The sequence below is a fragment of the Ranitomeya variabilis genome, chromosome 2, assembly GCF_051348905.1.
Source record: "Ranitomeya variabilis isolate aRanVar5 chromosome 2, aRanVar5.hap1, whole genome shotgun sequence".
In the NCBI taxonomy this organism is placed as follows: Eukaryota; Metazoa; Chordata; class Amphibia; order Anura; family Dendrobatidae; genus Ranitomeya; species Ranitomeya variabilis.
The window spans coordinates 997,731,121-998,307,836 of NC_135233.1; the positions used below are offsets into that span (position 1 = coordinate 997,731,121).

Sequence of the window (576,716 nt, forward strand, 5' to 3'; positions counted from 1 at the left end):
ATCAAACAGCAATATTTCCCAAACCGACACCAGTTCCATGCATGTTAGAGTATTGGGAGATATTATCAGGGTTAGCATGCAGTCATCAGGTCAGTTTTATGTTAGGAGGTGACCTCTCTCCCTTCTCCCTATCGCCAGGGACTTCCTTGTACATCTTCCCTGGTGTCCCCCTTGTGTTGCATCACATGCTAGGCTTCCTCTCTTCCCCAGCGTGACAGTAGGTCATTGCTACCTTGTTAACAACAACCTACCTGTTAGTTTTTGGGCTCACAGTAAAGAAAATTATTTAGCCCAGAATAACCACTTTAAGAGCTTGTTTCCATTTGCGAGAAACACGTCCGTGTCTCGCATGTGGGAACCAAGCTCTGGCGCCGGCACATTGGAGCGGAGCGTGCAGCTCCATGTGTTCCTATGCGGCCGCAAGCTCCGTTCTGGAGTGCCGGCGCCACAGCTTGGTTTCCACATGCGAGACACGGACGTGTTTCTCGCAAGTGGAAACAAGCCCTAAGGCCTTTACTGGCAGCCGAGCGGAGACTTTGATGCTGCGATGGATCACTATCCTGCTTAAAAATGATGTTTTTCTTGAAAGATGCAGACTTTTCCTTGATGAAGAAAGTGTCTTCTAAAAACTGGCAGTAGGTTTGGGAGTTGATTCTGAGACTATTTTCATACTGAAAAGGTTCAACTAGTTAATCTATAATAACACCAGCCCATAGCAGTCCCCACCTCCACCTTGCTGGTGTCTGAGTTGCAATGGAGGTTTGTACCGGGTAACTGACACATCCATAAGCTCTATCAAGAGTCGTTCTCATCCTATCATTCCATAAAACCATTGAAAAATAATTTCTTGGCTCAGTCGTGACATTTCACCTTCTGTGTCTTGCTCAGTGGTGGTTGGTTTCGGCCTTCCTTACCTCGGCCATGTCTCTGAGCACTGGGCACCTTGTACTTCTGGGCCTCCAGGGAGGTTGCAGTTCTGGAATAAGTCAGCACTAGAGGAAGTTTCTTGTACTTGCTTGTTCTATTGATTTAGACAGAGTTTGTTGACATCTCATGGACCTACAATTTAAATGTAACTTTGTACATATGAAATATAAATCCAGTATCACTATACTTGTTCAACTAATTTTTTATGCTTTTTTAACCCCTTAATCCCATTGGACGTATTATCCAGTCAAGGTGACCTGGGACTTAATTCCCAGTGACGTGATAGTACGTCCAGTGCGATCAGCTGCGCTCACGGGGGGAGCGCGGCCGGGTGTCAGCTGACTATCACAGCTGACATCCGGCACTATGTGCCAGGAGCCGTCACGGACCATCGCTGGCACATTAATGATCAAACATGATCGCAGTGTTACGGCGGTATAGGGAAGCATCGCGCAGGGTCTCTTAACTCCTCCTCCCTTTAAGCCCGGATCCAAAATGGCCGCGGGGCTGCATCCGGGTCCTGCAGGGAGGTGGCATACCAGGGCCTGCTCAGAGCAGGCGCCAGTAAGCCTCCCTGCTGTGCCTGTGTGATCGCTGACCTAACACATTGCACAGCAAGGTGTCAGATAAGCGATCTTTCAATATAATGTGATGCCCCCCCCCCCCCATCCCCGGGGCAAAGTAAAAAAGTAAAAATATATATATATATTTACATGTGTAAAGAAAAAAAAAAATCCTAAATAAATTAAAAAAATATATATATATTGTTCCAATAAATACATTCCTTTATCTAAATAAATTAAAAAACCAATAAAGGTACACATATTTAGTATCGCCATGTCCGTAACGACCCGACCTATAAAACTGTCCCACTAGTTAACTCCTTCAGTTAACACCGTAATAAAAAATTAAAAAAGAGGCAAAAAACAACCCTTTATTATCATACCACCGAACAAAAAGTCGAATAGCACGCAATCAAAAAGACAAATATAAATATATAAATAACCATGGTACCGCTGAAAACGTCATCTTGTCCCGAAAAAAATGAGCCACCATACAGCATCATCAGTGAAAAAATAAAAAAGTTATAGTCCTCAGAATAAAGCGATGCAAAAATAATTATTTTTTCTATAAAATAGTTTTTATCGTATAAAAGCGCCAAAACATAAAAAAATAATCTAAATGAGGTATCGCTGTAATCGTACTGACCCGAAGAATAAAACTGCTTTATCCATTTTACCAAACGCGGAACGGTATAATGTTACCAATAAAAACGTCAACTCGTCCCGCAAAAAACAAGACCTCACATGACTCTGTGGACCAAAATATGGAAAAATTATAGCTCTCAAAATGTGGTAGCGCAAAAAATATTTTTGCAATAAAAAGCGTCTGTGTGTGACAGCTGCCAATCATAAAAATCCGCTAAAAAAAGTCTATAAAAATAAATCAAACCCCCCTTCATCACCCCCTTAGTTAGGGAAAAATAAAAAAAATTAAAAAATGTATTTATTTCCATTTTCCCGTTAGGGTTAGGGTTGGGGCTAGGGTAGTGGCTAAGATTGGGGTTAAGGCTAGGGTTGGGATTAGGGTTGGGGCTAGGGTTAGGGTTTGTATTACATTTACGGTTAGGATTAGGGTTAGGGGTGTGTCAGGGTTAGGGGTGTGGTTAGGGTTATGGTAGTGCAGCGCCCCAGAGTCCTGGTCGTTGCAGTACTGTGGCTCCGCCACTATGGGGAGCTATGGTGCGTCCGATGGCACTGAAGGAGTTCATCTGATCAGGTATCACAGACACCAATACATTTCACAGCCGGGCCTCCGGGGAGAGCTAAGGGTTCTATTCATTAGGCCACTCCCCACCATAGTGGGTAAACTGGGGGTCAGGCAGGAAGTTAGATCAGAAAGCTGACTGGATTGAACGAAGCAACACCTAGTGGCAGAGGGTGTTGTGGAGGAAGAGACAGTAGGGTCTCTGTCAGGGGTGGGATCCTGACAGAGGCTTGGCATTGGAAAGAACGTAACGGGTCCGCGCCAGCTCCGGGAAGCGGCGGGGCCCAAGAAAGGACTAGAAGCGAGATAGATTGTGCTGAGTGAGAAACGAGATCAAGCGATAGGAGAATTCCAGAAGGGGTCGTGCTGTAAGACCGGAGCAACACCCTACTGAGGCGCACTACCGGTGGCCGGAACGCCGAGGGAGTATTATAACATTCAGCTTCAAGCAATACTCTAAACAGCGGCAGGACAGTCAGTTTAAGGCGGGCTGTCTAACACATATCACCTATGAAGTCTTGGGAGGCAATTGCGGGAGAGGGGCGTCTCTAGGGTCCCGGAAGAACTCCAGGCCTACCCGACAAACGGGTGCCGTCCTAACTGTAACATCAGGAAGGGACGGACGATTAGAAGAACATCATTTAATCGAGTTGTGAGGGAACTTAAGAAACAGACACAACAGTTGTGGGGTACTTTCCGTAAGCACAGCAGGGAAGGACTACAACACATAGCGCTAAGAAGGAAGGCACCGATTTCCACCTGTGAAGAGAACTCTGGAGGTGCCATTGGACCGGCCGGACTTGCGCAGCTTGGTGAACCGTATTCTGGACTGAGGACTCAGAGATCTCCAGTAAAGAGGTAAAGAGACTGCAACCTGGTGTCCTCGTTATTTACCGCGACCTGCACCCCACAACTGCACCGTTACAACACCACTTACTGCACCGGACGTCCCCCACTGACAGACAGGGCCACGGACCGGGTCTAGCCACCGTGACAACTCCAGGACTGAGACCCAGAGGCCCGGCTCCGGGTACCCCTCGGCCCTGCGGCGGTGTGGGGGCGCTCCAATTTGGCGTCACGAACAGGATCTACTTAAGCCTGAAGAATCAGGTCATGTGTGCCTTGGAACTGTGATTTATCGTGCTTGGACTGTGCTTTATTACAAGGACTGTGTGTTGCCACTTGCAGCCAGAAGTTCCCGCCAAAACCGCCGCCATTACAGCGCTAAGGAGAGCGCAGGAGAAGAAGAAGGGTGTGGAAGTGGGCGTGAACAAGCTGAAGAGCGCGAAAGACAATGGCCGCCCAGTCTAAATATCTCGGCCCCTTGAGGACGTGTCCGTCAGCAGCCGAGATCCGCCTCCTGATCCTTAATGGTGGGCAGAGACAACGAAAACGAAACCGCCCACGAAGAAGAGAGCGGGAAAAGGACCAGGAAGAAGAAGTGAGCGACATGGAGGACGCCATGGCGAGCCGCCCGGAGCCGGAGCGTGGGGTCGGAGCAGAGGACTCCCCCAGCCACCCGGAGGGGCACCGCAACCAGGCCTCCACCGCTGATGCTGAATTCCTGCAGGCCGGAGTGGACGAGCTCAGCGACCGACCCCGGCGGACGCAGCTGAGCACTGAGGCCGGGTGGAAGAAGGCCATCATCAGGAGCCTCACCAGACATCTGTCGGCAGCCTCATCTGGTCCGGAGCAGGAAAGAAGTCCCAGCGCTCCGAAGCTGGAAAGCAAGGCCCTGCCGAAAAGCGAGATGCTGCGAGCAGAGATGACAACGTCGCAGCACAAGGCCCCGCAACCAGCGTTCCAGACCCCAGCGGAAACGGAGCAGACCGGCACCGGAGGGACCACGTCTGAAGCAGGTATGAAGGACGACCCTGCCCTGACAACTGACACCACTCCCGCGACTGCTAGTGCCACAGTTGCTGACTCCGTTCCCGTGACTGATCTTGCAGCAGCCGCTACCTCTGCTGCAGCAAATGTCCATACTCAAGCTGCGCAGATCTCCATCGCTGCGCACGATTTAACAGTACATGCAAGACGGATTAACGGCGTTTGTTCAGCACTGGGTGTAACCCTGGACCTCACTTTGCCCAGGCCAAGAAGGGTTAAGTGCCAGGTGCAGCCCTGGAAGCCGTCCAACTAAGCCTCGGAAACCTGAAACTGTAAATAGTTAACTGTTTATTTCCTTGCTGTTTTGCTGCTAAAACCCGTCCTGGGTTAACTCTTAAAGGGATCCCTTTGTTCACCCGGGATCCCTATTGCTTTTTATTTTTGCTTTCACTTTCATTTTTGCTTTTTTGTTCCACAATGTTATAAAAACTGCTGAATCATGAACAATGCATGATACAAACTTCTTGTAAATAGTTCACACCTTCTTAAGGGTGTTTCCTACTGGTTTTACTTAGAAAGAGACTCTTTGCGAAGATACCGCACCGGAGCCTTTGCTGAGTATGGACTGGTAGCTAGAGAACAAATGCTACCTCCTGAAGATTTGGTCCCTTCTTAAAGGGGACATCCACGTGTATATTTGAGGAATCGTATTGCTTTAAGATTGATGGATAGCAATAATGTCTTGATGAGCGAAAGTGATGATAATTCTTACATGTAAAAGTTATATGTATTTGATTGGTTAAATGTAGAGAAATGCAGATGATGTTTCCAGAAAGAAAAAAAAGGAAGTAATGAGAAAGTTTAATGTTGTGAAAAGAAGATAGTTGATAATGTTGATAAGAAAAGGGGCTGGGGATAGAAGGTAAACCCTGCGTTCCTCATCGAAAGTTAGTAATGTGTTACTAAGGACAGAAAGTGAACCCGTAAGGGTTGGTGGGTGAGTCCTTATGGGAGCCAAGTAGAGCCGGCTCGGTGTTCTCAAACTGAAAGAAAAGTTATGTTCTATACTGTGTATAGTAGTTGAAAAGGCAGTAGGCCCTGGCTGAACGGGGCGGTCCTGTAACAGAAAGGAGAGGCAGTAGGTCTGGTGCCGATAGGACAGGCGGTCCTGCAGATTTAAAGAAGGAGAATGAAAAAGTTAAAATACCTTATAATGTGATTATAGGAAGGTCTTTAGTGGACTAAGAGTGTATGTCCTTAAAGGCAAGGTTAAATTATTGTTCAACAATTTTTGCACTTAGTAGAATACCCGGTTGGGTAAGGAAAGTTAATTATAGCCTGTTGCTATGATATTTAACCATGTTTTGTAACGTTCAAGTGTCCTCACCTCCCATAAAGGGAAGCTTGTTCAAGTATACTTATTGTTATTGCACTCAACCAAACTGTATGTCTTTTTGCTAAACTTGTATTGTTGTTTTCTTCCCAGTCCCGGAGTACTGTGTTTAACCAGGGGGGAGTGCAGCACCCCAGAGTCCTGGTCGTTGCAGTACTGTGGCTCCGCCACTATGGGGAGCTATGGTGCGTCCGATGGCACTGAAGGAGTTCATCTGATCAGGTATCACAGACACCAATACATTTCACAGCCGGGCCTCCGGGGGGAGCTAAGGGTTCTATTCATTAGGCCACTCCCCACCATAGTGGGTAAACTGGGGGTCAGGCAGGAAGTTAGATCAGAAAGCTGACTGGATTGGACGAAGCAACACCTAGTGGCAGAGGGTGTTGTGGAGGAAGAGACAGTAGGGTCTCTGTCAGGGGTGGGATCCTGACAGAGGCTTGGCATTGGAAAGAACGTAACGGGTCCGCGCCAGCTCCGGGAAGCGGCGGGGCCCAAGAAAGGACTAGAAGCGAGATAGATTGTGCTGAGTGAGAAACGAGATCAAGCGATAGGAGAATTCCAGTAGGGGTCGTGCTGTAAGACCGGAGCAACACCCTACTGAGGCGCACTACCGGTGGCCGGAACGCCGAGGGAGTATTATAACATTCAGCTTCAAGCAATACTCTAAACAGCGGCAGGACAGTCAGTTTAAGGCGGGCTGTCTAACACATATCACCTATGAAGTCTTGGGAGGCAATTGCGGGAGAGGGGCGTCTCTAGGGTCCCGGAAGAACTCCAGGCCTACCCGACAAACGGGTGCCGTTCTAACTGTAACATCAGGAAGGGACGGACGATTAGAAGAACATAATTTAATCGAGTTGTGAGGGAACTTAAGAAACAGACACAACAGTTGTGGGGTACTTTCCGTAAGCACAGCAGGGAAGGACTACAACACATAGCGCTAAGAAGGAAGGCACCGATTTCCACCTGTGAAGAGAACTCTGGAGGTGCCATTGGACCGGCCGGACTTGCGCAGCTTGGTGAACCGTATTCTGGACTGAGGACTCAGAGATCTCCAGTAAAGAGGTAAAGAGACTGCAACCTGGTGTCCTCGTTATTTACCGCGACCTGCACCCCACAACTGCACCGTTACAACACCACTTACTGCACCGGACGTCCCCCACTGACAGACAGGGCCACGGACCGGGTCTAGCCACCGTGACAACTCCAGGACTGAGACCCAGAGGCCCTGCTCCGGGTACCCCTCGGCCCTGCGGCGGTGTGGGGGCGCTCCAGTTGGGATTAGGGTTAGGGGCGTGTTGGAGTTAGGGGTGTGGTTAGGGTTGGGGTTAGGGGTGTGGTTGGGATTAGGGGTGTGTTTGGGTTAGGGTTTCAGTTAGAATTGGGGTTTCCATTGTTTAGGCACATCAGGGGCTCTCCAAACGCGACATGGCGTCTGATCTCAATTCCAGCCAATTCTGCGTTGAAAAAGTAAAACAGTGCTTCCCTTCCGAGCTCTCCCGTGCGCCCAAACAGGGGTTTACCCCAACATATGGGGTATCAGTGTACTCAGGACAAATTGGACAGCAACTTCTGGGGTCCAATTTCTTTTGATACCCTTGGGAAAATAAAAATTTGGGGGCCTAAAAAAAAATTTTGTGGGACAAAAATGATTTATTTTCACGGCTCTGCATTATAAACTGTAGTGAAATTCTTGGGGGTTCAAAGTTCTCACAACACATCTAGATAAGTTCTTGGGGGGGTCTAGTTTCCAACATGGGGTCACTTGTGTGGGGTTTCTACTGTTTAGGTACATAAGGGGCTCTGCAAACTTAATGTGACCCCTGCAGACCATTCCATCTAAGTCTGCATTCCAAATGGCGATCCTTCCCTTCTGAGCTCTGCCATGCGCCCAAATGGTGGTTACCCCCCACATATGGGGTATCAGTGTACTCAGGACAAATTGCACAACAACTTTTGGAGTCCAATTTCTCCTGTTACCCTTGGGAAAATACAAAACTGGGGGCTAAAAAATAATTTTTGTGGACAAAAAAATAATTTTTATTTTCACGGCTCTGCGTCATAAATTGTAGTGAAACACTTGGGGGTTCAAAGCTCTCACAACACATCTAGATAAGATCCTTAGGGGGTCTACTTTCCAAAATGGTGTCACTTGTGGGGGGTTTCAATGTTTAGGCACATCAGGGGCTCTCCAAATGCAACATGGCGTCCCATCTTAATTGCAGCCATTTTGCATTGAAAAGTCAAACGGCACTCCTTCCCTTCAAATATGATGTGGTCTCTAAAAAAATGGTGTTGTAAAAATGAGAAATTGCTAGTCAAATTTTAACTCTTATAACTCCCTAACAAAAAAAAAATTGTTTCCAAAATTGTTCTGATGTAAAGTAGACATGTGGGAAATGTTACTTATTAAGTATTTTGTGTGACATATCTCTGTGATTTAAGGGCATAAAAATTCAAATTTGGAAAATTGCGAAATTTTCCAAATTTTCGCCAAATTTCCTTTTTTTCACAAATAAACGCAGGTAATATCAAATAAATTTTACCACTATCATGAAGTACAATGTGTCACGAGAAAACAATGTCAGAATCGCTAAGATCTGTTGAAGCATTCCAGAGTTATAACCTCATAAAGGGACAGTGGTCAGAATTGTAAAAATTGGCCCGGTCATTAACGTGCAAACCACCCTTGGGGGTAAAGGGGTTAATACTTTTTTTTAACTTCTAGTAATATTGTTTCAGGAAAAAATGTGTTCATGTTGCAGAATGCCTGATCATTTATAAAGGTCGCATCGCTATTGTTTAGCTTTACACTAGGTTCACAATGATACAGAGCATTGTGCTGGCAGTATTAATTATCCCCTCAGTTTCAGAAAACTATATTCAGACTTATATGACAGCATACCCTTAGACTGAAATAGGCAAGTAGTAAAAAAAAATGTTCTTTCGACCACATTTTGTCTGATTTGTTATTTATTTTTTTTTTTTTAATTTACAAATGTATTTAACCACTTTTTTCTTAAAAAATACATAAAATTAAAATGTAAAAAGACTTATACTTTTTTTTCTCCATTATTCTCAATGGAGACATTTTGAGAGATGTGTAGCAGTAAGTTCCTATAAGTCTTAGATTCTATATATTTTTTTATTATTTTGATGAAGAAAAGACTGTCTCTGGTGAAAAGGACTTTATCAGGACTATGGTTCCTACTATTCACTAAGGTCTTCATTCCTAAGTTTCACGTTTATGACCAAGCTTGTCCTGTATCCTTTTTGCTGTCGTCCCAGATTTTGTTTCTCCTCCATTACTTGATGGTCACAGTCTGCAATGACCACTACATGTTTGCAGTACGTAAAAGAAGGCTGATAGCACTCACTATATTGGGGCGCCTGTTCCGAATCTGGATAGTCCAAGCAATCAACAAGTAGAGGAACAGTGCTCCATCCAGGTGTAGTAGACAAGAGAACTTTATTCTGCCATAATGTGAAGCGACGTTTCGACCATCATTAGGTCTTTGTCAAGGCTTGACAACGACCTAGTGATGGTTGAAACGTCGCTTCACATTATGGCAGAATAAAGTTCTCTTGTTTACTACAATTGGATGGAGCGCTGTTCCTCTACTTGTTTGTTCACTACATGTTTGCTGGTCGGCGGTCCTTTAGCCTGACTCTGCTCCAATTGCTCACTAATTGATCTGTAATAGCTCGTTCTGTGCACATTGGCTGCCATCGTTCTCGGGAGCACAAATGTTTACACAAGACAATGTGCTGCCGAGGACAATGATTTTTTTCTGTAGACCAGAGGATCATTTCATCAATGAACGAGCATTTCGCAGATCATCCACGGCTAGTTTAATAAACTGAATTATTGTGGAAACGAATGTTCCTTGGATCACATTTTCATGATAATAGTGCGTTGTAAATGCAGCTTTAGATACTGCAAATTTACTGTGGTCTATGTGAAAGAAACACTGAACTGCGGCATCATGAGATTTACATGATTCAGACTGAATTTGAAGATGATTATTGAAGTATATCGTACCGCTATGGCTGCGTTCTCACGCAGCAGTCACGCTGTAGCTGAAAACTGCAACAGCCCTACAGGTGATATCATCAATAAAAATTTGGTGGTAGTCCGACACCTGGCGATCAGACCGATCAGCCATCATATGTTCTGGTGGCGGCTGCATGTAAACACATTGAGCAGAGCTGTTGAATGTAGTTCCACTCAAAGTGCAGCGGTTACATCCAAGACCTGCAAATTGTACGGAGCTGTGCTGTCAGCTTTGTTCAATGTTTAAATCCGTCTACTGCCACCGTAGCTGATCGATGGGGGTGCCAGGTGTTGGACCACCAACGATTTTATGTTGATGTCCTATCCTAAGCTTAGGGTATCAATATTAAATGCCTTGAGAATTCCTCTAAGCCATGTACTGAATATGTGTGTAAGTCCCACATTTGTACTGATATTTCTGTCCCTTCCACCTTTATACTTCTTAGATATCATATAAATTAACTTTCATTAATCATTTTAAAAAAAGTTTTTTTTTCCTATTTTTAGAATGATTAGTAATAGTTAATTTTTATATCTAAAAAGTACAAAAGTGGGCTGTGATTGTTTGTTATTTATGCTTGTACTAAAAAGACCATATTTACGCTGTGAAATGATGTGGTCCTTCTTCGCTCCCCTCAATTTTTACATCTATAAAGTGTTCAACCCCTCATCTTCACCCAAACAACCAGCTACTTCTGCCCACCACTCTCCTCCTGACGCAATGCCCTAGAGCAGCACGGCTGTAAATATGGCCATGACCATCTGTCCTAAAAAAAATCGGTTATATGAGAAGGGCCATAGACTTTGTGTATCTGTCTGCTTTCTGATAAAAAAGAAAACAGACACTATACATACAGTGCTCAGCATAAATGGGGACACTACCTTTGAAAAATAAGATTTTAATCAATATCTCATTTAAAGGGTATATCTGGGACTTTACAACAAAAAAAAATGTACCTCAGCACTAACAGGCTGGTAATTGCAGCTTACCTGCCTGGTGTGGTCAGCTCCGTTCTTCACCGGTATAGAGTGGTCACAGACCGCTCCTGCCGGTGATTCAGCTGTGTCTGTTGACGCGACAGGGTGGGACCTTTGATGTAATTCTGACTGACAGCCGGCTCCCCCAGTTAGGCAGCGGGGATACGGCTGTCAACCAGAATGACGCTGGAAGTCCCGCCCCTTCAACAGAACGGAGATGAAAAGCCTCCGCTCTATAGACGTGACGTCATCGTAGGCTTCTGAATCCCCAGAAGGAGCAGTCTGTGACTCTGTGCCGGGGAAGAATGGCACTGAGCAGAACAGGCAGGTAAGTTGCAATTACCTGCCTGTTACTGCCTAGGAAACTTTTATTTTTTTTTGTAAAGTCCCGGATACCCCCTTTAACACAAGAACAATTTCCAACATTTTGATAAGACTGAGTTTTATAGAACATTTTTTTTTACCCATAACATGAATGTAAGGTTAATACGGTAAATAATATAACTTTCATTACAAAATCTGACATTTTACTCAAATTAGCTGATGCAAAAATGAGTACACCGCAGCTCAAAAACTACTCCGAGTATTCTGTACGACCTTCATGGCTTTTAAAGACAGAACCAAGTCTTCTAGGCAAGAAATGAACAAGCTGGTGACATATTGCAACATTTATCTTTTTCCATTCTACAAGAATTACTTCTTTTAGAACCTGGAAGCTGGATGGAGAGTGATGCTTAACTTATCCAATAGGTGATTGATTGGGTTCAGATCAGGAAACATACTTGGCCACTAAGTTATTTTCATCTTGTTTTCTTTCATGAATGCAGCAGTGGCCTTAGATGTATGTTTTGAATCATTGTCATATTGGAACAGTGCACGTCTACCAAGGGCACAGATTGATGGTAGCTTCTCTTTCAATATAGAAAGAATTCATGATACCCCGAGTGAAATATAGCTCCCAACACCAGGAGCACTCATACAGCCACACATTAGTACACCGTCACCACCATTTTTCTTTGTACTCCTCACCTTTACGGTGCCATACAGTTTTGAAGACATCAGTTCCAAAAACATTTAGCTTAGTCTCAACACTCCAGAGTACAGAGTCCCAGTAGTCTCCATATTTTTCATGGGCCCAGGTTAATTTTAGGCGGGCTTTTTTGTGCAGGGGCTATAGAAAAGGCTTTCTTAGTGGACGACACCCATGCATGCCATTCCACTGTAGTGTACTCCATATTGTGTCACGGGAAACATAAACCTCGGTTTGGCTTTCTATGTATTTAGCTAATTGCATTGAACTTGCATGTCGATTTTCTAAAATCTTTCTCAACAGGAGACACTACTGTTTAGTTGTTTAGTTCCATGGTCTGCCTGAACGTCTTTGTGATATGGCCGCACTTCCATCTTTGTTAAATTTTTGCATCACTTTTCCGACAGCATTCTGACTGATAAGAACAGCTTAGATGTTTTTCTTGTAGCATTCACCTTTCCTATGTAAATAACTTATGTTCTTTCTCAGGTCTTGTGACATTTCTCTTCCATGTGGTGCCATGGCTGACACCATGAAATAGGACGGGGTTTTTTTGTGAAGTAATGCCCTTTTACAATCAACTGTCTATTGGATCCCTGTTTGATGAACAATTAGACTTACCTGGGGTTGAAATCTTGTTAATTAGAATTTTGCAGCAAAACTTTAGCTTTGCTCTTAAATGGGGTTGTCCACTACTAGGACAATCCCTTCTTAAACTAAATGTTCAGCCCCAATAAAACAATAAAGCCTATATTCACCTCCTTTGCCTTATGAGTTCCAGCTGTGTCGCCTCTCATTGTCTCGGGGCTGTGATGTGGTGGAATGACACGTGATGAACAGTGCCCAATCAGTGCTGGCTTCACTGTGTCTGCCTTCGGATAAATCGGACAGGAACAGGAAGTCTGGGATGAGCTGCAGCTTTGGCTTCCTCTTCATGTTCAGTTTGAGCATTTTGTAGTATGGTATCCTTTAGAAAATGTTGATTTTGAAAAAAAAACTAAAGGTTTTCCTAGAAATCTGTTGGGGTATGCTCATTTATACACTGTACCTAAAAAAAAAAATAATAAAAAAAAAAATTGACATTAAGAGCCTTTCGGTTGGTTGATTGTGGAAGTATTCCAACCGCAACATCAGGACTGCGCTGCTATTTTACCTTGAAATTGATATCTACACTGTGTGCAGAATTATTAGGCAAGTTGTATTTTGATCACTTGATACTTTTTATACATGTTGTCCTACTCCAAGCTTGAGAACCAACAACCAATTAAGTAAATCAGGTGATGTGCATCTCTGTAATGAGGAGGGGTGTTGTCTAATGACATCAAAACCCTATATAAGATCCCCGGTCCCCGAATCCCTCTATTTCTCTGTCCTCTGATGTGCGATCACGTCAGAGGACAGAGAATGACACACCGTTTTGTTTTTTTTTGTTTCTATTCTAACTAAATTCTAACTCCAACCCTAACCCCAACACACCCCTAACCCTCATCCTAACCCGATACATAATCCTAATCACAACCCTATCGATAATCACAACCCTAACCCCAAAACAACCCTAATCTCAACCCTAACCATAACACTAATCAAAACCATAAATCGAACACACCCCTAATCCTAATCTCAACCCTAACCTCAAACCTAACCCTAATCCCAATACACCCCTAACCCTAATCCCAACCCTAACCTTAACCCTAATCCCAAACCTAACCCTAATGCTAACCCTAATCCCAACTCTAACCCTAACTTTAGCCGCAACCCTGTTGTGATCTGGTGGCCTAAGAGCAGCATGGGACGTACTCTGGAGAAGGTGGTACCTGTACTGACCGCAGACCCTGAACCTAACACCGCAACTGTAAGTAGCCGTGGAATGTACCTAGCGCTCCCTAGACATCTCGACACAGCCGGAGGACTAATTACCCCTAGAGATAGAAAAGGGAAAACTATCTTGCCTCAGAGAAAATCCCCAAAGAACAGGCAGCCCCCCACAAATATTGACCGTGAGAGGAGAGGGAAAAAACATACACAGACTGAAATGAGAATTTAGCAAAGGAGGCCACTTCTAGCTAAATAGAAAGGACAGGACAGAGTACTATGCGGTCAGTATTAAAACACTAGAAAATATCCACCACAGAAAATACAAAAACTCCACAGCTAACTAAAGACATGGAGGGTATATCTGCATCTCCAGAGATACCAGCTTGGCTAAACAAATCCTTATACAGACCAAGCTGGACAAGACAAAACATGGAAAATAACTGAACAATAAGACCACAGCATGTGGACAGCAAAATCAAGGCCAGAACTTATCTTTGATGAAAAGAACTGCAAAGCAGAAGAGACCAGGCAGGGATGTGAATCCTCCAGGAACAATGGACAACTGGCACTGACTAAAGGGTGAAGCAAGACTAAATAGCCCTGTCCAAATTGCAAAAAGTGAAAATACCTGATAAATGCTGTGATTCAGAGACAGCAGCGCTACCACTTACAACCACCGGAGGGAGCCCAAGAGCAGAATTCACAACAGTACCCCCCCTTGAGGAGGGGTCACCGAACCCTCACCAGAGCCCCCAGGCCGATCCGGACGAGACAAATGAAAGGCACGAACCAAATCATCAGCATGAACATCGGAGGCAACCACCCAAGAATTATCCTCCTGGCCATAACCCTTCCATTTGACAAGATACTGAAGCCTCCGCCTCGAAAAACGAGAATCCAAAATGTTCTCAACCACATACTCCAACTCCCCATCAATCAACACCGGGGCAGGAGGATCAACAGAGGGAACAACGGGCACCACATATTTCCGCAACAAAGATCTATGAAAAACATTATGGATGGAAAAAGAGGCTGGAAGGGTCAAACGAAAAGACACTGGATTGATAATCTCAGAAATCCTATAAGGGCCAATAAACCGAGGCTTAAACTTAGGGGAAGAAACCTTCATAGGGACATGACGGGAAGACAACCAGACCAAATCCCGAACCCGAAGCCGGGAACCAACACAGCGATGACGGTTAGCAAAACGCTGAGCCCCTTCCTGAGACAACACCAAATTGTCAACAACATGAGCCCAAATTTGCTGCAACCTATCAACCACAGAGTCCACCCCAGGACAATCAGAAGGCTCAACCTGCCCTGAAGAAAAACGAGGATGAAAACCAGAGTTACAAAAGAAGGGTGAAACCAAGGTAGCAGAACTTGCCCGATTATTAAGGGCAAACTCGGCCAATGGCAAGAAAGCCACCCAATCATCCTGATCAGCAGACACAAAGCATCTCAAATAAGTTTCCAAAGTCTGATTAGTTCGCTCGGTTTGGCCATTTGTCTGAGGATGAAATGCGGAAGAAAAAGACAAATCAATGCCCAGCCTAGCACAAAAGGCCCGCCAAAACCTAGAAACAAACTGGGAACCTCTATCGGACACAATGTTCTCCGGAATGCCATGCAAACGAACCACATGCTGAAAAAACAACGGAACCAAATCAGAAGAGGAAGGCAACTTAGGCAAAGGTACCAAATGAACCATCTTAGAAAACCGGTCACAAACCACCCAGGTAACTGACATCCTCTGGGAAACTGGAAGATCCGAAATAAAATCCATAGAAATATGCGTCCAAGGCCTCTCAGGGACCGGCAAAGGCAAAAGCAACCCACTAGCGCGGGAACAGCAAGGCTTGGTCCGCGCACAAGTCCCACAGGACTGCACAAAAGAACGCACATCCCGTGACAAAGAAGGCCACCAAAAGGACCTACTAACCAAATCTCTGGTACCAAAAATCCCAGGATGACCGGCCAACACAGAACAATGAACCTCCGAAATCACTTTACTAGTCCATCTGTCAGGAACAAACAATTTCCCCACTGGACAGCGGTCAGGTTTATCAGCCTGAAATTTCTGAAGAACCCGTCGTAAATCAGAGGAGATGGCAGAAAGAATCACCCCTTCCTTCAGAATACCGACCGGCTCAAGGACCCCAGGAGAATCAGGCAAAAAGCTCCTAGAGAGGGCATCAGCCTTAACATTCTTAGAACCCGGAAGATATGAGACCACAAAATCAAAACAGGAAAAAAACAGGGACCATCGGGCCTGTCTAGGATTCAGCCGTTTGGCCGACTCGAGGTAAATCAGATTCTTATGATCGGTCAAGACCACAATACGGTGCTTGGCCCCCTCAAGCCAATGTCGCCACTCCTCAAATGCCCACTTCATAGCCAACAACTCACGATTGCCGACATCATAATTGCGTTCCGCAGGCGAAAACTTTCGAGAAAAGAAGGCACACGGTTTCATCAAGGAACCATCAGAATTCCTCTGAGACAAAACGGCCCCTGCCCCAGTCTCAGAAGCGTCAACATCAACCTGAAAAGGAAGAGAAACATCCGGCTGACGCAACACAGGGGCAGAAGTAAATCGGCTTTTAAGCTCCTGAAAGGCAAAAACAGCTGCAGAGGACCAATTTGTAACATCAGCGCCTTTCTTCGTCAAATCGGTCAGGGGTTTAACCACACTGGAGAAGTTGGCAATGAAACGGCGATAAAAATTAGCAAAGCCCAAAAATTTCTGAAGGCTCTTCACGGATGTGGGCTGGATCCAATCATGAATGGCCTGAACCTTAACCGGATCCATTTCTATAGATGAGGGAGAAAAAATGAAGCCCAAAAAAGAAATCTTCTGTACTCCAAAGAGGCACTTAGACCCCTTCACAAACAAGGCATTATCACGAAGGATCTGAAATACCATCCTGACTTGTTTCACATGAGACTCCCAATCATCTGAAAAAATCAAAATATCATCCAAATATACAATCATGAATTTATCAAGATAATTCCGAAATATATCATGCATGAAGGACTGAAACACAGATGGAGCATTAGAGAGTCCGAATGGCATCACAAGGTATTCAAAATGGCCTTCGGCGTATTAAACGCAGTTTTCCATTCGTCCCCCTGCTTAATACGAACCAGATTATATGCCCCTCGAAGGTCAATCTTAGTAAACCAACTAGCCCCCTTAATCCTAGCAAACAGATCAGAAAGCAAAGGCAAAGGGTATTGGAATTTGACCGTGATCTTATTCAAGAGGCGATAATACAGGGTCTCAAGGAGCCATCTTTTTTGGCAACAAAGAAAAAACCTGCTCCCAATGGTGAAGAAGATGGCCGAATATGCCCCTTCTCCAAGGACTCCTTCACATAGCTCCGCATGGCGGTATGTTCTGGCACAGACAGGTTGAAAAGTCGGCCTTTAGGGAACTTACAGCCTGGAATCAAGTCAATAGCACAATCACAGTCCCTATGCGGTGGAAGGGAACTGGACTTGGGCTCATTGAATACATCCTGGAAATCTGACAAAAACTCAGGAATTTCAGAAGAGGGGGAGGAGGCAATTGACATCACAGGAACGTCACCATGAACCCCCTGACAACCCCAACTAGTCACAGACATAGATTTCCAATCTAATACCGGATTATGCACCTGTAACCATGGGAAACCCAGCACAATAGCATCATGCAAATTATGCAACACCAGAAAACGACAATCTTCCTGATGGGCTGGCGCCATGCACATGGTCAGCTGTGTCCAAAACTGAGGTTTATTTTTAGCCAACGGTGTAGCATCAATGCCCCTCAACGGAATAGGACTCTGCAAAGGCTGCAAGGGGAAACCACAACGTCTGGCAAATTCTAAGTCCATTAAATTTAGAGCGGCGCCTGAATCCACAAATGCCATGACAGAAAATGACGATAATGAGCAGATCAGGGTCACAGATAACAGAAATTTAGGTTGTACAGTACTGATGGTAACAGAACCAGCGATTCTCTTGGTACGCTTAGGGCAATCAGAAATAACATGAGCAGAATCGCCGCAGTAAAAACACAACCTATTCTGACGTCCGAATCCTTGTCGCTCAGCTCTAGACACAATCCTATCACACTGCCTAGGCTCAGGACTCCGCTCGGAAGACAATGCCATAGTGTGCACAACTCTGCGCTCGCGCAAGCGCCGATCAATCTGAATGGCCAGAGACATAGAATCACTCAGACCAGCAGGCGTGGGGAACCCCACCATAACATCTTTAACGGATTCAGAAAGACCCTTTCTGAAGATTGCCGCCAAGGCATCCTCATTCCATTTAGTCAGTACAGACCATTTTCTAAACTTCTGGCAATATGATTCTGCCGCTTCTTGACCCTGAGACAGGGCCAACAAGGTCTTCTCAGCATGATCCACTGAATTAGGTTCGTCATACAATAACCCAAGCGCCTGAAAAAAAGGTGTCTACATTAAGCAACGCCGGATTCCCAGGTTCCAGGGCAAATGCCCAATCCTGGGGGTCACCACACAGCAGAGATATAATAATTTTAACCTGCTGGATGGGATCACCAGAGGAACGGGGTTTCAGAGCAAAAAACAGTTTACAGTTATTTTTAAAGCTCAGAAATTTGGACCTATCCCCAAAAAACAAATCAGGAGTTGGAATTCTAGGCTCTAAAACTGGAGTCTGAACGATATAATCGGAAATACCCTGTACTCTAGCAGCAAGTTGATCCACACGAGAAGCCAATCCCTGAACATCCATACCAGCGCCGAACTCCTGAGCCACCCAGAGGAAAAGAGGGAAGAGAAAAAAAAACACAACAGACTACAGAAAAAAAATGGCTCAGCACTTTCCTTCCCTTCTTCTGAGATGCGGTTAACTCATTGTCGGCCAGTTGTACTGTTATGATCTGGTGGCCTAAGAGCAGCATGGGACGTACTCTGGAGAATGTGGTACCTGTACTGACCGCAGACCCTGAACCTAACACCGCAACTAGAAGTAGCCGTGGAATGTACCTAGCGCTCCCTAGACATCTCGACACAGCCGGAGGACTAATTACCCCTAGAGATAGAAAAGGGAAAACTATCTTACCTCAGAGAAAATCCCCAAAGAACAGGCAGCCCCCCACAAATATTGACTGTGAGAGGAGAGGGAAAAAACATACACAGACTGAAATGAGAATTTAGCAAAGGAGGCCACTTCTAGCTAAATAGAAAGGACAGGACAGAGTACTATGCGGTCAGTATTAAAACACTAGAAAATATCCACCACAGAAAATACAAAAACTCCACAGCTAACTAAAGACATGGAGGGTATATCTGCATCTCCAGAGATACCAGCTTGGCTAAACAAATCCTTATACAGACCAAGCTGGACAAGACAAAACATGGAAAATAACTGAACAATAAGACCACAGCATGTGGACAGCAAAATCAAGGCCAGAACTTATCTTTGATGAAAAGAACTGCAAAGCAGAAGAGACCAGGCAGGGATGTGAATCCTCCAGGAACAATGGACAACTGGCACTGACTAAAGGGTGAAGCAAGACTAAATAGCCCTGTCCAAATTGCAAAAAGTGAAAACACCTGATAAATGCTGTGATTCAGAGACAGCAGCGCTACCACTTACAACCACCGGAGGGAGCCCAAGAGCAGAATTCACAACACAACCCTAGCCCTAACTTTAGCATCAACCCTAGCCCTAACTTTAGCCCCAACCCTAACCCTATATTTAGCCCTAACTTTAGCCCTAACCCTAGCCCTACCCTAACCCTAACTTTAGCCCCAACCCTAACCCTAAATTTAGCCCCAACCCTAACCCTAAATTTAGCCCTAACCCTAAATTTAGCCCCAACTCCTCTAGCTGCCGGCCGGCAAATCATGGCGGGCGCACTGTGCATGCGCCCGCCATTTTCTTACCAGATGAAGAAGCCGGCGGGCAGGAGGGGACGCAGGAGGACCCAGGGTCACTGGTAAGTATAACAGGGTCCCCGAATCCCTCTATTTCTCTGCCCTCTGATGTGCGATCACATCAGAGGACAGAGAATGACACACCGTTTTGTTTGTTTTTTTGCGGTCGCCGGTAAACAGTTAATTACCAGCGATCGCAAAACAGGGGTCTGTAAAAACCGACCCCGATTATGTTCTTTGGGGTCTCGGCTACCCCCGGCAGCCAAGACCCCAAAGATCTTCCGGGTGCCGGCCGGTGGGCGCACTGCACATGCGTCCGCCATTTTTTGGCCGGAACAAGATGGCGGCGCCCATTGGGAGCCACGAGGAGCACCGGGGGAGACAGGTGAGTATCGGGGGCGATCGGGGACCCCATTTCTCTATCCTCTGATGGGCGATCACATCGGAGGACAGAGAAATTAAATGGGAAATCGCGTGTTTTGGGTTTTTTTTGCGACCGCCGGTAAACGGTTAATTACCGGCGATCGCAACCCGGGGGTCAGTAAAAAAAACCCGAATCATGTTCTCTGGGGTCTCGGCTATTCCCAGCAACCGAGACCCCAGATAAAATCCGACTCTGGGGGGCGCTATTCACTTTTTCCACAGCGCCGTTAATTAACGGAACTGTGGTTTAAGTACCCTTAACTGCCGCTGTTAAAAGGCATATCGGCGGCCGTTAAGGGGTTTAAGTTGCCTAATAATTCTGCACAGTAATTGTTACCTGCACAAACAGATATCCTCCTAAGATAACCAAATCTAAAAAAAAAGCCACTCTAACTTCCAAAAATATTAAGCTTTGATATTTATGAGTCTTTTGGGTTGATTGAGAACATAGTTGTTGATCAATAATAAAAATGTTATTTTTGTCTGTAAACCTGGTAGTGGTACATGAATGTTTCTAGTCTGAGAGCTTCTGTGTGAATGCTTTTTATTTTCTACTTATCTTGTCAGGCTGGCCACGTTTCCTTCTCTTTCTGAGTTGCCAGCTAGGAACAAAGTACCAAAACCAAGGAAAATGCATCTGTGTATAACAATCTGAATAATATTATTGAAATGTAACACATTCACTTACCTGCCCTAGTCCAGGTGCAGCAGGGCGTCTGCTCTCACCCTATAGGAGACAGGCCAGGAGCCTGCTGGGGTTGTATAGTGAATACTGCAAAGAATTCTGGGAGTTTCCACGTGTATAAAAGGTAGCAATTAGCAGCAATAAGGAAGGATAGTTGTGAGGATATGCCTGTGAAGATGGTAAAGGGATATGCAACAGCCTGATGGAAAAGGCTTATGTTGAGCAAAATGTGGATTTTTACTCAGGCCGGTTTCACATTTGCGGTTGTGTCCACATGCGTTGTGTTTTCATATCTTTTACATTGTGGAGGCAGGTACATGCGTTTGCATGCGTTCGCCTGCGTTTGCTTACACATGCGTCGTTTTGCGATGTGCAGCTGGTCGCGGCAAACGCAACATGTTGCATTTTTGGAAGCGTCAAAAATTTGTCAAATATGCACAGGCATGCGCATGCGGATGAGTGCGTTAAAAAAAACGCATTACTGTCTATGGGAACACATGCGTTCGATGCGCTTGCATACATTGGACTGCGCATGTCCAGGAACCAATTGAGACACGCCCATTGAGACACGCCCTCCTGGAAATAAATGCATACGCATAAAAAGCGCAAACGCATGCCAAAACACAGCATTTTTTTTGCCGTTATGCGTAAGCTGATGGTTTTTGCATGCGTTTGCGGATGATACGCTGCGCACATAGACGCAAATGTGAAACTAGCCTTATTGTTATTTTCTTTTGCTGAGGAAAATGGCGTCTTAAAATAAACTCCTTTGGAATATTTTTGCATCTATCAAAGACTTTCATTTTGAAAAACCCCGTGCTTCACACTATCGTTATGCTTTGATGTATGGGAGGAGAACCTAGCACCCAGTAGAAACCCAAACATGCCGACTGCAGACATTTCTTGGATTGGCTGTATGAGCTCAGAGCTGCAGGGTAGTCCAAGAGGCAACACAACACATGACTACCAGCAAGACATCACGTTGAAAAAGTCTTGTTTAAGTTAATGGGTCTATAAGGCTCCAGAACTGATTATCTCTTCAGATAACACAAACCCAACATATCTGTTCTATGACTCCAATAGTTAGATTGCTGCAGTATTGATTGGCTAATTAGAAGATCCTACTAGCTGTAAATGAGTTGTTGTTATAGGTCGGTGAGAGTCGTCTGGGACCAATTGGCATTTTCTGAATGGGGTGTCAGTGCACATCATGCTTGACCACTGATCCATTCATTCCCAATGGGGCTGCCGAGCGCTGTGCTTCTTCCAGCAGCCCCTTAGAAAATTAATGTAATGGAGGTTGTACCATTTTGTAAAGAAGATAAGTGCCCTGTAGGGGATAAAAATTCTCTGTTCTGTTCTGATTGGTGAAGGTCCCCCACTGATCAGTAAGTTACCCCCTAACTTATGGAAAGATAATGGCTTATCTTCACCGGACAACCCCTTTATATTGGCCATAGATGCCGTTCTGATCTACACGCTGTCCATATATATACCAAGGGTAAGACCCAGCCAACCATCATAAACAGACATACTTTACTTTGGAATATTACATGTTGCATTTATTCCCACGTTTTATTTTTACAATTTGTTCATTGATTTTGACAGTGCATTATTTATAGCTTAATGATTTATTATCAATTTCAAAACATAGGTTTATTAACAAACAGAGAAGTCACTAGGGTGAGATCAAATGGAGAAAAGATGACGATAAAAAGGGAACAAGGAAGAGGTGGACAGAAAGGAGGATACAAGCACAGGCGACCACAGCATCAAGTGCAGAAATAAACTGTAAGAGAGGGAGAATATGGTTAAGAAATGAGTCCAAAATGCAAACTCACTAGTTCTTTATACATAGTCTATACAGAAATCCATGTGTATTGGTTTCTCTTTAATCATGACCTATGGTGTGCACGTCATCAATCAGAGCAAGAATTATCTAGGGCTGTGTGTGAACACTTGATATTCTTGTTATTGGAGGAGATTGAACCTTGGCTTAGATTCTCAGAGTGTTACATACAGGAAGGATTAAATGTAAGTATATTTAGAGAGAATTTAATAGCCGGTTATTATAGTAACAGTAGGTAGCTCACCTGACCGCACACACCGTGCCAACCCCCATACTAGCCCAGTATTGGAGACTAGATGGTGGCCCGATTCTAACGCATCGGGTATTCTAGAATATGTATGTAGTTTATTTATGAAGGTTTCCACGTAGTATATTGCACAGCCACGTAGTATATTGCACAGCCACGTAGTATATTGCACAGCCACGTAGTATGTTGCACAGGCACATAGTATATAGCACAGCCCACATAGTATATAAGACAGCCCACGTAGTATATAAGACAGCCCACGCAGTATATAACACAGCCCACGCAGTATATAACACAGCCCACGCAGTATATAACACAGCCCACATAGTATATAGCACAGCCCACGGTGTATATAGCACGGCCCACGTAGTATATAACACAGCCACGTAGTATATAGCAAAGCCATGTAGTATATTGCACAGCCACATAGTATATAGCACAGCCACGTAGTATATAACACAGCCCACATAGTATATAGCAATGTGGGCACCATATCCCTGTTAAAAAAAAAAAACAAAATAAAAAATAGTTATATACTCACCTTCCGTCGGCCCCCGGATCCAGCCCAGGCTTTTAGCGATGCTCCTCCCGACGCTCCGTTCCCAGTGATGCTTTGCGGCAATAACACGTGATGATGTAGCGGTTTTGCGAGACCGCAACGTCATCTCCGGTCATTGCCGCAATGCATTCTTGGGACCGGAGTGTCGCGAGGAGCGAGACAGGCTGCCGCGAACACCGTAAGGTGAGAATATAATGTTTTTTTTTAAATTATTTTTAACAATATATATTTTTACTATTGATGCTGCATATGCAGCATCAATAGTAAAAAGCTGATCACACAGGGTTAATGGCAGCGTTAACGGAGTTCATTACACCGCGTTATGCCGCGGTGTAACGCAGTCCATTTAACGGACTGCTAAAACCCTATGTGGCTGCTGACTGGAAGGGAGTATGGAGGGGGCACTGACTGGAGGGGAGTAGGGAGGGGCCAATTCGCAGCCAGACTGTGCCAGTCGCTGATTGGCCGCGACCAATCAGCGACACTGGATTTCCACGACAGACAGACAGAATATGTATGTATGTATGTATGTTGCGCTGTCAGTGGTGTTTAAATCCCGCACTAATATCGCTGATTGGCTGATATCCGAGACAGACAGACAATTAGACCCTTAGACCACACAATGGCGGCACTTGACAGCAGTGGAGGACAATGATGATTCCAGAATTCGCGGCAGACTGTGCCTGGCGGCCTCGACCAATCAGCGACACGCATAGGCCAGCCGGCCTCGACCAATCAGAGACTGTGCCCGTCGCTGATTGGTCGAGGCCTGGCGACCAATCAGCGACGCGGGATTTCCAGGACAGACAGCAAAACCCTTAGACAATTATATATATATAGATAAGAGACCCGATGAACAAAACATGAGTCTCACCCATTCAAGTGTATGGGTGTGAGAAAAAAAATTGGAATCCCATACATTGCAATTCTGTAACATGGGTTCAATAAATGATTAATAGCTGCTGTGAAAAACAGATTGTACACATGACAAGTGAAAAAATAAATCATCCCACTTTCCTGGATGTTATGTTGTATGACAGTAGCCTTAGGTTCCGCTCCACAATTGTGCAGTATTAGGCTCATGATCACTGATAATGGCGATAATATAGAAGACAATCCACTCATTTCATATAGAATTTTATGGTGAGTGGTTCTCAGTGTGACATTTACATAATTGCGTGTTTCAAGGCAGCAGATTTTTTATTTTATTCCTTAGTTGTCTATGAAGTAAAATAATGACTTACTGATGAGAATGATGAACATTAGTGCGCCTACCGCTCCCATGACAAGCATCATCTGTAGAGAGAAAGAGTTATTGTCTATTTGGTAGCAACAGTGAAGATCAAAACCCCAAATTATGCAAAATTACACCCACCACTAAAGCAAATAACAAAGGTTTCCCTCCTTTGAAATGTAAATTAGATGTTAGTAGGAACTTGGGACACTATAGCTGAATCAATATTAAATTCACTTTTTATGTAGGATGCTTCAGAGGTAAAAGGGGCTGTTTCACTTTTCAGAAAACATTTCCTGATATGTCCCAATAGGGCGCATTCAGTCGACGCCGATTTTCTCAAATGAGTTTCATCAGCTTTTTTTCATCATCAGAGTTTGGTCATAGGTCAAGTTTTTACCATCAAAGTTTGGTCTAATTTTCAAGAAACCACCGGAGACTAGATGGAGGTGGACATGACTTGGGGATGGGTGGACCGAGAACTCCTGCAGCTTTTGTTTGTATTGCGGTGTAGATTTTAAACAAGAGAGTTGTTGCTTTAAGAGGAAGTTTAGATGTTTGTGCCTGGTGTATTACTGTGAGGAGGGTGGGGCTTATATGGGGGAGGCAACTCTGGCTCTCCCTCTTTCTCTCACAGGATGGCCTTCCCGCCCTGTGTATAATCTCTGTCCTTAAACTTTTTAATTATTGCTTGTATAATGATAAATGCTTTATTGTATTTTTGAATTTGTCATTGTATATCTTGTACCAGGTTCAATTGTATATTGGCTATAAAGAGTTATTATTTGCGGTAACCTTCTAAGCCCAAGGGAAGGGCAATCCTTCAGCCATGGTTCCCTGGAGGTTTCCTCCACAGGGGGTTTTTCCTCTCCAGTCCTGAGCGCTGTAGGATGACTCTTTGTGAGTCGGGGGTTTAACAAGTTTAGTCCCATTAATGCTTTTGCAGGGACTTCTAGTTTTTAAGTTTACAAAAATGATTTAATTATTAAAAAAAAAAAATGTGTCAAATGAGACTTGGAATTTATAACCCGTCACGGCTTTGCGGTTTAGGAGTCAGGTGGAAGTTGCAGACAAGTTAAGGTGGACTCATTTTAACTAATAGAGTATGTAAAACCTCATGGTGGTGAGCAGGCTCGGCTTTGGTGGCCAGCCTCATGGACGTTGTAATGGTAACATCAATCAAGGGCAGGCACAGTGGTTCAGTGGTTAAGCACAGGAGTGAGGATAATAGGGTCATTGGTGCCCTGAAAGTTTACTGTCTCTGCTTGAATGGCAAGCCAGTGCGTGCCGCCCCTTTATGGCTGTCTGTCCTGGTGCTGTATGTCAGACAGCTGGGGATATCACAGTACTTGTGAATCCCAATGTACTAGCACTCCACCTGACTCCTACTGTGATTATTTAATCCTGTGAATTGAATAAAAGCTGTTGCCATTTTGACAACCAAAATAGGGATTTTTGTGTACTCACCGTAAAATCCTTTTCTCCGAGCCAATCATTGGGGGACACAGACCGTGGGTGTATGCTGCTGCCACTAGGAGGCTGACACTAAGTGATACAAAGAAAGTTAGCTCCTCCCCTGCAGTATACACCCTCCTGCTGGCTCTCAGCTAACCAGTTCGGTGCAAAAGCAGTAGGAGATCAATAACAACATATGAGCGTATAGCATGTCATATTATATATGAGAGTATAGCATGTCAGAATATAAAAACAAGCACAAGCTAATAGGGTGGGAGCTGTGTCCCCCAATGATTGGCTCGGAGAAAAGGATTTTACGGTGAGTACACAAAAATCCCTATTTCTCCTACGCCTCATTGGGGGACATAGACCGTGGGACGTCCCAAAGCAGTCCCTGGGTGGGGACAACATCAGATCAGGCCCTGTGTAACCGCTACTTACAAGTGCGCCACCGCGGCCTGCAGAGTCCGCTTGCCCAGACTCACATCTGTGGAAGTGTGGGAATTATAGTGCTTCAGGAATGCATGCGGACTGGATGAATCCGCATGCTTGCAGGCGTGCCTTGCCAACGCCTGGTGCCTAGAACCCTCGATAGACAGGGAGATAGGCTGACCTCTAGCTCGGAAGGACTCCTGGATGGTGAAACAAATTCACCATGTTATCATGGCCGATGAAACGGCTAAACCCTTCCTGAAAATGTCAGGAAGCCTTCCTCTACCATCAGGAAGCCCAAATAAAGCGTCCAACCGTCGGCAGGATGCCGACCTCGAGACATACCTACTCAGAGCACTCACTTCGTCCAGAATATGGGGAACTCATTCCTTTTTGTGGACTGGTGCCGAAAGAGATGAGGGAAGAACTATGCCCTCATAACAGTTGTAATACATTACCACCTGGTAACAAGGGATGGGGATGGCCTGAGGACAACCTTGCCTTGAAGGTAATAAGGGAAAAAAAGTCTGAAAGAGCAGAGCTGCTAGCTCCAAAGACTCGTCAGAGTGAGGATATCGCTGAGAAAAAAAGGGGTGACTTTCCCTGATAGTAAAGTCTGCCCAAATGAAAAGGAGTTTACTGTAAGGCTCCTAGGACCATTAAGGTCTCAATGATCTAACGGTATGCGATAGGGAAGAACTACATGTGAAAACTACCTGTGAGAAAGTCCCTACTTGCAGTTTTGCTACGATAAGGCGGGAAGATACTAGCACCGCAAACAAAAACTAACGTGGTCAGTACGGATCTCGGAGGATCACTAGGGCCCCCCTTTCTGCTTCCGAAAGGCTTTCGGAAGTAGTGGAAGGGGAGGAATGGTAACTGGTACCACGGCCGAACCAAAGCATGGAATGCGATGGCTCTTGGATCTCGAGGCTGAACCACGAACACAAGTACATTGTGATTCAGTCTGGACGTCATCCGACCTACAACTGGAGAGCTCTAGTGAAGGCAGATCTGATGGAAGACCTCGGGGAGAAGTTCCCACTGACTTGAGGCGAAACCCCGACTCCTGAATTTGTTTGCCGTCCAGAGTTCTACTCGTGGGATATATACTGCAGAGATCACCGAATGATAGATCTCGGCCCATCAGAGAAAGTGAGGTACCTCGGTCATGGCGCCTGACCGTGGGAACCTGTTAGATGATTGACGTATGGCACCGCCATGGCATTTTCCGATTGAATTCGGATAGGGTGACCCACCAGAAGGCAGGACCTGCTGTAGGACTACCGTTCAGATCTCCAGAGCAATGATGGGGAGAAGAAAACTGGCATTGGTAGTTACTAATAACCATTGAACCGGGAGAAAGGCCCTGGATGAAGAAGGGGCTCAGAGACTATCGTCTGAAAGTCTGTTTGACTTGCTGAAAACGAGCGGAGAGAAGGAAACCACTTCCATTGTCGTCACCATTTTTCCTCAGAATTCTCCTAGCAAATCGAATGAAATGAGGGGGAGAGTAATCAAGTCCTCAGAACTCTCCTTGCGCGAGCTCCCTGTTGAAGGGCCATGACCTTGTCTCGAGGGAGAATTACCATCCTTCTAGAAGTGTAGCTGCCAGCCCAGGTGAGAGGTATCGCAAGTGATATAGACGACTCAGCGTAGTCCTGGAAGGGCGACTAGACAGTTGACCAAACAGGGCAGGACGAGCACGCCTCTAGGGTGCAAGAGAAAACATGACCCGTGCGAACACTCTGGGTGCGGAAGCAAGGCAGAAGGACAAGGTTGTGACTTGAAAATGCTGTTCATGAATGGAAAGGCGAAGGAATTTTTGACGAGGGTAAGCATCCCGATGTCGATGGATGCTGGAAACTGCACCTTGTTCTGTTGAAGTAATGACTGAGGGGAGGAACTCCATCCGAAGAAGGAGGACCATGTCAAAGGTTGTTAGAAGTTTGAGGTCCAGGGTCGGTCTTACTTTTCGTTCCCCTTATTGGAACCAAGATCCCTTAGATCTAGACTGTGCTGGACAATCCTTATACAATCCTTTGTCAGTCTCCCGCTCAAAAGATTTGACTGGCCAGTTGTTACTGGTGTGAATCAAGGTAGTTAAGGTCTCCAGCCAGGAGACCATTGCTCTAGCAATCCATGCGGCGGCTAGAGAGGATAGAGTGCTGAACCTGAAGCCGCAACGAACCAGATTTGCTATCTGACAGTCCGTGGTATTTGTAATTGATGACCCATCGGGTAGGGATACTGGTTAATCTGCCCCGTGGCAGATTGTGCGGCTGCATCCGGCAGGTCATAGTCTCTTGCCATCGCCGCTCTCTTTTGACGGTGCAGAGATAAAAATTAGGAACCTTCGATCCATCAACCTCTTAACAGGGAAGTGGAGAGGAATTGTCCGCCTTCTTGCATCATCCGCTAAATAGTGGTGATGCAGAGGGGGGTGTGGGGAGATCGGTGCCCTTTAAAGGACTCGTCGCCCTTAAAAATCAGGCCAGGCATGGCATCACACGTAGAGGCTTCTGTCCAGTGGATCGCTTATCCGAACTGAATGGCAAATGCTCTACGAGAGAGTTTAGTCTCCTTCTAAGGGACATTGCGTAGTCTAGAGCAGAACCAGAGTCTTCGTCAATGTAACGAGATTGGTTACTCTTCTCTGAAGCTCTGGCAATTTCAGGCAATATCCAATCCATATTCAGAGATTTGTAGTCATCAAATCATTGGTGAGGGAGCAGGAAATGAAAGCTTCCGTTTTCTAGATGCCTGTATGTTTCTAGACACCTGTACATTTCTAGAATACTTGCGGCCCCCGCTAGTTGACGGCTCCCATGTAGGATAGGGACCATGTATAACGGTCCTGCGAGCACTCCGAGCCACATAAGGTACATGAAGGGATTCAATCTCTTGGTCAGAGAACCATGGATTGCGGTCAGTGATGAAGTCCACTGAGGGGAACTAGAGGATAAGCTGGGGTTGGCGGTGGAGGGCTCCTCGGATTGATTATGCGCCCTTAAGGCCAGGGAATACTGGTCATGCGCCCTTAAGACCAGGGAATACTGGTCATGCGCCCTTAAGACCAGGGAATACTGGTCATGCGCCCTTAAGACCAGGGAATACTGGTCATGCGCCCTTAAGACCAGGGAATACTGGTCATGCGCCCTTAAGACCAGGGAATACTGGTCATGCGCCCTTAAGACCAGGGAATACTGGTCATGCGCCCTTAAGACCAGGGAATACTGGTCATGCGCCCTTAAGACCAGGGAATACTGGTCATGCGCCTTTAAGAAAAGAGAATATTGGCCATGCGCCTTTAAGACCAGGGAATACTGGTCATGCGCCTTTAAGACCAGGGAATACTGGTCATGCGCCTTTAAGACCAGGGAATACTGGTCATGCGCCTTTAAGACCAGGGAATACTGGGCATGCGCCTTTAAGACCAGGGAATACTGGGCATGCGCCTTTACGACCAGGGAACACTGGTCATGCACCTTTAAGACCAGGGAATACTGGTCATGCGCCTTTAAGAACAGAGAATACTGGACATGCACCTTTAAGACCAGAAAATATTCGACATGCACCTTTAAGGCCAAGGAATACTTGTCATACGCCTTTAAGACCAGGGAATACTGGTCATATGCCTTTAAGACCAGGGAATACTGGTCATATGCCTTTAAGACCAGGGACTACTAGTCGTGTGCCTTTAAGACCAGGGAATACTGGTCATACGCCTTTAAGACCAGAGAATACTGGTCATGCGCCTTTAAGAACAGAGAATACTGGTCATGCGCCTTTAAGACCAGGGAATACTGGTCATGTGCCTTTAAGACCAGGGACTACTAGTCGTGTGCCTTTAAGACCAGGGAATACTGGTCGTGTGCCTTTAAGACCAGGGAATACTGGTCGTGAGAGAAGATGTAAAGTGGATGTGCCCCTTTAATGCAAAAAAACGTCGTCCCAGTGTGAGCTGGCCGGGTGGACCAAGATGGCCACCGGGAGTTGCAGAGTTGATAAAATCTCGCAGAGAGCGAGAAGCGCCAATTCGGGGGGCGGAGCCACGAACATGATGTTGAATAGGCCCAAGCCGGGGCCTAAATTTCTGTAGCCGGCGGGCGACACCGGCGGGGCGTTCTAGGCGAGACTTCCGGGATGCGGCCTACACATCAGCCGAAGCCAGGGGCTAAATTTTTGCAGCCGGCCAGAGCGTTACCTCAGAGAGGTGGGCCACAGGAAAGTGGCTGAGGCTGCCTGTCAGCATGTGGATATCACTCTGAAGATGGATCCACTCACCATCGGTGCGCGTCCCGGCATGGAGCCGCCGCGGATGTGGGTTTCAGCGCTATTCTGTGCAGCGTGGACAGTGCAGGGATAAACCTCAATCGACCATCCCTTTGTTAGGGAGGTGGAGAGGAACCGTTCGCCTCCTTGTGCCATCCGCTTTCACAGTGGTGGGACAGTGGGGGCTGCTCGGACGCCATAGAGAGGGGCCTCTGTACATCCACGGAGTTCAGCCCTCGGGTGGACAGGGCCAGTTGTCCGGCATTAGGCCTGGCTCCAGGAGAGGATACATGGAGGCGACACTCCATGAGGTCACCTGTTGCTGGTGTGGGGAGATCGGGACCATGAAAGGAACCGTCGTCCCTGAAGTGAGCTCAGGCATGGCTTCCCACGTCGCAGGAGAGGTACGGGGGAGGTATACTCGCCGTGCTCGCCTGTTGATGATTCGGGGGAAATCGGAACCTTGAAAGGAACCGTCGCCCCCTTCACTCCGTTAATTAAAAAATAAAAATTTACAGAAAAGTAAAAAATAAAATAAAAACGTTGGGGTCTGAAACAGACCCATGTGCCTCCTACAGACACTAAGCAAGAACTGGTTAGCTGAGAGCCAGCAGGAGGGTGTATACTGCAGGGGAGGAGAGAACTTTCTTTGTATCACTTAAGGCCCCGTCTCACATAGCGAGATCGCTAGCGAGATCGCTGCTGAGTCACAAGTTTTGTGACGCAACAGCGACCTCCATAGCGATCTCGCTATGTGTGACACGTACCAGCGATCAGGCCCCTGCTGCGAGATCGCTGGTCGTGTCGGAATGGCCTGGACCTTTTTTTGGTCGTTGAGGCCCCGCTGACATTGCTGAATCGGTGTGTGTGACACCGATCCAGCGATGTCTTCACTGGTAACCAGGGTAAACATCGGGTTACTAAGCGCAGGGCCGCGCTTAGTAACCCGATGTTTACCCTGGTTACCAGCGTAAATGTAAAAAAAAACAAACAGTACATACTCGCCTTCTGATGTCCGTCAGGTCCCTCGCCGTCTGCTTCCTGCTCTCACTGACTCCCGGCCGTACAGTGAGAAGTGAGAGCACAGCAGTAACGTCACCGCTGCGCTCTGCTCTCACTGTACGGCGGCTCAGTCAGAGCAGGAAGCAGACGGCAAGGGACCTGGACACCGAAAGGCGAGTATGTACTGTTTGTTTTTTTTGGTAACCAGGGTAAACATCGGGTTACTAAGCGCGGCCCTGCGCTTAGTAACCCGATGTTTACCCTGGTTACCCGGGTGCTGCAGGGGGACTTCGGCATCGTTGAAGACAGTTTCAACGATGCCGAACTCGTTCCCCTGATCGTTGGTCGCTGGGGAGAGCGGTCTGTGTGACAGCTCCCCAGCGACCACACAGCGACTTACCAACGATCACGGCCAGGTCATATCGCTGGTCGTGATCGTTGGTAAATCGATAAGTGAGACGGGGCCTTTAGTGTCAGCCTCCTAGTGGCAGCAGCATAACACCACGGTCTGTGTCCCCCAATGAGGCGTAGGAGAAATAATGTGTTTTGTGTATTTATTTTAGTACCTAAGTTTACAGTAGTTATGGTGGTTTTAAGAAGGAGTAAGGTCCATCCCATATCCAAAAGTCATGAGTTTTTATTGAATAAGAAGCAAACACACACACACACACACAAAGAAAAAATGACAAAGAAAAGAAAAAAGACCCTCAAATCAATATTGGGCATGTCTCCACAAATTTTTAGAGAGCTGCCCAAACATGTGAACGGCCCCAGTCACTATCATAGTTGCGAGTGCCATCAAGTGAAAGAGATGGATAGCACTCACATGCAAAAAAAAGTGTGAATTATTCCTTAGCTTTAAAAACAAAAACCGGTGCCTTACTTAAATCCCCTGGGTCCAGTGCTGAGTACATGTCAGGAAAAGTTTTCTGAAAAAGAACAATTCTTTGTGAGCTTACTGATATCTCTGCAGATTTGTTACATCAACCCTTCATTGTTGGGCTCGGATCTTCATTATTCATCTACTGAGCCTCCAACCTTCTGCTTCTTTTTATGTAGCCAATTAGCTAAAAAAGCAGAGAAAATGTATCACCTATATTTTGTACTACTAATTCATATTTGTACAGTATGTCTATACTATTAATCTTCCATATTGAAATACATATTTTTTATTTTCTGATTATAGATTTTTTGTTCCACATTCTGTACATGGTAATGGTGGCAGCCATCTTGCCTGACCTGCCGTTAACAGCCTTTAGAAGTATACTGTACAGTAGTCACATGAATGCCTGTAAGCCTGTAGAGATGAATCATTGATTTCCATGTTGTGGGCATGTTCTATTACCTGTGCAGAGGTCATTGTGCAGGGATGAGAAGGAGGTGAGCTGTGACCATCAACTATAGTGAATAGTGGATCCTATCACATCTTTATGCAAATGATACCTTTCATTGTAATCTTACCTGTGATGCAGAGGCGTAGCTAGGGTTTTAGCTTAGGGGGGCGAAAAATCTGAGTGGGCCCCTAACCAGGTACCCCTGACTACAGCTATGTGGTGCACCCTAATTGTGAGCATAGAGGAACATCAGCAGATGACCGCACTCTGACTGAAAATACATCTATAGACAAAAACGAATACTGATATTACTATATGGAGACCATATAGTGGTAGATACCAGTCTTGCAGACCATATAAAAGATCACTGGACAGTTTTAGATGGTGACTTACAGCTGATGGTCTTTCTTATGGAGTTGTTCACTTTTCCCATCTTTTCCATCTCGCCCAGAGCAACGTAAGAACTTCTCCAGCCAGGACTTGTCTGCAGAGATTACAACAAAGACACATCATACGTCTCCCATTTCCAGCACCGTCCATATCTATTCCCAACCTGCACAAGCTAATCATTCTGCTGATACCGCAATACACGTAGCCGCTGCTGCCGTATGTGTCCCTATTACTGCACCTGCTGTGTAGTACAATAATGGTGCCGCCCCACATAATAATGCCACCACTGAGCCCCTTACATAGTAATAATGACTCCTTTGTGCTCTCTAGACAATAAAATTCACCCCTAGAAAACACTAATGCCCTGTGCTAGTGCCCTCCACATTTTGTCCCTAAAAAGTAATAATACCACATATGAAATTTTGATGGTCTCAGTGCTCTGAGTGCCCCAATAACAATAATGTTTAAGTGCCCACTTACATTTAATAATGTCCCCTAAGTAGCCTCCAAGTACAGCTTGACTATACACAGTATGGTGGGCCCACAGCTTTCCTATACACAGTATAATGCCCCTACAGCTCCCCTATACACAATATGATGATTCCACAGCTTCCCTATGCACAGTATGATGTCCCCACTGCTCCCCTATACACAGTATAATGAGCACACAGCTCCCCTCTACACAGTATGATGATTCCACAGCTTCCCTGTACACAGTATGATGTCACCACTGTTCCCCTATACACAGTATGATGAGCCCACAGCTTTTCTATACACAGTACAATGCCCCCACAGCTCCCCTATACAAAACACAGCATAATAGTTAATAGTGTTCTGACACTGTGCGTCGCCTGCACTGAGAGTCATGATGCCAGGAGGAAATTAACTTCATTCCTCACTGCAGCCTAGGGAGCGGCGCCGATACTGTTTCAGTCACAGCAGCTGTAACTGCGCCTCTTAGGGTTGCGGATAACATTGCGGACTTTTCCGTTCGGATTCTGCAAAATCCGCAGGTAAAAACAACCTGCGTTTTACCTGCGGATTCCCAGCGAATTTACTGCGGATTTTGTGCAGATTTCGCCTGTGTTTTTACACCTGCGGAATTGATATGCTGCGAAAAATACAACGCAGCGTTTCCGCACTGTATTTTCCACAGCATGTGCACTGCGGATTTTGTCTTCCATAGGTTTACATGGTACTGTAAACCTGATGGAAATCCGCTGCGGATCCACAACGTGTGCACATAGCCTAAGGTTATGTGCACAAGTAGGAAGGGTCCCTTGGGGTTCTCCCGCAGCGGATTTGATAAATCTGCAGGGCAAAACCGCTGCGGTTTTCCCTGCAGATTTATCGCGGTTTGTCTTGCGGTTTCCGCTGCGGGTTTACTCCTACTATTGACGCTGCATCAATAGTAATGTTAAAAATAATTAAAAAATGGTTATATACTCACCCTCTGACATCCCGATCTCCTCGGCACTGCACGTAGCGGTCCGGTTTCAAAGATGCTGTGCGAGAAGGACCTTCGTGACGTCACGGTCATGTGACCGCGACGTCATCGCAGGTCCTGCTCGCATAGCAACCCTGCGACTGGACGGCCGCGTGCAGCGCTGAGAGGTGAGTATATCATTATTTTTTATTTTAATTCTTTTTTTTTTTACACAAATATGGTTCCCAGGGCCTGGAGGAGACTCTCCTCTCCTCCACCCCGGGTACCATCCGCACATGATCTGCTTACTACCCGCATGGTGGGCATAGCCACATGCAGGAAGTAAGTGGATCAATGCATTCCTATGTGTGCAGAATCGCTGCGATTCTGCACAAAGAAGTGACATGCTGCAGATTGTAAACCGCTGTGTTGCTGTGCGTTTTTTTCCGCAGCATGTGCACAGCGTTTTCTGTTTCCCATAGGTTTACATTGAACTGTAAACTCATGGGAAACTGCTGCGGACCCGCAGCTGCAGAAACGCTGCGGATCCGCAGCAAAATGCGCACCGTGTGCCTTAAAGCGCCACTCCAGCGGTGAAATAACAGAAAATGCTGCAGTAATGCTTTAAATGTGATGCAGCTCATGGCTTACCCAGCTGATAAGTATAATATGCCCCCTACCTCCCCTTCCCAGAGAACAACTATTACATGTGATGGAGTGCGTATAGTCTCTTAACAAAACCGTATAATAATCAGCCCCTCAGTGTTGTTGCCCCTCACCCACCTCAGACCTCACAACACCCTTATCTTCTCACATTCACCCCCCCAGTGCCCTGTCCCCTTCCCCCACCTAAGCCCCAACAACACCCCCATCCTCTCACATTTACCCCCCAGTGACTGACATGCCTATCAATTTAATGCATTTTATCCCCAGGACCCCACTTACCAATGACGTTTGCAGCAGGACCGGGAAGTATCTGAGTGAAATGCAGGTGGGCACTAGGACCCAGCATGCCTGCCCTAAGCCAATCACAGCGTGCACATGGAGGGAAGTAGTGATGGGCAGTCCGGCTCTTTTTGGTGATCCGGCTCTCATGGCTCCGCTCACCAAAAAGAGCCGGCTCTTTCGGCTCATGAACCGGCTCCTTTTGGATCGTATTAGATCCCTATTGAGTACCTGTTCATGCGTCCGAAACTCCGCCCACCTACCGCAGAAACTCCGCCCACTTCTTAGAGAGCCAATTAAATTGAAGAGTGGGTGGGGTTTTGCTCAGGTGGGCGGAGTTACGCCTCCCGAAGTCCGGGATTTTACGCCCAGTGAGAGCCATTCAGGGATTTTAGTGGCTCTCACTGGTGTGCCGGCTCCCATCGTTCACAGCAGGGAGCCGGCTCTTTGTGTCGGCTCGTTCGCGAACGACACATCACTAGAGGGAAGAAACCTGCAGCCTGGGCCAGAGGTGTCAAACTGCATTCCTCAAGGGCCGCCAACAGGTCATGTTTTTAGGATTTCCTTGTATTGCACAGGTGATAATTTAATCACCTGCACAGAATGATTCCAGCACCTTGTGGAATGCTAAGGCAATCCTGAAAACATGACCTGTTTGCGGCCCTCGAGGAATGCAGTTTGACACCTCTGGCCTGGGAGGAGGTCGGTCAGCACAATACAGTGCAGGAGGGAGATTTGCAACTGGCCACTGTGCTGCCAGCGTGCAGAATCTCCGTCAGGCAGGGGAGCAGGCATTTTACTGCTCTCCTCCTGTGCTGGATTGTGCCTCATCACGCAAGTGGCAGTGCCGGCTCCCAGTGGGCCCCTTCATGTGACAGGGCCCAGGGCGATGGCCCCCTCTGCCCCCCCAGTAGCCCCCCCCAGATGATAACAAGATTACTACTGAAAAGTAATCTCTGAAAAACAGACCATGTCAGTTTTTTGTATTGTTTTACTTGGGGCCTACAGAATCCATTATCACCACAGCATGGAGGATTACAGGAAAGAACTGACAGAAAACAATACAGAGAGGTCATATAATACAGGCTAGAGGAATTACTACAAGTACCAGCAAAATGTAATAGTTAGGTAACCCAACACAATCTGCTGTCTGCTCAAGCCTGAAGTTGTAGACCCCAACAAGTCTATTAGTGGCAGTAGCCCGACTGATTTGGAGATTTTTCAATATAGATGATGAAACGAAAAGTAAAAAAAACAGCAAAAATGTAAGAAAAAATAAGTGTGTGTGTCATAAGAGAATGCACCAATTTACTGTCCAGGCTATAATGCCGTACTATGGATAAGGAGTACTGTATGAGCCGGTTGCATTGAAGTCAGTAGACTGGCAGTCAGTCACACAGGGCGATGTTGATGGACAATCCCCCTTTTCCTCTTACCTCCCGCATTCTAGAATCTTTATAATGACTGTGGCATATTGTAGGTGGGCACTCATTTCTGTAGAAACCCTTTTAAAACCATTGAATATAAACTGTTTATTACAGGCACCAGTAGAAGTGGAAGCGGTGGCGCTCACCTTACAGTTCTTCCACCAGTATTTCCTCTTCAGCTTAGCTGCACTGGTCTCAAACTGGGAAGCCCCTGCCTGCAAGGCATCGGCCCTGTCGTCCAGCTCCGACAGCTTCTGATCTCTGTCCAGGACCTTGTCTACATTAACACGCATGATGTCCACCACCTGCCACCACCATCAACAAAAACACAGACATGGCAAGAATTATCAGTATGCAAAGGAAGTTAATGTGGTGCAAGAGACAAATCAGCATAACAAGAAGTGTGTGACCCCCGGAGTTCATGTTTGTTGTGTGTGCCATATGTCAGCAGTCACCATAACACATGGTCACAACCCTGCTGCTTTGTGGAGGCAACCTCAGATACTGGGCTACAAGAACTGCACTGAATACAAGAACTATTCATTATAGAGAGCATCCCCATAACTCACTGGCCCCTGCGGTGGGTCCTACTGCCTGAAGTGTTTTCTTTTCTCCAGCCTCCTATTGGGACCTTTAGACATAATCCTTAAGCCATGGACCACCACTGACCTAATGGCCGCTCATTGCCTTGCTATGTTCTGTTAAGCTTAGTAACGCCATGTCTGCCATATTTCGTTGTGCATATGGTTATGAGATGTATTTCAGTTAATGTCTGCCTGGGTCCTTACATGACGTCTGTGTGCATTGGATATACTCTGAATCCAAAGTCATTTCCTGACACATTTTGGTGAGTTGATATTTTTATTCTTTTTTCAAGAGTATTAAACACCCATGGTGCACCTGTCCTGAGTTAGTCACAGTGAGAAGTACCATGGCTGGTTGGGCCTTCTGAGAAGAGTAGCAACACTGAGAGCAGTTTTTGGACAACTGCCAATGCTTGGAGTCTGCTCTAGGCTTTTGTTATTATTGGTCTAACTGGTCTAAAGTGAACCCTTGATATTACAAGTGTCTATGACCAACTTCTAAACTGTAGTCTGTATTGTGGACAGGTATAAGCCAAGATGCTCTCGTTTAAGAGAGTGACTGAGTCAGCGTGCAAAGCCCTGTAACATCAGGGATTGTGCCAAGAGATTGTTCCGGTTTCTGGAGGCCACCAAGCTTTGTCCCTCAACTCAGAAGTCTAACCGCCAAGCTCTTTGCCTCCTTTGTGTGTAAGGGCCCAAATTGTTCCTTCATCTGGAGACTATGCTCCTTTGGTCATGGCAAATTAATGTCTATTTCAGTTGAACCTTAACAAGTCCATGAAAGTTACTGTGCCTTGCTCACTTGGAGTACCGAACTAAGGGTACATTCAACACGTCAACCCAATCCTCTAGTGAGTCACTGGCCCATCAAGTGCAGGATCACTCAATGTGTTTCAGATCTAATCTGCCACATAAAACTTTGATGGACATGGTGCCTTATTCTCTTTTACGGTCCTGCCTGAGGCACAGTAAATCTAGCAGATCTCTACATGAATTGTATTCATACACTTGAATATTCAACACAAACAGTTCTATATATGACATTCCTGGTGGCAACAAAGTACTGGCTTGCAATAAGATACTGTAATGCGTTCATAGTTTTCATATTAGAACTCCTTAGTTTATATACTGTATGTGTTGCATAGAATATGTTTAGGTCATGCAAAATGTACTTGTGTCTCTGGTGACCTCAGTTCTTTTATGCTCTGTTATTGCTGCACATGTGTTGACCTAAGTCTAAAAAATAAGTGTAGCACCTTTACTGTATACGAAGTTTACCAGATCATTGCCATACATCCTGAATAGTATCCTGAAAATAACACATTTTCATATAGATCGTTTTGATTTGGTTTTTGAAAAGATAAGCAAGAACATTTCCAAATTCTGCTGTATTACACCCACACTCTGCACCTCCTTCTATGTAAAAGACCAGAAGACTATATGAAGAACCAGAACAACGTGGCATTATGATTCGATAGGCATGAGTGGAGTGGGGGAAGTTTGAGTTCTGATACCTGACCCAAACTTTTTAGAAAATTAGGTTCTGGTACCAGAACAGTACCCAAATTTCCACCCAAACCCAAATCCCATTGAAAATAATGGATTCTCGAACTGCTAAGAAAAAATCTCTCTCACATTCCTGCGCAACCACAGACTTACCCGAATACTGAACCAGACATAAAGTCCGTGTTCAGCATTCAGGCCCGAACAGTGGCTGTTCGGTACGAACGCCAAACATTTCTGTAAGGGTTCGCCTATCTCTAAGTATGAATTCATTATCTTATTACACATAAAATGAAGTCAGGCGGACTGTAGCGCAAGCTTCCTACCTTATATATAAATACATACAGTACAGACCAAAAGTTTGGACACACCTTCTCATTTACTGATTTTTCTGTATTTTCATGACTATGAAAATTGTACATTCACACTGAAGGCATCAAAACTATGAATTAACACATGTGGAATTATATACTTAACAAAAAAGTGTGAAACAACTGAAAATATGTCTTATATTCTAGGTTCTTCAAAGTAGCCACCTTTTGCTTTGATGACTGCTTTGCACACTCTTGGCATTCTTTTTGATGTGTCCAAACTTTTGGTCTGTACTGTATAAATAAAAAGCCCTTCACACCTTAACATCTTGTGACCGGCAGACCTGTGGCTCAGTGGTTAGCACTGTTGCTTTGGGTCCTGGGTTTGAGTCCCACCAAAGACAACTTCTACAAGGGTCATGTATGTTCTCCCTGTGTTTGTGTGGATTTCCTCCGAGTTCTCTGGATTCCTCCAATACTCCAAAGACATACTGATAGGGAATTTAGATGGTGAGCCCCATTGGGGACAGTGATGTCTGTAAAGCGCTGTGGAATTAATGGTGAAGAATAAATAATAATACTGGTAAGGTGAAAGACACATCTTTGCTTCCTTTTGTTGCACCATGATCCTGTAGACCCCTCTTCTGTCTTGTAACATTTGTTCATTTTATTTTTTTTTTGTAGATACTAACCAGTCATCTAGATATCCCAGTTTGACCTCTGTTACAGGAATGTGTCTCGATTTTTATTTCTGTATTAATAATTATGTAATCAATTTTTTTTAATACACAATTAAATATACTGTTTTAACATCAATTTATATATTTTTTTCTGCAGCCACTGAGGGATGCCTTTTTTATTTGCTGGTATTACACACTGCAAATACAACAGCCTCTGGGCATAGGAGACGACGGTCGGTGTCTGACTACATCTCCTACATTGTGGCTGCCTCCAGTTGTGACCTGGGCATGCCCCCTGTTCAGTTCACAGCTCTGGGGGAAGCTGGAGCCATTTTGTCGTGGTTCAAAGCGGTGTTCTGAGCTACAATGTTCCCCATCACCGCTCACAGTGTTCTGCGGCAAGCGGTGACAGAAGGTGCTGGGCAGTGGAGGTGAGAGAGCACCAGGGGAGAGAGCGGTGAGCGCAGGTCCGGCAGCCTGGTAATGCACCACTAATCCCAGGCTACCAAGCTGTTCTCATTGCTGGAAGGAGTCACTGCTGATCAGTGCAGACTATTGGCTGATGGATGAAGAACCTCATGCAGCCATTGCCATTATCGTGGTTAACCTATATTTACTCTATTCAATGGAAGGTAGAATACTGGGGAATATAAAACGTTATTTTATCTGGATAGTTTTTTGGGGGATTTTTGAAATAATAACCTTTGATTTACCTTTAATAAATGATATTATTACTGGCTTTGAGTAGGGGGTTGGACCAGATGACCCAGGAGGCCCCTTCCAACTCTATCATTCTATGATTCTATGTGCAAATGATGGAAAGAGGTAGAATTTATGAACAGATTTAATCAGATTTTCATATGGATTAGGGAATTTTCATAGCAGAATTGTTTTCAGACATCAAGGTAAAATTGGTAAATAAAGTAATTACCATGATCCATTATATGGGCATTATTTCAGGCAATATTTGAGCTTTTCCTCTATAATCAGCGGACGACAGGTTGATTTAGGTCATAAAACGCTAATGTGTCTGGTCCGGAGGCACAGAATTCGTTTGTCACCTATTGTGCTCCACAGACATGAATGAATGGGAGTTATGAGGATGCAGTCAGGGGGCCGGGAGGCATCAATACAATGTAGTATTCTGTGTCAGGCAGGGGCTGCAAGAGCAAAGAAAATAACTGGCTGCAGAAACAGTGCAGCGACAACCAAAAACGCGCTGGAGTTGACCTAAATTATTTCTTTGAAGCTACTAATGGAACACATGAAGGTCTGCCTGACAACCGAGTCACGCCGTGACAGTGACGACAATGCAGCTGGCCCAGAGGCATCTGGAGCTGGACAGATGATTTCTAGTTGTGACATTCACAGCGCGGGGAGCTTGTCATGGCAGAAGCACTGGGCAAAATAAGTATTGGAACCTTTAGTAATCGGACCATAACCTCACATTCTCTCATTTTTACTACAGAATGTAAAAAAAAGTCCTATTGCCAGATTTCAGATTTTGTATATGGGTAAATCTGGTAAAGATACGATCAGCACCGGACTTCAAAGGTGCAAGTGCTGGATATTGAGGGCATCAGCAAAATATGAGATACAGCTATCAATTGAGCAGTTTTATAATGTTTCAAACTTGGACTCTCATAAAAGCTACTACTACAAAGAGGTGGAAATATGTGATCTGATGGCTGGAGAACTAGAAGTATCAGCATGCAGTGACATCTAGTGCATTCCCACAGATGTGCAGGTGCAGAGATACTACATTTGCTTTTCACAGGTCCCTCAGTCAGATACGGGTCACACGATTGCATATTCTCCATACAAGCAAAACGGTCCGATTATTCCAGTCTCACTCTGATCAGATTCGGCACCTGGTGAGTTAACTTTAGTAAAGCCCCAGTGGGCGTTACCAGACAGTTTTCACTAGGCGGAGCACATGTCTTCTCCATGTATGAGTTGCTATCTGATGACACCCACTTCCAATCATAGAGGGAGAAGAAGTTCACGCCCCCAGTGAAAACTGTCTGATAACACCCACTTAGCTTTACTAAAATTAACTCATTAGGTGCAGAGTAGTTTAATTGCTAATATCTCTGCAGCGGAGAGGTGAAATTAAAATAAAATATTTTTTTTTTTCCCGCTGTGCAGCCACTATTACATCGTATGTCCAGTTCAACATGAAACATTTGGTGAATGGTCCTCTTAGTAAATAATAGGGCATTATAAGGTTCTCTCTAGGGCCAAAAGTTTCTATAGTACCTCTGCATTAATGTAGAAATGCCTTGTTAAAAGTTATGGGTGAACACAGACAGTAAAGGGTCCCTGTGCAAAAACAGGTTATGGGCCCTTTACAGCTCATCACACTTCCACCTGATTTGGAGATGGCAGATGATGCCCCTTTACCTCTTGCACCAATAGTATGTCCAGTCCTGGGTGAACATATAGAAGCACCTCTCTAGCAGCAGCTGCAGGGAAATAAGACTAGAACCTGCCTGTGTTATTATTTGTGCTCATTCCAGTGCATCACCATGACAGATTAGGACTTTGTTGCCATCTAGTGGTTACAGATTACATCGCATGACCAGTGACCAGAAATCAGATCTAAAATTGGTTGCAGTGCTGGCCTTATGACCAGTGCACTGTTTGACCAATCTTTAAATGAGAAGGTGTGTCCACACTTTTGGTCTGTACTGTATATCGCTACAAAATAGTTATTTACACATATAAAAAATACCAAGAAACAATAAAAATAGATATATTATGCCTTGATTATTAGTAATGAAACATGATCTCCTTCTTTTTCTTTAACCCATCCAGAAATCTAGTTCCCAAATTGAAGATCCACAATGCTTCACGGGTAAGTAAATTTCTCCTGATGTCCCCACCCCGCAAAGGATTTTTAACTCGTTCTAAGGCCTGTCCCACACGTCCAGATAATTCCGGTACTGGAAAAAATCGGTACCGGAGTTATCTGTGTCCGTGTGTCCGTGAGCTCACGTAGGCCATCCGTGTGGCACACGTGCGGCAGCCGTGTGCCGCCTGGGTACCACACAGACCGTGCAGGAGAGACAGCGCTGCAGTAAGCGCTGTCCCCCCAGCATGGTGCTGAAGCCGCCATTCATCCGTTCTCTCCAGCGGTCGCTGGGGAGAAGGGATGAAAAATCCTTTTTTTTTTGTTTTTATGTGTTTAAAATAAACTTTAGGGCATCCTCCCCCCTCCCACCCCCTGTGCGCCCGGCCGCCGGCATTAAAATACTCACCCGCCTCCCTCGACGCTTGCTCTCCGCCCCGCAGCTTCTCCTGCACTGAGCGGTCACGTGGTGCCGCCCATTACAGTTTATGAATATGCGGCTCCACCTCCCATAGGGGCGGAGCCGCATATTCATCACTGTAATGGGCGGCACCACGTGACCGCTCATACAGGAGAAGCTGCAGGGCGGAGAGCAAGCGTCGAGGGAGGCGGGTGAGTATTTTAATGCCGGCGGCCGGGCGCACAGGGGGTGGGAGGGGGGAGGATGCCCTAAAGTTTATCTTAAACACATAAAAACAAAAAAAAAAGTATTTTTCATCCCTTCTCCCCAGCGAGCGCTGGAGAGAACGGATGAATGGTGGCTTCAGCACCATGCTGGGGGGACAGCGCTTACTGTAAGCGCTGTCTCCAGCACGGCACACGGAAAACATCCGTGTGCGTTACGTGTTTTACACGGACCCATTGACTTTAATGGGTCCGTGTAATACGTGCGCTCCCACGAACACTGACATGTCTCCGTGTTTGGCACACGGAGACACAGTCCGCAAAAAATCAATGACATCTGCACAGATGCATTGATTTCAATGTGTCTATGCGTGTCAGTGGCTCCGGTACGTGAGGAAACTGTCACCTCACGTACCGGAGCCACTAACGTGTGAAACCGGCCTAATCCTGTGTTTGGACAAACCTTCTCATTTAAAGATTTTTCTGTATTTTCATGACTATGAAAATTGTACATTCACACTGAAGGCATCAAAACTATGAATTAACACATGTGGAATTATATACTTAACAAAAAAGTGTGAAACAACTGAAATTATGTCTTATATTCTAGGTTCTTCAAAGTAGCCACCTTTTGCTTTGATGACTGCTTTGCACACTCTTGGCATTCTCTTGATGAGCTTCAAGAAGTAGTCACCGGGAATGGTTTTCACTTGACAGGTGTGCCCTGTCAGGTTTAATAAGTGGGATTTCTTGCCTTATAAATGGGGTTGGGACCATCAGTTGTGTTGTGCAGAAGTCTGGTGGATACACAGCTGATAGTCCTACTGAATAGACTGTTAGAATTTGTATTATGGCAAGAAAAAAGCAGCTAAGTAAAGAAAAACGAGTGGCCATCATGACTTTAAGAATTGAAGGTCAGTCAGTCCGAAAAATTGGGAAAACTTTGAAAGCGTCCCCAAGTGCAGTGGCAAAAACCATCATCACATGAGGACCGCCCCAGGAAAGGAAGACCAAGAGTCACCTCTCCTTCTGAGGATAAGTTTATCCGAGTCACCAGCCTCCAAAATCGCAGGTTAACAGCAGCTCAGATTAGAGACCAGGTCAATGCCACACAGAGTTCTAGCAGCAGACGCATCTCTACAACAACTGATAAAAGGAGACTTAGTGCAGCAGGCCTTCATGGTAAAATAGCTGCTAGGAAACCACTGCTAAGGACAGGCAACAAGCAGAAGAGACTTGTTTGGGCTAAAGAACACAAGGAATGGACATTAGACCAGTGGAAATCTGTGCTTTGGTCTGATGAGTCCAAATTTGAGATCTTTGGTTCCAACCACCGTGTCTTTGTGCGACGCAGAAAAGGTGAACGGATGGACTCTACATGCCTGGTTCCCATCATGAAGCATGGAGGAGGAGGTGTGATGGTGTGGGGGTGCTTTGCTGGTGACACTGTTGGGGATTTATTCAAAATTGAAGGCATACTGAACCAGCATGGCTACCATAGCATCTTGCAGCAGCATGCTATTCCATCCGGTTTGCGTTTATTTGGACCATCATTTATTTTTCTACAGGATAATGACCCCAAACACACCTCCAGGCTGTGTAAGGGCTATTTGACCAAGAACGAGAGTGACGGGGTGCTACACCAGATAACCTGGCCTCCACAGTCACCAGACCTGAACTCAATCGAGATGGTTTGGGATGAGCTGGACCGCAGAGTGAAGGCAAAAGGGCCAACAAGTGCTAAGCATCTCTGGGAACTCCTTCAAGATTGTTGGAAGACCATTCCCGGTGACTACCTCTTGAAGCTCATCAAGAGAATGCCAAGAGTGTGCAAAGCAGTCATCAAAGCAAAAGGTGGCTACTTTGAAGAACCTAGAATATAAGACATAATTTCAGTTGTTTCATACATTTTTTTAATTATATAATTCCACATGTGATAATTCATAGTTTTGATGCCTTCAGCGTGAATGTGAAATTTTCATAGTCATGAAAATACAGAAAAATCTTTAAATGAGAAGGTGTGTCCAAACTTTTGGTCTGTACTGTACATGTGTGTTTTTATATATGTTCGAATTTATGCACTTTTGGTACAAGGACCTTTGATCATGTGGTGGAAATCTGACATTTGATTGGTGTTGGGTCGTTTTTAATGTTTTCTCACACAGTTTTGTGTAGCTTTGGTAAAGATTGCGGCAGCGATCGAAACGCGTAGCTCATGTCCTCCTGTGCGTTGTCCAAGGGGCTGTTTGTATTTTAAACGCATCAAATAAAGTCAAGTTTTTTATCAAGAAGAGCTGGAACATTTTTTTTTTTCCTTTATGCTCGCCAGAGGTAGCCTGACTGCCATTAGGTACCGAGATGAGATCCTCAGACCCCTTGTGAGACCATATGCTGGTGCGGTTGGCCCTGGGTTCCTCCTAATGCAGGACAATGCCAGACCTCATGTGGCTGGAGTGTGTCAGCAGTTTCTGCAAGATGAAGGCATTGAAGCTATGGACTGGCCCGCCCGTTCCCCAGACCTGAATCCGATTGAACACATCTGGAACATCATGTCTCGCACCATCCACCAATGTCATGTTGCACCACAGACTGTCCAGGAGTTGGCGGATGCTTTAGTTCAGGTCTGGGAGGAGATCCCTCAGGAGACCATCTTCTGCCTCATCAGGAGCATGCCCAGGCATTGTAGGGAGGTCACACAGGCATGTAGAGGCCACACACACTACTGAGCATCATTTCCTTGTCTTGAGGCATTTCCACTGAAGTTGGATCAGCCTGCAATTTGATTTTCCACTTTGATTTTGAGCATCATTCTAACTCCAGACCTCCATGGGATATTAGTTGTGATTTACATTGATCATTTTTAGGTTTTACTGTTCTCAACGCATTCCACTATATAATGAATAAAGATTTTAGTGTTCCCTTTATTTTTTGAGCAGAGTATATATATATATATATGTATTTATATTGCATAGAGAGATAGATAGAAGAAAAGCCGGTAATATATCTGTCGGGTTCTGTAAATTCACTGCAGGAGCCGACAGAATAAAAGAGATGGATTACATACAGTAAATACAAATAGGATAGGTAGATATATAGATGTCAGTGACAAATACAATTAGTAGAGTGTGTGGGCAAATTACTGTACATGTATTTAATTAATAAAATTATTTTACGGAAAAAAATGTGAAGGGCTCCAGCGCAATTTTTGCAACCAGCAGAGGGAAAGCAAACGACTGGGGGCAGATGTTTATAGCCTGGGAAGGGGGTAATACCCATGGAGCTTCTAAGGCTATTAATATCAGCTCACAGCTATATACTTAGCCTTTACTGGCTATTAAAATGGGGGACCCCCCAAAAAAAATTATGTGGGATCCCCCCATTATTAATAACCTGCAAAGGCTATGAAGACAGCTGTGGGCTGATATTAATAGCCTAAGAAGGGGTGATGGATATTGCCCCCCTGGCTAAAAACATCAGCACTCAGCCACCCCAGAAAAGGTGCATCTCTAAGATGTGCCAATTCCAGCACTTAGCCTCACTCTTCCCACTTGCCCTGTAGCGGTGGCAAGTGGGGTAATAGTTGTGGGGTTGATGTCACCTTTGTATTGTAAGGTGACATTAAGCCCACTGCTTAGTAATGGAGAGGCGTCAATAAGACACCTATCCATTACTAATCCTATAGTTGTTACATGTTAAATAAAGACACAGCCAGAATAAAGTCTCATCACTTGCATTCTCCCATGGTCCTGAGGTCACAGGAGTTCATGCCGGCAGCAAGTACAGACTCAGTGACATCTCCGCTAGTTACTGAGCCTGTGCCCGCTGCTTCTCATTCATTCCCCAGTGGTTTACAGCCGGAGCTATCGCATCTTAGCACCTCTCCGGTTGTAATCTGTACATTCGCCAGAGATGGATTCCGGCGTGGTACTGAACGCCGGACAGGTATAGGTATATTGTTGGTTTGTTATTTTTATTTTTTTACAAGAGATCGAGGGCGTCGCATGGATTAGCAGTATAATAAAGATGGCAAAACTGTGTGGTGTAAGATTTCATTAAAATACTTTATTCTTACTGTGTGGTGTTTATTTAACCCTTTACACACTCTAGGATTAGTAATGGAGAGGTGTCTTATTGACACCTCTCCATTACTAAGCCGGGCTTAATGTCACCTTACAATAGGAAGGTGACATTAACCCCCCATTACCCCACTTTCCACCGCTACAGGGCAAGTGGGAAGAATCGGGCAAAGCTCTAGAATTGGTGCAGCTAATAGATGCGCTTTTTCTGGGCAGCTGTTGGCTGCTGTTTTTAGGCTAGGGGCCCATATCCATGGCCCCTTACCAGCCTGAGAATAGCAGCCCGCACCTGTGAGTTTTGCCAGGTTGGTTTAAAAACATAGGGGGGCCCCACGTCGGGTTTTTCATTCATTCATTCTCCCCTGCTCGCCAGCAGAGCAGGGGAGTATGGATGAAAGCCGCGTTCAGCACCAGCTGCTGGGGAACAGCGGCTTACAGTAGCACTATGTCCCCGGTGGCCGTCCGTGCACACAGAGTACAGTGTGCACTGTTCTCCGTGTGCACGTGTGTGACACGTTTTGAGGCCCGTGTGTCCGGATGAAAACAGACACATCTGCATGTTTTGCACACGGAGACACGGTCTGTGAAAACACCCTGACGTGCACAGACCCATTCATTTGAATGGGTCTACGTGTGTCAGTGTCTCTGGTACGTGAGAAAACTGTCACCACACGTACCGTACCGGAGACACTGACGTGTGAAAGGGGCCTTACTTTGCAAACAGATGATTAGGACTTACCTCATTGACTTGGGCCTGTGTCTGGAGGAGTCTGCGATTGCTAGTTTGGGGCATGCCACCTGGACCAGACCTAAAACATGATATAAGGAAATATATTACTATTAATTTTGAAACTAATAATCACATAATGGAAGGAGAGTGCAGCTGCATTTTTATTTGTCATACTCAGTGAGGATACAAGAGTTTTTGTGACTATTGTAATACCATCGGTTGCAGAACTAACTATCCATTAGTAAAGGCTGGTAAAATGCCTTCTAGAACTATTGGAAATTAATGGAATTTCTCACTTTTTTGTGCATAGAGTTGCAGGTGTTGAAAATTACCTCAGCTATACTCACCTTCCCCACTCGAGCTGCTTCTCTGTTGCTGTCCGGTCATTTCTGACAGACTGCAGCAGATACGTTACAATGCATGTGACCACTGTAACCAATTATTGGGTTCAGCGGTTCATGCCAACTGGGCAATAAAAAAAATATTATGAAGAACCCCTTTAAGTATTAGTCAAAAACATATTTAGAGGTCATTTCACACCTAAGTTCTAAAAAAAAAAATGAAGTATTTTGCCAATAAAATTATTGCAATTACACATTTGTTATACACATTTATTTCCTTTGTGTTTATTGGAACAACCCCAAAAGAAATCTGAAAAAGGCAAATTGGACATAATTTTACACAAAACCTTAAAAATTGGACAGACAAAATTGTTGTTGCCCTCAAATTAATACTTGGTTGCACACCCTTTGGCTCTGTGGATTGGATGGGTTGTTGTTACCAACGTCTTGTTAGAATTTCATGTCATTAGCACATTTAGAAGTATATTTACTTGGTGATGTGTATCCAGTACCTATTATTCCGGCTGTATTCCAGGAAGGGGCCCAGGATGGGGGATATTACTACATAATGCGGGGTGGGGGAACGTATGTCAATATAGGATTTATAACGGAAAACAACCTGAGAGCCTCTTACTCTACCAATGTAGAACAAAGATAATCAGAATTCTCTCCAGTTACTGTCTGTGGGGGTAATATGTATTGAACACTAATATAAATCTTAGCAGGTTCAAAATGCTGTGCTCACTAATTTATTTATCTTTATTGTGAACATAGCTCTATTTTTCTTAAACAGAGTTAAACATCCTCTACGCCAGAGGTGTCAAACTGCATTCCTCAAGGGCCGCAAACAGGTCATGTTTTCAGGATTTCCTTGTATTGCACAGGTGAGAATTTAATCACCTGCACAGAATGATTCCAGCACCTTGGTCAATGCGATAGAAATCTTGAAAACACGCATGGTCTGAGACCCTCGAGGAATACAGTTTGAGACCCCTGCTCTACGCAGAAATGGATTTCAAGGATAATATGATTTCTACCTGCACCCACCTCTAGAGGGCACTACTGCCTACTGATGTACCTTGAACTCATTAACAACTCTGTATGAAGAAAGCTCCCTCTAGTGGCAGCTATGCAGCGGATCTGACTGCTGTGAAGATATTAAAGGGCCACTGTCTCCCCCTCCAGCCGTTATAAACTAAAAGAGCCACCTTGTGCAGCAGTAATGCTGCATTCTAACAAGGTGGCTCTTTTAGTTTTTGGTGCATTTATTCCCAAAATAAAGCGTTTTATAACTTCTCCAAAATACCTGTCTTTAGCCAGGGAGGCGGGTCCTCACCCCCCTGCTTGAAACGCCACACTGCCGTCACTCAAATCTTCAGGGGCGCCGGGCGCCGCCCCCTCCTCGCTGTTTTCGCATGAAATCCGGCGCCTGCGCTGTGTTGTACTGTCTGGTGCAGGCGCTCTGGCCGTCTGACGTCACAGCCAGGCTTGCAGACTGCGCCTGTGCGGCCGCCCTGCCTATGAATCCCAGCCCCGCACTCTGCATAATGCATAACACAGTGCGGGGCTGGGATTCCCAAGGTGGGTGGCCGCAATGCCTGCACAGGTGCAGTCTACAAGCCTGGCTGTGACGTCAGACGGCCAGAGCTCTCTGCGCCTGCACCAGACAGTACAACACAGCGCAGGCGCCGGATTTCATGCGAAAACAGCGAGGAGGGGGCGGCGCCCCTGAAGATTTGAGTGACGGCAGTGTGGCGTTTCAAGCAGGGGGGCGAGGACCCGCCTCCCTGGCTAAAGACAGGTATTTTGGAGAAGTTATAAAACGCTTTATTTTGGGAATAAATGCACCAAAAACTAAAAGAGCCACCTTGTTAGAATGCAACATTGCTGCTGCACAAGGTGGCTCTTTTAGTTTATAACGGCTGGAGGGGTGACAGTGGCCCTTTAATCAATAAACAATTTTGGACATTAAAGGGTCATAATGTTTAATTATGCATTATTAAACCGTGTGCACATTTACCTAAAAGAATTAATGTTGTTTTGAAGGCAAAGAGTGATCACACCAAATATTGATTTGCATTAAGATTTTTATTTTGTTCATTTACTTTGCATTTTGTTAATTAATAAAAAGTAAGCAAGTAAAGGAAATCTGTCACCAGGTTTTTGCTACCGCATCGGAGAGGAGCATAATGTAGGAAAAGAGACTCTGATTGCAGTGATGTATCTCTTAGTTTACTTGGTGCAGCAATTGTGACATAGAGTTTTTAGATGCAGCATGTAGCAGAGCTCAGAATGCTGACTGCCCACGGCTTCCTGTGTAAATTGTCTATAGACAGTGAGCTGCTAATCAGTGCTGGGCCGGAGTTGGACTAAGAAGCACGGGAGCTGTAGTATAATCTCCTGTTCATAAACCTTAATTGTATTTAAACATCAGCACACAACCTAATAAGTGATACAACCCTGAAATCAGTGTCTCAGCCCCTACAACATGCTGCAAATAGCAAATAGCACAAATCTGCTGACAGATTCCATTTAACACTTTGATTTTTTTTAAAGCATTCTTATTTTGCAGCATTTTTTCACTCACTCCTGTGTCAAACATTTGCACAGTTCTGTAATAGTTATACTTTTTTTTAGTTAACCCTTTCACCCCCAAGCCTGTTTTCACCTTCCTGACCAAGCCAATTTTTACAATTCTGACCACTGTCCCTTTATGAGGTAATAACTCTGGAACGCTTCAATGGATCCCACTGATTCTGAGATTGTTTTCTCGTGACATATTGTACTTCATGATAGTGGTAAAATTTCTTTGATATGACTTGCGTTTATTTGTGAAAAAAAACTGAAATTTGGCGAAAATTTTGAAAATATTGCAATTTTCAAAATTTTAATTTTTATGCCTTTAAATCAGAGAGTCATATCACACAAAATAGTTGATAGATAACATTTCCCACATGTCTACTTTACAGCAGGACAATTTTGGAAACATTTTTTTTGTTAGGAAATTATAAGGGTTCAAAGTTGACCAGCTATTTCTCATTTTTCCAACAAAATTTGCAAAACCATTTTTTTTTTTAGGGACCACCTCGCACTTGAAGTGACTTTTAGGGGCCTATATGACAAAAAACTGCACCCCTCAAGGTACTCAAAACCACATTCAAGATGTTTATTAACCCTTAAGGTGCTTCACAGGAATTTTTGTAATGTGGAAGGAAAAAAATAAACATTTACTTTTCTTTCACAAAAATTTTCCTTTAGACCTAACTTTTTCTTTACTTTCGCAAAGATAACAGGAAAAAAATGGACCATACAATTTGTTGTGCAATTTATCCTGGGCATGCCGATACCCCATATATGGGGGAAATCTACTGTTTGGGCACACGGCAGGGCTCAGAAGGGAAGGAGACTTTTTGAATGTAAAATTGGCTGGCATAATTAGCAGTTGCCATGTTGCGTTTAGAGAGCCCCTGATGTGCCTAAACAGTGGAAACGCCGAATAAGTGACACCATTTTGGAAAGTAGACCCCCTTTTGGAACTTATCTAGATGTTTATTGAGCACCTTGAACCCACAAGTGCTTCACAAAAGTTTATAACGTAGAGCCTTGTAAATAAAAAAAAAAAAACATTTTACCCAGATAAATAATTTTAGCCAAAATTTTGCATTTTCATAAGGGTAAAAAGAGAAATTGCTCCATTCAATTTGTTGTGCAATTTCTCCTGAGTGTGCAGATACCCAACATGTGGAGGAAAACAACAGTTTGGGTGCACGGCAGGGCTTGGAAGGGAAGGAGCGCCATTTGTCTTTTTGAATGTAAAATTTACTGGAATAATTAGTGGGCGCCATGTTGGGTTTGGAGAGCCCCTGATGTGCCTAAACAGTGGGAACCCCAACAAATGACTACATTTTGGAAACTAGACCCCTTTGGGAACTTATCTAGATGTGTATTGAACTCCTTGAACCCCCAGGTGCTTTATAGAAGTTTATAACGTAAAGCCGTGAAAATAAAAAAATAAAAAATAAAATTTTTCCTGCAAAAATCTTTTTTTGCACAAATTTTGTATTTTCACAAGGGTAACAGAAGAAAATGGACCCCAACAATTGTTTTGTAATTTCTCCTGAGTTCACCGATACCCCATATATGGTCGAAAACTACTTTTGAGGCACAGTGCAAAGCTCAGAAGGGAAGTAGCTCTATATTACAGCGCAGATTTTGCCATGTCACATTGGCAGGGCCCCTGAGGTGCTAGAACAGCAGAACACCCCATAAGTGACCCCATTTTACAAAGTAAATTAATTCATCTAGGGGTGCAGTGATTATATTGACACCACAGGTGTGTTACAAAATGTTATACCATTGGGCAGTGAAGAAAAAATAATTTACATTTTTACCACCAAAATTGTGTTACCCCAAATTTTACATTTTCATACTGGGAAAATGGTAAAAATGGTACCCAAATGTGTCCCACAATTTCTGCTGAATGTAGACATACCCCATATGTGGCTGTACAGTACTGCTTAGCCATACGGAGAGACTCGAGAGGGACAAAGCACTTATTTGCCTCCAGGAGCACAGATTTTCCTAGACTAGTTTGCAGACTCCATATACAGAGAACCTAAGTGCTAGAAAAGCAGAATCCCCCCTCAAGTGATCCTATTTTGGAAAATATACCCCTTTGGGAATTTATCTACAGGTGTAGTGACGATTTTGACTCCATGAGTATTTTCCAGAAACAAGCAGTAGTGGATGTTGCTGAGTGAATATTGCAAATCTGCCATTGTAGTGACCAGGACATTATGCCCAGCCCGTGCTTCTGGAGACACATACCTATAAATTAGGCGGGCTCTCATCACTACAGAAATGCCAAACATGTGGGCGCCATATGTGGTTTAGGTACACTGTGGGGCTCAGAAGGGAGGGGGGCATTTGGATTTGGGAGTGGAGAATTTGCTGAATTTCTTTTGGTGGGTGAGGAGCCATTTCGCTTTTCCAGAGCCTTTGTGCTACCAGTAACATGGAAGCCCCCTATAATTTCGTTAACAGATGACAGATCTGAGTGAGGGCTTACTTTTTTGTGGATTGAGTTGAAGCTTTTATTAGGAACATTTTACATAACTTTTATAACATTTATCCGGCGCTGTACGCTGAGCACTTACATCCGGGTTTCCATCTAAATGCCTGAGTGACGTTACAGATGAAACCCCTGAGGGATCCATTCACTATAATGAGGCAGCAGAGTTACTCTGGACTTCGTCTGGCCTCTGTTCAGCTGTGTCCTTCTTTTCAGAAATGCATAAAACTGTGGCCGACGGCACTTTTATGAAATCCTAAGAAGATGGACACCACAGGATCACAGGTCAGACGACGTCCACAATGCCTCCATTTGAATCATGTATTTCAGAGATTTACACAGAAACCCCGGTGTAAGCGCTCAGCGCAGAGTGCAGGATAAATGTGCATCGAGCTGTACTTTGATGTTTGGGAGGCAGAATAAAAAAATCATCAGCATGTGAAGAATTGGTTTTAATTATTGTTACGCCATTAATTGTGCAGTGTAAGTGATTAGGCAACTTTAGTCTTCGGGCTGGTGCGATTACAGCGATACCAGATTTATATCAGGTTTTTATGTTTGGCTGCTGTCACACACTAAAAGACGCTGTTCATTGCGAAAACTAGTTTTTGCATCACCACAGTTTGAGACCTATAATTTTTCCATATTTCGGCTGACAGAGTCATGTTATGGCTTGTTTTTTGAGAGACAAGCTGACGTTATTATTTTGGGCATATAACATTTTTTATCGCTTTCTATTCCGATTTTTGTGAGAAAGAATGAACAAAAACCAGCAATTCAAAAATTGCTTTTTGTTTTTTTTTGTACCATTCTGTGTGTGGTAAAATTGATAAGGCAGCTTTATTCTTCGGGTCAGTACGATTACAGCAATACCCAATTTATATGTTTTTTTTATGTTTTGGCGCTTTTACACGATAAAAACTATTTTATAGAAAAAATAATAATTTTTGCATTGCTTTATTCTGAGAGCTATAATTTTTTTAGTTTTCTGCTGATGGAGCTGTATGATGATGGGACAAGATGACGTTTTCAGCGGTAACATTTTTATTTACATTCATCTTTTTGATCATGTTTTATTGCACTTTTTGTTTGGCGGTATGATGATAAGGCATTGTTTTTTGCCTCGTTTTTTATTTATTTATTTTTACGGTGCTAACTGAAGGGATTAACTAGTGTTACAGTCGTTACGGACTCGGCGATACCAAATATGTGATCTTTTATTTTTTTTTTAATTTATATAAATTAATGTATTTATTGGAAACATTTTTTTTCTTTTTTTGGAGATTTTGCAAAAAATGTTTTAACACTTTTTAATATTTTTTTTTTACTTTTTTACATTGTCCCAGTATGGGACATTACTGTACTACTACATCAGATCGCTGATCTGATGTTCTGCAATGCAGAACATTGGAGCAGCATCTGGCAGGCAGTTAAGGAGGCATCTAAGGGTCTGCTCTCTGCAGGAACTGGGAAGCCACCTTCCTTGCAGGACCCGGAAGGATACCGTGGCCATTTTGGGGCCAGGGGTCCCCATGGAGACCATCAGGACAACACGATCGCATCGCGTTGTCCTTATGGAAGCATGCAGGGAGCCCCCTCCCTGCGCGATTCCCCCTCTGTGTTGCTGTTACTACTTACAGCGGCATCAGAGGGGTTAAATGCCCGCGATCAGTGCTAGCACTGATCGTGAGCATTGCTGCGGGGTGTCAGCTGTCACATACAGCTGACATCTGCACCCGATCACCGCGGCGCTCAGCGTGAGGCCGCGTGATCGGTGTGCCGTACTAGTACTGCTGTTTGATGGGAACGTAGTTCCCGTAGAGCAGTACTAGTATGGCGCATGTTGGGAAGAGGTTAATATTAACTAGTATTATTGGTGGATCACATCTTTTTTCGCCAAGATTCCAACAAGTATTTGTTCATTATTTCCTTTACTGCTGAGCACTGAGCCACCATGATACCTCTGTAGTACAATAATAATCTGGGTAGAATCTCTCCCTTACTGTTTAGTGCCCTAACCCTGTATTTTTCTGGCTCTATAAATATATTTTGAATGTTACAGACAATGTTGGTTAATTAGCACATGAATACATCTCACGCCAACAATTAAACATGCTCAGGTTCCTCTATCACACAGTTTTACAAGGTGATGATGAATTCTTCAGCTCAGCAGATTTATTTTTAGTGCTTGGTAAAAACACATAGGCTTTGTGAATCAGTCTGTCTACAACAGCAAGACAGAAAACATGGAGCTTGTATTTTCTGAGTACAGTGCTCGGCCATGTCCCCCTCTGCATCTGACGTCTCAGTGCACCTGGTGCAATGACGTCATTACAACGCGCCCGCTCCACTGGGTTGTGCACAGGATCTGGAAACACCATGAAGACACCAGAGCAGTGGGGGAGCGGGCAATGGTCAGTATTTGTTTATGGTTATAAATGGGTACCCACTGGCGCTACAACGCCCAGGAAGGAATGTGAAAATATCTCAGATGCAGCTGGTGAAATCTACAGGCTCTGTACCAACAACGATTCGCCTCCTACTATCCAAGAGCAAATACAACGTTTACCCATTATCACCCAATTCCAAACCAGTTATAAACAATTCAATAAAATTGTATGTAAGCATTGGTCACTACTACGAGGGGGCAAGTGTATAGGGGATTTGTTAACAAAACAACCCGGGTTCGTCTATACTAAGGTCCAACATTTGGGCTTCCTGCTGGCACCAACCACCAAAACAAATAACTACTACTACTACTGCTACTGGCGCAGCCCACCTTTTAACCATTAACTTTCCCTAACGTAACTACAGACAGCAATAGATACAAAGACGACTAAAGGGGACTTACACCCCAGAGCAATGTAGCAGTATACAGTATACAATGTAACAGTATTACACAGCAATATAAGGCAGTTCAATGCAATTAGATGTCACGTACGTGTAATGCAGTAAGCCAATACACGAGACATAACTTATTCACATAAAGTGCATGGGGGGTCACAAGAGAGGAGGAGAAGGCACTACTGAGGGGACTGGCCACCTCCTTACATATGCAAATACAAATAGTGGTAGTACAAAAAGATATAAGCATATGGATCATGTCAATTACCAGTTTGATATTCAACCATGTGAGTGCTTGGCCGCAGGGGGCATGGGCTGCCTGCTGGTTTCTAGTTCCTTCACAAACGTTACTCAACCTGGTCCCCTCTTTCGAAGCATAACAGAAAGAGTGACCACATTGCCTTACACAAGCCTTTATCCCCTTTGGGTCACTGCCCTCTGGGCTGAACCAAAATCCCCTCCCCTTGGTTATAGCAGCTAAAAATTCCCAAACCTAAGATTGGTCATATAACTCCTTAATGGGCGATCCTAGGGAGGCGGTTTTGGTGCCATCGTATCCGGCCAGGCCCCTGCTACGCGATGAGACCAAACCTAGCTTTGCTACCTAGGTCCTACTAACAAAATATAGCAGAGGACGAGACAGAAAGAAACAAAGGGCCAGCAGCCCTGATCAACGTCCGATTCCCAAAACTCACATATTCTAGAATATAGTAGCAAAGTGACAAAAGTAAAACTTAACTTTTAATCTATAGGCATAAAATCACATAGGGGTAGTGTAAAAGCAAAACATCTTCGTTACACATATGTAATATAAATGAATAGACAGCCACAGTGGTGGACCAGTCACTAAAAAAGGGATACACACCTTCGTTTTACATAGGTATTGTATAATGAATGAACAGCCACAGTGGTGGATAAGTCAATAATACAGAAGATAGACCTGTGGATTGAATCTCCGCTACTCTGCTTCAGAATGACAGTGGTCACAAACAAAGAATTTAACATATGGAGGCAAATATTATTATAATAATATATATATAATATATTATTATAAGAGTGTCAAATGGAAAAAAGGAAATCTCTCACTCAATATGTGTCGTCCCTAGGGTGAAGTGCAAGATACCTCAGGCAGTATATCCAAAGACACTATCCTCATCAGGTCTGCAAATGGGTAAAAGCAGGAATATTGACCTTGTTAGGCCCTTTGGGTCAATACAATAGCCCTAGAAGCCCCATAGCTCCCGCCCTTACAAGGGCAGTCCACAGCTTTCCCTAAGCTGGACTTGCCCTATATAGCCCTACATGGCTTCCAACGCTTTTCGCTTTGCAGATCTTCAGGGGAGGACATGTGCACGCATATGTTAAGAAAAGGCTAAGTGTCCACTGCCCACCCTGCTAGTTTTCAGAATAGGGTGGGGCTTTTAGGGCTATTGTATTGTATTGAACCTCAGTGTCTAACAGGGTCAACATTCCTGCTTTTAACCATTTGCAAAATGTAGATCTCAAAACTGTAACCGTTGTGTGACCAGAACGTACAATAAGGCTACTTTCACACTTCCGTCTTTTCAGATCCATCACAATCCGTCGATTTTTGAGAATGCAGGATCCTGCAAAAAAATTTGCAGGATCCTGCATTTCCCATAGACTTGTATTAGCGACAGATTGTGATGGATGGCCATCCGTTTCATCTGTCGTGCACTGGATCCGTCATAAAATAGCGGTCCGTCATGCAGAGAAAACGTTAATTGAAATGTTTTTTGTGCACGTTGGAAAAATTGGTCAGCGACGCATCCTGCGCTGCCCGTCATCGGCTACAATGGAAGCCTATGGACGCAGGATCCGTCGCTGACCGTCACACACAGGAATCCAGCGACGGATCCAGTTTTTCCCCTCTGAGCATGCCCGGAAAGATTTCCAATTCTGGGGAAAATCTTTCTCGCTCTCTCTCCCCCCCCCCCCCCCGGACGTTTAGTTTCCGGAATTTCTGTACGACGGATCCGTCATTACACTGGATCCGTCGCACACGTTTTTACCTATTTTCATGACGTCCGTCAATACGTCATTTTACTGCACCATGACGGACCCCAGAAAACGGAAGTGTGAAAGTAGCCTAAGTCCATATTCTCCTTATGAAATCATAGCTGACTCAATAAAGCCGTTAGATGGCATCGTATCTACAAGCGGACTTCCTGTAGGAGCTTGATACTATCTAGCTGGTGGGGGTGTGAATTTCTTCTCTGAATTTCCCCCCTGCTGAGCAAGGTGTACTGTTACAGCTGCACAAATGAAGGGGGTTTTATAATCCCATGTCATATAGGATACAAATGATTGACATGAAATTATATCTCCAATATTCTTCATAACATTGGTAAATGTGCATCATAGTTTCTATATTGTTTAGCTTCCGACTTCAGGATCACACAGTACCTGTGCTACAGAGAACCTAACAACGGCAGGTCCTGGGAATGTTCCCATCTCCCCTTGTTGCATTCACACATTTATAATGAGCTGTTAAAAACATGCCAAAAATATCCTGATCTGTCAACCTTGAGAGGAGTTCAGTGTGAAACTTTAATTAGCTTGCAATTAAGGAGAGAAAATATTCTCACACATTTAAGAACAGTAGGTAGGAACATAGAAATCTCAATCTTTTGTGCCAACATACACTGTGCAGCTACAAGACATGATAAATGGCTGCATCTGTATGGAGATTTTTTACAACACCTGAATTTACAGTATGTACATAGAAATGAGTCACATAATTGGAGCCATTTATAGTCCATTTGTTCCATTTCTTCATCATATTTCCACAAATTGATCAATGTTTTCCGCCATTTATTACACCATTTTTGTTTGATGGAGCTTAAGTTGACAAAAAGGGGCACAGTTCTTGGCATGAAGTACAACCTATTTATGATTAGAACCCGACATTAATTCTGCCCTAGGCACTTTTAGTAGCCATCCTCCCTACTGATAAAACAGATAAGAGTATGTGAACACATCTTTTCAGGCAGATCAGCTTCAAAACCTGCCTGAAAAAGCGCTAAACAAATGCTAAAAAGAATGACTACAAGCACTGCAATGAAAAAATGACTTACTGTTCATATGAGTCTTCTGAGCTTTTCTTAACTGCTTCTGGTCTTCAAAGCAATGGAAGCAACCTGACCATTCTTCTGGCAGCTTCTACTTGGAAGCAGCACACTAGTTTAATAAATACAGTTTCACTAAAAAACAGCGGCCAAAAGATATTGGTAAAGACTAAAACAAAAAGCAAAAAAAAGACACCTGCACGTCCTGAAAAACTCTTGCAGACATCTAAAAGACACTGTGTGTGCATACCCTAAAACTGCACATATCTTTTAGATACTAGCTTAGGCCTCCATTCACAGACTGAGGTTGGCTGAACCAGCCAATATCGACAGGTTCGGCCAGTAGTCTTGTGTGTATGGGTGCCTCTGATAGATGATTTTTGTGTAAAAAAGGATACAATTTCAGAATGCAGATCTCTTATTCTATATGTAACAAGCCACTGCTTGAGATGCCTGGCAGCGGCTCTCTCATAGAAAACACAGGAGTACTTGACAGAGTGAATGGTCCTATATATGGGAGATTTAGGAGAGATAGCAGCTGGCAGAATGATGACTGGATCACCAGAACCACCATGTTTACATGTCTACATCCCCAGAACCACCATCAATCGGTACATGACTACATCACCAAAACCACCATTAGTACGTGAATACATCACCAGGACCACCATCAGTACATGGCTACAGCATCAGAATCATCATCAGAACGAATATATATGAATAAGACACCAAGCATAGTACAGTGATCAGTTGCAGTTTCAAGTCAGTACCTGACATAAAATTATATTACTTTAAACTTCAACAGCCAGCATGTACTTTACAAATGTTAAGAGATGATGGGAGTTGTTATTCATTATCTTCAAACTGCAGACCATATAGAAACCACAGTACTTATTAAACACACAGGCAATAGCATTATTAAACATTTAGAAAATAAAATAACTTTTGGTAGCTATCTCATATTCTAGTCCTTTAATTTTAAGCAGATTGGTGCAAGACTGAGACCTAAGACCCCCAATGATTGATCAAAAGACCTCTTAGAAGTGCACAGTTCAGGAAGACAGGACTATGATTTTCTACTGCATCTGTAGGAGGAAGCAGCGATACCCTTGAAGAGCCCTTGTGTGATGTGACATTAGTGAGGAAAGATCGCCATCTGCTGGGGGAAACCAGGTGGAACCAATATGTACCAGAAGAGTAGCAGGAGGAGCAAGTTCATGTGCTGGACCTGGAAAGGTGACTCACATAACAGGGTTCCTGGATATAAAAGTTCCTGGGACATGAGACACTGGTCATTAGTTGGGGAAGGGGCCAATTGGTGCATTGGACGCTCAATGCGCTTTAATAGACTTCGTCAGAAAGACTTGCGACCTAGCGGGAAAACCCAGTGACCCCCGCTAGGGCCACAAACAGGCATAACATTTTAGTAAAGAGAACATTAGCAATATATAGCGAAAAGCTTTCATTGTTATTACAATTGTACCGTTATATGGTTCATTGTTAATTTGCATTGTTTAATAACACCAATTTTCTTATAATTACTGTAAATTACACCGTTCACTGACTTTTCTTGCCTCGTGTCCTCTGTGCGTTTCATTCGGTCACCTGCGTTACACATCCATACTCCGCTCTCATGAGCCACGCTCTTCTAAAAGATATCTTGAACAATAGGTCGGGGTCCCAGGACCAGGTCACCTACCGATCTGCTTCGAATTAATGAGCCTAAAAACATAAAAATTCTCCCAAAAGTTTAGTTACTTTTTAAGGTGCGTTTACATTGCGAGCATTCGTTCATCAGGTGAAATGATTTTTAAGCTTGCTTAAAAGGGGTCTGTTACGACCAAAATGCCAATTAATCTGGGTGGCAATCAATTTGTTCAGCCCATTTTTGGGAATTTTGGGAAATTATGTCCAATTTGCCTTTTTCCTCTGTTTTTTTGTGCGTTGTTCCAATACACACAAAGGTAATAAACATGTGTATAACAAAACATGTGTAATTGTAATAATTTTCTGGGAGAAATGCTTAATTTTCTGGAACAATTTAAAGAGTGCCAACACTTTCAGCCATGACTGTATGTTATGACCTCCAGACTGTCCGCCTTCTGAATTATGACTAAAACCACTTCCTTATAAACTAAGATTGCCACTGTCCTCCGTTATGAATTACTAGATAGTGGCCCGATTCTAACGCATCGGGTATTCTAGAATATACATGTCCACGTAGTATATTGCAGAGCCCACGTAGTATATTGCCCAGCCACGTAGTATATTGTCCAGCCACGTAGTATATTGCCCAGCGACGTAGTATATTGCCCAGCCACGTAGTATATTGCCCAGGCACGTAGTATATTGCCCAGTCACGTAGTATATTGCCCAGCGACGTAGTATATTGCCCAGCCACGTAGTATATTGCCCAGCCACGTAGTATATTACGCAGTCACGTAGTATATTGCCCAGCCACGTAGTATATTGCCCAGCGACGTAGTATATTGCCCAGTGACGTAGTATATTGCCCAGTCACGTAGTATATTGCCCAGCCACGTAGTATATTGCCCAGTCACGTAGTATATTGCCCAGTCACGTAGTATATTGCCCAGCCACGTAGTATATTGCCCAGCCACGTAGTATATTGCCCAGGCACGTAGTATATTGCCCAGGCACGTAGTATATTGCCCAGTGATGTAGTATATTGCCCAGTGACGTAGTATACAGCACAGAGCCACGTAGTATATTGCCCAGTGACGTAGTATATTGCCCAGTGAGGTAGTATATTGCCCAGTGACGTAGTATATTGCCCAGTGAGGTAGTATATTGCCCAGTGACGTAGTATACAGCACAGAACCACGTAGTATATTGCACAGCGATGTAGTATACAGCACAGAGCCACGTAGTATATTGGCCAGTCACGTAGTGTATTGCCCAGCTACGTAGTATATTGCCCAGCCACGTATGTCACAGGTTAAAAAATAAAAAATAAACGTATACTCACCTTCCGAGGGCCCCTTGTAGTTCGGTCACATGACCGTGACGTCATGGCAGGTCCTTCTCGCGCAGGCGCGAGGGGCCTGTGATGACGTCGCGGTCACATGAACGTGACGTCATAGCAGGTCCTTCTCCCATACACGGCACCGGAACCTGCCGCTTTCATGGAGCGGTCACCGGAGCGTCGCGAAAGGTGAGTATAAAATGATTTTTTATTTTTTTTAATTATTTTTAACATTAGATGTTTTTACTATTGACGCTGCATAGGCAGCATCAATAGTAAAAGCTTGGTCACGCAGGGTTAATAGCGGCGGTAACGGAGTGAGTTACCTGCGGCATAATGCGGTCCGTTAGCGCTGACATTAACCCTGTGTGAGAGGTGACTGCGGGGAGAATGGAGCGGGCGCCGGGCGCTGACTGCAGGGGAGGGACTAATCGGACTGTGGCCGTCGCTGATTGGTCGCGGCAGCCATGACAGGCAGCTGGCGAGACCAATCAGCGACTTGGATTCCATGACAGACAGAGGCCGCGACCAATGAATATCCGTGACAGACAGAAGGACAGACAGACAGAAAGACGGAAGTGACCCTTAGACAATTATATAGTAGATATTCACCATGGCTTCTTCACTTATGAACTATGATCTCCACACTGTCCCCATCCCTTGCCACGCCTTTTCGGAATGTCCCCTCACTGCCCTCTCTTAACACTTCCCCCTCATGTTGCACACATTCCATAGTGAGCCCTCTTTTCACATTGTCCCCCAAGCTGCTGTCTCTCCATACTGAGTCCCCCATGCTCCACTTCTCCATATTGAGTCCCCATTCTGTCCTTCCCCATATTGAGCCCCAAGCTGCCCCTTCTCTATACTGAGCCCACAATTATTCGCCTTCTCCATATTGAGCCCCCAATGCTAACATTTCTCTGTCCTGAACCCCCCAGATTTCCCTCTCTACATATTGACACCCCCATGCTCTCCTTCTCCAAACATCCCTCTCCATACTGGACCACCACATTGTCACTTCTCCATAGTGAAACCCCAAGCTTCCCCTTCTCTATACTGAGCCCCCATGCTACCTCTTCATTGGAAGTGCAAAATGTGATGACATAAAATCTACTATATAATTGTCTAAGATCCACTTCTGTCTGTCTGTAATGGAAATCCCAAGTCGCTGATTGCTTGCGGCAAAACAGCCATGACCAATCAGCGACAGGCTTAGTCCGGCCGTGTAACATATGGGCCTTGGAATTCTGGGAGTTGTAGTTTGCTTACCCTCATAGGCCATGTAGTATTCTGCATTTTAACTACATTTTCCAGAGGCAGGGAGTACAGTGCGCAGAGAAAACAGAGAAGTGTCTGCATGGCTGCTATAGCGCAATAATGGTCTCCCTCTATGTCGCAGCCATTTATGGTGGTCTTTGGCAGCTGGCACAGAGGTAACTGGGCAGCGGAGTCCCGGAATAAGCCCCTGAAGCAGTGGACCCTCATCGTGCACCCGCTGAGCAGCCTGCAGGTGAAGCTGCCGTGTAACGTGTGGCTGAGACCCCAAGAGCCGCTCACCTATCCGGACGTGGACCGGGTGTTGGTCATGGTGAGCGGGTGTCTTCCCTTCTCCCTGCAGAAGAAACTGAGGCTCTGTATCTGTACTGCAGGTCTCTGCTGCGACCCAGTGTCTGAGCTGAGGCTGGAAACACAGCGAGGCTCAGTCTCCAGGAGGTCCAAGTGGCTGATGGGCGAGGGCAGGGTATGGTGTGCAGGGTATGGTGTGCAGGGTACGGTGGGCAAGGTGCGGTGGGCAGGATATGGTGTGCAGGGTACGGTGGGAAAAGCTCCAGTGGGCAAGGTGCTGTGTGCAGGGTATGGTGTGCAGGGTACAGGGGGCAAGGTACGGTGTGCAGGGTACGGTGGGCTAGGTGCGGTGGGCAGGGTATGGTGTGCAGGGAACGGTGGGAAAAGCTCCAGTGGGCAAGGTGCTGTGTGCAGGGTACGATGGGCAAGGTACGGTGTGCAGGGAATGGTGGGCAAGATGCGGTGGGCAAGGTGCGGTGGGCAGGGTATGGTGTGCAGGGTACGGTGGGAAAGGTACGGTGGGCAAGGTGCTGTGTGCAGGGTATGGTGTGCAGGGTGCGGTGGGCAAGGTACAGTACGGTGTGCAGGGTATGGTGGGCAAGGTGCGATGGGCAGGGTATGGTGTGCAGGGTATGATGGGCAAGGTGCATTGGGCAAGGTACGGTGTGCAGGGCACAGTGGGCAAGGTACGGTGTGCAGGGTACAGTGGGAATGGTACGGTGGGCAAGGTGCTGTGTGCAGGGTATGGTGTGCAGGGTATGGTGTGCGGGGTATGGTGGGCAAGGTGCAGTGGGCAAGGTACGGTGTGCAGGGTATGGTGGGCAAGGTGCTGTGTGCAGGTTATGGTGTGCAGGGTATGGTGTGCAGGGTACGGTGGGCAAGGTGCAGTGGGCAAGGTACGGTGTGCAGGGTACGGTGGGCAAGGTGTGGTGGGCAGGGTATGGTGTGCAGGGTACAGTGGGAAAAGTTCCGGGGGGTAAGGTGCTGTATGCAGGGTATGGTGTGCGGGGTACGGTGAGAAAGGTACGGTGGGCAAGGTGCTGTGTGCAGGGTATGGTGTGCAGGGTACGATGGGCAAGGTGCGGTGGGCAGGGTACGGTGTGCAGGGTACAGTGTGCCATCTCACGAGGATCTCATCTCCTGATGGTCCTACATGATAGGCTCTAGGAGAACTGATCTGTGACTACAGCAGCAGTTGGCATTAATGTGGCTGTTTTTCTCATCCCCCTTTGGCACATTTGTGCCTGTTTGATGCTTTTGTGACCAGATGTGCAATGTTAGTAAAAGAGGATTACTTTTAGGATATGCCGTGTGAATCACATGGGTGAAGGCCATACCGCTGTGGTCTAAGGATGAGCAGATTCTCTCCAATCACCCCGAGACATTTGGTGAATCAAATGTGCAGTATTATACTCTGAGGTCCAGTGCTATATACCCCTGTGTGTATGGTGGGATTTCTGCACACCCCTCACCTGTCGCCGTGGTCACAGAGGTTAGTAGGGTGATGGTGCCCTGGGGTCACACTGTGATTACACTGAGGCTGCTATATAGTCTGCTCGCTTTACACGCGGACTGTGCTGTGGTTTGCAATGCGGGTTTCTCTAGATGCTCCTCCATCAATGGAATTCCCTTCAATCTGCATTGTGTTTTCTGCGACTGTTTATTTTACTCACTTACATAGCGCCATTAATTCCACAGCGATTTACAGACATCATCATCACTGTCCTCATTGGGGCTCACAATCTAGATTCCCTATTTGGAGTACTGGAGGAAATCCCTGCAAACACGGGGAGAACATATAAACTCCTTAAAGATGTTGTACTTGGTGGGATTTGAAGCCAGGACCCCAATTCCACCAAGCCACCGTGATGCCCTATGTGTTATATGGTGGCCACTGATATGATCATCTATCTATATAATTGTCTAACGTCCACTTCCGTCTGTTTATCTGTCACGGAAATCCCGTGTCGCTGATTTTTCACGCCTGGCCGGCCGCGACCAATCAGCGACATTGGCGCGGGATTTAAATCACGCTTCGCTGATTGGTCACGCCCGGCCGGACGCGACCAATCAGTGACAGGCGCAGTCCGGACGCGAATTGGCGCTGGATTTGAACCACACTTCGCTGATTGGCCAGCCGGGCGCGACCAATCAGCGATATTGGCATGAAATTTAACCTCCACTCACATCACAACGTGCATACATACATATTCTAGAATACCCGATGCGTTAGAATCGGGCCACCATCTAGTAAATAATAAGATTGGACTGACAAGTGACATTAGTATATCATCTCTGCATACGTGAGGAACGATAGCAGTGCAGTGAAGTTAGAGTAATCTGAATTGTGCTGACAGTGTTTCAATAGTATAACTAACCATAAGAGGCTACCACCCTCATCATGGGCAATCAGAAGAACTGAACGATGAGTGTTCTAGTGTCCATTATCATAGCTGAGAAATAAGAATAGTAATATGCATTGTAAATCACTATATACCATCTCTACAGCTATAAATGTTACAAGACAAACAGTAGCATGTTATTTACAATAAAAACAGCATTAATAACCGTATCAGTAATAACCATGTGAATATTGGGGAGCTGGAAATAAATCCAGAGGTTCAGATCTCCGACCATATGAGTGGCAGAAGAATGCATGCAATCAGCTCATGGAAGGAGTGAAGTGATAAGAATATTTGCACTGGAAGTCAGGGAGCCAAAGTGCAGAGGACCGTTGGGTATGAGATAGTTATAGAGCTGCCCTCAGTAAGGATCATATAGATTAGCGGTGAGGAAAAAAAAAAATATATATATACACACACAATAACCAGGGTCTGAGCAGATATGAAGATGATCAATACTCTGTACACAGACAACACATACTGGATGCATGCACAGCAATAGTAACATAGTCACAGGGCATATCCTTACAGTACAAGGGGATCAGCACTGAGCGCATGGACAGCTCCCATGTCTACTACTCACATTGTCTTCTGGAGTGTCCACAGACCTGTTTTCTTCTCAGCTCACAGGGATCTGTGTGTGTGATGGAGCAGGCAGCACCCAGCCCTGGGAGTGTCTCTGTGTAAGAGGAGGTGAGCGAATACATGGGGGCTCCCCAGCTCCTAGATGCAGGTGTGAGGGGCTGTGACTGGTGGAGTCATGACATGCACTATCTCAGGGGCATAAAGCAAAGTTCAGGCACTGCTGTTACTGTTGGGCCACTGAGTAGGTACCCACAGGAGATAATCCATGTCCTAATAACAGGAGCTAATGACCTGTGTTGTCTATGGCAATGCCATCTGCCAAAACAAAACACTGCGGAAAATAACATTAAGCCATTACACTGTAGGCAGCACAATGTGGGGGCAACAAGTAGCAGAAGCCTGGGTTGGAGGAGAATCCATCCTGGCCAAAATATAATTAGTAAATTACACATTCCTACTGAGGCCGGTAATTCAATTATAAAGACTGAATGGGCAATTATATCTGAACTAGAACATGAAAATAAGGAAATGAAGACTGATCAGTGAGGGGGCAGGAGGCTGTGCTGGAGCTCCCTGGACACTTCTGGAGAACCTGCTGCCAGTCAGATCTGACCACTGTGTCCATCCAGACCGAGGAGGGTGAGCAGGGCAACCGCAAGGAAGGTTTGTACTTCTGTGACTCGTAAATTACTTTGGCCACCTGAAACTATTTGACATGATACTGACAAGTGGCCAATTATTTAGGGTAATGACTTCAGTGGTCAGTGAGGGAGTTTAGTTGTGTTTCCTTGAATTGATGATTACCTTCTGGATAGATTACAGTTAAGTTTAGAGTTTGAAATATAAATTAACTTTAGGAAACCTGTGACGGCAGTGTGCTCTAATAAGGAATATAGAAAAACTAGATTAATGATGGAGCCTTACAAAGGGATGGAAGGACCTGATTTGGGGCATTTCTATGAGTTTTTATTTGGTCAGAAAAAGATCAGGACACTGCGTTGTAATGAAATAGGACCAAGGACAGATGACTCTGATAGAAGGAGGCAGTTGGGGCAAATTATTATAGTGTAGGAGAATTATTTGGTCAGGGATCATTGTTCATTTATTTAGGTAATAGAAGAACTTAATAGGGGTAGGCTTTATACTATCATGGAGTGGTAGATTACTGGACTATAAGGCACATCATAGAAAACTTTCAGTTGACTTTTGAAAATAATAATATTCATATAAACATCATATTCTGACCTGATGATTGTAAAGAGGTCAGTGGTGCAAAATGGAGATTACCTATATTTTTCTGCAGCAGTAGTTTTTGCAGAAGCTTTCTTTTACGGTATGTTTACATAGATTTTTTTTCAGGAGTTTTTGGAGAAGAACTTTATATACAGGAGATCAAACAGGAATTTTGGAGAATTGTAAAGTTTCTACTAAACTGTTCCTGAAAATTCCTGAAAATGACTCAGACAGCTCACACCTTTACAGATCAATTTTGGAAGAAGTTCCTTTGCTTGTGCAGATCATGGATTGAGATTTAGTGCTCCCGTTTTCTTTATGATAGTTTCACATATTACATTTTTGAAATCTGAAACATATGAATTTCTTGTGGTAAATGTGAATTATATGGGGGGATTTTCCCCATAATGAGTAAGATGAAATCTGCTGATAAAAAAGCATATGTGTTTTTAATGTTTTAGTGCGTTTCCGGAAGCGTACTAAAAATACAAGTAATCCTGCATGTCTGTATCAATAAAGTTTTATCAAAGCCAATTAATTTCCAAAATAAAGTAGTTTTCTTTAAGACATGACATACCAAAAGGATACAAAAACGCATGCAAATATGTAATCAAAAAATGCCTTGAAAAATTTAAAGAAAACCTGTCAGCATGATTTTGTAATGTAAAGACATGGCAGTAGTGGTGCTGTGATGCCGATTCCACTGATACCTTTGGTGAAGAAATCAGCTTTTGGTTCTCCTTTAAACACCATCTGAAGTTTCCTTTTAATTAGATTTTGGTGCACAGGGGCCGGACTGTACCCTGGGACTTCTCCTCCTCCCTGTTTGTGATTCCCCGATCCCTCCAGCTGCCTCCTGTCTGTGAATGACTTTCCTTCTCTGTTGAAATCTCTGCAGTGACCTGTCATTCACAGACCGGACGCAGGAGGAGGAACCGGGGAATCACAGATCGGAGGCAGGAGGAGGAACCGGGGAATCACAGATCGGAGGCAGGAGGAGGAACCGGGGAATCACAGATCGGAGGCAGGAAGAGGGGCCGGGGATCACAGATCGGAGGCAGGAGGAGGGACCGGGGAATCACAGATCGGAGGCAGGAGGAGGGACCGGGGGAATCACAGATCGGAGGCAGGAAGAGGGGCCGGGGATCACAGATCGGAGGCAGGAAGAGGGACCGGGGGAATCACAGATCGGAGGCAGGAAGAGGGACCGGGGGAATCACAGACCGGAGGCAGAAAGAGGGGCCGGGGATCACAGACCGGAAGCAGGAGGAGGGGCCGGGGAATCACAGACCGGAAGCAGGAGGAGGGACCGGGGGAATCACAGATCGGAGGCAGGAGGAGGGACCGGGGGAATCACAGATCGGAGGCAAGAAGAGGGGCCGGGGATCACAGACCGGAGGCAGAAAGAGGGGCCGGGGATCACAGATCGGAGACAGGAAGAGGGACCGGGGGAATCACGGATCGGAGGCAGGAAGAGGGACCGGGGGAATCACAGACCGGAGGCAGAAAGAGGGGCCGGGGATCACAGACCGGAAGCAGGAGGAGGGGCCGGGGAATCACAGACAGGAAGCAGGAGGAGGGACCGGGGGAATCACAGATCGGAGGCAGGAGGAGGGACCGGGGGAATCACAGATCAGAGGCAGGAAGAGGGGCCGGGGATCACAGACCGGAGGCAGGAAGAGGGGCCGGGGATCACAGATCGGAGACAGGAAGAGGGACCGGGGGAATCACAGATCGGAGACAGGAAGAGGGACCGGGGGAATCACGGATCGGAGGCAGGAAGAGGGACTGGGGGAATCACAGATCGGAGGCAGAAAGAGGGGCCGGGGATCACAGATCGGAGACAGGAAGAGGGACCGGGGGAATCACAGATCGGAGACAGGAAGAGGGACCGGGGGAATCACAGATCGGAGGCAGGAAGAGGGACTGGGGGAATCACAGATCGGAGGCAGAAAGAGGGGCCGGGGATCACAGATCGGAGACAGGAAGAGGGACCGGGGGAATCACAGATCGGAGACAGGAAGAGGGACCGGGGGAATCACGGATCGGAGGCAGGAAGAGGGACCAGGGATCACAGATCGGAGACAGGAAGAGGGACCGGGGGAATCACAGATCGGAGACAGGAAGAGGGACCGGGGGAATCACGGATCGGAGGCAGGAGGAGGGGCCGGGGGAATCACAGACCGGAAGCAGGAGGAGGGACCGGGGGAATCACAGATCAGAGGCAGGAGGAGGGGCCAGGGAATCACAGACCGAAGGCAGGAGGAGGGGTCGGGGAATCCCAGGCCGGAGGCAAGAAGAGGGGCCATGGAATCACAGACCGGAGGCAGGAGGAGGGACCGGGAGAAATCACAGACGGGAGGAGGGGCCTGGGAATCAGACTGGAGGCAGGAGGAGGGGCCGGGGGAATCACAGACCGGAGGCAGGAGGAGGGGTCAGGGAATCCCAGACGGGAAGCAGGAGGAGGGACCGGGGGAATCACAGACGGGAGGTAGAAGGAGGGACCAGGGGAACCACAGACCGGAAGCAGGAGGAGGGACCAGGGGAATCACAGACCGGAGGCAGGAAGAGGGGCCGGGGAATCACAGACCGGAGGCAGGAGGAGGGGCCGGGGGAATCACAGACCGGAGGCAGGAGGAGGGGTCGGGGAATCACAGACGGGAGGCAGAAGGAGGGACCGTGGGAATCACAGACGGGAGGCAGAAGGAGGGACCAGGGGAATCACAGACCGGAAGCAGGAGGAGGGGCCAGGGAATCACAGACCGGAGGCAGGAGGAAGGACCTGGGGAATCACAGACCAGAAGCAGGAGGAGGGGCCGGGGAATCACAGACAGGAAGCAGGAGGGGCCAGGGAATCACAAACCGGAAGCAGGAGGAGGGACCGGGGGAATCACAGGCCAGAGGCAGGAGGAGGGACCGGGGGAATCACAGACTGGAGGCAGGAGGAGGGACCGGGGGAATCACAGACCGGAGGCAGGAGGAGGGACCGTGGGAATCACAGACGGGAGGCAGAAGGAGGGGCAGGGGAATCACAGACCGGAAGCAGGAGGAGGGGCCGGGGAATCACAGACTGGAGGCAGGAGGAGGGGACGGGGAATCACAGACTGGAGGCAGGAGGAGGGGATGGGGAATCACAGACTGGAGGCAGGAGGAGGGGCCAGGGAATCACAGACTGGAGGCAGGAGGAGGGGACGGGGAATCACAGACTGGAGGCAGGAGGAGGGGATGGGGAATCACAGACTGGAGGCAGGAGGAGGGGCCGGGGAATCACAGACCGGAGGCAGGAGGAGGGGCCGGGGAATCACTAACTGAAGGCAGGAGAAGGGGCCAGGAAATCAGACCAGAGGCAGGAGGAGGGGCCGGGGAATCACAGACCGGAGGCAGGAGGAGGGACCAGGGGAATCACAGACCGGAAGCAGGAGGAGGGACCGGGGGAATCACAGACCGGAGGCAGGAAGAGGGGCCGGGAAATCACAGACCGGAGGCAGGAGGAGGGGCCAAGAAAATCACAGACCAGAGGCAGGAGGAGGGGCCGGGGAATCACAGACTGGAAGCAGGAGGTTCCAGGAAATCACAGACCGGAGGCAGGAGGGGGCTGGGGAATCACAGACCGGAGGCAGGAGGAGGGGCCGGGGAATCACTAACTGAAGGCAGGAGGAGGGGCCAGGAAATCACAGATTGGAAGCAGGAGGTTCCAGGAAATCACAGACCGGAGGCAGGAGGAGGGGCCTGAGAATCACAGACCGGAAGAAGAAGAGGGGCCAGGGTATAACAGACCGGAGGCAGGAGGAGGTTCTAGGGAATCACAGACCGGAGGCAGGAGGAGGGGCCAGTGAATCACAGTCTGGAGGCAGGAGGAGGGGCCGGGGAATCACAGACCGGAGGCAGGAGGAGGGGCCAGGGTATAACAGACCGGAGGCAGGAGGTTCTAGGGAATCACAGACCGGAGGCAGGAGGAGGGGCCAGTGAATTACAGACTGGAGGCAGGAGGAGGGGCCGGGGAATCACAGACCGGAGGCAGGAGGAGGGGCCGGGGAATCACAGACCGGAGGCAGGAGGAGGGGCCGGGGAATCACAGACCGGAGGCAGGAGGAGGGGCCGGGGAATCACTAACTGAAGGCAGGAGGAGGGGCCAGGAAATCACAGACCAGAGGCAGGAGGAGGGGCCTGAGAATCACAGACCGGAAGCAGAAGAGGGGCCAGGGTATAACAGACCGGAGGCAGGAGGAGGTTCTAGGGAATCACAGACCGGAGGCAGGAGGAGGGGTCAGTGAATCACAGATTGGAGGCAGGAGGAGGGGCTGGGGAATCACAGACCGGAGGCAGGAGGGGCCAGGGTATAACAGACCGGAGGCAGGAGGAGGGGCCAGTGAATCACAGACTGGAGGCAGGAGGAGGGGCCGGGGAATCACAGACCGGAGGCAGGGGCCAGGGAATCGGAGGGGCCAGGGAATCGGGGAATCACACAGCGGAGCCAGGAGGAGGAGCCGGGAAATCACAGACCAGAGGCAGGCAGGGGAGCTGGGGAATTACATACAGGCAGGAGGAGATGCTGATTACAGAAAAACAAAGGATTTCTCCCCTAAAAGTATCAATGTAATCTGTATTTCAGCCCTATTACAGCCATGTCTTTACTTTACACTACAAAATTGTGCTGACATGTTCACTTTAGAATTAAGTTAGCTAATAGCGGCAGAAATGCTGCAGAAAATCTTCAACATCAAAAACACACCAAATACTCATCATGTTAACTTAGCTTAACTTATTTTCAACTGTAGATATTTCTGAAAAAAAATCTTCAGAGTTGGAAATTAGTTTACCTTTACAGCGAATTTGGCAGCAGATGTTTGCTTTGTAATCTGAGAGCACCATAATGTAGGAGCTGAGACCCTGATTGCAGCAATGTGTCACTTATAAGGCTGTGTGTTGCTGTTTCTATAAAATCAGGGTTATATCAGGGGGATGTTATCACTACAAGACTAGTCTCTCGTGCCTCCTTGGCCACTGCTGGGTGTAACTCCGCCCCCTCTACTGACTGGTAGCTTTTTGACAATGTTCAGTGTACACAGAAAGCTGCTAATCAGTGGTGTGGGCATGGTTATACAGGGCACAGCATTTGAGAACTGATATATCTGCATCAGATAAAAAAATGATTGTATGAGAATGAATGCATACATCGCTGGAATCAGGATCTCAGCCCCTACATTATGCAGCTCGTAGATTACAGAGCAAAACTTGATCACATATTTCCTTTAAGAAGAGGCTTCCCAGCACCTGAAGTGGATATTATATGGTTAAATGTCTCAGCTGCAAAACAAAAGCTTACATGCTGTAGACCACCTTTTTCAAAGGAATAAGTGTGTCATATCAACACATAGTGGACAAAATATTCAATTATTACCGCTTGAAAAGAGGCTCTGCAGCAGATGAGGTGTGCATTAGGCTGCCGTCACACTATCAGTATTTGGTCAGTATTTTACATCAGTATTTGTAAGCCAAAACCAGGAGTGGGTGATAAATGCAGAAGTGGTGATGTGTTTCTATTATACTTTTGCTCTAAGGCCGGCGTCACACTGGCGAGTTTTACGGACATAAGAGCGCAGAAACTACGTCCGTAAAACTCGCATTACATACGGCACAATGATTCCCTATGTCCCAGCTCCTATTAGCCGTATATTACGGTTCAGTATTATACGGCTTTCTACGGCCGTACAAAATCGCAGCATGCTGCGTTTGTCAGCGTATTGCGCAAAAAAATCGCTAATGAAAGTCTATGGGGGCGAGAAAAATACGGATTCCACACGGACAAGCAGTGTGACTTGCGAGAAATACGCAGCGGTGTTAGTGAAAAGCCGGTAATTCAATTGCCGGCTTTTCATTTCTCCTGCACAAACCCGACAGGATATGAGACATGGTTTTCATACAGTAAACCATCTCATATCCCCTTTTTTTTGCATATTCCACACTACTAATGTTAGTAGTGTGTATGTGCAAAATTTGTGCACTGTAGCTGCTAAAATAAAGGGTTAAATGGCGGAAAAAATTGGCGTGGGCTCCCGCGCAATTTTCTCCGCCAGAATGGTAAAGCCAGTGACCGAGGGCAGATATTAATAGCCAGGAGAGGGTCCATGGTTATTGGCCCCCCCTGGCTACAAACATCTGCCCCCAGCCACCCCAGAAAAGGCACATCTGGAAGATGCGCCTATTCTGGCACTTGGCCACTCTCTTCCCACTCCCTGTAGCAGTGGGATATGGGGTAATGAAGGGTTAATGCCACCTTGCTATTGTAAGGTGACATTAAGCCAGATTAATAATGGAGAGGCGTCAATTATGTCACCTATCCATTATTATAGGTGTCATAATTGACGCCTCTCCATTACACAGGTCAACAAAAAAAAATTTTTTTTCTGGTGTCCAAAATCATGATGATTTTTTGGCTCTCTCCACACCATTGGAACACCAAATTTGAAGCTTTTTCTTTGTCCTTTGCTCCATTTTCGTAATAATTCGATACATGCTTTGCACACTATGTGTGGTGCCCAAAACTTGTCTTGGTCCCCAAGCATAACCCCAAAATAGGCAAAATACACTTTTTTTACGAAGTCTGTTATGTTTCTTCTATGTTTTGGCAGTGTGTATTCACCACAAATGTAACAGAATGAGTCTGGATCGTTAAGACAACTTCTTCTTGATGAGTTCATGCTTTTCACTGGAAAACAGACAACAACATAAAGTTAGTGCAAAAATCAAGCTATGAACAAACTTTTAGAACACTAATTAACACAAAACTATATTGAGAACTGCTCAGTTCAAGTACTAATCCAAAGAAATTAATGAGATGATGCGTCGCATTTACCAACAAGTGCTATAAATAAGATACCAAAAATCTCAAAAACTTGAGCCAATCTGGCAAAACTGATGACATATTCAGAATCAGCACCCCAAAAATACCCTAAATTCGATGAAATATCTTTGGCACCAAAAATGCTGTTGACCAGTGTTATTAATCTGGCTTAATGTCACCTTACAATAGCAAGGTGGCATTAACCCTTCATTACCCCATATCCCACCGCTACAGGGAGTGGGAAGAGAGTGGCCAAGTGCCAGAATAGGCGCATCTTCCAGATGTGCCTTTTCTGGGGTGGCTGGGGACAGATGTTTGTAGCCAGGGGGGGGGGCAATAACCATGGACCCTCTCCTGGCTATTAATATCTGCCCTCAGTCACTGGCTTTACCGCTCTGGCGGAGAAAATTGCGCGGGAGCCCACGCCAAGTTTTTCCGCCATTTAACCCTTTATTTCAGCAGCTACAGCGCTGAAATTTTGCACATACACACTACTAACATTAGTAGTGTGGAATATGCGAAAAAAAAGGCATATGAGATGGTTTACTGTATGTAAACCATGTCTCATATCCTGTCGGGTTTGTGCAGGAGAAATGAAAAGCCGGCAATTGAATTACCGGCTGTTCACAGATATCGCGCTGAATGAAATCTAAATACAGAATATATATATATGTGTCTCAATGACATATATATATATATATATATATATATATATATATATATATATATATATATATATATATATACTGTATATATGTTTTCCCGAACATTTGAGCACATAAATCCATTAGATGTCGGTTTTGCAAGCCTGCGCGAAAATCTCGCAGTACGGATGCCATACGGATTACATACGGAGGATGCCATGCGCAAAATACGCTGACACACCCTGACTACGGATCACTATTTTGGGAACATTTCTCCGTATTACGGCCGTAGTACGGACGTATAATACGTGGCGTATTGTCTTACGCCAAGTGTGACCCCAGCCTAATTGTTCCACTCCTGGTTTTGGCTTACAAATACTGATGTAAAATCCTGACCAAATACTGCTAGTGTGACGGCAGCCTCATAATGAATAATGTCCCCTAAATACACATTTTAAGGCATTTTAAAGGCTATCATAAGTCACCATTGTAATTAGACTCCACTTGCAGCCTTGTGCTTTTATATGGTCTCTGGACTCCCTTGATGACTTGCATATTGTAATATTCTTATAATTTGCAGTAGATGGTACAAGAGATATTGTACCATAATTGAGGGCGCACATGACTGTTGTATTAGCAATGTGGAGACACTGTCATATTTTTTTTTCCCTTATTGAGATCCGAGGCTTTGCACCTGCACTGAATAAATCCTTATTTCTGCTGATGCAGGTTTTTGATTATCATCTTATATTTACTTGCTGCACTGGACATGAGCAATCATAACAAGAAGCATCTAGAGAAGGACAAGAAGACGAACACATCCTTGGACAGGAATGCCAGAAAGAAGGAGTGGATCCTCCGCAAGAAAGTGTCTTCCATTACTGCAATCTGCGGATCATTGAAAAAACACAAGTATTATTTCCATATCTGAAAGTTAAATTTAACTGTTAATATGGGCTTGGATGATGCGGAGTATAGATTTAATCCCTTTATAGAAGAGGTATAGGGTGTTCTTCTTTAATTACAGCAGGTAGTGGCTCTTGGTGGTTGAGTAGCTCCCTACTCCGGGATGGAGGAAGGATGCATGCGTATCCCTGCTCTCTACACTTAGCGTACATATGCAACAATTTCTTGGAGAATTTTTAGGGGTGGAACCGTGCAAAAAAAACCCCTGAAAATTCACTTACACACTTCAAAAGATTTGTTCTGTTCATCTCTTTTCCCAGCTAGTGGGAGTAAAGTGCATATCACTGTTTTGAAACAGCTCATGAAGAAAAATGCTCCAAACTAGGCACTCTGAAATCATAAGGTGTCGGTCTTCGCATTTCTAAGATTAAAGTTACACGACAACATGTGTTGTACGGCACGGAAATGGCAGAGATGAGTGATGAGCGAAAGTGCTCGGTGATACTCAGCTACCATTCGAGTATCTGGGTGTGCTCAGCACTCATCGAGCATTGGCCAGTGCTCGGAGATTTAACGCTCGAATCCCCGTCCCACATGTTTGGTGCCTGTTACACAGCCAATAAATATGCGGGGATTGCCTGCCAGTCACTGTAATGCCATAGCCATCTTGGTAGTGGCATTACTGTGATTGGCTAGCTGTGTGACATCATCAGGGGCTATAAAAGAACAGGCGCCGCCACGCTCGGCATACTGACGCCATTGCACATCTCAGTGATAGCTCTGATTGGAGGGAGTAGTTGTCCAGGCCTGTGTGTGCTCAGGTTTAGGAATCAGAGTACTCTAGTGGGTGATACTTTGCTGAGCCATGATACTAACGGTCCTGCTAAGCTCTAATCTTATGATTTGCTATTTCTATGTGATACATTCTGCATTTAGCCTAGGGACAGCTGCTTGAGCATGGACAGTGGCAAAATACAGCCTTGAGGCAGGGTTTAGGGCTTTGCAGTCCATTGATAAATATAAATCTGCTGCAGGTGACCACATTTTTTTTGCTGAAAAAATTGACTTTATTGTCATCCATACAGTTTGACCTGCTTTGTGTGAAATTATGGTGGTTTGAAATGTAAAAAATATGCTTGGCCTGCTACAGGTGACCACATTTTTCCGACATACTATCCCGTCCATGTGGACTGGGCCCGTCTGTCCATGGACGGGATAGTACATCACGCCGATCGGCCGCACACACAGTTGGTGTGCGGCCGATCGGGGCCCGGTGTCAGCTGACACCTGGTACTAAGTGCCAGGAGTGGTCATGGACCGCTCCCGGCAATTTAACCCCCTGAACACTGCGATCAAACTAGATCGCAGTGTTCTGGTGGCATAGAGAAGCATCGCACATTTACTATAAATAGTAAATCAAACCCCCCTTTATCATCCTCTTTGTTAGGGAAAAATAAAATAAAAAAATGTATTTATTCCCATTAGGGTTAGGGTTAAATTAAGAAAGGAGTAGGGTTGGGGCTAAAGTTAGGGTTAGAGTTGGGGCAAAAGTTAGGGTTAGGGTTGGGGCTAAAATTAGGGTTTGGATTAGGGTTGGGATTAGGGCTCCTTTCCACCTGCGAGAAATACGTCCGTGTCTCGCATGTGAAAACCAAGCTCTGGCTCCCGCACTCCAGAGCGGAGTATGCGGCTGCATAGCAACACATGGAGCTGCACGCTCCGCTACCAAGTGGCGGCGCCAGAGCTTGGTTTTCACATGCGAGACACGGACGTGCTTCTCGCAAATGGAAAAGAGCCCTTACATTTACAGTTGGAATTAGGGGTGTGTCAGAGTTAGGGGTGTGGTTAGGGTTATGGTTAGGGTGTGTGTTGGGGTTAGGGGTGTGTTGGGCTTAGGGTTGTGATTAGGGTTAGGGGTGTGGTTAGGGTAATGGTTGGGATTAGGGTTAGGGGTGTGTTGGGGTTAGGGTTGGAGTTAGAATTGGGGAGTTTCCACTGTTTAGGCACATCAGGGGCTCTCCAAACGTGAAATGGCGTCCGATCTCAATTCCAGACAATTCTGCGTTGAAAAATTCAAACGGTGCTCCTTCCCTTCTGAGCTCTGCCGTGCGCCCAAACAGTGGTTTACCCTCACATATAGGGTATCAGTGTACTCAGGACAAGTTGTACAACTTTTGTGGTCCAATTTCTCCTGTTACTCTTGTGAAAATAAAAATTGGGGGGGCTAAAAAATCATTTTTGACAGAAATGTTGTTTTTTTTAAAGGGAACCTACCACCCCGTTTTTTAAAAATTAGATAAAAATAGTGTGAAATAGGGGCAGAGCTGGGCTTTACATTAGGGCCTTTTCGGTGCCTTTACACCCCCGTTAGGCTGCCCAAATACCTTTGTGAAGTGGCCGTTTTCTGCTGTCACTCAAGTGGGTCAGGTCGGATGGGCGTGGTCACAGCGCTGTTTGTCCCCCAGGATCCTGCTCATCATTACGTTGGTGGCGTAGTGGTGTGCGCATGTCCAAAGAAGATCCACTGCCCAGGAGATGAATAACGGCGCGGTCTTCGCTATTCAGCCGTTTACCGGTGGGCGCGGCCATCTTTCCTGTGGCCGCGCCTGCGCAGATGGAGCGCTCTGCTGCCCGGGACTTCAGGAAAATGGCCGCGGGATTCCGCGCGTGCGCAGATGGAGATCGCGGCGGCCATTTTCCTGAAGTCCCGGGCAGCAGAGCGCTCCATCTGCGCAGGCGCGGCCACAGGAAAGATGGCCGCGCCCACCGGTAAACGGCTGAATAGCGAAGACCGCGCCGTTATTCATCTCCTGGGCAGTGGATCTTCTTTGGACATGCGCACACCACTACGCCACCAACGTAATGATGAGCAGGATCCTGGGGGACAAACAGCTCTGTGACCACGCCCATCCGACCTGACCCACTTGAGTGACAGCAGAAAACAGCCACTTCACAAAGGTATTTGGGCAGCCTAACGGGGGTGTAAAGGCACCGAAAAGGCCCTAATGTAAAGCCCAGCTCTGCCCCTATTTCACACTATTTTTATCTAATTTTTAAAAAACGGGGTGGTAGGTTCCCTTTAACTTTCACGGCTCTGCGTTATAAACTTTAGTGAAACACTTAGGGGTTTAAAGTTCTCACAACACATCTAGATAAGTTCCTTGGGGGGTCTAATTTCCAAAATGATGTCACTTGTGGGGGGTTTCTACTGTTTAGGCACATCAGGGGCTCTGCAAATGCAACATGAAGCCCGCAGACTATTCCATCAAAGTCTGCATTCCAAAACGGCGCTCCTTCCCTTCCGAGCTCTGCCATGCGTCCAAACGGTGGTTCCTCCCCACATATGTGGTATCAGCGTACTCAGGAAAAAATGCACAACAACTTTTGGGGTCCAATTTCTCCGGATACCCTTGAGAAAATACAAATTTGAGGGCTAAAAGATCATTTTTGTGGAAAAAAATGATTTTTTATTTTCACGGCACTATATTATAAGCTTTAGTGAAACAATTGGGGGTTAAAAGTGCTCACCATACATCTAGATAAGTTCCTTTGGTGGTCTAGTTTCCAAAATGAGGTCACTTATAGGGGGTATCCTCTGTTTAGGCACATCACGGGCTCTCCAAACGCAACATGGCATCTGATCTCAATTCCAGCCAATTCTGCGTTGAAAAAGTCAAATGGCGCTCCTTCCCTTCTGAGCTCTGCCATGCGCCCAAACAGTGGTTTACTCCCACATATGGGGTATCAGCGTACTCAGGACAAATTGCACAACAACTTTTGTGGTCCAATTTCTCCTGGTAAAATAAAACAAATTAGATCTGAAGTACATTTTTTGTAAAAAAAGTTAAATGTTCATTTTTTTTAAACATTCCAAAAATTCCTGTGAAACACCTGAAGGGTTAATAAACTTCTTGAATGTGGTTTTGAGCACCTTGAGGGGTGCAGTTTTTAGACTGGTGTCACTTTTGGGTATTTTCTATCATATAGACCCCTCAAAGTGACTTCAAATGTGTGATGTGGTCCTTAAAAAAAATGGTGTTGTAAAAATAAGAAATCGCTGGTCAACTTTTAACCTTTAGAAACAAACAAAAAAATTGTGGTTCCAAAATTGTGCTGATGTAAAGAAGACATGTGGGAAATGTTACTTATTAATTATTTTGTGTGACGTATCTGTGTGATTTAAGGGCATGAAAATTAAAAGTTGGAAAATTGCGAAATTTCCAAAATTTTGCCAAATTTCTATTTTTTCACAAATAAATGCAAGTCATATCAAAGAAATTTAACCACTATCATGAAGTACAATATGTCAAGAGAAAACTTTGTCAGAATCACCGGGATCCGTTGAAGCGTTCCAGAGTTATAACCTCATAAAGGGACAGTGGTCAGAATTGTAAAAATTGGCCCGGTCCATAACGTGCAAACCACCCTTGGGAGTAAAGGGGTTAATTTAAACTTTTTATTTTCAATTAATTAAGGAAACTTGGTTTCCAGAGACCTGGTAATTTCAAAATGCGTAAGGCGTGCTGTAAAGGACAGGGAAGTGCTGATGACGGTGCGTGCAAATGCCGAGAATGTTGGGCAGATGCCGAGAATGTTGGGCAGATGCAACTGCGCCCGTTGCTGGAGAATAAGCAACACGCCCATATTTTTGCCACACAACTTTTCTGAGGGTTTCTGTTGCGTGACATGTCGCCCCGGCCTAATGGTGTGTGGATCGGCTGGTGTCCTCTACCTGAAGCAGATCTCATGCACTACAGCTAAGGCTGGAGCCTCTTTCATGCTCCTCTGTGGTTCTCTCAAAGTCCTGGAATGATTCATCACATTATTGGGTGTTTAGCCCTCTGCTTACTAAGTAATCCATCAAAACGATACCTGAGAGGCTGAGACTCTTAGGATGAAACAAAATTGTGCACTCATTGCCACCACTGGTGGGAGAAGTTACAGTCGCGTAGCCATCTGTTGGCCTTGGCATTCATTGAGCGTAACATACTGAACTAGAAGAGCGTTATGCCACTTACCAATATCCCCTCGCTGGAGGTGCACAGCAGGTGCAGCACAACATAAGGTTTCATGACCTAGCATTACAATAGCATTTTAGGTACTGGAGTGCAGGATATCCAGGATAGTTATGCGACTATCTACTAGGGACCTCATCTGAACACCGGTCTCACCTTATACTATATGTGCACGCCCTAATCTGCCTGAAGCGCCGTTTGGACTTCTTTAACTTTTCATACAAAAATCATGTTTTGGCTTTTTTTTTCACCAACTTTTTGATAAATGGAGTAAACGTCAAAGTTAAGCTTTACGGCAGCGGACAACCATACGCTGTTAATTGCTGTCCTTCCAATGTGAGCCTCATCAGTGCAAAAGGATTTCCGATGGTGCTCTGCTTAGGTCCGGGAAAATAACTAAATGAAGGCAAAGAATAGCGACACTCACTGTATCCTAAAAATAAAAGTCCTTTAATTCAAGTTCCGGGACATACACGCGGTATGCGGGAGAGGAGTGGACGACAGCAGTTTCATGTTGCCACAACGATTTCTATGGGTCAAGTTGTTGGCGTAAAACAATTTGAAATGTTGCAAAAATGTTGTGCTTTTGGCTTGTTTACACCAGTCCTGGCCAACTCCAACCACTTTTTGAAGTGAGTGGAAGCTCAGCCAAGAAGGTCCATGGTCGAGCACACCCATACATTAAGGGTATGTGCACCCGTAGAAAGGAGCTCTGCAGATTTTAGATATCCGCAGGTAAAAGGCACTGCGTTTTACCTGCGGATTTACCGAGGTTTTTATGCGGTTTTTGTGCGGATTCCACTGCGGTTTTACACCTGCGGATTCCTATTATGGAGCAGGTATAAACCGCCGTGGAATCCGCACAAAGAATTGACATGCTGCGGAATATAACCCGCAGCGTTTCCGCATGTTTTTTTCCGCAGCATGTGCACTGCGGATTGCGGTTTCCATAGGTTTACACTGTACTGTAAACGCATGGAAAGCTGCTGTGGATCCGCAGCAAAATCCGCAACGTGTGCACATATCCTAAGACAGGAATGTACTCCAATCCCGGACAGAAGTGAAATGATGCACCAAATTCATGAGACGGTGCATGCCTGGTAATGGATCTGCTGCATCTTACTCCAGCACACACCATCCAGCGTGGCTTACAGAAGGCCAGTCTTGACAAATCGGGGCCATAATCCCTATTAACCTTTTATCTGCCTGGCAGGAGAAAAGTAATGTTTTGAGGATTTTTTAAGGGACAATTGGGTACAGGGTACAGTCACAATAAAAGATTCTCTGAAAAGTATTTCATGCTGTGAGTAAAGATATAAGAAAACTCCAACCAACCTTTCTTTCAGAGTGAAGAAACGTGTATCAGAAGACAACAAGAAGAAGCCAACGAGAAGAGCTGGACCCAAAGAGCCAAAGGTCTGCCATGAAGAAACCTGCTGCCGCCAGCCAGGACGGTCCAAGACAATGTGCCCCAAGTGTGAGATCGTCACTTGCAGAAAGTGTGACACTCTGCATGCCAACTCCCTGTTCGTGGCACACAGTTTACTAGATCACTATGATTACTAAGAATCCTAATGACAGAAGCTTATGGAGACCCTAAGAAATAAGATTATTTGGTTTAAAGGACATATGCACTTTTCTCCTGTAAAAAAAATATTTTTAGATATGTATATGTGTTTCTGGATAGATTTAAGTTGCCATATTGTTACCAATTTCTGCATTGAACCTTTTATTCTCATGGTCTGCTTTCGGTGACATGTCAGCTTTAGTGCTCAGTGGGCATTCCAGGCTCAGTGAGGGTTAGTATTATGGTAGGTGCAGAGCCCGATTACTGATTTTGCATTTGGATTCAGAATCTTGTAGAACTGTCGCTGTGCCTTTCCCTTCTATTTTCCCCTCCACTCGCACTGACAGTCGTGCAAACAGTTTCCTCTTTGATTGACAGCTTTGGTTTCACAGGAGCCAGAAGAGGACGTAGACAGATGGAAAACAAGTCGGTGAGAAGGTGCACTGGCCGGATAGCTGCACATCTGCTGGGTTTGAGCTGTTTTGTGAAGACAGATTCCCTATAAACAAGAAATTAAGTATACACCGAAATTATCATCATGAATAAGGGTTACCGATCACCTGAAACGCGTTGATGTTGCCTGTCATGTAATCCTCATCGCTCGTACCTTGTTTTATCCTTCACAAAGCACTTTGCGAATAAAGCATTTTGACCTTTCTTTGAACTGGATCCTCGGGTTTCTTCCACCGACTTGCTCCGCACTTTGACACAGTGTTTTCCAGGCTCCGAATAAACCTAAGATGTCTTATACATACATTCTTACACCAAAATTCCCACAACCCTACAAGATAATAATGGCATGGGTCTTGGAATGTGGTGACAAAAAAAATTTTAATTTTCCCACACAACCTGCTTTAGGCCGGTTTCACACGTCAGTGACTCCGGTACGTGAGGTGACAGTTTCCTCACGTACCGGAGACACTGACACACGTAGACACATTAAAATCAATGCATCTGTGCAGATGTCATTGATTTTTTTGCAGACCGTGTCTCCGTGTGCCAAACACGGAGACATGTCAGTGTTCGTGGGAGCGCACGTATTACACGGACCCATTAAAGTCAATGGGTCCGTGTAAAACACGTACCTCACACGGACGTTCTCCGTGTGGCGTGCAGGAGACAGCGCTACAGTAAGCGCTGTCCCCCCCACATGGTGGAGCCGCATATTCATGACTGTAATCGGCGGCCCCACTTGACCGCATACAGTAAGGTGCGGCCAGGACAGGAAGCAGCGACAGCCAACGAGGGAAGCGGGTGAGTATTTTCAGAACAGCGGGGGGCGCACAGGGGGTGGGAGGGCGGCGGACAGATAGATCTTTCTTTTAAACACTATTATTCATATCTTCTATGCAGCAAACGCTGCTGCACAGAAGATATGAATCGCGGCTTCAGCACGATGCAGGGGACAGCGCTAAACTTTAGCGCTGTCTCCTGCACGCTCCGTGTGGTACCCACTCTGCACACGGGCGGCACACGTGTGCCGCCCGTATGGCCTACGTGAGCTCACGGGCACACAGACACGGATAACTCCGGTACCGATTTTTTCCGGTACCGGAATTATCTGGACGTGTGGGACAGCCCTTAGGCAAGTTCCCACAATGACTTTCTGATGCCGTGTTTTTTTTATTGCGCAAAGAAAAAGCAGTGTCTTACATGTCTTCCAGCAAAGTGAATGGGATTTAGAGAAATCTCCTGCCCGATGTGCTTTGCATTTTGGAAATCTGCAGCAGGTGAATTTCTTCTGGAGGGACACAGAGTTTTGTGCGTTTATTTTCCTCATAGAATTAGATGCAGAAATTCTGCAGATAAAAAGCATGTATTTTTAGTGCAATTCCTCTGCAGAAATGGAAAAAAAAAGTAATCCATATACAGTATATTTGCCATTTTACCAGAAGAAATAGCCCAGCACAATGATTGACCATCTTCCCTAAGGGTATATTCACACAGAGTTTTATTAAGTGTTTTTGGAGAAGAAACTGAGTGGAAACTCTCCAAATCCTTCTTAAAAACTCAAAACTCATCTAAAATTTGCAAGTTTTCTGGGCAGTTTCCTGAGTCGTAAAGTAACTAATATCATATATATATATATATATATATATATATATATATATATATATATATATATATATATATATTTAATTTTTCATATATTTTATTATATATATATATATATATATATATATATATATATATATATATTGCGACTCAGTGTGTACAGGCCCAAAGGGAATGTGCAGAAAAGGTCTTTTTGAGGTGGGTTATGGGTGTAATCCCCTGAAAAAGTGCTTAAAAAAAAAAAAAAGGAACACATGCACAGAAATGTAAAGGCGACTTGTTGTGCATATAATGTTCAGTCTTTTGTCACTTTTCTTTTCACCACTTCAGGCTTCAAAAACTGCAAAGCTGCTAAAAGAAGTGACCGGTCCATTCTTCTGGCAGTTTCTGCTTGGAAGCCGCCACTACATGAAATATTGAAATAAATAAAAAATGCAGGGTACACCGACGTCTATAACACATCGTGTGTACATGCCCTGATAGAGAAAATCCATCCCATAAACAATTTGATAAATAGTGAAAAAAAAAGAAAGTAAGACAAATGACAAATGAGCCGCGGCGTCCAGAACATCGGTTACGTTTATTCAGCATCTGAATCAGATTCTTGTCCTGTTTACAGTGTAAAATCAACGCGGATACATTCTCAGCAGAACAGTGGATTCTTCCATCCTATGTACACAAACTTGTTTTCCAGTGTAAGACGTGTGCAACAGAAGCAGGCGGTGGGAGCGGAGCCTCCGGGGAGCTGCGCCCTATGAATGAGGCCGTCGCCAGGTAGGAATTCTGTACAAATACAATATTCTATTGCCTGCGAAATCACAGCCACGCCGGAACGCCCGGGCGTTCAATAAATATCAGAGTCATGTGACGACCGGCAAATCACAATAAAATAGTCTCTTCTCCTTAACAATTAAAAAAAAAAGTTGGAATAAATAAAAATGTTCAATTATATTCTGCCTTATGTGAGTGTAACTAGCAGTCAGTCACATTGTATTCAGTCTGGAGTCACACAGGTATAATACAATTGGCAGCAGATATGACTTAGGGTAACCGTCGTTTTATTTATTTTTTCTTCATAAATCAATAGTACATAGAAATCAGAAGCCTGCTTATATCTTCTCCTGGAATGATCTTTTACTCTTAAAATTTTCAATCAGTGGGTAAATTCTGTGCTCAGTTAAGGATAATCTATCAGCAGGTTTTTGCTGTGTAATCTGAGTGCAGGATGATGTACCCACTGAGACACATTTCAGCGATGTGTCACTTATTAGGCTGGGTGCTAATGACTGCAATGACTGTTTTATCAGCAGGAGATTATCATTACAGGACTATATCCCTCGTGCATCTTGGTCCAACCACACCCAGGCACTGATTAGCATTTTACTGTCAATATTCAATGTACGGTACATAGAAAGCTGCTAACCAGGGGTGTGGACAGGGGCAGCTTTCTGAGCTCTCCTTCATCTAAAAACTCTGAGCTGCTGCACCCAGTAAATTATGTGATTTTTTAATTTTTTTCAACTGTCTTCTGTGCGATCTCGAACCATGGCGACTCGATGGATGAATGATTTGGAGGAAGATCAATGTTGTGCAAGTCTAGATAGGTCCACCAGGGTCTTCCCCGCCGTTATCTTTATAGCTTTAAGCCACCATGTTGCTGAAGGCCTAAAGAGCCTAAGTGATACATCGCTGGAATCAGGGTCTCTTTCTGTACATTACGCTGCTCTCAGATGAAGTAGCAAAAACCTGCTGACAGATTCCCTATAAAATAGACATTACTGACATAGGAAATGACAGTTGGTGCTTACAACATTCCATGGAGAAACGTATCTGTCATTTCAGAACTTGCTGATTGCTCCTAACCCTTAGTCCCTCTCATCTCTCCATAGAATGTTAAAAACACCAACTGCCATCTCCGACCTCAGGATAGTGAACATCAGTCTACAGATTCCACCCATGAGCTGAGTGACCGACCAATCTAGAAGGACAAAGAAGCAGATTTCTCCAATTATAAATGTTATAAAAGTTGCTTATTTTCATGTCTCCTGCTGATTTATGAAAATAATAATTGAAAGGACAAACACTCTAAGTCTCTTACATCGCATATTCATATCAAGTATCGCCTGATGGTCTTAGCCTTCCATCCTGGCAGAGGAATCCCGCGCATGAGGCTAGATTCATTTAGGTAGGTCGGGAACTACGGTAAGCAGAAATGTGAAGTCACAGGGATATCCTGGAGGAGTGTTGCTGCTGAGGCCTGAGCGATAAGACAGCGCAGCACTGCAGCAAAGCAATGCTGTACCTTGGTTTATGGCAGCATTGCAGCAATGTGGAAGCTAGTGCTGCAAAATCTAAATTTGAGAGATGAGATGTGCGGAAATGTAGCCCTGCATGTATGGAGTTCATGGCGTCATATGAAGAGGCTTTACAATGACTTTCTCAGCAATATAAAGACTGGTACCACCCCGGGGAGTAAGTGCTTTGGTAAAGCAGTTCTGGTTTTCCCTCATTCAAGTAGTCACAAAGTTATCACTGGTTCACCAGGTGAGGTACAGCAGCCATGGAAGAGTTAACAATGGCTGGTAAAGCCTGCCCCCTACTGGTGAGGTGTATACCCATGGTACTATAAGGCAGGACAGCAACCAGGCTATAATTATCTGTAGTGATCAGTCTGCTAAAAAAAAACAATTAAAGGAGCAGACAAGCAAATGTAATGGAAACTGGATCCCCCAAACTGTTCCCTGGACAGGAATGACACTAAAACCCCCATTTAGCGAAGACACGGCAGTGCAGAGCTGACACAGTTACCTGGACTCAGGAAGACGTCAAATAATCGGAGACTATTGGTAAGGGCTGAGCCACATGGGCGACACAATCTCAGTAAAAAAAAAAAACAAGTCGATTAAAAAAATAGATTATCAAACAAAGGTCTCAAGTAGGCCATCAAAACTGAAAGTGTGCAAATCCATAGCCTCGCTGAGGTCCAAGGAGACCCTCTGCCTCCACTCCTCATCCAGCAGTCCTGTCAGATCCCTTTTATGTCCATCAGAAGCGGCCGCACCGATCTCTGCTGTACAATAATTGGCAGTAATGTCTCACATTCAGTCCTTGTTCAGTAGTTTCCCTGGATCAGGGGGAGCGACCACATCCAGTGTTCACATCGCACATTCAGGCACCGTTCCACTATGGAAGCTGATGGCCACAACCAGGATACAAACGTGGAGCCATCAGCCTGCCGCTAGGACTTGTAATCCTTCTTCACGGTGTGGGCCATCCAGTTGACTTTGGTTGACCAACTCTCCTTTAGAGCTTCATCAAACTTCTGTCTAAACTGCTTAAGTGCTTCTTCTTCTGTCTTTCCCAGGGCCAAGCAGTCCTGATGATGGAAAATGAGAACATCTCAGTAACAAAATATGTAAGGGAATACAGGAGTTATGGGACTTAAATCGTATGTGCACCTTCGGGGAGAAACGTTGTACTTTTACTTGAATGCTTATATTTTGGGCTACATATTATTTTCGCAGTTGGATTTCATTAAACATTTTGCACAGTTTGGCTCTTACAGGGTCTCTATTAACCTTCACATTGCTGGATGTACAGTCATGGCCAACAGTTTTAAGATTTCCACAAATTTTGGTTTTCACAAAGTTTTTTGCTGAAGGGTTTATTTTTTTAGTTAGATGCTTGTATGGTCACTGTAGTACAATTATCAGCTTTTCATAAGATTTTACAGTATTGACAAATGCATCCAGGTTATGGAAAGACTACGTATTTACAGTGTTGACCCTTATTTTTCAGGACTGCTGCCATTTGCCATGGCAGCTGGACACCAACTTCTGGGCCAGATCCTGACTGATGACAGCACATTCTTGTCTAATCAGTGCTTCGAGTTTATCACAATTTCTGTGTTTTTAGTTGGCCACTCGTTTTTTTCAGGAAGTACAACAATTGGACTGCAGAGGATTGGGGTAAAGTTACTTTGATGAAGTCTCCTTCAGACGGTTTGGGACATATGGAAGAATGAGTGTCCGGAGAAGTAAAGATGATCTCTAACATGAGTCATGTGTCTTGCCAACAGTAGTGAATTCTGAGGTCATTCATGTGTGGATGGTGCTTTTCATCCATGGAGGTGGCTCACTCACAATTTTGCTCAAGAACACTACCTTGAATAAAGAATACAATCTAAATATCTTCCAGAGCAACTTCTCCCAACGATCTAGGAGCAATCTGGTAATGAGAAATGATCTTACCAGCATGATGGAGACTATGTCACCAGGCAAAGGTGATAACTAAGTTTCTCATTAAACAATTAAACTTTGGGCCCATGGCCAGGAAACTTCCCAGATCTCAATCCCATTGAGAACCTGTGGTCAATCCTCAAAAAGTTGGGAGGACAAATAAAAACAACTCTGATTAGGCAAGAATACGTGGTCATCGGTCAGGGTTTGGCCTAGAAGCTGCTATCCAGCTGTCAGGACAAAGAGCAGAAGTCTTGATAAATAGGGATAACACTGTAAGTATTGAGTCTTTACACAAACTTGATGTATTGGTCAAAGTATAAAAACTCACGAAATACTAATAGTTCAGTAACCAAAGAAACATCCGACTAAATGAAAGATCGACAAACAATGAAGAAGCAAACTTTGTGAAAACCAACATTTCTTTGAATATCAAAACTTTTGGTGACAACTGTAGAAGGAATTAACTTAGAATCGATCAATGAGTCGATGTAATAGGGAGTCTGTAAATCTAGTGTCTCCTTTTCTTAACTCCTCTGAACTGATTTACGACCACAGACCACAAAGAAGTTGAGCTGAACTTTGATGTGGTCATAAATCAGATGATAAATATAATAAATTTTGGCACTCAACTTTGTCAACTGAAAGAATTTTATTCGCAGCCACTTGTACAAGTTCAGTTGCCAAAGTTGAGTGCCAAAATTTATTATATTTAGTTTCTGGTGTGGGAACCTTCTTTTGAGCACCACTACAGCTGTGCCACGATACGCTTTAATATAAATCAGATAATGACTCAGAAAAAAAACCATAAAATGGTCATGAATTTCCCATCAGAACAAGCTCATGGACCGATTTTCAGTTAACTCATTGTTAAAAAAAACCAAATGGCTAACACTTTTGATGAAATTGTAAGAATTATTTTAAAACACCAAATATATGCATTTATGTAAAAATATAATTGTCCCCAATTCCCCCACATAAATGTGAGGACCAGCTGTGTTATCAGGTAGGTGGCCTGGTATCTACTCCATACATGTCATTAGTGTCCACCATTACAGAAGAAAGCTGATAAGTCTGATCCATGGACTAGACCTCTGGTCACGTTACCTTGACGTATTGAATATCTTTTACGGAGCTAAGTTCTGGGAGGCCAGCTGTCAGCATGAGTGCAAAGAGGGTGATGATGAGGTTTCCATTCCTACGAAGGATCAAGTACGCATCCTCACAGCACTGCCGAAACCTGCATGGAAGCAACCAAAAACTGAAAAAGCCTCCTCAGGATCTGCAGAGCAGAAGCAATAACCGGTTTGTAACGTTTGCCCCGTTCTCACACATTGCTTACTTTCTATGGTGCTCACACTATGGCATGGTCTTGCAAAGATGTCCGTGGGCCAAACAAGGCATCAGAATGAAAATTCACAATTTGTCATTTTTACCAATGAAGCCGCACTAGTGTTACTGAAGTACCATATAAAAACAAGGGGGCAAATTACCTGCCAAATTTTTCTGTGTTCCCTGGTTTCCCTTGTTGGATGACATGAATGAAGTCATGAGTAAGAATAAAGGGTCCGCGCTCCCTCTTAATTTTAAACTTGGACTTGAAGTTTCCCAGAATGTGACCAAAATCAATGTGGAACAGCTGAAAGGTAACAAGACACAAGGTTATACAGATTTCTTCTTGAAGGTGGACAGACAGACAGACCCACCAATACCCCACAAGTACAACAAGGGTAAAGTAAAACTCCATATTAGGAGAACTTTCAGAATTACACCGTTTTAAGGTTGAAAGAAGACACAAGTTCATCGAGTTTAACCTATTCCATAACATGTTGATCCACAGGACGGCAAAACCCCAGGAGACAAATCTAAATTGCTCCATATTAGGGGAATAATTCATTCCCGACTCCACATACGGCAATTAGAATGGTTTTCTGGATCAACGTTCCATCTCCAAAATCTAGTACATATAACTAAAGCTGAGCAAAATATTGCCATGTTGGTAGTCTGTGACCGCTGGACCAGAGCTTTACGAGACTCCTCCAACCTGCCGGCTTCCTTAATGCCTGTTCTGATTAGTCGGCCCGGCGTCACCGTCGCAGTAGGAGGCAGACATGATGAAGGGTTGGGGTTACTAACCTGCAATACAGGCCCTCCTCTTTCTCTACACTGTGCCTTAATGTAACCACAGAGTAATGGGAGAAGGGTTCTTGTGCAACAAGCTGCCTCGCGGTAGTGTCATATCAATCTGTGTCTTTTCTTTTACCAATATCATTGTGACTCTTAACATGTTAAATGCCACTGCCAATCACTGACAGCTGACTGACAGCAGCATTTAACTTGAGTGCGCTGGAAGTAAATCATAAGGCTCGCCCATCACGATTGCGGTGGCGCCGATGGGTTAGCAAGGCAGCTGGGGGTCTTCTGCAGACCCCCATACCTGTCACTGTAGATTTCCCATAGAAGATGGTGATTTTTATGTGTAGCACAAGAGATCGCATGATCGCAGCTTCAAGTCTCCCAAATAGAATTTTGAAGCAAGTAAAAAGCAGAAAAAAAGGCTTTAAAAAATGTTTAATTTTTTTTTTTAAAGTATAAATTACCCCTCTTCAAAATAAAACAATAATGAAAAATACACATATTTGGTATCACTCTGTTCAGAAATGTCTCATATCAGACTAGATGGGCATTTCCTGAAGGAAATACATGGTGTTTGAACAGCGCTGCCAGCTTTACAGCAGTGTATCAGGTGTGGACTGTAAAGGTGCCGTTACACTAAACAACTTACCAACGATCACGACCAGCGATACGACCTGGCCGTGATCGTTGGTAAGTCGTTGTGTGGTCGCTGGGGAGCTGTCACACAGACCGCTCTCTCCAGCGACCAACGATCAGGGGAACGACTTCGGCATCGTTGAAACTGTCTTCAACGATGCCGAAGTCCCCCTGCAGCACCTGGGTAACCAGGGTAAACATCGGGTTACTAAGTGCAGGGCCGCGCTTAGTAACCCGATATTTACCCTGGTTACCATTGTAAAAGTAAAAAAAAAAAACACTACATACTCACATTCTGATGTCTGTCACGTCCCCCGCCGGCGTCCACAGGGTTAAAACTGCTTTCGGCAAGAGCGCTGCTGCCGAGAGCTTCCCTGCACTGAATGTGTCAGCGCCGGCAGTAACAGCGGTGACGTCACCGCTGTGCTCTGCTTTACGGCCGGCGCTGACACAGTCAGTGCAGGGGGACGTGACAGACATCAGAATGTGAGTATGTAGTGTTTTTTTTTTAACTTTTACAATGGTAACCAGGGTAAATATTGGGTTACTAAGGGCGGCCCTGCGCTTAGTCACCCGATATTTACCCTGGTTACAAGTGAACACATCGCTGGATCGGCGTCACACACGCCGATCCAGCGATGACAGCGGGTGATCAGCGACCAAAAAATGGTCCTGATCATTCCCATCGACCAACGATCTCCCAGCAGGGGCCTGATCGTTGGTCGCTGTCACACATAACGAGATCGTTAGCGGGATCGTTGCTATGTCACCAAAAGCGTGACGTTGCAACGATATCGTTAACGATATCGTTATGTGTGACTCAGCCTTAAGAAAGTAAAGTTAGATTAGAAGATGACCAGCAGATTAGGAAGAACATGCTTCACACAGTGAAACTGCCTGATAGACAGCTCTAGTTGCCCCGACAACCAATCAGAGGTCAGGTGTCAGAGCCGGGTGTCTGGTGTCAGAGCCGGGTGTCTGGTGTCAGAGTCGGGTGTCAGTGTCGAGTGTCAGAGTCGGTTGTCAGAGTCAGGTGTCGGGTGTCAGTCGGGTGTCAGAGTCGGGGGTCGCGTGTCAGAGTCGGGTGTCACAGGTCAGGAGGGGGAAGGTCGCAGGGGCTCATTGTTTCAACAAGCTAGGTCAATATGTCATTAGCATATTAGCAAACAATACAGTGGGGGCTGATATCAGATGGCAACCACAGCCATTCATCAATTAGCAAACAACTCATCCTACAAGAGAACACCATGAAAACAAGTAAAATAGAAATATACACAAAAATGATACCCACATAGCATATCACACCATCACACCCGAGAATAACTTTTTTTTGTAGCCGCAACATTGCATTAAAATGCAGTAACGGGCGATGAAAACATCGTATCTACCCCAAAAATGGTGTCAATAAAAACATCAGGTCGGAGAGCAAAAAATAAACAGTCATCCAGCCCCAGTTCCAAAAAATGGAGACGCTACAGGTTTCAGAAAATGGCACCATTTTTTTTTTTCCTTACAAATTTTGGATTTTTTTTCACCACTTAATAAAAGAGAACCTAGACATGATTGATGTCTACAAACACGCAATGACCTGGAGAATCATAATGGCAGGTCAGTTTTATCATTTAGTGAACATGGTAAAAATAACAAATGTGGAAGTGCACTTTTTTTTACAATTTCACCGCACTTGGAATTATTGTACCCTTTTCTAGTACATTATATGGTAAAGTAAATGGAGTTGTTGAAAAGGACAACTCATCCCGCTAAAATAAAGCCCTCATACAGCCATATTGACTGGAAAATAAAAGAAAGTTATGGCTGTGGGAAGAAGGGCAGGAAGAAACGAAAACACCAAAAAACGGAAAATCACAAGGCTGTGGAGATGTGACATCATCTATACTATCCAGTTCTGTGACATCACCGTGCACACTACTTTCATACTATGACATCACTGACCTTTCCTACGACTACAAGTGTTGATGTACTATGACATGGCTGTGTGCATGCTCCCTTGTACTGTGCATCATCATAACATACAAGTGAGTCATCATGCGCTACACAAGCCATTCATGGCCCAGAAATCCTCGCTCACACGTACTTTTCATTAGTCACGTCATCTGAAATCATTACAACTAGCTGAGACTTCAGTTTCTTACCTGTCCTGTTTTTCTGACCATAATGTTGTCATTGTGCCTGTCCCCGATGCCGAGGACATAAGTAGCTACACAGTAGCCAGCGCAAGACAGGGTGAACTCCTCAATAGCTTGCTCCAGATGATCTCTATACAGAAGGGAAGGAACAGTGTAATGAGGAACAAGCTGAACACAGGGCCGGTTTTAGACAAAGTGGGGGCCCTAGGCAAATGCCTAGTTTGCCTGCCCCTTACGCCGACCCTGGCTGTACATACTAAGATCTGATGTGGTAGAAATTGATCTGAGGGTAAAAGTGAGAATTACCCTGCATTGTACGCCTTGATCCAGTTTAGCAGAGCATCTTTGTTGAAGGCAGCCGCTGCCGCCAAGTTGCTGCAGTCGAGCTGGATATCGGCGATGGTCTCTGCTGCTGATACCACTTCTATCAGGCCACATCGATCTCCTGTAGCCAGGCATCCGTAAGGTATTATCCTGAAACACAAGAGTATTAGCCCCACAATAATACAGCCAGGATTCTCCGAATGAACGTGCAGATCAGAGACGGAAGTGCTGCAGCTTCTGTAATGTCAGCTATTCTATATGCCACCAGCAGATGGCGCTGTCTCACTTATAATATTATTTATTGTATGCAGGGAAAACCCACAATATAAGGCTACGTGCTTTTATAGCGCTATATTATTTAAATAGAGACCAAAAGAATGTACTTTGGGCCTTCTTCTGCCTATTACATGTCAATCTATCTTTAAAAAAAAAAAGCGCGGAATGGTGACAGCTTTGTGATATTTTTTTTTATACATTGGAACCCTATGAGCAACAGATGCTTCTACATTCAGTATACAGTGCAGATGGATATAAAAAGTCTTCACACTCCTGTTAATATGCAGATGTTTGTCATATAAAAAAAACAAAAAAACAAGAATCATTTCAGAACTTTTTCCACCTTTAACGTCATCAATTATCTGAAAAATTCAGTTGAATAATAAACTGAAATCTTTTCAGGTGGAAAATCAAAATAATGAACTACAATAATGTAGTTGCAGCAATATGCACACCCTTAGGCCGGCCTCACACTAGCGAGTTTTACGGACGTAAGAGCGCAGAAATTACGTCCGTAAAACTCGCAGAATAAATGGCACAATTATTCTCAATGGGGCTGCTCCTATCAGCCGTATATTACGGTTCAGTATTATACGGCTTTCTACGGCCGTACAAAATCGCAGCATGCTGCGTTTGTCAGCGTATTGCGCAAATAATACGCCAATGAAAGTCTATGGGGGCGAGAAAAATACGGATTCCACACGGACCTGCAGTGTGACTTGCGAGAAATACGCAGCGGTGTTAGTGAAAAGTCGGTAATTCAATTGCCGGCTTTTCATTTCTCCTGCACAAACCCGACATGATATGAGACATGGTTTTCATACAGTAAACCATCTCATATCCCCCTTTTTTTTGCATATTTCACACTATTAATGTTAGTAGTGTGTATGTGCAAAATTTCAGCGCTGTAGCTGCTAAAATAAAGGGTTAAATGGCGGAAAAAATTGGCGTGGGCTCCCGCGCAATTTTCTCCTCCAGAATGGTAAAGCCAGTGACTGAGGGCAGATATTAATAGCCAGGAGAGGGTCCATGGTTATTGGCCCCCCCTGGCTACAAACATCTGCCCCCAGCCACCCCAGAAAAGGCACATCTGGAAGATGCGCCTATTCTGGCACTTGGCCACTCTCTTCCCACTCACTGTAGCGGTGGGATATGGGGTAATGAAGGGTTAATGCCACCTTGCTATTGTAAGGTGACATTAAGCCAGATTAATAATGGAGAGGCGTCAATTATGTCACCTATCCATTATTAATCCAATTGTTGGAAAGGGTTAAAAAACACACACACACATGATTAAAAAGGATTTTATTGAAATAAACACAGCGGTTGTTGTAATAATTTATTGTTCTCTCAATCCATTTCCAGGCCCTCGCTTCCATCTTCCAGATGTGCCTTTTCTGGGGTGGCTGGGGGCAGATGTTTGTAGCCAGGGGGGGCCAATAACCATGGACCCTCTCTAGGCTATTAATATCTGCCCTCAGTCACTGGCTTTACCATTCTGGCGGAGAAAATTGCGCGGGAGCCCACGCCAATTTTTTCCGCCATTTAACCCTTTATTTGAGCAGCTACAGCGCTGAAATTTTGCACATACACACTACTAACATTAGTAGTGTGGAATATGCAAAAAAAAAAGGGGGATATGAGATGGTTTACTGTATGTAAACCATGTCTCATATCCTGTCGGGTTTGTGCAGGAGAAATGAAAAGCCGGCAATTGAATTACCGGCTGTTCACAGATATCGCGCTGAATGAAATCTAAATACAGAATATATATATGTGTCTCAATGACATATATATATATACTGTATATATGTTTTCCCTAACATTTGAGCACATAAATCCATTAGATGTCGGTTTTGCAAGCCTGCGCGAAAATCTCGCAGTACGGATGCCATACGGAGGATGCCATGCGCAAAATACGCTGACATACCCTGACTACGGATCACTATTTTGGGAACATTTCTCCGTATTACGGCCGTAGTACGGACGTATTGTCTTACGCCCAGTGTGACCCCAGCCTTAAAATGATGTTTTGGTGAATTTATGACAGAATTCAATCTTTTTGGGTAGGATTCTATCATTGCACATCTAAAATTGGCAATCTTTGGCCACTCTTCCTTGCTGTAGCTCCAATTTTGTCAGATTGCAGGGACATCTGCTGAGTACAACGCCCTCTTCCGGTCACTCACAGACTTTTAACAGGATTAAGGTCTGGGCTCTGGCTGGTCCATTCCAAAATCTTGATCTTCTGCTGACAAATCCATTATTTTGTTGATTTTGAGGTATGGTAATGGTTGCTGTCGATTTTAAAGATGAAAGTTCTCTTCACCTTTTTAGCCTAAAGGTTTTGTTGCAGAATTGACTGATATTTGAAATTACTCAAAATTCCCTCCATCTTCTCTAAAGCCCCAGTTTGCGATGTCAAAATACAGCCACAAATAACAATGCTGCCTCCACCATGCTTCACTGTGGGTAGGTTGTTCTTTTGGTGATGCGCAGTATTTGCTTTACACTAAACATATCTTTTGAAATTACAGCCAACAAGTTCAATCTTGGTCTTATCAGACCATAAGACGTTTTCCTGCATGCCTTTGGCAGTATTGATCTACTTGTTTTATCCCCTTTTGAATCCTCTTACGTGTCCCATTTACTCTCTGGTTCATGTCTTTTTTACATTTAATCCTTAATAAAAATGTTTACATTTTATACTCTTTTGAGCGGTGTGTTTCTGGGTACTTTGTACCCTGATGTTGGTTGTTGACGTATGTTTTGGCAAAAGGCTTTGTAAGAAAAGGCTTCCTCTTTCCACCATACCCAAAAGGCCAGACATTAACAGTGGGGATTGTTGTTACATGCAGCACACAACTAGTACTTGCCAGAAATTCCTGCAGCTCACATTATGTTGTTGAATGCCTCTTGGCAGACTGTTGGACAAATTTTCTTCTGGTCTTATCAATTTTTGAGAGATGTCCAGTTCTAGGTAATATCACTTTTGTGCCAATTTTATCTTCGCAGTGTTCCACGGTATATTTAATGCCTTGGAAACATTTTTGTACCCTTCCCCTGACTGATAACTTTCAACAATGAGGTCCCTTTGCTGTGTTGTAAGCTGTTTACGGGCCTTGGCTTTTGCTGTAAAACGCAACTAGGAAAATGTCAGGAAAATCCTACTAGAACAGCTATACGTTACATGGGGTTAATCAGAATATCTGCAAATGATGGTAGCTGTGTACTGACCACTACGTAATGTGCGTATCAATATGATTAGCTAATTCTGAACACAACCACATCCACAGTTATAAGGGGGGTTCACACTTATGCAACCATATTATTTTAGTTTTGATTTAATTTTTATTTTCACTCTCAAAATTATTTCAATGCTTTCAGTTTGTTTCTCAATGGATCTGTATAGATTACGGTTGATATTAAAGAGGGAAAAATTATGAAAAGCTTAATCTTGGTATGATTTTTTTTTCATGGCAAAAATCTGGCATTTTAATAGGGGTGTGGAGAACTTTTTATATCCATTGTATCATGGAATATTATCAAGACTTATGCTCAATGTATAGATTACACAAAGGCCATAAAAGTGATGAGAACACAGTGTAATGTCCCCGTACAGAAAAGGTCAGTAACCTGCGCACTACAACTCTCAGGACATGCTAGTTGCACAAGAGCTAGACTACTGCAGGTTGCTGACTCCTGAACCCTGGAGAATCTATTCCTTGAATCTTGTCTAAAAAAGTGAAACTGTAATAAGTGACTAAAGCCAAGGATTTCACCTCGCTCTCTACACCCAGCTCTACACAGGTGACCATATGGCTATTTATACGCTGGGAACATTGTCCGGGTACATAGGAGTCAGTACAGCTGGCATCACACGGGCTCGGCGGAGGAGACAGCTCGGTGCTAAGTGCTGCCAGGGTCACTGGGTCACTTGGCCTTATTTCACAGTCATTTGTCAAACCCAGAGTATGGAAGTTGTGGGCACAAGGCCAGTAACTTCCCGTCCAGAGGCCGAGCGCTGACAGCCGAGCTCCCAAGAGAAGCAGCAGGAGGGGAGTATAAAAACATCCTTGTCAAGAGCCGCTCTGACAGGAGTCAGCGGGAGGACAAGTCCTACATGTGGGGGGAAGAAAGAGAAGATGCGCCTCACCTGTCAGGTTATTAGAGATTAGGACACTGCCGTGTGCCGGACATTACATCTGTACAGTCCCATGTGTGGGATCCCATTGTCTGGGTACAGGGAAAACTGCTAATATATATGATCCCTATACAGGACCGACTGTGCCCAAAGCTAAACATGACAAGGTGAGAACATCATGGCGACCCTTCTGGGCCAGGACAGTTGTGTGATCCCATACCAATGTCTGTGTGGAAGAAGCTTACCGGAGATCCAGCCCCGACTCCTTCCACAGCATGTCCATCAGGCGGAGGAGCTGGAGGGCGAGCATATCCTGGCGTAAATCTGTGCAGAGACATGTAGAGGGGATCTCTAAATACACTACTAGTCACTGGGATGACAGCAGACAAAAATGACAATTTACTTTCTACTGGGAATAAAGAAAAACAGAACATAAAGCAGCTGTCAATCACTCCCACAGAACAGACATTACCCCAGAAATGTAAAATCCCTTGTTGCACATATGAATGTCGGATTGTAGATGTGTAGTCTAAAAGGCGTTCACCCTGATGGCACCTGGTCTGTAAGGGTCTCTACAGCAGCTTCAAGAGCTTATCCTCTAAATACATCTATCAGTGGGATAAGTGATGAATGGATGATGGCTGGAGGACTGCTGCTCAGATTCCCATCAATCACGAGAACAAATTCGCCTATGTGCCTGCTCGACCACTGTTCTAGCCACTTGTACAGGACTGATGGAACGGCCATCTCCTTCAGTGCCACAGAAGTGAATGGAGCAATGGTCAAGCATGTGCAGAACTGCGCCCCTCACACTAGGACCCCTATTCTCAAGATTGGTGGTGCTCTTAGCAGAGAGACCCCCAGTGATCATAGATTTATCACCTATCTGAAAATATTCATGTTGTATAGTAGAAAAGACAAGCTTTAGATATTAAAAAGAATGTGTCATTTAAAAATATGGGCTCTAAGTGTAGGCGAACACTGCCTTATGTATAGGACACATCAGAGGTGTATATTCCAGGCTGAGGACAGGGCACGGGTTTCTTCCATAGGTACACACATGTATCGGTGTGTATCTATCTATATACGGTGCACGCTAACTTACCATCTCCATTTTTGAAGATGATCCCTGTATTCTCTCCTCCAAAGCCTTTATTGCTGTATACAATCCACAGAGGTTTCATCTTGGATTCCATGTACTTGCACTTGTCTATACTGTCCATAGAAGAGAAGAGATGTGAGCAGAAAGTATTCGGGTAATGTCCTTGTGTACAAAGATGCAATGTGGACAAGGCCACAGATCTCTACTACGGTAATTATTTCTAATTTAGAGAGTAGTGTTCTGGCCCCAATCTATGCCAATATAATGTATGTGGAGGATAGCCTAGGCTAGTGGCAATCTATGACTCTTCAAAAGTCTCTAAATTTCGGGGAATAATGCGAAATCTGAAACTCTTCAGTGTGTATACGACTGGTCTAACACAGAGAAATATAGAAACCCCCCAAAGGACTGGCGAGTGGCTTCCCATAGTTATCACACCATCAAATTCCCATTTACTCCCTTATTCCTGATTCGGGGGGTCCACTTCTGTGAGCCCACCTAGAAGGAAGTGGAACTTACACAGGGTCAGAGAGGGTGACGCTGGGGTTGAGGGGTGACTGGACATCACTGATGGCTTCCCTGTAAGCATTTTGCTTCAAGCAGGCGTGCATGGTTTCCTTGTTCTTCACCTTGCTTTGCTTCATTGCATTGAGCTTAATCAGGCCGTTTAATGTACGCAGCTTGTTGAGAGCCTCCACCTAAGAACAAGACCAAAATGACCAACTGAAGCCACTGAAAGGAAAAATCTTACCATAGAAGACAGGAAAATGCATCAGGATTAAAGTGACTTCTGAGATGTGAGATTGTATGTGATTTGCACACTGATGGTCACAAGCCAACTAGTCGCATCCAGCTGCTCTCATGGCTCTTCTGTTGAGAGTATTTGGATGAGACTAGTTGGAAAGTGACCACGTGTGCAAATCACATACATGTGGCCAAGTGAGCGCTCCCTTGCATGGAGAATACAGGGCAATAGTGACAGTACACAGCACATTGCACACTGTCACAATTTAGCAGACTGTTCATCTTAGACTGGAAAGACCCTTTAAAAGGCATATTCTTACCTTTGACATCTATGGCCTATCTATTAAACTTTTTAAACCTGAACCTTTTTTTCCCCAATACTATGGCTGTGGTCCTATCTGGTGAGGACGCTGCATCCATGTGTAGAATGAAGGAGGGGGTTGCAGTGAGTGTATGGCACTTACTGAGTATATGTCATGCATATATAGGGTAGAATACCCCTTTATTGGCATCTTAACTGTGCCAGATTAGAAGATCTTCTGGATCTTTTATGGTCATAGAGTGTAGGATGAATTTCTATATAAATATATGAACATTTTCTGTAAAGATCAGAGGAAATGAATAACGTACATGTGGATGATATTGCATATCATTGCTCACCTGTTTGGACAGCACCTTCATGTGAGCCACGCTGCCCCGACAATAAGCTTCCAGCAGCAAACCAAACTGCACCGACACCGCAGGGTTGTGAATCTCAGCCCTACAGCCAGAAACATCAGAACGAGGAGAGCAGATATAACATAGGATGCACTTATGCCAGTTACAACAATATCAGAGCCATAGAGCTGTACTGCAAACATCCAGATTCCCTAATGCTATCTGCCATGGGTCATGCATGCAGCTTCATTTCTTCCCCCTTCCCCTGTGTGCTAAGAGGCATACATGTCTTGCCAAGTCAAGCACCAGAAGCATTTTCTGAATTCCTTATACAATAATTATGTGGGCTTCATTGTAACACATAAGGGTCTATCCATCAAAGTCATAGGAATAAAGTGGAGACGATATGGTGACGGGCACACTTTGGTTACATGAGGGCTCCTCCGATAATCTGCAGCATTAGCAGTCATTAGATTTGGATATACATTACAAAACGTGCATACATAGCTTCTGTATGACCTTTAGAGGGTATAGGGAAAAAATAACATTTAACTTGCTTAAAAAACTTAGATACATACCTTGTAAAATTCTCTGAGCTCTCCTGATTCTGCTGCTTTTTTCAGTTTTTCACTGTGTTACTCCATTACAGAGCTATTTCTATTTGTTGCTTTTGGAGCTCAGCATGTGAAATCTCTACTTGGAGACGAACTGGGCATCCTCCCAGACAATGCTAATCACTGCTTGGCTGTTTAGGAGACTGCTAGATCAGCTGCTGAGCGGTGATTGGCATAGTCTGGGAGGGGTCCAAGTACATGCCCCCCAGAGAAGACTCTGAAGAAATGCCCAGTTGAACTACAAGCAAAGATTTCACATGCTGCACTCCAAAAGCACCAAATGTGAATATTTCTGTAATAGAGCAATGCAGTGTAAAATGGAAAAATGTGGCAGACTCAGGGGAGCTCAAAGATTTTCACAAGGTATTTAACACAATTTTTGAGAGCAAGAGACAGATACTCTATTGACTATTAAAGAGGACCTCAGACAGTGCCACAGATTTAGATGGTAAAAAAGAAAAGGTAGGCAATTAAAGAAATCCCGGTATTATAAATGGCATATAGTGACGGACAGTTGCAGATATTGTTTTGGGGCCTAGGAGCTTCAAGTTATTGCTCTGGTCTATAGTAATACAATCAAACTTAAAATTTCAAGACAAGATGATGAATCTATTCCGAAAAATCAGCAAGGAGCCTGATGACATTTTAATTCTTTTCTATAAAAAGGTGAGCTATGAAGTTTAGTGATCCGTATGTAGAGGATTACATTTCCCATCTCTTTTATTTTGAGCAAAATTTCTGACATTCCAGTAATATAAGTCCTCAGACATAAGTGCCAGGGACAATGTAACATCAGCATACTTACAAGACAAGAGGAACCATATGTAAACCTTAAAGTGGGCTCCAAATTATAGTGCCAGATTTTGCCACACCGAACAGAAAGTTTGGTATTGGCTTTCCACTTCCCTGGCACATTTGTTCATAATGCCGTTCCTCTGGGGAGGGACATTCTGGCCACCCAGTAGTAATGAGGATGAAGTCAACCAATGGTGGATCCCTCTACGGGATCCACAGGAATCAATATCAGGAACATTCTAGGCAATATCATCTTTGACATGCCCTTATCGGAGTCATCAGCGCCACTGCACTACTCAAAGAACCTTTAACAATTTGTACAATATATTTACCCCGCTACTATATTTTCCCTGATGAGGTCTATGAAAAAAGGTTGAAATGCGTTGGAAATGGTTGGGGTTCACTACTACTACAGTGCCATACTTGGGTACTGCCCTTGTTAGGGTAGGAGTCCTGCATTTGGGGATCAACAAGGGATTTATGGGACTGAACCATTTCACTGATCCCCGTCCTCCTATGCCGTTTTCTGAGGGTGATCTCCAGAGAAAAGGGCGCGATCCCCCCAATTTTTATTAATTGCACTGTTCTCATCGTGAGCACTCTTTGAATGTCTATGTCATATACGGTATATGGTTTATTGGAGTTTGAAGCTTTATCTTTTATATATTAAATGTTACATTTTATGGTTTCCTATGCTATAAACTACTGATCCTTGGGATTGGTCCAAAGTGGCCATATTAGCTACACTTTTATCCCTCTTAGGGAACAATAGCAACTATATAGTACTAGATGGTGGCCCGATTCTAACGCATCGGGTATTCTAGAATATGCGTGTCCACGTAGTATATTGCCCAGCCACGTAGTATATTGCACAGCCCACGTAGTATATTGCCCAGCCACATAGTATATTGCCCAGCCACGTAGTATATTGCACAGTCACGTAGTATATTGCCTAACCACGTAGTATATTGCCCAGCCACGTAGTATATTGCCCAGACACGTAGTATATTGCCCAGTGACGTAGTATATTGCCCAGTCACGTAGTATATTGCCCAGTCACGTAGTATATTGCCCAGCCACATAGTATATTGCCCAGTGACGTAGTATATTGCCCAGTCACGTAGTATATTGCCCAGTCACGTAGTATATTGCCCAGCCACGTAGTATATTGCCCAGCCACGTAGTATATTGCCCAGTCACGTAGTATATTGCCCAGCCACGTAGTATATTGCCTAACCACGTAGTATATTGCTCAGTCACGTAGTATATTGCCCAGTCACGTAGTATATTGCCCAGTCACGTAGTATATTGCCCAGCCACATAGTATATTGCCCAGTCACTTAGTATCTTGCCCAGTCACGTAGTATATTGCCCAGTTACGTAGTATATTGCCCAGTTACGTAGTATATTGCCCAGTTACGTAGTATATTGCCCAGTGACGTAGTATATTGCGCAGCCACGTAGTATATTGCCCAGTTACGTAGTATACAGCACAGAGCCATGTAGTATATTGCACAACGACGTAGTATACAGCACAGAGCCACGTAGTATATTGGCCAGTCACGTACTATATTGCCCAGCTATGTAGTATATTGCCCAGCCAGGTTTGTCACAGTTTAAAAAATAAAAAATAAACATATACTCACCTTTCCGAGGGCCCCTTGTAGTCCACGGCAGCTTCCGGTCCCACGGTTGGTATGAGCACAGGACCTGTGATGACGTCGCGGTCATATGACTGCGACGTCATGGCAGGTCTTTCTAGGGCAGGCGCGCAGGGCCCGTGATGACGTCGCGGTCACATGACCATGACGTCATGGCAGGTCCTTCTTGCGCAGGGCCTGTGATGACGCCGCGGTCACATGACCGTGACGTCATGGCAGGTCCTTCTCCCATACCATCTTTGCCACCAGAACCTGCAACGGAAGATGGCGGCCGGCGCGAGCGACTACGGAGGGTGAGTATAGCAGGTTTTTTTTTTTTTTTTTAATTTTTAACATTACATTTTTTACTATTGATGCCGCATAGGCAGCGTCAATAGTAAAAAGTTGGGGACACACAGGGTTAATAGCGGCGGTAACGGAGTGCGTTACCTGCGGCATAACGTGGTCCGTTACTGCCGGCATTAACCCTGTGTTAGCGGTGACTGGAGGGGAGTATGCGGGCGACAGGCACTGACTACGGGGAGTAAGGAGCGGCCATTTTCTTCCGGACTGTGCCCGTCGCTGATTATTCGCGGCAGCCATGACAGGCAGCTGGCGAGACCAATCAGCGAATGAATAACCGTGACAGACAGACAGAAGGACAGACGGAAGTGACCCTTAGACAATTATATAGTAGATGACCCTCCCTATATTTCAGTGTTCTTTACTGTAAGGGAATTGCGCGAAACAATGACCTAACATATATGCACTAGTAACTCAGACCACATTGCAAACTTTAACAGAACCTGAACTTGTATGCCAGAAACGGATGCAATTTGCTTAATCCGGAACACCCCAGCCCTTACCATAACTTTTATAGAAGTACTATGATATACATATACACATAGAAGTGTAATGGCAGTGTGTAAGCCTTTGGACAACTTATTGCCAATTGTGAGAATAGCCAAATATGTCACTGGCCCACAGAGGCCTTGTCCGTGGCGATCTACACTTCTAGTCATGGCCATTAGAATACTTGAATGTCAGTCAGAATATAGAATATGTATGTTTAAAAACCATAGAACCGGTGCTGGAAAATAATCTTTTTTGTGCAAATGAGACCATTTTATAAAGGTAAGATTGCTGGATACAATGGGGATTCTGAAAGGTGGTTTTCTTGTAAAGTCAGAGAAAGTCAAAAACAGGTGCTGCGTTTCCTTCGCAGTTCACTATAATACAAAGAAAAGGCGATACCTGAGAGTGGATATAACATGGTCAGGGACTCCGATCTAAGGGTCTATACTGTCATATCTACACTCAGAAATAGTTCTTCTAAACTTGAAAATACTTATAAAATAGATAAGTGCCGTTACAGAGAATTCAGAGTTATTGGTGATGAGATCCCTGCTAAGAACCCTCATCTAGCTACTAGCTAGAGTAGCAACAAAGAGTATCTTCTCTACCTAGTGGACCCAACATGTTCATGGATGCAAAGGCACTGTAAGCAAACTTGCTTTTGGATTCATCATAGTTCCCAATGGATTGCTTGGTGTCCAAGCAGCACAACACCCGGAAAGCAGGGTAACATTGGGGTCTCCACCATAGCTTAGGTTTCTCAGTGTGAGATGTAACTATACAAGCCTGATCCCCTTCTCTAACCTCCTGCATAATTAGAGAGCGCAGATGACAGTTTTCAGATAAGATATGAGGGAAGGTGCAGCACAACAGAGTTTAGTGGTGTCACATTACAAATCCTTCTATAAGCTTTCCTCCTCTCCTACCACAGTATGCTGTGCTGTACAGCATCTACCATCCTGTAAACTGTAAGCCTGCAAGGGTAGGGCCCTCTCCTTTCTGTTCCAGTCTGTCTTTGTTAGGTTCTTGACTGTAATTTATATTTTTATTTTGTATGTAACCCCTTCTCGTGTATAGCACCATGGAATCAATTACAAAGACATTAAATATCCCAACCCAATATTAACGGTGACTTTGTAGTTAGGCTGTGTGCATGACTCAATTTTACATTGACTAGGTAATAATGGATTTAGGTATAAACCAACCTGAGATGCCAGAAGAGGAACTGTCCGATTCTGCGATTAGCCAGGGCCCGCTCCAGCAGGAAACGTGAGAGCGCACAATCCAGAAAGGGCTCGTACTTGAGAACTTGGACCAGCTGTAGTAAGTACTGGGATAACTCCTCATCACTGGCAACACAGAGGAAGGTGTAGGAAAGTGACTGACGACATGGATCAAACTAATTCTCTTCACAAGTAGTTTATTCTAGGTCGTTGGTCGCCCCTCAATGACTCATTCTATTTTGTTCATTCATTATCATTTTGGTAATCGTATTTGGTTACAAATGAGGGCTGATCGAATTGTAATACAGCAATTCAGCACTACCGGGGATAAATCCAAGACAGCTACTCACTGTATCCATTGGATAAGGAAAAATTTGATAATTACGTAGGGTGGGGGGGGGGGGGGGGGGGGAACCCACCAATAAGACCCCCAGTGATCCAGAGAACAAAGCTCTAGAACCCCCAGGGCAGGCTCTACAGCTCCGTCCTGGATGCTGAGGAGGTGCACACGTGTGACCTCCGCTCCATTCATTGTCTATGAGACTGTGATCCATTGATGATTGGGCTCTTCAAAAAGATTCATGGAAAACTTAAAAAAATGGATCTAATCTTCAATACAAAAATCTCAGAATTATGATATACACCTTTTTAAGATTACTAAAAAACTAATTAAATGTTGTCTACAGAGACTTTTGCCTATTCCCAAACCTCCACTTGTGATAACATGGGATGTGCATATGTATGTACTGACAGGGAGCCGATATCTGATGGATACAGATCTTCTATGCAGGTATCAGGCTCTAATTACATGTATGGGCCGTGTGTAATGACCTGACCTGTCATCAATGGAAATACTCAAAATTCTACACTGTGTGATAAAAAAAGGAATTGGCATGGTCTAGAGGCAGGTAATGGGAAATCTCACAGATGGATAGTTTGTCTGCAGGGCTATGTAGATCAGGATCTATTCTACATGTATACTTCTGCGCCCACAGATTGACCTACCTCATGGTCTTCAGACAGTTGACCGCGTATTCCCTTACATACTGGTCAGGATAGTTGAAATCAAGCAGCTCTAAAGCATCTCTGGGGGGAAGTTTGGCCCAAATCTGCAGCAACGCCTGAAGCTGTAAAGGAAAAATGACTGATTAAATAGGTCTAGAAAAATCACGCAAACCAATTGTGGCAATCCATGATGTAAAACAGCTACAGGTTAGAAAACACCATCATGTTCTAGGGCGACAGTGTGAATCTTATGTACCAAAGCAACCTGGTAGACCGTGTAGCAGAATGATCAGATACCATAGTGGTTATTCCCTATCCACAGGAAGAGGGATAAAATACTGATCGCTGGGGGGTCTGAGTGCCCCAGTGATCCCAAAAATACCTTAATGGAGCAGAGATGTACATGCTTGACCACTGCTCCATTCATTGTTGATGGGACTGCTGGAAATAGTAGAGCTCTGCCCTCTGCTTTCTCCAGCAGTCCTAAACAACAAAAGGAGCGGAGGCCGAGCATTTGCACCTCAGCTCCATTCTCAAGATGGGCCCTGCAGAGCCCCATTCTCAGGATGACTTGGATCAGACTTCCCCAGCAATCAGAAAATTATTCCTTATCCTATGGAAAGACGATAACTTGCGATTTGGGTTAAACACGTTTAATCTAGATATCTTTTTTTAGCAGCACAGTTATCGCCTCGCTAAACTTACCAGAGTGAAAAGCTAACTATCCCAATAACGGAAGTACTAGGTCCAAGATAACCATCAGGTGCAAGATCTCCAGTCTGGAAATCTCCATCCTGAACAGATCAGAAAGTGAATGGGGAAATTCTGAGGGTCCACCATCATCGGTAGAGGCTGACATGTCTACTTACTTATTTTATTCATTTTTCATTGCTTACTGTGCCGAGGTCACTAGTTTCCTCATCTCACACGCAGACATTAAAGGGCACACACATCAGATTATAGTCGGACCCCTAGAGGTGTCTGCGGAGCACTTTCAGCTTCTCATTCCCAATGTGCGTGTGTGCGGGGAGAGGCGAGTGTTAGGACTGCTAGCGATCAGCCATGACGGCTAATTTTATAGAAGGCCAACTACATTATCACCGTTTTACTGTGTGGGAAGAAACTGGAGAACCTAAATATCTATACTCCATGCAGACATTGCCCTGGTCCTTGGTCCGATGCAGTAAGACAAAAGTGCACACAATAATAATTTGGCTAGTGTTGTATTAGGGATCTTCAATTATATGAGCAACTAGGCCCGCAACTAGTATCCTCTGGTTCTCGGCTGAGCCAGTCCAACCTAGAGTTAAACTAGAGGGATCTATTACCTCCATCAAAGTCATGGCCTAGATAAGCCCAGAAGAACTACAGCCTAGATACTGTATGTCCACTTTGTTCTAGAGCGCAAAATCTGATATTCCCATTACATACTACATCTATAGCTACTATATAATGCACCTTGATCAATACATGCTATGTTCCACTAGAGAACTCCAGAAATATGGGCTAAAAATCCTCATTTACTAGAGCTGTAGTCTACTTATGTACTAAATATGGCCGACAGCACCATACAGCTACTGCCCAGAAATGCCCATCATATACCGTAGCACATCCAAAGCATAGAGATTGTCACACACAAGAGCTATAGCCTAGGTATCCTCAATGGCATTGTGGGGGTAGGCAGCGCCTGTGGCAAGTATTCTGAGCCCCCTAACCCGTGAACCAATAGTGCTTCCGGTGGTCTATTCACCAGTTCAGTACTGACCAGCTTATCCCCCATATTCAGGCATTGTAATACGAGAAAAATAATGATATGGTTTGGACTTTCATCAGAATTTTCTGCTTTTTGTTAAAATTTGAAAAATAAAAAGTTATATTTTATTTCTATTTACTAGGCCTTCTTAGTGTGCATTCACACCGTATCTGCATTCTAGGTTTGGTATATGTGCCCGAAAAGCTCTGGGTGCATCCATCTAACATATCTGTAGACCTTCATGATGTCCAACAGCTGATATACCCTTATTATTTTCTACCATTTCCTAAAGCTCGGTTATCCCCCGTACGTGGCAATAGTTTCTACATGTACTATGACCGGTCGTCCTTCTCCGAAGCCTTCGGAATTTTCCAGAGAAAAGTTGACTGACCTCAGTGAGCGTCTTTCACCTTCCTGTTTATCAGTTCATTGTCTGGATGGCTTATCGCAGACGGCTCGGGAAGTTGTTGTGTATGAAATCGGGCCGCACTTTCCTTTCATTGCACCTGGACTTCTAGATTTAGAACCAATTTCATCCAAAACAGGGCACAACATGCCGGTTCACTTCACTATTCCAACCCAAGGATACAAAGCCGTTCTATTTATACAAATGCATTAAGTCCCACGCGTTTTAGGAATTGGGGCAAAATAACTAGAAAGAATTCTGCTAAAGTAGTAAAGTCAACAAATCAATACAGAACTGTGACAAACACTTGAAATATTTCGTTTTCATCCAAAGCATTTATTGGATATCTAAATCAAGAGTTTCCAAACCTTATATTTGAGATCTACGAAGAATTGCAAAACAATATACCGTTCTTAAAAGCTTCTCCGTAATGAAAGAGTACAGGTCTATAGTCAGCGTCTGTACAATTTATGATTGGAGGAAATGGTTTCTTACGTCTTTTGGAAAGTAAGTCTGCAAGCCATGGTTTGGAAGGAAGCAGAGGTCTAAGTGACCTGACAGGCGCGAGGAAATTCCAAAAATACAGCTTGTAACATGTTTACATTCCACGGCCGCAAATCTGGAAGGGAAGTTAAGGCTACAGAGGAGCTCTGTGACCAAGAGAGATAATCAGCCATCAAAACGTGAAAGCCGGAGGACGCCCAGAGACCAAAGGATGTCTAAAAACAGCTCTGCACACATACGACCTCCAGTCATGGAGCACAGACAGGAAACCATCTTATTAAAGCCTATTCCAGCTGTGTTTTCTTTTAATCTGAAATGTCAATTTCATTGTTTCTTCTGACATCAAATCATATGAAGGGTTCAAAAGACAGAAAGGTAAGACCCTCGCGGATTATCAACAATAGCCTTCGTTCATGATTAGTGGGGAATATGGGAAGAACTGATGAGTATCGGTCTGCAACAGGTTGGTGGTGAATGGACTGGTATCAGTGTTGGTGCAATGTCTCCGTGGTGGGATTTGTGGTATAATGTGGTCTCCGACTGAGAGGTGATGTAAAAAAAGAAAAGAAACGACGGTAACTAGACTAGCAAACCACAATCATTATCTAGGAGATTTCCTCATATTAATTATAATATAAGAGACGTGCTTACTCTATGGTTCACAATACAGCTGAACATGAAAAATCCAAGCTGTCAAATCCATCTCCCCTTATTCAGATGCAAAAATGAACGATCAGCCCTTCCATTTTGTGATAGATTGTAATGAAATGTTCAGAATTTGCTAAAAAAAAAACTTTATTTCGTCTGTTTAGGGTTAAGATTGTCACAATATATAATAAACACAAACATACGGAATATTCTGATCAGCAATGTAAAAGAGGCCAAGACATGCCGGTACGACACTAGTCTTCTGTGCGCGCCATGTATGTATGGTGCCATCATTAGGAAAGTCTTTCCACTAGGGAAGAGGATCCAGCGTGTCCGTTTACGTGTATAAAGTAGCACAGTAGATGCTAAAATGCATAAACTGCACAGGATATGGACGGTAACATAAGGAGCCGCTAGGCCTTCGCCTGTCACACATTGCTTTCACTCCCTATTTGAGATGTAGTCAGAAATTAGATCATTTTTGGGTTAAGGACAAAAAGTAAAGTAATGATTTCCACACTTTTCAAGCAAGTGTTTGTACCAGACACGTATTCCAATCAACACTTTTCTCTACGTTACTTTGGAACAAAAGTGCTTAAACATTAAAACTGTAGTAAGGAAAAATCCCCCAGAAGTTTATGACTACAGCTGGTATTCAAGACTATTGGAGGCAAATTGTGCACCGAACCGACAGTCACAACGTGCACAACCCCATAGGACAGTGTTTCCCAAACTCCAGCCCTCACAGGTGAGGTTTCAGGATTTCCATAGTGCTGCACAGGCGAGAATTCCTCATGCCTTGATGATACTTCCACCACCCGTGCAATAACTAATCCTGACACCATTACCTGTGGGGGCCATGACGGCTGGAGTTTGGGAATTAGTGGTGCTGTTAATATTAGTGTTACTATTATTCTTAGTTTCAACAAGTTTTTATTTTCAAGATAAATCCAGAATGCTTTACAACAAAATCCCACGCAGGGGAGAATACTTAAATATTATCAAAATTCAGGATAACTTTCATGGTATTTAAACAATACAAATAAACACATAGACAAAGACAGGTAAATGGAAAGAACAAGAAGGAAGGGGGGGGGGGGGAGGGGGATAAGAGATCCATAACTGCATCATAGTGATACCAATCAATCAATCAATGGTCAGGTATAAGGAGCGAGTCCAATAGAAACCATCAGATATTAGATTTGCCTCATAGAGATAATGTTAAAGCCTGGTCAAGATTACTGTTAGAATTCCTTTCAATCCACGGTCTCCACACTTTATAATATGACTCCCAGGAGTCCTCTCTTGTAGCTTGTATTCGTTCACTTAGCATGATAGTGTTCATCTTGTCAATTACTGGGGAGAGAGACAGGGTAGCTGTCTTCCACTTCGCTGCAATGTGCAACTTAGCAGCAAGAAATAGTTGATTAACTAAATTATGGAGCTTGTTGGAGAAGCCCGGGTATCTGGCCCCCAGTAGGAACACGGTTTCCTCCAACTGGATCGCCCCACCATACAGCTCCTCTACAATAGATTTGATTTTTGTCCAAAAGGCGGACACGACCGGGCAATCCCACCACGTATGCCTCAGATCTCCCAGGGCACCACACCCTCTGAAACACCGATCCGATATGTTTGAGAAGATAACATGTAGCTTGCTCGGGACTAAATATGTTCTATGTAGAAGTTTGATAGACGTCTCAACTATAGAAGTCTGGAGACTGCCCTTAGTGAGGGAACAACAACATTTTTGCCAATCAGATGGGGACATTATCTTATTGAAGTCATTTTCCCACTGTATCATATATTTAAGTTTTACGTCTTCTGGTATTGCATTTAGGTTCGAATAAATTAAAGAGATAGCTCCCCCGCCCAGTGGGTCATTTAAGCATATTTGTTCATAACCCGACGAGCGGTGGGTAGTACCATGTCCCAGTATCTGTTCAGCGAAATGAAAAATTTGGATAATACGCAATATTTCAGAGCTTGGTGGAGAGTATTTTTGGATGAACTCATGCTTAGTAAGTAGAGTGTTAAAAGGTGAGGTAAGCTGTTTAAGAGTAGTTAAACCCCTAGATGTCCACCAACTGAAAGGGCGAGGATCCAACCCTGGGGAGAAAGCTGGATTGTGAAAAATATGTGTCATTAGGGAGGACCTGGATTGCAGGGAGTGTTTAAATCTCTCCTTCCTCCACAGCATCAGGGAGTGTGCTGAAAAAGGGGCTAACTTATGAATCCCTTTCGGGAGTCTCTGCAACGTCCACATAAGGCCAGGAAGGGTGAATGGGAATAGGAGGTGAGATTCGAGATTCACCCATCTGGGAGTGCTGTGTTTATCCGCATTAGTACTTATTAGCTGGGCTAATTGGGCCGCTCTATAATATAAGATGAAGTTGGGTAGGGACAGACCTCCCCGTCTTCTGTTAATAAACATAGTCTTAAGCCGTATTCTAGGCCTCTTCCCCTGCCATATGAATTTAGAAATCATGTTGTGAATATCTAGCAACGTTTTGGCAGGGAGAGGAATGGGCAAGGATCGAAAGACATAGAGAAATCGTGGTAAGGAAACCATCTTAATGGCATGGAGTCTACCCAACCAGGATAAGGGCATGGATGACCATCTAGTAAGGTCCGATTTGAGGTTAGAGATTAAGGGAGCATAGTTCCATTTAAATAAAGCCGACCTATGGGAGGTTAAATTTATGCCAAGGTAGGTTAGGTATTGCTCCTTTCTGGTAAATTTGAATTGCGCTGTTATGTTGTTTTGTGCATCCTTGGGAGTGTTAATAAACAGGGCTTCGGATTTATCTACGTTAATCTTGAGGCCAGAGACCACTTCAAATTCATGGAGAGCAACAAAAAGATTTGGGAGTGTGATTATGGGATTGACTAAGGACAAAAGCAGATCATCTGCAAAAAGGCTAGCCTTGTAGTGATCACCTCTAATTGTAGGACCATTAATGTTAGGGTTGGTTCTGATAGCTTCCGCTAATGGTTCCATGGCTAGGGCGAATAGAGCTGGGGAGAGCGGACACCCTTGCCTGGTGCCACGTTGGATGTTAATAGGGGTAGGCTGGTTTGAGGGTAACTTTAGATAGGCCGTGGGGTGATCGTACAGGAGTCTAAGGCAGGTGATGAAACCACTCGGAAAGCCAAATTTCGCAAGGACCTCGAACAGGTACGACCACGATACAGAATCAAAGGCTTTCTCTATATCGAGTGCTAACAAGAGCAAGGACTGTTTGGAGTGATTTGCTAAATGTATTAGATTAAGGTTCCTCCTAATATTGTCTGGGCCCTGTCTTCTGGGAATGAACCCCACTTGGTCCCGGTGAATTAGGGTAGGCAGTATTTTATTTATTCTGGCCGTGATTATAGATGTAAAAATTTTTAAGTCTATGTTTAGTAGTGAGATAGGCCTGTAGTTTTTGGGGTAAAGGTGATCTTTCTTCGGTTTTGGAATTACAGTGACGTGGGCAACGTAAAATTCGGATGGCATTTGGGCTCCGTTTAGTAAAGCATTACAAAAGCTTTGTATATGGGGTATAAGTATGCTGTCAAATTTTTTATAGTACTGCGCGGTGAGCCCATCGGGCCCCGGGGCCTTATTTCTTTTCAAATTTTTGATCGTTGCCTTTATTTCTTCAGAGTCGATTGGCGCTTGAAGATGTGCCATTTCAGAATTTGGGACTTTAGGTAATGTCAGGTCTTTAAGGAAATGTTACTATTATTCTTATTATTAGTGTTGCTGTTAATATTAGTGTTACTATTATTATTAGTGTTGCTGTTAATATTAGTGTTACTATTATTATTATTCTTAGCGTGTTATTATTAGAGTTACTATTATTAATATTGTTAGCGTGTTATTATTAGTGCTACTATTATTCTTATTATTAGTGTTGCTGTTAATATTAGTGTTACTATTATTTTTTTTCTTAGTGTGTTATTATTAGTGTTACTATTATTTTTTTTCTTAGTGTGTTATTATTAGTGTTACTATTATTTTTTTTCTTAGTGTGTTATTATTGTTATTATTCTTAGTGTTATTATTAGTGTAAGGGCTCTTTTCCATTTGCGAGAAACACGTCCGTGTCTCGCATGTGAAAACCAAGCTCTGGCGCCGGCACTCCAGAGCGGAGCGTGCGGCCGCATAGGAACACATGGAGCTGCACGCTCCGCTCCCAAGTGCCAGCGCCAGAGCTTGGTTTTCACATGCGAGACACGGACGTGTTTCTCGCAAATGGAAAAGAGCCCTTACTATTATTATCGGTGTGGCTAGGGTCAGACGACCTTATGTTCTGCATCTGAGAAAAGGTCTGATTATGCTAATCGCACTCTGATGAGAGTTTGATCCAATTTCCTCGGAGGTGAAGAGAAAAAAAAGAAAAGAAAGGATTCTCCACGTTCTGTAAAATGTCAAACTGTGAAAATTGGACTGTACTTGGGTGTCATCCCAGTGAGGTCCAATTTTTTTCCACGGACCCATAGAGTTGATTGGGCGAGTGCCGACTGGTTCTCAGAGGCAAGTTGTGCATGCTGCGATTTTATCCTTGGACTGGCTTGGGGACGAGTGCCATCATTCAAAATGTTGCTATTATTACTACTACTATTATTATTACTATTATTATTGTTGTTGCTACGAGGTCATGTTCCCAAATAGCAAAAACCCTGCATTTTTTTCTGCACCATTTTTTGTGCACACACTTTGCTGCATTTAACAGTTTAATGAAAGTGGATGTGTGCTCAGACGGACAGACCAGAGTGGTACAATCATTCTGCGCATTACTGGCAGCACATCACTTGTCTACTCAGTATTAAGCGATGACGATCTAACGATTATTTCAAAATTGGCATGAACAATCAAACCACCCCATGAATGAGTATTTATGGATTTTTTTTCCCTTCAAGTCTGAAAAAAATGCATATAAAAAACACAATTGCATTTTTTCAGTACAGAAGTTTCTTCACTTAAAAAAAGCTGCATCAAATCTGCACAAAAAAAAGCTTAGAGCGTGTTCAATCCCTGCGCACTTGATACTTTTTTTTTCCATGCACATTTCAAGGGTAAAAAGATGAGAATGAGATTTCGGAAATCTTATGCATATATACAGCTTTCCGTTTTTTTACTTGCGGATTTAAAGCAAAGTGTTGTTTCAAATTTGTAACATGTCAACTCGTTCAGCCTTTTTGCAGCATTTTCACCATTTCAAATAAATCTGATTTTTAATGCAGAAAAATCGGTTGCAAATACTCAACGTGTGCACATACCCTTAAAATAAAAAAAATACATATATACATAAAAAGAAGAGAACGCATTACAACAATGCTGCAAAAATGCAATAATAAGAACAGATTGCTATTGCGTATTTTGGTGCTCGGCGTTTTTGCACTTGGGATCATGGACTTAGCGTCCTTTCTAGTCTTACTCACCTGGGCAACATCTTCTAACTTGTTCCACTTTACAGACAGTAATAATTTAGGAAGTGAACAAGGAAAATTCTCCCGGCAGTCGTACCGCAAAGTCCAGATCAGATCCTTCTCGTTCTCACACAGCTGGCACAGGGGGTCCCTCTCCATGATTTCCTTCAGCTCTATATTAAATTTCTTTCCTCCTCGCCCCTGTAATATGGACATAATGAAGATTATCACAGCTTGTATCCTATTAATGAAGATTAGTTGAGTGGTCAGTAGATTAAATGTTCCGATGGACATCTTCGGATAGAAATTTAAAAAACAAACAAACAAAAAAAAACAGATTCGACTAATGGATTTTTCACAGTAATTGTGTTTTTCTATCACAATTCTGCATTTTGCATTAGAACATCTAGCTTCATTATTGTGGCCAAAAGTTTTGAGACCAACCCAAATTTTGGTTTTCACAATGTTTCCTGCTACAGTTTTTATAGCAGCAATTTACATTAACTTTGAATTGTTATGACAAATGGTCAGATGAATTGCCCAAAATTGCAAAGTCATTCTTTCTTGCCATGAAAATTATTATTATTATTATTATTTATTATCATAGCGCCATTTATTCCATGGCTCTTTACATGTGAGGAGGGGTGTACATAATAAAAACAAGTACAATAATCTTAAACAGTACAAGTCGCGACTGCTACAGGAGGAGAGAAGACCCTGCCCGCGAGGGCTAAAACGAACTTACATCACAAAGACTCCATTTCTACTGAATGTCAGCACTATCACAAAATAACCTTCTGACATCATTTCAGTGATCTTCTCGGTAACTCAGAAGAAAGTGTTAACAAGGACATGGCAGCTGATATAATTCAATCAGCATGGCAGCGTGCTAACAGCAGACTGGTTGCCTAAAAAGGGTGCTGGTGCTTGAAATCATGGTCTTCTTCTGTTAGCCATGGATGCCTCCAAGGAAACACATCCTGTCATCACTGCATCGCATCCAAAGTGCTTTACAGTCACTGTTGCTTGTAAGATTGCCCCTAAAGCAACCATTTATCGGATCATCAAGAATGAGGAAGGTTCGACTGCTGTGAAGAAGACTTGAGGATGCCCAAGAAAATCCAGGAGATGCCAGGACTGTCTCCTAAGGAGAATTCAACTATGGCATCAGTTCAACACCAGTGCAGGGCTTGCTCAGAAATGGCAGCAGGCAGGTGTCAGTGCATCTGCGCACACAGTCTCTTGGAGGCTGGCCTGGTGTCAAGATGGATGGTAAAAAAAAGAAAAACATTAAGGTCAGGCTGAGATGCTGCAGTAAGTACAGAGATTAGACTCCAGAAGACTGGGATATTTTCTCTAATGAAGCCCCTTTGTTATATCTGGAAGAATGATGGTCCCGAGAAGACAGGTGAGCACTACCACAAGTCCTTTGTTATGCCAACAGTAAAGCATCCCGAGACCACTCATGAGAGCTTGCTTTTCAGCCACAGGAGTAGGCTCACTCCCAATTTTGCCTTCTATCACTGCCATCAACAAAGAATGGCATCTAAACATCCTTCAAGAGCAATGTCTCCCAGCGATCTAGGAGCAATTTGGTGATGAACGATGCTTTTTCCAGCATGATGGAGACCATGTCACCAGGAAAAAGTGAGAACTAAGTGGCTCGGTGAACAAAGCATTGACATTTTGGGCCCATGACCAGGAAACTCTCCAGATTGCAATTCTCTTGAGAACCCAAGGTCATTCCTCAAAAAAGCAGAAGGACAAACAAAAACAGAGAAATAGTGATAAACTTCAAGCACTGATTAGACAAGAATGGGCTGTCATCAGTCAGGATTTGGCCCGGAGCTGATATACAGCATGGCAGGATGAATTTAAAGGGTCAGAACAGTAAATATTAAGTCTATGCATAAACTATATACGGTACTTATAATTGTACTTCAGTAATTGTAGGTCTTTAAGCCAGATATTTTTATGGTACGATGAAGCAACAAACTTTGTGAAAACCAAAACTAGCCTCAGTCTGCACACTTTTGTTCACGACTTTATATGGTTTACATTAGTCTGTTCATCAGACTTTCCACTAGGTGGCAGTGTTATATTATCTCTGAATGACTTCTGTCTTTCCCTTTAAATGAAATAATGAAATAAAAGAAGTAAAAACTTTCCAATTATGATTTGCTATCTTTTACTTTCAACTGTGACCCTATGAATATAGCTTTTTATAAATGAAAAGGGCACAGTTCATCTTTTCTGGGAATGGATTTGTAACCTCAAAGTCACTTTTATATTCTGAATTATTCCTACTAGAAATTCCTGGACTGATTAACGACCTAAGGTTTGATTCACAGAGCAGCTTCGCACAGGTTTGTTTTTTTATTTCAAAAGTGGATCCAAAACATGAAAATATACAGTATATATAAAAAAAAAAAAAAAGTTTAAAGTTGGGATCCGCTTTTGGTTTTGACTTTAAGGTATGTTAGTGTATATTTTTTTGTTAGATTAAGCGAAAATGCATTCAAACCAGTCCCACATGGTTATTTCAGACTCCTAATATGAGCCTTATTCATTTTATGTTAAAAAATACAATACATATACATTTTTTGCAATTCTAAAATGTACTTTTTATAGCAATGCCTCATGGTTTTAGAAATCCGTTTGCTGTCTTAGGCCGGAATCACACATACGCGAGATACGGCCGAGTCTCGCAGGTGAAAACCCAGCTCTGGCGCCGGCACTCCGGAGCGTGCAGCTCCATGTGTTGCTGTGCGGCTGCATGCTCCACTCCCAAGTGCCGGTGCCAGAGCTGGGTTTTCACCTGCGAGTCTTGGCTGTATCTCGCGTATGTGTGATCCCGACCTTAGAATTGAAACCTTCTTTGTTTTCTCCTAGAGGATATGCAAATCGCCTCTTCAGAGAGGACGATGACTTGAACTCTGTGCCACCTACTGAAAATAGCAATCCTACGGTCACATATACACGCTGAGTATTCGGTCAGTATTTTACATCATAAGCCAAAACCAGGAGTGGGTGATAAATACAGAAGTGGTGACGTGTTTTCTATTATACTTTCCCTCTATTTGTTCCACTCCTGGTTTTGGCTTACAAATACTGAGGTAAAATACTGACCAAATACTGAATGTCTGAACTTGGCCTAAAAGTCAATCTTGACCCCTTAAGGAGCCTTGCCACATGACTTGGGGTAAAACCAGAATCTCAATTTGCAGATATGTGATTCGGGGAGTTGCCCCTTCTCAGTGCTGATTTGCCTGTATGAGGGGTATTTGACTGGGGTCTCCTCACACTGGCCTGTCACTCTCCACAACAAACGACGGTACCCCGTAGACCTCCGACAGAGGCTTCTCACCTAGCCAAATCAGATCTCATTCTTTGCACTGAGGAGGGGCAACATCTGGAAACACAGTGTCTGCAAATTAAGATTCTGATTCGGCTTTTATCCCAAGTCATATGACAAGGCTTGTTAAAGGGACGATATTGACTTTTAGGCTTGCTATTTCCAATAGGTGGCGTTAGAGTTCAAGTCATCTTCCTCTTTGAAGAGACCATTTGGATATTTAATTTCACAGAGGAGCATTGCATGGCTTTTAAGTCTCCTTACACTTGCATGTCAGACAAGTCGATACACAATAAAGCCTGGCTAGATACACAATGACAGATTTTACTCCTCTGGGAATAAACAATGACTTTCAAATCAAATAGAGATCTTAAGAAGTTGATGCAAAAAGTACAATAGTGAACTAGAAACCTCCATTAATTGGGAAGCATTATATTACTCATCCAGGACTATATAAGGCCAAGGTGATGGAAGGGTGAGAAGTGTCGCCCCTGTGCACAACTCAAGCTGTTGGCTCCCAGGGAACAAAATATTTCACATTTTGCAAATCAGTTCCATTAATGAATACACATTTAGAGCTGTAATACCAAAGCTTTATTATCTGGACTATAACATTTCGAGAATAGGTGTCTACAAGGAGGAAATGGCTCTCCGTTACTTATTAGATACTGGCGTACCATTATTACTTTTTATTTATTTCTTTTTCAAGAAGAATTTCCCTTTGGCGTTGTAAATGTCCTAATGGTAACCATAGCCTGAAAAGCTCAGCAGGGGATCCACGCTTCCTGCACTCAGTGGGATGGAACTGTCCTCAGGCCATGTTATTAATTAACTTTCTGGTATACCATTAAACAACATGTTCTGTAACCACAAGACTCAGCTCAGCAAGAAATAAAAGTAACACATTCCTCCAAGTGTAATAGATCTGATGCCCCAGTGTGAGCCAGGGTGACCAGTATCTGTCTATTCTACTGGACTCTGGCTGTAAAGGGTTGTGGCCCACTAAGTAGCCATCCTCCAGAATTAGGGGATGCGCTGGTGGCTCTTGTAGGTCAGCGTCCACCTTTATCCCAACAGAGGGGAGTCAACCATTGAAAAAAGAAGAGTCATCATTTGCGGTTTATTTGAAGCCACTTTTCTTTAGTTTTTTGTCTTGTAAAATTGTTTTTTTTTCTTCACCAAATTATTCAAAGTGGTTTATACATTTTTTCCAAAAAAATAAAAAAATAAATCACACGCACATAAAATCACTCAAGAGGGGACTGCAGTCCATTTGCGTAAAAATTTTGAAATTCAGAATTTATGAATCAACAGAAAACATCTGGAACCCTCACACCTAGCCAGCAATGACGCACAGACAATGGGGTGCAAATGGAATAATGAAGCGGGCCATAGGTAGTTGCCAAAAATATGCAACTATGTAATAAAAACAGTTTTCTGGCATTGCTCACTACTGTACTGGAGGCAAGTGTGACATTACAACCCCATTTATCGTACATGCATCTCAACATGTGTCATCGGTCACCTCCAATGTGGGGCTGGACAACCTCTTTAAGTTCATCTGAAAGGTATTGGTCCAAGAACAAAGTACATTTTAAAGGGAACCTGTCACCCCCAAAATGGAAGTTGAGCTAAGCCCACCGGCATCAGGGGCTTATCTACAGCCCCCAATGTATCCTGAAAGATGAGAAAAAGAGGTTAGATTATACTCACCCAGGGGCGGTCCCACTGCGGTCCGGTCCGGGGCCTCCCCTCTTCATCAGATGACGTCCTCTTCTTGTCTTCAGGCTCCGGCGCAGGCGTACTTTGTCTGCCCTGTTGAAGGCAGAGCAAAGTACTGCAGTACGCAGGTGCCGGGCCTTTCTGACCTTTTCCCTATGAAGATGGGAGGCCCTGGACTGGACCCCAGCGGGACCACCCCTGGGTGAGTATAATCTAACCTCTTTTTCTCATCTTTCAGGATACATCGGGGCTTATCTACAGCATTACAGAATGATGTAGATAAGCCCCTGATGTTGGTGGGCTTAGCTCAACTTCCATTTTGGGGGTGACAGGTTCCCTTTAATGACTAGATCTTGAAATAATAATAAGCTTCACAATTGGATGTGTTACAAAAAATATTCGTGAGTCCCTACTATATACGGTCTTTTTTGCTGTGTCCCACCATGCAGAGCTGCTCCAGTTTATGGTTGGTGAATACCACAGCTTCTGTCCTTGGAATGAATAATACATAATCTTTATTTTTATTAACATATTCCGCAGTGCTTTACAGTTTGCACACATTATCATTGCTGTCCCCAATGGGGCTCACAATCTAAATATGAATGAATGAAGCACAAGAGAGCATATATACACAACACAGCAGGACTTACAGCTGCTTCTTTCTATGAGGTAACACATTTCCATGACGATTTTATCACAGTTGTGAGAGTCTCTGCCACATCTCCAACCATCTGAGCTTATCATTAATTCAATCAGTAACAAATGAGCACATCAGCAGCCAGGGCCCTTACTTCAGAGACTGGAGTTATGATGAGCTCAGAGAGCTGGAGATGGCAAAAACACTTGCTCCTGTGAGAAAACAGGCAGGCAAATGTGTTACCTAACAGAAAGAAGCAGCTGTGAATCCCTGCTGTGTTGTTTGTCAGCTTTCTTATGCTTTTGTCTATGGTCAGGACTCAGCTGTGGTATGTGATAAGTGACGAACATGAACTGGAGTAGCTCTTTATGGTTGGGCAAAGCCATTCCACAGTACATAGCTGGGCACATTTATAAGATTATCTCAGCGCAGGAACATTTTTTTTTTTAAATGTTCAATTGTGAAAGTTAGTTAATTTTACAAGATCTATTAGTTAAAATTAATTTTATTTGGGACAATCACTTTAGGAATACATGTTGTGCTCGACAGAGAAATCAGCCATCCCCAGCATTTGCAGAGGAATATGTAACGAGCAATTCTTTTTATATTGTCTGGCAGGCAGGTGAGACGTTTATTGTCTCCCAAGCCCTTGGTTTATTACGTACAAGTGTTCACCTTTGGAAACCATTTTACAACACTACTAACACATAAAGTCTACATACTAAAGAAAACAGTCTTGTAAAAATGTTACTTTAAATTATCTAAGACTTTGACCATGTCATGTCTGTGATATGCATTCAGTATATACAATGTATCAGGAGCTTCTGGAGCTTATACATTAACTTGTCTATGAGCTTCCTTATCCAAATGTATAAAGGTGTCCAACACATACAATGACTCCCAACAACCCGAGAACAGAGCGGTCAGTGCGTGACCACTACTCCATTCACTAGCAGTCACACTTGCGTACTGCTGCTGCTGTCGTCTCAGTAATGTAGTACAGCAGTGGTAAAGCATGTGTACGGCCACTTCATTCACATTGGGCACAGACGACTACTGTTCTTTGGCTAGGATGGAGGTTGACTGATGGGATCACTCTCTTATAACCTACCCTTCGGATTCACGATAAATGATGCTTGTGGAACAATTCTTTTAAACAGAAGGGAGTGAACTCACACAATATATATATACATACAGTGGCATGTAAAAGTTTGGGCACCCCTGGCCAAAATAAATTACTCTTATTGTGAACAGTTAAGCAAGTTGAAGATGAAATTATGTCTAAAAGGCCTAAAGTTAAAAATGACACATTTTCTTTGTATTGTAGGCAAAAACAAAACAATTATAGATTTTCCTCTTTTACATTTTGAAAATTACAAAAAGGAAAATTGGCCGATGCAAAAGTTTGGGCTCCCTGCATCACTAATACCCAGTAGCACTCCAATTTGCAAGTATCACAGCTTGTAAACACTTTCAATTCTTGTTTGAGGAATTTTCATCCATTCTTCCTTGGAAAATTCTTCCAGTTCTGTGGGTCGTCTTGCATGCACTGCTATTTTGAGTGAGGTCTAACCACAGATTTTCAATGATGTTCAGATGAGGGGACTGTGAGGGCCATTGTAAAACCTTCAGCTTGCTCCTTTTGAGGTAGTCTATTGTGGATTTTGACGTGTGTTTATTATCATTACACATTTATAGAAGCCACCCTCTTTTCAACTTCAGCTTTTTTACAGATGGTGTTAGGTTAGTATCTAGAATTTTTTGAAATTTCATCTAATCCTTTTTTCCCTGTACCAGTGAAATGCTCCCCATGCCACTGGCTGCAACATAACCCCAAAGCATGATTGATCTAATCCCATGTTTAGTGGTTGGTGAGATGTTCTTTTCCTGAAATTCTGTGCCCTTTTTTCTCCACACATACCTTTGATCATTTTGGCCAGTTCTATTTTAACCTCATCGGTCCACAGGACTTGTTTCCAAAATGCAAAAAGTTGTTTAGACATTCTTTTGCATTCTTCTGACCTGAATTTTATGGTTTTCTTCTGATGACTCTTCCATGAAGGCCATATTTGTGCAGGTGTCTCTGAACAGTAGAACAATGTACCACAACTCCAGAGTCTGCTAAATCTTTCTGAAGGTCTTTTGCAGTCAAGCGGGGGTTCTGATTTGCCTCTCTAGCAATGCTACAAGCAGCTCTCACTGAAATGTTGCTTAGTCTTCCAGGCATTATCTTGACCTCCACTGTTCCTGTTAGCTGAAATTCCTTAATTACATTTCAAACTGAGGAAAGGGCAACTTGAAAATGCTTTGCTATCTTCTTATAGCCTTCTCCTGCTTTGTGGGCCTCCACCATTTTTATTTTCAGAGTGCTAGGCAGCTGCTTTGAAGAACCCATGACTGCTATGGCACAAGGTTAGAGGAGGCTAGGTTTTTACAAGCTGGGAAATTTGCATCACTTAGCCTTTCTGAATGATGATAGTGAACAAGCCATGACCCTAAAAGGCTAATTAAGGTTTGAAACTTTGGTCAAAGTTATCTGAGCACACAAATCTCCAAGGATGCTCAAACTTTTGCATCGGCCCATTTTCTTTTTTGCAATTTCTAAAATGTAAAAGATGAAAATATATATTTTTAGAGTAAAATAGAAAGGAAATGTGTCATCTTTAACTTTAGCCTTTTTAGAGATCATTTTGTTTTCAACTTGCTTACCTGTTCACAGTAACATAATCTTGATCAGGGGCGTCCAAACTCTTACACGCCTCAGTATACATATATACTATATATATATATATATATATATATATATATATATATATATATATATATATATATATATATATATATAAAGTATATATATATATACATATATATATATATATATATATAAAGTATATATATATATATATATATATATATATATATACATATATATATATATATATATATATATATATATATATATATATATAATATATTTGAGTTGAAGTCTCTTTCTTTCTGCTTGTACAAAGATGTCTCAGGAGATTTGTGCAGTATTTACAGTAGGAATTACTCGGTATTTTTAAAGGGATTTTCTCAAGAATAAAGTACATTTTAATTAATGCATCTTAGAATAAAAATAACTCCACAATTGGATGTGAAAAATGTTCCTGTCCTGAGATAATCTTATAACGGTGCCCCTGCTGTGTACGGTGTAATGGCTGTCTGACCATGCAGGAACATGGTCTGATCATACCACAGCTCCTGGGCAGGAGAGGATGCAAAAGGATATACAGACAGGACAGTATGGGAGCGCAACTGATTCTTTCTGTGAGGTAAAACAACTTTTCAAACAGGCAGAAAAATGTTTTACCTCACAGAATTCAGCAGCTGCAGTCCTGACAGGTAATCAATCACCTCTCGTTAGGATCTGCCATTGATATCTGAGATGTGACCCAACTATTTTAAAGCAGAAGAAAAAAAAAAAGTCAATAGTCTTGTGTCTGTGACCAGAGGACAACATAGTTATGAATTGCTTTAGGCAGTAGCCAGCAAAAATGTAAATGAATCTCCGAACTGTAAGACATGTGGTAAGTGTGGACGTGAGAAAGATAAAGAAATCCGGTTGCTGCAGCGTTGCCCAGATCTCTGTAGATTGTATATACACAGATGGGCAAAGGTGAAGTTAGACATCAAAGGGAGTGTTCACTTTTGCACTTCCTTACGACATTCCAATAGATATTAGGCAGCTCTATCAATCCTTCCCTTCTCTTTTACAGCTTATGTATATGGCATTTCTGTATACCCTGGGAGCAGTGCATTGTGGGAGTCCACAGCCAGTATATACTGTATCCCAGGACAGGACCAGCAGATTCCGGATGTTCACTTTAGGCTGTGATACAGACCGCGCATGTAATATCCCATAATGATCTGGAACTCACCGACATATTCAGGCTGTCACTGTGCCGAGCAATCTCCGCAGCTTTTTCAAGTATCTATTAAAAAAAATGTGCTAGTTAATACCTTGGGTTCAGGCAACATCGAGATCCGTAATAACAATATAGAATAAGACAAATCACAAAGGAACGGAACCGCAGCTCTATGCGATTATGCCATACATAGACTAGGGGTGATCTGCAGGGTTGAACGGATGGAAGACTTTATGTAAGGTGGCTTCCAGTGACACCAGTAATGGAGTTCACGTCTGATGGTGAAGAACTACTGACCCCAGCTTAGTGGGTCTTACAACCATACACCTCCACAGTTGTCAGGCAAACGCATATTTAGCTGACTACCCTACATAAATGTACGATTAGCATAAATTTGTTTTCATGAAGAGAGGAAAGGAAGCCGCAATTAAAGCCTTCTGGCAGCAGCTTATTTCCACTGGCCTAAATGAGAGATAACGAGCGGCCACCGTTACAGAAAGCACCAAGGTTTGTGCTAACTTTCCTAAACTCATGAATGAAAGAAACATGCAGGACAAAGGTCACACAAATTAGACTAAAGTCTGTCTAATCTGACTAATTCGGCCAATTATTCAATGTTCTCCGTGCTCTTCTCTCCATAACTGATCTAAGACTAAGATCCTCCATATTCCTAACCTCCCAATTCCGTCTCCAAGACTTCTCTCATGCTGCATCAGTTCTGTGGAATGCACTACCCCAGATGATCCAATAAATCCATAGTCCCCACGTTTTTAAGATGCTCTAACACACATCGAGCTAATTCTCTCCTGTTCCCTCTTTCTACATTTTCCTCAGAATCTGCTCCCTCCTATTCATCTGCTTTAACATCCTGCATGCACCCAATAGCACTTGGTAGCTGTGCTTAGCAGCGTTCCATTCACGTATGCTGCCCGCTGCTTATCAAAACCATTTCCCCTGATGAACCCCGTATGGACAGACAAAAGGGGGGAAACGCATTGGGATGGGGTTTGCTGGGTGTAATGCTTTACTTGTATTGGTGCCCAAATTGGGCTGTACAACCTCTCTATCATGGGCAGTTTTGCATATTTACTTGTGTCTGACATTTTATAGATATATTGTGCCTCTAGGGTCATGCACGTATACCATGCCACTTGGGTTTATTTCATGACCTCCTTACCAATTTATTAGCCTCTAAACCTTTCTCTATTGGATTTATAAGGGTCTTTGTCTCCCTATATACATATGTAATTATTTTGAGGCTATAATTATAAGCCATTCTCTTTGCACATCATATAGAGACATTAATTACCCTATGCAAGGGAGCTTACAACATATCCATATAGAGACATATCCCTGCACAGCTCTCTGTTGATTAGACACAGTATTATTCATCTATACTTTGCACTTAAGCACTTTATTTGGGTGTTGGTGGTGGCTTGCTTAGGGAATCCTTTGAGGGTCAGGGTGGGTTAGTCGACGTAGAGCGGTGGCACCATTTCGTATACCAAGGGTGCCAACCTCCGCTGTTAAGAAGGGACATATCATGTAATACACAATCTATATCCCCTAGACCTTTCCTACTTGTAATTTACCTGTGCCAAAAATCCTTGGCATACATGGTAAATATTACTTTTTCATCCCAGACTGCATTTTTCTTGGGTTAGCCCATACTAGACCCTCTTATGCCCATTTTATTATAAATTAGGTTATTTTTAGTATCTTTTTTAATACATACCAATAAAAGTTATTTTTTAAGGGGTTTCTTTTTCCTTTGGTTTTCTTACATTAAAACCCTACAATATTGCTCTGGTTTTAGATAACTGCTTAGACAGAAACTAAGGCGTCCTCCGAAACGCGCGTCGGGGTGGTCCGGTGTGACCTTGTGTGTTCCCGCTGCTGCACTTTTGCAAGGTACTTATTATATACCTCCATGACTAATTTTTATGGATTTGTGTTAGCACAATTATGTGCATATCACTGTGTTGTGGGAATTTGTTCCATCTAACATGGGCACATACATTATGCGATGTTTACATTAAATTGGAGAGAAATATATATATTTTCCAGGATGGTCACACCGGCCTTTTGTGGATGTTGATTCTGTCTCTGTGTTTTTACCTCCCTGTTTGCCTTGTCCCTGATTCAATCATTAATAAAGTTTTGTAATTTTGTCTATAAGTTGGACTTTATGACTGTTTTCTCCTGGTTGTTGTTTGAATCGTGTTCTGCAGATGGTCCTGATTACCGTAGGTCCTATTTTATACCATGGGTAGTGTATGAGATATACTCTATATTTTTCTACATTTGGCTATTTACTGCCCTTAGGTATATTATGCTTGCTACAAAGGTTTTTTAGACAGATAATGGCTGTTGACCCCATCATGCCGCTTGTTTGACATGTACTATTTATTATAATGATGGCCTGACCATATATGACAAATACATTCAGAAAAGTTACAATAAAGTAATAAAAAACGTCAGATATTGGTGAGATTGGCTGAAAGTCTGATGTACATGGGGGCCTCCCACCTCTACCCTAACAGATGATGTCGGGGCAGAGAAGGATCTGGCACATTGGATGTCCGGGTGATATCCCACCACCAGAGGAGTCTGACAGTGGCTCTCTCATAGAGAAGATGTCAATGCTCGGAAAGGCAAAACAGTCCTGTGCACGGGGGAGCTGGGGTGATACTGCATTCGGCTGACAGCTATATCATGTATATGGCAGGCTTATCTCTCAATTTCCCATATAGAACACAGGAAAATTTGGCATAGATAAGCAAGTATGTCTTTGGGTGGGGTGTGGGAGAGGATGTGGGCAAGAATCGGGCAAAGTAGTCTTTGGCTGAACGGGCATTGGCATGACCGATATGTATGGTCATCTTATCACTGCATAGTCAGATACATTTGTCACTCAGAAGTCTTAAAGCAGTGGGTAACATCACGTTTACCAATGCACAAAAATTGCATAGACACCCTATACACGGACAAATAGGTTTATAATCAAGTTTTTTCCAGGCTCCCAAGGTTGAAATCGTGACAGCCTCACAGAAGATGGCAACCCAAGGATTTCTATATTTTGCTAATTAAAAAATTCAGATCACATCCTCATTAAAACGGGAATAATGCGCCATGCATTTTTACATAATACAAAGAACGCAGTCGTGACTTCAATTATCTTTTCACAGTCAGGGAACTGATAATTCCTCACAGTAGAAAATTATTACCTTGTCAAATGGAGGGTAATAAATGCCTACTTTAGAGTACTCCGTGAACTTAATGTGCAGTGCAGTGGCGTTCTCAGTGAAAGGATTGGTCCGGACCGTTCCCATGGGGTTCAGCATTTCTTCAAGTTCATCTGGAAGGAAAAAAAGACACATGAAAGTTAATTAGTTGTGTTAATTAAGACATGACGATTTCCCCAGGACAGTACATACTTACCAGGGAACGATGACCAGCCGTGCAGCACATGTTCACCTGTCTTCAGCTGTCCCTTATAGTCAAACACCATAGTGTTCACCCAGGCCACAGGAGAGTGCTGCGAAAGGCATATGTCACACATTATACAGAAGAACACACACAAAACCTCACACCACATCTAGTGTGCTATATTCCCAGTGACTTGCTGATTTCTAATTTCCAATGGTAACATATCACACATCGCGAGAGAAGTGAGCATCAAACTAATCCTACAGTTGGCATACCGGCACCGAGCCGAGGGTAGGTCACAAAGCAACAAAGAAACAGAAGGTCATAATATATAAGTAAAATCTATATTATATTATACATATTATAAATATATATTATGGCCTCTAGTATCTTTGTTGCTTTGTGACGTACTCTATAGGCTTGATAACAGTATGCCAACCATAGGTTTAATTTGATGCTCACTTCTCTCGCTATGTGTGATGACATGTTATCAATGGAGATTAGAAAAAAAATATATATATACAATATATACATATTAAAGCTGAACACTGCAGCTATGACACAAGGAAGAAGCAGAATCCAACAGCTGTGCTTTGTTTTCATAAAATTCCTTAACAAATCACTTTATTTTACAGGTGTCGGTGGCTTCACCCATAACACCATGTGGCCATTACAATCAGCCGCACGGTTCCACAGGTGAATCAGGTGTTCCTTTGCAAAATCAAGTGATTGTTTAACAAGCATTCCAAAAACTGCAATGGCTAATCGCTACAGTTTTTAGCTTCTCCGTTTGGCCTCATTGAGCATGATTCATCAAAGCTTCTATGCTAGAATTTTGTTGAAAATTTTGGGGCAACGTGAGGCTGCGCTAAAATGTTGCGCCTTTTGGCAGTCTCACACCTTTTTCGCCCGGCTCTGATACAGTTGGTGGAGGTGGGGGGCGGGACAGGGATGTGGCAATTCCCTCTCATCAAATTCATGATGTGGTGGCGTTCCTGACACCAGTCTCTGACTGAAGCAAAATTTGTGGCAAGCGCACACCACTTTTCAGAAGCGCCCCTCACTTCTTTGGACACATTAACAGGCGAGCGGCTGTAAATGGATCAGGAGCGTCAGACTCCATCACACCTCCTCATAAGCTGGTCTTGATGAATCGGGGGCCTTCATTATTTTGCACATTTTTGTATATAATACATTACCTCTAACAATTGCAGCTACCTACTAGAACACCAGTTACTTTGGGCAACGAAAGAATCAAAGTTTGGCTCTAGATTAAGCAGATCACATTTCATAGGATAGGTAGGTGGATACATTAAGAACTTTGTACAATATCGAAAATAAAAATAACTATGTTAAATGAACTATATTAACCCTTTCATTGCTTATATGGAATAGTCAAGACTGAACGAATGGCACAAGTAAAATGATAGACACAACACGCTGCACGTTAAAAACATTGCATCGAGACACATAGAGGTCCTTGACAAAGACTGCGTGTGGTCATGTGAACCGAGCATAGTCTGGTGGACTTGACCTTCAACTGCATTTTATATGGGTATTGCTATGTAAAGGCTGAAGATTTGGGGTGACTGCTGGTGATGGGTTATCACGGTGCGACATGTCTAGAAAAAACAAAAAAGGCATAAAAAATGAAGCAACAGCAGCGCATGACAGATGAAAAAGGTATTAAGCAAAAACAGTGGGCATCTGTCCACATCAGCTGACCATGGTCAAAAACAGTAAGCGGCTTTATGGATGGCACAAAATTGTAGACGATGTTAACAAGTGTGTGGCAAGAGGGAACTGATGTCCATGGGTGTGTGGCTTCTGGTTAGGAATACTGAACTGGCAAATTTTTAGGCATCCGACCTCCAGCCCTAAAGAATATCCTCAGTTGAGTTCTACGTAAGGTGACTATAACAAAGATACACAACTACGAAAAACATGTATTACAAGTTTTGGTACATTGGAGAATATGTTTGTATTCTTCAATCCACCTGTGATTCGGGGTAGATGCTCCAGTGGCCATCAGTCATTTTGTCTATGCAGACTGACAGCAATGGTGCTAAACTGGCATGGGACAACAGCAGCCAACCACAAGTCTCAGCAGTCACATGCCAGATTTATTTGTATTGTTTGGAAGCTGGAGAAAATATATAATTACCACTTTCCCCGCTTTCTTAATGGTTTGGTATTTGGGGTTAGAAGCTTTGATGTTTTTCTTTGTCTTGGTCTTGTCCAGTACGGCATAGATAGCCAGGCAGAGACGAGCCATTCGTGGGAGGTCACACACATAAATGTCGAATTCCAGAGTCTCGTTCCACAGATGATCGTTCTTTCCCGCTATTTCAGAGGTCATGAAGGATTTGCACAACAGTTCGGTGCCATGGAATAAGCCTGCCCGAACCACAACCTGAGGACACACAACAGATTCATTATCATGCACAATGAGAATATTTGGTGGAACATTCAGGTGTCCAGCATTCCTAAAAAGACTATCCCTTTAACTAAATTAAAGTCTCTCTTATAGGAGGGTAAATACAGTTGTGGCCAAAAGTATTGACACCCCTGCAATTCTGTCAGATAATACTCAGTTTCTTCCTGAAAATGATTGCAAACACAAATTCTTTGGTATTATTATCTTCATTTAATTTGTCTTAAATGAAAAAACACAAAAATAATTGTCTTAAAGCCAAATTGGATATAACTCCACACCAAACATAAAAAAGGGGGTGGACAAAAGTATTGGCACTGTTCGAAAAATCATGTGATGCTTCTCTAATTTGTGTAATTAGCAGCCCCTGTAACTTACCTGTGGCACCTAACAGGTGTTGGCAATAACTAAATCACACTTGCAGCCAGTTGACATGGATTAAAGTTGACTCAACCTCTGTCCTGTGTCCTTGTGTGTACCACATTGAGCATGTAGAAAAGAAAGAAGACCAAAGAACTGTCTGAGGACTTCAGAAACCAAATTGTGAGGAAGCATGAGCAATCTCAAGGCTACAAGTCCATCTCCAAAGACCTGAATGTTCCTGTGTCTACCGTGCGCAGTGTCATCAAGAAGTTTAAAGCCCATGGCACTGTGGCTAACCTCCCTAGATGTGGACGGAAAAGAAATAATTGACAAGAGATTTCAACGCAAGATTGTGCGGATGTTGGATAAAGAACCTCAACTAACATCCAAACAAGTTCAAGCTGCCCTGCAGTCCGAGGGTACAACAGTGTCAACCCGTACTATCTGTCGGCATCTGAATGAAAAGGGACTGTATGGTAGGAGACCCAGGAAGACCCCACTTCTTACTCCGAGACATAAAAAAGCCAGGCTGGAGTTTGCCAAAACTTACCTGAAAAAGCCTAAAACGTTTTGGAAGAATGTTCTCTGGTCAGATGAGACAAAAGTAGAGCTTTTTGGGTAAAGGCATCAACATAGAGTTTACAGGAGAAAAAAAGAGGCATTCAAAGAAAAGAACACGGTCCCTACAGTCAAAGATGGTGGAGGTTCCCTGATGTTTTGGGGTTGCTTTGCGGCCTCTGGCACTGGACTGCTTGACTGTGTGCATGGCATTATGAAGTCTGAAGACTACCAACAAATTTTGTAGCATAATGTAGGGCCCAGTGTGAGAAAGCTGGGTCTCCCTCAGAGGTCATGGGTCTTCCAGCAGGACAATGACCCAAAACACACTTCAAAAAGCACTAGAAAATGGTTTGAGAGAAAGCACTGGAGACTTCTAAGGTGGCCAGCAATGAGTCCAGACCTGAATCCCATAGAACACCTGTGGAGAGATCTAAAAATGGCAGTTTGGAGAAGGCACCCTTCAAATATCAGGGACCTGGAGCAGTTTGCCAAAGAAGAATGGTCTAAGATTCCAGCAGAGCATTGTAAGAAACTCATTGATGGTTACCGGAAGCGGTTGGTCGCAGTTATTTTGGCTAAAGGTTGTGCAACCAAGTATTAGGCTGAGGGTGCCAATACTTTTGTCTGGCCCATTTTTGGAGTTTTGTGTGAAATGATCAATGTTTTGCTTTTTGCTTCATTCTCTTTTGTGTTTTTTCATTTAAGACAAATTAAATGAAGATAATAATACCAAAGAATTTGTGATTGCAATCATTTTCAGGAAGAAACTGAGTATTATCTGACAGAATTGCAGGGGTGTCAATACTTTTGGCCACAACTGTAAGTGAATGCCCATGTATTACACAGATGGCAAGTGTCTTACAGAGCAGCTTTACATTCTGGTTCAAAAGGAGGGCTACGGAGACCCCAACTATGACCTCCATATACTTTAATTGAGTAAACTGACACATTGCCTTTTAGTAAAAGCTTTAATTAGCTGCATACGAATTAGCCCCTTAGTGACCCTCTAGGCAACAATGGCGTCCAAGTGTGTCTAGGAAAGCCATAGCAAAGATGAGAAAATAAAAATACAAGCGATTTATCAGTCTACTAATGACTGGGTGACGCTTACCGTATCTTCCGTGTTCAGTTTGCTCCCTTTTATTAGAGTAATCTTGTAGGTTTCATTTAAATCCCACACACTCTTAGATACCATCTACAGGAGAAACCAAACCAGCCATTAGGAAAGCTTATCTGTACAGAAGGAATAAAGTCAAACTTAAAGTGGCTCATTAAAAGGATTGTGCATTAAAAACAAGTTATCAATTACTTAATGGGGCTGCAGTGCGCATGCTCGACCGTTGCTCCATTTATTCCCTATGATGCTGCAGAGCGCATGCTCGACCGCTGCTCCATTTATTCCCTAAGGGGCTGCAGAGAGCATGCTTGATGGCTGCTTCATTTATTTCCTATGGGGCTGCAGAGCGCATGCTCGATCGCTGCTCCATTTATTCCCTATGGGGCTGCAGAGCGCATGCTCGATGGCTGCTCCATTTATTCCCTATGGGGCTGCAGAGCGCATGCTCGATCGCTGCTCCATTTATTCCCTATGAGGCTGCAGTGTGCATGCTCAATGGCTGCTCCATTTATTCCCTATGGGGCTGCAGAGCGCATGCTCAATGGCTGCTCCATTTATTCCCTATGGGGCTGCAGAGCGCATGCTCGATCGCTGCTCCATTTATTCCCTATGGGGCTGCAGAGCGCATGCTCGATGGCTGCTCCATTTATTCCCTATGGGGCTGCAGAGCACATGTTCGACCGCTGCTCCATTTATTCCCTATGGGGCTGTGGAGTGCATGCTCGATGGCTGCTCCATTTATTCCCTATGGGGCTGCAGAGTGCATGTTCGACCGCTGCTCCATTTATTCCCTATGAGGCTGCAGAGTGCATGCTCGATGGCTGCTCCATTTATTCCCTATGGGGCTGCAGAGTGCATGTTCGACCGCTGCTCCATTTATTCCCTATGGGGCTGCAGAGCGCATGCTCAATGGCTGCTCCATTTATTCCCTATGGGGCTGCAGAGCGCATGCTCGATGGCTGCTCCATTTATTCCCTATGGGGCTGCAGAGCACATGTTCGACCGCTGCTCCATTTATTCCCTATGGGGCTGTGGAGTGCATGCTCGATGGCTGCTCCATTTATTCCCTATGGGGCTGCAGAGTGCATGTTCGACCGCTGCTCCATTTATTCCCTATGAGGCTGCAGTGTGCATGCTCGATGGCTGCTCCATTTATTCCCTATGGGGCTGCAGAGCGCATGCTCGATGGCTGCTCCATTTATTCCCTATGATGCTGCAGAGCGCATGCTCGATGGCTGCTCCATTTATTCCCTATGGGGCTGCAGAGCGCATGCTCAATGGCTGCTCCATTTATTCCCTATGGGGCTGCAGAGCGCATGCTCGATCGCGACTCCATTTATTTCCTATGGGGCTGCAGAGCGCATGCTCGACCACTGCTCCATTTATTCCCTATGATGCTGCAGAGCGCATGCTCGACCACTGCTCCATTTATTCCCTATGGGGCTGCAGAGCGCATGTTCGACCGCTGCTCCATTTATTCCCTATGGGGCTGCAGAGCGCATGCTCGATGGCTGCTCCATTTATTCCCTATGATGCTGCAGAGCGCATGCTCGATGGCTGCTCCATTTATTCCCTATGGGGCTGCAGAGCGCATGCTCGATCGCTGCTCCATTTATTCCCTATGGGGCTGCAGTGCGCATGCTCGATGGCTGCTCCATTTATTCCCTATGGGGCTGCAGAGTGCATGCTCAACCACTGCTCTATTTATTCCCTATGGGGTTGCAGAGCGCATGCTCGATCGCTGCTCCATTTATTCCCTATGGGGCTGCAGTGCGCATGCTCGATGGCTGCTCCATTTATTCCCTATGGGGCTGCAGAGTGCATGCTCAATCGCTGCTCCATTTATTCCCTATGGGGCTGCAGAGCGCATGCTCGACCGCTGCTCCATTTATTCCCTATGGGGCTGCAGAGCGCATGCTCGATGGCTGCTCCATTTATTCCCTATGGGGCTGCAGAGCACATGCTCGACCGCTGCTCCATTTATTCCCTATGGGGCTGCAGAGCACATGCTCGATGGCTGCTCCATTTATTCCCTATGAGGCTGCAGAGCGCATGCTCGATGGCTGCTCCATTTATTCCCTATGAGGCTGCAGTGTGCATGCTTGACCGCTGCTCCATTTATTTCCTATGGGGCTGCAGAGCGCATGCTCGACCACTGCTCTATTTATTCCCTATGATGCTGCAGAGCGCATGCTCGATCGCTGCTCCATTTATTCCCTATGGGGCTGCAGAGCGCATGCTCGATGGCTGCTTCATTTATTCCCTATGAGGCTGCAGTGCGCATGTTCGACCGCTGATCCATTTATTCCCTATGAGGCTGCAGAGCACATGCTCGACGGCTGCTCCATTTATTCCCTATGAGGCTGCAGTGCGCATGCTCGACGGCTGATCCATTTATTCCCTATGGGGCTGCAGAGCGCATGCTTGACCGCTGCTCCAGTTGCTCATTTTCATGATTACTATTGATTTAGGAAATAAAAATGACAATGATGGTTACTCTAAAGTCCTGCTCACCATTCAATAGAGACATTCCTGTAAAATTATTCATTACACTGATCAGGTTACTCACAGAAGCACCACGAGTTTTGGGGGGCAACGGCAAGGGTGGCGCAGATGGTTTCCTCCTCACTGCAAGTTCAATGGCGCTCATTTCTTGGTCAAACATCTTCTTAATATTACAGCACTCAACTAGTGTGAGCCGAGGAGGCGTCTTATTCAATACACAGCTTGTGATATACTGGAAATCAGAGGGAGACATATTGGTAAAGCATCTTCCAGATCAAAGATTACGTGTTAGAAACAAAGTGCACATAAATATTTGTCATTTACAAAGAAAGCACAGGATCATTAATGTCTCTGTAGGACACATCTTAATGTTATGGCATGTTCACAAGGTTCGGATTAGCACGAGGCCATGGAGACTCAGCGGATTGTCGTGTGAATCCGTACGGTGAATGGCTCGCATCATTTAATGCAGCTAATCCGGCACCAAAACTGCAACAATCATTTTTATGCTGCAGAGTTTACAATGTTCATGTTTGGTAATCCACTTTTTTTCCCTGAAGCATGAGAACGAGGCACACAACACTCTGAACATGTACTGGAGGGAGAATGTGACTGGATTCTGTGCAGTTCCTAGTGAAGAGCGAACGCGCTTGGATAAGGTGTTATCTGAGCATGCTCGGGTGCTAATACAGTGTCTTCGGCATGCTCGGAAAATATGTTCGAGTCCCCACAACTGCATATCTTGCAGGGTAACCCCTGCATGTGTTGTGGCTGTCGAACAGCCGTGAGACATGCAGCTGTGGGGACTCGGACATATTAATCCAGCACGCCAAAGACACTCGGTTAGCACCCGAGCATGCTCAGATAACACATTATCCCAGCACTAATTTCCACGTCAAAATCCTGACTTGTCATAGGAAATGTGCCCATTATTGAAAACTTGGCACAAAAACAATTGGTGATCAATCCCGTGTTCACATGGCACATCCACTGCAGATTTCCCCATGACAAATCTGGTAAAATCACAGTGAGGTCGGGTGCCAGACTCAAGTTTTGCCATTATGGCTTCTTCTCTTTTGAAACTCTGGGTAGGGCAGGTGACCTCACCATGATTTTATACGCGTATTGTAACATGTTTTTCTCTTGTGAGTATAATAAAAGATTTCCTGCTCTCAACCAATTTCCACAGAGCTCCACCATTGGGAACACGTGTCCCTACTCTGTCTTGTGTTGCGGTAGGCGAAACGGGAGACATCTGAAACTTGTTGGTGGATTCGATACGGATTACTAAACACCTGATTTGTACCTATGCTTGAATGAAGGTATGCATGAAATCATCCGAGTCCCTTCTACTCGGAAATGCAAAGCTGTGAAGGTCAGGGAAGTCCTAATCTGCGCGACTTTCAGGTTTATCCATCCTAGCTGCGCTGTTGCACTGGCACTGACCCGTAGAAGCGCTATTCAGCGCGAAACGGCCCGTCGTCCTCGCACTCCACTGCCCTCCCTCCAGCTGAAGATGTCATTTTACAAGTTTGTCTAATAAAGCATGGAATTTATTTGGTGAGTGCCACCTTTTTCACTCTTTTGGATAATACATCATTGTTTCTTCTATGGTGAGCACCCGAAGATTTGGGTAATTGAACCAAAGCGGTATTGTTTTCAGCATTGTTTATTCATTTCTGACAACCAGCGGCGGTGCTCTGCTTTCTTGAGCTTTGTGAGATTCTTGTTTGATACAGAGTTGTCCAATATTCTTTTGTCACACTTGCAGCTATTTAATATCATTTTTCACCACCACATTATTGGCTTGATTAATAGAAAATGACCCTTCATGTTCAACACTCACCTGGAACTGTATTAAAGGATAGTCCCCAAACACATACTCCAGTCTCCCTATGACCTGAAGAACATAATCTTCTGGATCCACATCCTCATCTTCTCGACCATGGATGGTTAACCTTTTGCGAATAGCTAATTCAATCAACTTTATAGGGGTTAGGTTTGGGGATACTTGGAAGCTGAAGACATCCTGTAAGGATAAAAATAAGACACAAACAATAAAAGTGCTGAGAAAGCAAATGGGAAGTATCATAAAAACGGACCAAGGTCGCTCTACGATCAATCAATTCTATTAGCGTTTGGACTTCTGTACACTGAATCCAGACTTGGTCACAATATGTTACTAAGAAGTGAATATTACAACATGGTTTAGGTCCAGTTCACATCCGATTTATGATGTTCGCTTAGTATATAATGTAAGAAACCTCCCGATGTACAAGCTATGTGTGTCCATGGGCTTTCACTAGCCCAATGGGGGTCAAAGAGCGATCATATCATCTTCATATGGTCAGTATATTCTGGTATACCAAAGAAAAACTACAGAATAATGAGTTTTCCCAATAATCTAACCCCACATACATACAATGATGTTCTTCAGCTCCTTACTGTGGAATTTATGCAATTATTTGCTTTACTACAGAAAAAAAAGTATAAAATCTCATTGTACCTGGCAGTTTTCAAAGTGGATGGCCACCACCAAGTTTCCACCAAATAACTTGTCCTGAATGTGATCTTGTCCTAAATGTTGTCCTGCAGGCTCAAGTTCAGGAGGGAAAGTGCATTTAAGCCATTCCATCCAGGTGAGACTAAGCATGGACTGGATCTTGTCTTCACTGATTTTTCTCATCTTACTACGAAATTCCTTGACCTCGTTATCCTTAAGGGCATCAAATTCATGGAGACCTGTATCAATAAATGAATGAAAAAAAAAAATCAGATAAAACAGCGGTCTGGGTTAAATTAAAGACCAAAATATTACATTTAATTCTTAGTTAAAACTGCTATTGAGCATAGGCTATTAATTCTTCAAGGTTTAAAAAAAAAAAACATTAAACGAAACGACACATGAAGTAATGCTAATCAGCCACCAGTTTTTTTTCTACCCCATATAAGAGCAGCATAATATAGGAGCAAAGACCCTGCTTAGCTCTGTGTTAGCTCTCCTATGCTGTGTTGCTCTGCTGTACTGTGTTAGCTCTCCTGTGCTGTGTTGCTCTGCTGTACTGTGTTAGCTCTCCTGTGCTGCTCTGCTGTACTGTGTTAGCTCTCCTGTGCTATGTTGCTCTGCTGTACTGTGTTCGCTCTCCTGTGCTGTGTTTCTCTGCTGTACTGTGTTAGCTCTGCTATGCTGTGTTGCTCTGCTGTACTGTGTTAGCTCTCCTGTGCTATGTTGCTCTGCTGTACTGTGTTAGCTCTCCTGTGCTGTGTTGCTCTGCTGTACTGTGTTAGCTCTGCTATGCTGTGTTGCTCTGCTGTACTGTTAGCTCTCCTGTGCTGTGTTGCTCTGCTGTACTGTGTTAGCTATGCTATGCTGTGTTGCTCTGCTGTACTGTGTTAGCTCTCCTGTGCTGTGTTGCTCTGCTGTACTGTGTTAGCTCTGCTATGCTGTGTTGCTCTGCTGTACTGTGTTAGCTCTCCTGTGCTGTGTTGCTCTGCTGTACTGTGTTAGCTATGCTATGCTGTGTTGCTCTGCTGTACTGTGTTAGCTCTCCTGTGCTGTGTTGCTCTGCTGTACTGTGTTAGCTCTGCTATGCTGTGTTGCTCTGCTGTACTGTGTTAGCTCTCCTGTGCTGTGTTGCTCTGCTGTACTGTGTTAGTTCTGCTATGCTGTGTTGCTCTGCTGTACTGTGTTAGCTCTGCTATGCTGTGTTGCTCTGCTGTACTGTGTTAGCTCTCCTGTGCTGTGTTGCTCTGCTGTACTGTGTTAGCTCTGCTGTGCTAGCTTTGCCATGCTGTGTTAGTAAGCTCTGCAGTATTGTATTAGCTCTGCTATGCCAGCTCTGCTATGCTGTGTTAGTTAGCTCTGCTGTACAGTGTTAGATCTGCAGTATTGTGTCAGCTCTGCTGTTTTGCATCCTTTCAATTATAGCAAGCTCTGGAGGCAGACTCTGTGTTAGCTCTGCTGTACGGTGTTAGTTAGCTCTGCTGTACTATGTCAGTTCTGCTGTACTGCTTCCTTTCATTTATAATAAGCTCTGGAGGCAAATTCGCAGAAAGATCTATGACCCGCCCATAGATCTTAACAGTTTATTTGCATATACGGAAAAACATGGATTTTTCTGTTGTAAGACATCAGATCACAGATATCAAGGTATCATTGTATTCAGCTTCATATGACCTACATACCCATATAGACAGCTTAGAAGGGTTGACCCTACTGACAGAATCCCTTTAAGGATCCAATCAAATATTTGCAAGCAGAGATTCTGAAAACTGGGAGGACTTATTATTATTATTACTTATTATTATAGTGCCATTTATTCCATGCCACTTTACATGTGAGGAGGGGTGTACATAATAAAAAACAAGTACAAAAACCTTAAACAATACAAGTCACGACTGGTACAGGAGAGAGGACCCTGCCCGCGAGGGCTCACAATCTACTTATTAACTCTTTCCTTGTATAATGAATAAACTTTATATTTTGAAATTGTAAGACTTCAATATGGCAAAGACCTTCACCTTTTAACCATAGCACTTTTCAGAATCGCACATTGCAGATATTAAACTGATTGAGGCGACGTGTACTAAACTAGGATAGTACATTAGCAGATAAATAACGTAAGACGCACACAGTTTTGCCATTTTCTTTGTTTTTATATATACACACGTTAGTTATTCTTCTATGGAATACAACCTTCCTAAAGGCCATTGTGTAATCAGATTTCAATACTATTGACGGCTCTTATGAGTAATCGCTAGTCTGTGACGGTTTAAGGGGTTAGGCAGAAAGGGCATTTTACTGTGGGTCCCATACTTCAAAGAGGCTTCTTGGATGAAAATGTCATCCATATGGTTACAATACACAACCAAAGATGTTATTTGGGGGGACATTATAGAGACGTGAATGCCAATTTATACTACAATTCCAAACAGGGTTGTCTTGGATTTATTAAATGCAAAGGAAAATACAGAAATAAGTTACGTTTCTGCTCCTTGAATGGTATAAACATATCTGTAGTTTCATTTTAAGATATACAAAAGAAACCCCAAAGGTTAAGTTATGTCATAGTCACCATTTACAGTGGAAGCCGATGTGTGGTGCTGAATGTCATATGATGGATATATGAAACCAGGGCCGGGACAAGGGGCAGGCACCCACCTAGGGCATTCCCTATTGCCGACCCGAGGGGGGCGCACTCTGGTTCCTTGCTGATTACCTCCCGCCGCAGGTATTCAGCACAGTGAAGGCCGGGCGCAGGCACACAGGAGAGCAGTGTCAGTCACTGACATCGCTCACCCCTCTCTCTGCTTGCACCCCGGCCATCGCTCCCTCCCCGCACTCAGTTGTATTTGCGCCAGTAAGACACCTCCCTGGTCCTCCTTGTTGGAGAAGGCACACGCAGAGATGTCGAACGGCGCAATGAAGTGAGGTCATCGCGCCCAATGCAGCACAGAGGAGACAGGAGCCAAGATTAGGTGAGTATACGTTTTCTTTTTTCCCAATTCTTATATTTGTAAATGCTGTACGGGGAACCATCAGATGAGGAGCTGTGCGGGGTGGCTATGAGATGAGGAGCTGTGCGGAGAGTCATGAGATAAGGGGCTGTGCAGGGGGAGTATAAGATGAGGAGCTGTGCAGCAGGTAACGAGATAAGGGGCTGTGCAGAGTGGGCTAAGAGATGAGGGTCAGTGTAGGGGACAATGAGATGAGGAGCTGTGCAAGGGGGGCTATGAGATGAGGGGATGTGCGGGGGGCTATGAGATGAGGGGCTGTGCAGAGGGGGCTAAGAGATGAGGGTCTGTGTAGGGGACAATGAGATGAGGAGCTGTGCAAGGGGGGCTATGAGATGAGGGGATGTGCGAGGGGCTACGAGATGAGGAACTGTGCGGAGGGTCATGAGATAAGGTGCTGTGCAGGGGGGCTATGAGATGAGGAGTTGTGTGGGGGGCCATGAGATGAGGGGCTGTGCAGGGGGGTCATGAGATGAGGGGTTGTGCAGGGGGACTATGAGATGAGGAGCTGTGTGGAGGGCCATGAGATGAGGTGCTGTGCAGGTGGGCCATGAGATGTGGGGTTGTGCAGCGGGACTATGAGATGAGGATCTGTGTGGAGGGCCATGAGATGAGGGGCTGTGCAGGGGGACTATGAGATGAGGATCTGTGTGGAGGGCCATGAGATGAGGGGCTGTGCAGGGGGACTATGAGATGAGGATCTGTGTGGAGGGCCATGAGATGAGGGGCTGTGCAGGGGGACTATGAGATGAGGAGCTGTGGGGAGGGCCATGAGATGAGGGGCTGTGCAGGGGGACTATGAGATGAGGAGCTGTGGGGAGGGTCATGAGATAAGGTGCTGTGCAGAGGGGCTATGAGATGAGGAGCTGTGTGGGGGGCCATGAGATGCGGGGCTGTGCAGGTGGGCCATGAGATGAGGGGGGCATTAGATGAAGGGCTGTGCAAGGGTGGGTATTAGATGAGGTGCTGTGAAGGGGGCCATGAGATGAGGGGCTGTGTGAAAGGTCATGAGATGAGGAGCTGTTCGGGGGGGGGGGGGGGGGACAGCAAATAGGACTGTGCAGGGGACAGCAAAGTATATGAGTGGCTGCACTGACCATTCTATATATGGGGCTGTGGAGGACATTATACTGGGGGATGTAGTGAATATCATACTATGTGGGATGATTTGGAGGACATAATACTGTAAGAGGTGCTGGGAAGCCATCACACTAAACATGGGGGGCTGTTTTGGACATCATCCTACATATGGGGGCTGTGGAGGACTTCATACTATAGCTGGGGGGCTGTGGTGACCATACTATATACTGGGGTTTGTTGTGGATATCATACCATATGGGTGGCTATGGTGACCATCATACTGTGCTGGAGGACAGTGTGTGGAGTGGTTACAGTTTCAAGAGGGTAGCATGGGGGGCAATAAGAGGGCATAGTGTAAAGAGAGGGAACAGAATGGATATGGAGAGGGGACAGGGTGAAATGGGGGCATAATATGGAGTGAGGTTAGCATGGTGGGGGGACAGTGTGGATGGAGATATAGAGAGTGCAATGGAAAATTAGAGAGGGGACAGTCATGGTATAGGCTGTGGTTCATAAGGGATGACAGTGAGGCGTTTATACTATAGGAGGCTTATTTAGGGTACAGTATGGACAGATTTTTTATTCAGAGGGAACTTGAGCAATACTTGTATTTTTAAGGGCACCGTTTGGGGATGTACAGCAGAAGATCGGAGAAGAGGCAGGTCTGCAGAGACGAGCTCTGCATGTGAAAAGTCATCATGGCATCTAGACAAGATGGAGATGAAAACAACTACACGATTCTAGAGAAGATGTCCTCTATAAGGTACCTGGATGTAAATATTTATTTGTTATACTGACTATGTCACATCGGTTCTGTGGTTCCTGTATTGTCCGCAGTCTGATGATGGCTGGTAGCAACAACTCCCAGTATCTCCTTACCTATTGTTAAGTACATAGTGGTAGTTTTGGGATTGTAGGTTCATGCGAGAGAATTCTTTATGGGCTGACTTGACATTACAGTTGATCATTGTATTAAGCTTGGTTCTTGTACTCAAGTACTTGTGGTTCTGGTGATGTATTCATGTACTAACGGTGGTTCTAGTGGTGTATTACTTTACTGATGGTACTTCTGGCGACGTAGTCATGTACTGATGGCAGTTCTAGTGATGCATTCATGCACTAAAATGACATTACATGAATACACCACCAGAACCACCATCAGTTTTGTGCAAGCTGCATTTGTCCCATGACAGACGCAAAACCAAACGTATCCCTTTATCTATAATGGATCTGTTTATCTTCCATTAGGTTATCTACCAAATGCTGGGCACCTTAATTAAAACTAAACAGCCCCATTATAATTAAGTTACATTAGTTTCCATGACTATCCTTAGGCTTGTTATTAAAAATACAAGACATCAGGGATGGATATCGCTGTTTTTCCTCTGTATAGTGTAAATGTTCTGCAAAAAAAATGATTTATTTTATATCTAACTTCAAAATTGTTATCACATCCCTATAGTGCACCACTTTTTTTTAACTTTTGCTATATTTTTTTGTGAAAAAAGTAACAATTCCAGAGGAAGTGGTCATCAGAGCTTGTAACCTATCCCAACGGTGGTGCAGTTGGGGGGTGCTTGTACTGGTCTTGTTACCATAATCTCTAAAACATTCCTCTACTTTGGTGGTGGAGCACCATTGGCTTACTTTGCCTAGGGCACCAAAATACCATTTCCCGGTCCTGAACGCAATGGACTCTGCTTATTTATTAAGGGTTCCTTAGAGGAGAATACAGCGAAATTCTACTAGATAAAGGGGTATTCCTGTCTCATACATTTATGCCGTAAAAGTACAGTAGATATGGATGGGTTCCTCTTCTAGGACCTGCATCTATCTTCAGAATACGGCCCTATCATGCTATGGTCAGTGAAAAGGTGGTTTGAATAGCCATAGAAGTTACAGATATGCCATAAATATTCTAGACGAGAATACTCCTTTACCTGTGAGGAGTATGCATTTGAGTCGCTGTCTAAATTATAATCAGCATTTGTTTTCATGCTTGAAGACAAACAGAATTAATTATTACTGTTCCCACAGCGGAAGTTACCCAGTTTTTTCAGACTTCTCAGAGTAAATACACATTGGAAAGATATCCAACCAATTCTCCGCACCAAATAGCACAGGTTTTGCTCTGGATTTAATGCAGATTTTTTTTTTCAGTGAAAATCTGCAGTTTTTCTCACTTTACACTGCCGTTGAGACTACCTAAAATCACATCTGCAATGCTGGCACCATAATATGCATTTTGTAGATGGATTTTCACTTTGGTGAACATGACCTTAAACCCTTCATGACAGAGGTATTTTCGTCTTTGCTTTTTCGTTTTTTTGCTCCCCTTCTTCCCAGATCCATAACTTTTTTTTATTTTTCAGTCAAAATGGCCATGTGAGGGCTTGTTTTTGAGGGACAAGTTGTACTTTTGAACAACACCATTGGTTTTAACATATCGTGTACTGGAAAATGAGAAAAATTGCAAAAAAAGTGCAATTCCAGTTGTTTTTTGGTCTTTTTTTAATCATGTTCACTAAATGCTAAAAACTGACTTGCCATTATGATTTTCCAGGTCATTACAAATTCATAGACACCAAACATGTCTAGGTTTTTTTATTATTTAAGTGGTGAAAAAAACAAATCCACACTTTGCTTAAAAAAAAAATGGCGCCATTTTTTGAGACCTATATCGTCTCCATCTTTCATGATCTGGGGCTCAGTGAGAGCTTATTTTTTGCGTGCCGAGCTGATGTTTTTATTGATACCATTTTGGTGCAGATACGATGTTTGATCGCCCGTTATTGCATTTTATTGCAATGTAGCAGCGACCAAAAAAACAGAATTCTGAAGTTTTGAATTTTTTCACGTTACACCGTTTAGCGATCGGGTTAATTATTTATTTATATTGATAGATCGGGTGATTCTGAATGAGGCAATACCAAATATATGTATATTTGATTTTTTTTTTATTGTTTTATTTTGAATGGGGCGAAAGGGGGTGATTTGAACTTTCATATTTTTTTATTTAATTATTTTTAAAAACTTTTTTTTGTTACTTTTTGCATGCTTCAATAGCCTCCATGGGAGACTAGAAGCTGCAGTTGTTTGATCAGCTCTGCTACACGCAAGCGATGATCAGATCACCTGTGTGCAGCAGAAATCCTCACTTGCTATGAGCGCGGACTACCGGGTGGCGCTCATAGCAATCCGACTATGACAACCATAGAAACCTGCTGGAGATGTCTGGTTGTCATGCCAACCCATCGGTGACCCACGATCATATGACGGGGTCACCAATGGTTGGGATTTCCGGCGCACTCCCGGTAAGTGTGAGTTAAATGCCCCTGTCAGAGGGATTCCGACGTGGGTGTACTATTACGCCCAATGTCGGAAAGGGGTTAAAGAGGTAATTTCATGTTATTAACTTGCTGTAATTTCTTAGACATTATGAAAATAAGCAAGTTTGCAATTACCTTTCTTTTTCTATCTGTTATCACTTTCTTGCTGTGTGAGCTTTTATCTATCATAGTGTACAGCTGTGTTTTTCTTTCACAGTGGACAGCTGGAGAAAGCTGACTGGTATGTTAGGCGTTAACCCCTCTCCTGGAATATAAATACTGTGCAGGCTTAACCAGGGTCTGGAGGGCAAACTCTAGGGAGGAGCTTTCCCTCAAAACTCTGGCCAAACATACACAGTAATTACAATAAAGGAGAGGGGTTAACTCCTAACATATCAGTCAGCTCTCTCCAGCTCATTGATTTCTTTACAGCAGTTATTTGATCACCTCACTCCACTTCAGCTCTTGACCGCTCTCATCAGTCCTGCAGAATCACAATTTCCTGGCATTCAGAATGATCAGTTTCCACTGTAGTTCTCCTAATCAAGGTGCTCACTGTCTCTGTGCATGTTCAAATTCCCTGTTATGTCTATATGTTAATATACCGATGATTGTGTAGACTCCGAATAAACACTCACAGACCATTAATGTGTAGTAGTAGAATGAGGCTGCTTACCAGAACTGTCACTCAGGAAGGGGCATCCGCCCCACCAAGTAGTCAAGAAGTAAGGAGAATGCAGAACTGCGAGCTGCTCAAGAGACAACTTGAGAAGCCTTTTAATCAAATACTCCTAAATATACTTTCTTTAAAGCAGGATATATCAAGAATAAGCAGAGTTAGTACTCTGGTCCTAAGGCATGACAGAGTTAAAATTGATAGAACGATTGTGCACATAGGTGCAGGTTCCTAGTGGTTCCAGACCCCGGATTTCCAGAGTTTCGAGCATCTGGGGACCTGATCTATGCATTCCTGCATGTGACCTCTCTCCCCCAAGTCCTGACAGCTCTGTGGCACAGCTCTGTATTAAACCAAACCCAGAGCTGTGGATAACCAGCACCATCTCTCTCTCAGGCACAAAGAGAGATCACAAGCTCATTTCCATGAAACTTGTTTTAAGTGATTTCAAACATCTGACAGCACCCTGAAGGTAAAGGCGGGTGGGGGGCGGACGGAGGAAATAGGCATTTATTAAAAACAAACGAGCACATTATGTACTGGGGGCTGAAGCTGGAGTCTCCTAATAGACCGCTAATAGATATGTCAACTATATCTGCATGTGCGTGTGTGCATAGGGGTCTTATAGAAATGCTGCCCAAATACAGTCCCACAATCACCGAGCACCATGTTTTACAAGTACATTAGACACAAAACTGTTATCTCAGCTAAATACAGCAAATACTAAAAACACTATACTAAAATACAAAATATAGCAAATTAAGACCATGATCAAAGATGATCTATTTCCAGATTCCCTTTTGTTGTACTGCCATTTATTGCAGTTTTTCATCATGGAATTTGCACTGAAAATACATAAATAATCCACCATGTCTGCACATGGCAAGATACACTGAGAAAAAATATAAAATATGAGCTTTTTTCTCTCAAATATTGTTCACAAATTTGTCTAAATTTGTTAGTGAGCTCTTCTCCTTTGCTGAGATAATCCACCTGACACGTGAGGCGTATCCAGATGCTGATTAGACACATGATTATTGCTCAGGTGGGCCTTAGGGTGGCCACAATAAAAGGACACACTAAAATGTGCAGATTTACGGTAATGAGGGATTCCAGGGGGGTCAAAAAATCAGTTAGTATCTGGTGTGACCACCATTTGCCTCCCGCAGTGCAACACATCTCCTTCGCATGGAATTGATCAGGTTGTTGGCTATGGTGGCCATGCAAGAACTGGGATGTTTTCAGCTTCTAGGAATTGTGTACAGATCCTTGCAACATGGGGCCGTGTATTATCACTCTGCAGCATGAGGTGATGATCATGGATGAATGGCACAACAATGGGTATCTCTGTGCCTTCAAAAATGGCTTCATGTTCCTAGAAGCGGTAAACATCCCAGTTCTTCCATGGCCATCGTACTTACCGGACATGTCACCCATTGATCATGTTTGGGATGCTCTGAATCAGCATCTATGACAGCGTGAACAATGTTCCCGCCAATATCCAGCAATTTCGCACAGCCATTGGGGAGGAGCGGACCAACATTCCACAGGCCACAATCAGGAGATGTGTCGCACTGCGTGAGGTAATTGGTGGTCACACCAGATACTGACAGGTTTTCTGACGTCCCCGGACCCCACCAACACTGTAAAACTGCACAATTTAGAGTGGCCTTTTATTGTGGCCACCCTAAGGCCCACCTGTGCAATAATCATGTGTCTAATCAGCATCTGGATACGCCTCACATGTCAGGTGGATGGATTATCTGGGCAAAGCAGAAGAGCTCACTAAGAATTAGACAAATTTGTGAACAATATTGGAGAGAAAAAGGCGTTTGTGTGCATAGAAAAAAAGTCATAGATCTTTGATTTCAACTCCTGAAAAATAGGAACAAAAACAAAAGTGTTGTTTTAGAAGCGTTCCTGACGTTGCTATAGGTATATGCACATAAACTTATATGAAGCAGTGTGTTTATTTTTTATAGAGGGAAATCTGCACCAAAAAAACCTGCTGGACACTTGCATTGCAATAGGGTGGACTCACAGATAAAATACGAAGCATATATTGACAGGCCGCTGTTCCTCTATACGTTGTGCAGATCACTTTATACTGAAGATTTTATACATCAGAACATCTCAGACAATGCTGATCATGTACTACACAGAGGGTCGTCCACCTGGATGGAAAATCTGCAGCATACCGCCCCATGTGTACACGCCTCAAGGGCACATGCACACATTGCTGGTGACGTAAGGTGGAAACCACGGCTGCGGAGTAAGACAGTCGGAATTCATTTTGGGTGAAGCCTGTGTTGGAAAAAACTGTACCAACTCAAAATTTACCAAAATATTTTAGGATTCTCAGTTATTAAAATGCTTGATTACTGTAATTTATTAGGCTTCATGAGAATCGAAACATGTTTAGAAATGGCAGTATAATATTGGCCTTATACCAAGAAGAAAAATACAGGAGTTGGCATCAGTACACTAGCTTATCAACTCCACAGTTCTGGTTAAAATCATGTGGGAGAAGAAATAAAAGAAATATGCGTTTAACCACAATTTGATGCAGTTTTGCAAAGCGATACCTGTTACATGTGAAAAAAAATGTGCATTAGATTAACAACATTGCAAAATTTTAAACCCATGGCTAGGTAGGGCCACACGGCTATATTTTCTCTGATCCAACAAAATCAGTCTGATTATGCTGTGTTCAGGGTGTAATCAGATTTTTTCAGATGAGGCGAAGATGGGCACAAAAATTCTCCACTTCTCCATTCTGTCAGTCCATGAAAATTGGACGGCGCTCGGATGTCATCTGGGGAAGTTCCAATTTTTTTTGACAGACCCATTGACTTGCATTGCCAAGTGCAATCTGGATGCAACTTGGGCATGCTGAGACTTATGGACATATGTAAGGCCCCATAGAACAACATTGGTCCAAGTGCGATCCGATGTTTTGTCAGATCACACACGGACCGAAAAGACAGTCATGTGTATGAGTTCTAACCGCTTAGTCTTTTTATCACTAGGATATAAATGGGGTTTGCATGTTTTAAAGGATTGCATCTAATTTGATTCTGAAACACACCAAGTTTTTCGTTTCCCCCCAACAGGTTCCATCAAATTCCGTATTCCTCGAAGTTACCATATAGTGGTACACGGAGTGCCTAATAGCTCTGCTATATGGTCTTCAGGGACCCACACAATGCCTACTTGGGCTTACATCTGTGATATTGCCTACTGCGTAGAAAGAATACACTTCTATGGGTTCAGCACCACTCAGGAGTTAATATTTCACAATAATCTATATGAAGACTGGAACCCTGAAAAACAGATTATCTAGTGAGAAAACAACAGAGGCGGACAGTATAAATCCAACCCATCTAACTGCCATCCCCCAGGAGCAGACACTTAACTATGTGTGATGGCCTCGCTGCACCCGCTAAAAGCTCTGGGATCTGGAGACAAAAGTATAATATGGACTCATTCGCTTTCAATTCAATTAATAATAGAGAAAACAAAGATTGAGGAAAAATCTGAAACTGTAACAGGCTCAGAGGCAGCACACATATGAAAAGCATAACATTTCTCATAGGGCCATGGTTACAAAACCTATTAGATCACCCTTATTATGGTTTCTATATCAGACCACATGTCACTCACAGTGTGCGGAGTCCTGCCAGGTTTAGCAGTGAATTCCAGATTTCAGGGGAGATGAGAAATAGGTTTGGGAGAGGATCGTGCTGAGGCTTGGAAAGTCGAACATTCTCTTCTTCATCTGCCAAAGTCGAGTCAAAGCTTGTCATTCAGGGCCGAGCCTGCAGATCTCAGGGAGATGATGGCGGGACATGTGCCAAAGTTATTCCACTAATCTGAGAACTGACTGGAGTTAGCCGGCTCACACGGCACATAGGGTTAGAAAGTAGGGGGTCTCTGGAATGTATCATCGGAAAGCATACTCCGGCCGCACATGCCTCCGGATCATTGACGGTACCTGCATCTCATGCTTCACTGGACGTGACAATCCATTACATGCTCTGGAAGGTAAACACCGGATATATACCGGCAAAACTGGGATCATCCTGTCTGCTGTGGATAGGCTAATTTGTTTTAAGCTGCCCTTCCACTTTAAAAAAGTGATCTGTGGGGAACCTAGCAGCGTCCATTTCCCCATAGTGCCAGCCCAGGGGAAATTATAGAAATTAATGAGATCTATTCTAGATCTTTTAGAGAGAGATGGTAATTGGTAGAAGGTTTGCCTGTATTTTATAAAAGTATCAGTATTTCAAATAGCGCCACTTGTGTCCAGTGGTTGTTTTTTGCATTACAGTTCAGCCTCAGATTAAAGATCCTTAATTAAATTCTTAAAATCACTTTTATTCCTAAGACTTTGCGCACACGATGCGGATTTAGTGGATTTTTTTCCGCGCAGAAACGCTGCAGTTCTGCAAAGTGATTTACAGTACAATGCAAATCAATTGAAAAAAAAAAATGCTGTGCTAATGGTGCGGAAAAATTAGCATGAAAACCGCTGCGGATCAAAAGAAGTAGCATGTCACTTTTTTTGTGCAGAACTGCAGCGTTTCTGAAGCTTTCCATTATACAAATCCGCAGGGGTAAAAAAAAGCAGAAAATCCGTTAAAAAAATGCACAAAATCCACATTAAAAAACGCATCTAATCTGCACCTGCGTTTTCTGCCAGGAGATGCGGATTTTGTGCAGAAAATTCTGCACCCCAATCCGCAACATGTGCACATAGCCTAAAAGTTTGATTTCTTACAAATGAAGAGGCAGTAAACTCTGGATTCCCACTTCCCTTATCCCAGATTTGTATAACTTCTATAAGATATGACAAATTCTTTGTTCGGATCCTCAAACTGGACAACTGCTATACCTAAACCATTACGGTACCTTAAGTGAAAAAAAATAACTGGAGTATAAGTTGGTATGCATGCAAAATAGGAGCATCTTCATACCGGTCATTAAGGATGCCCTGCTGTAGGTAAATATGTAAAAGCAATAGTGCATGTAGGTAACATAGGGTACCTAGTAAACACCATTTTGATTTTAAAAAAAAGAGTAAAAACCATCCAAGCAGAGCCATGCTGTACCCAAAGTCGGGAGAGTCCTAACCTCTAGTATTAAAAACGTCTGTGTCAAAGTGACGTCAATGTGAATAAGGGCTGAGCGGGTTTTAGTACTAGAGGTTAGGACCATCACAAATCTGAGTACACCTTGACACTGGTGGAACGGCTTTTATGCCTTTTTTTTTTTTTCTATGTAAAAGAACACCTAAAGCTGCTCTACTAAGCAAGACCTTATGGAGTTGTGTTCCCACGATTATTCTTGCATTTTCAAAACTTTAAATGACTGTATTGTTGGAATTAAAGAACACCCAGATCACCTCCTTAACGATTAGATAATGTACTAAAAAAAAAAACCACTCAGTGCAACACGGAGAACTGTGCAGCTGTTTATGGCAAAATAACATACAGATATTATGTCGTCTTTAAAAACAAAATTAACTCCAGCAAAATGGCGCCGATGCATACACAGTAGCATCTATCGGCAAACGAGAGCATGTGCCGCCACCCGGACAATCCCATTAATTCTATGGTATGACTTCACCCTGTCTACAAAGTAAGGGCAGTGGAGAGGTGGAGGTGATGCCTAAAAGTGAGGTCTGATCACACATTACCTTTTCCTATCAAGACACCGATCTTGGAATCCAGCTTATCCGCAGGGTTGCAGCTCCTGGTCACCAGCTTCAGGACAGGCAGGAAGGGTCGTACATCACACAGCCGCCGACTCTCATCTTCCAGTTCCTCGTGGACAGCCGTCTGGTTGATGCATTGGAACCTATAGGATTCAATTTCCAGGAGCAGGTGGAAGAGGGGGTACGTTTCTGCATCCTTCCACACCAGCTATGAACAGAACACAGTGTCAATGTTGAGGTCCAGAATAAGGGCTCATTTCCACTTGCAAGAGAAAAAACGGTCCGTAATCTGGACCGAAAAAACGGATGTAGCGTATGTGATTGTCATGCGAGTGTTATGCGAGTGTTATGCGATTTTTAATCGCACCATCCGTTTTACATCCGTATAACATCTGTATGCAATCCGTTTTTTTTCTCTGCAACTATTTTTATACAGTCATTTACAGGACTATTTACAGTGTTCTATGCCACAGAATGGTAATGTATCCGTAAAAAAACGGACGGAATATGGATGGTCCGTATTCCATGCGTTTTTTTTCACGCACCCATTGACTTGCATTGGCGAGTCTCGTCCGAGACTCGCAGCAATACGCAGCATGCTGCGATTTTTTTCTCAGTCCGATTTCGGCTGAGAAAAAAATCGCAAATGAAAAGACACCTATTGAATAACATTGGTCCGAGTGCAATCCGATTTTTTATCGGATTGCACTCGTCCGTTTTCCTCGCAAGTGGAAATGAGCCCTAAGGGTTATACCATGGTTGAATGGGTGTTGGGGAAAGAACAACGAGAGGCCTTATTTCTAACCTACATAGGCTTCTGCTAACTGCAGACCTACATAAGCTCCCGATGTGGGAGTCATACCGGAGGATCAGCCGGACTCCAGATTAGGCTTAACACCTCTTTCCCTTTCCAAGGCTCAAAGGTTGTCACAATTACATTCAATTTACAGAAAATACAAAGCTCCAAAATTTCTACATCAGATTGGTGTGAGGCAAAATTCTAATAACCCGAGATGTGCTTTACCTAATGACCACCTCATGCATATGATATGGGAAAGCAATAATATTGGATCCTTCTGGAAGGATGTGCAAGATATAATTAACAGTATTTATTGTGTAGTAATAAACCCAGAGCCGAAAATATGTATTTTTGGAGTCATAGCAGATCTCCCTGAGGAGGATCTGGTGGCAATTGGTAAGGCCAGAATACTGCATATTCCACATGTGATAACATATGGGGTCCAGGTTTACCATCGAGAATCCTACTGTTGGAGAATATTTTTGCTTCCCTACACTAAACTGATTTTCCCATTCCAGGCTTGTAGTAAGCAGTGTGGATGGACACTTCCGGGACGGCAGAGAACTTCTGTAGCCACGTTGAAGAAGAGGAATTACTCTTGGTCTTATTTGCATTTATGGACATGACAAAATAAGGTATACAGAAGATACTCTTTAGTCTTCCTTTATAAAAACAGTTCCACGACTTGTGTTACGGCATGGAGGGGGGGGGGGGGTAATCTTTCTTGTTTTTTAATGTGATTTATTTGGGAAGATGTTCTCTGTGGTTGTAATTACTTGAAAATGATTTAATAAAAATAATCTGATTAAAAAAGAGAGTTATACTGTGTCCTAATGCATTAGTCAACACGGAAAAAGCAAAACTAGGTTAGCCAACAGCTCAAAAGACTTACAAAGTCAGAAAAACAGTGCATCTACTGACAATAATAATATTGTTGTTACAGAACTTTTATAAGGGGTATTCCGGTATCAGAAAACACCTGTTCCCCAGCTGCCAAGTCCACCCACCACTGCTCCTGGTGTCTGCTGGGCTATGTTCACACATTGCGTTTTTTTTTTTCTGCTGCTTTTTTAATGCAAATTTTAAGCTGCATTTTCAGAAATCTCATGCACACACATTGTTTTTTTTTTTCTGAAGTGTGTCACTTCTTTCAATGTTTTTGCAGCGTTTTTTCACCCATGGAAAGCACTGAATGTAAAAAAAAAACAGAAAAAAAAACGCAGGAATCAGGTTCTGCTGTGTTTTTAGTGAAAAAAAAATAATGCAACATTATGTGAAACCCATTTATTTTTGACATTTTCCCAAGTTAAAACCATAATGTCTTGGTCTCCTCACCTGAGCAGGGCAGTTTGGATTAGTACAGTTTAATTAAATTACTGATGTGTACAAAAATAAACATTGGCCGACCAAGGTGTGAAATTGAGTCATGCCTGTGGCTGACCAAAGTGTGAAAGTAAACAGTGTCCTGCAAACTCAATGATCTGTCCATATCTAAGGGTACTGTCACACTCTGCAACTTTCCAACGATCACGACCAGCGATACGACCTGGCCGTGATCGTTGGAAAGTCGTTGTGTGGTCGCTGGAGAGCTGTCACACAGACCGCTCTCCAGCGACCAACGATGCCGAAGGCCCTGGGTAACCAGGGTAAACATCGGGTTACTAAGCGCAGGGCCGCACTTAGTAACCCGATGTTTACACTGGTTACCATCGTAAAAGTAAAAAAAAAAAAAAACAGTACATACTTACATACCGGTGTCCGTCCCTTGCCGTCTGCTTCCCGCTCTGACTGAGTGCCGCCGTAAAGTGAAAGCAGAACACAGCGGTGACGTCACCGCTGTGCTCTGCTCTTACATTCCGGCCGGCAGTCAGAGCGGGAAGCAGACTGCGAGGGACCTGACGGACACCGGTATGTGAGTATGTATGTTTTTTTTTTTTTACTTTTACGATGGTAACCAGGGTAAACATCGGGTTACTAAGCGCGCCCCTGCGCTTAGTAACCCGATGTTTACCCTGGTTACAAGCGAACGCATCGTTGGATCGGTGTCACACACACCGATCCAACGATGACAGCGGGAGATCCAGCGACGAAAGAAAGTTCCAAACGATCTGCTACGACGTACGATTCTCAGCAGGGTCCCTGATCGCTGCTGCGTGTCAGACACAGCGATATCGTATGGATATTGCTGGAACGTCACGGATCGTACCGTCGTAGCGACAAAAGTGCCACTGTGTGACGGTACCTTAGGTAAACTATTCCAGACCAATTCACATCCCGTTACATTTGTATTTGTGTATTTTTTCATTAACTTAACTCATGTGAATTTTTTGTTCAGAATAGTCACTATTTTTTCCGACATACAATAATTTTTCCACTAAATAATGTGATCAAGTTGCCCTTTTTCCAAAAATGGTTTTATGGTATCCCATATGTCTTGCACTGGTGACCTGTGTTCATGCTTCTGTGGTGAAAGCAAACCTGAACTTTGGGATCCTGAAAAACGCAGCAAAACCTGTAAGCAGCTTCTTTACTGCCAAGAGCAGATTTTACCTACAGAAAAAAAACATTATGGTCTGTAGTGCTGACATCATGTTGACAGCACAGTAGCTAATAAGTGATCTCAGTGAGTCTGTCCAGATTGTAGCGGTGGACACTCAACACTAGACCCAGGGAGAATGAGTAAAGCACAATTTGCTTGATTTTTTTTTTAAAACAAACTTTGCTGGGAAAGAGATTCTCCGCAATTGTAAAACCCCTTTAATACTTATAGCACATCATTAAGATCGGCCATCAAAGTATGATCGGCATGGTAAGAAAGTACTAATATGGTGGAGTGTTTACCTGCTTAATCTGCGATATGGAAGCGTCCCGTGGCACCTTCATCTGCACGTATATTCCAGTGGGGAGTAAGATATCCACAGACACTTTTGGTGAAAGCTGTGTATCGTCCGCCCAAAAGTCCATGGGATCCGACACAGTGGGAGGCATTTTGTAGGATGAGGTACTACCTGTGAAACATGGCCCTGAAAGGAGGCCACAGTATTAGTGTGGTTACGTGGCACGATGCATTATATACGGTACATTAGGACAGAATGAAGGATCTTCTCTCAGTGATACATATGCTGCACATTCATTATGGACGGAACATACAATACAACTTTCCTACTGCATCTTAAATAGGACTTGTCACTGCGCCATTAATATATCTACATGCCGCTGTTCTGCTGAATATGCCAGGGTTTTTTTTTTTTAATTCTTCAGTTCTTGTTCCTTTCCATTGCAGAGATATGGCCCCTCTTCAATGCATTTTAGGCTATGTGTACACGTTGCAGAATTGCCGCAGAATTTCTGCAGTGGCCTCCATAATCCTTAAATGGAAGATGTTTGGGACCACCAGAAGTCTTCCTAGACCTGGCCGTCCAACCAAACTGAGCAATCGTAGGAGAAGAGCCTTGGTGAGAGAGGTAAAGAAGAAATCCAAGATCACTGTGGCTGAGCTCCAGAGATGCAGTAGGGAGATGGGAGAAAGATCCACAAAGTCAACTATCACTGCAGCTCTCCACCAGTCGGGCCTTTATGGCAGAGTGGCCCAACGGAAGCCTCTCCTCAGCGCAAGACATATGAAAGCCCACATAGAGTTTGCAAAAAAAACCCCACTAAGGACTCCCAGACTATGATAAATAAGATACTCTGGTCTGATGAGACGAAGATAGACCTTTTCGGTGATAATTCTAAGCAGTATGTGTGGAGGACCAGGCACTACTCATCACCTGACCAATAGAATCCCAACAGTGAAACATGGTGGTGGCAGCATCATGCTATGGGTGTGTTTTTCAGCTGCAGGGACAGGACGACTGGTTGTCAATGAAGGAAACAGGAATGCGGCCAAGTACAGAGATATCCTGGATGAAAACCTCTCCCAGAGTGCTCTGGACCTCAGACTTGGCAGAAGGTTCACCATCCAACAAGACAATGACCCTAAGCACACAGCTAAAATAACAAAGGAGCGGCTTCAGAACAACTCTGTGACCATTCTTGACTGTCCCAGCCAGGGCCCTGACCTAAACCCAATTGAGCATCTCTGGAGAGACGTGAAAATGGCTGACCACCAACGTTCACCATCCAACATGATGGAACTGGAGAGTATCTGCAAGGAAGAATGGCAGAGGATCCCCAAATCCAGGTGTGGAAAACTTGTTGCATCATTCCCAAGAAGACTCATGGCTGTACTAGCTCAAAAGAGTGCTTCTACTACTGAGCAAAGGGTCTGAATACTTATGACCATGTGAAAATTCAGTTTTTCTTTTTATTACAGTTGCAAAAATTTCTACATTTCTGTTTTCTTTCAGTCAAGATGGGGTGCAGAGTTTACATTAATGAGAAAAAATGAACTTTTTTGAATTTATGAAATGGCTGCAATGAAACAAAGAGTGAAAAATATAAAGGGGTCTGAATACTTTCCATAATCTCAAAATTCATACTAAAAAAATGTGTTAAAAAACGCATCAAAACATATTTGTTCCTACAAAAGCACGACAAAAACATTGTGCCTTTTAGGAGCAGTTTTTAGATGTGGATTTTTCAGCCACAATGCTGTGAACATGACGTAAGCGAGCAGGCTGCAGAAGGAGCACCCCCTGCTCACACTACAATAGGCAGACACTGACATGTTCCACCCACACGGAAAAGCGTTAATATCATTTTGACTCCCACAACATAATTAACTTTATTTTTCCTATTATTCACGTTAACGGAGAACAAAAAAGAGCTTTGGTTAATTAAAAAAAAAAAAAAAAAAACAACCTACAAAGCCCCTAGAAAAAGTTCAGCTTGAATTCTCTAAAGTGCAAACATAAAATGAATTATCCACAAGTAGGGGCTTTGCTTTCCTCAAGTCTTCCCGCTGTCCAAGTTACTCCACTCCTTCCCAGTAGGCTTTCTCCGACACGCTGCCCAACACTGACAGCCGCGCTGCGTCACTCTGTGGCACGTACCCATTTTCCTGATCTTACCAACTCTACCCCATTAATATTTTCCAAGGGCTCAAACCCCCACTTAAATACCAGTTTGTCCAAAAGCCTAATATTTTGTAACCTGGAATAAGTATCTGACTTTTTTTTTGTTTGTGCCTTACCTTAAAGGCTATAAGAAACGTCTGCCTGAAAAAATGGACTGATATTGACATGCAAGGACTTAACCTGAAGCTTGTGGGCTGCAATGTAACCTCCAACAGGGCCCCCAACAGTCAGGGAATCCGTCAGCAGGTTTTGTTATGTTATGTAATCTGAAGGCAGCATGAGGTAGGGGCCGAGACACTGATTCCTTAGTTATGTCACTTATTAGGCTGTATGCTGTTGTTTCCATACAATGAGCATTTCATCAGCAGGAGATGAACACTACAGGACTACAGCCCCTGTGCATCCTGGTCCTACTCTGCCCCCAGCACTGATTAGCAGCTCACTGTCAATATACACAGAAAGCTGTGATTTGTGTGGACGGGTGCAGCTTTTGAGCTCTGCTACATCTAAAAGCTCTGATTGTGTCACAACCTCTGAACCCACTAAACTAAGTGATACATCGCTGGAATCAGGGTCTATTTTCCTACATCATACTGCTCTCAGAAAAGATAGCAAAAACCTGGTGACAAACTCCCTCTAATAATATTGGTCATTTTGACCCCACTAATCTTCAGGGTCATGGTGGGAGTGCAATCCCGTCACCCACTATAACTATGCCCTTGTTGTCATCTTTGTAAAAAAAAAAAAAAAAACCCTTCAGTACTAAGCTTGAATCCCTCGCTGATCTATCCCTGCGTGCTCCGCTACCGTCAGTCCCTGCAGTCAATGGTCACGTACCGTACTCCAAAGATGGTGATTTAAGAGCTGGGTCCCATGTGCGCTTTGTTTTATTAGATTTGCTATCACTTTATATACCCTTGGACAACCCCTTTAAGAAGGTAAAAGCAGGATTCCGACTTTACTAAATAAAATAAAGCCCAGCTGCCTACGCTGGAGAGAACTGCTGAACGTTGCGTGCTGCTGCCTGACCCAATGTGGTAAGGGTTAATGCGTCACACAGTCATGAGGCAATACTAATAATATCACTTCCCTTAATTGTGTACAACAACAAACGAGATCATGTCAGCTGAACACAGCCGGCATTGTCCCAGACTGGGAGTGATCCTGGTCCGGGGCCAAGCTCCCACACAGCGGCTGAGGGAATACGTGAGAGGAAAAGTGTGGACCATGGCAAGATAGCGTTCACTACAGAGACCACCGAGACCACGTGAAGTCTCAGTGATCCTTGGGACAGCTGGAGAGACAGGAAAAGTAAAAGGAAAAGTGAGGCTGTCCATCTTCAGGGGAAAAAAAATTACTAAAGATAATTGGGGTTTGGGTTTCAATATAGATTTTGCACTATTTGGCTTTTACAGGCTCTTTATTTCCCGGCACACTGAACTTTGTTGTGGTCTGCAGTCATAAATCAGCTGAGAGGAGCTCAGAAAAAGATAAAAGGTATTAACTCTTCTGTCATCAAATAGGGAGGGATGTAGGAAGCACAAGAGGAGATGAAATGGATGAATATGTAAAGTTTCCAAAAACAACGCGTTTCGGGACACAGTCTCCTTTATCAAGTTATGGAGACAGAATACAATACAACATACTACAAAGATAGGTTAAGGAGTGTCTAATATGGTGCTAAGGGGTTGGTGGTCCTGCCCCTTGGACAAGATAAAGTAAAGAGAGCTTTTAAAGTTCACATAATTGTAATACAGAAAATAAACATGAAGATTGATGAAATACAACACACACAACACGTAGTAGAAGGCAGCTGATGATCGGCTGGGAGCACACCGGTTACTACAGCAGTAAGGTGTCGACAAGTAGAATGCATACGGCTCGTAGGATTACACGAGAGAGCACTCACAAGGGGGGGGGCATCACTCACTAAGAGAGCACCATGTGAGCTGTATGGGGAGAGCGGTGGAGCACGACCATAGCAGGGAAGTGCTCAATGGCAGAATGGATTAGACATTGAGCGAGCACTCACAAGAGGGGGGGCATCACGCACTAAGAGAGCACCATGTGAGCTGTATAGGGAGAGTGGTGGAGCACGACCATGGCAGGGAAGTGCTCAATGGCAGAATGGATTAGACATTGAGCGAGCACTCACAAGAGGGGGGGGGGCATCACGCATTAAGAGAGCACCATGTGAGCTGTATAGGGAGAGTGGTGGAGCACGACCATGGCAGGGAAGTGCTCAATGGCAGAATGGATTAGACATTCACTTGGCCGTACAGGGAGAGCGGTGGTGCTCGGCTGTTTGGAGCACTACTTTCTATTCTGGAGCGGCTATGAAGAGTTTTGGAGTCTTTTTCTTTAAGAGTCTTCAGCAGCCTTTTGGCAGTTCCTAATGGATTCCGTCAGTGTCCACTACAAAGGAAATTACATAATTTTTTTTCCCACCAGGCCTTTTTCAAAACCTCTCCAGGTAAAAAAAAATGCTTTAAAAAATATAGATTTTTGAAGCCGTTTTTGAGGAGGATTTTGGAGCGGTTACTGTATATTACCATATAGCAACTATGCTGCAAATTTGTGGATGGAATACGTGCCATGTATTACTGTGGCAGCTTTGTGTATGAGATTTTACCAAATGTCATCTGTACATTGCATACAAAAGCGGCACAATATGTTTATATGCAAAGCACGATTTTCAATCCAAAACAAGTCAATTTATGCTACAGATTTTCGCTGCGGATTTTATCCAATGTAATGCAAAAAATGAAATATGTGGCAAATCCCCAGCATTTCTGCACAACAACAAAAAAATGAAAATTCGTTGTATTTTATGGCTGCAGCGGATACAGAAAATCTTTGGTGACAACTGACTGACACATGGGTTCATTCGACCTGTACAATGTCCGTGTGATGGCGCCTCCACACAACACTAGGCAGTACTGCAGCCGTGTGCACGTGGACATGGCTCCATCACTTCTGACGATACATTACTGTATCCCATTCCGGGGCCAATCTTCTATTGGAGCTTCAGGTAATCAGCGCAGACAATTATTACTACCTTGTAATGAATACCTGGACGGTAATGTAAAGAGAGCAGCAAAGTTCATCCGCAGGATTACACGCAGGGTTCATCTGCCGAGATCAGAGAAGCTGCAGGGTGATGATCCCGGCTATATATTCAGTATGTGACACAAATGACATCAGATTACATACCAGAGATGATCTAGCTGCATGACTTTTCCAGTAATATTTTACATGAGATTCTTGGCCATATCTAAATAAATCTACATTACCCAAAATTGATCCTAGAAATATGTGTGTGGAAACGTAGCCCAGCAGCACAGAGTATACAACTAAACATTAATGCCTCGCTGATGTCCGCAGGTAGTAGTGCCTCGCTGATGTACGCAGGCAGTAGTGCCTCGCTGATGTACGCAGGCAGTAGTGTCTCGCTGATGTACGCAGGCAGTAGTGCCTCACTGATGTACGCAGGCAGTAGTGCCTCACTGATGTCCGCAGGTAGTAGTGCCTCGCTGATGTACGCAGGCAGTAGTGCCTCACTGATGTACGCAGGCAGTAGTGCCTCACTGATGTACGCAGGCAGTAGTGCCTCACTGATGTACGCAGGCAGTAGTGCCTCGCTGATGTACGCAGGCAGTAGTGTCTCGCTGATGTACGCAGGCAGTAGTGCCTCGCTGATGTCCGCAGGTAGTAGTGCCTCGCTGATGTACGCAGGCAGTAGTGCCTCACTGATGTACGCAGGCAGTAGTGCCTCACTGATGTACGCAGGCAGTAGTGTCTCGTTGATGTACGCAGGCAGTAGTGCCTCGCTGATGTCCGCAGGCAGTAATGCCTCGCTGATGTCCGCAGGCAGTAGTGTCTCGCTGATGTACGCAGGCAGTAGTGCCTCGCTGATGTACACAGGCAGTAGTGCCTCGCTGATGTACGCAGGCAGTAGTGCCTCGCTGATGTACGCGGGCAGTAGTGCCTCGCTGATGTACGCAGGCAGTAGTGCCTCGCTGATGTACGCAGGCAGTAGTGCCTCGCTGATGTACGCAGGCAGTAGTGCCTCGCTGATGTACGCAGGCAGTAGTGCCTCGCTGATGTCCGCAGGTAGTAGTGCCTCGCTGATGTACGCAGGCAGTAGTGCCTTGCTGATGTACGCAGGCAGTAGTGCCTCGCTGATGTACGCAGGCAGTAGTGCCTCGCTGATGTCCTGAGCTCGTTTTCGTCCTTTCGGAAGCACAAAGCTTCAGTTCCGTCTAGTTTCTTTGTGAAGGCTCGGATCTATGACGTAACAGTTCTCCACTTCTCAGAGAAAGGAAAACCACTCAAACCACAAGATCCAGGTCCTTTGTTGCAGCATCAAAGCCCAGACATCAAACAGCACGCTGATTTCTCAATTTGGACGCAGCTCGTCAGCAGAGCTAATTGGTTGCAGGAGAACGCGGCAAATAACAGCCCAAATGATGATTAGATGAGATGGAGAATATGACGCCGGCACTGCCCATTTCCTCTCCATTGTGTAGCGGATTTATTTTTAGTGTTCCTGCAGAACGTGACTGTGACATTTCATTATCTAACTAATTACAGCCTGATTAAAAGGTGGATGTCAGGTCTAAAGGCCCCGTCTCAGATAGCGAGATCGCTAGCGAGATCGCTGCTGAGTCACTAGTTTTGTGACGCAACAGCGACCTCAGTAGCGATCTCGCTATGTGCGACCAGGCCCCTGCTGTGAGATCGCTGGTCGTGTCGGAATGGCCTGGACCTTTTTTTGGTCGTTGAGGTCCCGCTGACATCGCTGAATCAGTGTGTGTGACACCGATCCAGCGATGTCTTCACTGGTAACCAGGGTAAACATCGGGTTACTAAGCGCAGGGCCGCGCTTAGTAACCCGATGTTTACACCCTGGTTACCAGCGTAAATGTAAAAAAAAACAAACAGTACATACTCACCATCTGATGTCCGTCAGGTCCCTTGCCGTCTGCTTTCTGCTCTGACTGAGATCCGGCCGTACAGTGAGAGCAGAGCACAGCGGTGACGTCACTGCTGTGCTGTGCTCTCACTGTACGGCGGCACTCAGTCAGAGCAGGAAGCGGACGGCAAGGGACCTGACGGACATCAGATGGGGAGTATGTACTGTTTGTTTTTTTTGGTAACCAGGGTAAACATCGGGTTACTAAGCGCGGCCCTGCGCTTAGTAACCCGATGTTTACCCTGGTTACCCGGGTGCTGCAGGGGGACTTCGGCATCGTTGAAGACAGTTTCAACGATGCCGAAGTCGTTCCCCTGATCGTTGGTCGCTGGAGAGAGCTGTCTGTGTGACAGCTCCCCAGCGACCACACAACGACTTACCAACGATCACGGCCAGGTCGTATTGCTGGTCGTGATCGTTGGTAAATCGCTATGTGAGACGGGGCCTTATGAATAAAGGAAACCCGGCTTCTCATTTAAATAGAAGGAAAAGACTTTCCGTGTCTGCTTTTATTCTCTAGGGGTTCACTCATCAGAAATATCCTCTATTAGGACTCCCCTTTATAGGTGAGAGCAGAGGGTGCTACTGTAATACCGCATCTCCTCTGCAGAGGTCGCTGCCCGAGGAGGTCTGGATGCCACTTCTTATACCAGCACATCTACAGTCTGATTGGTGATGAAGCCCATGGTTATTACCATAGTAAGGGACGGTCTGTGGTCACACAACGAGAAACAAAGCAGCAATATCACCCCAAATACATGAGAGTACAGAAAAGAGAAGAAAAAGAATACAGCCATGATGCCCACTATGGTCTAGTCGTTACTGACAGCCAGTACGGTCATCACGGCGCCTACAAGGGTCGGGTATTCCTTAGTCATACATTCCAAGATTTGCAAATCAGCAGTGCAGAATAGCTGGGGGACAACCTCATGTGAGAGCTGAAATGGAGGCCATGTTGGTTGCCCCATATTGCTCATAAATAGAATAAAAGAAGGGGCTTACATAAAGGAGGGGACAGCCGCCAATTGAGATGTCTAGCCCACTGTGGTGAAATATGTGTGTGTATCTATCTATCTATCTATCTATCTATCTATCTATCTATCTATCTGCAGAGACATATGTATAGGTATTGTGTGACTAGGAACATCTGTCCTGAAGGCTGCAGGTTCTCACCCAGGTGTTAATATATATTTTGCTGAGACAAGCAGACTTCTGTCTCCAAATCTCACCAGGGGGTCTAGCTAGGACCAAGAAGAAAGGGAACATTTGACACCTCCTAGCTCTTGGAAGAGAGATGTCAATTACGGACTGATAGTATCTCTGTGAGAACTTTTACACAAAGGATCTCAAGAGAAAATAATATATTCATTGGGGGGCGTGGCCGTGGTCCAATCAAAAAAACAAGCAATTATGATATTAACCTGAGGGGCTGGTCTAGAAATCTGACCTCCAGACCAAAACTATATATTAGACCTGAATACCTAGAATTGTGTTCACATAATGGGGGCAGCCCAGCTGGTGTGATCCAATCTACATTTATCCTACCCTCAGGGAGTGGAAAGCAGACTACCAAGTTAGATGATTTCTGTAAGTTTTCTCCTGTTATTTTATACTGTTTTGCATAAGTTGTATGTCTTTTTATTATCATATTTGTATACCTTTTTTCTTACTGTAAGCACTGAACCTTTTTGTATTAAAGTATAAAACTTTAACAAGTTGAACCTTGAATGTTCTAACGAATCCATAGCCTAAGGTGTGTGAGCCTTATGAGTAGTAGACATTATTAGTATTAATATTTCCGGCACTCATCGCCCGTGTATTCTGTGAGTGGTGGCAGCGTGTATGAGCGGGTGTGTGGCCTGGGCCAGTGTGTGAGTTATGCTCCCATTATAGGACAGAGGTTGAATGCTGGACTGAGAGTGGGGATATAGATTAACCCTTGCAGGCACAACCCCAAGTCACGTGCTGAGAGCGGGCATGTGACGAATTAGTCACGCCACGGAGAAGGGATCTGTGACACCCACCACCAACAGGTAACAAAATCATAAGGGGGCAAAATGTTAAAAGAAAAACAGAAAGTAGCAGTGGCGTCACTAGTGCCACAGTTTCAATACAGTGCTCAAGCCCCGAGTTGTCCGAAGCTCCAGGTAAGCAATACTTTGATCTGTATTAGCATCAACATGACGCTGATCCCACCTGGATCCTGCGGTAAGACGTCACTACCGGTATTGGCAGATACCCCTAAGAAATAAGTCAAAAAGTAATAGACAGATCTATTTAAATGAAGTGTTAGCCTCAAAACACTAATTAAACCACTTATACAGATATGTAGGGGACTGAGCCCCTATAACAATTACACATTTTAGCAGTTTAGCTGCCATTAAAAAAAAAACATTTATTTTTTAGGCACATGAGGAGGCTTTGGTGTACCCTTACCGTGGCCAATGGCTCAATGCACTGTTACTCCCCCTCAATTATCATACTGAGCACTTCGGCTCCTGTCTGCAGTACAGTACTTAGTGGCAGCTGCAGACAGGAGATGATGAGCTCCTGCAATAACACTGTGTCAGCCCGGCTGTAGGGCGTTCATTCGGTGCTTGAGCACTATCTATCAGGCCATGTGCACACGTTGCGGATTTCTTGCAGAAATTTCCTGAAGAAAACCGGAAATTTTCTGCAAGAAATCCGCAATTTTTTTTTTGCGTTTTTTTTCCGTTTTTTTCGCGTTTTTTTAGCATTCTGCAAGCGTAATTAGCTTGCAGAATGCTAAAGTTTTCCAAGCGATCTGTAGCATCGCTTGGAAAACTGACTGACAGGTTGGTCACACTTGTCAAACATACTGTTTGACAAGTGTGACCAACTTTTTACTATAGATGCAGCTTATGCCGCATCTATAGTAAAAGATAGAATGTTTAAAAATAATAAAAAAAATAAAAAAATGCTTATACTCACCCAGACATCTCCTCAGCGGCGTCCGGCTCCTCTTCCTATAGCTGGTCTGTGCGCACAGGACCTTCCGTGACGTCACGGTCACGTGAGCGGTCACATGACCGCTCACGACCAATCACAGGACAGTGACGTCATCGGCAAGGTCCTTCGCCGCACACCAGCTACAGGAACCGAACGGCAGCGTGCAGCGGTGAGGCGGGAAGACATCGAGGGTGAGTATAGGACTATTTTTTATTTTATTTCTTATTTTTTGACCAGTTATATGGTGCCCAGTGCGTGGAGGAGAGTCTCCTCTCCTCCACCCTGGGTACCAACCGCACATAATCTGCTTACTTCCCGCATGGTGGGCACAGCCCCGTGCGGGAAGTAAGCAGATCAATGGACTCCTAGGTGTGCGGAATCCCTGCAATTCCGCATTTTTAATGAACATGTTGCTTTTTTTTCCGCTATGCGATTTTTTCGCGGAAAAAATCGCAACATTTGCACAAAAAATGCGGAATACCTTGTAAATAATAGGAGGCATATGTTAGCGTTTTTTTCGCGTTTTTATCACGTTTTTATAGCGAAAAAACGCGAAAAAAACGCTAAAAATCCTGAACGCGTGCACATGGCCTCAAGGTATGGCAAAGGGCTCAGTATGCAATATGCAGAGGGGTAACAATGCAATGAGGCCTTTGACAACAACCAAGGGTCCACCAAACCCCCCTTGTTCGCATACAAAATAAAATTGTTTTTGGGTTTGTTTGCTTTTAAGAAACTAAAACCCAACACTAAAGTCGCGATTTTTAAAGGGGCCAAGTCCTCTATAGACCCGTATAAGTGGTTTAATTAGTGTTTTGGGGGTGACTCACTTTAATGACGTTTCACTTTGTATGCCTAATTTAACAAGTAGGGAAATGGATACAAATTCATTATGATGACAGACTTCAAGGAAATGCAACATTTCTTCCTGTTACTACAAATAAAAGGAAGGAGATGTCAGATGCAAGAGGTAAAACCAAGACTGGAGTCCTGAGGAGCACATCATTCCGAACCCGATGAGAAGGCAGGATCCTGATCCTAAGACTCTCGGAAGATACAAAACCACAAACCAAACACTTGCCAGTTACAAGTAGCTGCGGCACGCTCGGACCGAGGGGGAAAGTGTCTGCAAGCTGTCAGCACACAAAGCGGAATGACTTAGAACCATTAATTACATGCCAAGATAGTAAGCGAAAAAATGAGAATATACTGGGCTGCTGCAGACCTGGGATCTCTATTCTGTGCACGTGTATACCCATGGATGCAAATACTGTATACACTGTGACGACATGAATCATGGAAGAATCTCAAAAATCAGGACGTCTCATCTGCATGTATTATCTCAATCATATCTGGTTCCAAGAAAACAAAGTCACAACGTGAAGATGGTTACAGTTCACAGAAGACTGGTTACCAGGCTTTTCTTGACATGGCAATCATGTAGCAAATACTGTATATATACTGAATTTATCTGGAGCAATCATTTACCATAGTCAAATAAATATACATATACAGGTGCTTCTCAGTAACTTAGAATATCTTCAAAGAGTTAATTTATTTCAGTTCCTCGATACAAAAAGTGAAACTCCTATATTATATAGAGTCATTACAAACAGAGTGATCTATTTCAAGTGTTTATTTCTGCTAATGTTGATGATTATGGCTTACAGCCAATGAAAACCCAAAAGTCATTATCTCAGTAAATTATAATAATTAACAAAAAACACCTGCATCTTGCTTAAAAAGGTCCCTTCGTCTGTTTCAGTAGCTCCACAATCATGGGGAAGACTGCTGACTTGACCGATGTCCAGAAGGCAGTCATTGACACACTTCACAAGGAAGCCACAAAAGGTCATTGCTACAGAAGCTGGCTGTTCACACAGTGCTGTATCCAAGCATATTAATGGAAAGTTGAGTGGAAGGAAAAAGTGTGGTAGAAAAAGGTGCACAAGCAACCGGAATAACTGCAGCCTTGAAAGGATTGTTAAGAAAAGGCAATTCAAAAGATTCACAAGAAGTGAACTGCTGCTGGAGTCATTGCTTCAAGAGCCACCACACACAGACGTATCCAGGACATGGGCTACAAGTGTCGTATTCCTTGTGTCAGGCCACTCATGACCAATAGACAACGCCAGAAGCGTCTTACCTGGGCCAAGGAGAAAAAGAACTGGACTGTTGCTCAGTCGTCCAAGGTTTTGCTTTCAGATGAAAGTAAATTTTACATTTCATTTGGAAATCAAGGTCACAGAGTCTGGAGGAAGAGTGGAGAGGCCACAATCCAAGCTGCTTGAGGTCTAGTGTGAAGTATCCACAATCAGTGATGGTTTGGGGGGCCATGTCATCTGCTGGTGTAGGTCCACTGTGTTTTATCAAGACCAAAGTCAGCACAGCTGTCTACCAGGAAGTTTTAGAGCACTTCATGCTTCCCTCTGCCAACAAGCTTTTTGGAGATGGAAATGTAATTCTCCAGCAGGACTTGGCACCTGTCCTCACGGCCAAAAGTACCAATACCTGGTTTACAAACAACAGTATCACTGTGCTTGATTGGGCAGCGAACTTGCCTGATCTTAACCCCATAGAAAATCTATGGGATATTGTCAAGAGGAAGATGAGGGACACCAGACCCAACAATGCAGACGAGCTGAAGGCTGCTACCAAAGCAACCTGGGCTTCCATAGCAGTGCCACAGGCTGATCCCCTCCATGCCATGCCGGATTGATGCAGTAATTGATGCAAAAGGAGCCCCGACCTAGAATTGAGTGTATTTACCGAACATATATTTCAGTAGGCCAACATTTCGAATTTCAAAATAATTTTTCAAGCTGGAGTTATAAAATATTCTAATTTACTGAGATAATGACTTCTGGGTTTTCATTGGCAGTAAGCCATAATCATCAACATTAACAGAAATAAACACTTGAAATAGATCACTCTGTTTGTAATGACTCTATATAATATAGGAGTTTCACTTTTTGTATTGAAGAACTGAAATAAATTAACCTTTTGATGATATTCTGGCCGGGAAAGGCCAGAGAGTTCCGGCGCATGCGCACTGCAGTACTTTGCTCTGCCCTCAACAGGGCAGACAAAGTACGCCTGCGCAGGAGCCGCAGCAAGAAGACCAGAAGAGGACGTCATCTGATGAAGATAGGAGGCTCCGGACCCGAACAGCAGCGGGACCGCCCCTGTGTGAGTATAATCTAACGTCTTTTTCTCATCTTTTAGGATACATCGGGGGCTTATCTACAGCATTACAGAATGCTGTAGATAAGCCCCTGATGCCAGTGGGCTTACCTCACCCGCGATTTTCGGGGTGACAGATTCCCTTTAAAGAAAACCCCTTCCCATTTCATACTGTCTGCAATGGCACCACATGGAAAAGAAATGTCATAAGACCGAAGAAAGAAAATGAACAAGAAAGGTGAAGGCTACAAGAAGATTAGCAAAGCTTTACTTATCAGTCGAAATACTATGGCAAAAGTGATACCAACATTTAACAAAGATGGAACTACAACCATATCACAGAAATGTAAAGAATGACCACGGGAGTGAACACCTAAACAGGAGTGTCTTTTGATGAGAAGGGTTGAAGAAAATCAATGTGCAAGTTCACTGCAGTTAGCTAAAGAAGTAGAAAGCCAAACCGAGGGGAGTGTTTCTCATGAATCAATATGGCACACACTGCAGAGGAATGGCATGTAGAGGTATCGTCCAAATCTCTCCTAAAGTCCACCTAAAATTTGTCATGGCCAATGCTGAAAAATATAAAAAGACTACTTGGACTCTATACTCTTGAGTGATGAGACCAACATAAACATTTTTTTTAACTGAGGATTCAAAACTCTATGATGTAGTAAAGGTGAGGAGTACAAAGAAAAATGCATGATGCCTACAGTGAGACATGGTGGTGGCAGTGTCCTTATGTGGCGCTGCATGAGTGCTACTGGTGTCAGGAGCTACATTTCATTGATGGTATCATGAATTGATAGATGCTCTGCTATATATTGAAAGAGAAGATGCTGCCATCACCCAGTGACCTTCGTAGACATGTACTTTACCAACATGACAATGATCCAAAGCACACATCTAAGGCCACTGTTGTATTTCTGAGGAAGAACAGGGTGAAAGTGACTCAATGGCCAAGTGTCTCCTTATCGGAACCCAACCGAAACACCAATTCTGAGGAGACAAGTTTTCATTACTCTTCATCCAGCATTCAGGCTCTAAAAGTGGTCTTTCTTGAAGAATGGAATAAGATAGATGTTGCAATATGTCTCCAACTTGTTCATTCCCTGCCTAGAGAGTTGGTGCGGTCCTTAAAATAGTGGAGGTCATACAAAATACTGGATGTGGTAGTTTTTGATGTGGGGTGCATTCATTTTTGTAGTAACTAATTTGAGTAAAACTGAACATTTTGCATTGAAATTTACAATATTGACCTTTCACGTTAGAAATTAAAAAATAAATGTTCTATGAAACTCATTCTTGTCAAAATTTTGGAAATTGTTCTTGAGTTCAATGATCTATATATCCAACTTTACTTTTCAAAGGGGATGTACTCATTTATGCTGAGCACTGCATATACACACACACCTCAAGCTGCAGGGTTAAATATAAATGGCTTTCTCATAACGCCAGCCTGGCAATCAGTTAATCATCACAGCTGGTAATGCCAGGGCATTATCTCCTGTAGGATTACATGTCAGCCTTCAGAGCCAGAACCACTCTTTGTGACCATCTCGTTGGCCCAGTTAAAGGGGTGAGATAAGTTATTGAAATTAGTTGTCTTCATGAGGTAGCCCCTTTACAGTGGAGGGGTGATTGGCTGTCAGTTATGGTTAATAACAAATCTATAACTATTGTCTTTAGCGAATTTTAGGGGTACTTTCAAGTAACTTCAGGAAAAAGTGTCCAGTGTACATACCCTACATGAGGAATAATATTTTTTCTACAGTAATCACCAGTTTCATCCTTCTGTGTCTATCTCTGCTTGTTTTCGCTTTTTGCTCCTACTCACTCCTCCCATTTCCATAGATTATAACAGGGAGTGTAAGCTGACACCTCAGTGCTTACAGTAAACGTACCTTCACACTAAACGACTTTGCAACGATAACGACAACGATCTGTGACGTTGCAGCGTCCTGGATAGCGATATCGTTGTGTTTGACACGCAGCAGCGATCTGGATCCTGCTGTGATAACGCTGGTCGTTGCTGAAACTCCAGAACTTTATTTGGTCGTCAGATCGGCGTGTATCGTCGTGTTTGACAGCAAAAGCAACGATGCCAGCAATGTTTTACAATGGTAACCAGGGTAAATATCGGGTTACTAAGCGCAGGGCCGCGCTTAGTAACCCGATATTTACCCTGGTTACCATTGTAAATGTAAAAAAAAAACTGTACATACTCACCTTCTGATGTCCGTCAGGTCCCTGGCCATCTGCTTCCCGCACTGACTGTGAGCGCCGGCCGGCCGTAAAGCACAGCACAGCGGTGACGTCACCGCTGTGCTCTGCTTTTACTTTACGGCCGGCCGGAGCTCACAGTCAGTGCGGGAAGCAGACAGCCAGGGACCTGACGGACATCAGAAGGTGAGTATGTACAGTTTTTTTTTTACATTTACAATGGTAACCAGGGTAAACATCGGGTTACTAAGCGCGGCCCTGCACTTAGTAACCCGATGTTTACCCTGGTTACCCGGGGACTTCGGCATCGTTGGTCGCTGGAGAGCGGTCTGTGTGACAGCTCTCCAGCGACCACACAGCGATGCTGCAGCGATCGGCATCGTTGTCGATATCGCTGCAGCGTCGCTTAATGTGACGGTACCTTTAGTCTTTCTGATCAAGATGGATTTAAGGCAGAGGGTAAAGGAGATAATGATAAAAAGGAAGTAGACATCTCAGGTGAGACATATTACAAAGTTTCTTACAGTTACCGGTGATATTGATTTCTGCAAAATTTGATGAAAGTACCCTTCCATTTTAAAGATACTATGTCCACTCTCTGGCACGTTTGTAGACACTTGTGTTGCCCATGAAATAAGAATTTTAGAGCAACTTGCTTTCTAACTCTTCATTGTGTTATTCCTCCTAAAATGTCAGAAAACAATTTCTTTAGGGTACGCCTTTTAATCAGGCGTGTCTTAAAAGTGGCTTTGCCACAAATCTGACTCAAGTCAGAAGTACACCACAGCATTTCATGAATTAGCCGAAAAAGCATCGTAACGCTTCGTTACGCCCCAGCTCTGACCATATTGGCAGAGCGGTTTAAAACGGTTCTAGCAAAAGTCCCAAAATTTTGGCGCAACTCTAAAAAGGCACAAAGCATTTTATACCAATATTCTGGTAAAATATATTGGATGAATCTGGGCTTATGTACTTATATTAGTTTAAGAGGCCTGTGCCTGGTGGCCTCTCCCCGCCACACTCTGCTACCTAGTCCTAAAAGGCTTCTCTATACACACACTTATAGGGAGACCTTTCAATTTAAAGTAGGAAAGCGGGGGGAAAAAGCTGCTGGAGACCGGCCTTTTGGGCTGATCATCTGTGACGCATTGTGCCTGGATAGATTATTAAAATATGTTTTTGTTTTTTATTAAATGCTGCAGCTGTTCAGACTAAGGTTACAAGGCTGCAATTGCACATCCTCTGAGTCATACTGCATGTGGTTCGGGCAGTGCGAATCTCTTTTTCTCACTGACTTTTTTTTTACTTCATGCATGTATTTTGACCCAAAAAAAATTTCTGCAATTTGCTTTCACTAAAATATTTGCATCATTTTGCTTTTACAGGCTCTTTGTTTCCCCGCACATATAACTTTGATGGGATCTATGGTTATAAATGAGCTGAGAGTAAATAATTTAAAAAATAATACAGATAATAAAGAGTTAGAAACCCAATTAAATATGGGTAATTTTGTCTAAAAATAATTTTTTTAAATGAGAAAATAAAAATTAACCTCAAAAGGTGAACAACTTCTTCAAAGCGAATCTGTCACCAGGTTTTTACCACATAAAATAATGTAGAGAACGAGACCCTGATTCCAACGATGTGTCACTTAGTTTACTGGGGACAGAAGTTGTGACACAATCAGAGTTTTTAGATGTAGCAGAGCTCAAAAGGCTGCCCCCACCCACACCACAGTTCCCTGTGTACACTGTATAGTGAAAGTGAGCTGCTAATCAGAGGAGGGGGCGGAGTTAGTGAATTAACTGGTGATAAAACCTTTATTGTATGGAAACAGGGACACAGCCTAATAAGTGACACATCGCTGAAATATGTGTATCAGCTGCTACATCATGCTATTTTCAAATTACATAGCAAAAACCTGCTGACAGATTCCTTTTAAGGTCTCAATCACAGAGAGGCTCATTGGTGCACTATGGCATTCTCAGCATCTAAAGCAAATTATACAGGAATATCTATTGTGGAAAATAAAGCAGACTGATGACTGATATACTATATAATTGTGGTCTATCCCATAAATGAACCGGCAGCGAGTGCTCCTATTATAGCCGTGTACTCAAAGACACAGGACAAACAAACAGACGCCCACAAAGTCCTCAGCACTGAATAGCTGGTGCCCATCAAGGCTCGGCAGATTATCAAAAGTCTTCCCCGCAGCTGAATGGCGGAGATCAATACTAAATAAACAAATGGAGCGATGACGAGGTGTAGTCTGACAAAGCGGTGGAGGGATTCGATGCTGGATGACTATATCTGATAGACAATCTAAGGGGAAAAAAATCTTCCAAATTAGACCGGTATTCTCGCTTTCTTTTTTCTCACAGTTAGAAAATGCATAGACGTGTCCTCCTGGTAAATCACACGTCTGTATGTTCTAAAGTGTTTTTATTAAAGTGACTTACAACAGATGCTCGTCCTATGTATTAGGCCGGCGTCACGCTAGAGAGTTTTACGGAGGTATGAGAGGCGCAAAAACTACGCATTGCACACGGACCAATGATTCTCTATGGGGCAGCTCCTATCTGCCGTATATTTCTCAGCCGTATTTTACGGGCGTAGAAAATCGCAGCATGCTGCGTTTGACAGTGTATTGCGAAAAAATCCACCAATGAAAGTCTATGGGGGCGAGAAAAATACGGATTACACACGGACCAGCAGTGTGACTTGCGAGAAATACGCAGCGGTGTTCTATAGAAAAGCCGGTAATTCAGTGCGGTGTACAGTAAAATCACTGACAGAATAGAATAGATAAAATTAATGTCTACACATAGAATAGGTACATATATATTTATATTTAATACAGCGCTAGATAGCAGAAAAGCCGGTAATTCAATTGCTGGCTTTTCCTCTCTCCTTAACAAACCTGACAGGATATGAGACATTGTTTACATACAGGAAACCATCTCATATCCCTTATTTTTTTACATATTCCACACTAATAATGTTAGTAGTGTGTGTGTGTGCAAAATTTGGGGGCTCTAGATGTTAAAATAAAGGGTTAATTCACGGAAAAAACTGGTGTGGGCTCCCACGCAATTTTCTCCGCCAGAGTGGTAAAGCCAGTGACTGAGGGCAGATATTAATAGCCTAGAGAGGGTCCATGGTTATTGGCCCCCCCCTGGCTACAAACATCTGCCCCCAGCCACCCCAGAAAAGGCACATCTGGAAGATGCGCCTATTCCGGCACTTAGCCCCTCTCTTCCCACTCCCGTGTAGCGGTGGGATATGGGGTAATAAGGGGTTAATGTCACCTTGCTATTGTAAGGTGACATTAAGCCTGGTTAATAATGGAGAGATGTCAATAAGACACCTATTCATTATTATTCCAACAGTAGTAAATGGTTAATAAAACACACACATTAGGAAAAAAGTATTTTATTGAAATAAAGACACAGGGTGTTGTAATAGTTTATTATACTCTTAATCCAAATGACGACCCTCGTTCTGTAAAAGAAAAAAAAAGAAAAAAGCAACAATATCCCATACCTTTCTGGCGCTCAGTCACGTCCCACGCTGTAAATCCATCTGAAGGGGTTACAAATTTCTACAGCCAGGAGCTCTGCTAATGCAGCTGTGCTCCTGACTATAAAATCTGGGGAATGAATTGAAAGCAGGGGAACGTAGCATCGTAGACTTGCGGTGCTGCGCCCCCTGCTGGCATAACCTCATATGAATTCTAGCGTGGGAATTTTTCTATTTTCTCACGCTAGCGTTCATATGAGTTTGAATGATTGACAGGTCAATGTTTCCCCTGATGCTCCGGCCGGTAGGGCTGCGTCCGTGCAACAGAAAGGAGTCTGCTGATCCACAGATGTCACACTGTACCAACAGGGCGTGGTCCCCAAAATGAGATGAATTCAGCACCCACCCACTTAGCTAAAAAGACAAGATTTATATACAAGGGAAAGAGAGGGCCATAACTCAAAAACGAAGAGGAGCAGGAACAAAAGAAAAACATTGCCGGATTCAGAACAGAGACATTCACACCAGGTAATAAGAATTACATATTGATAGCAAATTAAAGCTCCTCTTTAGAAAGGGCTTCTTTATTTTTCAGAGCAGCTGCTAAGTACTGAGAAGAAATGACGGTCTGAGCTCATGGAATCAGCCAATAGGATCTTCTGAAAACATCCATGATAAATAATTAGAAGTCAATACTGTTAAGATGAGGTTTCTTAATTTAAGTCCATCAGATTTTTCTTTTCTAGAGCGGTCTCACTGTGCCACAAAGTATAACCACACAGATCCTGCAGCGCCTAACCACACGGATCCCGCACCAACACTACTGCACAGCGCCTAACCACACGGATCCTGCAGCGCCTAACCACACGGATCCTGCAGCGCCTGACCACATGGATCCCGCACCACCACTATTTCGCAGCGCCTAACCACATGGATCCCGCACCACCACTACTGCGCAGCGCCTAACCACATGGATCCCGCACCACCACTACTGCGCAGCGCCTGACCACATGGATCTCGCACCACCACTACTGCGCAGCGCCTAACCACACGGATCCTGCACCACCACTACTGCACAGCGCCTAACCACACGGATCCCACACCACCACTACTGCCCAGCGCCTAACCACATGGATCCCGCACCACCACTACTGCACAGCTCCAAACCACATGGATCTCACACCACCACTACTGCGTAGCACCTAACCACATGGATCCCACACCACCACTACTGCACAGCGCCTAACCACACGGATCCCACACCACCCTACTGCACTGCGCCTAACCACACGGATCCCACACCACCCTACTGCCCAGCGCCTAACCACATGGATCCCGCACCACCACTACTGCACAGCGCCAAACCACATGGATCTCACACCACCACTACTGCGTAGCACCTAACCACATGGATCCCGCACCACCACTACTGTCCAGCGCCTAACCATACGGATCCCACACCACCACTACTGCCCAGCGCCTAACCATACGGATCCCACACCACCACTACTGCCCAGCGCCTAACCACATGGATCCGGCACCACCACTACTGCACAGCGCCTAACCACACGGTTCCTGCACCACCACTACTGCACAGCGCCTAACCACATGGATCCCGCACCACCACTACTGCACAGCGCCAAACCACATGGATCTCACACCACCACTACTGCGCAGCGCCTAACCACACGGTTCCTGCACCACCACTACTGCACAGCGCCTGACCACATGGATCTCACACCACCACTACTGCACAGCGCCAAACCACATGGATCTCACACCACCACTACTGCGCAGCGCCTAACCACATGGATCCTGCACCACCACTACTGCCCAGCGCCTAACCACATGGATCTCACACCACCACTACTGCCCAGCGCCTAACCATATGGATCCTGTACCACCACTACTACCCAGTGCCTAACCACATGGATCTCACACCACCACTACTGCACAGCACCTAACCACACGGATCCCGCACCACCACTACTGCACAGCACCTAACCACATGGATCCCGCACCACAACTACTGCACAGCGCCTATCCACATGGATCTCACACCACCACTACTGCGCAGCACCTGACCAAATGGATCCCGCACCACCACTACTGCCCAGCGCCTAACCACACGGATCCCGCACCACCACTACTGCACAGCACCTAACCACATGGATCCCGCACTACCACTACTGCAGAGCGCCTAACCACACGGATCCCGCACTACCACTACTGCCCAGCGCCCCCCCCCCCCCCCCTCCCATTACACCAGATTGTCATTTAATTCTGTGGGTGCTGAACTTTGCTGAACAAGATTTCCAGGAAGCAAAAATAGATGTGACTCATGGGGATGTTTTTATAGGAGCAGAAAAACTGAATAAGAAGGAGAATAACACAAAGTGCAGTCATAGCCGCGGAGCAGTGACACGGGATCTGCCCTTTATATAGAATAAGGGCAGTCATGAGCCGCTGGTAGGAAACTGACTCACTAAAAAAGGAAGCCACGAGGCATCAGAGAGCCTGCACCCGGGCGATGGTTCACCCATGCCAGGGGTCACAGCCATACACTTACCACACTGCACCAAGGGCTTGGATCTCCAGCTCTTATGGAACTACAACTCCCAGCATCCCGATTTAGAAGAACTACAGACTGAATAAGACCATCTTCTAACTGCTGTATAATGCGATTTCTCTAAAGAAAGAGTTAAATCTGCAATCACCAAGCGCTTAAGCTGATGAGTGGCGCTTACCCCTGTAATCTGTGCATTTCCAGCCTGCACTCAGCAAAGTAATAGGAAACCGATACAGTATTCCTAGCAGAACACTACAAATTATGTCAGGGATTACAGGGGTTGTGCTGAGAACTGACTGTGTTCTCCTACGTGTGGTTTTTTCAGATGCTTTTACCCTGGATTCTTTTAGCTATTAACTGAAGTATGTGCAGCAATTAGGATGCGGAGAAAGACATACAATGGGGACACTATAATGTGGCTTGATTAAATTATCATAGGTAGCATATTTATCAAAGTGGCCAAAAAATCAAAATTAAAAAAGAATAAATTAATCTAATATATAAAGCTGAATGTGTGTGTGTGTGTATGTATGTATGTATGTATGTATGTCCGGGATTGGCATCTGAACCGTAGCAGCTACAGCCACAAAATTTTGCACAGTCACACGTCTGGACCCCGAGAGCGTCATAGGCTATGTTGTGAGGTGAAATTTTAACCCCGCGCTTTCCAATTCACCAAACAATTTTGCCCCTATCTACATAATGGGGAAAAAGTGAAAGGAAAAGTGTTGGAGGCGTCGCAGCTACAGGCACAAAATTTTGCACAGTCACACGTCTGGACCCTGAGAGCGTCAAAGCTATATTGTGAGGTGAAATTTTAACCCCGCGCTTTCCAAGTCACCAAACAATTTTGCCCCTATCTACATAATGGGGAAAAAATGAAAGGAAAAGTGTTGGAGGCAAATTAACAGCTGCCAGATGTGAACAAGGGGGACTTAAAGAATGAGAGCGATGGCACCAAAGAGTATATACTGTACAGTTGCTAAGGTGGGGCCCCAACATGGGATAATCACACCACCACGGGGATATGAACACACACACAAAATGCGCCACACACTACCACGTGCTCGAACACATATACCACCCTCAGCGCACATTTCACCACACATACACCAACCTCGCCACATAAAAGTAGAAACACAAAAGTCGCCGCTCAAAACTCGCCACGCGCAAAACTCTCCACATGCAAAACTCGCCACACGTGCAAAACTCGCCACACGCAAAACTTGCACACGCAGAAAAATTGCCACACGCAGAAAAATTGCCACATGCACAAAAGTTGCAACACATGCAAAAGTTGCCTCACACAAAACTTGCACATACTCAAAAGGCACCACACATAAAACTCGCCACGCGCAAAACTCGCCATGCGCAAAACTTGCTGCACACAACTTGCTACACTAACCTGTCACATGCAACTCGACACACAAAAAGTTGCTACACGCATGTCGCCACACAAAACTCATCTCACAAAAGTCCCTACATGCATGTCGCCACACGCAACTCAACACACACAACTTGACACACGAAACTCGCCCTAAAACACACACAAGTCTGGTATCCTTCAAAAATAAAAATCTGATTAATAAGCAGACAAACTACAAGAGCAACAAATGTACCATATAGGAATCCGGCAGCTGTCAGTCACATGACCAGTCTATTATGTGTATGTGTGAGCTAATATATACTGCCAGGGGGTGGGCTTACTGTTGGCTGGGGATTTATCAGGCTGCCATTTTAGCTTACAAATACTGAGGTAAAAATACTGACCAAATAACGTGTGAACGAGGGCTAATACAGGAGGAGATGACATACAGCTATATACTATATACAGGAGATGACACACAGGTATATACTATTTACAGGGGAGATGACACACAGGTATATACTATATACAGGAGGAGATGACACACAGATATATACTATATACAGGAGAGATGACACACAGGTATATACTATATAGAGGAGGAGATGACATACAGGTACATACTACATACAGGAGGAGATGACATACAGGTATATACTATATACAGGAGGAGATGACACACAGGTATATACTATATACAGGAGCAGATTACCTACAGGTATATAGTATATACAGGAGGAGATGACACAGGTATATGCTATGTATAGGAGGAGATGACATACAGGTATATACTATATACAGGAGATGACACACAGATATATACTATATATAGGTGAGATGACACACAGGTATATACTATATACAGGAGATTACATACAGGTATATCTAATATATAAAGCTGAATGTGTGTATGTATGTATGTGTGTATGTCCGGGATTGGCATCTGTACCGTCGCAGCTACAGCCACAAAATTTTGCACAGTCACACGTCTGGACCCCGAGAGCGTCATAGGCTATGTTGTGAGGTGAAATTTTAACCCCGCGCGTTCCAATTCACCAAACAATTTTGCTCCTATCTACATAATGGGGAAAAAGTGAAGGGAAAAGTGTTGGAGGAAAATTGACAGCTGCCAGATGTGAACAATGAGGACTTAAAGAATGAGAGCGATGGCGACAAAGAGTATATACCGTACAGTTGCTAAGGTGGGGCCCCGACATGGGATACTCACCACACACGGGGATATGAACACAAACACAAAATGCGCCACACACTACCACGTGCTTGAACACATATACCACCCTCAGCACACATTTCACCACACACACACACCAACCTCGCCACATAAAAGTCGAAACACAAAAGTCACCACTCAAAACTCGCTACATGCAAAACTCGCCATATGCAAAACTAGGCTCACGCAAAACTCGCCACACGTGCAAAACTCACCTCATGGAAAACTCACCTCATGCAAAACTTGCACACACAGAAAAATTGCCACATGTACAAAAGTTGCACCACATGCAAAAGTTGCCTCACACAAAACTTGCACATACTCAAAATGCACCACACATAAAACTCGCCACGCGCAAAACTCGCCATGCACAAATCTTGCTGCACACAACTTGCTACACTAACCTGTCACATGCAACTCAACACACAAAATGTTGCTACACGCATGTCGCCACACAAAACTCATCTCACAAAAGTCGCTACATGCATGTCGCCACACGCAACTCAACACACACAACTTGACACATAAAACTCGCCCTAAAACACACACAAGTCTGGTATTGTCCTTCAAAAATAAAAATCTGATTAATAAGCAAACTACAAGAGCAACAAATGTACCATATAGGAAATACGGCAGCTGTCAGTCACATGACCTGTCTATTATGTGTATGTGTGAGCTAATATATACTGCCAGGGGGGAGGGCTTCCTGTTGGCTGGGGATTTATCAGGCTGCCAATAGCAACCAATCACAGCTCAGCTTCTATTTTGCTACAGTTAATTAACCTGAGCTCTGATTGGTTAATATAGGCAACAAAGACATTCTCAGTATAACAAAGCTAATATATGTTGTGAAATGCTTCTATTTGCTTAGTTTTTGCCTTTTAATAATTACATTTCTATCTATTTGTTTTGTGGTTTTTGTGTGCAGAATAAATTTTTGTTAACACATTCTATTTTGCTAACAGCAGTCATTAACCCGGGCGAAGCCGGGTAGTACAGCTAGTATCAAATAAATGGCGTATTAAGACAGCTCTTGCAACAAAACTTCCCACCACTAGAGGACGCTACACCTCCCTCCACACATTCTAGAGCAATAAAGATAGAAGAGGAGCGTACCACATGTCCGTCCCGATCAGCTCACATCAGTCCACATCTGTGCACGGGGATTATTCTACTCTTCTTATCTTTATATAGAAAAATGACTTTCTGTTGTCTGATCCCTGTTTAGTGCGACCAAGCGACTCGACCACTCTGCACCAAGTTTAGCCCAGTCTAAGGCCTTCAGAAGCGCCGGGATTACCTGGGTATCAGCTCTCTAGGACCTCCATTATAACAATGATCCATGTAGATGAATAAATAAAAGCATTTGAGATATTCGCCAATAAAACGGAGCACAAAAGTAAATATTAATTTATGGCCAACCTGCCCCAAATTTGGCCCAAAGGTGAATCAGGCACTTCGGAAGGTTTTAGACCAGGCGTCAGTTCTCCAGGACCCATTGTTCTCCACATATTCACAAAAGGAATAAAAAAGAAAATATTCATGGAGATCCCCCACTAGAGAGAGTACCATTTCTGCATATAAGTAACATATGTTGGCCTCATATCAAAAGCAAATTTTTTAAAAATTTTTTAAAGGGAAACTGTCATTATGGTTTTGCTGTATAATCTTAGAGCAGCATGAGGTAGGGGCAGAAAGCCTGATTCCAGCGATGTGTCACTGGGCTGCGTGCTGTCATTTTTATACAATCATCGTTTTCTCTGCTGCAGATCTGCCAGTTCTCTAAATGCTGAGCTCTGTATAACCCCGCCCACACCTCTGATTGGCTGCTTTCTGTGTACACTGTGCATAGGCAGAAGGTTGCCAATTAGTGATGGGGTGGGGATATACAGAGCAGGATGATACACTGCACAAGACAACTAATCCTGTAGCGAAAATCTCCTTAGAAAATACTGATTTTATTTAAACACACAGCCCAGTAAGTGACGCATTGCTGGAATCAGGGTCTCTGTCCTGACACCATGCTGCTCTCAGGTTACATAACAAAAACCTGGTGACAGATTCCCTTTAACAAAAACATTGAGGCACAGTTACGAAACTGTTAAAAGGAAAAACAGCCTTTGATGCCCAAAGCAACCAATCACAGTGCTCCTTTTATTTTTCTAGAGGAGAATATGAAATGAAAGCTGTGCTGCGATTGGTTGCTATGGGCAACAAAAGTAGATCCATGACTTTCCCCCAGTGTGGGGGGGAGCTTAAAATATAAAAAAAATGTTAAAAGTGAAAGTAAAGTTTATTTTTTTTATACAGCTGTGGTCAATATTAAAGGGGATGTTCCTGCTATCACAAGTTAGCACCCATACGCACTACGGCTGATAATTACTAGACCCACGGAGGTCCCAACGCCATTATTGGGGTCTTTTCCCAGCCACGCCATTTGACCTCTGCCAGGGATTAGAGACGGCTCGGAGCTGTACTAGGTCTGCCGATAGTCCAATGTACTGTAAGAGGAGCAGACGCACAACTGGCGCTCCATTTAATTGTCTACTTGCAGGCACAAATCCCAAATTCTGACTTTAGACCGTGCGGTAAACCACATAATACAGTCGCGGCAGAGCTTGGATAGTGCAGAGAGCGAGATCTCGCACTTTCACATTCAGGAGGGGTCTCACCCACAGCCCAGAAGGTCAGACCTGGTTTCCTAGACAGTCTGTTCCCTTTCGGGGGGCATTCGGGTTTTGCTAATCTTTGGGTTTGTAAAGGACGAGGTTAAGAGAGGCTCAGCAGCCTGGACATATGAACAGCCATTCGTTTGTCCATAGAAATGCATACCCTATGTTCATTTTTTAAGCGTTTTCAGATTCTGGTTTTTGTTAAGCAGTTTCGATGGCGGACTTTGCCGAAAAAGACAATGTGCACATATACCCTTAGATGGGCCGGTCCCTTACTAGTCTAACACCTGCAGCACTGATTGGACAACAGTGGATTGTTTAAGGGCACGCCCAGTTGTCTATTTATTGTTACATTTCTAGGAGGAATTAGAGTGGCACAGCAAATGCTTCAGAAAGTTATATTCTTTCACAGGGAACACAAACATTTACTAAAATAGACATGTCAGTGGAGCAGACAGGTCCCCTATAACCCTTTTGCACATATGGGCAGAACCATAAGTCCTGTTACACAGCCAGCATCTGTGCCTAACAGCAGCCGCAGTGTGGTACACAGCTGGCATCAACATGGCTGCTGTTAGCCATTTATATGCTGCTGTCAATCTGTTAAAGCAGCATTTAAAGAACGCCATTGCGGGTGTGCAAGAATACCAGCTCCCGTGGCCCCCCATAACAAGATTATAGGTCACAGATGGGTTACCCTGACAGCCAGAGACCTTCTGCAGGCCACCCGTCATTGCCATTTTGTTAGTCATATGAAGCTCAAACACAGGCTCAGCTCCATCGTGATTTCACTATATTCTACACTACTGTAATATAATATGTATGAACCGATATGGTATATGCCGTAAAAAACCTTTAAATATATCAAAACCTCATATGTACCCCAAAATGATGCCAAGGAAAAATGAAGCTCGTCACACAAAAAAAAAGATGCTATGAAACAGCTCCATTGATAGTGGAACAAAAACATTACAGGTCTGGGAAAATGGCAACACAAACCAAGATTTTATTTTTTTTCAGGGCTTAAAAAAATCTCTGCTGTAATCGTACTGACCTGGAGATTCATGTTGCATTTTTTTCCTGTTTCTTTCAGTATATTTTATGGTATTATTAAGTGCCAATCAAAACTACAACTTATCTCACAAAATAAAGCCTCAAATGGATACTACAAAGAAAAAAAGTTGTCCTCTTCTTCCAAGAGACATAAAACACAAAAAGCACAAAATAACTGCATAGCCATGAAGGGGTTAATAACGTTTGTCTGCTTCTGCTCATGCCATTGAAAACACTTTTGAAAGATAGCAGAAACTCAGATGATAAAGCTCACTGTTCTAATAGTATCAGACAATTTCTCAATGCAATGGTATGTGCAAAGCCAGCACAGATCCTCTGTCTGCTGTGTGGCGCTGAGTCAGCTGTTCCAAAGCCTATTTGTGACCTTCTCAATCAGAAAACACTGTCATGCCTTCTCAAATACTGAACATTTTCCATTACTGACAGAAAGAGGAAAAGAAAAAAAAAGTGTACAACTACAATAGATGAAAAGAGTGCTCTCAAAGCAAGACATAAACAAACATGCAACTGCACAGAACACGGGAAACAAACAAGGGAATTGGAGCTGCTAATAAAGGAAGAGATATAGGATGTCAAAGTCATCACTGAAACTTGGTGGGATGATACACATGATTGGAATACAAACCTTAAACACTACAACTTTTTTTACTATAAACAGGAGGGGAGCAGGTGTTGCATTGTAAGTTAGGAAAATGTTTATCGCCACAGACATCCAAGCTTCAGAGAATGGTAGCTCTGCAGAAACATTTTGGGTAAGAATACAAGGAAAGAAGAACAGAAAATACATTACTGTAGGTGTTTACTATAGGCTACCTGGAAAGACTGAAGATATGGATGAACTCTTTATATATCAGATGTCTCTGTTCTCAAAAAAGTACGACATAATGATCATGGGAGATTTTGACTATCCAGATATTTGTTGGGAATCGCTCTTAGGGAAAAGTAACTTGCTCAGAAAATTCTTATCTTCTCTAGCTGACAACTTTATCTTTCAAAAGGTAGAAGAGAGACCAAGAGGATCTGCCATCTTGGACCTAATTCTTACCAACAAGGAGGAAATGGTTGAGAGAGTAAAGGTGGCTGGGAATTTAGGAGGCAGGGATCATGCTATCCTCAAATTTTGGATTACAAGAGGAGGAAGACCAGCGAGGACTCGGACTTTAAGGTTGGACTTCGGAAAAGCAGATGTTAATGGGCTCAGAAAAAGGGTAGGAAAGGTCCAATAGCTGGATGTTCTAAAGGACAGAAATGTCCAGGAAGGATGGGAGATTTTGTTAAATTAAATTCTCACTGCACAATCAGTAACAATCCCAAACAGAAGGAAGAATTGGAAGCATTTAAAGAGACCAGGGTGGATGAACAAAGAACTTAAACACTTGTTAAAAGGGAATAAAGAAAAGTGTATTAAATGGAATGCGGGGGAATATCTAAATATTAATATAATGCTGTCTGCAGGGAGTGCAGGGCAAGCATTAGAAGAGCTAAAGCCAGTAATGAAGTGAGTCTTGCAAGGGAGACCAAAAGCAATAAAAAAGGATTTTGGGGGTATATCAAAAGCAAAAGAAAAGTCAAAGATGCTATATAATTTTTACAGGGTGAAGTGGTCAAAAATGATGTTGAGAAGGCCAAACTTTAACATTTTTATTTTGAATTTGTGTTCTCTAAGAAAGCATTTGTAACATCAACTGATCTTCACGGTGATATCGATGAAATAAAAGAGTCCGCACTATGTACTGTATAAACAGATATATGATGAGGGAACAAATGGCTAATCTAAATTAAATCTAGTGGTCCAGATGAATTACATCCTAGGGTACTGAAAGAGTTAGAAAGCAAATTGAAGAACCACTAGCCAGGATCTTTGAAAAAAACTGAAGAATCGGAGAAGTCCCAGAAGATTGGAGAAGAGCAAATGTTGTCTCTATCTTCAAAAAAGTAAAGAAGATGGAACCAAGAAATTATAGGCCAGTGAGCCTTACTTATATACCAGGAAAGAATAACTAACCAGAGCCAGCATGGGTTTGTAGAAACAAGTCATGCCACACTAATCTCATTTCTTTCTATGATAGAATCACTGACTGGGTGGATCAGGGAAATGCGGTAGACATAGGACATCTCAACTTCAGAGAAGCATTTGATAAAGTATCTCATACCATCCTTATTGAAAAAACGACCAAGTATGGGATTGACAAGGCTACGGATAGGTGGATTCATAACTGGTTCAGTGATCGTACTCAAAGAGTAGTGATAAATGGTTGCACATCCAACTGAAACAGTGTTTCACGTGGGGTACCACAAGGCTCTGTCCTGGCTCTAATGTTGTTCACCATTTTTATAAATGATCTAGATAAGGGAAGTGAAGGTAAACTAATCAAATTTGCAGACGATGCAAAGCTAGGAGGAATAACCAACACTAGAGAAGACATTGAAAGGATTCAGAAGGATCTTGATAAGCTTAAACAATGGCTAGCGAGTAATAGAATCGTATTTAACAGTGAGAAATGCAATATTTTATATCTGGGCAAGGAAGAGAAAAGTACATCTACAGGATGGGAGGAATAGAACTAAGCAACAGCATGTGCGAAAAAGACGGGTATAAACAGACTAACTGTAAGTTAAAAGTGTGATGCAGCAGAAAAAAAATGCAAAAACAGTCCTGGGATGTATTAAGAGAAGCATAGCATCTAGATTACGAGAAGTGATTATCCCCCTCTACTCCTCCTTGGTCAGGCCTCATCTGGAATACTATGTTCAGTTCAGGGCACTACATTTGAAAAAAAAGACATCGAAAAACTGGAGCAAGTTCAGAGAAGAACTACCAGGATGGTGAATGAACTGCAAAGTATATCCTACAAGGAACGGTTAAAGCATTTGGGAATGTTTAGCCTGCAAAAAACAATTCTGTGGGTATGTGCACATGTCAGGATTTCTTGCAGAAAATTCCTGAACAAAATCCGGACATTTTCTGCAAGAAATCCGCATGCGTTTTTTTCGAGTTTTTTGCGCATTTTTTCTGTGGTTTTTTTGCGGATTTTTCCGGAGGTTCCAAATGCAATAATATAGTGGGAAATCCCCCCAAAAAATCTGCAAAATAATGAACATGCTGTGTTTTTTACCGCGATGCGTTTTTTTCCGCGAAAAACATATGCACAAAAATTGCAAAATGCATTCTAAATGATGGGATGCATATGTATGCGTTTTTTATGCATTTTTACAGCGAAAAACGCGAAAAAACCACAACGTGTGCACACAGCCTAAGAGGAAACTTAATAGCTGTCTACAAATATCTGAAGAGATGTCACAGTGTAGAGGAATCATCCTTATTCTCATTGCACTTGGAAACAGGAGAAGCAATGGAATGAACCTAAAATGGACAAGATAAAAATTATATATTAGAAAAAACTTTTTGACAGTCAGGGTGAATCGATGGAACAGGCTGCCGCCAGAGGTGGTGAGTTCTCCTTCAATGGAAGTTTTAAAACAGAGGCTGGACAGACATCTGTCTGAGATGGTTTAGTGAATCCTGCATTGGGCAGGGGGTTGGACACGATGACCCTGGAGGTCTCTTCCAACTCTAACATTCTATGATTCTATGACAAAAACAAATGAAATATAGATATGTTGTTAAAATATATTAGGGGAAGCTGTCTTTAGATTCATGCTGCTCAAACCACTGACAGCATCAATCAAAGCCTGCCTGTACATTTGCAGCTAGGTATGATTTACTCTGAAATGCAGTTTAGAAAAAACATAGTTTGATGAGCTGAGTGGGTGCTATAAATGAGAGACCTGACTAGTCCAGTGCGGTCTACGGCTAGCTGCTCCCCTCCCATGTGTGTACAGGGGGGGACCTGTCAATCAAATGGAGCTAGACAGGGGGAAGCATGCTGCTGACGTCATCGGGTTCATTTTAAATTATCGCACATAACCAAAATGTTGGTCCTTTTTCTTCTCATACAGTACATGAAAATCAGTCCTTGTTTTTTCTTCATTGTGCTGAACCGATTTTTAGTTCATGTTCAATTTTTACAATCCCAGCTTCTTCTGCCCATTAAATAGCAAATACCCACATACGTACTTGTGAATCCTCACATCAGGCATCTCCGCTACTGGCGGTGAGACTGGGCGGTCATGTAACCGCAAATATGCAAACTTATGGCCACATTCCCACTAGAGGTGCTCGAATCCCGTTCAGAATCACAGAGTGACCGCAGACTTTTGTGCCACACTTGGACAACCCCTTTAAAACTGGGACTAGATGGCAAATTTAGCAGCCACATAGGTTGCGCAGCCACAGATCAATCGGTGCCTCTGCCACATTGTAGCATAATGCAAGACGCATTGCAACCTGCAGAGTACAGTGACTGCAAGAAGCAAGTTGCAAAAAAACCCAAGTAATTCAGAATTTTGTGAGTTGCTTGTCCTAGTATCTTATAAGTCACAATACAAGCCAATTTGGCTGCATTACACTGCAATGTAGGCCGGGAGGCCTGCGTCTCTTACCATCAATTCTCAGACAAATCACAAGATCAAAAACATTTGAGCAAACGCGGTGAAAGCTGCTGTTATGCAACGGTTTTAGGGCGGCAATTTTGCTGTACAAGAAAAAAAAATGCTTGGCAGTATCTGAAATTGGCCTTGTCTGGTAACGGAAGGGTGAAAGAAGCACCCACCTCCAGAGAAGACTCTGCAGAATACCCAGTTGCACTACAAAAAGAGATTTCACATACTGCACTTCAGAAGAAACAAATGTGATCTCTGCAATGAAGTGATGCAGAGCAAAGCGGAAGAGAGAGGAAGAATCAGGGAATTTTTACACGGTATTACACTCAATGACTTTGAGAAAATGACAGGTCCTCGTAAAGTGACTGTTGGAGAGAAAGGAGCCATCAGACTGTAAAGAAGAGCAGTTTTAAGCTATGTGCCCATTAAATAGATCTTGCTGCGTTTTACCTGCGGATTTAAGGCGGATTTTGTGCGGATTTCACCTGCGGTTTTACACCTGCGGATTCCGATTGAGGAGCAGGGGTAAACTGCTGCGGAATCCGCACAAGGAATTGACATGCTGCGGAATACAAAACGCAGCATTTCCGCACGTTATTTTCTGCAGCATGTGCACTGCGGATTTGGTTTTCCATAGGCTTACATGGTACTGTAAACTCAGGGAAAACTGCTGCGAATCCGCTGCGTGTGCACATAGCCTTAAGTCGAGAAGACACAGCATTGGCTGGCAAGGTAGATCACTACTATAAGGCTACTTTCACACTAGCGTCATGCACTGCACGTCGCAATGCGTCTTTGTGGATAAAAACGCATCCTGCAAAGTTGCCAGCAGGATGCGTTTTTTCTCCATAGACTTTTATTAGCGACGCAGTGCCACACGTCGCAACTGTCGTGCCGTGTTTTGGCGCACCGCCGCCACAAAAAAAGGCCGCACCGCCGCCCCCTCCTCCCCGGACCTTGCAATGGGGCAGCGGAAGCGTCGTAAGACTGCTTCTGCTGCCCATGTCAGGCATTTTTTTGCACAGTATGCGTCGGTACATCGGGCCGACGCAGCGCGACGGCCCCGTACCGACGCTAGCGTGAAAGCAGCCTTAGTTTGCAGAAAAGTTGCTTTGAAAGTGAAGTAATCCTGGGTGTAATCAGCTATGATCTGCGGTGCAGTTTGTTGGGCCCCAGACCCATGTAGTTGCCTTCGCATCAACTGGGAATTTCTTTTCCTACTGATACAATAAAATCCACCCCCTTGATGGTAATTTAGGCTTCGTTCCCATGATAAGCTTTTATAGTGGCTTTGACGCTGCGTATTTTCGCTGCAGCAAAAACACAGCGATTTACAGTACCAGTAAAGTGGATGGGATTTTTCAACATCTCCTGCCCACTGAGCTTCTCTTTATCTCTGTAAGAACTCACCTGGGCTGTGTTTTTCTAATCCGCAGCATGTCAATTTCTCAAGGGGACGCTGAAATTTCTGTGCCAAAGTTCACCATAGACTTTCATTTCATGCGGAAAATCAGCAGGTTAAACAAACACATGAGTTTTTAGTGCGTCTATGTAGCGTAAACGCATGAAATCCGCACCTAAGAATGTCAATGACAGAAAAGTTGAAAATGAAAGCACGACACACCAAACAGACAAAAAGACGCAGCATCAAAAACGCGATAAAAACGCAGAGTCAAAAAACGCAAGTAAACTTAGGTGCAGAAATTCTGCTGCGTCAAAAAACTCAACAAACACTGATGGTGGGAACGTAGTGATAAAGTCAGCACTTTATGACACGCAGGTACCGAATATAGGAAGAATTCTAAGCAGAGAGATAAAAAAATATAAAAACCCAGCGTAACTCCTTTCTTTAAAACCAGGAGTATAAAATAAGCGAAATCTGAATAACATCTCGAGTGTGAGCCGCGCGAGGGTGATTCATCTATTATTAATGCGGCGATCCATAGTGCAGAAAACAAACACAGGGAAAAGGACTTCACAACAGATCGATAGCCCATTTCTGGGCGTCTGGCGCGCTCTGTGCCAGCAGTTTCCAGGGCTCAGTGGTAAGCACTTAGTGGAAAGATGTAATTTCTTCTATAATGTCCCCCCCGCCATTTCCCTAACTGGAAAAGTCAGTTTTGCACCAGGAGACTTGTAATTCTCTCAGCATGGAATGGGTGGGCATTACCTGCGCAGCGTCTAAGACGACCAACCAGAATGACATATTCCAGCTGAGTACACAATAACAGGACATCGGAGGGGAATTACAGAGGATATTTAGGTAGTTTATGCCCTCAGTGAGCAGAGCGCTAACAAAGAGGCACTGTGTGCTCAGCGTCAATTCGGCAGGACTGAACGGCCAGTTCAAGTGCGGGGTAACTTCCAAGAGCGTTCGTCTCACTGTGGAGGGGTCACGCGGCAGTCAAGAGGTTAAGACAAACACCCCAGAAATAATGCAATTCTCCATAACACTGCAGTTATCCAGAGACAAGACAGAGATTGCTCAGTGTGAGCCGCAGCCCCTGATGAGGAGACCGCCACCTCCGCTGGGACCTGCCGTACAATCAAACCCAGCGGAGGAGGATTCACAGCGGCACATGGTGGAGGTACTAATAGCGGAAGACTGTCACATTAATGTTTCAGGAGCGCTGTCCTGCCAGATGAGGATACACTTCTCCGCTGCATCAGAAAAACAGGACAAAATATGTTCTCCTCTCCCGATACTTACTGTATATAAGGTAGCGGAGATAACTGATCACTCCAAAAAAGAATATTCATGATATATTGATATTAATAATTCATATGTAAATTAACCGTGCCTATAGTTTATTACTGCATGTAGAAAAGCCGCGGAGACACCATCACGTGTTTCTCAACGCAAGCAATGAATAGCCAGGTCTTTCACCGGGAAGGAACAACCACGGGAAGGGCAGCATCCGATAAAGGAAAACATCCAATAAAGGAAAACCACCTATGCCAAGCATGGTATCCATCCACAGACAGCTGTTTCGGGGTTTTTGCCCCTCATCAGTGTGGAGTAGGAAACTGGCTATTAGGAGCAGTGCCTAGTGAAAAGGCTATGAAGGTACAGATGCCCCCATAGAATAACGCAGGCCCGGTCTAGCCTTAGCTATAAGTACAATCCCTGCCATAGTTGCCACCTTGCCCCCGACATGCATGTAGCGTGTTTTAGAAGAGCGGATGGGTCCCGGACATCTTCCTAGTTTCTCTTGGTGCTCGTCCTAGTAATAAACTATATGAAGGTACAGATGATTGACCTCGTGGAGACCAAAACATCCAACACCGCGGAGACACCATCACGTGTTTCTCAACGCAGTGATCCAGAACACTGGGGGGAGGCCCACATACTGTTACTGCACAGGGATCCACCTCTGTCTGTGTCCGCCCCTGCGGCAGATGCTAATAACCCCACATTAGCGGAAACATTCCTTCTCAACGCCACAAATAGCAATCAGACTAGTTCCCTTGATCAGTGTCCTGTCACAGAATCTAGTAGCCATAACAATTAATATATTAGCTTTATCAAGAAAGGCATTCAGGCCCTCCTTGTGCATATTTTTTTAATGTAACCATTATAACATCATATAGTTACATAGGTTGAAAAAAGTCATCAAGTTGAACCTTTTTCCACCAATTATACATTTTTTGTCACTAATTTGACTATAACTCACAATGTTATGTGTACTAGGGAAATCATCCATCCCTTTTAGAAAAGCTGTTATAGTGTCGGCCATTACTACCTCCTGTGGTCGGCATTCCACAGTCTGACTGCTCTAACTGTAAAGAACCCTTTCCTATTTAGCTGCTGGAATCGCCTTTCTTCCAACCGCAATCAGTGCCCCTTGTTCCTTAGTATGGTCATATTCCAGTCACGCAGCAGAGAATTTCATAATGTCACTGCTCTTACAGTAAAGAATCCATCTGTGATCTCTGGTCACCCATAGAAGTATTTCCACCTACAGTGCAGTTAAAGGGAACCTGTCAGCAGGATTGTGCTGAGTAACCTACAGACAGTATCAGATTGGTGCCATTATATTGATTAAAATGATACCTTTTGTTGATGAAATCTGTCTTGTGGTTGTTGTATAATCTTTATTTTCAGTTTTGAGTTAATGATATAAAGGCGCCGACCCAACACTGTCTGTAGGTTACTGTGCACAATCCTGCTGACAGGTTCCCTTTAAATGCTATTCCTCATTTTTAACCATTCCAGCTTGGGAGAAGCTGACTGTTCCCAAAAGGTTTTGCAGGTTCACGGCTATAATATAATAAAAAGAAACACGAGGTGGGAGAGCCTAACTGAATTTATAATAAAAATTTAAAATTTGATTTGCCACAAATCCCAAGTACTCCAATTGTCCTGAAAAGACGTGTATACCATGTAGGTGTCGTATAACTGTATCAAACCCCTTCCATGCAAATGCAGCCTTATTACATGACAAAGGGAATGGCAACCAATCTTCACTGCTGTGCTGTCACACAATCTGTACATTTTCTTCAGTGGTTTTATGGCTTTCTCTCCCTTTCTTTATGGATATGGGCAGCACGGTGGCGCAGTGGATAGCACTGTAGCCTTGCAGCGCTGGAGTGCTGGGTTCAAACCCCACCAAGGACAACATCTGCAAAGAGTTTATATGTTCTCTTCGTGTGTGCGTGGGTTTCCTCCGGGCACTCCGGTTTCCTCCCACATTCCAAAGACATACTGATAGGGAATTTAGATTGTGAGCCCCATCGGGGACAGCGATGATAATGTGTGCAAACTGTAAAGCGCTGCGGAACATGTTAGCGCTATATAAAAATAAAGATTATTATTACGGCTAAATTGTGATATCCTCTCACTATCCAGATTCAATCCAAAATGTCTTCTATATTCCCTGCCTTTGCTTTCGTACAGGCTGATAGTCCTTCCCGATTGGCTATGCTACACCATGTGACAAGATAGCATGGAGAAGCCCACCTGTCTGTGCCAGAGGTCATGTAAGCCTTCTGTGGAAAACAGTCACCTCTCTGGACAGTGTCTTGGCGGCCTTGGTTGGTGCTGCCCAAAAAGTTGATAGTCAACAGATTAAGAAACTGACAGACTCCATGGATGGAAGGTTTAGGACTGTTATTACCGTAATAAGAAAAACGGCTATATTGGCAACTTAATTTTTAAATGTCAGAAATTAATTGTTATAGATTGAGTTGTTTGGTTATTATTCTTACTATAACAGTCTGAGATTGCATTTAGTTGTCGAATAATTTTGCACACAAATATATTCTCCTAAGAGAGACAAAACCTCACTTTTACTTTCTTATATTTATAGATTTATAAACCTTTTGGATTTATCATCAGCACTGTATTTGTCAAATAATGAAATTGATAATCCAAAATACAAAATTACCTAATTGTGCACATGGTGTATGTCGCAGTGAACAAGAATGGCTGGAGGTACACTTTACATTATGCGATCTTTTGGAATACAAAAATAGCTGAAACACTGAAAATAAGAAGTGTCTGTAGCAGGGCTGTGGAGTCGGTAAGCCAAACCCCTGACATATACTCCTCAATTTCCCTGACTTCCAACTCCAACTCCACAGCACTGCCTCACTACTGAGCATGGACATAAAGTGCAGCACAGATTCATCTCCACTCCGACCCCACAGCACTGCCTCACTACTGAGCATGTAAATAAAGTGCAGCACAGATTCATCTCCACTCCGACCCCACAACACTGCCTCACTACTCAGCATGTACATAAAGTGCAGCGCAGATTCATCTCCATTATGACTCCACAGCGCTGCCTCACTACTGAGCATGTACATAAAGTGCAGCACTGATTCATCTCCACTACGACTCCACAGCACTGCCTCACTAATGAGCATGGACATAAAGTGCAGCACAGATTCATCTCCACTATGACCCCACAGCACTGCCTCACTATTTGAGCATGGACATAAAGTGCAGCACAGATTCATCTCCATTACAACTCCACAGCACTGCCTCACTACTGAGCATGTACATAAAGTGCTGCACAGATTCATCTCCATTACGACTCCACAGCACTGGTCACTACTGAGCATGTACATAAAGTGCAGCACAGATTCATCTCAACTACGACCCCACAGCACTGCCTCACTGCTGAGCATGTACATAACGTTCAGCACAGATTCATCTCACCTATAACTCCACAGCACTGCCTCACTACTGAGCATGTACATAAAGTGCAGCACAGATTCATCTCCACTCTGACCCCACAACACTACCTCACTACTGAGCATGTACATAAAGTGCAGCACAGATTCATCTCCATTATAACTCCACAGCGCTGCCTCACTACTGAGCATGTACATAAAGTGCAGCACAGAATCATCTCCACTCTGACCCCACAACACTACCTCACTACTGAGCATTACATAAAGTGCAGCACAGAGTCATCTCCACTATGACCCCACAGCACTGCCTCACTACTGAGCATGTACATAAAGTGCAGCACAGATTCATCTCCACTATGACCCCACAGCACTGCCTTACTACTGAGCATATACATAAAGTGCAGCACAAATTCATCTCACCTACGACTACACAGAACTGGTCACTACTGAGCATGTACATAAAGGGCAGCACAGATTTATCTCCACTATGACCCCACAGCACTGCCTCACTACTGAGCATGGACATAAAGTGCAGCACAGATTCATCTCCATTACGACTCCACAGTACTGCCTCACTACTGATCATGTACATAACGTGCAGCACAGATTCATCTCAACTAAAAGCCCACATCCTTAGATCAGGAACAGAACAGACATTAATAGGACATTTCATGACTTTCCCAAATTCTTAGGAAAAAGTTTACAGCACAACCAGCATTGTAATACTGTACCCAATATATTACATATTTTAGGAGTCAGTCCTTTTTATATTGACTCCACAACCCTGGTTTATAGACTATATACTAAGCTGAAAACCCTTTAGCAAATGATTAACTGTCCATGCAGGTCACATTATATAACGTACAGATGTGGTACAAGAAACGTTGTGATATGACTGACTAGTTACAAGTAATGATCAGTGAATGGTATGTTATATATTTACAAAACACAGAGAAAAAGCCAACTATACACATAGTTTACTGAGCGGAAAATCCTCGGAATTCCCCATAAAGTATTGGTATTTGGTACAAAACAGTAGTCATAAAAGCCCATGGCTGGGGTGAAGGAGTGTAATTTTTTGTATATTCATGTTGACATTTTGGAATCCAGTCCTGTGCTTCTCCCTGAGAAGGGATCCTGGTAATCTAAGAACCCATGGATAAGAATATTTGGATAAAAGATAATATCTGTATAGAAGTGAATAACAACAGGTTAATAATCCTTCTAAAAAAAAATAATGCTAATATTCATTAACCTTTTAGCGACTACCATACGCATTAAAACGGCAGCCGTTAAAGGACCTTACTCCTGATCGCCGTTTTAAAATGGTGAATAATTCCCCCCTCAGGTGCAATTCCTGCGGGTGACAGCTGTACATGACAGCTGACACCCTGCGGTATCAACCCCATACAGCTTTGTTACCAATAGAGGCCAATAAAGCCCTTAAGGTATCCAAGTGGTGAAAATGGGGGTAAAAAACCCTCTATAGCATGATCCAAACCCCTGAGGTTGTAATCGAACGTGACAATCATTGCTATGGTATCTTGAGGTCATCTGATGATCTCAGGGTACAGTGACCTGTATGATCCAGCCATAAGCAGGGTCTCTCTGACAGTAAAAAAGTAAGTGACTCACTGACAGGCCTCAGGCACTGGAGTACACAAAACCACTGAGCAAAGTAAAAAAAATATACATGTCCCACAGTGGAAGTGAAAAAGTAAAAAAAAAATTACAAAAAAAGTGTAAAACTTAAAAAAATAAATAAATAAATCCTGAAATGCCACAAAAAAAATGTCACTTTTTTATCACTTGGACACAAAAAAATTGAACGAAAAGCAATCAAAAAGACATATGTAAACAAAAACTGGCATAAATAAAAACAACAAATTGTCCTGCAAAAAAAACAAGCCATAATAAGTCTCATTCGGGAAAAAAAATAAAAAGTTACAGCTCTCAAAATATGGTGATGCAAAAACAAATCAATTTTTGTAAAATATTGATTTTAGTCTGCAAAACTAGCAAAGCATAAAACAAACAATATAAATCTGGTATCGTTGTAATCAAACTGACCCAACGGATAAATCAGTCTTATCACTTTTACCACGTGGCGCAAAAGAAAAAATAAAAAATAAAGATAATTATTGAACTGACTAGATGGTGGCCCGATTCTAACACATCGGGTATTCTAGAATATGTATGTCCACGTAGTATATTGCCCAGTTACGTAGTATATTGCCCAGTGACGTAGTATATTGCCCAGTAACACTGTATATTGCCCAGTGACGTAGTATATTGCCCAGTGATGTAGTATATTGCCCAGTTACGTAGTATATTGCCCAGTAACACTGTATATTGCCCAGTTACGTAGTATATTGCCCAGTGACGTAGTATATTGCCCAGTAACACTGTATATTGCCCAATTACGTAGTATATTGCCCAGTGATGTAGTATATTGCCCAGTTACGTAGTATATTGCCCAGTTACGTAGTATATTGCCCAGTGACGTAGTATATTGCCCACTGACGTAGTATATTGCCCAGTTACGTAGTATATTGCCCAGTGACGTAGTATATTGCCCAGTAACACTGTATATTGCCCAGTGACGTAGTATATTGCCCAGTGATGTAGTATATTGCCCAGTTACGTAGTATATTGCCCAGTGACATAGTATATTGCACAGCCACATAGTATATTGCCCAGTTACATAGTATATTGCACAGCCACATAGTATACTTGCCCAGTTACGTAGTATATTGCCCAGTGACGTAGTATATTGCCCAGTAACACTGTATATTGCCCAGTGACGTAGTATATTGCCCAGTGATGTAGTATATTGCCCAGTGACGTAGTATATTGCCCAGTGACGTAGTATATTGCACAGCCACATAGTATATTGCCCAGTTACGTAGTATATTGCACAGCCACGTAGTATATTGCCCAGTGACGTAGTATATTGCCCAGTTACGTAGTATACAGCACAGAGCCGCGTAGTATATTGCCCAGTTACGTAGTATACAGCAGAGCCACGTAGTATATTGCACAGCGACGTAGTATACAGCAGAGCCACCTAGTATATTGCCCAGTTACGTAGTATATTGCCCAGTTACGTAGTATATTGCCCAGTTACGTAGTATATTGCCCAGTGACGTAGTATATTGCACAGCCACATAGTATATTGCCCAGTTACGCTGTATATTGCACAGCCACGTAGTATATTGCCCAGTTACGTAGTATATTGCCCAGTTACGTAGTATACAGCACAGAGCCACGTAGTATATTGCACAGCGACGTAGTATACAGCAGAGCCACCTAGTATATTGCCCAGTTACGTAGTATATTGCCCAGTGACGTAGTATATTGCCCACTGACGTAGTATATTGCCCAGTTACGTAGTATATTGCCCAGTGACCCCCCGAGGAAGCCTACGCGAAACGCGCGTCGGGGCCTGCCGGACACACATTGGCACCATTAATTCTGGGTAAGAGTGGCAGAGCCTTATGATCTCTTTCATTTATTCTTGACGTGATAAGTAGTGACTGATATGGCGGTATTGGGTACATGTGCATTCCTTTTGCACTATGCACTTTAATGTTTTACTCAAGATCTAAGGATTGATTAACAAGTCCCGTACTGCTCTCTGGCTCTTGCCTTTCTTGTGCCCTAGGTGTTACTTGCAATGGTTGTCTGCCGCACATGAACTATACGTGTACTTTGTATGTGATGTTTGTTATTTTATATTTCTTGTGATATGAATATAATTAATAAAAGTTGTTACGCTTTTTAGCTTATTATGCTTCATCTAGGTTTATTTATACTCCGTGTTTTTTCTGTAGGATGTGTATATTCTTAGAGTTTGACCCCGTAATTACTTGTCCATTATAGGGTGTGTCCCTATGAGTAGTTTTCATTGATATGCATCAGTGGTATCTGTATCTATATTGCCCAGTGACGTAGTATATTTCCCAGTAACACTGTATATTGCCCAGTGACGTAGTATATTGCCCAGTGACGTAGTATATTGCCCAGTGATGTAGTATATTGCCCAGTTACGTAGTATATTGCCCAGTGACGCAGTATATTGCACAGCCACATAGTATATAGCCCAGTTACATAGTATATTGCACAGCCACATAGTATATTGCCCAGTGACGTAGTATATTGCACAGCCACGTAGTATATTGCCCAGTTACGTAGTGTATTGCCCAGTGACGTAGTATATTGCCCAGTTACGTAGTATACAGCACAGAGCCACGTAGTATATTGCCCAGTTACTTAGTATACAGCACAGAGCCACGTAGTATATTGCACAGCGACATAGTATACAGCAGAGCGACCTAGTATATTGCCCAGTTACGTAGTATATTGCCCAGTTACGTAGTATATTGCCCAGTGACGTAGTATATTGCCCAGCCACGTAGTATATTGCCCAGTCACGTAGTATATTGCCCAGTGACGTAGTATACAGCACAGAGCCACGTAGTATATAGCACAGAGCCACGTAGTATATAGCACAGAGCCACGTAGTATATTGCCCAGCCACGTATGTCACAGGTTAAAAAATAAAAAATAAACATATACTCACCTTCCGAGGGGCCCCTTGTAGTTCTGTCGCCTGTGTTCGGTTCAGGCGGCAGCTTCCGGTCCCAGGGTGTGATGACGTCGCGGTCACATGACTGTGACGTCATGGCAGGTCCTTGTCGCCCACCAACCTTAGCACCGGAACCTGCCGCTTGCATGGACCGGTCACCGGAGCGTCGGAAAGGCGGCGGAAGGTGAGAATATAATGATGTTTGTTTTTTTTTATTATTTTTAACATTAGATGTTTTTACTATTGAGGCTGCATAGGCAGCCTCAATAGTAAAAACTTGGTCACACAGGGTTAATAGCGGCGGTAACGGAGTGAGTTACCCGCAGCATAATGTGGTCCGTTACTGCCGGCATTAACCCTGTGTGAGCCGTGACTGCAGGGAGTAGGGAGCAGGGCACTAACTGCAGGGGAGTAGGGAGGAACTAATCGGATTGTGCCCGTCACTGATTGGTCGCGGCAGCCATGACAGGCAGCTGGCGAGACCAATCAGCGAATGAATATCCGTGACGGAAATTGCCGACAGAAAGACGGAAGTACCCCTTAGACAATTATATATATATAGATGGTTTTTGTTCATTCTCCATCTAAAAAATCTGAATAAAAAGTGATCAAAAAATGTTATGTGCTCCGAAATGGTACCAAAAAAATCTCCACTATATCTATATATATGTATGTATAAATCTGATATTGCTGTAATCGCACCGTCCCGAGAAATAAATCCGCCTTATCACTTATACCGCACAGTGAATAATAAAATTAAAAATTTCTCTTGTACTACTGTCAATTTGTTCATTGCAGTTCCTAAAAATTGGAATAAGGCTTGAGTCACATTTATCCTGCTCTCTCCGCTGAGCACTTACACAGGGGTTTCTGTGTAAATCCCCCAAATTGCGTTTTAGACAAAAACCCCTAAGGAACCACTCACTTATGAGGCAGATGGAGTCATTTTGGACTGGTCTGTGTTCCGGCGGTGTCCACCATTTGAAGCATATCTTTAGCGCACAAGTGTGGGCAACCACAGATCTGTGCACGCCTAAAAATATGGATACTACCTGAGCAGAAAGCAAAGTGTTTCACCTGCCTCATAAGTGAGTGGTTTTGTAGGGGGTTTTGTCTGAATCACATTTTTGTGGGACTAACACAGAAGCCACGATGTAAGTGCTCAGCGTAGAACACAGCTTAAAAGTCTCCTCACCTGGGCAGTTCAGGCTTGACACGTCACTCTCTGCAAGGAGAAATGTTACCCCTTGGATCCCAGTCCTACGCTTCTCACCCAGCCAAATCAGATCTCACACATCTACAAATTGAGATTTTGTTTTTTTTTTTCTTATCCTAAGTCATGTGACAAGGCTCGTTCAGAGAGTAGATATTGACTATAAGGATTGCTACTCCCTATAGGTGCCACTATAGTTCTTGGTCTTTCTCTCTGAAGAGACATTTTTTTTTTTAAATTCAACTTTGCATTAATTCCTGTGTCACACCTGAAGGGTTAACAAATTTCCAGACAATAGTTTTAAAGTTTTTGAGGTGTGCGGTTTTTAAAATGGTATAACTTTTGAGCAGTTTGTAATGTATAGGCCTCGCAAAGTCCATTTATAAATCTGAATAGGTCCCTTAAAAAACAGGTTTTGTAAATTACTTGAAAAAAATGAGATATTTCTGCTAAACTTTTAACCCCTCTAAAATCCTAACAAAATAAAATGACTTTTTAAAAATGATGCAGATGTAAAATAAGACATATGGGAATTTTTTTTATAAACTATTTTGTACAGCATGACTAACTGGTTTAGTCAGTGAGACTTGCTTCTATACCAGGAAAGATCTTTGAAGAAATTATTAAACAGCATATATGTAAGTATTTGGACATTGAAAAACTGGAGCAAGTTCAGAGAAGAGCAACCAGGATGGTGAGCGGACTGTAATGTATGTCTAGGAGGAATGAATGAAGGCTCTGGGAATGTTTAGCTTGCAAAAAATAAGGCTAAGAAGAGACTTTATTTTTCTCTACAAATACTGTATCTGAAGGGATGTCACAGTGTAGAGGGATCATCATTATTCTCATTTGCACATGGAAACACAAGGAGCAATGGAATGAAACTGGAAGGGAGAAGATACAAGTTATATATTAGAAAAAAATCTTTTTGACAGTGAGGGTGAGCAATGAGTGGAACAGGCTGCTACGAGAGGTGGTGAGTTCTCCTTCAATGGAATTCTTCAAACAGTGTCTGAAATGGTTAAGTGAATCCTGCATTCAGCCGAGGGTTGGACACAACGACCCTGGTGGCCCCTTATAATTCTAACATTCTATGATTTTACGATTCTATTGAAAGTTTGAAAATTGCTAATTTTTCAACATTTTGACCAAAATGCCGATATCTTCACAAATAAACGCAAAACATATCAACCCGAGTTTAGCACTAACAAAGTACAATGTGTCACGAAAAAAAAATCTTGGAAACACTGGGATCCGTTGAAGTGTTCCAGAGTTATTACAACATAAAGTGACACTGGTCAGATTTCCACAATTGGGCCTGGTCATTAAGGTTAAAATTGGCTCGGTCACTTAGGGTTTTCAGATTTATACATTTAACTCCTATCAGACGGTAAACGCCAGAGGTGGAAAAATATACTACAAACTTTATTGTAGAATACAAAATCCATTAAATAGGAGTTCCACAATGGAAAAAGGCTTCATCTCCATTACAAAAGTCATATAATTTAATAGGTTCCTCATATAAATTTACATATATTCAACACGGGTTTATAATGCCTGCAAAAGTCACTACAGATGGGGTGACGTGCACAGATGGTGAGACGTCTACAGATGGCCAGGACTTCTACAGCTGGGTAAGACGTATACAGATTGGCGGGACGTCTACAGATGGGTAAGATGTCTACTGTTGAGTGGGACGTTTACAAATGGGGGTGACGTGTACAGATGGTGGGACATCTACAGATGGGTGGGACGTCTACATATAGGGGTGACGTGTAAAGATGGCTGGGACGTCTACAAATGGGTGTGAAGTCTACAAAATGTGAACAGACCCTCTAATTCACAAAATAATTTCTGCAATAGTATCTTTAGCTAGTGATATCACCATCAGACACTGGTATAGAGCAGCCTCATCATTCACTTAGGAGAAGCCCAGCAGATATGGTCCCATGGCTTCATCCCAATACATTTAGTTTCATTTTGTTATGCAATCTATAATGAGGTTTCTATGCAAGAAGGAAAATCTAGGCTTTCTTCACTGCACTCCTTGATGCAAAACTTTAGTGGATCTTGATTATTTGGTGATGAAAAATCAACACAGTATGAGGCAGCATCAGTTTCTTCAGAGCAATGCACCATATACTGCAGATCAGCATTTTCCCTCCCATGGTTCTGCTGAAACTCCCAATGAATGCCACAGCATTAAGGTCATACATGGAGGTGGCAGTGAGGGGCACTAGGCAGGAGGCTGCTCATGGCTTCCAGCAATGACGCTAATTCATTCAATTATCTGGCTCTTTAAAACACAGACACAAATTAAGCAGCCGCGCTTCAGGAAGTCATATTTGGCCGACTAGTGCTCTCATGTCTTCTCCAAGATGACGCAGGCATCACAATATCAATGCAGTGCCAGCATCGCTCAGCATGAGAGCGGGCACAACACTGGGCTGCACCGGAGCATCCAAGCGAGTCCAATCAATGCTTTTCATCTCTTCAGTGCAGGGGGTGCACATATATACGCCAGACGTGTAAATGTGTATAATGTGTGTCTATGCACACATACATTATATACACTCATTATACACACCCAGAATGATTATGTGTAAGGCCTCTTTCACACTTCAGTCTTTTGGCGTCAGTTTGAAAGCGCCATTTTCGTCAGATAGCGGTTCCGCCATTTTTTTTTTGGGTGGATCCGCTATTTTCCCATAGACATGCATTAGCGACGGATTGTGGCGGATGGTCGTCCGTTCCATCCGCCATGTGACGGATCAGTCAAGATTTGGCGGACGTCATCTAGACACATTAACGGACATTATAACGTTTTTTGTCTGCGCCGAAATGGCGGTTCGCGACGGATCCGTCACGTCCGCCATTCCATAGAATGGCCGCCTATGGGTGACAGATCCGTCGCAACCGTCATTTCGGCGGATCCGTCGCCCCAATCCGCTTTTTCAATTGCGCATGCTCCAAAAAGTAGATACTTTTCCCAGACAACCCCCAAGTAACGGATCCGTCAAAAAAACGGATCCGTTAGAACCGTTTTCTCAACAATTGTGAAGGATCCGTCACTATGTTGGAGCAGACTGACGCCAAACAACTGAAGTGTAAAAGAAGCCGTATACACACACATTCATTCTGAGGACACCATGTTTAGTTTTTTATCTATTCGCCAGGGGTGACCCGGTTCCTAAGTGGTTAGAAAACACCAAGGTACTGGTGCATGTGTATGATATTCCTTAGTTCCTAGATTCTCTTTTTTTACGGCATATATTGCTCCACATTCTTTTTCCATACATAACTGGCACATGGGTTGACAACCACACAGAGCAAACTTGGGAACAGAAATGTCAGTGAAAAGAAGAATGACCGTATCTGTCAGTTACATGTAACTCAATGCAAGTTCTGACACCCCAACAATCACCATGCTGGCCCCTTGCAGGTTTATTACCTGTACGGAGGATTCCCTCCATATTTTGGAAATAAAGCTATATACAGTGGGTACAGAAAGTATTCAGACTTCTTTACATTTTTCACTCTTTGTTTCATTGGAGCCATTTGGTAAATTCAAAAAAGTTCACTTTTTTCTCATTAATGTACACTCTGCACCCCATCTTGACGGAAAAAAACAGAAATGTAGAAATGTTTGCAAATGTATTAAAAAAGAAAAACTGAAATATCACATGGCCATAAGTATTCAGACCCTTTGCTCAGTATTGAGTAGAAGCACCTTTTGAGCTAGTACAGCCATGAGTCTTCTTGGGAATGATGCAACAAGTTTTTCACACCTGGATTTGGGGATCCTCTGCCATTCTTCCTTGCAGATCCTCTCCAGTTCTGTCAGGCTGGATGGTGAACGTTGGTGGACAGCCATTTTCAGGTCAAACCAGAGATGCTCAATTGGGTTTAGGTCAGGGCTCTGGCTGGGCCAGTCAAAAATGGTCACAGAGTTGTTCTGAAGCCATTCCTTTGTTATTTTAGCTGGGTGCTTAGGGTCATTGTCTTGTTGGAAGGTGAATCTTCGGCCAAGTCTGAGGTCCAGAGCATTCTGGGAGAGGTTTTCATCCAGGATATCTCTGTACTTGCCACATTCATGTTTCCTTCAATGGCAACCAAGTCTATCTTCGTCTCATCAGACCAGAGAATCTTATTTCTCATAGTCTTGGAGTCCTTCATGTGTTTTTTTAGCAAACTCTGTGTGGGCTTTCATATGTCTTGCACTGAGGAGAGGCTTCCGTTGGGCCACTCTGCTATAAAGGCCCGACTGGTGGAGGGCTGCAGTGATAGTTGACTTTGTAGAACTTTCTCCCATCTCCCTACTGCATCTCTGGAGCTCAGCCACAGTGATTTTGGGGTTCTTCTTTACCTCTCTCACCAAGGCTCTTCTCCCACGATTTCTCAGTTTGGCTGGACGGCCAGGTCTAGGAAAACTTCTGGTGGTCCCAAACTTCTTCCATGAAAGGATTATGGAGGCCACTGTGCTCTTAAGGTACCTTCACACGAAGCGACGCTGCAGCGATAGCAACAACGATGCCGATCGCTGCAGCGTCGCTGTTTGGTCGCTGGAGAGCTGTCACACAGACCGCTCTCCAGCGACCAACGATGCCGAGGTCCCCGGGTAACCAGGGTAAACATCGGGTTGCTAAGCGCAAGGCCGCGCTTAGTAACCCGATGTTTACCCTGGTTACTAGCGTAAAAGTAAAAATAACAAACAGTACATGCTCACCTGCGCGTCCCCCGGCGTCCGCTTCCTGTACTGTGTGAGCGCCGGCCCTAACAGCAGAGCGGTGACGTCACCGCTGTGCTTTTACTTTCACTTTAGGGCCGGCGCTCAGTCAGAGCAGGAAGCGGACGGCAGGGGACGTGCAGGTGAGTATGTACTGTTTGTTTTTTTTACTTTTACGCTGGTAACCAGGGTAAACATCGGGTTACTAAGCGCAGCCCTGCGCTTAGTAACCCGATATTTACCCTGGTTACCAGCGTAAAACATCGCTGGTATCGTTGCTTTTGGTGTCAAACCTGACGATACACGCCGGTCTGACGACCAAATAAAGTTCTGAACTTTAATCAACGACCAGCGATATCACAGCAGGATCCAGATCGCTGCTGCGTGTCAAACACAACGATATCGCTATCCAGGACGCTGCAACGTCACGGATCGTTGTCGTTCTCGTTGTAAAGTCGTTTCGTGTGAAGGTACCTTTAGGAACCTTGAGTACTGCAGAAATTCTGTTGTAACCTTGGCCACATCTGTGACAATTCTGTCTCTGAGCTCCTTGGCCAGTTCCTTTGACCTCATGATTCTCATTTGGTCTGACATGCACTGTGAGCTGTGAGGTCTTATATAGACAGGTGTGTGCCTTTCCAAATCAAGTTCTATCAGTTTAATTAAACACAACTGGACTCCAATGAAAGAGTAGTACCATCTCAAGGAGGATCACAAGGAAATGGACAGCATGTGACTTAAATATGAGTGTGTGAGCAAAGGGTCTGAATACTTATGACCACGTGATATTTCAGTTTTTCTATAAATTTGCAAAAATGTCTACATTTCTGTTTTTTTCAGTCAAGATGGGGTGCAGAGTGTACATTAATGAGAAAAAAATGAACTTTTTTGAATTTACCAAATGGCTGTAATGAAACAAAGAGTGAAAAAATTAAAGGGGTCTGAATACTTTCCGTACCCACTGTACATCCCTACTAGGAAAGCCTGCAGCTGAATTCTCCATATATGCAGAGGTTCTGCTGGCAGTGAGAAGAATGCAGAACATCCCCGTGGATGTGCATGGAGGAGACATGAGCAGACACGTTTCCCAGCATACCTGTGAGTGCTCAGAGCTGGCAGCCGTCCTGCGGACATTACATAACACTACTTCTATGTTCTTCTCTCTATATATCGCCTCTATAAGCTGCACACCCAGTTTTTATGATAAAATAAAGAAAATACAGGTTCAGCATCACTCATCACCAAATCACACCAGCCAATATAAAAAAAAATGGCACAATCAACATTAATTTTGCGTTTTTTTAACTAAATGATCACTGTCAATTCAACAAATGTAGTCATTGCATTAACCATCAGATGAGTCCAACAAAACTGTAAAGTACTTTATTTTACACATATTAATAGGCAATCAGTCAGTGGGATCAACCCTCCTAAGCCTTCTACATGGGCACGATGGTCATAGGAAGCTGAATAAAATGATACCTTGATATCTGCAATCTGATGTCTCATTCCAGAGATATCCACAATTTTCTTCATATGAGTTTTCTTATATGTAAATGAGCTATTAAGATCTATGGGCCGGACATAGATCTCCCTGAGAATCTGCCTCCAGAGATTATTATAAACGATAGGGGGAATTACCAGTGTGAGACATGTAATGACTGACAGTCTGTGCTCCCGATCTACATGTCTCACACTGGTATCACTCCCTTTCATTTATAATAATCTCTGGAGGCAGATTCTCAGGGAGATCTATGTCCGGCCCATAGATCTTAACAGCTCATTTATATATTAAGAAACATGGGTTTCTCTGGATCACAGATATCAAGGTGTTATTTTATTCAGCTTCTTATTATCTACATGCCCATATAGATGGTTTAGGAGGGTTGATCCTACTGACAGATTCCCTTTATTTTCATGCCAATATGCCGACCACTATACATCTTCCTTCTTTCTATCGTCAGATACAGTATAATCAGTCTCTAGAAGCAGAGACACAGAACGAATACCGAAACAGGTGGCGAGACTTTGTCTTTTGTCCTGTTCACTTGTCTGTCAAACAGAATACAGATACAACAGAGACGGGCTTCAGTCCGGGGAAGGCAGGACAACAGCAAGTAACAAAGGAAATTCCAGCACCTATAGTGCTGGCAGAATGCAGATGGAAAGAAATGAGCCAGTGAAAATGGAGGGCAAGTTACAGACCTTGTGAATTGAATGGTTCCTGGACATTTTATATCATATTGTGGGGAATGCGGACAACCACACCATGCTTTTTAATAGGGTTTTAGATGAAAGGACAATTACATTTTAATACACAAACAAGACAATCAGGATTTGCCTATCATTCAAAGGGCGGCACAAGGAAACAAAACATAAGATACATAATGTGTGAGCAATAATGCCCAGAAATCCTATGTAATCGCGCTCCACATGTATAACATTTCTTCGCATTCAATGACTGACTATATAGTGACTAGAAGGTGGACAATGGAATGAAACTAGACCGAAAAAATGAACTGGAGTATAAGTCGGTACGCTGCACAATAGGAGCATGTTCACACTGGCCATCAAACAGGCAAAACCTAAGACCGAAACTAAATGGACATATCCCTGCTGTTAGTAAAAGCAATGGCATGAGCCTGATGAAGGTAACCTCGTCGAGTGCCAAGCTCGGCTATCTTCTCCAATGTGCCATGTGCGACCAGCCGCTCCATCCAAATCCCTCTGGCCACAAAGGAGAAGGAGAGACGTTCTGCGAAGGGACCAAACGCCATCTATCAACTTCGATTTATAAGGCGGATAAGTGGTAAAGGCGATTAGTAAGAAGGGCATCATGGACCATGGGCTGACGAGCAGTGAATGGAGGCGTAGTTTCATAGGAGCAATATGGAGAAGGGTTCTATCGTTTCCAACACAACTGGGTCATCAATGTCAGACTGTGGAGCTGCGACCTTCCCCTGCAGAGTCACTGGTGGAATGCGCACACATGATTTGTTTTCCCAGTGAAAGTAAAGAGAGTAATTACCCCGAGTGGTCTGAACGTCACATCTCCCGTGCGCTCGGCACAAGCCCTTCTCACCCTAATTAACTCTGAGTGGAATTCTTTAATCCACTTCAGTAATAAATGCATCGATCCATGGTGGAGCTGGACAAAACACAGCCAGCAGACCGCCAAGGTGACTACAAATCATCCCCGGCGGCCAGGTTCTGCTCTTTCTACTATGTATTTTTAGGCAACTATTGATGCAAGTTGCATCCAGCAGATAAAGTGGCACTCCTCCTCCTCCATCACAGTTTCTGTCCTCTTAATATATTGCTAGTATCATATTATACAGCACTGTGTACTTACAATTGCTCATTTTGCTCTTCTACCCAGCTTATTCTTCTCTTTTCTCTGCTCTAAGTAGAAACAATTTCCCTGCATGGGTCTTTCTCCTCTTCAACTCCTGACCCAGCTGCTCCACTACTCCCCCCTGCCATAAACGTTTGTTCTAATGCTGACTCACGCAGAGAAAATAAACTGCCTCTTTCTACATAGAGCTTAGAAGGATTCAGCTAGTCAGTTTATAATCACGGGATGTCATAGACCTAATGGAAAAGAGAAGAATTAGCTGGGTAGAAAGACAAAATGAGCAATTGTAAGTACGCAGTGCCATAAAATATGATGATTACCATATATTGAGAGGATAAAAATGTGGATGAGAGGAGGGCTTCCTTAATAATCTGCTTTATGTACTAGTGGGCGCATTGCAGGGCAACACATATGGAGTAATTGTGGTCAATACAATATGGAAATTGCTGGAGAAAAGTCGTGATGGGGGCAAATAGAAAGGAGCTCGACTATAAAAACAGAAAAGAAAAACTGAATTTAAATTAAATATCCAGTGTACCTTTTTGTGGCTGAGATCTCAATGCACTGTGCTGCCCACTGGGTTTGCATGCCCCCCCTCCCTCACTGGTGATTGACAGAGCTGGTTTGTGCTATCTTAGAGAAAGGAGGCAGATCAAGCTGTCAGTCACCAGTGAGGTGTGCTTATGGTACACTGTCAATCACCAGTGAGGTGCGCTTAGGGTACACTGTGAGTCACCAGTGAGGTGCGCTTAGGGTACACTGTCAGTCACCAGTGAGGTGCGCTTGTGGTACACTGTCAGTCACCAGTGAGGTGCGCTTAGGGTACACTGTCAGTCACCAGTGAGGTGTGCTTATGGTACACTGTCAGTCACCAGTGAGGTGAGCTTAGGGTACTGTCAGTAACCAGTGAGGTGTGCTTATGGTACACTGTCAGTCACCAGTGAGGTGTGCTTAGGGTACACTGTCAGTCACCAGTGAGGTGCGCTTAGGGTACACTGTCAGTCACCAGTGAGGTGCGCTTATGGTACACTGTCAGTCACCAGTGAGGTGCGCTTAGGGTACACTGTCAGTCACCAGTGAGGTGTGTTTGTGGTACACTGTCAGTCACCAGTGAGGTGTGCTTAGGGTACACTGTCAGTCACCAGTGAGGTGGGCTTAGGGTACACTGTCAGTCACCAGTGAGGTGTGTTTGTGGTACACTGTCAGTCACCAGTGAGGTGTGCTTAGGGTACACTGTCAGTCACCAGTGAGGTGTGCTTAGGGTACACTGTCAGTCACCATTGAGGTGTGCTTAGGGTACACTGTCAGTCACCAGTGAAGTGCGCTTAGGGTACACTGTCAGTCACCATTGAGGTGTGCTTATGGTACACTTTCAGTCACCAGTGAGGTGTGCTTAGGGTACACTGTCAGTCACCAGTGAGGTGTGCTTAGGGTACACTGTCAGTCACCAGTGAGGTGTGCTTAGGGTACACTGTCAGTCACCAGTGAGGTGTGCTTATGGTACACTGTCAGTCACCAGTGAGGTGTGCTTATGGTGCACTGTCAGTCACCAATGAGGTGTGCTTAGGGTGCACTGTCAGTCACCATTGAGGAGTACTTAGGGTACACTGTCAGTCACCATTGAGGTGTGCTTAGGGTACACTGTCAGTTACCATTGAGGTGTGCTTAGGGTACACTGTCAGTCACCAGTGAAGTGCGCTTAGGGTACACTGTCAGTCACCATTGAGGTGTGCTTAGGGTACACTGTCAGTCACCAGTGGGGTGTGCTTATGGTACACTTTCAGTCACCAGTGAGGTGTACTTAGGGTACACTGTCAGTCACCATTGAGGTGTGCTTAGGGTACACTGTCAGTCACCAGTGGGGTGTGCTTAGTGTACACTGTCAGTCACCAGTGAGGAGTCCTTAGGGCACACTGTCAGTCACCAGCGAAGTGTGCTTAGGGTACACTGTCAGTCACCATTGAGGCGTACTTAGGGTGCACTGTCAGTCACCATTGAGGCGTACTTAGGGCACACTGTCAGTCACCATTGAGGAGTACTTAGGGTACACTGTAAGTGACCAGTACTTAGGGTACACTTAGGGCGTCAGTTTGCGCTGGCATACTGCCTTTACATGCTTCTTCATGAATTGCATAGTTGAGAAAAGCAAAGAATGTGCTATGGCAGACCTGGCTGGTTCATACATTATAGAGATGGTGATTTATCTAAAACCGCAGGAATTTTTTTCTGAAGACAACCCTAGTCCATATGACCAATTATAGCCTAATACCACGGAGGGTTGTCCCGATTTAGGCGACCGAACCAATCAACCAGACACCATCTATGCATTACAGTGATGTCCGGCATGTCATCATACATGCCCAGCAGGCTTATTCACGGCTGACTGTGCAGATAAAAAATCTAATGGATATTACAGCAGCATTGATAATGGGATTCTAGGAAACCTCATCCATACGTCAAACTCTGTGTGTGATCTGACCATCAAAACTGCATCATGTGAATATGTGATGTGTATTTCAATGCAGATTAGCAACAGAAAGACTGAAATGTGCGAACAGATCATTTCAGAGAAAACTGACAACATTACAGTTATTGGACACCAGCAGGTTATAAAGGCACGAAATGCAGTGAAGACTCCCGCTATCAGCATAACATTCCTCTACAGGAACCAGTCATCAGGTTCATGCAGCCAGAACAGTCCAGGACCCGCCTTTACACTAGTCCAGGACCCGCCTTTAGACTAGTCCAGGACCCATCTTTAGACTAGTCTAGGAACCGCCTTTAGACTAGTCCAGGACCCGCCTTTAGATTAGTCCAAGAAAAGTCTTTAGACTAGTCCAGGACCCGCCTGTAGACTAGTCCAGGACCCGCCTGTAGACTAGTCCAGGACCCGCCTTTACACTAGTCCAGGAGCTGTCTTTAGACTAGTCCAGAACCTGCCTTTAGACTAGTCCAGGACCCACCTTTAGACTAGTCCAGGACCCGCCTTTACACTAGTCCAGGAGCCGTCTTTAGACTAGTCCAGGACCCGCCTGTAGACTAGTCCAGGAGCCGTCTTTAGACTAGTCCAGAACCTGCCTTTAGACTAGTCCAGGACCCGCCTTTAGACTAGTCCAGGACCCGCCTTTACACTAGTCCAGGAGCCGTCTTTAGATTAGTCCAGAACCTGCCTTTAGACTAGTCCAGGACCCGCCTTTAGACTAGTCCAGGACCCGCCTTTACACTAGTCCAGGAGCTGTCTTTAGACTAGTCCAGAACCTGCCTTTAGACTAGTCCAGGACCCACCTTTAGACTAGTCCAGGACCCGCCTTTACACTAGTCCAGGAGCCGTCTTTAGACTAGTCCAGGACCCGCCTGTAGACTAGTCCAGGAGCCGTCTTTAGACTAGTCCAGAACCTGCCTTTAGACTAGTCCAGGACCCGCCTGTAGACTAGTCCAGGACCCGCCTTTACACTAGTCCAGGAGCTGTCTTTAGACTAGTCCAGAACCTGCCTTTAGACTAGTCCAGGACCCACCTTTAGACTAGTCCAGGACCCGCCTTTACACTAGTCCAGGAGCCGTCTTTAGACTAGTCCAGGACCCGCCTGTAGACTAGTCCAGGAGCCGTCTTTAGACTAGTCCAGAACCTGCCTTTAGACTAGTCCAGGACCCGCCTTTAGACTAGTCCAGGACCCGCCTTTACACTAGTCCAGGAGCCGTCTTTAGATTAGTCCAGAACCTGCCTTTAGATTAGTCCAGGACCCACCTTCAGACTAGTCCATGACCCGTCTTTAGACTAGTCCAGGACCCACCTTTAGACTAGTCCAGGACCTGCCTTTAGACTATTCAGCCAAGACACAGTCCCCGGCTACAGGCAGTATGAATCAATGTCAGGTTCTCTTTAATCCTCCGCATCACAAAAACCATTATGGTGTCAATAATCAGACTTACAGTTTGCATTTGTTTCTGGGTTTTCTTCAGGACATCTCACTCCTGGTCTCCATTCTTCTCGACATGTCTTATGGTCAGCTGAGCATTGCAGCAAGCCGAGATCCAGATGGTATCAGAAGGAACGTTATCGGGCTCTGCGAGGAAGAAAAGTAGACATGCTTATATAGGAACGAGCTGCCTACAGCAATAGGCAATGACATGAAGGTTTACAAATTAGGGAAAATCAGTCATTTCAGTCCATTTTCTCCACCGTCTCCCAGAGTGCTAACAAATGGTTAAGGCAATGTGACTTCTCAAGTGCAGGCTATGGAACTATTGGAATTCATCTCTGTGCTACAGGTAGAACATACCGAAATTAGTCAGTTCCCGGAAGAATTCAGGAACACCAGGTACTGACATAATGGACGGTCAATAAACAATAATTAATGAAAATGATCTAACGACAATGTAGAAATAAATATAAAAAAAGAACAGTATAAGCACAGTAAACTGCAAATAGGGAAAAAAATTATTCAAGAATATAGGATATTCCATAAGTGCCTGATCCAGCGAAGCCCACTCACAATTCCTCACGTTGTACTCCCTCTAGATTTTTAAATATAGAGTTAAGGCCTTACATTGGGCGCATTGGTGGTGTCTCCCATGAATAAGATCTAGCCTTCTCTTGTGATTTGATGCTTAAAGGGAATCTGTCGCCAGTTTTTTTCCTATTTGAGAACAGCATGATGTGGAGACAGAGACTCTGATTCCAGCGATCTATTACTTACTTTACTGGGTGCTGTAGTTTTTTTTATCAAAAACTATTTTACTCGCTGCAGATCTAGCAGTTCTCTGAATGCTGAGCCCTGTATAACCCCACCCACACCACTGATTGGCAGCTTTCTATGTACTCTGTGCATAGGCAGAAAGCTGCCAATCAGTGGTCACCAATGAAAAAGTAGTGGACAACCTCTTTACAGATGCTTGAAAAAGATCTATGGCAGTACGTAACCTCCCATCTATGGCAGAAAAAAAAGTTTGAGGATTTTTAATAAAATACAGTCTTATGATTTGTGCACATGTTGTGTTTTTAATACTTTTTGTCTGTATACTCTTTAGTTTCCCCCCTGCCCAGGAGCTGTGGTATAATCAGGCCATGTTCCTGCACGGTCAGACACGGCCATTACACAGTGCACAGCAGGGGCACATTTATAAGATTATCTCAGCACAGGAAAAATATTTTTAACACATCCAATTGCGGAACTTCACAATTTTCTGTGATCTATTGATTAAAATCTACTACCTTTGTGGGAAAACCCCTTTAAGGAATTGTAAGGAAATGAACATTGAAAAATGTTAGAAATGTTCTTTATACAGAGACTAACAATTGCTTGCTGAAACCAAAATAACATCATCTTCCTCATCAGGTCACATAAATGCATTGTCTGTCACCATATCAATAAACACTTCATCTTGGGACACATAAAACATTAATTAACAAGAGCAAAACAACCTGAACGGGAAGTGAAAATGAGACTTTTAAAGGGAGCGTGACACCAGGGCTTGGGGGTTAATGGCAATTTTCCCTAACATAGCTCCCTCACACATTAAGGCTGGGATAACATGGCGACAATAAAACTGCCCATCTGCGGGGAGCCGGCTGTCAATCAGCATGACGTCGGCAGTCACACTCGTCATCAGAGCCGCCCAGAAGAAGACCTTGTATGTTGGCGTGAAGCAGCAGAATCGTTAGAAGTGGTCAGTGACCATAGAGCAGGTGCTGGGAACAGACAGGTCTGCGACCGGCCTACTAATCCTTAGGCCCATAGTAAAAAAATGAGTGACGAAAAGCTGGTAAAACATTAGTGCAATAAGGTCTTATACAGTGTAAAGGGGTATCAGGGTACTGAGAATTATTCACCTGACGAAATTATGCCATACACAGCAGGAAAAGTTATTCCGAGGAGATGAAACAATGGAGCGATGAGGTTTACTGCACTGCTGAAGATACTGATAGATGGAAAAATAAACTTCACAGAAATATCCTTGGTCTCCTGGTTTCATCTACTGGTAGCTAAGGCAGAACAGTGAACCCCATTTCTCCATTGTTTCTTTTCCATAGTAAAAAAAAATAAAATAGTACTGGATAACGCCTTTAGGTGACCCCTTACATTTTTCTTTAAAAAAAAAAAAAAGTTGATGGTGTAGTTTATTTATATAAGGAAATGATGAAATGGTCACCAAACAAATTGTAATCCTGGATCTGCAGCTAACCAGGACACACGAACAGGTTCTGCGGAGCAGCCCTGCTTACATCTACCCAAGGCATCCCAAGACTTAAAAAAAAAAAAAAAGAGGTGTGGATTAAGGCATGTAGTCCCACATTGTTCATGTTATGTCACTGTTGCAGAATATCCCAGGGCTAGGGGCTCCTTCCATATCCTTAAAGCTAGGAGCGCCCTAGCTATCCTTGCTCCCTGGATTACTTCTGATGGTGAAGATGCCGGGGCCACTTGGCTTGCTGAGCTTCTAAATCAGCCCCTATCAGTCCTTTAGAAGTAAAGCTTACCGGCCTCACTGAAAACAACAAACTTGTCTCGCCCCCCCAGAGAACCTGTCAGGAAAAACAATCTTGGGCTCCACCAAGGGGTGCCTGGGTGTCGTGGTCCCTAAACCAGATATGTTTGGGTGCTGCAAAGCAACAGTGCATAGATCTGCCATGTCCAGGTTGAGTTGCTGCAGTTGCCCTGCCAGAGTAGTCACCGGATCCATGATGGATAAAAAAAACACGGTTTTGGGACAGTGTTAATGTTAATGTCGTGGCACTGTTGCAGGACATCCCAGTGCTAAGAGCTCTTTCCCTATACTTAAAGCTAGGCGCATCCTAGCTATCCCTGCTCCTTGGATGGTGAAGACGCTGGGGCCACATGTCTTGCTGAGCTTCTAAATTAGCCCTTATCTGTCCCCTCCTTCACCCAGTGAAGTGGGGAGTTGTAGTGTATAAGAATACACAAACCAGACTATCAAGGGAAAACGTACAGGGATAAATGAAAATACCAAACATATACATTTTCACTCACAAACAACAGAATGGATAACCGGAAAGGAAGGAAAAACCAAATAGGAGAGAATGAGGATACGCACACAGATAAATCACCAAGCAACAGTCTTCTGAACAACACTCCAAAAGCCTCCTCAAACAACCAACACCTCCAACTCCAGGACAGGCAGTATAAGACTAACCCTGGCAATCCCCGACTGTCAGAGTATATATACCAGAGGGGAGAGGCCAACACTGAACAGCTGAGACCATCAAAGCAGAGAAGCTCCAGGAGCTATGAACAGATTAACCCCTGCACAGCAGAAACCTGCACTATTTAATGGGATGGTGAAGTGCTTCTAATTTGTGCAGGAGTGCGTGAAATCAGACAACGTGGTCTTCTGGTCCCTCTCTGTTGAGGTAGACATGTGACAGTTCATCTCAAATTATTTGTGTGCCATTTACAGAAATAATGACTGCAGAATAGAAAATTATGATGACATCAGTGTAGATCAGGTCATCTCAAGTCAAAAAGGAAACGGAACCTGTAGGCAGGAGTTCATAACCCAAGCTAAATATATGTCCATGCAGCTTTTTCAAAGACAAGTCCAGCAATATATTAACCCAGACAAATCAGCATTTGAATTGATATGCAAATTAGGCCGAAGGGCTATGGTAGCCTCTCTCACTCCCAACTTTGTCTGCTGCCACCTCCTTTTTGACTGATAGCTCCATGTTTTGTGACTTCAGGCACGGAAACCATCACACAAACAGGAGGTGACGTCGAGAAAGGAATAGAGCTGGAATGACAGAGGCTTCAGATCTACCATAGCTCTTCAGCCTTATTTACATATCAATTCAAATATTGATTTTTCAGTAACGAAGGAACAGACTGGCCATGTAAAGTTATAGCTGGGCTCGTCTTTGAATGACCTACATGACTAATTCCTTTTGAAGAAAATTGATATTGCAATATGCAGTTTGTTATAAGTCTATTTTTTGTGGTTGAATTGTTCTGGTTTTATTATACTTTTAACTATTGTTATACAGCTAAAGTCAAACACTACTTAGTCATATAGATGTTCATGCGGTTGTCAACCTTTTTGTGGTTTTTCACCCCAAGCCACTGAGGTAAATGTGCGACTACGTGGAGAAAGTACCGTAAATTATAAATGGAATTATGCAAAATGTCAAGGGCCCAAGTTTTTATAGTCACTGTTTTTCAGTAAGAAATTGGACAATATAGTGACACCTAAAAATAGTGATTATAATAGTATGTCTATCTGTGATAGTAATAAGGCACAGCAGTACTAAACTAGACAAAAAAAAAAAGGCGAAAGCCAAACAGAACTGACTTTTTAATTACATATAGTTGGTTGTCTAAGGTCATTTATGCTTGTTCTTTTTTTTTTCTTGAAGACGTAGTTCTCGGAAATACAAAAATCATCGCACACAGGCAGTTTATTTTTTACTGTGTTTTTCCCTCAAGGTGAATAGGGAAATGTGTGACTAAATGCAATGAATGCAGCACGCTGTGGATTGGTCACATTTACTTATATGGCTCCGAAATAAATGTAAACAAAGAATCCAACATGGCGCATATAGAATCGTCAGTCTATTCAAAGTTCTCCTAGTCCTGGTCCTAGATAAGGTCACCCGCTGTCCAGAAATTCCAGGATGGTCCATAAAAATAGGGAACGTTTTTTCGTTGTCTGGAAGAAAAATTAAGACGTTTGTGATATATATTTTTTTAAGCTGAAGAAACTAAGGCCAGTCTCACACGTCCAGATAATTCCGGTACCGGAAAAATCGGTACCGGAGTTATCCGTGTGCTCACGTGGCACATCAGTGTGGCAGCCGTGTGGCAGCCGTGTGCCGCCCGTGTGCCGACTGAGGACCACACGGACCGTGCAGGAGACAGCGCTAGAGTTAAGCGCTGTCCCCTGCTTTTGGTGCTGAAGCCGGCATTCATTCCTTCTCCCCAGCAGCGTTCACTCGAGAGAAGGAATGAAAAATCAATGTTTTTTAATATTTTTTTTGTTAAAAATAAAGTTTGGGGTCACCTCCCTCCTCCCACCCCCTGTGCGCCCGCCCGTTTGCATTAAAATACTTACCCAGCTCCCGCGATGCCTCTTCTCAGCGCCGCAGCTTGTCCTGTATGAGCGGTCACGTGGTACCGCTCATTACAGGAATGAATATGCAGCTCCACCCCTCTCTCAAGCGAACACTGCTTGGGAGAAGGAATGAATGCCGGCTTCAGCACCAAAAGCAGGGGACAGCGCTTAACTCTAGCGCTGTTTCTCCTGCGGCGGTACGTGCACATGGAGGAGAGTGCACACTGTTCTCCGTGTGCACGTGTGCGGGACGTTTTGCGGACCGTGCTGCCGGAGAAACGTGGATATGTCTCCGTGTTTTGCACACGGACACATGGTCCACGAAAAATCACTGACATCTGCAGAGACACATTGATTTTAATGTGTCTACGTGTGTCAGTGTCTCCGGTACGTGAGGAAACTGTCACCACACGTACCGGAGCCACTGACGTGTGAAACCGGCCTAATACAGATTATTTTGACTGTAGGGGTAAGTTCACACAGGGCGTTTTGCTGTGTTTTTTTGCTGCTTTTCTATGCTAATTTTCAGCTGTTTTTTACAGTACCAGCAAAGCCTATGAGATTTCAGAAATCTCATGCACACACATTGGGTTTTTGTGTGATCAGTATTTCGTGCTTTGCAGCATTTTTTTTATATAAGGCATGTCACTTCTTTCAGCGTTTTTTCAGTGTTTTTCACCCATTGTCTTGAATGGGTGGTGAAAAAATGCAGCAAATACGCAAATACGCAAGGTTGACTTTTCTTGCAGCGTATTTGCTGCAGAAAAGTCAAGGACAGCTGGATGTGACGTCACACTCGGCCTTGCTACATCTAGATGACAGGCAGCATGATGAATCCATTAAGCCTGTCATCCAGCAGAGCGGACCCGAACCCCATTCACTTGAATGGGGGGTCCGACATTAGTGTTTGACACGCTGTCATATGCATGACTGCGCAGCAAACACCGCTTCTGATTGGCGGGGAAATCCTCCCTGCCGGTCAGAGAGCCGCGGCTCCCCGCTGTCAGGGTATGTGCACACGTTACAGATTTGCAGCAGTTTTCCTTGAGTTTACAGTACCATGTAAACCTATGGAAAACAAAATCCGCAGTGCACATGCTGCAGAAAAACCCAGCGGAAACATAGCGTTGTTTATTCCGCAGCATGTCAATTCTTTGTGCGGATTCCACAGTGGTTTACACCTGCTCCATAATAGGAATCCGCAGATGTAAAACTGCAGGTGGAATCCGCACAAAATTCGCAAAAAAAGGCGGTAAATCCGCGGTAATTCTGCAGGTAATCTGCAGTGCAGTTTACCTGCGGATTTACCAAAATCAGTCCGGAAAAATCCGCACCACTTTCCGCAACGTGTGCATGTGGCCTCAGAAGACAGCGGGAGCGCTCAGCTGTGATCGGAGGTGTAAACTTCACCTCTGATCACTGGTGTCAGCTGATGGGACTACTGATATCATCATCTGACACCTACAGCCGCTAATTACAGTGAGAGCAGGAGCAGTGGATGGGAGTTTTCATCTGCCGCTCCTGCGCTATAAATAAATAATAAAAAAAAAATGCGGCATGGGTTCCCCCCTAATTTTGATAATCAGCCAGACAAAAGTCACAGCTAGGGGCTGCAACCCCCAGCTGTCAGCTTCAGCAAGGCTAGTTATGTTATCAAGAATAGAGGGGTCCTCACGTTTTTTTTTTAAATTTAAATAAATAATTTTAAAAAACGGCGTGGGTTCCCCCTCATTTTTGACAACCAGGTTTGTGAAAGCTCACAGCTGGGGTCTGGTATTCTCAGGCTGGTAAGGGCAGGGGCGTAACAACAGTCCTGCGGGCCCCGGTGCGAACTTTTGAATGGGGCCCCCCCCCCCCCAAAAAAAAAAAAAAATGATATACAGACACACGCATACAATGTTAAACTAAGAAGTAAATATCTATTGCAAAAAAAACACCCCCCCCCTAGCTGACCAATAGCACTATGCAGGGCACCCCCCCCCAGCTAAACGATAATGGCACCGGCTCCTGCCGCCCGGACATACCTGGGCCCGGCGATCGGCATCGCCAGGCAGCCCGGGACCTGGGAAGAGCATGGCGCACCCACATGTCGCACCCCCCACATGTCCCACATGTTGCTGCACGTACCTTCACCGCTCGAAGTCCCCCAGGCAGCGCGCGCGCGCCTGGCAGCCCCGCGAAAAGGAGGAGGAGGAGCCGAGGAACGTGACGCCGCACGGCCTGCCCCCACAGTCAGGGCCGTATTTAGAGTTTCTGCTGCCCTAGTCCATACTGTATAATGACCGCACATGATGCTCCATACACTGTATAATGACCGCACATGATGCTCCACACTGTATAATGACCGCACATGATGCTCCATACTGTATAATGACCGCACATGATGCTCCATACTGTATAATGACCGCACATGATGCTCCACACTGTATAATGACCGCACATGATGCTCCATACTGTATAATGACCGCACATGATGCTCCATACTGTATAATGACCGCACATGATGCTCCATACTGTATAATGACCGCACATGATGCTCCACACTGTATAATGGCCACACATGATGCTCCATACTGTATAATGACCGCACATGATGCTCCATACTGTATAATGACCGCACATGATGCTCCATACTGTATAATGACCGCACATGATGCTCCATACTGTATAATGACCGCACATGATGCTCCATACTGTATAATGACCGCACATGATGCTCCACACTGTATAATGACCGCACATGATGCTCCATACTGTATAATGACCGCACATGATGCTCCATACTGTATAATGACCGCACATGATGCTCCATACTGTATAATGACCGCACATGATGCTCCACACTGTATAATGACCGCACATGATGCTCCATACTGTATAATGACCGCACATGATGCTCCATACTGTATAATGACCGCACATGATGCTCCATACTGTATATTGGCCACAAATGATGCTCCATACTGTATAATGACCCCACATGATGCTCCATACTGTATAATGACCCCATATGATGCTCAATAGTGTATAATGACCCCCTCCCATCTTGTATGCATGGCTCATATCCCCCCGCGTATGCATGGCTCATAATTCCCCCCCCCCCCGTATGCATGGCTCATATCCCCATATGCATGGCTCATTTCCCCCCCACCTCCTGTATGCATGGCTCATAATTCCCCCCCTGTATGCATGGCTCATATCCACCCCCCCCGCCCCCTGTATGCATGGCTCATATCCCCCCCACCTCTTGTATGCATGACTCATATTCCCCCTATGCATGGCTCATCACTCCCCACTACCCCCCCCATGCATGGCTCATCACTCTCCCCCCCCATGCATGGCTCATCACTCCACCACCCCCCTCCGCTCCCCGCTCCTTCTCCCATGGCACGGGCGGCTTACCGTCCTCCTTCAATCCCCCCTGTCCTCTGTCATACTCACCTGTCAGCTGACAGTCTCACACCAAGCGGGCGCGCCGACGGCGACATCCCTCCGGCTCTCTGTCCCGACTCCCGGCGCACAGGCGCAGGCTCGCAGCTCCTGCTTCCTGCGTGAGCGGTCACGTGATACCGCTCTCATTAAGGCTCATGAATATGCGCATATTCATGAGCCTTAATGAGCGGTACCACGTGACCGCTCACTCAGGACGCGCTACAGCTGAGCTAAGCTGAGCTTAGCTGAGACCAGGCATGAGTGACCGGCCGCTCAGCCTGCAATTCATCCTGGCGGCGGCCCGGTAAGCTGCGCCCACGGCGGACTACCGAGGTCGCAGAGGTCGCGGCGGCACCGGGCCCTCTTTTGGGCCCGGGCCCTGGTGCAGCCGCGACCTCTGCGACCCCGGTAGTTCCGCCCCTGGGTAAGGGGCCATGGATATTGCCCCCCCCCCCCCAGCCTAAAAATAGCAGCCAGGAGCTGCCCAGAACAGGCGCATCTATTAGACGTGCCAATTCTGGTGCTTACAACTGGGAGCGCTGCTAATGTGGCCGCTCCCGGCTGTAAGTACCGCGGAATGAATGAGACGGAGCGGGCGCAGGCTCAGTAACTAGCGGTGACGTCACCGAGCCTGCGCTCCCTCACTGCCTGACCGGAGGTAACCTCTGCACCATGGGAAAATGCCGGGGAAGAGGATACCGCAGGTAATGTATATATTCTATTCTATCTATCTGTTCTATTAATCTATATTCTATCAATCGATCTATTCATTCTATATATTCATTCTATCTATCTACAGGAAGTTGCTTTTTTTTCTCTGTGTGCACTCAACTTTATAGGCATGCACAAAAAGAAAAAAAAATGCACCAAAAATGTGGCAAAAAAACGCACCAAAAATGCACCTAAACCTGTGTTTTTGGCGCAGCTTCTTTCCTGTCAAGATGATCAGGTTTTGCTGCAGAGAAAAAATGCAGCATAAACGCCCTGTGTGAACTTACTCTAATTATCATCATTTTACAGTTTGCAGTGAATGCAGATGATGTCTTCATATCAGAATTATGTGCTGTAGACATGGATCACTTATAATCATAATGATTTATTATGGGTTTTCCAATGTGTCCATAAAAAATATAGTCAGTTTGTGATTTTTTGCTAAGCTGTCAAGAAAAAAAAAGTCATATTGACAACCCTGGTCCTAGATCTAAGTAGGAATCTTCCGAAGAAGAGTGGAAGTCCCAATGCTGAGACAGCTAGAGATCTAGAAATAATCTCGCACTGAACGGATAGGTGACACATGCTTCTTATCGGCACCATCGCTCAGGTAGTGTGGTTAGCATTGCATAATGTTATGCGCACACAAGACAGTTATCCGCGGTAATGAATTGACTGGCTGAGGATGGGGATTTCACATTTTTAGCAGGGGTCATTTTTTCCTAATAATCTCTAATGTCTGTAAGGTTTATTAGACCGCCTTACATGAGGCACAAACGGCTGTATTCTATGGCTTATACGCCAATATGGAGGAAAATGCATAGAAATGACCAGATTCACTATTTAACATTCAAAGAGTCCACACAAAGCAGATATAAGGCTATGTGCACACGTTGCAGATTTCCTGCAGATCTGTGTTTTTTTCTGCGCAGAAACTCTGCAGATCCGCAAGTGATTTACAGTACAATGCAAATCAATGGCAAAAAAAAAATGCTGTGCTAATGGTGCGGAAAAATCTGCTCGGAAAACACAGCAGATCCAAAAAAGGACCATGTCAATTCTTTTTGAAGATCTTTTCTGCATCCATTCCATAATAGAAATCTGCAGAGATAAAAAAAAGGAAGAAATCCGCACAGACCAAAAAAGGCGCAGATTCTGACCTGTGTTTTCTGCCAAGAAATTCAGAATCTGCGCAGAAAATTCCACAGTCATATCTGCAACGTGTGCACATAGCCTTAAGCCCACTATTAACTAAAAGCCCGTTAATTGTTTCCTAATGGCTCCGTGACACGGGCATCGACAACGGCGAGGATTTGTAATGAAGTCATCTTCCCCGGGGCTCCGCACAGCGTCTCCTGCTCATCGCTGGATAATAAGCAGCTGATGTGTGGAATCGCTTCTGCCCCGAATGCTTCCGCTCCATTACTTGCACAGTGAACACTGAGGCTGGTTTTACTGGAGAGCCCAAATGACTGGCTATTAGGACGTACGGCATTGATTGGAATCGCTTTCATCCCGCAATTCCCAATAGACCAGTAAAATGATCAATACGCTAAGTACAGCACAGGAGTCTAGGCCGGGAGCTGGTACAGAACACCGCGGGCATACACTGCTGCAAATGGGCAGACGAGCCTCAAATTTAGGGTTTTTTCAACCATTTCTACACCAAGATATTCATCTCACATTCATTTTTTTGCTTGTGGAAAGTAATGTTTCTGCCTCTCATTAGTGGCATAGTAACCATTCACTACCCTGTGTCAGATATCGGTATAAACCCTATCCTGCTCCACAGTCAACTGGCGATAACCATGAGGGGTCATGCGGACGTCTCATGCCCAGTCAGATCGGCGGCCAGTCCATGCATCATGATCCGTGCTCTGGCCGATGTCTCAATGAGTCCTAACACCATCATTTCTTACTATCCCCAATTGCCATTTTATTCAGGTTGAGGAAAACTTTACAATTATTCCCATCCACATTGATGGAATTCAACACCTCGTAGGACAATTTATGTTATTTTACTTAAAGTGTGCCTGTAACTAAACCAACAGTGGTCAGTTTATACCCTTATTTCATTCGTACCGCGTCCCTCTGAGTATTCTGCATTTTTCTTTTTTAGAATCTGCCCTGTGGTTCCAGAGATATGGACCTTTTTTTATTTGGTGTCAACTTTTATGTCCTTTACTAAGGGGGCGTGGCTGACAGGATTCTCTGGGGGCGTGTCTTCAGCCTGCATAATTACCATGTGAGACACACCCCTTTATAAAGACCTGGAAAAATTAGTGCTACATAAAAAGACCTGTATCTGTAGAACCGTAACCCAGATTTATAAAATGAAGGAAAAAATTGAATACTTGGGAGCAGAAAAAATAAAACAAGAGCAAAAACTTTCCGCTTTTGACCTGGTGACAGGTCCCCTTTAAACTCAAATATACCAATAGATTAAAGGCACTTTTTCATCTTTAGACCTGCCGGACGGACAGACAAGGGTCCCTGCGAAAGAACAGTATATGGGGCGCACAAGGTCCACCTGTAATGTACAGTGTCGTGTATGATTAGAGTTTACCATCAAATTTAGAGACCAGAGATGATCACTTCTTGTATAGTAAAACAATGGCATCATCTCAGTCATCAATGCACTTTAGAATTACACACAAGGCGTTAATGTGACACTAAACAGAGCTGATCATCCACAGAGGCGTCCTAGAGACACGTGAGCCCAACGATGGCAAGAAGGTCATGGTCCCAGTAGCCTCCGCTCAGTGCCTGGTGCCAGCCTTCTAATTAGCGGGTCCAATAGATAATCTAGCAAGACAAATATTTATGGCGGGCAGCTTATGTCCTTATCATACGTTCCCTGTGTCGGTGCCCAGCTGCTTTAGCTTTCTGAGCAATTCCCAGCTTGTGCGGATCATTAAATTAGCATTGAGCGGCCAATCTTGTGTGGATGGTCGCGGTCAGGCCAAGGCTCTGCAGCTTTACAGTCTATGCACAGTCGGCACTAGTCTTTCTGACCTACTTTCTTCATATTACAAAGATCAAGAAACAAATGGTCACATTCCCTATTCTAAAGCCCTGGTGTTACAGATGCCGCTCTGTTCTCAGCTTTGCTATGTGGATCTGCGCAGCCAACACACATGTCCAACAAGGACTATACCTGAGTATATACAATGGAATAAATAAGTATTTGATCCCTTGCTGATTTTGTAAGTCTGCCCACTGACAAGGCCTAAGGCTATGTGCACACGTTCAGGATTTCTTGCAGAAATTTCCTGAGCAAAACCGGACATTTTCTGCAAGAAATCTGCATGCGTTTTTTTCGCGTTTTTGACACTTTTTTTGCCGGAGCTTCCCAATTAATTAAATAGCGGGAAAAACGAAAAAAAATCCGCAAAATTAATGAACATGCTGTGTTTTTTACCGCGATGCATTTTTTTCGCAGAAAAAACACATCATGTGCACAAAAATTGCGGAATGCTTTCTAAATGATGGGATGCATAATGTATGCGTTTTTTAATGCGTTTTTATAGCTAAAAAAACGCACTGTGTGCACACAGCCTCAGGGTATGTGTCCACGTTCAGGATTGCATCAGGATTTGGTCAGGATTTTTCATCAGTATTTGTAAGCCAAAACCAGGAGTGGGTGATAAATACAAAAGTGGAGCATATGTTTCTATCATACTTTTCCTCTAATTGTTCCACTCCTGGTTTTGGCTTACAAATACTGATGAAAAATCCTGACCAAATCCTGATGCAATCCTGAACGTGGACACATACCCTTAGGGCATGTTCACACTTTGCAGATTTTGCTGCGGATTGAAAATCCGCTGCGGTTTTCAATGCGGATTTTCATGCGGTTTCTTCTGCGGATTCCTCTGCAGGTTTTCAACAGCACTTTCCTATTGGTGCATGTTGAAAAACGCTGCGGAATCCGCAGAAAGAAGTGACATGCTCCTTCTTTTTTTCCGCAGCAATTTCGTGCGGTTTTTAAAGGGATTTTCCGCAAAGTGGAAACAGCGGTTTTTGTTTTCCATAGGGTAACATTGTACTGTACCCTGCATGGAAAACTGCTGCGGATCCGCAGCAAAAGCCGCAAAGTGTGAACATAGCCTTAGAGTTCTGGCTCCTACAGACCAGTTAGACGCTCCTAATCAACTTGCTACCTGCATTAATGACAGCGGTCTTACATAGTCACCTTCATAAAAGACTCCTGTCCACAGACTCAATTAATCAGTCAGACTCTAACCTCTACAACATGGGCAAAACCAAAGAGCTTTATAAGGATGTCAGGAACAAGATCATAGACCTGCACAAAGCTGGAATGAGCTACAAAAACGTTAGTAAGATGTTGGGTGATAAGGAGACAAATGTTGGTGCAATAGTAAGAAAATGCTAGAAATAAAAAATGATTGTCAGTAGACATCGATCTGGGGCACCATGCAAAATCTCACCTCGTGGGGTATCCTTGATCATGAGGAAGGTGAGAGATCAGCCTAAAACTACACGGACGGAACTTGTTAAAGGGAACCTGTCACCACGGTTTTGGAAGATGGGATAAAAATAGCGTTAAATAGGGGCAGAGGTGGGCATTACATTAGTGTGTTTGTTATGCGTTTATTACCCACCTAAGTTGCCGAAATACCTTTGCAAAGTCTCCGTTTTCGCCTGTCAATCAGGCTGGTCTGGTCAAAAGGGCGTTGTCTTCCCCCAGATTTTGCGTAGTTTTCCATTGGTGGCGTAGTGGTGTGCGCATGCCCAAGGTCCCGAATCCTCTGCCAGGGGATTTAAAAGAGCGCGCTGTTCGTTTTCATTGGTGATCGGTGGGCGCGGCCATCTTCCTTTGGCCGCGCGTGCGCAGAAGCGGCGCTCTGCTGGCCGCGGCTTCAGGAAAATGGCCGCCGCAATATCCATCTGCGCACGCGCGGCATCCCGCGGCCATTTTCCTGAAGCCGCGGCCAGCAGAGCGCCGCTTCTGCGCACGCGCGGCCAAATGAAGATGGCCGCGCCCACCGATCACCAATGAAAACGAACAGAGCGCTCTTTTAAATCCCCTGGCAGTGGATTCGGGACCTTGGGCATGCGCACACCACTACGCCACCAACGGAAAACTACGCAAAATCTGGGGGAAGACAACGCCCTTTTGACCAGACCAGCCTGATTGACAGGCGAAAACGGAGACTTTGCAAAGGTATTTCGGCAACTTAGGTGGGTAATAAACGCATAACAAACACACTAATGTAATGCCCACCTCTGCCCCTATTTAACGCTATTTTTATCCCATCTTCCAAAAACGTGGTGACAGGTTCCCTTTAATGATCTCAAGGCAGCTGTGAACACAGTCACCAAGAAAACCATTGGCAACACATTATGTTGCAAAGGTTTCAAATCCTGCAGTGTCCGCAAGATCCCCTTGCTCAAGAAAGCACATGTGCAGGCCCGTCTGAAGTCTGCCAGTGAACACCTGGATGATTCTGTGACTGATTGGGAAAAGGTACTGTGGTCAGATGAGACAAAAAAATGAGCTCTTTGGCATTAACTCAACTCACTGTGTTTGGAGGAAAAGAAATGCTGCCTCTGACCCAAAGAACACCATCCCCACTGTTAAACATGGAGGTGGAAACATTATGTTTTGGGGGTGTTTCTCTGCTAAGGGCCCAGGACAACTTCACTGCATCAATGGGAGAATGGATGGAGCCATGTACCGTAAAATCCTGGATGAACACCTCCTTCCCTCCGCCAGGATATTGAAAATGGGTCGTGGCTGGGTCTTCCAAGAAGACGATGATCCAAAACATACAGGCAAGGCAACAAAGGAGTGGCTAAAAAAAAGCACACTAAGGTCATGGAGTGGCCTAGCCGGTCTCCAGATCTTAATCCCATAGAAAACTTATGGAGGGAGATGAATCTCCGAGTTGCCAAGCGACAGCCTCAAAATCTTAATGATTTAGAAATGATCTGCAAAGAGGAGTGGACCAGAATTCCTCCTGACATGTGCGCAAACTTCATCGTCAAATTACAAAAAACGTCTGACTGCTGTGCTTGAAAACAAGGGTTTTGCCACCAAGTATTAAGTCTTGTTTGTCAGAAAGATCAAATACTTATTTCTCACTGCAAAATGCAACTGCATTTAAATACTTTATACAATGTGATTTTTTGGATTTTATTTTTGATATTCTATCTCTTAATGTTAAAATTAACCTACCCTTAAAATTATAGACTGGTCAGGTCTTTGTCAGTGGGCAAACTTACAAAATCGGCAAGGGATCAAATTCTTATTTCCTTCACTGTATAACAAATAAGCATCTGGTGACGTCCAATCAACAGGTCTCACAAGTGTCAGCATTTTAGAGGCGCTCTCTACCTTGCATATACTTTTTATGCCCCTCCACTTACTTGACTGTAGCCAGAGTCGGACTTGTAAGGTTCTATAAGAACCAGGCAAAACACTTTATATGGAGTGCCAATAAACCAGGACAGAACTCAAAAGCTGTAGTTTTTTCTGTTTTTTTTAGCAGTCAGTCATTAAATGGATTGTCTATGTCTTCATATTTTTTATTTAAAAACTATCCAGAATGCTATAAAATACATATAGTTTACTTCGCTTACTGATCACCAGTGCCTCCTCTTCTAACACTATTCAAGTGAAGCTCTGTCACCGGCTGTGATTAATGATTGGCCACATGTTCATTGGAACTGAGCAGAAAGCACAGAACAAGTACAGCCAGTCCTGTTTGGACATGTGACCACTGCAGTCAATGACTGCCTGCAGTGATGATGGTGCAGGATGCCGGGCAGCGGTGAAATGGTATCCTCAGTGAGCAGAGTATAAGTGATTACCCTCACAGCCCAAATACTAAGTACGGGGACCCACTAGGGGCCCAGGCAGCGATGAGGGATTGCTGAGGTTAGCATTCTTTAAAACAAAGAAAAATAAAAATGTAGAGGTGGGCAAGTTTCATGAACATTACTAGGAATCAATCCATAAAATATCTGGCAGCACCAAAATTCTAGGCTTGCAAGAGAGTTAATTCCAAAGCCATGTATGTGGATCCTGTAAGGTCACCAGTACAGAGAATCCATAGGCACTGTGTGTCAGGCCATTAGGTGCCAGCATGTGGTGTACGTCCTCGTGGTGATAATGCTTCTAGGGTAGAATACTACAGGATGGAAGGGTGAAGAAAAGCCGTATCTGTATGAAATCAGAGGCACATAGAGGTACAACAAGAGCCCAGAGAAATGTATCCGCCACTAGGTCTGCACACTGGAGGAGCTACACGAGGTCGGCACACTGGAGGAGAGGAGCTACATAAGATCTGCACACTGGAGGAGCTACACAAGGTCTGCACACTGGAGGAGATACACGAGGTCTGCACACTGGAGGAGCTACACGAGGTCTGCACACTGGATGAGCTACACGAGGTCTGCACACTGGAGGAGCTACATGAGGTCGGCACACTGGAGGAGCTACACGAGGTCTGCACACTGGAGGAGCTACACAAGGTCTGCACACTGGAGGAGCTACACAAGGTCTGCACACTGGAGGACCTACACGAGGTCTGCACACTGGAGGAGCTACACGAGGTCTGCACACTGGAGGAGAGGAGCTACGTAAGATCTGCACACTGGAGGAGCTACACGAGGTCTGCACACTGGAGGAGAGGAGCTACATAAGATCTGCACACTGGAGGAGCTACACGTGGTCTTGCACACTGGAGGAGCTTCACGAGGTCTGCACACTGGAGGAGCTACACGAGGTCTGCACACTGGATGAGCTACACGAGGTCTGCACACTGGAGGAGCTACATGAGGTCGGCACACTGGAGGAGCTACACGAGGTCTGCACACTGGAGGAGCTACACAAGGTCTGCACACTGGAGGAGCTACACAAGGTCTGCACACTGGAGGACCTACACGAGGTCTGCACACTGGAGGAGCTACACGAGGTCTGCACACTGGAGGAGAGGAGCTACGTAAGATCTGCACACTGGAGGAGCTACACGAGGTCTGCACACTGGAGGAGAGGAGCTACATAAGATCTGCACACTGGAGGAGCTACACGTGGTCTTGCACACTGGAGGAGCTTCACGAGGTCTGCACACTGGAGGAGCTACACGAGGTCGGCACACTGGAGGAGAGGAGCTACATAAGATCTGCACACTGGAGGAGATACACGAGGTCGGCACACTGGAGGAGCTACACGAGGTCTGCACACTGGAGGAGCTACATGAGGTCGGCACACTGGAAGATCTATAGGAGGTCTGCACACTGGAGGAGCTACACGAGGTCTGCACACTGGAGGAGCTACACGAGGTCGGCACACTGGAGGAGCTACATAAGATCTGCACACTGGAGGAGCTACACAAGGTCTGCACACTGGAGGAGATACACGAGGTCTGCACACTGGAGGAGCTACACGAGGTCTGCACACTGGATGAGCTACACGAGGTCTGCACACTGGAGGAGCTACACGAGGTCGGCACACTGGAGGAGCTACACGAGGTCGGCACACTGGAGGAGCTACACGAGGTCTGCACACTGGAGGAGCTACACGAGGTCTGCACACTGGAGGAGCTACACGAGGTCTGCACACTGGAGGAGCTACACACGGTCTGCACACTGGAGGAGCTACACAAGGTCTGCACACTGGAGGAGCTACACAAGGTCTGCACACTGGAGGAGATACACGAGGTCTGCACACTGGAGGAGCTACACGAGGTCTGCACACTGGATGAGCTACACGAGGTCTGCACACCGGAGGAGCTACACGAGGCCAGCACACTGGAGGCGCTACACGAGGTCTGCACACTGGAGGAGCTACACGAGGTCTGCACACTGGAGGACCTACACGAGGTCTGCACACTGGAGAAGCTACACGAGGTCTGCACACTGGAGGAGCTACACTGAGGTCTGCACACTGGAGGAGCTACACGAGGTCTGCACACTGGGGGAGCTACACAAGGTCTGCACACTGGAGGAGCTACACACAGTCTGCACACTGGAGGAGCTACACAAGGTCGGCACACTGGAGGAGCTACAGGAGGTCTGCACACTGAAGGAGCTACAGGAGGTCTGCACACTGAAGGAGCTACACAAGGTCTGCACACTGGAGGAGCTACACGTGGTCTGCATACTGGAGGAGTTACACAAGATCTGCACACTGGTGGAGCTACACAAGGTCTGCATGTTGGAGGAGCTACAGGAGGTCTGCATGTTGGAGGAGCTACACAAGGTCGGCACACTGGAGAAGCTACACACGGGCTGGGTGCATTGTTCTCTGCCATGTATATGATGGGTGTCCTGGGTGCATTGTTCTCTGCCATGTATATGATGGGTGTGCTGGGTGCACTGCTCTCTGACATGTATATGATGGGTGTGCTGGGTGCATTGTTCTCTGCCATGTATATGATGGGTGTGCTGGGTGCACTGTTCTCTGCCATGTATATGATGGGTGTGCCGGGTGCATTGCTCTCTGACATGTATATGAATGGTGTCCTGGGTGCATTGTTCTCTGCCATGTATATGATGGGTGTCCTGGGTGCATTGTTCTCTGCCATGTATATGATGGGTGTGCTGGGTGCACTGTTCTCTGCCATGTATATGATGGGTGTGCTGGGTGCATTGTTCTCTGCCATGTATATGATGGGTGTCCTGGGTGCATTGTTCTCTGCCATGTATATGATGGGTGTGCTGGGTGCACTGTTCTCTGCCATGTATATGATGGGTGTGCTGGGTGCACTGCTGTCTGACATGTATATGATGGGTGTGCTGGGTGCACTGTTCTCTGCCATGTATATGATGGGTGTGCTGGGTGCATTGCTCTCTGACATGTATATGATGGGTGTCCTGGGTGCATTGTTCTCTGCCATGTATATGATGGGTGTCCTGGGTGCATTGTTCTCTGCCATGTATATGATGGGTGTGCTGAGTGCACTGTTCTCTGCCATGTATATGATGGGTGTGCTGGGTGCATTGTTCTCTGCCATGTATATGATGGGTGTCCTGGGTGCATTGTTCTCTGCCATGTATATGATGGGTGTGCTGGGTGCACTGTTCTCTGCCATGTATATGATGGGTGTGCTGGGTGCACTGCTGTCTGACATGTATATGATGGGTGTGCTGGGTGCACTGTTCTCTGCCATGTATATGATGGGTGTCCTGGGTGCACTGCTCTCTGCCATGTATATGATGGGTGTGCTGTGTGCATTGTTCTCTGCCATGTATATGATGGGTGTCCTGGGTGCATTGTTCTCTGCCATGTATATGATGGGTGTGCTGGGTGCACTGTTCTCTGCCATGTATATGATGGGTGTGCTGGGTGCACTGTTCTCTGCCATGTATATGATGGGTGTGCTGGGTGCACTGTTCTCTGCCATGTATATGATGGGTGTGCTGGGTGCACTGTTCTCTGCCATGTATATGATGGGTGTGCTGGGTGCACTGCTCTCTGCCATGTATATGATGGGTGTGCCGGGTGCACTGCTCTCTGCCATGTATCTGATGGGTGTGCCGGGTGCACTGTTGTCTGCCATGTATATGATGGGTGTGCTGGGTGCACTGCTCTCTGCCATGTATATGATGGGTGTGCTGGGTGCACTGCTCTCTGCCATGTATATGATGGGTGTGCCGGGTGCACTGTTGTCTGCCATGTATATGATGGGTGTGCTGGGTGCACTGCTCTCTGCCATGTATATGATGGGTGTGCTGGGTGCACTGCTCTCTGCCATGTATATGATGGGTGTGCTGGGTGCACTGCTCTCTGCCATGTATATGATGGGTGTGCTGGGTGCACTGCTCTCTGCCATGTATATGATGGGTGTGCCGGGTGCACTGTTGTCTGCCATGTATATGATGGGTGTGCCGGGTGCACTGCTCTATGCCATGTATATGATGGGTGTGCTGGGTGCACTGTTCTCTGCCATGTATATGATGGGTGTGCTGGGTGCACTGCTCTCTGCCATGTATATGATGGGTGTGCCGGGTGCACTGCTCTCTGCCATGTATATGATGGGTGTGCCGGGTGCACTGCTCTCTGCCATGTATATGATGGGTGTGCTGGGTGCACTGTTCTCTGCCATGTATCTGATGGGTGTGCCGGGTGCACTGCTCTCTGCCATGTATATGATGGGTGTCCTGGGTGCATTGTTCTCTGCCATGTATATGATGGGTGTGCTGGGTGCACTGCTCTCTGACATGTATATGATGGGTGTGCTGGGTGCACTGCTCTCTGCCATGTATCTGATGGGTGTGCTGGGTGCACTGCTCTCTGCCATGTATATGATGGGTGTGCTGGGTGCACTGTTCTCTGCCATGTATATGATGGGTGTGCTGGGTGCACTGCTCTCTGACATGTATATGATGGGTGTGCCGGGTGCACTGTTCTCTGCCATGTATATGATGGGTGTGCTGGGTGCATTGCTCTCTGACATGTATATGATGGGTGTGCTGGGTGCACTGCTCTCTGCCATGTATATGATGGGTGTGCTGGGTGCACTGTTCTCTGCCATGTATATGATGGGTGTGCTGGGTGCATTGCTCTCTGCCATGTATATGATGGGTGTGCTGGGTGCACTGCTCTCTGACATGTATATGATGGGTGTCCTGGGTGCACTGCTCTCTGCCATGTATATGATGGGTGTCCTGATGCTTAGTTCTGGTACCAATTCATATACATCACTTGGATGATGATACTGTGAATAACCAATGTCAGTAGATCTGAGAAGATCTCCCCATGGTCCAGATGTGCCGCGCTGGGTGTATACAGCAGGAGAGAGCGCTCACTGAGCAGAAACAAGCATCATCTGGTCACAATCCAAGGACATCCATAATGATGGGCAATACGGTTAGTCCTAGTTGTGTAAAGGAAGCGGCGTCTCCATCAGCACTCAGCACTACGGGAGCCGCCATCCGTGAGCGGTAATGGATATATTCAGAGGGGGATTTCACGCCTCACAGTGAGCTGTGCATGAAACTATTACCCCAGAGCCTTACTCCGCTTTCCTCTAATAGGCATCAAAGGTAGATCTAACGATCGGAGATGCCGCTTCCCCTTATATTCCTTCAGGATACTCCATCTATCTCATAAGTCACAAGCAACACATTTAGATTGTTTTATAATGGCACAAAATGTCAAGTAAAAAACCCACATCATATATAAACACATTAATTGCATAAAGCAGAAATGAAGAAATTAACACTTTATTTTTTTTATCAGAAATCATTAGTCCTCTTGCAATATATCTTATCAGAGAAAAATCGACCTCCTCCTGCACCCAGACTGATCTTTCACTTTCACTTCATGGATAAAAACTGCATTTAGCATTTTAATGGGAATCTTTCTCCAGGGTTTTGCTGTATATTCTGAGAACAGCATGATGCAGGGGCAGAGAGCCTGATTCCAGCGATGTATCACATACTGGGCTGTTTGTTGTTTATTTAATAAAAATTTGTTTTATCAGGATTGTTATCACTAGAGGATTAGTTGTCTCATGCCATGTTCTCCTCTGTATAACCATGCTCTAACTACTAATTGGTTGCTTTCTGCCTATGCAGTGTACACAAAAAGCAGACGATCAGTGGTGTGGGTGGGATTATACAGAGCTCAGCATTCAGAGAACTGCAGCAGTGAAACGGCAGACCAGCAAGTGACAGATCATTGGAATAAGGGTCTCTGCATTATGCTGCTCTCAGATTACAAAGCAAAAACCTGCTCGCATATTCTCTTTAAAATTCTATGGAGAGAAGAGGATGGGAAGAAGCTAGAGGCAGGCACAGACATTCTGCTGCAAGTTCTCCTGGGACAATCGTTACGGTTCTCCATAGAACATCATGGGCACCAACTGCTACCTCCTATCTCAGCACTGGGAGAACCTGCATTCACTGAAGACAAGTTTTGAGAATGACTGCTCAGTCCTGGGAGAGAAAGAAGCTGAATTTTCTATTAAGATATATTACAAAGTAAAATATTTTCACATGTACTATTGATTTATGAAAAAAAATATAATAAACCAATAGTTACCCTTTAATAGTCCCTTTAATCATCTCTTATTTCAGTGTCCAGGGGGCGTTTCCTAGCAGAGAAATTAATTGCACCGAGCCCTCCAACCCTCTGGCCTCTGCTCCGAGTGACGGCACTGGTGGTCTTCTGAAAAGACCCCTGATCGATCACTCAGAACGCAGGGAGGCGACTGGGGAACGTTCAGTGAGGTGCGCCACAGACCCGTCACCCGTTTGGAAGTACGCCACACGGCAGATTAAACACTTCTATTTCTGGATGAAGCAATTAGTAAAAATGTCAACACAGGTTTGCAACTCGCCTATCTAAACCGGGAATTTGTCATCACAAGATAACGCGTTGTTTTAATCAGTAGATGTGTTTTTGTTTTTTTCATTTGGGAATGTGTTTATCAATTTTCCATTTCACCATCTATAGCAAACATTTGAAAGATTAGAATTTTTCACAATGGCCTAATACTAGACTCACACTTTCTATTCTGAATAGACGAGTTTTCAGCAGTCTCATTATCAGCACAGACAGGATTAACATAAAAGGTAACAATTCTATATACAGAAACGGAGCACTAAGCCTCTTGGGTGAACCAAGCCCTATAAATAGGTTCACTGGTTTTGCATGCCCCTTCAGTGGGCTTTCTCTGCAGAGTCCAAAAGAGATAACACATGATCCACTGTTAATTGTGACCTTTGCCAGAACAAAACACGCCCAGAGAGGTCTCCTGTAGGAGACAGGGCCAATCTATGGCAGCATGTGTCCAGGATTCTGCTGAACAGGACAGGAAGAACGAGTCTAGTATTGGGCTTAGTGCTCAGAATGAAACATTTCTAGACAGCTGATCAAAATTAGCAAAATAGATCCATTTAATATAAAAACCCAATTTAAACCATAGGTGTCAGTGTGACAGTGTACACTGGTTTCGCATGCCCCTCAGTGGTGACAGCACAGGTTTTGCATGCCCCCTCAGTGCACCATTCTAATCACTGGTTTTGCATGCCCCCTCAGTGGTGACAGCACTGGTTTCGGATGCCCCCTCAGTGCACCGTTCTGAGTACTGGTTTTGCATGCCCCCTCAGTGGTGACAGCACTGGTTTTGCATGCCCCCTCAGAGGTAACAGCACTGGTTTAACAAGCCCCCTCAGTGCACCGTTCTGATCACTGGTTTCGCATGCGCCCCCAGTGGTGACAGCATTGGTTTCGCATGCCCCCTCAGTGCACCGTTCTGATCACTGGTTTCGCAAGCCCCCTCAGTGGTTACAGCATTGGTTTCGCATGCCCCCTCAGTGCACCGTTCTGATCACTGGTTTCGCAAGCCCCCTCAGTGGTGACAGCACTGGTTTCGCATGTCCCCTCAGTGGTGACAGCACTGGTTTCCCTAAGCTTTCTCTGCAGACAGAGCTCAGTCCAGGCAAGTCAGGACTGTTAATCACCAGCGATGGAGACAGTGACAGCAAAACCAGTGGGCAGAACGGTGCACCGAGCCTCTTGGCCACACAGATGGTGGCATCGAGCATCCTGATTAGCATATTTGATTAAACTTCAGTTTCTGTACAATGAAGGAAGCGATTAGATCACAGAAGGTGTGATTTTATAGGGACTATATCCCCTACAAGGCTACGTGCTTAGATTACACCGTCAGTTTGGGCTGACAGACTCCCTTCAAGTCGTATTTAGATCGCTATTTTGTGTTGATAATTGTAAGTCAAAATCAGCGCGGCTCAAAAACACGAAGAGATGCAAGCGATCCATTGACACTTTTCAGTGTTGTCACATATCAGCACAGCCACACACTAAACAAAAGCAATCTCCACCATGGTTTCAGCTGCCATTTCCCTACTTTCAGTTTTGGAGAAAATAAATCATCCACAATTTAATTAAAAACGAAACATTGGCACAGAAATGTGTCTGCAAGCAACTGCGCCGCCTGATGCCAGCTGCTGGCCATAGGAGCCACAGATCATCAGCGTGGGATAACACGGCACGAGTAATGCTGTCTCTATTGTGACGGGAACAAGTCGCCTGTTGCTATCACATAAACAAACCTGTCAGGAATAATTGATATCCAGGTGTTCAGACACAATCAGGCACACTAGGTTTCCGAACAATATCAGAAAAGATGCTTAAATCGGATTACGTAGGACATGATAACTTGGAGCAACTAGCTAGTCAGGTCAGACATACTTCCCTTCCTCCGGATGCCTCCTTACAGCTCATGGCACACCAATATTTTGTTCTAAAAGTATAGTCTTTAATCTGTTTCTTGCTCGACCAAGTTTCATTTTTGCGCTATTGTTTTTTTCCCCTACACTTTACCAAGATCCTTACAATTATTTTTAATCCCAACCCCAGATGAAGCAGTAAATGCGAAACCAATGTCAGTCGAGGATGGCAGCCTGCAGAAGGATTTTAGTGGTAATATTATTATTGCTTCTCTTTATGTTTGGCATGTTCACACTATATATTATATGCAGGATACTTATGAGGTCAATTACATTTTTGAGACTTACTTTACTGGCATTAAGATACTTGACACAATTTGACTGCACTATACACTCACTATACAGGTAGCCGACATTTTTCTTTTTTTCTCCCTAAATCCCTGTGTGCGAATTAACACTGTAGGAGACCAGGAGCACGCACAAAAGCACAGGGCTGGAGATTTAGTTTGGCCAGCGCTCCTTCTGGGCAGGCAAGTGCAGTCACTGAATATAAGGCCTGTTTCACACGTCAGTGGCTCCGGTACGTGTGGCGACAGTTTCCTCACGTACCAGAGACACTGACTCACGTAGACACATTAAAATGAATGTGTCTCTGCACATGTCAGCGTGTTTTCACGGACCGTGTGTCCATGTGCAAAACACAGAGACATGTCAGTGTTCATGGGAGCGCACGGATCACACGGACCCATTAAAGTCAATGGGTGCGTGTAAACATGTACCGCACACGGATGCCGTCCGTGTGCTTTTTTTAAAGTCATAGGGTTAAAATTGAAACAAATTGTTTCAATACATTGACACACGGACAGCACACTGCACACGGACAATAAACACGGACACACGGATGGCCTACGTGCACACACGGACACGGATAGCTCCGGGACCGTTTCTTCCGATACCGGAAATATCTGGACGTGTGAGACTGGCCTAAGGCGAGGTCTAATACTGTCCAATCACTGCAGCTAGTGCCCGAATATGGAGGAACTGCGCAACACAAAGCTCTAAGAAAACGTACTCCAGAATGGTTCTTTTATAGGAAATACAACAATGTCCTGAAGTAGACATTTCACTGCGGAGATGGGAATAACTCCATCCAGGCTTTACCCATCGGAGGTGCAGAGATGGGAATAACTTCATCCAGGCTTTACCCATCGGAGGTGCAGAGATGGGAAAAACTCCATCCAGGCTTTAGCCATCCGAGGTGCAGAGATGGGAATAACTCCATCCAGGCTTTACCCATCGGAGGTGCAGAGATGGGAATAACTTCATCCAGGCTTTACCCATCGGAGGTGCAGAGATGGGAATAACTTCATCCAGGCTTTACCCATCGGAGATGCAGAGATGGGAAAAACTCCATCCAGGCTTTAGCCATCCGAGGTGCAGAGATGGGAATAACTCCATCCAGGCTTTACCCATCGGAGGTGCAGAGATGGGAATAACTTCATCCAGGCTTTACCCATCGGAGGTGCAGAGATGGGAATAACTCCATCCAGGCTTTACCCATCGGAGGTGCAGAGATGGGAAAAACTCCATCCAGGCTTTACCCATCGGAGGTGCAGAGATGGGAATAACTTCATCCAGGCTTTACCCATCGGAGGTGCAGAGATGGGAATAACTTCATCCAGGCTTTACCCATCGGAGGTGCAGAGATGGGAATAACTTCATCCAGGCTTTACCCATCGGAGGTGCAGAGATGGGAATAACTTCATCCAGGCTTTACCCATCCGAGGTGCAGAGATGGGAATAACTCCATCCAGGCTTTACCCATCGGAGGTGCAGAGATGGGAAAAACTCCATCCAGGCTTTACCCATCGGAGGTGCAGAGATGGGAATAACTTCATCCAGGCTTTACCCATCGGAGGTGCAGAGATGGGAATAACTCCATCCAGGCTTTACCCATCGGAGGTGCAGAGATGGGAATAACTTCATCCAAGCTTTACCCATCAGAGGTGCAGAGATGGGAATAACTCCATCCAGGCTTTACCCATCAGAGGTGCAGAGATGGGAATAACTCCATCCAGGCTTTACCCATTGGAGGTGCAGAGATGGGAATAACTCCATCCAGGCTTTACCCATCAGAGGTGCAGAGATGGGAATAACTCCATCCAGGGCTTTACCCATCAGAGGTGCAGAGATGGGAATAACTCCATCCAGGGCTTTACCCATTGGAGGTGCAGAGATGGGAATAACTTCATCCAGGCTTTACTCATCGGAGGTGCAGAGATGGGAATAACTCCATCCAGGGCTTTACCCATTGGAGGTGCAGAGATGGGAATAACTTCATCCAGGCTTTACCCATTGGAGATACAGAGATGGGAATAACTCCATCCAGGCTTTACCCATCAAAGGTGGGGACACAGGACAGCAATGGGATGTACAAAAATAATGTAGGACCTCCACGTTCGGCGGCTTCTGTAATACCACACCTTGTGTCTGGCACCTGCACGATGTTATTCTGATCTCCGCCATTAAATGCTGAGATAGAAAGGACACTTGAATAAATGGTGCCCACTTCACACCTCTTCTCAGCCACAACGTCTGACACATTTTGGTCAACATGTTCCCAAAACACAAAATCTGGGGCAATCTGCTTAGTAAGTCTCCTCCACCAGCTTTCCCATTTGTCCTCCGGCCCTGTACACTGTATATTCTCGTTATACATACATCTGCACTGCACTCTTCTTGGCAGGGAGCTGTATACTATAATATTTGGGCAAGACCAGGCAATGTTGGGAGGGAAGGATACAGAAAAAAAAAGGAAAAGAATTAAATAGCTGAGACCCAAAATTGTGTAATAGGAAAACATATCTGTCACCACATTTCACAATGCAAATGCACATAAAATTAAACAGATCTCATAGACCTGATGGTGCTGGTGTATTTACATTGAAAAGCTATGTCAGAATGACAACATAATACTGATATTAATAAACATTTTAGTAATAGGCAGGTAATCTTCGTGAAGGATTACAGAGACATTGTTACATGGATGTCAGCCTAGTCAGGTCTACGGGGGCACGACCAAGCACCAATGAGAAATTCAGCTTGATGTAGGTTACAAAACTGGAATAAATTTCTAGGACAACATCTGCAAGCAGTTTGTAGGTTCTCCCCGTGTTTGAGTGGGTTTCCTCCCACACTCCAAAGACCTACTGATAGGGAATCTAGATTGTGAGCGCCAATGGAAACAGTGCCGATAATATCTGTGGAGCGCTGTGGAATAGGATGGCGCTATACAAGTATCGCATAATAAATAAAAAAGTAAATAGTGGAGTACGTTCCTAAGGGGCTGTCACATTGCGTTCTGTGTTCCATTCGGAGCATACGTCCGAAATCCCCCCAAAACGGGTCCGGACGCATGCATCAATGGGACATAGACTGTAATGGTGCACTTTTTTGGGGAGTGTACGCCTACAGGAGGCAGACACTCAGACGCGGTCTAATACATCTGACTGTCCACCTCCTGTAGGCGCACACTCCTGAAAATGATGCACGGCAGAGCTCATGTTCAATCTATGGCCCCATTGGCGCATGCGTCCAGACCCCCATTTTGCAGGGAATTTCAGATGTTTGCCCCAATGGGGCACAGAACGCAATATGAAAGCCCCTTATAGTGACGATAAACAGCTGAAAGAGGAGCTAAATTCAATAAAATGTACGCGCTTCTTAGTGACACTGCGCACCCCTTTATCTAGACCGGCACACAAACCGCCAATCTAGAGTAATCGGGGGCTATGTTTTTATGGGCTCTTCAAGACGCCCCCCCAAAATAAATAAAAATAAAAAGCATCAAAGTCTATGAAAAATATTACTTTAGATCAGAAAGATGAGCTGAACGTCTGCTTGGAGAAGAAAGAGTGAATGGCCAGACTCCATGGCAGGTGCGGAATCTGTGCCATCCTGTCCTCTTGCCAGCCTGCCGCAGTCACGCACAATGCAGTGAATAGACGGACCCTCTTTACATGCTGCTCTCGTGCGGGGTTTCTGACCCACAGATCCTTACAGTGTATAGCGGCAGATTCCTGTGCCATGTGTAATGCTACGGATTCATTGTGGTCATATGGAAATGATTTCTGCCATACAATATGGGAGTAACGGTAGACTGTACGCGACGATGAAAGGGGAGACGGGAAGAGTTCTTCTGGGGAATGGACTCATTGCATGTATATAGGTATACGGGCTCTGCGCCAGTACAGGTCACAATGAAGAAGGTGAACAAGCAATGCTGCCAAACCAGTGAAGGGGTCACAGAACCAGATCTGTACCGTTAGTCCCCAAAGCGCTGATGGATGTTCACATTATGGTAATTGGAACATTATATAAAAAGTAAATAAGAAAAGTGTGGGATTGTACCTATGGCATTGGTTACCAAGGGAAAATCAGGAAAGTCACTTCCTTCCACATAACCGGCTCTTTGTCAGTGATCTCGGAAGCCAAGTCCGTGGACATCAGTCAATCCACTTGGCGGTTTTCAAATTTTGAGGAGACAACCCGTTCATTTCCATCAGTGTAAATGGCCGCTATGGACTGTATAAAGAGACCTCTGTCCAAATACAGAGATTTTAATTGATTAAAGAGGTTTTCAAAGAGCAGGTTCTCACCCTTCCCGAGTCCAGGGCCGGCTACCCGTCACTGCTAGGGTCTCCATGATTTGGCTGCAGGGGTGAAGTCAAGTCAACAGTGCGCATAACCGCTGCAGACGTTCACTGAGCACTGAAGTGCCGTCACGACCGTAAGCCAAAACTGCTACTCGGCGGTGATGTCACATCTACCTCAGCACAGCTGCTGAGATCAGTGATCGTCTGCAGCGGTGATGCGCACTGTTGACATGACCTTATCACTGCAGACAAAAAAAAACGAGACCCAAGCAGTGATGGAGGGCTGGGAAGGGAGAGAACCTGCTCTGTTACTTTACACCTTTTAGTGGTCCAATTTGCAGAAAGTGGAAAACTAACATTTTTCCCTAAGACTTACAGCAATCTGAGGATTATCCCGTTATACAATGTGCCATGGATGCAGATTACACGTATAATGAGACGCTTATAGGGCGCACTGTAAAATAACCAATGCCACAGTTTCTGTCTAAGGCCAGAAGAAGGAGCAGAGGACCTTCAGCTGCCAGACATACAGCTCTAAAATAATACAAATGTTTAGATTGAAGAAACCCGTCGTTGTTTCCTGTTTGTGGCCATGAGAAACACCAAGGCAAGTCTGAAAAAACCTCATGGGATCAAAATAAAATAATCTATGATTAGCTTGTCTGAGACTAGACCTGAGGAGACAATCCGTACAACCAACCACAGTAGAAAGCTAAGAACAATTACAGCCAACATTAATAATTATTTATTTTTGTGGCGATAAAGTAACAAAATAAAACACGTAATCAAAACGATGATGAGAGACGTTCCTTCTCACCAGAACAGTCTTACTGGATTGAGAGAAGTGACACAAAAGGGACCTGTTACTGCTTTGGTACAGGAGACCAGCTCCATGTGTTGGTCCAGAGAACATGGAAACAGATGATAAACCCATCACCCAGTCAGTATCTGGCCATCATACAGAGTGAAGTGACAAGGGCTGCTACGGGACGACAGTAGAGTGGAGGAATCTGTCACCAAGGCAGAGTCAGGTATTGCATAGGTGACGGACAATGGAGACTACCTGGCATAGGTCTCCTTAAAGTACTATAGATGTTTAAAGCAATGTGAGGAGCAAGTCTTCTGGTTCAGGCCAGGAGTTGTACAGCATTGGTGCAGGTGGGAATAAGTCCAGCAGACGACAGGGAAAGGATATCAGAAGGGATGATGAGTGGTGGGCCACTGGCTGAGTGAAGAGCATGGATGGATTGCTGAGCTACCAGCCGCAATGGCGAATCCTTGCGTAGGGTAAAGTGGGCACCGATAAGAATCACTTCATCACTGAAATCCCTTATGGACGTATGGACTTAAAAGCAGGTTCTTGGAACCTGGAGAAGTCTAGATTGGGGGAACTTTTTGGTAGTAATAGAGATGGCATGGTCAAGCAAGGGTAGCCAATGTGAGGTCAGCCAACATCCTGGAGCAGCACCATCCAGGAGTCAGCGAGGACCGACAAACAAACAAAACTAGCAATAGTAAGCTCTTAAACCAACAATGCCTAAAATCAGGCTGTCGGCAGGCCGAGTCCAGGCTTAAAGGGATCCACTCACTTTTGCATCATAATGTGAATGAGGCCAATGACATCACATCTACTGGTACCTGCTGGGATGTAAGCACCATCAGTAGGTATTGTGCGTCCGCTTACTCACTGGAAATTTATACCCAATTATTTTTTCCCCAACATTAGGAATCTTTCAGTCTACCCAGAAATACTTCATAATATCAAGCATTTCATGGAGGTGTATGCACAAGGGTGCAGTCACACACCCATGGGAATAGCTGGGTGCTACCTGTTTTGTTTTTTAATCGGACAACACAGACTCACTGCGTACATCCTACCCTAATCCTCAACATCGGATCAGTATAGGACATGCGCCAAGTTTCACATATATCATTCTTGGATCTGTGATTTTCGTGGATGTGTGAACGATCTATGATACGATATGGGTCCGAGAACTGTCAGATTAAAAAAAAAAATAGACAGATCCTTGCAGGGCAGCACCGGCAGGTGGAATAGAAACACCGTATGACTCCTTTAACCTGAGGATTAAAATGTGACGTGAGCCTCAGCTGTCAAATAATGTGTATGGTCAAAGTGTGGGTGATGAACATTGGGGGTACAGCAACAATGGCCGATGCAGTCATTTTCTATAGAGCCGTTATTGGAGCAGAGTTCCCATGAAAAAGTGGTTGACTGCAGAAGGAACATCTCCATAATCTTTCCTCCAGGAACTTATGCCCGCCTGTTCTTCTATAGAACTTACGAGATGCTCCAGATTTCTTTCTCCAGCTTAATGAACTGACATCGTACAATTTGGACTGCAAAGAGCTGTATAATATATGGCACAAACTAGTTGGGGTTGCAACTGATCAATAATCTTGATAAATCTGGTCTTCTCATGGCCCCAACCATGGTCACAGTTCCTAACAAACCATAAATTCTGCTTCTATCTGATCTAACCCCACAGAGATGGAGTACGAAGGGAATTCACGTACAAAACCTAGGCACATCCTATTTCCCACAGAGTTCGGGAGGAGGAGGTCACAGGAAACATGCTGTGGTTACAAACCAATGGGGAAAATCTTGTATATTACAATAATTCCACTGTGAAATATATTACTAACATCTACCTTATAAGCTACCAAAACCCTCATTTCCTGTTATCACAGAACAAATGACCAACTGTATCTGTATGACACAGAATATCCAAGATAGACCTATCCAGGCTGCACTGTATTTTTTTGGCGATGCCAACCTAATATACATTGTGTGCACAACTTTTAGTTGAGTTATGACCAAATCATCATTTTTAGGCAGATTTTCCAACTCCGAGCTGTATAAATGTGAATGCTTATTGGATGAAGCAGACCAGGTGATGCGTATTAGTGAAATGAAGGGGTGAGGCCTAAGGACCTGACACCTTTATCAAGGTGTGCAGAATTACTAGAAAGCTTGTTTTCCTTTAGAAAAATGGGAAAAAAAGATTTCATTAACTCAGGAAAGTAAAAAAATTGTCACCAAAAAAGTGGTGAGAGCAAAGACGCACAGTAACTGCCAAAGGTTTGAGAAGGATCAAGCGTGAAGTGACCAGGAAGCCATTATCCTCCAGTGCTGCCATATCCCAGACCTGCAACCTCCCTGGAGGCCCAGAAGTACAAAGTGTTCAGTGCTCGGAGACATGCCTGAGGTAAGGAAGGCCGAAACCAACCACCACTGAGCAAGACACAAAGTGAAATGTCAAGACTGGGCCAAGAGAAATATCTGAAGACAGGTTTTTCAAAAGTGTTATGATAGATGGGGCCATAACTGGGTGAGTAACGGGCACAGACCTCCACCGAGACGACCCAGAAGCCAGCATGTGAAGGTGGGGACTGCTATGGGCTGGTGTTATTAAAGAGAAGATTGTGGGGCCTTTTCAGGTTGATGATGGACTCAAAAATCAACACCCCAAACCTACTGCCATTTTTAGAAGACACTTTCTTCTATTAGTGTTAAAGGAAAACATCTACATCTTATAAGAAAACCATGATTTTTATACAAGACAATGCTCCACTGCTTAGTTGCCAGTAAAGGCCTTAAAGATGACAGAATAATGACTCGGCCCCTTCCTCACTGGACCTAAATCCTATAAAGAACTTGTGGACCCTTCTTAAATGGGAGATTTACAGTGAAGGAAACCAGTCACCTCTGTGCTCAGTGTATGGGGGTGGTGCTGCCCAAAAAGCTGATTGTCAAGAGATTAAAAAAAAAAAAGAAGAAAACTTCAAGGATGGACGGCTTATCACTGGTTTTGAAAAGAAAGGGGACTATGTTGGTCACTGACATAATCTTTGAAATATATATTTCTGTACATTTTGGGTTATTTGGTTATTATTCTCACCTTAACAGATGAAAACTGAGATGGAAAAATGTAAGATTTTCATTTAGTTGTCCAATAATTCTGCAAACAGATATTCTCCTAGGGAAGACAAACTTCACTTTTACTTTCGTAAATATTCCGTTTTATTAACCTTTTGGATTGACTGACAGCTCTGGAGGTGTATAATAATAAAAAAACACAACTTTCCTAATGATTGTGGCAGTGTTAACACAAAGCAACATCAATTGGCTCCAAAATTCATGGTGCAACCATGGGAAATGCACAAATGTGTATGGCAGCGACCTATCCAGGATGTTTACTAAGAACTAGATATCTAATTGGCTTCCACTTTCTGCAGTGATCATGAGATTGATATACGCAGATGTTTTATTGTGAATCCAAGGGCTTTCCCAAAATATGCCAATCAAATCTGCACAAAAAGTCATCTCATTAATGGCCGTGGGGTAAGATTTGAGCTCCCACAGGTTTCCAGGACTAATTTCACAGGAGAGGGACTACGCACCTAGGGTGACACAGCATGGCGCGATCATTCATATAAGAGTGGAGCCTAGAGGGGGACGTATTAGGGAGGTTTCGCACGACATTTTGCAGAGAAAAGAAAAATAGTTTTTGGTGCATGTTTTGGAACCATTTCATAGAGGTGGATCCAAGAAGGAAATATAACGAAAGATGTTATGTCCTCCATGCACATTGGGCTCACGTCTGCCGAACATGCAGATATGAGTGGAAAGCGTATGTGGACCGACAACTCTTCTGTTCTCTGGGGAGAAAAAAAAGAATCGGAGGAGTCTGGCAGCAGCTCTTTCATAGGGAACACAGGAGCGCTCCTGTGTATGGGGGAGTTCGGAGAGAAAGCAGCTGGAACAAATGACTGCTGGGCACACGGTTCACAATTATGTATGGGTGGGCTTCAGGGCTGGGGCTAAATGGTGACTTTGGCCACGACACAGGTGGCACAGCCAAGATCTCTGCATGCAGCTTCTGCAGTGATGAATGGGGCTGCATGGCAAACAGCAAGGTATCCCAACCATAACAGGCAGGTCAGAGCCAGTTGGACTTTTGCTTGTTGCAGTATCTTGCGAGTCGCAATGCAACCCTATCTTTACCCACGGGATCCATGTCGCTGCTAAAAATCACCTTACACTGCTCTGTCCTGTTAGATCCATTCCTGGCTTTGGCTCAAAAAACTAAAACATCTTTTTTCCCCAAAAATGCTGTGTGACACTACCCTAAATGCAATCTCAATGCATCACACACACGTAGAGCTCTGGGGCGCCTTTATACAAAAGCACATTTTCTTACAACAGCAGGAATGGCAAGTTCATTTTACATGTGGTTTTTCCAGTCAATTCTATGCTAAAAAAAATATAACATAAAATATGACAATATATAAAATCACAAATATTCATTTGTCTCATCAAATATACATAAAAACAACAACTTCTGTAATTCACATGACATCTGAGCTCTTGGTAAGAGGAGGCGAGTATGCGCTTGTTCACCTGGAAGCGGAGAACCTATTGCTCCTCATCCTTGTACTTTGTCACTGAAGGATCTGATGGCAATGTGGTCAGAGCTTCTGATGCCACATAAGTATGGCGGACAGAGCCGTCACTAGGTCAATGCGCTAGGAGCAGCAGGCGGAGCAGGTGACAGCGCTGGCAAAGGTCAGAGGAGGAAGAAGCTATTAAAAAAGCCAAGTTGTCTTTTCAGCTGCTGGAACAGAGAAGTGAAAATTGTACAACAGCAACAATCCTAAACCTCAGCCCCAGGTCCTGCAGACAGGTCCCCAAACACCTGCCCTGTCCCATCAACCATGGCAACAAGAGAAATATCATGGCTCCCTCAGGCACCAGAGCATACGGCATCCACATAGCTGGGCCCTGAGCAGGTCTAACTGAAGGGACAAGAAAAATGAACAAAATGACCACCATTGTACAGTCCCTGTAGTGTGGTACTCCACTTCACCACTGAATAATTTTAACATAAAAATGTGTATGGTACTTCTGATGGGGAAACCAGTAAGTCAACAACTCTCCTCTGAGTACTGGTCGCAGTAGAACGGCTCAGCACCACGGACAAGAAAGCCACCAACTGACCTTCAGAAGAGCCACTGCACCACACACAAGAGAAAAGCCACCGACTGACCTCCAGAAGGGCCACTGCACCACAGACAAGAGAAAAGCCACCAACTGACCTCCAGAAGGGCCACTGCACCACACACAAGAGAAAAGCCACCGACTGACCTCCAGAAGGGTCACTGTATTACAGACAAGAGAAAAGCCACCAACTGACCTCCAGAAGGGCCACTGCACCACAGACAAGAGAAAAGCCACCAACTGACCTCCAGAAGGGCCACTGCACCACAGACAAGAGAAAAGCCACCGACTGACCTCCAGAAGGGTCACTGTATTACAGACAAGAGAAAAGCCACCAACTGACCTCCAGAAGGGCCACTGCACCACAGACAAGAGAAAAGCCACCGACTGACCTCCAGAAGGGTCACTGTATTACAGACAAGAGAAAAGCCACCAACTGACCTCCAGAAGGGCCACTGCACCACAGACAAGAGAAAAGCCACCGACTGACCTCCAGAAGGGCCACTGCACCACAGACAAGAGAAAAGCCACCAACTGACCTCCAGAAGGGCCACTGCACCACAGACAAGAGAAAAGCCACCAACTGACCTCCAGAAGGGCCACTGCACCACAGACAAGAGAAAAGCCACCGACTGACCTCCAGAAGGGTCACTGTATTACAGATAAGAGAAAAGCCACCAACTGACCTCCAGAAGGGCCACTGCACCACAGACAAGAGAAAAGCCACCGACTGACCTCCAGAAGGGCCACTGCACCACAGACAAGAGAAAAGCCACCAACTGACCTCCAGAAGGGCCACTGCACCACAGACAAGAGAAAAGCTACCAACTGACCTCCAGAAGGGTCACTGCACCATACACAAGAGAAAAGCCACCAACTGACCTCCAGAAGGGCCACTGCACCACAAACAAAAGGAAAGCCACCAACTGACCTCCAGAAGGGTCACTGTATTACAGACAAGAGAAAAGCCACCGACTAACCTCCAGAAGGGCCACTGCACCACAGACAAGAGAAAAGCCACCGACTAACCTCCAGAAGGGCCACTGCACCACAGACAAGAGAAAAGCCACCAACTGACCTCCAGAAGGGCCACTGCACCACAGACAAGAGAAAAGCCACCAACTGACCTCCAGAAGGGCCACTGCACCACAGACAAGAGAAAAGCCACCAACTGACCTCCAGAAGGGCCACTGCACCACAGACAAGAGAAAAGCTACCAACTGACCTCCAGAAGGGTCACTGCACCACACACAAGAGAAAAGCCACCAACTGACCTCCAGAAGGGCCACTGCACCACAAACAAAAGGAAAGCCACCAACTGACCTCCAGAAGGGCCACTGCACCACAGACAAGAGAAAAGCCACCAACTGACCTCCAGAAGGGTCACTGCACCACACACAAGAGAAAAGCCACCAACTGACCTCCAGAAGGGCCACTGTACCACAGACAAGAGAAAAGCCACTGACTCACCTCCAGAAGGGTCACTGCACAACAGAAAATAGAAAAGCCGACTGACCTCAAGAAGGGCCACTGCACCACAGAACAGAGAAAAGCCACCGACTCACCTCCAAAAGGGCCACTGCACCACAGACAAGAGAAAAGCCACCAACTGACCTCCAGAAGGGCCACTCCACCACAGACAAGAGAAAAGCCAACGACTGACCTCCAGAAAGGCCACAGCACATGCTTTTCACAGGACTGACAAAGTGACTTTAATCATCTCTTCTATGCCCATTTCTTCAAAACCTGTCAATATTTAATGACAATGGCACTGAAAACCACACGGAATTTTCAAGAGCCACAGAATATGATGGGAAAACTCAGTATTTCCACTGCGATATCCCAACAACTCCACTAAGAAAATACTTCTGCTGTATCTCTATCACATAAATGACCAGAACTAAACTGCCCATACAATAGGATTCCAAAACTGCTCGGTGAGGTTTCCTGTTCTCTGTATAGAATGGATATTTGTATTTGTGACCAGTCGCGTGTACACATTGGTGTCAGCACAGTATAGAAAAAAAAAAAAAAAGGCAAGACACTGATACATTGCATTGATGAAAAAATTGGATAGTGTATTTATTAGTCTATGCTAGAGGAGAAAGTAGATGTACATGTATGTATACACTGCATGGCCACTAGATTAGGGACACCTGCCCTTTCGTGATGTGATCTTCTTCCCTGCATGGAATTGACCTGAGTGCAGCAGAAAATAAAATGAGCAAGTTCTCTGTGGATCAGTGTCAGTGTATATCAGTGTCAGTGTGGATCTAGAATGTGAAAAGGAAGCAGTTGGTGTGAATGTGAACGAGCAGGGGGGAATTTACAGCTTGCATTGCCTGATGTACTAAGCTGGAATTCACCCCACAAGAGGCTATTTACTCTCCCCAATTATTGTTCATTTTAGAACAATTGTATAAAGGCTAATGCAGACGTCCAGAAAACTTGGATCCCAATGCACGAACTGTCCACAGGTCTCCTGACCTAAATTCGAGAGTCTTATAGGCATAAAGCTGGCTGTCAAGTTTGTTCGAGACACCCACAGACAGTCTGTGCATTGGGGTCACCGAAATCTGCATGAGCGCTAATTCTTCAGTTTTAACCAGGGTTGTGGAGTCAGTAAGCCAAACCTCCGACTCCTCAATTTCCATGACACCGACTCCACCAAAATGGGCTTGGACTCTGACTCCACAGCAATGATTGACAATAAAACTATTACCGAATATACTCGTATATAAGCCGAGTTTTTCAGCACATTTTTTTGTGCTGAAAACGCCACCCTCGGCTTATACACGAGTCAATTGTCCCAGAAAGCTGGCGGCTCATTTCTCTTATAGGGCACACAGTGACACCCGCAGCCGCCGGCTTCCAGAAGACATCCTACTCACCCTCCTGCACGCCCTCGCAGCAGCTCGTTGGTCCCGGCACCGACAGCTCTTCCTGTGCCGAGCGTTCACGTGGCCCCGCTCATTAAAGTAATGAATATGCACACCTCTCCACCCTCATAGGCGTGGAGAGAATACTCATTACCTTAATGAGCGGGGCCACGTAATCGCTCGGCACAGGAAGAGCTTCCGGCGCCAGGACCAACGAGATGTTGTGAGGGTGCCGGGACCAACGAGATGCTCAGCTGGAGCGTGGAAGGTGAGTAGGATGGTTTTTGTTGTTTTTTTTTTTATAGGTACCATACCAGGACAGGACAGGGGAGCCATGCATACCAGGACAGGGATGAGTGGACAATGCAGATCTGACTTATACTTGAGTCAATAAGCTTACCCAGTTTTCCGTGGCAAAATTAGATGCCTCAGCTTATACTCGGGTCGACTTATACTTGAGTATATACAGTAATTTACCATCAATTGTGAATGACCATTGTGGGTAAGATTAAGGCGTAAAGTCTGTTCATAGTAACATATGCACAAGGCATTGCTGTCCAGCACATGGACTAGTGGAAAATGCAGGGCACATTGTGCTGTACCAGAATCTGGAACCTCCATTTATAGAAAAAAAAAGCCCTACCCTAAATATTAAAGGGGTCGTCAGTGAAAACTTGTTGATCGGTGGAGGGTCCAACCACTGGGACATGCACCGATCAGCAGACTGTGGCACTTTTATCTCCATTATAATGGTGTATAATGCACATGTTCAACAGTAGCTCTAGTCATTCCGAACCCATAGACTTGTATTGGCAGTTCTCATCCGTGATACTGAAGAAAAACAGACTTAAAGCTATGAGTTTTGCATGGACACATGGTCTGTGAAAAAATATGGACCTGTGAAAAGAACCATAGATTATGATGGATACATGTTCTACCCGTGAAAGAAAATGGCTACAACATGTACACGCAACACAGACATCTGACTGAGGCCTGCTGGATAGGAGAAGCTTGGAAATTTTTTGTTTTTTTCATGTTAGAAAGATAGATGCTACACTGATGGGAAAAACAGACATCACAAAATCAAATCCAGCACTCTGATGAAAACAATGTCACTTTTTTCCTTGTATGCAAAAACAAAGGTGTAAGGCTTGGTTCACTCTAGAGTAGGAATTTGGCTTTTCACTTCCATTATGGAACAGAAGTAAATTCATGCAAATGATCTGTCTCATGACGGACACATTGGAGTCAGACCAGCCCGATGACCATAAGAAGTTCCGCATGGTCTACTTTCTCTTCAGGTGAAAATGATGGAACCTGAGAACGAGCCTCCTAGTGAAGGCTCCAACCTAGGTGTGAATCTCGCCTTATACTACAGAGAGTTTATCCAAATATTCAAAAGCATTTCAGCACCGCAGAGGCAGTGACCATCGTCCATTGCATGCAGCTATGGCAGTAATATGGGGGCTGCTGCTTTATGTTGAAGTGTATGCCATGGTGTATTACACTCCTTTAGAATGGCAGGTTTGTCATGTGAACTTTAGGGCAGCTGAGTGGCAACATTTCTAGGTGCTGTCATGGTTTGTGTATGCTCCTTGCATCCAATTTTCCAAGACACAGATACAACTAAAGTATAAAAGAAATGGCAAATTAACAAAACTATAATGTATAATGTTACTACAATGTGAAAACTATCTGGAGAAAAAGGCGGCTCTTACCGAGCACTATGAAGAACGATACCTGACCTGAGGAGCAGCTGCTCCCTGGTGACTCCGCCCCCAGCATCCTCTACTGGAGCACCACCCCCGAGGAACGAACAAGTCGCTGAGCAGAAGAGGGAGCTGCCCTAGCACACTAGGGCCATACTGTCTACTGACTGAATGTCTTCCAAGGCTGTCGGAGATGTGACATGAGAGAAGTAGTTCAGTTCCTTGGAAAATGGTCTGAAATTTGGAAGAAATACAAGTGATAAGAGTGTTTTTAGTTGTCAGGACCCTTGCGTGTTGGTGGCAGGACAAAAAAAGTATCTGTCGGCCATGACAAGAGATTGGTGCATTGACCAGTGGCTCTTCTGAAACTGTATTCAGCCCAGGTTTTACTCCCAACCCCTCCTCCGATTAAGACACTGATTTCAGTTGATAGACCAGCTGGAAGAAAGAAAAGAGTGACTGACAGCTGGAGCCGCCCCCTGTGCTGCCTTGGGCACTGGCCTGGTGGTGATTAGGCCCTGCTAACAAGGCATGGTCATCAATGTTGGACTAGCAGAGGATAGTACTTCAAAGACTGCTAACCTTGTGCAACGGTATCAAGAGCATACAGAGAATGGCATGAGCAAACCGCAAGCAAAGGGGAACCTATGGACAACTCAGAGGAGGACGTCAAGAATCGTTCTGACAAACAAGCAACGCGAAGTCAGGCAAATTGGAGTCGAATACATCTCTGGTGCTCCAATATCATTGCTACCCAGCACGTATGGCCATAACAGCAGGTAACGCGTAAAAGTGCCATTATTATCTAATGGAAATAGAAAAACAAAGGGCCACATTCATCATCTGTGATTCTTTAAGTCACTTAGCATAAAATAAAAATTCCTGAGTGTCCTACGAGCGCAGCTCTAGGAGTCTCACTTTCATTTTTCAAAGTTGGGAGGTGTTCCCAACACAAAACAATTCAATAAGTGACAAAAAACACAAGGTCTGCTCACATCCCCACAATAGTGACGTTTAAGGCCAAACCCACCATGTAGTAGACATGACTGACACTTATGGCTCTCATTAAGGGAAGAGCCATATGGCCGTATAACTCGGACGAGGATCGCAATGCAATGCACGGACTGGCCATTGGCTCTCACAGACCACGCATGACAGCTGCATAGAAATACATGCCGCCATGCTGTGGTTGGGAGAGCCGGCGGCCAGTCTGTGCATTGCGTTGCGATCCTCGTCCGAGTTATATGGCCGCCTGACTCTTTCTTAAGCCTGGAGCTACATGGCCTCTTTGTGACTAGCTTCCCACAGTAATGAGACCCCTCTCACTCGCATTATACAGAGATCTTTGGCCATGCGACCTGTGTTGTGGCCAGTCGCTGTGGAGCCACGGCCTTATTAAGTATCCATCGTGCAGATCCTTTGGCCATGTTCACATTTTGTTGTGGTGTTTGTATCAGTAACCACAATGCTCCGCTGGATCAGACTTTCAATGTGGTCCGACAGATTCCGATATGGTGACTTGTTTTGACGGGAAAATTAGCGATTAGCGGCTCACAAAGCACGCGGCAGACAAACAATAACATGGTCACGTCAGCAGCTCCTCACTAATCTGGGCACTGGGTGCAGGAGACGCTTTTCTGTGATTTCTTTACACAGGACCTGGCAGAGCAAACTGGAATGTGAGGAATTTGCAGCTTTTCACAATCTTCCCAGATAACATCATTTTGTGGTTCTAGGTGAAATAACAACCTGAGTACTACTCCCCTGATGAACCATAGGTGCAGCAGAAACCATAACATTTCCCCTATCAACTGTGTTACCAAATGCCTGCACTCTTCCTGCCAGAGAAATGAACAGATATTGCAACATTCAGGAAGCGGCAGTTACACGGATGATACAAAGAAGATACATAGACGATACATAGAAGATACATAGAAGATACATAGAAGATACATAGAAGATACATAGAAGATACACAGAAGATACATAGAAGATACACAGATGATACAAAGAAGATACACAGATGATACATAGAAGATACACAGATGATACATAGAAGATACACAGAAGATACATAGAAGATACACAGATGATACAAAGAAGATACATAGAAGATACATAGAAGATACACAGAAGATACATAGAAGATACACAGAAGATACATAGAAGATACACAGATGATACAAAGAAGATACATAGAAGATACATAGAAGATACACAGATGATACAAAGAAGATACACAGATGATACAAAGAAGATACACAGATGATACATAGAAGATACATAGAAGATACATAGAAGATACATAGATGATACATAGAAGATACATAGAAGATACACAGATGATACAAAGAAGATACACAGATGATACATAGATGATACATAGAAGATACATAGAAGATACATAAATGATGCACAGATGATACATAGAAGATACATAGAAGATACACAGATGATACATAGATGATACATAGAAGATACATAGAAGATACACAGATGATACATAGATGATACATAGAAGATACATAGAAGATACACAGATGATACATAGAAGATACATAAATGATACACAGATGATACATAGAAGATACACAGATGATACACAGATGATACATAGAAGATACACACATGATACACAGATGATACATAGAAGATACACAGATGATACACAGATGATACATAGAAGATACACAGATGATACACAGATGATACATAGAAGATACACAGATGATACATATATGATACATAGAAGATACATAGATAATACATAGAAGATACATAGAAGATACACAGATGATACACAGATGATACATAGAAGATACATAGATGATACATAGATGATACATAGATGATACACAGATGATACATAGATGATACATAGATGATACACAGATGATACATAGAAGATACATAGATGATACATAGATGATACACAGATGATACATAGAAGATACATAGATGATACACAGATGATACATAGAAGATACACAGATGATACATAGATGATACATAGATGATACACAGATGATACATAGATGATACATAGATGATACACAGATGATACATAGAAGATACATAGATGATACATAGATGATACACAGATGATACATAGAAGATACATAGATGATACACAGATGATACATAGAAGATACACAGATGATACATAGAAGATACATAGAAGATACACAGATGATACACAGATGATACATAGAAGATACATAGATGATACATAGAAGATACATAGAAGATACACAGATGATACATAGATGATACATAGATGATACACAGATGATACATAGAAGATACATAGATGATACATAGATGATACACAGATGATACATAGAAGATACATAGATGATACACAGATGATACATAGAAGATACACAGATGATACATAGAAGATACACAGATGATACACAGATGATACACAGAAGATACATAGATGATACATAGATGATACACAGATGATACATAGAAGATACATAGATGATACACAGATGATACATAGAAGATACATAGATGATACATAAATGATACACAGATGATACACAGATGATACATAAATGATACACAGATGATACACAGATGATACATAGAAGATACACAGATGATACACAGATGATACATAGAAGATACATAGATAATACATAGAAGATACATAGAAGATACACAGATGATACACAGATGATACATAGAAGATACATAGATAATACATAGAAGATACAGATACACAGATGATACACAGATGATACATAGAAGATACATAGATGATACATAGATGATACATAGAAGATACACAGATGATACATAGAAGATACATAGATAATACATAGAAGATACACAGATGATACACAGATGATACATAGCAGATACATAGAAGATACACAGAAGATACATAGAAGATACACAGATGATACACAGATGATACATAGAAGATACATAGATGATACATAGATGATACATAGAAGATACACAGATGATACATAGAAGATACATAGATAATACATAGAAGATACACAGATGATACACAGATGATACATAGCAGATACATAGAAGATACACAGAAGATACATAGAAGATACACAGATGATACATAGAAGATACATAGAAGATACATAGAAGATACATAGATAATACATATAAGATACATAGAAGATACACAGATGATACACAGATGATACATAGAAGATACATAAATGATACACAGATGATACACAGATGATACATAGAAGATACACAGATGATACATAGAAGATACACAGATGATACACAGATGATACACAGAAGATACACAGATGATACATAGAAGATACATAGAAGATACACAGATGATACACAGATGATACACAGACGATACACAGATGATACATAGAAGATACACAGATGATACACAGATGATACATAGATGATACATGTGCTCACTGTCTGCTGCAGGTACATCCCATCCATATAAATTACAAGGGGTTAAATTAAAATTGCTAATTTCGGGCATTGTGGCACAGCCCAGACAGAGGGCACACAGAGCTGACAACGTACTAGCGAACAGATCACATCCACGTGGTCCATGGACATAGGAGTTTCAACACGCAGAGGAAATCCATGTTCTGCTGACTCGGCAGGAACATGCACATACCGGTTATGACATCGCTACTGTTCTGGCTTTATAGCCCTCTAGGGAAAAGTTCAGTTTTCTGTGCTTTGAACGGTATCTAAAAACACGGCCCAAAACAGAGGTTGGCACCCACCTGACACCCGAACCTAAGCACATGCCAAGCCGGCACCTGTGGGATGTCAGTCACATAGCTCAGAATGCAGAACTATGGGGCAACGCTGGTCTGTATAGAAGTCTCTGTGCCCATCAGCACTGCCACAGTCATCCGATGCCAGATATATGAAGAAGAGATACAGTAAGAAACATACAAGGTAACAGAATGGTGCTGATATTGGAAGACAAGCGGCTGGCTTCTCCCTGGCTCTCTTGACTGACAGGTCTCTCCCTGGAAAGGCCGGCACTTATGAATATGGTGCGGAGTTATGAGGTCCTGTTTGAGATGTGTTATCCACGTGGGATCATGCGAGTGCCGGTCTTGTTATCATTGTCTACTGTATAAGTGGGACCAGATCACCTTGACACAACTTCAAGAGTGCAGACTGGACAGGCAGCACGGTGGCTCAGTGGTTAGCACTGATGGTTTGCAGCACTGGGGTCCTGGGTTCTAATCTCACCAAGGAAAACATCTGCAAGAAGTTTGTATGTTCTCCCCGTGTTTGTGTCCTCCGGTTTCCTCCCACGCTCCATAGGGAATCTAGATTGTAAGCCCCAATGGGGACAGCGATAATAAGGTCTGTAAAGCGCTGCAGACTATGATGGCGCTATATAAGCAAAGGCTTATGTGTGTACATGGTGACAAACCTGTCAATCAAGGAAATCAGGAACCCGGCAGGAAGACCAGTGTGTAGAGACAGATAGTCTCCTGCTGTGCTCATGTTGGAAGCCTTCTGGCATATACAGTAGACAGACTAAACGCACACACACCACAAGGTGATAACACAGTATACCACAAAAAGAAAAAAATCCTGAAAGTGATGAAATCTTAAGGTACCGTTACATTAAGCGATGCTCCAGCGATATAGACAACGATCCGACCTAAACTAGATCGCTGGAGCGTCGCTGTTAGGTCGCTGTAGAGACGTCAAACACAGCAACTCCAGAACGATGCAGGAGCGATCCAGTGACGTAACGGCGACTCACTTATCGTTCACACTCCATGTAAAGACATTGCTGACATCGTTGCTTTTGCTGTCAAACATGACGATACACGCCGACCTGACGACCAAATAAAGTTCCAGACTTCTAGCTCCGACCAGCGATATAACTGCGGGCTCCTGATCGCTGCTGCATGTCAAACTCAACGAGATCACTGTCCAGGACGCTGCAACGTCACGGATCATTGTCGTTCTCGTTGGAAAGTTGTTTAGTGTGAAGGTACCTTAGACTTTAGGATTTCATCACATTCAGGATTTTTTTTCTTTTTAGGACCTAGAGTGTTTTGCAGCCGATGAAAGAAAGTAATAATGTAATGTTTAGGAAGCAGCTCAATTTATTTTTTTATATCTCATTCATAAAAAAAAATAAATAAAAATGTTATGAAACACTGATGGTAAAAACAGAGACACTGAGAAAACACGGATCTGTTTTTGCATATGAGTAAAATCAGCGAGATCGGAGCCATTACTGTAAGGCTGCTCTGACTACACCCAGACTACGCTGTACATAGGAAGCGTGCTCCACACAGGAGTATAAGCCTATAGTATATACCTGTATATATACCCGGGCTGTTTATTTACAATGGGGAGTTGCTGGTCAAACATATGTCACTATAAGGCCGGGGTCAGATGCTGTATGTTCTCTCATGCCAGAGAAACCGGCCGATTATGCTAATGACAAGTCTGTCAGTGTCTGAGCCGAGAGTCATCTTAATGTGATCAGATTCTCTCACATGAGAGAATCGTAACACAGGTGTGAAGATGGAGAAATTAATTTCTCCATCTTCTCCATTGCCTGAGTCTGCAGATGTTGGACTGCACTCGGATGACAGCTGAGTGGAGTCTGATGTTTCACACGTACCTTTACACTTGTCTTGGTGTACATCAGATGCACTTGGAGCAGAGTGCAATTTTTTTTCACTAATGCCAAATCAGCATGAGATACAAAGCGCTAGTCGGCACTTCCCCATAGTGTAACACTGGGCTGCGTGCTATCCGATAACACATCACATAGCACTCGGCCGTGTTATAAGCTCTAATCTATATATTGGATTCTCCCCAAGTATACCACCAACATAACTACAAACAATCCGGAAAGACCCTAAATGAAGGCAGTCTGTATAGTTCACACGTGGCATTTTTTGTGCACCACACCGCTACGTTTCATAGAGGTGAATGATCTCCTGTAGGGTGGAGTTCCCTGGTTGTGTTCTTGTGGCCTCTGCTCTATTCTAATACAAAGCACCCAGAATACAGCCGCTTTCATTTCAGAGCAATGACAGCGTACAAGTGTGGAGACGCCGAAACATTGCACTAAGCCAATATCATAGGCTGGGGACTGTAATTATGCCCAAACCCTAAATATGGCCCCGGCCTCACAACATCCACTTCTATGGGGCTCATATATGGTACATTGGGGAGTGCACAGGGGCCATATAGCTCCCTAACATGCAGCCACACAAACTGTGCTCCTGCCGGACCCTGCCACCATGGTGTGCACAGATACATTCCTCCACAACACTTTCAGGGGGTTTAGAACTAGAATCCTCTGTAACTTGAGGTTTATGGTGGCGATAAGTCATATGGCAATCATACTCCATGCCATGCGACAAGTTCATTGTCATCAGGACTAGCCCATAGGGATGAGCGGACCCGTGCATGTTTGGGTTCATCTGGTTTGACAGAACCTTAGTCCAAAGCAGGACAATGAGTCGGAGTTGGAGTCCTGGAGTCGGAGCCCAGTTTGATGGAGTCGGTGTCATGGAAATTGAGGAGTCGGAGGTTTGGCTTACCGACTCCATAGCCCTGGTCCAAAGTTCGGTTCGGGTACCAGAACTCTACCTGAACTTAAACCAGAACCCCATAGAAGTCAATGGGGACCCGAACACTCTCTCACTCACGCTTCTATAGTTATATAACTGTCAGTCAGGCAGGTCACAAGCTGAAGTAAGGGTCTGTTCACATGACGTCTTCCCATAGTTCTCAATCTGATAACCTCGCTATTCCCATTACGCCAGGAAGGGCCATCACATCCAGCTTCTTTACTAGTAAGATTTTATTTAGAAGGGATGTGATTGGGATGGTCACACTGGTAGTCTGTATGGGCACTTCATGAAAAAAGTTGTGTCCTCTTCCATATAAATTTATTTTCTATAGTCAAAATGTCTGATAAATACAGCGTATGGGACATACACCAAAAACAATATCGTCCCAAGTGCCAGCCATGCCAGCTGCGACCACACTGATAGCTGCCACCTGTCCGCATTATGCAAGGAGTTGGCACAAAACCTTTCCATCATCCATGAAATAATTTATGCATACAAGCAGAGAAAAGATAAGCGGCCATTAATCTCCTGCGCGCCGGGTACTGGTGATTGTACTACTCTATGGGATGTTTACCAAGGCGTTCCATTGTATGACCAGCACTATCAAGGTGAAACCAATGGCAGCCCTCTTATATGATTATATGCCAGGAAGGAAAAGTTGTGGAATTATGGAAATCATGGGATGATAGGACATGGTAATGATATGCAAGTGATGAAAGAACGCAAATAACATTTATCAAGTATGATCAGCAGTGCAGAAATCCCCCACACTTACATGTCTGGGCTGCGATCAATGATGTAACGTCTGAGGAATGTTCTGCCACACTGAATGCACTAGTGCAAACCATCAAGATCCTCTGCTGGCAGCTGCCGTTACAATTGTAAACCCCTGATGTGCCAGATGTGATGGAAGACAAGTCCAAGTCCGGAGACGCAGGCGGTAACTGTAGCACATTTAGACTATGCAGGATGCTCAAAGTAGCGCGAGCAGCACACAGCCTGACGTGGTGTTGAAGAACAGCTCCGCTTTTATAAAATGCAGGTACAATTGAATAAAGCAGAAGCGCTTCAGGAGTCATATTCGGATACCAGCCTCATTCTCTCATGTAGTCCGGAAGATGACAACATTGGGCTACGAGGCACTCGCTCCACCACTCTCAAAGGCTATCATAGTGAACATCTATATGTCACTCCCTGAGGAAGGAACCGCAAAACGCATGGTGGGGTGCGTGGTGTGGGCAACATGAGAATCTTTACACTATGCAGGGTCAGTAATCCATTAGGACACAAAGTGACAAGCACTTGGTGAATCCTCACCATGGCTATTTATCCTGCAGGTTTTACCATAGATTTCACTCTGCAAGGGAAGAAAGGTGCAGTCTTTATCTCTGGAGATAACACAGGATAATCCCCCACATTCTCAGAGAACTCCCTTAAAGGGGTTGTCTCATCTTCTCTTTTCAAGAATGCAGCAGCGCACCTGAGTGATTGACAGTTTGGGCCAGTAGTCCTGTTCCATCACTGGCCCAAACTGTGCGCTCTCTGATGTGAAGCAGCCAGCTTTAGAGCAGTGTTCACAAGGACTACGGAAAATAACTTTTAAAAGGGGTTGTCCAGTCTTAGGCTACAAGTCTGCAGTCACTGTATGTGAAGCCTCAGCTCGCACGCTCTGCACTCTATGAGGATTCTCCGGTGTCAGTGCAGAGCGAATGATCCCAAATATATGATTTGCACATATGCGGCCACGTGCTGACTGAGTAGACACGGTCTTGCTCAATGCAAGTGTACAGAACAAGGTTAGATACAGTCAGAATGTGGCCGGGAGCGTGCAAATCACATATTTGCTGTCACATATCTGCCCAGGGGAATCCATACAGTGTGCAGTGCGCGGGATATGAGGATTCCCAAGTCTGCAGTCACACAGTGTGACTGCAGACCTGTAGCCTAAGGCCGAACAACCCCTGTAAGCATTGCACTCTTTGCCAAGGAAACTACCGCTGCTAGACTGCAGAAATGGCCAATAGTCTAGGCAATGAGCAGATCATTAAAAATCCCTCTGTTCTTGACAATGGAGGCTCTTAGCAACATGTACATTTGCCCGCTTTTACAAGCAAGTTGCCATTTTACCCACTTGATATAATAGGAATAATTAAAGCTCTGGAGTTTGCACTCCCCGATCACCAGCGTAGAAGGAAAGACACCCTTGCCCTACTGAAGACGGCTGAAGGAAAGCTCCACATCTCCAAGACTTCTCACGCTTTGCCTACTTTGTACAGTACCTGCTCAGCAGCAACGTTCTGACGTATAATTACAAGGAGAAAGTCTCTGCCTAGGCCGAAGCTTCACGGCATCATATAGTAGACGGCAAAGTCACCTTAAAATATATATAAAAAAGTGACCAAAGCAACAAGGATTTTACAGAACTTACACTGTGGTGTGTTTCCTTATAGTCTGTATATAAGGCCTGTACGGAGACGTCCTCACTACACGGCCATCGCTCCGCTCAGGACACTAAGACTTATGTGTAGTGAAAAGAAGAAGTGTGAAGAGGAAGTCTGACTGCAGGAGTGAGCGGAGAAGGAGAGGAAGATGATAAGCGCCGGGTAACACCACCTCATCCTGTGCGACACAGGGCTTATTACCGGCACACAACGCTGCCAGGATTAGGGTAGGCACAGAACAATGAGCGCCCATTATTCCCTGTGTGGGAGGGGAGCAGCACTGACTGCATGGCGGCTGGGAAACCCATGCCTTCCCATCTAACAGAACATACAGACTACTTTATAATCTAATCTCCGCACCCAACGTGTCAGGGTGTTATTCCAACAACTCGGACTCCTGGATCTGTGAAGCAATGGCCAATATGGCTGTAAGTATTAGACACGATACCGGGATATAACCCATCGTCTCCGACCTAGGGACTCATAACTAGACCAGCATGCCATGTCAGGCTGGAAAGAAGCCTGAAGCCGTATTATGTCTCATGGCCGCAGCAACTGAGCACAACCAGATCATCGCTGGGGCTGACATTATCGAGAAAAAAATAAAAGTTAGGTAACATCACATACGGCACATATGTGCAACCAAAACATTCATCCCAGACATCTAAGGTCGGTTTCTGCAGCAGATGCAACGTTCTCTGCCCGTCCCATTGGCCTGATACAGTCTACGGCCAAAATTCACACATCCGTGTTTAAATAAGTTTGGTCCATGTGTCCATTTTTTGCCATCAGTGTTTGGTCTGTGTGTCCATTTTTGCCATCAGTGTTTGGTCCGTGTGTCCATTTTTGCCATCAGTGTTTGGTCCGTGTGTCCATTTTTGCCATCAGTGTTTGGTCCGTGTGTCCATTTTTTACCATCAGTGTTTGGTCCGTGTGTCCATTTTTAACCATCAGTGTTTGGTCCGTGTGTCCATTTTTAACCATCAGTGTTTGGTCCCTGTGTCCATTTTTTACCATCAGTGTTTGGTCCCTGTGTCCATTTTTTACCATCAGTGTTTGGTCCATGTGTCCATTTTTGCCATCAATATTTGGTCCATGTGTCCATTTTGCCATCAGTGTTTGGTCCGTGTGTCCACTTTTACCATCAGTGTTTGGTCCGTGTGTCCATTTTTACCATCAGTGTTTGGTCCGTGTGTCCCCTTTTACCATCAGTGTTTGGTCCGTGTGTCCACTTTTACCATCAGTGTTTGGTCCGTGTGTCCACTTTTACCATCAGTGTTTGGTCCGTGTGTCCACTTTTACCATCAGTGTTTGGTCCGTGTGTCCATTTTTACCATCACCAGCACACCGACGCCAACCTAGTTACATAATAGCACTGTCCGATTTTCAGGTTTATTAGACGTAGCTTCAGAACCTTCAGTGACGCAGAAATATCTCCCCAAAACAGATGAAACTGGTGGTAACAACTGACCAAACACTGATGAAAATTTGATAGAAACAGGCCTATAACGTGACAACAATCAGCGCCACCGGAGAGCCCTTCAGCTCACTGTTTCAGATCTCCATTGGAGTTCGGCACTGGGGGGATTTTCTTACCAACCCCTCCGACAGCAGATGCAATGGGCGCCTCTATACCCCGAGCCATACGCTCCTATTATACACATATACCACACCGTACCTCTTATTATAGGAATAGTGGCGCCGTGTAAGCCGCTGTTCACATGTGTATTTGGGGATTCTGTTTGTTCCATTTTACGAACATAGATGAAATTCATGCCCAAAATGGACCCGTTTTCTAACAGACACAAAGGACAGTAGTGGGTCCCCACTGATTATTATGGGGTCTGTCTCTGTGCACTTAGGTGTAAGTTTTTTTTTGTTTGTTTTGTTTTTTTAAAACAGGGGAAAAAGTTCTGCATTATGTGGAAAACAGAAAAGAGACAAATCCCATAATAATGGGGCCCCCGGCGGCTTCAGTTTCCATCAAAAGCAAATGGGTCCAATTTGTGCAAAAATTCAGTTTGTCCCTAAAATAAACAGATAAAATAAACTCCTAAAAACATATCTGAAGGGTGGAAATAACATTGGTGCAACCGCATAGGGGCCCAAGAAGTACGGGGGCCACATCCACCTCCAGAGCAGCAAGGGGCCCCTCTGTATATGGGTCTGCCACTGACCTGAACAGAGCCAAACAGAGGAAAATGCCTAAAGGGCACTCTGTATACGCAGGACCCCTATACGCAGGACACCCGTACGCAGGACCCCGGTACGCAGGACCCCCATAAGCAGGAACCTCGTACACAGGACACCCATACACAGGACCCCCATACGAAGGACACCCATACGCAGGACCCCCGTACGCAGGACCCTCGTACACAGGACACCCATACACAGGACACCCATACACAGGACACCCATACACAGGACACCCGTACGCAGGACACCCGTACGCAGGACACCCGTACGCAGGACACCCGTACGCAGGACACCCGTACACAGGACCCTCGTACACAGGACATCCATACACAGGACCCCTGTACGCAGGACCCCCATACGCAGGACACCCCGTATGCAGGACACCCATACACAGGACCCCTGTACACAGGACCCCCAGACGCAGGACACCCATACACAGGACCCCTGTACGCAGGACCCCCATAAACAGGACCTCCATACGCAGGACACCAATATGCAGGACCCCCGTACGCAGGACACCTATATGCAGGACCCCCGTACGCAGGACACCCATAAACAGGACCTCCATATGCAGGACCCCAATATGCAGGACACCAGTACGCAGGACAACCCATACACAGGACACCCCGTACACAGGACTCCTATACGCAGGACCCCCATATGCTTCATGCCATAAAAAAAGGCTATGTGATCGAAGTCGGACTAAAGGCAGCTGATATCGGGGGGAGTAAAAGTTTCCCCCTTGGTCCAGCATGTGGGGGGCACTATGGCCCACAGCCCCAGGGTCCGGCCCCCGGCTCACCCACCATGTGTGGCCATGTACACTGTGCCCGACGCCGGGTTACCGGGCAGCAGACCCCGTTGTACAGATCATCGCATCAATCACATCGCTCGATCACTGGGCAGCAGGTCGGGAGCAGTGTGGAGCCGCGCAGGAATGCGGAGTGTGCAGGACGTGTGGGGACAGATCCACAGCTGCTACGTGAAAACATCACGATCGTGCCCCGAGTGGCGGCAGACACGGCACAGCCACGGACTACAAGTCCCAGCAGCTAGGACCGGAGCCTGCCCGGCTGTGGCACGGAGAGGGCAGAGGCAGCTGTGCCAGCCTCACACCCGCACTCACAGAGGTGCAGCCAGAAGTGAGCAGCGGCCGGAGCCACATGAGGGGCGGGAACACACACTACACTCCCAGGACAGTGACGACCCCCCGGCCACGACCACCACACATGGAGCCCGGGAGACCCGGACTGCGGACCCCCCGGCCGTGCACTTACCGGCAGCTGCGGAGACCGGAGCTCAAATGCCTAAGCGCGTCCCCGCGCCGCGCGCCGCCCTCTTCGCTCACCATGCGCGCTCCCGCCCGTACTGTAAGACGCGCGCTCCCGCTCCTCCCCTTTTCTTTTCACCCTTCTTTCCCTTCTAGTGCTGACTCCTAGTTCCTGCTCCGCCGCGGTTCCTCTTCCTGCCGCACTCACCGGCCCGTGTTCTACAGACGGCACCTCTTCGTATCCGGGGATCCTGAGGCTGAGGATGGTGTGAGGGCAGAACAGGAAAAGTTCTGCAGGGGCTAAAATCCTGGACAGCCCCCTCCACCAGCCCAGGAGCCCGTGTAGTCAGCGTCTCCCGTGTAGTCAGTGTCTCCCGTGTAGTCAGCGTCTCCGTGTATTCAGCGTCTCCCGTGTAGTCAGTGTCTCCCGTGTAGTCAGCGTCTCCGTGTATTCAGCGTCTCCCGTGCAGTCAGCGTCTCCCGTGCAGTCAGCGTCTCCCGTGTAGTCAGTGTCTCCCGTGTAGTCAGCGTCTCCGTGTATTCAGCGTCTCCCGTGTAGTCAGCGTCTCCCGTGCAGTCAGCGTCTCCGTGTAGTCAGCGTCTCCCGTGTAGTCAGCGTCTCCCGTGCAGTCAGCGTCTCCCGTGCATTCTGTGTCTCCCGTGTATTCGGCGTCTCCCGTGTATTCTGTGTCTCCCGTGTATTCTGTGTCTCCCGTGTAGTCAGCATCTCCCGTGTAGTCAGCGTCTCCCGTGTAGTCAGTGTCTCCCGTGTATTCAGCATCTCCCGTGTAGTCAGCGTCTCCCGTGTAGTCAGCGTCTCCCGTGTATTCAGTGTCTCCCGTGTATTCAGCGTCTCCTGTGTATTCAGTGTCTCCCATGTATTCAGCATCTCCCGTGTAGTCAGTGTCTCCCATGTATTCAGCGTCTCCCGTGTATTCAGCGTCTCCCGTGTATTCAGCGTCTCCCGTGTAGTCAGCATCTCCTGTGTATTTAGAGTCTCCCGTGTAGTCAGTATCTGTATTCAGTTGAGAGCAGTTTCATTGTATCATCTTCAAGGGATTCTGCTTGAAAAATCTATTGGAAACACTTAACCCTTTAGTGAAGGAGCCAATTTGCAGCCAGGCCAATTTTTACAATTCTGACCACTGTCCCTTTATGAGGTTATAACTCTGCAACACTTCAACGGATCCCGCTGATTCTCAGACTGTTTTTTTCGTGACATATTGTACTTCATGATAGTGGTAACATTTCTTTGATATGACTTAACTTTATTCATGAAAAAAATGGAAATATGGCGAAAATTTCGCAATTTTCCAACTTTGAGTTTTCATGCCCGTATATCACAGAGATATGTCACACAACATAGTTAATAAATAAAATTTCCCACATGTCTACTTTACATCAGCACAATTTTGGTAACATAATTTTTTTTTTATAGGAAGTTACAAGGGTTAAAAGTTTACCAGCGATTTCTAATTTTCCTGCAAAATTTACAAAACTATTTTTTTAGGGACCACCTCACATTTGAAGTGACTTTCGGGGGTCAATATAACAGAAAATACCCAAAAGTGACACCATTCTAAGAACTGCACCCCTCAAGGTGCACAAAACCACATTCAAGAAGTTTATTAACCCTTCAGGTGCTTCACGAGAACTAAAGCAATGTGGAAAGAAAAAATGAACATTTTACTTTTTTCACAAAAAAATTACTTTGGAACCAATTTTTTTTTTATTTCACAAGTGTGTCAGGAGAAAATGAACCACAAAATTTGTTGTACAATTTCTCCTGAGTACTCCGATACCCCGTATGTGGGTGAAAGCCACTGTTTGAGTGCATGACAGGGCTTAGAAGGGAAGGAGCGCCGTTTGACTTTTTGAACGCAGAATTGGCTGGAATCAATGGTGGCGCCATGTCGCGTTTGGAGACCCCCTGATGTACCTAAACAGTGGAACCTCCCAATTCTAACTCCAACACTAACCCCAACGCACCCTAATCCCAACCATGACCCTAACCATAACCCTAACATTAACACAACTCTAATCCCATCCCTACCTCTAACTTTAGCCCAACTCTAACCCTAATGGAAAAATGGAAATAAATGTATATTTTTTATTTTATTATTTTTCCCTAACTAAGGGGGTGATAAAAGGGGGTTTTATTTACTATTTGTTTATTTTGATCACTGTGATAGGGTCTATCACAGTGATCAAAATGAACCACTAGGAAAAATGTCCTATTGTTGCCAGGAGCTGGCCAGCAGATCTCGGCGGGCGCACTGCGCATACACCCGCCATTTTCTCCTGGAGGAAGACACCGGCGGCCTGGGGAACTTCATGGGGGGATGTCTGGACACCAGAGGTTCCGGGGTGGAGGGTGATCAGGGGACCCCACTTCTCTATCCTCTGATGTGATCGCAGAGAGAGAAATTAAATGGAAAATCAGACTTTTTTTTTTGCGGTTGACATACTGTTAGGGGTTCATACCGATTTGCGAGAAAAACGGAAGAGTGCAATCCGATAAAAATTCGGATTGCACTCGGACCAATGTTATTCAGTGGGTGATATCTCATCTGCGATTTTGTTCTCAGCTGAAATAGGACTGAGAAAAAAATTGCACCATGCTGCGTATTGCTGCGTATCTCAGACAAGACTCACCAATGCAAGTCAATGGATATGAAAAAAAAAAAACCTACAGCACACGCACCATGCGAGTGCTGTCCGTCTTTTACGCAGCGGTGTCCTTTGAAAAGCCGGTAATTCATATGCGGCTACTGTAAAAATCACTGCAGGAGCCGACAGGATAGAAGAGATGGATTACATACAGTAAATACAAATAGAATAGGTAGATAGATGTCAGTGACAAATACAATTAGTACAGTGTGTGTGCAAATTACTGGACATGTATTTAATAAACGATTATTGGAAAAAAATGGCGTTGGCTCCTGCGGAATTTTCAAAATCAGCAGATGGAAAGCAAGTGACTGGGGGCAGATACTTATAGCCTGGGAAGGGGGTAATACCCATGGAGCTTCCATCCACACTTTAATTGACCTAGCTGTGTGGCATGGCACATTGTCCTGCTGGAAAAACAGTCATCAGAGTATTGTATGTGTATATATTCTAACTATTGTATTCTAACCTGTCACTCTGTGATTATATTGTACGCGGCAGATCATTTACCTTCTTTTAATCTACTATCTAATATACACTGCTCAAAAAAATAAAGGGAACACTTAAACAACGGAATATAACTCCAAGTAAATCAAACTTCTGTGAAATCAAACTGTCCACTTAGGAAGCTACACTGATTGACAATCAAATTCACATGCTGTTGTGCAAATGGAATAGACAACAGATGGAAATTATTGGCAATTATCAATACACCCTAAATAAAGGAGTGGTTCTGCAGGTGGGGACCACAGACCACATCTCAGTACCAATGCTTTCTGGCTGATGTTTTGGTCACTTTTGAATGTTGGTTCTGTTTTCACACTCGTGGTAGCATGAGACGGACTCTACAACCCACACAAGTGGCTCAGGTAGTGCAGCTCATCCAGGATGGCACATCAATGTGAGCTGTGGCAAGAAGGTTTGCTGTGTCTGTCAGCATAGTGTCCAGAAGCTGGAGACTCTACCAGGAGACAGGCCAGTACACCAGGAGACGTGGAGGGAACCATAGAAGGGCAACAACCCAGCAGCAGGACCACTACCTCAGCCTTTGTGCAAGGAAGAACAGGAGGAGCACTGCCACAGCCCTGCAAAATGACCTCCAGCAGGCCACAAATGTGCATGTGTCTGCACAAACAGAAACCGACTCCATGAGGATGGTCTGAGTGCCCGGCGTCCACAGATGGGGGTTGTGCTCACAGCCCAACACCGTGCAGGATGCTTGGCATTTGCCACAGAACAACAGGATTGGCAAATTCGCCACTGGCGCCCTGTGCTCTTCACAGATGAAAGCGGGTTCACACTGAGCACATGTGACAGACGTGACAGAGTCTGGAGATGCCGTGGAGAGCGATCTGCCTGCAACATCCTTCAGCATGACTGGTTTGGCAGTGGGTCAGTAATGGTGTGGGGTGGCATTTCTTTGGAGGGCCGCACAGCCCTCCATGTGCTCGCCAGAGGTAACCTGACTGCCATTAGGTACCGAGATGAGATCCTCAGACCCCATGCGAGACCATATGCTGGTGCGGTTGGCCCTGGGTTCCTCCTAATGCAGGACAATGCCAGACCTCATGTGGCTGGAGTGTGTCAGCAGTTCCTGCAAGATGAAGGCATTGAATCTATGGACTGGCCTGCCCCTTCCCCAGACCTGAATCCGATTGAACACATCTGGGACATCATGTCTCGCACCATCCACCAACGTCACATTGCACCACAGACTGTCCAGGAGTTGGCGGATGCTTTAGTCCAGGTCTGGGAGGAGATCCCTCAGGAGACCATCCGCCGCCTCATCAGGAGCATGCCCAGGCGTTGTAGGAAGGTCATACAGGCACGTGGAAGCCACACGCTACCGAGCATCATTTCCTTTTCTTGAGGCATTTCCACTGAAGTTGGATCAGCCTGTAACTTCATTTTACACTTTGATTTTGAGCATCATTCCAACTCCAGTCCTCTGTGGGATATTAGTTGTGATTTACGTTGATCATTTTTAGGTTTTATTGTTCTCAACACATTCCACTATGTAATGAATCAAGATTTACAACTGGAATATTTCAGTGATATCTAGGATGTGGGATTTTAGTGTACCCTTTATTTTTTCGAGCAGTGTATATATGTATATATATATATATATATATATATATATATATGTGTGTGTTTAGAAGAATATTTCATTTTAAAACGATGTGTAAATGACAGAGAACTGCTGTATGTAAAAGCTCATGTTAAAATCGCATTGCATACGGATGTCATACGGGTGCTGCATTTAAAAATTGCATTGTACTCGCATGACACTCGTCCTTTTTTTGGTCTGGAAATCAGACTGTTTTTTTCTGACATATGGGTATGAGCCCTAATAACGGTGATTGCAACAAATCATGTTCTCCGGGGTCTCAACCCCGAAGATTTTCGGACGCTGGTGGGCGCTATAACTTTATTTCTCAATGCCATTAAAAAGCGACACTGAGGAATAAGTACCCTTAACTGCCGCCGTTAAAAGGCGTATTTGCGGTCATTAAGGGATTAAAAGAATTTATTTCTATAAATAATATCCAAACTTGGATACAGTGAATAATTACAGAGGTGTTCCCACAAATGAACAGAAGTACATTTTAACCCCCGGAGGTAGTTTAGACATCCTGTGCACATAGCCAACTGGTGTATTCACACTGTGTCATTTTAGGAGTTTTTTTTGCTCAGAAAATGTTGAAAAAACTGATAATAATAATCTTTATTTTTATAATAAGAAATTAACGTATTTGTGGGCAAAACTCCCTTGCGTTTCATTTGTTGGTTTTTATTTGTTTTGGCTTTTGAGCTTCTAAACACTTCAGGCATTTAAAAGTAGTAATGTACAATCTTCAGGAATTGTCTACTAGGAAGGTGCTCAATACTAACAATACAATACAATGGGAAGGCTAAAAAGGTGCTTGCAAGACGCCCAGGCGTTTTCTCAGCGTTAGCGCTCCAAAATTCTAGTATTTTCTTCATTGCTTAAAGGGGTTGACCAATCTAAAAGGGGTGGTCCAGAGGTCAAAGAAAGTTTAATTCAAATCTTTATTTGGTGCTGGATTCTAAACTATTTTCTAATATGCTCACATTAAAAATTCCCTACCGTTCCCTAATTACACTGTCTAACTGCTATTGTACTTTTTTCTCTACTTCCTATGGGATAACGCTTTGTTTCAGAATCCTAGTGCATGCTGGGAATCTCATCAGGTCAGGGGGCAGAGGCTGCTGACACTGTCATAGCCTCTGCCTCCTCGCTCAAACGAATCATCATCAGTAACACTTGTTTTTGGTGCAGGACTAGTCCCTGCGCACTGTCATTGTGCAATGTGCACAATCACAGCGCACACTCTGTGTTGCCAGCTCAGATCAGCTGTAGCAAGCTGGTAACACAGAGGAGAGCGCACTGTCAGTGCACAATATCAAGGTACCTAGCGTTCAGAGACCTGCGCCGCCCCCGCAGGTGACTGCAGGCGAAGCGCTGGTCTCTGCACGCCAGGTACCTTGACACCCTGCTCTGGCAGGGTACTCGGATTGTGTCACTGTATTCTGTGGCCCTGTCAGCGGTTTGTCTCAATCCAGTTTTTAGGTTTTGTTGACATGTTGCATTTTTACTGTGTTTTTTGCTGCATTTTTTTATGCAAATTTTCATCTGCATTTCACAGTACTAGTAAACGCTACGAGATTTCAGAAATCACATGCACACACCTTGGCTTTTTTTCCTGACTGTTTTGTCAAAGAGCTATGTTTTTGGAAAATGCAGCTTATCACTTCATCAGAGTTTTTACAGCGTTTTTCACACATTTAAAACAATGGGTAGTGCAAAAATGCTGCAAAAAACACAGGTATCAGGTTTTGCTGTGTTTTTGGTGCCAAAACCTGATGAAGTTGAATCAAGATTTTTTTTTTAAGCACTAAGCTTTATCAGCAAGCATAAGAGACAAATATACCCTGACAAAACCGCAGTAAAAAAAAAGCACCAAAAACTAAGGGAAAACAGCACCGAAAACTAAGCAAAACCTGCGTGAATAAAAAAAAAAACACTGCAAAAATGCAACTTGTCAGCATAGCCATAGAAAGAAATGGGTAAGTGCAAAACAACAGGTATCAAGTTTTGCTGCAGAAAACTCAGGAGCAATAGGCGCTAAACCTTATCACCATGTACAAGAGACAAATGTACCTGGAAAACGCAGCAAAACTTGCTTTTCTTTACTGTCAAGAGAGCATTTTTTTTTGCCTGCAGAAAGAAATGCATAAAAAATTCAGCGTGTGAACATAGCCTGAGGAGGATTCAGACAGAACCCCTGGATGCTCTGCAGAAACACAGTGTGAACAGGGGCTGCTGACAGATAATCTCTGCAGACTTTGTTTAGTTTGATTTGAAAATAAAGGTAAATCATGGCTTCTAACAAAAACGTCTAGCACAGTCAGTGACCATGGCCATGCTCAATGTAAGTGTGTTGAGTGAGGCCGTGCCAACCAAACAGGCTTTGGCAGGGAGTATACATATCGCACACTTCACCGCCGTGCCCGGGTCAGACAACTGCAAATCATCACAGCAGCAGACTTCATTTTAGAGTGGGCAACCCATTTAGTAATAGAGGACAAAACTGCTTTTTGTGGACCTGTTGTAACCAAGAAAAGAGAAATATTTTATGTTTTCAGAGCTTGAAATCTGTTTGTTTCCAAAATATTGGTAAACGCTGGCAGGCAGAGCAGTTTCTTCATCTTCCAATTCCGAGTCTACAAGGGACATTCCTGATGAATTCTGTCACATTTTTATTCCCAACTCGTGTTTTTACAGCTGTTCCTGTGTCAAAATAGATTCATGTCATCAACCTCAAAATACAAGAAGACATCAGCAAACTGTGCTGCTATTATAGGGGTCCTCACAGTTTGGGACGAAATGCTACCATCACTCTATGTGACTCCACGACAACATCCAGGAGCGCACACTGTCACTATTCACCTGGATTACCCTTGAAACATAACATACATTACCAATGTGTGATGAGTCCAGGCCGCGATGCATAGAAACAGTCTTGGCTATTGAAATGAGCAGTGAAGTAGCCCCTTCACACAGCAGAGATCAAGGGCAGATACAGGTAGCTCTTTCTTGTGTCAAACTCAGCATCTGAAATGGAGCTGCGAAACCCCAGGCTGAAATCTTTAGATTAGATATATAAAAGTATGCTAGTAAATTCTTTAAAATCATATTGGGATTAGAGATGGGCAAACCTGAGGGGTACAGCTCAGGATCCGTGCACGGACCCCGAACATAGACTTCTCACGAAAGTCCGTGTTACTATTCAGGTTCTTATAGTTATACAAAAAAGCACGGCACTCATATGATGAATAGTTGTAGGTGCTCAAGTAGAGTGTCCAGCCTTTTGTATAAACAATATCAACTTGGCACTCAAATCGTGAAAAAAGAAAGTTCCATTTATTATGCATCCAGACAATATGTCGTTATTATTGAACGTTTTCGGTCCGCCACTGGACCTTCATCAGAATAGTCTGGTTCAAGAATGAAGACATAATAGAGATGCTTCTATAATGGCTATGCAATAGGTGCCTGGATGCCGTGGTTCAAAGTACACTGTGGCAGCACGTCTGTAGCTTGCGACGGCCTTCCCTATGGATATGCGCCGTATGCCGGAGTGAGTAGCGCATCTGCGTCGTGTGTACATCCATAATGGCGGTGCACGCACGCCGCAGACGTGCGACACTCACTCCGGCATACAGCGCATATCCATAGCGACGGCCGTCGCAAGCTACAGAAGTGCTGCCACAGTGTACATTGGACCACAGCATCCAGATGCCTATTGCATAGCCATTAAAGAAGCATCTCTATTATATCTTCATTCTTGAACCAGACTATTTATTACGGCGCACTGTGATACTCACCTTGCTTCCCGGGTCCCGCGCCGTGTTCCTCCTCCTCTTCCGGGTCCTCGGCCGCGCTGGGGATCCCGTTCCCGGCGCATGCGCCCTAGGACGCGGTCGCACGCACTCGCGGCATCTTTATGAAGCCGGGTTGTACTGACCCGGAAGCGCTGCCTGGGCGGCAGCCCCCGGATATATCAGGTCGCTTCCTGCTAGAGGAAGCACCTGATTATTATTGTGTCCCTCCGTGTTCCCACCGGGTCCACTTAGGCTCCAGTACTTCAGGTCCCTTTACACTTCCAGTGTGTGCGTGCTCTGCTCAGTCCCTGTATGCTTCCAGTGCGTGCATGCTCTACTCAGTCCCTGTACGCTTCCAGTGCGTGCTCTGCTCCATCTCTGTACGCCTCCAGTGCGTGCTCTGCTCAGTCCTGTATGCTTCCAGTGCGTGCTCTGCTCAGTTCCTGTACGCTTCCAGTACGTTCGTGCTCTGCTCTGTACCTGTATGCTTCCAGTGTGAGCGTGCTCTGCTCAGTCCCTGTATGCCTCTAGTGCGTGCCCTGCTCCGTCCTGTATCCGGTACCCTCTGTGTGAACCCCGCCGTGTCCTGAGTCCCGGGTATTCTCTGTAGCTGCTCCATCCGTCTGGTCCTCGGTGAGTACCCTGATTTTCTTCGTTGTCCCCGAGCCGCCCCTCTGGCACAAGCTATCGTGGTGTATCTCCCTCCGAGGCTTGCCCCTAACGGTCCCTGTATAGGGGTCAGTTCCACCTGGTCAGCTCGCCTGGGAATGGTTGTCACCGCGATCCAGTGGGTCCACCCCAGGAACCGTAACAGAATAATCAGGCCATGGAGCCCGCTGGTGCCTCGGCTGCCGCTCAGAAGGAGTCGATGTACTTGCGTGAGAATCAGACGTGTATGATGTCGTTCATGAAGTCCATGGAATCACGGTTGTCCCCTTTACAGGCCTCTGACCCTGGGAATGCTTCCCAGCTCGCCAGTCTCCAACAGGAGCTAGTTCAGCAGTGTGACACCCAGACTCACATATTAAGCTATATGGCTTCACTGGATGACCGTCTGCTCTTACTTCAGTCTGCCGCCGCAGCCTCTGCTCAAGCTCAGTTAAATAAATAATGTAGCACACTGTGGCGCTAAAACATGCAAATATGAAACATGAAAATTGAACTGCATTACTGCATTAGAAATATGAAAAAATGAGAGCATTTAGCGCATAAATTGGCCAATTCATGTGTACTTGGTAGCCACATTAAGGCATCTCTCGTATACCAGGACCTCATATTTGCATGTTTTGGCGCCACAGTGTGCTGCCTTATTTATTTAACTGTATACGAGCTGGTGACTCTAGGTTCAGCACCTGTTCACACTTAGTCTATGTTTGGATGTGACGGTCAGTTTTTTTTTAATTTCTGCTCAAGCTCAGCCTCGTAACCCTGATCCCTCTCCTCACCCTCCTCCCCGTCTTGGTGACCCCAAGCTGTGTCGGGGTTTTTTGAATCAATGTCGCTTACATTTTGAACTATTGCCGCACCAATACCCCACCGATCGGGCAAAAGTGGCATTTGTTGTTTCCCATTTGGAGGGTGAGGCTCTGGCCTGGGTAAATCCTTAGTGGGAATGTGATGCTCCCATAACCTCTCAATTGTCTTCCTTTTTAGAGAACTTTCACAAAGTGTTTGACAAGCCTGGTCATGTAGCCTCGGCCACGGAGGCTCTCTTTAATCTCCACCAAGGCTCCCTTATGGTTGGGCAATATGCTATTCGTTTTCATTGTCTGTTCTCGGAGCTGGGGTGGAATAACGAGGAACTGGTCGGACATTCTGGCGTGGGTTGTGAGGTCGAATTAAGGATGAATTGGCGGGTCGGGATACTCCATCTTCCCTAGAGGATTTAATCTATTTGGCCACACGTATTGATCTACGCTTCCAGGAGCGCTCCTGGGAGTCCATCCGGGAGAGGAGGTACCATCGTCCGGTTTCTTCCATTAATAGATCTCTCAGCCCGCGATCTGTGGCATCCTCTTCTGTTCCCATGCCTGAACCTATACAGGTGGATCAGGTCAAGATGGCGGATCAGCGTCGGAAAGAGAGGGTTGCACAAGGGCTTTGTTTTTGTTGTGGTAGTGCTTCGCATTTACTCCGTTCTTGCCCCGTTCAGCTGGGAAACTTCTCCACCTAGGTCAGGTAGGTGGAGGCCTCCCTGGGTGTGTGTGACTCCTCTCTAGCCTTAACTATGTCCAGATAACTCCTGTGAATGGGCGCTACTCAGTGTTGGCGTATTTGGATTCGGGTGCGGCAGGCAACTTCATTAGTCTGGAGGAGGTTAAGAAGCACCAGATTCCGTCAGGATCCTAAAGGAGCCGCGTCTGATTTCTTCTGTGGATGGTAGGCCTTTACAAGAGACAGTCACAAGAGTTATGGAAGAGGTGGAGTTGCAGGTGGGGACTCTGCATCGTGAGAGAATCGCATTCTACGTCTTGCCCAATTTATCCCATGCAATTCTTCTCGGGCTACCTTGGCTGAGAGCGCATGAACCTATCCTGGACTGGTGCTTGGGGAACGTTCTTTGTTGGGGTCAGCACTGCCATGATCAATGCCTGTTATCAGTTTGCCCTGCCAAAATTTCTCATCCCATCTCCGCTCCAGCCGGAATACCAGTCGCTTATTGGTCCTTCAAAGATGTTTTTTGCAAGAGGGAGGCGGAGAGTCTTCCCGCGCATCCACCATATGATTGCCCGATTGAACTCATTCCTGGCTCTACACCTCCCAGGGGTAGAATATATCCGCTCTCTCCAGTTGAGTCAGAAGCAATGTCGGATTATATTAAGGAGAATCTGGCCAAAGGCTTTATCCGAAAGTCTTCCTCTCCCGCTGGCGCTGGATTCTTCTTTGTCAAGAAGAAAGACGAATCACTTCGTCTTTGCATTGATTACAGAGGGCTCAATTAAATTAGGCTAACAAAATACGTATATCCAAATTAGGGAAAAGAGTACAGATTTACAAAAGAGAAACCCCCATAAAATTGTATACTTTATTAAATAACACAAAAAAATTATACCCAGAGAAAATGACCTAAAAAAAGTCAAACATTGACAGGAGAAAAAATCCCTGAAAAAACTGGACTGAAGCAATCCAATAAAGGATAACCTAAATATTGAAATATGCACCTATTTCCTGATACTAGTGATACACACGTGATGCCTTATACTTAGTACATGCAGATGTGCAAATGTATGTGAGGTATCCCTATATACTGCAAAAAAGACCTAAAACTTTCTGCCTACCTAGATGCGGAGGTTGGCACCCTGAGAGGTAACGAGAATGGCGCCCCCGCTCGTGTGATGGCTGTCCCTATTCTCCTACCTGAACCCTATAAAGATAAAGTAGAAACAGATCCCAGCCCCGCAATGTCTTCTGATTTATTCTCACTGCGGGGCCGGGATTCACAGGCAGGGTGGCCGCACAGGCGCAGTCAGCTAGACTGCATATGAGGACAGAGGACGGGCAGCGCTCACTGCGCCTGCCCAAGGCAGGAGAAAAGAGCGCAGGCGCCGGCTGATTTCAAAACAGCGGCGAGGAGGCAGCACCCAGCGCCAAGAAGACTTGAGTGATGGCTGTGTGGCGTCTGAGGCAGGGGGGAAAGGCCTGCCTCCAGGACTGAAGAAAAGGTATTTAGGACAAATTACAAAATGGATTATTTCTGCAGTTACAGCACCCAGAACTAAAAGAGCCACCTTGTCAGAATGCAGCATTACTGCTGCACAAGGTGGCTCTTTTAGTTAAAACCGCCTGGGGGGGGGGGGGTGACAGGTTCTCTTTAATCTCACCTTTATCTATCTTTTCTCACTTCTTAGGGTATGTGCACACGTTAGGATTTTTTTGCGTTTTTTTCGCGTTTTTTCCGCTTTAAAACCGCGAAAAAAGCGCTAACATATGCCTCCTATTATTTACAGTGTATTCCGCATTTTTTGTGCAAATGTTGCGATTTTTTCCACGAAAAAATAGCATCGTGGAAAAAAAAGCAACATGTTCATTAAAAATGCGGAATTGCGGGGATTCCGCACACCTAGGAGTCAATTGATCTGCTTACTTCCCGTACGGGGCTGTGCACACCATGCGGGAAGTAAGCAGATTATGTGCGGTTGGTACCCAGGGTGGAGGAGAGGAGACTCTCCTCCACGCACTGGGCACCATATAATTGGTCAAAAATAAAAGAACTAAAATAAAAAATAGTCCTATACTCACCTGCGATGTCCCCCGCAGTGTTCCCGCCTCACCGCTGCATGCTGCCGCTTCGGTTCCTATAGCTGGTGTGCGGTGAAGGACCTGTGATGACGTCACTGTCTTGTGATTGGTCGTGAGCGGTCATGTGACCGCTCACGTGACCGCTCACATGACCGCGACGTCATGGAAGGTCCTGTGCGCACACACCAGCTATAGGAAGAGGAACGGACGCCGCTGAGGAGATCGTCTGGGTGAGTATAAGCATTTTTTTATTTTTTTTATTTTTTTTAAACATTCTATCTTTTACTATAGATGCTGCATAGGCTGCATCTATAGTAAAAAGTTGGTCACACTTGTCAAACACTATGTTTGACAAGTGTGACCAACCTGTCAGTCAGTTTTCCAAGCGATGCTACAGATCACTTGGAAAACTTTAGCATTCTGCAAGCTAATTACGCTTGCAGAATGCTAAAAAAAACGCGAAAAAAACGGAAAAAAAACGCAAAAAAAAAAATGCGGATTTCTTGCAGAAAATTTCCGGTTTTCTTCAGGAAATTTCTGCAAGAAATCCGGACGTGTGCACATACCCTTAGGCTGCCGTCACACTATCAGTATTTGGTCAGTATTTTACATCATTATTTGTAAGCCAAAACCAGGAGTGGGTGATAAATGCAGAAGTGGTGCATATGTTTCTATTATACTTCTCCTCTGATTGTTCCACTCCTGGTTTTGGCTTACAAATACTGAGGTAAAATACTGACCAAATACTGCTAGTGTGACGGCAGCCTTTCTGTTATGGCACTCTATCATAACAGTGTATATATTTGACAGAAATATTATAGGTATAATGCTATACATGATACTGTGGAGGCCTTGACGCTAGTTCCATTTTGCTCAATGTAAAAATGTTTTTCTAAACCAACCATAGTATATGCAGTTTGTAAAATAATGGGCAAGTCACTGAGGGATCAGGGATCAGTGATGTGTCATAAGGCCATAAAGATGCATGTGTAAGGCTACTTTCACACTAGCGTCGGACGACGCATGACGAATTGCGTCCTTGCGACGTACCGATGCTAGCAGTGAATGGGCCGCACAACGGGGGCAGCGGATGCTGTTTTTCAACGCATCCTCTGCCCCATTGTGAGGTGTGGGGAGGAGGGGGCGGAGTTCCGGCCGTGCCTGCGCGGTCAGAAAAGACGGGAACGACGCACCAAAAAACGTTACAAGCAACGTTTTTTGCTGGCGACGGTCCGACGCAACACAACGCAACCGTCGCACGACAGTTGCGACGTGTGGCAATGTGCCGCACTGCGTCGCTAATGCAAGTCAATGGAGAAAAAACGCATCCTACAAGCACTTTTGCAGGATGCGTTTTTTCTACAAAACGACGCATAGCGACGTCCAGTGCACGACGCTAGTGTGAAAGTAGCCTAAGCAGAGCACCACATAAAGGTATCCAGCCATTGTTTGGCTAAAAAATAATTTTAAAAAATTATTAGTAGAAATTAAAAAAAAAACAGAACATTTTGGAAAAGGTCTCACCTTTTTTTCTATAGTACTGGGAATGTTTTGGGTTTTTTTTTAATTTGTTTTAAAAAAATTTATCCAAAAAACGTCTGGATATCCCTATTTTTTCCTATTGCTACCACCAAGCAGGAGTGGTTTTTCATCCGAGCTGAGGATTTGCTGGTTAGTTCAATGTGGGTGAGCTGGATCCCTCTCTTACTTTTTGCCTTAATCCATTACTTTAATTTAAGAACAGCTGCTGAGTTAAAATAATTTTTTCTTAAAGGGAATATGTCAGCAGTTTTTTGCTATTTTGTAAAAGAGCAGCATAATGTAGGAAAAGAGACCCTGAATCCAATTATGTATCGGTTCGCTTACTGGGAGCAGCGGTTCTGACACAATCGGAGTTTTTAGATTTAGCAGTGCAGCAGAGCTGAGAAAGCTAACCCTGCCCACACCACAGCTAACCCCGCCCACACTAGGCTCTCATGCACATAGCTAAAGACAGTGAGCTTTTCACAGAAGGGGGTGAAGTCAGACCAGCTTGTCACAGCAGTGTTAGTCACAACAGCACACAGCCAGATATGTGACGCAATGGTCAGTTCAGTGTTTTAACCCATACCTCATGGTGTCCTCAGATTACATAGCAAAAACCTGCTGACAGATTCCCTTTAATGCTTGCATCTCTGCCACTTTCTGCAGCCCACACTGTCCAGACAATTAAGTGTCTCATGTGGCAGTGTGGAAACAGGAAAGCAAATATTAAGAACATACAAAATTACCTTCATTGATGGGTTATGATCATTCATAAATTGCTTTCATAGGTTTGATCTCCAGGATTGGGAGGGATTTTGGGTGTAAACATAATAATGAGTAAAACATCAAAGCAAATATGAAAAGGGTCTGTGACCCAATCTAGTAGGTGATTGGGTCACACGGTCCGTGAAAACACGCAGGCATGTGCATAGACCCATTCATTTGAATGGGTCTACGTGTGTCAGTGTCTCCGGTACGTGAGAAAACTGTCACTACACGCACCGGAGCCACTGACGTGTGAAACCGGCCTAAGGTGCATGTACCCTGGATGACCACAGCCATTAAAGGGGGTTTTTTTTCCCTGTTTTTTAGAATGGGTAAAAAACGCTGCAAAAATGCTGAAAGAATAGACGCTGCAGACATGAAACTGCAAGGAACAAGTAAACCGCTTTTCCATGAGATTTCAGACATATTATCTTTTCTGGTACTATCAAATATAACGTTTTTGGGATAATGGAGCTCTTTATTACAAATATGTCCGTCCCTGTAGTTAAAAGAAATTTACATTTTTCTGGAGGGAAATTTATATTGTACATTATGTCAATTCAGTTTTGGATGTCGATGATAAAGTGTAATTTACAGCAATTTTTAGTTAAAAAATGTAACATATACCCAAATCAGCCATAAATCACAAGTGCAGGAAAATATTTCACATTCATCACACAGCGGGTTAGCCAGTGTGCCCTCAAATGCCAGGGCTGAGTTTCAGTTCCAGTCCGGCCCTGAGATGGAGTGTGAGTGAGTGTGTGGACTGGTCAGTCTCTTATACAGGTGCAATTAATACAGGTAATGAGTGCAGAGTAGGAGGCTTCTTAAAGAAAAACTAACAGGTCTGCGAGACCTAGAATTATTGCTGGTTGATATGTGATCAGATACTTTCATACAATAAAATGCAATTTAATTATGTAAAAATCGCACAATGTGATTTTCTGTTTTTTTATTTTTACATTCTGTCTCACAGTTGAAGTGTACCTACGATAAAACACAGTGGACCTACACCAGCAGAGGACATGGCTCCCCAAACCATCACTGATTGTTGACACCTCACACTAGACCTCAAGCAGCTTGGATTGTGGCCTCTCCACTCTCCCTCCTGACTCTGGGACCTTGATTTCCAAATGAAATGCAAAATTTAATTTAATCTGAAAACAACACCTTGGACCACTGAGCAACAGTCCAGTTCTTTTTCTCCTTGGCCCATGTGAGACGCTTCTGGCATTATCTATTGGTCATGAGTGGTGTGACACAAGGAATGCGACACTTGTAGCCCATGTCCTGGATACGTCTGTGTGTGGTGGCTCTTGAAGCAATGACTCCAGCAGCAGTCCACTCCATGTGAATCTCCCCCAAATTTTTGAATGGCCTTTTCCTAACAATCCTTTCAAGGCTGCGGTTATCCAGGTTGCTTGTGCACCTTTTTCTACCACACTTTTTCCTTGCACTCAACTTTCCATTAATCTGTTTGGATACATCACTATGTGAACAGCCAGCTTCTGTAGCAATGATCTTTTGTAGCTTACCTTCCTTGTGGAATGTGTCAATGACTGCCTTCTGGACATCTGGCAAGTCAGCAGTCTTCCCCATGATTGTGGAGCTACTGAAACAGACTAAGGGACCTTTTTAAATGCTTGGGAAGCCTTTGCAGGTTTTTTTGTTAATGATTCTAATTTACTGAGATAATGACTTTTGGGTTTTCATTGGCTGTAAGCCATAATCATCAACATTAACAGAAATAAACGCTTGGAATACATCACTCCGTTTGTAATGACTCTATATAATACAGTTGTGCTCAAAAGTTCTCATACCCCGGCAGAATTTTTACTTTCTTGGCCTTTTTTCAAAGAATATGAATAATAATACCAAAACTTTTTCTCCACTCATGGTTAGTGGTTAGGTGAAGCCATTTATTGTCAAACTACTGTGTTTTCTCTTTTTAAATCTTAATGACAACCCAAAACATCGAAATGACTCTGGTCAAAAGTTCCCATACCCCATTTCTTAATACCGGGTATTGCCCCCTCTAACATCAATGACAGCTTGAAATCTTTTGTGGTAGTTCTGGATGAGGTTCTTTATTTTCTCAGATGGTAAAGCTGCCCACTCTACTTGGCAAAAACCTTCACTTTGTTCTGCTGTAGCCAATGACAGGTCAACTTGGCCTTGTGTTTTGGATTGTTGTCATGTTGGAACGTCCAAGTACGTCCCATGCGCAGCTTCCAGGCTGATGAGTGCAAATTTGCTTCCAGTATTTGCTGATAACGTGCTGCATTCATCTTTCCTTCAACTTTGACCAAGTTTCCTGTGCCTTTGTAGCTCACACATCCCCAAAACATCAGTGATCCACATCCATACTTTACAGTAGGAATAGTGTTCCTTTCATCATCATTATTATTATTATTATTATTATTATTATTCATTTTTATAGCGCCATTTATTCCATGGCGCTTTACATGTGAAATACGGGGCAAATATAGACAAATACATTAAACATGAGCAAAAACAAGGCACACGGGTACATAAGGAGGGAGGACCCTGCCCGCGAGGGCTCACAGTCTGCAGGGGTAGGCCTTGTTGACCTCTCTACAAATGTAACGTTTATGGTTGTGGCAAAAAAGTTAAATTTTGATCTCATCACTCCAAATTACTTTGTTCCAGAAGTTTTGAGGCTTGTCTTTGAGCTGTTTTGCGTATTGTAGGCGAGAAACTTTGTGGCATTTGTGCAGTAATGGCTTTCTTCTGGTGACTTGACCATGCAGCCCTTTTTCTTCAAGTGCCTCCTTATTGTGCATTTTGAAACATAACATGATGTTATTTGTAAGTTTTTCTTTACAACCCGAACAATTTTCCTGGCAGTTGTGGATGACATTTTTGTTTGTCTATCTGACCGTGGTTTTGTTTTTACAGAGCCCCTGATTTTCCATTTGTTAATCACAGTTTGAATGCTGCTGACTGGCATTATCAATTCCTTGGCTATCTTTTTGTATCCCTTTCCTGTTTTATACAGTTCATCTACCTTTTCCCATAGATCTGTTGATAATTCTTTTGCTTTCCCCATGACTCACAATCCAGAAATGTCAGTGGCTGGATGAAAGATGCAAGAGTATGTCTGGATCCCAGAAACTCACTCAGCTTTTATGCACACACACTGATTACAAGCAAACAGGTCACAGGTGAGGATGTTACCTTTAGTAGCAATGCAAACCCATTTGTGTCAACTTCCTTGCATGTTATCAGGCCAAAATCACCAGGGTATGTGAACTTTTGATCAGGGTCATTTGGATGTTTGGGGTTGTCATTATGATTTAAAAAGGGAAAACACAGTAGTTTGACAATAAATTGCTTCATCCAACCACTAACCATGAGTGAAGAAAAACCTTTGGTGTTATCGTTCATATTTTCTGAAAAAAGGCCAAGAAAGCAAAAATTCTGCCGGGTTATGCAAACTTTTGAGTACAACTATATATGAGTTTTACTTTTTGTATTGAAGAACTAAAATAGATTAACTTTTTGATGATATTCTAATTTTGTGAGAAGCACCTGTATATCGTTTACTGATGAACTTTTCCTATTAATTGATTACAGTTTTCCAGATCTCTGCTCACTGTTATATAATAGGAACCTTCATTGGTTACTTCCATTAGATACATTTTTTTTTATCTAATGGAAGTAGAAGCCTGCAATAAATCTGGACTCAATCTGAAAAGAATTGAGAATCTGTTTGTATAAAAATCCACAAATCAAGTCATATTATATGCAGAAAATATCCGCAGCGCTCTTCAAAATCTCATCTGTTTGTCTGGTACTGTGATTTTTGCTATTGAATATTCCCGAGTGAGCAGATCTGTATCAGAGCTGTGGAAAGTAATTAATAACCGTTCGCATTGAATGGGATCTAGAACACAAACAATGAAACTTTATAGGACAATTATATATTGATTCATTATGTAAAAGATTAGACTTTATTTTGGGACATTTAGAAGGGTCTGAGTTATTTTTTTGCTATTCAAAAATCATTTACCCAGGATCATTTTCTACTTACCCCAGGCATTCATTGTTTCTGTTACATCTGTGTAAAAAAAAAGAAAAATTGCATGTCCATTGTATCTTTCTTTCTAAAAATGTGGTTGTTTGCGCAAAAGACAGAAAATTGCGGAGAAAATTGCGCTGGAACCCACGCCAGTTTTTTTTAATTAATCCTTTAATTTAACACCTACAGCTCCAAAATTTTGCACACACACTACTAACATTATTAGTCAGGGACATATAAAAATCTAACAGATATGCAATGGTTTACTGGATGTAAACCATGTGTCATATCCTGTCGGGTTCTGCAATGATTATGCAGAAGCCAACAAATGAATTATCGGCTATTCTGCTATGTAGCTCTCTATGAAATATAAAGATATATATATATGTGTCTCACTGACATATATATTTATATATATATATATATATATATATATATATATATATATATACTGTATATATATATATACCTATTCTATGTGTATATATCTATTCTAACCTGTCAGTGTGATTTTACTGTACACCGCATATGAATTAACGGCTTTTCAAAGGACCCCAGGGCATAAGAATCAGACAGCATTCGCATGGTGCGAGTTCTGTGCGATTTTTTTCTCGCACCCATTGACTTGCATTGGCGAGTCTCATTCGAGAATCCCAGCAGTACGCAGCATGCGGCGATTTTTTTATCAGTCACAGAAATGAGATGTCACATATTGAATAACATTGGTCAGAGTGAAACCCAATTTTTTCTCGGATAGCACTCATCCGTTTTTCTCGCAAATGAGTATGAGCCCAAAGAGTTTGAGTTTTAGCTATGCTATGGCTAGCCAAACATAATTGTTTAATTGACTGGAAACTATGAGATATTGCACTTTGAAACTCAGAATCTTACCTGATTAGTTTTTTTATCCAAGTCTTTACATTCATTGCTAGTTTCTCCTAAAGGTTTACATCAATGTTTTAGTGATTTTTCTAATTTGGTTTTTCTAGATCAAACTCTGAATGATTTTTTTTTATACTCTCATGTGAACTTACCCTTAACTCTTTCACCGCCTTGGATTGTTCCGTTTTTGCCTTTTTGTTTTTTTTGCTCCCCGTCTTCCCAGAGCCTTACATTTTTATTATATTATCATATTTCAGTAGCGGTGATTTGCCGGCTCATGCGCAGGAGAACAATGAAGTCAATGCTCATAGAAGGGCAGAAAACGTGCTGTATAATTACACTATTGCATGGTGCAGGCACGGGATTACGGGCACAGGGCACTGTGATGCTGATGTGAGGGTGGTATGCAAATGAACACTGGAGGCTGGAGTTTTCTTCCAGGCACCACATGCCCCAGAGCCTGGAAGAACTCATTAACATAAAGGATAAAAAGATGATTTCTCAACAACAAGACCGCAGCTATGAGACATGCAGGTATGACTATTTGAACAATTCTATCACCTGTATGTCCATGTTAACACCTTAATTTTTCATCCCGCAAGCCTGTTTCCACTTTCATGACCAGGCTAAATTTTACAATTCTGACCAGTGTCAATTTATGTGGTAGTAACTCTGGAACGCTTCAATGGATCCCACTGATTCTTTTTTAATGATAAATTGTACTTCATGATAGTGGTAATATTTCCTCAAAATGACTTGCATTTATTTGTTAAAACAATGGAAATTTAGCAAAAATTTGGGAAATTTTGCAATTTTCAAACATTAAATTCTTATGCTCTTAAATCAGAGCGTTATGTCGCACAAAATAGTTATTAAATAACATTTCCCACATGTCTACATTACATCAGCACAATTTTTGAAACATAACTTTTTTTGTTAGAAAGTTATAATGGTTTAAATTTGACATGCAATTTCTTATTTTTTTTCAACAAAATTTTCAAAACCTTTTTTTAGGGACCACATTACATTTGAAGTCACTTTCAAGGGTGTATATGAAAGAAAACACCCAAAAGTGACATAATTCTAAAAACTGTGCGCCTCAAGATGCTGAAAACCGCAATCAAGATGTTTATTAATCCTTCAGGTGCTTCACAGAAATTTTTGGAATCTGGAAAGAAAAAATGAACATTTAATTTTTTTCACAAAAATTTTACTTTAGGCCAATTTGTTATTTTCACAAGGGCAACAGGAAACAATGGACCACAAAATTTGTTCTGCAATTTCTCCTGAGCATGCTGATACCCCATATGTAGGGGAAAACCACTGTTTGGGTGCATGGCAGTGCTCAGAAGGGAAGGAGTGCCATTTACTTTTCTGAATGCAAAATTTGCTGGAATAGTTTGTGGATGCCATGTCCCATTTGTAGAGCCCCTGATTTGCCTAAACAGTGGAAACCCCCCACAAGTGGAAACTAGACCCATCAAGGAACTTATCTACATGTGTTGTGAGAACCTTGATCCCCCAGGTGCGTCTCAGAAGTTTTAACGTAAAGCCGTGAAAATGAAAAAATAAAAATCACATTTTTCCCGCTAAAATTTTTTTGGGGTCCCAAGTTTTTTATTATCACAAAAGAAACAGTAGAAAATGGACTCCAAAATTTGTTGTGCAATTTCTCTTGAGTGCACAGATACCCCATATGGCCCCATATGTGGTGAAAAACTACTGTTTGGGTGGACGGCAGGGCTCAGAAAGGAAGGAGTGACATTTTGGAACAGAGATTTTGAAGGAAAGGTCTGCAGGTGTCATGTCGCATTTGGAGAGCCCCTACTGTGCCTAAACAGTGGAAATACCCAACAAGTGACCCCATTTTGGAAACTAGACCCCTCAAGGAATGTATCTAGATGTCTGCTGAGCACCTTTAACTCCCAGATACTTCACAGAAGTTTATAATGTAGAGCCAAGAAAATAAAAAAATAAAATTTTCCCACAAAAATGTTATTTTAGCCCAAATGTTTTATTTTCACAAGGTAACAGGAGAAAATGGAACACAAAATTTGTTGCACAATTTCTTTTGAGTATGCCAGTACCACATATGTAGTACTTTTGAGGCACAGTGCACAACTCAGAGCCCCTAAGATGCCAGAATGGCAGAACCCTTCCATAAAATACCCCATTTTGCAAACTACACTTCTCAATGAATTAATCTAGGGGTGCAGTGATCGCGAAAAAAATAATTACATTTTTACCAACAAAATTTTGTTTTAATTCCAGATTTTAAATTTTCATGCTGGAAAATGGGTAAAAATGGCACCAAAATTTGCACCAGTTTTGTGCTGATGAATGTAGAAATACTCCATATGTGGCTGAACAGTACTGCTTAGCCATTCGGCAAAACTCGGGAAGGGCGGAGCATGATTTGCTTCCTGGAGTGCAGGTTTTCCTTGAATAGTTTGCGGACTCCATATACAGAGCCCTTAGGTGCTAGAAGAGCAGAATTCCCCCTCAAGTGACCCCATTTTGGAAATTATATCCTTTTGGGAATTTATGTCAAGATGTAGTGACGATTTTGACTCTGTGGGTGTTTTACAGAAACAAGCAATAGTGTTGCTGAGTGAAAATTGCAAACTGCTGTTGTAGTGACTAGTACGTTGTAGTGACCAGAACATTATGCCCATCTCTTGCTTCTGGAGACACACACCCGTAAATTAGGTGGGCTCACATCGCTACAGAAATGCCAAACATGTGGATGCTAAAAGTGGTTTAGTCACACTGTGGGGCTTAGAATGGAGAGGGGCATTTGGATTTGGGAGCACAGAATGTGCTGGATTTCTTTTGGGGGCGAGGAGCCATTTTACTTTTCCAGTGTCTTGGTACTACCAATAACATGGAAGCCCCCTATATTTCCACTGACAGATGGCGGACCTGAGAGTGAACTTTCTTTTCTTTGTGGATTGATTTGAAGCTTCTTGTTAGGAACATTTTACATAATATTTGGGATCACATTTATCCGGCGCTCTATGCTTACATCTGGGTTTCCGGCTAAATCTTCTTGGATCCCGGTCAGACGCCTCTCAATCAGCCAAACCATCTCCACTTTGCACTGACGAGGGGCAGTACCCCGAAACACAGTGTCTGCAAATTGAAATTCTGGTTTGGCTTTTATCCTAAGTCTATGTGACAAGGTTCATTAAACGGTCGACATTGACTGTTAGGATTGCTACTTCCAATAGGTGGCACTAGAGTTCTAGTCCTCTTCCTCTCTGAAGAGACAATTTGCATATTTCCCAGAGGAGCATTGCGGCTTTAAAGTCTCCTCACCTCGACATGCTTAACATGTCACTCTCCGCAAGGAGAAACGATACTTCTTGGATCCAGACTAAATCTCCGAGTGACGTGAGTCAGATGAAGCCCCCAAGGGATCCATTCACTATAATGAGGCAGCAGAGTTACTCTGGACTTCATCTGGCCTCTGTTCTGCATTGTCCTTCTTTTCAGAAGTGCACTGTGGTCGATGGCACTTTTACGCATGCCTAAATAGATGAACACTGCTGGATCATAGGCCAGACAATGTCCGCTGTGCCTATGGAAATTTTCCGCCAGGTGTTCGCTCTGAATCACGTATTTCAGATACTTACATGGAAACTCTGGTGTAAAGGTACCGTCACACTAGGCGATATCGCCAGCAATCCGTGACGTTGCAGCGACCTGGATGGCGATATCGCTGTATTTGACACGCAGCAGCGATCTGGATCCCGCTGTGAAATTGCTGGTCGCTGCTAGAAGGTCTGCACATTATTTGGTCGCTAGGTCGCCGTGTATCGCCGTGTTTGACAGCAAAAGCGACGATACCAGCGATATTTTACACTGGTAACCAGGGTAAACATCGGGTTACTAAGCGCAGGGCCGCGCTTAGTAACCCGATGTTTACCCTGGTTACCAGCGTAAAAGTTAAAAAAACAAACAGTACATACTCACCTGCGCGTCCCCCAGCCTCTGCTTCCTGACACTAAAGCGCCGGCCCTAAACTGAAAGTGAAAGCAACAGCGGTGACGTCACCGCTGTGCTGTTAGGGCCGGAGCTCAGTCAGCGTCAGGATGCAGAGGCTGGGGGACGCGCAGGTGAGCATGTACTGTTTGTTTTTTTAACTTTTACGCTGGTAACCAGGGTAAACATCGGGTTACTAAGCGCGGCCCTGCGCTTAGCAACCCGATGTTTACCCTGGTTACCCGGGGACCTCGGCATCGCTGGTCGCTGGAGAGCGGTCTGTGTGACAGCTCTCCAGCGACCACACAGCGACGCTGCAGCGATCGGCATTGCTGTCGCTATCGCTGCAGCGTCGCTTAGTGTGACGGTACCTTAAGTGCTCAGCATAGAGCGCAAGATAAATACACGCCGATACTTACCACGATCTTTGGGAGGGGGAATGAACAAACAACAATAGGTGAAGAATTGTTTATTTTTTCTGCCTACAGAGTCAAATGAGGGCTTGTTTTTTGCGGGACGTGTTGATGTTTTATTAGTATCATTTTTGGGCACATTACAGTTTTTGATCGTTTTCTATTCCAAATTTTGAGAGGCAGAATTAACAAAAAACAGCACTTGAGGAATTTTTTTTTTTTTTTTAATGCCGTTCCACGTGAGGTAAAATTGATAAGGCAGCTTTATTCTTCGGGTCAGTACAATTAGAGCGATACCTCATTGATAGAGTTATTTTTGCGCTTATTCACAATACAAACTATTTTATAGAAAAAATAATTATTTTTTGCATCACTATATTCACTTTCTGCAGTCTGACCGCAGTTCTAATGCATTGGATAATAATAATGGATTTCCAGCTGCGCACCTGACATCAAAGGCAAGCAGGGAAAAGGGGGGAAGGATCTAGTGTAATGAGAGAGGAGGCAGCATATGCCTCATAGCCTTGGAAAACCAAACGAAAAAAAAATAAAAAATTTACAGAACAAGGCATCATCCATGAGGCATACAGGAGTGACTAGTTTCAGCTATCTACAACTTGTATGCCCAAAAAATAATAGGTAAAATCACTCAAATGGGGGAACAGATTCCCTTTAATATTGGTTGATTCAAACAATATCCTGAAATTCATTGCTTATTTCAGTTATATCTTTTTAAAAATAGCCTTAGGGTCAATGTTCATTTATTACTCCACATCTCTGTTTGGTTGTTTATTTAAATCATACATGTAAAACTCAGGATGATTATATTTGGCCTGAGACATCGGCACTGCCCCCCCATCATATGAGGCCCTTTCTACTGTGTAGAAGGCAATGTGTGTCCTATAATACTATATGGAGGACTTTGTAGGGCCCTTTACGTAATATGGAAGTCTATGTGGGGCCATTATACTGTTTGGAGGACTATGTGGGGCCCATTATTCTTTATGGAGGACTATGTGGGGCCTATTATACTGTATGGGGGACTATGTGGGGCCATTATTCTGTATGGAAGATTATGTGGGGCCATTATTCTGTGCGAAGGATTATGTGGGGCCCATTATACTTCATAAAAGGGAAAAATGAGAAAACAAGAAAAAACTGCACCAAACTATTAACAATAGTCTGAATCACTCCTTCGTTTGGAGCATACCACATAAAGATAAGCTTGGAGGTGCATGAAAAAATGTAAAATTCCAGGTGTATTTAGAATTATGAAGGATAAACAGCACTCACCATTGCTTAAAAAATTAATGTCCTTTAATCCCATGTGGCGGAACAATCTTTTGACAAGCAGAGGGAGCGGGGAAGCAAAGGACAACAGCTGTTTCGCACCTATCCCAGCGCTTCCGGATATTATTTTGTTTTATAAAGCAATGGGGAGTGCTGTTTATTCTTCATAATTCTAAAAATACTTTATAGAAGGCAATGTGGGGCCTATAATACTATATGGAACACTAGGTTGGGCCCATTATACTGTACAAAGGACTATGTGGGGAGTATCTTTCTATATGGAGGACTATGTGGGGCCCATTCTGCTGTATGGAGGACTATGTGGGGCCCATTATTATCAAGCAAGACTAAATAGCCCAGTCAGAATTGCAATAAGTGGACACACCTGATGAATGCTGCGGTCCAAAGACAGCAGCGCTACCACTTATAACCACCGGAGAGAGCCCAAGAGCAGAATTCACAACACCTATTACTCTGTATGGCGGACTATGTGGGGCCCATTATTCTATATTGAGGACTATGTGGGACCCATGATTCTGCATGGAGAACTATGTGGGGCCCATTATTCTGTATGGAGGACTATGTGGGGCCCATTAGTCTATATGGAGGACTATGTGGGGCCTGTTATTCTGTGTGGAGGGCTCTGTCGGGTCCATTCTACTGTATAGAAGGCAATGTGAGGGCCCATAATACTATATGGATGACTATTTGGGCCTATTATACTTCATGGAGGACTATGTGGGGCCGATTACACTGTATGGAAGGCTATGTTAAGGCTATGTGAGGCCGTTATACTGTTTGGAGGACTATGAAGGGCCCATACTCTGTATAGAGGACTATATGGGGTCAATTATACTGTATAGAGGACTATGTGGGGCCATTATTCTGTATGGAGAATTATGTGGGGCCCATTGTACTTTATAGAAGGCAATGTGTGGCCCATAATGCTATATGGAGGACTACATGGGGCTCATTATACTGTATGGAAGGCTATGTGGGACCCATTATTTTGTATGGAGGACTATGTGAGACCAATTATTATGTATGGTGGACTATGTGGGACCAATTATTTTGTATGTAGGACAATCAGAGGCCCATTATTCTGTATGGAGAACTGTGTTGGGCCCAATATTCTGTATGGAGAACTATGTAGGGCCCATTAGTCTATACAGAGGACTATGTGGTGCCCATTATACTGCATGGAGGACTATGTGGGGTCCATTTTACTGTGTGTAGGCCTATGTGGGGATCACAGTTGGGGCATCATACTGTGTTGGGGGTCACCTTACTTTGAAGGGAGGGTTGAAGGGGTGAGTACAGTAGGGTTATCATACCGGGCTTGTGGAGGGTACTGTGGAGGAATTCACTGTGGGGGTAATATATTGTGTTTGGGGGCACTTTTGTTGGCATACTTTATGGGGGCTTGTGAGGAAATATCCCATCCTTCTGTCCTGTGATCTGACTCTTAAGATCTATAAGATCTATTAATTAAATGTGCTTTGTTTATGGGACAACCCCTTTAAGTTTGTTTCCATATGAAAATGTTCATCATTACATTTGGTGATGAGGAAAAACTTCCTCAATTGTAGACTTTCTTTAAAATAAATATCAAGGTTGGCCAGTGACTCTGTACAAGTTTTTAATTTTGTCCCTCTGTGTGTTGTAGTTTGACATCCTTTATTTCTTCTACTTTTCACTTCACCCGCTGTGTATGTCCTATTCTAATGTATAATGTCCTTCTGTCAACAAACTGTCATGTCAATTATGTAATTCATTTTATGATTCTTATGATGTAAGTTGTGCTGCTGTGATACCATAATTTCCCACGGGATCAATAAAGTGTATCGTATCGTATCGTATCGTATATAAATGATGAATTGTTAAATAATGTATGAGGAAGAGACCTAAGTAATCTCTTAAACTTTCTGTTAACATTACTTATTTTATTCTACTTAGCCATGAAAAATTTTCAGAACTGCAAGAATTATCTTTATTTCTGTTACTGAGGTCAAAACTCAAGCTTAAACTTTTTTTTTTTCAGCAGTTTGTGCGTTTTTCAATATGTGCCCGCTAGAGGGCATATGACCTGGAAATAAGTATAAGACTAGTCCAAGAACTAAATTTATGGTGTCTGCTGCCCTCTAGTGACTAATAATATTGGCACCTGTTTCGTGCTGTAAAATGTCATTCACATGAGTTAAATAAAGGCATTCACATGTTATGCTTCTGTAGATGGATACTTACTTTTAAAAGATTAAATAATAATTCAATCAAACTATATTACACAAGTATTTAATCTCACTTATAATACTATGATGCTTTGAAAAAAAGTCATGAACTATGTTCCAGTGGAGCCTCTTGATATTATGGATGAGAAAAAAAAAAAAAGAAAATCAAATGAGGGTTCCTTCTGATATGCCAACATCCCATCCTGCCTATGTTTCTATGGTGGCAAATTATTGCACATGTAGTAAAATATGATTTTAAAGGGAACCTGCCACTTACAAAATTGCTATTTATCTACAAATTTAGTGGTAATCGGAAGGTAAATGGCATTTAAATAATGTCCGGCAGGCCTACTGGAAGCATGGCTGCAGTGAGAAAATGAAGTTCTATTCTCCCTGCAGCTGCTCGCTTCCAGTCACTGAGGCGGTGCAGGGGGCTGTAACGGTCACTACTCAATGAGGATGCTGTAATCACGTCATATTGACATCCTGCTCAGCACACTCACTGCACACTGACAGCAGAGCAGGCTGTCAGTCAGGGGGAGTGATAACAGCCGCGCAGTGAGAGGTGCCTGTCACAGCCCCCTGCACCGCCTCAATGACTGGAAGCGAGCAGCTGAAGGGAGAATAGAACTTCATGTTCTCCCTGTTACCACTCTTCCAGTAAACCAGCCTAACATCATGTAAACACTATTTATCTTCAAATTACCACTAGTTTACTGCAGATTATCACTAGTTATCTGCAGATTAACACTATTTACCTTCTAATTACCACTAGTTACCAGCAGATTACCACTAGTTTACTGCAGATTACAGCCAGTTACCTGGAGAGTACTACTATTTACCTGGAGATTACTAGTTTAATGCAGATTACCAGTAATTGCCTGCACACTACCACAATTTACCTGCAGATTAACAATTGTTATCTACATATAAGCAATAGTTACCTGCAGATTAAAACTAGTTACCTGCAGTTCACCACAAGTTTACTGCAGATTACCACTAGTTACCTACAGAATTTCACAATTTACCTGCAGATTACTGCTAGTTTACTGTATGTAACCACTATTTACCTGCAGATTATCACTATTTAAATGAAGATTACCACTAGTTTACTGTATATAAGCACTCTTTACCTGCAGACTATTTACTTGCGGATTGCTACTATTTACCAGTAGATCACCACTAGTTTACTGCATATAAGCATTATTTACTTGTAGATTATCACTATTTACCTGCAGATTATCACTAGTTTACTGTATATAAGCACTATTTACCTGCAGATTACCACTATTTAACTGTGGATTACTACTATTTACCTGCAGATTACCACTAGTTCACTGTATATAAGCACTCTTTACCTACAGTTTGCCACTAGTTACATGCAGATTATCACTAGTTGCCTGCAGATTGTCACTAGTTACCTGCAGATTATCACTACTTGCCTGGAGATATATATTTGCTGGTAAAGTGTTCTTTTTTTTTGTAGGTAACAGCTTTCTTTGCATGTAAATTGAGATACTATGAAAGCATTCATGAAATCCCAGATTGCTTCCTACTCATTTTGACCCCCCATCATGCCTGACTGCAGAATTCAGCACTTGCTGGTGGCAGGGTCATATTTGCCACAATCACTGGAGATTCAGTGCCCGGGCAGCAGATCACAATGGCAGTAGCAAATTCAGGAAGGAAAACATTTTATGTATTTTTTTTTTCCAAAACACGGTCTGAGGTGACGGAAATGCCAATAAAGCCATCATCTGTCTGGAGGAGGGAGGCGAACGCACAGGTCGCACGTCAGAGAGAAAGGGAGGGAGATAAAGAGTGTTCCCTCCTCTCCTCTAGAGAGTAAAGTTCAGGTGATCGCTCATTGGTGATTTTTAAAGGGAACCTGACATCTGATTCATGTCCCAGATTTTATGTCTTGAATGACTAGTTTGAGATAGGACCAGTCATACAAGACACCGCATGAAACTCATGACAGGTTTTCTTTCATCACTGAATGTAGTATTTAGTTGTTGAATGTAGAGTCCATGTATAATTCAGTTATTTTATGCTAACAGAAATTATTTTTCTACCAACATGAAGGATACGATTACCCGACGAATGAGCCTTTTGCTTGTTTGTTAGGAGATCATCTGCATGTACATCTCTCATGTACAGACAGCACCATGGAATTAATGGTGCTATATAAATAATAATAATAATGTTTACACTGTCTGATGGAATGAGCTTTCTTATGAGCAGTCGTTCCCCAATTTTTGACCTGTGTAAACATAGCTTTCATGCTTAGCTCAGTATGAGGTGTAAATATCGCCCTGCCTGCTGGAAACATTGTGCATTGCTGACACACAGAACCAAGGACACTCATATAGAGGGAAATGTATATACACATTAGGATGGGTGTCAGGGATAACAGAAGGGGAATCATGCAGATCCCAATTTGTCAGGGGACTCCAAACGCCAGGACATTTACGCAATTGACTGATGAGTGCTGTACAAGGTCATGGTTGTTTCAACTACTAGACCAGTTATTGGCTAACTCACAGTAAGCGTATGGTATAAACCTCTCTGATTCCATTGCATGGAATATAAACTGCTAGCGGCCACCACGAATTGTTTATACAAGCCGACTGGACACCCGTTAAAGTGTATGGCTTCAGAGGTGCGGTTTACAGAGCAAGAGGAATGGCTATTAAATTGTATATATTTAATACAGAAAAATAGGCAGTGTTTATAAAAATATACAAAGATGTTACAAAATGGGACAAACCAATGTGGTATAAAGGATCACATAAAATAAAAGGGAACTTGAAGATGAAAGTGGATATTATTATTTTTATTATTATTTATTTATAAAACTTATTTATAAACCTTATTTATAAAATTATTTAGATATAAAATCAGAGCTGTTGAGGATCCAATATACAATAGGGAAACAGATGGGGCGTGGATGCGGTTTTATTTGTCAACTTGTTTTGAGGTGATCATACCTCTTCATCAGAAAAAAATCACAATTGTGGTTTGTCCTGATGTAGAGGTATTAGAACGCCTGCCAGGGCCGTGGGGTACTCGGTACCGGGTCCGGTGCTTAAAGGGATGTGTTATGGCGGCAGCGACCCGCTCCGTGGCCCTGGGCGCCCATGTAAAAGGGAAGGTCTTTAAAGGGGTTACGTGAATAAAGTTTGTTCGTGATGCTACCTGTGGTACTCGGTCAGGGGTGACCGTCGCTGCTAAAAGGGGTCCTCTGGGGTGATGTGGCAGCAGGGATGGTATGGCTTCCCACAGGTGAAGCTGGGTCCCCAGGGCTCCCGGTGTGGTAGGGACAGATGGTAGATGGTATAGAAAGAAACAGAGGAAACAAGTTGCAGTCTCTTTACTTCTTTACTGATGAATTCAGGCAGCCACAGTTCAGATCACAGGTGCCGGTGGTGGTCCGGCCGGCTTGGAAGCGAATCTGGAATCCCCCTTTACCAGGTGGGGTTGGAAGCCTTCCTTCTAGCACTGTGGTGTTATAGACCCTTCTTGCCTTAGGCCTCACACAATTTCCTCACGTTTCCTCTCTGTCCCCCTTGTTGGTAGGACACTACCCGTACAACAGGTAACTCGAACCTTTTTACAGGATCTCTATCATGACCCGGGCTCTATCTACTACTGAGTCCTCAGGTGTCAATGGTGGACAGGTAACTTGCAATGTGCTGTCTGACGATTTCTGCTGTGGGGCATAGTGTTACCCCCACAGCCTTGGTCTTCCGGCTACCGGTATCTGCGGTCAGTGTGGAGAAGCCCAGTCGCAGCTTCTCTGCAGCTCTTCACTCTCCTTTGCTCCTTTTCCTCCTTCACGCTCTCTACGGCTTGTTCCTTTCCTTCCTTTCCAGGAGCTGCAGAACTCGGTCTGCATGACCCCACACTTTCTTCACAGGAGCTGCATATCTTCTTGTCTGCATGGCCCCTTTCCTCTGTCTCTCTCTCCTCTGTGACAGACTGACTACTTTCCCTCCAGCCAGAATATATATAGGGGAGCCACCCACAAACTGGATCAGAGCTCCCTCTTCTGGCCTGGAGTAAGAACATGTTGCATGTTTGTGATACCTGATAAAAGGAATCCTTCCTCACTTCCAAGCATGACACCACTCTCCCCTTGAGGAAAGTAAGGCCACTGTAACAACCAGGAGCCTGGGGTGTTACAGTATGATCATGTGGAAGCAAGTTGACAAATAAAACGGCATGCATACCGCATCTGTTTCCCTATCGTATATTGGATCTTTGACAGATCAGGTTTTATATCCACTTTCATCTTCAAGTTTGCTTATTATCTGTTTGGTGGATATGCAGCATCTATCTTTTGCTTAAAAGCTAATTAAGGGTTGTGACTTTTACAACTCCCGAGGTGAGCAATTCCTTTTGTACTTTTAATTTGGTAATCCTGATAAGACTCTATTGCGCTTATTGTCATTCCATTTTTTATCTAAAGACATAAAATAAAAGGGATAACAAACAAAAAGTACTAAACCTGTGCACAGAAATGGCTCAGAGCTTAGCAGAGGGAAGCACTGCTTAGAACAACTCCTTAGAGCAACTGACAGAACCACAGAATACTGAATCTTCCAGAACTGACAAAATACAGAAACCCAAACTCTGCTTTTTATTAGATCAAGGTTATGCCTACATAATGGGGCTCATATGGGGGCTGGTTGTGAGGTGTGCTAGTTCTTTTAGAAGTTTATGAGATTCCCAACTTTCAGAATATCGTCACCCCTGGAGGTCCCAGGGGAAGAGATATTGATCTCATGTTTACTATCGCGATTTTACATTTTTATAGAGATGAAACATGGCATGGATATCATTATCGATCTGACCGATATTAAGTTGGAGGTGTTCGGCCAGCCATACGGTGAGGTGAGTGAATGTGTTATGGTCGTCCTTTCACTACAATGCTGAAAATATATCTCCCATAAATATTGGATTGATGCAAACCCAAGTATTCACCACTGACCACTGTCTCCAGAGAGTCTGAGATAATTCCTTTGAACAGATGAAGTCCCTGTACTTCTCTGCCTCTGAGTATACAAAACCTAGATTTGTTGGCTGGTTCTCAACAGATCTCTGCTTTAATTACCTGTTCTAGGCAGGAAGTTCTACTTCAATGGAGGAATGGAGGTTGAACTTACCCAGTTATAATTATTCCCATATGTTCAATGTCCCCTCTCTGGAGACGTCTTTATGGATTTTACAATTTTTCTCTATGACAATGAGGGTCCAGTAAAGCAAGAAAAAGCTGAAAAAGACCCCTAAAATGCTGTCTACTGTATTTGTTTTCATATCCTCCATATTCAGGTACACAAAACTCTCCTTAGTGACTCAGTAAAGATGTCCCAAGTTAGCATACTTCTGATGATCCCCAGAATACCAACCACAGATGTCCAAATAAAGTGGACCTTCAATAGTATATGTTTCATGGCCGAGATGCTTTTTCTTTTGCCGCTGCATTGTGCATAGAAGCATATGAGCCGAATATTCTTCTGCATGTTGTGATCCCTACATAGTTCTCCTCGATCAGTGTGTCTTGTGCTCAGCTTATTCATATAGTGAGGATTTTTTTTACATCCATGTATGGTTCTTTGTAGGAAGCAGAATCCGAATATTTGTGGAGCTTGACACCGCAGCCTTAGTTGCATTACTCAGTGCTGGAGCCACGCTGTGACAGACTCTATTTTAGACTTTCAATGAGCAATAATTGCTCTTTGCTGTAAAATGTTATCTTTGCATGTGTTCTTTCTTCGTCATTGTCTTCTCTCCAGCCCCCTTTGCATCCCCACATCCTCTCTTCTTTCTCTCTTGTCCATTTACTCCCGTTCTTCCGGAAGCAGGAAGTTAATTTTAAGGAACTTCCACAATGTCTCTAAGAACAAAAGATTCTTGGAAAGTTCATCAGATGTGGCCTGGATTTCACTCAGCAACCTTACGTCAAACAAACATCTACCAACCCAAAAATTCTCCCATAGCCATCAGTGTACCCAAAGGTCATTCACCACCAACCCATCCAGCTTCTTAACTTTACATTGTGTGATGCTTGGACACAAAGTGAAGTTCAATTTGGCTAAAATAATCTCTTGATGCTGATTGCCAATTAATGACTCAGATGTTGACTGAAGTGTCCTAAAATAAGTCAGGCTTAATTTACTTGTTACTTAGGAATTTTTTTGTTTTTAAATGCTGCTTTGTGAGACGCACTGGCATTTAACTGGCACAGTCAAGCGATCCGAAGCTTCAGATGGACAGTGCACCACCTGCCAACAACATGTATTTTCTTAGAAGTCATAGACAATCAATGATTGACATCATTTATACAATCTCTATCCGTTACAGAAATAAACTGTTCTCACTGCTGTGTGCTTTTTTGAAAAGTTTTGCAAAATGTATGGATGAGACCAAATTAATTGTCTGCCTTCACAAGCCTCCCGCTATAAACAGGTTTATATCACAACTTAATCCTAAGCTTGACTAAGCATGACTTATCTATGCTTTTCAATACACTGTAATAAAAAGACACTCCTATGGAACAGTTTGGCTAATATTCACATTCACATTGGAAAGTTCTTCCAACATTCAGCATTTGCCATGTGCACATTATAGACGAAACTACAAAAACAAGGACACAAAAAAATCAGATAAATATTCCTCAATATATCCACTAAGGCGAGATTCGTATAAAATTTGAGCAGAGAAATTATCTGGATGTGTATGTGTTTTGGCATCTGTTTGGCTGCTTTATAACATTCTGTAAACTTTAATGAAAATTTTAAAAAATAAAAAACTACACAGAACCATCAATACATGGCCACTTGCTTTTATTACAACTTTCATTGCATATCTTTTTTTTTTAAGAACATGCAGACATAGGTCGCTCCTAAACATATTTAATGTTAGTCTGGGTTCTAAGGTGAAATTTGCAGTTTCACATGAATCCAAACACCTTGAGATTCGATGCACACTGCTGAAGCAAAAAGAGTTATGTTAATGTCTTTTTATGTGACCGTGCAGGCCTCCCCATCAGGGCCATTGTCTTCACCCGGGCAAGTGCCAGAGCCCCGAGCAAGCAGGGGCAGCCCACTCACAGTCAGGGACACCGGAATGCTATGGGGACTGTGAGTACTTTAAACTGTTTGAAATACTCACCTCTCCTCGTTCCCCGATGGCTGCAGGTCCGGTCTCTTCCGCGTCTTTTGACTCTCTGACATCTCAGGAGCCCATTCTGTATGGAGCATTATATGGGATCCATTATTTTGTATGGGGCAATATACGGGGTTCATTATTCTGTATGGAGCATTATATGGAGCCCATTATTCTACATGCAGTATTATATGGGGTCCATTATTTTGTATGGAGCAATATATGGGGTCCATTATTCTGTGTGGAACATTATATGGGGCCCATTATTCTGTATGGAGCATTATATGGGGCCAATTCTTTATGGAGCAGTATATGAAGCCCATTATGTATGGAGCATTATATGGGGTCCATTATTCTGTATGGAGCAATATATGGGGCCCATTCTGTATGGAACAATATATGGAGCCACTTATTCTATATGCCGCATCAAATGGAGTTAATTTTTTTGCATGGAGCAATATATGAGGCCCAGTGTTCTGTATGGACCATTATATATGGCCCAATTATTCTATATGGAGCAATTTATGGGGCCCATTCTGTATGGAACATTATATGGGGCCCATTCTGTATGTAGGAATATATGAGGCTTAGTATTCTGTATGGAGCATTATATGGGGCCTATTATTCTGTATAGTGCATTATATGGGGCCCATTATTCTGTATTGATCATTATATGGGGCCCATTATTCTGTATGGGCATTATTTGAGGCCTATTATTCTGTATCTAGCATTATATGGTGCCCATTCTGTATGGAGCATTATATGGGGTCCATTATTCTATATGGAGCACATTATTATGTGTGGACCATGATATGGGGCCCATTATTCTATATGAAGCATTATATGGGGTTCACTCTTTTGTATTGAGCAATATATGGGGACCATTACTCTGTATGGAGCACTATATGGGGCTCATTATACTGTATGGAGCAATATATGAGGCTCATAATACTTTATGGAGAAATATATGGGGCTCATTATACTGTATGGAAGACTGTGTGGTGCCCATAATACTGTATGGATGACTATGTGATGCCCATAATACTGTATGGATGACTATGTGGTGCCCATAATACTGTATGGAGCACTATATGGTGCATATAATACTGTATGGAGGACTATACTGTCTGGTTTCTGAGCTATTGTGTAATTTTCAATAGATATCACTCATGTAATGAAAGAAGTAAGTGAAATCTTTGGCATTGTATTATACCTATATTTCCCTGCTGTATCTGTGCATCATGAATTGTGGTATGTGTTAAAGGGGCCCACTGAGACTCTTTTGCCTGGGGTCCACAAAAACCTGGAGCCTGCCCTGCTCCCCATAATGCCCTGCAGTTATGACATTGACATCTAACTGATTATGGTGCCTTGAGCAGTGGTGGTCAGTACCAGGCCCATCACAGATCAGCGGTTTCCAGAGGAGCACAATTTGTACGGACGAGTCGTTTTCCATTCCAGAGTTACTGAGTGAGGCCTCGCTCCCACTTGCGCTGAGAGCAATGTGATCAAAAATCGCAATGCACTCTGACCAATGTTATTTAATGAGACAATGTTTATCTGTGAGTTTTTCCTCAGCTGGAATCGGGCTGTGGAAAAATCACAACATGCAGCAATTTCACTCCAAATTCGGATGGGTGTGAGAAAAAAATCACATGCCATACAGACCATCAGTGGCACATCCGATTATTACAGATACATTACAATTTGGTAACATAGGAAACTGTAAATGGTCCTGTAAAAGATTAATAGCTGCTGAGTAAAAAAACGATTGTATATGGACTGCACATGGATGACAAGTGAGAGAATATTGTCTCACTTTTCTGGAAGAGAATGGGACTGATTTTTATTCACAAGTTTGAGTGTAGTCTCTCTCTCCTGTAGAGTGTAAGACCTTATGGTCAGCCGGGACCTTTCTCTCTCTCTTTATCCTCTGTATTTTCTAAGCAATTAATTTTTTTCCAATATTGAGATTCGTGCAAATTTATTAAATGCAAATATATTTTTCTGGAGGAAAATTTGGCGAAACTGGCTAATTCGAATTTCAAAAGAGCTGCTTATCTCTAGTGCTCAGAACATTGCTCTGAGAACACCAACATCTTCTTTGTTGGATAAGGATTTCTCCATTTTTACATGATCTGATATCTTTCTTTTCCTCTTCAAACATTTTCTGGAGGGTTTTTCATTGTTTGTTTAGAATTTGTCGGTATCCAAATTCATGATACATTCAATCTAACACAAGTCACAAACTCCAAATTTTTTTTATATTCGCAAACTAGAACCACCAGTTTCCCACCACAGGTTGTGTGATAGTAGGAGATATGGTTGAAGAATCCGTCTAGGCTTCATTACTTTATATATCTTATTCCTAATATCTGAAGCTTAGACTCTTTCGATTAATAAACTTTATTCTACAGCTGATTAATTTTTCTTTGTCTCACTACTAGGTTCTTTACAACTACACTTCCTCCCAGTCCCAATGCATAGATTTGTCTTCTCACGTTTGGAGGATGTACAGAAGCAGCTTGGAATTTCTTCAGATCTGCTTGATAATTTCCTATAGATCAAAGATGGAGCATTTTCTAGTATTTATCTGATGGTAACAGTTCTGTGGTCCATAGAAGCCCTATCTTCTTAATTCCATTAAACAATTAGTTTGACTTAGGGTACCGTCACACATTGAAATTTTCATCGCTGCGACGGCACGATTCGTGACGTCGCAGCGTCGTGTAATCATCGCTCCAGCGTCGTAGACTGCGGTCACACGTTGCAATCACGGCGCTGGAGCGATGCCGAAGTCCCCGGGTAACCAGGGTAAACATCGGGTGCATCATGAATTGTGGTATGTGTTAAAGGGGCCCACTGAGACTCTTTTGCCTGGGGTCCACAAAAACCTGGAGCCGGCCCTGCTCCCCATAATGCCCTGCAGCTCTGCTCTCACTGTACGGCTGCACTCAGAGCAGGAAGCAGACGGCAAGGGACCTGAAGGACACCGACGGGTGAGTATGTACGGTTTGTTTTTTTACGTTTACGCTTGTAACCAGGGTAAACATCGGGTTACTAAGCGCGGCCCTGCGCTTAGTTACCCGATGTTTACCCTGGTTACAAGCGAAGACATCGCTGGATCGCTGTCACACACAACGATCCAGCGATGTCAGCGGGTGATCAAGCGACGAAAGAAAGTTCCAAACGATCTGCTACGACGTACGATTCTCAGCAGGGTGTCTGATCGCAGTAGCGTGTCAGACACTGCGATATCGTAACGATATCGCTAGAACGTCACGAATCATAATGTCGTAGCGATGGAAATTTCAATGTGTGACGGTACCCTTAGGCCGGGGTCACACTCAGCGTAGGGAAATACGGTCTGGTTTTTACATGCATAATACGCAGAAATGATCCCAAAACAGTGATTCGTATGTCATCCGTAGGCAGGGTGTGGCTGCGTATTTTACACATGTCATCCTCCGTATGTAATCCGTATGGCATCCGTACTGCGTTTTTTTCTCGCAACCTTGCAAAATGGATATATAACGGTTTTTAGGCCTGAAATTAATTTAAATCATCAGCATAAACCTATTTAAGGCCTCTCCAACAGGTGGAACCCTCCCATATGGCCATTTTGTTGCTGTGCTTGTGTAGGTGTTTTTGTGGTACTTGGGCAACATGTGTGATCTCCTGCATTTCCCACCAACTCAGCGGGTGTTATTTAATTGGGTCTTGTCACGCCGCTTTGGGCAGCCATACCCCGTGATAGTTGATCCGCGAAGAAGGAGAAGAAGAATGTGGGTGCATCCTCACTAAAGGGCATTTTAACAGGCTCTATTCATCTCTGCGGACACATCCGGACAAATTCTTCCAGTACTGTCGCATGACAATACCCACCTTTGATATCTTGTTGGAGACAGTACGTGCAGGAATAACGTATCAGGATACCAGGATGCGGAAATGCATATCCGCAGAGGAGCTTCTTCTCCTTACCTTTCGGTATGTATTCACCATCCTCACATACTGTATGTTGATGATGTTTTTTTCCCTATTTTGATTTTCTAAGCATAAGATTTAAATGATATTTTTCAATTTTAACAAAATCTTAAACAAATATGTAGTTAACTAGATGGTGGCCAGATTCTAACGTATCGGGTATTCTAGAATATGCATGTCCACGTAGTATTTTGCACAGCCCACGTAGTATATTGCCCAGCCCATGTAGTATATTGCCCAGCCACGTAGTATATTGCCCAGTGACATAGTATATTGCCCAGTGATGTAGTATACAGCACAGAGCCACGTAGTATATTGCACAGCGACATAGTATACAGCACAGAGCCATGTAGTGTATTGCCCTGCCACGTAGTATATTGGCCAGTCACGTAGTATATTGCCCAGCGACGTAGTATACAGCACAGAACCATGTAGTATATTGCCCAGCCACGTAGTATATTGGGCAGTCACGTAGTATATTGCCCAGCTACGTAGTATATTGCCCAGCCACGTATGTCACAGGTTAAAAAATAAAAAATAAACATATACTCACCTTCCGAGGGTACCCTTGTAGTTCTTTCGCCTGTGTGCGGTGTAGGTCCTAGGGTGTGATGACGTCGCGGTCACATGACCGTGACATCATGGCAGGTCCTTCTCGCGCAGGACCTGTGATGACGTCGCGGTCACATGACCGTGACATCATGGCAGGTCCTTGTCGCATACCATCCTTAGCACCGGAACCTGCCGCTTGCATGGAGCGGTCACCGGAGCGTCGCGAGGAGCAGGAAAGGTGCCGGAAGGTGAGTATATAATGATTTTTTATTTTTTTATTATTTTTAGCATTAGATGTTTCTACTATTGACGCTGCATAGGCAGCATCAATAGTAAAAACTTGGTCACACAGGGTTAATAGCGGCGGTAACGGAGTGAGTTACCCACGGCATAACGCAGTCCGTTACCGCTGGCATTAACCCTGTGTGAGCCGTGACTGCGGGGAGTATGGAGCGGGCGCCGGGCACTGACTGCAGGGGAGCAGGGAGGGACTTATCGGACTGTGGCCGTCACTGATTGGTCGTGGCAGCCATGACAGGCAGCTGGCGAGACCAATCAGCGACTTGGATTCCATGACAGACAGAGGCCATGACCAATGAATATCCGTGACAGAAAGAAAGACAGACAGACAGACAGAAGGACAGACAGAAAGACAGAAGTGACCCTTAGACAATTATATAGTAGACTAGATGGTGGCCCGATTCTAACGCATCGGGTATTCTAGAATATGCATGTGTAGTGTATAGCACAGCCCACGTAGTATATTGCACAGCCACGCAGTACATTGCGCAGCCCACGCAGTACATTGCGCAGCCCACACAGTACATTGCGCAGCCAACGCAGTACATTGCGCAGCCCATGCAGTAAATTGCGCAGCCCATGTAATACATTGCGCAGCCCACGTAGTACATTGCGCAGGCCACATTGTATATTGCACAGCCCACGTTGTATATTGCGCAGCCCACGTTGTACATTGCGCAGCCCACGTTGTATATTGCACAGCCCATGTTGTATATTGCGCAGCCCACGTTGTACATTGCGCAGCCCACGTAGTATATTGCGCAGCCCACGTTGTATATTGCACAGCCCACGTAGTATATTGCGCAGCCCACGTTGTATATTGCGCAGCCCACGTAGTATATTGCGCAGCCCACGTTGTATATTGCGCAGCCCACATTGTATATTGCGCAGCCCACGTTGTATATTGCACAGCCCACGTAGTATATTGCGCAGCCCACGTTGTATATTGCGCAGCCCACGTAGTATATTGCGCAGCCCACGTTGTATATTGCGCAGCCCACGTAGTATATTGCGCAGCCCACGTTGTACATTGCGCAGCCCACATTGTATATTGCGCAGCCCACGTTGTATATTGCACAGCCCACGTAGTATATTGCGCAGCCCACGTTGTATATTGCGCAGCCCACGTAGTATATTGCGCAGCCCACGTTGTATATTGCGCAGCCCACGTAGTATATTGCGCAGCCCACGTTGTATATTGCGCAGCCCACGTTGTATATTGCGCAGCCCACGTTATATATTGCGCAGCCCACATATATAGCAATGTGGGCATGATATCCCTGTTAAAAAAATAATTAAAATAAAAAATAGTTATATACTCACCTTCTGTTGGTGCCTGGATTCATTTACCGACGCTTGGGATCTACTGAAGCTCCGCCGAGCCGCTCGCGCCGGCCGCCATCTTCCGTTCCCAGGATGCATTGCGAAATTACCCAGATGACTTAGCGGTCTTAGCGAGACCGCTAAGTCTTCTGGGTAATTTCGCAATGCATTGCCGGGAACGGAAGATGGCGGCCGGCGCGAGCGGCTCGGTGGACAACAGAGGGTGAGTATAGCAGGTTTTATGTTTTTTTATTATTTTTAACATTACATTTTTTTACTATTGATGCCGCATAGGCAGCATCAATAGTAAAAAATTAGGGACACACAGGGTTAATAGCAGCGGCTACGGAGTGCGTTACCCGCGGCATAACGCGGTCCGTTACCGCCGACATTAACCCTGTGTGAGCGGTGACCGGAGGGGAGTATGCGGGCACCGGGCACTGAGTGCGGGGAGTAAGGAGCGGCCATTTTCTTCCGGACTGTGCGCGTCGTGGGCGTATTGCCACGACCGATAAGCGACTTGGATTCCATGACAGACAGAGGCCGCGACCAATGAATATCCGTGACAGACAGACAGAAGGACAGAAAGACTGAAGTACCCCTTAGATAATTATATAGTAGATGTAAAATGTAAGTAGTCAGTGTACATTTTGTAAGGTACACTGGTATCCTGCCTTTTAATATCCTCATATTACTTGGCTTTACTATGGATTTTAACAAGCATTGTAACATTACTAATATTTTATTTTTGTTGTGTGCTTTCAGATTCCTTTCAACTGGATTGTCTTATGCCGGAATAGATCTAGAATTTCTGATTGGGAGGTCCACTCTTACACTACATGAACTTGTGATGCCGGAGCCCAAAAGGGAGGATTGGCTGAAAATAGCTAGTGGATTTTATGACTCTTGTGATTTTCCTCACTGTATTGGAGCCCTGGATGGGAAACATATCAGGGTGCATAAGCCGTCAAACTCAGGCTCCCAATTCTACAATTATAAGCAGTTTTTCTCTGTAGTTCTGTTAGCTGTAGTTGACAGTAACTACAGGTTTATAATTGTAGATATTGGGGCCTATGGGTGAACTGGAGACTCTAGAGTCTTCAATGCGTCCATTATGGGTCGGCGGCTACGTGAAAACCTGTTGGACCTCCCACCACCACGACAACTCCCAGGCTCCAATGCTGAAGCAGTCCCTTATGTACTTGTGGCAGATGAGGCCTTCCAATTGACCAGGCTTGTCATGAGGCCTTATCCCCGGAGCAACCTGGACCACCGGCGGCGGGTGTTTAATGTCAGACTTTCATGGGCGTGGCGAATGGTGGAGTGCGCCTTTGGCATTATGGCATCCAAATGGCGTGTCCTCCAGTCTGCCATTCAGCTGAGTGAGGCAAATGTTAATGAAGTCATTAAAGCTTGTGTTGTTTTACACAACTTCACAAGAATTCATGAGTGTTCCTCAGCTGACAGTGGTGAAGGCATGTTGGCCAATGTGGGTAGTCCTACACCACAAGTCCTTCCTCAGCAGGGTCCCCTTTCTGGCCTAAAAGTTAGGGATATTTATACAAATTATTTTGTTTCTCCTCAGGGTGCTACTCCCTGGCAAGATAATGCTGTCTCTATGTTGTAATTTTATTTTGTTTATAAAATTCACTTTTGATATATTTAAAAATTTTACATTTGTGTATGGTGTAATAATGATTTGTCAAACACAAAGAAATTGGCTTGGTAATGTTTTTTTTATAAATTATATGATATATGATTTGTTTTTATAACAACCATATTTACTTCATATGGCTTTTGGGGCCATTTTAACTTGGCCAAAGTGTAAAAAAAAACAACACATTGATATCACAGCAGATTAAATAATTTTGGGACATAACACAAAGTTATTAACAAGAAAATATTTTTTAAAGATTCTGATACGTTGGTGGAGGTGATGGTGGTAGTTCGGGTTGCTGCTCTTGTGGCCTTTGTTGGGCCAATTGTCCTTCACCCTGTTGGTGAGTTCTCTGTTGGGCCTGCTCCAAAATCTGACCATGCTCAGATTGACCATATGAGTACTGGCCATAAGTGTGGGTACTATGGGCATCATGACTAGAGTACACCTCACGGGAGTCATAACCCCCACCAATATGTCCATGTCGTCCAAACCCAGGTTGGGACCAGCCTCCAACACTGGGTCTAGACAAGTGGCCATATTGGTAAGGTTGCTGGAAGGGAGCCATTTGGTACGGTGTAGGCATTGGTGGGTTATGTTGGGGAAAGGGTTGAGGTGTAGGCATACGTGGAGGAGGTGCTTCAAATCCCTCTTGAGCATGCACTGGTTGATTTGTTGGCATACGCAGGACATTACATGTTGACAGCTGCCACCTCTCAATGTACTCAATGTACTCAAACAAATCATAAGGGCTATTTGGGGGGGTGCATGCATCAAGAAGGATTTGAAAGCACCCTCTCACACGTAGCCTCATGTCACGGGGTATGGTACGGAGATATCGGGCCAGGCTTCGAGAAAATGCCTCCTCACCATCATTATGAGCAGCCCTGGCCAAATAATTTAACACCCCAGTGTCCACATTTCCAGTTTCCATTATATCTCTCCTTCTGCGGCCACAGCATGAGTTCACAGCAGGCTGTGGGGAGGCCTCCAGCGGAACAGTGGGGCTGCTGCTGGGGCCAGGATCTTCTGGCATCCCTGAAGCTGGTGCATCTGTGTGTGGGGCTGCATCATCTGTCCCAGGTGGATGTTGACCATGAAGGGCAGCCGAAGATGGATCCGGAGGGATGAACGTGGTAGGAGCCGTAGATGGTCCAGCCACCTCTCCTTCTCCTTCCGCAACAGGATCAATTAATGGCTCCGATTCAGACCCTGTTGTCTCCCTCTCAGTGAGGTTGGATTGTGTTCTGTTATGAAAAATTAAAAATTTATTTTGAAAAATCATCTATGAGCATTCAAAACATATGTGTAATGTGGTGTGAGGTTTGTACTTACGGTCTGAGATCCATACTGGGATCCAGAAAGGACAGCATGTCAAAGTATATATATTTCCTTTTTGCAGGAGCAGATGACCCACTTCTGGACCACTGCTGCCTTTCTCTCCGGTACTGGTCCCGAATGCTGCACCAACGTCTCATAACATCTTCCACTGCAATGACAAAGAAGCAAATAATGTATAAGGCTACTTTCACACTAGTGTCGGGCACTGCACGTCGCAATGCGTAGACTTTTATTAGTGACGCATTGCGACGCAGTGCCACACGTTGCAACCGTCGTGCGACGATCGCGTTGTGTTTTGGCGGACCTCCGCCACAAAAAACGTTACATGTAACATTTTGTTGTGCGTCGAGACCGCCATTTTCGACCGCCCCTCCTCCCCGGACCTTGCAATGGGGCAGCGGAAGCGTCCTAAGACTGCTTCCGCTGCCCACGTCGGGCATTTTTTTCACAGTATGGGTCGGTACGTCGGGCCGACGCAGCGCGACGGCCCCGTACCGACGCTAGTGTGAAAGCAGCCTAAGGCCATTGTGCACAGTGGTAACACAATGTGTCTGAGATTTCCCAGATTGTAATATGCCTTAGTAAGCTGCATTTCTAACTAAATATCTTCAATAATCAAATTTTACACACAAATCCCACAATACCATAAAAGGGTAACACCATAGAATGTAAGTACACAAGGACAGGGTCCTCTCCCCTCTATACCAGTCTGTAATTGTAAATTTGATTACTGTAAGCGACATCTATAAACGCTGTACATAACAACTTTCTCATGACCAGCACCATTAAATAAATGGTGCAATATACATACAAATTCTGAATAAGGTAAAGAATAATATTGTTAAAATATTGTTCTTATGGCAGTTTTAAATATTAAATACTTGAAAAACATGAGTGTACTTACTTATCTGCCTCTGTCCCTCACGTGGCCGCTGCTAATAATCTGGGAAAAGGATCCCACAGATGCTCCTCCAAGCAGCCTCTTTCCTTGCCCGGTTAGCATAGTTGGAATCACGTTGGTCCCAAATTTCGGGCCTTTCTTGGACCAGGACCAGGAGCATATCCACATTTATGATGCTTGCCATGCTGCTTGCAACTCCGTGGAGGCGTGCGCCAGACTTTCGGGATGTCTGTCTGGCTTTTTCAGCTAATTAGCATGTCTGAGCTTCCTGATTGAGGGCTTGGCACATTTCCTGTCACCTGTAGATGTCTGGCGTATTTTTCGCAAGTCACACTGCTGGTCCGTGTGTAATCCGTATTTTTTGCGCACCCATAGACTTGCATTGGCTGATTTTTTGCGCACTACGCTGACAAATGCAGCATGCTGCGATTTTCTACGGCCGTAAAATAAGGTTGTGAAATATACGCCAGATAGAAGCTGCCCCATAGAGAATCATTGGTACGTGTGCAATGCGTAGTTTTTGCGCCTCATACGTTCAGAAAACTCTCTAGTGGACGCCGGCCTTACAGTTTAAACGCTGCTCTTTTTATTCCTTTGACTTTCCCCTTTTTTATCTCTTCAGATTTTCTAACTTCTCATCTCATCATCATTTTCATTGCTGTTTGTGTCAATATTTGAAGACACAAAAGAGCACAATGAGGTCAAAAATACTCTGTTGTAAAAAAAATCACAGTAATGAGCAAGTGCTAGTCAAAAGATGGAAAAAAACAGGGTATTTAGTTGATACCTTTTTTTGCAAAAAAATGTATACTAAGCTGCTCCACCAATTGTCAAGGTATACCCATAATAGTGTCAATATTTGTGTCTCTTTTGGAGGTTTAAAGGGAACCTGTCACCCCAAAAATCGAATCGAGCTAATGCCACCGGCATCAGTGGCTTATCTACAGCAACCTGAAAGGTAAGAAAAACAGGTTATATTATACTCACCCAGGGGCGGTCCCGCTGCGGTCTGGTACGATGGGTGTAGTGGTCCGGGTCAGGCGCCTCCCATCTTCATACACTGATGTCCTCTTTTTGTCTTCCTGCCGCACCTCCAGCGCAGATGTACTTCGTCTGCCCTGTTGAGGGCAGAGCAAAGTACTGCAGTGCGCAGGCGCCGGGAAAGGTCAGAGAGGCCCAGCACCTGCGCACTGCAGTACTTTGCGCTCAACAGGACAAAGTACGCCTGTGCCGGAGCCACAGCAAGTAGACAAGAAGAGGACATCATCGTATGAAGATAGGATGCGCCGGACCGCGACACTCATCGGACCCGAAACGAACCGGGACCGCCCCTGGGTGAGTATAATATAACCTGTTTTTTTAACCTTTCAGGTTACATCGGGGCTTATCTACAGCATTACAGAATGCTGGATCTCTTTTTTAACATTGAAGTTTATAGAAAACAGATCCGTTATTTAGCTATCCGTTGTTTTCTCATTTGAAAGGGATCCGATTTGTGCTTACTGTAGATGGAAAAATAAATATTAAACTTCTACTACTGGCCATGTGAACCTTAATCATCAATTCAAAACTGAGATCCAGTAAGCAAAAAAACGGATCCATTTCAAATGGGAGAACAACGGATGGATAATTAATAATTAGTTTTCCATAGACTTCAATGTTAAAAAAAACAAAACGGATCCAGCAGAAATTGTTTTTTTTTTAAAAATGGACAAAAAAAGTTGTGATTGCACAACTTTTTTGCCAACGGATTGCTTCTGGATCCATTCTAATGGGTGATTACTGGACATGTGAACATAGCCTTATTGAAGTTATTCAACTTTGTTTTCTTAAAATAAAATGTAAAACAGAGTAAGGCCGGGGTCACACTTGCGAGTTCAATGCGACAAACTCGTGCGAGTCTCTCTCATCAATACACGGCACTGCCACCAGCACTCGGGACCGGAGCTTGCAGCTGCATAGAAATACATACAGCTGCAAACTCCGGTCCCGAGTGCCGGCGGCAGTGCCGGGTATTGATTCAAGAGACTTGCGTGAGTTTCTCGCATTGAACTCACAAGTGTGACCATGGCCTAAAAATTAAACTCCCCGTCCCGACTCCAGAATACAATATTGATGCCCTGGTGGTCTCCCAGTTTTTCAAACTGATGAGTCATGTGAGGCTACTGATTTGCTGCAGTGGCCGCTTTAAACAAAAGTCAAAAATTGTTTTTGGTTTGATTTTCTAATAATTGCAGCTGTTTTTACATATTTTGAAACATTAGATAACCCAAGTATACAGTATATACTATGCTTATTATATGGATATCTGTTGTTATACAGGGAAAACATGGTGAATACACTTCTTTACGCGGCTGTGGAGCTCACCGTAAGATCATGTGAGGTCAGAAGACTTGGTCTAATCGTCTCTGGGATTGTTGCATTTTTTACCTTGAAACGTTAAAATGTTATGTATAACAAAAGTCAAAACGTCCTTTTTCCTCTGTAGTTCTCCGGTTTTACCACTAGGGGACCATGTCTTCCTATAGTAATTTCTACAGCGCTCTCCACAATGTAAGCGATACCTGTAGGTTGTTGATTCTTTGCCTGTCATGATTAAATTGTTGCACATTTTATGTCCAGGCGGTGAATTTAAACTGACATTTTTTTTTGTTTCAGTCTTCTGTAGACGTCATACACGAATACATTCAAAAATGGTAGAAGATCGTAATTGCTCATCTTTAGACCTAGATGTTTTAAGAAAAATCTCACTAGATATCCCCATGATATCCTCGTTGATGCGCCTTTACTCAGTTTTATTTTCTGGCACCTTAAAAAAATCTAAAGAAATAGCATTTAAAAAAAGATTTGTTTTAATATGTAGAAATTGTTTTTTATGATTTTTTAGTGTCATTTTGATAATTTTGTAAATGCATTTATCAAATCCTACAGGAGAAACACCCTCCTATCATATCACACTTAAAAAAACTTTAAAAAAAAAATTATCCTCCAAAAAACGGAAAAAAATGCCACAAACCAAAATGAATTCTATGCATGTAAGTTTAAAAGAAAATGTACAGACTTTTAAAGTACCATTATACTGCAAATAAATGCATGAAAGAAAACCATGAAAGTCACTATGTATGAATCCACCAATTAAATATGAAGGTTTTCCCTATTTAGGAGTAAAGTAAGAAGTTTCCAGGAATGGTAATACGGACAGTGACACTCAACTAATAGAACTGACACTCTGTTCATTGCTTCTATTAAGAATTGAGCCATGATAACTATTTCTAAGTTAATAGTTTGTACGCAACCTATAAACGTAAAATTACGACCGGCAAATACAATCAACTTACCATTTAGAATGCAAAAATCTGATTGATAATAACAATAATGATGATAAGAATAATAATCTTTATTTATATAGCGTCATCGTGTTCCGCATGATAATATGGCAATTCAGGTCATACTGATATAATCTAATGATACGTGATGGGATTTCACTACCCATTCCAAAAAATAACATTTTATTTAAAAATAAATATGCTTAGACGATTTCATAATAATATAAGATGTGATTATGAAAATACCGGTACAATTTACACATGTTCTACTATTAGCAGAGCAGTGGAAGGGTTAATAGGAGGTAAACACCTTGTCCAAACACACACACTGCCAAGCCATTAACAGGATTTGGGTAAAAAGCTGCTTTTCATTCCCCAATAATCCCTGAAATCTAAAATACGCAGTTCTCTTAACCCTTTGCTGTCACTAAAATAACATAGCCTTACATAGCCTCACAGTGAAGCCTGCCTATAACACCATACAGAATGCTACACGTCGGGGTCTATTACTGGGAGCACACAGCATTATTGTGAAAAGTAGCACTTTTTTATGGAATTTTCATGCATTTTGGTTTTTGGGGGGGCATTTTGGTGGCTTCCTTGGGTCATTTATGCTTTTTCCTCACAGCATGCTCTGATTATGGCAGTTTTCACCATAAGCTTTTGTTTAGGACTTGAAAAACTGCAAAAAAAATGCATGTAAAAAATAAATAAAATGGCATGAAAAGTGCTAGTAAAATAGTTTGAAATGTATGGCATTTTACATGCATATGTGATAACGAGTTTAATAGTCACAGAACACACATCTGTTTGTGACCCTACTGTCTAAAAGTACAAAAAAAATCTGTCACACTATGACTGCCTTATAATATGTAATATAAGTATTATTTTTCTCATTATTTCACTGTACGTTAAATTGAAAAACATTGATATATAGGACATTAAGCATTAATGTACGGTACCTACTATCTATTGTATATAGTGATTGATCTGATAAAAAATAACATATTTTGTATCAAAAACTACTTTCCTTTTTTATGATGGCTTTCAAATGTATGAAAATGTTAGGAATGGTAATAGTATTGATTTTTGTCTTTTTTTGTAAATTCTTTTCATTTGGGGTAACATTTTTATTGTCAGTTGGAATGAGTGATATTCCAGGAAATGGCATGAAATCTAAACTGAGCAAAAAGAGTATAAAAATATGATCAAGGAAATTGGAAGGGCATGGACTACATGGTACCCAGGTGGGACAAGTGAGAGAGTTACTGAATTACTGGTTAAGTAGATGTAGCAAAGGTAAAAACCCAGCACTCACTGCCAGCCTGGTCTCAAGAAACACAGCTGGAAAACCAGAGGTTGCCAACGTCTAGTGACAACTAGGGATCAGTAATATCTGTGAAGGATGAAGAGCATGCGGTCTACAGCTCAGCTGGGTCACAACCACATTCCCACAGGACAACTGATCTTTAGTTTGTGCACAGTTCTACCGGAGGATACATGGATCGGTTAGTTGTTAATTAATTCAAAAACACATTTATCTATAATTTATATACATATTAGGTGTAATCTTGATACTAATCTACATAATATGTAGCCTCATTTATTATTATTATTTTTATTATTATTTTATCTGTATGGTGGTAAATCAAGAAAAATTATAATACTTGCTCACTTTGTAAATAAATAAATATGTTTCTAAAATAAATAGAATAATAAAAATACTCTTGAAATTGTTAAAAAACATATGATTGTAAGTAATCATTTACTTCTGACATAGTATTATTTTTATGTATTTAATTATACATGTAAAAAATATTGCACTTGAAATAAGTCATATTTGTTATTGTTATTATTATTATTATTTAACATTCCTGTTATGGCAAAATAAATAAATAACAAGTAATTCAACGGAGTTAATCCATTTCTTTTTTCATGTGGAATGTACAGCAATGTTATTCTGTAAGATTTTTTTTTTCTGAGCAATTTCAATGGGATACAGTATGCAATGGAATTTGAGTGGGTTCTGCACTGAAAAGGGTAAGTTCATACGACATTATAAAACAAAATAGCAGGGTTTCACCCACAAAAGTGGAAAATATATTTTTTTCTCTCACCTGTCATCCACGCGCTCTCCGTATAAAATCCGTTTTTTTTTACTCAGCAGCTATTAATCATTCACAGGACCATTTACAGTTTCTTTTGTTACAGAATTGTAGCCCTAACAATCGGATGCTATGCTGTGAAATCTGTTTTTTTTAATTTATACACTCATAGACTTGAATGGGCGAGTCTTACCTGATTTATAGAAGAAACTAGGGCACGCTGATATTTTTTTCAAGCACAGATTCGGGCAGTGAAAAAAATTGTTCCATCTGCACTGCCCCATTGGATAACATTGGTCTGGTTTTTTTTAATGGATTGCACTTGGACTGAACATGCGGTCGTGTGCACAAGCCCTAAGGCTGGTTTCACACTTGCGTTTTTGTCTGCATGCGTTTTTTAAAAAAAACGCATGTGTGAAAAACGCATGTAAACGCGGTAAAACGCATGCGTTTTTTAGACGCATGCGTTTTTATAGAAAAACACAAGAAAACACAAGAAAAAACAAGAAAACCCTAACCCTAACCCTACCCCTAACCCTAAATGTGACTGAAATACGTGGCACTGAAATACGTGCAACTGAAATACGTGGCACTTAAATACGTGGCAATATGACTGTCAGAAAATGTTCATTAAACGGTTAGGGGTGAGGTTAGGGGTAGAGTTAGGGTTAGGGTTTGGATCCCTTTATCACCTTGATGGTGGTGGGTGGCTTTTCAGTGTGTTTTCTGTTTTTTTTCTATAAAAACGCATGCGTTTTTAGCGCAAACAAACGCATGTGCTTAAAAACGCATGCGTTTACATAGACAGCAATGCATTTTTTTGCCGCAACAAAACGCATGCGTTTTTTCGCCGCAACAAAACGCGCAAGAAAATACTGCAGGTAGCATTTTTGAAAATGAACGCATGCAGACAAAAAACGCATGCGTTTGAAAACGCGACCAAACGCATGTGCAAAAAAACGCATGCGTTTTCAATGTTAAATATAGGAAAAAAAACGCATGCGTTTTTTGTGCAAAAAACGCTGCAGACAAAAACGCAAGTGTGAAACCAGCCTAAGTCTGACAAAATCCTGAACTTGTAAACACTGCAATTAAAATAAAGAAAGTAAAAAACTATCACTCCTGTAGTAGATGATTGTGTGTAAATACAATCACATATCTCATTACAGATGTGGAGAATGTAACTGGGAGGACAATGAATGACTCCGATTACTATTTCTCATATTAAACTCCAGTAACAAGCATAATAGTTTTGTTTCTTTCTTAAAATCCATAAAGTTTAATGAATAGCTACATGACAATTAAATAACATATTCTTTTCCTTTCACATTTAAAAAGACATGATGTTAAAGCGTGACTGATCCATTAATAAGAAGCACAGCTGCCGCTCACTGACCATCAGCCAGCTCTTTACACATCATTATGACGGATTTACATTCTTCATTCACAACTATATCTCACTTTATACCAATATTTATCATGTACTATTGTAAATGGTATATAAATGGTGTAAAAATGGTGCGTAAATTCATCTGTCCTCTAAATATTGAGACCTGCCCACCTTCACATAACACAGGAGCGTAACATCATTTTTTAGAATGGAAGAAACAGTTCTGAAAACTGACATATTTATGGAACTTGGGAATGTATTTCTTAAAACTGACACATATACGGAACCAAGGAGGATCCCATAAAAATTATTTAAGTCCCTCTGCTTCTGTTTGCATCAGTTATGCAACAGATTCATTTTTAACTCAATTCTGTTTGTAACAGACTAATGGAATGTCAAAATGTAAGATTAAATGCAGTCTAAAACTGCGCACAATATATTGTAATTCTGAATTACCATGACTAGAGTTGAGCGAATTTCTTCGGGCCCCCGCTTACTCGGCAAGCTATAGCGCTTACCGAATAAGCTGCAGAGGGAACCCGGGTACATGGAGCGCGCCGGCTGACCGGCACCGCAGCTCCATGTGTCGCGGCTGTGTCACTGTCACAGCACATGCATGGAGAACCTGTGTATTGTGACTGTCACACAGCCACGACACATGCAGTTGCGGCACCGATCACCTGATCAGCCGGCGCGCTCCATGTATCCAGGATCCCTCTGCAGCTTATTCGGTAAGCGCTATAGCTTGCCGAATAAACGGGGACCCGAAGAAATTCCCACAACTATATCTTTGACACATAGATTTGGGGCCCCAATGCGTAAGCTGTATCAGGGCCCCATCTACCATAAGTCATTTATAATACTGAGATTGAACCCCTAGTATTACAGATTTGAAATGTGCATGGCTTTGTACAGGAGCTTCTTTGTTATTGCTTTGGCTCCAGTTTTTTGGCATCAACAATTTTGTTGCATTCTATATTTTTGTAAAATGTGCCACATTTTGCAATTTTGTGCTGATTTTACCATTTTTGAAGTGTATGTAAAGTGGGCACGGTTGGCTATGCAAATAGGTCCGAGGCAGATATTATGAATCGCGGCTTTTGAGAACGTCACAAAAAGGGTTTCATCAGTTTTTTTTTTTACTGATGAGAGAAAAAAGTTTCTCAACCTTCTAATGTCAGTAAAAAACAAATAGCGCATGGATGGTATCCAAATACTATCATATTTTTTCACTGACCCATAGACTTGCATTGCCGATTTTGATCAGACATGTATCAATGTTGGACATGTCTTTGTGATTTAGCATGGGACACTTGGTCCGAGGAAAAAATACGGAATAGGAATGGCCTCATAGACTGTCATAGATACGAGTGCCAGCCAAGAAATGTATAGCAAACTTATGTGGATAGCTGATGTGTGAATGAGCCCTTAGTCTAAGGCCGGGATCACACATACGTGAGATACGGCCGAGTCTCGCAGGTGAAATCCCAGCTCTGGTGACGGCACTCCGGAGCGTGCAGCCACACACCAACACATGGAGCTGCACACTCTGCTCCCAAGTGCCGGCGCCAGAGGAGGGATTTCACCTGCGAGCCGTATCTCACGTATGTGTGATCCCTGCCTTAAGAAGGAGATCTTGCTCGTTCAGACATAAGTTTTTTCACAGGCAAGCAAGAACTCATACCTATTATAGTTTATGGGACTGTTCACGTTAGTGGATTTTTGTGGATCGAGTGATCCTCAAAATCATGGAGACTTGACTGCTCTTGATTTGAGACATGGACCAAACTTGCCAATGAAAGTCTATGGGTAATTGAAAACAATGGACAGCACTTGGATGCCTTCTATGTACTGCCCATTTTTCACAGACTGACTGATAGGAGAAGCTTAGGAAACCTTCATGATTTATTTTCTTTTCAGCCAAAAAAAATTAATGAAACTTTGACCAAACTCTGATGGCAAAAACACTGACAAAACAATCATGAAACTGATATTGTTTTTTTGCATGAGAGAAAAATTACTGATGTCTGAATAATCCCTTACAAAAAGACCATGTATAAACCACACCATCATTTCTAAATAAGACCCCAATAAACACCATGGGGGGCGGGGACTTACAGAGACTGGCCTCCTAATAAATTTGGCCAATCTTTAGATGCTCATGCCCAAAGCTATGGGATGGTATAGATTTCTGCTATATTTTCTGCCAATTTCTGGCCTATGGTAGACTAAATCTTGTGGGCTGCAGTTGGCCTTGCTTCTCTTGCTAAGCCCATTTCGTTCAATACTGTTAGGTGCAAAAAATATTAGACTTTCTCTGACAGAAATCTGGTGAAAATAGCCTAATATGTCTCCCTCCACATGTTTAGTGATTTCAGAAACATTTTAAATAAAAAAAAAATCTATAAAATTGTAGAAATCATGTATACACATCATATAAATGGTGTTTGTTTTTTCATATCCATATTGAAAATAATGGTGGAAAACGCAATGTTAAGATATATATAGAGCAAGTCTGTATAGAAAAGATGCTATTTTATAACTGCTATGTGAATGGAGGTGACATTGGCGCAACAAAATTTGACATTCTGCTGAGCATACATGACAGAGAGATGGAGAGTAGCTATCAAAGACTTCGATAAGCAGTGATATCAATTTTTAGGGCAGAGAAACAAAGATCCACATTTATGACAACTGTCTTACAATGAACTAAGCCTTGTTGCCTTAAGTAACCAATCACAGCTCAGCTTTCCTTTTTCCAGAGCTGTTATTGAAATGAAACCTGCACTGTGATAGGTTGCTATGGGGAACAAGGCCAAATTCATCACAGACATATGAGGCCTAGGGTATTTGGTATTTCAATTTAAAGAGAAGCATGACATGCATGTATGAAATATTCCAAAGACCATGTACAATAAATAATGTTTTCTACCTAGGGTCAGTAAATGAAACATCACATTATGACAACATGGTCTTTGTCCTGCCAGTCATTGCCACCACTGGTCAATTAAAAATATAAAATCTGCTTTCAGGTAAACTGGTCAGATACAATTGCAAATAGGCAACTAAGATTATTGAACATCCGGCTCTTGTAGACTCACAAGCACAGTTATAAGCCTAAGGCCATGTTCACACCTTCAGTATTTGGTTAGTATTTTACCTCAGTATTTGGTCAGTATTTTACCTCAGTATTTGAAAGCCAGAACCAGAAGTGGGTGATAAATACAGAAGTGGTGATGTGTTTCTATTATACTTTTCCTCTGATTGTTCCTCACCTGGTTTTGGCTTACAAATACTGAGGTAAAAAACTGACCAAATGCTGAACATGTGAATGTGGACTAAGGCCCCCTTCACAAGTCCGTATAAGGCTTCTTTCACACTTCCGTCGGTCGTCCTGAGTCAGAGTGGAGTGAACCGAGGTATCGACGGACGTTGCAAAAATAGTTGAAAACATGTGCAACATATCCAGTGTTATGACGGATGCGTTGCATGAATCCCGGGCTGAATTTTCAGGTATAAATGTCCGTGGAGAGAGAGAGTGTTTTCCCTGGGTTGGAATTTGCTTCCTGGCATGCTCAGATAGAAAAACTGCATCCGTCACTGGATTCCTGCGTTTCACAGTGTGTGCAGGATCCAGTGTCCATAGGCTCCCAGTCTGTGCAAAGACGTATGCCGCAGGTGGTGTCGAGGAACGTTTTTCCACTGCAGACAAAAAACGTTCCTTTGAACGTTTTTTGCAAAAGACGGTCTGTCAAATTCCGCAGGATCCAGTGCACGACGGACAAAATGTGTGTCCATACGTCGTGATACGTCGCTAATACAAGTCTATGAGAAAATGCAGGATCCTGCATTTTCAAAAATCGATGTATTTCAACGGGAGCTGAAAGACAGAAGTGTGAAAGAGGCCTAAAAGACATACGTGACAAATCGGTACCAGTGCCATCAGTGTGTCTTCTGTCTGTCCATTTTCACCATCAGTGTGTCCTCAGAGTCTTTCTGGTATGGATGAAGAAATAAATTACAAATCTTCTAAACTTTACAATGTTAAACATGGACGTCACATGGGTGGCACATGGACTGTACACTGATGCCATCTGTGTGCTGTACGTGTTTTTCACTGACCCATAGACTTTCATTGGCCCTCGTCATCTCTGCTAACGGAAAAAAACTGACATGTCTACATGAGTTTTGCACAGACACACGGTCCGTGTAAAAACAAGGACGTGCATAGCACCATAGATTATAACGGGTATTTCTGGTATCCATGATAAAAACGGATACCACACATGCTGGAAACACGGACGTGTGAAGGAGGCTTAAGGCTGCGATGCTATAACCTTATCCCAGTTTTACTGAAAAGCTTCCAAATTCAGGTGTGTCTGCAGTTAACCCCAATTTCACAATTCACTATGAGTCATATGCACGGGTTCAGGAGTTGGCGCATGGAAAGGTATTTGGTAGTTACGTGGTAAAGCTGCTGCAAATTAAAAAGCATCTCAGCAATGATATACTGTAGAAAGAAAAGTGGAAAAAAGACAAGTGGTCATCAAGAACAACTTTTCATATGAATCAATTTGATCCAGAAGTATGTAAAATAAATTTTTGGCCCTAACTGAATCTATATCAGAGCAAATTAACTCTATCCTGCCTCTTATTAAAATGAAAGGCCACTGGAGCTTTTCAACTTAAACTTCCCCTCCTTTCAAGAAGAGTTATCATCAGATTCATTATCATCAAAGGCAAGATTGCAATGAGAGGTAACACCTCTATACATCGCTGTAAACAAGAAAGTTTGGTTTTAGTATTGTATTTATGTAGTAAGCTTGATCCCAGTACCATATCTATGTAATAAGCTTGGTTTTAGTATTGCATTTATGTAGTAGGCATGGTTCCAGTATGAAATCTATATAGGAAGTTTGGTTTTGGTACCATATCTATGTAGTAAGCTTGGTTTTGGTATTGTATTTATGTAGTAAACTTGGATTGGTTGACAATCCTGAAGTGTTGTGCACATGATCAGTAAATTTCCTTAAGTATTTGCGGTGCGTTTTTTTCTGCACCATGTCAATTCTTTGTGCTTTTCTGCAGCATTCTTCACCCATTGACTTCAATTGAGTCAATCAAATCCGCAACAAAAACGCTTGTGTAAAAATGTTTGCGGATTTGCTGAGTTTTTGTTTTGTGTTTTAGCATGAAGGTTCTGGTACTGAATATATGCAGTCATCTTGTTTTTGGTACCGTATCAATGTAGTAAGTAAGTCTCTAGTCAGTGAAGTTGTTTCTATATAGAGTCTGTTTCATTATAGAGTCTGTTTCTAACTTTCTTGTTTTGCGCCCTCTCTAAGGCCGGTTTCACACGTCAGTGGCTCCGGTACGTGAGGTGACAGTTTCCTCACATACCGGAGCCACTGACACACGTAGACACATTAAAATCAATGCATCTGTGCAGATGTCATTGATTTTTTGCGGACCGTGTCTCCGTGTGCCAAACACGGAGACATGTCAGTGTTCGTGGGAGCGCACGTATTACACGGATCCATTAAAGTCAATGGGTCCGTGTAAAACACGTACCGCACATGGATGTTCTCCGTGTGCCGTGCAGGAGACAGCGCTCCAGTAAGCGCTGTCCCCCCCACATGGTGCTGAAGCCGCGATTCATATCTTCTGTGCAGCAGCGTTTGCTGTAAAGAAGATATGAATAATCCATTTTTTTAGTGGTATTTCGTGTTTAAAATAAAGCTCCATGTCCCCCACCCCCTGTGCGCCCCCCCGCTGTTCTGAAAATACTCACCCGGCTCCCTCGTTGGCTGTCGCTGCTTCCTGTCCTGGCCGCACCTTCTACTGTATGCGGTCACGTGGGGCCGCCGATTACAGTCATGAATATGCGGCTCCACCTCCCATAGGGGTGGAGCCGCATATTCATTACTGTAAATGAGCGGCCCCACGTGACCGCATACAGGAGAAGCTGCGGCCAGGACAGGACACTGCGAGGGAGGCGTGTGAGTATTTTCAGAACAGCAGGGGGGCGCACAGGGGGTGGGGACATGGAGCTTTATTTTAAACACGAAATACCACTAAAAAAATGGATTATTCATATCTTCTTTACAGCAAACGCTGCTGCACAGAAGATATGAATCGCGGCTTCAGCACGATGCAGGGGACAGCGCTAAACTTTAGCGCTGTCTCTCCTGCACGGTCCGTGTGGTACCCAGGCGGCACACGGCTGCCGCACGTGTGCCACACGGATGGCCTACGTGAGCTCACGGACACACGGACACGGATAACTCCGGTACCAATTTTTTACGGTACCGGAATTATCTGGACGTGTGAGACTGGCCTAAGGTGAATTTGTCAGGGTTTTATCCAGATCACCATTTAGAGAACTAGTAGATCTGCAGCAGATAAAGCCTAATGAACCTGACAACTGATACATAGAATCATAAAATCATAGAATGATAGAGTTGGAAGTGACCTCCAGGGTCATCTGGTCCAACCCCCTGCTCAAAGCAGGATTCACTAAATCATCCCAGACAGATGTCTGTCCAGCCTCTGTTTGAAGACTTCCATGGAAGGAGAACTCACCACCTCTCGTGGCAGCCTGTTCCACTCATTGATCACCCTCAGGGTATGTGTCCACGTTCAGGAAACGCTGCGTTTTTGACGCAGCGCTGAGCCGCAGCGTCAAAAACGCAGCGTCCAGATGTTACAGCATAGTGGAGGGGATTTAATGAAATCCCGTCTCCACTGTGCAGGAAAAAACGCATGCGTTTTTCCCGCGAAAACGCACATGCGGTGCGTTTTATCAAAACGCAGCATGTTGCTACAATGAGCAAAACACGCAAGAACACCGCAGGTGACCTGCCAGTGACCTCAGGTGCATTTTTGGTCAGAATTTTACCTGCATAAAATCCTGACCAAAGCCTGAAGCAAACCTGAACGTGGACACATACCCTCACTGTCAAAAAGCTTTCTCTAATATCTAATCTGTGTCTCCTCCCATTCAGTTTCATCCCATTGCTTCTAGTCTTTCCTTGTGCAAATGAGAATAAAGATGATCCTTCTACAATGTGACAGCCCTTGAGATATTTGTAGACAGCTTTTAAGTCTCCTCTCAGTCTTCTTTTTTGCAAGCTAAACATTCCCAAATCCTGCAATCGTTCCTCATAGGACATGGTTTGCAGACCGGTCACCATTCTGGTCGCTCTTCTCTGAACTTGCTCTAGTTTTTTTAATGTCTTTTTTTAAATGTGGTGCCCAAAACTGGACACAGTATTCCAGATGAGGTCTAACCAAAGAGGAGTAGAGGGCAATAATGCTGCTCGATATATGGGCAGCATGTATATGATGCTGGCTGTATGATTTCAGCCATGTATGACTGACCGTATGCTGCAGTGTTTCAGAAAAAAGCATAGTTTAAAAGCTGCTGAGGAGTGAGCCCCTCTGGAGACTAGTCGGAAAGCCAAGACTCTGGTGGCTTCTAGCCTCTCTCTTCCCTGGAGTGACAAGTCTATTCGTGCGTGTGGGTATAGGAAGAGACCTGTCAGTCATTGGCAGCAGGCTGGGGAACCCGCCTTTCCGACTGGTCTCCTGTGTGGCTTGGTCCCCGCCAGTTTTTATAGTATGTTTGTCTCTGAAACACTGCAGAGTGAACATACCTGGCTGAAATCACAGCCACTAATTGACACATGCTGCCTGTGGAACGGGAAGCACGGATCCGCTGTCAGGGTCCCTTTAACCAAAACTGCAACACCCAGTAAAGTAAGAGACACATTGCTGGCATCAGGGTCTCTGTTCTAACATCATACAGCTCTCAGATTAGGTGGAAAAAACCTGGTGACAGCTTCCTTTTAAAGGCTACAATGATACAAACCTAGCAGCTGTTCAGAAAAGCACTTAGTGAGTGGGCACCACCTGCATATAGAATAAATACTAGGGGATCACCACTTGCATACCAAACATAGTAAAATCAAAAAGGAGCAAGTGTATGCAAACAAATTGGGATCACCACAAAATAAGAATTTATACAAAATCCAGCTTTATTCAAGAAACTCCACACAAAGACATAAAAACATATTAAAACAACCCCCTAAAAGTATGACCTGGGGTAATGGGTCCATATAGATCATTGATAGAAATTGTAACATAGCAAATAGCCACTATACAGCCGATATATACATGGAACACAGAACCAAAAATATGCAACACACGGGCATTAAATGGTGCGATGTAATAACACAGATGAAGTAATACACCCTTTACTATTCTATGTCCCACAACAAAAAATCTACAGATAGAAAAACCTAAAATACACTTAGGGGCATAGTGAGCACCGTGTGGCTGCCTAGACCCTAGTATTCAGGTCCCATATTAACTCACCCTACCTAACACCTAGGCGGTAATAGGGCTCCTAGCAGCGTTGGTTCAGTGGATATCTGGCAGGCTGTAGCGTAGCTGTGACCCACGCGTATCGACGCCCGTAGCGTCTTCCTCAAGGTCGATATAACAAGTGCGGTACATTTCTTAACTTAAATAGCTACATGATTTCTTTTTACACCTACCAGGTGTGAGCAGCAGTACAGGCAGTATCACTTCATTCCTGGCGTCCCCCAAGACCTACTGCGCAGATGCTGAACGTTCCCTGTGATTGCTGGGTTGTTCTTGGGCCTCTAGCCCCCTTTCCATCTGGTTGGAGTAAATTTACTCCACCCAACAAAAAATTACAAATGTATGCGCATACATGTTCTGTTTTGCCTTATATATTCACTGTATATATACGGTAATCTCTATGGGATGTTAATATATAGTGGCATTTGCCCAAAATATATTGACACATATACTTACTGATATAGTGGCATTTGCCCAAAATGTATTGGCACTTTACTGGTTCTCTCCCTCCTTTTGTATATAAGTTTACTACTGGTAGGATCGAACTCGTGGCCACTTTGGTCCGTGTGCAGTTAATGCTGGTGTTGTACACAGGTGCTCCAGTGTCCGGCACCACCACTTGGACTACTGAATATAGGGATGGAGACTTTGATGTGAGTGTACTTCTGTATGTCAAAGTCATGGTTAAAGATACCATATATTTTGTACCTTGTGCTTTATGCCTCCGACAGCCGAAGATATTTTTCTCCTGTTCTGGGGCTATCATACCCCTGCACGACCGGGACATTGTGTTAGGTTGTGCACATTCACACATTTTTTCTGGTGATAAACGATACATGCATGCAGTATCCCTAACCTAAATGTGCAGGGTAATTGTGCGATGCCGCTCTGTGTGGCTGTATTCACATTACCACTCTTACAGCTATTAGCACTGTTGCTTGGAGCTGGGGCTTTGTTCCCATGGAGATGGGTGACTCACCATCTTGCAATGCACATGCACCAGCTACGTTCACTGTGCAATCACAGGGAACGTTCAGCATCTGCGCAGTAGGTCTTGGGGGACGCCAGGAATGAAGTGATACTGCCTGTACTGCTGCTCACACCTGGTAGGTGTAAAAAGAAATCATGTAGCTATTTAAGTTAAGAAATGTACCGCACTTGTTATATCGACCTTGAGGAAGACGCTACGGGCGTCGATACGCGTGGGTCACAGCTACGCTACAGCCTGCCAGATATCCACTGAACCAACGCTGCTAGGAGCCCTATTACCGCCTAGGTGTTAGGTAGGGTGAGTTAATATGGGACCTGAATACTAGGGTCTAGGCAGCCACACGGTGCTCACTATGCCCCTAAGTGTATTTTAGGTTTTTCTATCTGTAGATTTTTTGTTGTGGGACATAGAATAGTAAAGGGTGTATTACTTCATCTGTGTTATTACATCGCACCATTTAATGCCCGTGTGTTGCATATTTTTGGTTCTGTGTTCCATGTATATATCGGCTGTATAGTGGCTATTTGCTATGTTACAATTTCTATCAATGATCTATATGGACCCATTACCCCAGGTCATACTTTTAGGGGGTTGTTTTAATATGTTTTTATGTCTTTGTGTGGAGTTTCTTGAATAAAGCTGGATTTTGTATAAATTCTTATTTTGTGGTGATCCCAATTTGTTTGCATACACTTGCTCCTTTTTGATTTTACCTAGCAGCTGTTGTAACATATTCCATTCGGTGTACAGCCTGTATTAGATCGTTTGGTCTGTGGAAAGTAAGATTCTAAAGAAGCTAAGGGCTTACTACTACACAAAGTCACAAAGTAGAATATATGACTTTATACTATACAATGATGAACTTTACTGGGGCTGTAGATTCATTCTTCATTCCTGAACTGTTGTGACATTTTCATGCATAATTTTACTTTAGCAGATTTCTAGGAGAATTTAAGGACTGTTGTTTTAAAGTACATTTTTATATGATTTATCTACCTTATCGTTCGTAAAGGAAGGTTTGTTCAATATTATAGTCCACAGCTATTAATTCATTAGTGTGTTACCTTCATTACATACATACTAATCTTAACTTATTAAATCTATAGGCACTACTACAAATATTAGGTATTACACATTTATTGATTATGTGTAAAGCATTCTATATAGGTTCCAATGAAGCACAAATGGATTCGGGATGAATCCTATAAGATGTAAGAATGTTAAAACATGTGGGGTTTCCTGTTTTTACCATGGTGGGGGTGGGCTCAGATGAGGTAGAAATGTAGTAGAATACACAGATCTCTGCTGAGCTTAAAATCCTTTGCACATTAGTCTTTTCCCGGGGAAATACGTACAAAGCTGCGGGTTATTGTTTGCTTGGTTTTGGTTAACCCTCCGTGGACAGAATACCTTAATATCACAATCATAGATGACCTTCCAAACACAGAAAATACAGTCAAATCATCATAAGGCTTCTCGGGTATTTGGATGGTTAACGATTTGAGAATTATTTGACTCCACCATTGGTTTCCTCCATGAACATCAACAAGTACTACAACATACTACAGATCTTGCATCCTCTAATTCATTATCCGGACATTCTTCTAAACTGACAAAATACACACTGTTATAGAAGGATACTATCTGTTCACGCAATAAATAATTATAATTATTACAAAATAATTAATTTTTCAAAATGATTAATAGCGCAATATACTTATAGAAAGATACTTCACTGATCTATGGCTTGTACTGGTGTTTTTAATCTTTTTGGTTTAACTCAACAGATAGAAAATTGGTTATTATTGCTTCTGATCGGACCTGGTACTTGCTGAGTAAGACTGGGTTCACACAAACATATGCAAAGTTTACTGCTTTACGTAATCCATATGAAATCTGTATGTCCTGTTTTGTGTTTTTTACAACTGTATGGCATCTGTTATTAACATGAACAATTTTATAAATAGGTCAAATTTAGTTTCCTACTTTTTTTTAATTCTAATGTATGTGTAATAACGCATGAAATACGGATGGTAACCTGCATGTGAAATGGTTTTACACGCACATTGACTTATAATGGGCAAGTCTGATCCAGAATACGGATCGAAATAGTGCACGCACACGCAGACGACAGCGCTCCATGTATAAAAACGATCACATTGACTTGCATTGGTCAGCGTGCTGTCTTTATGCTATTAGTTTTGCATACAGACATCTAATATGTTCATCTGAATGATTGCAGCCATTGAGAGATAAAGGGACATGACTATACGTGGTGGCAATCACTGACTGACCACCCCAGTCACAAAGGAGTGCAGTGGGCTTGGAGAGATGAGTATGTGAGTAAGGGCTCACTCGGATGAGTCTCGCACGGCAATACCCGGCGCTGCACCTGGCATAGAGGAGCGGAGCGTGCGGCTGCATGTATTCCTATGCGGCCGCACACTCCGTTCTGAGTGCCGGCAGCAGCGCCGGGTATTAACATGCGAGACTCATCCGAGTTTCGCGCAAGTGAGTATGAGCCCTTAGTCTTAGTAAAAGGTTTAATAAAGATTGTTTTTCTATAAAGTTAGAAACTCTTTTACAGAAAGTATTGTTCACAGCATTTTGACTTTTATAAAAAAAAATTCTATGGTTAGTTACTATAAATTCTATAGTAAAATATTGTAAGTTTTTACTTTGCTTCATTATATATATTTCAAAATGCAGCACACTCTACAAAATTATACAAAAAAATGTTATGGTGGAGGGGGGTTAAATAGGTTTTCTGCAAGATTAGAGTAGGCCCTAGTAGTCAGCCCCCACAATCATATAATGAGGTCTTAGCATTGTGCCATCACGTTATACGACTGGAATATTCCTATTAGTATATGGACAGAAGTATTTAAATTCCTTTCTACTATTAATTGGGGAAATTAAATCTGGCATTACTCTCCAATGAGGAAAAATGACACTGTAAGGCCGGTTTCACACGTCAGTGGCTCCGGTACGTGAGGTGACAGTTTCCTCACGTACCGGAGACACTGACACACGTAGACACATAAAAATCAATGCATCTGTTCAGATGTCATTGATTTTTTGCGGACCGTGTCTCCGTGTGCCAAACACGGAGACATGTCAGTGTTCGTGGGAGCGCACGTTTTACACGGACCCAATAGAGTCAATGGGTCCGCGTAAAACACGGACCTCACACGGACATTCTCCGTCTGGGGTCCGTGTGCGTGCAGGAGACAGCGCTACAGTAAGCGCTGTCCCCCCCACATGGTGCTGAAGCCGCGATTCATATCTTCCCTGTAGCAGCGTTTGCTATAGAGAAAATATGAAGAATAGTGTTAAAAATAAAGATCCATGTGTCCGCCGCCCCCCCACCCCCTGTGCGCCCCCCCGCTGGTCAGAAAATACTTACCCGCTCCCTCGCTCCTTCCTGGTCTGGCCGCGCCTCCTACTGTATGCGGTCACGTGGGGCCGATCATTTACAATCATGAATAGTCGGCTCCGCCCCTATGGGAGGTGGAGCCACATATTCATGACTGTAAATGATCGGGCCCACGTGACCGCATGCAGGAGAAGCCGCGGCCAGACCAGGAAGGAGCGACAGCCGACGGGGGACCCGGGTAAGTATTTTCTGACCAGCGGGGGGGCGCACAGGGGGTGGGGGGGCGGCAGACACATAGATCTTTATTTTAAACACTATTCTTCATATTTTCTCTACAGCAAACGTTGCTGCAGGGAAGATATGAATCGCAGCTTCAGCACCATGCAGAGTGGGTACCACACGCTCCGTGTGGTACCCACTCGCCATACGGGCGGCACACGTGTGCCGCACGTATGGCCTCTGTGAGTTCCCAGGCACACGGACACGGATAACTCCGGTACCGATTTATTCCGGTACCGGAATTATCTGGACGTGTGGGACAGCCCTAAACCAGAATCTGCCAAACTAATCTGTAAGATCCGGTAAAGTAGACCCAAAATAGTGAGATGTAGATTCAAAATAAGAAAGAAAAATATTCCATTGGGGCCGGATATGATGCACTGATAGAATGTGTTCATTGTGCATCGTTTTTTTACTCGTTCGCTGTGCAGATGAGCACACAGAGCTGTGGCCGTAGCCAGTCATGTCCACAGCAATCAGCAATTGTCAGAACGTCCGAAAATCATCCAATTTCATTGTGGAAACTCGGATGCTATCCACGTGTCCCTATTTTGTGTCGGTACCACAATCGTTTTTATACATCAGCAATTTAAAATGTACATGATGAAATATAGTTTCTTTGGTTAGTAATGGAAATGTATCCATAAGAACCAGATGTCCTGGGACTGACTTTTTGTTTTTTGCTCACCTAAAGACTTGTATAGGTGAGTGTCATCCAAGATAGGAGGGGAGCAGTGCATTATTGGTTTTCACACAGATACTTGATCTGTGTAAAAAAAACAAAACCTGTCATCTAAACAGTCCTATTGAATGAAATTGATCAGTGTGCTGTCCGAAGTTTACGTGGACAGCACATATCCGCATAATATGCTTGTCTGACCGAGCACTGAGCACATTTATAACACAGTACTACTGATGAGTGAATGAGCACGGATAACGTCTTATCTGAGCATGCTCGGGTACTAACCAAGTGTCTTTTGGGTGCTCGAAAAATATGTTAATTGTATCTTCAGAGAGGAAGAGGACTAGAACTCTAGTGCCACCTATGAAAAATATATTAGCGTCCCAACGGCTGCATGTCTCACGGCCAGGGCCGGACTGGCCATCTGGCAATTCTGGCAAATGGTAGAAGGGCCTATCTGGTCGTGGGCTGCCTTGTCTGCTATGTTGATAGCAGAATTGTTGTTCTCAAGACACCCATACTGTTAAGAGCTGTGACGAAGCACAAAGTAAATCTGTGTAGTAGTGTAGTAAATCTTGCTTTCCTCCATCCAGGGTAATATTAGTTATATATCCCATCTAGTGTTTGGGGACAGGGACAGAATGGGCCTGTGTAATTTCAAATGACAGGGCTGAATTTCAGTCCCAGTCTGTACCTGCTCACAGCTGTTCGACTGCAGCAACACATGCAGGGATTGCCTGTCTGTCAGGCTATGTGCACACGTTGCAGATTTTGCTGTGGATCCGCAGCGGATTGGCCATGAATGATAAACTCCATGAGTTTACAGTACCATGTAAACCTGTGGAAAATAAAATCCGCAGTGCACATGCTGCAGAAAAAAAAATGGGTGGAAACATAGCGTTGTTTATTCCGCAGCATGTCAATTCTTTGTGCAGATTCCGCAGCGGTTTACACCTGCTCCATAATACAAATCCACAGGTGTAAAACCGCAGGTGAAATCCGCACAAAACCAGCAAAAAAATCGCGGTAATTCCGCAGGAAATCCGCAGTGCGGTTTACCTATGGATTTACCAAAATCAATCCGGAAAAATCCGCAGCGTGTGCACATACCCTTAGAGTGCAGCAAAACATTCAGGGATTGCCTGTCTGTTAGAGTGCTGCAACACATGCGGGGATTGCCTGTCTGGTAGAGTGCTGCAACACATGCGGGGATTGCCTGTCTGGTAGAGTGCTGCAACACATGCGGGGATTGCCTGTCTGGTAGAGTGCTGCAACACATGCGGGGATTGCCTGTCTGGTAGAGTGCTGCAACACAGGCGGGGATTGCCTGTCTGGTAGAGTGCCGCAACACATGCAGGGATTGCCTGTCTGGTAGAGTGCTGCAACACATGCGGGGATTGCCTGTCTGGTAGAGTGCTGCAACACATGCGGGGATTGCCTGTCTGGTAGAGTGCTGCAACACATGCGGGGATTGCCTGTCTGGTAGAGTGCTGCAACACAGGCGGGGATTGCCTGTCTGGTAGAGTGCCGCAACACATGCAGGGATTGCCTGTCTGTTAGAGTGCTGCAACACATGCGGGGATTGCCTGTCTGGTAGAGTGCTGCAACACATGCGGGGATTGCCTGTCTGGTAGAGTGCTGCAACACAGGCGGGGATTGCCTGTCTGGTAGAGTGCCGCAACACATGCAGGGATTGCCTGTCTGGTAGAGTGCTGCAACACATGCGGGGATTGCCTGTCTGGTAGAGTGCTGCAACACATGCGGGGATTGCCTGTCTGGTAGAGTGCTGCAACACATGCGGGGATTGTCTGTCTGGTAGAGTGCTGCAACACAGGCGGGGATTGCCTGTCTGGTAGAGTGCCGCAACACATGCAGGGATTGCCTGTCTGGTAGAGTGCCGCAACACATGCAGGGATTGCCTGTCTGGTAGAGTGCCGCAACACATGCGGGGATACCCTGTCTGGTAGAGTGCTGCAACACATGCGGGGATTGCCTGTCTGGTAGAGTGCCGCAACACATGAAGGGATTGCCTGTCTGGTAGAGTGCCGCAACACATGCGGGGATACCCTGTCTGGTAGAGTGCTGCAACACAGGCGGGGATTGCCTGTCTGGTAGAGTGCCGCAACACATGCGAGGATTGCCTGTCTGGTAGAGTGCTGCAACACATGCAGGGATTGCCTGTCTGGTAGAGTGCTGCAACACATGCGGGGATTGCCTGTCTGGTAGAGTGCTGCAACACATGCGGGGATACCCTGTCTGGTAGAGTGCCGCAACACATGTGGGGATTGCCTGTCTGGTAGAGTGCCGCAACTCATGCAGGGATTGCCTGTCTGGTAGAGTGCCGCAACACATGCGGGGATACCCTGTCTGGTAGAGTGCTGCAACACATGCGGGGATTGCCTGTCTGGTAGAGTGCCGCAACACATGAAGGGATTGCCTGTCTGGTAGAGTGCCGCAACACATGCGGGGATACCCTGTCTGGTAGAGTGCTGCAACACAGGCGGGGATTGCCTGTCTGGTAGAGTGCCGCAACACATGCGGGGATTGCCTGTCTGGTAGAGTGTTGCAACACATGCAGGGATTGCCTGTCTGGTAGAGTGCTGCAACACATGCGGGGATTGCCTGTCTGGTAGAGTGCTGCAACACATGCGGGGATACCCTGTCTGGTAGAGTGCTGCAACACATGTGGGGATTGCCTAACAGCGTGAGGCATGCAGCCACGGGGACTCAAACATATTTTTCGAGCACGCCAAAGACGTTCTATTAGCCCCCGAGCGTGTTGGGATTACACCTTATCCGAGCACGTTTGCGCATCACTACCTGCTACGTTTCCATACTGTACCGCCATGTACTTCTGACTTTACACAGAGACACACAGACATTTTCATTGCATGTTCTAAAATGACACAATGCAGTATTGGACACATTTTAAGGTGCAGTTTTTGATGTGCTTCCTTGTATCATAACACGATGTAATGTGATATTTCTGTAGGTTTGGTTTTCTCTTTTTCCCTTATTTTTTCTTCAATAAATTATAAACTGTACATCTACTCTAGAACAGTGGAATATATACTGTATATGTGTATAAAACACTGTATGTACTCTCTATTTATGGCTGTGTTTGTCCACTTTCTAATATAAACAGTATACTGTATAAGTTCATTAGGCTGTTGTTGGTGAGTGAGTTTTTTACACTGCATATTTTTGCTGCATCAAAAACGCAGCATCTTACAGGTCCAGAGAAATGAATGAGATTTACAGAAATATCCTGCTCACTGTGCTTATATTTTACTCAGAATAAACTGACCTGCGGTGCGTGTTTCAGATCCGCAACATGTCAATTTCTCTTGCGGGTACGCTGAGTTATGTGCTGATTTTTCCCATAGACATGCATTAGATGCAGAAAATCAGCAGGTAAAAATCACACCTGCATTTTTAGCGCGTTTCCACAGTGGAAATGCACTGAAACACATTTAATGAGCACCTGACTGTATTAATAACATTTTGTCAAAGCCAAATGCCAGGAAGTTTAAAAAACAAAGCAGCTTTAAAACATGACATAACAATAAAAGACAAAAAAAAACCGCAGCATCAAAAACATGATAAAAACACACTCAAAAAAATGCAATGAAAAAGCAAGTAATTTAATTTACTTAATAGGTGCAGAAATGGTGCAGAAATTTTGCAATATCAAAAACTCACTTAATCCCCATTCTGGACAAGTAGCCTTACTTCAGAACATACTGTATAAACATGGAGTCTGCTTTATGCTATAACAGTAGATCATATATTATAGCTAATGAATCCTAATATATATAACTGTCAGCACTTGTAGCAGATATTAAGATAAGTTCATTCTATAACAATTGGTTATATAAGGTTGCACACATAGTATATATGTAGATTATTCACCCTACATTAGTGAACCATTCATATCTATAGACATGTGCAGCATGTATGTAGCTGAGTCCACCCCATGTTGATAGGGCATGTATGGCAGCCAGTACCCACATGTAATATACAGCTCTGGCAAAAATTAAGAGACCACCACATCAAAACCCTGTCATGGGCAGCCCAATCTCCAGACCTGAACCCCATTGAAAACCTCTGGAATGTAATCAAGAGGCTGATGGATAGTCACAAGCCATCAAACAAAGAAGAACTGCTTACATTTTTGCGCCAGAAGCAGTGTGAAAGACTGGTGGAAAGCATGCCAAGACGCATGAAAGCAAAAATCATGGTTATTCCACAAAATATTGATTTCCGATTTCTGAATTAAAACATTAGTATTCTTGTTTCTAAATGATTATGAACTTGCTTTCTTTGAGGTCTGAAAGCACTGTTGTTGTTTTTTAACCAGTTGTCCTTTTCAGAAAAAAATACTAAATTTATTGCTTGGAAATTTGGAGACGTTGTTAGATGTTTATAGAATAAATGACCAATTTATATTTTACTCAAAAATATACCTATAAAGAGAAAAATCAGACAAACTGAAAATGTTGCAGTGGTCTCTTATAGGGTATGTGCACACGTTGTGGATTTCCTGCGGATCCGCAGCATTTTTTGCCGTGCAGAAACGCTGCAGATCCACAAGTGATTTACAGTACAATGTAAATCAATGAGAAAAAAAAACGCTGTGCTAATGGTGCGGAAAATTCCGTGCGGAAACGCTGCGGATTAAAAGAAGGAGCATGTCACTTCTTTTTTGCGTATCTGCAGCGTTTTTGTACCCATTCCATCATAGAAATCCGCAGGGGTAAAAATCGCAAGAAATCTGCACAAAATCCGCAGTAAATCCGCAGCAAATCCGCACAAAATTCGCACAAAAAAACGCGACAAATCAACACCGGCGTTTTCTGCAAAGAGATGCAGAATCCGCACAAAAAATTCCTTAGGCTAATCTGCAACGTGGGCACATAACCTTAATTTTTTCCAGAGCTGTAGATGTAGCTGAGTCCACACTATGTAGGTAGAGCACATATGGCAGCACCCACATGTACCATGTATGTAGCTAAGTGCACTCTATGTTGGTAAAGCACGTATGACAGCACCCACATGTACTACATATGTAGCTGAGTCCACCCTACATTAGTAAGGCAGTAATTGAAGTGCTGATTGATGTGCTGTTTCCTGATTGCTGCTCCTTCTCGATTCTGTGTCACATTAAGATGATTGCTAGCTCTATGCACATCCTGCCCGTCCCGCGACCATTGTAAGCGGCAAAGAGGGAAGAAAATATCAGCACAGGCTTTTATTTCCTTATGGAACACTGTATTATGGGGCCAAAAAGCTCTCCAGCTGCTCATGTGGAACCACTAGTCCCAGCAGTGGATGCATCTCCTCAGCTACGTCCATGGTGTGTGCAGGACTGGCTCTAGCTCTGTAGTAAAAGTAACCCACAGTGAAATAATCTGCTCCTAATCACAGCCCAGGATCTCTATGGGGCGCACACCCGCCTGTGCCAGCACTGATCTGTGAAGCATTAGGTTCTGGTTTCCTGGATGCCTTCCTTCCTGCACTGCTTTGTCATCCATACTAGTGGTATATACTGTACAAAGTGTGTGCCCTATACATGTACACGGTGTGTGCCCTATTCATGTACATAGTGTGTGCCCTATACATGTGCATGGTGTGTGCCCTATACATGTACACGGTGTGTGCCCTATTCATGTACATAGTGTGTGCCCTATACATGTGCATGGTGTGTGTCCCTATACATGTACATAGTGTGTGCCCCTATACATGTACATAATGTGTGCCCCTATACATGTACATAGTGTGTGCCCCTATAAATGTATATAGTGTGTGCCCCTATAAATGTATATAGTGTGTGCCCCTATAAATGTATATAGTGTGCGCCCCTATACATGTACATAGTGTGTGCCCCTATACATGTACATAATGTGTGCCCCTATACATGTACATAGTGTGTGCCCCTATACATGTATATAGTGTGTGCCCCTATAAATGTATATAGTGTGCGCCCCTATACATGTACATAGTGTGTGCCCCTATACATGTATATAGTGTGTGCTCCTATACATGTATATAGTGTGTGCCCCTATACACTGTAATATTCCTAGAAGACGCATGCCGTGCTGTCTAGTAGTGTGGGGATGATGGACATGTCAGCACACGATAGTGATGTCTCATGATGATCCCCTGTGTGTATGGAGGCGGCTGTGTGCCCAGTACACACGTCAGAGTCATGGCTATGAATATATCTAGACTATCAGAATGTTACATATAAATTCATCCGCTTGTTTTGGATTTTTGATGGTTTTGCTGGGAATAATATTATTTACGGTATTATGTAGGCACCAGGAATATTACAGTACGGGGTACTAATCATACACCAGGAATACTACACATGTATGTACAGTGATCACACATTCACCCTCCTGATATCTAGCCACAACGTCACATGTGGGTATTAGTAGTGCGATAGATAGATGATTTATAGAGATAATAGATTGATTGATTGACTGATTGATAGATAATAGATAGATAGATAGATAGATTTGTAGAGATAATAGATAGATAGACAGATGATAGATAGATAGATAGATAGATAGATAGATAGATCCGTTTGTTAAATAAATATACTTAGCTGTGAAATAAATCTATAGGCCAATAAATATCTGTATATTAGGTACAGTAAATATAGAGGTAAATAACCATGTGCACAATTGATGTAAGGGTGTATAGTTGTATGTACAATAATTAGTTACTTGATGACTATGTATTACATATGTATTACACAATCACACGTGTCTGTAAATAAACATAAATGTGTACAACTGTGTACAATGAGTCTAATGTGTCCATATGCAGTGTAAGGACGTTTATCTATAATATCTACAATACATATACGACTTTATTACCTAAACGCCTAAAGCTTGTGAGTCCAAAACACTGTAATTAATTTGTCTGCCAAAATAAATAAATAAATATATATATACATAATAAATATATATAATTTTATGATTATATGTACAATCATTAATAGTGTATGTTTCTATTATATGTACAGTACATTTACCTGTCTATTTCTATATGTACAATTAACATGATTGAATATACTATCTGAACAATAAATGTACGTGTTTACAGTTATGTGTGTAACAAATATACAATAATACAGTATACAGATAGCTATGCATATGGTAAGTCTATAATTATTGCACACTGATCTGTAGTTCTGAGTACAATAGATATATGGGTTTATAGATATGTGTGAAGTTAACATAGATTTCCATAGCTACATGTACAATTAATATGTGTATTTCATAGATCTCTATGGGGGCATTCACCTGCAGCCCCAGCAAGTCTAGAATACTTCCTGCACATTCTGTACTTGTAAATATACGGCCTGTATCCCCCGCATATAGAGGCACAGATACCGCTGTATGCACAGCAAATACCTTCTCAGAAGACTGAACATACAAAGAGACACAGAGAAAATGAAAAAAACGAGTCCTGGAATCCCAGGAAACATAGGGTACAGATCAGGAGACATTAATAACATGAAAAGAAAAATGAATGTATAATATCTGATTATTCCTCCGAAATATATATAATGTGTCACCATATGCGGCATCCTAAACACTCAGGAAGGGACCCATATTCTGCACATTGTATGCAGGCTATTTATAGGGTAATAAAGACAGATTACATACTATATATTATATTCTCATATACATAGATTGTCCTATATGCCTCATTAAATATAGCCTACATACATTGTGCGGTATATAGTATAACCTAGCATGCAAATATGTATACACACTAGATTATATATATAATAAGATGTATGCTACTAATATATATATATATATATATATATATATATATATATATATATATATATATATATATAATAGTAGCATAAAATCATAAAGTTTATTTTAAATCAGAACCAATACCGGCGGACTAGTGCAATGTTCCAAAATACGTCTTTAACCCGACCTTGAAGGTTTACTCATATTGTCAATGTAAGTAAAGCCGGAGTAATCAATATTACCATTATATTAACGTTGCATTTGTGGTCCATATGTGTGTATGTATATATATATATATATATATATATATATATATATATATATATATATATATATATATATATATATATATATGTATATATATATATACATTATATACATATATATATATATATATGTATATATATATATATATATATACATCCTTGTGTGTATAATACATTGTATTACAATAAAAATTATTACAATGTGCTTTCACTGCATTACAGTTTCTAAACTTGTTAGATGCCTGACCAGATGGAATATAACGGAGTTCAATAATGTATCCAGTTATATTTGTTGGCAGGTGTATACCGTATATACCGTGCATTATATTGTAGCATAACTAAATATATTGTATATATTTTCCCCGAATATATATATACACACACTTCTTTGTTTGCTCTGGTGAATATATTACTCCTAATTTCCATATTCTATTGCTGCAGCTTTTATAATAAATGAATCTGAAAACACAAGACCATAATAGAAACCTTGCACAGCAATTCTAATTAGAAAAGAAAAGTTACATATAAACCTTGCATTTCTATCCCTTCACCAGCTGACTGTGACTTTTGACAATAACATACAATACTGTGAGCCGAGGTTACAAGAAATGGATATTTTATTGGGGAATTTTCAAGGCTAAACATACAACCAAAACAACAAATCCCAAAAAAGTGCTCTTTGACTTTAGTAACTTGGTCCCATGTATTATGGCCATACACTGTTTACCGAGGAGTGATGCCTCAACCCTACAGTACAAAACACTTAGACAAATTACCTGGGAGCTGGACAGCAAATCTCCTCATTCACATTCATACACAGGATTTGGTTTTTAATTCCAGGTGGATATGCTCACTGGATTCATCTCTACTGAGGATCATTGCATTATTAATGGTCAGCACAGTCTATAAATTACTAGGCAAACATGGACCAGGGCTGCTGTTCACAATATGTCTGACTACATGGACCTATCCTGTAATAATGGATACAAAAATGAAGGGAAAATGAAAAGCAAGAGTCCTGTAAATGAGACACCAATGTACATGTGCGCAGCAGCAGCAGATGGATCTGGATAATCTCTCTAGAACACTGGGCATTGGATACATAACTTTATCATTTAATAGTACAGTATATTCCAGGAGCACAGAAAAGACTTATATGCTCTGCAGTCTGCAATAAGACAGTATTTTGTAATTAGGAAAAGCTGGGATTTGTAGTTTCCCTGTGTTACCAAAGGTCAGTGCATCATTGCATATGTCTGTGTGCTTTGCATGTACCATATGTACTTGGTATGACTTCATGTATGTAATTAGTGTAAAGATGTCAGACGTGAGACAGGTAGCCACCACACTAATATACAATGATACACTTACACTGCCTTCAGAGGGCTGCAATACAACCAGGTCCCCAGTGAATCTATGGCACCAATGCCTACAAATCCTCAACTATAACAAGAGAATGTGGAATAGTGGGTGCATCTTCTCGGGGAGCTGTGTGTATATATCCTGGAGGTCAGATTCTGTCTGCAGCCCCACAGTTCACTGGCAGCTCCTCCAAACAGGTGGGTGACATGGTCTCAGAGGTCTATTCTAGGGTGCAAGGCGCTGTGCTTGGTCTCATGGTCCCAGTAAGAACAGTGCATCATGGACAGCTCTGAGGGCTGCCTGGCACAGGTGAACTGCACTCCATTGGAGGTGGCTGAAGGTGGGGGAGCAGGGCTGCTGGGGCTCAGCTGCTGGGGGTGATGGGCATGCGGGTGGTGGTGATGGTGGCTCATCCCGTTATAGGAGTTGACCATGCTGGGTAAAGTCATGCTCTGGACCCTGGAATATGGACTGTAAGAGGACGATGCAGACAGTCCCTTTACATTGACTGGGCTGACATTCCCTCCAGCCATTTGACACGATGTGTAGGACATAGGGGTTGGAGGCTGACCCAAGGACCAGGAGTTGTTCATGAAGGTGGATTGTAGGTACTTGGGTGGAGATAGGTAGCCATAGGTGTCACTGCTGAACAGGCTCTTCCCTGCTTGGAAGTGGCTAGGGGGAGGCCTGAATGGCCTCTTCATCCGTCTTCTCCTCCTGTAGTTGCCCTTCTCGAACATATCCTCACAGGCAGGGTCCAGAGTCCAGTAGTTCCCCTTCCTCTCCCCTCCACCCTCCCTGGGCACTTTAATGAAGCACTCGTTGAGGCTCAGGTTGTGGCGTATGCTGTTCTGCCATCCTTTCTTGTTCTTCTCATAAAATGGAAACTTACTGATGATATATTGGTATATGGCTGAGAGGGTCAGCCTCTTCTCCGGGCTCTCCCTGATGGCCATGGCGATGAGGGCTACATAGGAATAAGGGGGCTTCTGAGATGGATCCGGCTTCTCTTGCCCCTTCTCCTGGCCCATGTCCTCCTTGTCCCTCTCCACTTCTTTGCCTCCGTTGGTATTGTGAGCCATCAGTGCCACAGTATTCTCATCAGGGGTCTGGTAGGTAGCCATGGTGGCACAGCTCTGGCTGAAGCAGTTGATAGGACTGTTGTACTCAGAGGTGGCACTCATATGATCAGATGGTGGTCCATAAGGTGGATCTAGCCTGGAATGATGTCGGAGGTCTCCTGTGTTGTAATGGTCCAGTGCTGCTCACACCTCAGTCCTCCACTTAGTAGATCCAGTAGATCAGATCTCCTGCCAGTGTTCCTCTGTGCTGCTGGAAGTCCACCATGGATCTCTGCAGCCTGGTCTCCTGGCACTGGACAGGGCAAAGGCTTTCACCATGTGTCTGGGCAGAGACGATCCAAGTTGTGGCAAAGTTGCTCCTGGAGTTTCCCCTCCCGTGTCCTGTCCCTCTCTCTGCAGGAGGCTGAGACCTGTGAGGATCCTTCCTCTACTCTCATTGTATTAGAGCTCGGCCAAGTTCCGCTTCCGTCAGCAGCAGCAGCAGCTCCCCCTCTGCTGATCTGCCCAGAGAGGGAAGGGTTCACCTCCAAGTCACAGACATCCACCCTGACAGCTCTCGGATCACACCTATCACCCAGGCACCACAGCTCGGGGCAGCACAGATCTAACCCATCTTCTGAACCCTTTACTTGCTGCCTCAGATTCTTCTCCTCCAGACTATCATTCCTTCCTAGTTTGCATTTTGCAGCACAAATAGTTTCCCCCCCCCCCCCAGACTACAAGTCAATCTAGTGGTGGCAGCAGACGAGCTCGGTGTGCTGCATGTGCCTTGACTTGCTCAGTCAGGATACAGAGGAATCCGCCTCTCACACTCAGTAGACTGGATCTGCCAGATGAAGCCAAAGTCAACAGTGTTATTTTAGCCTTTTTCACGCTAGATTTATCGCCCAACTCATTAGCCTCCTGTCTCCAAACGATCTGCTCGTCCAGAGATCAGAGGCCCCAGGTCTGCCCTGACATTACACCGCTCTGTCCTCCCCTGACATCACACAATGTGCGGATACTTCACAGGGTAAATATTTACACATTGTACCAACGATTCATCCAAGTCTATGGATCTATGGATAGAAACAATAGTGAAATGTCTTAGAAAAAATGCATTATGTTCCCAAAATTGATCTGATTGTCATTATTGTGATACTGATGAGCAAATTTGTATAAAAAAAGAACAGTCCTGCCACCTCTCTGTACATGGAACCACAGAGAATACTTAGACTACCTCTTCGCTTTCACTTTCTTGTAAACACAAGACACCCTGTAAACTTTTTTTTTTCTTTGATATACCAAGAAAATATTTGCATACTTTGGTAAAACTTCCATGTGGTTCATTGAGAGCTGCATACACAGGTAGTAGCAGGGCTAATGCACCCAGTAATGTAGAGTTTATCATGAATGGAGGCTGTTATTGCTGTGCCCAGATAATAGCTCTTTAGCCAATGGCAATTCACACACATTGTATCACCCTGCATGTAACAATGGAGGCAAAACAATGTATCAGATGAGAAATCTTATTTTCCTATTTATGGATTGTAGACTGATGATGAATGATGATGATAAGGATGAATTTATTAATAAGAACTATATTCTTGGAGGAGAGTTATTTATAAGAATTGTGATTGGAATGGTATGTATTTTATGACTGACTAAGGCAGCTAATAATAGATTAATAACATTATTGTTTGCTAAAGTTTTGTTATATTAGTTAGATGATTGTCACAAAAAGCGTCCGATTTAGCACAAATGCCCAGTAGGAAATATGCTCATTATATTATAATGTATATTATTGATATTCTCAAGTTGCAGGAACATCACAATCACAGCCCTTTCCTGTACCTAAAATCCTTAATCTGCTAATCTCTCTGTATATTAAAACAGCATTTGATGCGGCGAACATTCCACATCTCCATGTAATTACATTTAGTCCATCTTTATCTTGATCTTTATCGGTGTAATCAATGGAATCCTCATTCCAATGATTACACCGATAAAGATCAAGACAAAGATAGAATAAAGATTGTTTAGCAAATCCGAGTTTTATAAATGACCTTCTCCAATATTATTAATTTATTATAGGAAAAAAGTTATTTTAAAGAGAAATTATCGCAGCATGTTTGGTAATAGATCAACACCCTGCAGAGGAATTGTAGGAAGTGAATGTAATATTGCCTACTATAATCACCTATAGAATTACCTAAGAAGATGCCTTACTATGCACAAATATGTGTAAACAGATGGATAGATAAGTAGGCAATATTACGATAACTATATATATATATATATATATATATATATATATATATATATATATATATATATATATATATATATATATATATATCAACAAAAATACAGAAGTTATAGTTAATTATAAATTATTTGTTTATTTGTCACATTGATTACCTTTAGTTAAACAAATGGAATGAGAGATCGACGGTTTATTATACTATTATAATTATTTTTCTTAACAAGATATTCTAATTAAAATAATCACTGCTAATTTCTACCATTAGCAGCAAATTATTGACAATTGTGAGACGCGAAGATATACAGTGATTAAGAAAAGGAAAATTTCAAATTATTATTCATAAACAAATACGCAAATACATAAAAATAAAATATTATTCTAGTTTTCTGACTTTTTATGTTTTATCATACTTTAACATCATATTTTTCCTGCTCCAATAGTAACCTTAAAATATATCAGATGTGATTTTTATAGTGTGTTACAAGTAAAATTATGATTAGCAGCAGGGAGGCTTTATGTGAATATCTATCTATCTATCTATCTATCTATCTATCTATCTATCTATCTATCCTCTACTCTCTTTTTATTCATATATATCTATATATCTTATATCCTCGTGGTATTCAACCTTTTATATAGCCACACACAAGACAAGGACAATACACCTTCAATAAAAAAACAGAAACGCGCACATACACATGATTAGACACACAGATAAATACACATAACTACACACAGACACACACAGATAAATACACACATATAAATACACATAACTACACACATACATACACACAGAAAAATACACACACATACATAAATACATGCACATGCATAAATACATACACACACTCGCACACATACACACACACACACATATAAGCACACACACATATAAACACACACATACACACACACATATACACACACATACATAAATACATACACATAAATACACACACATACACACATACATAAATACATACACAGACAAACACACACATACATACATACATACATACACAGACAAACACACACATACATAAATAAATAAACACACACATACATAAATAAATACACACACACATACATAAATACACACACACATACATAAATACACACACACATATACACACACACATAAACACATACACACACATACACACATAAATACACACACACATACTCATACATACACATACATAAATACATACACAGACACACGCACATAAATAAATACACACACACATACATAAATACATACACAGACACACACATACATAAATACACACACACATACTCATACATACACATACATAAATACATACACAGACACACGCACATAAATAAATACACACACACATACATAAATACATACACAGACACACACATACATAAATACACACACACATACACACACATACATAAATACACACACACACACACATATACATACACAGACACACATAAATACACACACACACACATAAATAAATACACACACACACATAAATACACACACACACACACACACACACACACACACACACACACACACACACACACACACACACACACACACACACACTTGCTAGAACTGCAGGCAAGCATAAAGTGCCATTTAACATAAAATCCGAGCATTCCTTTATGACGTCCTGATATAAAGTCCTGTAATGATCAGGTCGCTGTTTTCTTCCTCTGAGTATCTGGACTAGTCGGGATCTGGCACCAGTGTCACTCCGGATCTATGAGCGGTACAGACCTGCTGCAAGATAAGTCGCAGGATAAAAATAAAATAGATCTCATTTGTCGCACACACTTCCAGCCTGGTGGAGGGGCACTGGCTATATGACCAGCTGCAGCCATATGCTACTGCACAGAGCTAATAATAACCGAGCTGTGCCCGGGAGGCAGGAAGCCTGGCACACATAGCCATACACTACTGCTCTAGGGCCCATGCCATGAAGAAGCGACATCTCTGTGCGCCATTCTATGTATATTGTGTGTGGACATCACAGTGTCCTTCAGATACTGGAGAGCACAGGTCATATTGGTGACTGCTCCACTGAAGTCACAGAATAAAGTCGTGTCGTGCCCATGTATCGCAGTCGCATCCTGTGTGTATGCTTCCTTAGATCAATAACTTAGATCCTCATCGAATTTTACTTCTTTATTAACTGGATGGTCCCAGATGTAAGAAATAAAGAAATCCGGAGAGAACCGAGCTCTCAGCACTCTTACTGCAGTCACTTCTAGAGTATGAAATGGTATAGTTTCCCTAATTAGCTAGCTATATAATCGAAATATATGTACAGTTGGATGGATTTGTTTTCTAGATATTTTTGTTGTGTAAATATTTTAGAAAGACAATGTGAATGATTCTAGAACTGTAAATGAAGTGAAGTACTGGCTCCATTGTCCATTCCCAATATTTCCATGTGAACAATGAGAAGAATTAAAGATCAGCTCAGCCTAGAAGGAAAACTCATTTCTTTTCAGTCATGAGACTTGTAATACTACAGCCCAAAGTCTGCATTATTTCAGATACAAAAAAAAAAGAAACATAATTGATGATTATCTATCTTCTTCATTGAAATCCATTTATCTATTTGATATAGATCTGATTATTTGCACCATATAATATCTATTTATGTCAAATTATTTTAGCTATGGCATAACTGTCTATCTATATATTATATTTACAGGAGAAAACTGGAATATTTGGATAGATAAATTTATCCCACTAGATGTTTTGTAGTAAATGTAAAAAGTATGCCTTGGGTTGTATGAATGTTTGTTTCTTTATGCTGTAAGTTGGTGCAATGCAGAGCTTGGTTTCACACTTTTATAGAACTACCCCCACCCATGGTCCTAAATTAGGCTGGTCTATCTTTTTTTTTTTAATAGAATACTCTATTCAATCTAGAGACATCCCATAAAAAATATATACCACACTGTATGCATCTCTTCAAACATTGGAGCCAGTAAATGATGAAAGTGCCTGTAAGTCTATAAAGTGGCATCCATCGGTGGCATCTGTTGCTTTGGGAAATCCTCCCTGCATATAACTCTGACAGACAGACAAGTTGACACCTTTCAGTTTGCAGCCTGTAGCTAAGAAGTGACTGACAGAATATTTAATGTCATACTTGAAATCTTTGCAAAAGTTCTCCTAGACTTTTAGTATCCCCTAGTCATTCCAATCTGATCTGTGCTTGAGCATCAAATATTATTGGAGACTGTATAACAAAGAGCCAAAGGATACCTTGTGTTCTTTCTTATTTTAGGTTATATACCATCGGACATGTTCACAAGGGTCATATAGGCAGCATCACCATGTTTGAGATTTTCTGAACTCTCCTCCACACATTAAGAAGATCTGCATTGCTAACTGCCCTGGGCTGTGGATTTGATATGCACAGCCTGTCAATGAATTCTGCAGATCTTTACCATACACTTACCTTTATAATACCCTCCCCCCTTATGTACCCGTGTGCCTTGTTTTTTGCTCACATTTAATGTATTTGTCTATATTTGCCCCGTATTTCACATGTAAAGCGCCATGGAATAAATGGCGCTATAAAAATGTATAATAATAATAAAATGTATAATAATAATAATAATAATACAAGGGGGTGACATTTGTGATCAAGCTGTGGAATTTCTGCAGTGGAATCCACAGTCAAATCTGCCCCATTCCCAGCAGATAAGTCATGTATTGACATATCCTTCAAGAGGGTCCCTGATAATAATCTAGCCATTAAGTGTCAAACTACTTCAGCCCATATTCCATTCTCCTGAGCCGCTATCACAGGGGGAAAAAGCGTTACACAATCCTCTCCAAAACAATTGTGCTGTCCTCATAGTGTATAGAATTGGTGAGATGTGAGATTGTGAGATGCTCTTTGTAGCCAATCTCCATTGTGTGTGATATAGGTGGTACGCCAATCAATTCATTGGGAATTTCTTAGTATAGTATTTCAAGTATTTAGTAAAGCTAAGTACTTGCAATCCCCATTTATATGAAAATGCTGGAGCATTGATTTTAGACTCTACATTGTGTCGTTCCTCTGTTGTTCCTCCTAGAAATGTAATAATAAATTGTCTACTGGACGTTACCATTTGGGGTATGTCCCGACACAGTCTATCACAATCAGCGCTGATAGCGTAAGGATCCGCCACCGGGAAAGGTAGAGATGCACTGGTTATTTGTCAATTTAGTCACAGTTTCCAGGAGAAATAATAATGAAAGTGCACAATGCAGAGTTCTAAAGAAATCTGGTCCAGAATTGTTACCTTATGGGAAGTATAGATGGGTATTAAAACGCACATGTCAAGAATATCAGCAGGTGCCCCTTAAAGGGGTGGTGCAAAGTCCAAATTCATTTTCCTCCTACTTGAATTAAAAATTCTATATCCGTCACTATCTACACTATGTAACAGCTTTTTTTTACATTTTTTTTCATGTCCTTTTTGATGATGCTTTGTTTGAGAATCCCAGTACATGCTGGGATAATCAGATGAACAGTCATCAGGGGGCAGAGGCTACAGTCACTATGCTAGCGTCTGCCTTCTCCCTAAAATGAAGCATCAATAGTGCAGCCCATTTCAGGCACTGGGCTAGGCCCTGGGTGATATGCACAATGACAGTGCGCTCTCTCACTGGCTCAGATCAACAGCAACGAGCTGGCAACAAAGTGTCAGAATATCTTGCGTGAAGAGACCAGAGCCACCCCCACAAGTGACGTCACTGGTATTCTGACAACGTTGCAGGGTCGTTACTGTTGATCTGAGCCAGCAACAGAGCATGCACTGTCCAGGGACTAGCCCACTCCTGAAACTAATGTCACTGATGACTCTTTGTTTCAGGGAGGAGCAGAAGCTATGGCAGGGACTTGTAGCCTCTGCCTCCTGATGACGCTTCGTCTGATTATCCCAGCATGCACTGGGATTCTCAAATGAAGCGTAATCAAAACATAAAATAAAAAAAATATAGAAAATCTGTTAAATAGTTTAGTCAGGGAAGGACAGGGGATTTTTAATTCACATATATTAGTTTAGCTTTGATTATGGTACTAAATAGATATGGATTTAGGAGGAAAATTACTTTGGACTTCTGACCACCCCTTTAAATTATTTTTTATAAACAACCCTTTTAACTATAGAAAGGGGCATTCTAGCATGGTCAGAGCGGTCACCGCTGCGACTTGACTACACGAGTTGTGGGTCCGTTGACGTCAGCAGAAGCTCAAACTAGATGTGCCTCCTCGCACCGCCCCATCGGGTCCGTGTGCCGCAATACACGCTGCCGGTCAATCAAGGACCAGCAGCTGATGTTGGCATGCACGTGACTGGGGGCGCAAGGCAGTGATGTCATGAGTTCCCGTCACAAGCCGAAGTCAGCTGCCAGCTTCACAAGAGGATGCGGCGAAAGGGCAAAGGGAAAGTGTGTATTTATTTATTTATATTTACAGTTGTGTCAAAAAGTGTTCGCCACCTTCCTGATTTCCTGTTCTTTTGCATGTTTGTCACACTTAAGAACATCCTGCCCAATTCCAGCCTTGCTGAAGGATCCCCAAATCAACACCTGGTCGTCTAATGGTTAGACGGAGACCTGGAGAGGCGTGCTAGCCACAGTGTCTTGCACTGACTGTGAAATTTGGTGGAGGATCAGTGAGGATCTGGGGATGCTTCAGCAAGGCTGGAATTGGGCAGGTTGTTCTTAGCGAAGGACGTATGAATCAAGCCTCATACAAGGTTATCCTGGAAAAACAGGTGATTCATTCTGCTCAGGCAATGTTCCCCAACTCTGAGGACTGTTTTTTCCAGCAGGACAATGCGCCATGCCACACAGCTAGGTCAATCAATGTGTGGATGAAGGACCATCACATCAAATCCCTGTCATGGCCAGCCCAATCTCCAGATCTGATCCCCATTGAAAACCTGTAGAATGTAATCAAGAGCAAGATGTATAGTCACAAGCCATCAAAAAAATAAAAACTGCTTAAATTTTTGTACCAGGAGTGGCAAAAGGTCACCCAAAAGCAGTGTGAAAGACTGGTGGAAAGCATGCCAAGACGCCTGAAAGCTGTGATTTAAAATCATGGTTATTCCACAACATGTTGATTTCTGAACTCTTCCTGAGTTAAAACATTAGTATTGTTGTTTCTAAAAGAAATATACCTATAAAGAGAAAAATCAGACAAACTGAAAATTTTGCAGTGGTCTCTTAATTTTTGCCAGAGCTGTGTATATATATATATATATATATATTATTCAGTATGGGGGCCAAGTCCAAATCTTGCGCCAGGGCCCATCAGACTCTAATTGTGCCAGTGCCTATAGATTAGTTAACACATGAAAGTATTAATATGGCACCTATGGTACAGTGCTATGTACAAGATGAAACATGAAGGGGTACAACTGTATGTGTGTAGTAGACTAGTAGTCATAGTGTCCTCTCAATGTTCTAGGACTAGCTCAGGTTGATTACAGAATGAAAGGCTTGTGTGTTCCCAAGATAGATCTTAGACCCTGTAGACAATGAACATGAAGAACTTCTCAGAGCTCTGTCACGACAAGGAAGAATTACAACTATGTCAGAGATATTCAGGTTAATCTTAGCCAGGTGGAGGATACAGAGTTGTCGCATTCACGTTTGCTACAGGAAAAAAACATTGATTGTCAGGTTGATTTTTTTCTCTCTGTAGTTTATTCCCTTCTGATCCAAAAATAAGTGCTTAGTCTGTAAACACAACATTTACCTTCTCTACCGCTGGAAGAACCGGAAAATGCCTTACAACCATTACTACTTTGCAGCAAATTGGTTCATAACTGAAATAGTTCTCAGTGACCAGGTACTGTAAGACATTTATCAAGCTATTTTTTCTCCTTCAGTCAAGGGAAACTAATGCGAGAGTAGATCCAGCAGTTTGCTACGAGATCATTCACATTCATTCAGCACATTGTTGTGCCCAACCTTCAAGCTTTTAGATACAAATAGGCTACCCATTGTATTTTTCAATGCAGCTCACCAATGTTGGAGTAGCAACTGGTTAAAAAGCTGGATGAGAACTGATGACATCAGTTGAGGCACAAAAATACTGATACGGATGACCTGGATATATAGAAACCCCACCCAAATGAGCTATATTTAAAGGCTTATTCCCAATATTGAGAGGTCTCATCTATACACAGGGTTAGTGATAGCTTTCTGATCAGTAGATATCCAGCCATAGGGACCCTGCCTCTACTGACCCTGAAAATAAGGCTCTGAAGTGCCCCATTAGAAATTAGCTCTGTGCTTGGTAGCCCATAGAAAATGAATAGAGTGGTGGTGCACATTTGTGGCCAGCATTCTACTCTGAGTGGGTATTTCTGAGTCCTTCTGGACTGGATCAGTGGCGGTCCCAAGAGTCTTGACCTCCACCAATCAGAAAGTTGTCACCAACATGTAGAAAGATGATAGCTTTCATTGTTGGGAATAACCCCAGCAAAGAGAACATTTGGGGGTCAATTCATTAACACAGGCATTGCACAGGCCAGTGGTAATGAAGTGGCGCACATCACTTAATGCCCCACTCCAACATTTTCTGGAAAAGAGTGAAGGAGATGACAGGTGAGTATGAGACAGGGGACTTACATTTAAAGCACCACTCCAGCGGTGCAATAAAAAAAGCTACTGGAGTGGTGCTTTAAGTTTCTTCAGTCAGAAATGTACTCCAGTCAGGGACTGAATTACAGTCCTGGAATAGGTTACGCAACTACAGTGTCGTAACTTTTCATGAATTTGACGAGGCCATAGTGCTTGAACTTGAAATCATGGCCCTGATCTGTACACCAGTCTTAATGAAGAGCGTTCAAGAGCAAGATGATCAGAGTTCAGTAAGAGGAGCACACCATGGATAATATGCACTAAATTTATTAAGTTGCATGACCTCATAATAAACTTGGATCATCTTGTTCCTGCAAACCCTTAAATAAGACTGGTATGTAAAATGCATTGGGGGCCATGATTTCTTCCTTGCATCTGGCATAAGAAACACCACCACTTTTGATGAATTTGACAGGCGAGCATAGCCGACTCCTGACCCAGCTGCGGCCTACATCCCGTCAAGGACTTTTGCAGTGACTCATGGCTCATACAGGGAAAATTTACCTCCTTTTTTTACATAGAGCTTAGAAGGATTCTGATAGTTATTGATCACATGATGTCATAGACCTAATGGAAAACAGAAGAATTAACTAGTTAGAAAGAGAAAATGAGCAATTGTAAGTACACAGTTGTTGTGAATTCCGCTCTTGGGCTCCCTCCGGTGGTTGTAAGTAGCACTTTTGTGAATCCTGCTCTTGGGCTCCCTCCTGTGGTTCTGAGTGGTATAGCTGCTTCTTGGATTTAGCATCAGCAGCTGCTTCCACTGATCGTCTTTCTGGCTCAGCTATTTTAGTCTGGCCTTATGCCTCAATCAATGCCAGTTGTCAATTGTTCCTGCTTGGAGTCATTGCTCTTTTGGATTTCCCTGACACTCTGATCCTTTCAGCAAAGATAAGTCCTTGCTTGTCCTTTTACAGTCCACTTGTTGTGGACTTATTGTTCAGCACATTCTATGTTTTGCTCATTTGTCCAGCTTATCAGTATGGATCTATTCAGCTAAGCTGGAAGCTCTGGGCAGCAGATTTTGCCCTCCACACCTTTAGTCAGGTGTGGAGATTTTTGCATTTCTCTGCGGTGGACTTTTTCTAGTTTTTATTACTGACTGCACAGTGTTCTTTCCTGTACTATCTATCTAGCTAGAAGTGGCCTCCTTTGCTAAATCTTGTTTCATACTACGTATGTAATTTCCCTCTCCTCTCACAGTCATTATTTGTGGGGGGCTGTCCTATCCTTTGGGGATTTTCTCTGAGGCAAGATAGCTTTCCTGTTTCTACCTTTAGGGGTAGCTAGTTCTCCAGCTGTGACGAGGTGTCCAGGGAGTGACAGGAACATCCCACGGTTACTGCTAGTGTTGTGTTAAGATCAGGAACTGCGGTCTGTATAGTTACCACCTGCTCAGAGCTAGTCGCATGTCGCTTCTAAATCACCAGTCCATAACAGTACAACTGGACCCCTGCCCCTGTCTTGCGTCAGCCGGATGTGTCTCTTCCTTTTCAGGTTGAGGTTGACACTTCTGAGATTGGGGCAGGGGCCGTTTTGTCACAGAGGAATTCTGATGGTTCCTTGATGAAACCATGTGCCTTCTTTTCCCGAAAGTTTTCGCCTGCGGAACGCAATTATGATGTCGGCAATCGGGAGTTATTGGCCATGAAGTGGGCATTTGAGGAGTGGCGACATTGGCTTGAGGGAGCCAAGAACCGCGTTGTGGTCTTGACCGATCATAAGAATCTGATTTACCTCGAGTCGGCCAAGCGGCTGAACCCTAGACAGGCTCGATGGTCCCTGTTTTTCTCCCGTTTCGATTTTGTGGTTTCATATCTTCCGGGATCTAAGAATGTTAAAGCGGATGCCCTCTCTAGGAGTTTTTTGCCTGATTCTCCTGGAGTTCTTGAGCCGGTTGGCATTCTTAGGGAAGGGGTGATTCTTTCTGCCATCTCCCCTGATTTACGGCGGGTGCTTCAGGAATTTCAGGCTGATACACCTGACCACTGTCCTGTGGGGAAGCTGTTTGTTCCTGATAGATGGACAAGTAAGGTAATTTCTGAGATCCATTGTTCAGTGTTGGCCGGACATCCTGGAATTTTTGGTACCAGAGATTTGGTTGCTAGGTCCTTTTGGTGGCCTTCCTTGTCGCGGGATGTGCGTTCTTTTGTGCAGTCCTGTGGGACTTGTGCCCGGGCTAAGCCTTGCTGTTCCCACGCTAGTGGGTTGCTTTTGCCTTTGCCTGTCCCTGAGAGGCCCTGGACGCATATTTCCATGGATTTTATTTCGGATTTTCCTGTGTCCCAGAGGATGTCTGTTATCTGGGTGGTTTGTGACCGGTTCTCTAAAATGGTCCACTTGGTACCTTTGCCTAAATTGCCTTCCTCCTCTGATCTGGTTCCATTGTTTTTTCAGCATGTGGTTCGTTTGCATGGCATTCCGGAGAATATTGTGTCTGACAGAGGTTCCCAGTTTGTTTCCAGGTTTTGGCGGGCCTTTTGTGCTAGGATGGGCATTAATTTGTCTTTTTCTTCGGCGTTCCATCCTCAGACAAATGGCCAAACTGAGCGAACTAATCAAACCTTGGAAACCTATTTGAGATGCTTTGTGTCTGCTGATCAGGATGATTGGGTGGCTTTCTTGCCGTTGGCCGAGTTTGCCCTTAATAATCGGGCCAGTTCGGCTACTTTGGTTTCGCCTTTTTTTGTAATTTTGGTTTCCATCCTCGTTTTTCTTCAGGGCAGGTTGAGCCTTCTGATTGTCCTGGTGTAGATTCTGTGATGGACAGGTTACAGCAGATTTGGACTCATGTGGTAGACAATTTGACGTTGTCTCAGGAAAAGGCTCAGCGTTTTGCTAACCGCCGTCGGTGTGCTGGTCCTCGGCTTCGTGTGCAGGATTTAGTCTGGTTATCTTCTCGTCATGTTCCTATGAAGGTTTCTTCCCCTAAGTTCAAGCCTCGGTTTATTGGTCCTTATAAGATTTCTGAGATTATCAATCCAGTGTCTTTTCGTTTGGCCCTTCCAGCCTCTTTTGCCATCCACAATGTTTTCCATAGATCTTTGTTGCGGAGATATGTGGTACCCGTTGTTCCCTCTGTTGATCCTCCTGCCCCGGTGTTGGTTGAGGGGGAGTTGGAATATGTGGTTGAGAAAATTTTGGATTCTCGTATTTCGAGGCGGAGGCTTCAGTATCTTGTCAAGTGGAAGGGTTATGGCCAGGAGGATAATTCTTGGGTGGTTGCCTCCGATGTCCATGCTGCCGATTTGGTTCGTGCTTTTCACTTGGCTTGTCCTGATCGGCCTGGGGGCTCTGGTGAGGGTTCGGTGACCCCTCCTCAAGGGGGGGGTACTGTTGTGAATTCCGCTCTTGGGCTCCCTCCAGTGGTTGTAAGTAGCACTTTTGTGAATCCTGCTCTTGGGCTCCCTCCTGTGGTTCTGAGTGGTATAGCTGCTTCTTGGATTTAGCATCAGCAGCTGCTTCCACTGATCGTCTTTCTGGCTCGGCTATTTTAGTCTGGCCTTATGCCTCAATCAATGCCAGTTGTCAATTGTTCCTGCTTGGAGTCATTGCTCTTTTGGATTTCCCTGACACTCTGATCCTTTCAGCAAAGATAAGTCCTTGCTTGTCCTTTTGCAGTCCACTTGTTGTGGACTTATTGTTCAGCACATTCTATGTTTTGCTCATTTGTCCAGCTTATCAGTATGGATCTATTCAGCTAAGCTGGAAGCTCTGGGCAGCAGATTTTGCCCTCCACACCTTTAGTCAGGTGTGGAGATTTTTGCATTTCTCTGCGGTGGACTTTTTCTAGTTTTTATTACTGACTGCACAGTGTTCTTTCCTGTACTATCTATCTAGCTAGAAGTGGCCTCCTTTGCTAAATCTTGTTTCATACTACGTATGTAATTTCCCTCTCCTCTCACAGTCATTATTTGTGGGGGGCTGTCCTATCCTTTGGGGATTTTGTCTGAGGCAAGATAGCTTTCCTGTTTCTACCTTTAGGGGTAGCTAGTTCTCCGGCTGTGACGAGGTGTCCAGGGAGTGACAGGAACATCCCACGGCTACTGCTAGTGTTGTGTTAAGATAAGGAACTGCGGTCTGTATAGTTACCACCTGCTCAGAGCTAGTCGCATGTCGCTTCTAAATCACCAGTCCATAACACACAGTGCTATATAATATGATGACTGCAATATATTAAGAGGATAAAAACTTTGATGTCTGTTTTATGGGCTGGCCCAGTCCCAGATCTATTGAACATGCATTGGCTGCTATGCCCATTGTCACTTTGCCATTTCTGATGAGAGGTGACGAACCGGTAACAGAGTGCACTGTCAGCACATTGTAAGGAGAGAATGACCGAGCAGAGGCCAGCACCACTCCTGAAAGTGACATCAATAGAGCAGTGACTAGCCCAGCCACTGAAACAGACATCACTGATGGCACTTTGTTTCAGGGAGGGGGCAGGGGCTGCGGCAGTGACAGCAGCCTCTACCCACTGATGACGACTCGTTTGTGTATCCCAGCAGGCACTGAGATTCTCACATGAAATGTCATCACACAGGAAGTGCTAAAAAAATAGAAATAAGGAAGTTAGAGAAGGAACAATAAGGACTTTTTAACTCCTTCATGACTGAGCCAATTTTGACTTTGAAGACCAAGCCAAATTTACCAGTGTCACTTTATGAGGTCATAATTCTGGAACGCTTCAATGGATTTAAATGATTCTGAGAATGTTTTTTTCATGACATATTTTACTTCATGATAGTGGTAAAATTTCATCAATATGACTTGCATTTATTTGTAAAAAAAGTGGAAATTTGGCAAAAATGTTGAACATTTAGCAATTTTCTAACGTTTAATTGATTTCTATGCCCTTAAAGAGCTCTGTCATACAAAATAGTGAATAAATAACATTTCCCACATGTCTACTTTACATCAGCACAATTTTCGAAATATATATTTTTTTTCGTTAGGAAGTTATAAGGGTTAAAAGTTGACCAGCCATTTCTCATTTTTTCAACAAAATTTATAAAACCATTTTTTTAAGGACCACCTCACATTTGAAGTGACCTTGAGGGGTCTATATGATATAAAATACCAAAAAGTGACACCATTCTAAAAACTGCACCACTCAAGGTGCTTAAAACCACATTCAAGGAGTTTATTAACCCTTCAGGTGCTTCACAGGAATTAATGGAATATGGAAGGAAAAATGAACATTTAACTTTTTTTCACAAAAAATTTACTTTAGACACAACTTTTTTTCACAAGGTTAACAAGAGAAAATGGACCCCAAAATTTGTTGTGCAATTTCTCCTGAGCACGCCGATACCCCATACTTGTAGAAATCCACTGTTTGGGCGAATGACAGGGCTCAGAAGGGAAGGAGCGCCAATTGAATTTTTCAATGCAAAATTGGCTGGAATTGAGATCAGACACCATGTTGCGTTTGGAGAGCCCCTGATGTGCCTAACCAGTGGAAACCCCAACAAGTGACCCCATTTTGGAAACCAAGCCCCTCAAGGATTTTATCCAGGGGTATAGTGAGCATTTTGAACCCACAGGTACAACAAAGAATTTGATAACATTAGGTTGTCATATTGAGCGCAAGTGCTCGCTACACCAGTTTGCCTAGGATGCTCGAGTATGCACTGAGTATCGCAGGTGTCTAAAGTCCAAGGTCTGCATTTTTTGCAGCTGTTAGACACAAAAAAAAAACATGTGGGGTTCTGTGATACTCAGTGCATACCCAAGCATCTGATACAAACTCGAGTAGCAAGCACTTGAGCTCAACACTAGCTGTCATTTGTTTTTTTACTTTTGAAAATTCCCCAACCCTGATTCTAACCCTAACTGCAACCCCAACTATAACCCCAAACATAACCGTAATACAACTCTAACCATAATATGACCCTAACCCTAACTCTAACCAGGGCCGGACTGGCCATTTGGCAATTCTGGCAAATGCCAGAAGGGCCTGTCTGACATGGGCTGCCTTGTCTGCTATGATGTTAACAGAACCAGTGTTCTCAAGATACCCACACTATTCCTTGTCTGCTATGATGTTAACAGAACCAGTGTTCTCAAGATACCCACACTATTAAGAGTTGTGATGGAGCACAAAGTTGCTGACTCTATCACTTACCCCAGCAGGCCACGGGTGTCATGGTTAGGACAAAGTTAATGTCCTGTTCTCTCAGGGTTAATGTTGCTAGCCTCTCTTTCAAGATGGGAGGGCTATTTATACTCACTCCTAACCTGGTATCCTTGTCAGCTATAGGCTTTTCTTCAGTCTGTATGCTTGACCTCTGAAGTGTGTGCTGGCTTGCTTTGTGTCTTGCTGTCACGTGCTTTATTCGTTTTCCTGGATTACTGACTTCTGGCTTGGCTTCTGACTATTCCCTGACTCTCCCTGTTGGTATCTTGTAATCTCCTGGCTATGACCTCTGCTTGTTTCACTATTCTTTCATGCTTGTTCCTTCTCTGTTTCCTGGTGTCTGGCTCCACCCCCTGACCGCCTCACACTCTGTCACATGATCTAAGGTCCTGTTGCTTTACCTGATCACTCTGTCTCATGTGGAAGGTCCCGTTGGTGATCAGATTAGCTACCCGGTGTCTGGTCCAGCTCCGTTGCTGCTGGGTGTAGTTTCCCCTGCAGCATTTATACTGGGTATCGTGACAAAGGGTATCAATAGAAATATAGGTCTTGTAGAAAATCTTCCTTTCCTCCATCCAGGGTAATATTAGTAATATATCCCATCTGGTTCATGGGGACAGGGAAAACATGGGCCTGTGTGATTTCAAATGCTAGGACTGAATTTCAGCCCCAGTCCGTATCTGACTCCAACCGTAACCCCAACTGCAAAGAATAGAAATTTGATTTACTCATTTTTTCTTTTGATCACTGAGATAGGTTCTATCATACTGATCAAAAGGAATCAATAAGAAAAATTCCCTATTGTTGCCGGGAACCACTTTTTTCCAGGAAGCAGGGCCGGGGGACGGAGCAGAATGGACTGGGGGATGACTTAGGTATCAGGGGAGCTCGGGGCACCTCATGTCTCTCTCCTCTGACATGTATATCTTGTCAACAGAGAGAAATCATTGTAACAGTGGGCACAGTGTTTTTTTTTCATGATCACTGAATAACGGCGATCACGTGATCAGGCACCGGAAAATCCGTCCCTGATCATGTTCTCCAGGGTTTTAGCTACCCCCAGTAGCTGAAATCCCAGAGATTTTCTGACTATGGGGGGTGCTACATGTCATTATCTGGTGGCCTAAGAGCAGCATGAGACGTACTCTGGAGAAGGTGGTACCTTTACTGACCGCAGACCCTGAACTTAACACCGCAACTAGAAGTAGCCGTGGAATGTACCTTTCACTCCCTAGACATCTCGACACAGCCGGAGGACTAATTACCCCTAGAGATAGAAAAGGGAAAACTATCTTGCCTCAGAGAAAATCCCCAACGGATAGACAGCCCCCCACAAATATTGACTGTGAGAGGAGAGGGAAAAAACATACACAGACTGAAATCAGAATTTAGCAAAGGAGGCCACTTCTAGCTAAATAGAAAGGATAGGACAGAGTACTATGTGGTCAGTATTAAAAGAAAAAACAAGAGCACCACAAGCAGTTAGAATATCCAAAATAGCAAAAAATACTTTATTTATCATAAAAACAGACAAACAGGTACATGGGAAGCATGGGAATACATGTGAGAACACGGCACAACAAGTGCCCAAAGAGAGCCGTGGACGGTATCCATACAGTTTAAAGGTAAACAATAGTAAAGCCAAGATGTATCATAGCGTATACATAACACCCTACTTGGCTACCCTGGTGACAGTTATGGAGTGCATAGGGCAATGTAGTACATACGTTGAAATAAAAACATACCAAAGTATAGTGTCCATCACCACGCCGTCCACCGCTATCCCCGACGCGCGTTTCGGTTAAGAAACCTTCCCCAGGGGGCATACCGCAAGACTCAAAATACCGTCTTATATAGTGCAGGTATATACACCACAAAGTGAAACCGGAAGTCAGCTGCTATTATACTTCATTGCAAAGATCCAATAACGTGCAACCGGAATTGGTGGGGCGTTACTACAGCGTCACCATAGCAACGGCAAAAGCGTCGCCAGAGCGTCGCTGAAGCACCGCCATAACAACAAAGATGTCGGCAGAAAATATATCATTACCGGAAAAAGCACACATATCCACGTGACATACCAGAACCGGAACCGCTGAAGTGTCACCATGGAAATGGCCACAGAGTCCAGGTACACCGCTACCCAGTCCGCTGGTGTCGGAATACATGGGGCCCCATGTGACCGAACACCAGACTGACAGCAAGGGGCGGAGTCCCAGCGCCAGAATAAAATATGTAGTATAATATATCATAAGCCGCATAGCATGAACAGAGCCGGTAACCATAAGACGGATACAAGGAGGAAAACATAAAACAACATAATTCACCTATACAAAGAAAACAAATCCAAATAAGGGTATAGTGTATCGCTATACGAATATATGACCTATTAGGACTAAATCATAATACAAGTATAACAAAAACTCGAAAGAGGTAGTGGAGATAAAAACAGGACTAAGTGTGGATATGCAAATATCACGAGGGAAATAAAGATACACTGAAAACAGTAATCCATGGATCATCAAAACAGTGCTGCATATATACGGAGACATGATTATAAATAAACAAAATATGGAATATCACAGTATTACTTTATATATAAATAAATAATGTCCAGACATATAAACGGTCTCCAATGAAAATAGCAGCAATAGATTCAAATGGAAGAAAGCTCCAATAGATTAGAGTAGTCCCTCGCATGTCCGATTACATCATCCTCGTCACAGAAAATCCACCTCCGATCACGGATCCACATCAGACATATAAATACTAAAAATAGAAAAACATATTAAAATCTCAAAATAAAAGCACAGTGCAGCATTACAAACACGTTAAGTGCGCAGGGGCGGGGCGACTACAGGAAGGGAGAAAAGGGAAGATTCTCATTCAATCCATATGGGTGGACTGTCTTTAACGTCCATATCCAGCGCGACTCCAACATACCCAGCCGTTTAGACAGTTGGCCACCCTGGATATTAATCCGGAGGGCATCAATGCCGCGTACCCGCAACAGCGAACCGTCACAGGCGTGAAACGACTTGAAGTGCCTAGGTAATGTCTTGAGGGTGGAAGTGTCCACCTGCGTAGATGCCGCCTGAATGCCTAGGACGTGCTCCCGAACACGGACCTTCAGCTGGCGGGTCGTCAGACCAACGTATATTAAGCCACATGGGCAGGACGCATAATATACTACATATATTGTAGTGCACGTAATACGCTGTCTGATGTCAAAAGTTCTCTTGCCACTGGAGTCCGTGAAGGTAGCACATCGGTCGACATTAGTACAGGCGATACATCTGCCGCAGGGGACGCAACCCACCCCAGAAGGGCCAACATCCAAAAACGTAGATGGACGTGGTCCCACATAATGGCTCTGTGTCAAATGGTCTCTAAGGTTTTTAGAACGGCGAAAAGTAATCAACGGTTTATCAGGGAGAAACCTGCTGATTATGGGATCAACTTTGAGGATGGGCCATGCTTTTTCAAGCGCAGATCTCACCCTACCAGATTGAGAGTTAAAGGTGGTAATAAACCTCACTTGATCACCCTGGCGTCCAGTATCTGATCTAGTCCCATAAAGCAATTGTTGGCGGGAGGTATACTTAGCATGATGGTATGCTTTTTTAATACTCTACCACTATATCCCCTTGCTAAAAAACTTTCCCTTAGGTCTGAGGCTCTCTTCTCAAAATCTACATCTGTAGAACATATGCGACGTAATCTCAGAAACTGTCCAATAGTGACAGATCTGATCATGTGAGGTGGATGCCCCGACGTAGCATGGAGAAGTGTATTAGTAGCGGTGCTCTTCCTAAAAACATCTGTCTGGGCCATGTCCGCGGCATCCCTGGAAACAGTAACATCCCAAAAATCTATTCTATCCGTACTCCATACAAACGTTAAGTGGATGTTACGGTCATTGCTGTTGAGTGTAGAAATAAATTGCGCAAGGTCGATGGATGTGCCCTGCCAGACGAAGACGATATCGTCGATGTAGCGTGTCCAAAGAGGGACACGTTCCACCGACCCCTGTTCGTCAGACAGGAAGAGGTCCCTCTCCCACAGCCCCAGGAAAAGACAAGCATACGAAGGCGCAAAGGACGCCCCCATCGCTGTCCCCTGGAGCTGTAGGTAGAAAGACCCCTTAAAAACAAAAAAATTATGGATAAGAGTGAACTCTAGTAGTTCCAGCAGAAGGTCCCTCAAACCACGGGATAATGTAGAGGTTTCAAGATAGTATTTCACGGCAGTAATGCCGTCACAATGTCTAATATTCGTGTAGAGGGACTCAACATCTGCTGAAACCAGTAGAGTATCACTACCAAAACAGAAACCATCGACCCTGCGCAACAACTCCCCAGTGTCTTTCAAAAAGGAGGGGAGGTTAGAAACTAGGGGTTGGAGGTGGAAATCGATCCATCTGTTCACATTCTCCAGGAAATTTCCCCTACCCGATACAATTGGCCTACCGGGCGGTGACGTGGAACTCTTATGTATCTTAGGGAGGAGGTATAAAGTGGCAATAGTGGGTTCAGACACCACCAATGCAGAAGCCAGCTCCTTGGTGACAATGTCGTTCCGTAAGGCCCGCTTGATAATAGTCTCCAGCTGAGCACAGTATGCAGAGAGGGGGTTATAAGTCAGTTTCTTATAGCATGTAGTATTGTTTAATTGCCGATAAGCCTCCCTCTCATACATAACTGTAGGCCACAGAACGACATTGCCACCTTTATCTGCTGGCTTAACCACCACATTTGGCAGCTCACGCAAAGCTCTGAGCCTGATCCTTTCCTCCCGAGATAAATTATCATGAGGGATAAACCCAGGGATTTTATTGAGTTCCTCCGTCACAACCCGGACAAATAGATCGATATTTGCACATGTGGATAGGGGGAGAAACTTCCTGGAACGGGAATGTATAGAAGGAGGAACCTTACCTCCTTCGTGAAGATGCTCGATTGCCAACTCCTCCAAGATCCTCAGCGCATCTTGTTCCTCCTCTGTGGGGAATAATAGATGTAAATCATTATTAAAAAAATGTCGCTTAAACAGCAATGACCTAGCAAAGATATTTAAATCTTTCACCGCTGTGAAGGTATCAAATTTGGATGCAGGTGAAAAGGACAAACCCCTCCCAAGGAGCCGCAGATCAGCCCCAGACAGATTATAATCACTCAAATTGATCACCTTGTTATCCCTATTTCTAGAAGAAGATGATACAACAGCAGATCTTTTGTAGGGATGGAAAGAATGATCACGAAATCTGGTTCTATCGAGTCCACCCGCCGCTCCCTCGGACATAGAGGAAATATCAGAGCGTTCACTGGTGGATGATAACGAGGTATTGGATGTAGTCCTATGGATACCCTGAGTATTTTTATTCCTCCATAGATACACTTTTTTCATTTGATAATCCTTGATATCCCTATTATATTTTTCAATTTGGGATTCTTGGATCTTTTTAACAAGAGTATCCATGGATTTATCCATCTCCTTTTCAAACTGCTGGATTTTTTCGGCCGAACATCCAGTCCGTATCTCCACCTGTGCCTTGTCAATCTGATTATCCAGTGTAGTAATATTGGAAGTGTTAAGATTGATCAATAGCTGCATGAGAGTGAATGAACACACATTACAGGCATCCTCCCATTTGGCTACAAATTCACCATCTTCAACTGGGTACGATGGAATCACACGGACCCTAAGGCCCCTGGGGATCATTTTATTTTCTACGTATTTTTCCATAAACGACCTATTCCACCACATCTTGGTATGTTTGGAAATCATTATCTTCATGGACAACAGTCCCTCATCCCATACCAAGTCGCCCGGCCTCTGCACACCACTCCCACTGCCCCCAAAAACCTGGTCCATCTGATTGAGCCAGGATTGTTCTTTGGCTCGAAAGTCCATACTGACATCAAACAAACCTGTGCATAACACAGAAAAAAGCAATAGTAATTACATAAAAATTGACATCCTATGTGCAGGGAATAGATACCAAAGTATAGGGCCCAATATTAGAGCCAAAACATCGTCCCCATCATATATATGGACCGTAATGGGATAAACTGCAAAATATACTAAGAAAAAACAAGAGCACCACAAGCAGTTAGAATATCCAAAATAGCAAAAAATACTTTATTTATCATAAAAACAGACAAACAGGTACATGGGAAGCATGGGAATACATGTGAGAACACGGCACAACAAGTGCCCAAAGAGAGCCGTGGACGGTATCCATACAGTTTAAAGGTAAACAATAGTAAAGCCAAGATGTATCATAGCGTATACATAACACCCTACTTGGCTACCCTGGTGACAGTTATGGAGTGCCTAGGGCAATGTAGTACATAAGTTGAAATAAAAACATACCAAAGTATAGCGTCCGTCACCACGCCGTCCACCAGGGTAGCCAAGTAGGGTGTTATGTATATATGTATGTACATATATATGATGGGGACGATGTTTTGGCTCTAATATTGGGCCCTATACTTTGGTATCTATTCCCTGCACATATAGGATGTCAATTTTGATGTATTTACTAGGTCAGTATTAAAACACTAGAAAATATCCACCACAGAAATACAAAATCTCCACATCTAACTAAAGATATGGAGGGTATATCTGCATCTCCAGAGATACCAACTTGGCTAAACAAATCCTTATACAGACCAAGCTGGAGAAGACAAAAACATGGAAAAGAACTGAACAATAAGGCCCACAGCATGTGGACAGCAAAATTCAAGGCCAGAACTTATCTTTGTTGAAATGAACAGCAAAGCAGGAGAGACCAGGCAGAGATGTGAATCCTCCAGGAACAATGGACAACTGGCACTGACCAAAGGGTCAAGCAAGACTAAATAGCCCAGTCAGAATTGCAAAAAGTGGACACACCTGATAAATGCTGCGATCCAGAGACAGCAGCGCTACCACTTATAACCACCGGAGGGAGCCCAAGAGCAGAATTCACAACAGTACCCCCCCCCTTGAGGATGGGTCACCGAACCCTCACCAGAGCCCCCAGGCCGATCCGGACGAGCCAAATGAAAGGCACAAACCAAATCCTCAGCATGAACATCGGAGGCAACAACCCAAGAATTATCCTCCTGGCCATAACCCTTCCATTTGACAAGATACTGAAGCTTCCGCCTCGAAAAACGAGAATCCAAAATCTTCTCAACCACATACTCCAACTCCCCATCAATCAACACAGGGGCAGGAGGATCAACAGAGGGAACAACGGGCACCACATATTTCCGCAACAAAGATCTATGAAAAACATTATGGATGGAAAAAGAGGCTGGAAGGGCCAAACGAAGACACTGGATTAATAATCTCAGAAATCCTATAAGGGCCAATAAACCGAGGCTTAAACTTAGGGGAAGAAACCTTCATAGGAACATGACGGGAAGACAACCAGACCAAATCCCCAACCGAAGCCGGGAACCAACACACCGACGACGGTTAGCAAAACGCTAAGCCCCCTCCTGAGGCAACACCAAATTGTCAACGACATGAGCCCAAATTTGCTGCAACCTCTCAACCACAGAGTCCACCCCAGGACAATCAGAAGGCTCAACCTGCCCTGAAGAAAAACGAGGATGAAAACCAGAGTTACAAAAGAAGGGTGAAACCAAAGTAGCAGAACTAGCCCGATTATTAAGGGCAAACTCGGCCAATGGCAAGAAAGCCACCCAATCATCCTGATCAGCAGACACAAAGCATCTCAAATAAGTTTTCAAAGTCTGATTAGTTCGCTCGGTTTGGCCATTTGTCTGAGGATGAAATGCAGAAGAAAAAGACAAATCAATGCCCAGCCTAGCACAAAAGGCCCGCCAAAACCTAGAAACAAACTGGGAACCTCTATCGGACACAATATTCTCCGGAATGCCATGCAAATGAACCACATGCTGAAAAAACAACGGAACCAAATCAGAAGAGGAAGGCAATTTAGGCAAAGGTACCAAATGAACCATCTTAGAAAACCGGTCACAAACCACCCAGATAACCGACATCCTCTGGGAAACCGGAAGATCTGAAATAAAATCCATAGAAATATGCGTCCAGGGCCTCTCAGGGACAGGCAAAGGCAAAAGCAACCCACTAGCGTGGGAACAGCAAGGCTTAGCCCGGGCACAAGTCCCACAGGACTGCACAAAAGAATGCACATCCCGTGACAAAGAAGGCCACCAAAAGGACCTACCAACCAAACCTCTGGTACCAAAGATCCCAGGATGACCAGCCAACACAGAACAATGAACCTCAGAAATCACTTTACTAGTCCATCTGTCAGGAACAAACAGTTTCCCCACTGGACAGCGGTCAGGTTTATCAGCCTGAAATTCCTGAAGAACCCGTCGTAAATCAGGGGAGATGGCAGAAAGAATCACCCCTTCCTTCAGAATGCCGACCGGCTCAAGGACCCCAGGAGAATCAGGCAAAAAGCTCCTAGAGAGGGCATCAGCCTTAACATTCTTAGAACCCGGAAGATACGAGACCACAAAATCAAAATGGGAGAAAAACAGGGACCATCGGGCCTGTCTAGGATTCAGCCGTTTGGCAGACTCGAGGTAAATCAGATTCTTATGATCGGTCAAGCCACAATACGGTGCTTGGCCCCCTCAAGCCAATGTCGCCACTCCTCAAATGCCCACTTCATAGCCAACAACTCACGATTGCCAACATCATAATTGCGTTCCGCAGGCGAAAATTTTCGAGAAAAGAAGGCACACGGTTTCATCAAGGAACCCTCAGAATTCCTCTGAGACATAACGGACCCTGCCCCAATCTCAGAAGCGTCAACCTCAGCCTGAAAAGGAAGAGAAACATCCGGCTGATGCAACACAGGGGCAGAAGTAAATCGGCGTTTAAGCTCCTGAAAGGCAGAAACAGCCGCAGAGGACCAATTCGTCACATCAGCGCCTTTCTTCGTCAAATCGGTCAGGGGTTTAACCACACTGGAGAAGTTGGCAATGAAACGGCGATAAAAATTAGCAAAGCCCAAAAATTTCTGAAGGCTCTTCACGGATGTGGGCTGGATCCAATCATGAATGGCCTGAACCTTAACCGGATCCATTTCTATAGATGAGGGAGAAAAAATGAAGCCCAAAAAAGAAATCTTCTGTACTCCAAAGAGGCACTTAGACCCCTTCACAAACAAGGCATTATCACGAAGGATCTGAAATACCATCCTGACTTGTTTCACATGAGACTCCCAATCATCTAAAAAAATCAAAATATCATCCAAATATACAATCATGAATTTATCAAGATAATTCCGAAATATATCATGCATGAAGGACTGAAACACAGATGGAGCATTAGAGAGTCCGAATGGCATCACAAGGTATTCAAAATGGCCTTCGGGTGTATTAAACGCAGTTTTCCATTCATCACCCTGCTTAATACGAACAAGATTATATGCCCCTCGAAGGTCAATCTTAGTAAACCAACTAGCCCCCTTCATCCCAGCAAACAGATCAGAAAGCAAAGGCAAAGGGTATTGGAATTTGACCGTGATTTTATTCAAGAGGCGATAATCGATACAGGGTCTCAAGGAGCCATCCTTCTTGGCAACAAAAAAAAAACCTGCTCCCAATGGTGAAGAAGATGGCCGAATATGCCCCTTCTCCAAAGACTCCCTAACATAGCTCCGCATGGCGGTATGTTCTGGCACCGACAGGTTGAAAAGTCGGCCCTTAGGGAACTTACAGCCTGGAATCAAGTCAATAGCACAATCACAGTCCCTATGCGGTGGAAGGTAACTGGACTTGGGCTCATTGAATACATCCTGGAAATCTGACAAAAACTCAGGAATTTCAGAAGAGGGGGAGGAGGCAATTGACATCAAAGGAACGTCACCATGAACCCCCTGACAACCCCAACTAGTCACAGACATAGATTTCCAATCTAATACCGGATTATGCACCTGTAACCATGGGAAACCCAGCACAATAGCATCATGCAAATTATGCAACACCAGAAAACGACAATCTTCCTGATGGGCTGGCGCCATGCACATGGTCAGCTGTGTCCAAAACTGAGGTTTATTTTTAGCCAATGGTGTAGCATCAATGCCCCTCAAAGGAATAGGACTCTGCAAAGGCTGCAAGGGGAAACCACAACGTCTGGCAAATTCTAAGTCCATTAAGTTTAGAGCGGCGCCTGAATCCACAAATGCCATGACAGAAAATGACGATAATGAGCAGATCAGGGTCACAGATAACAGAAATTTAGGTTGTACAGTACTGATGGTAACAGAACTAGCGATTCTCTTGGTACGCTTAGGGCAATCAGAAATAACATGAGCAGAATCGCCGCAGTAAAAACACAACCTATTCTGACGTCTGAATCCTTGTCGTTCAGCTCTAGACACAATCCTATCACACTGCATAGGCTCAGGACTCCGCTCGGAAGACAATGCCATAGTGTGCACAACTCTGCGCTTGCGCAAGCGCCGATCAATCTGAATGGCCAGAGACATAGAATCATTCGGACCAGCAGGCGTGGGGAACCCCACCATAACATCTTTAACGGATTCAGAAAGACCCTTTCTGAAAATTGCCGCCAAGGCATCCTCATTCCATTTAGTCAGCACAGACCATTTTCTAAATTTCTGGCAATATGATTCTGCTGCTTCTTGACCCTGACACAGGGCCAACAAGGTCTTCTCAGCATGATCCACTGAATTAGGTTCATCATACAATAACCCAAGCGCCTGGAAAAAGGTGTCTACATTAAGCAAAGCTGGATTCCCAGGCTCCAGGGCAAATGCCCAATCCTGGGGGTCACCACGCAGCAGAGATATAACAATTTTAACCTGCTGGATGGGATCACCAGAGGAACGGGGTTTCAGAGCAAAAAACAGTTTACAGTTATTTTTAAAGCTCAAAAATTTAGACCTGTCCCCAAAAAACAAATCAGGAGTTGGAATTCTAGGCTCTAAAACCGGAGTCTGAACGATATAATCGGAAATACCCTGTACTCTAGCAGCAAGTTGATCCACACGAGAAGCCAATCCCTGAACATCCATGCCAGCGCCAAACTCCTGAGCCACCCAGAGGTAAAGAGGGAAAGAAAAAGAAAACACAACAGACTACAGAAAAAAAAATGGCTCAGCACTTTCCTTCCCTTCTTCTGAGATGCGGTTAACTCATTGTTGGCCAGTTGTACTGTTATGATCTGGTGGCCTAAGAGCAGCATGAGACGTACTCTGGAGAAGGTGGTACCTGTACTGATCGCAGACCCTGAACTTAACACTGGAACTAGAAGTAGCCGTGGAATGTACCTTTCACTCCCTAGACATCTCGACACAGCCGGAGGACTAATTACCCCTAGAGATAGAAAAGGGAAAACTATCTTGCCTCAGAGAAAATCCCCAAAGGATAGACAGCCCCCCACAAATATTGACTGTGAGAGGAGAGGGAAAAAACATACACAGACTGAAATCAGAATTTAACAAAGGAGGCCACTTCTAGCTAAATAGAAAGGATAGGACAGAGTACTATGCGGTCAGTATTAAAACACTAGAAAATATCCACCACAGAAAATACAAAATCTCCACATCTAACTAAAGATATGGAGGGTATATCTGCATCTCCAGAGATACCAACTTGGCTAAACAAATCCTTATACAGACCAAGCTGGAGAAGACAAAAACATGGAAAAGAACTGAACAATAAGGCCCACAGCATGTGGACAGCAAAATTCAAGGCCAGAACTTATCTTTGTTGAAATGAATAGCAAAGCAGGAGAGACCAGGCAGAGATGTGAATCCTCCAGGAACAATGGACAACTGGCACTGACCAAAGGGTCAAGCAAGACTAAATAGCCCAGTCAGAATTGCAAAAAGTGGACACACCTGATAAATGCTGCGATCCAGAGACAGCAGCGCTACCACTTATAACCACCGGAGGGAGCCCAAGAGCAGAATTCACAACAGCTACAGCCTTATTCCCGATCACCATTTTAAAATGGAATGATGGAATAAGGCCCCTTAACGATTGCCATTTTAAAGCGTAATGGTGGTTATTGAGGGGTTAATTAAAGTATATTAGAATAGAGATTAGATTATAACATTAAATAAACAAACATTTATGATTAAAATAAACTTTAGTTGCGGATGACCCCTTTAAGTCTCTACTGAATTACTGCTGTTCTCAAATGAGCTGAAAAGCTACCAAGAAGAGCAGAGAAAACAGGGGAATAGCCCAGCAACGGTTTTTTTTCTGATAATACAATTTTGTAGGAAACAGAAATAATATGATGCCTGGTATGGCAGCTGAAATCCATGTCAATCAGCCGTTACCATTGGGGAGAACTGTAGGTGACTTCACAATACTCTTGGAGCAGCTAGTAGTACATGATTCAAAATAGGTGGCACTTCATGGTGACCATTTTTATTAGGATTTTTATTCTTTCTATGTAATAGTGGGAGACTCCAAAAGGGTGAATATTCATACATGACACTTATATCAATACGGCTTTAACACATGATCTACCTCACAAGGACTGTATCAAATTTGCACTTTATTTAGCCTCTCAAAACAAAATGAATTCTTGTTACAAGTGTACAAAAGACTTTCTCAAGATTCTCATAGTGAAGGAATGCACCCTAACTGTCAATGTCCTTAAATCATGTAATTTCCATGTACCACTAGTAATCATTAATCCCATGACAGATTATTTACCCATAGAGGTGATAAGTGAATGCATCATGTTATTATCTGGCATATGACAAATTACTCTGAAGATGTTGGTTACACCCATAGTTGAGAATTGGTGCCACATCCGATTGGTGGTAACGTAGGAGGAACGGTTTGCAAGGTGTTTGTAAAGACTAAAAAACAAATAGGATTGGAAAGAATGGGAAACTGTCACACAAGAAGCAAGTAATCTTGGAAAATAAAAGAGAACCAAGTTTTTGTCACCAATGAAAATCTGTTCAAGATGTTGATATGAGTCACCAGGCAGCTGTCAAGCGATCTATTTTATATCCAGATCAAAGTACCACATTGATCAGTATGTCAGCTTTTAGAGTAACCACACCTTCAAAAGCATTAGGCTCAAATCATTGCACATTTTTACTTTCTTCCTATAGAAAAATAACATACTACAGAAAGCTCTCTCAAGTTTCATGCTCTCTGCTACAAATGATGACAGCTCTCTAAGTTTTTATGACTTGGATTTTTATTGTAGTACAATGAGAAATAAAATCAATATTTACATGCTGTAATTATTTACATTAATATTTGCAACCATGATATAACGTTATAGAGGGGAAGCAGACATTACTTTTGCAGCAATCTGATCTCCAAGCCTTTTTTTAGAGCAGTAGATTGGGTGCAACTTTAAGAATCATAAGTCATGTTAGTGGTATGGGGAAACACTGAATAAAAAGATGCTGGTGAAGTGTCTGATGCCTTTTCCCCAAATATAAGACGGGAATGTGAAAAACCACATAAGAAACGACCATACATGGGTGTTAGTACAAAAACATCTTTATTAATAACCAACATTAACAAAGTTAAAAACGCCTAATAAGGCTCAGGACAAAAGATAGAACAAGGTGCAATGTTAATGGCAATTATCCCAACCAATCGCTACTATGCCTAAAAAACCATGCGGACCAATGTCACAAGGCTACCCTCTCCAAATATATATAGAGCCTATGGCACATGTATTACTCCCCCATGGTCACTAAGGACCGTACAGCTCACCATGTAACTGCCCGAACCAAGCAGGACTGAAAGCCGCAACTGCGGCTGTGAGTTTACCTGAGTACAGGGAGGATGTTTGGAAGGTAGGCCGGACCGATCACACACGGGCACCCGACGCGCGTTTCGGAGCGGAAGCTCCTTCGTCAGGGGGCGTGTCGGTTGGCTCCGGAAACAGGGTTTAAATGTGCGCGTGTCCTTGATTGTCGGGACGGAGCCCGGAAGTGACGCAGGCGTCGCCATGACCACGGCGACCCCGGGCGGCAGCGGCGTCATGCCGTGCGGACGCCAAAGCCATAGCAACCACCACTGCATGAAGACGCCACAGGCCACCCAGGGTAGCCAGGACCAGACGCGCATGCGTACAAGCCGCGCCAGGGCAATCAAGGAACATTGCCAAGCAAGTAAAAGAAAAAGAAAAATAGTGACACCTACAGAGTACCCACTGCTGGATGTAAGAATATAACGAAAAAAACAACAACAAAAGATGTTAAAAAATAAAGAAATAAATAAATAAACTAAACAGAAAAAAGGGGACAAAAAAGTACCTCACACCAAGATAATGTCCCACACTAAAAAAAGGTGACACCAATATGAATAATACATAAAAGAAACAAAAACAAAAACGTGATGCAGCTATAACAAAAATTTACTTCGATCTTCCATCTACCGGGATATGAGGCCAGGATATTCAACAGCATAACGTAATGATGTAACTAACACAAGTTCAAATATGGAGAAAATAATGTAGTAATATTTTGCGAGGTCACAATTTTCATCAGACGGCAGACTTTATCCACTTGACCCAAATATCCAACGGAAGCCGAAGAAACAGAAACCCATTGCAGAGTCAACCCGTATGACCAGGTATAAATATATCTAAATGGTAAAAAGATTAAAAGATTAAAAACAAACATAGCAAACTTAGGGCGGGACTAGCCACTACTATATTTAGAAAACTGCCAAGGCAAGAGGTCACAAAAAAGGTGCAAAGCTAATGGTTTCATTTAACCCATAGGGGTGGATCGTGTTTAGGGTCCACATCCATCGTGTTTCTAGTTGTGCCAAACGTTGAGAAATGTTACCCCCCCTAGTGCCTGGTTCAATCATGTCTATCCCTGTAACCCGTAGGCCCTTACTGTTGCAGCCATGATGAGACCTAAAGTGTCTGGGTAGTGTTTTTAGTAAGCTTGGATCAAGTGCACTAGCAGCTGCTTCTATTCCCAGAACGTGCTCACGCACCCTTATTTTGAGCTGTCGCGTCGTCAACCCCACATATATTAATGGGCAAGGGCAGACCGCGCAATAGATCACATTTTTAGATATACATGTGATAGACTTAGTGATTTTGAAATTCTTTTGTCCTGATGAGTCAGTAAACGTGTCCTCTCTAGAAATGTTACAGCATGCAACACAGTGTCCACATGTGCGACAGCCACCTTTAGGTAGATGACGTGGATCATTCAAAAATGTCCTCGGGGAATTTTCAACAAAATGGCTGCGCACTAAGTGATCCCGCAGATTTTTTGACCTCCTAAATGTGATGGACGGTCGGCTAGGTAATAATTTTGCCAGTGTTGCATCTGTTCTAAGAATCGGCCAGGTGCGTTCCAATGTATATCTTATGGCGCCCGCCCTTGAGTTGTAGTTAGTCACAAACCTAGCTACATCAGATGCGTTACCATTACTCGGACTGCCATAAAGTAATGTATTTCTTTTGCTGTGCTTGGCCCTTAAATACGCTCTCTTAATGGCCCGATTGCTGTATCCCCTTTCTCTAAATCGTGACCAAAGATCCCTTGCCCGTATTTCGAAATCAGAATCAATAGAACATAAACGGCGTAGGCGTAAAAACTGCCCAATAGGGACCGCCTGTACCATGTGAGTGGGGTGTGAAGAAGTCGCGTGGAGCAACATATTTGTGGCCGTGGGCTTTCGATAGATAGTTGTTTGTACTGTGTCCAGGCAATCTCTTTGTAGTGACACATCGAGAAACTCTATATTTGATCTGTCACATGTTGCTGTCAACCTTATATTGAAGGAGTTCTTATTCAAAATGGTGACAAATTTAGAAAAAGACTCACTATCACCCTGCCAGATAATGAGAATGTCGTCTATGTAGCGCGCCCAAAAGAGGACGCGCTCCATAGACGACAGACTCTCTGACTGAAGAAGGTCCCTCTCCCACAGCCCCAGGAACAGATTTGCATAGGAGGGCGCAAAGGCCGCTCCCATGGCTGTTCCCTGGAGCTGCAGGAAAAAGGACCCCCTAAAGGTGAAAAAATTGTGAGTCAACGCAAAATTCAAAACCTCCAAAAGGAAGGTGGCAAAGCCAGGGGACAGACTAGATGTGGAGAGAAAAAACCGGGTGGCCGCCAAGCCATCAGTGTGGCGGATGCTAGTATATAAGGATTCCACATCTATCGCCCCCATGACTGTGTCAGCCCCCAGATGTAAATCATCCACCCTTCTTAACAATTGGTTTGTGTCCTTCAAGAACGAGGGGAGCTCCTCCACCAGTGGTTGCAAAATTGAATCGATCCATTTGTTGATTCGTTCGAGATAACTACCATTCCCCGATACAATGGGGCGTCCCGGCGGTGTGGCCATATCCTTATGTGTTTTAGGAAGTAAGTAAAATGTTGGCACTGTGGGTTCGGACACCACAAGTGCTGTACATAATTCCCTGGAAATAACTAGATCCTCTACTCCTTTTTCCAGGATCTCTCTGAGTTGCGAGCAGAAGGCGGACGAGGGGTTATACGTCAATTTTTTGTAGCAGGTGGGGTTCAATAGCTGGCGCATGGCCTCTTTAACATACATGGTCTGTGGCCATAATACAATATTACCCCCCTTGTCCGCCGGCTTGATCACAACACCAGGGAGATCCCGGAGCTGTTTAAGCCGTGATCTCTCCTGTCTCGTCAGATTGTCATTTTTGATGGTTTGGGGAATCTTAGCTAATTCCTCACTCACAACTTTCACAAAGGTTTCAATGGCACTACAACTTGCCAATGATGGAAACTTTTTAGATCGTACACGAATCACAGGTGGGACCCTACCTCCTTCATCAGTCGCCTCTTCTCTAGACAGCTCTTCCAAAATCCTCAGGGCCGATTGTCGCTTTCTGTGGGAAACAATTCATAAAGATTGTTATAAAAAAAATGTCGTTTGAATAATAGAGACCGAGCGAATAGATGTAGATCCTTAATCGCCGTAAAACGGTCAAAGCCCGCAGTGGGTGAAAAGGATAATCCCTTATATAAAAGCGAACAATCGGCCCGAGATAGAGGGTATTTGCTAAGATTAATTACCTTAATATCCTCTTTAGGGACTTCAAAACCACGTGTTTTGTACCTCCTATAGGGATGGAAGTTTTGTCTCCTCGTGCGGTTATAACTTGCACCTGAGCGTGTGACCGCAGATGATGCTGAACTGTCCGACTGAGAGCCATGTGATGAGAGTGATGTATTTGATCCACTCCGTGGCATCTGGTGATTTGATGTTTTCCTCCACATATATACATTCTGAGACTGATAGTCCTTTAGGTCACGATTAAATTTGGAGGACTGTGTATTACTGATTTTTTTGACTGTTGACTCCACAATCTTATCAATTTGTGCATCATAGTTTTTGAATTGCTCATCCGAGCATTTCATACGTAACTCTGATAATACGGAGTCAATCTCCTTATCAAGTCCCTCAATAGTTTTTATATTGAGTTCAGTCAGCAGTTTCATCAATGTTCCCGAGCAGATCCCACAGGCCTCCTCCCATTTGGATATAAAATCCCTGTCTTCAACGGGGAACGTTGGCACTACTCGAACACGAAGGCCCCTGGGAATCATATTTTTCAATAAATATTTTTCCAGAAATAATCTATTCCACCAGAGCTTTGTACGTTTTAAAAGCATCTTTTTCATAGACTCAAATAATATATCACTGCTGTGATCTCTTGCCGGCAGATCACCTGTTCCCTCTTGTCCAAAGACCTGTTCAATTTGTCCCAGCCAGGACTGTTCCCTGGCTCTAAAATCCATAATACCCAACAGCGTACCTGTGCAAAACACAGAAAGGAATGATAAAGAGATAAAGGTATTAACTGGCAACATTACCAAAGTCTACATAAATATAAGTATTGCCATATAATGGATATATGAAGACCCAGTCGTAATACATAACATAAGATGGGAATGTGGAAAACCACATAAGAAACGACCATACATGGGTGTTAGTACAAAAACATCTTTATTAATAACCAACATTAACAAAGTTAAAAACGCCTAATAAGGCTCAGGACAAAAGATAGAACAAGGTGCAATGTTAATGGCAATTATCCCAACCAATCGCTACTATGCCTAAAAAACCATGCGGACCAATGTCACAAGGCTACCCTCTCCAAATATATATAGAGCCTATGGCACATGTATTACTCCCCCATGGTCACTAAGGACCGTACAGCTCACCATGTAACTGCCCGAACCAAGCAGGACTGAAAGCCGCAACTGCGGCTGTGAGTTTACCTGAGTACAGGGAGGATGTTTGGAAGGTAGGCCGGACCGATCACACACGGGCACCCGACGCGCGTTTCGGAGCGGAAGCTCCTTCGTCAGGGGGCGTGTCGGTTGGCTCCGGAAACAGGGTTTAAATGTGCGCGTGTCCTTGATTGTCGGGACGGAGCCCGGAAGTGAAGCAGGCGTCGCCATGACCACGGCGACCCCGGGTGGCAGCGGCGTCATGCCGTGCGGACGCCAAAGCCATAGCAACCACCACTGCATGATTGGTTGCAGTGGTGGTTGCTATGGCTTTGGCATCCGCACGGCATGACGCCGCTGCCGCCCGGGGTCGCCGTGGTCATGGCGACGCCTGCGTCACTTCCGGGCTCCGTCCCGACAATCAAGGACACGCGCACATTTAAACCCTGTTTCCGGAGCCAACCGACACGCCCCCTGACGAAGGAGCTTCCGCTCCGAAACGCGCGTCGGGTGCCCGTGTGTGATCGGTCCGGCCTACCTTCCAAACATCCTCCCTGTACTCAGGTAAACTCACAGCCGCAGTTGCGGCTTTCAGTCCTGCTTGGTTCGGGCAGTTACATGGTGAGCTGTACGGTCCTTAGTGACCATGGGGGAGTAATACATGTGCCATAGGCTCTATATATATTTGGAGAGGGTAGCCTTGTGACATTGGTCCGCATGGTTTTTTAGGCATAGTAGCGATTGGTTGGGATAATTGCCATTAACATTGCACCTTGTTCTATCTTTTGTCCTGAGCCTTATTAGGCGTTTTTAACTTTGTTAATGTTGGTTATTAATAAAGATGTTTTTGTACTAACACCCATGTATGGTCGTTTCTTATGTGGTTTTCCACATTCCCGTCTTATGTTATGTATTACGACTGGGTCTTCATATATCCATTATATGGCAATACTTATATTTATGTAGACTTTGGTAATGTTGCCAGTTAATACCTTTATCTCTTTATTTTTACTTTTCCCCAAATGTAGCAGAGTGACTTTTACAGTACATGGTTCTATTTAAAGACACATTTAAGATTTAGTAAAGTTTTCATGCAGCGCCCCAGAGTCCTGGTCGTTGCAGTACTGTTGCTCCGCCGCTAAGGGGGGCTATGGTACGTCTGATGGCACTGAAGGAGTTCATCTGACCAGGTATCACAGACACCAATACATTTCACAGTCTGGCCTCCAGGGGGAGCTAAGGGTGCTATGTATTAGGCCACTCCTCACAATCTGGTAAAACTGGGGGTTAGGCAGGAAGTTAGATCAGAAAGCTGACTGGGTTGGAACCAGGCAACACCTTGTGGCAGAGGGTGTTGTAGGGGAAGATTCAGCGGGTCCCTGTCATGGGTGGGATCCTGACAGAGGCCTAGCGAACAGAGAGAACGTTACGGGACCGCGCCTGCATGATATAGCGGCGGTACCCTAAGAAAGGACAAGAAGCGAGGTATATTGTGCTGAGTGAGAAACGAGATCAACGCAACAAGGAGAAATACCAGTGGGAGTCATGCTGTAAGATCGAGGCAACATCCTACTGAGGTGCGTAGCCGGTGGCCGGAACGCCGAGGAAGTATCAGGCTCCAAGCAATACTTCAAACCTACGGCAGGACAGTCAGCTATAGGCGGGCTGTCTCACACCAATCACCTATGAAGACATGGGGGGCACACTAGGAGAAGGGCGACACTAGGGTCCAGGAAGAGCTCCGAGCCTACTCGTCATACGGGTGCGTCCTAGCCATATCATCTGGGGGACGAAGAAGAACATCAGAATCCAGTTGTGAGGGAACACGAGAAACAGACACAACAGTTGTGGGGACTATCCCGTGAGCACAGCAGGGGAGGACCGCAACACACAAGCGCTAGAAGGTAGGCACAGATTTCCACCTGCAAAGGGAACTCTGGAGGTGCCATCGGACCGGCCGGACTTGCGCAGCCTGGTTAACCGTATTCCGGACTGAGGATCCTGAAGCCTTCAGTAAAGAGGTAAAGAGACTGCAACCTGGTGTCCTCGTTATTTACCGCGACCGGCACTTCACCACACCATAACGACACCCCATACCACCACCTTCATTGTATGCCCCTCAGCAGGGTCACGGACCGGGTCTAGCCACCGTGACAACTCCAGAACACAGACCCAGAGGCCCGGTACCAGGTACCCCTCGGCCCTGCGGCAGTGGGGGCGCTACATTCATTTATTTTGGAAAAATATAAAATTCACCAATATGGTTTCTGTATCAATTCTAGATAGTTTCGAAGAACTATACTTGCAGTAATTGAATGGAAACTTTCATTACTTGCAGTGGGTAAAGATGTGTCCTGGTCATGTGAAGATCTCGTATGTGCTCCACTTGTAAGAACAGTTATTAAAAATATGTCTTGTTTGGAGGGATTACATATGTGGCAATAATGGCAGTGAAGGCTCGTATCATGTAGAGGGAAATAATGAAAGTTTCGATTCACTAACTCGAAGGACAGATATTAAAAATTGAAAAATGAATACACAAAGTTCCGGTAAATTAGAAAACTTCATATATTTTTCAAAAACCATAACATCTTTTTATAATGTGTAGACAAAGTGCAAGGAATGACTAGCCAGAATTGGAACCACTCTAAGTCATCCTATACCACTTTTAAAAAAGAGAAATAATGTGTGGGTTGACATCGCCCTTTATGTAACTTAAAAACTGGGAAGTAAAATGAGAAAGTAATAGTAAACTGGTTAGTAAATCGTGTGTGGGGGGAATGATTATAGATTTATTAGGAAGTGATTAACACAATACATCTATCCACAAATCTTGTGTATAGAGGGAACATAGAGATTTCAATCAGTCTTATCCAGGAAATTTCCTTGAGGTCAGCTGCAGACGAGCGTATGAAAAATCGTCTGAATTTTGTTTGGAAAACTCACATGATTTTCATCTAATTTCCATCCAATTTTCATCCATGTGCCCGTTTTTATATGTCTGTGTGATATCAGAGTGACATCCATGTGACGATCATGTGCAATCCGTTTTCATACAGCTACACTAAAGCACTACTCAAGGTTTTTTCTTTTTTCAGCACTGGAGTAGTGCTTCTTTTGACAACAGAGAATCAATATTGCCACCGGTGCGAGGGTTAATTATACTTAATTATGCCATACTGTACTGTTCTTTTGTTCAGAAGGTCAAAGGACATGAGCCATTGTTTCAAGTGAAACTGTCTGTTTACGTTTGTTGTACGTTAATTTGTAGAATGCCTGCTGATTACGTATTGGATCAACCCCCTGCGATATACTAGTTACCTACCCCACTTTCCCCCAATCCTGTGGGATAATGCCCTAAAATGAGAGCTGTGGGATATAAAAGGGCTCCACCAGTGTGACTCTACAGGACATCAGCCCCGGAACCACAGCTCCAGCTGGTGGTATACAGATCTGCTCCACTTCCCATCACTAAGCACACAAAGTCATTTGGATAACCCAGGTTGGAACAGTCAGGTCGCCTGGCCACATACATCGCTGCGCTCAGCTTCCTAAGCTTGCTTCTACCTCTTCTCTGTTCTTTCTCTTCTTAGGGTTAATTGAACTATGCATCCATAAGATCACATAAGGCTTTTAAATAGGAATTGTAAGGATTCCTCCCCTCAGTGCTGAGCTGTGTGCAATGATTAACAGCTCAGTTGTCCAGTTTGGAGCAGGGCATGCTAAACTGTCTGTATTTTGATTGCCAGCTCGACCGTCCTATCTGAGACCAGGAGTTGCACAGACACTCTTCAGGTTGTTTATTTTTCATATTGTAAGGTTACATGATAGGGGAGTACAATTTGTCTCTAAATTCTGGAGAGCATTTTGTGGTAAACTCGGGATTGACTTGATATTTTCATCTCTTACTACCCTGAAACCAACAATCAGACTGAGAGGACAAATCAATCTTTGGAACAAATTTTAAAGTGCCCTGTGGCAGTGTGGCAGGTGGACTGGTCTTCGTTTTAACGACTCATTGAATTTAACAATTGGGTAAATCAGACTACGGGAACCTTTCCATTTTTCAGTAATTCGTTTTTTCATCCCGATTTTGGTGAGTTTTCCAGGATTAATTCTGAATGTCCTGGGGTGGGAATCATTGTACAGAGACATGGGGATGTCTGGAGGGAGGTTCAAAAGAATATTGGGGAAGCTCATATTCACCAAAAATGGAAGGCCGATAGAAGACGTTCAGTGGGTGCTATTTTTAAGGTAGGGGATAGGGTTTGGCTGTCATCCAGAAGCATAAAACTTAAGGTACAATCAGCAAAATTGGGTCCAAAGTTCATTGGTCTCTATGAAATTCTGGAAGTGGTCAATCCATTAGCCTTTAGGTTGCAGCTTCCCCATCTCTCTGCATCCCTAACGTCTTCCATAAATCCCTGTTGAAGGAGTTTGTCCCCTCATTGCTGTCTCCCCTGTCCCCACCTCCTCTGGTTGCTATTAATGGCAGTTTAGAATTTGAGGTGAAGAGACTTGTGGACTTTCATAGGGTCTGAAATTTCCTCCAGCACCTAATCCACAGAAGTGGATCCAGACCTGAGGAGAGATCCTGGGTCCCAGCTCAATATGTGAAGGCTGAGTGGTTAGTCAGAATCTTCCATCTGAATTTTCTGGGAAACCTGTGGGTTCGGTGGCACCCCTAGGGGGTACTGTAATGATTCCATCCCTCAGTGTTGAGCTGTCTGTACAGTGATTGACAGCTCAGTTGTCCAGTCTGGTGCAGGGGCGTGCTGAACTTTTCCGCGTAATGATTGACAGTTCAGTTGATTAGTCTGGTGCAAGGGTGTGTTGAGCGGTCTATGTTTTGATTGACAGCATGGCAGTCCAAGCTGAGACCAGGAGGTGCTAAGATCTCGTCAGGTGCTCTGGGTTCCCATAATAGCTCAGTTATTTAACTGAGCTGGCAATCCCAGATAGCTGTCAGTTGTAGCTTCAGCTAAGTGTGGTTGGTTTACTCTGTGCCTTGTATTTTGCTCATTGTTCTATCGCTGCCTGACCTTGGACCATCCATCTATTTAACCCCTTTACTCTGATCTGCTATCTTTCTGGTATTTTGACCTTGGAACATTACCTGACTATGACTTTGTCTCTTCCCTCTGTTTATGACGTACCCTTCTGGCTATTGTCCTCGGACTCCTCATTTATCTCGACTCTTGGCTTGTCCATGAGAAGTGACTCAGCGTCATAGGACTCAGCTAACTTGAAAAAATTAAATGGGTTTTCAAGGACATAAAAAGGTATTAGAATTTATTGGAAATAGAAATTTACATGTATCCAGTGCAACTTTCAACACTGGAAGGTCACCAATAGAAAATAATGGTTATAATGTTTATTTATTTATTTTTTTACAAATTTCAGTGTTCGCATTGTCTGATTAGCTAGCTACAGCTTTAAAGGGAACATGTCACTAGATTCTTGTTGCCTGAACCATAGGCATGAAGGTACTTGAATATATGATGAAAAATTGCTAGGTTTATCCTCCAAGCAATGGAACCTTGATCCATGAAATTAAGCTAGAATCAAAGGCAGATAAAACATAGCTTGAAAAATTGGGATTATTGGGAGAGACATGACTAGTCCTGCATCCCCGGCCGACTTCTCCCTGCTCCACTCCAGATGATTGACAGTTCTCTCCTTTTGAAAATATATCAGATAGATCTGCAAATCTCCTGGAATAGGGAGGGGAGAAGTTGGCTAAAGCCAGCTCTGGACTTTTCAGGTCTCTCCTTATAATCCCCTTTCAAGCGCTGTTTTCTCTGCCTTTTATTTTAACTCTAGTTCATGGTTCAAGGTTCCCTTGATTGAAGGGGGATCTTAACAATTTTTCAGCATATATTTAAGTACTTTCATATACTCTATCATTACTATGTATCATAAGTACTGCAGTTGCTAATGATGATCTTTATCCAGTCATTCATTCAATCAGCACACGAAGACCTTGATACCATATGTGACAATAAGTCCTCTGTGTGAAGCTTCCTACAGAATGGGGATTGTTATGAGTTGCCCAAGGACCACAGGGAAATCTCTGAGCAAACAGCAAGACCAGGGCAGAGGACCTCCCAAACATTAGAAACCAGATCCGGTGTGGGTAGCTTCACATTGTCTGGATCAACCATAAAAACAAACATTAGGCATCGGGCTGACCCTCATGACCTCAGTGTAAATGTTTCACTGTTCTGCACATGAACACTCGTTATTTAGAGTTGGATAAAAGTTTTGATCATTAGTTGTTTCCATCATCCAGACATATGGGAGTCATGCATCCAGGTGCTTGAAGGTTATATCATAAAGTTATTGACATTCTGGACTATTATGTAGTATTGTTATAAATACTAATTTTGTGGTCAAAGTTTATATTATATTTATATTGGAACTCTGCCATATGATGTTGAAATGATTGATTCACTACAAAAATTCAAGAAGGGCCTGGTTGACATTCTTTAAAAATATAGCATTACAGGTTATTATGGGCACTAGATTCTGCAATGGGACGTTGATCCAGTGAACTTCTGTGGAGTCAGGAAGGAATTTTTCCACTAATATGGAGCTATAAGCATCTGCCTCATGTTTTTTTTTAAACTTAATCTGGATCAACATGTTAGGCTATAGGTTGAACTCTGTGGACTTAAGTCTACCTTCAACCTTAATAACAATGAAACTATGAAACTATATTTTATATGCAAAGTGTTGTGGAAAAGTTTTAGGCAGGTGTAGCAAAAATGCTACAAGTAAGAACTCTATCAAAAATAGAAGTGTTAATAGTTCATGTTTATCACTTAATAAAATGCAAAGTGAATGCACAAAAGATAAAATCTGTATCAATTCAATATTTATGGTGACTGCCCTTTGCCTTTAAAACAACATAAATTCTCCTAGGTACAATTGCATAAAGTCAGGAATTTTGTAGGATTATAGTCAGCTGTTAAGAATAACAGATCATACCAAACAGGTGATAATGATCATCATTTTTATATGCACAGTGGCATGTAAAATTTTTGGCACCCTTGGTCAAAATTACTGTTATTATGAACAGTTAAGCAAGTTGAAGATTAAATGATCTCTAAAAGGTGTAAAGTTAAAGATGGCACAGTTCCTTTGCATTTTAGAAGAAAATAAATAATTTTTTAAATCTTTTGCATTTTAAAAACTACAAAAATAAAATGGCCCGATGCAAAAGTTTGGGCATCCTGGGAAATTTGTTTGCTCAGATAACTTTGACCAAGGTTTCAGACCTTGATTAGCCTGTTAGGGTTATGGCTTGGTCACTATCATTGTTAAGAAAGGCCAGGTGATGCAAATTTCCCAGCTTTATAAAAACTCAGCCTCCTCTAACCTTGCGTCAAAGAAACAGCAGCCATGGGATCCTCTAAACAGCTGCCTAGCACTCTAAAATTTAAAATGGTGGAGGCCCGTAAAGCAGGAGAAGGCAATAAGAAGATAGTAAAACGCTTTCAAGTGGCCCTTTCCTCAGTTCGAAATGTAATTAAAAAATGGCAGTCAACAGGAATAGTGGAGGTCAAGATAAGGTCTGGAAGATCAATCAAATTTTTAGTAAGAGCTGTAGGATTGCTAGAGAGGCAAATCAGTACCCCCGCTTGACTGCAAAAGACCTTCAGAAGGATTTAGCGGACTCTGGATTTGTGGTACATTGTTCTACTGTTCAAAGAAACCTGCACAAAATATGGCCATCATGAAAGAGTCATCAGACGAAAACCTCTCCTGCGTCCTCACCATAGAATTCAACTTTAGAACTATGCAAAATAACATCTAAACAAGACTGATGCATTTTGGAGACAAGTCCTTTGGACTGATAAGGCTAAAATAGAAATCTTTGGCCACAATGATCAAAAGTATATGTGGAGAAAAAAAGTCACAACATTTCAGGAAAAGAACATCTCGCCAACCATTAACCCCTTTCTGACATGAGCCCATGAGCCATATATGTGTGCTGCGGGAACTGTATTCCCACAAACTGCCTAATAGATACGGCACCGTGATCGTGCGGGCTCACTCTGAGTGCCGCTGCAATCAAATGCACGTGTCAGCTCTATGTGAGAGCTGACACCTTGCAGCGACACCCATGATTGGTGCTAGCACCGATCACGGGCGTTTAACCCCTGTGATGGTGCTGTCAATAGTGACCCTGAGATTGCGGGACATCGCAGAGGGAGCTCCAAGGTGACCCTGGGCTCAAAGATGGTCGTGGGGTCACCCAGGAATGGTGGCCTGTCGGCTAATGCTGAGAGCTGACACGCCTCCTCCCTGCATATAATACGCTGCTCTAATGCTCTGCAATACAGAAGCATAGCAGACTATTAGATCAGCGATCTGTCATTCTGAAGTTGATGTCGTGTGACGCCCCAGGCTCCTGGCCTTCACAGTGGCATTGCTTTCCCCTTGGGGAGAGTGATGTCACGCTTGGAAGCGATGAAGGATATCTTTCACCAGGTAAACACTACAGACAACACGTTTACACTCCAGACCAGAAGGGGGAGATCTGAACCCGGTTTCAGGGTGAACTCCCCTTGATATATCCTGGTTTTGGAGGGAAAGCAGTCAGTTCATTCCAGACAGCAGACAGGGCAGACTGTCAGGGGACCTGAAGAGAGCAGATGGCAGTGAGTGCCAGAAAGTCTGAAGGGGCCGTGTAGTCCAAGGTACTACAGCTCCTAGAGAAAGAAGGAAACAGAAAGGAAGAACAGCTTGTAGAAACAGTGCAGGAGGGAGACAGCACAGGAGAACAACACCAGTGGAGCAGAGCTGAGAAGTGGCTCCCTCCATGGCTAGTGCAGATTCTGGTAGCCGGAAGACCGTGGCTGTGCTGAACTCTACAGTGGCATAGCTGAAACCGTCAGGACAGCTGGATTGTATATCACCTGTCCACATTGATACCCAGGAGACACAGTGATATCTATAGGGCCCGGGTCATGATAGAGACCCTGTAAAAAGGCCCAGTTCACCTGTCATATGGGTTGTGTCCTAACCTTTATGGGGGACAGAGAGGAACTGTGAGTACCTTATTGGAAACCTTAGGCAGTAAGGGACTACAACACTACCGCACTTGGAGGAAGGCTTTGATCTCCACCTGGTGAGGGAGACTCTGGATTCGCTTCCAAGCTGGCTGGACCTTGCCTGTATTTGTTGTCTGGTGCCCTGGACTGCAGTTGCCTGAAGCCTACAGTAAACCAGGTAAAGACATTGCAAACCTGTGTCCTCATTCTTCATCGCACCACCCACCATCTTCACCATACACTGGGAGCCCTGGGGACCTACTTCACCTGTGGGAAGTTATACCATCTAGCTGCCATACCATCACCCCAGAGGACCCCTTTAAGCAGCATCGGTCCCTACTGATCGAATACCACAGGTGGCATGACGAACTTTATTCATAAAACCCTAAAATACTTTTCCTTTAATTAGGCGCCCAGGGCCATGGACCGGGTTGCAGCCACCATGCATCTCCTTTAAGTACCGGACCTGGTACCGAGTACCCCACGGCCCTGACGGGTGTTCCAGTCGCATCTTGGAACAATGTAAAAAAGTAAACAAAAGTTAATAAAAATTGTAAAAATATATAAAAAACCAAACAAAATAAAGATTCCTGGGCATAGTGCTTAGGGCACGCGTGGTCCCAGCTTCTTAAAGGGACAGCACGTGCCATCCTAAAGTGGCTGGGGAGCACTTATTCTTTAAGGCACCTCCATCAGATGGGAGGTGCCTGTGCAATGTTGTAAGTTTGGTCTTAACATTCTTATCAGTTCTCAGGTCCCAGTGCTCGTATTCCTGAATATCAGCCTGTCTACCTGTGTCCACCAGCCTGTCTACCAGACGTGCCCTCCAGCCTGCCTATCCACCGACCCAGTCTGCCCCTGCCGGTGCATATCTTCTCATCAGCCAGTCATATCTGCATCCGTGGTACCTGTTGTCCTACTCCACTTGCCTGCATCTATTGGACATTCCCTCAGGCCACACCAGCTACCCATTCCTAGTGAGTCAGCTACCATCTGTAACAAGGTGGCACGAAGTGGTAGTCGTGAGCAAGTCTACTAACACAGTCAGTGGACACCCCGGCACCTTGCACATAGAGAAATGGGTACTCACGGTGTCTGCTGGATTTCTGGTCCATGAAGCACCATGGAGTCACAGTTCTTTCCCAACGTTTTAACTTTTAATGAACATGAGGTAAATTCAGTAAATGCGATAACAAATCCTGAGCTATCCCTATTCAAAGATGCTGCTCCATCTGCAGTGACAGCAGCAGAAGAATAAGCTCCCAATCGGCTCCTGGGAGCTAACAGTCTCTTGGGTGGCACCTCCTTAGTTCTAGTGCCTGTTCTTATTGCCCGACAGTCCTGTGGCAATTCTTTCCCCAGCCGGGGGGTCTTTTCTGCCCCAAACGGGGACAAACGCATTCCCCAGACGGAGACACATGTCCTGCCTCAGGCAAACCTGCTCGGGCTCTGCTGAGGAGACAGGAACTTCCTGTCCCTGTGAGGCTGCAAGTCTAGCTTGCCGAATTAACTCTTAATATCCCTAATGCTAACATGTTCATTACAACACAGTAGATACAATACAAGACATAGAATTGAGCATCACACATTACACAAGACATTAATAAAACAGTAAAACATAGGAAAATTTCAGGGCACAACATGGGACACACAGACCTGGCATACAGGAGAGAGGGAGCACTGAGGGTCCCCGCCACATCCTTACACCGACCCTCCTAAAACATGGTCGTCCTCAACCATGACAGCACCTGTGGAGCTAAAACAGCAGGTATAAAACAGTAATAACAGTATTGCAGTCTTTTAATTAATATTGCTGGCAAATCAAGACGTGATCTCGGTTCAAATGGGGTTAAACTTTAGCACAAAAAGGGTCTCAGTCTCTCTCTGAGTGGGTCTGGCTGACCCTGGCCCCTTTGCTCTGGGGACCTAGAAAGCAGATATCGTAGCCTGATGGCCACTTAGTGCAGTCCTCACAGTCCTGACCCGGCTTGCACCTCGGATCCTCCTGATCGGCTTCCCCATCTTTCCTTTGACCAGATCACGGGTCCACTAGCAATTCAGTCTTTGCAGCAGCTGTACACACAGTTCATGACAGCCAACTCTCGCAGGGTTTCAGCCCCACGATCCAGCAAGGGGTGTGCAACCATGCGCAAACAAACTGGGAGGAGGGGGAAAACAAAAAGTCAGTCAACCATGACCAAATCAGCCACCACTGCCACCTCTGTCCTGGCACTGCACTGGGCTCTTTGACCTTTTTTTCTTTTTTAAAGGGACCATGTCAATCAACGCATGGCCGCTGATAAGTATAATGGGCCGCATGTGGACCCTGCACCACAATGTACGTGTGGGACGAGGATCCACTGGGGAGGAGTCTCCACTATTTCTCCTGCTCTGTGCCCCCTCCAACAGCTTTCCCATGGCCTCCAGAGCTTCCGGCTCTGATGCTGTATCTGCCGCCGCCACATGTTGTTTAGGCGCTGCTTTGCCCTGTTTGGCTGCAGGCGCTGCAACTGTTGCAACAGGTCGCATATCATGGCTGGCTGCACGCTCCCATCAGTCTTCCAGAGTGGAGACCATCTGTACGGCAACCGCATATGGCCCTCAGGGTCCCTACTCGTTCACAAATTATACCTGGTCCCATTCCTGTATGGGGCCCTTGCAATGAATAGACCTGGCATTTACATATGTGGCACCCCAGGAGTTCAGGTGCCACAGTTACATAGTTACATAGTTACATAGTTATTAAGGTTGAAGGAAGACTGTAAGTCCATCTAGTTCAACCCATAGCCTAACCTAACATGCCCTAACATGTTGATCCAGGGGAAGGCAAAAAAACCCCATGTGGTAAGAGTAAGCTCCACCATGGGGAAAAAAATTCCTTCCCGACTCCACATACGGCAATCAGACTAGTTCCCTGGATCAACGCCTTATCAAGGAATCTAGTGTATATACCCTGTAACATTATACTTTTCCAGAAAGGTATCCAGTCCCCTCTTAAATTTAATTAATGAATCACTCATTACAACATCATACGGCAGAGAGTTCCATAGTCTCACTGCTCTTACAGTAAAGAATCCGCGTCTGTTATTATGCTTAAACCTTCTTTCCTCCAGACGTAGAGGATGCCCCCTTGTCCCTGTCTCAGGTCTATGATTAAAAAGATCATCAGAAAGGTCTTTGTACTGTCCCCTCATATATTTATACATTAACATAAGATCACCCCTTAGTCTTCGTTTTTCCAAACTAAATAGCCCCAAGTGTAATAACCTATCTTGGTATTGCAGACCCCTCAGTCCTCTAATAACCTTGGTCGCTCTTCTCTGCACCCGCTCCAGTTCAGCTATGTCTTTCTTATACACTGGAGACCAGAACTGTGCACAGTATTCTAAGTGTGGTCGAACTAGTGACTTGTATAGAGGTAAAATTATGTTCTCCTCATGAGCATCTATGCCTCTTTTAATACATCCCATTATTTTATTTGCCTTTGTAGCAGCTGCCTGACACTGGCCACTGAATATGAGTTTGTCATCCACCCATACACCCAGGTCTTTTTCATTGACGGTTTTGCCCAGAGTTTTAGAATTAAGCACATAGTTATACATCTTATTACTTCTACCCAAGTGCATGACCTTACATTTATCCCCATTAAAGCTCATTTGCCATTTATCAGCCCAAGCTTCTAGTTTACATAAATCATCCTGTAATATAAAATTGTCCTCCCCTGTATTGATTACCCTGCAGAGTTTAGTGTCATCTGCAAATATTGAAATTCTACTCTGAATGCCCCCTACAAGGTCATTAATAAATATGTTAAAAAGAAGAGGGCCCAATACTGACCCCTGTGGTACCCCACTGCTAACCGTGACCCAGTCCGAGTGTGCTCCATTAATAACCACCCTTTGTTTCCTATCCCTGAGCCAGCTCTCAACCCACTTACACATATTTTCCCCTATCCCCATTACTCTCATTTTATGTAACAACCTTTTGTGTGGCACCGTATCAAAAGCTTTGGAAAAGTCCATATATACTACGTCCACTGGGTTCCCTTGGTCCAGTCCGGAACTTACCTCTTCATAGAAGCTGATCAAATTAGTCTGACATGAACGGTCCCTAGTAAACCCGTGCTGATACTGGGTCATGAGGTTATTCCTCTTCAGATACTCCAGCATAGCATCCCTTAGAATGCCCTCCAGGATTTTACCCACAGTAGAGGTTAAACTTACTGGCCTATAATTACCGAGTTCAGTTTTTGCCCCTTTTTTGAATATTGGCACCACATTTGCTATACGCCAGTCCTGTGGTACAGACCCTGTTATTATGGAGTCTTTAAAGATTAAAAATAATGGTCTATCAATGACTGTACTTAGTTCCTGCAGTACTCGGGGGTGTATCCCATCCGGGCCCGGAGATTTGTCAATTTTAGTTATTTTTAGACGCCGCTGTACTTCCTGCTGGGTTAAGCAGGTGACATTTAATGGGGAATTATTATCACTAGTCATATTGGCTGCCATGGGATTTTCTTTTGTAAATACTGATGAAAAAAAGTCATTTAGCATATTGGCTTTTTCCTCATCCTCATCCACCATTTCAACCAGACTATTTTTAAGGGGGCCAACACTGTCATTTTTTAGTTTCTTACTATTTATATAGTTAAAGAATATTTTGGGATTATTTTTACTCTCTCTGGCAATGAGTCTCTCTGTCTCAATCTTTGCTGCCTTGATTTGCTTTTTACAGAATGTATTTAATTTTCTGTATTTATTTAATGCCTCCTCACTACCTACTTCCTTTAATTCTCTAAATGCTTTCTTTTTGTCCCTTATTGCGCCCCTTACAGCTCTATTTAGCCATATTGGTTTCCTCCTATTTCTAGTATGTTTATTCCCATACGGTATATACTGTGCACAGGTCCTATCCAGGATGCTAATAAATGTCTCCCATTTTCTTTGTGTATTTTTGTGTCTCAGGATATCGTCCCAGTTAATTGCACCAAGATCCTCTCTCATCCGTTGGAAATTTGCCCTCCTGAAGTTTAGTGTCCTTGTCACCCCCCTTCTACCCATCTTATTAAAGGTTACATGAAAACTTATTATTTTGTGATCACTATTCCCCAAGTGACCCCCAACCCTTATATTTGATATGCGGTCTGGCCTGTTGGTTAATATTAGGTCTAGCAGTGCCCCCCTCCTTGTTGGGTCCTGAACCAGTTGTGAAAGGTAATTGTCTCTCATAGTTGTCAAAAACCGATTACCTTTGCTGGAACTGCAGGTTTCTGTTCCCCAATCTATTTCAGGATAGTTGAAGTCCCCCATAATAATGACTTCTCCTTGAGTCGCAGCTTCATCTATTTGCTTTACGAGGATATTCTCCATTGCTTCCATTAGTTTTGGAGATTTATAACAAACCCCTATCAGTAATTTATTATTTTTTCCCCCTCCCCTTATCTCCACCCACAGAGACTCTACATTTTCATTAGATTCACCTATATTATCATGCAGGATGGGTTTTAAGGTCGATTTTACATACAGACACACCCCACCCCCTCGCTTATCTGTACGGTCATTTCTGAAAAGGCTATAGCCCTGCAAGTTAACAGCCCAGTCATGGCTCTCATCCAGCCACGTCTCAGATATCCCCACCATGTCATAATTATTCTCCAACAACATTAGTTCTAATTCATCCATTTTGTTGGCGAGGCTTCTGGTATTAGTATACATGCACTTGATGTTACTCTCTGTACCTCTATTCTTTCTTAAATTACTAACTGTTCTAACCCCACCCCCCATGCCACCGCCACCCCCAACTTCCTTATTTGTGCCCAGGTCTCTATCTGTACTATCTTCCCCTCCTATAAAATGAATACCCTCCCCCCCAATCCCTAGTTTAAACACTCCTCCAACCTTCTAACCATTTTCTCCCCCAGCACAGCTGCACCTTCCCCATTGAGGTGCAGCCCGTCCCTAGCGTAGAGCCTGTAGCCAACTGAGAAGTCGGCCCAGTTCTGCAGGAACCCAAACCCCTCCTTCCTACACCAATTCTTGAGCCACTTATTAACCTCCCTAATCTCCCGTTGCCTCTCTGGCGTGGCACGTGGTACAGGCAGTATTTCGGAAAATACCACGTTGGAGGTCCTTGCTTTCAGCTTGCAGCCTAATTCCCTGAAATCATCTTTAAGGACCTTCCACCTACCTCTAACTTTGTCATTTGTGCCAATGTGCACCATGACCGCTGGGTCCTCACCAGCCCCTCCCAGTAATCTGTCCACCCGATCAGCGATGTGTCGGACTCGAGCGCCAGGTAGGCAGCACACCGTCCGACGATCCCTGTCTTTGTGACAGATTGCCCTATCTGTTCCCCTAATAATTGAGTCCCCCACTACCAGCACCTGTCTGGCCTGCCCTGCTCTCCTTTTTCCCTCCTTACTGGAGCAGTCACTCCTTCCTCTCGGGGAGGGTAATGCCATGCCTGGAGACAGGAGGAATCCCTTTGGCAGGTAACCTTACATGCAACACATTCTGACTCCAGGCCAGAAGGGGAAGCCCTAAACTGGGTTCAAGGGGAACTTCCCTAGAAACATCCTGGTCTGGACCTACACGGTCTTACCATGATTAAGACCCTGTAGATTGAAACATGAAGGATTCATTCCTTGCACTGGGATTGCTCATATCTGCACATCTATGCTTTTAATATGATGATAAATAAACGTCAAGTTTTAAGAATCATATCTCCTGTGGTTGCTGGAGACAATTGTTCTTGCACACTGGATTTCTATACCGCTGGCACCAGGGCGGCTCCGTGCTCTGATGACCAGCCAAGGAACCTTGACATAATGGGGTGAGCTGAACATTTTTCATTTTATAATTTCCAAAATGGGGTCTGCTCTTCTAGCACTTAGGAGATCTGTGCATTGAGTCCGCAAACTATTCCAGCAAAATCTTCAGTCCAGGAGGAAAATAGCGCTCCATCTCTCCTGAGTCTTGCCAAATGGCTAAGCAATACTGTACAGCAAAGATGAGTTCCTTAGGGGGTCTACTTTCCAAAATGGTGTCACTTGTGGGGGGATTCAATGTTTAAGCACATCAGTGGCTTTCCAAACGCAACATGGCGTCCCATCTCAATTCCTTTCAATTTTGCATTGAAAAGTCAAACGACGCTCCTTCCCTTCCAAGCTCTCCCATGCGCCCAAACAGTGGTTTACCTCCACATATGGGGTATCAGCGTACTCAGGACAAATTGTACAACAACTTTTGGGGTCCAATTTCTTCTCTTACCCTTGGGAAAATAAAAAATTGGGGGCAAAAAGATAATTTTTGTGAAAAAATATGATTTTTTATTTTTACGGCTCTGCATTATAAACTTCTGTGAATCATTTAATGGGTCAAAGTGCTCACCACACATCTAGATAAGTTCCTTAGGGGGTCTACTTTCCAAAATGGTGTCAATTGTGGGGGGTTTCAATGTTTAGGCACATCAGTGGCTCTCCAAACGCAACATGGCGTGCCATCTCAATTCCTGTCAATTTTGCATTGAAAGTCAAATGGCGCTCCTTCGCTTCCGAGCTCTGCCATGCCACATATGGGGTATCAGCGTACTCAGGACAAATTGTACAACAACTTTTGGGGTCCATTTTCTCCTGTTACCCTTAGTAAAATAAAACAAATTGGAGTTGAAGTAAATTTTTTGTGAAAAAAAGTTAAATGTTCATTTTTATTTAAACATTCCAAAAATTCCTGTGAAACACCTGAAGGGTTAATAAACCTCTTGAATGTGGTTTTGAGCACCTTGAGGGGTGAAGTTTTTAGAATGGTGTCACACTTGGTTATTTTCTATCATATAGACCCCTCAAAATGACTTCAAATGAGATGTGGTCCCTAAAATAAAATGGTGTTGTAAAAATGAGAAATTGCTGGTCAACTTTTAACCCTTATAACTCCCTAACAAAAATAAATTTTGGTTCCAAAATTCTGCTGATGCAAAGTAAACATGTGGGAAATGTTAATTATTAAGTATTTTGTGTGACATATCTCTGTGATTTAATTGCATAAAAATTCAAAGTTGAAAAATTGCAAAATTTTCAAAATTTTCGCCAAATTTCCATTTTTTTCACAAATAAACGCAGGTAATATCAAAGAAATTTTACCACTATCTTGAAGTACAATATGTCATGAGAAAACAATGTCAGAATCACCGGGATACGTTGAAGCGTTCCAGAGTTATAACCTCATAAAGGGACAGTGGTCAGAATTGTAAAAATTGGCCTGGTCATTAACGTGCAAACTACCCTTGGGGGTAAAGGGGTTAAGGTGCTCACCACATATCTAGATAAATTCCTTGAGGGGTCTAGTTTCCAAAATGGGGTTACTTGTGGGAGGATTCCACTGTTTAGGAACATCAGGGGCTCTCCAAATGTAACATTCAGAACATTCTGACAGTCTGTCAATATCTGCAATCCAAAATGTCACTCCATCCTTTCTGAGCCCTGCCATGCACCCAAACAAATTCCTCCCACATATGGGACATTTGCGTACTCAGGAAAAATCGTACAACAAATTTTGGGGTCCATTTTTTACCCTTTTGAAAATAAAAAAATTGGGCTAAAAACATTTTTCTGGGGAACGTGATTTTTTTATTTTCATTACTCAACGCTATAAACTTCTATCAAGCATCTAGGGGTTGAATGTACTCAACACACATCTAGTCTAGAAAAGTTCCTTCAGGGGTCTAGTTTCTTAAAATGGCGTCACTTATAGTTTCCACTGTTTAGGCACATCAGGGGCTCTCCAAACTCAACATTCAAAAACTTAAATGGCGCTGCTTCCATTCTGAGCCCTGCCGTGCGCACAAACAATAGTTTTCCTCCACATTTTGGGTATCGAAGTACTCAGGAGAAGTTGCACAACAAATTGTATAGTGCAATTTCTCCTGTTACCCTTGAGAAAATGCAAAATTAGGGGCTAAAAAATATTTTGTGCGAAAAATGTGATTTTTTTTTATTGTCTCAATGTTATAAATTTTTGTGAAGCACGTGGGAGCTCACCACACATCAAGATAAGTTCCCTGAGGGGTCTAGTGTCCAAAATTGTGTCACTTGTGAGCGGTTTCCACTGTTTAGGCATATCAGGGCTCTCCAAGCGCGACTAGGTATTTGATAATAATTCCATCAAATTTTGCATCCAAAAAGTCAAATGGCGTTTCTTCCCTTCTGAGCTCTGCCATGTGCCTAAACAGTGGTTTTCTCCCACATATGGGGTATCAGGGTACTGAGGAGAAATTGCACAACACATTTTGGGTTACATTTTTTCCTAATACTCTTGCAAATATAAAAAAATGGAGTCTAAAGTAAAATTTTTGTGAAAAAAGTTAAATGTTCATTTTTTCCTTCCACATTTCATTAATTCCTGTGAAGCACCTGAAGGGTTAATAAACTTCTTCAATGTGGTTTTGAACATCTTGAGGGGTGCAGTTTTTAGAATGATGTCACTTTTGGGTATTTTCTGTCTTATAAGCCCCTTAAAGTCACTTCAAATGTTATGTGGTCCCTAAGAAAATGGTTTTGTAAATTTTGTTGAAGAAATGAGAAATCGCTGGTCAACTTTTAGCCCTTATAACTTCATAACAAAAAAAATTATGTTTCAAAAATTGAGCTCATGTAAACTAGATATGTGGGAAACATTATTTATTAACTATTTTGTGTGACATAAGTTTCTGATTCAACTACATGAAAATGAAAACATTTTACCACTATCATAAAGCACAATATGTCAAGACAAAACATTCTCAGAATCAGTGGGATCCGTTGAAGCATTCCAGAGTTATAACCACATAAAGTGATACAATTTGGCCTGGTCAGGAAGGTAAAAAAAGGCTGCGGGGTGAAGGGGTTAAGCATGGGGGAAGGATCAATCACGATTTAAGGTTGTGTTGCAGCATTTTGCACATTGAGAAGATTTCACGGGTAGAGGGCAGAATGGATTCAATGAAATTTCACCAAATTCTTGGTGCAAACATAACACCATCTGTAAAAAAGCTGAATTTGAAAAGAGGCTGGCTTCTACAAATGGATAATGATCCTAAACATAAGTCAAAATCCACAATAGACTACCTCAAAAGGCGCAAACTCAAGGTTTTACAATGGCTATCACAGTTTCCTGATCTGAACATCATTGAAAATCTGTGGCTAGACCTCAAAATAGCAGTGCATGCAAGACAACCCAGGAATCTCACAGAAATGGAAGAATGTTCCAAGGAAGAATGGATGAAAATCCCTGAAACAAGAATTGAAAGACTGTTGGGTGGGTACAAAAAGTGTTTACAAGCTGTAATACTTTCAAAAGGGGATGCTACTAGGTACTAACCATGCAGGGTGCCCAAACTTTTGCTTCTGCCCATTCTCCTTTTTGTAATTTTTAAAATGTTAAAGGTGAAAATATTCTTTCTTTGCCTAACATGTAAAGGAAATGTGTCATCTTTACCTTTAGGTATCCTTTCATCTTCAACTTGCATAACTGTTTACAATAACAGTAATTTTGACCAGGGGTGCCCAAACGTTTACATTACAGATGACAGTCTTTTCCCATGGAACGAGTGTCCATGTGAAAAAAAAGCAGCATGCACTATTCTCTTCCGTATTATGGACGAGACGCGCCCTTTCAAGTCTACAGGTGCGCAAAAAAAAAAATCAGATCCCATATGAATCATCTGAATAGCATCTGATTTTTCTGGATACATTGCCATTATTATACTAGGAAACTATACTTGACCATGTACATCTAAAACTGATGACATTTAAGTATGGATGTTAAAACTGGACACAGAGATGGAACGCAGATGAAAAAAATGTATGAATATTGTCCGAGTTTTCTGGATAATTATTGGATATAAAGATAACTGTGCTAATCTGCACTACCTATGGGAAAGGAGAAGGCCAACTTATCTGGTGCACCCTTTTCACTAGGCCACATGGCAGCTGTTTAGGCCTACAATGCCCATGCCAATATCCCCAATTACCGATAGACCTTCACTTTTGTCAGCCATGTCTCCAGTTCCTCCAAACCATGCCAGGATTATGCCATACATTTTCCTGATGTATTATGACTATGATTATGGCCCGAGTGTGATGGCTATGGCCCATGTATGATAGACCTTTCTACTTTTTTCACAGGGTGCACTATTGGGTAGTGAATAATGTACATTTCCCAGATATCAGGAAACACAGGCTGTTCTGCAGACACAAAACAAACCTCTCCTTCTAAGAATTTAGTGGGATGTGATCTCCGAGGAAAACTGACCTTGAATTTATCAGAAAAGATGCTCAGGGTTTTTTTTTTCTCCGGGTCACAACTTCCCATCAGTTTTCACATGACGCCCATGTCTGCGTATGAATCAGGATGAGCTACCTTCATGAGGTGGTGACCATGTACACAATCCTTTATCTCACACCTGCCTGTATAATATAAGAAAACTCACACAACATCTGACTAATTACAGGTACAATGTCTGTAGTCAGCTCAATGTAAGTATAAGGAATGTACAATAATGGCAGAAAGTCCAGCTGAGCCCAACATATAGCACATATTGGAATGTCTACTGCTCCCGCATGGAGGATGTGTCCCCTGTCCCTGCAAAAACAAACACTCAAAGAAGTATGAGGGGGGCTCAGGAAGCCAAAGGGTGGCCCATCCACACGGGGGCTTCCTCATTCCCAGTACACAATTCCCTAACATCACAGATCATTGTTTGAAGAAACCAGGACCATGTCACCGATTAACCCTTCAATGTACAAAGCATTGACCCATCGGACTGTTCAATGATTGACTCTATGTTCAGTGTCAATGGACATAATATTCAAGCTGAGCAGGTGTGCATCAAGATGTATTTATTTGGAAATGTAGATAGTTTTAGTTAGGCTTCATTTACTTGGAAGGGCTAAGAACTGCATAAGAACAGCAAACTCTTTACTATATTTGTAGATTTTTATGTGATTACTGAGCCCCATCTCTACTTTTTCAGAGGTTCCTTGCAAAATGGTAAGAATAACTAGATTGGCTGCTGTTGCTACATGTGCATGCGTATCTTTTCCTATACAGGATGGGTCATTTATATGGATACACCTAAATAAACTGGGAATGGTTGGTGATATCAACTTCCTGTTTGTGGTACATTAGTATATGGGAGGGGGAAAGCTTTTCAAGATCGCAGTCACTTTGAAGTCGGCCATTTTGGATCCAACTTGATTTTTTCCAGTGGAAAGAGGGTCATGTGACACATCAAACTTATTGAGAATATCACAAGAAAAACTATGGTGTGCTTGCTTTAAATGAAACTTTATTCTTTCATGAGTTATTTACAAGTTTATGACCACTTATAAAATGTGTTCAAAGTGCTGCCCATTGTGTTGGATTGTCAATGCTCAGACCTGACACCCATAATATGGTTTTTTTTTTTGTGTTCCAGTACACACAAAGGAAATAAACATGTGTATAACAAAATATACTGTATGTAATTGCAATAATTTTCTGGCAGAAATACTTAATTTTCTGAACACTTTCAAGGGTGCCAATTGCCAACACTTTGGGTTATATATATATATATATATATATATATATATATATATATATATATATATATATATATATATATATATATATATATATACTATATATAGACATAAATTCAGTATATCAGTATCAGTATACATATGCAGTCTATATTTTCACACATGGTTGATTTTTGTGTATTTTTTACGTGTGAAGAATTCTGTTGAGCGGTAATTACATGTGTTTACCTGACAGATTCTTGCAGGGTCATAAGGGGACAACAACAAGGAAAGAGAACTGATAGAATAGAGGAAATCAGCTTTCAATACAAGAAAAGTAAATATTAAGTGCGTCTTGGATTTCTGCCCACTCTCCCAGAATAATGTGAACTGTGAGGAGCTGGCTTCTCTGGATGTCTCAGATGAAAAACTCTTGTAAGCCTGGGTGCATGGACATTGCCCTCCATCTCCCATGAATTATCTTCTGGTCAGTAACCCCTCCATTTCACCAAATATTATAGTCTCCCTCTAAATTTTCTAGAGTCCAGAATTTCATCCACAATGTACTCTTCTTCACCATGGACTTTTTCTGGTGGAGGAGGTGGCTGAGTTCTTTCTGGAAATTGGTTCTCACTGAATGGTTTGAGCAAGGACACATGGAACACATGGTGAATTTTAAGGCTGTTAGGAAGTTTTAAACGGAAAGCAACTGGGTTAATTTATGCAGAAATTTGAAAAGATCCTATGAATTTTTGACCCAATTTACAAGACGGTACATTCGATTTCAGATTTTTGGTAGAAAGCCAAACCTTGTCACGACCTGAAGGGTAGGAGGGGCTTTGTGATGTTTATCTGCTGTTTTTTTTGTAATCTTCTTAGGCTTTTTGCAATATCTCAGTTAGTTCTTTTTGAGATTTATGCAACTCTGTAAGTCTGCTTGTAACAGCAGGAACTGAAGTATTAAATGGAAGATTAGGAATAAATACCAGATGCAAACCATAGTTAGCAAAAACTGGCCTTTGGGATGTAGAACTGTGTTTGGAGTTATTATAGGAAAATTATGCTGTTGGTAAATACTCCACCCAATCATCCTGTAGGTAAGAAATAAAATAGCTCAGGTATTGTTCAATGGTTTGGTTAGTTCTTTCAGTCTGGCCATTGGATTGAGGGTGGAAGGCAGTAGACAAATTGACAGTAACTCCTAAAGCTGCACAGAAGCTTTCCAAAATCTTGATGTAAACTGAATACCTCTATCAGAAATGACATTGTCAGGTATCCCATGTTGCCTAAATATATTAACTCTGCAGTTTGTTCAGCAGTAGGAATCCCTTTAGTTGGAATAAAATGGGCCATCTTTGTGATCCAATCCACCACAGCAAGGATAACTTTCTTTAGATGGAGGTAGGTCCACGATAAAATAAATTGAGATTGATCCCCAAAGCCTAGTTGGAACTGGAAGTGGTTGAAGAAGTCCTAGAGGAAAACATTGTGGCATCTTGTTCCGTGCACACGTTAAACAGGTGGAAATATATTTTCTCACATCCTTCCTGCAATTAGGGTACCAAAAAGAACGAAGCAGCAGTTCTTGCGTTTTTATTACTCCAGGGTGTCCTACAAGTTTAGACTCATGGACACGTTTGAGGACTTCAAGTCAAGCAGATTTAGGGACATATATTTGGTGGTTCTGCATCCAAAATCCCTCCTTAAAAGAGAGATCAATGTCTTTAGAAGGATGGGTAAGAAAAAAGCCAGTTTGGTATCCCTCTTTAAATCCAGTATTCCCCCACTATTTTTGGGACGTAGAATGGTACAGTCAGTGTTAAACCTCTCCTGAGGTCCAGGTTCAGTAAATATCATTGACAGAGCTTCAACCTTGCCATTTCTTGAACTAGGCCGATAGGAAATTATAAAATTAAAATTGGAGAAAAATAAGGCCCAACATGCTTGTCTTGAAGACAACCTCTTAACTGTATGGATACATTCTAAATTTTTGTGGTCAATAAGGACAGTCACCGGATGATTGGCCCCCTCCTAAAGATATCTCGATTCACAAAAAGCGACTTTAATAGCTAAAAGTTCTTTATTGCCAATGTCATGGTTCTTTTCTGCAGCTGACATGGTATGAGAAAGAAATGAACATGGATGAAGCTACATCTTGTCTCCAATTCGCTGTGATAAAACGGCTCCCACCGCGGAGTCTGAGGCATCTACTTCAACAACAAATGGCAGTTCAGGATTTGTTGGATGGACTAGTAATGGTGCCGAAGTAAAAAGTGTCTTTAGTTTTTCGAAAGCTGGAGACCAGAAAAAGATTTTGGTTTTCTTTGTGAGTGAAGTAATTGTTATTATTGTTTTTGAAAAGTTTTTAATGAATCTTCTGTAGAAATGTGCAAATTCTATTAAGTGCTAAACATCTTTTACATTTCTTGGGGTAGGCCAGTCAACTACTGCTCTGATTTTATTGGGGTCCATGCTCAGACCTTCTGGGGAGATGATATATCCCAGAAATTGAGTTCTGCTTTGTTCAAATTCACATTTTTTTGAGTTTGATATAGAGATGGTTCTCCTGTAGACATTCCAGGACTAACTGGACATGTCTGCGATGCTCCTCCAAGGAACCTGAAAATGCAATGTCAGTGAGATAAACAACAACAAATCAATCCAAGAAATCTCGAAAAACATTGCTAACATTGCCTCGTTGCTAAGGCCATAAGGCATAACTAGATATTCAAAATGTCCATATCTACTTCTACAGGCAGTCTTCCACTCATCTTCTGGACACATTCATATGAGATTATAAGCCAGCTTAGATCGAGTTTAGTAAAAATTCTGGCAGAATGCAGTCTCTTCAGCAATTAGGATGACTTCCTGGTCATCACTGCGCATGACAGGAAGTCTCTCAGATCTAGAGACCTGGATGTCATCATGACGACATTGGGTCTCCATGGCAGCGATCGGGCCCCCGCGGCATGCCGCGGGTCTCCGATCCAAAGGCAGAGGGGCTGTCAACTCTGGACCACTCCCGGCACTTTAACCATTATGTTTGTTTGCAGTCTTCCGGTGGTTATAGTGCCGGGTGTCAGCTGTGAGAATCAGCTGACACCCGGCCGCGATCGGCCGCACACCACCCGTGAGCGCGGCTGATCGAGCATGACGTACTATCCCGTCAATGGACATACGGGCCCAGGGCACAAGGACAGGATAGTATGTCGGATGACAGAAAGGGGTTAATGGTAATTTTATTTATTTCTCTATAATCATTACATGGCCACAGGGTTGAGTCCTTTTCTACAAAAAACAAGGGTGCTCCAGCTGATGACGATGATTAAATGAAGCCTTTCTCTAAATTTTCATCTAGGTATTCTTTTAGTACTTTTAATTCTGGCTCAGAAAGATTGTAAATTCCCCAAATGGAATGGATGCTCCAGGAAGTAATTCAGTGGGACAGTCATAAGGATGATGAGTAGGCAGTTGATCGGCTTTCTTCCTACTGGAGACCTCACTGAACTATTGGTACTGAGGTGGTAGTTTATCAACATTCTGATGAGAAATCTTGGATACTTGAATTTGTTTGTAAACAGATCCATTAGCATGGCAATTGATTTTACAGCACTCAGAGGGCAATGTAATGATCCTTGATGGCCAGTTGATAGATGGGCTATGGATTGAAAACCTGGGAATTACTGGAATAATTGGAAATTTTGGAGATGAAAACTAACCGCTTCATGATGATTCAGTTCAATACAGATTTCAAGTTCAATTGTCTCGGGAGTAACAGGTCCAGACGATAAAGGTGATCCATCCACAGTTTCCATGTTGATTGGCATGGATTTAGTCTTACTTACAATGTTACTATCAAGGGTGAACTGTAAGTCCATGAAATTCCCTCCTGCTACAGAATCTAACATTTCAGAGCATTTTATTTTTTGGCTTAGTGATGAGCGAGTGTGCTCGTTACTCGGGTTTTCCGAGCATGCTCGGGTGTTCTCCGAGTATATTGGGCGTACTCGTAGATTATGTTTGTGTCCCCACAGCTGCATGATTTGCGGCTGCTAGACAGCCTGAACACATGCAGGGATTGCCTGTTTGTTAGGGAATCCCCACATGTATTCAGGCTGTTTAGCAGCTGCAAATCATGCAGCTGCGGGGACACAAACATAATCTACGAGCACGGCCAATATACTCAGAGAACACCCGAGCATGCTCGGAAAACCCGATTAACGAGCACACTCGCTTATCACTACTTCCAATTATGTCCTCTACAGGTGAACAACAAAATGAGAAATGAGATGGTGACTGCTGTTTGCCCTTATCTTGCATTACAGATGAAATGGTCTGCATAACTGGATTTGACCATTCCGAAAGGTCTAAATTGCTTGCAGTTTTGGCACTTGTGAAGGCTATGGTCCTTTTATTAGAACAATTAATGGCAAAAGGTCCAGAAACCCCACAATAGAGACATAGATTTGCTGTTCCTCACCTCTCTTTCTCTACTGCAGATACAGGTTTACGGATTACACCAATTTGCATAGGTTCAGGCAGACTTTCCATTTCCTGTTGTTTTTTTTAATGCAGATTGAATAAAGGGGTAGTTAGGGTTGTTTCCAAATACTCGCACTCTTTCCTTTCTTCATTCAGTGAGTTTCTGATCAATTCGGATGAATAGTTGAATAAAGTCCTCTAAAATATCAGGGGTCTCCACCCCTGCAACTTCATCCTTAATTAGTAGTGATGAGTGAATATACTCCTTAATCGAGATTTCCCGAGCACGCTCGGGGGTCCTCAGAGTATTTTTTAGTGCTCGGAGTTTTAGTTTTCCTTGCCACAGCTGAATGATTTACATCTGATAGCCAGCTTAAGTACATGTGGGGGTTGCCTGGTTGCTAGGGAATCCTCACATGTACTTAAGCTGGCTAACAGATGTAAATCATTCAGCTGCGGCAAGAAAAATGAAAATTCTGAGCACTAAAAAATCCTCAGAGGACCCCTGAGCATGCTCGAGAAATCTCGAGTAACGAGTATATTCGCTCATCACTATTAATTAGCTCTGACAATCCTTGTCTAAATTGACTCCTCTGGGCAGCTAAATTACATGTGGTGTCTGCCACCCAGCGGCAGAATTTGGAGGTATATTTCGCTACAGAACACTGCCCTTGACGTAGGTTATGCAATTTGGTTTCAGCCGTAGTACAACGATTCAGGTTGTCAAAAACTTGATCCATAGCAGTGATGAAGGACACTAAGTAATTTAGGAGGTCACAGTTCTCTTCCACATAAGGTGAGGCCCATGCAAGAGCCTCATCAGTCAGGAGATTAATGATGAAAAGAACCTTTTTCCTATTACTGGTAAATGGAGAATACTGCATCTGAAAATAGATACGGCACTGATTTAGAAATCCACGGTGATCGTGTAGTGAGCTGGCCGGCTGTGACTGTTCTGTTATCATTGACATAGAATCTGTGACAGACACTGCCCCCGTGTGGCCAGAAGTTATACCTATGCCGAATGTGATTACAGAGAAACAAACTGTATTGGCTAAACTCCCCCCTGTTGTGTCATGTGAACAGGAAGGGGAGGAAGAGAAAGAGCCCGGGAAACTTTTGGGTGCAGAGAGAAGTCTGTGTGTGCTGGCGTCCTCCTGTAGATGCGATATAAAAGATTGCCTGGATGACCTCTCTCTCTTGGAAGCTGACATCCAGCTTGTTCCCAGCTCCCACACTGTGGAGCACTCAGCGGTGACATCTTCACAGATTCTGGAGCCCATGAACTGTAAGCGGGTCCTCTGTTGAGAGGCCGAACATTCCACCCTTACCTGCTAAACCCCAAGGACTACAGTCTGGACCTGAGAGACAGAGTTTGTTCAATCCCTGTTGTTTTTCTCTTCGGCTGGAGCGTCTCCCTGCAGTGACAGACAGGCCTGCGACGTGGGAAGATAACCTCCTGGAGCAAAGGAACTGGTAACGTGTGGATAGGGACAGTGAGGGATAGTTTGTTATTACACGTTATTTCTGTGAATAAGCATACTTTGTACTGCCTATTATTGTGTTCTGCTGTGTTAAGAAAATGTATAACAGTAAAGATACGTTTGTTAAGATGGAATCTGAGTGTGGAGGTTTTGCTGGGCCAGATCATGGATATGCATGGGCAACCTTGCCCTCGGTCACTTCATCTGGCGTAGTCGGCAGGATCTGTGCCCAGCAAGATTCCCACCCAGGCCCAGTGTACAGTCAGAAACCGCCGCCGGTGTCCATTGTAAACCAGGTCAGGAAGTTTGGCGGGCGAAACTACCCCATACCAGAGTGGGCGGAACAAGTGCGGATACTGGGAGAAATGTATAATATTGACCCTAAGACCTTGGCAGAAATGGCGGTACTGACGCTAGAGGGGGAGGCATGGATGACAGTCAGACTGGAGACGGTCAGGGGGCAGTGTGCGTTGGAGGATTTGGTGCGGGTGCTGGAAAAGACCTATGGGCCTACTACGTACCAGGGAACACTGCGATACCTGTTCTTCAGACGGACACAGCTTGAATGGGAGGACATTCCCCAATATGCAAATGCCCTTCAGGTACTCCTTGAACAAGTCTGTGCAAAAGGGGAACAACTGGCTAATATAGCTCCTCGTGACCTGGTACTGAGAGACCAATTCGTTATAGGGCTGAGAGACCAGTATCTTAACCGTACGATACAGGACTTGATTCGGATGACGCCGACTCTCACCGCTGAAGTCAAGCAGGAAGCCATAGAACGTTCTAGGGGACCCGTCATGGATGTGGGGACTCAAAGCGCTGCGTGCAGATCCATATTAGGCATTAAACAGCCCAACAGTGACACCGAGGAGCTGAAACAGATGGTAGCAGATTTACAGCAACAGGTGTCACAGTTAACACTAGAACGACAGAGAGACCAGCGGATGCAACCTAGCCGTCCCGCGGGACCGTGTTGGTCATGTGGTGACCCTCGTCATAGGGCGAATCGTTGTCCTCAACGAACAAACCATCAGTTACCACGACGAACAGAATATCAGCTACATCCACGAGCAGAGCCGCCACGCCAGGTCTCACCACAATGGCCGCCGTTAAACTAGACACCCCTGCAGCTGAGGCTCGAGCAGCAGGGGGGGGCAGAGAATGGGGTGTAGAAAAACAGAGCCAGCATTGGAGTACTCTTGCCTCGAGTAGTCCTACACTTGAAATTATTCTGGAGGGAGTTGCAGTGCAAGGATTGATGGACACTGGGTCGCAAGTGACCACGATCTCTGAACAGTTTTATGAAAAGTACCTCAAACCAAGAACTACTTGTGATCCAGATACCACCATTAAGATAATTGCGGCTAATAACCTACCCATTCCAGTAACCGGAGTCGCCTGGATGGATACGAAGACCTGTGGACAAGACCTAGGGAAACGAGGAATCGTCATTGTCAAGGAAGGCTTCGGCTCCGAGACCCCAGTAATAATCGGAATGAATATCTTGAAAGACCTGGATCTTATGCTGTTGACAAGAAAAGGGCCCAAGTACTGGCAGAAAGTTACCAAACATAAACCGACTCGTCTGGCGTTCCAGCGCGTAATCCGGACCATTGGACTTCAACAGATGGCAAAGGAACAATTACCCCTAGCAGCCATTAAAGTGCCCCGCTGTACCCAGATTACTTTGCCCGCTGAAAAAGAGACAGTCATTACCCTGCCTCTTAACACCAACCGACACCTTGAAGGAGTTGAAGTGTTAATCGAGCCGAGGGCTCCAAGTGGGAGTAAGCTAAACCCACTTGTTGCCCGCACCCTAGCCGTCGTGAGGAATGGAAGAGTCCCTGTCAGGCTAAACAACACCGCAGACGTAGGTGTAGCTCTTGAGGCTGGCATGCAACTTGCCAGAGTATATGCTCTACCCACAGAAGTGAACCCCATGGGACCCTTACAATTCACCCCGTCTACAGAAGATGGCTGGACGGTAACTGTCTCAGCCATAAATGCTCAAGCAGATGATGAAGACATTGGGCGAAAACTACTGGAAAAAGTGCAACTGGACCCGTCCCAGTACACCAAACAGGAAGTGTCTCAAATGGAGAAACTACTGCGAGAACACCAAGACTCCTTTGCAAAGCATGACACCGACTTCGGGTACACCACCAGTATCCAACACGAGATTCCCACGGGCGATGCTGCCCCTATTCGCGAGAGGTACCAACAAATACCACCTCAACAATACCAGGAGGTGAAAAGCCTCTTAGAATCTATGCTACATGCCGGAGTGGTGCGGGAAAGCCAGAGCCCATGGGCTGCACCCGTGGTGATAGTCAAAAAGAAGGATGGATCCCTGAGATTTTGCGTAGACTACCGTCGGCTGAACGCTTGCACGATCCGGGACTCCTATCCACTCCCCCGGATCGAAGAGTCACTGACCGCCCTGAAAAAGGCCAAATATTTTTCGTCTCTAGACTTGGCCAGTGGATATTGGCAGGTCCCCATGAGTGAGAAGGACAGAGAAAAGACCGCCTTCATCCTTCCCATGGGCCTGTACGAGTTTGACCGGTAGCCATTCGGCTTGAGTAACGCACCAGGGACCTTTCAGAGACTGATGGAATGCTGTCTGGGAGATTTCAACTTCGAATTCACGATGATATACCTTGATGACATCGTGGTATACTCCGCCACCTTTGAGGATCATCTTCACAAGCTTGGCAAAGTGTTCCAGCGCTTGAAGAGACACGGCTTGAAGTTGAAGCCCAGCAAGTGCCGTCTATTCCAGCAGGAGATCGATTACCTGGGACACCGGATCTCGGCCGAAGGTGTCCAACCCTCTCCAGAGAAGATAGCAGCTGTCCGAGAGTGGCCACAACCAACTACCATCAAAGAAGTCCAGGCTTTCCTGAGGCTAGCGGGCTATTACCGCCGATTTGTCAAGGACTTTGCCCGGCTTGCGGAACCACTGCATGAGACCCTCCGAGGGACCGCGAACAGTCCCAGAGGACGACGCATCAGCTGGGGGCCCGACCAAGAAAAATCCTTCCGGGCGCATCAAGCTGCTCTGACATCACCCCCTATTCTGGCATTTGCAGACTACACCTTGCCGTTCCAGTTATACACCGACGCCAGCCTTCAAGGTCTCGGGGTGGTCCTCTCCCAAGTCCAAGATAACAAGGAACGCGTAATAGCCTATGCCAGTAGATCCCTCCGTGACACCGAAAAGAACCCCGTCAACTACAGCTCTTTCCGCCTGGAACTCCTGGCCCTGACCTGGGCTATGACAGAGAAATTTGCTGGCTACCTGACAGGGGCGGAGGTGCTGGTCGTGACAGACAACAATCCTCTTGCCCACCTAGAAAATGCCAAACTAGGGGCAATGGAACAGCGCTGGATGGCAAGGCTCTCTAGATTCCAATACAAAATTAAATACAGAGCGGGGACGGAGAATCAGAATGCTGACAGCCTTTCCAGAGTGACATCATCCCCGCCAGTGGGGGACAGGGATGAAGAGTTGGAGGAAGATGAACTGCCCGACTTTGCCTGGCTAGCTAAACAAATAGAAGATGGCCGCCAGTATGCTGTAGGCGGGATCGAAGCCATAGTGGGGTCCCCCCTGTCCCAACAAGAATGGGCCAAGCTTCAAGATCGAGACCCTGAACACGTCTTACTGAAACAGTACGTGAAGACACAAGAGAAACCACCCTCCGAAGTAAGGGCCCGACTATCAACCAGGGCCTCTGCCCTACTTGCCCAATGGGATCGGCTGATCGTGAAGGATGGAGTCTTGTATCGCAGGGCCCTTTTATCCCATATGCTGGAAGAATGTCTGCAGATTGTCGTCCCGGTGCAGCTAGCCCATGAGATGGTGGCTGAAGCCCACAGAAGGAACGGCCACTTTGGCATAGACAAGACCCTCCGGTGGACCCAGCAATTCATTTTTTGCCCAGGACTCCGTAAGCTGGTTGAAAACGTCTGCTTAAGATGTCGTACATGTGAACTCCACAAGTCTACTGAGCAGCGTGCACCCGTCCAGACTATTAGCACATCCAGGCCCCTCGAATTGTTGATGGTGGACTATCTGTTGATCGGAACGGCGAATAGTGGCTACCAGTACTGTCTGGTGATGGTGGACCACTTCACGAAATTCGCCGTCGCTGTTGCTACCAAAGATCAGACTGCCGAATCAGCTGCACAGGCCATCTGTCAACACTTCGTTTGGGTCTACGGGTGTCCGGAGCGGCTGCACTCTGATCAGGGGGCGTGTTTCGAAGGGCGAGTCATTGAAGAACTTCAGCAAATGTATGGAATCAAGAAGTCCAGGACCACCCCGTATCATCCACAAGGGAATGGCGCGTGTGAACGTTTCAACCGGACCCTCTTACAACTGATCCGAACCTTAGCAGAAGACAAAAAGCCCGACTGGCCTCGATTCCTCCCAGAACTGCTGTGGGCCTATAACAATCAAGTCCATTCTGTCACCGGATACACGCCTTACACCCTCCTTTTTGGCCGCCCAGGCAAAGGCATCCATGAGCTACACCTGTCTAACTCTGATGAAGACACCTGTAGTACCTATCCTTCCTGGCTACAAGCACACCGTCAAAGGATGGAAACTGTCTACCGGCTGGTGGAACAGCAGATCCAGGACCAGGTCCACGCTGATCCACTTCCAGTACAAGAAGACCTACTGAGTGTGGGTCAACTAGTCCTAGTTCGTATAAAGAAACCGCAAGGAAAACTCCGGTCCAAGTGGGACACCGAAGTCTATCGAATAATTGGACACCCGTACCCTGGTGGCCCCGTCTACCAAGTACAAGGCGAAGACAGCAGCAGCCTCCGCACCCTGCACCGTAACATGTTGCGCCCCTGTCGTTCTCAGCCTGACTCCCCTCCTATAATGCCTAGAGAGACGGATATCACTAATACTGTGGGAGACACCGATACCGGGGATGTAGAGGTGGAAGACATCCCTACCCCTGCTCGCCTGACTGACGCGTCTGAACCCCTTACCTCCTCGACTGACTTACCGACTGGGGCGGAGAGTGGGGTGACTGATCGGGGAGAGAGACTAGCACCCGTTAGGCGGACAGCGAGGACCACCACAGGAGTGCCCCCGGGACAGTCCTACAGAGACCAATATGTGTGGCCCTTTTCACAGCCAGGTCCTACAACCTCCACAGCCATCGCCGCCCTGGAGACAGTCGTTGACAGGGACTGCCAACCTTTAAGCGGGGGGGCGTGTAGTGAGCTGGCCGGCTGTGACTGTTCTGTTATCATTGACATAGAATCTGTGACAGACACTGCCCCCGTGTGGCCAGAAGTTATACCTATGCCGAATGTGATTACAGAGAAACAAACTGTATTGGCTAAACTCCCCCCTGTTGTGTCATGTGAACAGGAAGGGGAGGAAGAGAAAGAGCCCGGGAAACTTTTGGGTGCAGAGAGAAGTCTGTGTGTGCTGGCGTCCTCCTGTAGATGCGATATAAAAGATTGCCTGGATGACCTCTCTCTCTTGGAAGCTGACATCCAGCTTGTTCCCAGCTCCCACACTGCGGAGCACTCAGCGGTGACATCTTCACAGATTCTGGAGCCCATGAACTGTAAGCGGGTCCTCTGTTGAGAGGCCGAACATTCCACCCTTACCTGCTGAACCCCAAGGACTACAGTCTGGACCTGAGAGACAGAGTTTGTTCAATCCCTGTTGTTTTTCTCTTCGGCCGGAGCGTCTCCCTGCAGTGACAGACAGGCCTGCGACGTGGGAAGATAACCTCCTGGAGCAAAGGAACTGGTAACGTGTGGATAGGGACAGTGAGGGATAGTTTGTTATTACACGTTATTTCTGTGAATAAGCATACTTTGTACTGCCTATTATTGTGTTCTGCTGTGTTAAGAAAATGTATAACAGTAAAGATACGTTTGTTAAGATGGAATCTGAGTGTGGAGGTTTTGCTGGGCCAGATCATGGATATGCATGGGCAACCTTGCCCTCGGTCACTTCAATAACGTACCATTGAATTTTGAGGGAAGTGGCTTGTGTTCGTTTGATTCCAGACCAGAGTTGCGCAAATCCAGAAGTTGCCTCTGCAACTCAATAATTTTGTTTTGCTGACCCAACATCTGTGTTTACAACTTACAACATTTTTCTTAGTATGTGGCCCCAAAATTTTGAAGTTCAGCAACTTGTTGCCTCAGTTGGGCTGAAACAGACTTCATTTTGTGGGCAAGATTATTCTGTTATGGACTGTCCTGGGAAGGAGTAGTGGTATTGCAACCACTAGGGGCAGCAGCGGCAGGTAGCATAGCCAGAGGTTGGTACACAGGAGCAGCAATGGAGTTTGAAGGATAAACAGGAATCGTAGTCAGGGTTAGCCAAGAAGTTGGAATACAGGAGCAGCAATGTAGTTTGAAGGATAAGCAGGAATCCTAGTCAAGGATAGCCAGAGGTTGGTACACGGAACAGCAGTAGAATCTTGAGGATAAAAAGCAGGTGAAAGGAAGATTGACTAGAGGCTGGGAGCTCAATAATCTTGGAAGGAAGGGAGAGGTTTAAATATGGTGTTCAATCGGGGTGGAGCCAATCAGAAACTCAGAGTGGAGGCTATCAGAAACAACATAGATACAAGTATTTGGGTTAGCACAGAACTGTCCAGCAAGCTGAATATTTCAGAAGGAAGAGCTGCCGCCTGGCGCACAAGAGCTGCTGAGTAGAGTTGAGCGACTTTTACTTTTTTCGGATCGAGTCGGGTTTCGCGAAACCCGACTTTGTCAAAAGTCGGGTCGGGTGAAATCGGCCGATTATTGCGAAAAGTCGGGGGCCGACTGAAACACGAAACTCAATGCAAGTCAATGGGGAATCAAAGTCGGCAGTGAGTGGAGGACAGGAAAACACCTGCAGTGCCCATTTTAATGCCAAAAACATCAATTCTTATTACTGAAGCTTGTCAATCTTAATTTACTATATAATTATAGGTAGGCATTAAAAACTGGAGGTCATTTGGCTAAAGTTGTGGGGGGTAGGGCTGGCTCAAGCTTTTCGTGGGCCCAGTAAACGCGGAATACGTCACGGTGGTGGAGCAGGGAGAGGTAAGTATTTCAACTTTGCAAGTGCTGTGATCCTGAGCAAGCAGCGGGGGCCCACTCGTTGGCATTGGCACTGGCACAGGGCCCCTCATAGTACGGCGGTGTGTTTGATGGCGGGTGGCGCCTCCCACCGGCAGAGACACTTTTGCATACTATGAGGCTATGAGGGTCACTGTGCCAGTGACGTCGCCAATGAGTATGCCCCCCCACCTGATGAAGGAACCTGCACTTTCATCTGCACCTTCCTCTTTGTCCCCATGTAAGGTGGTATAGTATGCGGGAAGGGGAACCTGACTTTCAGCAGGGTCAGATTCTGGCTGTGTAGAGTGAAAGGGGAATGTAGTGGTCTGGGTCAATGTACCAGCAGACTCATCTAGCAGTGGCTGGGCAATGGGCAGGATGAGGAGGAAACACAGATATAGGCCCAAATAATAAAGTGGGCTAAATGCAGTTCAAAATTGGTAACAGGACTAAACAGGCGGCATTGCTTTGTTCAGCGGAGGACAACTGTAATGAGGGGCAGACACAGTTAGTAGGCCTAAATAATTAAGTAGGCTAAATGCAGTTCAAAATTGGTAACAGGACTAAACTGGTGGCATTGCATTCTTCAGCGGAGGACAACTGTAAGGAGTGGCAGACACAGTTAGTAGGCCCAAATAATAAAGTGGGCTAAATGCAGTTCAAAATTGGTAACAGGACTAAACAGGCGGCATTGCTTTGTTCAGTGGAGGACAACTGTAATGAGGGGCAGACACAGTAAGCCCAAATAATTAAGTAGGCTAAATGCAGTTGAAAATTGGTAACAGGACTAAACTGGCGGCATTGCTTTGTTCAGCGGAGGACAACTGTAAGGAGTGGCAGACACAGTTAGTAGGCCCAAATAATTAAGTAGGCTAAATGTCTGCCAAAGAATTGTTCATAAATAAACAGGTAGCATAGCTAGGTACAGGGGTGGGCTCCTCTGCTGAGTAGCAGACAGTTGTAGTAGGTCTAAATGGAGGCCAGGGCCCCTGTATATTTTAACTATCATCTATCATTTCAACAAATTTGTATTGGCAGTGCCATTGAAGGATTTAACAGCCCAGACTACACAGTGGTGGAGCAGGGAGAGGTAAGTATTGCAAGTGGTAGAGCACTGTTCGAGCTGGGGGGGAACAATCTCTCATGGGTGGCGATACTGGCACAGGGCCCCTCATATTACGACAGTGTGTCTGACATTGGTTGTGCACCACCACCGTCAGAGACACTTCATTGTACTATGAGGGACCCTGTGCCAGAGCCGTCGCCCAAAAGTGGGCACACCCACCTGTCCAGGCAAATGCCACTCGCACGGGTGCTTGCGCCAGGTGGTGACCATGGCCCTGTGGGGGGAGTCAGCCCATTTAGGGAGGTATAAAAATGGCCTATGGTGGACATTCAGCAGCTGCAAATGGAGGAATTGGAGCAGTCAGTAAGAGGAGGCCAAAAGCAAGACATTTTTCAGGCAAGCTACGTGTCAGCAGGGGAAGGTGGGGCCAAATAATTTGAAATCCATGATTGGTTCATTTTAATTAAGGTTAGATCATCAACATTTCGGGTAGCCAGACGTGTCCTTTTTTCGGTCAGTATTGCACCAGCAGCACTCAAGACTCTTTCTGATAGCACACTAGCAGCAGTGCAAGCGAGCTCCTGTAATGCATATTCTGTCAATTCAGGCCAGGTGTCTATTTTAGATGCCCAGTAGTCAAAGGGGAATGACCTGTGAGGGAGAACATCGATAAGGGAGGAAAAGTAGTTCGTAACCATACTGGACAAATGCTGTCTCCTGTCACTTTGAAACGATGCAGCAGTACCTGTCATGTCAGTGGTCATTGCGAAATCACTCCACAACCTGGTCATAAAACCCCTCTGTCCAACGCCACTTCGGATTTGTGCACCTCTAACACCTCTGCCATGTTGCCCCCTACGGCTCGTGTGAGAACTGGAGCGGCCCCTAGATGCATGACGGCGGGGTACTCGGTACCGGGTCTATCGGTTCTGAGGATGTCACGGTGGCCCGACCTGGTCCGTGGTCCTGCTAAGGGGCGCCCAATAAAAGGTGTAGGTGGTGGTGTAGGTCGCAGTAAATAACGAGGACACAGGGTTGCAGTCTCTTTACCTCTTTACTGAAGGCTTCGGCATCCGCAATCCAGAGCACTGTTAACAGGGCTGGCTGAGACCGGCCGGTCCGAAGGCACATCCAGAGTTCCCTTTGCAGGTGGAAATCAGTGCCTACCTACTAGCGCCTGGGTGTTGTAGTACTTCCCTGCTGAGCACCACGAGATAGTCCTCACAACTGTCGTGTATGTTTCTGTTCTTTCTCTCCGTCCCCCAGATGATATGGATAGGACGCACCCGTATGATGGGGTAGGCCTGGAGTTATTTTATAGGGACCCTAGAGACGCCCCTCTCCCACAATTGCCTCCGTTGTCTTCATTAGGTGATTTAGGTGAGGCAGCCAACTTTTAATTAACTGCCCTGTCATTGGTTTGAAGTAATGCATGGAGCCCAATACTTCCTCGGCGTTCCGGCCACCGGCTACGCGCCTCAGTAGGATGTTGCCGATCTCGGGGCACGACTCCTACTGGTTCTATCGCCTTTGTGCTGTGATCTCGTTTCTCACTTCTCCACAATATACTTCGCTTCGTGTCCTTTCTTAAGATGCCGCCGCAATGAAGTGCAGGCGCGGCTCCGTAACGATCTGTCCTTTTCGCTAGGCCTCTGCCAGGATCCCACCCCTGACAGGGACCCCCCTGAATCTTCCCAAGCAACCTCTTCTCTCACTAGGTGTTACCTGGGCAAAACCCAGTCAGCTTCTTTCTAACTTCCTATCCAACCCCCAGTTTTACCAGAGTGTGAGGAGTGGCCTAATACATAAAACTCTTTGCTCCCCCTGGTGGCCGGAGTGTAAAGTGTAATGTGTGACTGTGATACCTGGTCAGGTGAACTCCTTTAGTGCCATCAGACGTACCATCACTCCCCTTAGTGGCGGAGCATCAGTACTGCAACGACCAGGACTCTGGGGCGCTGCAGAACCATCACCGCCACTGTGTGCTGGGAATGCCTGAACCAAACGGTCTACAAGAGTTGCTTGTTTGGTAGCCAATATTTGCTCAAGGTTCTCATGTGGCATGATATTTTGTAATTTTCCTTTATATCGTGGATCCAGGAGGCAGGCCAACCAGTAATCGTCATTGGTCATCATTTTGATAATGCGGGGGTCCCTTTTTAGGATACGCAAGGCATACTCAGCCATATGGCCCAATGTTCCAGGTGTCAATTCACTGCTTGTGCTGGGTTGAGGAGCACTTTCTTGCAAATCAACATCACTTGTGTCCCGCAAAAACCCTGTACCTGACCTTGCAACGCCACCAGTTTCTATTGCCCCCTGAGAAGCATCCTCCTCCCATAAATATTCATCCCCATCATCCTCCTCCTCCTCCTCTTCATCCGCCACCTCGTCTAGGAGAGTTCCCTGAGCAGACAATGGCTGACTGTCATCAAGGCTTCCCTCCTCCTCGGCTGCAGACGCCTGCTCCTTAATGTGCGTCAAACTTTGCATCAGCAGACGCATTAGTGGGATGCTCATGCTTATGATGGCATCGTCTGCACTTACCAGCCGTGTGCATTCCTCAAAACACTGAAGGACTTGACAGAGGTCTTGTAGCTTCGACCACTGCACACCATACAACTCCATGTCTGCCATCCAAGTGCCTGCCCGTGTATGTGTATCCTCCCACAAATTAATTACAGCACGCCTCTGTTCACACAGCCTCTGAACCATGTGCAGTGTGGAGTTCCATCTTGTTGCAACGTCGATTATTAGGCGGTGCTGGGGAAGATTCAGCGATCGCTGATGGTTCTGCATACTGCTGGAGTGTACGGGCGACTGGCAGATGTGCGAGCAAAGTCTTCGCACCTTCAGGAGCAGGTCTGGTAATTCCGGATAATTTTTGAGGAAGCACTGCACCACCAGGTTCAAGGTGTGAGCCAGGCAAGGTATGTGTTTCAGTTCTGAAAGGGCTATGGCAGCCATAAAATTCCTTCCGTTATCACTGACTATCTTGCCTGCCTCAAGATGTAAACTGCCCAGCCATGACTGCATTTGTTGCTGCAAGTACTCGGCCAGTACTTCCGCGGTGTGTCTGTTGTCGCCCAAACACTTCATTTGTAACACAGCCTGCTGACGCTTACCACTAGCTGTTTGATAATGGGACACCTCGTGTGCAACACTGGCAGCTGCGGATGGAGTGGTCGTGCTACTGCACTCTGTGGACGAGCTTTCGCTTCTGGAGGAGGAGGAGGAGGGGTGGCGAACGCCTACAGCCAACTGTTTCCTAGACCGTGGGCTAGGCAGAACTGTCCCACTATGGATGTCCCCTGTGGACCCTGCATCCACCACATTAACCACAGTGCGCCGTGATGGACACGTAACGTCCCTGGCCATGCCTACTGGTCCATGCATCTGTTGTGAGGTGCTCCTTTCCACTGACTGATTGCCTCAGTGCATGGACAATGCGGTCTTTGACATGCTGGTGGAGGGCTGGGATGGCTTTTTCTCGCAAAGAAGTGCCGACTGGGTAGGTCATAGCGTGGTGCTGTGTAGGCCATCAGGTCTTTGAAAGCTTCGCTTTCAACCAACCGGTAGGGCATCATCTATAACGAGATTAGTCTAGCAATGTGGGCGTTCAAACCCTGTGTACGTGGATGAGAGGATGAGTACTTTCTTTTCCGAACGAGAGTCTCTTGTAGGGTGAGCTGGACTGGAGAGTTGCATATGGTGGAACTAGCGGTGGTGGTGGTGGACATGGCAGATTGAGAGAGGGTTGGTGATGGTATTCTTGATGTTGGCCTACATACAGTGTTTCCTACCAATAACCTTGTGATTCCCTGACTGCTTTGGCCTTGCGACGATACCTCCATATTTGCTGCTGGTGGTGTCCTAACCGGTGGGCTTACAGTGAGGGAAGCAATGTAGCATTGCTGACTACCTTCATTCTGAGCAGGTGCACCAACGGTACGTGACATTTGGTAGTTAGTCCAGGCTTGCAAGTGCATGCTGGTTAAATGTCTACGCATGCACGTTGTGTTTAAATTTTGAAGATTCTTCCCTCTACTAAAGGTCTTTGAGCATTTCTTACAGATATACCTTTTCAGGCATTGCACGCTGTGCTACTTTCACTGGATGGCCACGCTGTCCTAAAACTGTTTTTATTTTTGACACACGTTTTTGGCCTGATACGGGCCTGCCAGATAACAGCTGTTGCGATGTAGATGGCTGCTGCGGATCATCCACCTCCGCTTCTGAGCTACTGGCAGCGGCACCCTCTTCCCCCAATGGCTGCCAATCTGGGTCAACAACTGGATCATCTATCACCTCCTCTTCAATGTCATGTGCACCTTCCTCTGTGTCACCGTGTAAGGTGCTATAGTGTTCGGGACGGGGCACCATAGTCTCATCCGGGTCAGATTCTGGCTCAGTACACTGCAAGGGCAATGTAGTGATCTGAGTCAATGGAACAGCATAATAATCTAGCTGTAGCTGTGCATCAGTGCACTCCATGTCCGATTCATCTTGTAATGGGCAGTTAACAATTTCCCTTTCTAACCCAGGCACAGTATGTGTAAAGAGCTCCATGGAGTAACCTGTAGTGTCGCCTGACGCATCCTTCATTTTTGGTTTGGGTGAAGGACACAAGGAAACGTCTTGTTCCTGACCGGGAGCATCCACTGACGACTCGCTGCTTTTATATTTGGTACTTTCTGAAGAGGAGGCGAAAGAGCTAGAGGCTGAGTCAGCAAGGAAAGCCAAAACTTTTTCCTGCTGCTCTGGCTTTAAAAGCGGTTTTCCTACTCCAAGATAAGGGAGCCTTCGAGGCCTTGTGTAGCCAGACGATGACGCTGGCTCAACACCTCCAGCCTTAGGTGCTATTTTGCTTTTCCCACTACCACCAGATGCTCCACCACCACCACCATCAGTACCAGCTGGCAACGACCGCCCACGGCCTCTTCCACCAGACTTCCTCATTTTTGGGAAAATCTAACCAAAATAACAACCGTTATATGGTACTGTAAAACAAGGTAGAAGGTGTATATAAACTTGTTGAGAATTTAAATCTCCCTTTTTTTTGGGAGACTGCACCAAAACTCCGGCCCAGTGTATGACACAACACAATGTAAGTGGCAGAACGTGACTGGCTGATATACGACAAACTAACAGAACTGCTTATATCCACTTTGTGACAATTTGAATCTCCCTTTTTTGGGGGGGAGACTGCACCAAAACTCAGGGCCAGTGTATAACACAACACAATGTAAGTGGCAGAACGTGGCTGGCTGATATACAACATACTAACAGAACTGACGTATATCCACTTTGTGACAATTTGAACCTCCCTTTTTTTGGGGGGAGACTGCACAAAAACTCAGGCCCAGTGTATAACACAACACAATGTAAGTGGCAGAAAGTGGCTGGCTGATATACGACAAACTAACAGGACTAAAATATATCCACTTTGTGAGAATTTGAATCTCCCTTTTTTTTTTGGTGACAGAACCAAACCTCAGGCCCAGTGTATAAAACAATGCAATGTAAGTGGCAGAAAGTGGCTGGCTGATATACAACAAACTAACAGGACTGAAATATATCCACTTTGTAAGAATTTGAATCTCCCTTTTTTGGGGGGAGACTGAACCAAAACTCAGGCCCAGTGTATAAAACAACACAATGTAAGTGGCTGAAAGTGGCTGGAAGATATATGAAAAATTACAAGGACTGTAGTACAATTTCAATCTCCCTACAATGATCTCAGGACAAGTATGGCAGCAATAAAAAGGACTGCTGCACACAAAAGTGTGGACAAATAAACAAGATAACTGTGCAGAAAGGAGCAACAGGATTTTTGCTTTTAAAAAAGCAGTTGGTTTGCACAGCAGCGGTGCAAACAGCAATGCAGCTATCAGGGAGCCTTATAAGGCAGCCTAATAAGCTACAGAGCTGATGCACAAAGATATAGCCTCCACTGTCCCTGCAAAAAAAGGTGGTGTTGGACAATGGAAATCGCTACAGCACAAGCAGTTTGGGGGTTAATCTTCCCTCCCTAACTATGTCCCTTCTTCTGATGAAGCTGCAGCAATCTCTCCCTATGCTGAGATCGGCAGAAGTAAGATGGCGGTCGGCGTGCACGCCCCTTTATACCCCCTGTGACGCCGCAGAAAGCAAGCCAATCACTGTCATGCCCTTCTCTAAGATGGTGGGGACCGAGACCTATGTCATCACGCTGCCCACACTCTGCGTCCTCCTTCATTGGCTGAAAAATGGCGCTGAACGCGTCATATGAAACGCAACTTTGGCGCGAAGATCGCCGACCGCATGGCCGATCCCACACTAGGATCGGGTCGGGTTTCATGAAACCCGACTTTGCTGAAAGTCGGCGATTTTTTAATTTGTCCGATCCATTTCGCTCAACCCTACTGCTGAGTTTCGAAAATTTTTCTGAAATTGTTCACAATTTTAGATGCAGTTGTTCACAGATTGTTGAACCTCTGACCATCTTTGTTTCTGAGAGAGTCCGCCTCTATAACATGCTCTTTTTACACACAGTCATGTGACTTAATTGAAAATTGACCCTCCAGCTGTTTTTCAATAGTACCACTTATATTTTCTGCCCTTTGTTAACCAGGTCGCAACTTTTTTGAGATGTTTTGCTGCCATTAATTTCTAAATTAGTTAATTATTTTCAAATTAAATATAAAAATGTCTAACTTTCATCTTCCGATCTGTGTTCTATGTTTTGAATAAAATAAGGCTGTAAGATTTCTAAATCATTGCATTCTTGTTTTCTTTATACCTTTTTAGGAATTGGAGTTGCGCTTCAAATTGTATTCACTTGTAGAATTACACTTTGACTGCAGTTAAATTCTGCTTTTCATGACATGTTCCCATTAAGTCATTTGCTAGATTTCACAATACAAACTGCATATATTAATAAATATATATCATATACCTGATGAGGCTGGTGCACTTATTGTGACATGCCATGTCAGATTGGCTGTATAATCCTATATGAACGCTTCTGCTCAATATCCGCCTACCTAGCTGGATTTACATATCCTCAATGTCCCTCTTGCTGTCTAGATTTTTCATTGTTCATAAAAAATTGCATCTTTCAGTCAGCCTGGGTGGGCTCATGAGCTCACACTCTTTAGTTGGGTTCATATAATGCTCATTTTACTTTCAAGAATTTATAGACATTTTGTCATGGATTTTCAAAGTAAGTACACCAGCTTCATCAGCTTTAACAGCTCTATTTAATAATGAATACAATTTGTAATGTGAAATCTGGGTATAGATCTGCTTTTAGAACTCCAAATACAATCTTAACTTAAATTCCAGTATTTAAGACTAAGACCTTTATATCAAATTTAATTGGGCAAATCTGATCCCTACGTAGCTACAAAATAGTTAATTAATAAGTGCCCAAATTGGGATGAAAGTGATAAAAAGGGCCAAGGGATATCATTAGCTTCTGTCAACAGGAGCTGTATGCAGACGCTAATTAACATGGCTGAAATTTTAGACATCCCTCCTGAACCGAAAGAGAACTAATGAAGCTCTCTTCATTGGAATTCCAAAGGAGAACTGTCCAGGGAGACACCGGTCAGTTTCACTAGAGCCTCTGTGGATTTGTGCTATAGATCCGATCTCACAGGAATTGACCACAACATGTAAAAGTAGGCCGGTGCAGCGAGGATTGGATGGAAACTGATAGTCTAGATAAGAAGTGATTATCTGTCTCTATGCACAGCCACATAAAAATGAAATAAAATAAAAAAATAAACCTAATTTAGAAGGACTTACCTAAAAGTAATGACGATATAAAAGTCAAAGAATACCATCAAATTAGTTAAATCCCAAAAAAATGCATTCCAAAAATGCAAAAAGAGATTTCTAAAAAATATATAAACATTTAATTGAAAAACATAAAGTCACTAAAAACAGAAATCAGTATAGAAGATCAATATATGGAAATACTAGACTTGGAGGAAAAGTGAAGAAATTAAATGAAGTATGTATATGCTATATAGTAAGGAGGAGGTCTGCAAAAAGTAGTTAGGATGGAATTCCTGATCAAAAAAAAAAAGGAAAATAAATGTTATAAATATATATATATAATCAAGATCTGAAAAGTGTGACAATACCATTAAATATTAGATTGAGACATTGCACTAAACCCGTGATGTAAACATTATAAAGTTAATTATCATTCCATTTCATGTGAACATGCATGAAGATAATAACATCATTAGATGTGGAAAAGTATGTAAAAGGAGAGTGCTAAGGCATATATAAAACATTAATAATACAGACCTGACGGCATGAAGAAACTAATCCTCTGCTATCGCCTCTGATGGGTGTTTCGCGTCAGCGTCTACAGGGAGTAAGATAAAAGCCTAAATAAAATCTCAATATGTAATCAAAATAGCATACCTACAGTTATAACCCTTCCTATGTATTAATCCTGTAATGGCAATCTTATTTTGCACATGACGTTTTAGTGCAGCATTTTTTAGTTATTGTGTTCTTTCTTGTTTTCCCATAAACTTTCATATGAGACCAGAAAAGAAAAACCCTGAAACAAAATGGAAGATTTTCATGGTATTTTTTAAAAGCTGTAAAATGCTGTATAAGTGTATGCCCACATGAAATTGCTTTGATGTGGATTTTGTAGATCTGCTTCAAAATTCACATACAAAACAATGTGAACAGAAGCTAAAATATTTGTGAAAACCTGGGGAATCTAACTTAAATAATTAAATAAGGTTTATTTTCTTATTTGTTGTAACTAAATTGTCCAAAATAGTTATCTTATATTAAAAATGTATCACTTTTATATCCAGTTGTGGCCAAAAGTTTTGAAACTAACACAAATTTTGGTTTTAACAAACTTCGCTGCTTCAGCTTTTATAGTGACAATTAGCATTAAGTCTATATTGTTAGCAAGAATGATATGATGAATCACAGGACATTGCAAACTCATTCCTTGTTTTAGAAATTAACTTAGTCACCAAAAAAATTTCCCTTGAATTTCAGTCTTACCGTAAAATGACTGGATTACATCATGTTAGGGGTCGAGTTCCCATCTCTGCACAGGGGGAATCTCGGGCCATCTCCGCTGCAGTCCCACATTCTTCTCCTGCCGCGGTGGAGCCTGCTCAGCGGAGACGTCGGTCCCAGCGTCTCGCTCAGTCTGACTCTGTACAAAGAGTTACTGCTGCCTTTCCTGCTTCTGCCATTGAAGTCAGTGCTGGGCAGCAGCGAGCAGACGCTTCTGGGACTAAGTCCTGCTTTTCTCGTTCTGAGCATGCCCAGAGTAGGATCTCTCGGTGGAGATCGAGGGTCACATGATCAGATACTTCAGCTAAGGCCATTGGTCCTTCAGGAAGGTCCTGTAGGTGCTCAGGCTCTGTGGCAGCCTCTCATTGGTCCTGTATGTGCTGCAACTATTTAAGGTTCGCATGGCTGCACGGCCATGCGCTAGTATTGTTCTTTGTTATGTGCTTTGCGCCATTGTGGTCACGTGAGAGTGTGTTCAGGGACCCGGCTGAAATAAGCTCCTAGAATGCTGGCACCTCCGGCGAGGAGTTTGTGTTTTTATGTATTCAGGGACCTGGCTGAAATAAGCCCCTAGAATGCTGGCACCTCCGGCGAGGAGTTTTGTGTGCATGCGTGACCACTGACTGCTCTCTGTTTGGGCAGTTAGCCTATGCCTCTGTGAAGTCTAACAGGGCACAGTGCTTTGCTTTCACGGCTACTCGGTGAATTAACTGAGTTAGTCCATACCGCCATATAGTGCCGCCGTTTGCTATCAGCAGGTACTCCTGCATGGTGGACCCCGGGCTGCGAACGCACCAATATCAATAAAAACATCTCTATTTACTATGTTCCACTAGCCCTAACATATCATTGCAGTGATCTTTTAGTTAACTCAGGAGAAAGTGTTGAGGACAAGGCAGCTGATATCACTCTGTCATGTTGATTGAATTATAAGAGCAGACTGGTTGCTTAGGAAGGGTGCTGGAGCTTGAAATCATTGGCTTCTTCTGTACAAGTAAACAAGGTTACCTCAAAGGAAACACATCCAGTTATCATTGCTTTGCATCAAAAGGTTTTTACAGTCAAGGAAAATGCTGCTTGTAAGATTGTCCCTAAAGAAACCAATTATTAGATTGTCAAGAACTTCAAGAGAGGTTCAATTGCTGTGAAGAAGGTTCCAGCGTTCAAAAAAAGTTTGGCAGGTACCAAGCACACATCCTAAACAGGATTCAGCTACATGGTTGGTTCCAATATTAGGGCAGAGCTATGCATACCACAACTAAGGGCATTGTGTTGTCAGAAACGCATTAGTTTTAAATGTTTTCAATGTATCCAAGTTTTTAACAAGTTGTGAATAAACTTTAAGATTTTAGTTACCGGATGGCAGTGCCGAATGTTCTTTAATCTTGCTGGGCTCCACCAGCGGAATCTGGCACTCTCCGGATATCAGTTTTTATTATCGACAAGTGTTGTGAGCTTCCTTTAACTACTTGTAGTATTTACTTTGGTAATATTTGTAATAAATATATATAACTATATTTATATACAGTGGGTATGGAAAGTATTCAGACCCCTCTAAATTTTTCACTCGTTTTTTCATTGCAGCCAGTTGGTAATTCAAAAAAGTTCATTTTTTTCAAATTAATGTACACTCTGCACCCCATCTTGACTGAAAAAAAACAGAAATTTAGAAATTTTTGCAAATTTATTGAAAAAGAAAAACTGAAATATCAAATGGTCATAAGTATTCAGATCCTTTGCTCAGACACTCATATTTAAGTCACATGCAGTTCATTTCCTTGTGATCCTCCTTGAGATGGTTCTACTGCTTCATTGGAGTCCAGCTGTGTTTAATTAAACTGATAGGATTTGATTTGGAAAGGCACACACCTGTCTATATAAGACCTCACAGTTCACAGTGCATGTCACACCAAATGAGAATCATGAGGTCAAAGGAACTGGCCAAGGAGCTCAGAGACAGATTTGTGGCAATGCTCAGATCTGGCCAAGGTTACAACAGAATTTCTGCAGTACTTGAGGTTCCTAAGAGCACAGTGGCCTCCATAATCCTTAAATGAAAGATGTTTGGGACCACAGAAGTGTTCCTAGGCCTGGCTGTCCAGCCAAATTGAGCAATTGTGGGAGGAGTGCCTTGGTGAGAGAGGTAAAGAAGAACCACCAAGATCACTGTGGCTTAGCTCCAGAGATGCAGTAGGGAGATGGGAGAAAGTTTCACAAAGTCAACTATCACCTCCACCAGCCGAGCCTTTATGGCAGAGTGGCCGGGCATAAGCCTCTCCTCAGTGCAAGACATATGAAAGCCCTCATAGAGTTTGCTAAAAAACACATGAAGGACTCCCTGACTATGAGAAATAAGATTCTCTGGTCTGATGAGATGAAGATAGACCATTTTGGTGATAATTCTAAGTGGGATGTGTGGAGAAAACCAGCAACTGCTCATCACCTGCCCAATACAATCTCAACAATGAAACGTGGTGGCAGCATCATGCTATGGGGGTGTTTTTCAGCTGTATAGACAGAACAACTGGTTGTCATTGGAATAAAATAACAAAGGAGTGGCTTCAGAACAACTCTGTGACCATTCTTGACTGGCCCAGCCAGAGCCCTGACCTAAACCCAATTGAGCATTTCTGGAGAGACCTGAAAATGGCTGTCCACCAACGTTCACCATCCAACCAGACAGAACTGGACAGGATCTGCAAAGAAGAATGGCAGAGGATCCCCAAATCCAGGTGTGGAAAACGTGTTGCATCATTCCCAAGAAGACTCATGGCTGTACTAGCTCAAAAGGGGGCTTCCACTCAATACTGAGCAAAGGTCTGAATACTTATGACCATGTGATATTTCAGTTTTTCTTTTTTAATAAATTTGCAAAAATTACTACATTTCTGTTTTTTTCAGCAGTCAAGATGGGGTGCAGAGTGTACATTAATGAGAAAAAAATGAACTTTTTTGAATTTACGAAATGGCTGTAATGAAACAGTGAAAAATTTAAAGGGGTCTGAATACTTTCCATACCCATTGTACTTCTTTTATTGTAATATTATTCATTAATATATATTATTTGATTAATTTATTATCTCCAAGTATTTCACTAATTTTTTTTTGCACTTGGCACATTGTATTTCTATGCTAGCAGGTATACTGTCTCATATGATGAGATGTGAGGTATTTTTGCCCCATACTTAATTATGTCTTGTATTTGGATTTATGTTGTTATGCATTTTTTAAATATTTTTTATTGATTTTTTGCTACATGGATTATTTGTATTGATTCACCTAATTACACTATATTAATTGCTCAGTGTGCGTGTTTTATATAGCTACCCTTTATTTTTTAATTGTACATATTACTCCAGCAATACATTCACTAAGATGCGAATACAACGCCAACCTTAGTGAATCAGGCCTATAATGTTAAGCACTTATGTGAGGGATTATTTTCAGGCTCAAACTGTAATTTGGGGGGAAGTAAGCTACTCTGAAATGTCAGATATTGCATCGGCCATTAGATAAGCATAAGTGTATTGGGACAAGACTATTTAAGACACTTACCAATATACAATATACAATACACTGGGCTTCAATGGTAGAAAAAGGTGAAAGGAAGGAATAATATCCTAAATTGCAACATACTGATCCTTTGTTTGTGAGTTAAGACACTGCAAGAGGTATTTCAGTTATGAACCCCCCAAAATTATTGTGATTGTGGCAGACATTGATCATTCATTGACCACTGTTGATGGTCCAACTTAGCTATTTTAGCTTACTTTTATCTTACGTATTTAAGCAGCTCTAGGACATTTTCCATAGACTAATTTCTCATTTATCTAATCTATTTCTTATATTTCAATACTGAACTTCTTAACCCAGGAACAGATATATAGTAAAACAGCATTTGGACCTCGTGCTCTCAGCCCTCAGTTTTCGAGAATAACCCCGGGTGATCTCACAATCTGCTGAATTTTCTTATACCGCTAAATAAGGAATTTACTTAATCACTTGTGAGACAACGCTCTGGAATTCAAGGACATGATGTGTAAATATGCCCATCTCTCTTGGCATATTAACGTGGTCATGACAAAGCAATGCTGCCCAGCGTAGATTTTAATAATATTTGAATTCTAATTGGCTTTAAATTCAATAAATACGTTTTAAAAGGTTTATTCTAATGCACAAGACATTTTGTCTCTCAGATGTCGTTTTCTTCAGATGTAAGGAACCTTGTGGAATACATGCTGGATCAATGCTGGAAAGTTATCTATGATGGGATACTAGCTCATTAAAGCCTTCATCCAATTAACCCTGACTCCATGACTGTTATCCTTGCCCCTGGACCTCCCTTTGTCATTGCAGAATTCCCAGCAGGACCTTTCTGGGCTGTGACATCTTGAGTAGTTCCTGTAATCCTAATTCATCCTAAAATAGGGGATTAGACCAAGACTTTTAATTCTATTAAAGGTTCTAATTTACACCATGGACAGAGGAACCCAGAGAAAATATAACTAGAGAAAACAAAGCAATATAGCAATATACATAGGGTCCAGGACAAAGGTAGAATTTTACTTGGACATTGCCACCACTTCAGATGTCCTCAGAACACATGGGGAACACATAAGTAGAAGCTCATAGCCATAACTCAAGGTAAAACAATACAAATATATTTTTAAAATAATTCAACCTCCATGTTATGTAAAAACCTTTTGGTTCTATATTACAAATCTGTGGGCACTTTCTGCACAACCCCCTAATTGTCATCCAATGGAACATACCAAACCATTTTTGTGTTTGGATTCTATATAAATGTGAGATGAAACATAAAAAATAAAAATGTCATTGCTTTTTTTATATCCCCCCAAAAAGTGTTATTGCAAATTCATCATTAAGTTATATATACCCAAAAATGGTAAAATTGAAAATTATAATTTACCCCACAGAAGTCAAGTCCTCATGATGTTGACAGGAAAAGAAAATACATTGCTCAAAAAAATAAAGGGAACCCTCAAACAGCACAATGTAACTCCAAGTCAATCACACTTCTGTGAAATAAACCGGTCCAGTTATGAAGCAACGCTGATTGTGAATCAATTTCTCCTGCTGTTGTGCAAATGGAACAGACAACAGGTAGAAATGATAGGCAATTAGCAAGACAACCCCTATAAAGGAGTAGTTCTGCATGAGGTGACCACAGGCCATTTCTCTGTCCTTATCCTTTTTGGCTTTTGCTTTGGTCACTTTTGCTTTTTGTCATTGCCCTCACCCCTAGAGGTACTGTACAGTAGCATAAGGCGGTGTCTACAACCCACAGATGTGGCTAACGTAGAACAGCACATCCAGAATGGCACATCTATGCAATCTATGGCAAGACGGGTAGCTGTGTCTGTCAGCACAGTGTCCAGAGCATAGATCAGATACCAAGAGACAGGCCAGTACCTCAGGAGACATGGAGGGGGCCATAGGAGGGCAACAACCCAGCAGCAGGACCGCTGACTCCTCCTTTGTGCAAGGAGGAAATGGAGGAGCAGTGCCAGAACCCTGCAAATGACCTCCAGCAGGCCAGTAACATCTATGTGTCTGCTCAAACTTTCAGAAATATTGGTTTCTGACTTGAGGTGGAATCTATGTCATATTTATTACTGGTACAGTTGTTTAAAAAAGATCTTTCACCATTTTGAGCATATTAAACTGGCCACATAATGGAACAGTAGCTACAGAGCTGACTAAAATTTTTTTTAATTTTTTTTATTTTCTCATCTCTGTTATGGAGATATCAAAGGGAACCTGTCATGTAAATAAATGCTATTAACCTGCAGATATGGGGTAAATAGCATTCTGACTCTGTGGTGCCAGCACTGAGAGTTGCGCTGCCGGGAGGAAATTAAAGGGACACTGTCACCTGAATTTGGAAGGAACAATCTTTAGCCATAGGGGCGGGGTTTTCAGGTGTTTGATTCACCCTTTCCTTACCCGCTGGCTGCAATATGGGATTGAAGTTCATTCTCTGTCCTCCATAGTACACGCCTGCGCAAGGCAAGATTGCCTTGTGCAGGCATGTACTACGGAGGACAGAGAATGAACTTCAATCCCATATTGCAGCCAGCATGCAGCCAGCGGGTAAGGAAAGGGTGAATCAAACACCCAAAAACCCTGCCCCTATGGCTAAAGATTGTTCCCTCCAAATTCAGGTGACAGTGTCCCTTTAACTTAATTCCCTCTAGCAATGTTTGACTTCCAGTGCAGGGCTGGCGTCAACACGGTTCCTGTCACTGCTCTGTGTAAAGAGAGTGGCGGCTGTAACTATGCTCCCTGCACTGGCTCTAATAGTGCAGTTATTTTCCTCGGAGCAGCAAGGCTCTGGCGCTGCATGTCTGACCAGCGGTGATGATTTTACCCGGTGATAAGAAGCAGTGTTTGCCGTGCTGTCATGCACAAGACGGCAGGACAAACACTCAGTGTTCTGGCAACCGAACAGTAACACAGACTTCCTGGTGAAGTCCATGTTTGGTGTCCGTGCTTGAACAGTAGGTGTTCGGTACAGACACCGAACTTTACTATTCAGGTTCGCCCATCTCTAATTATAATTTACTATAATCCCAAGTAGCTGTTCCAGGAGACCAATCATAAGCAGGAGGTGTCATGTAGGAGAAAAAAAAATGCCACAAAAAACTAATATAATACCACCAATCAATATAAATGTGCAAGTAGCAAGGTAGAACTGTAGTTAAATTAATAAAATATAACTTTTAATTCACTCCATTAAAATGAGTCACTCAGACTCATAAAACCACATGACAGACAACGTACATATATTATCTAATGCTCCCAGTGAGCTCTACGAAAAGCTCCAATATAGCACGGTGACAAATAATGACACCTATTCTAATAGAGACCAACACCTCACGGGAAGTTTCTTATCTCATATAAACTGTATATAATGGGCTTTACAACAGATCCAATCAAAAGGAGTCATTAATGATTGCTACTTATATATAGGAACAATCTCACCCAAAGTGTAGGTTGCTTCACAGCGTATTATGGTCAGGACGTCCGTACAAATAAGGTGGCACTCTGCGTGCCCGTTCAACACCTCATTATTATGGAATTCATCCCACCAATTGTCTCTTCCTCCTTCATTCAGAGTTCTCCCAACGCGTTTCTCGTGGCTTAATCATCAGGGGAGAGGCCACCTCACAATAATAATTAGATGTGTGTCATACGTCCGACACACATAGGAGGGTATATTTCCCCGCGCTCGCTTACTTCCTTTATATAACACGCCACTTACACCACATATGTGACGTATTAACGCCAGCGCCCGGGTTCCGGTTTTCCGGCGATCACATGATCCCTGGTTAAGAACGCCCCAGGGAAAATCATGTCCGCGTGAAGCGCAGTGACACGCATACGTCACTTCCGGTCCAGAAGGGAAAAAAATGCCCTGCTCTCAGCCATGATCTCAGCAACTACAGTATAGTGTGGAGCAGAATTTAGTGAGATTACAAACATCTTTATATCTCCTCTGATGGCAGTCAGTGTGGGGGGTAGGAAAAATAAAGCAAAGCTGAATTTGACTATAAAAACATCTTAAACTGCAGCTCTCTTCTTACAGCAATGTCAGCATTGCTTCTTCCCCCACATTGATACTGTCAATTGAGGAGATCTGAAGTGCTTGTATTCACAGTCAGCTCTGGTTTACACTACACAGTAGCTACAGAGATCAGGATTGAGAGAAAGGTTCTCTATCATTACATCTCACAGGAGAAAACATGTCTTTCTGATCTTCTGGTACACGTTCTTTTTTTTCCTGCATGAGACCCCCTGTTTTTCATTGGTCAATTTTATGCAGGGGACAAAGAACATGAGACTAGAGTCAAATCTCTGGTAACGTCCAATCTCTGCAATATAGTTGGGAAATTAAAATTTAGAAACTACATGTTACTTAACTCTGCAGCCACTATTCCTTGATGTGGCTAGTTTAATATGATCAAATTGATGAAAGATCCTCTTCAAGTATTAGATTTGTGGGGTTTCATAGCCTAGGGCACGCCGAGTCATAGGAGTCTTTATTTTCAGCCAAGTGAAGCTATGTGAAGACAATTCCTTTGAAACCTTGGGATAAGGTTGTGGATAAAAATAAAAAAGGAGGGTCCTGTCATCCAGGTCAAAGCTTTTCCTGGCACTTTAAGGCAGAACTGTCACAGGGAGGATTTCTAGCCCTTGCTGGTTGAGCAATAAACTCTTTTATCTGAGGAGCTGAAAACCTCTCTCAGTCTGGCGCTGATGTAAGGATTGCTTCAAGCACAAAACTGAAATGCATTAAGCTAGCGAGATCTGCCAGCCACCTGCCATCTGGACCAGCTCCCCTCCTCACTTTTCTATATTAACCTTGATATTTTTAATAGCGATCTAGTGCAAGCAGAATAAAATATTAAATAACAAGCTGAAGTAAAAAAATTACTTTGACGTACTCCACTCGAGGTCCTTTTATTAACCCATTTTTCAATTCAATATTAGAGTAATATCTTTAATAAAATAATTAAAACATAACTGTAGACTAAGACACAGACTTATTGTAGATAAGGATGCACTTCACTCCGTGTAAAAATCAGGTGCTCAGATAAAATACCACTCTTTAGTCAAATAAAAATAGGAATCTCTTTCTGAATTGTAGAATATATTTATTAAGTGAAGCAATCTCAAAAGAAATGTAACATTTCGGTTATTAACATCGACCTTCATCAGACTGTGACATCCAATGAAAATAGATTAAATGTGAATTTATACAAGAAATGACAAAAAATAGGCGTTACCCATAATGGTAATAACACTATGTTAATCCATAAGGAAGACAAAAAGTAGTCATAATCTAGATAGATTATAGGATCCAGTAAATTAATGCATATTTATAGGCATAATTGTATTTTGCTTATTGATTAAAGTTTTCAATTATCCTTTTTGTTCTCATTTTTTATTTTCTAATTTTTTATCATCTTTTTCTTCTTTTCTTATCTTTTAATTTCCTATTACATATACTCAAAAAATGTGTTTATTGTTTTACTTTATTCATTATTTTATATTAATTTTTCAATTTTTCTCTTTGTCTCTTTTTCATTTTCTTTACTTTTTCCATTTGTCATTATTGCATGTTTTTTTAATATTTTATATTTATTCTTATTTTCATCCTTATTTTGGACCTTTTTTCTTCATCATTATTCATTTCAGTAACCTTTTCCCCTTTTTTTCCTCTTTTATTTCTTTCTATCAACTGCCTAACTAATGCCATTATTTTCACTTGCAGCTTATCACTGGATTCGCTTTGCTAAGTACCACAACGCTGCAGCATAGGAGACATAAGATATGTCTGCTATAGGCCTTTCTTATATCCAACTGAGGTGGCAAATATAGTCACACAAGTTTCTACATCTGGTGAGTTTGTACAGATTTCCAGTAGTGAATTCAAGTCACGTGATCTCGAAAGAGAAGAGAATCCGGACAGCTCATCGGACTCGAATTACATAGTGCGACAATCGTGGAATATTTCAAAATGCAATGGATCCCAAGAGGGTTACGAGTTTCTTTGCGTCCCACTGTTTTTCAAGAAAATACTGTTTTTTGTCAATGATTAGAACAAGTTCTTAATAAATGGTCTCTAGATTAGATGACTCTGATTTTGGAACACCTCCACAAGGTAATAATGACCTGTCAAGGAAAAATTCAAAGTATTGTATCTCAACTTAAGGGCACCTTGCCAAAAGAGGAATTTGATTCTGTCAAAGCCTGTACTAAAGAAAACTTAGACTCCTTTCAGCAAGAAACCGAGAAAAAGAAACAGCAGAAATTCATCCATGGCACACAGGACTACTTGCAAAACAGAGTTTACAAATGGCAGGGCTCCACCTCCTCCTTTAGGTCCAACTTCAAAAATTACAGATATATAGGAGATTTATCAGCATCCAGTTTGGACAGCGAACATATGGACCTAAACAGATCATTTTTTTCTAGGCCCAGGTAGGAGATACAACCAAAGAAAAGGACGAGGAGGGAGGCCAATGTCGCAGAAACAACTCGCCACATGATGAACACAAGATAACAAGTAGCAACTCTAATCTAGTCATTAACATCTCATCTAAGTCCTTAGACCACACACAACTATCGTTACTACAAAAAAGCCTATCATTTAGTCCTATGTATAGATTTAACACATTCCAATCAGATCTACATCTATAAATATAGAAACCTATAGAAACCTATAGAAACCTCAGACTCAATGCCTTTTTCCACAGTCAGGTCCCTCCTTATAGGCCTACATAAAAAGTCACAACTACACCAATGAAGTTGTCTGATCTAGGCCTTAAACTACAAAGTTTCTTTAATCCTCCTAAGAATAGTTCACCAGTAGAGACCTTTATTTCACTCGTAGAAAAAGAAGTTTCTTAATTCACCAAATAAATCTCAAAAGGTGAGTTACACTTCCATTCTAATCTTGACCCTATCAAATGTGCAGCACTTCAAACTCTAATGTCCGATAAAGATATTATTATCAAACCATCAGATAAGGGGGAGCTACGGTTGTCATGGACTGTTCCATGTATCACAATGAACTTCTATCACAACTCAACAATCGGGATATCTATTTACCTTTATCCAAAACCCTACGGTTTCAATACGGAATAACCTGCAAATTATTCTTGGATAAGCCTGTGGCTTAGGCATTATCGATCACAAAACCCAGGATTTCCTAACTAAATTGGATTCTATCATTCCAGTGTTCTATACACTCCTCAAAATTCAAAAAGACTAGACAGACCCCCCCGGAGACCCATAATGGCATCCACGGACTCCACTTTATCTCCCCTATCGATCTTACTAGAGAAAGGGCTGACCCCTTAGTCAAGGACACACCATCCTTCATTTTAGACACAGAGGCTTTTTGAAAATCATCAAAGATTTCGGTCAATTACCTAAAGAAACCTTATTAGTTATGTTTGATATCAATAATCTATATACTTCAATACAGCATTCTAAGGGCATCAGAGCAACTAAAATACTACTAGATCAATCTTCCTTTGAACCAAAAATTACCAGTTTTCTAATAGATCTGTTAAAACTTGTCCTCACAGAAAATTTATTTCTTTTTGAAGACACATATTATATACAAATTCAAGGTATGGCCATGGGGTCAAATGTAGCTCCACCATATGCAAATAGTCATAGTCATACTTTGAATCACAAGATGTCTGTACCAATCAGTTATACCGCTCTCTTTGTCTATTATTGCTGAGATACATAGATGATATTTTCTGTATGTGGAATGGGATCACTGAGACCTTACAACATTACTTTAGCCAGGTTAACAATGTGTGGCCTGAACTTACATTCACCAAAAACAGTAACTCTAAAGAGATCAATTTTGTCGAGATCATGATAATTAAAGACACTAATGACATGTTGTCTATAGATCTTTATGTCAAAATTACAGGTTGTAATAATTTACTCTTATACCAAAGTTGTCATCCCACTGCTGTTAAGAAATCAATTCCCATTTCCCAATTTTAGAAGGTAAAAAGAATTGTGAGCAACCCAGAGACATGTTCCCAATGTCTAGGCAAAATGGAAACTAAATTGTCACAGAGGAGATATCCCCAGAACCTACTTCAGGGTTGCGGTACCTCATCTCATTCAACAAAGATGAAAAATGCAATGAAGAGAATTCCATTTGTCCATAAATTTCACCCCTTCACTTACAGATTACACCCAAAAATCGTAAACACTGGCCCCTGTTACATAACAGTAATCAGGAGATTCCAGAATTTCAATTACCTTTCCAACCATGCTTTAGATCAGGCATGTCAAACTCAGGGTACCCCGAGGGCCACATGAGTAACCAGAGGTTGTTGCGAGGGCCGCACACAGCAGCTAATGTCACACACGTATTTTAACAGCAGTCATGAAAACAAGATATGAAGTAGTAATATGTAACAGCAACATATATTTGCAGTGCGCAACAGCAACTAATATATTTAACAAAAATACAGCAATTAAAAACTACACATTTATTTGCTATCATTTTTTTCAATCATTAGTGTTTTGTCCTGAGGCTTGACACCTCTTTGTGCTACCAATTGTTGGTATATCAGGCTGAAATGACAACGCAGTGCCTACTTTGATCAAAGATGATAAGTGGTGATCAGTCAGCCTTGTTCTCTGAGAAAATTTTGTTAGTTTCTCTTGAAATACTCGTCTTTCTTCGATCAATTTTCTTTTTCTCATTGTTGGGGGCACATTGGCCATTTTATAATCAGAGTTTTCTGTGAAGAAAATTATCTGTTTACAAACTTTGCAAACACTGGATTTCTCTAGCCTAAGCACACAGCTTGCCAAAATGCAGTCTCCAGATGCTGTCGTTAAATCCAAATAGAGCAGTTCTGCCGGTACATATAGTAACAACTCCCCCAGCAGGTTTTATACAGATGGAGCTGTTCCACCGGCCAATATAGTAATGATTCCCCCAAAAGGTTATATACAGATGGTGCTGTAATACTGGTATCTATAGTAACAGCACCAATGGCAGGTTACATACAGATGGTGTTCCACCAGTTCATAGAGCATTTGCATCACAATTATTTATAATCTGAGTGCTCACCCCTCTCTTTAGTTTTTAATGGTTACATACAGGAGGGCCACTCACTTGCTTGGACTTTGCTTGTGCGGCAGTGGGTCCCTTCTTCCTCAGCACGGTCACAGTATCCCAGTCACTCTCAGCCACGACTCTTCCTCCGCTCACAACAAAACTGACTTTGGATGGTGATCAGCAGCCACGCGAGCCGCAGATGTACAAAACTCACGATCAGCACTTCCAGGTCGTCATTCATTGGCCCATATCCCTGCATATGACCTGCTTACGTGATCAGCAGCCGACCAAAGTACACGCGTCATGGATTGACACGGAGCTAGTTGGTCGGCTGCTGATCACGTAAGCAGGTCATATGCAGGGATATGGGCCAATGAATGAAGAGCCGGAAGTGCTGATCGTGAAGTTTTGAGCATCTGCGGCCCGCACAAAAGTCTCAAACTTTGTGTTTAGAGACAAAGTTTGAGACTTTTGTGAGGGCCGCAGATATGCCTGTGAAGGGCCGCATGCGGCCCTCGGGACACGTGTTTGACATGCCTGCTTTAGATGGCCAGTAGCCTTCAGAACAAAGTTGTTAGGGCAGACTTCGGATCAGCCAAAAATATACATCGCCAAGTATTTCTGAATACACAGAAAAGGGGTACTTTCCCATGCCTCCAATGCACTAAATGAGCTAATGTACTGAAAGGTAATAAAATTAGCCACCCCTACACAGGTATGGATATTCCTATACAGGACTATAGTATTATACCTGTGATTCTAGGATTATGGTTTATGCTATTAAGTGCCCTTGTGGTAGGATTTATGTTGGTGAAACCACACAAGCAGTTAAAGATCGTATATCACAACATAAATCTGATATATGATGTGGACGGCACAATCTGCTCATTCCATATCACTTTCACACAACAGGACACACAATTGCCCAATTAAGATTCCTAGTATTGGAACAGATCCATCCTAACAGAAGAGAGGACACCCAGATCAGACGCCTTAAATTTAGAGAAGCATTCTGGATTCAACCACTTACAGAGTATGGAACCTAAAGGCCTAAATAGGGAATATGATGTCATGAGTTTTTGCTGATATATTACAATTGTCTGTATTTGTTTCATATGTTCAAATATTATTGATATTGCTTCTTTTACCTTTTTTACATTAGTTCCCTCAGTCTCGCTCTTGATTCCACTTCCAAGAGGGGTATGGAGATATACAATAATACATATTATTCTAAAATAATTATTTCCAATTTTTCTCAATTTATTTAGTTATATTGTTTCAAAATATTTATCTTTTCAATTATACTTTTTGTCCTCATTTTTTATTTTCTATTTTTTTTTTATTTTTAATGATCTTTTTCATTTTTAAATTTCCTATTAAATATACTCAAAAAATTTTTTTGTTATCTTTATTCACTATTTTATATTCATTTTTCCATTTTTTTCTTTTTCTCTTTTTTTCATTTTCTTTACTTTTTCCATTCGTCATTGTTTTATGTTTTTTATATTTTATATCTATTCTTATTTTCATCCTTATTTTGGTCCTTTCTTCTTTATCATTATTCATTTCAATAACCTTTTCCCTTGTTTTTTCTTTTTTCCCCTCTTCCTGCCTTTCCTTTTACTGCCTAACTAGTGCTATTATTTTTATTTGCAGCTTATTACTGGATTTGGTTTACTAAGTACCACAACGCTAAACCAACAACAAACTGGTACAAAAAGACCAAAAACTAAGTATAATCCAAAACAATAATATCTTTATTGTATAGTACAAAAATGGATACATAAATCTAAAACCAACTGGCCACCCAGTCATAGGGACCAGGCACTCTAACACAGTAACAGCCAAAAATATATAAGAGGAGACATATATCCAACCTAAAATTACCACCCAGCTGCAAAAAACATCTTTCCATAGATGTGATGTATAGATGACATAAATCTCAATAGTCAGCGGTAGTGTACACTGACAAAACAGTATTAAGATAAGGTGCGAGTGCGTATAATAAGGTCAGTGTAACACCACTGTCCCGCATTACTGTCCAGCCCCAACGCACGTTTTGTTATGACTTCCTCAGGAGGCCTCCTGAGGAAGTCATAACGAAACGTGCGTTGGGGCGGCAGGGACTTGGTTCACCGGCACAACAGCCTGCTTTACTGGTAAGACATGTGATATCCTTCCGTAATAACCTTTGTCATCTGTAACACCACTGTCCCCCATTACTGTCCCGCCCCAACGCACGTTTCGTTATGACTTCCTCAGGAGGTCTCCTGAGGAAGTCATAACGAAATGTGCGTTGGGGCGGCAGGGACTTGGTTCACCGGCACAACAGCCTGCTTTACTGGTAAGACATGTGATGTCCTTCCGTAATAACCTTTGTCATGCGGGACAGTAGTGTTACACTGACCTTATTATACGCACTCGCACCTTATCTTAATACTGTTTTGTCAGTGTACACTACCGCTGACTATTGAAATTTATGTCATCTATACATCACGTCAATGGAAAGATGTTTTTTGTAGCTTGGTGGTAATTTTAGGTTGGATATATGTCTCCTCTTATATATTTTTGGCTGTTACTGTGTTAGAGTGCCTGCTCCCTATGACTGGGTGTCCAGTTGGTTTTAGATTTATGTATCTATTTTTGTACTATACAATAAAGATATTATTGTTTTGGATTATACTCAGTTTTTGGTCTTTTTGTACCAGTTTGTTGTTGGTTAATTGGTTTTGAGTTATAGGTCCTTTATACTGTTTTGGGAGTATCTTTGTGTGTTTAAGTACCACAACGCTGAAGCAAAGGAGACATTGCGCTCCATATATGTGTTTCACCGCATATCTCTTCTGGTTCTGGCTCCAGCTGCTCATCATCATGCGTTCCAGGACTCCATTTCACTTCTATGCAATCCAGCACTTCCGGCACTGACCTCAGAATACCCACCGCCGGGACGCACTTCCAGTGCATTCCAGATCTGCTTCTCACCTCACCTCTTACAGGCACTTCCAGTTTCGGCCGTCTGTCTCATGACGCACTTCCGGTGCGTTCCACTCTTGCGTTTGACCACTATACAGTGTGCCACTTCCTGTCCCTGCCAGATACTAGCAAGTGTGCAATGACTTTTAATCACCCAGGTGTCTTAGATACACCAATGCTGCATATATCTATTTAAGCTAAACCAGTCCTCAGTATGTCAACGCTCTTCACAGGGATTATTCCCATACCCAGCTCACTTAGTGCTGTCTTTCAATGATTCAGCTATTCCTCAGGCAATCACACCAGGGTCCTTTTCTTGTTTGCACTCAAGACATTTTTTGTTTGCACCAGGGGCATTTTTCCTTGGCACTATATCTCTGTTATCTTGAGTATCTCATCAACTAAAGGATACAAGAATAACATTGGGATTCATATATTCTCAATTAGAAGCATGTTCACTCTCTTTATAATTTGTTTATCTTAACATAATTAAAAAAAATATCTATTTTTTCAATTTCTTTCTTCCCTTTTTTTGCACTCAGTACTTAGTTCAAACACCACATACACCTTCATACCACTCTTGTCCAGTGACCTGTTCATTTCAATTAAAAGATTAAACATTAATCAATAAGCAAAATACTATTATGCCTATAAATATGCATCAATTTAGTCTACCCTATAATCTAGATTATGACAATTTTTTGCCTTCCCTATGGATTAACATAGTGTTATTACATTATGTGTAACCCCTATTTTTTGTCTTTTCTTGTATATATTCACATTTAATTTGCTTTTTTTGCATGTCACAGTCTGATAAAGGTCGATGTTTTGAGATTGCTTCACTTAATAAATATAATCTTGAATTCTGAATTCTGGAAGAGTATCAGATTCCTATTTAATAAGACACATATTTAGGGATATAGACCCACTGATATGTTCCCCATGATTTTTTGCTTAGCTGCAATAGATCAATGTATAGGTTTTGGATATGCGGTCCATATCTTTCTCTACAGCTATGGTATAATAATTAAAACAAAGCTCAATAATGTAATATAACGTTTGCAGTAATTGTTGATTAGTCCTGCACATTGGCTCGAAGCTCTACTTTTGTCTCATCCATAAAATGTGGTTCCAGTAGCCTATTAGCTTGTCTAGATGATGTTTAGCAAACTTCAGATAGGCACCAACGTTTTTTTGGAGAGTAATGACTTTATCTTTGCAATCCTGCCATGCACACTATTGTTTTTCAGTGTCCTACTGATGGTGGACTCACCAACAATAACAGACAGCAGTAACCCAAATCTTAAGGAACTCCTTCCCATGTGATAAAAACCATACTCGTATACATTTATATAAAACTTGCTTTAACGGAACTTTTAAGTATAAATATAACAAACTATCATTTTTTCTTTTTTTTAATGGATAGTGGTTGGTCACAGCACAGATGTTAACATGAATCGCAGGGGTAAGGCACGATTGGCCTGCTGAAACCATCAGTACGAAGCATTTTGCCACAGCCGGACTCCCGTGCAAGTCAGCTTTCGTATAGGAAACCTCTATAATATGTAATTGACTGCCAAGGAAGAGCAGAGTTTTTTAAATGGCGACTCCCACAAATTAAACCTAAAACCTGCTATATACCATTCTGAAGGCCAGAAAAGAAGATATCCAAATCGATGTCTATCAGATAAACACTGTCAGTCAATATAAGCCGTGAATTGTCCCCCTCAAGTTGCCAATGTCTGACAATAAATATGGCCTTAAAGCGTACAAAACGGGACATTCCAGCATTTAGCATGCAGTGTGAAAGCTCGACCGCCGCCCCCTCCCTGGCACCCTGCCAAACCATGTAGGGAATAACCTGAAACCACACCAGGTAAAGCTCAGAAAAGAATCAGCATCATGTTGAGGAACTCTCACAGGTCGCCTCTTCTCCTGTCATTGTGGTCATTCCAGCCAGCATGAAGGACCAGAAAGACAGTAGAAGAGGTGGCCGGTGAGATCCCAACCACCACTGGCAGCAACTGCAACCAGGTCAAACCCCTAATGCCTCTCCAGTGAATGTCCAAGCCACGGAAACCAAGTCCTCTTCCATCTGATCGACGATCTGCTCTTTGTGCCCTCCAAATCCATTCTACCTGTTTAGCCCCCGCCTGCAAAGAGACGAATTTTAGCAAACCAATAAATCCGGTCTAATGTACCTGAAAATGCTAGAAGAACGCTATCTGCCAATAAGTTGGATTTCAGAGTTGGGCAGACCAGCCCGTGCAGCTTAAGTAGCAGCCCCAATCCTTAACTAGTGGGTACTAAAATCCTTAGGGGGGAGACCCAACGACAATCTACACTTGCAAAGGATGAACAAAAATTGGAATCTCGTCAGAGGGTAGCCGTCTTCATTTGAGAAGAATGAATATCCAGAATGACGAAAAGAATTATTATTGAATTATTGTCTAGGGGCAAGAGGGGGAAACAGGATCAGGAATGGAAAATAACGGTATCCAGGAACCAACTCTGGAGGGATCTGTTTTCGATTTTCGAATGCGGATACGCAGACCTCCTTCACAAAAGGTAATCATCGTGAAGGCCCCCCGGGTTACATATGGATAGGGAAACTAACTCACTGACGCGTAGGGCTCCAAAAAATTCTAGACCAAAATCGGTAGAAAAAGGAAAGAGTCGTAAGGAAAGGAGCAGATGGTAAAAATAGAGTCAATGAGATGCTTAAACAGATGGAAGGAGATGGGTCATCTGCTTTCTTTTCGAATGTGTACCTTTCTCCAGCCCCTGATGGCCTGTTGGATGATGAATGATTTTGTGATATCTGATCATCCACAGAGGCGAAAATGAAAGGCTAAACGAGAGAGTTGGTTCTGAGCTACCGAACCTGAAACCCCAAGATTATGAAGGTCGAGTAAATACTGAATAGTAACTTCCAACCGAACTAAATCTGATGATTCCACCTGTCTATTACCTACAAAATCATACCACTCTCCATGCCTCACCGTAAGCTTGCCACACTGTCGAAGCCAGAGAAGACCTTACCAGAATCATCAGTTGTTCTCCACCACTTATGACATGAGGGATGGTCATGGGTAACCCTCCGCCTGGGCATTGGGACAAAGCTCTCGGAATCTCTGACAACCGAAATGAGAAAGAGAATCAGAAATTATATTATGCACACCTGGTATGTGACGAGCCCGAAATCAAATGTTAAAACCCAGATATTTTAGTATCAAAAACATAATCAGCTTAGATCTGGGAGGGATGAAGATGCTAGATGATTGATATAATGGACAACACTCAAGTTATTAGACCAAAAGGAAGTTTGTACATTTTGGAGCCCCAAATAGCAATGACTGCAAAGATGGGGAATAAGGTTAGATTTTTAGTTTAACCCCTAGAGTGCCTGACTCTGGCCAGGGTTTTGCACACCACCGTTCCCTAAAAATTACACCAAAACCTGATGAACCAGCAGTATTGGAAAAAAGGGATATATCATCATTAGATGATTCTTGGGACTGAAAATAAGTATGACCATTGAATGTTAAAAGGAACTGTCTCCAGATATTTAGGTCAGCTCATAACGGAGACATAATACGAATCCGGTGATGGGGGAGCTTTATATCTTTGGTAGAAAGAGACAAATGCCTGGAAAAATTACTACTCATGGACATAACACAACATGAAAATGAGGAGGCTTAATAACGACTGCATTTGAAGAAAGGTGAAACTCCAGACCAAGCAAAACCCCATGAGCAAAGACAATAGTTTTGGGATTTTTTTCTTGTTGAAGCTGAAAAAAACATTTTTACTGAATCAATTTCAGTTCCCAAAAAGGATAATGTAGTGCCTGGGCCATGGGTTTTTCATCTGATAATGGGACCCCAAAATGTGACATAAGATCTGGAAAAGAGTCCCATAAAAACTGTCACGAACTGGAATTCTGAGGGCCAATTAAAAGGAAATCATCTGGGCAATGAAGAATACAAGGATTACAAGTCTCATAGTTTACAACCCATTACAGGAAGGATCTGCATAGCTCAAAATAGTAACAAGAAATAGAGCAACCCATAGGAAGACATTTGTCATAATAAACCATAACCATCCACACAACAACCTAAAACATGATGACAGTCAGGATGAACCGGAAGAAAGCGGAAAGTCGACTCTATGTCAGATTTTTCGGCTGGTCTCAGAGAGGCCACTGTTCTGTCAAAAAACATGTATGTCACTGACACATCTTCTTCAGAGATGACCTTGTTAACCGAACAGCCTTTGGGGTAGAAAAGGTAATGAATTAAGAGAAACTTTAACACTTTTTTGTAGGAACCACCCCTAGGGGAAACCCTTAGATTAAAAAAGGGGGGTGATGCAAAGAGGCCTGTAATTCTGCCTATAGATAATTCCTTTTGTAATTTCTTGGATACAATGTGAGGAAAATAAATGGCTGATTTCAAATTTGTTGACAAATATGACAAATATGGCTGTCTGCTAAAATTGAAGGATATAGCTGAATAGTAAGAATGTATATACCTTAGTGTGTACAGGTACACGCTGGGTGATAGAAAAAATAGAATAGCAATATGTGAGAGACAAAGTCCTATATCATCCGGTCAGAAATCATAATAGTATAGTGTCCCAATGCTTCAATGTGGACCATCAGCTGTATAACACTTGATGAGTGCAAAAAGGTTTTTCCTACCTTTACTGTTAGTAGTTTGCCAATTGAGGAGGCTGTAGTAGTGTCGCTCGTCCTCCCAACTGAGTCCAGGTAGCGAAGTGCTTATTTAAGCAGGTGGCTACCCTGGCCAGTAGCAGCCACCTAAAACTAACCTCCGATTTGGAGCGGGATCCTGCAAAGCAGAGTGCAGTAAGTCGTGGTTTAGATCCTTACTGCACTCCGTACTCACTTTCGGTCTTTGAGAGCGGTCAAGTGATCGCCTACGTCACGAAGGTCCTGCGCACCATCTGGATTCACCGCTGACACCTCACGCGGCACCAGCTTTGCAGTTTGAGGTGGGGGTGACACAAAGTACAGGTGCTTATTTACAATGATGGTCCAGCCATCTTGAAAAAATGGAGGGTAGATAAACGCTGCATGAGCAAGTCACCTGCTAATATTTGTAGAACTTTTAGGTGCAGTGGAGTTTGATGGAGAATTATGTCCAGAGAAACATATAAAAAGGACATTGATTAGAGAAAGTGATAGGCTGCCCTAAACAGACATGTTTTTAGGGAGCGTCTAAAACTGTGCAAGTTGTGGTTAGTCCTAATTTCTTGGGGTAGAGCATTCCAAAGAATAGGTGCAGTTCGGGAGAAGTCTTTGAGCCAGGAGTGGGAGGTACGGATTAGTGTGGTTGCTATTCTAAAGTCGCTTGTGGAGCATAACAAGCGAGTAGGCCAATAAACAGAAATGATGGAGGAGATGTAAGGGGGTGCCGCACTGTGGAGAGCTTGTGGGCAAGAACAAGCAATTTAAACTGGATCCTATAATGTATGGGCAGCCAGTGCAATGACTGGCAAAGAGCGGAGGAGTCCGAATACCGTTTAGCCAGATAGATGGCCCTGACTGATGCATTAAAGATGGACTAGAGAGGGGAAAGTCGAGTGAGGGTGAGGCCAATTAATAGAGAGTTACAGTAGTCAAGGCGGGAGTGGATCAGGGCAACAGTGAGGGTTTTTGTTGTTTCCATGTTGAGAAAGGGGCAGAAGTACCTGGTTGCAGGCATTTTTTGTCTTTGGATGTGTTATGGGGCAGAAGCATCCTGAACACAGAGATGTTCATTTACATGGGCATGCCACGCACACACGTCTTCACCTCATGTTGTCCCAAAAGGCGATGACTCCCTTTCATCCAGCAGTCACTGGTTCCACTGCAGGCACAGGGTCAGTGGCCGTCCGCAGGCTTGGTACATGCTGGCTGTTGAACAGGCTCTGCAACTACAACCATGAGTGTTCCATTTGTGGAGGCACCATGCAGCAGCCAAGTGTTTCTGCCCTTCATAAAAAATTGCCAACGAAACCCTTCAGTCAACCAGAGAATAAGGACCTCAGAGAACGTAACACAATGGGGCCGTGGCTCGATCTTTACCGCAATAAGGAAGCAGGAGCCTAATAGCTTTTTGGTTTTAATATATCCCAAATATGGTGGCGCCAAGTGTCACTAAGCTACTGTATATATCCCTGCAGCAACACCAACAGACTTCCACAAACAGTCTGTAAATAAAAAATCTGAATAGTAAGAATGTATATACCTTAGTATGTACAGGTACGCGCTGGGTGATAGCAGGGCCCTCATAGAGTGCATTCAGAGTAGATCTGAATGTTGGATTGAAACCAGAGGACAATTTATACATAGCCATTTTGGATTTGCTCTTTTTCTTTAGTCATATGAATGATAGCTACAGAATGAGCCTTGAATATGAGGGCAATCTGTAGTCCTTTGAATGGACACTGTTTGGCAACTCTCAGTAAACTCTGGTGACTTACTTGAGGATTCATTTTTACTTCTATACTAGGAGAGGCTTATTTTTACATTTTTATAGCCAAAGGAATTAGCTAATTGTGTGCATGGTGGTGGGTTTTGGGTGCTGGTAGCTGACAGGGCCTATAGGGATAGAAGGGACAGCCGTCGCGGAGTGGGGGCACCGTGTCGAACTTAGGGTGCCAACCTCCACTGTCAGGAAGGTACAGCGTGTGCAGGATTTTTCTAGGGCCATATTAGGTCTGTGTACCATTATCTTTAATCTGGCATTTTCCAGATTAGTACCCTTGTACCAATACCCATTTTTCGGTTTGGTGATGGTCATTTACGTATCTGTCTAGTGTTGACATTTGGTCTTTTTAAATACTTATGAATAAAAAATATTTTTAGGGTTTTTCTTTTCTTGTGGTTTAGTTTATCTCTAATATACCCCTAGTTACCATTCAGGATGGTTTCTTTTTTTTAGTGTGGGGGGAAGGGCATGATAAGTTGTGACATCACCATTGTGATTGGTGGATCATGTGTTATCAACTGTGTATAGAGGTGTTACCTGTCATTGTAATCTTATCTTTGATTATAAGGAGCCTGCTGAAAACTATTCCTGAAATGACAGGGAGTATGAATCTAAAATAGCCATAGTGTCGAGTGTGAAAATTGCAATATTACAAATTTTGTTAATAATAAATATCAGTATATTTAAAACAAAATTCCTGTGTCCCTGTCAGGTCATAAATCCGAAATCCCCCGCAAAACAAGATCTGGATGGAAATGCAAAATTTTGCGTTTCCGTGCGGTCACCGCACATATGAAATCGCCACACGCGGACATATCCACATACAACGCATGTCCCTGCATACCCAATGTTAAAGATAGGTACACAGGAAAACACAGGATGCATGCAGAAGTAGGCGGAGCGTAGGAGGCGCATTCATCTGCAGCCCTCCTGAACGCAAGTATGAAACCAGCCTTACAAAGTCATAATGCGCCCATGTGCACAAGCCCTTAGGCCTCTTTTACAAGTCCTGATATTTCCAGTATTGGAAAAACCGGTACTGGAGATATCAGTGTCCATATGTCCGTGTGTGTAATACTTGCGACACATGTGTGGCAACCATGTGCCGCCTGTGTGCCACATCAGTATGACACGGACGGATGGCAGGGAAGAAGCGCTACAGTAAGCGCTGTTCCCCGGCGGTGGATGCTGAAGACGGCTCTCATCATTCTCTGTCTGCGATCGGCGCAAGCAGGGGAGAATGATGAGAGTTATATTAAAGTCAGAATGATGACAGTAGGTGGGGGCTTTTGGGACTATTGCTCCCATTAACCTACACCTGCTGCCACTAAGAACAGTGACAGCAGAAGTGGATGATGTGGGAATTCCTCACCTGCCGCCTGCTCTATAACTAAATAAATGAAAAACCCAGCGTGGGTTCCCCCTATTTTCTATAACCAGCCTGGCAAAACTCACAGCTGGGAGCTGCAACCCTCAGCTGTCAGCTTTAGCAAAGTTGGATATCAAGAATAAAATAAAACGGCGTGGTGTCCCCCCCATATTTGGCAACCATCCTTGCTAACGCTCACAGGTGTGGGCTGGTATTCTCAGGCTGGTAAGGGCTATTGATATAGGTCACCCCAGCATAAAAACTGCAGCCCACAGCTGCCCTGTAGCAGTGGTAAGTGGGGTTCATATTTGTGGGGTTGATGTCACCTTTGTATTGTCAGGTAACATCAAGTCCACAGCTTAGTAATGGATAGGGGTATATAAGACAACTATCCATTACTAATCCAATAGTTATGTGGTAAAGATACAGCCAGAATAAAGTATTTTATTAGAAATAAAACTAAACACAGTTTTCCTTTTTTATTTAAAAATAGCAAACACAGCTATGCTCACCTAACGCCTATTTCCACTGAAGACCTCGATCTCCTGTATGAAAAATAAAATAAAAAACAACAACATACCATACCTGTCAGTCATTCTGTCCCATGCCATGATCCATGTCTTCAACCTGGACGATGCCAAAATGCGACTGTCCAGGCTGAGAACCACTGGTGAATGAGCTTCTGCGAGTGCGGCATCATTGACCAGTGGTGACATCATCGAGGTTCTCAGCTGGGCTGAACTGCGATGACCACAGGACCATGGGAAAAAGTCAGTGATGAGGTCACCGCAGTTCAAGGTCAGTGTCTTCACAGCAGATCACCGGACTTGATGTCACCTGAAAATACAAAGGTGACATCAACCCCTAACTATCACCCCACTTGCCACTGCTAGAGGGCAAGTGGGAAGAGCCAGAAAAAGTGCCAGAATTAGTGCTTCTAGTAGATGCACCTTTTCTGGGCAGCTGGGGGCTGCTATCTTTAAGCTGGGGGGGGCTATTTCAATGGCCCCTTACCAGCCTGAGAATACCAGCCCCCAGCTGTGAGCTTTAGCAAGGCTGGTTGTCAAAAGTGGGGGGACCCAATGCCGTTTTTTAAATTATTTATTTAAATAATTAAAAAAACAGCATGGGGACCTCTCTGTTATTGATAATCGACCTTGCTGAATCTGACAGCTGAGGGTTGCAGCTCCCAGGTGAGCTTTGCCTGACTGGTTATCAAAAATAGGGGGGAACCCACACCGGGTTTTTCATTCATTTAGTTAGTTCTAGCGCAGGCGGCAGGTGAGGAATACATCCATCCTCCGCTCTTGCTGTCACTGTTCTTAGTGGCAACAAGTGTAGGCTGATGGGAGTAATAGTACCAAAAGACCCCACCTGCTGTCATCGTTCTGACTTTTATATATCTCTGATCATTCTCCTCTGCTCGCATCGATCGCCGGCAGAGCAGGGGAAAATGATGAGAGCCGTCTTCAGCACCTGCCACCGGGGAACAACGCTTACTCTAGCGCTTCTTTCCCAGTGCCGATGCATGTCACACGGATGACATCAATGTGTGTTCTCTGCATGCACGTGCGCAGGATGTTTTGCGACCCATGCCGACGGTAAAAAATGACGCCAGTGTGTTTTGCCAATGGACACATGGTCCGTGGTCTCCAGTATCTGTGAAAACTGTCACCAAATGGACTGGAGACACGGATGTGTGAAAGAGGCCTAATACTCACTCACTACTACTGTAGGTCCCTATGCCGGCTTCACTCAGTCCATATTTGTGGCCCATGCGTGGATCAGGAGATCTCACCTGAATACTGGATTTCCTGACCTTAGCTGTCTGATATATTGATATATACAGTAGCTACAAGGTATTATTTCACAAATGTGTTATACCTACTTTACTGGTATCAGTTGATTTCTGATGTACCGTATATTAATGTGTTTGCGGAGTGCTCATATTTTTACCACCTTGTGCACATTCTCTATTTGATGATTGCATGTAATTTCTCTAGAAAATAAAATTCCCACCAGATTTTCTCTTACACATTGTAATACACACGAGGTGCATCGTGCACCATGCAAAACTGTGGTGCTGTATGTACATCCTTGCAAGGACCTTTGAAGGGCAGTGTGAGCTGGATTAAAGCGAGGGTCCGTTCTAAGATCTCTGCAGGAAGCCGGGTCTGATCACACGGGGTCTGCAGGACAGGAAGACCTGGGAATGTTTGTTTGCAGAGCCAGGAATTCCTGCACATGTTGGGAAAGGCAGGGCTCCTAACAAGATCAGCATGTGACTGGGGAGCTCCCCTGTAATGTAGACCCCCGGCACTTAGCTGTCATTGCACACAAGGAGTGCTAGCTGTATATTATATTGTAACACTAGCTCGGGTTCAGGGCCGTATTTAGAGTTTCTGCTGCCCTAGGCACTTTTAGTGCTGCCTCCCCATTGGTGAGTATGACACTATCGGCAGTGACTTTGCCATAAATCGCTGATATGAAAGTCGCCTTTTGCAGCAGATCCGGCAGTTTTCCAACATCTGCCGCATAACGGATCATTAATGGCAACACTGCGTTCGGCCTCATTCATTCCCTATAGGACTTGCGGTTTTGCAGCGATCCGGCAAATGCGGTACTTACAGCAATGGAAAAAAAATCGCTGCTAGCAGTGTTTTTTTGTCCCACCGCAAGTGCAAATCCGCAAGTGCTGCACATGTCCACAAGTAGCCATCACTACCTGTCCCTGCACCTTGCTAGCTCATCCCTCTCTGACCTAAAACTGCACTATAGAGCTTTAGAAAAACAATATATTAACTGATATATTCCTATGATAATGACGGCTCCAGGCTACAGCGTAGACTGGGACAGTCAGTCTCTGGGTCTCCATTCTCTCTCTGTCTCTGCCTCACTGCCTGTGCACAGACATCCCTCCACCGGACCCGGTAATCACCGCGCACAGTAGCATACCGGCAGAGGTGTTTTTAGGGTTTCTGGCACCCAAGGCAAGAATTTATTTTGGCCTACCCCCCGCCAAGGACATATGCGGTTTGCACACTTAGTCATGTACCCACGAGCTCCTCTCCCTAATGCTCTCAATGTTCAGTGAAAAACAGAGAAGCAGAAGAGAAGCTCGTTGTCACAGGACCACAAGTATGAAAGTCATATACGAGTGAAGTGTCCATGTGACGACTACTGGAACCTGCAGATCTGAATCCTGACATTGCAGGCTACTGAATTCTCATAACTAATGCATTGTACACTTTTTGGATTCTCCCTGGCTGGTGGACAGTCAAGTCAGCACAAGCATGTGATTTGTATACCTCTGACCACATTCCGACTAGACGTGCCTGGCCTCACTCAGTTCATTTTCATTGAGTGAGGCCACACATGTCTAGTCTGCACGTGACCACATCAATGTAAATCGCCAGCACGAGAGAATTCTGACAGCGTGCAGTGCGTACTGTGAGAATTCAGAAGTCTGCAATCACATAGAATGAATGCAGACTCATCACAAACCTGGACATCCCCTTTAGTGCTCCTAACATAAATAAAAACATGAGAGTTAGTCAATATCACAAATAACATTTACATCCAGGTACCTTATAGATCACATCGTCTCTGGAGCCGATCTCCTTCTTTTCTTCATCTTGTCCAGATCCCATGATGAGTTTTCTCATCCACAGCCGTCTCTGCAGACTTCCATCTTCTCCGCTCTTTGGCAGAAAATCTCCACATGATGCCCTTAAAGATACAAGTGTCATTATAATGCTCCTGAATAAAAAAAATGCCCCTCACTATATTGTCTGCACAAAATATGACCCCCACATTGTCCCTTTTATGGTACATGCTCTTCACACTGACCTCTCCTTTCCATACCGGCCCCCTCTTCACACTGTCCTCTCACACAGTGTCCCCCCTATAGGGCCCAGTATTTATATTGTTCTCACTCATCACACTCCCCCTCCTTGGTATACTGTCTCCTCCTGGCTGTGCCCTTACACTGTCCCCCCATGCTACAAACCCACTACTCAGTTTCTATTCTGTGCCCACTCACTTTTATCCCCCCATACTGTCTCCTCACACTATTCCCCTCCCTCCTCATACTGTCTCCTCTCACATCCCTCCTGCCTGTTCACCATACTGTCTCCTCATATATTTGCCCCCTCACTTTCTATACTGCCTGCTCACCTGACTCCCCATACTGTGTCTCCACACATCCTATCACCCTCACTCCCCGTACTCTGTCCACATACATTTTTCACATCGCTACTCATACTGTGTCCACGTACATTCCCCCGTCGCTCCCCATACTGTCTGCACCCATCCCCCATACTGTTTCCTCATATATGCCCTCCATTCCCCAGTACTGTTTCCTCATACATGCCCCCATTCCCCTGTACTGTTTCTCATACATGCCCCTCATTCCCTCGTACTGTTTCCTCATACGTGCCTCCCATTCCCCCAGTACTGTTTCCTCATACATGCCCCCCTTTCCCCCGTACTGTTTCCTCATACATGCCCCCCATTCCCCCTGTACTGTTTCCTCATACATGCCCCCATTCCCTCGTACTGTTTCCCCATCTCCCCCTTTGCTTTTCATTTTGTGTCCTCAAATCTCCTAACACACATTAAATCCCCCCATCTCCACTCCAAATCTCACCCCACACATTAAAAACCCCCATCCCCACTCAAATTCTCCACACATAATAAATCCCCCCATCCCTACTCAAATTGTCCCCCCCGTGCACTTAATCTTCAGTGTCTTCTGCTCAACTGGAGCACTTACCACTAGTGTTGAGCGATACCGTCCGATACTTGAAAGTATCGGTATCGGAAAGTATCGGCCGATACCGGCAAAATATCGGATCCAATCCGATACCGATACCCGATACCAATACAAGTCAATGGGACTCAGGTATCGGACGGTATTCCTGATGGTTCCCAGGGTCTGAAGGAGAGGAAACTCTCCTTCAGGCCCTGGGAACCATATAAATGTGTAAAATAAAGAATTAAAATAAAAAATATCGCTATACTCACCTGTCCGACGCAGCCGGGACCTCGGCGATTGTAAGCGGCAGCGTTGTTTCTTTAAAATTCGCGCTTTTACTTGCTTACGTGAATTCCCGGCTTCTGATTGGTCAGGGCGGCCATGTTGCCGGGACTCGGACCAATCACAGCAAGCCGTGACGAAATTACGTCACGGCTTGCTGTGATTGGTCCGCGTCCCGGCAATATGGCGCCGTGACCAATCACAAGCCGTGACGTCACGGGAGGCTGGACACGCGCGCTTTTCAAAATAAGCGCGTGTCCAGCCTCCCGTGACGTCACGGCTTGTGATTGGTTAATGGCGGCCATGTTCCTGGGACGCGGACCAATCACAGCAAGCCGTGACGTAATTTCGTCACGGCTTGCTGTGATTGGTCCGCATCCCGGCAATATGGCGCCGTGACCAATCACAAGCCGTGACGTCACGGGAGGCTGGACACGCGCGCTTTTCAAAATAAGCGCGTGTCCAGCCTCCCGTGACGTCACGGCTTGTGATTGGTTAATGGCGGCCATGTTGCCGGGACGCGGACCAATCACAGCAAGCCGTGACGTAATTTCGTCACGGCTTGCTGTGATTGGTCCGAGTCCCGGCAACATGGCCGCCCTGACCAATCAGAAGCCGGGAATTCACGTAAGCAAGTAAAAGCGCGAATTTTAAAGAAACAACGCTGCCGCTTACAATCGCCGAGGTCCCGGCTGCGTCGGACAGGTGAGTATAGCGATTTTTTTTATTTTAATTCTTTCTTTTACACCTTTTTACATTAATGTTGTTTCGATACCGATATCCGATATTACAAAAATATCGGATCTCGGTATCGGAAATTCCGATACAGCAAGTATCGGCCGATACCCGATACTTGCAGCATCGGAATGCTCAACACTACTTACCACCAGTGTTCGCCTCTGCAGTGCGAGTGAACAACGTCAGCAGCATGATCACATGATCTGATCACGCTGCTCACGTCGCTCTGACTGCCAGTCAGAGCCTCAATTGAACTCATTTCTGTAAGATGCGAGTACAATTGATCCCTGGGCAGGGGCGGACACTGACAGCCTGTGGCCCCTGTGCAAGAACTGTGTCTGGGCCCCCTCCTCTTATGGCAACAAAGCTATATATATATATATATATATATATATATATATATATATATATATATACAGGGTGGAGCGCGGTAATTTGCTGATTTGGGAATGAAATAAAAAAATTATGATCATTAGAAAAATGTATTTTATATTTTAATTATACTGAACAGTAATGGAATTTTTAAATTACATGGTTTTAAATAGTGTATCTGGCAAATGTCGACCTTCGCTATCCACACACTGCTGCATACGTTTTCTGAAGTTTTCATGAACTCTAACAAGCATGTCCACTGGTATTCTGCCAATTTCAGCTTCAATATTGTTCCTTAGGTCTTCCAAGGTGTTGGGACGGTTGATATACACCTTAGACTTCAGGTAACCCCAAAGGAAAAAATCGCATGGGGCTAAATCTGGTGAGCGTGCTGGCCAGTTCACATCTCCCCTCAAAGAGATAAGCCGTCCAGGAAACATTTGCCTCAAACAATTCATGGTAACCCTCGCTGTGTGTGCAGTGGCACCATCCTGTTGGAACCATGTATCCTCTAGTTCCATTGCCTCAAGAGCCGGCTGAAAATAATCCTGTATCATAGACAAGTACCGTTCGGAGTTCACAGTTATGGCACGACCGTTATCCTGAAAAAAGTAAAGACCAATGATGCCTACTCGTGATATGGCGCACCACACAGTGACGCGGTCCGAATGCAGAGGTCTCTCGTGAACTTCTCTGGGGTTTGTTTCACTCCAGTAACGCATATTTTGTTTGTTTACACACCCACTGAGGTGAAAATGTGCCTCATCAGAAAAAAACACAATTGCGTCACGGGGTATCGTTGCTAACATGTCTTCACAAGAGGTCCGCCGTGTCAAATAGTCCCGTGCTGACAATTGTTGGACCACGCACATTTTATACGGGTGAAAATTCAGTTCATCATGAAGAATCCGGTGGAGAGAACGTCTTGAAATGCCAAGAGCAAATGATTGCTTCCGAGCAGAGCGTTTCGGAGATTGCAGTACTGCTGCTCTAACTCTCTCGATGTTTTGTGGTGTTGTAATCCTTCTCTCAGGTCCCCTTCGTACACATGACACATTCCCTGCTGTTCTGAATGCATTCACCCAATTTACAATTGATTGCCGTCCAGGAACACGTCCGCGTGGAGGAACAGCGAATTGTAAACGAAAAGCACGCTGCACTGCAATGATCGAGTGGGCATTTGAAAAATACGCTTCAACACAAAATGACCTCTCCTCACGTGTCCACTGCATGATGGCAACTGAAAGGCGGAGGAATACAAATCTCCCATCAGCCACTGTAAGCCACACCCACTCTCCCCTCTCTTCGACCGACAGTGCCGCCACAGCATGCAGTGCAAAAAAGCAAATTACCGCGCTCCACCCTGTATATATACACAGCCACACACATACATGTGTATATATTACATACCGTATATACTCGATTATAAGCCAACCCAAGTATAAGCCGAGGCACCTAATTTTGCCACAGAAACTGGGTAAGCTTATTGACTCGAGTATAAGCCGGGTATGTATTGCCCCCTCATTCCTATCCCAGTATGTGTGGTTCCCCCATCCTGTCCTGCTCTGTGTAGCTCCCCCGTTGTATGCATGGCTCCCCTGTCCCATCTTGTATGCATGGCTCCACTCCCACCTCCTCCCATCCTCGTATGCGTGGCTCTGCTTCCCCTCTCCTCCCATCCTCGTATGCGTGGCTCTGCTCCCCCCCTCCCATCCTTGTATGCGTGGCTCCGCTTCCCCCCTCCTCCCATCCTTGTATGTGTGGCTCCGCTCCCCCCTCCTCCCATCCTTGTATGTGTGGCTCTGCTCCCCCCTCCTCGTATGTGTGGCTCCACTTCCCCCTCCTCCCATCCTCGTATGCGTGGCTCCGCTCCCCCTCTCCTCCCATCCTTGTATGCGTGGCTCTGCTCCCCCCTCCTCCCATCCTTGCATACAGTTCAACTACCTTTTCCTGTAGATCCGTTAACAATTATTTTGCTTTTCCTATGACTCACAACCCAGAAACATCAGTGGCTGAATGAAAGATGCAAGAGTCTGTCTGGATCCCAGAAACTCACTTAGCTTTTATGCACACGCTGATTACAAGCAAACAGGTCACAGGTGAGGATGTTACCTTTAGTAGCCATTCAAACCCATTTGTGTCAACTTCTGTGCATGTTATCAGGCCAAAATCACCAGGGTATTTGAACTTTTGATCAGGGTCATTTGGATGTTTTGGGTTGTCATTATGATTTAAAAAGAGAAAACACAGTAGTTTGACAATAAATGGCTTCACCCAACCACTAAAAAAGTTCTGGTGTTATCATTAATATTCTCTGAAAAAGGGTCAAGAAAAAAAAAATTCTGCTGGGGTATGTAAAGTTTTGAGCACAACTGTATATATATATATATATAAAACTATATGTATTATGTATGTGCTACTTCTTACCTGCAAGCAGCCATGGCTCTTCTTTTGATCAGCCAGCGCGGTGCAACATCATAATTGTGCCATGATGCTCATTAACCAGACTGGATTGTAAAAAAAAAAAAAAGCTGCTACTCCCGACATGTAAGAGGTGGCACTGCTGCTCCTGTGCTTTGGTCACAGACCATGACCGATTGAATGGGACTTGGAAATAAACTTGCACCAACTCTAGCACAGAATACGGTACATGTTAACAGGTCCAGATGGACGCAACTTGTACCAAATGTTTCTCTAACATACAGTATATTCACCAGTGATAAGTAAGGATAAATATGATGCTGTCAGTACCAGGTTCCTATGCATCTGGTGTGATAAAAGTGGCACGTGTTTGGCTACATCCACACGACTGTATTTTTGGTGCAAGTGTCAACCATGGAAAAAACTAATATCGTGTAAACAGCGCTAGGACCAATATTATTTATTTCAATACAAAAGTGTCCAAAAATGTACATATGGGTAATGGCATTTCAAGCAAATTACTAAACACAAATCGGACTAATATAAGTATATAGCTGAACGAAGAGTTCCATTAATAATACATATTAGTAACAAGATAAAAACAAAATTCATAAATCAGAAAAAATGCAAAAAATAGCAGAGTGCCCAGTAGGAGGGTATAGTCCGTACGTCCTATATAGAGGGTGTGGTATATATTAAATACATAATATTAAGATTATATATAAATATTATAAAAATGGTAACCACATATACAATGAATATGGCCGAGAAACAAAAATGTAATTGCAGCGCCCCAGAGTCCTGGTCGTTGCAGTACTGTGGCTCCGCCGCTAAGGGGGGCTATGGTACGTCTGATGGCACGGAAGGAGTTCATCTGACCAGGTATCACATACACCAATACATTTCACAGTCGGGCCTCCAGGGGGAGCTAAGGGTACTATTCATTATGTAAAAAAGAAAAAATGAGCGGCACCGACCCACACTTCTGACTGCAGATGAGAACGCAAAACGGGATTCTCAGATGTGAACCACTAGACACGCCAAATCATTAGACCTCGGGTGCTCCTTCATGGAAACGAAATCTTCAATATATATAGTCTTTAAAGATGAAAATGATGAGTGCACTCACCGGTCTTCCGTGAAAATACTTCTTTATTAATGCTAATACATCCAGAGACAGGTGGAGGCCGGGGGAGAGAGGGAGCAGGGGAGGACGACGGCCGTTTTGCGCTAGTCCTGCGCTTCTACGGGACCCGTAGAAGCGCAGGACTAGCGCGAAACGGCCGTCGTCCTCCCCTGCTCCCTCTCTCCCCCGGCCTCCACCTGTCTCTGGATGTATTAGCATTAATAAAGAAGTATTTTCACAGAAGACCGGTGAGTGCACTCATCATTTTCATCTTTAAAGACTGGTACTATTCATTAGGCCACTCCTCACATACTGGTAAAACTGGGGGTCAGGCAGGAAGTGAGAGAGAACGCTGACTGGGTTGGAACCAGGCAACACCTTGTGGCAGAGGGTGTTGTGGGGGAAGATTCGGTAGGGTCCCTGTCAGGTTTGGGACCCTGACAGAGGCCTGGCAACGAGAGAGAAAGCTACGGGACCGCGCCTGCACTTCATAGCGGCGGTGCCCTAAGAAAGGACAAGAAGCAAGATTTATTGTGCTGAGTGAGAAACGAGATCAAAGCAAGAAGGAGAATACCAGTAGGAGTCGTGCTGTAAGATCGAGGCAACATCCTACTGAGGCGTAAACAACCGGCGGCCGGAACGCCGAGGAAGTATTTATATATCTAGCTCCAAGCAATACTTCAAACCAACGGCAGGACAGTCAGTCACAGGCGGGCTGTCTCACCTAAATCACCTAAGAAGACATAGGGGGCAACCTGTGGAGAGGGGCGACTCTAGGGTCCCGGAAGAGCTCCGAGCCTACCCGTCATACGGGTGCGTCCCAACCATAACACCGGGAGGGACGGATTAGCAGAACATCATCTAATCGAGTTGTGAGGGAACACGAGAAACAGACACAACAGTTGTGGGGACTTTCCGTAAGCACAGCAGGGGAGGACCACAACACACAGCGCTAGCAGGAAGGCACAGATTTCCACCTGCAAAGGGAACTCTGGAGGTGCCATTGGACCGGCCGGACTTGCGCAGCCTGGTTAACCGTATTCCGGACTGAGGACCCAGAGATCTTCAGTAAAGAGGTAAAGAGACTGCACACCTGGTGTCCTCGTTATTTGACTGCGACCGGCACTACACTACCACCATCATCCACATCTATTACTGTACGCCCCTCAGCAGGGTCACGGACCGGGTCTAGCCACCGTGACAACCCCAGAGCAGAGACTCAGAGGCCCGGTACCGGGTACCCCTCGGCCCTGCGGCAGTGGGGGCGCTACAACTTGGCGTCACGAACAGGATCTACTTAAGCCTGAAGAATCAGGTCATGTGTGCCTTGGAACTGTGATTTATTATACTTGGACTGTGATTTATTGCAAAGACTGTGCTGTGCCATTTACCGCCAAAAGTTCCCACCAAAAGTCGCCGCCATTGCAGCGCCACAGGGAGCGCAGAGGGAGAAGAAGGGCGTGCCATGGGAGGAGACTACCAAAGCGGCGCCAGAAGTAGCGACCGCCCCCTACGACTCCTGCTGCGAGAGGACGACCTACCCAGCAGCAGAGGAGAACCGCCCCCTGATTTGCAACGGCGGGAACGAGGTGAAGAAGGAGCTCAACCTCGGAGAAATGGCGGAGCCAGGTGCATGCGTTGCCGCCGAATGCCAGACAGCGACGATGAGCAGACAGTGCCCGAGCAACGGCGAGGTGATCCCGGCTTGCCCTCACCCATCAGAGGCGGACTCGCGTCCACCGCCCGTGAAGGACCTGAATTCCTGGGAGCCGCCAGTGGAGGAGCCGAGCCTACCTATCCCAGCCACGGAGCCATGGAGGGTGGAGCCACATCAAGAGGCCATTCCAGAAGGGCCGCGGTCCGGGCTGCAGCCGATTCCAGTGTCCTCGTCAACAGAACAGATCGACATCGGTGGAATCACATCAGGCGCAGGTATGGACGGCACCCCTACTCCCCCGGCCGATTCCGCTCTCCCAACCGATCCGGCTCCCCTGACCGATCCCGCTCCTGTGACCGTTCCTCACCCCAGCAATAATAACCGCGCCTTTACGGTGGAACGGGTGGTCCTTACCCCCGACGTGGTGGGGAAGCTGGTACCTCCCCTACCGACCAAGATGGGGGAACCCATAGATGTGGGCCCAGATGGGGTGATCCTCCGGTGGGACACCCCCTGGAACGAGCCGTATGGAGCTCCGGGGGAGAGCCTCACCCTTGCTGTGCTCACTTGGGAACAGTATAAACGATGTCTGATCCAACACTGGAAAAACCAAGACGAAACAGAACAATCTGATATGCCGAAGACGCAACGCAGGAAGCCTGCGCACAACAGGAACGACGTGGTAAAGCGGTGGACTGTGCTAGCCTTCCACCCGAAGAGGGGTTGGGGCTCCATACAGGAACCGGGACTACCAACTGACGTCTTCGTTACTAGCTACAACATAAAAACTCCCTGCTGCAGTCGAGATGGTGACCCATTGCAAAGAGGGGATCAGGTGACCTACATTCGCCGCCGGAACGCACAAGGATGGTGCGCTTGGAATGTCCACCGGTGTGAGCCTGAGGGAGCGTCACCTGTTGCCGTGACCCCGATTGATCCGGATTTGACAGATCTCGTTACTATCACCACCGTCCGCCTTGTAGCAGCCGCCGAGCTTGCAAGCAGGATTAGCCTTCAAATCCAGACACCGGCTGATCTGATGGCACCTGGGAGACCAACTACCAGCACAGGTGCTGCATCGGCCGGGGACCAAAAACCACCTTCTGCACCACAAGAGTAAGATCTTAAAACTCTGAATATGTAAATAGTTCTTCAAACTGTTTGTTTTCTGCTACTTTGCTGCTAAAACCCGTCTAGGGTTATTCTTAAAGGGATCCCTTTGTTGACCCGGGGTCCCTATTGTTTTTGTTTGTTTTCTACGTTTTGCACAAGTTATCAAAGAACTGCTGAATCATGAACAATGCATGATACAAACTCCTTGTATATAGTTTGCACCTTCTTAAAGGTGCTCTCTACTGGTTTTACATAAAAGATGGACTCTTTGCGAAGATACGGTTCTTGGAACCTGCACTGGAGTCCTTGCTGCATACGGACTTGCGGCTTGAGAAGTTGCACTACCTCGTAGAGACTTGGTCCCCTCTTAAAGGGGATGTTCACATCCTGCACTTATGAACAGTGTTGTCTTAAGATGGTTGAATGGCAATAATGTCCTAAAAAGAAAGTATTGATGATGTTGATATGTGAAAGTCAAATGTAACCAACTAGTTGATTGTAAGAAATGTTTAATAATGTGATAGAGAATGAGGACAGAAAGTGAACCCGTAGGAGTTAGTGGTGAGTCCTCTTAGGGGCCATATAGGGATGGCTCAGTGATCTCAAACTGAAAGAAAAAGGTGTTCTATACTGTGTATAGTAGTGGAAGGACAGTAGGCTCGGGCGGAAAGGAGCGGTCCTGTAACAGAAAGGAGAGGCTGTAGGTCTGGAGCAGTTAGGACAGGCGGTCCTGCAGACGTAAAGTAGGAGAATGTAGCACAGTTGCTTAAGCCTTATAATGTGTTATAAGAAGGTCTTTAGTGGATTTAGCGAGTACGTCCTTAAAGGCAATGTTAAACTATTGTTCAGAATTTGCACTCAGTAGAATACCCGGTTGGGTAAGAAAAGTTATTTATAGTAAGTTATTTAAAAGTATTTTACCATGTTTGTAACGTTCAAGTGTCCTCACCTCCCATAAAGGGAAGCTCTGTTCAAATATGCTTATTGTTATTGCACTCACAAAAATTGTATGTCTTTTTGCTGACATGTATTGGTGTTTTCTTCCCAGTCCCAGAGTCCTGGTTGTTGCAGTACTGTGGCTCCGCCGCTAAGGGGGGCTATGGTACGTCTGATGGCACTGAAGGAGTTCATCTGACCAGGTATCACATACACCAATACAATTCACAGTCGGGCCTCCAGGGGGAGCTAAGGGTACTATTCATTAGGCCACTCCTCACATACTGGTAAAACTGGGGGTCAGGCAGGAAGTGAGAGAGAACGCTGACTGGGTTGGAACCAGGCAACACCTTGTGGCAGAGGGTGTTGTGGGGGAAGATTCGGTAGGGTCCCTGTCAGGTTTGGGACCCTGACAGAGGCCTGGCAACGAGAGAGAAAGCTACGGGACCGCGCCTGCACTTCATAGCGGCGGTGCCCTAAGAAAGGACAAGAAGCGAGATTTATTGTGCTGAGTGAGAAACGAGATCAAAGCAAGAAGGAGAATACCAGTAGGAGTCGTGCTGTAAGATCGAGGCAACATCCTACTGAGGCGTAAACAACCGGCGGCCGGAACGCCGAGGAAGTATTTTTATATCTAGCTCCAAGCAATACTTCAAACCAACGGCAGGACAGTCAGTCACAGGCGGGCTGTCTCACCTAAATCACCTAAGAAGACATAGGGGGCACCCTGTGGAGAGGGGCGACTCTAGGGTCCCGGAAGAGCTCCGAGCCTACCCGTCATACGGGTGCGTCCCAACCATAACACCGGGAGGGACGGATTAGCAGAACATCATCTAATCGAGTTGTGAGGGAACACGAGAAACAGACACAACAGTTGTGGGGACTTTCCGTAAGCACAGCAGGGGAGGACCACAACACACAGCGCTAGCAGGAAGGCACAGATTTCCACCTGCAAAGGGAACTCTGGAGGTGCCATTGGACCGGCCGGACTTGCGCAGCCTGGTTAACCGTATTCCGGACTGAGGACCCAGAGATCTTCAGTAAAGAGGTAAAGAGACTGCACCCTGGTGTCCTCGTTATTTAACTGCGACCGGCACTACACTACCACCATCACCCACATCTATTACTGTACGCCCCTCAGCAGGGTCACGGACCGGGTCTAGCCACCGTGACAACCCCAGAGCAGAGACTCAGAGGCCCGGTACCGGGTACCCCTCGGCCCTGCGGCAGTGGGGGCGCTACATAATCCTGTACAGATATAACCAAACACAAATAATAGTATATGATGGAAATATGGGTTATTAGTGCTACTCTGTAATTATCAGGATAAGGAAAGAGCTCAGTATATCAAAAAATGCAGCTTGCAGAGCTATAGACCGGGTTATAATAAACCATACATGTTAAGTAACTAGCAAGTATAAGCTGAAAAGATCATTACCTGAATACAAGGCCAATGGTGTCAGCTACAGGACAAATCAGACGTTCCCCTCCTCACCCTGACGCACGTTTCGCAATTCAAGTTCTTCCGGGGGCGTGATTATATTATACTAGATGGTGTCCCGATTCTAACGCATCGCGTATTCTAGAATATGCATGTCCACGTAGTATATTGCCCAGTTACGTAGTATATTGCCCAGTGACGTAGTATATTGCACAGCCCACATTGTATATTGCACAGCCCACGTAGTATATTGCCCAGTGACGTAGTATATTGCCCAGCCACGTAGTATATTGCCCAGTTACGTAGTATATTGTCCAGTTACGTAGTTTACAGCAAAGAGCCACGTAGTATATTGCCCAGTGACGTAGTATACAGCACAGAGCCACGTAGTATATTGCCCAGCCACGTAGTATACAGCACAGAGCCACATAGTATATTGCCCAGCCACGTAGTATACAGCACAGAGCCACGTAGTATATTGCCCAGCTACGAATTATATTGCCCAGCCATGTATGTCACAGGTTAAAAAATAAAAAATAAACATATACTCACCTTCCGAGGGGCCCCTTGTATTTCTGTCGCCTGTGTTCGGTGCAGGCGGCAGCTTCCGGTCCTAGGGTGTGATGACGTCGCGGTCACATGACCGTGACGTCACGGCATGTCCTTCTCGCGCAGGCGTGCAGGGCCTGCGATGACGTCGCGGTCACATGACCGTGACGTCACGGCAGGTCCTTCTCGCGCAGGCACGCAGGGCCTGCGATGACGTCGCGGTCACATGACCATGACGTCACGGCAGGTCCTTCTCGCGCAGGCATGCAGGGCCTGCGATGACGTCGCGGTCACATGACCGTGACTTCATGGAAGGTCCTTCTGGCATACCATCCTTGGCACCGGAACGTCGCGAGGAGCGGGAAAGGCGGCAGAAGGTGAGTATATAATGATTTTTTATTTTTTTATTATTTTTAACATTAGATGTTTTTACTATTGACGCCGCATAGGCAGCATCAATAGTAAAAACTTGGTCACACAGGATTAATAGCGGCGGTAACGGAGTGAGTTGCCTGCGGCATAACGCAGTCCGTTACCGCTGGCATTAACCCTGTGTGAGTGGTGACTGCGGGGAGTATGGAGCGGGCGCCGGGCACTAACTGCAGGGGAGTAGGGAGGGACTAATCGGACTGTGGCTGCCGCTGATTGGTTGCGGCAGCCATGACAGGCAGCTGGCGCGACCAATCAGCAACTCGGGATTTCCGTGATGGAAGTTGCCGACAGAAAGATGGAAGTACCCCTTAGACAATTATATATATAGATTAATATTATTTAAGTAGGCTGATAACATGACAGTGTATGGCACGGACTGAATATCCACCTAAAAAAATGACATCATGTAATTTCAGATGAAACGCTCCTATTCAATTCTACAAGTGTGCGCGGATGCATGATCTGTATACCATCCGTCCGATTTTTACGGCTACATTACAATTCTTAAATATAGGAACCTGGTTTTAGTCTTGTAAATTTTATTCAATGCTGTTATAAAAATGAGTGCCATCTCTGTTGTGAAGATATTGCAAAGTTTTGGTTATAATTTATGATAATTCCAACTGGGCATTACCAGAGATTTATCATGCAGGGGAAAAAAGAAAATGCCCCAAGAAGGTCAGAAGAACATGCTTTCTGCTGTGAGATATTATGATAGACAGTCCTGCTCTCAGGTTAAATTTCTACAGCTACTATGTGGAGTACAGATCAGCTGAGTGTCATTACAAACACCTATTGCAGCTTTCCTCTCACAGCACTGCAACTCTTCTGTACCCCCCTCAGTACACTAAATGCTGTGAGATGAAAGCTGCATTTGTTGAAATGACACTTAGTCCTGCTGTACTCTACACTCTGCACCATAGTTGCAGTGATCAGGGCTGAGCGCAGAGCTGTTTTTTATTACATCTCACAGGAAAAAGCATGTTCTTATGAACTTCTGGGGGGTGTTCTCTTTTCCCCCTGCATGACGCCTCTTGCTTATGAATGGCCAACCTCATGTCTGGGAAAAAGTACACATTCGTAGAGACAAATCTCTGCTAATGCCCCATTGGGGTAATCATAAATTATAACCTAAACTATACAATGGAGATAAAAAAAATAAAAACTACATTTTATTCAGCTCTGCAGCTCAGCTACTATTTTATGATGTGGCCAGTTTACAATGCTCAAACTGGTGAAGTGTCCTTTTTAATAGACATCACCACAGGATACAATTGTGATAAAATGAACACATCAGGGTATGTTAATACTTTTTTTCAATGAAATGTCTGCAACTGTTCCATTAGCCACAATAGGGTTTGCATTCATCCACACCCATACTTTAGTTTAGGTGCAGAAATGTCTGAAATAAATCTGCTGAGTGTGGATTCCCTATAAAGGTACAGTCACATATATACATTTTCCAAAGCATATTTTGGTGTAGATTCATGGTAAGAATACTTCAAAATCAAAAGCCACAATTTGAATTTAGCTGCACATTTCACACTATATATTGCAAAGGATGAAATCAGCAGCGCATTTCACATCATGCATAGCAAGTGGGGAAATCGGGAGCACATTTCACACTATGCATTGCAAGGGGGGAAATCGGGAGCATATTTCACATAATGCATTGCAAAGGATGAAATCGGCAGCACATTTCACACTATGCATTGCAAAGGATTAAATTGGCAGCGCATTTCACACCATTCATTGCAAAGGATGAAATCGGCAGCGCATTTAACACCATGTATTGCAAGGGGGGAAATCAGCAGTACATTTCACACTATGAAGTGCAAAGGATGAAATCAGCAGCACATTTCTTACTATGTATTGCAAAGGATGAAATCGATCAGCGCATTTCACACTATGCATTGTAAGGGGGGAAATCGGCAGCACATTTCACAATCTGCATTGCAAAGGATGAAATCGGCAGCGCCTTTCACACCATGCATTGCAAGGGGGAAATCGGGAGCATATTTCACACTATGAATTGCAAAGGATGAAATCAGCAGCACATTTCATACCATGCATTGCAAGGGGGGAAATCGGCAGCACATTTCACACTATGAATTGCAAAGGATGAAATCAGCAGCACATTTCATACTATGCATTGCAAAGGATGAAATCGGCAGCACATTTCACAATATGCATTGCAAGGGGGGAAATCGGCAGCACATTTCACACTATGCATTGCAAGGGGGAAAATCGGCAGCATAAATTCAAAATAAGCACAGCAGGTCAATTATGGATTCAGAAAAAAATCTGGTGTAATTTTGTAAATCTCATTCATTTTCCTGCTGTTATAATACACTGTGAACTTTCTGGTCCAATAAAACGCCCAGCATAGCCACTATTAGTGACCGAATCAATACCGTGCTTCACAATTATACCCGTTCTACCCGGTATTGAGTATTTTCTAGTTGCCATGGTTACATCAGGTGAGCATATACACATAAGTAGTATCTCCTCTCATCTATATCAGATAATAGATGCATTATATTACATGTACAGAATTTAGGGAAGATTCAGAAGAAAGGCATACAATTACAGAGACACATAATTCTTTAAAAGTTGTCATGGCAACCAGAGTGAAAACATTCATGGTTTACATTGCGTTCCTGCATTCAGTGAGCGGAAAGATGATTCACAATGCAGATAAGACTGCAAATAATTCTGTTTTGTTGTAGGACTAGACAGCCTAGAAAGTTTGGTACTACTTATTTTGTTTTCCAGATTGTCATTATTTTTAATTTGCTCATTTTTTGTTGTATCTATAGAAATATCTGTGAATGATAAAAGGTGATCATAAAGGGGGACATCCACTGTCATAAGTTAAACCAAAAAGAGGAGGTAAACGGCACTCTCCAAATTTGTGATGTGTTCTACACAATTTTTATATCGACAATCAACAGTTTCGAAAAGCCTGTAGGAAAGCGGCCTGGCTAGGGGGCTGTTCACACGGGTTTTTAAGAGGTTAAGAGGTTAAAAATGATGAGTTTTTGAAGCCCAACTCACTTAAGAAAATGCAGGCGTTAATTTTAAGTGTTTTTATTAACATTTCCTGAAACGTTTTGTTAACATTTTTGAGGCCATTTTCTGTAAACCTTTTTGGAGCGATTCCTTCCCGATTTTGGAAATTCACTAGGTTATGTGGCCATGAGGTCTTTTTCCAGCCAGGATTGTTCCATAACCCACATGAAAAAGTGCTAAATAAAAGCTTAAAAAAATGTTCAGTCTTTGCAGCTTCTTTTAACAGTTTCAGGTTTCTAAAGATGCAAAGCGGTTAAAAGAAGTGACCTGACCATTCTTTAGGCGTCTTCTGCTTGGAAGAATCCCATTTCTAGTTTACTAAATTCAAGTTTTAAAAAAGCTGTCGACAAAAGACGTTGCAAAAAAATGCAGAAAAAAGTCACTTTAGGACAAAAGATGCCAGCGTGTTCTGAAGAGACTTCCTCCTCCAAAACTTGTGAGGTATGCATACATCTAAAAGACGTTGTGTGCACATACCCTACAGCAATTAATAAAATGCAAATGGTTTTGAAGAAAGTGTAAGGAGATGGACATATTGCCCTGCTCCCCCTTGACGACAGCTGTGCTGTGTATAATGTGATCTGTAATCTGAATATTGTCCTGATTATATACATACTGTGTCATGTGAAGTGTAAGATGTTTGCCTGTAATGTACAGTACAGGTTTAGCAAAGCTCCCAAATGGTGACATTTTTTTTTTACACCTTCTCCTCATCTGAGAAAATTGGATCACATTATGATCACACTCTGATCAAACTTTGGTCAGGGTGTGATTAGCATAATGGAACAATTTTCTATGATGAGAGAAAATACAGTTGTGACCTTAGCCTAATACTGTTTGCTTTAGAAATTGCATTCCACCTTTATATCAGCTTTAGCGGGGCAGTATTTTGTATATATTGGCAGTCCTTTCCAATATACCTTCTATTACTTTGACTGCTAATTTTAAACAGTATAAAGAGATATAGACTTTTAATCAATATAATAAAAATTCCACTATACAGTGGGTACGGAAAGTATTCAGACCCTTTTAAATTTTTCACTCTTTGTGTCATTGCAGGTATTTGGTAAATTCAAAAAAGTTCATTTTATTCTCATTAACAGAAATATAGAATTTTTTGCAAATTTAATAAAAAAGAAAAACTGAAATATCACATGGTCATAAGTATTCAGACCCTTTGCTCAGACACTCATATTATAATCACATGCTGTCCATTTCCTTGTGATCCTCCTTGAGATGGTTCTACTCCTTCATTGGAGGCCAGCTGTGTTTAATTAAACTGATAGGACTTGATTTGGAAAGGCACACACCTGTCTATATAAGACCTCACAGCTCACAGTGCATGTCAGATCAAATGAGAATCATGAGGTCAAAGGAACTGGCCAAGGAGCTCAGAGACAGAATTGTGGCAAGGCACAGATGTGGCTAAGGTTACAACAGAATTTCTGCAGTACTCAAGATTCCTAAGAGCGCAGTGGCCTCCTTAATCCTTAAATGGAAGAAGTTTGGTACCACCAGAGGTCTTCCTTGACCTGGCCGTCCAGCCAAACTGAGCAATCATGAGAGAAGAGCCTTAGTGAGAAAGGTAAAGAAGAACCCAAAGATCACTGTGGCTGAGCTCCAGGGATGCAGTAGGGAGATGGGAGAAATTTCCACAAAGTCAACTATCACTGCAGCCCTCCACCAGTCGGACCTTTATGGCAGAGTGGCCCGGCGGAAGCCTCTCCTCAGTGCAAGACATATAAAAGCCCGCATAGAGTTTGCTAAAAAACACATGAAGGACTCCCAGACTATGAGAAATAAGATTCTCTGGTCTGATGAGATGAACATAGACCTTTTTGGTGATAATTCTAAGCGGTATGTGTGGAGAAAACCAGACACTGCTCATCACCTTCCCAATACCAATCCCAACAGTGAAACATGGTGGTGGCAGCAACATACGACAGGTGTGTTTTTCAGCTGCAGGGACAGGATAACTGGCTGTCATTGAAGAAAACATGAATGCGGCACAGTACAGAGATATCCTGGATGAAAACTTCTTCCAGAGTGCTCTGGACCTCAGACTTGGCTGAAGGTTCACCTTCCAACAAGACAATGACCCTAAGCACACAGCTAAAATAACAAAGAAGTGGCTTCAGAACAACTCTGTGAACATTCTTGACTGGCCCAGCCAGAGCCCTGACCTAAACCCAATTGAGCATCTCTGGAGAGGCCTGAAAATGGCTGACCACCAACGTTCACCATCAGGGCCGGACTGGGACTAAAATTCAGCCCTGGCATTTGAAGTTACACAGGCCCACTTGTCACATGGTGACTGTATAATATCTTTGTACACTTGTAGGCAGGGCCGGTTTTAGGCAAAGTGGGGCCCTAGGCAAAGTTTAAAATGGGTCCCCAAATGCTAACATATTGCACATCACACAGAAGCCTTTCTGTTGTATTTACGTGCGCTGAGTTCAGGCCGCTAAACGAGTTTGATTGACAATACTGAAGTTGTTCAACGCTTGTTTCCCGGCCTCTTTCCACCAGCTGAGGAATAATGATGAGACAGAACGATCACTAATAGATCACCATACAGTATCATGTTTTCAGCAGCACATCTACAGTTTACACTGGCAATGTGCTGCTGACAACAAGGCTTTTTGTTCCAGCAAAAACAATCCGAATATGCAGCATTTTACTTGTTTAGTAAAATACACCCCATAGTCCTCCATATATTATAATGTGCTCCATAGTCCTCCATATAGTATAATACACTCCCTATAGTCCTCCATATATTAAAATACACTGCTCAGTCCTCCACATAGTATAATACACTCCTCATAGTCCTCCATATAGCATAATACAATCCTCATAGTCCTCCATATAGCATAATACAATCCTCATAGTGCTCCATATAGTATAATGCACCGCCACAGTCATCCATGTAGTACAATTCACTTCCCATAGTATAATGCACCCCATAGTTCTTCATATAGTATAACGTATTCCCCATAGTCCTCGATACAGTATAATGCAGCCCACATATAGTATAATGCAGCCACCCCAGAGTATAATGCAGCCACCCCAGAGTATAATGCAGCCACCCCAGAGTATAATGCAGCCACCCCAGAGTATAATGCAGCCACCCCAGAGTATGTAACCCCCATAGAATATAATACAGCCCACCTCCCCATAATATATAATGTAGCCCCCCATAGAATATAATGCAGACCCCCATAGTATATAACACAGCCTCCCCCATAGAATATAATATACCCCCACAATAGTATATAACACAGCCACATAGTACATAACATGGCCTCCCCCATAGAATATAATATACTCCCCATAGTATATAGCAAAGCCCGCATATTATATAGCACAAACCGCATAGTATACAGCACAGCCTGCATACTATAGCACAGCTCGCGTAGTAGATAACACAGCCCACACAGCAGTATTCAGCACAGACCACACAGTAGTATACAGCACAGACCACACAGTAGTATACAGCACAGCCCACGTAGAAGTATACAGCACAGTCCACACAGTAGTATACAGCACAGCCCACAGAGTAATATATACAGCACAGCCCACAAAGTAATATATACAGCACAGCCCACAAAGTAATATATACAGCACAGCCCACAGAGAACTATATACAGCACAGCCCACAGAGAACTATATACAGCACAGCCCACAGAGAACTATATAAAGCACAGCCCAGAGTACTATATACAGCACAGCCCAGAGTACTATATAAAGCACAGCCCAGAGAGTACTATATACAGCACAGCCCAGAGAGTACTATATACAGCACAGCCCAGAGAGTATTATATACAGCACAGCCCAGAGTACTATTTACATCACAGCCCACAGAGTACTATATACAGCACAGCCCACAGAGTACTATACACAGCACAGCCCACAGAGTACTATATACAGCACAGCCCACAGAGTACTATATACAGCACAGCCCACAGAGTACTATATACAGCACAGCCCACAGATAACTATATACAGCACACAGTAGTATACAGCACAGAGCACAGCCCACAGAGAACTATATACAGCCCACAGTAGTATACAGCACAGAGCACAGCCCACAGAGAACTATATACAGCACAGAGCACAGCCCACAGAGAGCTATATACAGCCCACAGCAGTATACAGCACAGAGCACAGCCCACAGAGAACTATATACAGCCCACAGCAGTATACAGCACAGAGCACAGCCCACAGAGAGCTATATACAGCCCACAGCAGTATACAGCACAGAGCACAGCCCACAGAGAACTATATACAGCCCAAAGCAGTATACAGCACAGAGCACAGCCCACAGAGAACTATATACAGCCCACAGCAGTATACAGCACAGAGCACAGCCCACAGAGAACTATATATAGCACAGAACACACAGTAGTATACAGCACAGAGCACAGCCCACAGAGAGCTATATACAGCCCACAGTAGTATACAGCACAGAGCACAGCCCACAGAGAGCTATATACAGCCCACAGTAGTATACAGCACAGAGCACAGCCCACAGAGAACTATATACAGCCCACAGCAGTATACAGCACAGAGCACAGCCCACAGAGAGCTATATACAGCCCACAGTAGTATACAGCACAGAGCACAGCCCACAGAGAACTATATACAGCCCACAGTGGTATACAGCACAGAGCACAGCCCACAGAGAACTATATACAGCCCACAGCAGTATACAGCACAGAGCACAGCCCACAGAGAACTATATATAGCACAGAACACACAGTAGTATACAGCACAGAGCACAGCCCACAGAGAGCTATATACAGCCCACAGCAGTATACAGCACAGAGCACAGCCCACAGAGAACTATATACAGCCCACAGTAGTATACAGCACAGAGCACAGCCCACAGAGAACTATATACAGCCCACAGTGGTATACAGCACAGAGCACAGCCACAGAGAACTATATACAGCCCACAGTAGTATACAGCACAGAGCACAGCCCACAGAGAACTATATATAGCACAGAGCACACAGTAGTATACAGCACAGAGCACAGCCACAGAGAACTATATACAGCCCACAGCAGTATACAGCACAGAGCACAGCCCACAGAGAACTATATATAGCACAGAGCACACAGTAGTATACAGCACAGAGCACAGCCCACAGAGAGCTATATACAGCCCACAGCAGTATACAGCACAGAGCACAGCCCACAGAGAACTATATACAGCCCACAGTAGTATACAGCACAGAGCACAGCCCACAGAGAACTATATACAGCCCACAGCAGTATACAGCACAGAGCACAGCCCACAGAGAACTATATACAGCCCACAGCAGTATACAGCACAGAGCACAGCCCACAGAGAACTATATACAGCCCACAGTAGTATACAGCACAGAGCACAGCCACAGAGAACTATATACAGCCCACAGTAGTATACAGCACAGAGCACAGCCCACAGAGAACTATATACAGCCCACAGTAGTATACAGCACGGAGCACAGCCCACAGAGAACTATATACAGCCCACAGTGGTATACAGCACAGAGCACAGCCACAGAGAACTATATACAGCCCACAGTAGTATACAGCACAGAGCACAGCCCACAGAGAACTATATATAGCACAGAGCACACAGTAGTATACAGCACAGAGCACAGCCACAGAGAACTATATACAGCCCACAGCAGTATACAGCACAGAGCACAGCCCACAGAGAACTATATATAGCACAGAGCACACAGTAGTATACAGCACAGAGCACAGCCCGCAGAGAGCTATATACAGCCCACAGCAGTATACAGCACAGAGCACAGCCCACAGAGAACTATATACAGCCCACAGTAGTATACAGCACAGAGCACAGCCCACAGAGAGCTATATACAGCCCACAGTAGTATACAGCACAGAGCACAGCCCACAGAGAACTATATACAGCCCACAGCAGTATACAGCACAGAGCACAGCCCACAGAGAACTATATACAGCCCACAGCAGTATACAGCACAGAGCACAGCCCACAGAGAACTATATACAGCCCACAGCAGTATACAGCACAGAGCACAGCCCACAGAGAACTATATACAGCCCACAGTAGTATACAGCACAGAGCACAGCCACAGAGAACTATATACAGCCCACAGTAGTATACAGCACAGAGCACAGCCCACAGAGAACTATATACAGCCCACAGTAGTATACAGCACAGAGCACAGCCCACAGAGAACTATGTACAGCCCACAGTAGTATACAGCACAGAGCACAGCCCACAGAGAACTATATACAGCCCACAGCAGTATACAGCACAGAGCACAGCCCACAGAGAACTATATACAGCCCACATCTCTTCTCTTCCTCCCCTCACCTCCTCCGAGAATGGCCCCACAGTCCAGAAAAAAAAACAACTCTCCTCACCTCTCCTCGTGCCCAGCGTTGCTTCCTGGTTCCTGCTCCTGTCTCAGCAGCTGCAGTCTGCCCGGGACACAGCAGGTGCGCGATGATATGACATCATCGCGCACCCGCAGTGTCAGAGGCAGAGCGGGAAATGATGGGAGAGGAGCGTCTGTAGACGCTCTCTCCTCCATCATTGCATTCAACTGTACCGGCGTCTATACGCCGGTATAGTTGAATGCGACGGCGGGGGCGGCGGATTGAGCGGCCCACCACTGGCACCGGCCCTTCTGGCATTTGCCAGAAGTGCCCTATGGCCAGTCCGGCCCTGTTCACCATCCAACCTGACGGAACTGGAGAGGATCTGCAAGGAAGAATGGCAGAGAATCCCCAAATCCCGGTGTGCAAAACTTGTTGCATCATTCCCGAGAAGACTCATGGCTGTACTAGCTCAAAAGGTGCTTCTACTCAATACTGAGCAAAAGGGGCTGAATACTTATGACCATGTGATGTTTCATTTTTCCTTTTTTAATAAATTTTCAAATATTACTAAATTTCTGTTTTTTCTCTCAGTCAAGATGGGGTGCAAAGTGTATATTACTGAGAAAAAAATGAACTTTTTTAAATTTACCAAATGGCTGCAATGAAACAGAGTGAAAAATTTAAAGGGATATGAATCCTTTCTGCACCCACTGTATGTATATATATATATATATATATATATATATATATATATATATATATATATATATATATATATATATATATACATATATATATATATATAGCTCTGGCAAAAATTAAGAGACCACTGCAAAATATTCAGTTTGTCTGATTTTTATCTTTATAGGTATACAGTATTTTTGAGTAAAATGTAAATTGTTCTTTTATTCTATTAACTTCTGACAACATGTGCCCGAATTTCCAAGCAATGAATTTTTCTGAAAAAGAAAAAATGGTCAAAAAAAAAAAAAAAAGCCCAGTGCTTTCAGACCTCAAATAATGCAAAGAAAACAAGTTCATAATTGTTTAGAAACAACAATACTAATGTTTTAACTCAGGAAGAGTTCAGAAATCAATATTTTGTGGAATAACCATGATTTTTAATCACAGCTTTCGTGTGTCATGGCATGCTTTCCACCAGTCTTTCACACTGCTTTTGGCACAAAAATGAAAGCAGTTCTTCTTTGTTTGGTGGCTTGTGACTATCCATCATCCTCTTGATTACATTCCATTTCAATGGGGTTCAGGTCTGGAGATTGGGCTGCCCATGACAGGGTTTTGATGTGGCGGTCTCTTAATTTTTGCCAGAGCTGTATGTATGTATGTATATATATATATATCAAATAACAAAAAATGAAGGCAGCACTCCAAGGATTTCAGGTAAAAAAGGTGAAGTTTTAATCGACCCACATCACTGCGCGACGTTTCGGCTCACTGAGCCTTTTTCAAGCCTTGAAAAAGGCTCAGTGAGCCGAAACGTCGCGCAGTGATGTGGGTCGATTAAAACTTCACCTTTTTTACCTGAAATCCTTGGAGTGCTGCCTTCATTTTTTGTTATTTGATATACATGTTGGATAAATGTTTGGACCATTTTATCCAGAGGGCTGGGCACCCACCATTGGTGAGCAGTGTGCTGTTCCATTTTTTCTTAATATATATATATATATATATATATATATATATATATATATATATATATATATATATATATATATATATATATATATATATATATATAGGATTGAATGTATGCAATATTGTAACTGAAGAAATCTGGAACTTTTTAATGGGTAAATAAAAGGTATATTCTACTCTACCATTGGACTGATCGCTGGAGAAACAAAATTTATATATATATATATATATATATATATATATACTGTATAATATCAGTTGGTGGAAGCAAGACAATAGTTGTCCGGTAGGACAATTTTTAAATACTTTGATAAATATGTCACGATTTGTGCCAGTTTTGATGCAGGCATATTAAGGCATTATTGATAAATCTCCTGCATTGTTTTTAGAATCATAAAGACTTTATGAGAATATATAAATTGTAGCGTCTGATTTTATCCCTGAAGCAAATGGCAACAGTATATTTTCTAGAATACGTGAGGGGCTTGAAATTCCCACGTGAAGCAGCACAGTTTTTCTAGATAAGATAGATATATACACAGATATATATACCCATGACCCTGACACATATATATAATGTATGTAATCAGTCGCTCGCAGCCGTCACCCCTCCCTGATGCACCGCTCTGTGTATATCACGTTTCAATTTAATAAAATCTATTTAGCCTTCCACGGGCACATCTGGAGTTCTAGGTTTTTGGGTTTACAGTGAGGTGAAGACGGCAGATAACCCCTGGGTGACACCACTTCAGGACATTAACCCTTTCTACATAAGAAACAAATCTCAAAAGTGGCCAAGGAAAGTTTGCTAAGATACAATAAAATTGTACATCACTTGATCTGGATCATAGCTCAGAAAATTAAAATAACCCCTTAATATTGTAAAATCATTATAAAATTATGCAAATTGTAACAAATTTACAAAGTTGTTCCAAATATGACCATGACTTCAGAGTTTAGTGGAGGATCGGTGACTGTGGGTCCAAAGGTGACTGATGAGGCCAATCCAGGTCCTGGAGGCTCTCCCACGTACGTGACATAAGTAAGTAGATGTAATCAGGACAGTAGATATGCTTGTGCGTTGCAAAAAGAAAGCAAGGTGTGCGCATCAAAGGTTCACCTGTCTTCAGATGAACGTGCTCCTGATGTGATTATGCTTCGCCAAGCTGGATGGTCCACAGCAAGCTTCTCGCATTCATTGATGTCAACTTCCAGGCTTCTGAGAGACGCTTTAAGAGAGCCTTTGTAACTAGGGTTGAGCGAAACAGATCGGCACTTTTCAAAAGTCGCCGACTTTTAGCAAAGTCGGGTTTCGTGAAACCCGACCCGATCCCACTCTGGGATCGGGTCGGCGGTACACGATCTGTAATCCAAAGTCGGGTTTCGTTATATATATATATATATATATATACATATATATATATATATATATATATATCAGATAGACACATATATATTTATATTTACATCAGAGCGATAATGTTGAAAAGCCGGTAATTCAATTGCCGGCTTTTCATTTCTCCTGCCTAAACCCGACATGATATGAGACATGGTTTACATACAGTAAACCATGTCATATCCCCCTTTTTTTTGCATATTCCACACTACTAATGTTAGTAGCGTGTATGTGCAAAATTTCAGCGCTGTAGCTATTAAATTTAAGGGTTAAATCGCAGAAAAAATTGGCATGGGCTCCCGCGCAATTTTCTCCGCCAGAGTGGTAAAGCCAGTGACTGAGGGCAGATATTAATAGCCAGGAGAGGGTCCATGGTTATTGCCCCCCCCCCGTGGCTAAAAACATCTGCCCCCAGCCACCCCAGAAAAGGCACATCTGGAAGATACGCCTATTCTGGCACTTGGCCACTCTCTTCCCACACCCGTGTAGCGGTGGGATATGGGGTAATGAAGGGTTAATGTCACCTTGCTATTGTAAAGTGACATTAAGCCAGATTAATAATGGAGAGGCGTCAATTCTGAGACCTATCCATTATTAATCCAATTGTATGAAAGGGTTAAAAAACACACACACATGATTAAAAAGTATTTTAATGAAATAAACACACAGGTTGTTTTAATATTTTATTGCTCTCTCAATCCACCTGAAGACCCTCGCTTGGAAAAATAATAAACCAACAATATACATACCCTCTGATGAACTGTCACGTCCCACGAGGTAAATCCATCTGAAGGGGTTAAAATAGTTTACAGGCAGGAGCTCTGCTATAATGCAGCTGTGCTCGTGCCTGTAAACCCCGGCGAATGAAGGAAATGTAGGTCAATGACCTATAGTTACCTTCAGTCGCGGTGATGCGCCCCCTGGTGGATGTCCTCATGAACTGCAGCCTGGGAACTTTTTCCCACGCTCCAGGTCATATGAGGACATCCACCAGGGGGCGCATCACCGCGACTGAAGGTAACTATTGACCTACATTTACCTCGTGGGACGTGACAGTTCATCAGAGGGTATGTATATTGTTGGTTTATTATTTTTCCAAGCGAGGGTCTTCAGGTGGATTGAGAGAGCAATAAAATATTAAAACAACCTGTGTGTTTATTTCATTAAAATACTTTTTAATCATGTGTGTGTGTGTTTTTTAACCCTTTCATACAATTGGATTAATAATGGATAGGTGTCAGAATTGACGCCTCTCCATTATTAATCTGGCTTAATGTCACCTTACAATAGCAAGGTGGCATTAACCCTTCATTACCCCATATCCCACCGCTACACGGGAGTGGGAAGAGAGTGGCCAAGTGCCAGAATAGGCGCATCTTCCAGATGTGCCTTTTCTGGGGTGGCTGGGGGCAGATGTTTTTAGCCACGGGGGGGCCAATAACCATGGAGCCTCTCCTGGCTATTAATATCTGCCCTCAGCCACTGGCTTTACCACTCTGGCGGAGAAAATTGCGCGGGAGCCCACCCCAATTTTTTCTGCGATTTAACCCTTAAATTTAATAGCTACAGCGCCGAAATTTTGCACATACACACTACTAACATTAGTAGTGTGGAATATGCAAAAAAAAGGGGGATATGACATGGTTTACTGTATGTAAACCATGTCTCATTATCATGTCGGGTTTAGGCAGGAGAAATGAAAAGCCGGCAATTGAATTACCAGCTTTTCAACATTATCGCGCTGAAGCAAATATTTAAAAAGTATGCTTCCCCATTGAATTGCATTGGGTTTCGTGTTTTGGCCGATCCCCGACCCCGACTTTTCAATAAGATCGGCCGATTTCACTCGACCCGACTTTTGAGAATGTCGGGTTTCGTGAAACCCGACTCGATCTCAAAAAATGAAAAGTCGCTCAACCCTATTTGTAACCTTTCTTCTTCCCTGCGACTGCTTGTTTTCTCTTAGGGTACCGTCTCACAGTGGCACTTTGGTCGCTACGACGGCACGATCCGTGACGCTCCAGTGATATACTTACGATCTCGCTGTGTCTGACACGCTCCTGCGATCAGGGACCCCGCTGAGAATCGTACGTCGTAGCAGATCGTTTGAAACTTTCTTTCGTCGTCAAGTGTCCCGCTGGGGCGGCATGATCGCATCGTTAACAAAGGTGTGCACGATATTGTCATTGTCATGATGATATTGTCATCGCAACTAAGTCATGAAATTATCGCTCCAGCGCCGTGCATTGCGAAGTGTGACGGCAGTCTACGACGCTGGAGCGATAATTGAGCGACGCTGGAGCGTCACGGATCGTGCCGTCATAGCGACCAAAGTGCCACTGTGAGACGGTACCCTTACACAGTTCTCCATACAGCAGTTGATTGGTTGTTTAGGCAATTGGCTGTCTGGCATTCTGACCACATGTCCAGTCTACCTGGCTTGGACTTTCAGCAGGAGGGTGTAAACTCTGCAGAGCCCAGCTTGTTCCAGGATAGCTGTGCTGTTGTCATTGTCTTGCCTCCTGATGTGGAGAACTCAGCAAAGACAACTGAGGTGAAAATGTTTGAGCTGTTTGTCATGCCGACAGTCCAGGTCTTGGTGAAATAGAAATGTGTGGTAAGGACCACCACGCAGTAGACTTTCAACTTGGTGATAAGGCTGAGTCCCCTTTGTTCCCAGACATTCTAACGCAGTTTCCGGGAGGTGGCACTGACTTTGGCAATTCTGTTGCTGACCTCAGCGTCTATGTGGGAGAGTGTGCTGCCCAGGTAGGTGACGTTGACAACTGCTTTGAGGTTGTACTACTTTATTATATTGCATGGCTGATGGTATGGTTTTCCTGGAGCAGGGTGGTACATAACTTTGGTCTTTCTAGTATTGATAAGACAGAAGGTGTCGCGAGCTAGTGAAAAACAGACCATTTCATGCTGCATCTGCTGCCCTGTGCTGGCGTAGAGGGCACAGTCATCAGCAAAAGTCACAGATAACAGATAACAGCCTTATGCACCTTTGTAATAGCCATCAGGCATCTGGGGATGAATAGCTTGCAGTCAGTCCTACACCTGACATGGGTTCCATCTTTGCAGTTGCTAAAAGTATCAAGCAACATAGCAGAAATTAGAATACTGAATAGGGTTAGGGTGAATACTCATCCTTGTGCTGCGCCATTTGTAACTGGGAAGAACTTTGATTTGTCTCCATTTTTCAGGACCTTCACTATCATGGAGCTGCTGGACGATTGTGATGAACTTGCTCTGGCAGCCAAACTTTCCTATGATTTTCCACAGGCTGTACTATGTTGAAAGCCTTGGTCAAGTCGAAAAAGGTCACAAAAAGCTCAGTGCGTTACTCCTGGCACTTTTCTAGGAGTACATGAGCTGCGAAAACCATATCTGCCATCCCACATTTAACACGGAAGCCGCACTGTCTGTCGGGTAGTAGACTTTGCTCAAGGTGCTGGAGAGGCAGTTGAGCAAGAGGTGAGCCAGAATCTTCCCAGCAGTGGACAGTAGGGAGATGCCTCCATGGTTGTCACAAGATTGCTGGCATCTTTCAGCTGTTGTGGAACCTGTTCCTTTTTCCACATGGGCTGGATTAGTTTAGTCATCATTTGCATCAGGACAGGGCCGACAGCTTTGTATACCTCAGCAGGTATAGCAATGTTTCCATGGTGCTTTGCCACAGGAGAGCTGTTTTACTGTCTTCCTGACTTCATCTTTACTGGGAAGAACATCAAGGTCCTTATTGATTTCTATCTAGGGCAAATGAGCAATGGCCTCGTAGTTCATATTGGCAGGGCAATTAAAGACATTGTTGAGCACAGCATCCCTCTTTGTTAGCAACATGGGGTTTGATTGATGCATTTTGCACAGCTGATTTTTCTCTTCCAGGAGTGCCTTTATTTCTTCATAATTTTCATCAAGCCAATCTTGGTTACTTCAGGCTGCTGGTTCGAGATGCTCCAGGGTAGTATTGTAAATAGCATCTTTAAGAATCGTCCACTGTTCTTTAACGCCAGTCTTGTCTGTCTGTGGTGTGTCTGACTGTCTGCAGTCAAGGTCATTGGCAGATTTCCCTGCAACTCCTCTGCTTTGCAGCTTGGAGACATTCAGAGTCTTCGTAGTCTTCTGCCCTTGGGATTTCCTCGACGGCAGAATTCGAAACCTGCACTTAGACACAATGAGGCAGTGGTTAGTCCCGCAGTGGGCACCACATATGGCTCTCGTTACTCTAAAGTCCATCCAATCCCTTTTCCTGGCAATGACATAGTCAATGAAATGCCAGTGCCTGGAGCGAGGTGCATCCATGATGTCTTCTTGTGAGTGAGTATACAGAACAGGGTGTTGGTAATGAAAACGTCATGTGTAGCACACGTCTTGAGGAGCAGAAAGCCATTACTGTTACACTTGCCAATACCATGTCTTCCAATGACTCCTTCTCAGTTTTGATAGTCTGTTCCCACTCTAGCATTAAAGTCTCCGAGGATAATGATCTCATCTGACTATGTGATTACTGAGATAAGTGTGTCAATTTTATCATAGAACTTATCCTTAACATTTGGATTGGCTATGGTGAGAGTATAGGCAATAGCACACTACTTGTTTGTAAGTGGGAGCTGGAGTGTCCTCAAGCAGTTGTTGATGCCCTTCGGAGGCTGGAAAGTTTGCAAACAAGGTGAGATTTGATAGCAAATCCTTTGTCTGCTTGTTGTCAGTCATTGCAGCCTCATCCACTCCAGAAAAGTGTGCATTTGTAAGGTGAGCGAGGGCGGTAATCGTGGACGAGCTGCTCTCCATAATGCACTGGCCCTTTACAAAATAATTGTGTCCCAGTCCCAATTTGCTGACAGGTGTGGGGTGTATCACATTCACTTGTAGGCCACCAGCCTTCGCTGTGTCAAAAGGCACCATCTTCTGGAGCTGCCACATATAACTCAGGGGACACCCAGTTCGTTTCAACACACAGTGGTTAACTGGACAGTTCACATTCATCAGATTGTAATGTGCAGTATTGGGCACAAGACTTCAAATTTCTTGTTTCCTTGACACAGCACATTTTCAGCATTATTATCCATTTTTCCTGGACTATCCCTACATTTACTGGTTCTGTCAGCCACTGGAATTTCCCATCCAGATCTGCAATACATCCGAGATCCATTGCATATCCCTTCACGCTGTTCCACGTACATCGTCACCTGTATGCCAGAGGATAAGCCACACGGCCAATCCCTGATTGAAGGCTGACTGTTTCATTTGGTATTGCACCAGGGCAGTTGCCATTTTACTTGGGTCCGCTGCACCCTGTCAGTGCAATTGTATTATGGCCCAGTTAGACAGGTAATCATCTCTGCCTGTTTTCGTTTTTTTCTTGAATATTGGAGGATTTTTCCCTCTTTTTGTGGTTTTCATGTTAGAGTAGGACTGGCAAACGTAAGGACCCTTGACGCGAGTTGCCAGCTTACATATTATGGCCAGAATATCAACCAATACCTTACATATATTAATTTATTTTATTTTTTTTGCACGTTGTATTTTTTCCGGGGTGTAGTTGGGCCCAAATGGTTCTGTAAATTGTGGGCTCTGTTCACACAGGATGCATTATAGTTAGCACTGGGCAGCCCGCCATAGGGCATCATTAATAGGCTGAGAACCAGATGCTCTGCATTCCTTGTGTGAACATTGCCACATACAGAGTATTTTTTTTTTGCATTGGTGTGCCACATGGCCAATCCCTGATTGAAGGCTGGCTGTTTCATTTGGTATTGCACCTGTGCAGTTTGCCATTTTACTTGGGTCCGCTGCACCTTGTCAGTGCAAATGTATTGAGCCCCAGTTAGACAGGTAAGCATCTCTGCCTGTTTTTTTTTTTTCTATGTCTTAAAACCTAACCTATGTCTTACTCTTTACTTTATACATTACCATATCACAGTCTACATCACAATACACACTAAAAACCGCAAGACATATGAGTAATTCCATGCATTCAAGTTTTGAGATTTGCAATATTGCATTTTTTGGACTATAAGAAGCTCTTTTTTCATCTGAAATTTTGGAGGAAAATAGGGGTGTGTCTTTTAGTCCGGATGTACCCGCTGTGGTTGGGGGAGCGGCAGCGGCGGAGGAGCAGGTCACAGGAGGCAGGAGTCGGCTGCTGCTGCTAACACCTATGTCCACTGTTAAAGAAAATGAATATTCACTCCTCCCCATGTCCATAGTCCCTCCCACCTTTATACACTGAAGGCGAGAGGTGGAAGGAAGTATAGGAGTGGAGAGCAATGAATATTCATTTTTTTACTAGCTGGCACACTGTTACGTTCCCATGATCCGAAACTAGCAGCACTTTGGAAGCAGCTTATGTTAGCTGTGTCCAAAGAGCTGCCTTCTATTGAATGCAGGTAAATCCACATGTATTTACTGAACCATGCAGATTTACGGCATTCAATACATTCTACACGCGCCGCATGTCAGTGTCCGCAGGTGATCCTCAGGAAATATGCACGCATAGTGGACATGGGATTTCTAGAAATCCCATCCACCATGCTGTAACATCTGGCCACTGTGGGTTTGATGCTGCATAAATATGCAGCGCCAGCAGTTCCTGATCATGGTCATGTACCCTTAGCTGCAGCCACCGGCTTCCTGCAGCGGCTGGGTGATGATGTGCCTGCTATTACAGAGAATGAATATTCACTGCTCCCTGTGCCCATGGGAGTGGAGAGCAGTGAATATTCATTCTCTTTAACAGCGGGCACAAGTGATTGCCCAGTCACTGCAGTAAGTCTGTGGCTGCGGCTAACAGTGTGCCCACTGTTAAAGAAGATGAATATTCACTGTTCCACAATCCCATAGTCCCAGGGCATGGGGAGCAGTGAGTATTCTGACATCTGACCTCAGCATGTAAGCAGCGCATGACGTCACTGCCATGCACTGCTTACAAGCTGAAATCAGCTGTTGGCATCAGTACAGGACTCTGCGAGGGAATGGAGGGAAGGTAAGTAGAATGGTTTATGTTTTTATGTGTACAGTGTGATGGGGGCCATATATACCAGGATGCGGATGAGGGGCCATATATACCAGGATGGGGATGAGGGGCCATGTATACCAGGAAGGGAATGGGGGGCCATGTACACCAGGGTGGGGATGGGGGCCATGTACACATGTGGTCAAAATTGTTGGTACCTCTTGCTTAATGACAGAAAAACTGCCGGAGCCCACCTCAAAGTGGGGGATACTGCTAGCTGACATACTATTCTGTCAGCTGGCAGAAAGGGGTTAAAGGTACCATCATTTCTGTCCAGGCCTATTTCATGAGTTTTATTTTTTTTTTAATTATGTGGAAGCATGGTTGAAAAGCAATGTCTGACTTTCATTTGTTCATTTTCATAGATTTTTAATTTATTATTATTTTTGTCAGCTTTAAGTTATTTCTGTGACCATTGTGCGTTTTGCTATCATTAAACGAGGGGTACCAACAATTTTGACCATGTGTGTATACCAGAATGGGTATGGGGCCATGTACATCAGGATGGGCATGGGTTGCCATGTGAACCAGGTTGGGCATGGGGGCTAAGTATATCAAGATGGTGTGAGGGGGCATGTATATCAGGATGGGCATGGGGGACATGTATACCAGGGCCATGAATGCCAGGATGGTGATGAGGGGGCCATGTATACCAGGATGAGGATTAGGCCATGTAAACCAGTATGGGGGTCATGTACACCAGGGTGGGCATGGGGCCATGTATACCAGGATAAGGATGAGGTGGCCATGTATTCCAGGATGGGGATGAGGTGGCCATGCACACCAGGATGGGATTGGGGGCCATAAATACTATGATGTGAAGGAGGGGGCCATGTATACCAGGATGGGCAGGTGGCCATGTACACCATGATGGGAATGAGGTACCATGTATACCAGGATGATGATGAGGGAGCCATGTATACCTACCAGGATGGTGATGAGAGGGCCATGTATACCAGGATGTGATGATTGGCCATGTATACCAGGATGGAGATTAGGGGGCCATTTATACCAGGATGGAGATGAGAGGGCCATGTATACCTGGATTGGGGACATATATATATACCAGGATGGGGGATATTAGTATAGAATTGGGGGACAGTACCCCTATAACAGTGTCAGCAGCAGACCCCCCCCCCATAACAATGCGTCATGACTACATTTTTTGCTTCAATATTTTTTCTATTTTCCTCGTCTAAAAGCTAGGTGTGTCTTATAGTTTGGTGAGTCTTATAGTCAGAAAAATACAGTAATTCTCTGTGAATCTAATTTTTTAGAACAATTTAGCAATGCCCATTGGACTGGACTGCATCTTGTTGGGGGATAAGTGTCACGGGTGTGTCAGGTGCAACAGACTGTAGATCTGCATCTGGCAGCGGAAGGTCTCTGCGTTTGACATTACAGATGCCTCCTTAATCCTTCTGACTCTTGGACCCAGCGGCAACCTTCCTCCGGCTCTAGTCAACACACCTGAACCTGGATGTTTATAAATCCCCAGTCTGCTGCAGAGAGTCGCCAGTGATATTCACATTTTTCCCTTGTGAAGGCTTGGAGCTATAGAAGTCTCTCTGAAGCTGTTTGAGGACGTTTGGTGTTACCTCTCTGAGTCTGCTCAAGCTAAGTTATTTGCCCTTGTCTGTCTACCTTTTTGTCTTTAGTTTACAGTAGGGACTGACCAGTGCATCCCACCCTCTCCCTATCCAGGGCTTTGCTCTAGGGAGATACAGGGCTCAGGTTTCTTGCTCAGCGATTGGTGAGGAACCAATTTAGGAATGATAGGGCAGGGAGGGTGTTATTAGATCTGCCTAGGGTCTCCACTCACCCTTTCTCTAGTGCAGGGGTGGGGAACCTCAGGCCCCAGGGCCATTTATGGCCCTCGATGACTGCATTCTTGGGCTGGGAGGTGTATTTTGATTACAACCAGCTCATTAATTTCTTCTTGCTCTGTTAGCACATAGACACAGTGTTCACTACTGAACACTGAAGGGCATGCAATGAAAGATTACGTCCTGAAACCAATGCCACAGTCAGGATGCACTTTGTGGGTGGAGTTTGTATGGCTCCCGTAGGATAGTATAAATATCCAAATGGCCCTTGGCAGAAAAAAGATTCCCCCTCCCCTGCTATAGTGCCTGGGCTTCTTTCCCCTCATCAATTCGTGTTGCACTTAAGGTACCGTCACACTCAGCAACGCTGCGGCGATATAGACAACGAGCCGACCTAAATTAGATCGCTGCAGCGTCGCTGTTTAGGTCGCTGTAGAGACGTCAAACACAGCAACTCCAGAACGATGCAGGAGCGATCCAGTGACGTAACGGCGACTCACTTATCGTTCTCGCTGGTTGTTAGCTCCATGTCAAACAGCCGGAGTGTACTGACTGGTTAGAAGGAGACGCTGCGACGCCCCTATGCTCGTTGCTGGCGTCGTTGCTTTTGATGTCAAACATGACGATACATGCCGACCTGGCGACGAAATAAAGTTCTGGACTTCTAGCTCCGACCAGCGATGGCACAGCGGGATCCAGATCGCTGCTGCGTGTCAATCACAACGAGATCGCTATCCAGGACACTGCAACGTCACGGATTGTTGTCGTTCTCTTTGCAAAGTTGCTGAGTGTGACGGTACCTTTAGTCTTTCCCACACTGTGACAATAATAATTTTCTTTGCTATGCAGAGGGGATTGGGGAGTCACATACAGTTTACTAGAAAACTGTAAAAGATGTGGTAGTTTGTATTGGGAAAACCTGATAATAGGTTCCTTTTAAATCAGATTTAGGTATTCCTTATATTTTGAAAAATTTTTAGCATTTTTTTTCCATAATATAATATGATCTTTATTAAAAAGCAAAATAGCGATCTTTCAATTTTCATACTGGCCAGTGGGGTTATTTTAGAATCATTCTTTTTGTCATTTCAGGAAGAGTTTACTTATCATCAGTTGTATGATTACAATGGCAAATTGTAAAATTTCTTATTTTTTATTTTTAATAAAGATTGTGATTTGAAAAAAAAATATTTTCAACTGTTTTAAAATATTCTTATTTTTCCTTCTTAACACGAAAACGCGATTAAGACACTAAATAATTTTCTAATTATACTGTATATTCCCATTAATTAAACACTGGCGTGTGTGAGAAGGAAGTCATATGTCGTATTAATCTTTACTTCATTCTATATCTCTTTTATTGACTGGAAACGCAGAAAACCAAATAATGGAGTTGTTCAGATGGTTAGTACTAGCAAATTCTCTGTAAGCCATTCTCGAAGGATTAACCATTTTCACTGGCACCGTTGAAGGGGGACGCAGTATTAGAAATAACCTGTGGTTAATCACTTTCTATTTGCTCAGCAGAGTCAGGTTTCCCAAGCTCCATTTGTTTAATTAGAAGCTTGTTGCCAGTATATGCAACACAAGCTCCTTCGTGTTTATCTGTATCACAGAGCAATTAAACAGCTTTCTGGAAATCCGTCCTAGCTCTCAAGATGATCTGCCAGCCTCCAATCCCATGAAACTTTCCCCACCAGGTAATCTCCTCACACTGCATCCGAGGAGAACAGCTGGGGTCAAACACGAGATGAACCAAGATTTGATTACGACTTGTGATGAAACACGCTATAGCTTCTGTGATATCTCCGAGTCATAATACCAAGTCTTCTTTTAAAGTGAACATCCATTTTGTCCGTTCAGTAGAGTAAGATTATGTTCACCTGGAGCAGATTTATTGCAGAAATATACAGTACAGACCGAAAGCTTGAGAAATACCAGGTTGTAGAGAAGTCCCTCTGGAAACCAGACGTCGCTACTTCCCTATCCTGGGATACACAAAGGGGTGGGCTTACCATGGAGGGTGGCTAGACCCACAACTGGGGGTCGTCCCAAACCTGTTGAGCGGTCATTTAAGGTGCTTATAAAGGGTGTGGTATGTTGGCGGTGTCACAATCCAGGGAACGTAGCTGCCTGGTGTCATATGTCTCCTGAACCCATGGACTGCAAGCTGAGCAGACGCTGCTCCTTTAATGCCTATCCAGCCTGCAGTATAGACTGCCAACCTGGCGAGGGGCCACAGTCATGTGCTGTATCTGGAAATGGGGTTATGGTTCTGGGGCTGTTGGACTCTGGAAGTCTGGTTACCCTAATCAGCGATGCACTACTCCACCAGTTAATCCCTAAAATTAAAGATGGAGGAGTTCCCCCTATGTGTCCTTGCTGGAGAGGAGGACAAGATGGTTACAGAGGAGCCCAGCTTCCCTGGTTTAGAGGTGCCTGAAGAGAACTTTGGGACTGCACAACTTTGGGACCTCACATTAAAGGGGGCATTTGAGAATGTGACTGTATGTAATGGGGTTGCTCAAGAGCTGGGGGCTGACACCAGGTTTCCTCATTTTGCAGTACATGGCGTGTTATTGTATTGGGTGACTAAACTGAGAGGAGGTGAGTTAGTGGAACAGCTGTTAGCTCCAGAGGATTTTAGATATGGCCCATTCACATGTTTTGGGTGGACAACTGCGGGTGGAGAAAACTCAGGAGAGAATCTTACAGAGGTTCTATTGACCAGGGTGTTACTGAGAGATCCTGAATAATTGTAGGTCCTGCCCCACATGTCAGATAACTGCTCCTACCTCTCACTTCAGAAGCTCCTTAGTGCCCTTACCTGTGATAGAAATCCCATTTGAGAGGATTGCTATGGACCTGGTAGGTCCCCTCGTTAAATTAGCACACGGCCATCAGTACATCTTAGTGGTCATGGACTACATGACCAGATAGCCAGAAGCAGTGCCACTGAGGAACGCCTCAGCTAAGAGTATAGCCCGAGAGCTTGTCCATATCTTTGCCAGGACCAGTTTGCTCAAGAGATTTTGATGGACCAGGGGACCCTGTTTATGAGCAAAGTGATGTGGGAGCTGTGTAGAGTCCTCCAGATCGCCCAGGTATGAACCTCCATTTACCATCCATAGACCAATGCTGGTGAAGCACTTCAACAAGACCTTGAAGGCCATGCTCAAGAGGGTTGTTGAGAAGGACAGTCAGGACTGGGACTATGTGCTCCCGTTCTTGTTCTTTTCTATCAGAGAAGTCCCACAGGCCTCCACTGACATTTTGCCGTTCAAGCACTTGTATGGCCAACATCCACGAGGGCTACTGGACATCGCCAAGGAAACTTGAGAAGCCAAGGTCAAGCCGAACCAGAGTGTAATTGAGCATGTCACCCAGCTGCAAGAAAAGATGGCACATGTAATGCCTATCATAAGGGAACATCTTCTCCAGGCAATCATAAGGGAACATCTTCTCCAGGCACAGGAGGCCCAAGCGAGGGTATACAACAGACCAGCGAGGCTAAGGCAATTCCAGCCCCCGGAACAACGTGATAGTACTTATCCCTACAGTGGAGAGCAAATTCTTGGCACTTTTGGCAAAAGTGGCAAGGCCTGTGAATTACAAGGTACATCAGCCCAGTTGCAGGAAGCGGCACCAGGTATACCATGTGAACCTACTCAATCCTTTGTGAGACCGATAACCTCTGGAAGCTCCCTGCCTGGAGGCCCGTCCCAAAGCTAAGATTGAGGAGGTCATGATCGCAGAGATGCTAACGCCGGCCCAGAAGCAACAATGTCGAGAACTGCTACAGCGGAACCGTGACCTTTTCTCGGAGTTGCCAGGGCGCATACAGGTCGTGGAACACCATCTGTTAACAGAATCATATGTAAGGGTAAACCTCAAACCCTACAGAATCCCTGAAGCACGCCGGGAGATAATCTTCAAGGAGGTGAAGAGAATGCTGGACCTCGGGGTGATAGGGGAATCAAGAAGTAGCTGCTCAAGTCCCATCATCCTCATACCAAAGCCCAATGGCAAATAGTGGTTTTGTAATGACTACCGAAAGCTCAAGTGAGGTCTCCGGTTTTGACATGCACCCTATGCCGTGTGTGGATCAACTCATTGAGTGACTGGGACCCGCAATGTACATCACGTCCCTTGACCTGACGAAGGGGTACTGGCAGATCCCCATGTCCCAGAGCGCCAAGGAGAAGATGGCCTTCTCGATGTTGGATGGGAGTTTTCAATACACCAGGATACCCTTCAGATTGCAAGGTGTTGTGAATTCTGTTCTCGAGCTCCCTCCGGTGGTTGTGAATGGTACTTCGGCGAGTTCTGTCCATTGACTCCCTCTAGTAGCTGTGAGTGGAGCTGCTGGTTCTGAGGTTCTGTCCTCAGCTGACCTCGTTTAGTCCTTGGCTGGCTGCTCTATTTAACTCCACTTAGATCGTTACTTGATGCCAGCTGTCAATGTCCTAGTACTGGTTCAGTTTGCTCTTGGATCTTTCAGATGACCTGTCTACTCCAGCAAAAGCTAAGTCCCTGCTAGCTTATTTGTTTACCACTGTTTCCTTGTCCAGCTTGCTATCATGATTCTGCTTGGCTAGCTGGAAGCTCTGGGATGCAGAGTGGCACCTCCACGCCGTGAGTCGGTGTGGGGTCTCTTTTGCACACTCTGCGTGGTTTTTTGGTAGTTTTTATGCTGACCGCAAAGATACCTTTTCTATCCTCAAGTCTGTTTAGTTAAGTCTGGCCTCCTTTGCTGAAACCTATTTCATTCCTGTGTTTGTGACTTCCATCTTAACTCATAGTCAATATGTGTGGGGGGCTGCCTATTTCTTTGGGGAATTTCTCTGAGGCAAGTTAGGCCTTATTTTCTATCTTTAGGGGTAGTTAGCTCTTAGGCTGTGAAGAGGCGTCTAGGCAGAGTCAGGTATGCTCCACGGCTATTTCTAGTTGTTGTGATAGGTTTAGGGGTTGCGGTCAGCAAAGCTCCCACTTCCCAGAGCTTGTCCTGTATTACTAGTTTGCTCATCAGGTCATTCCTAGTGCTCCTAACCACCAGGTCATCATAACAGTACAGCTGGCCCGTAAAGTGTTAATGCATCTCAATAGAGGGATAAAGGAAGTTCTGAGACCATTTTTTTTTTCCTCTGCAGCGTGTTTTGTTTTTCTTTTCCCCTAAATCTCTGGGTGGTTCAGGACACAGGTGTAGATATGGACATTCAAGGTCTGTCCTCTTGTTTGGATCAACTCACTGCAAGGGTACAAGGCATTCAAGATTATGTAGTTCAGAACCCGATGTTAGAACCCAGAATTCCAATTCCTGATTTGTTTTCAGGGGATAGATCTAAGTTCCTGAATTTCAAAAATAATTGTAGACTGTTTTTTGCTTTGAAACCCCGCTCCTCTGGTGACACCATTCAGCAAGTAAAAAACATTATTTTTTTTTTGCTACGTGGCGACCCTCAAGACTGGGCATTTTCCCTTGCCCCAGGAGATCCTGCATTGCGTAATGTAGATGCGTTTTTTCTGGCGCTTGGGTTGCTTTATGATGAACCAGATTCAGTGGATCAGGCAGAGAAAATCTTTCTGGCTTTGTGTCAGGGTCAGGATGAAGCGGAGGTATATTATCAGAAGTTTAGAAAGTGGTCTGTGCTTACTCAGTGGAATGAGTGTGCCCTGGCGGCAATTTTCAGAAAGGGTCTTTCTGAAGCCCTTAAGGATGTTATGGTGGGATTTCCCATGCCTGCTGGTCTGAATGAGTCTATGTCCTTGGCCATTCAGATCGATCGACGCTTACGTGAGCGCAAAACTGTGCACCATTTGGCGGTATCTTCTGAGCAGAGGCCTGAGCCTATGCAATGTGATAGGACCTTGACCAGAGCTGAACGGCAAGAATACAGACGTCAGAATGGGCTGTGTTTTTGCTGTGGTGACTCCACTCATGCTATCTCTGATTGTCCTAAACGCACTAAGCGGTTCGCTAGGTCTGCCACCATTGGTACGGTACAGCCAAAATTTCTTTTGTCCGTTACTCTGATTTGCACTTTGTCGTCCTATTCGGTTATGGCATTTGTGGATTCAGGCGCTGCCCTGAATTTGATGGACTTGGAGTTTGCCAGGCGCTGTGGTTTTTTCTTGGAGCCCTTACAGTATCCTATTCCATTGAGAGGAATTGATGCTACGCCTTTGGCCAAGAATAAGCCTCAGTACTGGACTCAATTGACCATGTGCATGGCTCCTGCACATCAGGAGGATATTTGCTTTTTGGTGTTGCATGATGTGGTCGTTTTGGGTTTGCCATGGCTACAGGTCCATAATCCAGTATTGGATTGGAAATCAATGTCTGTATCTAGTTGGGGTTGTCAAGGGGTACATGGGGATGTCCCATTGTTGTCAATTTCGTCTTCTCACCCTTCTGAAGTCCCTGAGTTCTTGTCAGATTACCGGGATGTATTTGATGAGCCCAAATCCAGTGCCCTACCTCCTCATAGGGATTGTGATTGTGCTATTAATCTGATTCCTGGTAGTAAGTTTCCGAAGGGCCGACTGTTCAATTTATCTGTGCGAGAACATGCACAGTTATGTAAAGGAGTCCTTGGAGAAAGGGCATATTCGCCCGTCGTCGTCACCGTTGGGAGCAGTGTTCTTTTTTGTGGCCAAGAAGGATGGTTCTCTGAGACCTTGTATAGATTACCGCCTTCTCAATAAAATCACCGTTAAATTTCAGTACCCTTTGCCGCTACTGTCTGATTTGTTTGCTCGGATTAAGGGGGCTAGCTGGTTCACCAAGATAAATCTTCGAGGGGCGTATAATCTTGTGCGTATTAAACAGGGCGACGAATGGAAAACAGCATTTAATACGCCCGAGGGCCATTTTGAGTACCTGGTGATGCCATTCGGGCTTTCTAATGCTCCATCTGTGTTTCAGTCCTTTATGCATGACATCTTCCGAAAGTACCTGGATAGATTCATGATTGTATATTTGGATGATATTTTGGTCTTTTCGGACGATTGGGAGTCTCATGTGAAGCAGGTCAGAATGGTGTTCCATGTCCTTCGTGCTAATTCCTTGTTTGTGAAGGGGTCTAAATGTCTCTTTGGAGTTCAGAAGGTTTCATTTTTGGGCTTCATTTTTTCCCCTTCTACTATCGAGATGGACCCTGTTAAAGTTCAGGCCATTTATGATTGGACTCAGCCTACTTCTGTGAAGAGCCTTCAGAAATTCCTGGGCTTTGCTAATTTTTACCGTCGCTTCATCGCTAATTTTTCTAGTGTTGTTAAACCATTGACTGATTTGACCAAGAAAGGTGCGGATGTGGTCAATTGGTCCTCTGCGGCCGTTGAGGCTTTTCAGGAGTTGAAGCGTCGTTTTTCTTCTGCCCCTGTGTTGTGTCAGCCAGGTGTTTCGCTCCCGTTTCAGCTCGAGGTGGATGCTTCTGAGATTGGAGCAGGGGCTGTTCTGTCTCAAAGAAGTTCTGATGGCTCAGTGATGAAACCATGTGCTTTCTTTTCTAGAAAGTTTTCGCCTGCTGAGCGCAATTATGATGTGGGCAGTCGAGAGTTGTTGGCTATGAAGTGGGTGTTCGAGGAGTGGAGACATTGGCTTGAAGGAGCCAAGCATCGCGTGGTGGTCTTGACGGATCACAAGAATCTGACTTATCTCGAGTCTGCCAAGCGGTTGAATCCTAGACAGGCTCGATGGTCGCTGTTTTTCTCCCGCTTCAATTTTGTGGTTTCGTACCTTCCGGGTTCTAAAAATGTGAAGGCTGATTCCCTTTCAAGGAGTTTTGTGCCTGATTCTCCGGGAGTTCCTGAGACGGCTGGTATTCTCAAAGAGGGGGTAATTTTGTCTGCCATCTCCCCTGATTTGCGGCGGGTGCTGCAGGAGTTTCAGGCTGATAGACCTGACCGTTGCCCAGCGGAGAAACTGTTTGTCCCTGATAGATGGACTAGTAGAGTTATCTCTGAGGTTCATTGTTCGGTGTTGGCTGGTCATCCTGGAATCTTTGGTACCAGGGATTTGGTGGCTAGATCCTTTTGGTGGCCTTCCTTGCCACGGCATGTGCGTTCTTTTGTGCAGTCTTGTGGGACTTGTGCTCGGGTTAAGCCCTGCTGTTCTCGTGCCAGTGGGTTGCTTTTGCCCTTGCCGGTCCCGAAAAGGCCCTGGACGCATATTTCCATGGATTTTATTTCAGATCTCCCTGTCTCTCAAAGGATGTCGGTTATCTGGGTTGTTTGTGATCGCTTCTCTAAGATGGTCCATTTGGTGCCTTTGCCTAAGTTGCCTTCCTCCTCTGATTTGGTTCCGTTGTTTTTCCAGCACGTGGTTCGTTTACATGGCATTCCGGAGAACATCGTGTCGGACAGAGGTTCCCAGTTTGTTTCGAGGTTTTGGCGGTCCTTGTGTGCTAAGATGGGCATTGATTTGTCTTTTTCTTCGGCTTTCCATCCTCAGACAAATGGCCAAACCGAACAAACCAATCAGACTTTGGAGACATATCTGAGATGCTTTGTTTCTGCTGATCAGGATGATTGGGTGTCCTTCTTGCCTTTGGCTGAGTTCGCCCTTAATAATCGGGCCAGCTCGGCCACTTTGGTTTCGCCTTTTTTCTGTAATTCTGGTTTCCACCCTTGTTTTTCTTCAGGACAGGTTGAGTCTTCGGACTGCCCTGGTGTGGTGTTATGACCCCAATGGCAGAGGGTCTCAGAAATAATTACTAAGTCTGCAAACACAAAAAACCAGCTCATAGGGCAGTGGTAACTGAGCTGACCATATATCTAATCCTAGCACCACAAATAGCAGCAGCCGGGGAACGTGCCTACGTTGGTTCTAGATGTCTCGCGCCAGCCGGAGAACTAACTACCCTAGAAGGGAAAAGAAAGACCTTTCTTGCCTCCAGAGAAAAGACCCCAAAAGTTGGATACAAGCCCCCAACAAATAATAATGGTGAGGTAAGAGGAAAAGACAAACGTAAGAATGAGCTAGGTATTTAGCAAAGAGAGGCCCACTAGCTAATAGCAGAATATAGTAAGATGACTTATATGGTCAGCAAAAACCCTATCAAAATATCCACGCTGGATATTCAAGAACCCCCGAACCGTCTAACGGCCCGGGGGGAGAACACCAGCCCCCTAGAGCTTCCAGCAAAGTCAGGAATCACATTTAGTACAAGCTGGACAAAAATAGGAGCAAAGCAAATAACCAAAAAACAAAGAAGCAAGACTTAGCTTAATTTTGCACGAACCAGGACCAGCAGACAGGAGCAAACAGAAACGATCTGATTACAACGATGCCAGGCACTGGACTAAGGATCCAGGAAGTTTATATAGCAACACCCCTGGACTAACGACCCAGGTGGGTGCCAAACTGAGGAAAGACAATCCCAGAGTCATATCACTAGTAACCACAAGAGGGAGCCAAAAAGTCTAATTCACAACAGTACCCCCCCCTTAAGGAGGGGTCACCGAACCCTCACCAAGACCACCAGGGCGATCAGGATGAGCAGCGTGAAAGGCACAAACTAAATCGGCCACATGCACATCAGAAACAACCACCCAGGAATTATCCTCCTGACCATAGCCCTTCCACTTGACCAGATACTGAAGCCTCCGTCTGGAGAGACGAGAATCCAAGATCTTCTCCACCACGTACTCCAACTCGCCCTCAACCAACACCGGAGCAGGAGGCTCAACAGAAGGAACCACAGGTACAACGTACCGCCGCAACAAAGACCTATGGAACACGTTGTGAATGGCAAACAACACCGGAAGATCCAAGCGAAAGGACACAGGATTAAGGATTTCCAATATCTTGTAAGGACCGATGAAGCGAGGCTTAAATTTAGGAGAGGAGACCTTCATAGGAACAAATCGAGAAGACAGCCATACCAAATCCCCAACACGAAGTCGGGGACCCACACCACGGCGGCGGTTGGCAAAACGCTGAGCCTTCTCCTGTGACAACTTTAAGTTGTCCACCACATGATTCCAGATCTGCTGCAACCTATCCACCACACGATGCTTAGCACCCTCGAGCCAATGACGCCACTCCTCAAATGCCCACTTCATGGCCAGCAACTCCCGATTGCCAACATCATAATTCCGCTCAGCAGGTGAAAACTTCCTAGAGAAGAAAGCACATGGTCTCACTACCGAGCAACCAGGGCCTCTCTGTGACAAAACGGCCCCTGCCCCAATCTCAGAAGCATCCACTTCGACCTGAAAGGGAAGTGAGACATCAGGCTGGCACAAAACAGGCGCCGAAGTAAACCGGCGCTTCAACTCTTGGAACGCCTCCACGGCTGCAGGAGCCCAGTTAGCAACATCAGAACCTTTCTTGGTCATATCCGTCAAAGGTTTAACAACGCTAGAAAAATTAGCGATAAAACGACGGTAGAAGTTAGCAAAACCCAAGAACTTCTGAAGACTCTTAACTGATGTGGGTTGAGTCCAATCATGAATAGCTCGGACCTTGACTGGGTCCATCTCCACAGCAGAAGGGGAAAAAATAAACCCCAAAAAGGGAACCTTCTGTACTCCAAAGAGACACTTTGAGCCCTTAACAAACAAAGCATTCTCACGCAAAACCTGAAACACCATCCTGACCTGCTCCACATGTGAGTCCCAATCTTCAGAGTAAACCAGAATATCATCCAGATAAACAATCATAAATTTATCCAGATACTTCCGGAAAATATCATGCATAAAGGACTGAAACACTGAGGGAGCATTAGAGAGCCCAAAAGGCATCACCAAGTACTCAAAATGACCTTCGGGCGTATTAAATGCTGTCTTCCATTCATCTCCATGCTTAATGCGCACAAGGTTGTACGCACCACGAAGATCTATCTTGGTGAACCACTTGGCACCTTTAATCCGGGCAAACAAGTCCGACAACAGAGGCAAAGGATACTGAAATTTAACAGTGATTTTATTCAGAAGCCGATAGTCAATACAAGGTCTCAAAGATCCGTCCTTCTTGGCCACAAAAAAGAATCCTGCACCAAGAGGGGAAGAGGATGGACGGATATGCCCCTTCTCCAGAGACTCCTTGATATACGAACGCATTGCGGCATGCTCAGGTACAGACAGATTAAATAGTCTTCCCTTAGGAAATTTACTACCTGGAATCAAATCTATGGCGCAGTCACAGTCCCTATGAGGAGGCAGAGCACTGGACCTGGACTCGCTGAATACATCCTGATAATCAGACAAATACTCAGGAACTTCCGAAGGAGTAGAGGAAGCAATAGACACCGGCGGGGAATCAGCATGAATTCCCTGACAGCCCCAACTTGACACAGACATTGCCTTCCAATCCAAGACTGGATTGTGGGTCTGTAACCATGGCAGACCCAAAACGACCAAATCATGCATTTTATGCAGAACAAGAAAACGAATCACCTCCCGATGTTCAGGAGTCATACACATGGTTACCTGCGTCCAAAACTGCGGTTTATTTTCCGCTAATGGCGTAGCATCAATACCTCTAAGAGGAATAGGATTTACCAACGGTTCAAGAACAAAACCACAGCGCTTGGCAAATGACAGATCCATAAGACTCAGGGCAGCACCTGAATCCACAAACGCCATAACAGGGTAAGAAGACAATGAGCAAATTAAAGTCACAGACAAAATAAATTTAGGTTGCAAATTACCAATGGCGACAGGACTAACAACCCTTGTTAGGCGTTTAGAGCATGCTGATATAACATGTGTAGAATCACCACAGTAAAAACACAACCCATTCTGACGTCTATGATTTTTCCGCTCATTTCTAGTCTGAATTCTATCACATTGCATTAAATCAGATATTTGTTCAGACAACACCACCAGAGGATTAGCGGTTTTGCGCTCCCGCAAACGCCGGTCAATTTGAATAGCCAGCGCCATGGAATCATTCAGACTTGTAGGAATGGGGAAACCCACCATCACATTCTTAATGGCTTCAGAAAGGCCATTTCTGAAATTTGCGGCCAGAGCACACTCATTCCACTGAGTAAGCACGGACCATTTCCGAAATTTTTGGCAATACACTTCAGCTTCATCCTGGCCCTGAGAAATAGCCAGCAAGGCTTTTTCTGCCTGAACTTCAAGATTGGGTTCCTCGTAAAGCAATCCGAGCGCCAGAAAAATCGCATCAATATTTGCCAATGCCGGATCTCCTGGCGCTAGCGAGAAAGCCAAATCCTGAGGGTCGCCCCGTAAAAAAGAGATAACAATTTTAACTTGCTGAGCTGAATCTCCAGATGAACGGGGTCTCAGAGATAGAAACAATTTACAATTATTCCTGAAATTCCTAAACTTAAATCGGTCTCCAGAAAACAGTTCAGGAATAGGTATTTTAGGTTCAGACATTGGACTACTGGTAACAAAATCTTGTATGCCCTGCACACGAGCAGCAAGCTGGTCTACACTTGTAATCAAGGTCTGGACATTCATGTCTGCAGCAAGCACAAGCCACTCAGAGGTAAAGGGGAGGAAGAGAGGAAAAAAAATAATAAATAAAACTCAGAATTTCCTTTCTTATTATCCCACTTCTGCAATGCATTAAACATTCAATGTTGGCCTGGCATACTGTTATGACCCCAATAGCAGAGGGTCTCAGAAATAATTACTAAGTCTGCAAACACAAAAAACCAGCTCATAGGGCAGTGGTAACTGAGCTGACCATATATCTAATCCTAGCACCACAAATAGCAGCAGCCTGGGAACGTGCCTACGTTGGTTCTAGACGTCTCGCGCCAGCCGGAGAACTAACTAACCCTAGAAGGGAAAAGAAAGACCTTTCTTGCCTCCAGAGAAAAGACCCCAAAAGTTGGATACAAGCCCCCAACAAATAATAACGGTGAGGTAAGAGGAAAAGACAAACGTAAGAATGAGCTAGGTATTTAGCAAAGAGAGGCCCACTAGCTAATAGCAGAATATAGTAAGATGACTTATATGGTCAGCAAAAACCCTATCAAAATATCCACGCTGGATATTCAAGAACCCCCGAACCGTCTAACGGCCCGGGGGGAGAACACCAGCCCCCTAGAGCTTCAAGCAAAGTCAGGAATCACATTTAGTACAAGCTGGACAAAAATAGGAGCAAAGCAAATAACCAAAAAACAAAGAAGCAAGACTTAGCTTAATTTTGCACGAACCAGGACCAGCAGACAGGAGCAAACAGAAACGATCTGATTACAACGATGCCAGGCACTGGACTAAGGATCCAGGAAGTTTATATAGCAACACCCCTGGACTAACGACCCAGGTGGGTGCCAAACTGAGGAAAGACAATCCCAGAGTCATATCACTAGTAACCACAAGAGGGAGCCAAAAAGTCTAATTCACAACAGTGTGGATTCTGTGGTGGACAGGTTGCAGCAGATTTGGACTCACGTGGTGGACAATTTGACATTGTCCCAGGAGAAGGCTCAACGTTTCGCTAACCGCTGTCGCTGTGTTGGTCCCCAACTTCGTGTTGGGGATTTGGTTTGGTTATCGTCTCGTTATGTTCCTATGAAGGTTTCGTCTCCTAAGTTTAAGCCTTGTTTCATTGGTCCTTATAAGATTTCTGAAATTCTTAATCCTGTGTCGTTTCGTTTGGACCTTCCAGCTTCTTTCGCCATCCATAATGTGTTCCATAGGTCGTTATTGCGGAGATATGTGGCTCCTATGGTTCCCTCCGTCGACCCTCCTGCCCCGGTGTTGGTTGAGGGGGAGTTGGAGTATGTGGTGGAGAAGATTTTGGATTCTCGTATTTCGAGACGGAAACTTCAGTACCTGGTCAAGTGGAAAGGTTATGGTCAGGAGGATAATTCTTGGGTGGTTGCCTCTGATGTTCATGCTGCCGATCTTGTTCGTGCCTTTCATTTGGCTCGTCCTGATCGGCCTGGGCGCTCTGGTGAGGGTTCGATGACCCCTCCTCAAGGGGGGGGGTACTGTTGTGAATTCTGTTCTCGAGCTCCCTCCGGTGGTTGTGAATGGTACTTCGGCGAGTTCTGTCCATGGACTCCCTCTGGTGGCTGTGAGTGGAGCTGCTGGTTCTGAGGTTCTGTCCTCAGCTGACCTCGTTTAGTCCTTGGCTGGCTGCTCTATTTAACTCCACTTAGATCGTTACTTGATGCCAGCTGTCAATGTCCTAGTACTGGTTCAGTTTGCTCTTGGATCTTTCAGATGACCTGTCTACTCCAGCAAAAGCTAAGTCCCTGCTAGCTTATTTGTTTACCACTGTTTCCTTGTCCAGCTTGCTATCATGATTCTGCTTGGCTAGCTGGAAGCTCTGGGATGCAGAGTGGCACCTCCATGCCGTGAGTCGGTGTGGGGTCTCTTTTGCACACTCTGCGTGGTTTTTTGGTAGTTTTTATGCTGACCGCAAAGATACCTTTTCTGTCCTCAAGTCTGTTTAGTTAAGTCTGGCCTCCTTTGCTGAAACCTATTTCATTCCTGTGTTTGTGACTTCCATCTTAACTCACAGTCAATACGTGTGGGGGGCTGCCTATTTCTTTGGGGAATTTCTCTGAGGCAAGTTAGGCCTTATTTTCTATCTTTAGGGGTAGTTAGCTCTTAGGCTGTGAAGAGGCGTCTAGGCAGAGTCAGGTACGCTCCACGGCTATTTCTAGTTGTTGTGATAAGTTTAGGGGTTGCAGTCAGCAAAGCTCCCACTTCCCAGAGCTTGTCCTGTATTACTAGTTTGCTCATCAGGTCATTCCTAGTGCTCCTAACCACCAGGTCATCATAACAGCAAGGGGCCCTAGCTAACTTTCAGAGGGCGATGGATCGAATCTTGGCTCCACATAAGAAATATGCCGCTGCCTACTTGGATTACATTGTAATGTTTAGCCCTGACTGGAGTTCGCATCTGCCCAAGGCACAGGCGATCCTCGATGCATTAAGGAAGGCAGGATTCACCATAAATCCCAAGAAGTGTGCCAGAGGGCAGGAAGGGGCCAGGTACTTAGGCTACATTGTCGGGAGAGGCCATATCAATTCCCAGTTGAATAAAATAGAGGCAATTCAGGAATGGCCGCAACCGGTCTCCAAGAAGCAAGTGACGGCGTTTCTTGGGATTGTGGGGTATTAATGGCATTTTATCTCAAACTTTGCGTTAATTTCCACACCATTAACAGATCTCCTGGTGGGCACCAAGTCAATGATGGAGAAGAGCATCCCATCCTATACCTGAGCCGCAAACTCTCAACATGTGAAAAGAACTAAGCAATGGTGGAGAAAGAGTGCTTAGCCATAAAGTGGGCCATAGACACACTGAAGTACTATCTGCTAGGTCGGAGGTTTAAGTTAGTGTCGGACCATGCCCCTCTGAGATGTTTGAGAGAGAAAAAGGGTAAGAATGCCAGGGTGACTAAGTGGTTCTTAGCCCTCCAAGACTTCACATCCCACTTAGAGCATAGGCCAGGGAAGTTACATGGCAATGCAGATGCTCTCTCCCGAATTCCCTGTTTAGTATCTGAAGGTGCCAAAACCCCTGGCTTTGGGCAGAGGGGGAGAATATGTGACAGAGTCACTGACATAGTTTGTGAAGGGAGATACATGTCACTGCGCTTACAGCGGTCAGTGATGTAAAACCGGAGTGTTTTTTGTCTCCAGCACCCAAAGTGCTGAGAGGGTTAATAGGAACTTGGGCAATGGGCTGCTTTTAGTGGACCTTCATAGAGCGGATGGGCAGAGGTCCACCTTATCTCCACATGCAGGGTCCTGACAGGACCTGTGTGAGGTCAAAGTCATGTGACCATCACATGGGTTTTAATTACCTGGCCATGAGAGTCAGTGGGTGGCTGTATTGGGGAGAGGTGGAACTCCCACATGGCTCCCATAGGAGCTAAGGACGCTGTGTGCATTACCTGCAGTGAAGCCTGCAGTATAAGTACTCTGATGGACTTTGTTTGTTTTAGTCCATGAGCCGGGCCAGATATCGGTACCACCCGGAGTGACTAATTTTCTTTGGTATTTTTAGGTAGATGCATGTCTGTAGTTTATTTTTTGATATGATAGCCCTTACATATACGTAGCTTATTAACCCCTTCAGCCCTAGGCCTATTTGTACCCAAGTGCCTAAGCCAATCTGACCTGTGCCACTTCATGGGCTAATAACTTTGGAACGCTTTCACCTATCCAAGCCATTCTGAGATTGTTTTCTCGTGACATATTGTACTTCACGTCAGTGCTAAATGGGAGTCAATATATTTTACCTTTCTATATAAAAAAATGCTAAATATTCGGAAATTTTGGAAAAATCGGCAATTTTTTAACTTTGAAATTCTCTGCTTTTTACAAAAATACTGATACCCCCCATAATAGTTATTAATTTACACTCCCCACATGTTTACTTCATATTGGCATCATTTTGAAAATGAAACCTTATTGTTTTACGACGTAATAGGGCTTATAGTTTTATGCGCAATTTTTCACATTTACAGCAAAACCCACTTTTCAAAGGACCAAGTCACTTCTGAAGTCACTTTAAGGGGCTTACATAACAGAAACCACCCATAAATTACCCCATTTTGCAAACTACACCCCTCAAGCTGTTCAAAACTCATTTTTAAAAACTGTTAACCCTTTAGGTGTTCCACAGGAATTTTAGCATGAGCCAAGAACCAAATATGACGATATCGGTACCACCCGGAGTGACTAGATGTAGTATTTGTAACAAAATTTAATCCAAGTTATGTAAATACACACTGAACATGTCATGTGCATATATATATATATATATATATATATATATATATATATATATATATATATATATATATATATATATATATATATATGTTACTCCATAATATCTTCAACATCGGACTCTGAATCTGACTGTTGTTCTACTGGCTCGTCTTCAGTACCCTTGTTCTGGCATGTCTGTAATCTGCACATGTCTGTGCACTTCAGGCCATTGCTGAGGCAAGTACACTGAGGAAGTTCACATGACCGCACACACTTGCAGGACAGTAGCTGTATAATAGCTTCTGGTGCTGGTGCCCCTTGCATCCACTTGACAACAAGCTTTCCGTCGTTATCTATCATCCAACCGCAGTCTGTTGGGTTTGCAACCCATGGCTGGCTCTGCAGACTTCTCCTCCAGATCGCAGCCTGGTAGTTTGCACGCAGTGCATGCATGAAAAGGCAGTCCTGGCAAGGAGGGAGTTGACTTGACTCTACCACTCCACGTCTGGCACAGAACAGCTGATAACGGAGCCTGTTTACCTCAGTTGTTTGGGTAGTTGGCAGGTACATGTGGCAGGTGATTTCCTGTAACTTCTCAAAAAGTTCGGTAGACACTTCCCATGAACGACCAACTTCCTGAAAGGCATCCTGGTATGTCTTGTTCATCTTCAACTGCTTGAGTGTCGTCATCTTCCCACGGCCAGCGAATGCACTGACGGTGTCACAGCCTGTAAATGCATGCATACCAATCAATGAATCACATACGCTGCCTCCCAATGTTCGGCTCAGAGTGGTGATATCCAGGAATCTTGTCCGGTTCTGTGTACCGCATTTCTGGAACAGGTGGGATGGGATTTTGTGGCACATGCCCAGACACAGGACCATGACATCAGTATCCTCCGAAGTGATGATGACCGACTTGTAACCAGATTCTGCTGCATGAAGAGCATGGAGAAGGAGGCGTGTGTCTGCTTCTTCTTGATTTGACTTAAGGTCAGCAGCCTCTTCCCACTGTTCTTTGGTGATCTTAAAGCAGAGCTGCTCACATGTGACATACAGCTCCTTCTCCTCAAGCTTCTCCCTGTGGTGTTTCGCCTTCCATTCTTCTACCAGAAACTTTATGAGACTTGCCTTGTTGGAGGAACTACTTAGAAGCTTTTTCCACTGCTGGATGTTGTGCCCATGTTGAATGTTCTTGAAATGGATCCCTGTGCCTTCATATCTGTTGACTCTTTCTGTATCTTTGATGGATGTCTCCTTGTAGACGTCAAAGACAATATCAATGCGCTTGCTCTTAGCACCCTCATGGATAGCGCGACTCATTGCTGTGCCTGCTAGCTGGCCAAATGTTGCATTGTTTCCCTTCAGTTTCTGAACCAGGCTCATCCCATCAATGATGGTTGCAGAGGGCTCGGGGATCACTTCTGCAGGACGAGCATTCCTCTCCAACTCCCTTGCGAGGGCAGCCTTGTTGGTCTTGCGGATAGACCCATCACCATTGGCAAGTGCCCATGGCAATGGACCCAGGGGATGAGTCAAGACATCACTCATTTGTAGCTTTCTGTTCTCAGCTACAAGTATCATCTGGCCAAATAGGTTTCTGTCAGCCTTCAAAATTACCTCCTTGCCAAGACCTTGTCTGCGTGTCTTCATTTGGATGTTAGAGAACGTTTTAAGTTTGTTCTTCGTCATCTTGTCATGAAACAATGTAGTTGGCTTATCGGTACCCAAACGCTCATCCTTGAATGTTTGATATGCATCCTCTCCTATACTGTATGCCCCTTGAAGGTCTTTGGCTACATCTGGTGGTGCTACAGTCGCTGTTGACAAACTGATAAGTTCACCATTATGCTCTTTGTTGAAGGGGTTCACCCAACCTGTCTCCAGCAGTTGAACGAAAGATTGGACATCGGCTTCATCTCTTCTAATCCTAGACACCTGTAGGTCTGAATGGCTGAAGTCAGTATATTGTTGGCCTACCAGGGCCCTCAGCTGCCTCAAGTACATACTGCGGTACTCTGATGTCAGGTAGAACCTGGAAACAGCTCCAACTTTGAGGCTGAAGCCTTTTGTGCCCCCTGGTGTCTGGGTGTCTTTGTTGATTGTCTCTTCAATGGTCTGGTCCACAGGAATTCGTCCAAAAGGATTCTTGCTACCGATCTGGACCGAAAAGCCACCTTGCATGAAGTATTCATGGACCTCTGGGTGTTCTATGGGCAGCCGAGACATTGTGGCATAGTAATAGGTTAGGTATCGGGCATAGTTGACCTTGTCATAGGCAAAACACCATGGTATCATCTGTCGGATTGCTCCTAGGTGAAGCATCCAGTTGCCTTCTCTTGAAGCTCGAACCAGGGCCAGCATGGTCTCGACCATGTCCAAGTATGACATCCAGAATGCTGAGAGTTGTTCATTTCTGAGGGTCTCAAGATAAACTTGAAAGAGCTTCAGGGTAAGTGTGCAAGATTCATTATCCAAGAGCTTTTCGAAGGATCCCTGCGACACACTGATGCGAAAGTTTGTGATGTTCTTCAGTGTTTCATCCAGATGGTGAAGGTCCCTTGCATGGTTTTCTTCTAGCCATGGAAGGAAGTTTTTCCATGCAAGCCTCATAAGTGCTTCATAGACCAGCTTGTGTAGTCTCACTGCTCTGTTGTACCTCCGGCCGTCCATCACTCCAGACACTGATCCTTCAGCGATTACACCGGATTCAACACACAGATCTCTAAGGCCTGCATCCTGAAATCTGTTCCCTATGATAGAGAGGAGATTACAGATTGTGTGGAAGACACCCATTCTAATTATAATGTTCTTGAACTTCTCCTGTTTCCAGATAACCTCGGCAGCTTTGGCATAGAGTGCTTGATCAAACACACACACAATTCTGTTAAGCTTCAGGGTCTGCATGATGGCATGTGTTTGCTCCAAGACTTCATTCACAGTGGACATGGCTGTTGCAGGAGCATTGATAGTGGGCAGGTAGCTTACAGTGTCCTGGGCCACTACAATGTCGCTGCGGATTTTTATGTTGAACCCAGTCCAACTGCTGGTGGTCTGATCCTCATGGTCTGACATTCTAGCCAGAAGCCAGATATGGTTTTTGGTTTTTGAATCCTGGACCTCCTTGGTAGTGTTAACATTCGAAGTCTCAATCCTGGGTGGCTCTCCCCGCTGCCCAACATTGTATATCGGTAGCATTAATTCTGTCAGAGTTATGCTTCTTTTCTTCGACTTGGTTACATCTGGCAGGACTTTCTTTGTCACAGAGCATGCAACATTGGACTGAACAGCAATGCCATTGACTCTATGAGATGTACCTGCTCCACTTAGTGTCTCCTCAAGTCTGTCAATGTTATCCCAGGCCAGGGTTGTGAACACACCTGGGTAGATACTTGCTGGCATTGGGATGTCATCCTTTGAACATTCCAACTTCTGGATACAAAGGGCTGTATCGATCTCCTCAGCCATTGAATATGACACACAGTGGCCAAGACGATTCAGAGTTCGAATCAGTTCTGTATTGCCGGTCAAAGACTTAACTGCAAAGGATAGCAGTACGTGCTTTGGTGTACACAGAACGTGTATGTGTCAGTGTGTGTGCGTGTGTTGGGGCACCTCAGGGTGTCTTCAAATGTGACATAGCCCCCTAGATTTCTTCCAGTAAAATTTGCACTCCAAAAGTCATTTGGCGCTCCTTCCCTTCCGAGGCCTGCCGTTCCCCAATACTGCAGTGTACGACAACATATCGGGTGTTGTTGTGTTCGGGAGAGATTGGTGAACAAATAGTGGGGTGCATTTTTTGCTGGTACACCTCTTAAAAATAAAAAAATGAGCCTAAAATGACACCTTCATGTAAAAAATGCACTTTTTCCATTTTCTCAACCAAGTGTTTCCAACTACTGTGAAACACTGGTTGGGTCAAAGTGGTCACTATACCCCCTAAAAGATTCCTTGGGGGTGTAGTTTCCAAAATAGGGTCACTTTTTGGGGTTTCCACTGTGGGGGTACCTCAGGCAGCCTTCAAATGTGACATGGCCCCCTAGATTTCTTCCAGTGAATCCGCCACCCAAAAACCACATAGCGCTCCTTCCGTGTTGAGCTGTGCTGTGTGCCCATACTTTAGTTTACGAGTACATGTGGGGTGTTTCTATAAACTGCAGAATTAGGGTAACCAAGTTTGGGTTTGCCGTTAACCCTTGCTAGGTTGCAGGTAAAATTGGATTACAATGTAATATCTGGAAAAAAAATGAAATTTTGAAATTTCGCCTTCATTCTGCTAAAATTCCTGTGGAACACCTAAAGGGTTAACAGTTTTTAAAAATGAGTTTTGAACAGCTTGAGGGGTGTAGTTTGCAAAATGGGGTAATTTATGGGTGGTTTCTGTTATGTAAGCCCCTTAAAGTGACTTCAGAAGTGACTTGGTCCTTTGAAAAGTGGGTTTTGCTGTAAATGTGAAAAATTGCGCATAAAACTATAAGCCCTATTACGTCGTAAAACAATAAGGTTTCATTTTCAAAATGATGCCAATATGAAGTAAACATGTGGGGAGTGTAAATTAATAACTATTATGGGGGGTATCAGTATTTTTGTAAAAAGCAGAGAATTTCAAAGTTAAAAAATTGCCGATTTTTCCAAAATTTCCGAATATTTAGCATTTTTTTATATAGAAAGGTAAAATATATTGACTCCCATTTAGCACTGACGTGAAGTACAATATGTCACGAGAAAACAATCTCAGAATGGCTTGGATAGGTGAAAGCGTTCCAAAGTTATTAGCCCATGAAGTGGCACAGGTCAGATTGGCTTAGGCACTTGGGTACAAATAGGCCTAGGGCTGAAGGGGTTAATAAGCTACGTATATGTAAGGGCTATCATATCAAAAAATAAACTACAGACATGCATCTACCTAAAAATACCAAAGAGAATTAGTCACTCCGCTTGGTACCGATATCGTCAAATTTGGTTCTTGGCTCATGGACTATTTTACCTTTATGTCAGAAAGGCTCTGTTTATTTTTCTGAACCCTGCTAAGGTTTATGCTGTCTATAATAAACCAGCAGGTGAACTACTACCAGAACTGTTCCTGTGTCTACCTTGTGAAGCAGATAAGTTTGTCAACCCCTTACAATATATACAGCTCTGGCAATAATTAAGATACCACTGCAAAATTTTCAGTTTGTCTGACTTTTCTCTTTATAGGTATATTTTTGAGTAAAATGTAAATTGCTCTTTTATTCCATAAACTACTGACAAGCAACATGTCTTCGAATTTCCAAGCGCTAAATTTTGTATTTATTTTCAGAAAATGAGAAATGGTCAAAATAACAAAAAAAATGCATTGCTTGTAGACCTCAAATAATGCAAAGAAAACAAGTTCATAATAATTTAGAAACAACAATACTAATGTTTACCTCAGGAAGAGTTCAGAAATCAATATTTTGTGGCATAACCATGATTTTTAGTCACAACTTTCATTTATCTTGGCATGCTTTCCACCAGTCTTTCACACTGCTTTTGGATGACCTTATGCCACTCCTGGTACAAAAATGTAAGCAGTCCTTCTTTGTTTGATGGCTTGTGACTATCCATCTTCCTCTTGATTCATATGTCCTTTGCAAAGATTAATCTGCCCAATTCCAGACTTGCTGAAGCATCCCCACATCATCACCGATCCTCCACCAAATTTTCTAAATATTCTAATTAACTGAGAAAATGACTTTTGGGTTTACACTGGCTGTAATAATCATCAACATTAACAGAAATAAACACTTGAAATAGATCACTCTGTTTGTAATGACTATATAATATAAGCGTTTCACCTTTTGTATTGAAGAACTGAAACAAATTTAACTTTTTGATGATATTCTAACTTTGTGAGAAGCATCTGTGTGTGTGTGCGTATATATATATATATATATATATATATATATATATATATATATATATATATATATATATATATATTTAAGATGCCCATTAATTAGAACTATTAGTTCTGTCATTATAACTAACTGAAATTCGGGTTTTATGAATACACCTACAAGAAAAAAAGCAAAGCAGTTTGCCAAAAACTTGCCTTTTCAAATTTTTTTTACTGACAGTCATTTGTAGATGTTGAGTCCTTCAATAAAGTGCAAGACTCCCACTCTTCAAAATGATTGCTTGGTCTGTACGTTTTAGTACTCTGTTGTCATTACATCTGTAGCCATCCCTCATAATTATTCAAAAAATCATCCCAAGGTAACGTTAATGGTACTTCCCAAATATAGTCATAAACCAAAGGAGATGATTTTATTTAACCGCCACCTCAATAAAGCCAACCAAAAATAAAAATACAAATTTAATTTTATTAGAAATAAATAACAATAAGGCTACATCAATATTGCACCAAAACATACCCCATGGGGGATCAACCCAATGAAAACGGACGAAAATAAGGGCACAACATAATTAAAGCTAAATCTCAAGAGATGGTATGACAAAAGTACAAAAAATGCCAAAAATTTCAAAGGTCACATGGGGCAGATTAACAAGTCCCTGAGTGCTCACAGCATCTCTATTAGATATCAGCCCACGTGTAATCTGTATGTAAATATAAAGTACTGAGGTCCACCTGTATATATAACCCAAGAGCCTCAAATTCACCAGTATAAAAAACACAATGGAATAGGAGTTACCTATGTATAGCTACCATAAAAGGCCCGTGGTCCTTGGGTCACCCCCAGCGCCCCGACGCGTGTTTTGCCCTTTAGCTTCTTCCGGGGGCGTGCCTATGCCAAGTAGGGTGATGTATTTATCATCATGAGCGGCCAATAAGCTGCCGTAAATAATTATTCTAATGCCGTAGGTCACAGAAGGACTCAACGGCGCATGCGTGTGTCGCTCTACTCCGGAAATGACGAGACACTTCCGGACATCCGCCTGGTGGACCGCAAGCTGCAACGCAAGCTGGTCACACCCATGGCGCCGCCGAAAGTGTACAGAGAGTGCGACCAGCGCATGCGCACCGTCCTGTTGGACCTTAAAGCATAAACAATACATCATATAGTGCCGAAATAGGAAAAGTGCAGCTGTGCAAAGTGTAAAATTAATAAAAGTGATAGTGTTATGCTATAAAATGCAAAGTATTTTATTATATCTTCATATAAAAACGCAAATCTTTATCATGACAAAAAAGTGCATACTTATAATCAATTAACACTAATGCATTTCAGATAAAAGTGACAAGTGCCTTGATCAATAGAATTAATATTAATCCACTATGATAAAGTGACAAGTGCCAAGATTAATGCATACTATAACCCAACCCATGCATGCATATAAGTGTATAAACTCATTAAAAAACCGGGACTTCTTCATTAACAATAGATTAGATGGATCCAAAGATTAACATCACACATAATTAATTTCCATATACCTATACATATAATATATGTGTCTGTAATCGAAATCCTGCGTCGCTGATTGGTTGCGCTCGGCTGGCCTCGACCAATCAGCATTCATAAATAAACTACATACACATACTAGAACGAGAGGGAGAGAATAACATGAAGGACAGTCTGTGAGGGAGAGAATAACATGGAGAACAGTCAAACTTCGATGCATGTAATTTTTTCAGTATCAACTTTCTAGCAAATAGGTGGGTATCTTTTACCGATGTGAATGGGTCTAAATTATTGGAAGGAGAAAAAGTAAATCCATGTTGCAATACATCTAACTGGGCCTTGGTCAAAACATGATTTGAAAGGTTAACTATCTGATAGGGATCTACTGATCTACCGCCCCTTTGTGCTTTTTGGAACATATCTGGAAATTTCTTCCTTTTATTATTCTCCTTGGATTGAAAATCTCTTGTCCCTTCAACATCACTAGTAGATGTAGTACTCTCCATTTCCGAAGTATTAGACCTATCCGATTGTGTTCTTGTCCTACTTTTGGGATTAATCTTGATTCCTTTCAATTGCCACCTATATATTTTGTTAGAATCATAATCCTCCACATCTCGCTGGTATTTCTTTAATATTTCTTGACTAATTTTCTCTACCCACTTTAAAGCATCTGTTTCAAGATCCTTAGACCACTTATTAAATTGGTCACTTGACATGTCCTTAGCTAGGGATTTGGATATAACATCCAGGTCCCTATCCAGGTCCAGCAATGAAGATGTATTCTTCTCAATCAATATCTGTATAAATTCAAAGGAACATCTTGATGCTGCTGATGTCCATCTCGTAACCAAATCCCTCTCACCCAATTCATAAGTGGGATATAGCTGAATTCTCAATCCCCAAGGGACCATTTATTTGGTCCAAATAATTCTCAAGTGCAGATCTATTCCACCATAATTTGGTCTTACGTTGTAGAGTATATCTATACTTATGCATTAGATCCTTAATTTCATGGGAGGTATCTTGCGAAACAACTGGGGTGCTTCGTGAAAAAATATCAGTAGCCTTAGACCGCCAAGCACTCTCCCAGGCTTTGAGATCCATATCAAAGGACTATCTATTATGAAGATAGCAAATACACAATTATTCAAAAAATCGTCCCAAGGTAAAGTTAATGGTACTTCCCAAATATAGTCATAAACCTAAGGAGAGATGGTTTTATTTAACTGCCACCTCAATGAAGCCAACCATAAATAAAAATACAAATTTAATTTTATTAGAAATAAATAACAATATTAAAAAGGCTACATCAATATTGCACCAAAACATACCCCATGGGGGATCAACTCACTGAAAACGGATGAAAATAAGGGCACAACATAAACATAATTAAAGCTGTCCGGAAGTGTCTCTTCATTTCCGGAGTAGAGCGACACACGCATGCGCCGTTGAGTCCTTCTGTGACCTACGGCAGTAGAATAATTATTCACGGCAGTTTATTGGCCGCTCAGTATGATAAATACATCACCCTACTTGGCATAGGCACGCCCCTGGAAGAAGCTAAAGGGTGAAACTCACAGACCACGGGGATTTTATGGTAGCTATACATAGGTAACTCCTATTCAATTGTGTTTTTTATACTGGTGAATGTGAGGCTCTTGGGTTATATATGCAGGTGGACCTCAGTACTTTATATTTACATACAGATTACACGTGGGCTGATATCTAATAGAGCTGCTGTGAGCACTCAGGGAATTGTTAATCTTCCCCATGTGACATTTGTAATTTTTGCCATTTTTTGTACTTTTGTCATACCATCTCTTGAGACTTAGCTTTAATTATGTTTATGTTGTGCCCTTATTTTCGTCCGTTTTCATTGGGTTGATCCCCCACGGGGTATGTTTTGGTGCAATATTGATATAGCCTTTTTAATATTGTTATTTATTTCTAATAAAATTACATTTGTATTTTTATTTATGGTTGGCTTCATTGAGGTGGTGGTTAAATAAAACCGTCTCTTTTGGTTTATGAGCCATCCCTCATAGTAAGACTTTTGCTGCATCTCAAGCCTTTTCTCCCTTGGAATGTGCACTTGGTGCTGACATGCTTTTTTTTTCTGAGGACTTATGATGAATCTCCCTGTCAGTACATGCAGGTAATTCTGGGGTTCTAATCCTAAAGACATGCCCCACATCACATGGACAAAAAGAACAGCCGATGGCTATCTACCCACATCTTGGCTTTACGACAATGCTCCACCATGCACGCATCCACTGATCAGTAGGGCCACTTTATAGCTTTATGCAGGTGGAAATCTGATTCCATATTTAAGTGCTGTATTTCTATGGAAGAAAGATTGATTTAGGGTTTGTGAACACAGTCGCGGAATCCACCTGAAAAAGACCTTGTGTGCTCAAAAAACGCTAAAAAAAAGTGAAAAAAACCAAACTTCTTGTTGTTCATAATGGCCGAAAATCATGGTAGTCTTAAAATTGGTCCAGAAAATGAAGAATTTCTGCCAGAAAATTATTGCAATTACACATGTTTTGTTATACAAGTGTTTATTTCCTTTGTGTGTATTGAAACAACACAAAAAACGGAGAAAAAAAGGCAAATTGGACGTTATTTCACACAAACACCCCAAAAATGGGCCGTACAAATTGTTGCCACCCTCAGCTTAATATTTGGCTGCACACCCTTTGGAATTGATAACTGCAATCAATCACTTCCTATAACCATTAACAAGCTTCTTACATGTCTCTACTGGAACCTTGACTACTCTTCTTTTGCAAACTGCTCCAGGTCTCTCATATTTGAAGGATGTCTTCTCTAGAAAGCAATTTAAGATCTTTCCACATGTGTTCAATGGGCTTCAGATCCGGACTCATTGCTGGCCACTTCAGAACTCTCCAGTGCTTTGTTTCCATCAATTTCTGGGTGTTCTTGAAGTATGTTTGTGGGTCACTGTTCTGCTGGAAGACCCATGACATAGGATGCAAACCCAGCTTTTTGACACTGGGCACTACATTGCCACCCAAAATCCTTTGATAATCTTAAAAATTTAATGACACCTTGGACACAGTTAAGGTACCCAGTGCCAAGGGCAGAAAAACAACCCCAAAGCAACTTTGAACCTCTACCATATCTGACTGTAGGTAGTATGTTCTTTTATTTGTAGGCCTCATTCCATTTTCGGTAAACAGTAGAATGATGTGCTTTACCACAAGACGCTGCCATACCATTTCATTTCATTCAACTATCGACAGATAGTTCGCGATGACACTAACGCACCCTGACCATGCAAGACAGCTTGAATTTCTTTGGAATTTGATTGTGGCTGCTTATCCACCATCTGGACTATCCTGCTTTGCAACCTTTCAGCAATTTTTATCCACCATCCATGTCCAAGGAGATTAGCTACCGTGCCATGGTTTGAAAACGTCTTGATGTTGTTGCACACTGTGGACAAAGGAACATCAATATCTTTGGACATGAACTTGTAATCTTGACATTGTTGATATTTTTCAACAATATTGGTTTTCAAGTCCTCAGACAGTTCTCTTCTCCTCTTTTTGTTCTCCATGCTTAGTGTGGCACACACAGGCATACAATGCAAAGATTGTGTCAATTTCTCTCTTTTTGATATGTTTCAGGTGTGATTTTCATATTGCCCATAACAGTTACTTGCCACAGGTGATGAGCATCACATGGTTGAAACTAAGTTGTTTACCCACAATTTTGGAAAGGTGGCAACAATTTTGTCTGACCATTTTTCAGGTGCTACTGTTCTTTATATGGGTCCTAATGAGTCCTAATATGGGAGAGAAAACAGAGATATCTACTGACCATAATAGCTTACTTTCTACAGGACAGAGAGAGGGAGGACCCTGTTGACCATAAGAGCTTACATTCTACAGGAGAAAGAGACTTGGGTCTCACTCACATGAGCGTATAACATGGGCGAGTGCTATCCGATGTTTTGTCGGCTTGAACTTGGACTAGTGTTTTTCTTTGGTGCTGTGCAGATGTTTGTTTTTTTTTGCTATTTTTTTTTGCCAATTTAGCATGAGAAAAAAATCACTCCAGCATTTGGATCATGCTCACCGATAAAAGGCTATGGGTGCGTGTAAAACTTTGGACTGCACTCAGATGACATCTGAGTGCAGTCCTACATAACAGACTCAGACAATGGAGAAGATGGAGAAAATAAGTTGTCCAGCTTCTCCGCACTTGTGCTCCAATACTAGCTTGGCTTGCGAGAGAATCAAATCACCATAAATCATTGATCACTGCAGTTGATCATTGAGATCACTTCAGTTCAACGGCCACTCACAGTGAAGTGTGGTAATGCAGCTTCAATGACCAGTGGTGACCTCTATGAAATCACTGCTCGTCACTGAAGCTGCGCTTGCAACACCTCATTTTCCCATGGTTTTCAGTGTGGACAGTTGCATTGTGGGACTGTCCAGGTTGTAAACCACACAGCAGAAATGGATTACGGCATAGGACATCTTCACTTCAGACAGATGAGGGATATATTTGTTTATTATTTTTCTTTTTTTACAGGGGACAAGGGCTTAAATGGAATGGGCATAAGGTGAATATAACTTTGTTATTTTTGAAAATCACCCATCGCAGAGATGGACTACGATGTGGAACAGTATGGCTTACCAGAACTGCGGACAGATGAGGGATATCGTTATTTATTTATTTTGTTTTTACAGGGGACACGGGCTTCAATAGAATAGGTGTAAGGTGAGTATAACTGAGTTGTTTTATTTTTTTTTTAAATGTGTAAAACAGGTTGTTGATTTTTATTTCAAATAAAGGAATTTATTCTGGCTGTGTCTGAGTCTTTTTTACAATATAACTATGGGGCTAGTAATGGAAAGGCATCTTATAGACGCATTTCCATTACTAACCCCTAGGCTTGATATCACCTGACAATACAAAGGTGACATCAACCTCACAAATTTCCCATTTGCAACCACCACAGGGCAAGTGGGAAATGTGAGGCTAAGTGCCAGATTTGGCGCATCTCATGGATTCGCCATGTCTGTCTGGAGTGGCTGAGGGCTGTTACTGGTAGCCTGGGGAGCAGGCAATATCTCTGACCCCTTCCCAGGCTATTATCAATACACACCTATTCCTTTTTTTAATTAATTTAATTTTTTTAATTTATAGGGGGACCCTAGGTCATTTTTTTCTGGGGTCCCCCGTAAATTCACCAGGAAAGGCTAAACAAACAACTGTGAGCTGTTATTAATGGCCTGGGAACCTTATTGGATATTGTCCCTTGTCCCAGATTATTAACATCAGCCCCCAGCCGTGGGCTTTCCCTTTGCTGGCTATGAAAATTGCACGGGAGACCATGCCTTTTTTTAATTTAATTATTTATTTTCCACAGGAGGGACAAAGCGGGTGCTGAATATAACTCCCATCATTGTTGTCTGGTTGTGCTTATCTCAGTGCGAGCAGGAGACAACGATGAGAGCTGCCTTCAGCAGCCGGCCGCCCTAAGGAAAGAGCATGAACTGTACCGCTTGTTACCAGGCACCAGTACTTGTCATCCTGATGACACACAGATGTTTGCTATACATGTTTTTCACTGATCCATAGACTTGTATTGACCCTTGTCATCCTTGCTGCCAGAAATAAATGGACATGTCTCCGTGTGTTTTGCATGGACACAGAGTCTATGTAAAAACATGGACATGTGCATAGCACCATAGATTATAATGATTATGTGGGAGATCCACGAGAAAAAGGTATACCACTTGTATTGGAAACACGGACGTGTGAAGGTCTTAAGATGAATATGAGAGATAGGCCTTGTCCACACGTTCAGAATTTGGTCAGTATTTTACATGAGTATTTGTAAGCAAACACCAGGAGTGGGTGGAAAATACAGAAGTGGTGACGTGTTTCTTTTTTTAGTTATTTTTTATTACATTTTTAAGGAATTAAACAGTGCAAAATAGATGTTGGAGACGTGCATAGAATCATAGGATTGACAATATACCTGCATATACTCGTAATGTACAAATATCTACATGGATACCAAATCAACATCTCTGACAGGTCCGGATTGATAATCTGCCCATATCTCGGTGTACGCGCTGACCGGGGCTGCAGCGGCCCACGCCAGCTTGTGAGCGCAGCCCTCGTCAGTGCAGACAAGCAGGAGAGTGTGCACCAGGGCCTGTGCAGAAGTTTGAAAAGCCCGCCACGGCGTGCTGAGGCAGAGCCGTGCTGCTGGAGAGCGACTGTGAGGTATACAAAGCTTTTTTTTTTTCAAAATGAATTAAATGGGTGAGGGGGGAGGAGGAGAAATTGCACATGATGGTGGGATAAGGAGTAAGGGGGACTGCACATGATGATGTGGGGAGGGGGATTAAAGGGGGACTTCACATGATGATGTGGGGGTGATAAAGGGGGACTGCACAAGATGTGGGGAGGGGGGTTAAAGGGTGATTGCACATGATGTGGGGGGTTAAAGAGGGACTGCTCATGATGATGTGGGAAGGGGGGTTAAAGGAGGACTGCACATGATGATGTGGAGAAGGGGGTTAAAGGGGGTCTGCACATGATGTGGGGAAGGGTTTAAAGTGGACTGCACATGATGATGTGGGGAGGGGGTTAAAGGGGGACTACACATGATGGTGTGGGGAGGGAGTTAAAGGGGGACTGCACATGATGATGTGGAGAGGGAGGTTAAAGGTGGACTGCATATGATGATGTGGAGAGGGGGTTAAAGGGGGACTGCACATGATTATGTGGAGACGGGGTTAAAGGGGGACTGCACATGATGATGTGGAGGGTTAAAGAGGGACTGCACATGATGATGTGGAGAGGGGGTTAAAGGGGACTGCACATGATGTGGGGGTTAAAATGAACTGCAAAGGATGACATGGGGGTAAAGGGGACTGCAAAAGATGACATGGGGTAAAGGGGACTGCACATGATGAAGTGGGGGGTAAAGGGGACTGCATATGATGAATTGGGGAAGGGGACTGCACAAGATGAAGTGGGTTAAGGGACAGGAGACTGCAAATGATGAATTGAGAGTGAGGGAAGCGGGACAGCAATTGAATTGAAGGTGGGGAGAGCAAATGATGATCGGGAGAGAGCAAATAATAATGAATTTTGAGGGTGGAGGAGTAAATGCTGTATTGAATGTGGGGGTAGAGCTATTGATAATGAATAGAGGGTGGGAGAGAGAAGACATGACAATGAATTGGGGCGGAAAGGGCATGTAAATATAATGAGTCGGGGGAGCGGGAGGTACATAGTAGGGGCGTTGAGTATGCAGTGACTGGTAATGAATTGGGGGAATGAGTACAGGTGCTAATTAATTTCTATATTTATTAGGTGGGGAAAGTGGCTTATTATAATTTATATTTGGAATGGTGGGTTGCATAATAACCAATTATGCATTAATGGTGGGTGCATATCTGTATTCAGATGTGTAGTGTAGAAGAAAGGGAAAAAGAGGGGAATGTGCTCTGGAAGCCGTACTCTAGGTAACGGTTATTTCATGCAGAGATGAGTCCTGGCTGGAAGAAGTGATGGCGGTCTGTGCTGCATGAAAAAGAAAAGCAGAGCTCCTGTGTATAATGTCACCAGTGATCACTGTATTTCCTGTACACTGACACTGTATACTATGTACACAGCTCCTGTGTATAATGTCACTGGTAATCACTGTATTACCTGTGCAGTGACAGTAAATACAGAGTTCCTGTATATAATATCACTTAGTATTGTTTTTTTTTTTTTATTAGTGATCAGTATTGTAGTATTCAGTCACTATGTGGTGGTAATATGTGGTCTGGTCAAGGTGTGGTTGTATTTGTTCCTTGTATGTGGTATTATTTGGTCACTATGTGGTGGTAATATGTGGTCTGGTCATGGTGTGCGGTATTTGTCCCTTGTATGTTGTATTAATGGACATTTTAAAAAAATTATGTGACTCATTCCCTTAATGAAAAATGCATAAAAATATATTTATATTTAATAGGTTAGAGTAGAATAGTGTCTGGCCATAAGAGTCTACCGTGTCATGGTGGCGGCTTAAAAATTCTTTGGGCCAGAACAAAAGCTGCTGGATATGTTAGTGATGTGGTGTTTGATGGGAACTGTTAATATATCTGATTGATGAGGACATGGTGGAGAAGTTGAGTTTTTCCAAGAGTGAGCGGTGGGACTGTGGAAGGTCCGAATGGTGGAGGCGGAGATGGGGTAGAGCCTAGGCAGAGTCTCAAGGGGGCCAAAAATGTTTGCCAGTATGGGGCCCCGAAATTCCTATTGGCAGCCCTGCTGCTCACTACCACTTTTCCTGTCTTGTATAATATATACACTGCTCAGTACCACTTTATCTGTCCTGTATATATACTGCACAGTACCACTCCTATCCTGTTGTTGGAGAGGCGGCATTGGTCTTTGGGAAGGTTAATATTTGTCATGCTCACGACCTTACTGGTGGGCGTGAGCTCGGGGGGTTTGTGGCCCCACTGTGCCACAAACCAGACTACCCTGGAAGGGGCGTGACTATGACAGCTGCCTGGGTTTTCACTGGAGCCTCTGATGGTGAGGTCAGGCTTGTGCAGCAGGCAGCTGCCAGGTGCTACTCCAGGGTGGTGTCTGGCTGTGGCTGCTGATCCCACTTGGGAGACAGGAACGCCAGGATTGGTGCGGGCATCAGGCAGGACTGGCAGAAGAGCACGGCTGAAACTCAGACGAGTAGGCTGGCACGGTTGAGACACAGGGCTGGCAGAGACACGGCAGAGAACACAGGGCTGGCAGAGACACGGCAGAGAACACAGGGCTGCCAGAGACACGGCAGAGAACACAGGGCTGGCAGGAACACAGGACTGGCAGGGACGGCAGGAAACACAGGACTGGCTAGGATGGCAGGAACACAGGACTGGAAGGCACGGCAGGACTGGCAGGAACACTGGATTGGAAAGCACGGCAGAGAACCCAGGACTGGTTGATGTGTTGCATGAAGGAACAGGTAGGGACCTGTTCACACTGGAGGTGCAGGTATGGATATGTAGTGTGGAGGAACAGATAGGGACCTGTTCACACAGGAGGTGCAGGAACGGATATGAAATATGAAGGAACAGGTAGGGACCTGTTCACACAGGAGGTGCAGGAAAGGAAACAAGCAGAAAAGAATGAGGTATGAAGGAACAGGTTGGGACCTGTTCACACAGGAGATGTAGGTACGGAACAAGCCAGAAGGAAAGGAGAATGAAGGAACAGGTTGGGACCTGTTCACACAGGAAGAGAACCGCAAGGCTGCGGATAGGAATGTGGAGAGGAGCTGCAGCAAGGGATAACTGCAGCAGCAGAAGATAAGCAGAGTAGAAAGGAGCAGAACCGCAGGAGTGCGGAGCAGAGGTAAAGCCACAAAGGTAAAGAGCAGGCAGAGCCGCAAGAGTGCAGAGTGTAAGCAGACTGAGAACACGAGGAAAGACACAGCAGGGAAGGAAGCCACAGACAAGGAGACTGAGATAAGACTAAGTTCAGACAAGGAAATGGAACAAGACAAGAAACAAGGACAAAGACACAGGGACCAGGATATTGTGCCTCCTGGAGGGCGGACAACAAGACCAAGGCAATAGCACAGAGAAAAGCCTCCAGAGAGGGAGTAACTCAGAGCAAGGCCTGGCAAACTCAGCAGCTAAACACAAACTGAGCTAATACATTGCACAGGCCCAGACCACTGGGTGGAGCTGCACTAAATACTGGAGGCCTCCTGACAATTGGTCAGGAACAGATTAGAGAGATGCACCTGATTCCTATAAGAACCAGAGAGTTCAGACGCCGCCCCCCTATACACACAGCCATGAAGCATGCAGAAAGCAGAGACACAGAACATGGAGCTGGCATGAAACAGAAACCACATCATGACCTGGAGCAGTGGGTAAGATAGTGTGAGAGATGCGAGGCCATGCCGTGATGCCAGCAGAGTTGTTACAATATTGGTTTATTATTTTCAGGAATACTATGGTAAAATAAAAAATACCGCATTTTTCAGACTATAAGACGCACTTTTTTCCTCCCAAAATGTGGATGAAAATGGGAGGTGCATCTTATAGTCCAGATGAACCGGCTCTGGCTGTGGTGGAAGGTGGGGGAGTGGCATCGGCGGAGCAGTGGGTCACAGAGGAAGGAGCAGGTGGCTGCGGCTAACTCCTGTGCCCGCTGCTAAAGAGAAATGAATATTCACTGCATTCCACCCCCATGGGCGTGAATATTAATTTCTTTTTAGCATCCTGGTATGATTGGCCCCCATCCCGGTACTGATATGATTGGTCCCATCCTTATTCTGCTATTATTGGCTTCCATCCTTATCATGATATGATTGGTCGCATACTTTCCTTATCCTGGTACACAGCGCACCATCAGAAAAAGATTTTAAAAAGCCCCAAACATTACACTTTCCTTCCCGGCACTCCCTCGCAGCGTCCTGCCCCGTTGCCAACAGCTGCATAATGCTTGTAAGCAGAGCATGACAGGGATGTCATGTGCTGATTGCAAGCTGACAGGCAGCTGCCGGAATACTCAGTGCTCTCTGCATGCTGGGACTGTTCATCGCAGAGAGCGGTGAGTATTCTTTGCTCTTCAGTAGCGCCCAGTGTCAGCTGGAGCCTTCCTGCTGCGGCCAGCGGTCACGTGTACCGATACTTAAGAGAAATGAATATTCAGAATATTAATTTCTCTTAAATATCGGCACATGTGACCGCTGGCCGCAGCAGGAAGGCTCCTGCTGAGACTGTGCGCTCTACTGAAAAGCAATAAATACTCACCACTCTCTGCGATGAACAGTCCCGTGAATACTAGAACGACATGGGGACCGTGCATACCAGGATAGGGATGAGGGCGATCATTTGTGCCAGGATAAGGATGAGGTGGATCATTCCTACCAGGATAGAGATGAGGAGCCATGCATACTAGGACAAGATGGGGCCCTGCATACTAGGATAGGGATGAGGCCCTGCATACCAGGATAGGGATGAGGGCGATCATTCCTGCCAGGATAGGGATGAGGAGGCATGCATACCATGATGGGGATGAGGGCCATGCATTCCAGGATAGGGATGAGGGAGCCATGCATACCAGGATAGTGATGAGGGGCCATGTGTATCAGGATGTGGATGAGGGGACCATATATATACCAGGATATGGGATATTAAGTACAAAATTGACCACATTATTTGCTTCAGTTTTTTTCCCTCATTTCCTCCTCTAAAACCTTGGTGCATCTTATAGTCTGAAAAATACGATGTATATATTGGAAAACCCATTTAAATGGATTATGCCAAGTAATCCCCTATCCCGAGACCTATGTAGTCGCTGGGGTCTGACCGCTGGGACCCCCATGATCCAGAGAACCAGCGCCCTAAAGAAGAGGTCGATCATGCGCACTCATTCAAGCATTCACGCATGGCTATTCAAATAACACCTTTAAGAGGAGTGTTGAAGGGCACATCAAAATATAGCAAAATCCACTGATCAGGCGTGGGGGGAGTGTTATAGTATGTGGGTTGGTGGGGTTTGTATGGCAGGGCTGCTTTTTTGTCCCAGTCTGGCCCTGATCTCTGAACAGTGTGTTTTGTAAGAAACAGACAACATTGTATACAACATAAACTTACGAAAACTTTATGGAAAAAGAGGGGATAAAGAAAAAGGTGGGGAAGAAGAAAGAGGAGTCTGTGTAGGATGGAGCCTTTGGGTAGGGTTAGATTTTGGCTCTGGGAGGGGGCGTCACTGTAAAGAGAAACTTATGGTACATCAGCATATTGCTTCATCGCTTGTACATGTCTTGAGATTTAGATATTGCAGGCATGTTTAGTAATTAGTATACGGTTAACATGTGAGTAGGGTATTTTGGTTTACATAACTCAAACATTATAGGGCAATAGTTTCTGATATAATTTGTAAGTGTTTCTATAGGTGTCCCCAATTTTATGACTTCGCTCCCTCTATACACCTGAGACGTCTTTGTAAGTGCACCATGGGGACCATATCTCCTTAAACAGCAGATGTCTCCTATGTTCCCAGCTAGTTAGCTCCTCCAGCCTATAGAGCTGTTCCAACTTATGCTCCCATTGGGAGATTCTAGGGACCTCGACTTACTTCTACTCAGTTGGAATCAGTGTTCTGTCTGAAGCCATTAAATGCCTGAGAAGAGAGATCTTATTTTTAGGTAACGTTCTTGGGAATAAACGAAGAAGGCACATCACCCCGAGCTTATTCGGGGTGATGTGCCATCTGGTGATTAGTTTGTACCCATTTTCTTGTATGCAGATGCATTTAGAGGAGAGTTTGCATGATTTCAATACTTCTTCCAAATCTGTGGAGGAGACGGATATGTTCAAGTCTCGTTCCCATTTTTTGATAAATGGGAGGGATTTGGCTCCTCGAAGGGATATAATCTGTCTGTACGAAGTGGTCATTATTTTTTTTGGGTGGTTTAGTTTGGGCAAGGAGTGTCTCAAACCAAGTTAGCTGTCTGTCTTTGCCAGTCCTACAGATTATGGTTTTAAAGAGTTAAAAATGTATGATAAACAAAGGGGTTCAAAGAGTTAACATTTAATATCTCCATTACCTCCTCCTGTGTAGGAATTTGTCCTGCTTCTAATAGATTATGTAAGGAGATGTTGGAATCCCGAACCTGTTTGGACAAAGTGTTGTTAGATGTGGGGGTGGTAGATAGGAAAAGGTCTCTAACCTGCAATAGAGGCGAAGGGTATGGGGCACAAGATTCTCTTATGTGAGACAGTGACCAAATGTTCTTCGTAACGGACGTAAAAGGGTTTAAGATATGGGGACTAGTCATCACCCCCATTTCAGAAAATATTACTTGTTGCAATGGGAAAGATAAAGTCTCCTCCTCAATCTGCACCCAAACTTTGTGTATTGGACATCTTATCCAGTCAACTATTCTCTGTAAATTATTATTATTATTTTTTTTTTTTTGGAGGTTATACTAACCTGATATTTCAAATATATAATTGGGTCAGCCTGTACCATCTCCCATATTGATTTTAATATTTTAATATTATATTACTATATTGTTCCTGTTGTGCGCACAATTGTTATATTTTATTTCTATTTTGCTGCCAAATTAAATATAATAAAGACATTTTATATCTCACCTCTGCTTGGTAATATTTCTGGGTAACTCTATATTGGCTGTGGTTGCTATCTTATTCTCTGTAAATGTACGGCTTGCTGAAAATGCTGAGGGGGCGGAAAGTCTATTCCTCCTTTATTACAGGGTAAGGTAAGTATGTGTTGCGCTATTCTAGGCTTTTTTGACCCCATAAGTATTGCGAGAAAACTTTGTGGGTGGCCATGAAGAAAGATCTCGGCATGTGTAGGAAGGGCCTGTAAGAGGTAGGTGGTTTTGGGCCGAATGATACATTTCAGTAAATTTTTCCTCCTCATCCGCGAATTATATAGGGCAGGCCATGAAGATATCAGTTTAGATATGCTTGCGATTACAGGTGGGAAGTTACTTTTGTAAAGGTCTTTTAAATTAGGGAGAATATTAATTCCCAGAAATTGAATGTTGGGGGCAGACCAATCAAGGGGAGATTTTGCGGTAAGTTGTGCTATGGTATTTTTAGGGAGATTAATGTTGAGAACCTGAGACTTACTCATATTTACTTTAAAATTGGACAGACTACCAAACTGATCAAAGTGTTTTCATTATTATTGGTAGAGCGCTTTTGGGATTGGTTATATGCAGTAGTAAATCATCAGCATAAGGGTATGTGCACACGTTGAGGATTTGGCAGCAGATGGTTTGGACATAATGGATTAGCTGGATGACTCTATATATACTATCTTTACCCTCTCTATTCAGAACAAAACCCACCTGATCATAGATGATAATTTAAGGCAAAACCTTCCGAAGCCTTGAAGCTAATATTTTGGCAAATAGCTTGAGGTCAGTATTTAAATGAGAGATGGGTCTATAATTGTTGCACTGGGTTGGATCTTTAGGGATTAATGTTATTGTGTCCATTAAAGTATTTCTATGGAAATGCATCGTTAAACAGTTTATTTAGGAATTGGAGTAGTACTTCCCTACAGGAATCATAGTAGAAAGGGGTAAAGCCATCAGGACCAGGGCATTTGTTTTTTGGGGATGAAAATATTGCTTCCATTTTTTCTTGATCAGAAATGGGGAAGTCTAAAAAGCTCATCTGTGTTTTGGTGACACTGGGTAATGATAAGATTTGGAGAAAAGATTATATTCTCTCTTTTTTATTATCAGAGGGGACAGACCCCTGGGAGTTTAGATTTTACAATTGCTCGTAGAATTTTTTAAACTCCTGAGCAATCTCCTCTGTCTTATACAGTACAGACCAAAAGTTTGGACACACCTTCTCATTTAAAGATTTTTCTGTATTTTCATGACTATGAAAATTGTACATTCACACTGAAGGCATCAAGACTATGAATTAACACATGTGGAATTATATACTTAACAAAAAAGTGTGAAGCAACTGAAAATATGTCTTATATTCTAGGTTCTTCAAAGTAGCCACCTTTTGCTTTGATGACTGCTGTGCCCACTCTTGGCATTCTCTTGATGAGCTTCAAGAGGTAGTCATCGGGAATGGTCTTCCAACAATTTCGAAGGAGTTTCCAGACATGCTTAGCACTTGTTGGCCCTTTTGCCTTCACTCTGCGGTCCAGCTCACCCCAAACCATCTCGATTGGGTTCAGGTCTGGTGACAGGAGGCCAGGTCATCTGGCGTAGCACCCCATCACTCTCCTTCTTGGTCAAATAGCCCTTACACAGCCTGGAGGTGTGTTTTGGGTCATTGTCCTGTTGAAAAATAAATGATGGTCCAACTAAACGCAAACCGGATGAAATAGCATGCCGCTGCAAGATGCTGTGGTAGCCATGCTGGTTCAGTATGCCTTCAATTTTGAATAAATCCCCAACAGTGTCAGCAGCAAAGCACCCCCACACCATCACACCTCCTCCATGCTTCACGGTGGGAACCAAGCATGTAGAGTCCATCCGTTCACCTTTTCTGCGTCGCACAAACACACGGTTGTTGGAACCAAGGATATCAAATTTGGACTCATCAGACCAAAGCACAGATTTCCACTGGTCTAATGTCCATTCCTTGTGTTCTTTAGCCCAAACAAATCCCTTCTGCTTGTTGCCTGTCCTTAGCAGTGGTTTCCTAGCAGCTATTTTACCATGAAGGCCTGCTGCATGAAGTCTCCTCTTAACAGTTGTTGTAGAGGTGTGTCTGCTGCTAGAACTCTGTGTGGCATTGACCTGGTCTCTAATCTGAGCTGCTGTTAACCTGCGATTTCTGAGGCTGGTGACTCGGATAAACTTATCCTCAGAAGCAGAGGTGACTCTTGGTCTTCCTTTCCTGGGGCGGTCCTCAGGTGAGCGAGTTTCTTTGTAGCGCTTGATGGTTTTTGCCACTGCACTTGGGGACACTTTCAAAGTTTTCCCAATTTTTCGGACTGACTGACGTTCATTTCTTAAAGTAATGATGGCCACTCGTTTTTCTTTACTTAGCTGCCTTTTTCTTGCCATAATACAAATTCTAACAGTCTATTCAGTAGGATTATCAGCTGTGTATCCACCAGACATCTGCACAACACAACTGATGGTCCCAACCCCATTTATAAGGCAAGAAATCCCACTTATTAAACCTGACAGGGCACACCTGTGAAGTGAAAACCATTCCCGGGGACTACCTCTTGAAACTCATCAAGAGAATGCCAAGAGTGTGCAAAGCAGTCATCAAAGCAAAAGGTGGCTACTTTGAAGAACCTAGAATATAAGACATAATTTCAGTTGTTTCACACTTTTTTGTTAAGCATATAATTCCACATGTGTTAATTCATAGTTTTGATCAATTCAGTGTGAATGTACAATTTTCATAGTCATGAAAATACAGAAAAAATCTTTAAATGAGAAGGTGTGTCCAAACTTTTGGTCTGTACTGTATATCATGTTGTCCTTTTTCTTTCTTCTTCGGCTAATGGAGGACTTGATTTTCCTTCATTTTATTTGGGCTAACATGAATCTAGCGGGCTTATCACCATGAGCATAATATTTAAATTTAGTATGGAAATAGTTTTTAGCAGATTGATGATTTAACAGGTTACTCAACTCATTTCTCAGGGAGGCGAGTTGGGAAAAGCGAGTTTGTGATAGGGTTCTTTTGTGTAGTTTTTTGATGTTAGCTATATCAGTTAGCAAGGTAGAGAGCTCAATGTCTCTTTTCTTTTTTATATATGCGGATATTGCTATTATTTCCCCTCGGATATAGGGCATTTGTGCTTCCCACAGAGTTTGAAGGGAGACCTCATTGTTATCATTATGCCAGAAGTATTCTCTCAGTTTATGATTAATCTTTTCAACATTATCTGAAGATGTTAGTATGACGTAGTTGAGTTTCCAACTGTATTCTCTCTTTGGGATCGAGGGAATTATTAAGGAGATCTCAATAGGTGAATGATCTGAAAAAACATGGGATTTTATTTTGGGGTCACTGCAGTGTTGTACAGTATATATGCTGTTTGTATCAGAAGACAGTCTATTCTTTGGTACGTTTAGTATGGTGCCGAATAATGGGTGAAATCTTTGACTGTAGGGTTAACCACTCTCCATACATCTATAAGTTGTAGCTCATGTAATTTTTTCCTGAGATTTGCTAATGCTTTATATTTAATTGCCGATTTCCCGAGAGAGGTATCTATTAGTGGGTCCATAGCCACGTTAAAGTCCCCTCCCAATGTTAGAATGCCCTCTGTAAATTCTTTTAAAGTCTCCAAAGTTGAAATGAGCCATGTAATTTGCTTTCTGTTCGGGGCATATATGCTTCCTATCGTTACGTGGTGATGTGTTTCTATTATACTTTTCCTTTGATTGTTCCACTCCTGGTCTTGGCTTACAAATAATGACCAAATACTAAATGTGTAAAGGAAGCAATACAAAAATTTCTGCAACAGGTAAACATGCCCAAATGATAAAGCCTTTATATTACAGATCAGAGCAGGTATAAAGTCGGTTCTGCATTAGGCCACGTTCACATGATCAGTATTTGTTCAGTATTTTACATCAGTATTTATAAGCCAAACCCAGGAATGGTGCACGTTTCTATTATTCTTTTCCTCTGACTGTTCCACTTTTGATTTTAGCTTACAAACACTGATATAAAAGACTCACCAAATACTGAATGTGCGAATGTGGCCTTATAATAACACAGGTATACAAAATTTAGGTTTATGAATTTTTTTTTCCACTCCAATAACTGATTTTTATATTTTCTTATGCCCTGATTTAAAACAAACTTCTATCTTTAACCATCATGTATAGATTTTGCACAAAACACGCATGAAATTTCATACAAGCGAGATGAACAAGAAAAATCTTTATTGTAGACAACATTTACATAATATTATACTGTATATAAATGTGTATTGAATTTTCATTGTGCAGCAGTAGTCCCCATGATGTTCACGTTCTATCTACCTTGGTATCGTCGTCCCATCTCCTTGATACCCTGATGAAATCTTTCTGCTTGCTCTTTGCTAATGGCATAAAGAGTTTCAGGAAAGTAGTCCAAAAGGGAATGTCAAAAATGTAACTTCAAATTCATCAGACAACCCAAGACTTTGAAATGCTTCAACATGTTCTCCATGAACTTAAACTTTGGATCTCTGTTGTTACCCAGAAATGTATTCACAACTTCTTGAAAAGCAGCCAGCTTTCATTTTTGTTTTGAACACATTGTCCTTCATGAGTTTCATGAGTTTCCGAATATCCGGACCCACAAAAATAACTTCCTTCAGTTTTGCTTTGGACAGTCCCTGAAACTTTGTAGATACTGTAAGTACCTAAAAGTCTCTCCCTTTTTGGTAGAGCTTTCGCTAACTGTTTCATCAGTCCAAGCTTAATGTGGAGTAGTGGCAGGAGAACTTTAGTGGGATCAACTAAACCTTCCGCAACTATGTTCTTGAGTTCAGGTTGCAAAGATGTTCTTGTTGGCCAACTTTTTCGGATCCAGTGATTAGTCCTATCTCGGCTGTCCCCTTCACAGAAAAAGCATTTTTTGGATCCTCCTTTCTGCCCAGGGAGTAAAAAGAAAACTTTCAGATCACCACATATTGACCATCCTTGATTTTCATTGTTAAGTTTCTTGAAAATAAAGACTAAATTCTCATAGCTTTCCTTAAAGTGCACAGAATGTCCTACAAGCACCGAAGAATACTTGCTACATTGTACAGTAGCACAGCTTTCAGACTTTCTTTGATGAATCAATAAAGAGTCTCTACTCTCTCACATTGTACTTAATGTTTAATGTTTCCATCAACCCAGGAACATCACTGCAATACACTTAGAGCACCGTCTTGGGTCTGGGTATATAATTTCCTACTTATTTTTAAGGCTGAATCCCCCAATATTGCAAGTACAAAAGTAGCAGTCATCACTAGGATTTTGCAGTTCCCTCAAAATCATAGGCACACCAAAACGAAAGCTACCTTTCTTCCCTTTAGACTACTGTCATAGTTCTACACTACATGTGTATCTCGCGACTTGTACTGATCACCTAGTTTTACACCATTTCACCATTTTACGCATTATACACTTTTCTAATGTTCCTCTGTTGTTTCTTCACTACAAAACAACAGCAAAAGTAGGATAAGTTGTCGGGTGAATTAAGACACCCCCTTGTAGATATTTTGATCACGTTGTTAGAAACAGAAGCTTAATCCACCACTAAATTCTGTAAGGAATCGTGGTAATCACAGCATCACACTCTTGTGAACTCTGTTTAAATGAAAATTTATCTTTGCTCCCCATAGCAACCAATCACAGTGCAGCTTTCAGTTCTTATACTACTGAGGTAAAATGAAAACTGTGCTCTGATTGGTTGCCATGTACACCACCACACTGTTATGAACTGTGTTTACTGCCGATGACAACCAATCACAGCACAATTTTCATTTTTTATACTGCCGAGGTAAAATAAAGGATATGCTATGATTGTGAGCTATGGACACCATCACAGTCTTTGGAAGCTGGGTTAAGAAAGTGTTCTCTGCCCACAGTAGCCAATCGCAGCACATCGTCCATTAATTTCTAACCAAGCTAATGACACCAAAATCATCCACCAAGGGTCAAACAGGTCAACGTATGGTGCAAGAAAAAGCCTATGGAGTCAGTGCTTGTGATAAAACTGTATGTGATGGAATTTTTCAATATTCAGTGATCGAAACTATATAAAAATCACATCTTACGTTACAAACAATTTAACCCCTGCAGACCTGTGTAATTAATTGTGTTAATTGCAACATTGAACTTCACAGTAACAATGGAGACAAATGTTGTGTGCCCTGCTGCTCCTGGTCTCTGACGCCATCTTACGTCAGTCAGAACGGTGGTGTTGTATCACGTATGTTTGTATGAATGTAGCATTGTGTTAGTAAACATCCGAGCTGCGTTCACCGCTGGTGTTAGGTATGGCAAGCAGCATATTGCAGGGATCAGCACTAAGCTGCGCCAGGGGATGTTTTGCTAATCCTCAGACCCTGCGCTCCTCTGCAATCAAGATGACATTTCAGAGATGGAACTGAGGCAGAACATTCAAATCCTAAGAATCTCCAGAGAGATTAGGGAGGAATCTGCAGCACAGCACTCCTTCATTACCAGACCCTCATAGACACTTCAGTCCATCAATGCTACAATGAAAATGGGATATTATTGGCGTTGGAGTACAGGCTGCTGTAAACAACAGTCTCTAGTCTGCTGACCGATTTACAGGATATTTCGGATGAGACTCGCCTGTTCCAATCTATGAGTGCACATAAAAAATCTGATCCAAAATGGATCAACCGATTTTTAGGGATAGATTGCAATTCTTTAACATAGGAAACTGTATTTGGACTTGAACATTACTTGAATGCTGCTATATCAAAACAGATGACAATGCAATGAAAAATCATCCGTTTTTTTTCTGGGTGAAAATCAGATGATTTTTTTCATATGCGCGTGTGAATTCCACTGCATATGAAAAATTATCCGTATTTCATCCAGAAAACGGAACTTTCATCCATGTGCCACCTATCTGTGTTTTTTACATCCGCGTGACATCTGTGTGCTCTTTTACGCATCTAAAAAAATGTACATTATCACTTACAGTTTCCTTGGTTTATAACACAGGGTGGGCATTTATATGGATACACCTAAATAAAATGGGAATGGTTGGTGACTTCAACTTCCTGTTTGTGGCACTTTAGTATATGGGAGGGGGGAAACTTTTCAAGATGGGTGGTGACTAGGGTTGAGCGAAACGGGTCGGCAATTTTCAGAAGTCGCCGACTTTTGGCAAAGTCGGGTTTCATGAAACCCGACCCGACCCCTGTGTGGGGTCGGCCATGAAGTCGGCGATCTTCTGAATCTGGAATCGGAATTCCGATACCGATTCCCGATATGTTTAAGATATCGGGAATTGGTATCGGAATTCAGATTTAAGTGTAAAATAAAGAACTAAAATAAAAAATATCGCTATACTTACCCTCTGACGGGCCCTGGTACTAACCGGGAACCTTCCTTCCTTAGAATCAGCCTTCCAGGACCTCGCGGTGACGTCGCGGTGACATCGCGGTGACGTCGCGGCTTGTGATTGGTGCGCGGCCGCCCATGTGACCGTGACATCACCGGAGGTCCTGGAAGGGCTGATTCTTAGGAAGGAAGGCTGCCGGAACAACGCAGGGCGTGTCCGAGAGTGAGTATATACCTAATAGGAATATACTCACCCTCGGCTTCGTTCCGGCAGCCTTCCTTCCTAAGAATCAGCCCTTCCAGGACCTCCGGTGACGGTCACATGGGCGGCCGCGCACCAATCACAAGCCGCGACGTCACCGCGACGTCACCGCGAGGTCCTGGAAGGCTGATTCTAAGGAAGGAAGGTTCCCGGTTAGTACCAGGGCCCGTCAGAGTGTAAGTATAGCGATATTTTTTATTTTAATTCTTTATTTTACACTTAAATATGGATCCCAGGGCCTGAAGGAGAGTTTCCGCTCCTTCAGACCCTGGGAACCATTGGAAACCCAATGCACTGCATTGGGTTTTGAGTTTCGGCCGACCCCGACCCCGACTTTTTTATAGGATCGGCCGATTTCACTCGACCCGACTTTTGAAAAAGTCGGGTTTCGTGAAACCCGACCCGATCCTATAAAAGTGAAGGTCGCTCAACCCTAGTGGTGACCATGGCGGCCATTTTGAAGTTGGCCATTTTGGATCCAACTTTATTTCTTTCAATGGGAAGAGGGTCATGTGGCACATCAAACTTATTGAGAATTTCACAAGAAAAACAATGATGTGCTTGGTTTTAGCATAACTTTATTCTTTCATGAGTTATTTACAAGTTTATGACCACTTATAAAATAAGTTAAAAGTGCTGCCCATTGTGTTGGATTGTCAATGCAACCCTCTTCTCCCAATCTTGACACACTGATAGCAACACCGCAGAAGAAATGCTAGCACAAGCTTCCAGTATCCATTGTTTCAGATGCTGCGCATCTCGTATCTTCACAGCATAGACAATTGTATTCAGATGACCCCAAAGATAAAAGTCTAAGGGGGTCAGATCGGGAGACCTTGGTGGCCATTTAACTGGCCCACGATGACCAATCTACTTTCCAGGAAATTGTTCATGTAGGAATGCTCGGACCTGACACTCATAATTGATGGAGTGGTATATGGGGTACAAAGATAGTAGGGCCATTCTTCATCAATGGAAACCTCAATGCCATTGAATATCCGAAATTGCTACATGATAATGTGTGGCCCTCTTTATGCACTGAAGATGGCATGTCCCCAGAGTTTTTCCAGCAAGATTGTGCACCACCACATTATGGGTGTCAGGTCAGAGCATTCCTACAAGGAATCTGACCCCCTTAGGCTAGCATTTCTTCTGTGATGTTGCTATCATTGTGTCGAGTGGGAGAAGAGGGCTGCATTGACAATCCAACACAATGGGCAGCACTTTGAATACATATTACAAGTGGTCATAAACTTGTAAATAACTCATGAAAGAATAAAGTTATGTTAAAACCAAGCACACCATTGTTTTTCTTGTGAAAGTTTCAATAAGTGTGATGTGTCACAACAAGACGCTCTTCCCATTGGATAAAATAAAGTTGGATCCAAAATGGCTGCCATGGTCACCACCCATCTTGAAAAGTTCCCCCCTCCCATATACTAATGTGCCACGAACAGGAAGTTGATATCACCAACCATTCCCATTTTATTTAGGTGTATCCATATAAATGGCCCACCCTGTAGAAATATATCCAGAAAAATCCAATGCCACAAGGTTGTTCCGTATGGGATCCAATTTTTTTATGAACCCATAAATTTGAATTGTTGAGTCTCATCCGATACTCACAAGAGAATAATGCATGCTGAGATTTCCCTCCCACAACGGTCGGAACAAGAGAAAAATCATTCATCTTAACAGCCCAATGGTTCAGTGTGCTGTCCACGTGCTATCAGAGCAAAACTCAGACAGCACAACTCTTATATATACGCTCATCTCCATGAGCCATAATAGTGAGTACTGTATGTACATTCATAGGACTTTTGTCTAACCCCTTTATGGCATATGATGTATATTTACGTCATATAGTTGGAGTGCCCCCACTGTCGCAGGGCCAAGGGGTACCCGGTACCGGGCCTCTCTGTCTCGGTTCTGGGATTGTCACGGTGGCTAGACCCGGTCCGTGACCCTGCTGAGGGGCATCCAGTAGAAGTTGAGAGTGATGATGTGCGATGAATAACGAGGACACAGGGTTGCAGTCTCTTTACCTCTTTACTGAAGGTTTCGAGATACTCAATCCAGAGCACTGTTAACAGGGCTGGCTGAAACCGGCCGGTCCAAAGGCACATCCGGAGTTCCCTTAGCAGGTGGGAATCAGTGTCTACCTTCTAGCGCTAGTGTGTTGTAGTCCTTCCCTGCTGGGCACCCCGGGATAGTCCTCACAACTGATTCTGTCTGTCTCTGATGTTCGTTCTCTACGTCCCCCAGATGATATGGTTAGGACGCACCCGTATGACGGGGTAGGCCTGGAGTTCTTCCGGGACCCTAGAGTCGCCCCTCTCCCACAGCTGCCTCCGTTGTCTGCTTAGGTGTTTAAGTGAGACAGCCAACCTATAATTGGCTGTCCTGCCGTGGTTTGAAGTAATGCTTAAAGTCTCTTACTTTCTCAGCGTTCCGGTCACTGACTTTGCACTTCAGAAGGATGTTGCCTCGATCTTACAGCACGACTCCTTCTGGTCCTATCACCTTTGCGCTGTATTCCTGTTTTTCACTCCTTCACAATACCCCTCGCTTCTTGTCCTTTCCTAGGAGACTGCCGCTGAAAGCACAGGCACGGCTCCGTAACGTTCTTTCTTGTTCACTAGGGCTCTGCCAGGATCCCACCTCTGACAGGTCCTCTCTCGAGCTCTTCCCAGCTCCTTTCTCCCTGACTTCCTGTCCAACCCTCCAGTTTTACCCAAGTGTGAGGAGTGGTCTAATAGATAGAACCACCCCCCCTGGTGGCCGGAGTGTGAAGTGTATTGTGGGTGGGTGTTACCTGGTCAGGTGAACTCCTTTAGTGCAATCAGACGTACCATCACTCCCCTTAGTGGCAGAGCAACAGTATTGCAATGACCAGGACTCTGGGGCGCTGCATGTCATGTCCCTGACTTTGATGCGGGCTCTGTGGCAGCTGGAGCTCCGTCTGTTAACCAGTTAAATTCAACATGCCAGTTAAATTTAACATGCGCCGGCCAATAGCGCACCATTCCAGGCGCCTCTGTCACATGATGGAGATGCTAATTGTCATGACTGACGGACATCTGAAAAAGACCCACGTGCCTGTCATTATGATATTCCTGTGAATGCCGGTTAGTGGCCGTCGTTCATAGGAGATTGTGATTTCTGCTGTACATACAGTAAGGCTATGTGCACACGTTGCGGATGTTGATGCGTTTTTGCAGCACTTTTGGACGCAAGGAATTGCAACAAATCTGCAGTGTAGTGCACAAGCAATGCTAGTCAATGGGAAATTGAGAATTGGTGTGCACATGCTGTTTAAAAAAAACGCTCGGATTTGCGGCATTTTATTTTCCGCAGCATGTCAATTCTTTTTGCGGATCTGCAGCGTCTCTGCACCCATTGACTATCAGTGAGTCAGGCAAATCCACAGCAAAACGGCAGGTTTAAAAAGATCTGAGGTTTTGCTGCTGAGTTGCCTTTGAGAAACGTTGCAGATCGGGAGGAAGAAAAGTGTATTGGTGGAGACTATGTGTGTGGGCTGAGACTGTGTGCGTGCGGAGAACATGCTCGTGTCCGTGTTTGGATATTTGTGTGTGTCTGCAGGGCTGTGTGTGTGTGTGTGTGTGCGGGGCTGTATGTAGGCAGGCATCATCCGATGGGACTACAAGTAGCATCCAGCTATGCCTGCCACAGTGACAGCTAGCCAATGATGGGACAGCAGTCTCATCATCTGGCTACTGTGTAAAAAAAACCAAATACATACACACATACAGTACATACTCACCAATCACCTAGTCCCCGATGCCCTCGATCACCTGTAACAAAAATAGAAATAATAAGCCAACAGTATACTCCCTGTTCTGATGTAATCCATTTAATAAGGAGTGTCCCACAACGATCTCCCGTGGAGAGCTGTCACATCGGCAGATGTGACCTCTCTCCAGGGGCTCTGGTGATACTATGACAGGGGATAATCCTCCTCTCTGTATCCCTCCACTGCCATGAGTTCAGCAGAGTTCATACTGTCACTTGTGGCACTGCTGCGTGGGAAAATTCTCACGCAGCAGTGCCGTAAAGTGAGAGTAATAAACTCATTGAACCCTCAGTGATAACACTGCAGGAGCCATTGTCTCCTGTCAGTGTGTCACTGGAGGCCTATAGAGCAGTCACATCTCCTGATGTGACAGCTCTATAGGGGAGATCGTCGTGGGACAGTCATTATTAAATGGACTACATTGGTCCAGGGAGTATTTGTGTTGGTGTATTCTTATTTATTTTTTTTGCAGCAGATCGAGGGCATCACATGTATTGGCAGAACAATAAATATGGAAAAACTGTGTAGTGTTTTATTTCATTAAAATACTTTATTCTGGCTGTGTGTTTATTTAATCCTTTCACAACTATAGGATTAGTAATGGATAGGTATCTTATTGACGCCTCTCCATTACCCCAACAAATATTACCCCAAATGCCACCGCTACAGGGCAGTGGGAAGAGAGAGGCTAAGTGCCGGAAGTGGAGCATCTTAGAGATGTGCCATTTCTGGGGCAGCTGAGAGCTGGTGTTAGTAGCCGGGGGCAATATCCATGACCCCTTCTTAGGCTATGAATATCAGCACGCAGCTGTCTGTATAGTCTTTTCTGGCTATTAATTATAGGGGGACCCCACATCATTTTTTGGGGGGTTCGCCCCTATTTTAATAGCCAGTAAAGACTAAATATACAGCTGCGGGCTGATATTCATAGCCTGGGAAGCTCCATTGTTATTAACCCTTTCCTAGACTATAAACATCGGCTCCCAGTCGCTGGCTTTCCCTCTCCGGCGCAGAAAATTGCGCAGGAGCCCAAGCCATTTTTTAAATTTTTTTTTTAAATTAAACAGATATTGCGTTTAAGGCCGGGGTCACACTTGCAAGAAACTCGACGAATCTCGCATCTCAATACCCGGCACTGCCGCCGGCACTCAGTGTTTCTTTATTTAACACTATATGTACCATTTTATTATGTTTATTACTAAACATCGGGCTTGGTATTATCTATCTATCTATCTATCTATCTATCTATCTATCTATCTATCTATCTATTTATCTATCTATCGATATATCTATTAGTGATGAGTGAATATACTCGTTACCCGAGATTTCCCGAGCACCCTTAGGTGTCCTCTGAGTATTTTTTAGTGCTCGGAAATTTAGTTTTTATTGCCGCAGCTGAATGATTTTCATCTGTTAGTCAGCATAAGTGCATGTGGGGATTCCCTAGCAACCAGGCAATCCCCACATGTACTTATGCTGGCTAAAAGATGTAAATCATTCAGCTGCGGCAATAAAAACTAAATTTCCAAGCACTAAAAATTACTCAGAGGACGCCCGAGCGTGCTCGTAAAATCACGAGTTAGGCTACTTTCACACTAGCTTCGTTTGGAATACTACGCAATGCGTAGTTTAGGAGAAAAAACGCATCCTGCAAAGTTGTCTGCAGGATGCGTTTTTTCCCCATAGACTTACATTAGGGACGCATTGCGACGTATGGACACACGTCGCACAAAAAATGTTACATGTAACTTTTTTTGTGCGTCGAGTCTGCCATTTTCAACCGCGCATGCGCGGCCGGAACTCGCCCCCTCCTCCCCGGAACTCACCATGGGCAGCGGATGCATTGTAAAACTGCATCCGCTGCCCACGTTGTGCTACTTTAACACACTGTCCGTCGGTACGTCAAGCCAACGGTTTGCGACGGCCCGTACCGACGGACTAGTGTGAAAGTAGCCTAACGAGTATATTCGCTCATCACTAATATCTATTTATCTATAGATATATCTATCTATCACCCACCAATAAATCCCCAAAAAATGAAAACGGTTCGGGTCTCAGAAAATGGCGGCAAATTCAAAACCTTTTTTTTTCATGCAAATGTCAGACTTTTTTACCGAGATCTCAATCTGAGCATGTGCGGTCCCGGCGGCCATTTTCCCGGAGGTCAACGCATCGCATTAATGGATGTGGGGGCCTCCAGGCTTTCACAAAATGCCGGCGGATCCCCCCTGCACCACAGAGCACCGCCGAACCTGCCGCACCAGCCTGGGAAGGGAGTGTGATCATCAGCGTCGCACTGGGACCACCGCAAAATCGCCTAACTCCTGCTGCCGCCACACTAATTGTGAATATATTTTGACTATAAGATGCACACCCATTTTTGCCCAAAATTTTGGGAGATTTTTGGGAAAAAAGTGTGTCTTATAGTCTGAAAAATACGGTAAATAAAAAATAAACTATGCATGTTTGGTATCTGTGAACTCATACTGACCTGGGGAGTCATATTGCCAGTTCAGTTTTATTATATAATGAACATGGTAAATAAAATAACAAAATGTGGAATTGCACTTTTTTTGCAATTTCACTGCACGTCGATTTTTTTCCCATTTTCCAGTACACAATATGGTAAAATCAATGGTGTCATTCAAAAGTACAACTAGTCCCACAAAACACAAGCCCTTATATGACTATATTGATGGAAATGTAAAAAAGTTATGTATTTTAGAAGAAGGGAAGGCAAAAATGAAAATGAAAATTTTGCGTTGCCACATGGGACTCCCCATAATGACTTGCAGCTATTACATCTTGTGGATTTTCATACCTTACAAAAAAGAAAGAGAAAAATGGAGCGCACACACCTTTAGACCAAGATCATAAGTTGAGTATGTGGTCAGCATTTTACATCATTATTTGTAAGCCAAAACCAGGAGTAGGACAATCAGAGGAGAAGTATCATAGAAGCATGTCACCACTTCTGTATTTTTCACCCACTCGGTTTTGGCTTACAAATACTGAGGTAAAATACTGACCAAATACTGAATGTGTGAACGTGGCCTTAGTATTACATTAATGCACCACAAATACGCTATGTGGCCAGTATACTAACATATACATACATGATGTGTCAACAAACTGCAATTAATGAATACATGAACTCCACTATTCCTGCAAAAGTTAAAAGCGTACGTTACTTAGCGTTTTTTGATCAAAGAGCACAAAAGATATCCAACTACATCAAGGTGACCTTTTAATATGGATTCTCCCTAACTACTAAATGTCCTACCTCTCTTTTGTGCCCTACAAGACTTATGTGAATGTGGAGTGAAAATTATACCTGACATAGCTCATGATTGGGTGGGAAAGATGGGTGGATAAGGGTGCTGAAAGAGAAAGTGAGATACAACACTTAGTAGTTAGGGACCATCCATATTGAGGTACATTCTGACGTAGTTGGATAGCTTTTGCGCTCTTTGATAAAAAAATGCTAAATACATTACACTTTTAACATTTCCAGCATTAATGGAGGTCATATATTAATTATTCACAATGTGCTGACACATTGTGTATGTATATGTTTGGATTTTCATAAATTCTACAGTGGTGGTCAATACCAGGGCTTTTGCAGATTAGCGGTTCCCAGTGGAGAACTGGTTGGACGGCAAAGTTGTTATCCATCTCCGCAGTCAGAGGGTAAGTCTCTCTTCTGAAGAGTGTAAGCTCTTATGGGCAGCAGGACTCACTCTGTCTCACTCACATGTATTTTACAAGCTTTCTAGTAAATTTAAGCATATTTATTAGACAATAATTTTTTAAGAAAAGTCAGTGAAGCTGGCAAATTCAAATACGCCTCCCGAACAAGCGGAGCGACACGCGCGTCGGAGCAGAAGAACTCCATCGTGTGCAGCAGCAGCTCATCTCTGGCAGGTATCAGAGGCAGTCTAATTGTTCATGTATTAGAAAGGCACATATGCACTTTAATAATCAGCACCTTAAAGGGAACCCGTTTTGTGACATAGCAGCTAAAAACATCGCCTTATTCAGCGTCTGCTATGCATTCCTTACATCCTTATAGATCCCCCTGACTCCAGCGCTGTACGGTAATCTTCTCAGTCCGGTCCGATGGGCATGGTTTCAGGCCTCTCCATCACTCCCATCGTCTCGATGTCCTATTTCATGGATAACGCCTCTTGTGCCGTGCGACATCTCGCGCCTGCTCAGAAATCTTCCATTTCGCACCTGCGGAATAAATTTTGCCCAATTGCAGGCATAGCTGAAAAACAGAATTAGGCATGCGCTGACAAACTTAGAACAAAAATCAAAACAAATATGACTCCCCTTCTTGAAGAAGCACTCATGCGAAACGCGCGTCAAGGGGTCAGCAGGAGGACCTTTTTTACTGGTTATTATGGGTAAGTGATGGCCCTTCATTGGGATCGTTAAGGGGGGTCTGGGATCCCACTGCTCTTGGCAGCGTCTGTAGGAGTCTTTTGGCTAGAACCCTGATGTTGGAGCTTGTGGGATCACCCTTGCTTTACCTTTCTCCCCCCCTTTTTTCCTATTGTCTATACCTTGCCACACTTATCCATATGTGATATTATACTGGTCCTGTTCACCTGCTGAACTAGCAGGTTCCTTGGATACCCTCCTTTTTGTGTATTTGCCCCATGTTTGGGCTTATGTTATAGATTTTATATGTACCAATAAAGTATTATGTTTTATCTTTCCAATTTATTGGTGTTTCTTCACTCCATGTTCTCTAGTTGTTAATGCGCTGACAAACGTAGTTCAAGTACATGAGATGGAAGTACGTGTGTCGACTCATGACACTTCTGTTTTTCGGCTTTGCCCACAGTTGGGCAAAGTGTATTGCGCAGGTGCGAAATGCAATGTTTCGGAGCAGCCGCGAGATGTCGCATGGCGCAAGGGGCGTTATCCATGAAGTAGGACGGCAAGCAACAGCCAATAGGAGTGATGTAGAGGCCGGAAACCACGCCCGCCGGACTGGACTGAGAAAATTACCTTACAGCAAGGGAGATATTAAAAAACATTTTCGTGAGTATACAACGGGAGTCAGGGGATTCTATAAGGATGTAGGGAATGCATAGCAGATGATGTTTTTAACTGCTATGTCACAAAACTGGTGACAGATTCCCTTTAACATAGAACAAACTAGCCCTCCTGAATGTTTATGCCTGCCAGCCACTTTCAATATAGTCTATCCAGGATAGGGAGAGAAGTTATGATTAAATGCATGCAAATTGATAGCAGCAAGAAAAGTTAAAACATTGCCTCATTTGTCCTGACTATCTTATGTTTTATTCATAAGTTTGAGCTACCTTTGAATATCTAGCACAACGTTGGTAATTGTTCCCTTAATTATTTTTTTTATATTTTGGTGTGAAATAAAAATTGTATGTTTTAAAATAATAATCTATATACTTCTTTGTATTGCCTTGATGATACACATCTTTGGTGAAATGGTTTCAAAATTTGAATATTAAAAGATTTGCTCATTTCTAGGAATAATATTTACTCACCAATTTCAGCACCATATTTTCTATTTACTAGTATGGAAAATGATATCAAATCACTTTACAATGTGAGGATTTTACCTGAAAAAAAGGGGCATATGGGTCTTTAGGTTATAGAATATTTCGCTTCCAGCAATTTGCCCCCAGCAGTTCACCCCCAGCAGTTCGCCCCCAGCAGTTCGCCCCTGGGTACATTTCGCCCCAGCACATTTCGTCCCCAACATTTGGCCCCCAAGATGTTTCGCCCTCGCCCATTTCGCCCCCAGCAGTTCGCCCCTGGGTACGTTTTCCCCCGCACATTTCATCCCTAGCATTTGGCCCCCAGGATATTTTGCACCTGCACATTTCAGCCCTGCACATTTCGCCCCCAGCAATTTGCCCCTGGGTACATTTCGCCCCCCCACATTTGGTCCCCAGCATTTGGACCCCAGGATGTTTCAAACCCGCACATTTTGCCCCCAGCAGTTCGCCCCTGGGTACATTTCGCCCCCCGCACATTTCGTCCCTAGCATTTGGCCCCCAGGATATTTCGCCCCCGCACATTTCACCCCCTCACATTTCGCACCCAGCAGTTCGCCCCCGGATTTTTCGCACCTGAATGTTTCTCCTACAGCATTTTGTCCCTGGATGAGTGTCCATCTGAAGTTTCGCCCCTAACATTTTGACCCCAGATGTTTCACAGTCAACTTTTGGGGTCAACATGCAGGGAACAAAATATCTAGGGCTGAACATGCCTGGTGGTAAAATATACAGGACCCCAATTGCTGGGGATTCCTGTGGCTACCCTTTCAGCAGCTCACTCAGTGTCTCTTCTGGCTGGCCTTAAAGGACTATTATCACCCTAGAACAGAAAAAACTGACATACTTACCTGTCACAGCTGCAGCTCCTTGGGTCACGGAGTGCAGTCTAGCGTTTCCCCGTGATGAAGACATCATGCCTCTGGCTGTCTTTTCATCTTGCGTGGATCACTGATCCATGAAGCATGATGAATGCCGCAGCAGTGAGGCCGAATGTCTCCAGGCCGCTCACTGACATGACGTCATTCCTGCCCCATTCATCAGTCAATCCAGAGGGCAGGATGCCTCTCCTGTCACCAAGACACTGCTGCGCATGCGCAGTGCCATGATGAGATCAGGCAGAAGAAGAGGAACTGGGAAGAAGGAGAGGATTCGTGGTGGCCTCTGGATCCAGCATGGCGATCACCAGCCAACACAGCCAGGAGAAGATCAGGCAAAGATGAGAAGAAGACCTCTAGATAAGTACCAGGAGCCGAAGATCGGCAGCATACCTACCGCAACATGATTGTTGAAAGCATGCTGCCTTATTTTGCTGTTCAGCATCAGAATACCCCTTTAATGCAGGCTATGTATGGAAGCAGGGGGATTGTTGACTGACTACAGGGTTAATCCCATCAACCATCTCTGCAGAACTGAGATATTGGCTTTGCTGAACTAAAGTGGTGGTTAACCAGCTTCTATAGAACCTCTTTATCAGGTCTTTAGAAGGGGGGTTTTGGGATTAGCCCTCACAGAACACTCTGCCAGTATACAAAAGAATGGAGTAGCAGATAAAAGTGGTATTCTGACTTCAGGATCCGTTTTTCTATAGATACCCAGTCCTCAGATTAGGCCAAGAATAGGGTCCAGTTGTATTCTGCATTGAACCAGCTGTTTATCAGCAACTTGTCAATGACAATGACAAGTGAGTGGAAGCTGCAGCCATAGCTCTCCATGATTTCAGTGAGATCCAGGGAAGATGTGACAGCGCCTGGTAAAGAGCTGATCCACCGTGACATGCCTTATACAGGGGCATGCACTGCTCTGTGCAGAGAAATGCATGTTCTGGATGGGACTCGGTTGTGTGCATCCGGTCTTTCAGTAACAAATGGCCCTTTGGGGACAACCACTAAATTGGTGTGGCCCTTGGTGAATTTGAGTTTGACACCCCTGATCTAAGACAAGTAACCATCATTTTACTGTCATGTACTAGTGGTGTTACACTTAATGGCTTCTTTTTGTCATCCATTAAATATTATACTGTATCTAGTGATGAGCAAACCCGATCTGGAAAGTTCAGGGTTCGTATCGAACATTGCCTGCTTGGGTTCAACCACATCAGCCCCAAACAGGCAATGTTCGGAGTTTGCTCATCAGAAAATAAAAATCACTTCTCTCCCCTTTGCTGAGGTCCCGACCTGAGTGGAGAGTCTTCCTGACCAAGGGAATCCCTAGCTAGTAATCCTGAAAGGGATTCCCTCGGGTACGATGACATATTCACACAATGTGGAAGTGCATGGAAGAGGACTGAAAAGGACCCTCTGTGTCTGCCAGTACCTCAGCAAAGGGGTAAGTAGCAATATATATATTTTATTTTTACCATCTGGTCAGTGATGAGGATGTGGTGGATAGATCCCCCACTTCTCTGAGTCTCCATACCCATTGAGTTCAATGGAGATGATAGTTTGGGGGTGCTGAATCCGAACTCAGATTTTCTTGTGTGTTTGGGACGGAACTGCCCGAACAGAACTTTGGCAGGTTCACTTCTCACTAATCATATTTTGGGTCTAAGATATATAAATGTGATCAAGTTACAGTTTTTTTTAATTCCAAAGCTTTGAGTTTCCTAAATAAGTAACTTTACAAACAGACAGAAAAATATTAACAATTGGTCAAACCAACCAACATTGCAGAACAATATATTTAAAACGTAACTCTAAAAAAAACAAAAAACTTTTGATATGTTACAGTACCTGTGGCACTGATCTTTTCCAATGGAGAACCTCTTCCAGCAGCTTTAGTTTTTTTTTAAATATAATATTGTCTAAATTTTATTTAGTTTTGTGTGAAAAGTCCCATCCAAGTTACAGCAGCAGGCTCTGCGTGCTGCAGGATTTCAGTGGTTACTAAGGAAGTCGGGCCCCCTTGGTAGCAGAAATTGTGGACGGATTCAGGCTTCCTGGGATACATTCAGGGCTGTTCGATCACAGCCCTCTGGAAAGTTCCCCTTCCCCCTCTTCTCATGTGCTTCTTCCTGGACAGTACTCTGTACAGTACTTTTGTGGCATGTGGATTGATGACGGATGGGAATTCATAAACCACAAGGACAAACTGGTGAAACATCCAAACACAAACTTCTGGGGGCAAAACAGGATACAAACATCCGGGGGCAAACTGCCGGGGCGAACTGCTGGAGGCAAAACATTGATAACGGACAAGAATTCATGAACCACAAGGGTGCAAACATCTGGGGAGAACTGCTGGGGGCAAAAACATTAATGACGGACGGGAATTCATGAACCACAAGGGTACAAACATATGGGGGTGAACTGCTGGGGGCGAAACATTGATGACGGACGGGAATTCATGAACCACAAGGGTACAAACATCCGGGGCGAACTGCCGGGGGCGAAATATTGATGACGGACAGGAATTCATAAACCACAAGGGTACAAACATCCAGGGACAAACTGCTGGGGGCAAACTGCTGGGGGGCGAAACATTGATGACGGACGGGAATTCATGAACCACAAGGGTACAAACATCCGGGGGCGAACTGCGGGGGCGAACTGCTGGGGGCAAAACATTGATGACGGACGGGAATTCATGAATCACAAGGGTACCAACATCCAGAGGTGAAACATCCGGGGGCAAAACATCCGGGGGCAAACTGATGGGGGCGAAATGGGTGAACTGCTGGGGGCAAAATGTGCGGGTGTGAAATGTGCGGGAGTGAAACATCCTGGGGGCCAAATGCTGGGGCCGAAATGTGCGGGGGTGAAATGTACCCAGGGGCGAACTGCTGGGGGCGAAATGTGGGGGGATGAAATGTACCCAGGGGCAAACTGCAGCGCAAAACATTCTAGGGGCCAAATGCTGTGGACAAAATGTGTGGGAGCAAAATGTACCCAGGGGCGAACTGCTGGGGGCGAAATATGTGGGTGCAAAACATCCTGGGGGCAAAATGCTGGGGACGAAATGTGCGGGGGTGAAATGTATCCAGGGATGAACTACTGAGGGCGAAATGTGCGGGGGGCTGAAATGTACCCAGGGGTGAACTGCGGGGGAGAAACATCCTGGTTGTCAAATGCTGGGGACAAAATGTGCGGGGGCGAAATGTACCCAGGGGCAAACTGCTGGGGGCGAACTGCTGGGGGTGAACTGCTGGGGGTGAAATGTGCGTTAGTGAAATGTGCGGGGGCGAAACATCCTGGGGGCCAAATGCTGGGGACGAAATGTGTGGGGGTGAAATGTACCCAGGGGCGAACTGCTGGGGGCAAACTGCTGGGGGCGAACTGCTGGGGGTGAAACATCCAAATCCCGGGTCTTTAATGACACACTTTCTAGGGTTTGAATTTCATCATATGCAATGTTCTGTTACACAATGAAATTCCATGTGCTAAAAGTATTCTCCAGGAAAAAAAAATAATGGAAGAAATTGACATAATGAATAGATTCCTAAAAACATTAAGGGTATGTGCACACGTTCAGGTTTTTTTGCGATAAATATGCTATAAAAACTCATTAAAAATGCATACATTATGCATCCTATCATTTAGAATGCATTCTGCATGTTTTGTGCACATGGTGCGTTTTTTCCGCAAAAAAACGCATTGCGGTAAAAAAAAGCAGCACATTCATTAATTTTGCGGATTTTCCGCGTTTTTCCCGCAATTCTATGCATTTGGAAAAAAACGCGTCAAAAACGCGTCAAAAACGCATGAAAAAACGCGAAAAAAACGCATGCGGATTTCTGGCAGAAATGTCCGGTTTTTGTCAGGAAAATTTCTGCTAGAAATACTGACGTGTGCACATAGCCTAAATTATTGTCAAATCATAATAGTTTTATCAAGGGAGTTGATCACTATTGCACATTACATGGCCTAATACTGGAGATATCAAGGGCACTTAGTTAAGAACCTCTTTGGTTGCTGGAGGTAACCAAAAATGTACTGTATTGTCATCCATACAGTTTAACCTATTTTCTGTTAAATTAGGGTGGTCTCAAATTCCAAAAAAATGCTTTGCCTGCTGGAAGTGACAAACATTTTAAGTGAAATAAATTAATTGAATTGTCATCCGTATGGTTTAACCTGTTTTGTGTTAATTACAGTAGCTTTCAACTAAAAAAGAAAAACCTTCCAAAAATGTACTGTATTGTCATCCATACAGTTTAACCTGCTTTGTGTTAAATTACAGTTTTTTAAACTAAATAAAACCTGCTATGCCTGGAGGAGGTGTTCAAAATTTTTTTGTGGAAAAATTGACTGGACTGTCAAACATACAGTTTATTTAATCTACTTTGTGTTAAATTATGGTGGTATTAAAAAAAAACCTTAAAAAATATACTACATTGTCATTCATACAGTTTTTAACCTGCTTTGTGTTAAATTACGGTGTTTTTAAACTAAAAAAATGCTTTGCCTGCTGCAGGTGACCAAAGATACTTTTTTAAATTAAAAATATGTATTTTCAATGAATCAAGGAAACTTACAGGTTTACAGAGACCTTGCAATTACAAAACGCGTAAGGCATGCGGTAAGGGACGGGGAAGTGGAAGTGCTGCTGACGGTGCACGCAGGCGCCGAGGACGTGGGACAGGTGAGACTGCGACTGTTGATGGAGCACAAGGAACATTCCCTTCTACGACATACCGCTTCCTGTCCCACTTTGCAGAGAGGCACGGGACACCACTTCTGAAGTCAGACCAGTGCGAAAGGTGGTCAGTTGGATAGCAGAAAATGCTTCCAGCATGCTTGGCAGCACCACACAGTCTTTCATACTGTCCAGTCTCACCAGCCTAGAACCTGGATAACTTAATCCTCACTCTGATCCTCCCACCATATTGAGTCCCAGAAGACCAGTGATCCAACACTAGGAAACTCCAAGGAGTTTTTTACATCATCATTTCTTGATTGTGGCCTCTTGCCTTGCATGTTCCAAGAGGGACAGGAATACAAGCTGTTTAGTGATGCACAAAACTTAGAGCAGCAACGGTCACGAGAAGATGAAGGTGGTGAATAGCAAATTTTGTCTAAAGAAATAGATGATGAGATACGGTTGCTGATAAGTCATGTTGTTGTTAGGTCACCAAGTCAGGGGGACCAGCGTGCAGTGGTGGAAGATTAGGTGGTGGATGACAAAGTCACTGCCCCAACTTGGGAAGCTGTCATGCAGAGCGAGGACAGCAGCACTGAGGGAGAGCAATCGGCAGCACGGAAACAGCAAGGAAGAGGCAGTGGGGTGACCAGAGGGAGAAGGCAGGCAACTGTCCGGCAGAACACCGACACTCATAAATTTATCTGTCAAAGAGATAGGTGTTCCCCCATCTGGGACTTTTTAAAGAGATTTATGAGACAAAAAATTAACATTTGCAGCCTGTGCCATGCCAACATCTGCAGAGGCCTGATCAGACATTTCATCTAAGTACCTAACTCAGTGGGCTGAACACTTGGGTCCACAATTGGTGACACCACTGCCTCTTCCCCGTGCTAGGTGATTTCCAATCCCCTGTCCATTACACTGGCACAGATGCCTCCTGCCCTGCACCTGTTCTTGAACATTCTGAGACACCATCATCATGGACTTCCAATTCCTAATCCCAGCACAGCGTTCAGCTGTCCCTACCACAGGTCTTGGAATGAAAAAGAAAGTTCCCCAGTCACCCACCCACAGGCCCAAATACTAAACAGGCACATTTCCAGGCTTCTTGCCGTGGAAATGAGGAGGCAGTTGATGAGGAGGCAGTCGGCACCCATACCCTTGAAGAACCGTTACTAAGCTCTCATGCAGGACAAGTATGAAATCAGAAGCCCCTTGAAGGGAGAAAAAGAAGCACTGTGGTGAAGAAGAAAAGGAGAGTGATGGTCGTGGAGGATTCCCTATTGAGAGGAACCGAACCCGCTATCTGCCGACTGGACATTACCTCCACAAGAAGTGTGCTGTCTTCCGGGTGCCCAAATCAAAGATGTGTCTGATAGGGTATCAAGACTCTTCACTGCTACAGATGACTACCAACAGCACTAATACATGTAGGAACAAATGACACAGCAAAAAGGACCTGGAAACTATATGCAGAGACTTTGAAGACCTAGACCGGAAAGTGAAGGAACTTGATTCGCAGGTTGTCTTCTCATCCATTATCCCAGTGGATGGACATGGACAAAGGAGATTGAACAGGATTCTACAAGTGAACAACTGGCTACGTCGATGGTGCCATGAGCAACATTTTGGGTTTCTTGACTATGGAGTGAATTACCTGAAAGATGGACTACTTGCTTTAAACTAGAGCAATATGGAATGGGAAATATACGGCCAGGAAAAAATATCCAGCTAATTAATTCTTTTCAGAACCCTGCTATTAGAAATCAAAATAGAGAACAAAACCAACACACTTTGAATGAAAACAGTGGAGCAAGAGAAATCGGCTAAAAACTAAAATGTGTCTATACTAATTCACAGAGCATGGGAATCAAACAAGGAGAATTAAAGCTGCTAACACAGAGAGATATGAGGCATCATTGAAACTTGGTGGGATGATACACATGATTGGAATACAAACCTTGAAGGCTTCAACTTATTTATTAGAAACAGGATTAACAAGAGGGAAGAAAGTGAAACATTGTGTGTTAGGAAAAAGTTATATCTCCACAGAGAACCGAGCTTCAGAGAATGGTATCTCTGTAGAAACTGTTTGGGTAAGAATACAAGGAGAGAAGAACATAAAGGGCACTATCGTAGGTGTTTACTATAGGCCACCTGGAAAGACTGAAGAAATGGATGAACTCTTTTTACATCAGATGTATCTGTTCTAAAAAAAAAGTATGAAATAGTGAACATGGGAGATTTTAACAATACAGATATTTGTTGTGAATCTCTCTCATGCAAAAGTAATGGGTCCAGAAAATTCTTATCTTCTCTTGCCAACAACTTTCAAAAGGTAGAAGAGAAAACAAGAGAATCTGGAATCTTGGACCTAATTCTTACCAACATCAAGGAAATGGCTGAGGAAGAAAAAGTGGCTGGGAATTTAGGAGGCAGCGATCATGCTAACCTTGAATTTTGGATTACAAAAGGAGGAAGACCAGTGAGGACTCAAACTTTAAAGTTGGACTTCAGAAAGGCAGATTTTAATGGACTCAAAAAGAGGTTAGGAAAGGTCAATTGTCAGGATGTTCTAAAGCACAGAAATGTCCAATAAGGATGGGAGATTTTGCTAAATGTAATTCTCACTGCACAATCCTGAAAAGAAGGAAGAATTAGTAGCATTTGAAGAGACCAGGATGGATGAACACAGAACTTAATCACAGGAAAAAATAAATGTGTAATAAATGGAAAGAGGGGGCATGTCTAAAGAGGAATGCATGGCAAGCATTAGAAAAGCTAAATCCAATAATGAAGTGAGGCTTGCAAGGGAGGCCAAAAAGCAGTAAAAAAGGATTTGGGGGGTAAATCAAAAGCAAAAGATAAGTTAAAGATGCTATAGGAGTTTTACAGAATAAAAAGGGCGAAGTAGTCAAAAATGATGATGAGAAAGCCAAATTTTTAAATTCCTATTTTGCATCTTTGTTCTCTAAGAAAGCAAATGTAACATCAACTGATCTTCACTGTGTCATTGAAGGAATAAAATAATCCACACTATCTATAAACAGAGAGATGGTGAGGGAACAAATAGCTAATTTAAATTAATTTAAATCTCCTGGTTCAGATGAATTATATCCTAGGGTACGGAGAGAGTTAGCATTGGAAATTGCAGAACCACTAGCCAGACTCTTTGAAAAATCTTGGAGAACAGGAGATTGGAGAAGGGCAAATGTTATCACTATCTTAAAAAAAGGAAAGAAGATGGTGCCAGGAAATTACAGGCTTAGTTCTTTACCAGGAAAGATATTTGAACAAATTATTAAACACCATGTATGCATGTACTTGTATAAGAATACAGTAATTAACCAGAGCCAGCATGGATAGGCAGCAAACAAGTCATTCTAGATTAATCTAATTTCCTTCTATGATGGAATCACTGACTGGGTGGATCAGAGGAATGGGGTAGACAACAGCTTAGCATTTTATAATGTATCTCATACTATCCTCATTGAAAAAATGACTGCATCATGTGATTGACAAGGCTATGGTTAGGTGGATTCATAACTGTCTCAGTGATCGTACTCAAAGAGTTGTAATAAATGGTTGTATATCCAATTGGAAGAGTGATTCAAGTGGGGATACCACAAGGCTCTGTCCTGGCCCCAGTGTATTCTACATTTTTTATAAATGATCTTGATAAGGGAACTGAAGGTAAACTAAACAAATTTTCAGATTATGCAAAGCTAGGAGGGATAATTAACACTAGAGAAGACAGAAAGGATTCAGAAGGATCTACATAAGCTTGAACAATGGGCAGAGACTAATAGAATGGAATTTAACAGGAAGAAATGCAAGATTCTACATCTGGGAAAGAAAAAAAAATTACATCTACAGAATGGAGGAATAGAACTAAGCAACAGCACGTGTGAAAAAGACTTGTGCATACTAATAGATCACAGACTGCACAATCAACAATGTGATGCAGCAGCAAAAAAGGCAAACACACTTCTAGGATGTATTAACCCCTTTACCCCCAAGGGTGGTTTGCACGTTAATGACCGGGCCAATTTTTACAATTCTGACCACTGTCACTTTATGAGGTAATAACCCTGGAACATTTCAATGGATCCTGGTGATTCTGACAAATGTTTTCTCATGAGATATTGTACTTCATGATAGTCCTAAAATTTCTTTGATATGACTTGTGTTTATTTGTGTAAAAAATGGAAATCTGGCGTAAATTTTGAAAATTTTGCAATTTTCCAACTTTGAATTTTCATGCCCTTAAATTACACAGATATGTCACACAAAATACCTAATAAGTAACATTTTCCACATGTCTACTTTACATCAGCACAATTTTGGAACCAAATATTTTTTTGTTAGGGAGCTACAAGGGTTAAAAGTTGACCAGCGATTTCTCATTTTTACAACACCATCACATCACATTTGAAGTCACTTTGAGGGGTCTATATGATAGAAAATACCAAAAAGTGACACCATTCTAAAAACTGCACCCCTCAAGGTGCTCAAAACCACATTCAAGAAGTTTATTAACCCTTCAGGTGTTTGACAGGAATTTTTGGAATGTTTTTTAAAAAATTAACATTTAACTTTTTTCACAAAAAATTTACTTCAGATCCAATTTGTTTTATTTTACCAAGGGTAACAGGAAAAATTGAACCCCAAAATTTGTTGTACAATTTGTTCTGAGTATGCCGAAACCCCATATGTGGGGGTAAACCACTGTTTGGGTGCATGGCAGAGCTCGGAAGGGAAGGAGCAACGTTTGACTTTACAATGCAAAATTGGATGGAATTGAGATAGGACGCCATGTCGTGTTTGGAGAGCCCCTGATGTGCCTAAACAGTGGAAACCCTCATAAGTGACACCATTTTGGAAATTAGACCCTCTGAGGAACTTATCTAGATGTGTGGTGAGCACTTTGAATCCCCAAGTGCTTCACAGAAGAGCCGTAAAAATAAAAAATCATATTTTTTTCACAAAAATGATCTTTTGCCCCCAATTTGTTATTTTCCCAAGGGTAAGAGTAGAAATTAGACCCCAAAAGTCATTGTGCAATTTGTTCTGAGTACGCTGATAACCCATCTGTGGGGGTAAACCACTGTTTGGGTGCATGGCATAGTTCGGAAGGGAAAGAGCACCGTTTTGGAATGCCGACTTTGTTGGAATGGTCTGCAGGCGTCACATTGCGTTTGCAGAGCCCCTGATGTACCTAAACAGTAGAAACCCCCCACAAGTGACCCCATATTGGAAACTATACCCCCTAAGGAACTTATTTAGATGTTTTGTGAGAACTTTGAACCCCCAAATGTTTCACTAAACAAAGCCGTGAAAATTTTCCACAAAAATGATTTTTTAGCCCCCAGTTTTGTAATTTCCCAAGGGTAACAGGAGAAATTGGACTCTAAAAATTGTTGAGCAATTTATCCTGCATATGCTGATACCCCATATGTGGGAGAAAACTACTGTTTGTGCACATGTTGGAGCCTGGAAGGGAAGTAGTGGCGTTTTGGAATGCAGACTTTGATTAAATGGTCTGCGGGCATCATGTTGCATTTGCAGAGCCACTGATGTGCCTAAACAGTAGAAACCCCCCACAAGTGACCCCATTTTGGAAACTAGACACCCCAAGGAACTTAACTAGATGTGTTGTGATTTTGTTAGCCCCACAATTTTTATTTTCCCAAGGGTAACAGAAGAAATTGGACCACAAAAGTTGTTGTCTAATTTGTCCTGCGTACGCTGATACCCCTGAGGGTACCGTCACACATTGAAATTTTCATCGCTGCGACGGCACGATTCGTGACGTCGCAGCGTCGTATAATCATCGCTCCAGCGTCGTAGACTGCGGTCACACGTTGCAATCACGGCGCTGGAGCGATGCCGAAGTCCCCGGGTAACCAGGGTAAACATCGGGTAACTAAGCGCAGGGCCGCGCTTAGTAACCCGATGTTTACCCTGGTTACAAGCGTAAACGTAAAAAAACAAACAGTACATACTCACCCGTCGGTGTCCTTCGGGTCCCTTGCCGTCTGCTTCCTGCTCTGAGTGCAGCCGTACAGTGAGAGCAGAGCGCAGCACCGCTGTGATCTGCTCTCACTTTCCGGCCGGCACTCAGAGCAGGAAGCAGACGGCAAGGGACCTGAAGGACACCGACGGGTGAGTATGTACGGTTTGTTTTTTTACGTTTACGCTTGTAACCAGGGTAAACATCGGGTTACTAAGCGCGGCCCTGCGCTTAGTTACCCGATGTTTACCCTGGTTACAAGCGAAGACATCGCTGGATCGCTGTCACACACAACGATCCAGCGATGTCAGCGGGAGATCAAGCGACGAAAGAAAGTTCCAAACGATCTGCTACGACGTACGATTCTCAGCAGGGTGTCTGATCGCAGTAGCGTGTCAGACACAGCGATATCGTAACGATATTGCTAGAACGTCACGAATCGTAACGTCGTAGCGATGGAAATTTCAATGTGTGACGGTACCCTTATGTGTGGGTAAACCACTGTTTGGGCACACTGCAGAGCTCGGAAGGGAAGGAGCACTGTTTTACTTTTTCAACTAAGAATTGGCTGGAATTGAGATTGGACGCCATGTCGCGTTTGGAGAGCCCCTGAAGTGCCTAATCAGTGGAGACCCCCCAATTCTAACTCCAACCCTAACCCAAACACACCCCTAACCCTAATCCCAACGGTAACCGTAATCCCAACCCTAATCCAACCCTAACCCAACCATAAAAGTAATCCTAACCCTAACCCCATCTCTAGCTCTAACCCTAACTTTAGCCCTAACCCTAATGTGAAAATGGAAATAAATACTTTTTTTAATTTTATTATTTTTCCCTAACTAAGGGGGTAATAAAGGGGGGTTTGATTTACTTTTTATAGTTTTTTTTTATATTTGACAGATGTCACACACTAAAAGATGCTTTTTAGTGCAAAAAAATAGTTTGTGCATCACCACATTTTGAGAGCTATAATTTTTCTAAATTTTGGCCCACAGAGTCATGTGAGGTCTTGTTTTTTGCGGGAAGAGTTGACAATTTTATTGGTACCATTTTCGGGCACATGACTTTTTTTTATCTCTTTTTATTACGATTTTTGGGAGGCAGAATGAACAAAAACCAGCAATTCATGAATTTCTTTTGTGTGGGTGTTTATACCGTTCCACATGTGGTCTAATTGATAAAGCAGTTTTATTCTTCGGGTTAGTACGATTACAGCGATACCTCATTTATATTTTTTTTGTTTTCGCGCTTTTATGCAGTAAAAACTATTTTATATAAAAAATAATTATTTTTGCATCCCTTTATTCTCAGGGCTATAACTTTTTATTTTTTCGCTGATGACGTTGTGTGGCAGCTCGTTTTTTGCGGGACAAGATGACGTTTTCAGCAGTACCATGTTTATTTATATCTGTCTTTTTGATCGCGTGTTATTCCACTTTTTGTAACTAGTGGGACAGTTTTATAGGTCGGGTCGTTACGGACGCGGCAATACTAAATATGTGTACTTTTATTGTTTGTTTGTTTTTTATTTACATAAAGAAATGTATTTATTGGAACAATATATATATATATTTTCTTTATTTAGGAATTTTAAAAAAATATTTTTACACATGTTAATGTTTTTTTTTTTTACTTTTTTACTTTGTCCCAGGGTGGACATTACTGTAAAAAGTCAGATCGCTGATCTGACACTTTGCAGAGCACTGTGTCAGATCAGTGATCTGACAGGCAGTGCAGGAGGCTTGCCGGCGCCTGCTCTCAGCAGGGACTGACAAGCCACCTCCCTGCAGAACCCGGAAGGACCCCGCGGCCATCTTGGATCCGGGGGCCTGCAGTGTGGAAAACGGAGGAGACCCTCAGAACAACGCTATCGCATCGCGTTGTTCTGAGGGTCTCAGAGAAGCTCGCAGGGAGCCCCCTCCCTGCACGGTGCTTCCCGATGCCACCAGAACGCTGCGATCTTGTTTGATCGCAGTGTTCCGGGGGGTTAATGTGCTGGGAGCAGTCTGTGACCGTGGCTGATTGCGTAAGACAGTGTGTACAGTGTGATAATGCCCATAACCTGATGGTGGCTGTGAATCTTGTCAAGCTCACACACGTACCATCCTTGGCCATTGCGCTAAACTTAATGGTTCGGCAGATTATAAAAACCTACCCAGATTTGCCAGAGCTACTTGTTAAGATACTCCGAAAGAGCGCCTATTTTTACAAGTCAGCTACAGCTGCCGCTGCTCTGGCAGTGCTGCAGCAGTGCATGCAAGTGCCAGTTCACTGACTGGTGTGCAACGCCACCATACACTGGAACTCCACACTGCACATACTGGCAAGGCTTTGTGGGCAGCAGGCCAGTTGTTGGATACCAGCTCTGACATGCCCGTCGGTATTCTGGTCAGCCTCCGCACATGAAGAGTGGGCATGGATGTCTGACATTTGTGTGGTTTTCCAAGAATTTGAGGACCCCACAAAGATGGTGAGTGGCAATGATATCATAATCAGAGCAAAGATTTGCTTTGGTGCCTACTGAAGCAATCACTGCTCACAATTAAAGATAAAGATTTATAACCGTACCAGCTGAAGATGGAGGAAGACATGAGACAGGGAGATACTACCCAGCCCAGCCTCATCTCATCTGCTCAGCGTGGATTGAGTAACAATGAGGAGGAGGAGGAACAGGAGCTGGTTCCTAGTGCAACAGAGATTAGTACCCACACAAGCTTCACCCTGTTTCTCCTACGTGGATGGGCAGAGGAAGGGAGTGAGGAGGAAGAGAAGGAGGAGGAGATGGAGAGTCATCATCATGATGGAGACAGGGAAGTGTTGGCTGTAGGAAGCTTGGCACATATAGCTGAATTCTTGAACAACCCTATGTTATCACAATGGTTTCTAGTTCTATGTGTAGGTTTAACCCTTCACGACATCTGCCGTACATGTACGATTTATGTTGGAAGCGGGTGTATGGCGCAGTAAGCCCGCCCTGTACCTGACAGGAGATGCCAATGCATTGCAGCCAGGACCTGCCTCTAATAATAAAATAAAACTAAATAAAAACCTAATAGAACTGCTCCACCTATGATTATTAACTTGTTAAATGCCACTGTCAATCTCTGACAGCAGCATTTAAAGGGAACCTGTCACCAGGATACAGCCACCGCCTTTTAGGGCTTATCTACAGCATTCTATAATGCTGTAGATAAGCCCCGATCTGACCTAAAAGATAAGAAAAATACGTTTTATTATACTCACCCGGGGGGCGGTCCGGTCCGATGGGTGTCACAGGTCGGGGTCTGATGCCTTCTGTCTCCTTGCGATGCCGCCATCATGCTTGCTTCATGGCTCCCTGGCATCGTGCTCCTGCGCAGGCGTACTTTGTCTGCCCTGTTGAGCGCAGAGCAAAGTACTGCAGTGCGCAGGCGCTGCGAAAGGTCAGAGAGGCCCAGCGCCTGCGCACTGCAGTACTTTGCCCTCAATAGGGCAGATAAGTACGCCTGCGCTGGAGTGCGATGCCGGGGAGCCATGAAGCAAGCAGGAGGGCGGCGATCATAAGAAGATGGGAGGTGCCGGACCCAGACCTGCGATACCCACTGTACCGGACCGCACTGGACCACCCCCTGGAGAGTATAATAAAACTTTATTTTTTATCTTTCATGTTGGATCAGGGGCTTATTTACAGCATTATAGAATGCTGTATATAAGCACTGAAAGGTGGTGGTGGCCGTATCTTATATCGGCCAAACCTGGTGACAGTTTCGCTTTAACACGTATTGACATGCATTCATGTCATTTTCTCTGCCCATCATAGCGCCCATGACGTGATCGTGGGTGGCTGATGGGTTGTCATGACAGCTGGGGGTCAGCTGATGACCCCTGTGCTTGTCATCACGTAGCTCCTTTAAAACCCTGCCTGTGGCCAGGCAGCCATCGGACAAGTGATCGAACGATCTCATCTTCATGTCCCCTAAAAGGGCTACCAATAACAGTAAAAAGTAAAAAAAGGTTTTAAAGAATATGAAAAAAGAAAGCCAAAATTACAATTTATGGTCTCCGCAATTCCACAATAAAGGTTGTAACAATTAATTAAAAAGTCACATCTATCCCAAAATGATACTAATAAAACATCATCTCACCCTCCAAAAAATAAGCTATTACATAACTCCATCTGAAATATAAAAATGTTACGGGTCTTATTAAAATAAACAATTTGGATATGTTGGATATTGCCGTAATCATATTGATGAGGAGAATAAATATTTCATGGTCATTGACCATAAAAATATACACCGTAAAAACAATTCCCAAAAAACAATGTCAGAATTGTGTTGCTTTCACAATTTCACTGCAATCTTTTTCCTTATTTCTATATGGTAAAATGAATGGTGTTATTCAAAAGTTCATCTTGTCTCACAAGAAAACAAGCTTTCATATGTCGCTGTGGACAGAAAAGTAAAAGAGTTAAGAAGAGGAGGAAAAACGAAAAGAAAAATATATATAAATAACTACCTAAATACATTTAATTAGCAAAACACAAATGTTCTGCCTAGAGAGATAATTAATAAAATAACTAAAATGGTCACCATCTTGCTGCACTGACAGAAATCAGTCTTCGATCGTTAATTCTGATGCCTCTGAGCATGTGCAGTAGAAGATCCTTTGTGGTGACCTAGAGATGCTTATACTGTTACACAAAAAGGTTTGAGTGGCCCCTTCTTACCTCAGCACCTCAGCACCTCAGTATTAGTAGGGCACCTCTTTCTACATATCAAGGAGGGCGGAGGTTTCTCCTGCACATGCTCACAGACTCATGTCCTAACATTCTCGGACAGATTTCCCTCAAGGCGGCCATTTTAATTTTATAGTAATTTACTCCCTAGACAAAACAATTGTGATTTGGTAATTAAATGTATTTAGGATTTTAAGTGTAGTTACATTTCCTTTATTTACCATGTCCATAGAAGAAAAAAGGTAATAGCACTCACCGATCCTTGAAATGGGTAATCCTTTATTAAAGCACTTTAAAAACCTTCATGGCTCGGGGGGTGTTGAATAAAGAGTGTGCAGGTACCGACGACGGCCGTTTCGTGCCCGGTATGGCGCTTCTACAGGCTTTTTTTTTATTCCTAGAAAATCCCTTTTAGTAACATCTTACTGATTGTGATGCTGCATGCTGAGTTTCCACAACTGTAGAATTCAATTCTAGGCAGTACTCTGGGAGCTAAGTATAAAGCACAAATGACTCTGGCTGTCCTGATGGTTTTCTAAAATGAATCAATATTAAATCTAGATAGCTTGGCTCATAGAGGATTGCCTACACTAAATACCGCAATGTCACTATACACAAAATCACAACATAATAAACATGATATATAGTGGGTATGGAAAGTAATCAGACTTCTTTAAATTTTTCACTCTTTGTTGTTACATTGCATCCATTTGGTAAATTCAAAAAAGTTCTTTTTTTTCCTCATTAATGTTCACTCTGCACCCCATCTTGACTGAACCCCCCCGAAATGTAGACATTTTTGCAAATATATATATATATAAAAAAAAATAAATAAATATCACATGGTCATAAGTATTCAGACCCTTTGCTCAGTATTGAGTAGAAGTATCCTTTTGAGCTAGTACAGCCTTGAGTGTTTTTGGGAATGATGCAACAAGTTTTTCACACCTGGATTTGGGGATCCTCTGCCATTCTTCCTTGTAGATCCTCTCCAGTTCTGTCAGGTTGGATGGTGAACGTTGGTGGACAGCCATTTTCAGGTCTCTCCAGAGATGCTCAATTGGATTTAGGTCAGGGCTCTGGCTGGGTCAGTCAAGAATGGTCACAGAGTTATTCTGAAGCCATTCCTTTGTTATTTTAGCTGTGTGCTTAGGGTCATTGCCTTGTTGGAAGGAGAACCTTCTCTCAAGTCTGAAGTCCCGAGCATTCTAGAAGAGGTTTTCATCCAGGATATCTCAGTACTTGGCCGCATTCATGTTTTCTTCAATTGCAACCAGTCGTCCTGTCCCTGCAGCTGGAAAATACCCCCATAGCATGATGCTGCCACCACTATGCTTTACTGTTGGATAGTATTGGGCAGGTGATAAGCAGTGCCTGGTTTTCTCCACACATACTGCTTAGAATTATCAACAAAAATTTCTATCTTCGTCCCATCAGAACAGAGAATCTTATTTCTCATAGTCTGGGAGTCCTTCATGTGTTTTTTAGCAAACTCTATGCAGGCTTTCATAGGTCTTGCATTGAGGAAAGGCTTCTGTTGGGCCACTCTGCCATAAAGGTCTGATTGGTGGAGGGCTGCAGTGATAGTTGTGGAACCTTCTCCCATCTCCTTACTACATCTCTGGAGCTCAGCCACAGTGATCTTGTGGTTCTTCTTTACCTCTCTCACCAAGGCTCTTCTCCCATGATTGCTCAGTTTGGCTAAACGGCCAGGTCTGGGAAGACTTCTGGTGGTCCCAAACTTCTTCCATTTAAGGATTATGGAGGCCACTGTGCTCTTAGGAACCTTTACTACTGCAGAAATTCTTTTGTAACCTTAGCCAGATCTGTGCCTTTCTGCAATTCTGTTTCTGAGCTCCTTGGCCAGTTCATTTGACCTCATGATTCTCATTTGGTCTGACATGCACTGTGAGCTGTGAGGTCTTATATAGACAGGTGTGTGTATTTCCAAATCAAGTCCTATCAGTTTAATTAAACACAACTGGACTCCATTTAAGGAGTAGAATCATCTCAAGGAGGATCACAAGGGAATGGACAGCATGTGACTTAAATATGAGTGTCTGAGAAAAGGGTCTGAATACTTTTTCTTTGTTAATACATTTGCAAAAATTTCTACATTTCTGTTTTTTAAGCCAAGATGGGTGCAGAGTGTATGTTAATGAGAAAAAAAATGAACTTTTTTGAATTTACCAAATGGCTGCCATAAAACAAAGAGTGAAACATTTAAAGGAGTCTGAATACTTTTCGTACCCACTGTATATGAGGCTTCCATTTTTTAAAGGGAATCTGTCAGAAGGTTTTTGCTATGTAATCTGAAGACAGCATGCTTGAGGGGGTAAAATACAGATTTCAGTGATGTCTCTCTTATCAAGCTCCGACCTATTGCTTACTTGCTGTTATTGTTTTAGCACCCGGAGCTTATTATTGCTCTGACTCAGCAGCTGTGCCTAGTAGTCCAACTCCTCCCCCTCGTGTGATAAGCAGCTCCCTGCCTATAGGCAGTGTATATGCAGAGCCTGATGTGGGTGGGGTTAGCTTTCTCAGCTCTGCTGCATTGCTAAATCTTAAAACTCGGATTGTGTCAGTACGGCTGCAGCCAGTAATCAAAGTAATAAATCATTGGATTCAGGGTCTCTTTGCCAACATTATGCTGTTCTCAGAAAAGGTAGCAAAAACCTGCTGACAGATTCTCTTTTCTAAAGTAAGAAAAAGGTATTACCAAAACTTGCTCCATGGTCCACATATTATTGCACCATCATCTTTGTTTGCAAAGACCTGAAATATGTATGGATAATAATGGGTTAAGTGTCACGTCCCCTCCTTTCTCTCTGGCTCCCACTTCTGCCCTCTGGCAGTATACAGGGCAGGGGGTCATTAAAGAAACCTAGCTTGGCCTGTTACCTGCACACAGGTGCGTACCTGTATTGTCACTGGCTGTCAGTTATAGTGGAGGGGGGAGTGGAGGGTTCTTCCTTCACTTGACGGGTGTTTGAAGTTGACTTTGCACTTCCCTGTAATGTTACACCTGGGCTAATCACTTAAACCCTCTCTTATCCCAACAATCTGCACCATTAAGAAGAAGACCCAGGATCTGCCGCCTAGAGCGCAGGAGCAATTAGCCGAGCTGTCACTGATATACTGTACTCCAGTGGGGCACACACAGATGACTGCATGTCTGTGGACTTTTCTCATATTTAGATTATTAGATCAATATATCAATTATTTAATCAAAAACTTTCAAAAATCATACAAAATTCATAAACTTTTCTTAGTTGCCGTTTATGGGTTTTTATTTCCATTGCATAAATCACAGAAAATATAAGAGGAAAGTAAAAAACAAGCAAAGACCTTCAACTTTGACGTTTTAAATTACCCTTATAGTGTGAGCCTGAAGTCCCCTTATTGAAGGTTAAAATATGTGTATGTCAAGGCTGCCATCCCAGTTTTGGTCCCTTCTTGGTTGGGCTTCCTAGGAGGGATCCAGGTGGTCGTAGCAGTAAGGAACCAGAAATACCCCCATTGATCACCAAGAGGCCATAAGGCACATCTATCACCCATAATCCTTGATAAAAGTGAACAAACTGTGAACAATATATAATGTTGCCATCAGTCAGTTGCAGACCAGCCATCTAATCAAATTATATATTTTTTCCATTTCCATAGCTAGTAAGTCAAAGTTGTCATATTTCCATTCACTATTTTTCTAAATTAAAGAAGGGAAAAGTAGCGCTTCACTAATCTGTTTATTATTACCGTTTTCGGATCGACGATGGGTGACACCAAGCCATATGGCCACCATTGCAGCCCCTATAATAGTAAAAATGGTATTTATATGTCAGACTTTTATGTCAAATCCACGATATATGCCATAAATGTGTGGTGGATTTGGGTCCAACCTCTCCTTTGGTCATTTTTTTAAGCAACCGTAGATCTGAATGGAGAGAGCTTGGCATGCCACTTCCCCTTTTAGGGTGGTGAAAGATAGTTCCCCAGTTTTGAGATGTGTACAGGTACTAGAGAAACAGTACAGTGCATAAGCCATAAAATGGAAATGTCACTTTAACTCTTAGCTTTCCCTATATATGATAAATTACAGTTTATTATAACCATATACAATTTTACAATCATACTTATGATACTTCTTTTTATGACTTTATTGCGTCATTGTTTATGAGAAAATAAGTGTTTTGTAAAAAATGATTTGTCTGCCTGTGTATAATATTCCCTAAGGCAGCGAAAAGGAAAAAATGAATGCATCTCATTATAGAGCTAGTTAGTCGGATATACATTTTGATAATGGTTCTATTAGTGTTACAATATTACCTGTGCACCTGGATGGCTGCGCTTACAAGGAAAGCTAGGCCTGCCCCAGCCTGTAACCCCTTTATACACATCCAGCCATGACAGATTCTTCCGGAGCCCATCCTGCGTGGGGATTAACCTGCACGCCTCATTTCACTGGCCCTAAACACTCCAAACATCAAGGAGTCATTCACAGTGAGTTTGGTTTGAAAGCACAACAGCACCTGTCCGAGTGACCAGGTCAATCCATTGCTTCCTTCTGTGATCAATACAAGGAAAGAGACAGCGATTCTCCAGCATGTAAATGTTCATCTGTGGCTTTGCTCATACACCTTGTATGGTGACTACTACATTATCTGCATTGGTAGTCATGTGCTTCACCGGGTCAGTGTCCTCAGTTCCTACAAATAAAATGCAATTTACCACCCTGAATATCATCGAGCCTCCATTTTTGGTCTTTCTGACATGGTGTCATTCAGATGCCTAACCGCCAAACTGTACCCACTTGTAACAACACTGCCAGTCTACCCTTGCCACCATATTCCTCCAGCCAAGACATTGACCAAGTGTTAAAAAGTCGAGCATCGATTTGAATGAGAACATTAAATCAGCATTTGGAAGAATCACATTGCAGCATCAGGTTTTCTCCCAAGAGTATATGTACATGGAGATTTGTGTAGCAGGTCCATTTTGATAACCTCTGAAAAATCACTCAAAAATGTTTAAAAGACACTTCCTATTCATGTTTTATTGTAAAACGTCTTGCTGGTCATATATTCAGACTTTTGAGCATTTTTCTTCAGCTTCATGATTTGAAAAATAGCCTGGTGGGAGAAAAGAAAGTTCAGGTCACTTTTATTATAGTGTTTCTTGATGGAAAATGCTCCCAGCTAGGCACTGTCCAATCAGAGGGCTGCAAAAAAAAACACATTGCGAACAAGACTTTCCAAAAACTTTTCAAAAAATCTCCTCAAAACTGCTTCAGCAAACATTTCAGAAAATGAAAAATTCCACAAAGAAGGGTATGTGGACTTGTCTTGTAGACTCAGGTTTACCTGAACAGTTTTTTCAAGCAAAAGACATATTAGTCTGCCTTTTTTTCCCTGAAGCATATTTTGTGTATTTTTTCCTGTAATTTCACAAGCATTTTTCCTATGTTTCTGAAAGTCTTTTGGATGGTTTTCCCATGGTTGTTGTGAAGTTTTTTTATGGTCATTTCTGGTGTCTTTTTCTACTCCATTGATTAATGAAGAAACCACTAGCTTGAACACATGCACATCAAGTCCTTTTTACAAAAAAATACATATTTTCACTCTTTTGAACAATTTTTGTAGCCTTGCGTGTGTTTGAACTGTGCTCTGATATTCTAATATTTGTTGCTAGACCTCGTGTGATGACACAGCATTGTATCTTAATTAACCAGACGACTATTTTTAGTAAGCCAGAAAGAATAGACTGTTATCTATATGTTGACTTTTGAATGTATGTGTTTATTTCTGGTTAGTCAAGAAAACAGACTTTTGCTTGTGTAAGCCTGAAATATTGACTTGTAAGTTGACATTGGATATAGCATATTGTGCTCTTATCCTTGATGACTAGTGATGTTTACTGATTTGCTCATTACGCATTGTCTAGGCCAGCTAGTTTGTTGGCCTTAAAAACAGAGGAGGAAAATCTATGCAAGTAGATTACATAATCAAACAATGCAACTTGGTTGTCACCATTTTTCCCCTTATTTGCGATTCTGGATTGAAGGACACTTGATAAACATAAAAAAAGGTGATATGCCTCTTTGAGAGGGAGACAGACAGAGATTCAGCCAAGACATCAAAACATCCAAAGGACCAGAGGCAGGAAAGCAGCCAATACATCATGGCTCCATCACGAGGGTCACAGATTTATTATTTTACAGGATGCCAAGTTAGGGGACCTCGGACAGAGTTGGATGTATACGGATCTGTTCCATGGACCATCGCTGAACAATGGATACATTTGTGAAACCCAGGTAGGGACCATCTGGTCACTTGGAACCCATGGATTCTTTTGGAGAAACCAGGGTGGGACCACCCGGTCACCTGGCACCTATGGATATGTTTGGAGAAACCAGTTTGGAACCAGTCACCTGGCACCTATGGATACATTTGGAGAAACGAGGTTGGGACTATCTGGTCACCTGGCACCATGGATATGTTCTTAGAAGCCAGGTTCTGACCCTCCGGTCAACTGGCCCAAGTTGTACCTGAATGGACTGTCATCTTCCTACGCTTGTCATTACCTCCTCTCTGTGTGCATGCCACAGGTGGGGTAGTCGACCCTGGAAGCTCTGAAGTTATAGCTTCTATTATCACGGTGAGTCATTGGAACGCTGAGACTCTGCAATATGCACCATCTTGGGGTATTTTGCTGTGACTGTTCTACATGATATCTGCTTGTTTTGTGGTTCAATAAAGTATTGCCACACTGTTTTACCCTCACCCTGTGTTGTCTGAGTAGCGTTATGCTCACATTAAAAGAAGAGCGGATGATTGGTGGGATGATCCCTGGTCCATGCGGTTCGGCGCCAGCCGAACCCCATGTCTCCACACCTCGGATTTGCCTTTTGACTACTCATTTGTATTATCACTTTGCCTTTGATGTACTCTGACCTTATTTCCTAAACCAGGACTTTAACTCTTATCTTTGACATACTCTCCTGGCATGCTCTCTGACTCCTTCACTTCTCGGCCTCACAGCTTGTCTGTGAGAAGTGACACAGCATCACATTATGACTGGCTGTTACATTCTTTTTGCCAATATGAACCCTGTTCACACACTCTGTGATCAGGTGGTGAATCTGATGTAAATGATTCACAATCTGGTTAGAGAATACCTGAATCTTGAATTGTCTCAATCATAGTTGCATGGCCAGGTATCTATTTTTATGAAATCTCCCTATAGCTTTCCAATGCTGGCTGTGGTTGTGATGTCTATACCGTCAGACATGCAGTTGGTCTCTCCTGAACACCTAGTTGTCCTTCCTGAAAGATTTTGGGAGAGAGAAACCAGCTTAGGGTGTTAAGGGAGAGTTGTAAGTTATGTTATACCCTGTTACCTCAGTCTTCAGAGGATAAGTTATAGCAGGTAGGAATAATTACTGCAATAGGGCCATCAAACCTGGGCGTTTTCTTTATCCCACCAAACCCCAGAACCAGTTTCTGTCGACACCTTCTTTGACACCTTAGGTATAATTTATCATAAACCTGGCAGAATCCAGGTTGTGGAGGCTAAATCATGAAGTTGACACAGGTGAGCCGCACCTCTGAGGGCTATAGTACCGAATTCAGTCAATGGTCTACAGAGGTTCGGTTGCATGATGCAACCCTCTAGCGCCAATTCCTTGGGGGCCTTTCTGAAATTCTTAAAGAAGGATGTTCTTTGGTGGAGGCCATGACCCAGGCTATATGAATGTGCAGCGCCCCAGTCCTGGTCCTGGTTGCTGCCGTAATGTCGCTCTTCCACCAGGGGGAGTGATATTACATCTGATGGTACTAAAGGAGCTCATCTTTCCAGGTATCACAAAACAGACACCACACTTCACACTCCAGTCCACCAGGGGGAGCCTTGTTTCTATCTATTAGGACACTTCTCACATTAGGGTAAAACTGGTGGGCTGGATAGAAAGTTAGTCAGAAGCTGACTGGGCTCAGCCCAGGCAACACCTGTCAGGCAGACTGGGGGAAAGGAGGAACATCTAAGCTGCAGACAGAGGGTCCCTGTCAGGGGTGGGATCCTGTCAGAGGCCTAGCACGAGACAGAAAGACACGGAGCTGCGCCTGCCCCACGTGCGGCAGCATCCTAAGGAAGGACAAGAAAGGAATTGTGTTGCAGGGAGTGAGAAACGAAGTCACAGCACAAGGAGACAACACCAGAAGGAGTTCTGTCTTGTAAGAGGCTGCCTCCTTCTGAGGCACGTAGCCGGTGGCTGGAACACCGAGGGAGTAATTGACTCTACGCATTCCTTCAAAGACCAGCAGGACAGTCAATTCCAAGTTGGCTGCCCGACTTTAAAACCTAAGAAGACACAGTGGCAAATTGTGGGGGTCGGGGCGTCTCTAGGGTCCCTATAAACAAGCCTCAGGCCATCAGTCATACGGGTATGTCCTATCCATACCATCTGGGGGACAGAGAGGAAGAAATAACATCTAGAACATCTACGAAGGTTGTGAGGACTATCCCGTGGTGCTCAGCAGGGAGGTACTACAACACCCAGGCGCTAGTAGGAAGGCTACTGATTTCCACCTGGATAAGAGAACTCTGGATTTGCCTTCAGACCGGCCAGACTCTGCCTGCCCTGTGATCTGTACTCTGGACTGTGGATGCTGAAGTCTTCAGTAAAAGGTAAAGAGACTGCAACTTTTGTGTCCTCGTTATTCACTGCGCCTTACATCGTCCACCATCACCACCTACACATCTGGGAAGCCCTGGGGACATACTTCACCTGTGGGAAGGAATACCATCTAGCTGCCATTCCATCACCCCAGCGGACCCCTAAGCAGCGTCGGTCACCCTGACCGAGTACCACACGTGTCGTCACGAATACTAGACAAACTACACCTTTAATTGGACACCCCTCAAAAGGGCCACAGACCGGGTCAGGCCACCGTGACATCCCCCGAACCGTAGGACCCGGTGCCGAGTACCCCATTGTCCTTAACGTTGGGGCGCTCCAACTCGACTGCAGAATTCATTAAAGACATGGTAAGCAGCAGGGTGCCTTATATATTCCCCCTATGCATGCCCATTTATCTAAAGTGGAGCCGATGGAGGTGGAGGCCGAATGAAGGTTGAGGTTCTCATGCTGTGGAAATTAAACATTGCCACCATCTAGGACTGTCTCTCTACTGTGGTTTTCTAAAGAACTGCCCAACTCGTCCTCAAGCAAGTAAGTCGTCGTGAAACTTCCTGGTTTGGGTGATTGTCAAGGAGGTCACCGAGGCTTTCAGGTACCTTTTTTCTCTTTTGATAAAGTATTGCTCAGTACAGTGCTATCCTTCAAGAAATAGGTTTATGAGCATTGGCTTTCAATGACTGTGGGTATGTAGCTAATTTTATTGATTTGGGACTAGTTTTGAAATTAGGATCAATAACAGTTAGTTTGGAAAGACCCATTCAAATTTTTGCCATTGACAAGACGCCATTACTTCATAACTGGGTTAAACAGGTAATGGTGGAATTCACGTTCCATGTGGGAGCACTTTACTCTGAATACATCTCCTGTTTTGTTTTGGATAATTTGCCCACTGGGTTGGTACTGGGACTTCCGTGGCTACTTATTCACATTCCTGTTATTAATCGGTGTCATTAGGAAATTATTAAGTGGAGCCCTAATTGTCATAAGATATATCTAGGTTCAGTATAAATATGCATTGCTAGTCTGGAGGGTCTGCTCGAGTACCTGAAAGACTTCGGAGATGTGTTTTCAGAAAAAGAGGCCCTATTGTCCCTATGATTGCACTATTAATCTTCTCCGTAATGACAAATTACATAAAGCTTTCCTTTACAATTTTTCTAGACCTGAATGTTCCTCCATAATAAACTATGCGAGCAAAAGTTTACGGAAGGACATATCTATCCTTCCTCTTCCACTGTCTCCTGTGATGTCTGTACCAGCCCCACTGTTCACTTTGATGTCTGCACCAGCCTCACTATCTCCTGCGATGTCTGCACCAGCTCCAATGCCTCTTGCGTATAGATTGGCAAACTCGAACAGTAAAGTTTGAGGTCCATACTGAACACCTAGTGTTCGGGCACGAACGCCAATCACGTACTTCTCCAGGAAGTCTGTGTTACTGTTCGGGTTTGGCACCCCAAACATCAGATGTTTCCCATGCTGGCATCTGCATGAAAGAGTGAGTGGACTGCAACCATCAGCTGTCAGCTTTATCATGGCTGGTTATCAAGAATATAGGGATCCAAAGCAGTTTTTTTAAATTATTAAAAAAAATAAAAAAAAATAAAAAAGTGTGGGGTCCCCCCCCATTTTTGACAGCCAGCCAAGCTAAAGTAAACAGCTGGGGGATAGTATTCTCAGGCTAGTCAGAGGCCATGGATATTGGCCACCCACAACCTAAAAATAGCATTTTGCATCCACCCCAGAAAAGGTGCATCTATTAGATACGCCAGTTCTGGCACTTTGCCACGCTCTTCTCACTTGCCCTGGTGTGGTGCCAAGTGGGGTAATGGTGGTGGAGTTGATGTTAGCTGTTTTATGGCCACTGACATTAAGCCCACAGGTTAGTAATGGAGAGGTGACTAATAGCCCTTGTCCCCTGTAAAAAAAACAAACAAAACAAAACTGAACAAACAACCATATGTATCACCTGTCGAAAGTGAAGATTAGCAATACTAATGCTGTGATCTATTGCTGCGATAACTGGTTTACAACCTGAAAGGTGCTATGATGTGACCGTCTAGGCTGAAAACCAGGATACAATGAGGTGCTATGAGCACAGCTTCAGTGACGAGCGGTGACATCACAGAGAAAATGGTTGGTCACTGAAGTTGCGTTCCTTTCGGCACTTCACTGTTCCCTCTTTTCATGTCCCCACCAGCCCCAATGCCTCCTGTAATGTCCACTCCAGCCCCACTGTCTCCTGAGATGCCTCCACCAGGCCCAATGTTTCCTGTGATGTACGTATCAGCCCCAATATTTCCTGTGATGCATGCACCAGCCCCAATGTCTTCTGTTATGTCCGCTCCAGCCCCAATGTCTCTTGCGATGTCCGCTCCAGCCCCAATGTCTCCTGTGATGTCCACAACAGGCCCAATGCCTACTGTGATGTGTGCTCCAGCCCCAATGCCTCCTGTGATGTCAACTCCAGCCCCACTATCACCTGCGATGTCCACACCAGACCCAATGACTCCTGTAAAGTCCACAACAGCCCCAGGTTAAATTGTCATGTTGGCACTTTATGATAAATAAGTGGGTTTTGGGTTGCCGTTTGGACACTCGGTCTCTAAAAAGGTTCGTCATCACTGCACTAGAAGGATATATTCTGAAAATAATCAGAAAAAAACCCAAATAGTAGGATGGCAACCTTCAACACAATAATGTACTGTTAGTATAATATGCATATAAAAAATATATAACCGTTGGCAAAAAGTTAGGTATCACAGATAACTATCAATGCTGCCCATGCACAGGTTTCTTCATGAATTCTTTCCTGGAGCAGTAGCATCGCCCTACGATCTCTGACATCTGCCTTTATAGACTGAATCTTGTTATGCAGAGTTGCTGTCTTAATTTAGAAGCTCATAAAGATAAAAGGGGATTATCTGGTACAGTGTGGAAAATATTTAATTGTGCTGCTTCTTTAATGGCTGCTGAGTGATTGATTTTATAATTGTCGTTTTGTGCTCTTGTAACAATTCTCCAAATGGCAAATGTACAACATAAAAAATGCTAATTATGTAACCAAGTACATAGACGGAAAACCACAACAGAAGTAAGCAAACACCGTCACATTACCCTCATTATCACCTGCTGTAGGTTGTAATGTTTTTCTTGTGGTTTGCAATTACATCATACTATGGTACGCTGCAGCAGATTACAGACATTCTGGAGAATGTCAGCACTGTAGAGAATGCTGCTCAGCGGATATGGGTCAAATGTGAAAACCAAGTTAAAAAAATTATCCGAAAAATTGGCAGAGAAAAATATCTAGGTAGATGCATAAAAATAATGGGCCCAATTCATCATTGCATTTTCACCAAAAGATTTGTGCCTTTTTTTAAGTTGTCTTTTGTTGTTTCATTAACATTCTGACTTATACATCAAAGTGACTTTTCGGGATACTGTATGTTAGACTGCTTCATTATATTTTTGGTGCAAATATTCTCCAGTTCCCTCCAGGAGTGATATTTTTTTCTATATGCGAGAATTTTTGGTGTAAATTTTATGACATTTTGCAGAACATGCATCTTTTTTCTCTAAAAAGTAGTAAAAATTGTTAAAGGGGAAGCCATATAAAATCTAAATTTTACCAGTGGCTTGGTATATTAAAAAATTAACAAATGAACCTAAAAGCCGGTAATTCAGCGTGGTGTAGAGTAAAATCACACTGACAGATTAGAATATAAAAGATAGAATAGATACAGTATATACACATAGAATAGGTATATATTCATATATATTTATATTTACTGTATGTAAACCATGTCTCATATCCTGTCGGGTTTGGGTAGGACATAGCAAAAGCCGGCAATTGTATTACCGGCTTTTCTGCTATCTAGCGCTGCAATAAATATAAATATATATATATATATATACTGTATATATATATAGGTGTCTCACTGACATATATATATATATATATATATATATATATATATATATATACCTATTCTATGTGTATATATCTACTCTATTCTAACCTGTCAGTGTGATTTTACTGTACACCGCGCTGAATTACCGGCTTTTCAAAGGACACCGGTGCGTAAAAATCGGACAGAACTCGCATGGTGCGAGTGCTGTGCGATTTTTTTTCTCGCACCCATTGACTTACATTGGCGAGTCTCATCTGAGAATCGCAGCAATATGCAGCATGCTGCGATTTTTTTCTCAGTCCAATTATTAATCGGATTGCACTCGTCCGTTTTTCTCGCAAGTGGAAATGAGCCCTAAATCTCTGAGTGGCGTGATTCAGCTGAAACCCTCGAGGGATCCATTCAGAATAATGAGGCAGTAGAGTTACTCGTGCCTCCATTTACCTCATTATAGGGAACCTTTCGCCAGAGGTTCCATCTAAATCACGTATTTCAGAGATTTACACAGAAACCTTGGTGCAATTGCTCAGTGCAGAGCGCAGGATAAATGTGCTATGAGCCTTACTGGGAGTTTTTGGGAGGCAGAATGAAAAAATCAACAGCAGGTGAAGAATTGGTTTTATTTATTTTTTATGCCACTCCTCGTGCGGTATAAGTGATTAGGCGACTTTATTCTTCGGGTCGGTGCATTTACAGCAATACCAGATTTATATCAGGTTTTTATGTTTGGCTGCTGTCACACACTAAAAGACGCTTTATATTGCAAAAAATAGTTTTTGCATCACCACATTTTGAAAGCTATAATTTTTCCATATTTTGGCCCACAGAGTCATGTGAGGGCTTGATTTCTGAGGGACAAGTTGACATTTTTATTGGTAACATTCTCAGGCACATGACATTTTTTGACTATCCATTCCGATTTTTGGGAGGCAGAATGAACAAAAACCAGCAATTCAGGAATTCAGGGTGGTAAAATTGATAAGGCAGTTTTATTCTTCGGGTCACTACGATTACAGCGATACCCCATTTATATAATTTTTTTATGTTTTGGCGCTTTTACACAATATTATTTTATAGAAAAATAATTATTTTTAATCACTAATAATCACTTATAATTAATAATCACTTTATTCTGAGAGCAATAACTTTTTTATTTTTCTGAGATGGAGCTGTTGTTGTTTTTTGCGGCTTGTTTTTTGCGAGACAAGATGAAGTTTTCAGCGGTACCATGTTTATTTACCGCATATACTCGAGTATAAGCCGAGTGATTGTCCCAGGGGGTCGGCGGGGGAGGAGGAGCGGCAGCTGTCAAATCATACTTACCTGCTCCCGGCGTGTCTCTGCATGTCCTTGCTTCTCCGGCGCCCTTAGCTCTTCCTGTGTTCAGTGATCACGTGGGACCACTCATTAAAGTAATGAATATGGATGCGGGTGAGTATAAAGGGGTGGGTGAGCATTCCGATATTCACCTGTCCCCATTTCACCACTGCGCGCCACTCTGTCTTCTGTGCGCACTGCCCTCTGCCTGAACAGTCACTGTGGAGGAGCGGCAGACGGAGCGGCGCCCGGCAATGGAACGGGGACAGGTGAATATCGCAAGTTCCGATGTCCCCGCTTGCTCAGGACAAGAGGTGGGTATGTCATTTTTTTTTTATCGCAGCAGTACTGTATGGTGCAAATGTTTCTATGGAGCATCTTATGGGGCCATAATCAACCTTTATGCAGCATTATATGGGGCACATTTTCTATGGAGCATCTTATGGGGCCATAATCAAACTTTATGCAGCATTATTTGGCACATTTTCTATGGAGAATCTTATGGGGCCATAATCAACCTTTGGGCAGCATTATATGGGGCACATTTTCTATGGAGCATCTTATGAGGCAATAATCAACCTTTATGCAGCATTGTATGGGGCATATTTTTGTATGAAGCATCTTATGGGGCCCATCATAAACTTTATGGAGCATTATATGGGTGTATTTTGTATGGAGCATCTTATAGGGCCCATCATGAACTTTATGGAGCATTATATGGGGCTCCTGATTCAATATGGATATTCAAAAACACTTTACCTACTGATGTCTCAATTAATTTTACTTTTTTTGGTATCTATTTTTATTTTTTAAATTTACCAGTAGCTGCTGCATTTCCCACCCTAGGCTTATACTCGAGTCATTAAGTTTTACCAGTTTTTTGTGGCAAAGTAAGGGGTCTCGGCTTATACTCAGGTCAGCTTATACTCGAGTGTATATCCGTCTTTTTGATCACATTTTATTCCACTTTTTGCTCGGCAGTATGATGATAAAGCATTGCTTTTTGCCTTTTTTTATTTAGCTAGTGAGACAGTTTTATAGATCGGGTCGTTGCCATTGCAGCAATACCAAACATGTGTACTTTTATTGCTTTTATTTTTTTTTCATACAAATATTGATTTATAGATACAATATCTTTTGATTTTTTTGTTATTATTATTGATTTTTAAAAAATATATATATATATTTTTACAATTATTAAAAAAAATGTTTTACTGTTTTTTTTAACTTTTTTACTTTCTCCCACTATGGGACTATCATTTTTTGCAGGCTGATCGTTTGTTCAGCATGGGGATGCAGCAGCATCCCCATGCTATAGAAACTGTCAGCTGTGCACTGACAGAGAGAAATTTCCTAGCTCTGGTGACCCTGATGTCGTCATGACGACATTGGGTCACCATGGCAACGATCGGGGCGGCGGGGTCTCCGATGCAAAGGCAGAGGGGCTGTCAGCTTTCTGCCAGTTCCCAGAATATTGCAATTGCGTTTGATTGCAGCATTTCGGGGGTTGCTGGGTGTCAGCTGTCAGAATCAGCTGACACCCGGTGGGGATCGCCCGCACACCGCCCACGGGCGATTAAAATGACGTAATAATCAGTCCTTGGTCAAATTGGCCCAGGTAACATGGATGGGTTATTACGTCTGATGTCAGAAAGGTGCCATTTTCTTAAATCCTTGTACATGTGAAAAGGATTTCATCCAACTACTTTTATCGTTAGAAAAATCTGATTAGCCCAAAGATACAAGCCATGACTTACACCATATGCTTATATACCACTTATTGCTACAGTGACCATTCCGTTAGTATTAATGGATAAAATAAAGCCAACTAAAAACATTATCCTAATAATAAGACAACCCCTGTTAAAAAAAAAAAGTACACAACATTCATTCATTTTACAAAATGATAGTTATTTTAAAGCATATTGATGTCATAGAGTGGAGCCGCGACATGGCAGACCCAATCTATGTATAGCATAAATGGCCGTGCTTTTCAATAGCAGCCATGTAGTAATATTATATTTTCCCTGCAATGGAGACCACTGGTAAAAACTGTGGCTTCTTGCAACTTTCTACTGAGGCATTATTTTTATACTTACTACCTTTGGCTATTAGTGATTATTGGAGGTGACAAAGGTTTGATTCTACAAAAACATCAATCCCAGTATTTTGGGAAATGATTTATGTTTGCCAATCCATAGAAGACATCTTCTAATAATCTAATGTCTACTTGGTTGCCTTTCCGAGAATTTTCCGGTTTAATCTTTTATTCCTCCAGATGAGTGTGTGTGATAGGTCTGTATCCCCCACTTCATATTGCTAGTAGGAATGGGGCTAATGTAGATCATATAAAAGAGAGTGTCAGATGATTTTAGTTTATTCAACGCATCCCAGCACCGGGCAGAGACCTTAAAGACTTGCTGAAATTTACCCTTGTGACCATTGTCAGAGTTACAACTGCAGAACAAATTGACTTCAATTGTGATTTGAAATGAGCCAATGTAACATTAGTCATTTTTTTATATATTGCCTGAAACGTTCAACAATCTATTGATAAGAGATTGCTAAATAAAAATAATTCTTCTCATTAATGGTATTGAGAGCAGCAAATATGACTTGCCCGGAATATACACTTGCAATTTACATAATTTTTTTTTAAATTGTAGATTCTTCATCAGTAAAGAAAAGTCCATCTCACTCACCACTAGGTGCATTGAGCACACGTCATGAAGAAGGACCATAATTGATCTGAATCACGGTTGCGTATGTACACTTGTTCCTATTTTTTGTGGATTATTCAATAAAGCCATTCATTATTTTATTTGAATTGTGGGAGCTGGATGTCTCTGGGTTTTCATCTCATTGCACATAGATTCTTCTTGACTATGATGGTCCTTTATGCTCTTCCCAACATGCAACATACTGTCCATAAATTAGAAGAAGTTCTCCAGTATGGTGAACTAAAACTTCACGTTTATTCCTAACACATTAAAAAGACATGGTGTGGGCAAACATGTAAACTGAGCACAAAGTGATTATTACCTCAGATCTTCAGACAGAGATGGTAGAGACACTGAAAACATGGCATTACACAAAGATAGCTGCAAGATTGCGAGACTCTAGGAAAGAATCTCTGATTGAGCGGTAGAAACAGGTTTTACAAGCTGAGCCACAGAGACAGCAATAGCTACAAGAGGATTAGTGAACTGATACTGTTACGGGTTAACTACCATAAACGATGTGGGATATAGACACAAGTGAGGTCCCTGAGTCGCAGTTATTATCTCATCAGAGTCATAGCCAGACTTTCCCTCACCTAGGGCAAAGATTCAGTTTTCTGTCCTAGCCCTTATTTTAAAGTACCTGAGCAAGGCAGAATTGTTGATTGGCCTTCTCCTGGGACCCAGGGCACATATCTGCTGGCCCTTCCTCATTATGCCCCTGGCATCAGTAGTAAACCTATAGGTAAAAGTACTTCATACATACAGTTATTCCAATTCTGGACAATCTCCGATCATCAGTCCACAGTTAATGGTCAAACCAAGAAGGTCTGGTTTCTGTGCCCAAATATTTTGTTAGTAGCCACAATATTTTAGTATCCACTTGAGAAGTAATTGATAGGGCCTGTTGTCTTTCACATAGAGCCCATTCTCCACAGACTCAAGATATTGCAGGATATCCTTGGACAAGCTTATGCATCAATGTTTATGTGCTTACCTTTTTACTTAACCCACAGTCCCTGAGATCTTGCTAGGAGGACAAAACTGACATTGAGACTAGATTACAAAGTTTCCCAACAATATATTTTTTTTATTATTATGACCTGAGCATTAGTTCCCAGATTATGCATCATTCTTCATTAGGTTCCTGCTAAAGCTTGCAGGTGAAACAGGGTTTTTGACTTGCCATACATTTATAATATTTCTACTTAAAGTAAATTGAGGCTGTTTTCCTGAATCTGGCATTATTTTTCTAACTTCTTAGCGATATGGCCTTCTCCCGCCGATAAGTAAATCAAGTATTTTAGCTAACTAGGAGAGGTCATAAACCCTTCTTCAGGAGGCCACATTCTGTTGACTAAAAAAACTAGATTTACACATGAGGCACAGGGGGCCATATCTCAGGAACAGAGAGGATCAGGGACAAAAATATACATTGACAAATTCATGAGAACTGTGGCAATTAAACTTGGCAAAAAAAAACAAAACACATTATTTGGCTCGCTTAAGTGAAGTCCTACAGTCAGCATGCTCCCTAGCTGAGTGTCTACAACTAGAATATCCAGAATAATGTAAATTACCTTTTTGCAGATTTTAAATTCACAATTGGGACTTATGGATATATTCTCTGTATTGCTCTGTATATAAATAATGGACAATTCATGTATGAACACCGTCCATACGTTCCTGTGGAATGTAGCTTTTACAGGGTGTCCAGATGATGCTTACTTCTGCACAGTCTGCCCATTGGACATTGTATCTCCAATGTTGTTGTTAGAGGGGGGCAAGGCTAGACAGTCTCACCTTAAAGGGTTTATCCAGGAAGGACTATTTTTTTTTCTTTTTTTACTATGGGCTTAAAAAGTAACAAGAACCTAGTTGCTACCTACCTGCCTGTTGTGCCCGGCACTGATCCCTGCCAGCAAAGAGCAGCCAGAAGGCTCCAGCTGGCAATTCAGTGGCTTTCGCTGATGTCACATCAATAAAGCAGTGACTTCTCTTAGGGGCTGCTCTGTTGATGAGACGTGACTGCCAATATCATGCTGATTGACAGCTGGCTACACCACCACCTAACTATGAGGAGCCAATTTTCAATCAACATGACAAGAGCAGTCACGCCCCATCTACAGAGCTGCTTTGTTGAAGTTGAGCAGCATAATCACCGACCGGAGCGATCAATGACCACTCTTGCCGGTGCTGGGTTGCTAACTACCTGCCTGTTAGTTTTTAGGCTCATAGTATAAAAAAAATAGTCCTGGAGAAACCCTTTAAATGCTTTTGAAGGTGACCTCACATGACAGGTAAGGACATAAACCTAAAAGGAATTGTAAGGAGGATGAGAAATTATCAAGTGTAAATAGATATGAGCGATAAGTAACAGCAATTTTGTACACATCTTTCAACACCACAATTATAAAGAAATGAGTGCCACTACGATAATTGTGGCTGATACTCACCATACAGAAATGTGGTTCTTCACAGACTGTAAATGGGAGGAATACTCACAATTTGTCCTGTCAGTGTCTGATTTCATTTTCATTTTCCACGCAGCTTCTGGTAAACTGGAGAACTGTCAGTGAAATCTCAAGAACGGAAATACACAGATCTAAAAGACCATGACAACCCATCATTGCATTTTAGCAGATGTCCATTATTTTTCTGTTTTCAGCTCTACACAGGCTATTGAACAAATGTCTAATGTAGCCTAAAAATCATCAGCAAGAAGGCTAGCTGGAGTTTCTGTCGATAGATCTTATTATGAGTTATGTTTCTACTTATAAAAGGGTGCATTGCACTGAACGTATCCAAGCTCTCTATCCCCTTGCCACAAAATGATGTGCATGCATTTTACACAGATTGGACATACATGTAAAGTACATAACTATGCTCATATGGGTACAGGAGTAAGGTCCGTGTGCACACTGCGAAACGCCGACTGTAACTGACCGTTCAGATACAATGGTTGGTATCAAAAATAACTTTAATCCTGGTCACTTAATTAGTTAGTTAGACATGATGAAATTCACTCACATGAGCCTCATGCGTGGCAATAGTGTTTCTTAGGCCGGAGTCACACTTGTGAGAAACTCGCACGAGTCTCTCGCATCAATACCCGGCACTGCCGCCGGCACTCGAACCTGAGCACTCAAAATGAAAAAACAAATACTGTACATTTAATATAAACATATCAATTTGCTTTAATACAATAGCTTATTTTCTGATTACACTTTTCCTTTTAGTGTTTATTAAAATATAATTATAAACATATGAAAAGAAGTCATATAAATTTGACATCAAAATAATCGTACTGATACACAAAATAAAATTAACACATCATTTATATTGCATGGTCAATGTTATTTTGTTCATTTTCTCTCCCGGAAAAGTGGAAAGAGTAATAAAAAAAACAATATACCCCAAAATGGTATCAATGAAAATGTGAATTTATCACTCAAAAAATGACAATGTTATGGTTATCCGAAAGTGATGACATAAAAAAAAGTCTTTACCAAGTGTTTTTTTATGCAAAAGTAAAGAATCATAACCATTTTAGTTTGAGTTTGGATCGCCCCCAGGCGAAGGGCAGTGGGGTACTCGGTGCCGGGCAGGGGCTGACTGGCCCAGGTGGCAAAGAGGCAAATGCCCCCCGGGCCGCTCCCCCAGCTGCTGTTCAGGGCCGGCTGCCTGGTGGTGGCTACAGCCACACAGCAAATTGTGCACAGCCATGTCTGCTGTACTATGATGCGGCCGGCAGCAGACACAGCCGCATCACAGTCAGCGCACACGTCTGCGCTGGGGCCAGGAGCTATGCTTGGCTGTCACCTTGACGGCTGCACAGCTACTGCTCCCTTCATGTTCTCTATACTTCCAGGTTAGGTGTTGGGCATGCGCGATGGCATCCTCACGCACGCGCCGACATGACCCGGATGCTTGAAGCAGAGAGGCACTGCAGGGGAGCGACTGATGAGGTAAGTATGAAGAACTTTTTTGTTTTCTTTATAAAATAAATTTAATGGTGGGTAACTGCAAGTGATGAAGTGGGAGGTGTAAGGAGACTGCACATGATGGAATTTGTGGAATTTGGGGATTAAAGGAGACTGCACATGATGGAGTGAGGGGGTAAGTGGGGCTGCACATGATGAAGGTTGAGTGGGGCTGTACATGATGGAGTGAGGCTGCACATGATAGTTTAGTGGATAAAGGAGACTGCACATGATGAAGTGGGGAGAGTGGGGCTGTATGATGGAATGGGGCTGCACATGATGATGTGGGGGTAAGGGGGATTGTGCATGATGAAGGGGGAGTGGGGCTGCACATGAAGTGGGGGGTAAGGGGGACTGCACATGATGAAGTGGGGGGTAAGGGGGACTGCACATGATGAAGTGGGGGGTAAGGGGGACTGCACATGATGAAGTGGGGGTTAAAGGGGACTGCACATGATGAAGTGGGGGTAAGGTGATCTGCACATGATGTGGGGAGTAATAGGGACTGCACATGATAAAGTGGAGTGTAAGATGGACTGCACATGAAGTGGGGGGTAAGGGTGACTGCACATGATGAAGTGGGGGGTAAGGGGACTGCACATGATGAAGTGGGAGAACGGGACTGCAGGACTGCACATGATGAAGTGTGTCTGATGTGGGACTGCTCATGATGAAATGGAAGGGGGATAGGGGGCTGCAAATGATGAAGGGGCACTGCAGATGAAGTGAGGGGGTGATAGGGGACTGCAATGAATGAAGTAAGGGGACTTCAAATTAAAGTGGGGGGACTGCAAAATGATAAATTCAGTGTGAGGGACAGGGGACAGCAATTTAATTGAAGGTGGGGGTGGGGAGAGCAAATGATCAATTGAAGAGGGGGTGGGGAGAGCAAATGATGATCATGGGGAAGAACAAATAATTAATTTTAAGGGTGGGGGAGTAAATGATGTATTGAATGTGGGGTAGAGGAGTTGATAATGAATAGAGGGTGAGAGAGAAAGACATGACAATGAATTGGGGTGGGAGGGGCATGTAACTATAATGAATCGGAGTTAGGGATAGAATGGTAGGTACATAGTGGGGGGCGTTGAGGATGAAGTGACTGGTAATGAATTGGGGCAAAGAGTACAGGTGCTAATTAATTTATATATTAAATGGGGAAAGTGGCTATTTATAGTTAGTGGGTGCACAGTGGTGGATTATAATTTATATTTGGAATGGTCGGTTAATAATAATAATTATAATAATTTTATTTCTATAGTGCCAACACTTTACATTTTAGAGGGGACTTGTACAGACAATGGACATTAAGCATAACAATAAACACATAGATCAACAGATACCAAAAGGAATGAGGGCCCTGCTCGCAAGCTTACAATCTATGAGGTTGCATAATAACCAATTATATATTGTTTGTGGGTGCACCTCTGTATTCAGATGTCTAGTGTACACCATGTTCCAAATTATTATGCAAATTGGATTTAAGTGTCGTAAAGATTTAATTGTTTTGTTTTTCAAATAAACTCGTGGATGCTATTGTGTCTCAGGGCTCAATGGATCACTAAAATCAATCTTAAACACATGTGATCATTAGTTTTCCAGGTGATTCTAATTAAAGGAAAACTACTTAAAAATGATGTTCCACATTATTCAGCAGACCACAGGTTTCAAGCAATATGGGAAATAAAAAGGATCTCTCTGCTGCTGAAAAGCATTAAATAGTGCAATGCCTTGGTCAAGGTATGAAAACATTAGATATTTCACGAAAACTTAAGAGTGATCATCATACTGTGAAGAGATTTGTGACTGAAACAGAGCACAGACAGAGTTCATGCAGATAAAGGCATAATGAGGAAGGTTTCTGCCAGACAAATTCATTGGATAAAGAGAGCAGCTGCCAAAATACCATTACAAAGCAGCAAACAGTTATTTGAAGCTGCTGGTGCCTCTTGAGTCCCTCGAACCTCAAGGTGTAGGATCCTTCAAAGGCTTGCTGTGGTGCATAAGCCTACTATTTGGCCACCCCTAAACAGTGTTCACAAGCAGAAACGGTTGCAGTGGGTCCAGACACACATGAAGACTGATTTCCAAACAGTCTTGTTTACTGATGAGTGTCGAGCAACCCTGGGTGGTCCAGATGGATGGAGTAGTGGATGGTTGGTGGATGGCCACCATGTCCCAACAAGGCTGCAACGTCAGCAAGGAGATGGAGGAGTTATGTTTTGGGCCAGAATCATGGGGAAACAGGTTGTAGGGCCCTTTAAGGTTCCTGAAGGTGTGAAAATGACCTCGGCAAAGTATATAGAGTTTCTGACTGACAACTTTCTTCCATGGTATAAAAATCAGAATTGTGCCTTCAGGAGCAAAATCATCTTCATGCATGTCAATGCACCATCTCATGCTGCAAAGAATATCTCTGAGTCATTGGCTGCTATGGGCATAAAAGGAGATAAACTCATGGTATTGCCACCATCTTCCCCTGACCTCAACCCTATACAGAACCTTTGGAGTATCATCAAGCAAAAGATCTATGAGGGTGGGAGGCAGTTCACATCAAAACAGCAGCTCTGGGAGGCTATTCTGACTTCATGCAAAGAAATACAAGCAGAAACTCTCCAAATACTCACAAATTCAATGGAGGCGAGAACTGTGAAGGTGATAACAAAGAAGGGTTCCTATGGTAACATGTGACTTGGCCTGTTAGGATGTTTTGGCGTTAAATAGCTTTTTCGTTCAGTGAATGTGACCTCCTAATGCTGCAAATTCCACAAATGAGCATTTTCAGTTCTTTAAAACAGATCAAATGTTTAGAAATTCTACTGTGCCTAATAATTTGGAACAGTGCATTTTGAGTTTTTATTCATTTTGCAGATTATACTGTTATCATTGGGAGGTTTCTTCAATAAAATTTGATGTATAATCTAACGGGTGATGAC

At 43.7% G+C, this 576,716-nt stretch overlaps 3 protein-coding genes and 3 long non-coding RNA genes across 10 annotated transcripts; 3 read left to right on the plus strand and 3 right to left on the minus strand.

Moving 5' to 3' along the window:
* Nucleotides 1-22,378: 22,378 nt before the first annotated feature.
* LOC143808449 (vesicle-associated membrane protein 1-like) lies at nt 22,379-67,758 on the minus strand. 4 transcript variants are annotated; one of them, XR_013221955.1, is made up of 7 exons: nt 67,634-67,758; nt 61,662-61,818; nt 48,761-48,830; nt 37,539-37,697; nt 32,830-32,937; nt 24,717-24,768; nt 22,379-22,606 (listed from the first exon to the last, which is right to left on the minus strand). XR_013221955.1 is itself a non-coding variant. In XM_077291132.1 (6 exons), exons 2-6 carry the CDS (start codon nt 61,712-61,714, stop codon nt 22,590-22,592), a joined length of 351 nt encoding a protein of 116 aa, XP_077147247.1. In that variant the 5' UTR covers nt 61,715-61,818; nt 67,634-67,758; the 3' UTR covers nt 22,379-22,589. The 4 variants fall into 4 exon arrangements, 3 of the variants coding, with proteins under 3 accessions (XP_077147247.1, XP_077147249.1, XP_077147248.1); XM_077291132.1 differs by lacking the exon at nt 32,830-32,937; XM_077291134.1 differs by lacking the exons at nt 32,830-32,937; nt 61,662-61,818 and adding an exon at nt 60,106-60,208 and having other exon boundaries at nt 67,634-67,747.
* A 406-nt stretch (nt 67,759-68,164) lies between these two features.
* LOC143810106 (uncharacterized) lies at nt 68,165-84,442 on the plus strand. Its single transcript, XR_013222652.1, has 3 exons — nt 68,165-68,298; nt 77,086-77,268; nt 83,624-84,442. It is a non-coding gene; the product is annotated as an uncharacterized LOC143810106 (long non-coding RNA).
* A 2,018-nt stretch (nt 84,443-86,460) lies between these two features.
* Nucleotides 86,461-266,884, minus strand: PIK3CB (phosphatidylinositol-4,5-bisphosphate 3-kinase catalytic subunit beta). 2 transcript variants are annotated; one of them, XM_077291135.1, is made up of 24 exons: nt 266,775-266,884; nt 213,563-213,696; nt 157,151-157,332; nt 153,493-153,718; nt 139,702-139,937; nt 139,042-139,224; nt 137,260-137,427; nt 134,685-134,768; nt 132,380-132,628; nt 130,228-130,324; nt 130,014-130,144; nt 126,799-126,852; nt 117,177-117,365; nt 108,436-108,557; nt 107,413-107,556; nt 102,307-102,406; nt 101,422-101,600; nt 100,906-101,015; nt 100,046-100,124; nt 95,363-95,530; nt 95,063-95,186; nt 91,631-91,776; nt 91,245-91,377; nt 86,461-89,275 (listed from the first exon to the last, which is right to left on the minus strand). In XM_077291135.1, exons 3-24 carry the CDS (start codon nt 157,295-157,297, stop codon nt 89,138-89,140), a joined length of 3,207 nt encoding a protein of 1,068 aa, XP_077147250.1. In that variant the 5' UTR covers nt 157,298-157,332; nt 213,563-213,696; nt 266,775-266,884; the 3' UTR covers nt 86,461-89,137. The 2 variants fall into 2 exon arrangements, with proteins under 2 accessions (XP_077147250.1, XP_077147251.1); XM_077291136.1 differs by lacking the exons at nt 153,493-153,718; nt 157,151-157,332 and having other exon boundaries at nt 266,775-266,879.
* Nucleotides 151,722-157,725, plus strand: LOC143808451 (uncharacterized). The gene is made up of 3 exons (XR_013221956.1): nt 151,722-151,838; nt 154,828-154,944; nt 157,593-157,725. It is a non-coding gene; the product is annotated as an uncharacterized LOC143808451 (long non-coding RNA).
* Nucleotides 266,885-341,127: 74,243 nt separating the features above from the next.
* On the minus strand, nt 341,128-343,372 carry FOXL2 (forkhead box L2). Its single transcript, XM_077293005.1, has one exon. It carries the CDS (start codon nt 343,064-343,066, stop codon nt 342,095-342,097), a length of 972 nt encoding a protein of 323 aa, XP_077149120.1. The 5' UTR covers nt 343,067-343,372; the 3' UTR covers nt 341,128-342,094.
* A 220,637-nt stretch (nt 343,373-564,009) lies between these two features.
* LOC143810108 (uncharacterized) lies at nt 564,010-572,590 on the plus strand. Its single transcript, XR_013222653.1, has 3 exons — nt 564,010-564,125; nt 569,744-569,840; nt 572,348-572,590. It is a non-coding gene; the product is annotated as an uncharacterized LOC143810108 (long non-coding RNA).
* Nucleotides 572,591-576,716: the final 4,126 nt, after the last annotated feature.

What these genes read in the sequence shown, in the direction of transcription:
- LOC143808449 (XM_077291132.1), bottom strand. Translation starts at nt 61,714, where the DNA reads ATGTGTAACGCAGGTGACCGAATGAAACGCACAGAGGACACGAGGCAA. An exon ending in GAGGACACGAGGCAAGAAAA is followed by an intron (nt 48,831 to 61,661) that starts GTCAGTGAACGG and finishes ATCATGTTTTAG; the next exon opens with GTCTGGTCCAGGTGGCATGC. An exon ending in CACAGGCCCAAGTCAATGAG is followed by an intron (nt 37,698 to 48,760) that starts GTAAGTCCTAAT and finishes TGGTGGTGGCAG; the next exon opens with GTGGTGGACATCATGCGTGT.
- PIK3CB (XM_077291135.1), bottom strand. Translation starts at nt 157,297, where the DNA reads ATGCCTCCCACTGTGTCGGATCCCATGGACTTTTGGGCGGACGATACA. An exon ending in TTAAGAAAGCGGGGAAAGTG is followed by an intron (nt 130,325 to 132,379) that starts GTAATTATATAT and finishes TGCCTTTCGCAG; the next exon opens with CACTCTCCTGTGGCCTGGGT. An exon ending in AAGATATTCAATACGTCAAG is followed by an intron (nt 89,276 to 91,244) that starts GTAACGTGACCA and finishes TTCCATCATCAG; the next exon opens with GACTGCTTGGCCCTGGGAAA.
- FOXL2 (XM_077293005.1), bottom strand. Translation starts at nt 343,066, where the DNA reads ATGAGTGCCACCTCTGAGTACAACAGTCCTATCAACTGCTTCAGCCAG.